This window comes from Pectinophora gossypiella, chromosome 10 (genome assembly GCF_024362695.1).
Source record: "Pectinophora gossypiella chromosome 10, ilPecGoss1.1, whole genome shotgun sequence".
NCBI classification, from domain to species: domain Eukaryota; kingdom Metazoa; phylum Arthropoda; class Insecta; order Lepidoptera; family Gelechiidae; genus Pectinophora; species Pectinophora gossypiella.
The window spans coordinates 15,070,052-15,627,715 of record NC_065413.1 but is presented as its reverse complement, the minus strand read 5'-3'; the positions used below and the strand labels follow the sequence as shown (position 1 = coordinate 15,627,715).

The following is a 557,664-nucleotide window of genomic DNA, read 5'->3' as shown; positions in this document are numbered from 1 at the left end:
GAATCGAATTCAAACAATGGCACCCAGTGGTTCGCGCCTTTGACCGTGCGCACAAAGAGTGACATCTGAAGAATTAGAGAAATTGAGCGGTGAGGGACAAAACGGTCAAGAGTGAGTTGGTTACGAACAAAATGATCCGTAGAAAGTATTATTTAGCTACAGCATTGCACCTGATCTGATAGTGTATTTCCGTTCAGTATATGATTACATCTTTTGCGTTATATCTATAGCTGTCAGATCTGATTGACAGCTGTTAATTTTAAATTGAATGTCGCTGGTATGCAACCTGCTTGACATGTGCTACGGACTTAATTCTATCGGGTTATACGCGAACGATCCTTGTTTGACCTGTCGATTAACTGTGGTTAGAGCGTTAGGCTCACGATCTGGAGGTCCGGGTTCGATTCCTGATGGGGCATTGTCGAAATCACTTTGTGAGACTGTACTTTGTTTGGTAAGGACTTTACAGGCTTGAATCACCTGATTATCTGAAAAAATAAGTTGATTCCGTGCTTCGGAGGGCACGTTAAGCCGTGGGTCCCGGCTATTAGCCGTAAAAAGACCTCTACCAACCCGCAGTGGGGCAGCGTAGTGGAGTATGCTCCATACGCCCTCCAGTTGATTGAGGGGAGGCCTGTGCCCAGCAGTGGGACGTATATAGGCTGTTTATGTTAGGTAATCAGTCACCACCGTTTCTCATAGTCTTTTGCAACTTGGCTAAGGCCCCTGATGGGGCCTTCACTTTCCTTCATTTCACTTTCCTTCCACCGACTGTAATTGGAATACCATTGTATTTAAGTCTATAAATTATGTAATACAAACTGGATTAAAAGAAAAGAAAGGAAAACATGAAACAGTAGGACTAGGGCCCTGTGCTGGGAGGTTTTCTGGCCACGTCTTTCCCTCAGCGTTACAGATTCCGATGTGGTAGTAGTTTTACAGCTAGTTACATAATATGTAATTTAATTATGTTTGACGTTCAAAAAGCGCTAACTTTGTAAGCCAATTTGAAAAAATAAATATTTTTGAATTTTTTTTTTTTGAATTTGATGTGTCAGTCTCTATCGGGGAGGTTGCGAGGTTTTCTGGCACTCACAACGGATCCCTAATCATAATACAATTGCATACAGACACGGGCTACCGAATCTACAGATTAATTATTTTGATAGTTTTTTTTTTAATTAATTTAATTAGAATTGTCGGTCAGGTGTGAAGGAATTAGGTCAAATTGTATTTTGGCTTTCAATTTGTTATAGGTTTAAAATTGAACCTTTGGATTTAGTTGTAAAATAAAAAAAAGTATCAGAAATTAGCTAGGTTAAGCATACATTTAACTAAAATTGGGTACCTACCTAGTTTTCTTAGTCAAAGATAAATTAAAAATTGTGATTACTAAATAAAGACAGAAAACTAAAAGTGACAAAAAAACTTTTTCTTTTTTCTATTTAAGTTATTTATCAATTTTAATTAAGAAAAATCTACTAAGAATTGTGACATTATAAACGGTTATTTTTTTTTCTTTTTTCTATTTAACTTATTTATCAATTTTAATAAAGAAAAATATAATAAGAAGTGTGACAGTATAAACGGTTTTCTATGACGTCACAGGTACAAAGTAACCGATTTGACTAATTGGAAACTAATTTATTACCAGAAAACAAAATTCCGAACACCAACTAACCAGAAACACAAAAAACATTATCATACCATATTTCCGACAAGACGAGTGGGCGTGCAAAATTACAAATCCATGGAAAGCCTAACGAAAGTGAGTCCGCCATTTTTTTTCTATCAATATTTTTTTTTGCCCATGCAACCCGGGTAGCCGACACTGGCCACACCACGGGACGTCGCGCTACCGTCGTCCGAAATTGATTGATTTTGCGAATTTCTGAGTTATTGCAATTTGATTTGGGCCGGTGTCAATTTGGTATTTGATCTTGACGAGGTGTTGAGGCATGTTGAGTTTGATACTATCTTTTTTTTTGAGATTATAAAGTTTGAGGATTTGGCGTCCTCATTTTCTTTATCGGACAGAATCAAATCGATGTTCGATTTGCTCCAATCTGAATCGGCTTCGTCTTAGCCGGTAGGGCCCTAGCATGGAATACTTGGCAGATCCGGTCTTCTCTTTTCCTAAATTAACTTCTTCAGTTCTTTTCCTAAATTGACAGCTCAGTAGTAGTTGATCTAAAATGGCCGCATTGAGTGGACCATCTTTAAAAGCAATGATGTACGGTCACGAGCATTAATATGTATACACTTTGGTACCACGTCACATTAACTTTATTGACAAATTGAACTGTAAGTCTCACTAAATGTCAAATATGTTTGTGCGACAGAGTCCCAAAGTGGGTACATTATAATGATCATGACTGTACACCTCATCTATTTAGGTACGTTTACTTGTTTAGATGTTAAACTGTTAACCAGTTGTGTGTTTAACCGACTTCCAAAAAAGAGGTTATCTATTTAACCCATATGTATGCAATGCTTCATTTTTGATCCCCCAGGAATTCTCTAGTTTTCAAAAACTTATTTATAAAATAACATTTCATTTATTTTTATAGACCTAATAAACTTGATGACTTAACGTTACCAAACTCCGAAATCAGGCAAATATTTGTTCACAAAATGGAAAAAATGAAGTCCATATGTCGATTTAAGATATTCAGGTCAACCCTTTATTTGGGGGATCGTTTAGACCCCTATTATAATATTTAATGCTAAACAAACAAGGTTTTGTGCCTCTTAATGACTTCATTCAGTTAAATCGGGATCGTTTAAGTTAGATCAAGCTTTGGAGAATGTTTTTTAAAAGGTTAATAAATAATAACATAACACAACTGTATCCCAATTGGGGTAGCCAGACCATCCATCGCAAGATGAACTAACTACAGTCATGAGCAGTATAATGTACCGACTTTAGGACTCTATCGCACTAACATATTTGACATTTAGTGAGACTTACAGTTCAATCTGTCAAAAAAGTTAATGTGACATGGCACCAAAGTGTACCTATACATATTAATGCTCGTGACCGTACCCACGTCTAATCGAGCTTTCTGTTTGACCAACGTGTTTGCGTTCTATAATCAAAATTCTCGAGCTAACTGTGTTAGTGAAAACTATAACATAACAACTGTATCCCAATTGGGGTAGTCAGAGGTACATCCATCGCAAGATGAACTAAGTACCCACGCCGCACCGAGCTTTCTGTTAGACCAACGTGATAGGTGGTGAGCCGTATCGCCGTCTATAATGGTCGAGCCAACTGTGTTAGTGAAAATTGCACTTAAGATAAATTATTAATAACTTATTGGCGCAAGTCCGGTACAGGGTTTCGAACCTGCGCTCCCCGTCAAGCCAGAGAACCACTGGACCATAGTGGCTATTAGTAAAGGGTTAGCTAGGGATAGCTTTATATCGGGAGTTAGGTATATAAGTAACATAGATGTAAATGAGATCCATGGACTCATTACGTTCTCTATGGTATTAATAATCTTTGTCTTATAAAATGTCAAAAATATAATTTTATTTTCTGAAGAAGGGGTTATGTAAAAATGTGAAATTATTTACATTATATACATACAAACGTAAACTCACGCCTTTTTAATCAGAGAGTATGCGATTCCATTTGCTTCGATCCTGACATACCTACTTCCCTTGCTTCCTCCACATTCACCAACTGTTTCATACACGCACGCCGGTTCAGAGTAGATCTTACTGAACCTTTTCTAAGGACATCTCCAAATTGATCAATGTACGTCCTACTAGGACCTAGAATATAAGGTCTTCCTCTGCCAGCCCTAACACCAACCTTCGCTTTATATACTGCTTTCGTAATCCACATTCAGTCATTTTGTTAAAGAGTAACAGTTATAATAATTATTATCTTCGATTTATGGGTTTTAGTGCTATTCCAATAATATAACATACACATTCGACCTCCGTGGTCCAGTGGTTGAGCGTTGGGCTCACGATTCGGAGGTCCCAGGTGCGAATTCCGGTGGGGACATACCACAAAAATTACTTTGTGATCCCTAGTTTGGTTAGGACATTACAGACTGATCACCTGATTGTCCGAAAGTAAAATGATCCTTCGGAAGGCACTTTAAGCCATTGGTCCCGGTTACTACTTACTGATGTAAGTATGTATTCGTTACATGGGCCATGTCAGGGGCCTTTGGCGGCTCAATAATAACCCTGGCACCAGGTTGATGAGGTTGGTAATCAACCTCACAACCCATACGATAGAAGAAGAGACATACATATGGGTTAAATTGATGACCTCTTTTTTTGGAAGTCGGTTAAACACACAACGGGTTAACCGTTTAACATCTATTTCACCCCTATACTTAGTTGGCGCTTGGATTTATGGAAATGACCTTCGTTTATGTATACTTGACCGACTAACTATTAAAATAATCAGACGGGACTTTTGATCAGATGTGATCACCGCTTTTTTTTTAAGAGAGGATCTTTTTTTAATATCATGTTTTGTTTTGTTTTTGCTTGGTGGATTTTTGATGACACTTGATTGCTTGGAAATGGTGATGAGATTTTTTTGTAACCATAAAAAAGTGGTTCCGTTTGTGTTTGCTTTGGATTGTGTCCTTGTAGTAGAAGAGCTATAAGGGATAACAGACTAACAGATATTCATCATTCATTCATCACCAGCCCATTAACGTCCCCACTGCTGGGGCACGGGCCTTCCCTACGGATGGATAGGGAGATCGGGCCTTAAACCACCACGCGGGCCCAGTGTGGATTGGTGGTTATTAACGACTGCTAATGCAGCCGGGACCAACGGCTTAACGTGCCTTCCGAAGCACGAAGGAGCTCGAGATGAACAATTTTTTTTTGTGGTTACCCGTCCTATGACCGGCCTTTGCGAAAGTTGCTTAACTTGAACAATCGCATACCGAGCGCGTTTACCGCTGCGCCACCGAGCTCCTCACTACTTACTAACAGATAATAAAGAGAAAATTATGTCGAAAAAATCTGACTCAGACTCCGGTGTTGACCATTTCGCCACCGGGTCACAACCCGGACACTTGATAATCATAATTATAATCATATCATACAAAACACCTCGTTTTACACAGACACTACACATTGACGTTATCTATACCGTACGCGCGCATCTGACGTCTGACGTCCGATGCTGATGCTGACACCGATTTTTTTTTCTATACGACGTCAACAATTTAAATTCAAATTCAAAAATATCTTTATTCAGTTGGTAACATAGTTACACTTTGAATCGTCAATTTTTATATAACGAACGTCTCATCCGCCTAAAACTACTGTGGAGAATTCAGTGGAGAAGTAAGGTAGCTACTAAAGTACGAAGCTAATGAAAGGTTTTAAATAGATAATATAATTCCCATCCCCGACTCCAATATGTAGCAAGTTCTTTCACCCTAAGGTTGCCCGGAAGAAATTGCTATTCAGCAATAAGGCCGCCGATTGTGCTTCTCTTGTCACTTTTGTAATTTTTTTTAGTGTTGTGTTCGTATGTGCAATAATAAAGCGTTATTGTATTGTGTTGTATAATTTTACCAACATATTTTGTCTAACATTGAAATATGTAGTAACAAAATTATCTAGAGTCTTCAATTTCTTGTCATCAATAGCCGCCGAACTCTGCTACGGTCATTTCTATTTTTTTCCAGAACAAACTACTGGAAAAATAAACAAAAACAGGAACAGCTCAGGTGTGCCGAAGGGATGCGTATGCGCACGAGTCGAACAGTCGGCCATATGTCGCACCCTCGCACAAAGGGCGGCTAGTGAAAGTCAGGGGCGGTTTCGTATTTGTCGTAGATATCTAATTTTTAACCGACTGCCAAAGGAGGGTTATGTTTTTTTTAGTAGGTATTAACTTTTAGTAGTAAGTACATAAAGTAAATTATATAAAAAAGAACCTGATTGACCGAAAGTAAGACGATCCGTGCTTCGGAAGGCACGTTAAGCCGTTGGTCCCGGGTATTACTTACTGATGTAAGTACGTAGTCGTTACATGAGTCATGTCAGGGGCCTTTGGCGGCTCAATAGTTACCCTGACACTAGGGTTGCTGAGGTTGATAATCTACCTCACAACCCACACGATAGAAGAAGATATAAAAAAGAACGTGTAAAAGAACATGTGAACAAAAATCAAAATAAAAATCAAATATTTTTTTTTTATTTTTGGCGTGGTTACAAAGACCTTTAGGCCACTCAAATGCATTTATTTTACAACTATAGGTTTTTTTTTTTTTTTTTTTCTTTTTGGCGTCATGCGACTTGCATATTTGCCATTAAAAACTATAGGTTAAAAAGCAGGCCATGCTAATAGTATGCATACTAGTGTTGCCAGATTAATAATCGATTATTCGGCAACAGTAATGCATACATCCTCTATAGTTTACTTTTTCATGTTTACAATATATTTTGAGAACATAGAAACAGTAATAATATTAAAAAATCTTTAATTGTTATATATTTATACAATAATTCTAAATCATACTATGAATAACATAACATAAACAGCCTATATACGTCCCACTGCTGAGAATACGCCTCCCCTCAATCAACCGGAGGGGATATGAAGCATAATATATTTAATTTGTTTACAATGCTGTTACTAACTTTAGCATTATTTATTAACTACGTAATCTTAAATTATAAATAATCCTAAGTTTTTTGTATTAACATTACGCCGTCCTGTCTACCTACTGTATATGTATATATATGTCCTTGATTTAAGACCAAATTTCTAGCTAACCCTATCACAGGCTTCGGTCTTTTTGGGTTGCTCCTGTAAAACTGCATTAAAAACAATTTATCGCGTTAACACGCTCTCTTGGATAGTTGTGTAAATTAGCTATAAGAACTTGTAATACTAAATAAATAAATAATAAATATTACGGCTAACAAAAAGGTATATATTGCTTTTTCCAAGGAAAATTTAAGCCACAGACGAATAAACGAAAAACACATTGAAGCAATTCGTCTAAAATGCAGTATTAAGTACTATTTGATACTTGTTGACAATGGTGCTAATTCCTGTAAATACCATCTAATTTTATTTTAAGTTATATCTGTCATTTTCTTATCCGCCGAAAAGGAAAGGAACGGGTAATCGACAAGCATAAAATTTATGGAACACACGTCAAATTCAAGCACAAATCTAAACCAACCGTCTAAAAATTTTACATCCGTCAATAACCCGACACAGTTAAGTAGACAGCACGTCAAACGGATTGCATACCAGGGACGTACCTTTTGATTCGCACGGGTTATTCATTCATTTACTCATTCTTCCTAAAATTAAGAGCTGTGAATCATCTGTCCCTTTCCTTTTCGACGGATATGAAAATGATGGATATAACTTAAAATAAAATTAGGCGGTGTTTGCAGGAATCGGGGCCAATGCATACTTAATTGTAGGTATATGCGCAAGGGATAAATTGCAATTATTGCTTTTTAGATTAATTGCTTCAATGTAGCCTTTTAGAGCCCTTATGAAATTCGTTTATGTCGATCAATTTCACACCCATACATCCTCCCCTTTAAAAATATTAGAGCATCAATTCCCAAAACCGTCGTTTAAAAATTCAACGTCAAACATAATCCATATGGTGTTTCCTCTGAAAAAACCGATTATCCATCCAATATCCTGTTCGAATTTTGAAATCATGCTCAAATTCGCGCCAAAGCCTACCCTACTTCCTGTAGCACGTGTCCACGCATGCGCCAACAATACGCTTTTTTGCGATTCCTCATTCAAATGATAACAGAGTCTACTGGCTAATGATGCTATCCGTTGCGTTCTGTCTTATGGGGTTCTTTGAAGGTTGGAGAGAGATGGTTGGTGCAACAGTTGGTTATGGCGTCTGCTGTAACCATCTGTTCTTGAGGTTAAGAAAATTACGCCTGTTGATCGGTCGGTAGCGATTTGCGTTCCGTTTTGTCTATTCATTTGTATGACATGTCGGTTAGCATTTAAGCTGACAGGCCTTTTAAGAAGTGGTTGAAAGGGATTCCCTTGGCCATTTCTGTTGAAGAGGTCATTTTGGTATGTGTCAAGGACTTGAACAGAACTGGCTTTTATTGTGACTCAGAAGTTATAATTGGTTTAAGAATGTTGTGTGAACTGGTGTATTCAACATCTCTTGGAGCCTTCGTCTCAGTAAAAGTAAAAATATAATACGATCCGGAGGGCCCGGGTTCGATTCCCGGTGGGGACATGTCATAAAAATTACTTTGTGGTCCCTAGTTTGGTTAGTACATTACTGGCTGATCATCTGATTGTCCGAAAATAAGATGATCCGTGCTTCGGAAGGCACGTTAAGCTGTCGGTCCCGGTTACAACTTACTGATTTAACATGTCAGGGGCCTTTGGCGGTTCAATGACACCAGGGTTGATGAGGTTGGTACTCCACCTCACAACCCACACGATAGAAGAAGTGAAAACATGCTGATCAATGCTACCTGCATTCGGGAAAAAGCGCATTAAAACTTTGTTATAAAATTACCTGATTTTCTGAAAAAGTAAGATGATTCCGTGCTTCGGAGGGCACATTAGAGCCTATTATAACATCGACCTGGGATAGACATTTAGGAGTCGCCGTCGCCGGACACGGCTTGGATGATAATTATGATGATGATGATGATAAAATTACGAACCTCTGGCGACAACTGGCTCTTGGTTTATTAGTTACTGCAATGCAAAGCTCACCTGTAAAGAAAACAACTCAAAAATATCAATTGAAGAATCGAACTGAAGATACAACAAAAAACCTGCAATCATTGAATGCTATAATTATTTTACCCTTGACTGCTCCAATAAATGGAATAACCGTTCTGGCTCGTGTCATGACACAGTTATTGGTAAACAATCAAATAAAGATGGATTATTTTTTTTATTGGTTTTTTCGTTTATAATTGATTATCACACAAACATTGTTTCTGTGAAAAAGTCTCGTCTCTGTGAAAAAGTCTCATAAACTCTCTTTATTTTTCACTTTCCTTCCACCGTCTGCAATTGGAATACCATTGTATTTAAGTTTATAATGAATTGTAGCGTTGACAGAGACTTTCCGAACGGCGACCCTCGCTACGGCGAGTCTCTTTACCGCGAGTGGCCTTATTTTCCCTCTACGTCGAGCGAGTTTTGAGTTTTCTTATACTTATACCTATACTTCAGTTTTGCAGTTTTTATATAAGTGGTGTTAGACCTATTCCAAAGAATTGGACTTAAAAAAGAAAAGGAAAACATGAAACAGTAAGAGTAGGGTCCTGTGCTGGGAGGTTTTCTGGCCACGTCTTTCCCTCAGCGATACAGCTTCCGATGTGGTAGTAGTTTTACAACTAGTTACATAATATGTAATTTAATTTTTGACTTTCAAAAAGCGCTAACTATGTAAGCCAATTTTGAGGAATAAATATTTTTGATTTTTTGTCTTTCGACTTTTGTTTTTTTACGGATGTTCCGTTTTGGCAGCAATAGGCTTGTTTCCAACTAGTCAAATCAGTTTACGCAAATCGCTACCGATCGACCAACAGGCGTAACAAAAATTGCAGATACGTCATCAGCGAAGATTTGAAACCAAAACCAAGTTACATACATACGTACATACATAAACTCACGCCTATTTCCCACCGGGGTAAGCAGAGATTATAGAATTCCATTTGCTTCGATCCTGACACACTTCTCTTGCTTCCTCCACATTCATCAATCGCTTCATACACGCACGCCGTTTCAAAGACCAAGGCCAAGTTACAGTAGGTAACTAAAGAGATTATCACTGAAAGTTACGTTACATTACTTACAGATTGTTCCGTCCAATTGTATGTGGAAGTTTGTAATGGCCTTCCAATTTATATACTTAAGTTTTATTAATACTATTAAGACGCTGTAAATTTCCCAAATAAGTAAAATAAAATAAATAAATAAAATAAAATAAGTAGTGAATGTCATTTGTGGCAACTCTACAATAAGTCTTGTAACAAAAAATAACCTACTAATGTATTAGGTACATTTTGTACTTACTAAATCTCTTCTCTCCTGTAGGTTTGGACATCAATGACAGACTTTATCAACCCTGGTGTCAGGGTTATTATTGAGCGGTCAAAGCCCTGACTTACTAAATAGTTATTTATAAAATCTTTCGACTGTGAATCATATCCACCTCGCCAAACAGTAGTAACTCATTTTTAATTCACTTTTCAAAACTCGCACAATAAATTCCAGATACCTATTGACTTATTGACAAAAACGTTTCCTTATTTATGTCTGGCGCATGTATATCATTTTAACAGGGGTTCGTCGGGGGCAGAGCCCCAGTGCTCCGCCCCGAGCTCAAATGTTTTATGACTTCACTTGTGCGGTCTCAAATAATGGTATTAATTTCATGTGTGTTGGCGCTTTGGATAAATATACAAGCAGGTATTTTTTTGCCTGAGTTACTGTTGGTTTGCCGCAAATAGCATTAGTTATTGTCATGTTTTATCACCTGCTCAGCGGTGAAGGAAAACATCGTGAGGAAACCCACATTCCCGAGAAATGCATTTTCGGAGATATGTGACCTAACCTGTATTGAGCTGGTTTTTCCACCGCGGGTTGGAAAGTCAGACACGCAGTTGCTTCTGTAAAAACCGGCCCAGTCAAATCTTCAGGTTAGGTAAACGGATTCTGTGAAAAACGGTATATTGCATTTAAGCTAGGTTATGAGATAATTACATTGAATAATAAAAAAATGTTCAAACATTTAGGAAGGGTGGGTGGCTACTTGTCTCCCCGGACATGTCCTAAAGTCCTATGCGGAGATTGAATCCTTTCTAATATAATTAATAGTTATCATGAGCGATAGACTGTTCCTTTATGACCATAACGTTCATCATATCTTCATCATACCCATCTCAGGACCTCTTATCAACTGGCTGCAACTTGTTTTTATGTGCTTGTGGCTCTATCCACCCTATTGGGGTTTACGGGCGTGAGTTTAAGAATGCAAAAATTAAATTTTAGCCCAAATTCACTGGAAAACGAATTATTTGCAAAGTCATTATTTCTTCACATAATCTTAACGACATCACGACTCACAGTAGCCTATTACCGAAGCCATTTAGATACACAGATAGTCGCTAATTTTATTGTCTAGGAAGCTAATAAATTTCGTTTTTTAGCACTAAGGCCGTGTCTTTAATTTGTTTTAATAACCCATAACATTTTGGCAAAAAATCTCTTTAGTTCCGCTTGCCCCGAAATGTCGCTAAAAACGGTTTATGGGGTTTAGCCGCAGGGCTGACTTAACGGTTTTACTGGAGCATGATTTTCAATAAAACCTTTAGGAATCTTTCCATAGAACTATGCATTTCCGAGTTTTATTTTAATTAATTATCAACTATGTATCTACTTAGTAAGATAAGTACAAAACCTAGGTACCTACTAAAAGAGTATTTTATTTTTATTATTTTAGTTTATTTTACAAAATGGATCCCTTTTTCCACAAAATGGATACTTGTAAATACAATCAAACGCCAATTTAAAGCTGCTTTAAGGGAAAGATCAAAATTGTACCTCTCTTCTCTCTTCCCTCTCTTTTATCCCCTGATGGGATGAAGCTAAAATTGTACCTAGTACACTTTTACTAACAGCAGGGGAAAGAGACTAAGCCTGTAAGTATGTGAAATTACTAAAAATAAAACACTTCCTTCATAGTAAACGATTTTAACGGATCTTTACGTGGTCTTAGGTATAGAAAAAGTTTACCTTATTAATTCATTTTAGTTTTTTAAAACACTTCAAAACCAAACGGCCAACTTTTTGCCGCCAAAATCTCTGCACAATCAACTAACAATTAAGATATTTAGATAAACTAAGGGACTTTCGGAACTGTCGGCATTACAAAGCGATTCCAAGTTTTCACCTTATTTTGCTGGACACAATAACTTTACACTCAACTTAACACATTTCAAAAAGCGTTAAAATCCACAATTTTGCTATCTTAAAACAATTCTTACTTCCACAGATAATAAAGCTAAAAATCTCTAATCAAAAAGTTTTCTTCAAAACATACGTTTATGTTAAAAAGAGTTTTAAAACTTAAGTATTTAAGGAATAGTTTAGTTAAATAGACAATCGAGGAATGATAAAACGTGGCCATAGTGAAAAAACATGGTCACCCTATTGTCACGCGATAAGGACGGTAACCATTTTGTCCAAGCATTATTGACGCGTGGCGACCATAAATTCAATTTTATGGCCTACTTGAATGGCCAAAAAATGGACAAAATGGGCAATGGTCATGGTTTAAAATACTTCATTAGCTTTTTTGTAAAAAAGGTGACGACTTAATCAGTAGTTTTAAAGACTTTTAAACAGGTTTTCAAGATTTTTGATACTTACCTACGTTTGGCGTTAAGCTACCCGCCGGCGTGGGCGACGATTTCCCTCAATCAGCGTTTATCGCTATCGACCCACTAGGGTCGATTAATTCTTTCAAACATTTTTCCTCTCAGACGACGCCCTGTGCCGAAATTCGCGCCCAACTGGGCACCCTCAGGCCTGTTGTCTTAAATGTTGTACCGGGTGAGAGCCTTCAGCGCTCCCCATTTGTCCGGCCAAGTAGTTAATGCCATCTGCGGCAAATCTACAATAAGTCACGTCAAAAAAAGGTGTTAAGCTTGCGATTTAATACGCGTGAAATCTCTTTCGTTGTTTCATTTTTTTTTTGAAGTGACTTTTGTATATTTGTCGCAAATGGCATTAACTACTCGTAAATGGCCGGTGACGTGTTAAGCTAGCTGTAACTAGTGATTTCATTTACGTAAAATTACTTTCATAGTGCTTACGTATAATAAAAAGGAAAAATCATTTAATAGTCATTCGTTCTATGTATGAAAATAATCGCAACTAAAAACTATTTAAGTACTATACAAAACTCCAAATAGGTACTTAGGAACCGATAGCTTCCAAAAATTATGATTGACAACTTGACTTTGATTAATTTTAACCGATAATCGACCAAAAAGTGATAATCAAAACACAATTAACCACACGCAAAAATCCAATTTCCAAAAAAACTGCTTTTAAAATATATTTTAATTCATCCAATACTTGTTTTGAAGAATTTCTACTCTCAAATACTTTTTTAATTATGGGGTAAAATACACCCAGCAATTAAATGGTTGCAAAACATCAAAATAGTGTTTTTTTTTTTCTTTTAAAATCTTAAGGGCGGGTATACAGGGTGGGCTTGTGCATTATGGATTTATTTCAATTTCTTTTCTATCCTAATGGCAACATTTAGGTTTTAATAACACGTTTCGAACTAAAGTGATCATTTGCGATTAATTCTGCGGTTTCTTTTATGTCCATTCGATAAGTCCAATTCTAAACAGTTGCGAAAATATTTGGGATATTAAAAGGAATATAAGCCACGAATTATTTAAGGATTTTTATTGTACAAAACAGAAGTTGATTTAAATTTAAAATTCGAATTGAAAACATTCGTATTATGAATTAAAAAGTCTATATTTAATATTGATACAATGAATGTCCCTATTCTGCCTCTTTTTAAGTTTTGGTGTAGGTATTGTCAATTAGCCGTAGTGTTCAATCGGACAACTAGTTTATATACTAAGCAGTCTTCTTCTTCTATCGTGTGGATTGTGAGGTGAATTACCAACCCCATCAACCCTGACAATGACTCATGTAACGACTACGTACTTACATAAGTAAGTAATAACCGGGACCAACGGCTAAACGTGCCTTCCGAAGCACGCACACTAAACAGCTATTAAGGTACTAAGCAGCATGAATCAATTGATGGCGACCTAGAAAACGTAGGTAAGTAATAAAAAAATCGGGAGTGTTCAAATAAGGTAAAATATGAACTTATAAATGCAACAATATCGATTACAAAAATATAACATAACTCATACTTAGGATGGGGTATGGAATGGAGCAAACTCCACCAGGCTGCTTCACTGCAGGATAACAAAGTTCAAAATATTTAAGCGTTACGTCACAGAGGTCTTCAACTAACCAGCGTAAAACATAGGTACAGTCATGAGCAATATAATGTACTCACTTTAGGACTCTGTCGCACTAACATATTTGACATTTAGTGAGACTTACAGTTTAATTTGTCAAAAAAGTTAATGTGACATGGTACCAAAGTGTATACATATTAATGCTCGTGACCGTACTTATTATTAAGTATCCGGTTACTGTCAATTATAGCGGGTACAGTTTTTGACGTGATTTGATGCAAATAGCATTAACTACTTGGCCAAACAAATGGAGAGCGCTGAGGGCTCTCACCCGGTAAGTAGGCACCTCTTTAACCATGCAAGCTGTTTGCATATACAGGTCAAATTAACAAAGTTGCTTCACGTTGTGGCCAAAATGGCCATGAGATATAGTCATGAATTTTACACCACGCCCGGGGCCAGCTTTATGATATTGGGTGTGAGTTTGTGCCACCAGCGGCCATGTTGAATTTATGATTTAATTTTGAAAGCGCGTGTGGCAAAAAGTTAATCGGTTGGGTCAAATAGGCCCGCGGACGCTTTAGGGTTGACCGCTCTTTTTTACCTACTGTGACTCCGGAATGTTAGGGTTAGTTGAATATTTGGAAAAGATATAGCTAGGAAAGTTATATTTGTAGACTTCGGCAATATTATAAAGATATTATACATTGTTTTAAGGTTTACGCGGTAATTATCATAAGTAAAACACATAATACCGGGTTCTTAACCCTCATTTTAACGCGGTAAGAACCCGGTATTAATGTGTATTTTTAATTATTGTACAGATTTTGTAATAAATAAATCCGATTATTGTAAATATTATTGTAGTTTTTATATAGGTACCTATTTAGAGGTCTTTAGTCTTAAATGGCCGAAAGCAGCTAAGAATCAAAGACGAGAGCGCCCCTACTGTCTCGTTCGCACTTAGAGGTTAGACGGTACACAGTAAGAATGAGATATTTGTATGGCGAGACCGGGGTTTTCTCCAAATTGGTCAACTGTGTTAAAAAAATTGCATTAAAATAAATTAATAACTCATTGGTGCATGTTTGGTACCGGTGATCGAACCTGCTCTCCGTTTGAGAAGCAAGCCGATGGACCACAGAACCACAGTGACATCTCAAAAAAAAAATCTGGATGACAAACTGTAAGCAAAGACAGCACTCTCTCAATATCGGCGTGACACATTTGGCTGAGCTGATGTCCCTATTAAGAGATAAGGTTTAATTATTATGTTCACTCCTACTGTGTACCTATACCTACTTATATCTAATATAAATGATTTCTATTATATTCTTAGTTGCATAATAAAATATTAATGATCGCAAGCATTCTAAGGAATCATCTAGAATGTTCGCTTCTTGTGTTTTAGTGATTTTATTCTAGTTCTTTTTCCATTAAGTGTGTGTGTAGTGTTAAAGAGAAGGTGCAGGCCTCCTGATACGATCAGGAGGTGAAGGATTTTGCGGGAAGAAGAGAGGACTGGCGATTATTCCACCGACAAGAGCGCAGCTCTTAAATAAAAAGAGAGAAGTGTAAATGGCGATAGAGTAACTTAGTAACGTTTATACTCATCACTAATTTAAGAGCCACGCTCTTGTCGGTGTAGCATCCTTGATGCTACTTTTTAGGGAAAAATAGAGGAGTGGTTTCCCTCTTACCTTCTGCCCCTACGTTAATACTAAAAGAACAAAAAAAAAGAAAACCTTTGTTTCTTATTCGGATTCGTAAATATTTATGTGTGTATATTTTAATGTTGTAAGTGTATAAGTATGTGTGTCGTGGGTTTTACCTAAATAAACTTTTTTTTTTTGTTTTTTTTATTCTATGTGCACGACAATGACTATAGTGAGTTCTAAACACGGCACGTAAAAACCTTACAGCCTTATGTCGGCTCTTTGGTTTTTTACCAGGCTTTTTAACAAAATTAGCGACACTCATACTTAGTCTGCAACAGGGTATAATTTACAACTTCTCGACTTAGGTACCTACCTAATGGTCGCGAATCTCTAATTCAATTAGAAAGACCCTTGTTATCTCAGACATGATCGCTGTTTGATGACATCTTGCGCAGTTTTTGCACGCCGCCGTTGACTAATAGAATCTAATTCCTATAATCATAAATGATTACACGCCATTTTGTGCGATTCGTTTTATTCATTAGAACTTCCTGTTTTAGATTTTGGCGTAAGTAATTTAGTTTTACAGGCACACGTGTAGTGTTTAGTTATGACGACCTCCGTGGCCTAGTGGTTCGAATCCTAGTGGGGACTGGCACAAAAAATCACTTTGTGATCCCTAGTTTTGTAAGGACATCAACGGGGTGGGAGATTGGCCACAGAAGTAGGTCATAAGGTTTTTAGGATTCGCTTTATAAATAGGCGGGACTTAATATTATTTAAATTCGCTCTTTTATAAAACCTTATGATAAATTTAGACTAAACGATCATAGAATCAGAATATAGAAAGAGAGTTATTCTTGTATTTTTGTTCTTTTAGTGTAAATACGAATTATTCTATCTCCATTTACATAAAAACCCGCTGGCGTGGTCCACGACTTCCCTCAATCAGCGCTTATCGCTATCGACCCACTAGGGTCGATTAATTCTTTCAAATATTTTTCCTCTCAGACGACGCCCTGACCCGAGGTTCGCGCCCAACTGGGCACCCTCAGGCCTGTTGTCTTAAACGTTTTACCGGGTGAGAGCCTTCAGCGCTCCCCATTTGTCCGGCAAAGTAGTTAATGCCATCTGCGGCGAATCTAAAATAAGTCGCATCAAAAAAAAATGTGTGAATCCACCATAAGCATAACATAGGATAAAAATACTAAAGCGAATCGAGACGAGTCTCTATTAGTTTACAAAAAATGGCATAAGGACATTAACGTAAAATTTCTTTCGCAACATTAAAACGAAATTAGTAAATTCACCCCGGATTTGGTCCAAATTTAACGGTAACCCGGGTTAATTTTACAACTCTATCCGTCTTGTGTAGCTCTCGGCAATTTATATAGTTATGGATGCTAAAGGATTATTTGAAAAATATTTTATTTCATATATTTTTTGGAAGGGGAAGACCAAGAAGAGCTTACATGGAACAGATTAAAGAGAAGGCGAACGTCATATAAACCTTCACATATATACCTATCATATAAACCTTCCTCTTGAATCACTCTATCTATTAAAGATACCGCATCAAAGTCCAATGCGCAGTTTTAAAGATTTAAGCGTAAATAGGGATATAGGGACAGAAAAAGCGACTTTGTTTTATACTGTGTAGGGATTTATTGCAAAATTGCCCTAAAATCAACCTTGACCGCTTGAATGCTCCATTTTTAGGGTTCCAAACCTCATAATGTAAAACGGAACCCTTATAGGATTACGTTTTTGTTCCAGTTCCGCTCTGCTCACGGCCCAATGGCTCGTGCAAACTGTCCGCTGTATGTCCGGCGTGTGCGCATGAGATGCGCGTTACTAAATTGTAGTGAGTTCCTTCCGATGAGTCTTGATACTTTAGCAAAGGACAGCATTCTGTCTGTAAACATAAACTGTGGTATATCTATGTTGTTTGCTTATGGTTTTATGTCATGTCAGATCATCATCATCAGCCGTATGACGCCTCCCCCAAGGATCTCCACGACGATCGGTCCTGCGCTACCCGCATCCAGCGGCTTCCCGCGACCTTCACCAGATGTCATGTCAGATAGGAATGGTAAAAATGCAAATGCCGTTTTATTGAATATATTACATAAACATACATAAACACCCTATACGTCCCACTGCTGGGCACAGGCCTACCCTCAATCAATCGGAGAGGGTATGGAGCATACTCCACCACGCTGCTCCACTGCGGGTTGGCGCGAGTTCTGTCCATAGCGTCATCTTATAATGAAAACCACGTTCAGATATTATTTTGTGTGTCCCGGATTTAAAAAAAATGCCTTTTTATCGCTGTTTTCGTTTCGTTATTTATTTATTTTTAAAAATAATCTATTTCTATTTGGTCTAAAGTGGATCACGCTTGGATACTTAGTTTTTTGCACTCAACAGAGGGCGGGAAACCACGTACACAGATACATAAACTCACGCCTATTTCCCACTGGGAAAAGCAAAGACCATGAAATTCCATTTGCTTCAATCCTGACATACTTCTTTTGCTTCCTCCAAATTCATCAATCGTTTCATACACACACGTCGATTCAGAGTAAATAGTACTAAACCTTTTTGTTTTACCTTTGATGCGTTTGCTCTTGGCCCCAGACTTGCCCGAAGGAATTGACGAGGCCCAAGATGGAGCTCGCTCGCCCAGAAAAATACCTAAGGACATCTCCAATTTGTCAATGTACGTACTTCTAGATCTTCCTCTGCCAGCCCTGTCACGTGATATCAACTAGGTATTCAAATATTATTGAGTAAATATGGAGGAGCTCGGTGGCGCAGCGGTAAACGCGCTCGGTCTGCGATTGTTGAAGTTAAGCAACTTTCGCAAAGGCCGGTCATAGGATGGGTGACCACAAAAAAAAGTTTTCATCTCGAGCTCCTCCGTGCTTCGGAAGGCACGTTAAGCCGTTGGTCCCGGCTGCATTAGCAGTCGTTAATAACCACCAATCCGCACTGGGCCCGCGTGGTGGTTTAAGGCCCGATCTCCCTATCCATCCATAGAGAAGGCCCGTGCCCCAGCAGTGGGGACGATAATGGGCTGGTGATGATGATTCAAATATATATTTTTTTATTAACTAATATCAAAACTGCCCAATCCACTATAATATGTCAACTCACCCCGGAAGGGCGATATCTTATAAACTCCGCGACTTCCCGAAGCCCTGCCTAATTGCCGGAAATTCACTACTAACACTATCCTTATTTAATTCACCCTTTATTTAACACACAGTGTGAAACCTCCTTTATATTTATACTTGTTTATATGAAAACTTCCTGATGTAGAAAATAATTGTTACCTAATTCATTTTGCGATGGATGTTTTTGTGATTGACCCAATAGGGAATATTAAAATATTTGAAATTAAATTAAAAATCGTTTATTTTGGACAAAGTATATAGAATTTTAGTATACAAGCGACTTATAAACTAGTGTTAGTAAGACATTATTCGGGCGATCGTTAAAACAAACTTTATATATTATATGTTACTGTAAAAGCTCGAACTGCAGTAAATCTAAGATTTTTTTTTAATTTATTTATATCATTGAAGTATTACATAGTTAAGTAAACCACTCAAATTCAAATTCAAATTCAAAAATATCTTTATTCAGTAGGTAACATAGTTACACTTTGAATCGTCAATTTTTACATAACGAACGTCTCATCCGCCTAAAACTACTGCAGCTTCTCACAACCTGTATAGCCGGGGAAAAGAAGCTGCAAGAAAAACCTCGGCACAGGGCCCTAGACGTTCTTAAAAAAAAATAAACATAAAATATTGATATACAATTGACTAATTTAGCTGCCTAATATCAGTTCTCAGACAGTTAATCCCATGCATTCATATCTTCTAAATAATCACTAACTTTATAATAACCTTTTTTGTAAAGTTTTTGTTTAACTACTGTCTTAAAGCAGTTGAAAGGCAAATTCTGAATGTCAATGGGAATCTTATTGTAAAAACGTATACATTGCCCCTTAAAAGATTTAGTAACCTTGTGTAATCGACTGACTTGTAAAGCAAGTTTATTTTTGTTCCGGGTATTAACTATGTGCCGCTATTTTTTGCAAATAATCCTATATGTTTTTTTACATATATATTAAGTTTTCAAAGATATATTGTGATGCCAAAGTTAAAATATTAATTTCTTTAAATTTATTTCTAAGTGACATCTTGGGTCCCAATTTGTAAATCGCCCGAAGAATTTGTAAAGCAGTCAAACTAACCTCACATAAAGAATAACAAGTTGCTATGTTCATCGTAATGATCGTTCGACAGAAGAATGCTAGGATAGGTGTCATTCAATGGTACGATAGTGTGCGTAATGTGTGAAACCCGTTTGGTGACATTAATCAGATATTCCAGTAAAACCTAAAATCTACTAAGTAAATGTCCGTTCCGTTGGAAAATCTTAGGATTTACATTAATGGCACGGTAAATGTTGAAAAATTGCACCTGCAGATCATCAGGATTAATTTTTAATTCTAAATGCCACAATAGCAATCCGTGAATCCGTGATACAAGAAACTGTGTTATTTTTATTAAGTTGCTAATATACCTACTCCTCTCGGGGGCGGTCTTAACCCCCGAGGGAAAATAAAAAAAAACTCTAGGTAACTCAATTTAGATTCGCCCCATATCGCATTTACTACTTGGCCGAACAAATTGAGAGCTGGCTCTTACCCGTTAGGTTTTCTACCGAGTGAATTATCTGTTGCGTAGTAACTTTTAACTAATCTGTGACAAGTCTATTTGAATAATTACAATCAGAATCATTTATTCAACGTTATTATCATAAACTTGTTAACATTTTTGAAACTACGTTATTTCGCAAGGTGTTATGGCTGAGGAGAAGAAATGACAAAAAACTGCAACAGCAACACATCTTTTATTTATTTATTTTATTTGAAATCAATGAGTAAATAATAACTAGAGGAACACATTTAATACCAGATATTTTTATCATTTAGGTAATCATTAATCTTATAATAAGCTTTTTTACATAAAGTTAGCTTCGCATGAGCTTTAAATTTATTTTCTGACAAATTCGAAATAATGTCTGGTATTTTATTGTTAAAACGTATTACATAACCCCAAAAAAGATGAATTAAATTTACTTACCTACAATTTAGTATAGCAATTATATTTTTGTTCCTTGTATTGTAAATATGTCTTTCACAGTTTCTCAGAAGGATAGATATTTTTTTACGGACATACATAATGTTTTCACAAATATTTTGACTTGCAACAGTCACTAAAGAAAAAATAATAATTATAATAATAATAAAAAAGTTTATTTAGGTAAAACCTACGACACACATATACATTTACAACATTAAAATATACACACATTAATATTTAGTTGGAAAACATAAAGAAACATATTAAAGTAAGTATATTAATTAACGTATTATCTATCTATTAATTTCTCTAAACAGCTCCATTAGAGAGTCCGCACGACTGTTGATTGTCGGACTGCCTTCATGATGAATTGGGGCTCTGCCCGACCCGTTAAGGATTACAGGCTCTAGTACCGCATGTCTGTTGATACCTACTTTTCCAGCCAATTGCAGCCACCTGTCGGCGCATGCGCGAAGCCCCGCAAGTCGCCATTGCGGTCGATTCGGCGCAACTGTCATTTCTCCCGCCTTTTTCCTCCAACATGGCAGATTTTCTAAAAGCAGATGTTCCGTTTTTTATTGAAAAATCTCAGTCGATCTTGTAGGTTACTTGGTAATTGTGTAATTAGGTGAATAAGTGTTGTACAAAGCAGAGTTTTAAGGTATTTATCGTGTGAATTTTGTGACAGATGTAGGTTAGAAGGTCATGTCTTTACGTTCCATCGTCTTCTTCTATCGAGTGGGTTGTGAGGTGGATTACCAACTGCAACAAACCTGGTGTCATGGTTATTATTGAGTCAAAGGCTCCTGACATGGTATATAACACTTACGTAATAACCGTGACCAACGGCTTAACGTGTCTTCCGAGGCACGGATCATCTTATTTCGGACAATAAGTTCCCCACCAAGATTCGAACCACTGACCACGGAGGTGGTCAGAACTAAACATTACACGTGCCTGATTTCGTGTCACCTGATTAGCTTGTAATATCATAACCAAAGTAGAGATCACAAAATTATTTTTGTGATATATCCCGGGGTTCGAACCTGGGACCTCCGGATCGCGAGCCCAACGCTCAACCACTGGACCAGAAAGGCCGTTAAATCGAATTGAATTTAATATGCCAAATTGGTTAATATTAATAATAATAAATAATAAAAAGACTTTATTTCGGGCATGTTCCATAGAAGTTAGTCACAAGCAATAAACAACTTAATCTATGTGATAACGTATATATAATAATGATATTGGCCCCGATTCCTGCAGACACCGCCTAATTTTATTTTATATCCGTCATTTTCATATCCGTCGAAAAGGAAAGGGACGGATGATTCACAGCTCTGAATTTTAGGAAGAATGAGTAAATGAATGAATAACCTGGGCAAATCAAAAAGGTACGTCGCTGGTATGCAATCCGTTTGACGTGTTGTCTACTTAACTGTGTCGGGTTATTGACTGACGTAAAATTTTTAGACGGTTGGTTTAGATTTGTGCTTAAAATTGATTGTGTGTTCCATAAATTTTATGCTTGTCGATTACCCGTCCCTTTCCGGCGGATAAGAAAATGACAGATATAACTTAAAATAAAATTAGATGGTATTTACAGGAATTAGCACCAATGTGTATTAAAGATAAAGAACCTCATATCTAATGATACGTAACGATGTGGCTGGTGGCTGAAGCCATATAATGGTCAGCGACGGTCACCATTCTGTGGCCAACAGACGGTCACCTACTGGCCTACTGCCATTTTTTATCCCTGGTTTTTTACCAGTGTCTTCATCCATACAAGATCTACGACAAAAACATTTTTTTTTGTCGTGACTTATTGTAGATTTGCCGCAGATGGCTTTAACTACTTGGCCGGACAAATGGGGAGCACTCAAGGCTCTCACCCGGTATAACGTTTAAGACAACAGGCCTGAGGGTGCCCAGTTGGGCGCGAACCTCGGCTCAGGGCGTCGTCTGAGAGGAAAAATATTTGAAATAATTAATCGACCCTAGTGAGTCGATAGCGATGAGCGCTGATTGAGGGAAATCGTCGATCACGCCGGCGGGGTCGGTATCCGGGAAAGAAATTAGTAAACATTAAAATAGAATATTGATCGGTTAAATAATCGGTGAATAGTCGGAAGAACATCAGGGGGCTTAAAATGGCCACATCGAAGCAATTCATCTAAGAAAGCAATATTGCTATTTGACATTTGTTTGCATTGCGCACTTAATTTTATATGCGCAAAGGAGAATGGGCGAATCTGGTCCAAGAACCTCCACTGATGAGACTTATATGTAATGAAAGCTTATGCTTTCCTTATGAATCTGGCAAAGTTCTATCAGATTCTGTCCCGGGGTTCTTTTTTTACGGCCATGTTTGTCCTGGCTAAAAATGTGATAAAATACAGTGGGAGCTAAAATCGGCTCAAGATTTGTTGCTGGATAACTAACTAAGTCTACATAAATAATTATGTATCATATTGTATATCATTTTAAAGAGGATCTTTTCCAGATTCCGAAACATAAAAAAAAAAATCTTTATGTAAGCGAATTATACTCAATTTACATCTGCAGCGCCATTGTTTCTCGGTAGCTAAGTTCAAGTTTCATGCCTTTTACCCCTTCCAAAAGTATCTTACCGATTTTTTTTTTATATTGCTTCCGGAATTTGATCTGAGTGATAATAACAAGAAAAATAAATAGACACCTCTCCGATAGACCGCCTAAGCTATTGCCTATTGTAAGAAATCGTCATCATTAGCAAGTCATTACGGTATTGCATATAAGCTTATCAGCAACTTGGAACTTGGTCCAATACGTTTGTTGTACCATACGGCATTGTTTATAATACAAGCTATAAGCCTGGATTAATAAAACAAGATTGTGGTGAAAGAAAACATACTACATTTCCGTCCTGCCGCATTCTAATCATGTTACGTCTGTTGGATTATAATGACTAGCCTTTGAGTACGTTATCTTGCAATAGGTCCATAGCTTACGCGGCCTCTATCGGAATGGTATCTATTTTATTTCTTGTTGTTGTCACTTGTCAGGTTAAGAATGCAATATCAGAAGAAGGAAAAAATGATTGGGCTTCTTTGGAAAGGTTGGAAGGCGCGAAACTCGTACGTAGCTGCTGAGAAAAATGGTGCTACGGACGTGAGTTGGCTAAAAGTCGTTTACATAATGCATTTTTTTTATTTGTTTTTCTGATTCTGATAACCTTCCCCTTTAAAATTGATATACATTATGATATATAATTATGTATATAGACTTAGTTAAATAGTTTTTCGACAACAAATCCTGAGGTGATTTTGCAGTCCACTACTGTACACTCAGGACAAACATGGCCGTAAAAAAACCCTAGGACAGAGTTTGATAGAACTTTGCCGGAATCATAGGACAAGTATAAGCTATCATTACATGCAAGTCTCACCAGTGGAGGTTCTTGGACCAAGTTCCAAGTTGCTGATAAGCTTATATGCAATACCGTAATGACTTGCTAATGATGACGATTTCTTGCAATAGGCAATAGCTTAGGCAGTCTCTATCGGAGAGGTGTCTATTTATTTTTCTTGTTATTATCACTCAGATCAAATTCCGGAAGCAATATAAAAAAAAATCGGTAAGATACTTTTGGAAGGGGTAAAAGGCGTGAAACTTGAACTTAGCTACCGAGAAACAATGGCGTTGCAGATGTAAATTGAGTATAATTCGCTTACATAAAGATTTTTTTTTGTTTTTTTTTGTTTCGGATTCTGGAAAAGATCCTCTTTAAAATGATATACAATATGATACATAATTATTTATGTAGACTTAGTTATCCAGCAAGAAATCTTGAGTCGATTTTAGCTCCCACTGTATTTTATCACATTTTTAGCCAGGACAAACATGGCTGTAAAAAAAGAACCCCGGGACAGAATCTAATAGAACTTTGCCAGATTCATAGGGAAAACATACGCTTTCATTATATATAAGTCTCATCAGTGGAGGTTCTTGGACCAAGTTTCATACAAAAGTGCCCATTGTCATTTCTTAGATTAATTGCTTCAATGTGGCCATTTTAACCCGCTACAGTGTGATTTATCAAAAAGTCGTTGTTTTTTTTTTTCACTGAAACTCTTACTTAAAAATATAATTATTCAGTTGTTAACACACTTTGAATCGACAATTTTTGCATGAATATATTTTTTATCGAACTTCTCATCCACCTAAAACTACTGCAGCTTCTCACAACCTGTATATCCAAGGAAAAGAAGCATCATGAAAAACCTCGGCACCAACATTAAAACAACGATATAACATCACATAATGTATTTTGAATGTATGTATTTTGATTTGTCAAAATTTTTAATTGGCTGTATAAGTATGTAATCTTAAGTTGTTAATATTGTGGTTTTATGCTGTAAAGTTTGCAATAAACGATAAATTAAAATAAAAATAAAAAACATAAACCCGAGAAAACTATAAAATATATTTTATAAAAAACCTTCAAGAGACTATTAACGACTCTCACGGTCATCTAACTCTCCCACAGTGGCTGTGGGAACACGCTTTTTTCTTTAAAACTTTTTCTTAATAAAAAATTGTAATGATTACCATACACAATGAGAAAGGAAGAGTTCCTGCCAGCATCCGGCCTGCTAGGGATGAGCTAAAGTAAGTATTTTTGTAAGAAAATTATCGAAACATACTTAATAAATTATGTCGTCCACATAGAAGAGATAGAAGATTTAAATAAAGATTATTTTAATTTATTTATTGATAAAAATAAAGGAAAAACATACCTTTAATACTTTTTTATTATCATTGTATTGTTTTCAATTTTGATATTGTAAAATACGGGAAAAAAATTTTCTTTTTTTTTTAATTTTATTGTTTATATTTAGGATTAATCATCCAAAAAAAATTAGAAAGTAAATAAACAAGATAGGTAGGTTTATTATCAAATCTTGAAAGTTTTTTCAAAAATATGTATGTTAATAAATATTTTCTTTCATTATTACTACACAATATTTTTGCAAATTGATAATTAATGAATATTCGCCTTCATAATGAGATATTTTTTATCTATACCTACCTAATGATTTCAGTAATGCCAACATTTGAAATAGCGTGATTTAGAATATAATATTTCTTATGTATTTTTGTTTGTTTAATATTTAAGTACTTACGATCTATCACTGGAATTCATTAGTGAAACTAAATCATATTCAAACATTGTGATTGTCTATAACACTTATTGGCCAGGAATTGAGAAAAACGACGCGGGCGCAAGCAAAGTGGCTGTGTGTCATCCCTTACTTGAAATGTTACCTGACGTAATGACGTCCTGTTTCCGAATCATTTCCATCCCTTAGATATTTTATAACAATATCAACCGTGATATTTTCTAGGAAACCATTACTACATCATGAACATTCTAGAAATATTTCAATGAGAATCATTAATCTTCTTGTAGAAAAAAATAAAAGTTATATTTTTTCTCTCGGTAGAAATCAGTTAGGACGACCTCTGTGCTCCAGTGGTTGAGCGTTGGACTCACGATCCGGAGGTCCCGGGTTCGAATCCCTGACTGACATATCACAAAAATCACTTTGTGATCCCTAGTTTGGTTAGGACATTACAGGCTGATCACCTGATTGTCCGAAAGTAAGATGATCCGTGCTTAGGAAGGCACGTTAAGCCGTTGGTCCCGGTTACTACTTACTGATGTACTTACAAGTAAGTAGTCGTTACATGAGCCATGTCAGGGGCTTTTGGCGGCTCAATAGTAACCCTGACACCAGGGTTGTTGAGGCTGATATTCCACCTCACAACCCACACGATAAGAAGAAGTTAGAAATCACATTATTTCGTTGTTAATAACATAACATAAATACCCTATATACCCACTGCTGGACACAGGCTACACCTCAATCAACCGGAGGGAGTACGGAGCATACTCATGTTTTTAATTATAAAATTGTTATTAATTTCTTGTAGATGTACCTATAGTTTCTTTTTATGACAATAATAGCAACAGAAATAGAGTAAGTAATATGAAATCTATTTTCTATTTCATACACAAAACTGAACTGATTTGAACCCAGAAAGAAAGAAAAAATATTTATTCGACATACTTATTGTTTTCACATATTAAAACAAAATAATACAATTAAAAATCAGAAATCAGAATCATTTATTCAACGTAATTATCATGGATAAACTTTTTGAAGGTCAATGTAACATTTTTGAATTTACGTCATTTCGCAAGGTGTTATGACTGAGGAGAAGAAATGACAAGAAACTGCAACAGCAACACATCTTTTAAATCAATGTACATTACAAGTTATTTAATAACTAGAGGAACACATTAAATACCAGACATTTTTATCATTTATGTAATCATTAATCTTATAATAAGCTTTTTTACATAAAGTAAGCTTCACGTGAGCTTTAAATTTAATCTCTGACAAATTTAAGATATTATCTGGTATTTTATTGTAAAAACGTATACATAACCGCAAAAAAATTATGAATCAGTCAGCATAATGCCATAGCCTAGACTATGACGCCAGGACCTCTGGTTTGCTTCAGGGCCCAGGGCTCACATGCGTAACGCAATATAATTATCGATCAATTCAATAAATTTTGTCGAAATCGATAAGTTTGTTTTTTTCCCTAATATGCGTGCCACGTGATTTTGTTCACATTTTGACAGAACGACATGACTTACTTGGGTTCACATAGCACCAATCGACAAAACGACATAATTATATCGTCGGAATCGATAAAATTACCGTCACAAAATTTGAGCCCATTCGCATGTTAGCCCTACTGGACAAGATGTCTAAACGCATAAGGTGTAAAATTCGTCACTATAGCACCCATCATCATCATCAATTTAAGAGCCACGCTCTTGTCGGTGCAGCATTTTCCATGCTACTTTCTTAGGGAAAAATAGGGCAGTGGTTTCCCTCTTGCCTTCCGCCCCGCGTTACTCTGTCTGACGCCAGTGGAATGCCGCTCAAAGTAGTCTCTTAACAAGCCATACTAGGACTCCCATCTTCGCCTCTACAACCGTTGAGGTCTTCACCCGTATCCCTGGGCAAGGGTATAATGTATAGCAAGGGTCTAGACTATAGCACTGCATGACCAAAATTGTATTGTATTAATAATTATGTATACATATACATGTATACATACATGTATATGTATATGTCACCGTAAAATTGTAAATAACGTTAGATTATAATCTATCTCGCGAGATTGTGAACTGTCGAAAAATTGTGAAACGTAATATACTGCTTACAATTTAACGTATTATTATTCGTCAGATTATAATCTATCGAAGTAAAACTGTTAAATCACAATCTTACAATTGTCAAATTGTCAACTGTCCGACGGCTGTCCCTGATTGGTCGGCCTTACAGTAGACCGTTCTGTGTCCATAGAGTTAGGAATAAAACACAGGTGTCAGTCAAATAAAATAAATGCTCTTCAAGATTGTGAAATCAAGTACGTATTTATTAATTATTTAGTAAGTAATCAATAATTCTGACATCACATGGTAAGAAAAAATGTATCACAATTAAAAAATCTGAAACGTATCATTCAGTATACTTTTCGTGTGTAAGATAAACATGCTGGCGGCATAGGGGTGGCCCAAGGGCCACCCCCGCCGCACCCTAACCTACTGTTATGCCTTGTAAAAATTATGACAAAACACTATTATTCTAAAAAAGAATTATGGATATCTATTTATTAATCCCAAAAATAAGTTATACCTAACAAACCAGTATTCCTAGATGCTATTATGGGAAAGTAAAACTATTATGCTAAAAAACGTTATGCAAAAAGGATTATGATAATTAAAATTATGACAAAAACATTTATGCATTTTAAGAGAATCCCAAATTAACATTATGCTCACTCTAATAGTTTTGTAACTCTATGGTATAGCACGCGAGGTGCGTTTCGTATCACAATTTGACGGTTTGACTTCGATAAATTATAATCTACCGAAAAATAATACGTTAAATTGTAAGCAATATGATACGATTCATAATTATTCGACAGTTCACAATCTCGCGAGATTCAAATCGATAGATTATAATCTAACGTTATTTACAATTTTACGGTGACATATACATAATTATTGTATGGTACTAAAGTGTATACTTTATGTCACATTAACTTCTTTGGCAAATTGAACTGAAAGTCTCACTAAATGTCAAATATGTGAATGCGATAAAGTTCTGAAGTGGACACTGTCGGCAGTCAGTCACTTTGTCTTAACAAGCATGCAATTTTATCACACTTAATTTCCAAAAACGACCACCCCTAAAAGGCAGTAAAAAGTCCCATTTTATAAACCTAAATCAAAATAAAGGTTACAAGCTGCCGAAATAGCTGAAAAGGGTCCAATTTGGCGCCAAAAATTGCCACCCTTTCGCCACGGTCACTTAAAAAATATTAAAGTCATAAAATTAAAATTATTAAAAAAGAATCTTAAGCCATACTTCACTATTTTATGGGAAAGCTAGGGGGAATGGTTTATATTTTTTAAACTTAGAGAGGGAAGGTTGATATTCGCGTTCTAAGAGTAAAGTGGCCACCCAAATTATTAAAAAATAAATGTGTCAAGTTAGATTGGAAAACTATTGTGATGGATTCTGTATCACTCAGATATTTTTTTAGTAACTTTTAAATAGCTTATTTAGGTATGTCCCCCTACTGGGCACAAGTTTCCATGCAAACATCAGTAGGGGATATGGAGCATACTCCACTACGCTGCTCCACTGCAGGTTGATGGAGGTTTGGGCTAATAGCCCGGGACCAACGGTGAACACGGCTGTTTTGTAATACTTATACAAATATGTTCATGGACACACACACACACACACACACACACACACACACACACACACACACACACACGCACACAAAACACACAGTTATATACAGCTTTTCATATTTTAAGTATATAAATGGAATTATTTTAATACTGTGTGTATTTTTAAGTTAAGTTTGAATAAATCAAATAAATAAATATTTTCCCTAAACCCACGGATCCCTAAATTACGGTTCAATAGGAAGGAAGCCTCTTTACCCGTGCCGACAGTGACTTGCATAAGTCAAGTGTTATAAAAAGTAAAAAAGAAAAAAAACACTATGACTTGTAGAATAGGAGTGCTAAAAAGTGAAATATAACGATGTTAGCTGACGAATTAATTCGAAAGTGATAAGTTTATTAAGAGCTTTTAACTCGATATTTGAAGAGCTGCTTTTGAATTTTGTGTGGTCGAGGGCCTTGTTAGGTTTTTGCAATATAATAGGTACATATTGAGGAGCTCAGTGGCGCAGCGGTATCTCGAGCTCCTCCGTGCTTCGGAAGACACGTTAAGCTGTTGGTCCCACCTGCATTAGCAGTCGTTAATAACCATCAATCCGCACTGGGCCCGCGTGATGGTTTAAGGCCCGATCTCCCTATCCATCCATAGGAAGGCCCGTACCCCAGCAGTGGGGACGTTAATGGGCTGATGATGATGAGGTACATATGAATACAAACGAACTGTCATAAGGCTTTCATAACCCCTATTGGAACAGGCAGAACCACTGATGTGCTGTTCCTGGAAATGTTACCAAAGTGGGAATGTTTCCGTTGTAAAAACTGAAATGTTCCCGTTATAAAAAAAAAAACTCTAATAGTAAGGACACTGGCTGTTTTTCTTTTTCTAATTATTATTTCTTTTAATGATCTTATCTGCCTTCTGCTTAGGTTATATAGCTCTGTTTTCATAAGTTTTACGCCTTTTTACTAACACAGTCACAAAATGGCGTCATCACAGCACAAGCTGAGCCACTTCCTTTTGCCCGTATTAGTAATATTCATAATTACCTAGTTTTTATAGCAAATGTAAATTGTTACTGACAATACATACATAACCTCACGCCCGTAATCCCTAATGGGGTGAGCAGAGCCACAAGTAATCAAAGACAACTTGCAGCCACTGTTGATACGATGTCGTAAGCTGGATATGATGAACCTTGTGGTGATAAGGGATCAGGCTATCGCCCATAACATTAGTCCATCTTCTTCTATCGTGTGGGTTGTAAGGTGGAGTACCAACCTCATCAACCCTGGTGTCAGGGTTACTATTGAGCCGCCAAAGGCCCCTGACATGGCTCATGGTAACGACTACTTATTTACATCAGTATGTAGTAACCGGGACCAACGGCTTAACGTGCCTTCCGAAGCACGGATCTTTTTACTTTTTGGACAATCAGGTGATCAGCCTGTAATGTCCTAACCAAACTACGGATCACAAAGTGATTTTTGTGATTTGTCCCCACCGGGATTCGAACCCGGGACCTCCGGATCGTGAGCCCAACGCTCAACCACTGGACCACGGAGGCCGGAGGCCATCATGTTAGAGGACACAATCCCTCTGTCGGTTTTTACGACATGCCCGGGAAGACAAGCAGCTGAACGTGTTCTATGTTTTTTATTTGCTCCCAGAACAGTATAGAAGCAATAAATTTATTTTATTCTTATTCTTAAAAGTCACAGTCCCGAAAAAAGTCACTGTGGTCTTCTGTGTCTCTCAAACGAGGAGTACTGATTCGATGCCCGGTACCCACGGTTTCAGAAGTAAAATATTATAAGGATTTCTCCTAACTACACTATCAACCATTTCCAACAGAATTGAAAGAAGTGGCAGAAAAACACTAGGAGCCAAAGTAAACAGCTGGTCATCTTGAGGCTCTCAACTCATCAAGTGTTTGGTTAACAAATCGTCAAACTTCTCAAGAGCTGTCTAATATTTCGTTTAAGAATTCCAAGTTTCTAAATTAAAATTTTATATTTTCTCACGCGGGGTTTTTTATTTTTTTTCTTTTTTTTTAAATTAACATGGGTTTGCTCTTGACTTCGTTTTAGTTTTTTTTATGTATATAAACGCACTAAATATTTCGCCTCTTTCTTATTGATGCGAACAGCGAAGGATTGGAACTGCCGTCGTCTGTTTTTCCAACGCGTTATTATCTGGGAGTCTTCAAGGCTAGAGTGAATAGGCATTTGCTAGGAAAGCGTTATCCACCCTTGACCACGTCGTCATTTACTATCAGGTGAGACTGTGGTTGACCACTGTACTAGCGTTTGAACGCGAGCTTATACATATAATAGCCTATATACGTCCCACTGCTGGGCACAGGCCTCCTCTCAATCAACCGGAGGGGGTATGGAGCATACTCCACCACGCTGCTCCACTGCGGGTTGGTGGAGGTGTTTTTACGGCTAATAGCCGGGACCGACGGCTTAACGTGCCCTCCGAAGCACGGAATCAACTTACTTTTTCGGACAATCAGGTGATTCAAGCCTGAAAAGTCCTTCCCAAACAAAGGACAGTCTCACAAAGTGATTTCGACAATGTCCCCATCGGGAACCGTACCCGGACCTGCAGATCGTATACCAGAGCCCATATTATTAAAAATATATAATGTAAGTATATATGGGCGCGGCAGCCCTTTATTTGATTTTGCAAGTTTTATGTTACGCTAGTGTCATCTATCGGATATTTTGGAAACTACTTATAACTTGGTCTTGTAGTTGACTCGAACTAAATTAAGTACTTAATTTTTGCAATATTATGTTTGATGTTTAAAATATTATGTGTAAATATATTAATAATAGTAAAAATATTTTAAATGCAATGTCTTTGTAAATATAATCTATTTTTCCTATTTTACACCTAAATAGAATTTGTATTTGCTAACGATTTTACAAAGATTCAGTATTCAATATAGTTTTAATTATTTTAATAATATTATCACACTCATCGTCTGTTTTTAATACGAATTAATTCGTAATTAATATTTTGTCGATTTTCAATTACTAAGCGCTAATAATATGTGAATCCTTTTAAGAATTACCTTTTCAATGAAACACTGTCTTTGGTCTTTAATTGTAAGGAAACAAGTAATTATTGTAATGATAAATCATATTATTTATTAAAACGTATGTTACAATTAAAACACTGTATAAATTATAGTAAATCTCACATTGCACATTTTTTTAGTTTATATTGATCAATGTTGTCATTTCCGTTCTACTTATTTGAAAAACATGTTTTCAAAAACAGAGTTAACTTTATAGGTTAAGCTTAGATTATTTTACTTTTTCCTCCTGACTTCGTCGTGTTAACTTGTACAGTATTATTATACAATAAAAGTTAAAGTCTGAGTGCAAGTTTCATTCAACATGGATCCTGAACCACCTGAAGGCTTAACGCCGACAGCAGCGGTGGGATCACAAGCCAGTGGTCCCGAACAAGCACCACAGCCTGCGCTACTCCAGTCTCCGGGTCCTGCAGCGTCTGGGCCTCCGGATCCGACGTTCACCATGGAACAGGTCATGTCTCTTGTTCGTTCTATTACTAATCAGGCAACTACTAGTGCTGTCAGTGCTGCGCTTTCAGCGGAAACTGCGCCTTCGCGGCACCGTATGGATTTTTATTTGCCTCCTTTTGACCCGGACCAACGATCTCATGATATAAGAGATTGGTGCGCGCATATCGACGACACTATCCAAAAATTTAAAATACCTACACATGAAGCCCGTATGAAGGCTATTCTTCAATTGAAAGGCAGAGCCAAGACTTGGGCCGATACTTGGTCTCTGCGCTCGACGACTTGGGAGCAAGTGAAACTGGAACTAATACAGACTTTTGGCAGGGAATTCCGGTACTTCGACGACGTCCAGAGGTGGCGCGCCTACACCTCTGATCAGGCGACCAGCTATGCAGAGTACGCTACGACTGCCTGGACCCTGTTCAAGAGAGTGAGGCCCGAGGCTTCGGACGCCGAGGCGGTGGACGCCGTGATTACAGGTATTTATCCTGAATTTATCCGCTCTGAATTGTTAAGGAATACGCCCGATTCATTGCCCAAACTTATATCAGTGCTTAAAACGTACCGTAAGCGTAAAATTGAGACTCCTGTTAAAACGATAGATTACAAGAAGCCACGTGTTGTTGAGCCTTACGCAAACAAAAATGATCAATCGCTTGTTTGCTATAATTGTAAAAAGCCTGGTCATCGTACCCGCGAATGTAGAGAAGGGAACGCTACTAAACCTGTCATGACGTCTCAACCTTCTGCCATGAGCAACAGCTCTAGTGCTGTTCCTGTTAGTTCTAATACAACCCCTAATAACAGCAATAAAACAGTAGAATGCAAGTACTGTCATCGCAAAGGTCATGTTGAGAAAAATTGCTTTCGCCGCCAAAATGATGAACAAAATAGAGCCACAACTACTAAGTCTGCAAATTTTTGTCATCTCTTAAACGTTCCACGACCACCGTAACTATAGGCGATAAAAGGTATTCCTGTCTGTTTGATACTGGTGCCGATTGCTCGTTAGTTAGAGAACAAATCGCTGGTTCTATTCCTGGAAAACGTAAACACGTTAATGTCAATTTATCTGGTGTTGGTGGATGTCAAGTATTATCGAAACAAAGTATCACTACTGTGGTCACTATAGCCGGTGTGTGTGTAGAGTTAGAATTTTTTGTTATTGGGAATACACAAACTCAATTTGATGTTATCATAGGCTATGATTTATTACACATACCTGGATTAAGCGTAACTCTAGATAAAGACGGCATCTCTATTAAACGTAACAGTTTGCGTGTGAATCAGTTGTCTATTAATGAATCAAACTTAACTATAGACACTGACATTACCGATCCAGTACAACTTGAAACTCTACATAAGATATTAAGTCAATATAGAGATAGTTTTACTTCTGGAAATAAAGTTTCACAAGTTACAACTGGCGAACTTAAAATTAGGTTAAAAAATCCAGATAAAATCGTCCAACGTAGACCCTACCGCTTATCTCCTTTGGAACGCGAAAAACTAAAAAATATTATTGATGATTTAAAGAGTAACGGTATCATTCGGGACAGCTGTTCTCCTTTCAGTAGCCCTATCCTATTAGTGAAGAAAAAAGACGGGACAGACAGACTTTGTGTAGATTTTAGAGAGTTAAATGCGAATACTCTTAGGGATCATTACCCACTCCCACTTATCGCTGATCAAATTGACAAATTAGGTAAAGCACGTTATTTTACTTGTTTAGATATGGCTGCTGGCTTTCATGGCATCCCTATATCCCCAGATTCTGTAGAAAAAACCGCATTTGTAACGCCTGATGGCCAATTTGAATATTTACGAATGCCGTTTGGTCTATGTAACGCTCCGTCCGTCTATCAAAGGGCCATCAACGTTGCATTAGGTGATTACAAGGACAAAATTGCACTCGTTTATGTCGATGACATATTAGTCATATCTGAATCCATCGCTGAAGGCTTACATAATTTAAAGTTGGTGTTAGATAGATTAACAAAGGCAGGATTTTCCCTTAATGTTGCCAAATGTTCATTTTTAAAAACAAAAATTGAATATTTGGGTAATATTATCGAAAATGGCACAGTCAAACCAAGCCCTAGAAAAATTCAGGCTCTGGTTAACTCTCCCATTCCTAAAACCAGTAAAGAAGTTCGTCAGTTTAATGGGCTAGCAGGCTATTTTCGTAAGTTTGTGCCGATTTTTTCTACTATCATGGCACCGTTGTATGAACTTACTAAGACTGACACCCCATGGAACTGGACTGAACGTCATGAAAAGGCTAGGCAGGAAATTATAGACCGTTTGACGTCATCCCCGGTGCTGACCATATATGATCCCAGCTTGGCAACTGAACTTCACACCGACGCCAGCTCGTTAGGTTATGGTGCCGTATTAATTCAACGTCATGATAATGTCCCTAAGGTTATTGCTTATTTCAGCATGCGAACAACTCAATGTGAAAGGAAATACCATTCCTATGAGTTAGAAACTCTCGCTGTTGTCAAGGCAATAAAACATTTTCGACATTTCCTTCATGGGCGGCAATTTAAAGTAGTCACTGACTGCAACTCCCTAAAAGCCTCGAGTCATAAGCAGGAACTGACTCCGAGAGTTCATCGATGGTGGGCCTTTTTACAAAACTTTCAGTTTGATATCGAGTATCGTAAAGGAGACAGGCTTTCTCATGCTGATTTTTTCAGCCGTAATCCAATTGACATTACCGAATCACCGCCCTCCCGGTCCAGCAATTTTCCCAATTCCCAACTACAATTTTCTGTGTACTCTACCACTTCCTTAGATAACAATTGGCTTCTTATTGAACAAAAACGAGACCCCGTATTAAGTAGGTTTGTAGAAGAATTAAAGGGGGACACACTTTCGCCGTCAATTGCAAATACCTACGTTATTACGGCAGACAAATTATTACGCCGAAAAATACAAATTGATAATAAGACTCGTAAATTGATTATTGTGCCTCGTAATTATAGATGGAACCTTATAAATCACTATCATGACTCTTTGCAACACTTTAGTTGGGAAAAAGTTGTGAACAAAATTAGAGAACAGTATTGGTTTCCCAATATGACCAAACTCGTAAGAAAATTCGTGGAAAATTGCGTTAGTTGTCGTGTTCGAAAAGGACTATCAGGCTCCCGGCAGGTGGCTCTACATCCCATTGACAAAGTAGCGATTCCTTTTCATACAGTACATTGTGACATAACCGGTAGAATGAACGGCAAACGGACCGAAACTGAGTATGCATTTGTTTTCATTGACGCTTTTACTAAATTTGTTCATATGATTTACACTAAAGATCGTACTACTGAAACTGCTCTTAACTGTTTTAATAGTTTTATATCTATTTTCGGAACTCCGACTAGACTCATAACTGATCAAGATAAAAGTATGACCGCCATAGAGTTCTCGAGATTTTGCGAGCGTTATGGTATTCAGCATCACGTGGTTGCTAAGGGTGCTAGTCGAGCAAATGGCCAGGTAGAGCGTATTATGAAGGTCATCAAAGATAATATGTCGATTGTAGAGCTTGATAGGCCTTGGCACTTGGCTCTAGGTGAACTTCAATTAGCGATGAATTGCACAGTGTCTAAAAGCACAGGTAAAAGCCCGATGGAAATATTATTTGGTAAACAGTGTTCACCCCCTGCTATAAAGCTCATACAAATTGACGATGACTACATGACCGATGATCTTGAAACATTAAGGTCTGCTTGCAAGGAAAGGATGGACGAGCAATCTTGTAAAGATAAAGTTCGGTTTGATGCTGGAAAAGCAAAGGTTCAGCCGTTCAAAGTTGGTGATTTTGTGTTGATGCGACGTCATGAACGTCACACAACCAAGCTAGGATCCAAATTTGAGGGTCCCATGGAGGTGATAGAGGCGTTACAAAATGATCGCTATAAGGTGAAACATGTAAATTTGCGTGGTTCTTCAGAAAAAATTGTAAGTCATGATTTTTTACGTCCTGCCCCTTTAGCCCAAGTAGACCCTTTTGATGATTTAGAAGGAAATGAATCGGCCGTACGGGCGGATGGTCAGAATACCAATGTGCCTGTAAATCTGGGCGCCTCCACCTCTAACGTCTAATTTAATTTGTGCATTTTATTTTTACAGATTTAAAATTATCACTTTACTTAATTACTGTATTTAAGGATTTGATTCTAAGTTAATTTCTTGTGTAAATTTATTTACTCCCTATCCAAACATCCTTCCTATAACGCTGGCTGGCCACCATGCGTTTCCCTTTTCCCGGTCTTCGTTTTGGCTAGATCCCAGGATGGGTGATGCCTGAATTTTATTGGCTAGATCCTAGGATGGGTGATGCCTGAATTATTGGTTAGATCCCAGGAAGGGTGATACCTGAATTGTTGTAATTTATCTAAAACTATTTGATTTTATTTTTGTTTTATATTAGCATATTTATTACTCATGTTATAAATTAATGTTGTGTATATTTAATTAGGTAGTGATAAACAGCGCGAGGAGCGCGCTGGAGTCAGTATGGCCGTATGGGCGCGGCAGCCCTTTATTTGATTTTGCAAGTTTTATGTTACGCTAGTGTCATCTATCGGATATTTTGGAAACTACTTATAACTTGGTCTTGTAGTTGACTCGAACTAAATTAAGTACTTAATTTTTGCAATATTATGTTTGATGTTTAAAATATTATGTGTAAATATATTAATAATAGTAAAAATATTTTAAATGCAATGTCTTTGTAAATATAATCTATTTTTCCTATTTTACACCTAAATAGAATTTGTATTTGCTAACGATTTTACAAAGATTCAGTATTCAATATAGTTTTAATTATTTTAATAATATTATCACACTCATCGTCTGTTTTTAATACGAATTAATTCGTAATTAATATTTTGTCGATTTTCAATTACTAAGCGCTAATAATATGTGAATCCTTTTAAGAATTACCTTTTCAATGAAACACTGTCTTTGGTCTTTAATTGTAAGGAAACAAGTAATTATTGTAATGATAAATCATATTATTTATTAAAACGTATGTTACAATTAAAACACTGTATAAATTATAGTAAATCTCACATTGCACATTTTTTTAGTTTATATTGATCAATGTTGTCATTTCCGTTCTACTTATTTGAAAAACATGTTTTCAAAAACAGAGTTAACTTTATAGGTTAAGCTTAGATTATTTTACTTTTTCCTCCTGACTTCGTCGTGTTAACTTGTACAGTATTATTATACAATAAAAGTTAAAGTCTGAGTGCAAGTTTCATTCAACATGGATCCTGAACCACCTGAAGGCTTAACGCCGACATATACTTACATTTCTTTATTACAGCTTAAGAAATAAGTACTTATAAATAGCTTATTTTTGAGTTTCGTTTTGTGTCCTTTGGTTAGGTACCCTAAATCAAGGTGTATTCATTTGTTTTACTGCCACAAATAAAAACTTGAAATACAATCTAAAAAAATCCGGACAAACAACCGGACTGGACAAATCCTACTGCAAAACGAAATTAACTTAAAATCCGTGAAAATTAATAATTTTTATCAAAAAACCGTATTCGGAACACAATGAAATTAATTCGCTGACAATAAAAACACTAAATAACAATGACAACACTATCAAAATTAAAAAAAAATAACAATAGAGCGTTTTACCGCTGTCCTATACAATTGGTACAAAGGATTAAAGCGATTTAGCGATTTATAAAATATTTATAAAATGCTTCACAATTTTAACCCTGCTATTAATGAATAGTGCGTATCGTCAAAATTCTACTTTATAGTAAAGGGGAAAGGTATAAATTAACACGTGCAATGGATTATACAAGCAAAATTAACTTTGTCAAAATCCCGCTGAGCCAAACAAGAGTAACTCAAAAAGATTCACTTATTGTTTTCTAACTGTTGATAGGTGGTCTTTATTCAGAAATTTTTGATTTATAACACTTTGCTAATCAAAGAAACGATTTTATTCTTCCGGTTTCATAACGTTAGATAAGTATTAAGTATTTTTTTTTACTTCATAATGTGTAGAAATTATATACAATTGTAGATATAGGTGTACCAGAATCTCATGGCAAATGGGGAAATCAGATTTCTATAGTAAGCAACACTCGGGTAATTGGATGAAATCGTCTTGATACTTTTTATTTTTTACTTATTGACGGACACTATTATTTATTTATTATTATTATTTATTTATGGACACACTATGGACATTATATAAAGTACTTATACAATGGTTTCGTGCTACTGTTCCAACAGTTGCTTGAATCGATAGATGTCGCTAGCGAAGGTGCGGGAAAAATCTAGCTAATGTAGGTAGGTATATATGAAAAACAATATATTTATAAATTTGTAATATTCAAGTATACCGAAAAAAGTATTAAGACTAGTTAGTCCTACTTACGGGTCTTGTACTTTGACTTGACAGGTGACAGTTCAACATTACCATGGGAAAATCAATATATGTTTTACTTTTTTTATGCCATCAGATTCTGGTAGACCTATAATACATTTCCTAACCTAACCTGTGTTGGGCTGGTTTTCCCTCCGTGGGTTGAAAGGTCAAACAGACAGTCGCTTCTGTAAAAAAACCGGACCTGTCAAATCTTCAGGTCAGGTGAGCGGATCCTGTGAAGATGGGATAACACTAGGGAAATGATGACGTTTCCTTAATTGAATCGGAATCAGATAGTACACGTAGACGTGACGTAGTTTGGTGAAGCATGGGTACTCAGTTATCTGATAGATGTACGGTCACGAGCATTAATATGTATACACTTTGAAACCATTTCAATATGTATATACTTTGAAACCATTTCACATTAACTTTTATGACAAATTGAACTGTATGTCTCACTAAATGTCAAATATGATAGTGCGACAGAGTCCTAAAGTGGGTACATTATATTGCTCATGACTGTACCACTGACTAGCCCAAAGAGGGACATTCCAGAAAAAAAATAGAAATATGAGATTATTATTTATTTATCAAAACTTAAAACAAATATAATAATTATAAAATAAATAATTAATAAATTATATTTTTTTGTTAATTTATTTGTTATTATTAATTTAAAGATATTGTTATTTTTTTACGTTTGTTATCCATTAAATTAGAAGGTTAAACGAAGGCAAAACTGTACATAGAGCGCCGTCTATAAATTTTTGTGGAACGTAGCTTTTCTTATTTCTTTTACCTATCCTTATTTACCTTTCTTTTACTTATCTCTTTTACCTCATAAAAGAGTGAGTTCACAAGTCAGGAGTCCTAGAATTTAATATATTTTAGCAGATGGCATTAACTACTTGGCCGGGCAAATGAGTTGCGCTGAGGGCTCTCAACCGTTATTACATTTAAAACAACAGGCCTGAGGATGCCCAGTTGGATCCAACTTTAAAATAAATGATTCTAAAAATAAGGAAGTCTATTTTTAGTATATTTCTAATTGAAAAAATGATATAAAGTATTGTAAAGAAAAATATATTGCACACCTCTCCAAAAATCAAAACCACTAGACTAATATTATATAGACTAATATTATATTCAATAGTTAGCCACCCCGCTGGGCTCAACCCATCTTTGGGCCATTCCAACAGATTTAACACCACGGCCTTTTGCCTTCATTGGCAGTTTGCATAAACTACGATACACTAAATTGTTATGTCATGGGAAACCGCTTGTGCGGTCTCAATCTTAACCTTAATGATTTCATAAATAAAGTTTTTTTTGTAACATTCAGGATTTTTCATTGATTTTCTGAATTATTTGCTTCTTTCTCTCTTTATTTAAAAGCTGCGCTCTTGTCGGTGGATTAATCGCTATTTCACCTCCTGATACGACACGACCTGCACCTTCTCTTTTATATCTGATTGAAATTGTAATTTATATATACTTATTAGAATTAAAAATTGTACACCTAGACTGGTATGCTGCAGTGGATGTATGTAATATTGTTTAAGACCTTCTTGACCTGCAATGCAATAAATACATTTGAATTTGAATTTGTTTCATAAATGTTCTCCTAGGTCTACCCCTTCCTCTCTTTCCTTAATTTTTTTTTTTTGCTTCTCTGTACTGTAATAAGGCCACATATAAGCATTTCATCTAAGAAAGCAATATTGCTATTTATTTGACATTTAATGACATTGTCCCCGATTCCTGCAGGCAGGTGCCCAAAGTAATTGCGCAATGGTGGTGTTGATAGAAGCGTAAGATATGTGTGTAGCATTGATTAGGACTAATTTTATTAATTTTCCTAATTTTATTTTAAGTTTAACCCGTCATTATCTTATCCGCGTAAAAGGAAAGGGACGGATAAGTGACAACTGTTAATCTTAAAATTAATTAATAACCCGGGCGAATAAAATATGCATCTTGCTGGTATGGAAACCGTGTGACGAGTGCTGTCAACTTAATCCTGTCAAGTTATTGGGCAATATAAATATTTGGGAGGATTTTTAAAATTCTGGCCTAAAATTTACTATAAATAGTATTATTAATTGTCTATAGGTACAGGTGTGACTGCAAGTTGTTTTCTGACGACTTGTAGCGCTGCCCAACCCTATACGAATGATTAGCAATAACAGTTATAAAAACATCTTAAATGACACAATATTTTCAACCGGAAGTCACCGCACAGGAAACAACAAACGAGGAGCGAATCAAAACAAATTCGAAATTAAACGAATCCAACTTAACAAAGAGGGTTAATCAAGAGTTAACTTAAACATATGTTAACTTCTCAAAGGGTTAGGTTATAACTTGAATTAATACATCCGCTGTTGTATAAAGTTTATGTTATTTTTCTCCGCGTAAAATCACTTCCTCTATTATTTTATTACAGGAGCTATGTTAGGTCTATAGGAGTGACTATTAGTTTCTACGAATACCAGTGTCACACGCGGCTTGTACTGAGTGAGGTCTTTTCAGGTGTTCCATCACCACTTTACGACCATTTTGATGAACAACTTTATTTTTTAGAGAAAATTTTAAATGATTTTATATTTTGGTAATTCTGCGGGGTGTCCTATATACAAATACACAAACAAATACACTTTTACAAATACACAAATACACATACACTTATATACAAATACACTTTATTGCACCAAAATAAAAAGAAATAGTTACAAAAAGTCTCTTAACTAAGTACATGGCAAATGGCGGCCTTATCGCTTAAAGCGATTTCTTCCAGACAACCATAAGGTGAGGAAAAATGTAAAAAAAGCGGGTACAAACTATAAGTACAACTTATTACCAATAAATACATGCAAATAAATATATTATAACATACTTACAAATAAACCTAAACAAAACAATTTCTATTTACGAGTATTCCATGTTTAGGTGACTAAAAATGTGCTGTAGTTTTACAAAAATGCTGGATCATAATGCACCTACAGAGCTGCTTAGATGTAGTAAAAGTAGAGTCAAACAATTCAAGGTATTTATTGCACGCCATATGATAAGACCACCATAATGTTTAGTAGATATTAATGGTCACCTCAAAACCTCACATCAAAAGTCACAACCATTTGTATTCTAATCGCTCGTAGTTCTGCCAACCCAATTAGGGATCACGTTTTTGAAGTAACTTATAGGCACAACTCATTTCCGTGATTTGTCTCGAATGACATTAACTACTTAGCTGGACAAATAGGCTACAATTCTTCACCCACACCAATCCTTTCTCCAATCCCAAGAAACCCAACATACAAGTGTTTTTTCTCGCCATCTGACGTATATTTTTTCCAAAAGACGGTCGCACCATATGTCCAGAGCACGTGTTATGTCTGTCTGATCCTGTGGTTGCTAGCAACCTCTCATTACTTCTGCCGGCGCACGCGCCGCCGCGACGATCGTGTTTTTGGAAAGACAGTGCAAATTAATATGCGTTTTGGTGTTGAGTGAATGTGTGGTGTAAGTAAGTGTTAGGTTTTGTTTCAATAGCTGTAAGTAGAAAAGCAATATAACATATGTAAACAGCCTATACTATATACGTCCCACTGTTGGGCACATGCCTCCCCTCAATCAACCGGATGAGGGGGAGCATACTCCACCACGCTGCTCCACTGCGGGTTGGTGGAGGCGTTATACGGCTAATAGCCGGCACCTACGGATTAACGAACCCTACGAAACATTTTTTTTTTTTTAGAAAATTAGGTGATTCAACCTTGTAAAGAAGTCCTTATCAAACAAAGGACAGTCTCACAAAGGGATTTGGACAATGGCCCCATCGGGAATCGAACCCGGACCTCCGGATCGTGAGCCTAACGCTCTAACCAATTTTTTTTTACTGTTCTCGTACATATTATTTTATTACTGATATATTGTTATTATGTATTTTTGTATAATTTTCGACACAATGTAAAAATTGTTCAGAAATAAGTAAACTTGAATAGACCACGGAGGGTCTATTGTAACGTTCTGTGGCAATATAACATAGATACTGGTAAGCAGAACGACCAGTTCGGTATGTAATTCTATTTTAATAATGATAACATTTAATATGACAACGCGTCAATGCGTAGTAAGAGTTAGATCTGTCAAACTACGTAAGCAAACTAGTGTTGTGACGTTCAATAGCATAGTGATGTGTTAGTCGAGATTAGGCTGATCGATTCTTTTCTAATTCAAATTCAAAATTATCTTTATTCAGTAGGTAATATAGTTACACTTTGAATCGTCATTTTTACATAACGAACGTCTCATCCGCTTAAAACTACTGCAGCTTCTCACAACCTGTATAGCCGGGGAAAAGAAGCTGCAAGAAAAACCTCGTCACAGGGCCCTAGACGTTCTTTAAAAAAATAAATAAACATAAAATATTGTTATACAAATTGAGTAATTTAACTGCCTAATATCAGTTCTCCAACAGTTAATCCCATGCATTCATATCTTCTTAATAATCAAAATATCTCTATAGGTAACACATTTAAATACAATTCGGCGTGCACGCCACGATATCACCACGATTCACAAATCAAATCAAATATACTTTATTGCACAGAACTAAATTTAAACAATCAGATATAACACACACTCACTCACGATCTTATCGATTCCCTTATCTCCGCGATATTTTCGCCAAAAAAACGTAGTGTGAAAGCAGCCTAAGTAACATATTCAACAAGACACAGATCTGCTTTTCGCAATTAAAATAAAAACCAGAAAGATTGTTTTTCTCAAATTGTTTCTTCCAAAAATTTATATAAGTACTCGATTCCTGTTATTTTAAAGACTCGCATTTCAAGAGGTGTCAAAATTGTCCCATTTAATATCGGTTAAACGTCCTCTAAGGCCAAATTTCAAGTTTTATAATAACTCATTTGTCAAAACTGGATGTCAAAGATGGCTTTTAAAACAAAAGGCTTCAGGGGTTCGTGATGGTTTGGCGGCTTGTTCCAAAACCTGACGAATTTGTCAGTCCTTAGCCTACCTACTTAAAGACACTTTGTCAAATTAGTTGGCGTGAATGTGACATGAGGTAAAACTTATAATTTGCAAAATTCTTCGCATAATTTTGATTGCTGTTTAGCAATGGACCGGTCTTACGGTTAAGGAGTCATTGCCAGGCAACCCTAAGCATGACAATATGCTTTGAAATGAAATTTATTATTTATTTATTTAGGTACACATACAGCAATACATATAAAACTTTTACAGACAGCTTTATAAAAAGAAAGACTTGGTATATAATGCTTGCCAGTTACATGCGTACATAGCATGAAATTAAATAAATAAAAAGAAAAAAAATATTTCGTTCTGGGGTTGTACAATCAAAGAGTAAAAGTTCAGTCACTGACCCCAGCGAATTATTTGTAAACAGTTGTGAATTTTTGAACCATTAGTTGTCATAATTATAAAATGTATGTTTTTGTAAGTGATTATACTCTATTACAGAAACGACATGTAAGAGGTCTTAAGTGCAACCAGTTAATTTATTACTTTGCAAGAAACTGATTAAGCCGCGGGCAAAAGCTATTAAAATTTAGTCTAATCTTTTTTAGATGGATAGCTTTATGTGACCTTTTCAGTCCCCCTGAAAGAATTCAGTATATCGTCGTTACCCCCTTGCACATGTGAAGTCTTAGTTACCTAAATATTGCCTTACTACAGGTAAGTACCTGTTAATAAAAATTTTGTTCCAAGTTTATCCCTTTAAATCGCACACTCATTCCAAGACCCTGCTACCTTACCCGCAACAAACCATCACTTAACAGATTGCCAATTAACGTTTGAAGTGACTCGTGTCAGACACGTTCAGGACTCGAACCCGGGACCGCGGGAGTGTAATAATCACTACTCAGTTACTGTATTTCCGTCAGTTCGTAAAATCAACACGTTAACGAGCTATCAGTTTGAGATATAGGATGCACTGACATTAAAATTTGTTCGGTAATTGAAGAGTCAGTTACATTTTTTTAAATAAATGTTCCTCTAGTTATTAAAAAACTTGTAATGTTGTACCTATGTCGTGGCCAGATCTTAGAATTGATCATTTCATGATGTGCTCGATCATTTCATGAAATGAACATATTTATTTCGTAATAAATAATAAATAAAATAAAAATAGTTTATTTCTTAACCTGACACACAACACCTAAACAAATAAACAAACACACAAACACACACAAACAAACACACAAAACACAACACAACACACACACACACACACACACTGAACACTTAAACAAATATTTTTTTGATTACTCCTTTTAAGAAAAAAATATACCTGTAGTAGGAGTATCCGTTCTTCCAACAGACATTATTTAATACCAGGTAATAGAATATCACATGTTAGCTACATGTTGAACACAAAACGTTTAACGATATGAGCAACTAAATGCATGATTACTTCATGATATGGCCAACCGTTGGCAATCGTATCGTAAAATTAGTAACATTATCCACTGCTAGACGCGATTATGTCGATTATATTTAAAACTTGATTGATATTTATAATCGATGAATCAATGTAATTGTACAATTTTCCATATCAAATAGGTATATAATGTTGAACCTAAGAAATTAATAGACTTTTCGCATTTTTATTACAGCACATAGCATGGACACCGCCTACATTAACGATATGGCCAAACGTTGATTAAATATCAGAAAGGTGACATTTCAACGATATGGTCAACTTAAGTTGGCTATTTACACATCATGAAATGATAATTTCTACGATCTGGCCAGGGCACCTAGATTGATTTAAAAGATGTGTTGCTGTTGCAGTTTCTTGTCATTTCTTCTCCTCAGCCATAATACCTTGCGAAATGACGTAAATTCAAAATTCAAATATGTTAAATCAAAAATATAAAAATAAAAATCAACAAAAATCAGGGTTAAATCAGGGTTATATATTTATAATATAATAATATATGAAATTAGAAATCAGAATCATTTATTCAACGTAATCATCATGGATAAACTTGTTGAAGGTCAATGGACAATGGAATATCGACCGACATTTGTCCCAACAGCCTGTGTATAAAATTATAAACACATGTTTGAAAGAGTAAAAAACAAATTTTCACACTTTAAGTAAATAATTGTTCAGTTACGCTGAAATCTCGTGTCACTAACCACAGGTCTGAGTTCGATACCCGACTTGGAAATTGGAAAAGTGGTATTTGACGCCGTTTGACCTCCTCACTTTAAAATTGAATGTTAAAGTGTCTGTAATTATCTTGAGCGCTTTTTAAATTATTTTAAAGCGATAATAAAGAAGAATTTACAAGAGTTTATCTTACAAAAAGTGGTTTGAGGTAGAGGCGAAACCAGAAAGTTACTATAGATAATAAATAAAATTAAATAAAAAAGGCTTCATTCCCTGACTTTAACTAACAAAGTAAGATTATGCAAAGTTTTCCTTATATCTAGTACTAAACAGATTCGGGTGAGAGCCTTCAGCGCTTCCCATTTGTCCGGCCAAGTAGTTAATGCCATCTGCGGCAAATCTACAATAAGTCACGTCAAAAAAAAAGAAAAAAAAAGAAATAAAATATTCTAAACAGAACGACCAGTTTAATAAATGTTTCTTTATTTCTTTCTTTTCTTTCTTTCTTTTCTTTCTTTCTTTAGTAAAATTATTGATTATATTTCAATAAGAAAACTTCAACTTCAACTTTATGGTTGTATGGCAACCGGTAGTCATAGAGTAGAGACAACCATTACTGCCAATGTCAAGTATGGGAACCACATTTGTCCATAGAGTAAGTGGAATTAAATGGTCTACCTACCCCGACGGGAAATAGGCGTGATCTTACGTATAGTCCGTTCAAAAATGATCTTCATAAAAGGTAAACAAACCTGTTACTACAAAGAATGTTCGAATTTCACCTAAACTACGCAAAGTATTCTTCTAATAACATCCGTAGCACTCAATAGATGTATGATATCTTAGCTCAATGTGAAATTAACGTAAAATAATTATTAAAAACACATTTTTTCATGTAAAAACAAAAATCAAACAAAACCTCACACAAAAAAGTTGTCATCATAAATTCTTGTTAATCTGTGGCTAGCTGTCAATTTGACGATTAGTGATGAGACATTTCATTCAGGTCAGGAAAACGAGTCAGTTCCGTGAATAACTTAAGTGAGTGTACTGTACTTAATAAGCCGAAATGCGCAGAAAAAAATACTTTCAAAGTGAGTTAGTGTAACCACAAAGAAACATACAATATATATTTTAATATTATCATACAAAATATTCAAACAAACCAAGAAAGTCAGTTCACTTTGATAAAATAACTTGAGCTAAAATCAATTCAGCACTTCACTAGTTTGCAGTTTGACACAGATAAAAAATATCGGCAGCCATTATTTGTTTACCTTTTATGAAGATCATTCTTGAACGGACTATATATACAGGGCGTTGGTGACATTGTAACGAACACTGAGAGGGAATAATCAAACCAAGATTCTTAGTTGATATCAAGTGGATTTTCCTGACGGAAAATTTATGAAAATTTTAGTGTCTTTTTTAATTATTTTCAGTTCCATCCTTTTGCGAAAATTCCACTTGAAATCAACTCAGAATGATGGCCTGTATCATCCTTGAAAGATATCGTTACGATGTCTAGAACAGAATATACGGTCACGACATTATTATGTATACACTTTGGTACAATGTCATATAAACTTTTTTGACAAATTGAACTGTAAGTCTCACTAAATGTCAAATATGTTAGTGCGACAGAGTCCTAAAGTGGGTACATTATATTGCTTATGACTATATCTATCAGAAAGCGCAAACTAGGTTATAAATTCCACGCCACAAAAAAATCTTTCGACGAAAACGCCAGAAGTACGGAAAATGTTGGTGAAATGAATAGCGAGGCTAAACCAGCAGATTTGTTTTAGCGGACACAATGGGTTTGTTGATTTAGCTGATGATCCGACAGTCCAGCATGTCGGGTATGACGAACAAACAAAATCGCAGTGCACCGACAAAATTTGCATGTTTGCTTATCCCGCTCGGTGGGTTAAGGCGAAGTTCTATTAAATCAGAAATCAGAATCATTCAATGTAATTATCATCGATAATACAACGCCCCCTGGTCCAGTGGTTGAGCGTTGGGCTCATGATCCGGAGGTCCCAGGTTCGAATCCCGGTGGGGACATATCACAAAAATCACTTTGTGATCCCTAGTTTGGTCAGGACATTACAGGCTGATTGTCCAAAAAGTAACATGATCCGTGCTTCGGAAGGCACGTTAAGCCGTTGGTCCCGGTTACTACTTACTGATGTAAGTAAGTAGTCGTTACATGAGCCATGTCACCGGGGTTGATGAGGTTAGTACTCCACCTCACAACCCACACGTCCGTAACACGTCAATGTAACATTTATGAATTTACGTCATTTCGCAAGGTGTTATAACTGAGGAGAAGAAATGACAAGAAACTGCAACAGCAAAACATCTTTTAAATCAATGAAGGTATACATAACAAGTTATTTAATAACTATAAGAACATATTTAATTAATAGCAAACATTTTTATTAACCCCCGACGCACAAACGAGACGGGGTGTTATAAGTTTGACGTGTCTGTGTAAATGTGTATGTGTCTGTCTGTGGCATCGTAGCTCCCAAACGGATGATCCGATTTCGATGCGGTTTTTTTTTGTTTGAAAGGTATATCAGTCAAGAGTGTTCTTAGCTATGTTTGGTGGAAATCGGTTCAGGTCTTCAAGGTCATCAGGTCGTTTGTTAAGTGTGATAGGAATGTTACACGCTCAGTTTGCTCGCAAGCATATGTGGGATAAGTTATTTTTTGCTTTTTATAGGGTTTAGCATTTTCAACCTTTTAGAATAGAATAATTTTATTATAATAATTGATAATATAATAAACGATTGTTTTTTTTTATTATAATAATTAAGTACCTACTTTTTTTGGTCGGGGGTTTTTTTAAATTTTAAATTCAATTTATCATTTAAGTAATTGCAAGGTATTACAAGGTTAAGGTTAGGTTGGTTAGGTATTGCAAGGGGTGGTAGTAAGGGGTGGGTTTGAACCGGCGACAGCGGTCCTTATACAGAATGCGCGTTAGGGCCTTTCCAGCCTCTTTCTTCTATTCCATGGTTTAACCACTAGACTACTGAGGCAGACATCCCCTTAAGTGAGCTGTTTATATTTTCAGCGGTCCGGCCGTGTTTGACCAGTGATGAGAATACTATTTACCCGCGGATTAAACTCACGAGCTACCATGTTATATTATCATATTATTGTGTTATTAAAAACATCGGTCTCTGTGATATATCACAAAAATCATTTTGTGATCCCTAGTTTGGTCAGGACTTTACAGGCTGATCATCTGATTGTCCGGAAGTGATGATCCGTGCTTCAAAAGGCACTTTAAGCCGTTGGTCCCGGTTACTACTTACTGATGCAAGTTAGTAGACGGCTTGATTGGATTGGATACAAGTTTGGCGGCTCAATAGAAACTACTTCAGCCATCAAGGAGAATAAGGTACTCCTTATCCTACTGGATAAGAATCGAATTTTGAAAAAGAACGCGCCCGTCCTTCTCTTTAAAATTAAATTGCTAAATTTATCATCATCATCAGCCCATTAACGTCCCCACTGCTGGGGCACGGGCGTTCCCTATGGATGGATAGGGAGATCGGGCCTTGAACCATCACGCGGGCCCAGTGCGGATTGATGGTTATTAACGACTGCTAATGCAGCCGGGACCAACGGCTTAACGTGCCTTCCGAAGCACGGAGGAGCTCGAGATGAAAACTTTTTTTTTGTGGTCACCCATCCTATGACCGGCCTTTGCGAAAGTTGCTTTACTTCAACAATCGCAGACCGAGCGCGTTAACCGCTGCGCCACCGAGCTCCTCGCTAAATTTATATTGGAAAATACTTTAAAATATACCCCTTATTGACTGTTGATGGGGCGACGTGCAATATGGGTCGATAATAATTTAAACCCCATTGAAAGGGATCCACCCTAGGGCTATGTACACACGAACCAATGAGCCGTCACTAATGTGGGCACACCCTAACGTGGCCTTACGATGACGTGGTGATACTGTACTTTATTATTGTTTACTTATTTATAATTATCAATGAAAAAAAGACATAAGACATGGCTGTATGGGCATAGTCACCTTTGCCTTGCCCTTCGGGGAAATCGAACAAAATCACTCATAACTCAAGGAGATTCGCCCAATCCCGTCAATCTAGAATGGGATCTCATCATAATATTATTCTTCGGGATTGATCCTGAAAAATTTGACGAGATCTCGCAAGATCGGGATTGCGTTTTCTATTACCAATCCTGATGGGTTGCTGAGGTTGGTAATCCATCTCACAACCCATCAGAGGTTTTGGTAATCCACTTGAGACCAGTCAGGATTATTATTATTCATACTGATTCCCTTCTATCTCCAATTCAATGGATGCCTATCTGACGTCACTGCGATCGCGTGCGCAGCTATTGGCTCATTTACCTTATTGTCTACCACGTGCCCATAGCGTGATTAAAAAGCTTATTTTAATAAGCTCCCATGTTGGGGTCGCATCCCAAATTAGATGGGGTCTGATGTATCTAATAATTCGCTTATTATTTTGGCATGTTATTTTTTTAATCATCATCATCATCATCAGCCCATTAACGTCCCCACTGCTGGGGCACGGGCCTTCCCTATGGATGGATAGAGAGATCGGGCCTTAAACCATCACGCGGGCCCAGTGCGGATTGATGGTTATTAACGACTGCTAATGCAGCCGGGACCAACGGCTTAACGTGCCTTCCGAAGCACGGAGGAGCTCGAGATGAAAACTTTTCTTTTTTGTGGTCACCCATCCTATGACCGGTCTTTGCGAAAGTTGCTTAACTTCAACAATTGCAGACCGAGCGCGTTTACCGCTGCGCCAGCGAGCTCCTCATTTTTTTAATATTGGCTTATTTTTTTGTTTTTTTTTTTTTATCCGCATCACGCCTGTATCCGCGTAGGGATAAGCAGAGGTGAATAGTATACCTACACATACACCTCGCTAGCTACGTTTAAGTCCCATGTTATAGGGGGCGAGCGTATGGCCACTAACCTGGCATAGATCTTGGAAATCACGTGATATCTGTGACTCGCCACTCACTGGGTGGGCTTCATTATGGGCCACCTATAGCCGACGCGACAGGACGGCAAAGCAGCAACATGGTTATGAGCAGCTCAGGGTGTCGAGAGGTCTTATGCATCTTTCACTTCCACCCTGCGAGCGTGACGCCCCACTCTAGCCGGCCAATGAAGGCAAGCCAGACGATTGACGACAGGACTCTCAAGTCCTGCGGCCCCCGCTGGGGTCCAGTGCAGGCAAGCCGGAGACGGAGGGCCTGGACAACTCTCGGAGAATCTCAGTTCCGTGGTATCGTCTCCGTGGTCTAGTGGTTAGAGCGTTAGGCTCACGATCTGGAGGTCCGGGTTCGATTCCCGATGGGGACATTGTCGAAAACACTTTGTGAGACTGTCCTTTGTTTGGTAAGGACTTTACAGGCTTGAGTCACCTGATTGTCCGAAAAAGTAAGATGATTCCGTGCTTCGGACGGCACGTTAAGCCATTGGTCCCGGCTATTAGCCGTAAAAACACCTCCACCAACCCGCATTGGAGCAGCGTGGTGGAGTATGCTCCATACCCCCTCCGGTTGATTGAGGGGAGGCCTGTGCCCAGCAGTGGGACGTATATAGGCTGTTTATGTGTGTTATTATTATTACTAGAAACCGTTCACTCCAACGGCATTTACGACACTGTATTTCTTATTGTGGAAAAACTGTCACAGATTATAATCATCCCAGAAACACCTTTTCACGTTCCATATTCAATACAAATTCAAACGTCGAAAACAACGGCGCTCGTGAATTAGTTCTAAGTAATTAACCTCTTATCGGCGCGTGCGCATAAAACATACGACCCTCGCCCTAAAATAAAAATAAAAAAAAACAACCCCGTATTCAAATTAACAATGCGTTACTCTGTATTCCGATACAATTATTTCGAGTAAAAAAAAAAAACACCCTTGTAAATTCTGTTTTCTTTTTAAGCAACTTGCAGCCCTATAGTTTGTTGCATAAGGTTGGTTTTCAAGTGTAGACGAGGTGGGGAAAGTGTATAGAGTAATGACGTAAGTAGGATTGAAGAAAAAAGGTGCCACGCGCCCTGTAGTACGCTTGACTGCCGGTATCTTCCCTTACCATCATGGGGTGATGTAGTGACGTCACTGTATCGATAAAATAGGCTACTCTTCTTCTATCGTGTGGGTTGTGAGGTGAATTACCAACCTCATTGTTCACCTCATTGGTCATTACTTAACATTCGGAAGAGGTTGAAGCTCTTGATGGGCAAACTGCTACTTAAAAATTCAGTTAATGCTTCAAAGTGGCATATTACCTGTATGAAAGGATCTTTAGGTTGGTAATACTTGTTAACAACCATATGTGTGAAAGAGAGAAGGTGAAATATATGCTCAGCAGATTTAGGATCAGAAATCTTTAAGTCTTCGACCTAGTTTTGTAGGTTAGGTTGGAGAAGAGTTGCTTGTTGAAGCTGTGGTAGCCCAGTTGGTAGACTTGCCTCTCACTTTGACAGGTTCGAATCCAGCACAGGCTTTAAACCAATGACTGTCGAATTTGTTTTCGAATTCATGTCTGGATCTTCTTCTATCGTGTGGGTTGTGAGGTGAATTACCAACCTCATCAACCTTGGTGTCAACGTTATGATTGAGCCGCCAAAAGCTGACATGGTTCATGTAACGATTACTCACTTACATCAGTAAGTAGTAACCGGGGCCAACGGCTTAACGTGCCTTCCGCACGGAACATCTTATGTTTGGACAATCAGGTGATCAGCCTGTAAAGTCCTAGCCAAACTAGGGATCACAAAGTGATTTTGAAAGAGGGGGTGACGTCTGCTCAACACGAAATGGTGCGGGGCGAAGAAAGTCCGTATGCACCTAAAATAAATACCTACCTCGAATTTAGCCTGTTTTTGGGACACTCTTTGCCTAAATAAGTATCTAAAATAGATGTTTAAATATCTCATACGTGTCTTTTTTTGCAGACTTACTTATTTGCTGCATATGGCATTCACTACTTGGCCGGACAAATAGGGAGCGCTGAGGGCTCTCACCTGTTACCAAATTTAAGACAACAGGCCTCAGGGCGCGTAGTTGGGCAACTCATACTTGTCAGGAATCAAACCGACTGTCCTAAATCCATCGATATCGATACGTCCCATCTAACAGCCGTAATAACCCGAGCGCCGCGTACGCAGGTGCCGGTTCCGCTGTGCGCCCGCGCCGCTATCGTCGCACCTGGGAGATCTGAGATAGGATTCACTAATCGCGGTCTAGACCTTCGGTTTTAACGGTAACTCTGAACGAGCTGGAGTTTCTGGGAAATGTAGGTTGGTACCCAGCGGTACCAAAATACTGATAACATAACAAACGTCAATATTAAATTGGTAACATAACTAAAGAAAAATGCATATACGGTCACGAGCATTAATATGTATACATTTTGTTACCTTGTCACATTAACTTTTTTGACAAATTGAACTGTAAGTCTCACTAAATGTCAAATATGTTAGTGCGACAGAGTCCTAAAGTGGGTACATTATATTGCACATGACTGTACACGACATTCAGGGTAGGTAAACATGTACAACTGCTTGAAAAAATCTTCTTTTGTAAAAGAATATTCTTTCATTTAAAAATTAAAACAATAACCTTGAAAATTACCTCATATACCAAATTACTGAATACCTAACATTGTTAACTTTAGAAAGAAAGAAACATTTATTGCTCCCGGTTACCACAGACACAGACAGACAGGTACATTACATTCAACACAGGACAGAAATCAATACACAAAAAAAAAACAAAACAACGTAAAGAAAGTAAATAATAACATTAAAATTAACGACGAGAAACTAGATTTTGTTGAACACACCGTTTTCTTAGGAATTACTGTAGATTCAAAACTTCAATGGGGCCACATATTGTATCACTAGCGGGCAAGCTAAGTTCAGCAGCATATGCCGTCATAAGGATCCGACAGCTCACAGATGTACCCACTGCTAAACTTGTCTACTTCAGCTACTTCCACAGCATAATGTCTTACGGTACTTTGCTTTCTGATTTCTGATTTCATCCCCTCTGGGTCTTACTTTATTCTTAAATGACCGTTAGCTGCTGTAAGGGGGAATGAGATAGGTGTGGTTAGTGGGTAACATGTCATTATATACCAAAAGATGATCATAATTATCTTCAGAAATCAATACATCTCTCAGTCATTACAATGCTTCACACAAACATCCAATTATGTTCATACAAAGATACTTTTAATAAAAAATCACCACTAACTTTTCAATGGTTATCTCTCAAAGGCAACCTTTACAATAATTATAAGTAAACCTCATAATATTTTACAATGTTACTGTCAAAAATATAAACAGCATAATTATCTTTGGAGCGGTGAGGGTTCCGTACAAAAAAATATTTACTGACTTAGGTAATGAGTAAAATCGAAAAGTCTCTCGAAAGGGACTTACACGCTCAATTATTGACAAGACGGGATGCTTATTAACCTAGAAATCCTACTCCAATTCGTCACTGTTTGGGACGTATGGTAGTTATGTACACACCTTATACTTATGTTTTACAATTGTTATTTTAAGTTTTGTTAGCTATTGAAGAGCTGTTGCCTGTTATACATATTACAAGGGAAATAGGTAGGTAAGTGTGTAATAGGTAGGTAATAAATAGGTAATAGGTAAGAGGAGCTCGATGGCGCAGCCGTAAACACGCTCGGTCTTCAATTGTTGAAGTTAAGCAACTTTCGCAAAGGCCGGTCATAGGATGAGTGACCACAAAGTAAAAAAATTTTCATCTCGAGCTCCTCCGTGCTTCGGAAGGCACGTTAAGCCGTTGGTCCCGGCTGCACTAGTAGTCTTTAATAACCATCAATCCGCACTGGGCCCGCGTGATGGTTTAACGCCCGTTCTCCCTATCCATCCATAGGGAAGGCCCGTGCCCCAGCAGTGGGGACGTTAATGGGCTGATGATGATGATGATGAGGTAAGTATGAATTAATATGTGTTACTTATTAACTTGTAACAATAAACAATGTTAAAAATTGAACTAAATTATACATTACATTTGATTATTTTTTTACGAGATTGGTAATCCACATTATAACCCACTTGATAGAAAAAGCTCGACATTAGACTGTGGAACCCTAAAAATCACGCTCACAATAGGTTTCCGGTAGCATTAGCCAAACAAAGCTCCTTAATTCGCGGTTTCTGGGTGATTTCGGCAACCGTATGCATTGCACGTCAGTTAGAAGACAATTGTGGTAACAGCCACTGCGCACGCGATTTGGATACATTTTTGTTAATGTTGAGAATGAGAGACGGGTGGTGGAGAATAATTGCTAACGGATTTGAACTCCAAGGCATAAATGATGGCCTATTTTTAGATCATCGCGGTGTCTGGATCATCGTGTCAATCCTGGTGGGGACAAATCACAAAAATCACTTTGTGATCCCCAGTTTGGTTAGGACATTACAGGCTGATCACCTGTTTGTCCAAGAGTAAGATGATCCGTGCATCGAAGGCACGTTAAGCCTGATGTAAAAATGTAGTCATTACATGAGTCATGTCAGGGGTCTTTGGCGGCTCAATAGTAACCCTGACACCAGGGTTGATGGGGTTGGTAATCCTACTCACAACCCACACGATGGAAGAAGATCCAGACATGAATTCGAAAACAAATTCGACAGTCATTGGTTTATTAAGCTTGTGCTGGATTCGAACCTGGGACGTCAAAGTGAGAGGCAAGTCTACCAACTGGGCTACCACAGCTTCAACAAGCAACTCTACTCCAACCTAACCTACAAAACTAGGTCGAAGACTTAAAGATTTCTAATCCTAAATCTGCTGAGCATTTGTTTCACCTTCTCTCTTTCACAGATATGGCTGTTAACAAGTATTACCAACCTAAAGATCCTTTATACAGGTAATATGCCACTTTGATGCATTAACTGAATTTTTAAGTAGCAGTTTGCCCATGAAGAGCTTCAACCTCTTCCGAATGTTAGTAACAGTTGTCATGAATGAAACAAGTTAGCGGTATCAGCTATCAGGTGAGACTGTCGATCAAGGAGCATTACAATCAGATTTAAAGATTGATTACGATCAGATTTAAAGATGGAACGTGATGGCTGATTCAATCAGGCGGCGCCTTAGGCTTGGCGTGTGGAGAGACCGTTTAGCAATACAGAGTAGGTTTTGAGAGAGACAGCATTTATTTGTTGTCATTTTGTTTTATAGATTTGTTTCAGTTAGTATTCATTGCTTCGCTTGATAATGACTTGACCAGACAGTATGTTTTGTCATGTATTATAATACATTTACATACTTAAATGAAAAAAAAAAACATATAAAAATATTTTACATAAAATATTTGCACAATACTAAAAAAAATATTCTCTACGTGGTTGGACAAGTGGAGGTTGCTGTGGGTTCTCTACTCAACCTTATGTATTGAGTGGAAACCGTATTTCTTCAAATATGTGAACTCTAAATAAGAGAATGTAAGCAGTATCCTATAATAAACAATTTCTATTCTATCCTAAGGCAAAAAGTAAAAACTTATTTCTTGAAACAAAATAATCACTTAAGTAATGTTATAATTATTGTCTACCTATACTTTCCCTGATATCCGTCACTAACCTGTGCTTTCTGCAACAATAAAATATAGGAAATCATCCTGCAAGCGACAAGTTTACCTTGCCAAATTACGAAGACCACCCACAGTTTCGAGATCGTTTAACATCATATCAATTCAATTTAGCCAGTTAATCATTTCCAGGAAGAATTTTTGTTAAATGCTTGATACGGTTCGTGCCACTGCTTAATAGGTTGATTGTACGTTTTAATATATTTTAATAATACCAGATTACTCTGTAAAAGCCTGCGATTTAGCCAACTGGATGGATCGTAATTGGCTAATGGTAGCTCATTTATGTTTAATCTAGACTAGACACATCTTTGTTATCTTCGAATTGAGACTTAAGTATTATACTTAATGTTTTAGGTTATTGGGTATAGTTTGGATTGTTTGGTAAAGGAACTGTGGTTCACTGTGAACGATTTATTGACGTGGTAGCAGTGAGGGAACGACGAAGAAGAGAGATGTGACGTGTATGATGCAAGTGTACGACTCGATATATAGCAAGAAGGTATCTATTGCCTACTAAATAGGGTCGATGTTGCGTCGACACCGCTCTATAAGTATTTTCTCTTCTTTTACTGTACTGTACTGTACTGTCTTCTTGTACTGTATTGGAAATATTTAAACATTTTGCTTTACACAACTAATCACACAAACGCACACGTACACACATACACTCGATTATTTTGTTAAATTATTCTTAAGTTGATATATTGTAAATCTAACTATATTACGTTGGAAGAACGAGGCATTCGCAACACAAGTGTCTTCGATTACTTTCAGGGAAGCCTCATGTTCTGTTGAAAAAGATGTACAGGAATAAAACGATATACTTACTTATTTTATTTTTTTATACAGGTTAGCCCAGAAGTTCACGTTCAAAATGAAAAAATAGATAGAGGGACTCATTAGCTACCAGAAACACCCCCATGTATGTTCAGCGATGATTTACAGTTTAGGAGATATGACCCATTTTGTACCTTTTTCTAGATTTGCTACCTTACTTCAGAAATCATCATTATCATGTGTTTATTATTCTTCGGTGAAGTTTTAACAACTGTAACAATTTTGGTCGAATTCTCACTATGATTTCCAATAACTTTTTTTTTTTTATTTTTGATTTGACTGATTTCATTTTTTCACCTAGCGGTACATATCCTTAGGCATAGTTATGAAGTTAAATAAATGAATTATTAAGAAAGAGATAGCGACAAAATGATTATTTCTGAAATAAGGTAGAAAATCTAGAAAAAGGTACAAAATGGGTCATATCTCCTAAACCGTAAATAATTGCTGAACATACAGGGGGGTGTTTCTGGGAGCTAATGAGTCCCTCTATCTATTTTTTCATTTTGAACGTGAACTTCTGGGCCACCCTGTATATATATTTTTCACTAACACGAGATGGCTATCGACCATTACAGTCAAACTTGTTTAATTGCTATAATATCTGTACTACCTACTTCAGATTTCCTAAGTTAGTATACAAATTCTACGAAAATAACTAACAGAGTAAAATATATATGTTTATATCAGAATTTTAATACCAAATAAATCAGACCAACTAAGTTGGGTGTCATATTTATCCCGTATTTATCAAATTAAGTTGGTTCAGATCTGGAAGTAGCGCAATTTGTCTGAAGCTTACGCGCATCGATCAGCCGACTTCCGGTTGGCGGCGCAAGCGCAAGATGTCTACCATGAACTTATTTTATACATTTAGCTGTAACATGGTGTATTTTGAATAAATAAAGTGTGACTGTATTTTTTTATTAACATTATTTTAATATATATTATTTGGAATAAATAAAAAAAAAGAACTGATTCATGTTTTGATATTTTGTTGTTTCATTTATTTGTTCCACTCCAATCTCATCAATCATCCCGTGATCATGGCACTTGAAAAAGTGTCGAAATATCGGATGTCTCATATGCCTGATTTAAACGTGGTAAGAACCCGTCATTATGTGTTTTAATTATTTATTTTTTAGTTCATCTTTCGATGGATGTACCTCTGACTACCCCAATTGGGATATAGTCTTGAGCTTATGTTATGTGTTATGTAACCTCATGGCAGACGCATTAGTCACCGAAAATAAAACTCGTACGCACCTTGATTGCCGACATGGATGCTCGTCCGGTTAGCGATGAATTATGAGATATATTGTTGTTGAATTATCAACCATTTTATCGTTTATTATGTCTACTTATTTTACGTTATTTTTGTAAGCCTTATTATTATTTTTATTATGTATGTCGTTTCCATATCTCGGGCCTACGGAGTCCCGGACTTTTAGAAAGCGTGCGTGGGGCCGAAGCCAACACGTAGAGGCCCCTTAAGACCATTTAATCCGATGTTCGAATAGGCATTTACTAGCGCTTTCTTTAATAAGTAACTACTATTTCACGTGTTTATTTCAACTTGGCTTAATTGTAAATTTTGATGCGATTTACTACCTGGACAAACATACAGGGTGTTAGTGACATCGTAACAAATACTGAGGGGGATGATTTAGAACATAATTCTAAGTTAATATCAAGTGGAATTTTCCTTCGCAAAATTCATGATTTTTTTAGTAAGTATTTTTAAACACCATGATTATTCATGATTTTTTTTTTGGCCTTTGATATACTGGAATGGAAAATGCTACACCGACAAGAGCGTGGCTCTTAAATTGATGATGATGATGATTTTTAAACACACACACCGGCGATTATACCTATTATGCACTATGGGAGTGAACAAAGGAAACTGGGATATTGGGTTAGGGGTTGGTGGACCGGGATACTGGGGCTATGGAGGACTATGGCGCCTGCTCGACCAATGTTAATAACACAGATTATCCGTGCTTCGGAAGGCACGTTAAGCCGTTAAGTAACGGCTTAGGGGCCTTTATCGGCTCAATCATAACAATATTTTTTTCTTGACTTGACTATTTATTTAACACATATGTATGGCATTAACTACTTGGCCGGACAAATGAGAGCTGTCATCCGGACAGACTATCGTAGGTCGAGGTAGTCGTAGAAAAAAAGAACTGTGACATTTTAATAACCCACAGAATATAAATTCATAGTTAATATTAGCATTTCTAAGTCGTTTATATTAATTTCGTCATGGTTGACAAATTAGGGGTGGTTAAAATGTAATAAAATACTACCCTTTTAAAGGAGTACCGAAATCCACAGATGCCAATAGTTATGGACCATTTTGAATGGAATTTTATGGCATTCTCTGTTACTTTTTTAAATGCACTTAATTGAGGAATTTCTTAGATGTTTTTTTTATAATCTTGTCAATGGCTTTTGGGATATAAAATTGGGATTTATCTTCATTCATTTCATTAGGAAAAAGTCTTCTTCTTATCGTGTGGGTTATGAGGTGGAATACCAGCCTCACTCATCAACCCTGGTGTTAGGGTTATGATTGAGTCGCGTATGATTATGGTCACAAATATATCCCAACTGGACCACGAAACCAGTACAGGCCTAAACCAACGATTGTCGAATTTATTTTCGAAATAATGTTTGGATCATAAATGATTATCATGTGCTCAGCGATGAAGGAAAACATCGTGAGGAAACCCATATTGACCTAACCTGTATTGGGCTGGTTTTCCCTTCGCGGTTTGGAAGGTCAGACAGGCAGTCACTTCTGTAAAAAACCGGACCTGTCAAATCTTCAGGTTAGGTAAGCGGACCCTCACAGGGTCTCCCTATATCTCCCTAGGGAGATGATGATATATCCCAACTAGGATAGTCAGAGGCACATCTATCGCAATGAACTAAATACCTTTTTTTTTCATTGAGATAGATTTTTGACGTGACTTATTGTAGATTTGCCGCAGATGGCATTAACTACTTGGCTGGACAAATGGGGAGCGCTGAAGGCTCTCACCCGGTACCACATTTAAGACAACAGGCCTGAGCAGCCCAGTTGGGCGCGAACCTCGGCTCAGGGCGTCGTCTGAGAGGAAAAATATTTGAAAGAATTAATCGACCCTAGTGGGTCGATAGCGATAAGCGCTGAATGAGGGAAATCGTCGACCACGCCGGTGGGGTCGGTATCGGGTCCTGAAGTGTTTGGTGTCGCGAGCTGATTGGCTGCCTCTATGGCTAGAGTAATCGGGTCGTCGGGATCGTTCGTATATTACGTCCTTCGGACGCCGATACTTTTCAGTACCGTCCCTAAGCGGGATGTATTCGGAAGCCGCAACTACCAGGGGATTTGGGTGGTGCGGAGCAGAATCGAAAAAACGTTTGAAAGCTAATTTAAGCCATTGGGCAATGGTTGGCAGAACTAAATACCCGTGTGGGTACTTAGTTCATGTTTTTTTTCGCCGGGCCATTTCTCCACATCTATTATAGGCGGTGATACGGCTCACCACCTATCACGTTGGTCTAACAGAAAGCTCGGTGAAGTCTCGGTTAAGGTGTGGTATAATCTTCACACGATAATTTTAAAGACTGTGACGTCGTCCCCAGAGTATATTATCTTCTCTAACCAGATTAGATTTATGAGCAAAAATTATGACAGGCCCTTTGCAATATCTTCGAAGAAAATCTCAATTATGTCCATGATTTATAGATCAAATAAAGTGAGCGATATAACAGAAAGGACATTTTTCTGAAACGATTTTTTACTTAATACGTATACCGTGAGATGAAAACTTTTTTTTCATCTCGAACTCCTCCGTGCTTCGGAAGGCACGTTAAGCCGTTGCCGCGTTGGTCCCGGCTGCATTAGCAGTCGTTAATAACCATCAATCCGCACTGGGCCCGCGTGATGGTTTAAGGCCCGATCTCCCTATCCATCCAGAGGGAAGGCCCGTGCCCCAGCAGTGGGGATGTTAATGGGCTGATGATGACGTATACCGTGAGGTGTTAGAATCGACGTGTTGTATTTTATGTGCCTTGTCTAATAATGGCAAACACATTGTCAAGGACGCACTTTTCTTCATGACTTAAGCCAAAGCCAAAGGCAAGGTCTACCACACGCTTAAATCAAATCAAATCATTTATTCGCATAGGATTCATGGTTTTGTAAACGGTAGGTTTTATGTTCTAAGTATCACATGATCCGCTAGATGCGATAATTTAGGAGGTGAGTAGGTAGGTACTTAATTAACTAATAGGTATAAATCTGAATAAATATTATACTATATAATTTTCTCTTATGCTGTTAAATATATCCTATGTAGACGTAATATGCGGCAGGAAGTACCGTGTCACCTAGCCCTTTTCTCTGCCAACAGATCAAATAAGTATATTAGCATAAAAAAATAAAAAGAAAATTGGCAAGAAAAAAAATTTTGCAACAAAAAATATTTTTTTTTATTAATCTTTGTAAAGTGTACTAAACGCGTTATTTCGTAACCTTTTTTTTCCTACTGAAGTATGGCTGAGAACAAACCCACAAACGCATAGGCACTGCATTATTTTCACATAAATCATTACTTTTTTGCGGCCATTTAGTCGACGACAAATATAAAACTGTCAACCGTTGCCACAGGATAAAGAACGTCCATATTTAAAAAGCCGTTTGAATCATTTCGAATAAAATATCTTTCGGTTTTCAAATTCGGAATAAATTTTGTGTCACCTGCGTCTGCGCAACCGGAAGAAGTGCGCTATCGCCGTCTCTGTCCCACGTATTGGTCCGTCCTTTCTTTTGCCGTCTTTTGTAGTTTGTTTTGTTTCGGCTGCCAATGAAGATTTGTATGGAGATAATTTTTATGCTCGTTTTAAAAGCTATAAATTATCGTAGGGAACATTTTTATAGATGTGTTCGGAGATATAGACAGTAGCAATTTGTACGGAGGCAGTGTTGACAGGTGAACTGAAACTCATAAACAGAGACAAAAACCTTTTTTTTTAATACTGGATTATTATCGAAAGAAAAATACATCTCATAAAAATATTCGTAAAAAAAAATGTTTAGACTTTGTCAGTTTTTTAAAACCGCCTAAAGGTAGAGATACGATTTCTAAAACCTAAAAAAAAAGATGGCGTAAGGAATTGTAGCGTTGACAGCGACTTTCCGAACGGCGACCCGCGCTACGGCGACTCTCTTTACGGCGAGTGGCCTTATTTTCCCTTTACGTCGAGCGAGTTTTGACGTTATTGTACAGTTATGGTAAAAACTGTTTTGCTGTTTTCTTATACTTTTCAGTTCGTTGTTTTTATATAAGTAGTAGTATTAGACCTATTCTTTTTATTTATGATTTGGTTTAAATAGACAAATACTTACAATTAATTTTCCTCTTATTATTTTCCTAGCTACTTACCTTTTAAGAAACATAATAATTATAGGTACTTATGTGGAGAAAATGGCTGCAACTAATGAAACTCCATTTTGATATAATAATATATTTTTATAAACATTGTTTTAAAAAGACCTATACCTTCTTTATATTGTGAAATAATACAATAGTTCTACGGTAGAACTGATCAGTTAGAACTACAGGGAATAAAGGACATAACATAGCATCACGTCTGTATCCTCGAAGGGGTAGAATATTGATAAAAAAAATTAAGTACATTTATCATGTAAATACAGGCTGGCGCAAACATAGGCCTCGTTAAGTTAAATTCTGCTTTAAAAATCTTGTAATGGATATTTCGAAGGATGAAACTTCCTGCGTAGCCTCTGTGTGGGGATGAGCCCACCCTACCTCTAGGACGCCGTCGGCAGGGCATTGAGAAAGGGTTGGTCCCAGGGCATGGGTGTTAGTTGCCGAACTCAGAGAATAAAAGGGATCTTAATAGAGTGCAAAAAAATAGAGAGTAGGATTGGGCGCCTTGAACAGGATACTCTCCTATTGCAAGCAAAGCAAAGGGGATGGAATTAAAAAATTCACTTTTAAAAAATGTATATTAACATTACTTCTTCTTATAAGTACAGGAAAGAGTTTAGCACGTCTAGGTTATTTCATGATAACACAAATTTAGGAATAATTCTGTTATTACAATCAAGCAAAGATTAGTCAAACCACTTAAACGCTAAAGTTTCACCCAAAAAGTGATATATTAAGTGCCTGGACGGCAGGTCTTAGGCAAAATCATGAAGCAAACCGCTGGATAGCAGGTCCTATACGAAAAGCATGATGTAGATGTAGAAGACAATTACTCCGAGTGTAAGCACAACATTATCTTAATGGGGAACTCCCCAGGTAGCCCTTGAAGATAGACATCCAAGTTGGACTTTGAACCCTGCAACAAAACGACATATTACAGGTCTGCCTACCCCGTTAAGACGCGGAAACATAGGTAAACCACATTACGTGTGACGGTATAACAGCACAATCGATAGTCAATGTACTAAGCCAATGATTTTTAGGTGGTTTTACAGTTATTATTATTCTGAGGGTTTTACACTGAAAGAAAGATAGTGAGATTAAGCCATTGTCATGGACATGTGGAACTTATTTTAGCCAAAGTTCAGAGATAATAATCACAAAAAAACTCACCAAAAGATTTTAACATCATTTCAACATCATTGACGTGGCACACCACTTTAAAAATAAGGCATGCAAAGGGAGCTTAACCCATACAGCCTAGTCTTTGGTCATCTTAATCTTTTTTTAAGTTGCCATCGTCATTCGATAAATGTTAATTTGACACAACTTTTTCCAAGCGCGGAGGCACACACTCGCATGCGATTACCGGGTGAGAGCCTTCAGCGCTCCCCATTTGTCCGGCCAAGTAGTTAATGCCATCTGCGGCAAATCTACAATAAGTCACGTCAAAAAAAAAAACTCGCATGCGATTCAGCCTTGTCGGAAGTCTAAAAACAGGTGTTACAAGAATACCAAACATAACTATTATGTTTAAGTAGGTACCATGATTATAATCATTAAACCCGTTGCCTGAATAATATAAAATGAATTTTGATTTAGATAAGTAATACCTAATAAGTACAAGAATATGGGGGAGGCCTTTGCTCAGCAGTGGGATCATATAGGCTAATAATAATAATAATAATAATAAGTACCTAAAATATTTGTCCCTGGCTCCAAACGCGTGGAGAGTGTTTTCTATAGGTAGTACTATTTTATTAGTTATTGCTGTGCTGTAACGTAACACACAATCAAACTCACATTCGAATTTTTTCTGTTCTATTTATTAGTTAGGATCAAATAAAATTGAACAATTTTAATAAATTATCATAGCATGTAATCTTCTTTCAATCTAATTTACAGTTTTTGGTATGTATGTTTTGACTGTTTAGTATATTACTTATAAGTAATAAAATTACAAATAATAAATAATGTTCCTGTCATGTCAAGCATTTGTCATGTCTATTGTTATTTTTATAGAATAAATTTCAATTTCATTGTAAAAATTCAATAAAAGTATCAAAAAATTGTGAAACAAGGATGAAACAAAGTACTCCTATTGTGTGGTTATCAGTGTTTGGAATTATTCGTTGATAAATTTTGCCAAATAATCAAGAAAAAGAATGGTCGATACTGGACTGGTCGAGTTACCTATACGCTAAGGTTGGACGAAATTCATTGAACGTTACTCTCTGATGTGAAAGTCACCAGTTTTTCAAAAAGTTGGAAGACAACGAATGCATCCGTTTACCAATTTCAGAGTTGAAGGAAAGGTTTGTCAATAAGGTAATTCGGCTATACTTACCTTTGCTATTAAAATATATGTAAATACCTAGGTATCCACTTTATTTATTTTTACATAAAAATACTCGAATAATCGAAATAATCGAATCATTGCTGCTTATCATCGTTATGTATCATAAAGAGTGTCACTCTTCCCTGGGAACAGAAGTTGCTATTGATCTGTTAAAAGCCACCAAGATTGCTCATGATCCAACTGAGTGCGAACTTACTTGTATGCTGAGGTGAAAAGTCTTAGTCCGGGATAAGAATTTAGGCAATGCCTGAGAGTAACCACGTGGGCGCAGGATGATGTTGAAGCGATAGCCGGCCGGAGTGGACCTATAGCAGCAAGCGCCTAACAAGTACGGTAAAGCTACGGCTGCTTGAAAGTACATCAGGTGGGATTCATCTATTTTTACGTTTATAAGTAATTGACGAGGTGATGCTCTCCCAGCGAACCCGCTGCAGAGTTCATAGGTTCTTCGAGTACTAGAGAGATAATGAGAATACGCCACACAGTGTACGAGAAGAACACGAAAGGACGTCGAAGCTTATGTGTGTGCGCCTGTTCTAGAATTATTAAAAATATAAACGTTATATATATAAATAAGAGTCTATTGATGACAATGTGTTTTATTAATTTAAACCTCTCCACATCGGTTCTTAAAAGTTATCACATCATCATCCATCATTGCTGCTACTAAAACTATCATTTATATATTAATTGATAAACTTAATTATATCCTATACCTAACAGTATAAAGTTCTAGCTACGCAATAAGGCCGCTTTTGTAACAACTATTACTCTGAGATTGTTTAAATAATGTGTTTCTTCAGTATCCAATAAGCACTTTGTATTGTATTGATGACAGACTTAAATGAGGTTGGGCCGGACATGCTTGTCGCATGCACGCTGAGCGGTACGCACGGATCGTCACGCGTTGTATCTTATGATGGCGCAACGACATGGACGCTTGCCGGAGGGACTGGCTGGAATGCGCTCAGGATCGCGATGATGGGAAGAGGAAGAGGAGGCCTTTGCTCAGCAGTCGGATCTTGTAGGCTAGATTAGACAAGATTGTATTGATAATTGAGAGTAGGTGCCAGTAACCAGCCATCCGAAAAGATATTAAAAAAAATATCGAGATAAGATGTAAGTATATATACCTAGTAGCTTTGTATCACATATTTAATCCCATAAGATTACTGCATTTATAAAACAGGCTGGAAGGTTTTCAATATTATGAAACAAAAATGAACCAAAAATGCAATTATTTCAGTGGAAAAAAAATATTGTATGTAGCGTGATTAAAATTGTGTTTTGAACTGTACATGTAAATGACAGATGTGATGTCAAGCAGTCGCCGTTCCGGGAATCGCTGTCCACGCTACAATTCAGAATTTCGAAATGCTTCTTGAATACGTCCGTGACCGAAACGACGAACTGAGCTAGGATTTCCAAGCGATAAACACGCGTAAATCCTACTCCAATACGTCTCAGTTTTGTCTGCTTACAAAACCCGATTTTACTTTTGATTTAAATATTATTTATTTATTTTTTCCTTTTCATATTTTTAATATTGAAGCACTTTAATTTTGATTTTATATACCTAGCTAATTAAATTGACAATGTGTAAATAGAAGAATTTATAATTAGGTCTATATTACCTACTTATTAAAAATTTATTTATGCACAAAATAGCAAAATTTTAATTTTTTACTCCCAATGAGGTGAGCCCTAAGAAAACATTTATTAATTTCACTTATTAGTGATGTAACCCCTAGCCCATCCCCTTTCCTCTCCAAATCCTTAAAACCATTAAAAAACAATTGAATCAAAAGAATAATTATTTCTTAATTAAGAGGTTTCCATCATAACCTGGTTATATAACTTCTTTATAACTTTAGTTTTTTCGCGGTGGTCCCGTTTTTTAAAGGAAACGTAATATTTTTCACCAAAAACTGAATTGGTTTTTAAGTTTGTTCTATATTGATGACCAGAGTAACGCCTCTTCATCCGTTTAAGGAATTAATTCTAATAATGCTGTCATATTTCATTTTGGCTTCCGAAAGGGCGGTGTTCTGATGTCGTTATTTATATTTTAATTGTTCTGTGAGATTTGGTTTGGATTTCGTAAGTTTCTGTAGTATTTTTGGGGCAAAAATGTAAGTAGCGTTGTTCAAAAATCATCATTATCACCATCAGCCGTATGACGCCCACTGCTGGGCATAGGCCTCCCCCAAGGATCTCCACGACGATCGGTCCTGCGCTGCCCGCATCCATCCAGAAATCCAAACCGAATCTCACAGAACAAATAAAAAATCACTAAAGAATAATTTGCAGTCACACTTGATATTTGAATCCTAAGAAATATTATGAATGGTGAAAGATTATCTTAATCTTAATGACGCTCCTCAAGCATCGCATTTCCGAATACAATAATTTCCATGTTCAAAGAATATGATTTAAATGTCTTTATTTAGTAAACAGAATTTCATAATTTACATTGACCTAGGAATTACTCAATTATTAAATTTGTCGTGTTAGAATTTGAATTCAGAACGAATTTATTGCAAATACTTTATTTATTGTTGTTTTGTTTCAATTCCCGCGTGAAATAATTAAGTTCTGAATTCAAATTCTGATACACGATAAATGTAATAATTGATGAACATGGAAATTTGCATTGGAAATTTTGGAAATGCGATTATTGTTAGTCTATGTGACGGACAATAAAAAATACCTACTTAAGCAAATAGTAATCTTAAGTCATTTCATTGTGTATAATTTTCAAAGTTTGCTCCAAGGTAACCCACCTGCCCAAAAACCTTTAATTCTTGCAGTAATAAAACAGTTCTAAGTTTAAATTTTCACTTGCAGGTTAAGTTAGTCGACAGGGTAATTGCAAAGCATCCTGTGTCTGCAAGATTCAGATTAACTTTAATTTCGATCGAAACGTAATTGTTGGATTAAAAAGAAAAGGGAACGTTTAAAATAATTTGTGAGTTTCCAAGTTAAAGTACCTACTATTGATTAGCGTCAAAATTGTTGTTGAAATTGCTTTTTTTTTGACGTGACTTATTGTAGATTTGCCGCAGACGGCATTAACTCCTTGGCCGGACACCTTTGGGGATATAGGCGTGATGTTAATAATTATATCTTCAATGCTGAGACATAAGGTACCTAAACATATCCATATTATTATCTGTAATTAAAGTATTCGTAAAATGTGTGAAATCTTAATCTAAGAGTGAAAATAACTTATAATTAACACCATTTCAGTGTCAAGCTGTGATAAGGGTTGAGGGTTGGATACAAATATTATTTAAGGGTTGAAGAACTTTGAATGACCTAATGAGTAGGTTCTTAAATTACATATACATACATAAACTCACGCCTATCTCCCACCGGGGTAAGCAGAGTCTATAGAATTCCATTTGCTTCGATTCTGACACAGTTCTCTTGTTTCATCTACATTCAACAATCGCTACAAACACGCCCGCCGGTTCAGAGTAGATTGTACTAAACCTTTTCTAACGACATCTCCAATTTGGTCAATGTAAGTCCTTCTAGGTCTTCCTCTGCCAGCCCTAACACCTACCGTTCTTAAATTAATTTCTTTATCGCTACTCGCTTTATCGCTAAGCACCGTGGATCCAAACATGAATTGGATTCATTAATTTCGGCTCGTGTTGGTATTCAAACCTGCTACCTCATAGTGAGAGAAGCGCTCTTCGAACTGAACTACCACGGCTTTACAGCAACCCAAAAAACAAACGGTAAAATACATACATACCTACTTACAACAAAAGTAACCTGTCTATTCTCTCTATGACCATAATTTGCTTACTCTATGTACAAGATTCGACAATTGAATTCGGGCGTGCTTTATGAGCCGAGCTGTGATTGGTCGCCCGCCAGCCAATCGTGTCTTTTATATTCATAGGTGCGCACTGCGCATGTGCGCGTAATGTCAAGTGCTCAAAGCTTAAGCAGACAGTAGGTTGTGTTTTTTATGTGTAGGTATATATAATCTCTGGTAACTCAGAGATGAGTAGTACAATTGTATGTAATTGTTAAGAGTTATTGAATGTCAGATTTTATTCATCTTTTTGAAATTGTATGATGTTTTCCCGATGGGGACATTGTCGAAATCACTTTGTGAGACTGTCCTTTGTTTGGTAAGGACTTTTCAGGCTTGAATCACCTGATTGTCCGAAAAAGTAAGTTGATTCCGTGCTTCGGAGGGCACGTTAAGCCGTTGGTCTCGGCTATTAGCCGTAAAAAAAACACCTCCACCAACCCGCAGTGGAGCAGCGTGGTGGAGTATGCTCCATACCCTCTACGGTTGATTGAGAGGAGGCCTGTGCCCAGCAGTGGGACGTATATAGGCTATTTATGTTATGTTATGTATGTATGTATGATGTTTTGGAGACCGATAAAACAGATATTATAATACAAAGTGAATAATAGTTACATGAGCCATGTCAAGGGCCTTTGGCGGTTCAATCATAATCCTGACGCCAGGGGTGATGAGGCTGGTTTTCCATCTCACAACCCACACGATAAGAAGAAGACTATTTCTTTGTTAATAATTACTGGACCTGAAAAGGTAAACTATAGAGGATGTATCACTACATAGTATAAAACAAAGTCACTTTTTCTGTCCCTAGTATATCCCTATACGGATTTTGATGCGGTTTTTTTTTAATAGATAGAGTGATTCAAGAGGAAGATTTATATGTATAATAACATCCATAAATAGTGGAGAAATACTGTTATTTTTGAGGTTTTTAATCTGATGTTGTAAATAATTTAATTTTTTCCTCAGCATTGCACCAGAGCGAAGCCGGGGCGGGTCGCTAGTACTTACTATTAGCAGAAGGCCTGGTAGTTGTTAACCTATACGTTGTTATACAATAAACGCATTTGATTTGATTTTACAAAACGCCGGAACTTCACATTTCAACAAGTAAAAACGAAAGATAAATTCCGCCGATACCGAACTTCCTTTCCCCGCGAGTAATTCACAAAATCCATGTCATGCAAAAAACTCTCGCGCACGTTTAACTGAAGAAATTGACACCTCTAATATTATCTTATCAAAATTCCCAACGAGCAACGGAGAATCGCGTATGACTCGCCATTTTGACTCAACTGTCAGAAACGTCAAATTTGACAGTTGGAATTGAGATCTTACCATTGTAACAGTCACTGGGGAAGTGTCAAAAGCGACGGAACCCTTGATTATATTAACGCGTTTCGTTTTTTAATCACAGAGCGGGTAGATTATTATGAGTGTATTTAAATAATAAATTATAGAGATAAAGTTTTTTGGTGGGATGATACAGCTCTCTGGCGCTTTCCTGCTTTTAAGAAGGAAAGAAGCAATTTATTACTATAAAAGGAAAGGAAGGAGCTGATTATCTGTAAAGATATTTCAATACCACACGGGTATACATGAGAACCCTCCACACTAGCGTCTTTCGAGGGTCGTCGTCGTGCCATCGTCTGCGCGACGTCTCGACGCCGCGGCGACGCGTAATTAGTAACCGAGACCAACGGCTTAACGTGTCTTCCGAAGCACGGAACTGTGTTAGTGGAAACTGTGTCTGAGATTCGGCGAGATGATGAATGATGTGTGAAAATTAAATATGTTTCATATTGTTTACACTTGAGTTTGTCTAATCACTACATAGTATAAAACAAAGTTGCTTTTTCTGTCCCTATGTACGCTTAAATCTTTAAAACCTTGCAACGGATTTTGATTTGGTTTCTTTCAATAGATAGAGTGATTCAAGAGGAAGGTTTACATGTATAATAACATACATTATATACTAGAGAAATACTGTTATTCTTGAGGTTTTTAATGTGATATCGTAAATAATTTCATTTTTTCCTCAGCATTGCACCCGAGCGAATCCGATGCGGGTCGCTAGTTATACTATATTGTTTATATTGCTAGTTTCAGCATTGGCGCTTCTGCGCTGTAAAATCGTGAATGTAAATAATAAATAAATAATAAGTAAGCCGGTGTTCCACAATACCACAGTGACTATAAATACAATAATACAAAAATACCGGAAACAAATGTTCAGGCGTGCCTATTCGTATATACAGTGTGTAGTTTTTCGGACCCGACAAACTTTAAGGGTGGATTGTACTAGTAATTTAATCGAGAAAACACCCCCATATGTGGGGTCAAATCTCAATATTCTAGAAATGGCGGACAGTTTAAAATTTTAGATTTTAGATTTTCTTCTTCATAAAAATTCATATCTCGAGATTTAAAGGCCTTCATCATCATCAATTTAAGAGCCAATTTACGGACATGAAATAAAATGCTTTTATCTGCAAAAAGTCGTTTCTATCGAACAAAAATATCCCCAACTGCTAAAAAGGTACTTACATAAAATAGTTAAAAGCACCTAATAACATTTTTTTGTAAAAAAAAATCAGCAATAATCTTATTGGGATTTCACCCCACATATAGGGGTTTTTTCTCGATAAAATTACTCGTAGAATCCACCCTTAAAGTTTATCGGGCCCGAAAAGCTACACACTGTATATCAGCCTATATCTTGGATATCACCAACTATCGCAGGAAATAACTAGTCAACAGCATCAGAGGATGTGACAGGACAATCAGTCAGGGCTATGCAAATTTGGGCAGATGTACTGAACAGAACAAAGTTATATAAACCATCGATAGATTTATATTCAAAGTTACTTTAGACTTTATAGTCAAAGACATAAGAAGTGTAGGACAAATAATTGAAGTTAAATAGTACGTTGGAAATGATGTAACTTACAAACTTTTAAATGCTATTGATAGATACACGTTTAATGATATTATAGGCTTTATAGCTGAGTATATAAGGGATGAGAGAAATGTAGGTGATGCTAAATATAAATTGGTAAATAGGTACGACCTATTTCCGGTTAACGTATTGTTCAATAATATGTAGAGCATAGTAAAAGTTGCATGTGTTAATTCGTAAGAAATGTAAGTAGTATTGAATTTGAATTGTTCTACCGAGTGAGAGTCCTTAACTGCTCCCCATTTGTCCGGCCAAGCAGCTAATAACATTTGAGGTAAATCTGCAATAAGTAAGGTTAAACTACATTTAAAAACACACCACATTTTATGTACCACATTTGATGCAAATAAATTATTTTGATTTGATTTTTGATTTGAAAAAAGAAGTGTTTATATATGTGTGTGTGTGTGTGTGTTTATTAATGTTATGTGTGTATATTTTAATGTTGTAAATGTATATGTGTGTCGTAGATTTTACCTAAATAAACTTTTTTATTATTATTATTTTTTGTTTTTGAGAAGTTTCTATCGCTATTTGCAATCCTTAGCTTGATTACAGGGTTATTATATGTATATGAGTTTATTTTTAATTATTTGTAATGTTAAGTTTCAGAATATTCAATTGTTATTTTTTATAATGATTCACTAAGCATTGTTCTTATTATTTTAAATATTAAGTACATAAAAAAAGAATCAAAATAGAATCTAATACTTGTAATGGTTGTTCTAATTTTTTCTTACTTTGCAAATAAATTATTTTAATTTATTTATTTAAGTATTTTACATAATAAAACAGATACAAGGGATATAGAAAGCAAACAGAGTTTTGTTTCTTTTATGTTAATAGAGCGTACTTAAATATTAATCGACAAAATATTTTTCTTAATTTGGAAAAGTTCGTCTCGGATAATCTTAAAACAAAAATCACAATAACATAATAATATAACATTTAACACTTTAGGTAGATACCGTACTAAAAAAAATAGTTTTGTACTTTTAAGTATGTAAGTAAATTGTCCCTAAGTTTAACATTTTAATGTTATAAAATGTAAAATTTATTTTAATAATGATACGTGTGATTTGCAAATTGTAAAATTATTATTTGATGGGTTGGGTCGAATTAAAAAAGGTGTAAATTTTTCAAACATAATTCGTATATTTACAAAAAAAACATTGCATTTTTAAAATCAAATACAAATATTCACAAACAGCCTACCATCTAAATAATCGTTTTATAACAAATTGTACAATGTTCTATTCTACTTTTAGCACTATAACTAATCCTAATACCTCTCGGAATGTTTGGGCACATAATACTTTCGTTGGCAAGATGGTCTAGACAAAAATCTAGGTAAAACTTAAACTCTAATATCGGCAGGACGGATTACACTGGCAAGAATCTTAAGAGCTAAAAAGTACAAAAAAAAAAATATAAGCGTAACATTTTTCGAAATTCGAAACTGTAACTTGAGACAGAGAGCGAGCGAAAAGTCCTTAAAAATAAGAAGATTAGCACGTACGATAAACTGGTAACACTGAGTATAACTGGTACTTACGTTTTACAATAAATAATATCCCTGTACTTTCTAATTTACAAACTGTCGCAAAAATTTGGCAATCATAGTTTCTAGACGTCACTGTCAAAGCACTAAACCTACCTAAATTTACTGTAGGAGCTCGTATAGCGCTGCGATGTAGGTTTGGGCCATTTGAAGCGTCTCGTATTTCGACAATTGACGATCTGCTCCTAGTGATGGAAGGTGTCCTCGAAGGCGGTCGAATGCTTTATTCAAGTTCTGCATCCTTCTTCTTTCGCGAGCGTTAGCAGCCAAACGTCGTCTTCTCAAAACAGCCGCACTGGTCGCTCTTCCCCTTCTCTTTCCAGAGCCTTCTAGAGCTTCAGTATCCTCAGCACTGTCTTCTAGAACGTCGCGCGACAATCCTCTGTAAGCGATGTGGTCTTGGTTGATGCTGCCGTCGATGGAAGGTGTGGGTTCGAGGCTCGATCGGCCGGAGTCAGGTGAACGAGGCCAAGAGAGGTAGCAGTCTTCGGTGGAGTATTCCAACATGACGTCAGAGCCGAACATATCCTTCTCGGAGTAAAGTAGACGGTGTCCGTATGTTTCCGTGGCCATCGCGATTTCGGGATGATGCGATAACGTGTAACAGGTGCGTGCGTGCCGACGTCCCGCAAGGGTGTGCGGCTGTTCCCCTACCTGTCCCAGTTATATAGGTTCCTTATTTGCGGGAACGGGATGTTACGAGCGAAATCAACGTGTGCGAAAGAGACACGAGACAGGCTGAGAGGGTAATTTGAGGCCAATCATCATTAATTATTTCCTCCCCCGGCGATGCGTGTGTCGGTATACAGTATTGTCTGCTAGAAATGCGTTTGACTTTTGATACGAGCTTTTTTGCGGCTTTTACAAGTATAGTTCTATGCGGTTGGTTAAGTGATGTTGCTAAAAAAAAAACGTATAACTAATAATGACAGTGAGTTCATATTGCAATGGATGTACCCTTGATAAGCATAACCATGTGCTTAATTAGGTGGGTACCTAAAATACATCAAATCACGCCTATTTCCCACCGGGGTAAGCAGAGACTATAGAATTCCATTATTGACGTACTTCTCTTGCTTCCTCCACAGTCATCAATCGTTACATACACGCACGCCGGTTCAGAATAGATCTTACTGAACCTTTCATCAAGTTCACATTTATTTTTTTATTTATTGACGGAACGAATCGACGGGAATCACTTTGTGAGACTGTCCTTTGTTTGGTAAGGACTTTTCAGGCTTGATTCACCTGATTGTCTGAAAAAGTAAGATGATAACGTGTCGTCCGGCTATTAGCCGTAAAAACACTTCCACCAACCCGCATTGGAGCAGCGTGGTGGAGTATGCTCCATACCCCCTCCGGTTGACTGAGGGGAGGCCTGTGCCCAGCAGTGGGACGTATATAGGCTGTTTATGTTATGTTATGACGGAACGAATTGCTATAAGTAGGTACTTTATTATGAAAGTCAATGTTTCACCAGGTTGCTTCTCAACTATTGGATAAAATTATCAATAATTTTATCATTAAATGATAAAGTACCATATCCGACTCCCAACTAACAGTGCTAGTGTAAGTGCTATAAAAACATAACATAGACAGCCTATACATATACGTCCCACTGCTGGACACAGGCCTCCCCTCAATCAATCGGAGGGGGTATGGAGCATACTCCACCACGCTGCTGCACTGCGGGTTGGTGGAGCTGATTTTACGGCAAATAGACGCGACCAACGGCTTTACGTGCCCTCCGAAGCACGGAATCATCTTATTTTTTTCAGACAATCAGGTGATTCAAGCCTGTAAAGTCCTTACCAAACAAAGGACAGTCTCACAAAGTGATTTCGACAATGTCCCCATTCGAAATCGAACCCGGACCTCGAGATCGTGGGCCTAACGCTCTAATTACTACAGCACGGAGGCTGTTAAAACAAAAAACATTATTTCTTATTCTGTCAATGGATATGGAGGATGATGAGACGACTTAGATTGTTTTAACCCTTGACTAGGCGATCAATGCCTTGCGTCCTGACAGCCATGTCTAAATATTTCCCATACTGCAAGTCGGAGCATCATTGGACCCTCGTTTCATGGCTCATTACACTCTACGCGAGTCAAGTTTCATCGGCGCCAATAAAAAACGTATCCAGCAAGTTTGCGGTAGAAACAGTTAACAGTTAGTAGATTTATAACTTCCAAAGTTAGTTCCAGACGTAACTTACGCCTGCAATCCCTTTCGGGTTGGGCAGAGACACCGTAGCACTTAAACTGAAATCAGAACTCAGAATCATTTATGCAACGTATCATGGATAAACTTGTTGAAGGTCAGTGTAACATTTTTGAATTTACGTCATTTCGCAAGGTGTTATGGCTGAGGAGAAGAAATGACAAGAAACTGCAACAGCAACACATCTTTTAAATCAATGAGGGTACATTACAAGTTATTTAATAACTAGAGGAACACAGTCAATACCAGACATTTTTATCATTTAGGTAATCATTAATCTTATAATAAACTTTTTACATAAAGTAAGCTTCACGTGAGCTTTAAATTTATTTTCTGACAAATTTCAAACATTATCTGGTATTTTATTGTAAAAACGTATACATAACCCCAAAAAAGATGAATTTAATATACTTACTTAATCTAGAATTTTGAATAGCAATTTTATTTTAAACTAGCGACACATGGCCGTTTTGAGATAATAATGTAGTCACATAAGTCAACACAAGTCATAAGAAAGCAAGTTACAGGGAATGTAAACTGGAACCTGACAGAGGGCAGCAGTAACTGTCTGTACTACTCAGAGGCGGAGGACAGGAGTCCTAGTACGGCTTTGAATTAGACTACTCTGGGCGCTAACCCACACGCGTCAGAGTACTGCGGGGCGGATAGCAAGGGGGAAACCACTGTCCTATATTTCCCTAAAAAGAAGCATAGTGAGTATTTAAGAAAAGAAAGATACGTATAGCGTAGTTGTTAAATTAATTACTAAGTATATCACAATTTTTTAAAATTATTTATTTAAATTCGAAATTATACAAAAAGTGACTTAAAGCTGAATATGTCGCCAAACTGCCGCGCAGTTTGTTGGTGACGTATGCACTCAATTTTGTCTTTACACACTTGCAATTTGACAAAAATGTAAGTATAAGTACCTTCTTATGACTTATAACATAACAAAAAAAAGGTTAATTAGGGTTACAATGTTAACAATAACAATGCAAAACTTTTTGGGGTACTCAGAGGTACATCCATCGCAAGATGAACTAAGTACTCACACCTTACCGAGCTTTCTGTTAGGCCAACGTAATAGATCACAAAGTGATCTGATTTTTTTTGTGTTAAATTAAAAAGTTGTGAAAAAAGCAGTGATTTCGCGTTTGACTTGGCGGAGCCGTGAAATACGGAGCAGACCACCGGGGAAAGAAGATGTCCATACAACGATGTACGAATACAGTATACTTACTCGAAATATATTTTTGAAAAAATAAACATTGTATTTTATATTGTATACTATACAATCTTTATTTTATGCAGCGGATATAAAGATTTTACTTACTGACTTACTTACTGCATACTTACACATTACATAAAGAATTACTTACATAATATAAGAAATAGATTCAAAAGGCGGCTTTCGTGCTCATTGATTTCTTCTACGCTACCTTTGGGTATGTATAGGATATAGATTCAGTATATGCGAATATAGTTCATAGAGTATAGGAGTTATTACAATGTGTGTGCATTGATTAGTTTCACCACTCGTAGACTGTAGTAAAGAAACGCTGATTGTTTTGTCGCATATTCAGTTTAGTAGGTAATTACAAAGGTTACAAACACGTACGATTGCCTGTCTGACCTTCCAACCCGCGAAGGGAATACCAGCCCAATACAGCTTAAGGCACATACCTCCGAGAACGCATTTTTTGGGAATGTGGGTTTCCTCGCGATGTTTTCATTCACCGCTGAGCACGTGATAATCATTTAAGACCCAAACATGAATTCCAAAACAAATTCCTGCGACCTCAAAGTGAGAGGCAATAGTTCTACCAACTGGGCTACCAGAGCTAAAATATAAGAGTTATTTATGTTACTGACTAATAATTAAGTATGTTGTCCTCTCTACCAGTTGCAGTGCCCTTACCGGGTCCATGTTGATACTTTGATACTTACTTGTTTGTTTGTTTGTTTGTTTGTTTGTATACTCTTTATTGCTTTAGAATACAAGAAAATTTACATATAATTTATCGTTAGATAAAGCATAGGCGAGCTTATCCCTAATTGGGATTTCTTCCAGCTAACCTTGGACAGCCTGAAAGAAACTCAGTGGGCTGGTATTATCACGCAATAAATGAGTTAATATCTATGAATAGCAAGTAAACTAAATGTATACTTATTACTAATATTACTAAATACGTATATAGATACTACTTATTGATAATTACATAAATAAGTATATTACAAGATAAGTATATACATATATAAAACAGATATAATATAATATATAGTATAGTTTAGCTCAAAGTCAATGTTCCAGAAAATACTTCTTCAATAGAGCTTTAAAGGCAGTAATTGAGGGAGCCTGCCGCACAGCAGCCATGACCGCGAACGATTTGTCATACGACCTGGAGCTACGTGATGGAACGTGCAGATCCAGCTCATTTCGTGGCCGCAGCCGAGCATCAGCCACCACACGAAATCTGAACAACTCCCGGAGGTATCCAGGAGATGTCGGATTATACAGACAATTCCAGAGAAGACATAGGATGTGGCATTCTCTTCGCTGACGGATCGACAACCAGTTCAACCTTCTCCTATACTCAGACATGTGGTCAAACGTGGGACTTGTGTATTTTTATAACACTACATTTTGTACGAACACATTTTATCACGAGGTTATTATATACCACATCCAAACATATTCTATATTCCGCAAGTACGCAGGCCACCTACGCTCAGGTCTTGAGTTTCACTGCGCAATGAAAACTATATCGGTCAGGGTTCGGTTCCCGTCTGTGCAAAGTGGGCAATCAGTATCGTATGGGGACAAGTTAGCGAAGATGGCTCGGAGGCTGTGAGAAATTCTGAGGTCAATTTTATGGAAGAGTAGGTCCTTTTGTCCTTGGTATCCTGGGTGTTTTTTTTTTTGTGAATTTAAGTATAACATCGCTCCACGCTCTTATCGGTGTAGCATAAGTTGTAGTTGTTCTATCGTGTGGGTTATAAGGTGGATTACCAACCCCATCAACTTTGATGTCAGGATTACTATTGAGCCGCCAAAGGTCCCTGACTTGGCTCATGTAACGACTACTTACTTACATCAGTAAGTAGTAACCGGGACCAACGGCTTAACGTGGCTTGTGAAGCACGGGTCATCTTACTTATCAATACCAATTAAGTTACATAAGTTATAATTGCTAATTTGGTTCTTAGATGTGACGTTAAAAATACCGATTTCTGTAAGACGACCTACTTCTAATTCTAGCCTATTTTCCTGAGCCCCAACCCTGACACACTTCGACAAAGCATGGCAGTTATCTTCTGTGGTGTGAGGTAAATATTGAGAGTCATTGAGGCAAGATGCTAGGGAGTGGAATTCGCTGCCGTCTTCTGTATTACCTAATGCATATAACCCGGGTGCTTTCAAGGCCAGAGTTAACAGACACCTTCTGGGCTCGCTCCATCTTAGGCCTCGTCAATGCCTTCGGACAAGTCTGGGGCCAAGAGCAAACCCATCAAAGGTAAAAAATGCAAAATAATTGGACACGAAAAATTTATTAAAAACATCATATAAGGGAAGCTACAAGGAAAGAGAGGAAAGGAAAAACCAAGATGAGCTTACATGGAACAGATTAAATAGAAGGTGAACGTCGTGTCTTATAAGGAAGTGAAGGAATTGGGCTTTGATAGACAAGAATGGTGTATTGATATAACAAACGTATTATTATAAGATATACGTGTTACTGTAAAAATCTGAAGTCCAGCGTCCACTGTCATCCTACTCCCTAGCGACCTGACCTGATTTGACAGGTCCGGTTTTTTATAGAAGCGACTGCCTGTCTGGCCTTCCAACCCGCGAAGGGAAAACCCAGCCGAATGCAGCTTAGGTCACTTACCTCCGAAACGCCGTTGAGCACGTGACAATCATGATCCAAACATGAATTCGTTTCTTTAATATCATTGGTTTAGGTCTGTACTAGGATTAGAAGCTGCGACCTCAGGCAAGCGTAACAGCCAGCAGAATCCAGCGTCAAGTGTAATAACCTTCTTTTTAATGTGACTTATTCTGGATTCTTCGGACATATTATGCGGTCTCCGAAGCACAGTCTGGAGAAGCAGATCATTGTTGGGCAAATGGATAGTAAACGTGCGCGAGGAATGGCGCCTACGAGATGGTTGGACATCCTGAAGAAGACGGTGTGCGGCAGCATACAGAGGACGGTCCACGCAGCATATAGCCGCACCGAGTGGAAAACCATAACCTGTGGTCGGACGAAGAAGAAGAAGATTGTGGATTTGCCGTAAATGGCATTAACTACTTGGCCGGACAAATGGGGTGCGCTGAGGGCTCTCGCCCGGTGTAATGACCAACATAGCTCTATCGTCTAAGCAATGTATTTAACAATATACTTTTCCATAACAAAACAACTCTATCCCGGTAACGGGACACCAAAGCAAGTTGACTGTGAACAATTTTAACCTATTCAGTAAAAAAAAGCAAAAAAAGAACGGAGTCTTCAGTAACAGGATACGAAGGGTTGTCCCGTTAAGCTGGTAACGGGAGATCTGTTCCGGGTTCGTTTCCGATTTGAGCAATTTTGTAATTTTTTGGAAAGTAGCCCCAAATTTTGGATTGGGGTTGAGACTCATAATGCATGTGTGATGCGGTGAATTTGCATTATCATCGCCTGAGGACGATGACCTGGTAAAGAACTATTTTGTATTTCAAGTTTATTTTAATGCTAATCAATTAATTAAACGCACAAACAAACGTAGGTACTTACCAAATTTGTAAAACAGAAGATTGATTTAGATAGAAAATTGACGATTCAAAATGTAACTATGTTACCTTATCATCTCTCTAGCATTATACCGTTTTTCACAGAGTCCGCTTACCAAACCTGAAGATTTTACAGTTGCGCTATTTTTAAAGGAAAACCAAAAATAGATGGGAAAACCAACCCAGTACAGGTTAGGTCACATACCTCCGAAAATGCATTTCTCGGGAATATGGGTTTCCTCACGATGTTTTCTTTCACCACTGAATCATTTTTGATCCAAATATGAATTCAAAAAAAATCGTCAATCATTGGTTTGGCCTGTGCTGGATTCGAACGTTCTACCAACTGGGCTTCGTACCACGGGTCACGGGTAACTATGTTACCTAATGAATAAAGATGTCTATATGTTTGAGTTTGAAATTGATTTCCAAGAAAATCAACAATAAAGTTGTATTGTTTAGGTCATCATCGATTTGGGAAACTATCGCAGTGTGTGGCCATAACAAAGGTCGATCATGTCCATAACTAAATTAACATAATTTTGTAAAACAATATCTTATTACAAAGGAGCAAATCTGGTGTTTTCATGAATATTTATAGAATAACAGGATGTTATTTATTGTCTGCAACACGATGAATTAGTTCTAACAACTTAATAAATGAGCTAATCATGTTACGGGAATATTTTTGTAAGTTAACAGTAATTTAATTCTAGATTAAGTAAATTAAATTCATCTTTTTTGGGGTTACGTTTTCTACAATAAAATACCAGATAATATTTTTAAATTTGCAGAAAATTTTAAAGCCCATGTGAAACTCATTTTATGTAAAAAGCTATTATAAATTAATTATTATCTGAATGATAAAAATGTCTGGTATTTAATGTGTTCCTCTAGTTATTAAATAACTTGTAATGTATACCTAAATTGATTTAAAACATGTGTTGCATCAACAGTAATGTACAGGGTGTTAGTTAATCGTAACAATTACTGAATCAACCAGACCATGATTCTGAGTTGATATCAAGTGGAATTTTCTGTTGCAAAATGTTTGTTTCCCCCCCTCCGATTGATTGAGGGGAGGCCTGTATATAGACTGTTTATGTTTATTGTAAATTTGCCGCAAATCGCATTTAGTTTGCCGGACAAATGGGGAGCGCTCAGGGCTCTCATTCGGACTCATGTAACGAACGTGATCATTTGGTATCCTTCTTCTTATCGTGTGAGTTGTGAGGTGGAATACCAACATCATCAACCCTAGTGTCATGGCTATTATTGAGCCGCCAAAGGCCCCTGACATGACTCGTGTAACCACTACATACTTACATCAGTAAGTAGTAACCGGGACCAACGGCTTAACGTGCCTTCCGGAGCACGGATCATCTTACTTTCGGACAATCAGGTGACCAGCCTGAAATGTCCTAAGCAAACTAGGGATCACAAAATGATTTTTGTGACATGCCCCCACCGGGATTCGAACCCGGGATCGTGAGCCCAGCTCTCAACCACTGGACCACAGAGGCCGTAGATGTGATTTGTGATTGAAGTCCTAAGATAGATTTGATGGACTCTATCAAATAATAACCGCGTAACGAAACCTTACCACACAAGATGATCTATACTGGTTTCATAATAAACACTATAATAGGAGCATAAAAGCGGAAGTCGCCCCATATTGACACATTTCCTCTTAAAATGACGGATAAACATATACTACGACACACAGATTAGCAAAATTATAGAGCGGACACGAAAAAACTGTTAAATCTGACGCCATTTATACTTTTAGCTAAATCGACATCTTGGGAGGTAAATTTTGATAGCTTCTGGACTATTAAAGCATTTATACCCGCCGCCATGGCAGAATAATGAAAAAAAAAAAAACAATTATAAAAAAATATTAATATATTTTTTTATAATTGTTTTTTTGTTATTATTTATTATTTGAATTATGAATTATAGTTGAGCGTTGGGCTCACGATCCGGAGGTCCCGGATTCGAATCCCTGAAGATATCACAAAAATCACTTTAGGATCCCTAGTTTGGTCTTCTGTCGTGTGGGTTGTTAGATTGTTGATCAACCTCAGCAACCATGGCATGGTGGTTTAGTAACCCATTTTGGTTAGGATATCAAAGGCTGATCCCCGACTGTTCGAAAAGTATGTTAATTGGTCTCGGTTGCTACTTACTGATGTGAAAGGGACGCATGATCTTTAAATGACCCATATCCAGGGTCTTTAGTGGTTTAATAATAACCCTGACACCAGGGTTGTTGAGGTTGGCCATCCACCTTATCTATGTATCTTACCTTAAAAAATACATACCATCATCATTTCCCGTCCATTCACCTAACCTGAAGATTTGTCCGGTTTTGACTAAACCCATAGAGGTTAGGTCACCTTTGAAAATACATTTCTCGACCATGTGGGTTTCCTCACGATGTTATCCTTCACCGCTAAAAAAAAATACAATTCCCCCAGACCCTTCAAATCGTCTCCTTGGTCGATAATACCCCTGCCTTTGACTTCACCAATATCTCCAAACATTATCCATCATTTAAACCTTAATTAAATACTTATAAAAAACTCCGCCATGCATACCTTTGCCCTTGCCACAGGTAATATAATAAATATCATTACGAAGTTTATTGTATCAATGAAAAGAAACCACTTATGTCTTTCTTCTGAAGATAAAAAGATCACGCGAGCCTGAGAAAAGGCTTGTGAAAAAAAGTTTTTTTTTTGTTTTTTTTTTTGTTGTAGCTGTGTTCAAGGTGAAGGGAGAGGATCTTGTGGTTGTTACAAAGTAAATGATAAATAAATATTTTGCAAGTTTTTTTTTTTCAATCCATGATAGAAACTTCTCAAAATGCCAAATGAGATTTTATGTTTGACTAAAAAGAAATATTATCTACTTACATTTGATTGTGGGCTCCCGTGCTTAAAACAATTAACTGTTAACCAATCAAAGCATCTGATTTGAAATTTCAGCAACTGTTCTTAATTTTAAGTCACTAACAACATTTCTAATTTACGTTTACGTTTTATCAAAAATCTTACAAAGAACACCACACGTTCGAAACGAAAACGCAAACGCATAGTTTCAAGTTTTTGTTTTAAGAGGTGTGAATTATGCCCTTAGGCTAATTTCAACACTTTCGTTTTCGACAAAAACTCAATCGAGACTATTTTATATCATTATAATAATTGATGATCAAACAAATTATTCGTTCGTGTTAGGTTTATTCTGGGTAAAAAATAAATATAATAAATAGTTATTGTGCACGTAAATTAGTGCCTAGGAGCTATGTGTTATTGATTTCTATGATTATTAAAAGATACCTTTATAATTTCGAATACCATATCCATCTTGGGCGGTAACTGCCATTAGTTCTCTCGTGATGTGACGTCATAGAAATGTTAAAACTTTCTTGCCTCTATAATTCCATGATAGCACCGGGAGGTTAAAAAGGCCACATCGAAGCAATTCATCTAAAAAAGCAATATTGCTATTTGACATTTGTGTGCATTGTATTTGTTTGCTTACTTTTGTTTGCTGTTTTTCCCCTGTTGTCGCCGAACGAAGTAAACACTCCTTTGGCCTAAACTCTATGGTCCAGTCCTTTAAAAAGAAACATAATGGCGGGCATTTTTTAATGGACTGGGCGGAAAGGAGTATTTACTTCGTCCGACGACAACAGTCCTATCATAGAATTATTGAGGCAAGAAAGATTCAACAGTTCTATGACATCACTGTTCCATGGAACTAATAGAATTTATCAATTTTGGGACTTTGTATCAAATGTGGTTGCAAGTTACCTTTTGATTGTTCATGGCTATGTCTAGTGCTTCTATTTTTTTAATACAAACGAATGATATTTTCCATCTACATAAATTATTATATTTATCGACGTATCACAATTTGAATTCAGAACTTAGATAAATACTTTATTTTTGTTTTATTCACGCGGGAATCAAAACAAATGAATAATAAGTATTAGTCTTAGTCTGTTCTGAATTCAAATTTTTGTACCATTTCATCAAGGAGAAAAATGTCCGATAATAAATATTGTGGTAGTTACGTAGGAACCTAAAGGCGCCACATTTCAAAATGTATTTCGTAACTACAGTGCCCCATTTCCACTGGTTTTGTGCAATACAATATTCGAAGGCTTAAACTCCAAATAAGTGCGCACAAAAACTGAATAATGCTAAATTAGTCTTTAAGCATCTTAAACGCAATTTTAAACTTCAATAGATTACGAAAAACTCTCCTACCACATTAACCGAAAATCGTAAAAGACTCTTCCTTTCAAAAATGAATTTTACACGCTAAAAATAAGAACTAAGCCTCGTATATTGAACGGCAAAGTTAAACTAGTTCACAGATTCGGTTCCCCAAATTAATGTTGCAGTCTCGAAAGATGCGTTTAGTACTAACAAGTACTTAAAAGTAACGTTATAACCGCAAATGTAATTTGGCTTTTTAATTCGTGAGCATAAAGACCTACTTCTGAAGTAACAGAGCCTTTACGTAAAGAAATGTATTGAAATTCATATAATTATGAAAGGTCATATATTCAAGTTGAAAATTGTAATGTACCTAATAGAAAAAGTTGCCTATATTTGCATCGCAGTGTGTCACTGCAACCCCAGCTAAGGCTCTATAACGCTGAATTCGACGAGTTTGAATTCAAGTTTGGATCTATCTATGATCCAATTGATATCACGTGGTTTCCAGGATTTGTGACCGGTTAATGGCAAAAATCTCGCCCCATTCATTTTTTTTTTTTTTTCATTTTTGGCATTCTATGGACTTTGTCCGAAATAAACGATTTTTATTTATTTTATTTATTTATTTATTTATTAAACCCATAAGAAAAAAAAAATTGTTTTTTTTTCTTATTTTTTTTTAAATGGGTCTTAAACAAACCTGGCGAAGATTGGTTGTACCTTTTATTAAATACGTTTACTATTGAGGTTTACAGGGTTACTATTGACCCGCCAAAGGCCCCTGACATGGCTCATTTAACGACTACTTACTTACATCAGTAAGTAGTAACCGGGACCAACGGCTTAACGACTTAACGTACCTTCCGAAGCACAGATCATCTTACTTTCGGACAATCACGTGATCACCCTGTAATGTCCTAACCAAACTAGAGACCACAAAATAATTTTCGTGATATGTCCCCACTGGGAATCGAACCCGGGACCTCCGGATCGTGAGCCCAACGCTCAACCACTAGACCACGGAGGCCGTGTTAAAGTGTAAAGTATAACTGAGGCATATCACATGAAACATAAGGACAATACAAAAATTGGTACTTTAATAATCCTGATTTTTATCGTCCTAAAGTTGATTGTCCTAACATGATCTTCCTAATATTTCGATTGTCCTAAATATTCCCCAGTCCTAATTATTTATTGTCCTACAAATCTGATCATCCTAATGGTGAACCAAAGACCATATAAGGATGATTAATAAACTGTTGATGTTACTGAACTTTCTAATGAGAATTAGGTATTCAAAATCTCAATAAAGACAGTCGATATTTAGGACTACAAACGTTAGGATAGTAGCTGATTAGACTAGTTGGAAACTAGCCTATTATTTGCTAGCTGAACATGATCCAAGCTTTTATACGTACCCTTGGGGGATTGTAATTGGCCTTTACTTACTACTAAGTGTAATATTGTGTGAATTAAGCTGTAAGCTCCCCAAACAAAAAAAAAAGAAATAGGTTACATTGAAGCAATTCATCTACAAAAGCAATATTTCTATGTAACATTTGTTGACATTGCGCATTTATTTTTAAATGCGCAAATGTCAAAAAACAATTTTACTTTTATATGAGTTGCTTCGATGTGGCCAAACGACACAAAATATTATTAAATATTTTTTTAAAGGAGGTATGTATGGAATATTTTATAATGTTGGGTACATTGCTACAGGCGTTTTGAAATCTACAATGTAAGAAGTAATGAAAAGAAAATAAGTAATTTTGATTTCAATAACATAATTTGAATTATTGAAATGCTGCTGTTGTTGCGAATTATGTATACGCATGCGCGTGGTAACGGTTGCTAATTAAAGAGATCATTATAATAATTCCCAATACTTATTCATTTACTATTCCCGTTTCCATATTTGGATTCTTTTCTCGTATTGAGTAATACGATGCGATGCGGCTTGCCACCTATCACGTTGGTCTAATAGAAAGCACGGTGAGGTATGGTCACTCAGATCATTGTGATGGATGTACCTCTGACTATCCCAATGAGGAACTTTCCAGGCTACCTTCTTCAATAACTATATAGATGGCGCTGTTTAGATTTTCCTTCGTTCCTTAATTAATACACAGTATTCTAACATACAAAATAGATTTATTTCACTGATATTTAACATTGTTTAGTTAATCACAGCCTCCGTGGTCTAACAGCCTCCGTGGTCTAACAGCCTCCGTGGTCTAACAGCCTCCGTGGTCTTAACAGCCTCCGTGGTCTAGTGGTTAGAGCGTTAGGCTCACGATCTGGTGGTCCGGGTTCGATTCCCGATGGGGACATTGTCGAAATCACTTTGTGAGACTGTCCTTTGTTTGGTAAGGACTTCTCAGGCTTGAATCACCTGATTGTCCGAAAAAGTAAGATGATTCCGTGCTTCGGAGGGCACGTTAAGCCGTTGGTCCCGGCTATTAGCCGTAAAAACACCTCCACCAACCCTCAGTGGAGCAGCGTGGTGGAGTATGCTCCAGACCCCCTCCGATTGATTGAGGGGAGGCCTGTGCCCAGCAGTGGGACGTATATAGGCAGTTTATGATAGTTAATCACGCACGTTCAAGATTGATCGCATCATATACCTATCTTTCTACTTAATAAAATAAAGTCTCCAAACAATGATCCGAGAGGGATTCAAGGCCACATTGAAGCAATTCATCTAAGAAAGCAAAATTGCTATTTGACTTTTGTTGACATTGAGCACTTACTTTTATACAGGGTTAGTGATACCGTAACGTAAGCTTTGGGGGATGATTCAGACCATTATTTGGTACTAGACATCAAGTGGAATTTCCCGTTAGAAAAAAAAATCACGTGTTTTTACTAAATATTATCAGCAGCATCAATAATTTAAAATCTTAATTAACCATTCCCGACAAGAATAACACCTACCAACTTTTTAGTACAATTAAGTAGATGTTTTTCTAACACCCTATATGCGCAAATATCAAATTGCAATATTGCTTTTTAGATGAATTGTTCCATTGTAGCCTTTTTCATCATCATCATCATCATCATCATCAGCCGTACGACGCCCACTGCTGGGCATAGGCCTCCCCCAAGGATCTCCACGACGATCGGTCCTGCGCTGCCCGCATCCAGCGGCTTCCCGCGACCTTCACCAGATCGTCGGTCCAGGTGTAGCCTTTTTAACCCCCCCAAATATACTTTCACAGTATAACAATTATTTCGGCAATCGTCAGTATGTGAAGTTTCTTCGTTCCATTTCTTTTCTGACTTTGCTAGTATCTGGCCAAAATTTCACAAGAGCCAATGCTGAAGCTAAAACATATAAAAAAGTTACTTTTTTAAGATTATCAGGTTTATCAGAATTCATCATCATCTCCCTAGCATTATCCTGTTTTTCATCGGGTCCGCTTGCTTAACCTGAAGTTTTGTCAGGTCTGTTCTTTTAGAAAAGCGACTGTCTGTCTGACCTTCCAACCCACGAAGGGGAAACCAGCCCAATACAAGCTAGGTCACATACCTCAGAAAATGCATTTCTGAGGAATGAAGGTTTCCCCACGATGTTTTCTTTCCTGAGCACGTGATAATCATTTATGATGTGGTGACCCGATCACCGTCTACAACGGTCGAGCCAACTGTGTTAGTGAAAACTGCACTTAAGATAACTAACTCATTGGTGCAAGTCCGGTTCGAACCGGCGCTGTCCGTTTGAGAAACAACCCGGAGTGCCACTGGACTACAATGACTTTACACGGATATAGATAGATGGAAAACGCTACTAATTCAAAATTCAAAAATATCTTTATTCAGTAGGTAACATAGTTACACTTTGAATCGTAAATTTTTACATGACGAACGTCTCATCAGCCTAAAACTACTGCAGCTTCTCACACCCTATATAGCCGGGGAAAAGAAGCTGCAAGAAAAACCTCGACACAGGGCCCTAGACGTTTTTTTTTTTTTAAATAAACATAAAATATTGTTATACAATTGAGTAATTTAGCTGTTGTATCAGTTCTCAGGCAGTTAATCCCTTGCATTCATATCTTCTAAATAATCACAACTACACTGTAAGAGCGTGGTTATTAACATACTTGCAACTGCACTGGCAATCGTAACAAAATACGACATAACACCAAATATCGCCCATAATAGAAATGAGGCTGGTGCCAATAACTGCGCCTGTGTCCCGCCATGTACATCGTGCACATTGCCAGAGCTCTAAGTAGAGTAGAAAAGAAAAAAAATACATTAAGTATACACCACACACTCACAACACTAACACTTAACAACACACCCACACACTAATACTTGTTTTGTACTGTACTGTACAAAGTGGAGGACGATTCGTCTTATTATATTTCTTTTGAGGCTCTTGCTTTAGACCTCCATCTCCTTCTATTTGATTACTCCTGGTTTCTAGCCTTTGATCATTCACTGTTACTGCCTTCTTGTCGTACCCTGTTTCTGAACTTTGAACACTCGCTGTATCTACGTTTTGATCATTCACTATTACTGTCCTGTGTTCACTTCCGGTTCCTGTCTCTAGGTCATTCCCTGTTTGTGTCCCCCGATCATTCACTATTACTGTCCTCTGTTCAATCCCTGTTTCCTCCCCTCGATCATTCACTGTTTCTGTCCTCTGGTCATTTACTCTTACTGTCCTCTGTTCATTTCCTATTTCTTCTTCTTGATCATTCACTATTTCTGCCCTCTGATCATTTACTATTACTGCTCTCGGATCATTTCCTGTTGTTGCCTGTAGATCATTCCCTATTTTTATGCCCTGATTATTCATTGTTACAGTTCCCACTGTTCCTGACCCCTCATCATTCCCTGTTTCTGTCTGGTCATTTGTTTCTGCGCTCTGTTCATTTCTTATTTGCGCCCTTTGATTATCAGCTGGAATCTCTTTATTAGCATCCCTTTCTGGCATTTTGCATGTGAATGTTTCAGTTTAGGGATTCTGAGGTATTACTGTTCAATACGTTACATTTCTTGTAATATATTCACGTCATTTGCCACTACTACGAAAATTACTTTACGATTCATTTTCGACAAATTACTTTCGACAATATTATGATGTCAATTAAATCGTAGTGTATTATATTCTCTTTGATGTCAATGTTATGAAGAGAATAAAAAAAAAGTTTTTATTAATTTTCTTTGGTCAAAGTGTAATTCTATTGTTAAGAATAGAATTTCCTGTTTCTTATGCTTTTCAGTCCTATATTTTTTTAGGCCTATAGGCCTAAAAAAATATAATATATTATACATCCATGTTTATTTTTTCGTCGTTGCTACGACGTTGTACGTGTTTGTTCTTATTCAGCAATGCGGTTCTCTTGCGAGTCTCTTCCAGGCTGCGCGGAAGTCTGCGTTGCTCTAAGGCAAAATCTCCGTTCCCCGGGTCCGCGGAGGTTCGTGTTGCTCTAATGCAGTAACAGAGTCGATCTTTCTGTTTTTACATTAATAAAACAACAGCCATATGCTACGATCTAGTATAGACACGGCACGCTGCTACTCGCTCCTTTTGTGTCGTGTTTACTTAAAAATATCCTGAATTTGGTACGGTCTAGGAATTTCTCTTTCATCACTCTTATATTCACTTCATAACTGTAATAACGTTTCGTTCATTCTAGTTGTGAACTATCGCATCAGACCTTTCTCAGTCATCGTCACTACATCTTCTTTCACATCACTATCATATCACACAAGTATCTTTATTTTGGTATCTTTTTTGTTTATATATGGGTAGTTCATATTCATGATAACAGTGTAAATAGTAGTGTTCTATCCAGTTCTATCACTGCTTAATTCCGACCTGATCATTAATAAGGAGATTCTTAATGGCCAGACCGGAATTCCAACTTCAGAAACTCTTAAATGAAAAGCAAAGCACTGTGACATACATTAAGTATATAATTCAGTGTTATTTATATGATCACATCAGTATGTAAAGTTTCTGTCTTCCATCTCTTGTCTGACTATTGCGGTGTCTGGCCAAAACTTGAAGAGAATTAGTGCTGAACCTGACGAAAGATAAAAAAAGATTACCTCATATTCAACTACAAAACATAAAGTACCCAAAGAGACCGGAAAGAGTATGGAGTATACCCCACCACGCTGCTCCAACTTAACTACAATCATTTAGAGCCACTCATCTGATAGTCTATCTGTCAGTTGTAACAGGTTATCAGATAGTTACTAGGAAAAGAAGATTGGTCAAATAAACAACTTAAAAATCCACTTGTCCATTCATATATACTAAGTTCACATGAAGCGTAAGAGATAGTGGGCTTCACCTTAATCGGCGACGTCATTTACCACTAGTTAAACCCTATAGTCAAACGCGAACCTATTTGCAACCAACCTGCAGTTGCTACAGCAATCATGAAGAATAATATGTTGCACCAAAAATTTGCCATAGCAGCTATGAGGCTGGTGCCAAGGGTTGCACCAATGTGACCAGCCATATACATCGTGCACATTGCCAGGGCTCTGAAACCACATATTGTTCTGGGGGGTCCAAAAGTCCAAGGCAATTTATCTAAAAAGCAATATTGCTATTTGAATAGCAGTATTTAAGTGCGCTGTCAAATAGCAATATTGCTTCTTATATTAATTGCTTCATTGTAGCCTTTTTGACCCTCAAGATTGATGTAATAAGTAGACGAAGATTCATATTACTTCCAGTACACATGACCACTGTAAAGCTGCATGTCCATAAATATGGACCTAGTCAATATTTACGAATAGATACTAGATGTCATAGCAACGTCCAGCAGTTTCATGATCTAGAGACCACAGTTCTATCATCTCCCTAGCGTTATCCCGTATGTCATGATCCTGAAGATTTGACAGATCCGATTTTTCACAGAAGCGCCTGCCTGTCTCACCTTTCAACCCGCGAAGGGAAATCACCCCAATACAGGTGATGCGAAATTCATTTCTCGGGAATGTCGCTGAGCACGTGATAATCATTTGAATTCCAACCATGAATTCGGAAACAAATTCGACAATGATTGGTTTAGGTCTGGATTCGAACTTGCGACCTCAAGTAAGAGGCAAGTGTTACCAACTGGGCTACCACGGCTCCCGCAGTTCTATTAAAATCAGTATAAATCCAGAAAACCTGATGATCCGTGCACATCGATTCTGATTATGTGGACTCGCTTATTTACGAAGATTACGGAGATCATGATAGTGAAACATTTGAAGCCATCAGAAAATCAACTACTGCTACCAAAAATTTTGTTATTTCGAAAGAATTTATAGATAAGGAAGTTGCCCGCGCCTCCCCGAAAAATACATCAACGATCGTTTGTGTTTTGGTATTTGTGAGACGGTTTTGTTTTGGTAAGCATTTATTCTCGTAGAGACGTTTATTTCGTATAAGTATGTGGCAGTGAGAAGATGTAGACTTAATACCTCGCGACCTTCAAAAGTCGTCAGAAAAACTCTAGTGCAGAGCTAGGTCAAAGACAACTCCCGTCGATAAACTCCTTTAAGTGTTACCTTAAGCTAGTAGGAAACACTTCCACGGCCAAAGCTGATAGTATAGAGGCACAACTGCCACTGCAAAGGCCAATCACGAGGAACAACATGGCAATTAAGATTTGTGGTATAATACTGCACAGAACTATACCCCCTGCACATGCAAGCATCACATACACTGAAAAAAATAATAAAACAATGGACATAGAAACATTGTACCCCTTAAACCGTAACACGATTAGTGCAACAGTCATATCTCTCGTCTCTTTCGCGCTTGGCAATGTAATATATCTCCATCTTGCTATCACAGTACTAATGGTATGTATTTTTGAATGCTTCAAGAAATGGAAAAAAAATCAGTTGAAACTTGAACCTATAGAAGGGTTTTTGTTTTTATAGCACTCACACGTGTTTAGGGAAACTCATAATAGAATTTATTAAGATTGGCATACTAACGATATAGGTACTTTGATCGTAAAAATCGCATTTCGGACAGAATGAGGAACCGGTGACGTAACAGGTTTTTGGTCAATCTCTTTTGTGGATGAGGTTAGCGCAGAATCGGAAAGAGTGATGCCAAATGGAGGAGGCCTATACCCAACAAACTGATTGATGATGATGATTAAGAATATAATATGATTCTAATAATATGAGTCAGGGGCCTATGGCGTCTCAGTAATAACCCTGATACCAGGGTTGATGAAGTTGGTAATTCACCTCACAATCCATACGATAGAAGAAGATATGATTCTGTGAATATAGAAGCTGACACGAACGCCTCCCCAGTACTCACAATAAAGTTTTGTCTTGTCATATTTGTCTATATAATATATTATGGTCACAAAAGGAGCTAGATAAATCAGTTCCATGACCATTGCTGTGGGATACACGAACATATTAACTTCGCCTTCTGTACAATCGTCAGTTGTGACATCATTGTCCTGAAACATAAGAAGAAACATCCTTAAATGAATCTAGCTATGTGACATAGTTGTTTTTGAGATCAGCCCCGATAAATGGGAGGACCTGGCCAGTGACCGGAATAAGTGGAGGACGTCTTTGGCCGAAGGGTGCAAAGCACACGATAAAATTTGGTTCCAGTTTCTAGCCGAAAAGCGCGAGAGGCGACACAGAAAAGAAAGGGCCGATTTACCACCTGTACCATCTAATAACCCTCAACTACAATGCCAGTCGTACGGCAGCTGCTGTCACTCTCGCATCGGACTTTACAGCCATTTTAAAAGCTGCCACAGAAACGCTGTTTGAATCATCTGATAAAGAAGTAAAGGTCTGAGATGAAATGATGTCCTACCCATTGTTTGAAGTTTACGCGGTTATTATCATAATTAAAACACATAATACCAGGTTCTTACCAAGTTAATCAGGGATATAAGGCTCCAGATATTTTTATCTATGTGCTACTTTACGAGGTACAATAACCCTCTTATCGCTTGAAAAGCAGAAGGAGCCTACTCCACCGCACTCCCCACTGCCGTTTGGGGGGTTAAAAAGGCCACATCGGAGCAATTTATCTAAAAAAGCAATATTGCTATTTGACATTTGCTCATATAAAAGTAAGTGCGCAATGCAAACAAATGTCAAATTGCGATATTCCTGTTTTAGATTAATTGCTTCGATGTGGCCTTTTTAACCCCTGATGACGTAAATTTAGAAGAGTCAGACATCAGAACCATTTGATAGACGTATTTATTATAGATAAACTTGTTGAAGGTTTTAACATTTTTGAATCTACGTCATTTCGCAAGGTGTTAGAATTCGTTACCTCAATTGACCCTACCAAAATCAAACCCTAGCGTTCTAGACATGTGATTGTAGTGTCTTACCGCACGATAGAGAAACCTTAATTTTAATGAATATGAGACAGCATTGAATTGGGAGGACCCGGTGATGGGTGATACTCTCCAAATCATTATCCCGTTTTTCACAGGGTCCGCTTACCTAACCTGAAGATTTGACAGAAGCGACTGCCTGTCTGACCTTCCAACTCGCGAAAGGAAAACCAGTCTCATATACCTCCGAAAATGCATTTCTCGGGAATGTGGGTTTCCTCACGATGTTTTGCTTCACCGCTGAGCTCGTGATAATCATTTAATTTTATGATCCAAACATGAGTTATCGTGGCTGACTTTGCTAACTGCCGTCTGCAATTTTTTGCTAAGTTATTTGTGTCTTATTAACAATTGCAAAAGGTGCAAATCAGTATCACCAAAAATTGCAGATACGTCAGTTCGCAACATATCTACATTATTGGCCTCCGTGGTCCAGTGGTTGAGCGTTATACTCACGATCCGGAGGTCCCGGGTTCGAATCTCGGTGGGGAAATATCACAAAAATTACTTTGTGATCCCTAGTTTGGATAGGACATTACAGGCTGATCACCTAATTGTCCGAAAGTAAGATAGTCGTTACATGAGTCATGTTAGGGCCTTTGGCGGCTCAATAGTAACCCTGACACAAGGGTTGATGAGGTTGGTAATCCACCTCACAACCCACACGAGAGAAGAAGATGTATTTACATTATTATTATCATCAGTTAAGTACTTGTTGTTTATAAGGTCGCATATCGTGTTGGATAATGACGTGTCTTTCAGCACTTCATTGATGAAATCTGGCATCCATATGTAAAGACCATTAGCTCTGAAACAATATTACAATGTTAAATGCTTGAAGAGGTAAATCTTTACTACTAAACTTTGCACTCTACGTACGGAGGAATCTGTACCACTACTCGAAGGCAGCGCAGGCTAAGTGCACCAGAGTCTAGGAGTAAGATGATCAGTGCTTCAGAAGCACAATAAGCAGCTGGAGCCGGTAACTATGTACTGAGGTCTAAAGCCACAGCGAAGCAATTCATTTAAAAATGTAACGAATCCCGGTGGGGACTTATCACATAAATCACTTTGTGATCCCTAGTTTGCTTAGGACATTACAGGCTGATCACCTGATTGTCCAAAAAGTAAGATGATTCGTGTTTCCGAAGGCACGTTAAGCCGTAGGTCCCGGTTACTACTTACTGTTTTAAGTAAGTAATCGTTACATGTGCCTTGTCAGGGGTTTTATCTAAAGAGGAAATAAATAAAATAGTTTCTGTATGTACGCCGTCATAAGAGGTGGTAATGCAGCGTTTTTTTTTTTGACGCAGCCGACAGCAAAAGAAATAGTGGGACAGTCAGTCTGAATCAGTACCAGTATTTCTATCAATAGAAATACCTAATAGAAATAGTGAGATACACCCAAGAATAACCCTAATACTGGGGTTGATGTGGTTAGTAATTCACCTCACAACCCACACGATAGAAGAAGACCTAAAAAAGTAATATTCTAATTTGACATTTGCGCATATCAAAATAAGTGCGCAATGTCAACAAATGTACAATAGCAATATTGCTGTTTAAGATGAATTGCTTCGGTGTAGTCTTTTTAACTCCCCTGCTATCCTTATTCCTCACACGAAAGAAGAAGAATTACCCCAATCCATACAAATGTGGCTGTACGTTATATTTCGCTGTATGGCTATTAAATGAACTCACTTTACAGATATACTTTATCTAAGCAAGCTTTAATCATTGCTCAATTTTCCAACAGGTAACCATATTGGAAGGAACGGTAAAGAAAACTCACAGAAAAAATACCATGAACATGCAGAAATGAGTCAAAATAAAACAGCGCAGCATCGGTGGCTTTAAAAGCTGAAGAATGTCATGAAGAATGTTTGAAAATCCCTCGTGGCTAGAGTGCAATGTAGTCGATGGTGTGGATATAGCAGTTACCTAGAAAAAAATTATCAAGTGAAGAATTGATTTGGATCACAAATATACTGTAGACGACAGGTCGACATGGCAATTCTCTAGTGACGTGACGCTTTCAATATCGATATATTTTTATTATGTATGTAACAAAATGTGAATAAAATAATACCACGTTTTCATTTAAGTTAATATTTATTCATCTGAATCATCTAACGTATCGCTACAAAAACTTAAAGAATCTTCGTCACTGGTATCTCCGACTTTTATAATAAAATCTTCCATTTCATTTTCCATTCCCATGTCTTTTTCCGTTCAATGTCACAATTTTCTAACACTTTTCTAGCTAGTTCTCGAGCTTGAGAGTGAATTATTGGTTTTTTTGCTTGAACACGCGACGAAGATGCAACCGTAGCCATTTTTAAAACACAATACTAATAAATTATGTGAGCGAGATTATAATCGATAAAAGCGGTCGATACGGACTCGTGCGACACTAAGACTAAGACGCCGCGGGTACTGTGCGGGTGTGCGGGGCGACCCCGCCTCCGCGGCTCACCTCATGCCCCGATTGCCATGTCGACCTGTCGTCAACATTACATTGGAGGTTTAAGCGGTTATTATCACATCTAAAACACATAATACTGGGTTCTTACAACGTCAAAATCACCGATATGAGACTCCCGATATTTCAACACTGTTGCTTATACCATGAATGATTGATGAAATTGAAGTGGAGTGTGAGAACCCGGTATTATGTGTTTTAATTATGCTTGCCGTTACTCATGAAATAAACCAAACTAGCCAAAGCCAAAAAAAAATACGGTATAAGTCATATTGCAAGAAATTACGTACAGAATCATTTACCCGACCTAATTATCAGGCCAATTGAACATTTTTTTAATCTACGTCATTTGGCAAGGTATTATGGCTGAGGAGAAGAAATGTCAAGTAACTGCAACAGCAACACATCGTTTAAATCAATGTTGGTATACATTACAAGTAATTTAATACTGGTAACCATAGGAACACATCCTAAAAACATATATTTTTTTTTACTTACAGGATATTCCGATTCTGGTTTCTTTGAGTTCCACGCGTATATTTTTGCAAGAATGGGTTGTGTAGCAAATGGACCCTCGGCGGCCAATACGAATCTTGGACTCTCTGGCAGTATAAAGAGAATCGCGGCTCCTGCCAGCCCCGAGAAGCCCCAAGTCCACATAAATACCCTCCACGGCCTTATTAAGATAGGGCCAATTTTGAAAGACCAGGTGCCAGGAACGATCATCCAAGCAAAAGCTAAAATTAAGACTGGAATTAGTAATCCTGTTTTATGTCAGACAGTTATTTTCAAAACAGTTGATCGGTCTCTTTACAAATACTGTTGTCACCTTACTTTTGGGAAGACTACTCGCTCTAGAGAATGTGGAATGGCGTGCAATTATGATTGTCATTTTTTATACCAGACTCATTGTAGATTTGCCGCAAATGGCATTAACTACTTAGCCGTACAAGCGCTAGGAATGCTGAAGGCTTTCACAACACATCTCATAATTTAAGAGCCACGCCCTTTTATTGATGTAGCATTCCTCTCCATGCTACTTTTTAGAGAAAAATAGGGCAATGGTTTCCCTCTTGCCTTCAGTCCCGCAGTACTCTGTCCGACGCGAGTGGGATGGCGCCCAGAGTAGTCTATTTCAAAGCCGTACTAAGCCTGTCCTTCGCCTCTGAATAGTACTGACAGGCTAGTAGGCCTGAGGATGCCCAGAGTCGCACTCTTAACTCAGGCCGTCAACTCAGAAGATTATATTTGAAAGAATTAATCCACCAGGCCGATAGCTATAAGCGCTGAATGAGGGAAATTGTTGAGGGGAATCAGTCGCTGTTATATCGTCGATGCAAAGTGGCATGCTTGTCGTTCATTTACAAAATACATTTCGGATAGTGTGCATAGGTACTTAACAATCTGGTACCAGTACCACTAACATCATTCCATCCGCAACCAATCAGACATCGACAGGCATTTCGCTCATTTTTTGTGATTGGATGCCATCAATCCGCATGATGTGGCTTGTAACCTCAATCATTATAAAAAAGCGAAAGAATAGATTTGGGAGCAGAAGATTACCTGGGAGAATAATAAATGCAACCTGAGCTGTTGTGACGGCTATTGATATAGCTTCATTTCTGTGTTTTTTTGTGTAAATCTCACCCAGATACACTAATACAGTGACGCTAGATGCTGATATCCTGAAAACAAAATAGAATAATGACGGATGGATAAAACCCAATCGCAGCCATCTCTTCTTAGTCGAATTTTACCACATGACTTGGTGTACAAATGCCAAGAAGAGGCCTTGCCAAGAAGAAGACATAAAAAGCCTATTAGATACTTTATCTCCCACTAGTGAGCAAAGGTCATCGACTGATAAGAAGAGAGTCTCTTGCGGGTTTTCAAAGCCTATACCTCTATAATTTTCCGTCACTTGCTAGAGCGAGATAAATATTGGGAAGTGTGACTCCTCGTTTATTCCGCATACGGTCGTATTATCTCCTTCTGACTAATAACGTTTATGAGTACAAGAAAAGGATAGAACCATATGAGAGTGCAGTTCGTGCTGCTAGATGTGGTTCAGCAAAGTTGATATAATAATATCATCATCATCATCATCAGCCCATTAACGTCCCCACTGCTGGGGCACGGGCCTTGGGCCTTCCCTATGGATGGATAGGGAGATCGGGCCTTAAACCACCACGCAACCGGGACCAACGGCTTATCGTGCCTTCCGAAGCACGGAGGAGTTCGAGATGATTTTTTTTTTGTGGTCACCCATCCTATGACCGGCCTTTGCGAAAGTTGCTTAACTTCAACAATCGCAGACCGAGCGCGTTAACCGCTGCGCCACCGAGCTCCTCACAGTTGATATATAATATTATGTAAAAGTTAAACATCCAGAAAAACAAATTAAATTCCTTACATGTATCCAGTGATCAGCCTAAAGATGAACATGGGCCAGAAAGATATGCAGAGAGAAGAGATGAAGGAAGATATCACAGCACCGACCACTGCTGGGACGATGACTTTTCGTCGACCAAACCGATCGCTAATTGCACCCCAGCAAATCGCAGTTTTAAATATGCCTGTAACGCACGACTTCTTTTTTTACTTATTAAATCTTAATTCTAAAAAATAAAAATGATAAAAACTCTCTCTCTTCTTAATTCGTATTATTTTAATCTTGATTTTAAATGATAATCACGTGCTCAGCGGTGAAGGAAAACATCGTGAGGAAATCCACATTCCCGAGAAATGCATTCTCGAAGATATGTGACCTAACCTGTACTGGTCTGGTTTTTCCTTCGCGGGTTGGAAAGTCAGACAGGCAGTCGCTTCTGTAAAAAAACCGGACCTGTTAAATCTTCAGGTTAGGTAAGCGGACTCTGTGAGTGATGAGAACGTTACCAATAAAAATAGCAGAGTTGATGAAAGATTTCTGTATGACAGTTAGTCTTAGGTCACATTCGGCTGGTGTGATGATGTAGGCAATTGCTACCATCTCAAGGATGGCGTGGACGAAGATCAGGCTGCAGCCGACGAGTCCCAGTTGATTAAATCGGCCATATCCTAAAAAAATATTTTACGTTTCACTAACAAATAACTTGGGTAAACATGCTAAAGTTTTTGGATGGTTTTGAAATTACAAAATGGGTTATTTGATTTCAAACAAAAGCTTAGGAAGCTTTTCGACTCAAAGAACTTGAAGATTTTAAAATAATAACACGATGACCTGTATTTGACCCTTATTTATGATGTCACAGGTTCAAAGACATTTTTGAGAGAGATTTGTCGACTTATGTTGTAAATACGGTTAGTACCTACGGCTTTCAAATAGACTACTCTGGGCGCCATCCCACTCGCGTCAGACAGAGTAATGCGGAACGGAAGGCAAGAGGGAAACCACCGTCCATTTTTCACTAAAGAAGTAGCATGGAGAATGCGACACCGACAAGAGCATGGCTTTTAAAGTGATTGATAGTGGAAATATCGTCACCTCTATGAACTTTTCCATACCCTACTCCAAATCTTAAAGACACTTATTAAAATACTAGCTTTTGCCCGCGACTTCGTCCACGTGGCGTGTTATAAAAGAGAGATCTTTGTGTGTGTGGGAGTGCATATAAAATTTCAAGCATCTAACTTATGCAGTTTAGACTTTTTCATACAATTGTTTTCCCGCTAACTCCCATTTTTCAAAATACAGCCATAACTAAACTTTATATTTACTAAGGTATGCATGCATGCTAGATTGAAAACGTCTACATAACGCGGTTTCGATTTTTTCATACAAATGTTTTTTCCCACTAACTCCCGTTTCCGTGGGAATTTTGCAATATTCTGTTGTAACTAAGCTTTAAGTTAACTAAGGTACCTGCATGCCAAATTTCAAGCGTCTAACTTAAGCGGTTTAGATTTTTCATACAAAAGGATTTTCCCGCTAATTCCCGTTCCCGTGGGAATTCCAGGAATTCCTTTCTTAGTGCACCTCTACGGTACCGAAGCTTCCAATTTTGAAGTGCCTACGTTTAGCCGTTTAGGCTGTGCGTTGATATGTCAGTCAGTCAGTTTCTCCTTTTATATATTTAGATTGGCGGAGTTATGAGGTTCACAAAAGACGACGAAGTGTCTTACAGTACGGGCACTAAGCTCTGGGCAGTAGGGTATCCCAAGTTTACCAGCAGGGCTAACAAGCGCAACGTGATAAAATCATCGATCGATTCAATAAATTATGTCTACACTATAACTTTGTTTTTTACCTAACATGCGTGCTACGTGATTTTATTTTAGGAGCAATCCACAAAACTACATAATTACATCGTCTGAATCGATAAAATGACCGTGAAAAATGTTATCTACTGGCATCAAAACTTTACCAGTCAATTCAAAAGCCGCTTCATAATTTGATGTCGCATGTGCAGGATGACCCGGCTGTCCCGGAGTAGTTGCATGGACCTTTTCATCTTTTGGTCGTTCTTGTTTCTTTTCGCTTGCACTTTCCTTCTGATCACTCCCTGATTGTGCTCTCTGATTATCTGCTGGACTCTGATTATCTGCTGATCTCTGATTATCTGCTGGACTCTGATTATCTGGCGGCCTCTGATTATCTGCTGGCGTCTGATTATCTGGCGGCCTCTGATTATTTTCTTCTGCCATCTTATTTATTTCTTATGTAGTACCTTCGGCCAGTTACATATCTTGTAAATTTCACTTTATTAAGTACCGCTGAATATTGTGCTACAAGTAAAATTTTTATAAATTGGTAATATAAATAAACTCAATAAATAATTGCTAAAGTCAGTGAGTGTCAACGTCTGTTTTAGTCTTGGAAAAAGAGAATGTAATCAATACGTTTAGCGTTGGGCCTTGATTTTAGCTGTCTATGATGGGCTATGACCAAGGAAATTTTGCTGTAAAAGCTAAAGATATTTTTTTAATGTCGTCTTTAAGAAGCTGGATCAACCATTCATCATTACTGTTGATTAAATGTGAACCACACATATGACAGCTAACTGATTTGGCTGGCTGTTGTATGGGTGGTCCATATTATCTTATTTTATCTTATCTAGCCTAAAGTGTGCCCATATTATGATAATTAAATGTTTTCTTTCTGTTCTTTTTTTATTAGAAATTAAGATAATTATATTATGTAAGTTAGGTACGCCGTAACTGTGATTTACATCAGATCAATTTTTAACTAGTATTAATGCATAAATGTAAACCACGTGGCAGTACTAATTAAATAAATAAATAGATCAAGCAAACGGGCCTCCGTCCTCTTACAAAATTTTCTGCGCAGATTTTCTGAAAGTATTAAATGTCTGTGATTTTCTGCCACTTTTCGCAGAGTTGGAAGGTGTGACACGTCACATTGTGGTTGCAGTTTTCAAGGAGACCCTGCAACTAGTATTAATAGAATTACCTGTCATATAGGGGACGCATAGGCACACAGAGAGCTCGAGGGGAACACCTGCGGAATACCATTGTATTTAAGTTGGATTTAACTGGACTTAAAAAAAAGAAAGGAAACATAAAACAGTAGGAGTAGGGCCCTGTTCTGAGAGGTTTTCTGACCACGTCTTTCTCTCAGCGATACAGCTTCCGATGTGGTAATAGTTTTACAGTCAGTTACATAATACGTAATTTAATTTTTGACGTTCAAAAAGCGCTGACTTTGTAAGCAAATATGAAAAATAAATATATATTTTTTTTGTTACTCTTTGGTACCAAAGAAAGACACTGAAAAAAACAAAGAGGCTTCTGTTTGAAGATTGTTCTCAACGTTCTCAAAGACATTTTATTACAACTAAACACATAATAAATATACAGGTGGTTAGTGACATCGTAACGAAAAATGTTAAATAAACACAAAATAACATGAATTAGGCGACCTAAAATTCCACTTGATATTAACTCAGAATCATCATCTGAATCATTCCCATCAGTATTCGTTACGATGTCACTTACACCTTGTATAGATAGGTAGCAAAATATAACACAAATTTTGTCATAGTCGTGTAAAATTAAAAATGCGACAATAACATGCAAACTGCAGTTTGACCCCAGTAATGGGACATGGATCGTAAGTTAATTAAAATACCTTCACACAACAGTGGGGCGGTGTGTCCACCCCAGTATTGTTTAGCGTGATACTAATCGCAGGCAATATGGTTGACCTTGTAACGAACCGTCACTTTGTAACTGTCGAACTTCTTTTTTACCTATAATTATTTAGAAAATAAGCTTAAATTAGAAAAAAAATAAAATTTCGTGTTAAAACATAACATAAGCTCATAACTATATCCCAACATAACATAACATACATAAATAGCCTATATACGTCCCACTGCTGGGCACAGGCCTCCTCTCAATCAACCGGAGAGGGTATGGAGCATACTCCACCACGCTGCTCCATTGCGGGTTGGTGGAGGTGTTTTTACGGCTAATAGCCGGGACCAACGCCTTAACGTGCCCTCCGAAGCACAGAATCAACTTACTTTTTCGAACAATCAGGTGATTCAAGCCTGAAAAGTCCTTACCAAACAAAGGACAGTCTCACAAAGTGATTTCGACAATGTCCCCATCGGGAATCGAACCCGGACCTCCAGATCGTGAGCCTAACGCTCTTACCACTAGACCACGGAGGCTGTTCCCCAACATACATCAGTAAGTAGTAGCAGGGACCAACGGCTTAACGGGCTTAACGTCTTACTTTCGGACAATCAGGTGATCAGGTGTTAATTCGTTCTGCCTTCATTCGTTTTCTTGTTAGAAACATAATGCTCACCTGAAGATTTGGCCATAGATCCATGAATCGTAGTTGTTACCATGTTGTTGCGGAGCTAAGTATATTTAATTGTAATATCTTTTAATTTGCGTCTTTTCTCACTATAGTATTGTATAACTTGCATACGTCTAGTTGGGTTACAGTCTGAACCTCAAAAAGTGTATTATTTCATAAGATTTGTGTCTGTAACCCGTTACGTGTGTTTATTAAATAAATAAAATAAATAAATTCAGTTCTTTGTATTTCATGTAATATATTATATATTTTTTAATAAAAAAGAAATAGCGCCTTGACGACGAGGAGATTACCTATCGTCGCCAATTGAGCGCCATTTTGAAAAATTACATTCTTTTGTCATTTTCTTTAACAATATCTCCATTTCTTTCATTTCAATCTGGGTAAAAATTGACACCACATATTTTTGACTGGGTTGAAACTAGCGTATCTTTTTTTTACCTTTGATGGGTTTGCTCTTGGCCCCAGACTTGTCCGAAGGCATTGACGAGGCCTATGATGGAGCTCGCCCAGAAGGTGCCTGTTCACTCTGGCCTTGAAAGCACCCGGGTTATATGCATTCGGAAATACAGAAGTCGGCTCATAATAAAGGACGATGCGAAGCGCTTTGTGAGTACCTAACAAGAAGAAGAAGAAAGAAAAAGTAGAAAGAGAAGGAGTGTTAATTGTAAGTACATAATTTATTTTATTTTGAGTTTTGTTTATTTGTTTTATTTTTATTTAATTTTGTTTTTGTCTTGTTTGATATATTTTTTTCTGTAACTGTTTTGTTTATGGTGTAAATAAAGTTCTTTTCTTAACAAGAATGACACCCAAATGTGATTTTTCAAAAACGCGTTACGTGGTTTTTACTGCGGCGATATACTCATCTGCCTACCCCTTCAGGGATATACGCGTGATGATATGTTACGTTAAAATAATTGACAAGAACAGAGGGTCGGGGAATATCCGTGTCGGGAGTCAAACCAGGGCCCGAGTGACATATGGTTGGACCGTTACCACGCGCCCCGCACACCTGAGTCGACACGTGCTGAAATGAACTCAGTTTTTTTTTAAACTTTTTATGTCTATAGAAGTCAGAAAGGATATCGAGATATTAGTTTGTAAGTCAATCACTAGTTTAGTTCGGGTTACAATCTGTAGGTCCAGGTTTGACTCCCATTCGGGACATTGTCAAAAATCATCAGTTCTTCTTCTTCTTCTTCTAACGTGTGGATTATGAGGTGAATTACCAACCTCATCAACCCTGGTGTCAGGGTTATTATTGAGCCGCCGAAGGCCCCGGACATGGCTCATGTAATAGCTACTTACTTACATCAGTAAGTAGTAACCGGGACCAACGGCTTAACATGCCTTCCGAAGCACGGATGATCTGACTGTTTGGACAATCAGGTGATCAGCCTGTAATGTCCTAACCAAACTAGGGATCACAAAGTGATTTTTATGATATGTCCCCACCGGGATTCGAACCCGAAACCTCCGGACCGTGAGCCTAACGCTCAACTACTGGACCACGGAGGCCGTTATTAGTCTACCGAGAGACAGCTGACTGAATCACCCACCTGATTGTCCGATAAGTAAGATGATTCGGTGCTTCGGTGCACGTTAACGCGTTGATCCTGATTGATATTTACTCAAGTACTTTTTTTAGTCTTATCGTAGTTTTTATGATCTTAATTTTTCATAGAGCCAGGTGTTTCAGTCTGTAATGTCCTAGCCCAACAAAGGACAGTCTCACAAAGTGATTTTGGACCGCGTCTTCATCGGGAATCAAACCCAGACCACGAGATCGTGAATCTAAAAGACCCCAATGCTCTGACCACTAGACACGGTGGTACCCGCACCCCGCACTGGAGCAGTGTGGTGAAGTATGCTGCAGTTGATTGAGTGGACCCTAAGCCCAGTAGTGGGTATATAATATAGGCTGTATTATGTTGTTATGACATGTTATCGTAGGGGCGGAAGGCAAGAGGGAAACCACTGCCCTATTTCTCCCTAAAAATGTAGCATGGAGAATGCTACACTGACAAGAGCGTGACTGAACTGGTGTAGTACCAACCGTGGAAAGTCAAACCATCACCTAGATAAATGGGGCTTAAATACAATGCAAAAAAGAGCGAGGTACTTAATGATTTTCAGACCGGATAACAATCGTTACACTTTGAGTCCGAATTTCGTTTTATGTGGTACAGCTCTAAACCATGTTGAGCAATTTAAGTATTTGGGCCACTGGGTCACCCAGGATCTTTAGGATAGGGTGGACATAGAGAGAGAGCTCAGGGCGCTGTCTGTCCGATGCAACATGTTGGCCCGCAGGTTTGCGCGGTGTACGGGGACTGTCAAAACTGCGCTATTTAAAGCGTACTGTCAGTCCTTTTACACCTGCAGCCTGTGGGTTAACTATACGCAGCGGACATACAGCGACCTGCGCGTGCAGTATAATAACGCGTTCCGGGTGCTGATGGGACTGCCGCGCTACTGTAGTGCCTCCGCGATGTTCGCTGCGGCTAACACGGACGGATTTGCAGCCATCATGCGTAAGCGGTGCGCTTCCATCCTGCGCCGCACGCGCGACAGTCCCAACACCATCCTGCGCGCGCTAGTTGACCAGTGGGACTCTCCGATGCTGGCTCGATGGATTCGGCTGCACGCAGTCGTATGATTGGCCGCCGGCGTCGGGGAGTCCATCCGGACTTGCCATTTTAATATATTTGTATGTTACTAACACTAGTTTTGTAAGGTTGCAATTTTACTAACAAATATGGATGTAATCAATGTGGATGAGTCCGAAATAAATGATTATTATTATTATTATTAAAGGAGTCGCCTTACTGTGAATGTGGTCACCCGGATCAAACCATATCTCACATAGTGAACGAGTGCCCTCTGCACCGGTTTCCAGGTGACATAGCCGGGCTGCATTGTGTGACGGATGCGGCAGAGACTTGGTTAGGGAAGCTTAAGCTGGATATATGATCCACACAGGATATTTTATTTTTGTCTGCCATACGCAATAATAATAATAACAAGAGCGTGGCTCTTAAATTAGTGATGATGGGTTTTTTTTATCAGCTCATCGCCTATAAAATTCCCATAGAAAGCCAATAAGGGTGGTAAGGTCATGGTGGTTGACCGTGGCTTATGGGAATGTAAGACGGACAGACGGACAGACAGGTGGTGCAGTTCTCACGATGTAAGGCCAATTACGACCCTTGATAATGTAGGGTACTTGACTTTGAGTACAGGCACTGGATAATTGAAACTCGATGTTGAAAATCAAACGGTGACCAAAAAAAAAACGACTCTTCTTACTTGGCATTTGCATTTGGGTTTTTTTTTATATTATACCTACACAACACTAAAAAATTTTGTATGCTCAGACTATCTATAAAAAATCTAATGATGACTTAATAATAATCTAAATATATAAAAGGAGAAACTGACTGACTGACATATCAACGCACAACCTAAACGGCTAAACGTAGGCACTTGAAATTCGGAAGGGACGTAGCTTAGGTACCGTAGAGGTGCACTAAGAAAGGAATTCCCGGAATTCCCACGGGAACGGGAATTAGCGGGAAAATCCTTTGGTATGAAAAATCTAAACAGCTTAAGTTAGACGCTTGAGGCATGCAGGTACCTTAGTTAACTTAAAGCTTAGTTGCAACAGGATATTGCAAAATTCCCGCGGAAACGGGAGTTAGCGGGAAAAAAAATGTATGAAAAAATCTAAACTGCATAAGTTAGATGCTTGAAATTTGATGTGCACTCCCACACACACAAAGATTTCTCTTTTATAACACGCCACGCGGACGAAGTCGCGGGCAAAAGCTAGTATAACTAAATGTGTATTATATATATTATATAATAAGAAAACACAGTTTTATTTATTAAGTATTATACATATATACACATTTAGTAATACATGTATACGTATACATGTGTATATATGTAGAAATATTTAATAAATAAATAAATAAAATTGAGTTGACTTTGTTTCCACGTGTCGGACGACGCTCAGTCGCTACAAGGCCCGCTACAAGGTGGACCGACGATCTGGTGAAGGTAGCGGGAAGCCGCTGGATGCGGGCAGCGCAGGACCGATCGTCGTGGAGATCCTTGGGGGAGGCCTATGCCCAGCAGTGGGCGTCGTACGGCTGATGATGATGAGTTTACTTTTTAATACAACTAACAGCAGAGTTATTGGCCACAATTCTCTGTCAGTTTCCCAGAAAAGAAAATGAAGATTATTATAATTATATTTTTTTAACAATCGTATACCAAACTGTCGTTCGTCTGTACTTGTCTATTCTGCAAATGTCAGCGTGCTATACCGTTTATATGGTAATGCGGCGATGGACACGGCTCGTGGTCACGCGTACATTACTGTCTCACTATAGATTATTATCTGAAGAACAGATGTACTAAGTTTTAATGACTATAAGGTAAGAGTAACTATACTGCAATGTTAGGGGTAATGTGACTTTGCATTAGGGTAATTGAGGTTAAAAACTGCCTATTTCTCCCATCAGGTGTCGCTTCTGTTGAGTGTTCTTTGACAGTACCCCATACTATTTGAGTAAACAAACATATTGTTTTGGTTATATTTTTACTTTATAACCCTTTGCGGAAGAGCCTCCGTGGTCTAGTGGTTCTCTAACCACTAGACCACGGAGGACCTCCAGATCGTGAGCCTAACGCTCTCGTTAGGCTCACGATCTGGAGGTCCGGGTTCGATTCCCGATGGGGACATTGTCGAAATCACTTTGTGAGTCTGTCCTTTGTTTGGTAAGGACTTTTCAGGCTTGAATCACCTGATTGTCCGAAAAAGTAAGATGATTCCGTGCTTCGGAGGGCACGTTAAGCCGTTGGTCCCGGCTATTAGCCGTAAAAACACCTCCACCAACCCGCATTGGAGCAGCGTGGTGGAGTATGCTCCATACCCCCTCCGGTTGATTGAGGGGAGGCCTGTGCCCAGCAGTGGGACGTATATAGGCTATTTATGTTATGTTATGTAACCCTTTGCGGAGCGTTTTACTGCGGAATCATCGTGTGTATGTTTTATTCTCTAAAGATCGGAAATCAAAAAGACAATATAAATAAAACTTTATAAAACTGTATATGAAAATTAAGAAAGAATTATTTTCAATCTAATCTGCCTTTTTCCAACTGACGGCTTTTCTTTTCAGTAACTTGTCCCGGGATACACTCCACGTTTCTCTACAGTTTATAGCCATTTATCACGAATTATACCCTAAGATCGTTCATCATTCGTCCTTTGTTGATTATATGTAAGCCAACCTTACTCCTACCAAAAGCTCAGAAGCCTCCACTTCAGAAGTTGTCTACTATTCCATTTTGGCACGTTCTATTATGACGTAAAATTTATTTATTTAAGAATAAAATTATGTGTTATCTTTTAGCGACTTAACACCTCTGTATCATGTCCAGAGGCCTTATCGTGTAACACAACACAAAAAAATTAAGAATATAAACCGTAAATTAATAAAAAATAATAATTATATATATATATAAGTACCTTAATTCATCTTGCGATAGTTGTACCTACCTCGGCTACCCTAATTGTGAGCTTATATAAAAAAAGGAATTACTTATGTAAAACATACCCTATTCTTTTTTGTCGTTACTTATTGTAGATTTGCGGCCGGAACCCTATTCTTTATTCTATGCCCAAACTTCGCAAAAAGAGCAACACCGCAGAGGCGCAACCTCTTCCACCTTAGCTCACTATCTACCTACAACTTCCCGCCAATCAAAAATCATAAAACAAACAACGTAATTTCCTTTGCCCCACACTTAAGGCGCTTACCGCGTCGAATTAACGCTACCGTCGTAAAAGTAATCGATTAAAATAACATCCGGGCCTTAACGCCATAAATCATGGTTCAGTGATTGGATCGATGAGCCAAAGAATATTTTACAGACCGGTAAAATGTTTGAGATCGGAAACTTGGAACTGATGTAAAATTATCATCATTAATTTAAGAGCCACGCTCTGTAGCATTTTCCATTCTTGTCTATCAAAGACCAATTCTTTCACTTCATTATAAGACACGACGTTCACCTTTTCTTTAATCTGTTCCTTTTCTTTAATCTGTTCCTATTCTTTAATCAGGCTAGTTTTAATTATGGCAAAAATTTAGTCTCCATTTTTACCCAGATTGAAAGATATTTAATTAAATCGGTATTTTTGAAGAAAAACTCAGTAGAATGTGTTTTCTTTTTATATTATAAGAGGTTTTCTTTTTAAGGCAAACGTATGCGTATCTTCATAGTTTAATTTAGAAAATTTGAGAATTTAAACAAGTGATATTTCTTTATTGTTCTTATATAGATATAATTTAAGTTGATCTGTATATTTTTTAAGTTCTTAACTTTATTATTAGTTTAGATTTTATCATTAATTACCTAAATTTTGTTGTTTAAGTTCCCATTTTCGGCCAATGGTCTAGTAACCAGACCAACAAAATATTAAAAAAAAGTATGCGTATCTACATTATTCTATTCTTTGACCAAGTTCCGTGCATCTTGTTTCGCCAACCCAATTAAGGTCCCCAGCATCCGTGCTATACTGTCTGTCTGCCCTGTTTTTTGATGGTCACACTTTTTTAGTGTTTTATCATATAACATAGTTACAATAATGATTTTATTTCTTGTGATTAGCACTGTTGTAAATCCATTGTTGTTAAAAACCTAAAATTGACTACTACCTATAAGTTTTTTTTATTATGTTTGGGCTAATCCTGAACATAATTATATTTTCATGCGAAATTTAAGTTTTTCTTTTGACGTGACTTATTGTAGATTTGCCGCAGATGGCATAACTATATGTACTTGGCGGGAGAATTTTAAGATAATATTTGGATAGATTTCTATCCTGCTGCATTTTTTCAAATCAAAAGTAGCACATTGGCCTAACAGAAAGCTCGGTGATTGATTGGTACTTAGTTCATCATGCGATGGTTGTACCTCTGACTACCTCAATTAGGATAGAGTCGTGAATTTGTGTTATGTGTAAAAGCGAGGGTAAAAACTGTATCCAGGGGAATCCGGAGCGAGTAACTCGAGGTTTTTCATATTTTTAAGCTAAATTTCACGATTATGTTTTTTTGGTTTACCAGGAGATAGGTATAGAGAGATCTTGAATTATCTACTTGTCTACAATATAAGTTACCTATTTATATTACCTACATCAATTTAAAAGAAACATAAAATCACCACAATTAAAACACATAATAACGGGTTCTCACCGCGTTTAAAGCAGGGATATGAGACTCATGGCACTTGCAACAGTGTCGAACTATCGGGAGTCTCATATCCCTGCTTTAAATGCGGTAAGAACCAGTTATTATGTGTTTTAATTATGATAATAACCGCGTAAACTTAAACAATGTATAAAATCACCACAACCAAACTACTATTGGCGTGCATCAACAAGGCCTTTTAGAGAAAGTAAATGTGCAAATTAAAATAAGAATTATATCACACAAAAGCCTAACTCGCACCTCCATCGACCCAACAAATTTAAATCTTCAATCTTAAGAAAACCCATTAACCTTACGACCATCGGATAGCCCTTAATAACTTAATATTATTAACCCTTATAACAAACTCTAAGGCGCCAAACATTTTTTATTTATTATTTTTTTACTCTTAAACAAACATCACGCCCACTGTTGATTTTACATTATTACTCAATCTACCCTTAGTTTTAAAAAGTAAAAAAATGGCGCCAAAAATTATCGACTTGCTTTTTATAAAAAAAAACTGTTTTATTGGTTTCTATTTCCGATAAATCGGCTTCTGTAATCATAGGTTTTTCTGAGAATATGGCAGTAACTGTTTAAAAAACTGTAGATTTGGTAGCTATTGTTGATCTACGTATTATGGTCGAAAAGGCCTCCGTGGTGCAGTGGTTCTGCAATGGGCTCATGCTCCAGAGGTCCAGGACCTAGTTCTTCGGAAGGCTTCGGAAAGCACTGTAACAGGTTGGTAGTTAAATAACTCTCATCATCTCGTCAAAAGCTCTTAAAAACAATACAATTAAACATATTTATAATGTAATTCAATCTGGCTAATAAAGATCTCAGAACAGCCACATTTGCCTAACATAGTATACCTACAGATATATTCGAATTCGACAATATTTCGAATGTAATATTAATGTAATAATAATTACATAGTTTTACTATACGGCGACGGTATGGGTTAGATGGGTCTTCTTAAATAGTTTATTTAATAAAAAAATACCTACTAATAATATAATTTGGTTAAAAAAGAAAACATTTTTGTAAACCTTTCCTTCCTACAAATTGTAGAGTAAAAAAATCGCTACCACAAACAGACAAACGAGCCGATGAAATTACATCACGGAAAACAAACAAAAACCTGACCATAATTCATTATATTTTTACGGCGAAATTAGAATTGGGAACCGCCAAATTCTAACCCAAAAATGTGTATAATCGGGATTTGAACCCGCACCGCTCGCACCCAGTAATCAATCTAATCATGTTGTTTACCCAAACACTGAAGAAAAAAGTAGAAAAACTGGTAAAAAGTGATTTTGGAATCTTTTGATATTGTGTAAGTAACGATTAGAAGTCAAAATCAATGATCAAAGTTTGTCTTACTTATATTGTGGTGCCAAAGTTGAATAGCTCTAATTTTAATTCAGGATAAAAAGAAAATTACACTTAACCTTGTAAAGGACGTATTTTTTCTGTTGTGCGTATGTTTTTTTTTTATATTATTTCTTACTTGACTTATTGTAGATTTAAGTACCGTAAATGGTATTCTTAGTCGGACAAAATGGAGAGCGCTGAAGGCACCCGGTACAAATTAGAGATAGTGGATGTCTAGATTTTTCTAGTGTTGTATGTCTTAGATTATCAGTGCAATTTGAAAAAGAAAACTAACCAGTCCGATCAACTCTGAACCGGCGTGCGTGTATGAAACGATTGATGAATGTGGAGGAAACAAGAGAAGTGTGTCAGGATCGAAGAAAATGGAATTCCGTAGTATCTGCTTACTCCAGTGGGAAATAGGCGTGAATATAATAATATGTATGTATGTACGTTGCATGACTTGACCATCCTTTCATGGAACAGTGAATTATGGCGGTAAAACCCTCTATAATCGATAATAACTGCGCAAGATCACAAAACCAAAACTGTCACCGACGCAAATATTCTGTTATTAAAACTAATATTTAAAATAAATAACCGAACAAAAACCGAAACCGTAATTAGGTTTTTTTTTCTTTCATAACGTGTTTTTTTTTTACAATAAATATTCGTTTAATGAAGTGTAGTATAATTACTTTGTTTTTGAAAATTCATTTCAATAAACTGTAACACACGCTTAATACTATACGCATAAAGTGCATAATATTGTTTTGTAAGTACAAAAACCTATTTTGCGAACCCTATTCTTACAATTCTATTTTTGCTGCCGCCAAAATACAATTCGAACATATTAGTATCTTTAAAACCATTATCATAAAAGTTACAATAACTTTGAACAGTTTTTGCCAATAGAATAAAGGCATTGTAATTGATCTTCTTGCGGTTTGCGACAAAGCTTTTTTTCGCGCCATTTTTTTCTACGCCATCTTTTTTCCCTGTAGCCCGTGCGGTCGGCGCCTGCGCACTGACTTGCAAATTATATTTGTTTGCGCGTCTATTTGTCATATCTGCGGTTCTTTTGTATGTTTCTAGTATTTTTTTGTAGGATTATCTATTTGTATTGTTTGTTGAGGTAATAACTTCCGATTTTTGGAAATAATATGGTAGTTATAAGAGTAACATGACATATTGTTACCTAAATACGTGGGTAGATCTGTGTAGTCAAATCAATCATTATCTATTGTCTTTTATGTACTTATTGCTTTTCTTCTTCTATCAACCCTGGTGTCAGGGTTATTATTGAGCCGCCATAGGCCCCTGACATGGCTCACGTAACGACTACCTACTTACATCTGTAAGTAGTAACCAAACAACGGCTTAACGTGCCTTCCGAAGCACGGATAATCTTACTTTTGGACAATCATGTTATCAGCCTGTAATGTCCTAAACCAAACTAAGGATCACAATGAGATTTTTGTGATTTGTCTCCACCGGCATTCGAACCCGGGACATCCGGGTCGTGAGCACAACGCTCAACCACAAGACAACGGAGGCTGTTAATTGCTTTTAATATAGTTAATGTGAATACCTTTTGTATTACCTAACTGTTTGTAATTATTTATGTTGACAAAGCCTGTGGTGGGCGCCTAGTCTTTTTTTTTTCATATTTTTACCTAATTATTTATTAAATGGAACAAATAGATTTCGATAATGTTTATGTCAATATTTCTTTTATGTGTAGTTCATCTTGAACGCACCTCTCTTGATGAATGTACCTGTAACTACCCCAATTGGAATACAGTCGTGACCTTATGTTGTTATAAAATGTTAAACCGTACCAATGCAACAAAAAAAAACACATCAAAACATTTGAATCTTGGCTAGGACCCTGGAAGTCTGACTTCCACAAAAAAAAAGTAAGACTTAAACAGGAACTTAAACTCGACAATAGACCCGTCACAGTTGCTTGCAGTTCATTGCGTGTGCGCATGGTCAGCTGGCGGTCATCAAGTCATCAAATGCTGTTACTTGGACAATTTTACAGGAATGTCAGCGTCATCAAGATAAAGTATTACAACGGTATCGGATAACCGAGGAGAATGTGTTCAATTTTATTGGCCTCTGAGGTCCAGTGGTTGTGCTCATGATCCGGAGGCCCCGGATTCGAATCCAAATGGAGGCACATCGTTGTGAGTGGATTACCAACCTCATCAGCGCGACTGCCTGTCTGACCTTCCAACCCGCGAAGGGAAAACCAGCTCAATACACGGTCACATACCTTCGAAAATTCATTTCTCGGGAATGTGGGTTTCACCGTGTTTTATAGCTAATGAGCTATAAAACACGGTGAAAGAAAACCACAAATAGTATTTAAGTATATTGCAATAAGTATAAAAGTATATTGCTAATGAGCAATATAAATATACATTTATATACATATATATTTTTTTGACGTGACTTATTGTAGATTTGCCGCAGATGGCATTAACTACTTGGCCGGACAAATGGGGAGCGCTGGAGGCTCTCTCCCGGTACAACGTTTAAGACAACAGGCCAGAGGGTGCCCAGTTGGGTGCGAACCTCGGCTCAGAGCGTCGTCTGAGAGGAAAAATATCTGAAAGAATTAATCGACTCTAGTGAGAGAGCAATATACTAAGCAACACAAATAATATCCAGTTTCTCGTTTTAGACCTCAACCTTAATCATCATTTATTATGTGGAAGAAGGTCTTACTCATTGCTTACTCTATAGCATAACCTTGGTCTTTGAGCTTATAAAATATTGTCAAAGGACGTCAAGCCTATGACGCAACAATGACATCTATCACGTCGCACAGAAGGTTTACACTTCTGCATTTCCTGCATTCATCCCATAAAATGTAAACTACATCTAAAACCTACACCTGTTATTAATCTATTCAACATGCATGACGAAATTGAGGAACAACACACAACTGCTAACTATGAAGACGCGTTTGTAGCCACAGGTATATCTAGTACAGTTTTCTTGAAGCCAATACATAACATAAGCTCATGACTAAATCACAATTGCGGTAGTCACAGATACATCCATCGCAAGATGTACTAAGTACCCACTCACCTAGCTTTCTGTTAGACCAACGTGATAGGTGAGCCGTATCGCCGTCTATAATGGTCGAGCCAACTGTGTTAGTGAAAACTGAACTTGAGATAAATTAACAACTTATAAGTGTAAGTACGGTACTGGGGTTCGAACTGGCGCTTCCCGTTAGAGAAGCAAGCCGGTGAATCACATGACCACAGTGACTATTGTAAACAGCCTATCATCATTAATTTAAGAGCCACGCTCTTGTCGGTGTAGCATTCTCCGTTCTTGTCTATCAAAGACCAATTCCTTCACTTCCTTATAAAACACGACGTTCGCCTTCTCTTTAAACTGTTCCATGTAAGCTCTTCTTCCCCTTCCTCTCTTTCTTTGTAGCTTCCCCTCCACAACAGCCTATGTACCCTGTTAAACACTATGATAAATCATTTTTATTTCCAGGACATGGTTGGTTCAATATCCTCGTGCTAATATCAGGCTGTTTCATATTCCTGTACTGTTCTGTTGAAATGGCCGGCATGAGCTATGTAATAACTCCACTCGACTGTGACATCAACCTGACACTCAGTGAGAAATCTTTGATCAATGCTGGCATATATTTCGGTAAGTCATTTTTCTTTAAATAAACTTGCTTTACAAGTCAGTCGATTACATAAGATTACTAAATCTTTTAAGGGGCAATGTATACATTTTTACAATAAGATTCCCATTGACATTCAGAATTTGCCTTTCAACTGTTTTAAGACAGTAGTTAAACAAAAACTTTACAAAAAAGGTTATTTTAACCTCGTAAGCCCTGGGGTCCTCTGAGAAGGACCAAATAATTGTAGTCATAAAGGCCGAAGGTTTTGAAATAGTTTGTTCTAATAATCAACGAAGGTACTTTTAAAAGTACCAAAACTTTGCCTGTCAATTTAATTCAAACCTTTGCGCCGATTGAGAAAAAAAATATTTTGTCTATGAACTAGTTCATTCAATTTCGTGAATAGGCTTTAATAAAAAAGAAATATGTATCACTTATCGTAATTTGTCATTATAATGGTAAAGATGGTGCACACACGGCGACGAGGTAAAAAAAAATCAAGTTAATAATCGAATTTCGTAGTTTTTCATACACATTATTTTCAGAAATCGCAGGTAATATAATAATCAACAACATGACATAGTTATTTTATCAATTTCGTATCGATATCGTTAGCAATATGAAAGCAAACTTTTTTAGTCCTTTGCAAGGGACTTTAGGTGTCATGTCCGGATATTTTTCAAATATTTTTTTAAATTGTTATATGTGATTAAATCATACCGGTATAGACTGGCTTGCTTACGTGATCTTATTATTAAAAAAAACTACCGTCTTCATTTTATTTCCTTTTTCCTTCTAATGATGATCAAAACTGACACCATGAATTAATTTCTTTCCTAATAATAAAAACCTAATGTGCTTCCAGAGGGACTAATCACAAACTACACCATAAAAACTAAAACTCGTTACTTATTTTATATTTAAATATGTAAGTATATACACATATTTATGACGTACAAATAGGTATGTATTTTAATGAAAAAATACATAACCCTTTATAATAATAATATTTTTCAGATTTTACTAAAAGTAGTGACTTAAACCGGGAGTCCTTCTGGAAGAACTAAAAAAAAAACGTATTTTTTTCAAAAATGTCTTCTATTCATCCTTACATAGGTCTCCACTTAATTTGAACCCGATCGGATAACTCTAACACTTTAAAATTTGTACTTGAAGTGCTCGGCCTTTACGACTACAAAAATTTGGTCCTTTTCAAGGTACCACCGTCGTTTATTACTTCGAAATCGTAATTATGCTTCGGCGTTACGAGGATAAAGTTAGTGATTATTTAGAAGATATGAATGCATGGGATTAACTGCCTGAGAACTGATATTAGGCAGCTAAATTACTCAATTGTATATCAATATTTTATGTTTATTTTTATTTATTTTTTAAAGAAGGTCTAGGGCCCTGTGCCGAGATTTTTCTTGCAGCTTCTTTTCCCCGGCTATACAGGATGTGAGAAGCTGCAGTAGTTTTAGGCGGATGAGACGTTCGTTATGTAAAATTGACGATTCAAAGTGTAACTATGTTACCTACTGAATAAAAATATATTTGAATTTTGAATTTGAATTTTCGTACCGGTAGTGTCTTTACTTCAACCATGTCCCGCGGCTTCGACTAATAGCGTTTCAGTGATGCAAAACTTATGTAAAAAGAGCATTATTACCTAACCCTTAGCACACCCCGGACACTTCATAGAAACAACATCGTTTTAGACAGACACCACACATTGTCTTAATCGTACACGCGCGCGCGTCTGTACCTATGTGTGACGTCTGACGCCATACGATTCATGTGTAAACTATGTCTAAAGGGGGTGTGGGGAAAGATAAACCTTGTTCAGACGCTGGTAGGGAGCGGAGAGTTGCCGTTCTATATGTAGTATTATAAACTGCCTATATACGTCCCACTGCTGGGCACAGGCCTCCCCTCAATCAACCGGAGGGGGTATGGAGCATACTCCACCACGCTGCTCCACTGCGGGTTGGTGGAGGTGTTTTTTACGGCTAATAGCCGGGACCGACGGCTTAACGTGCCCTCCGAAGCACGGAATCATCTTACTTTTTCGGACAATCAGGTGATTCAAGCCTGAAAAGTCCTTACCAAACAAAGGACAGTCTCACAAAGTGATTTCGACAATGTCCCCATCGGGAATCGAACCCGGACCTCCAGATCGTGAGCCTAACGCTCTAACCACTAGACCATGGAGGCTGTTATGTATGTAGTATTATTCCTTATTAATACCACCCTAAGACGCCAACTTGAGGGCTGTTGTGAGCATGCTTCTTAAGTTGAAGAGAGAGGACTACTTGGCCGGGCAAGTGGCTCTTGTGGAAGTATGGTAAGTTTTTTTTTCTTTTCGTTTCAGGTATAGTGGGTATGTCCATCTTATGGGGCCTTATAGTGGACCAATACGGCAGACGCAAGATCATGCTGCCTACCCTAATTGGGACTATCGTTACATCCATGCTTTCCTCAATCTGTACGCTTTTCTGGCCAATGTTTATCTTGAGAGTCATAGTTGGATGTTTGTAAGATTTATTTATTATTATTTTATTCTGACATGATGGACTAAGTGACGGGTATTAGGAAGACGATACCTTCATCGCCATAAAGTTGCCATATCCATCTTATGGCTTTGAATCAATAGTTGAGTTGTTGCAAGTTGTCTTTGATTACTTCTGGCAGTGCCATATCCGTTTATGTATGTATGACCGCCTCCGTAGCCCAGTGGTTGAGCGTTGGGCTCACGATCCGGAGGTCCCAGGTTCAAATACCTAAGCAGTGGAATTCTCTGCCATCTTCTGTATTTCCGAATGCATATAACCCGGGTGCTTTCAAGGCCAGAGTGAACAGACACCTTCTGGCCTAGCGAGCTCCATCTTAGGCCTCGCCAATCTGGGGCCAAGAGCAAACCCATCATCACCAAAAAAAAATACCGGTAGGGACATATTGAACCACCGGACCACAATGATAATTATTTAATCCTTTTTTTCCAGAGTTTCAGCATCAGCGGGTACAGTGTTAGTCTATCTTGGTGAATTGCACAGTAAAAAGCATAGAGATGTAGCCATATTGATAGCAGTTGCCAGTGATCAGATCAATTTCATAATTTTTCCTGGTAAGTCACATCCCGCTATGTATTTGTCATCATCATCATGTCGTCCAAACCATATCCAGTGACGGCGACTCCTCAATATTTATCCCGGGTCGTTGTTGTGGTGGGCTCTGATGTGGCCGGCAAAACCGAATCTCGACTTTAAGGTCCGGTCACCCGGCATTTAATAAAGCTGGCCAGACGACTTGAGTATGTACTTAAAGGTGGTTTTTAGTCGAGTCTTCCGTATTTGGCGCTTTGCGTCGAGATCTTGTAAACGCTTCTTTAAGTATTTCATCATCTCCGCAGAATTATTCCATTTTTCACAAGGCCCGTTTATCTAGCCTGAAGATTTGACAGGTCCAGTTTTTTACAGAACCGACTGCCTGTCTGCCCTTCCAACCCACGAAGGGAAAACCAGGCCAATACAGGTTAGGTCACATACCTCTGAAAATGCATTTCTCGGAAATGTGGGTTTCTTTACGATGTTTTCCTTTACCGCTGAGCACGTGATCATTTATGATCCAAACATGAATTCGGAAACAAATTCGACTATTATTGGTTTAGGCCTGTGCTGGATTCGAACCTGCGACCTCAGAGTGAGAGGCAAGCATTCGACCAACTGGCTAACCACGGCTGCCGTTCTATACGTCGTATTATTCCTGATTGTCGCCAATGTATTTTCCAGGTATTGCCTGGATAGTCATTAGTGGTAGCTGGAGTTTCAACTTGGGGCCTCTATTAGTGAGGCCATGGCGTGTCTTCATGTGGGTCTGGGGTATCCCTGGGATAATAGGAACCGCTATTCTATTCTACTTACCTGAAAGTCCAAGGTTCATACTAGCAAAGAGGGGTCCTCACGCGGCAATGCCAATCTTAGCCAAGATTTATGCTATTAATAATAAGAAAATGCCAGAAGACTATCCGGTAAGAGGTGTTTATTAGAAGTTTTGTTTGTACCATCATCTGCCTACCTCCGAGATTTTCTCCGGCTCGAACCCCGGTACCCAACTTCCACCAGTTCAAACTTGAGTTAGTAATTTATCTTAAGTGCAGTTTTCACTAATACAGTTGGCTCGACCATTTTAGATAGTGACGTCGTAAAGAATACTGAAGGGGATGTTTCAGACCATGATTCAGAGTCAATATAAAGTGGTCAATTATATCCTGTTGCGATAGAAAATTCCACTTGATATTAACTCAGAATAATCATCTGAATCACCCCTCTCAGTATTTGTTACGATGTCACTTACACTGCACAAATACATACAAGTAGCCATACAAGTAGATAGGGTGTTAGTGGTATCGTAACAAATACTGAGGGGGATGATTCAGACTATGATTCTGAGTTGATATCAAGTGGATTTTCCTCTTGGAAAATTCATGAAAATTTTAGTGTTTTTTAAAATTATTTTCAGTTCCATGCTTTTGTGACGGAAAATTCCACTTGATATCAACTCTGAATCATGGTCTCAATCATTTTTCGTTACGATGTAACTAACGCCCTCTATAATAACCGCTTACAGATGATTGTTGTTTTAGGTGACATCAATGACGATGCCATCATTTATCCTAATGCATGACACTTTCACGGGATGGAGGAAAATATTGAAGGACATGACTCAAGTCTTGCGACCGCCGATGTTGCGATGCTACATCATTACTCACTACTGCATGTTCATCACATACTTATTGTAAGGCTCTCTTCACTTAGGGAATGCAATCCCGACTCGAGATCGCAAATTCGAGATCCCGCGCGGATTGGAAATATCAATCCTGCGAAATCCCGAAATTTTTCATAAAAAATGTAAAGTTAGGATCGCTGAAAACGATGAAAACTGCTTGTTTGTGATAGTGAGGTTAATTAATACAAAATGTTTTTTTAATAAAAACAAATAACTTTATTCTTCAATATTACCTACCAAGTAAATAGTTAACTAAGTTTTCTTTGGAAATCAGCATAATCAAAACAAAAGGTATAACTCAAGGTCTCGAATGGGATCTCGTCATATTAAGCTTCGGGATTGATCCCGAATAATTAGACGAGATCTCGCGGAATCAACGGTTTAAAAACATCCTTTTTTTTCTTTTGGACTTGATCCCCAACGACAAAACAAGTCCTTGCGAAGAATCTTCTTACTTTTTTTTGGACAATCAGGTCATTCCGCCTGCAAAGGCCTAACAAAGGACAGTATCACAAAGTGATTTCGCAATCTCAGGTCCGGTAAGGTCCAGGTCCAGGTCCGGTAAAATCAAGGTCAGGTCCAGGTCCGGGAATGCTGTAACGACCATACCACAGTCTGTGCACTTTTGAACACAATTTTTGTTTTATAGGTCAAATGGTTTTTATATGTGGATGCCATCGTTCATCAACGAAGTTATAAGAAACCCATCATGTCCATGCAGCATGTGTGACATCATAAACACTAAATTCATGAAAGCGTCAGATGTGAGTATTCTCTTCCCTTCTTATCGTGTCGATGGCAAACTAAATAGTATCAGCCCAAAACTTGGCAACAAGTATGGCGCTATCTGCAGCGCTCATAAGATCCTCCTGCGTGCCCGAACACCTGCACGCAGATGAAATCAAATCAAATCAGAATCATTTATTCAACGTAATTATCATGGATAAACTTGTTGAAGGTCAATGTAACATTTTTGAATTTACGTCATTTCGCAAGGTGTTATGGCTGAGGAGAAGAAATGACAAGAAACTGCAACAGCAACACATCTTTTAAAAACCAATGATGATATACATTACAAGTTATTTAATAACTAGAGGAACACATTCAATACCAGACATTTTTATCATTTAGGTAGTCATTAATCTTATAATAAGCTTTTTTACATAAAGTAAGCTTTACATGAGCTTTAAATTTATTTTCTGACAAATTTAAAATATTATCTGGTATTTTATTGTAAAAACGTATACATAACCCCAAAATAGATGAATTTAATTTACTTACTTAATCTAGAATTTTGAATGTAAGATGTTTTATCGTTTGGGGAATAATGCCGTACTTGCACGTTAAGTCCGAGCCATCCGAGAAATCCCACCTGAACAAATTGTCCTTACTCCGGCCCACCTGAGTTCTCTGTTATAAATACATAAATAAACTTAGTCCTAGTATAAGCAAAGACTATGGAATTCAATTTGCTTCGATCCTACCATACTTCTCTTGTTTCCTCTACATTCATCATTCGTTGCATACACGCACGCCGGTTCAGAGTAGATCGTACTGAATCTTTTCCAAGGACATCCCTACTTTTGTTAATGCACGTCATATTTTTTACGAAGCGTCAAAACGAAAGTTTTCTATTGCACTTGTATAGAAATACTGTCATGTGAGATCATCAACAAAAGCGGTCAAACGTCGTACTCATTATTACTTAATTGTTACATAAAATTCGAAAATAAGTCGAAAAGTAAAATGAGATTGATTTTCGATCATCTTAGATTGGCTTCTATTTCTAGATTAGCATTTTGTAATTTATGTTTCACCAAGCCAAATACCCTATTATCAAAGAAAATAACAGATTTATTGTATAATGTATATGATAGAATATGATTTCAGTGGTTCCTTGATCCCCATGACGAAGACGACTGCGATGGGACGACAAACTCGCTTATGTATCCCATATCTATGTTAATGGAACTTGTGTATTTCATTCCCTTCATCGTATTATACTACATTATAACAAAAGTGGATATAACTAAAATATATAGTAAGTATACATTCTTTTAGGTTTACGCGGTTATTATCATAATCAAAACACATAATAACGGGTTCTTACCGCGTTTAAATCAGGAATATGGATGTCATCCCGTGATTATGGCACTTGCAACAGTGTCGAAATATTGGGAGTCTCATATCCCTGATTTAAACGCGGTAAGAACCCGTTATTATGTGTTTTAATTATAGTAAGTATACTCCGACGTTGTCTCTGGCACGGTGAACTGGAATAAACATCGAAGACAGTCTGTTCATACTCGCTACAGTTGATTATTGACGCCAAAACTCAAAACTAAACACGCTCAAAGTAGCAAAATAATCGTACATAAAAGATTTCATGTCGCTATTTGTCTAAATAACATACTGGAAAGTCAAAAAAGGCACGCGCCGATTTATACAGGCTGTTAGTGGCATCGTAACCAATACTGGAGGGATGGTTCAGCTAATTATTCTAAGTTATTATCACGTCAAATTTTCCATCGCAAAAGTAAAGAATTGAAAATAATTTAAAAAAATATAAAAAAACCGTGCATTTGGCGACGGAAAATTCCACTTGATATTAACTCGGAATCATGGTTTAAAACATCCCCCTTAGTATTCGTTACGATGTCACTAACACAGTGTATATAACTTTATAACTCACAAAAATAAAGGCCATGGTAGCATACTAATGCTTATTATATTGATGGTATAATTTTGCAGGCACGCCCCCCGCGGTATGATTTTCGTTTCGTCATGTTAAGAGCCCCGATAATTTCCATGTATATTTCCGTTCTCCGTCCATATTGCCAGTGGATTCTAGTTGTAATGGTACTGACATCATATAACCAAATAGACTCACATTCGGTAAGGAGTTCTTCTAAGCCTCCGAACCGTGTTGTAAATACGTATACATTATGTTATGCAGATAGCATAAGTACGTTTCCTCAAATGAAGATATTGTGGCTATTCAAATAAAGTGCAATATCGGTTGTACAGTGTCGTTAAACGCCGTAGTTGCGCCGCGGATTCTTAGGATGTCTATTTGTTATACGAGGTCTAAGTGTAATGTAGTGAAATGTAGAAGAGACGTCACACTGTGGGCGTTCAACGTCACGATGAGCATGACGCCGGTAGCGTGACGTCTCTATTAAATGTCAGTAACGCTGACATCTTACAACTACTAGCGCCTGCCTGGTGTTGCGCTATAGCCTCGTCACGCCGATAGTGTGACGAGAGTTTTATTTGTTCAAGAAAATTGTAAAAAAGTATTATTTAGTGAAATAATTTGTTTTTTATTTTCAGTTGTAATAATGGGCGTGTGCACCATAGGGCTGGTAGTATGTTTTTTAATAAAACATGTGATAATAGCCTTGTTATTCTTGATAGTTGGGCTCGGTTCCGGAGGCTGTGTGTCTGTTATAACCGCATTGGCGGTCGAAGCCTTCCCTACAAAGTTAAGGTATTCATTACTTTTCCATTATTGGTACAAAAAAATCAAGAGCTCTCTATCTACGCGACAACTTCTTACCTACTGATTTTTGAACATTATCCTGTTAAAGACTTTTGTACAGAGTGTAATTGACATCGTAACGAATACTGAGGGAGATGAATGGAAATTTCCGTCGCATTATAATAAATATTTTCTTGTGGTTTTGGAAAATTATTATCAAAACAGCAGTGAGACGTATATAGGTATTTTATGTTATAATGATAAGAAGTTGAACAAAAATATGTTAAATCATCTCCTCTCGAGAAGACCGAGGGGGGTGAGGTAAACCTAGTTCGGCCGTTGGTGGGGAGTGGAGAGTTGCCGTTCTATACATAGTGTTATTCCTTATTCTATGATCTTCTTATCGTGTGGGTTGTGAAGTGGAATAACAAATCCATCAAATCCTGGTGTCACGGTTATTATTAAGCCGCCATAGGCCCCTGACATGGCTCATGTAACGACTACGTACTTAGTAGTTAATAACCGGGACCGACGGCTTAACGTGCCTTCCGAAGCACGGATCATTTTACATTCGGACAATCAGGCGATCAGCCTGTATTGTCCTAACCAAACTAGGGATCACAAAGTGATTTTTGTGATTTGTCCCCACCGGGATTCGCACCCGGGACCTCAGGATCACCGGCTTCCCTCGGGGGCAATGCTGAGGAAAAAATGAAATTATTTACGACATCACATTAAAAACCTCAAAAATAACAGTATTTCTCCACTATTTAATGGATGTTATTATGCATATAAACCTTCCTCTTGAATCACTCTATCTACTAAAAAAGTTTTAAAGATTTAAGTGTACATAGGGATATAGGGACAGAAAAAGCGACTTTGTTTTATACTATGTAGTGATTATGTAAGTATTGTATGTTATGATGACGATGTTAGCTTGTTTCAGAGCATTGACGATGTGTACATTGTACATGATGGGACAGTTGGGGGCCCTCGTGGGCACCACAGCCATCAACCTCATGCACGGGTTTTGGTGTAATGTCATCTTCACCCTCTTCATTCTCGCAATGTTGGGTAAGCCGCCAATCTTCTTCTATCGTGTGGGTTGTGAGGTGGCCTACCAACCTCATCAACCCTGGTGTCAGAGTTACTATTGAGCCGCCAAAGGCCCCTGACATGGCTCATTTAACGACTACTTACTTACATCAGTAAGTAGTAACCGGGACCAACGGCTTAACGTGCCTTTGACATTCAGAATTTGCCTTTCAACTGTTATAAGACAGTAGTTAAACAGAAACTTTGCAAAAAAGGTTATTATAAGTTTAGTGATTATTTAGAAGATATGAATGCGTGGGATTAACTATCTGAGAACTGATATTAGGCAGCTAATTACTCAATTGTATAACAATATATATATTTTTTTTAAAGAACGCCTAGTGACCTGTGCCGTGGTTTTCTTGCAGCTTCTTTTCCCCGGCTATAAAGGTTGCGAGAAGCTGCAGTAGTTTTAGGCGGATGAGACGTTCGTTATGTAAAAATTGACGATTATAAGTGTAACTATGTTACCTATTGAATAAAGATATTTTTGAATTTGAATTTGTTACCTAACTAATCGATTCCTTTTCTATCCCCAGCTTCAGGGTTGCTACTGCTAAAATATTGGCCATCTTTAGAAAAGGTCAGAGAAGAAATGGAACACCGTAACTTTACGTATTAACAGTCTGTATAATAACTATGAATTATAATTAATTATATCTGGAATTTCTGGTCTTCTTCTTCTATCGTGTGGGTTGTGAGGTAATTACTAACCCCATCAACCCTGGTGTCAGGGTTATTATTGAGCCGCCAAAGGCCCTGACATGACTCATGTAACGACTACGTACTTACATCAGTAAGAAGTAACCGGGACCAACGGCTTAACGTGCCTTCCGAAGCACGGATCATCTTACTTTTTGGACAATCAGGTGATCAGCCTATAATGTCCTAATCAAACTAGGGATCACAAAGTGATTTTTGTGATTTGTCCCCACCGGGAATCGAACCCGAGACCTCCGGGATCGTGAGCACATCGCTCAACCACTGGACCACAGAGGCCGTGGAATTTCTGGTAAGAATTATGGTTGGCCTTGAGTTTTATTTTCTTTGACGTTCAGTCATAGAATAAGAAACTATTTACAACGTATAGAATGGCAACTCTCCGCGTAAAAACCTTAGCATAATCGGCTATTTATTATGAAAAAAGAAATACTTTTGTATGCAGTGTCTTATGAAAAGTAATGACAAAATTGCAGCCTATCACGTTAAAATATACATAGTCGATGAAGTGGCTATGGAATTTGAGAAGCAGTAGAGCTATCGTAGTTATCTGTTTGCAGGAGTAGTAGTGAAAGAGAGTAAAGTTGAAACGGCGACAGAAGTTCTCATACAAAATGCGCGTTAGGGCCTATCCAGTTTCCTCCTTCTATTCCGTTATTTTACCCATGGCATATACAGGGTTTTAGAGACATCGTAACGAATACTCAGAGGGATGATTCAGACCAGTCCAAGTCAATATCAAGTGGAATTTTCCGTCGAAAAATTCGTAATTTTTTTTTAGCTTTTTTAAATTATTTTAAATTCTATACTTTTGCGATGGAAAATTCTACTTGATACTAACTCAGAATAATCAGCTGGATCATCCACCACAGAATTCGTTACGATATCACTTACACCCCGTACAAATACATACGGTAGCCATACAAGTAGGTATGGATGTTAGTGCCACCGTAACGAATTCTGAGGGGGATGATTTAGACCATGATTCTGAGTTGATATCAAGTGAAATTTCCCGTCGGAAAATTCATGAAAATTTAATTGTTTTCCGTTCCATACTCTTGCGATTGAAAATTCCATTCCATGATATTAACTCAGACTCATGGTCTGAATCATCCCTCAAAGTTTTCGTTACGATGTCACTAACAGTCTCTATTACACAGCCCCGAAACAGATTCGTGTCGAAAAACAATATTATCCACCGTTATAGTAAAAAGGATCTACCTGCTATGACCCAAAAATATTTCGACAGTGATAAAGAGATGGACCCGCTATTATTTTGTCATAAAATATTTTATCACTAATCCCAAGAGGTAAATTTTTTAATGCAGTCATTAAATACCTACCTTACATTTTTTTTCTTACGTCTCATAGCTCTTAGCCGCACTCGATATATCGTCGTTGCCAATTTAAAATCTATTACCTATCTTCTATCGTATCGTATATAGAGGTGGAGTACCGACTTCGTCAACCCTGGTGTCAGGGTTATTAATGAGCCGCCAAAGGCCCCTGACATGGCTCGTGTAACGTCTTAACGTGCCTTCCGAAGCACGGATCATCTTATTTTTTAGACAATCAGGTTCAGTGTGTTCGCCAAATATTTCAGCGATGCGGATTTTTTAGATTGACTTTACCTAATGTCGGCGCTGCAGTAGCTCCGGTGTGGGTTTATTGTTTGTAGTAGGTATTGCTTAGCAGATTGATGGGATTGCTTCAATAAAAGCTTCGTTTTTTAAGGGGGATTGTTTATTGACTTGTTCGTTACATTACATTTTGTGCGCGTACGCGATAGTTGTAGTTGGTAGTGACGTGACGCGGAGATAGATCGAGAGAGTGAATTGATTGAGCACAGATAATATTATATAGACCGGGACCGGAACAACGTCATCGGGGTTGCCGTTTTTCAATATTGTTATGGCGCGTTCACGTTGGCGTGAACACCTAATTTTACGAAAATTATGAGATAAGTTTCATTCGCGCCGGGCCTGGGTCAGAAATGACCAGTCTCCTTTAGAGGTGTCACACAAAAACAATGTAACTCTTTTAATGATCCGTCAAAGGGTGACAAAAGGGTTGGATGGTGACAAATGAGGTCATTATTTATCCATCAAGTTAATGATATTAGATTGTCTCACTTCATAGGGTAGTAGACCCGTTAGTTGACACTTTTTTGGACCTCGTTAGGACCCCGTTGACCGGATCGGCAAAAAAATCTTAACAAGTGTTTCTGTCTATCGTTCTGAAGGACCTTCTGACTTTTCTGTTGCCAATAATGATGTTAAAGTCTCTCGTATAAAAAGTAATTAAAAAATTCCGAATTCAAATTTTATCTATATTTGTGAACATATCGCCCGTAACAACTGCTCATCACGTTAGAAAGAACACAAATAAACTCGGAATAGCATACATCTAGCATAACATTGGCTAGCGTAACTGCTCTAACTGAATCCAGCAATTGACTTTGGCGTAACAGCTCTAACTAAATCTAGCGTATCGTCGACGTAACTGCTCTAACTATAACTGGCATAACGTTATCATAATGTTGGCATAACTGAACTAACTAATATTATTATGATCTGTGCTAGCGCTAAACCAACCGTCATATTATCAAGTTTGAAAAAAAATAAAGGATACTTATTCCTTCTAAGATGAATTGGATGATCACCATGATGACAGAATTAAATTCATAACACTTACATTGCGAATATGCAATACAAATACATACTCTTTATACACTTTAAAAAATCAAACAGTAAAATAAAGTACTGAAGGAGAACAATTTATCAGAATGTGTATGCTAGCGCCATCTAGTAACACAAAGAAATACTAATTTTCACTACTTACGGTTGTGCATTACTGACCTATTAGTACTGGAGATAAGTAAGAGATGGCGCTAGTAATCTTCTACAAGTAACCACTAGATGGCGTTAAATAAAAATATTTGATCTAATTGATTTTTATTTAAGAATATTAATTAAAATAGTATTTTACACGATATTGTAAAGTACATCTCTTATTATAAGATTATAATAATGCTTAATAAGTGAGGCCTCGTTGTTCCATTTCGTATCGAACCTTCTCGGGTTCCGGCCAGAAAATCATTAAGACGATGGAACCTGTAAAGACAAAAGTTACAGTTAAAATGTCCCTTCTGCGATATTTAGCATATTCCGGGGTTGTGTGAAAGAAATTGTTGTTGGTAGGTAAGGTATCATAAATGACAATGGGCACTTTTGTATGAAACTTGGTCCAAGAACCTCCACTGATGAGACTTATATGTAATGAAAGCTTATGCTTTCCCTATGATTCTGGCAAAGTTCTATCAGATTCTGTCCCGGGGTTCTTTTTTTACGGCCATGTTTGTCCTGGCTAAAAATGTGATAAAATACAGTGGGAGCTAAAATCGACTCAAGATTTGTTGCTGGATAACTAAGTCTACATAAATAATTATGTATCATATTGTATATCATTTTAAAGAGGATCTTTTCCAAAATCCGAAACATAAAAAAAACAAAAAAAAATCTTTTTGTAAGCGAATTATAGTCAATTTATATCTGCAGCGCCATTGTTTCTCGGTAGCTAAGTTCAAGTTTCATGCTTTTTACCCCTTCCAAAAGTATCTTACCGATTTTTTTTATATTGCTTCCGGAATTTGATCTGAGTGATAATAACAAGAAAAATAAATAAACACCTCTCCGATAGAGACCGGCTAAGCTATTGCCTATTGCAAGAAATCGTCATCATTAGCAAGTCATTACGGTATTGCATATAAGCTTATCAGCAACTTGGAACTTGGTCCAAGAACCTCCACTGGTGAGACTTGCATGTAATGATATCTTATACTTGTCCTATAATTCTGGCAAAGTTCTATCAAACTCTGTCCTAGGGTTTTTTTACGGCCATGTTTGTCCTGAGTGTACAGCTAGTGGACTGCAAAATCACCTCAGGATTTGTTGTCGAAAAACTATTTAACTAAGTCTATATACATAATTATATGTATATCATAATGTATATCAATTTTAAAGGGGAAGGTTATCAGAATCAGAAACACAAATAAAAAAAATGCATTAAGTATGTAAACGACTTTTAGCCAACTCACGTCTGTAGCACCATTTTTCTCAGCAGCTACGTACAAGTTTCGCGCCTTGCAACCTTTCCAAAGAAGCCCAATCATTTTTTCCTTCTTCTGATATTGCATTCTTAACCTGACAAGTGACAACAACAAGAAATAAAATAGATACCATTCCGATAGAGGCCGCGTAAGCTATGGACCTATTGCAAGATAACGTACTCAAAGGCTAGTCATTATAATCCAACAGACGTATCATGATTAGAATGCGGCGGGACGGAAATGTAGTACATCGCCTTATGCGAAAGAGACGAAATATGTGTCTCTTTAACACTAATAGTATACAGCTTAGTACGAGAGAAACAAGAAATAAGTCATTCTAATCAAGATGCAATACAATGACTCTATTGTATACAAAAGAAACACATTTATTAAACAAGTTCAGGCAATAACTGGTGCAAAAGGCGGCTTTATTGCCAAGGTAGCAATTACTACCAGGCAACCTTACGTTTACGATACGTTTGTTGTACCATTCGGCATTGTTTATAAGACAAGATATAAGCCTGGATTAATAAAACAAGATTGTGGTGAAAGAAAACATACTACATTTGCGTCCTCCCGCATTCTAATCATGTTACGTCTGTTGTATTATAATGACTAGCCTTTGAGTACGTTATCTTGCAATAGGTCCATAGCTTACGCGGCCTCTATCGGAATGGTATCTATTTTATTTCTTGTTGTTGTCACTTGTCAGGTTAAGAATGCAATATCAGAAGAAGGAAAAAATGATTGGGCTTCTTTGGAAAGGTTGCAAGGCGCGAAACTTGTACGTAGCTGCTGAGAAAAATGGTGCTACAGACGTGAGTTGGCTAAAAGTCGTTTACATACTTAATGCATTTTTTTTATTTGTGTTTCTGATTCTGATAACCTTCCCCTTTAAAATTGATATACATTATGATATACATATAATTATGTATATAGACTTAGTTAAATAGTTTTTCGACAACAAATCCTGAGGTGATTTTGCAGTCCACTACTGTACACTCAGGACAAACATGACCGTAAAAAAACCCTAGGACAGAGTTTGATAGAACTTTGCCAGAATCATAGGACAAGTATAAGATATCATTACATGCAAGTCTCACCAGTGGAGGTTCTTGGACCAAGTTCCAAGTTGCTGATAAGCTTATAATATGCAATACCGTAATGACTTGCTAATGATGACGATTTCTTGCAATAGGCAATAGCTTAGGCGGTCTCTCTCGGAGAGGTGTCTATTTATTTTTCTTGTTATTATCACTCAGATCAAATTCCGGAAGAAATATAAAAAAAATCGGTAAGATACTTTTGGAAGGGGTAAAAGGCATGAAACTTGAACTTAGCTACCGAGAAACAATGGCGCTGCAGATGCAAATTGACTATAATTCGCTTACAAAAAGATTTTTTTTTGTTTTTTTTTTATGTTTCGGATTTTGGAAAAGATCCTCTTTAAAATGATATACAATATGATACATAATTATTTATGTAGACTTAGTTATCCAGCAACAAATCTTGAGCCGATTTTAGCTCCCACTGTATTTTATCACATTTTTAGCCAGGACAAACATGTCCGTAAAAAAAGAACCCCGGGACAGAATCTGATAGAACTTTGCCAGATTCATAGAGAAAGCATAAGCTTTCATTACATATAAGTCTCATCAGTGGAGGTTCTTGGACCAGATTCGCCCATTCTCCTTTACTTGTGCCTTGTGCTTTTCGAATTTATAAAGCTGTTTTTCTTATATAACTTATAACTTCTTATAATTTCTGGTATAACTTAAAATAAAATTAGGAGGTGTCTGCAGGAATCGGAGCCATTGTCGTTACTATTAGGGTGCTACCAGACCAATCGATCGATCATCGATCGACGGCATCGATCAACGTCGATCGAAGTTGATCGACTGGTCTGGTAACTTTAATTGATCGACAGATACTGTTCGATTAAGCAATCGATTGATTGCCGGGCGATGACAATAATCGATCCGTCGGTCTGGTAGAAACTATCGATCGACGTCGACTATTCCATTCTACCATCGATCGATGGTCGATCGATTGGTCTGGTAGAAACTATCGATCGACGTCGACTATTCTATTCTACCATCGATCGATGCTGTCGATCGATGATCGATCGATTGGTCTGGTAGCACCCTAAAAAGAGTTTTTGCAACGGGAATAATCCCTCTTTGGGACCATTTCCGGGGCATATCACTGGTCTAGGCCCAAATGTTTTAGTTCTCTTACCTGTTGTGAATAAGCCCAGCGATATAAGTGCTAGTTGACAGTGTGTGTCAAGCGTGGCCCCCAGCACGTAGGACCCCACCGCAGCCCCTGTCCGCCCGACCATGTACATCACACACATCGCCATTGCTCTGTAGACATAAAAAAAATCACGCTCTATCCCCCAAGGGGTAGGCAGAGGTCAAGGTGTAGTAAATACACCTACAGAGTCGCCAGCTATGTTTAATTAAGTTCCGTGTATAGGCGAGCCTATTGTCATTATTAACTGGGCACAAAACCTGGAAATCACGTGATGTCAAATTATCTATCAAGCATGAATTGAAACTCAAACTCTGACTCACGATGGGTAAAGGTGGATGAAAACAAGAGTCCAACAGTAAACAGTTTATTGTGGAATAGGTAATTGGCACTTTACAAACAGGAACTTAAAGTGACAGTTGAACGATAATACTTACAGGGTGTTAGTGACATCGTAACAAATACTGAGGGGGATGATTCAGGGAAGATATCTTAAACCACAAAGCTGAGGGTGCACTGAAGAAAAAAAGATGTGCAGAAGTAGACCAAATGCACACCTAGACGCGCTGCAGGAGCCGCACGCACAAAAGTCATCGCACCTTATAAATCTTTGTATGAAATCGTTTGCAACGTCGCGCACCTATCCGTGCTGCGTGACCGGCATTTTGCCACAAAATGCGATGGCTTCATGCGTGCGGCTCATGCGGCGGGCCAACATGATTCGCAGTTGATACCAAGTGAAGAAGATTTTAATGTTTTTTACGGATAATTCCACCACCATAATGTTCATCATATCCATCTTAGGACTTCGTATCAACAGTGGCTGCAAGTTGTCTTTGATTACTTGTGGCTCTGCCCACCCCATTTGGGATTACGGGCGTGAGTTTATGTATGTATGTATGTTTACGGATAATTCCACTTGATACCAACTCAGATTCATGGCCTGAATCATCCATCAAAGTTTTCGTAACATAAAGTTTGAGGGATGATTCAGGCCATGAATCTGAGTTGATATCAAGTGGAATTTTCTGTCGCAAAGGTATGAAAGTTTGAGGGATGATTCAGGCCATGAATCTGAGTTGATATCAAGTGGAATTTTCTGTCGCAAAGCTATGGAACGGAAAATAATTTAAATAAGCTCTAAAATTTTCATGACTTCTCCGACAGGAAATTCCACTTGATATCGACTCAAAATCATGGTCTGAATCATTCCCTTCAGTATTCGTTACAGTGTCACTAACACCCATACCTACTTGTATGGCTCCTGTATGTACTTGTATGGGGTGTAAGTGACATCGTAACGAATACTGAGAGGGATGATTCAGCTGATTATTCTGAGTTAATATCAAGTGGAATTTTCCATCGCAAAAGTATAGAATTGAAAATAATTTAAAAAAATAACATGAATTTTGCGACGGAAAATTCCACTTGATATTAACTCAGAATCATGGTCTGAATCATCCCTCTTGAGTATTCGTTACGATGTCACTTACACCCTGTATAGAATAGAATATAATGAAAATAAGATGCAATGGCGGTGAAGGAAAACATCGTGAGGTAACCCACACGAACCTTCGTAAATAAAATACAAATACCTAAATTGGTAACTTACCGTAAGCAAGTAGGGAAAACATCAACAGAGATGGCAGCGAGGATAGAGGCGGCGCAACCTGAGCATAAAGCCAGGATGAGCAGCGCAGTGGTGGCGCCACCTTGCGGCACGTAGACGGCGCCCACAGTGGCTAGCCCGCAGATGAACATTATACCACCTAGAAATATTTGTTTTTGAAGTATGGGTATGAATGGGCCGGAAAAAGATGTGTTGCTGTTGCAGTTTCTTGTCATTTCTTCTCCTCGGCCATAACACCTTGCGAAATGACGTAAATTCAAAAATGTTACATTGACCTTCAACAAGTTTACATACATACATAAACTATGCCTATTTTCCATCGGGGTAAGCAGAGAATATAGAATTCCATTTGCTTCGATCCTGACACACTTCTCTTGCTTCCTCCACATTCATCAATCGCTTCATACACGCACGCCGGTTCAGACTAGATCGTATTAAACCTTTTCTAAGGACATCTGTAGCTTGTAAGTTGTCCATAATAAATAAATAAATAAATAAATCTCCAATTTGGTCAGTGTAAGTCCTTCTAAGGATGTCGCTTTGACTTGCTGTCATTTTTACTTTTTTTTGCTGTTGCTTATTTATTATTAAGGTTTATATTTAAAGATTCACGGCGCATTGGCGCTTCTGCACTATAAAGTTGTGAAATGTAAATAAATACTTACAATATAGCGTTTTCCTTCCAATCTTGTTGATGAACACCCCAATGGCCAGATATGTCATGGCGAACACCAGGCCCATCGCCATGGATATCGGAAACACTGCCACGGACACCTCCGACTTGCAAATCTGGTCTACTTCCAGCTGGAAATACGACATTTATATTAGTACCTAGGGCACTGGGTCTCAGAAGATGTCAACAATGACATCGACATTGAGAGGGAGCGTAGGGCGTTGGCTGTCCGTGGGAATATGTTGGCTCGTAGATTCGCACGCTGCGCAAGAGATGTGAAAGTGACTTTATTTAAGGCATATTGTCAATCCTTTTACACGTACAATACTACGTGTAATACTACGTTTTTTTACGTGTACTTAGTTAAGAGACTTTTTGTAATTATTTATTTTTATTTTGGTGCAATAAAGTGTACCTATTTGTATTTGTATTTGTACAATCTATGGGTCAACTTTACTCAGGGGGCATTCAACGCCTTACGCGTACAGTATAATAACGTCAAATCATTTCTAGTAAGTAATTATTAATTAAACGTTATTGATTAGTCTGACTATTATTGCAAGTAGGTAAGAATTAGAATCAGAATAATTTATTCAACGTAATTATCATGGATACACTTGTTGAAGGTCAATGTAACAATTTTGAATTTACGTCATTTCGCAAGGTGTTATGGCTGAGGAGAAGAAATGACAAGAAACTGCAACAGCAACACATCTTTTAAATCAATAAGGGTATTTATTACAAGTTATTTAATAACTAGAGGAACACATTCAATACACATTCTCTCATTTTTATCGTTTAGGTAGATATTAATCTTATAATAAGCTTTTTTACATAAAGTAAGCTTCACATGAGCTTTAAATTTATTTTCTGACAAATTTAAAATATTATCTGGTATTTTATTGTAAAAACGTATACATATCCCCAAAAAGATGAATTTAATTTACTTAATACATACATTACCAGTTATTTAATAACTAGAGGAACACATTTAATTAAATTTAAAGAATTTTGTAATATAACTTCCACGTACTGTCCTATTCTGTGTATTCTTGAATTTCTCGTGTATAATCTCACAGATAGTGATACTTCTCTCATTCTTGTTTTGTAGAATGTTGTTCAGGATATCTGGCACCCATACGTATAAACCACTTGATCTAAAAATAAAAAAAAAATAGTTACTTGTCGATTCTTCCTCTTCTCTCGTATGAGACCAATGACCGACTTCATCAGTACAGTGCCCTCCGAAACACGGAGCATCGTATTTTCGGACAACCGGGTGATCAGCGTGCAAAGTGATTTTTGTGATATGTCCATTCCGGGATCCATCAACCACTGAATCACAGAGTCCGTTACACCGGCTTAAAAACTATTCCGAACGGATTGGCTATTAGACCAAACGCCACATACCCGGGCGGAGCAACCTGGTGGAGTATGCTCCGTACCTCCCTCCGGTTGACCAATGGGAGGCCTAGGCCCAACAGTGTGACGTATAAGGCCAGGCACGCACTACGTTTTTCGCCGCGCGGTAGAAAAGAACAGCGGCATATTGTCGCACTGTAATACTGCGCCGCTGCGGTGGCTCTGCCGTCAAGGGCGCGCAATACAATTCAAAACTGTTTAGTACAGAATTACAGTGCGACATTATGCCGCTGCTTTTTTTCTGCTGCGCAGTGAAAAACTCGTAGTGCGCGCCTGGCCTAAGACTGTCTATTTTATGTTATTAAATACTTTTCGCCGGTTCGAACCTCGGTAAGTACCGTACTTGTTATTCCCTTAAGTACTTTTCACTACCATAGTTGGCTCGACCATAATAAATGGCGATACGGCTCACCACCTATCACGTTGGTATAACAGAAAGCTCGGTAAGGTGTGGGTACTTAGTTCATCTTGCGATGAATGTACCTCTGTCTACGTAGCCGCGTAGTAATCTTGCCGAAAAATCAATTACCTATCTATTAATCGATTATTGACCTTTGACAAACATACATACATGCATATATAAACTCACGCCTATTTCCCACTGGGGTAAGGAGAGACTATGTAATTCCATTTGCTTCGATCCTGACACACTTCTCTTGCTTCCTCCACATTCATCAATCGCTTCATACACGCACGCCGGTTCAAAGTAGATCATACTAAACCTTTTCTAAGGACATCTCCAAGTTCGTCAATGTAAGTCTTTTGAATAATCTAAATATCGATATGATTCATGATTATAATCGATTGTAGTAATTGTAGAATTTCCAAGATCGATTTAATCGATATTCATGAAAAATAATCGTTTATTAATGTTTGTTAATCGATATACAGTCGATTATCTGGCAAAACTACGCACTTTTTTTGTTTTTGACGTGACTTATTGTAGATTTGCCGCAGATGGCATTAATTACTTGGCTGGACAGAGAAACTACGCACGGATATTGCCGTGAGCCTATATAAATACTTACAACATGAACACTGCAAACATAGAGATGTGTGAAATAAAGACGCATTTCAACAATGGAGGTCGGAACAGAAACGATATGTTCTTAATGGCTCCCGCAAACCCTGTACTGGCTCCACTAGTGCTGCCAGTCGTTATCTTCTCCACCTGAAAGTATAATGGAGTTGATGACATCTCCACTGGCGATTCTGAACCCTTTTACATAAATGTAACCCTGTTTAGACGTATTACATAATGCAATGTATACATTAAAGGATGGTCTTGAGAGAATCGGTATTTTAAGGCTGTTCGTTATTTAAACATTTCCCACGCATTTGAAATTCCCGCCCTTTCCCTTTGCCATTTGACAAGGACAGACGGAACGACCGCCATATTTAAAAAGAAACCACTTCTTCCGATTGCCGCGCGGACGACGCAGGTACCTCGCATCAAATATTAAAGAAAACCTCAAAAACCTAAATAAAGCCTACATGGAATGCATTCCCGACGATTGTGAGTGTTTGTGAAATGAATACAATATTGGATTTAACATTGGCGAGACAAACTGTAAGTTTTTTCCTAATTCTTCCACTGTCGCAACCCCCCTCCATTATATTTCATACATTTTCAAAAAAATAAGTAAAAAAGTTAAATAGGCCACATTGCAGCAATTTACTTAAAAAGCAATATTGCTTTTTGACATTTGCGCATATAAAAGTAAGTGCGCAATACAAACAAATGTCAAATAACATTAGGTTTTGACTTTGATTAGGTTTTGTTTTGGTTGTGATTTTTTAGATGAACATAATTTATTTTATTTTGAGTTTTGTTTATTTGTTTTATTTAATTTTATTTTTGTTTCGCCTCATATTTTTGTTCTGTAACTGTTTTGTTTATGGTGTAAATAAAGTTATAAAGTATCAAAAAAAAATACACAAAATTGCTTCGATGTTTCCTTTTTAAAAGTATAAAAACGGATTATCTCAAGAGTCTTAAAGCTGATTATGTATAAAAAAAACTAAGTATTACTAAGACCATGGTATAAGAAAACGAGGTATGCTCAAAAGTCACAGCTAACATTTCAAGGTTAGCCCAGCTGACGTCATCCCACCCTGCGTTGCTATTTCGTAAAAAATAAATTACCCACGACCAATGTTTTTATATTACTTAACTTTGCAAGGAAATTTTGAACTTTTAGTAAAAGATTTACTTACAGTTCTAATGATTTTTATATGTGAAATTAAATACATTAGTCAGTAATTCGCTTAGTTTTCAATAATAAAATTTACGTCCTTGGAATGTTGGAGATACCAATTTAATGGCAACACAGTGGTAACACTTACGTCATCAAAGGGCTAGCAATGGCGGATTGTTATAGGATTGAGCATACCTGGTTTTCTTATACCATGACTAAGACACGTGCCACCTGCCACCAAAGCTCAGTGCGATTCCTGTTCTGCAAGGTATTGCTATTAGGAAGTAAAGGCGAGGGTTCTTAAAGATTAGAAAGTCCATACAAGTTCCTACGAGTGGCCTTAAGTGTACGGTCATGATTAGGTTGTTGCAACTTTTTCAACATGCAGGTTGTGCCGATGTTTCTGGTCACTTAGAGTGTTACTATCCATACGGCCACCTTGAATGTCCCTTATTATTGGACATTCTGGATTTTGCTTACTATAATATACATGTGACATCGTAACGAATACTGAGAGGGATGATTCAGACTATGGTTCTCAGTTGAGTGGAATTTCCTGTCGGAAAATTCATGAAAAAAAATGTGATCATTTAAATATTTGAATTATTTCCTGTTCCATACTTTTGCGATGGAAAATTCCACTTGATATTAACTCAGAATAATCAGCTGAATCATTCCTCTCAGTATACGTTACGATGTCACTTACACCCTCATACAAGTACATACAAGTAGGTATAGGTGTTAGTGACACCGTAGCGAATACTGAGCGGGATGCTTCAGACCATGATTCTGAGTTGATATCAAGTGGAATTTCCTGTCGGAAAATTCATGAAAAATTTTGTGAATATTTAAATTATTTTCTGTTCCATACTTTTACGACGAAAACTTTGATATCACCTCAGAATCATGGTCTGAATCATCCCTTAAAGATTTCGTTACGATGTCACTAACACCCTGCATGTATATCTTGACTGTCACTAGCTATTTGCTCCTGATTCGACTGTACCAAGAAAGGCTTCCACCACTAAAGTTTTATCACACGATGAAATAAGAATGAGGAGTTGACCAAGGATTTTAGATACCAATAACTCGCTAAAGAAGTGTTACGTTATTTTGATATTTATCAACGTTGTTATAAGTATTACAACTCTGTGCAAGTCACTGGTGCTGTATGTCACCAGCTGGCTTCTCAAAGGGGGAACGCCGGATCGAAACCCCGATACCTTGTACCAACATAACATGAACAGCCTTTACACGTCCCACTGCTGGGCACAGGCCTCCCCAAATCAACCACTTCGGAACGCACGCTAAGCCGTTGGTCACGGGATACTAGCCCAAACACCTCCACCAACCCGTACTGGAGCAGCGTCGTCGATTCTGCCGCGTGTGGTCACTCTCTTTCAATCTAGCAAATGACGCTTCTGAGTAACAGAAAAGGATAGAAACATAGGACAGACGAGGGGATGTGGTTCAACTTTAACTCCTTGTTCTTATTGCATCGTGTCGCTATCATGGAAAGAATTTGGTCTAGGTCATCTTCAAAGCCTATGCCCCTATGCGTCTTTGCCCCTACACCGCACCCACCAAAGCGGCACCTGGGGGGAATCCTGGGCATCTGCAGCCGGTAGACTATCAGGCCTGGGTAACAGCTGACCCGATTCTTCTTCTTCAAAGCGCTGACGGATCCTTTGCTGTTAGAGAATGGGCATGAGAACACATTGGAATGATACTGATTTGTTATAAAATGTGTGTGATTAGGTGATATTTCAATTTTAGTTCATCTTCTATGTCTTCGCTTCTTTATCTGCACCATGAACTTTTCTCTAGTTCTATGTAAATATATAATTTTGTTATTTTTTGGAAACACGTATTCGCTAGTAAGTATCTAAGTTAAAAGCTGAATTTAAAACCTTCCAAAGAGACTTTAAAAAAATAAAAATAAAAAACTTACTGCAAAATCCTGGACAGTCACTCCGTGATTCCGAGCGTACATCTTGGCCAATACCGGCAGAGCCTTGTCAGGACCCTTGGCAGCCAGAAGATACCGTGGACTTTCAGGCAGCATCGTCAAGACTCCAGCAGCGACTATCCCAGGGACACACCACGACCATATGAAGGCTCTCCAGGGAACTACTGTCAGAGAGCCCACGGTGAAAGACCAGCTGCCTGGGATAATGATCCAGGCAAGACCTGGAACGAGAAAGGATTTCTTCATCAGGACATGCCATTTTTTATTTTCATTCCTTTTATGATATGTAACATGTAATGTAAGTACCTAAATGTGACCCCAATATCGACCCAGCCGGCATGATACACGATTTCCCTCATTCTGGTCTAGCCTAGCCTAAAAGTTAGATAATAATGCTCTTTTTATATAAGTTTTGCGTCTATTTAATGCCGGGAACTCATAGTATAAGAAAACGACGTATGCTCAAAAGTGACAGCTAATATTTCAAGGTTAGCCCAGCTGACGTCACCCCGCCCTGCGTTGCCATTTCGTAAAAAGTAAATTACCCACAACCAATGTTTTTAATTTACTTTTCAAGGATATTTTGAACTTTTAGTAAAAGATTTCCTTCCATCCATATGATTTTCTCCCTATCCATCCATAGGGTAGGCCCGTGCCCCAGCAGTGGGGACGTTAATGGGCTGATGATGATGAGTATAAGATTTACTTACTTTATATTTAGTTTTAATGTTTTTATATATGTGACAAGTAATAGTAATTAAATACATTAGTCAGTAATTAATTTTTTTTTCAATAATAAAATTTACGTCCTTAGAATGTTGGAGATGCCAATTTAATAGTAACACAGTGGTAACACTTACGTCATCAAAGGACTAGCAATGGCGGCTTGACATAGGATTGAGCATACCTGATTTTCTTATACCATGGTCCTGATGACTTCTCATAATTTAAGTAGGTAAATTGAATATTTGTGTGGCTTTATTTGAGCCAATAACTCAATTGAACTACTTTAGTATATTGTTATGTAGGTAACGGTCTAATCTATCGGGTAATCGGATTGGCCTAAATTTCTACTTGACATTTGTTGCGCTTACATTTTCTGTTGTGATTCTTAGACACAAATAAAATAAACTTTTTAACAAAAAATAACCGACTTCAAACGCAAAACTAGAAAGCAAAAAATAAATTTACTTTACGCAAAGTAATAAGTACGTATTTTCAATTAGTTAATTAATTTTATAATTCTGAACTCGGTGCCAAGTAAATGACCTTGACTTCCTTGACATGGGACCACTTTGGGAATATCTACTTTCGAACAAAAAAAGAATTATCAAAATTATATAAGTACCTACGGAATTTTTTGAGAACCTCCTCCTTTTTTGAAGTCGGTAAAAAACTACAAATACCTAAACATAAACATAATACCTCAGTGTAACAATGTTACCAACCGAATAAAGATGTTTTTGAATTTGAATTTGAAAATTCAAATTCCGTCAGGAACGGAAGTGGTTGATCTAGTGGATGGTAGCTTATGAAAACTCTTATTTATTTATATTTGGAAGAATTAATCGTCTCTAGCGGGTCGATAGCGATGTGAGGGAAATCGTCTACCACGCCGGCGCGGCGCGTATTGGGGTTCTGAACTGTTTGTTGTCGCGACCTGACCTGGCCACCTCTATGGCTAGAGGAATCGGGTCGTCGAGATCGTATATTGCGTCCTTCGGAGGCCGCCGATACTTTTAGTAACATCCCTAAGCGGGATGTATTCGGAAGCCGCAACTACCTGGGGATTTGGGTGATGCAGAGCAGAATTTAAAAAACGTTTTAAGTTAATTTGAGCCAGCGAGTAAACCACTAAGCAAATGTATATAAATCGGTTGCCTTTCCCTAGTTAGACTTTTCCCTTATCACTGAATGCAGTTTGCACCGGTGCATCGTATGTTCAAGTGCATTAAAGGAGCATTGACCCACCGAGGATGTGGCCGGTTTCTCTAATCAATACCAGACGACATTCACCTTGAACGGCGTACAGCTTGACCGCGATAATCTAACAAGTTTTAAAATTTTGGAAGGTTTTTTTTGTCGTTTATTGTAGATTTGCCGCAGATGGCATTAACTACTTGGCTGGACAAAATTTGGAAGGATCACATAACATGACATTATCACAGCTTTATCTCCGAAGGAGTAGATATATTTATAAAAAAAATATATGTACCTCTGCCTACCTCTTTGGGGATACAAGCGCGATGCTGTATTTATGTTTATTTAACTATTTATCTAAAAAAAATAAAGAAACGATAGCATCTTGCGTTCTTCCCCGAAAAGGTAGGCAGAGTGTAGTATATAAACCCACTTTTCGCCAGCTATATCTGTTTTAAAATAGCATTACAAATACTTTATATTGCATGTGTGTGCGCACACGAGAAATACAAAAGAAAAATAGAAAGTGTACAATAGGCGGATATTATATATAAATAAATAGTTTATATATAATGTATACAGAGGGTGTAAGTGACATCGTAACTTAAGCTTTGAGGGATGATTCAGACCATGTTTAGATTTCTGCTTAAAATTGGCGTGTGTTCCATAAATTATGCCTGTCGATTATCCGTCCCTTTCTTTTTCAACGGATAAGAAAATGGCAGGTATAAATTAAAATAAAATTAGATATTTAGTATAGCATAATTATTGGCACGCAGATTTGCACGTTGTAGTGAGCAAGTTAAGATCACGCTTTTTAAAGCATTCTGTCAATCATTCTACACGTGCAGTCTGTGGGCCAACTATACGTCGCGGGAATACGGAGGACTGCGTGTCCAATATGTAAGCGTGTACTGTTGGGGCTGCCGCGTTTTTGCAGCGCATCTTTAATGTTTGCTGAGACGCAGACGGATTGTTTCTTTGCAATAGTAAGGAAACGTTCCGCCTCAATGATGCGTCGCTTGGAAGCCAGCTCCAACGGCATCCTGGGTGTGTGGGCGGACCGCTGGGAGTCGCCATTGATGGCGCGATGGTTGCGACTACACGCACACATACCTCCTCCCGCTAGACGACTCTAATTTACATAATTTGTTTTCATAAATAAATATTAGTCTACTAACATTAGGATTAAGTACTATGTTACTAACATCTATGGACAATAGTCTGAAAATAAAGAGTTTGAATTTGAATTTGAATAATTAGGAATTCGCACCAATAGTATGTATCGAGTCATACACTTGCATCATACACGTCACATACCACGTCATACACGCGAACCAATCGCAGTCACACACGATCCACTCTTTCAACTCACCGCACTCAACGGAAATCCATTTCAAATTGTAGCAAATACGAATAATTGCAAATTAAAACCACAATTCTAAATCCAGAAGACTATTTTAATACTTCCCTTATTCGTACTGAGCAGCCGATAATAGTGAAAGTAGATCTTACCTAGCTGTTGATAACGTATAAAAACACCATCTTTTGTTTTTTTTTTTAAACCATTTATCATCGACTTTCTGTTTCTTTGGAAAGTTGGTGATTTATTTTGTTTTCTTATTTTGTAATTGCTTTGGGTTTTAAACGTGTTTTAAAGATTTGCCGCTAAAGTGATTAGGTGTTTGGCTGGAGTTTGTCGTATCTTTTTTTTTTATCTTGGCGCGACTTTACTGGTTGGAGATCAGCTCTTGGATTATTTTTTTTTTGACGTGACTTATTGTAGATTTGCCGCAGATGGCATTAACTACTTGGCCGGACAAATGGGGAGCGCTGAAGGCTCTCAGCCGGTACAACGTTTAAGACAACAGGCCTGAGGGTGCCCAGTTGGGCGCGAACCTCGGCTCAGAGCGTCGTCTGAGAGAAAAAAATATATTTGAAAGAATTAATCGACCCTAGCGGGTCGATAGCGATAAGCGCTGTATGAGGGAAATCGTCGACCACGCCGGCGAGTTGATTGGCTGCCTCTATGGCTAGAGTAATCGGGTCGTCGGGACCGTATATTACGTCCTTCGGACGCCGATACTTTTCAGTACCGTCCCTAAGTGGAATGTACTCGGAAGCCGCAACTACCAGGGGATTTGGGTGGTGCGGAGCAGAATCGAAAAAACGTTTGGAAGCTAATGTCAGCTCTTGGAATGTGTGCCTGACCCCGTACGGAATAGATCTTCGACCGTCGCCACCTTCGTCCACTCCTTGATGCTGTCTGGACATGACATCCCAAGTAGCAACCGATTGTCTTAAAAGAGAATTGTAGATATCTTGAAGGCAAGTAGACTAAATCAAGCCCTTGTCTTGGATAAGTCTTATATGTCTCCAAGATATCCCTCAAGATATCTTGAAGACACAGTTTAGTAAAAGTGGGCACATACTTTAACTCTTATACAAGACAGACTTAAGACAACGCTAAGTCAGACTTAAACCCTACTTTAGACAATGTTCTTGCGTATTCTAAACTTAGAATTCTTGTAGTATCACTTAATACCAAGAATGTATACTTGAAGATATCTACAATACTTAGTTAAGACTATAGGATTGAATTGCACTGAGTCAATTGTAACTTAACGAAGTAAAACTTCAGGTCATACTTAAAACGATTTTTACTTCACGCGTCTTTATTTTAGAATATAATGGCGAACATTTACATTAACACAAGAAATGAAGTCTATAAGAAAATGGCGACTAAAATAAGTACTAGTTGTTATTTTAACAAAAGGTTATTCCGCCGTTTCACATACAGGAAATTATAAACGCATGATTGTTTCTCGTGTAAAATCGATAGAAAGTGTTAAAAAACAGAAGGGCCTTGAATATACCAGAAAAATAATAATAAAATTTGTATTGATTATTCAGCAAATAAAAAAATGGTGACATATGGTACAAATAAATTCATTTTCTATTAATACGTGACAGCTGAACGCAGTAATTGTTACTACAACAGAAATATTATATTAATTTACTTCAGTTTTTGACGATAATATTGTCAAAAAAATTACTTGTTTTCGTCCCGTAAGTGCAAAATGGCGTTAAGTAATATTTTTCTAAATGAAGTAAGACTTTAGAAACAATTGATTTCGTAAGAATCAGTTTAGAAAAGTAAAGTCAAGTTGCACTTCATCAAGTACTAGTTAAGATAAATTTTACTTCAATTGTCTAGGAGTATACCCACTTAAGACAAAAAGTATTTAGTGAATTCCTACTTAAAACTCTTATATCTAAAGTTATCCTCTATTTTGATTTAGTGAAGTATTGTCGTAAAATCATGTTTGTTTATTTTGTGCCAGAATTAGCTATGTAACAAGTAACAATTAAAATCGAACGAGCTTTTAAAACGTATGGAAAGTATGTTTGTTTAAGAGGTAAGTTTTTCGACTCGTGGAAGATAAACAATATTGTTATGCTAAGTTCTTACTTGGATAGGAATGTGATTTACTTAATTGTTTAATATTTATCAGAAATGGAACTAACAAACATAAACTCAATTTGCTAATGAGTCTCCGCGCATACATTCTCATAGGTTACCTACATGGTTCGCTGACGCAAAGTAGGTACGATCACCGCGCTTCTAATTGCCAACGGAAACAATGTGATTATTGTAAAAATTTACGAGTGTCCGTTGAATATTGTATATACGAAGAACCCTTGCAATTTGATTAACGTCGTGTGTGTGCGCGGTAGTTTCTAATCCCACCAAAAACATTATTGTTAATAAAGGCGGCCAAATTCCCGATGACTTTTATCAAGCTAAAAACATATTGGAATCGAATCTAATGCTCACTTTAAATGCATTTAACCATACACAAAACTTAAAATATATTTATGATTGTGAATAAAGCTTAGTTAAAAATAGGTACATTTTTAAAATTATTAAAAGAAATAATGAAATGAAAGAAGAAAGAAAAGTATCTAGACACGCGGTAGCGTGTCAAGCCAAGTTCAAGAAATAGAACTGGCGAGCCGCACCGTGTGTAATATTACACGAACCATCTGGAGCCACTTTTGACCCCCTCATAAATCAAAAACTATATCACATAAACGTATCAAATTTGGCTCATATATTGAGACTTGCAACATACATATGTGTTCTAAATTTCATAAGCTTATCTCAAACGGTTATTTAGATATTAATATCTAAAAATCCTCATTTTTATCATTGACTGACTGACCTATAGATCAAAACTCTAACCCAGTTGCAGATGACCTAGAAAGTTAAAATTTGGTATGCAGATAGGTAATTAGATGAATACAAAGGAAAAAAAAACTAGCAACTTTTAAATAATTAGATTCTATTATGAACGCTTAACATAAATACCTAATTAGTGCCTGTACCTAACTATAGATGTAAGAATCAGTAAGTAATCAAAACTCATGACAGCCGGTCTTTTTGTGGTAGGTATGTAGATTAACTTAACATAACATATCACGCCTATATGCCCTATCGGGGTAGGCAGAGCACTAAGTGATCATGGAACCACTTGATGCCACATTCGACAAGTACTATGAGGGTAGGTAAGCAAGTTGGAACATGTGTTTAGCGGTGATAGGTTGTCGTTGTCAGCTTTTCGCCCATGATACAACACAACTCTCATCCATTTTACTGGCATATATTTTTTTTAACTTAACGTGAATCTTAAACAAGTTTAATAGGTATTCAAATGTTTTATTTTTATAAAGTCGACTTTTAGTTTTGAATTTGTCCTTTTAAAAGGACCCACGCGTTACGAGGATATGTACTTACCTACAAAAAGTAATGATATCCAATCAAAAACATAAATGTGAAATGAGAGCCAAGTTCAATATTATCGTTAGCAAAGTTTTTTAGTTACAAACAAACTCAATTTGCTAACGAGTCACCGCGCATACATTCTCATAGGTACATGGTTCGCTGACGCAAAGTTGGTACGATCACCGCGCTTCTAATTGCCAACGGATACAACGTGATTTTTGTAAAAATTAACGAGTATCCGTTGAATATTGTATACACGAAGAACCCTTGCAATTTGATTAACGACGTGCGTGTGCACGGTAGTTTCTAATTCCACCAAAAACATTATTGTTAAAAATGGCGACCAAGTTCCCGATGACTTTATCAAGCTAAAAAAATATTGGAAGCGAATCTAATGCCCACTTTAAATGCATTTTACCATACACAAAACTTAAAATAGATATGTTTATGATTGGCAATGAAACTTTGTTAAAAATAGGTACATTTTTAAAATTATTAAAAGAAAGAATGAAAGAAGAAAGAAAAGTATTTATTTATTATTAGACTAATAGGTACCTACTTTTAAATTTGAACTTAGCAGGTTTTTAATATAAAACTCGATTTTTCATGGTGTAGTGTTGCCGTGCGCTTAGACTAGGTTAGACTAGTTTAATCATTTTTGAGAAGATTTGTGCGAGACGTAGGTACCTGGGCCGCCACACGCTGGTTCGGAATTGAAAAACAGGAACTTACGACTTTTTTGACAAAATTGAATGATTGTGTTATACTAATCGATAGAAAAAATTGATAGCAATGAAGAAGATATCGCATCGCTAACAAAAACAGTAGGATGTGCATTATCACAGGTTAATTTTCTGTATTTAATTTTCTGCATTCGAAAACCACCAGATCTTTTTATTTTTTGAACTTTGTCCATCTTTCTGCTTGCTTCTATTTCGATTTTATCGTCCAGTGAATAGACTTTTCTTATGTTTTACTTATTGTAGTCAAAAACGAATAAAACAGTCTTGTATAAGAGCAACAAATAATCTTAACTAATCTAATCTCAAAGCTTAGTATTAAAATTGCCTTAAGTATATCTAGGCAATTCATTTTTTACTTTACAAGACTAAACTGATACTTCAGTAAATCAATTTAGTATTAAGTGAGCCTTCAAATAATCTGAGTTAAGTAAAAATATACTTTTAGACTTAACAGTAGGCTGAGATAAGACTAAATAGTTTTGAGAATACTTAACTTGGTTTTGTGTATTCTAAATTATCTAAAGTAGGATTTGTTGAAAACTATATAGTATTAAAGAAGGAAAAGAATTTATGAAGTCCTAATAAGTCCTATTTGATTTGGATAAATCTCACTTTAGCTAAAGTTTAGACATATATGACTTAATCACAATTCTTGTTTGCTACTTGGGATCCTCGGCCCTCCCAAGCGTCTAGGACGCAGGATAATTTATTTTGTACTTTATATTGCGTTTACAAAATATAAACTGTGGTGCCGTACCTATGCGTCAAATCTGTAATAAATAAGTCATTCCAACAATTATAGTATACAGGGTGTTAGTGACAACGTAACGAAAACTTTGAGGCATGATTCAGACCATGATTCTGAGTTGATATCAAGTGGAATTTCCTGTCGGAATATTCTTGAATTTTTTTTTCAATTTTATTCTTTTGCAAAGGAAAATTCCACTTGATATCAACTCAGAATCATGGTCTGAACCATCCCTCACAGTTTTCATTACGATGTCGCTAACAACTATACACACTTCTCGGGTACAGGCTATGTGGTTATGTTATGCAAGGAAAGGAAATCAAGACTAACCTGGTAGAATCATGAAGGAGAATGAGATGAAGACAGAGCCCCATGCGATGGCAGCTGCTCGGCGGGAGTTGATGTGCATCTCACCCAGGTACGCGTATACTGTCGCGCTGGATGCTGATACCCTGGGCAAACGTTACCACGATTAATAGCTTATACATTGTTTTAAGTTTACGCGGTTATTATCATAATTAAAGCACATAATAACGGGTTCGTACCGCGTTTAAATGGGGATATGAGACTCCCGATATTTCGACACTGTCGCAAGTGCCAAATTATGGATCTACCTACTCCACTCCAACCTCAGCAGTCATCCCGTGATCATGGCACTTGCAACAGTGTCGAAATATCGGGAGTCTCATATCCCCATTTAAACGCGGTAAGAACCCGTTATTATGTGCTTTAATTATGATTAATAATAGCTTGTCCAAAAATGGCGAGCAAACCGGCGCGACGCTGCATTCGGCTGAATCCTCATCTTCCAGATCTTTTCTAAGTCGACCTAAGTCTGCCAACATCACGCCTCGTTTCGAATGGGTTATCCCATTCGGAAAAAATCGAAGTTATCATCATCCCCTGGTAGTTGCGATTTTTTATACATCCCGGATAGGGACGCCACTGAAGAGGCTCCCGAAGGACGTGATATTCAATCTTGATGATCAAGCCAAGTAGTTGATGCCATATGCGACAAATCTAACCCTGATACGACGATTTCCCTCAATCAACGCTTATCGCTATCAACCCACTAGGGTCGATTAATTATTTCAAATATTCTTCCTCTCAGAGGACGCCCTGAGCCGAGGTTCGCGCCCAACTGGCCTGTTGTCTTAAATTTTGTACCGGGTGAGAGCCTTCAGCGCTCTTTATTTGTCCGGTCAAGTAGTTAATGCCATCTGCGGCAAATCTACAATAAGTCACGTCAAAAAAAAACTTTTCCAAGCGTAATTCCATGCTTTATCACGTGTGTCAATTGTTTACTCGACCGAGTGAACTGTTACGAGCACGTGTGTACGGTCACGAGCATTAATATGTATACACTTTGGTACCATTTCACATTAACTTTTTTGACAAATTTAACTGTAAGTCTCACTCTCTCTCTCTATTTAAGAGCTGCGCTCTTGTCGGTGGAGTAACCGCCAAGTAAGTCTCACTAAATGTCAAATATGTTAGTGTGACAGAATCCTAAAGTGGGTACATTATATTGCTCATGACTGTACTATGTATTATTCAACGTTATTATTATCAATCGCAGGGAACCTGGTGTAGTGGTTAGAGCGTCAGGCTCACGGTCTGGAGATCCGGGTTAGATTCCCGATGGGAACATTGTCTAAATCACTTTGCGAGGCTGTCCTTTGTTTGGTAAGGATATTGGCAGAGGCTTGATCACTTGATTGTCTGAAAAAGTTGATTCCGTGCTTCTGAGGACGAGCTAAACGGTTGGTTCCGCTAACGGCGTCCGGGGTCCAGTGGTTGAGCGTTGGGCTCACAATCCGGAGTTCAAGTCCCGGGTTCGAATCCCGGTGGGGACATATCACAAAAATCACTTTGTGATCCCTAGTTTGGTTAGGACATACCACTGCTGGGCACAGGCCTCCCCTCAACCATACCCCCACCCAGGAACCCCACGCACCCCGCACCCCGGGGGTATACACCATACCCCCTCCGGTTGATTGATTGAAAGTAATGTACTAACAGATAAAATCAACATACAAGCATCCAGTCAAGACCCTCAAGATGAGGAGCACCCACACGCTGGTGGCGAACGAGCTGGCGATGGAAACGACTGCTGAAGCCAGCATGGCCGGTAGCATGACTGCCCGCCGGCCCAGGCGATCTCCCAGGTAGCCCCAGAGGAATGATGTGCAGATAATACCTGAAGGAGGAATAAAGTACCTAGTACGGTCACGAGCATTAATATGTATACACTTTGGTACCGTGTCACATTAACTTTTTTGACAAATTGAACTGTAAGTCTCACTAAATGTCAAATATGTTAGTGCGACAGAGTCCTCAAGTGGGTACATTATATTGCTCATGGCTGTACATGTTGGGCTTGGCAGAAGAAACACGAAAGAAGAATAAATGCAGTGGAGATAGACCGATGAGGATGTTTCCTGCCGCTGTCGCCAAGGGATGTTTTCGGGGTACATACATAAACTCACGCCCGTATTCCCCGAAGGGGTGGGCAGAACTACAAATAATCAAGAAACTATTTGCAGCCACTTTTGATACGTAGTCCTAAGGTGGATAATGATAAACCGTATGATGATAGGGGATCAGCCTATCGCTCTTACAGATGATCCATCATGTTGGACAGGACGCTGTCCTATTGTCGCCTCTTACGACATGCACGGGAAGATAGGCAGCTGGACGCATTCTATGTTTTTTCTTTACTCCCACTCCAGCAGAGGAGATGTTTTCGTGGTACTATGGAAATTTGGCCAAGCTTTGGCAACGAAGCCATTCCAATATAAATTGTTTGGCGACATAGATAGATAGATAAAATACTTACATTATTGAGCACAATGAACACAAGACACAGAAATAAGGACAACAGATACAGAAAGGTAAAAAAGCGGTCTTATTGCTCACGCAGCAATTAATTCCAGGCAACCTTTGGAAACAGGAAAATTAGTAATGATTATACATAGATAGCTCACGACTATATCCTAATTTGGGGTAGTTAGTACATCCATCGCAAGATGAACTAATTATCAACGCTTCAACGAGCTTTCTGTTAGACCAACGGTCACAACATCTATAATGGTCGAGCCAACCGTGTTAGCGTATTAATAACTCATTGGCGCATTATCCGTGCTTCGGAAGGCACGTTAAGCCGTTGGGTCCCGGTTACTACTTACTGATGTAAGTAAGTAGTCGTTACATGAGCCATGTCAGGGGCCTTTGGTGGCTCAATAATATCCCTGACACCAGAGTTAAGGTTGGTAATTCACCTCACAACCCACACGATAGAAGAAGAAGATTGGCGCAAGTCCGGTTCCGGGGTTCGAACCGGCGATCCCCGATTGAGATACCAGCCGGTGTACCACAGGACCATAGTGACTTACAAGTTACAAGTACAAGTTAGTTACGATTATGGCAGTTACGAAATTAATTCTTAACCAATAAGATACCAATTAATGAGAAGCTCGGTGGCGCAGCGGTTAACGCGCTCGGTCTGCGATTGTTGAAGTTAAGCAACTTTCGCCAAGGCCGGTCATAGGATGGGTGACCACAAAAAAAAAGAAAAGTTTTCATCTCGAGCTCCTCCGTGCTTCGGAAGGCAAGTTAAGCCGTTGGTCCCGGCTGCATTAGCAGTCGTTAATAACCATCAATCTGCACTGGGCCCGTGTGATGGTTTAAGGCCCGATCTCCCTATCCATCCATAGGGAAGGCCCGTGCCCCAGCAGTGGGAACGTTAATTGGCTTATGATGATGAAGATACCAATGAAAGCAGCAGCGGTAAGGAGTCCCTTGTGCTCGCTGGAGAGCTGCAGCTCACACTCTGCCGCCGGGATGACGTAGCTCATGCCCACTGACTCCATGGATACATTGAGCATGATCATTCCACTCGTCAGGAGCACCAGGTGGTTGAAGCGGCCGTGACCTGGAAAAGAACGCAGGGTTCATTTTATTTATAAATTAGCGCGTTTATTATAAGGTTAGTGATTATTTAGAAGATATGAATGCATGGGATTAACTGTCTGAGAACTAATATTATTAGCAGCTAAATTACTCAATTGTATAACAATATTTTATGTCAATTTTTTTAAAAGATCGTCTACGGCGCTGTGCCGATGTTTTCCTTGCAGCTTCTGTTCCCCGGCTATTCAGGTTGTGAGAAGCTGCAGTAGTTTTAGGCGGATGAGACGTTCGTTATGTAAAAATTGACGATTCAAAGTGTAACTATGTTACCTACTGAATAATGATCAAATTAGAAGATATTTTATAGAAAGACCAGGTCAATAGAAGTCTAAGAGCGAGCATTTAAGACACCTTGATGACAATGTTGAGGACTAATTCAAATTCAGGTAGGTATTAGGATTAATGCCGTAGAAATGAGGTCGTTGAGTAGCATCTGCGATGTGAAATTAAGTGATAGAGTGAGAAACAGTGTAAAAAGAAAGATAATTATAGTGACTAATATTGAGAGGGGAATGTTAAGTTGGTTTGGACTTATAGAGCGGATGAAGGATGATAAGATTACGAAAGCAGTATATAAACCAAAGGTAGGGCTGGCAGAGGTAGATCTAGAAGAACGTACATACGAAACGTCAAAACGAACGTCTTCTTTTGAGGTTGTATTGAAATACTGTCCTGTGACGTAAAATGTAATTGGTCATCGACATACTCATTGTTACTTAATAAATAAATTTCGAAAGTAAGTCGAAAAGTAGAACAAAATGAGAGTGATTTTTGATCATCTTAAACTAGCTTCTTTTTCTAGATTAGCAATTTTCCATCCTTAGGGGCCGTCCATTAATTATGCGAGGCTCGAGAGGGGGGAGGGGTCCATGAAAAAATCACGAAATATCATAAGGGGGAGGGGGGTGTAGTAATATATCACGAGTATTTATTTTTTCGGCAAACGCGCGATACTGAACCGAAAAGCGGCGTTTCGTGCAATTATTTCGGTAGGTACTAAAAAATACACGTGATATAGGATGGGGGGGGGGTAGTCTTTAACCTCACCATGTATCACCAAGGGGGTGGGGGGGGGTGTTAAAAATGCCAAAAAAAACATCACATGATTACGGCCCCTTATCATCAGTAGCTGCCAATTTAATCAGAATAACTCCCATTTAATTATGCACAATATTTTCATTTAAATATTTTATGTACGCAAGCATTACTGTGACCATATTTACATAGCGAAACTGTTTATCTAAAATGATAAGAAATATAGGTTCCAAGCCGCAGTATGCTGCTCGTATATCACACGCGACGCGATAATTTAGTTAATTCTATTGGCTACGCGATACAATTTCCATATTACTTTATACTCGTATATATACGTAAATCACACTCGAAATACCATGGTAGGCAGAGCCACAAGTAATCAAAGACAATTTGCAGAAGTTGATTATACAACTTGAAGTACCTTATTTTAATACCTTTTTTATTCCTTTTTCTCTGTAAGTATTTTGATATGACTTTGTCTTTTAGTTTCTGAGAAAATATACATTGTTTTTGCATGAAATCCATGTTTTTATGGGTAAGTCGCCAATAATATTAATGAACTTTATGGCGACAAGGCATCACGCTCTCGCCCACAAAACATGACCATCATGGTCACAGTGCGAAGCGGGCTGCACCTGTCCATTGTTTTTTATTCTAATACATATACAGCATCATGCCCGTATCCCCAAAGGGGTAGGCAGACGTGTATAATATACACACCCAATCCTCTCCAGCTACGTTTTCAAGTCCCTTGTAATAGAGGACGAGCTTATTCCCTTTAACCGGGCCCAATTTTGAGCCTAAACCGGGATCAAACCAAAATTCAAATTCATATTCAAAAATATCTTTATTCAGTAGGTAACATAGTTACACTTTGAGTCGTCAATTTTTACATTAACGAACGTCTCATCAGCCTAAAACTACTGCAGCTTCTCACAACCTGTATAGCTGGGGAAAAGAAGCTGCAAGAAAAACCTCGGCAAAGGGACCTAGACGTTCTTTAAAAAAAAAAACATAAACATAGCCTGTGACACTAAGTGTTGAGTTCTTCAAAGATCTCACGGATTTAAAAGTAATAACTGTAAAAAAACGCCACTTTTCTGATGATGACCAGCTGAACGCCGTCTGTTTTCTTGGCATCTTAGTTCAGAGTCATCTTCTCTGTCTAACCTTACACGGAGTCAGAAGAGAGAAATCAGTTCGTGCATCATCATCATTATCATCTTCTTGGACTCACGATCCGGAGGTCCCGGGTTCAAATCCCGGTACAAAATCACTTTGGGATTCCCTTGTTTGGTTGGGACATTGCAGGATTTGCAGGCTGACCGATTGTCCGAAAGTAAGATGATCCGTGCTTCGAAAAGCACGTTAAGCAATCGGTCCCGGCTACTATTTACTTATGTAAGTAGGTATGCAGTCGTTACATGAGCCTCGTCAGGGGCCTTTGGCGGCTCAATAGTATCCCTGACACCAGGGTTGATAAGGTCGGTCATTGATCTCACAATCCACACCAGAAAATATCTCCCTAGCATTCGTTGCTTGGCCGGAAAGATTTGACAGAAATGATGTACCTAGCTAGCTATGTATAAAAATATGCAATTACCTACCAGTCAATTCAAAAGCTTCTTCAAAACTCGTTTCATTTTGTTTCTCCATACTCCTCTCTGTGTCCGAGGCGGGCTTATTATTCTTCATAATTGTTTCCACACAACACTTCTTGTCTTAACACTCAACTTTATTATTTACTTTTCACTTATGAAAAAGTTCACCAAAAATAATTAAGGAATACCCTTAAAAATTACATATTTATGAAGTCAAATAGTTCATTTGAAGTATAAAAAGCACTATTTATACCGAAAAATTAAAAACGCATTATTTTTCTAAAAAATACACAATTAATCACTGTAACAATCTGTATAAATGCACCCACGGTTATTTTTAAAACCGAAATAAAAAAGAACACTTTGATTCTTTTGTCAAATACAAATTCGGTATCGATTTTTTTTTTATTTACTATTTTAGTATTAAAATAGTTTTAAAAATCGAATGCTACATTTAAATGTACTTTTAAGTGTGCCGTTATGTCTCGACGTCTACCCCACGTGGGTACACAGAACGCACTGAATGTAGTAGGCTAAATATAGGAGCAACGTGCTTACTGTACTTGCATAGAGCTGATAATACCACCACTGAGTGCTATTTTATTACTATTCTAAAATTAAAAAATCGATCCTTTAAGGAATGACTTCGCTATCCAGAAATTGATTCCCAAAAACAAATTCCAAAAGTATTAAAATACTTAATTAAATTTTGTATAATTTAATTTTCTTTTCAATGTACCATTTCTTTATTATTATTTTTTAAATATTTGTATGCCTGCATGCAGACCGAACACATCACAACATTGTTATTTGAATTATTTTACCTCCTTTTTGTATTTTATGTGTTTTCGCAAATAAATTGATTTGATTTACTTTTTGTAAAAATAAAGAATCAATCCTATCAATTTGTCATCTGTCAGAATTTCAATTCAGAACTAAATAAGTATCTTATTAACATAACTTAAGCTCGACTATATGAACTATATCTCGACTGGGACAGTCAGAGGTACATTTATTTATTTATTTATTGCATGTCACATGGTATAACAGTTCATATAAATAAATTATGTACAACATATGACACTCTGTAAGGGTACCGCAAAAGTATCTTAATAATAACTTAAAATTAAATATTTTTTATAAATTTTAAACATTGCAAGATGATCTAAGTACCCACAATATATCATCGAGATTTTTGTTAAGACTTAACGTGATAGGCAGCAGTATCGCGAACTGTAACGGCCGAGCCAATTGTCAGTGAAAACTGCACTTAGATAAATTAATAACTCATTGGTGCAAGTCACGTACCGGGATTCGAATCGGCGCTCCCCGTTTGAGAAGCAAGCCAGTGAACCACAGTGACAGAAGTACTTCATTGTTGTTGTTTTTAACCGACTTCAAAAAAGGAGTAGGTTCTCAATTCATCAACACACAATAAAGTACTTAGTTTTGAATTAAAATGTTGATTTTGATAATAAAGTTTACGCGGTTATCATCATAATTAAAACACATAATAACGGGTTCTTACCGCGTTTAAAGCAGGGATATGAGACTCCCAATATTTCGGCACTGTTGCAAGTGTCATGACGGGATGACCCGTGATCATTCATTCCGTGATTATGGCATTAATGTGTTTCACCATAGGCTAGTTACCAACTAGTCAAATCAGTTACTTTTTAACAAACGTCAAAACACGAAATTACTATGGGTTTTGTATGAAAAAGCACAATGTGACGTCATAGAAAAACGTGATAAAATGTCAGACTTATTATTACGCTTTTCTTGATTAAAATTCATAAATAAGTTAAATAGAAAAAAGGAAATGTTTTTCGATACTTTTACATCTGTCTTTATTTAGAAATCAGAATTTTATAATCTATCTTGAACCTAGTACACGACCCAATTATTAAAAATTGTCTATTGTCAATTCCCGCATAGTCATTTTTTTTGTTTTGGTTTTCCCCGAAGGGTAAGGCAAAGGGAACTATGCCCATACAGCCATGTCTTACGTATTTTTTTTCTTGATGATTAATGAAATTATGAAAGGTGATGATGATGAAATCTAAGCCCCACCCTCGGAGCAGACTTCTACTCCGAACCCCAAACGAATTAACTCAAAAGTCCGCATAAACTTTCGAGTTATGAAGCGGCTTGTTAGCACGAAGCGAAAATAGGTAGATACACTTTGTTTATTGAATACTCCGATATAATAACACTATCGCGAATGTTTTCCGACTAACTTAATGCGATCATTAACCACAAAACACTACTTCGTATTAATTATTTAGATTATTCAATAAAGAAAGCTCGTTCCCGTTCCCGCCAAAATGCCCCGCATAGACAACAATGACTTTTTTTTTCATCTTTTCCAATGAGGTGCACGTGTTTGAATGAAGTTACTACGTACAGGGTGTTAGTGACATCGTAACGAAAACTTTGAGGATCATTCAGACCATGATTCTGAGTTGATTTCAAGTGGAATTTTCCGTCGCAAAAGTATGGAACCAAAATTAATGAAAAAAAACTCTCGAAAGGAAATTGCACTTGATATGAACTCAGATAATTACGCTGTATCACGATCGACGCTAGGCTTACGATCCGGAGGTCCCAGATTCGATTCCCGGTGGGGACACATCGCAAAAATTACTTTATGGTCCCTAGTTTGGTTAGGACATTACTGGCTGATCACTAGATTGTCCGAAAGTAAGATGATCCGTGCTTCGGAAGGCACGTTAAGCCGTTGGTGCCGTGTATTACTTAGTGATGTGAGTAATCGTTACATGAGCCATGTCAGGGGCCTTTGGCGGCTCAATAGTAAACCTGACACCAGGGTTAATGAGGTTGGTACTCCACCTCACAACCCACACGATAGAAGAAGATTACGCTGTTGCGTGGTTGGTGCCCTAGTGAGATAGGGTCTGAGAACCAATTCTACATAAACTCACGCCTATTTCCCTAAGTAAGCAGAGACTACTGGAATTCCATTGGCTTCGATCCTGAGTAATCCTGACACACTTCTCTTCCTTCCTCCACATTAATCAATCGTTTCATACACGCACGCCGTTTCAGAGTAGATCGTACTGAACCTTTTCTAAGGACATCTCCAATTTGGTCAATGTACGTTCTTCTAGGTCTTCCTCTGCCAGCCCTACTACCAACCTTCACTTTATATATTGCTTTCGTAATAATATAACTTGGGTATTAGCAGAATATCAGTGTTGGTGAGAGTGGGTACTCTTACCATACTTTGAGCAACAATATCCTGAGTCAGTCCCATTTCCCTGTGCAGTGTTAGCTACTAGTCATAATTTATTAATCTTAATTTATGTAAGTATTTTTGTAACCTTCACTGTTCTGGGAATAAAGTTGTTCTTTTCTATTCTATCTATTAATCCTATTATCCTCCATCCGCTCTATGTGTCCAAACCAACTTAATATTCCCTTCTCAATCTTAATGTCACTATATCGTCTTTTATACCACATCTCTTTCTTATCACACTGTTTCTCACTCTATCACTCAATGTGTAGTTATTTTTTAATACTTTTATTACATTTGCATGTATTAATTTGCCTAACTTTTAACTCGTGTATACCAAGGTGATGTGAGTTGTTTTTATATTCTTCATATCTATAACTCGTGTAACATTTGTTTAACATGTAAATATTTTATTAACATTAGCCAGGTAAATATAGGCCTATATTTACTTTTTACATTACGTAACTACCTTTTAAAAAAATGGCGTCCGAATAAGAAAGTGTTTTTTTGTTGTAACTTGACATAAACATAAACAGCCTGTATACGTCCCACTGCTGGGCACAGGCCTCCCCTCAATCAACCGGAGGGGGTATGGACCATACTACCACCACTACCACTGCGGGTTGATGGAGTTGTTTTATGGCTAATAGCCGGGACTTACAGCTTAATGTGCACTGCGAAGCACGTAATCATATTACTTTTTCGGACAATCGGCTGATTCAAGCCTGCCATGTTAACAAACTAACTCACTTTTTGTTGAAGGGAATTCAAATCATTTATGAAATAAATCTTTTTTTACATGAAAATCAATCATCACAAAAAATAATCGTTTCATTTTGTAAGTGGGTGAGATAAATCGACATAGGTGATCATCTTTTTTTTTTACGTGACTTATTGTCGATTTGCCGCAGATGGAATTAACTACTTGGCCGGATAAAAACATAGGTCATCGACCTCCCAGCCTACACAAGAGAATAAGATGATTGGGAATTGGGTAGTTTCCTAGGTCACAGATAAGTTATGAAATTCTGATTACTAAAAATAAAAACAGATCTAAAAGTGACAAAAACGTTTTTCTTTATCTATTTAACTTATTTTTGAATTTAATAAAGAAAAATGTAATAATAAATGCGACATTTTGTCACGTTTTTCTATGACGCCACAGGTTGCCTTTTCATACAAATTCCATAGTAATTTCGTGTTTTGACGTTTAGTAAAAAGTAACTGATTTGACTAGTTGGAACTACCCTATTGTATTTAAATTTTATTCTCAAACTTCAAATATTATTTTATGAAGTAAAGGAAAATACTACGGGTAATAAGGACTCCTAATAATTTATTTTATGTCAAGTTGCATGTGTTTGAAACTGACTTATATTTTTATATTTTCAATTGCAAATTAGTAATACTATTATGTTACCTATTCTGTGTTCTGTTCTGATACTATTCTGTGTGTGTGTGTGTGTACACAAGCAAACACAGTACGGTCACAAGCATTATTATGTATACACTTTGGTACCATGTCACATTAACTTTTTTGACAAATTGAATTGTAAGTCTCACTAAATATCAAATATGTTAGTGCGACAGAGTCCTAAACTGGGTACATTACGTTGCTCATGACTGTACACCTAACTTGCCGATTCAACGCCGGAACCCTGGTACCAGACTTGCACCAATGACTTATTGATTTATCTTAAGTGCAGTTTTCACTAAAACAGTTGGCTCGAGGGCTCGACCACGATGACAGCGATGAATATAGATATTTTTCAGATTGAATTTGAGATGAAACCAAGTCGAGTCACTAGTTATAAAGTTACAACATTTAGATTAAACTGTCTTAAGGGGCCTCTACGTGTTGGCTTCGGCCCCATGCACGCCTTTCAAAAGTCCGGGCCTCCATAGGCCCGAGATATGAAAAAGACATACAAATAATAATAATTTCCTTTACTAAAATTTAATAGGAGTCACACACATTACGTAATGCATAAATTGAATTAAAATAAATATACAATATAAAATAAAATACCTATTTCTTATTTGCGTCCCGGTGCAAAGGTAGGTACTTAAAATCTATCTGATTAGTAAATGGTACTTAGTCGGCACCACGGAATAGGAAAAAGATGTTAGTAAGTCCCTTTCGTAAGATATTGCATAATACAAGTTTTTTTTATAAATAGCCGATCATACTAAGGTTTTTAGCTTTCTTGTGATAAAGAGGGATCTCCTTGCATGATAGTCGATAATGTTTTTATTTTTATTTTTATTTCCAATTTCCAACACAATGTAAAGTTGTTATAAGGAATAAATGAATATCTCTCTCTCTATTTAAGAGCTGCGCTCTTGTCGGTGGAGTAATCGCCATTCCTCTCTTCTTCCCGCCAAAACCTTCACCTCCCGATACGACACGACCTGCACCTTCTCTTTTATTTGTTTCATAAATGTTATCTTAAGTCTACCCCTCCCTCTCTTCCCTTCAATTTTTTCTTCTATAATGTTTGTGTCGGAGTGTGGAAATGAATATGAATATGAATATATATATGAATCGATTTATTACCCTGCAGGTTATAATACACAAGACAACCTTTTAATATATTTTCGCGGAGCTTCATGCGTCGTAAAGCTTGCGTACGAGTGGAGTGTGAAGTTGAAGTATGAATGAACTATTTGTTCATACTTGTATGACGCGCGTTTCGCGCTCGCTTGGCCCTTCCAACCTCTTTCGTCTATTGCGTGGTCGTTACGATTTAACTGCATATAAGTTATAAATATTCCGTATTTAACCGCCTCCGTGGTCTAGTGGTTAGAGCGTTAGGCTCACGATCTGGAGGTCCGGGTTCGATCCCCGATGGGGACATTGTCGAAATCACTTTGTGAGACTGTCCTTTGTTTGGTAAGGACTTTCAGGCTTGAATCACCTAATTGACCAAAAAAGTAAGATGATTCCGTGCTTTGGAGGGCACGTTAAGCCGTTGGTCCCGCTATTAGCCGTAAAAACACCTCCACTAACCCGCATTGGAGCAGCGTGGTGGAGTATGCTCCATACCCCCTCCGGTTGATTGAGGGGAGGCCTGTGCCCAGCAGTGGGACGTATATAGGCAGTTTATGTTATGTTATTCCGTATTAAGTAAATAGGGTACCTAATCATTGTAATAAATAATACAGAGTGTTAGTGACACCGTAACGAATACTGAGGGAGATGACTCAGACCATGATTCAGAGTTGATATCAAGTAAAATTTTTCTTCGCAAAATTATTATTGTTTTTTATTTCTATTTAATTATTTTCTATTAAGTATATTATATACTTATTATACTTTTGCGATGAAACATTGCACTTGATATTAAGTTAGAATACTGAGCTATGATTGATATGTTATGATGTCACTTACACCCAGTACAAGTACGTACTGATAGCCATACGAGTACATATATGTACGTATGTATGTACATATGTGCGTGTGTACGTATGTAGTGGGTGTTAGTGCCTCAGTAACAAATACTGAGGGGAATGATTCAGACCATAATTCTGAGTTGATATCAAGTGATATTTCCTGTCGGAAAATTAATGACAATTTGATTTTATTTTTCAGTTCCATACTTATGCGATGGAAAATTCCACTTGATACCAACCCAGAATCATGGTCTGAATCATCCCTCGAAGTTTTTGTTACGATGTCACTATCGGACAATCAGGTGATCAGCCTGCAAGACCTAACGAAACAAGGCATTTTGTACTAATATTTTCAGGGGGACGTGTTGGTGGGTCTAGGGGTAAAATAAATTACTCATAGACCCACTGGCGATCAATGTTTAGAATGGTAGGACAACAGGTAAAGAAAATACCCGTGGACCCACTAGGGGGACATGTTAGTGGGAACACGGGTAAAAGGGGAGATAATTTTATGATATATCCCCACAGGGATTCCAACCCGGGACCCGGCTCGTGAGCCCAACGCTGATCGTAATTGTAACCTTAAGTATTTATGTATACATTTTTGTGATAATATTTGTTTATGTACACTACACTGTAATTTTATTTAAGTAAGTAATTTCATTTTCGTCCACATAATACCAGCGTCGTGGTTCACGCCGCGACTTGTGCTGAGTGAGGCCCTTTTGGAACCATGATTTCTGCAATAAAGACAATTTATTTATTTATTTATTTTATATCAGTATGTCCATCACCACCTATGATCATTTCGATGAACTTCCGTTTTTCTATTTTTTGGAATTATTTTGTGATCATGTTATTGTCTTGTTTCTGTGTGTGGCTTCCTTTTACAATAAACTCTTTATATTCTATTCTATTGTGATCAGCACAAACAGCAACTGTTTTTTTTTGACGTGACTTATTTTAGATTTGCCGCAGATGGCATTGACTACTTGGCCGGACAAATGGGGAGCGCTGAAGGCTCTCACCCGGTACAACGTTTAAGATAACAGACCTGAGGGTGCACAGTTGGGCGCGAACCTCGGCTCAGGGCGTTCGTCTGAGAGGAAGAATATTTGAAAAAATTAATCGACCCTACCGATAGCGATAAGCGCTGATTGAGAGAAATCGACGACCACGCCAGCGGGATCGGTATTAAGGTCCTGAAGTGAAACAGCAACTGTAACTGCTACAATCTACTTATCACAAGAATAAAAAATAAAAATACCTATGACGTCATAAACGTGCAACATAATTACTTCGTTTGTTATTTATTCAAAGATTTGTTGTCATGCAATCGCTCGTAGATAACTGTTATTTACGATAACTGCACAGGATTGTTTTAATAACATAATTATTGTCAATGGCCCTGATTCCTACAGACACCTTCTAAGTTTACTTTAAGTTATACCTGTCATTTTCTTATCCGCCGAAAAGGAAAGGGACGGATGATTGACAGCTGTTATTTTTAGGAATAATGAGTAAGGGTGGTATGAATAAACTAATCTCAGCTTCGAGACTGCCCTCAAGATCATGTCAATGTGTCAGTTCTCATATAAAAACTGAAAGTAACATGACAGCTGCCAAAATAAACGGTTTTATTCGCCGAGTCCCTTTGTATGTCTCTTTCGCACTAAAATTCAAATTCAAAAATATCTTTATTCAGTAGGTAACATACACTTTGAAAAGTCAATTTTACATAACGAACGTCTCATCCTCCTATAACTACTGCAGCTTCTCACAACCTGTATAGCCGGGAAAAGAAGCTGCAAGAAAAACCTCGGCATAGGGCCCTAGACGTTTTTTAAAAAAATAATAAAAAAATAAACATAAAATATTGGTATACAATTGAGTAATTTAGCTGCCTATATCAGTTCTCAGACAGTTAAACCCATGCATTCATATCTTCTAAATAATCACTAACTTGTAGGTATGTCATCATCACCAGCCCATTAACGTCCCCACTGCTGGGGCACGGGCCTTCCCTATGGATGCATAGGGAGTTCGGGCCTTAAACCATCACGCGGGCCCAGTGCGGATTGATGGTTATTAACGACTGCTAATGCAGCCGGGACCAACGGCTTAACGGGCCTTCCGAAGCACGGAGGAGCTCGAGATGATTTTTTTTTGTGGTCACAAAAATTAAAATGTTGGTATCAATTGAGTAATTTAGCTGCCTAATATCAGTTCTCAGACATTTAATCCCATGCATTCAAATCTTCGAAATAATCACTAACTTGTATGTACTCTAAGGTTAGAGTTAAGTTAGGTAACTTAACCATAGAATAAGGAATAATATTTACGTACAGAACGGCAACTCTCCGCTCCCAGCGTCTGAGCTAGCTTTTACCTCACCCCTCGGACATAGTTTAGACTTGAATCGTATGGCGTCAGACGTCAAACACAGACGCGCGTGAACGATAACGTCAATGTTGTCTGTGTAAAACGAGGTTGTTTGTATGAAGTGTCCGGTGTGTGACTTAAGCTCACCGACTTACCTACGCACCATAGTCATCTTCTTCTTCGTCGTTCCCTCACTGCTGAGGATCGCGACCACAGGTTATGGCTTTCCACTCGGTACGGCTATATGCTGCGTGGACCGCCCTCTGTATGCTGCCGCCCACCGTCTTCTTCACGATGTCAGACCACCTCGTAGGCGCCCTTCCTCGCGCACGTTTGCCATCCATTTGCCCAACGATGATCTGCTTCTCCAGACTGTGCTTCGGAGACCGCATAATATGTCCGAAGAAGCTTAGGGCACGATTCCGGCATATTGAGGAGAGCCGCGTCGTGATCTTGAGCTCTTTTAATATGGACTCATTCGTACGCATCGCAGTCCAAGGTATACGTAGCAACCTACGCCAACACCACCATACACCATAGTCATAGAACAACGTATAATACGCATAGAACGGTAACTCTCCACACCGCACCAATTCTAATCGGACTCCGACCTCAACCCCTCTGGGTCTTACTTTAGTCTAAATGGCCGTAAGATGTTAAGGGAGAGCGTGCGCAGAGTTTCTGTCTCCCTCGCACTTGTGCGTTAGGCGACACGATTTTTGTATGAAGTGTCTGGCATGTGTCTTCTATCGTGTGGATTGTGAGGTGGATTACCAACCCCATCAACCCTGGTGTCAGGGTTATTACTGAGCCATAGGCCCCTGACATGACTCATGTAACGACTACTAACGTACATCAGTAAGTAATAACCGGGACCAACGGCTAAACGTGCCTCCCGAAACACACACAAGTAACTACTTACACAAAATACACACTTTTACATACTTTTTGTACAATCAGGTGATCAACCTGTAATGTCCTTACCAAACTAGGGATCAAAAAGTGGTTTTTGTGATTTGTCCCCACCGGGATTCAAACCCGGGACCTCCGGATCGTGAGCACAACGCTTAACCACTGGACCACTGATGCTGATGGATGAAGATGGCCCTCGCTTACCTAGTAAATGCCTATTCATATTATGTAAAATTTTATAACCTATATTTTTCGCTGGACCGGGAGGAACTTAATTTTTAATCGCGGAGTATTTATCTACTAGTGACCATAAACTTGACACTACTTATCAGTTACTTATCCAGAGACATGCGATGCCCCCATGACGCCATTATAATGACGAAATTACGGACGTTAATACGTTAAATACATTTTTTTTATTTAAAATACATAGATAGTTCTCACAATAAGGGATAATAAATTTGATGAAGATATAGACTGGAGAGTAAAATTGGGTAATTCAGTCAGAAATCAGAATCATAATCAGAATTATTCAGCGTAATTATCATGGATAAACTTGTTGAAGGTCAATGTAACATACATACATACATACATAAACTCACGCCCGTAATCCCAAATGGGGTGGGCAGAGCCACAAGTAATCAAAGACAACTTGTAGCCACTGTTGATACGAAGTCCTAAGATGGATATGATGAACCTTATGGTGATAAGGGGTCAATGTAACATTTTTGAATTTACGTCATTTCGCAAGGTAAGGCTGAGGAGAAGAAATGACAAGAAACTGTAACAGCAACATGTCTTTTAAAAACCAACGAGGGTGAGTCAATGGGGCAATGCATGCAATCGGTAAGCTGATTGGCCGCTTCGATGACTGGAGTATTAGGGTCGTCAGAATCGCATATTACGTCCTTCTCTTCAACAATACTGATAATGTACCAAGTAACATAATATTACGATGTCATTGTGTTACTCAAATTTCCGTCACCCGATAAATAAGACAGAATATCACTTGACCTACTAACTTGCAATAATTGGTATCGTTTACTGATTAGAACTGGGTACAGTCATGAGCAATGAAACGTACCTACTGTGGAACCCTGTCGCACTATCATAATGGCATTTAATGAGACTTACGGTTTAAATTGTCAAAAAAGTTAATGTGACATGGTTTCAAAGTGTATACATATTACTACTCGTGACCGTACTCTGTTCATATTATATTTAGTGAATTGAAGGAGGAGTGATTAGATTGGCTGGCCTGCCCCCTCTTCCCCATCAATATCCTCTTTGGGGATAAATTATTTATTTATTTTATTATATTTGGGGAGCTAACAGCTAAATTTACAATGTTACATAGCTAATTTAATATCTAAAAGCAAACACAAGCACAAGCTTCCACAAAAAAAAGGTGGCAGTAAACGATGTCGATTTTTGGGTGGCGTTACTAGGAGCGTTTACCTTAATATAATTTTTAATTAATATAATTTTTAAAATATTGTATTTTAGACTGTGATGTATATTATTATGTAATAATTTTGTAAGTGTATAATAATTTTGTTACCTTTAACTTGTATAATTCATAATTAACTATGTTACTTACTAATATTTTTTATAATGAAGCTGCTGTCACCTGTTACGTTGCTGTGCCCTTGCAGGGTGTCACATGTACCTAATACCATATATGTAACACCTAACTGCTTGTGACTTTGCAATGATTAAATGAATATGAATATGATTGTAACAAAATTTTACATTATGGTTCTTAGACCTTATGCATATGGAAAAAAACCTTAAAAATGAGAATATCTAAACAATAGAGGAAACGAAGTCTCTAACAAGTGCTTTTTAGCACCTTGAATGCAGCCAGCAAATAGGTCCACATTCAAGGCATGACTAAGTTTATTAAATAATTATGGAACATCTCAGTAAAAAGCTGTTAGGAAGGAAATCTCGCTCCCTTAACTCCTTAGCGGCTTACAAGCGGCCATTTAGGACTGAAGTAAAACCCAGAGGGGGTGAGATCGACGCCCGGTACGAATTGGTGCGGCGCGGAGAGTTACCGTTCCGTTTATTATAATTTTTTTATTTTATTTTTTACTCCTCAAGTACAAAGACGTGCTAAACCGGCACATGAAAAAGTGCAGCATTGAGCCATGTCAATGGAAAAAGCTAACCGTTAAACGTCCGGAATGGAGAGCTTTGGTTCACACCAAAGTTCATGACTTTGAACATCAAGGGCGAAATCGGCTGGATCACATTTTGGCAGTTCAAATCTCCCGCCTATACTATTGCACGGGCAATGAGGGACCATTCCCCCGCCCGCGCGGGGTCGGACAATTACAATATGGCGCTCAACAGCTAGACCGAGAGTGTTGCTTCTTGTATTTTATTATTCGTGTCTTCTCCTAGCACCTCTGTAATCGTACTTAGTATTCAGAATTTGCCTTTCAACTGCTTTAAGACAGTAGTTAAACAAAAACTTTACAAAAAAGGTTATTATAAAGTTAGTGATTATTTAGAAGATATGAATGCACGGGATTAACTGTCTGAGAACTGATATTAGGCAGCTAAATTACTCAATTGTATATCAATATTTTATGATTATTTTTATTTTTTTAAAGAACGTCTAGGGCCCTGTGCCAAGGTTTTTCTTGCAGCTTCTTTTCCCCGGCTATACAGGTTGTGAGAAGCTGCAGTAGTTTTAGGCGGATGAGACGTTCGTTATGTAAAAATTGACGATTCAAAGTGTAACTATGTTACCTACTGAATAAAGACATTTTTGAATTTGAATTTGAATTTGAATACTTAATTCGTTCAACGTGACCAATGTGTAGTTGTGATGGTGTTTATTTATTATACGTTGTCATACTGAACTCGTGTGTATGAATTACAACGAACACCCCTGTACCTACTACATAACTAATTGCTGACAAAATAAAATGGGATTAGTATCAGCCAGTACTCGTCCCCTTAACATCATCATCATCATCATTCTAGCACCTTAATACTGAGAGCCCGAGCGCTCTTACCGTTAGATCACGTTGGCTGTTACCATCATTGATGTGGTCAAAAAGGTCATCGACCTGCCTGCCACCCACATAGCAAATTATCATTTCCCATTAGTTAGTCCAAACTTCCTTTTCTAATTGAAGACTCTCGGTCTTATTCATTGAGAAATTAGGAATCTGTCGCACATCCGGTCGGCGATAGATGAAAGCTGATACACTGTGGTCTAGTGGCTTGCTTCTCAAACGGGGAGCGCTAATTCGAACCCCGATACCATCCCGACGACCCGATTACTCTAGCCATAGAGACAGCCAATAAGCTCGCGACACCAAACACTTTAGGTCCCCGATACCGACCCCTGTGCGCCCGCGCCGCTATCGTCGCACCTGGGAGATCTGAGACAGGATTCACAAATCGCGGTCTAGACCTTCGGTTTTAACGGTGACTCTGAATGAGGTGGAGTTTCTGGGAAATGTAGGTTGGTACCCAGCGGTACCAAAATACTGATAACATAACAAACGTCAATATTAAAAAGAAAAATGCATGTACTTACACGACATTCAGGGTAGGTAAACAGGTACAAATGCCTGAAAAAATCGGCTTTTGTAAATGAATTGTCTTATACAACTCACTTGTCCGCATCCACCCAATACTCGCGAGCTCTGTATGAAGTCCTACGTATGCTGTCCACTCACAATCCCGCTTAGGGACGGTACTGAAAAGTATCGGCGTCCGAAGGACGTAATATACGATCCCGACGACCCGATTACTCTAGCCATAGAGGCAGCCAATCAGTTCGCGACACCAAACACTTCAGAACCCCGATACCGACCCCGCCGGCGTGGTCGACGATTTCCCTCAATGAGCGCTTATCGCTATCGATTAATTCTTTCAGATATTTTTCCTCTCAGACGACGCCCTGAGCCGAGGTTCGCGCCCAACTGGGCACCCTTAGGCCTGTCTTAAAACGTCGTACCGGGTGAGAGCCTTCAACGCTCCCCATTTGTCTGGCCAAGTAGTTAATGCTATCTGCGGAAAATCTACGATAAATCACGTCAAAAAAAATAACCCCGGTACCAGACTTGCTCCAATAAATAAATAAATAAAAAAAAAATATATTATCAAACAACTAGATCCATTTGGTTAGTAACAAACTTAAGAACTATGTTAGTAAATTATCTTAAATATCGATAAGGTTCTATTAATCATACAGCCGATCAGTGGACAATCCCCACTGTCGGCTACCGCCCTCAATGAGTTATTAATTTATCTTAAGTGCAGTTTTCGTTTTAGACGGCGATACGGCTCACCACCTAGGTAAATTCTTAAAAACAATTCAAGCACTGCACACTATTGATAGGTATTTACGTCTCAGTCTGACGCCAATGGTTGGGTTTTTCAGCGTTATTCAACTGCATCATCCTTGTATATATAAAACTAAGAGAAAAACAAGAAAATACCTAGCGATTTGCACTAGATAGCATGTTGCTATGATCATATTTCTATTTACACTATTATTTGCTTTGGTATTCTGTGCGCGAAGGACATCTTAGTACATTAAATATTTTTGTAACACTAGCTGTAACTATGGACATTATTACACTTTAGAACACTTTTACCTATAACTACGAGGAGAACCGATGGCCGCTGGGGCGGAAGGGTTCTGGAATGGCGACCACGTGTCGGACGACGCTCAGTGGGTAGGCCCGCTACAAGGTGGACCGACGATCTGGTGAAGGTCGCGGGAAGCCGTTGGATGCGGGCAGCGCGGGACCGATCGTCGTAGAGATCCTTGGGGGAGGCCTATGCCCAGCAGTGGGCGTCGTACGGCTGATGATGATGACCTATAACTATAACTCACAATAAAACTTTAAGCTATTTGACAACCTAGTCAAATGATACACTTTATACGTAACGTCAAAGTGAATGTTTTCTTTGGAGTTTGTATGGAAATACTATGGAAAGCATAGACCAAGTCATAGACCAGGTCCTTGATAGAAGTACTGTCCTGTGACGTCATCAATAAAAGCGGTCGAACGTCGTACTCATTGTTACTTAATTCATAAATAAAATTCGATAAATAAGTCTAAACACGCACGTCAAGCCGTTGGTCCCGGCTGCATTAGCAGTCGTTAATAACCATCAATCCGCACTGGGCCCGCGTGATGGTTTAAGGCCCGATCTCCCTGTCCATCCATAGGGAAGGCCCGTGCCCCAGCAGTGGGGACGTTGATGATGATGATGATGATGAAATAAGTCTAAAAATAAAATGAGATTGATTTTCTTCTCTTTGATTTTGACACGACATTTATTTATGTAATTTTTTTTCACGCTAATTTTATCAATTCTGACGATCTAAAGTTTCCATTATAATATTATGTCATGTTGTTAAGTAAATAATACTGAGAATCTATACGATACGTAGGAGAGCAATGAAAAATGTGTACCGCCTACTTATTTTACACGAGCAAAGTTGTAGTTACATAAATATAACGCCTGCCATTTTTCTTAAAGCAAAGTTTAAAATTCGCCCACAATTGCTTGTTGTTAATATTCCCGCAGGCACTGAGTCTGAAGCCAATGCCAAACAATAAGTTTGCTCTAACGAAAGATGAAGAATAAAAAAGCTCTGGAAACAAGGCAAATAAAAATAAAATAATATTTGATTTGATTCCCGAATTGTTTAAAAAGTAATGAAATAGGTCAATTCCCTAACAAACCGGGCAAGTAAGAATTTGTTCAGGCACAACAGCTGGCGAAAAATTATAATTTTCTGGAATAAAACTTTTTCTCTAATGGGGGGTTAAAAAGGCCACATCGAAGCAATTCATCTAAAAAAGACCAAAAAGTAAGATGATCCGTGCTTCGGAAGGCACGTTAAGCCGTTGGCCCCGGTTACTACTTACTGATGTAAGAAAGTAATCGTTACATGAGCCATGTCAGGGGCCTTTGGTGGCTCGATAATAACCCTGACACCAGGGTTGATGAGTTTGGTAATCCACCTCACAACCCACACGATAGAAGAAGATGTAAAAAGGCAATATTGCTTTTTGACTTTTGTTGGCATCGCGCACTTACTTTTATATGCGCAAATGTCAAATGAACATTATAGACAGCAATACGGCTTTCTATCCATTACGTTGGGGTAACAGAAAGCTCGAAGTGTAGGTTCTTAGTACATTGGGTAGTTTCCTCATCATCAGGCCTTTACATCTTTATCAGATGATTCAAACAGCGTTTCTGTGGCAGCTTTTAAAGTGGCTGTAAAGTCCAATGCGAGAGCGACAGTAGCGGTCGCACGCCATTGGCTGGTAGTTTCCTAAGTCAAAGATAAATTATGGAATTCTGATTACTAAATAAAGACAGATCTAAAGGTAAAAAAAAGTTTTTTTTTTCTATTTAACTTATTGAAGATGAATTTTAATTAAGATGTATGAAAAATGTATTAATAAGTGCGATATTTTGTCACGTTGACGACGACGTCACAGGTTGCTATTTCATATGAATTCTATAGTAATTTCGTGTTTCGACGTTTAGTAAAAAGTAATTGATTTGACTAGTTGGAAACTACCCTATAGGGATAGAGGAACCCCTGAGCTTATGTTATGTTAAATTTTAATATTGCTTTTTAGATAAGTTGCTTTGATTTGGTCTTTTTAGCAGCACTTGTCTAATAACAACATAAAATATATTACTATGTTAACGCCTAGCATGTGTGTGTGCCTGCTACACGTACTACACAGCACTCGCACACGACGACAGCGGACGACGCGCGGCGCGGCCGCCGTCGATTCCGCACTTCATTCGCGGCGACCTCATATAAAACTTGTCTGTTACCTATTTGTAATAAATTTGTATGAATTTGAAGAAATTTTTTAACTCAACGATCCTGACCGCCACCACCGCTGATGTAGAAAAAATGTAAACTAATAACAAAACAACTTCCCAATGATTGCGTAAGTCATCATTGCAGCTGCAACATAAATTCAAATTCAAATGTATTTATTGCATTGCTACAGGTCAAGAAGGTCTTAAACAATATTACATACATCCACTGCAGCATACCAGTCTAGGTGTACAATTTTAATTCTAATATATTCAAAATTACAATTTCAATTAGATATTAAAATAATGTGAGTTAATATAAATGTGAATATGATTAAAAATAATTTCATTAGGTACGCTTAACTAAATACAATGTCAAAATTATATGATAAGGTGAGTCAATATAGATGTCAATGGTGCTAATTCCTGTAAATACCATTTAATTTTATTTTAAGTTATATCTGTCCTTTTCTTATCCGCCGAAAAGGAAAGGGACGGGTAATCGACAAGCATAAAATTTATGGAACACACGTCAATTTTAAGCACAAATCTAAACCAACCGTCTAAAAATTTTACATCTGTCAATAACCCGACACATTCATTTACTCATTCTTCCTAAAATTAAGAGCTGTCAATCATCCGTCCCTTTCCTTTTCGACGGATATGAAAATGACGGATATAACTTTAAATAAAATTAGGCGGTGTCTGCAGGAATCGGGGCCAATGGCCCCGAAAGGAAAGGAAAGGGACGGATGATTGACAGCTCTTAATTTTAGGAAGAATGAGTAAACAAATGAATAACCCGGGCGAATTTTTAGACGGTTGTTTTAGATTTGTGCTTAAAATTGACGTGTGTTCCATAAATTTTATGCTTGTCGATTACCCGTCCCTTTCCTTTTCGGCGGATAAGAAAATGACAGATATAACCTAAAATAAAATTAGATGGTATTTACAGGAATTAGCACCAATATATGCTTAAAATAAATTTGATTTACACTTAATGCATGTTATCAAACATCGTGTACGTCCGTGCGTTGCTGTGGGTGAACAATTTGTCGTTAAAATAAATAAAAAATCCGACCCTTACCCTTAAACTTACTACCGACGCGAGGCCTTATTTAGAACCCCTGTACCGACCCCGCCGGCATGGTCGACGATTTCCCCCATTCAGAGCTTATCCTCTCAGTCGACGCCCTGAGCACAGGTTCGCGCCTAACTGGGCGCTCTCAGGCCTGTTGTCTTAAATGTTGTACGGTCACGAGCATTAATATGTATACACTTTGGTACCATGTCACATTAACTTTTTTGACAAATTGAACTATAAGACTCACTAAATGTCAAATGTGTTTGTGCGGCAGAGTCCTAAAGTGGGTACATTATATTGCTCATGACTGTACCAGGTGAGAGCCCTCAGCGCTCCCCATTCGTCCGGCCAAGTAGTTAATGCCATCTGCAGCAAATCTACAACATGTCACGTCAAAAAAAGAAAACTTTTTAAAGGCATTTTTTTCTGAAATCACTTTCTTTTGATTTTCTTCGTCCTAACTCCTACCTCATACCTTACAACTACTTTTTACTTTTTTTTATACCTCGCAATAGACATACCTATGCTGGTTTCATTTCGGGTAAAAATTAACACCACATGGCGTGGCTTGAACGGACGTTCTGTCGTGCTGCGTAAGCCAGAGGCCAATTGGAATGGAATTTTATAGAAAAATGGGTTTGTAAATTAAAATAAAGAATAGACGTGGGGAGAGAACTGCCCTGGCCCGCTTCAAAGTAAAAGGTGTAAAGAAAAAGAATAAGATTAAGACTTACCTCGGCCGCCGCTGCTCACTGGTCTCCTCGGTTTAATTCTATGTATTATTAGTATTTTATTAGTTTGTTAGTGCCCGGCCGGGTTAGTTATAGTTTTAAGATAATTAGTTTAGTGTTTTAGTTGTTTAGTATAATTTTAAAGATAGTTTATAGTTTTATACACACACCATGTTCACAGATATTTGCGGAAGATGGCTGCGCACTCTGACGCGCCGACTCAGTATCTTCTTCGTTCGCGCATGCGCGTAGGAGCGGTGTGCTCATTTCATAGTCCAATTATTTGTTAATATATTTTTTAGGGCGATTATTATAGCGGCCAAGGTTTAGAAATTAGAAGTAAGAAACATGAAATAAAGACAGAATAGCAAGCCATAACATTCCCCCCCACTTGGAATCACTTCAGGGATTTCAAAAGATAAATTAAGAGTCAATCAGCTTAATCAAAATACTGTATAAAACTAAAATAGTGACAAGTTAACAGAGAATGTTCATACGAATCGGACTTTCAAATGTACAACTGTTTATAAGGACAAGTTTACAGAGAATGTTTCAAGATAATCACATGAGTGAGCAGAAAGTAGAATGTGTGCTTGGATAAAAAAAAAACAAAGCGAAAGAAAACGTAAATAGATATATTAAAAGAAATTGGTTGATTAATTACTAAGAGGTAAAGGACAGATTTTGGCTACAGGTCTACGTAACAAACCCTTCGCAGTACGAAGCGTAACAACTCGTACGACGCCGTCGTTGCCCGGATGGATATCGACCACCTTACCGTAATGCCATTCTAACGGAGGTAAGTTCTGTTCTACGATTGTTACGATATTCCCAATTTTAACATTTGCCTGACCTTTGAACCATTTTACCCGTTGTTGCAACGTATGAAGGTAATCACGTTGCCACGCGCGCCAGAAACTTTGAGTGAGCTTCTGAAGCATCTGCCATCGCTCGCGTGGTGGAACATAAGTATCCTCGAGTTGAGGTTCGGGGAGTGAAACCAACGGGCCACCAGTCAAAAAGTGTCCGGGAGTTAAAACGTCTACCTCGCTGGGATCGGATGAAAGAAAACACAGCGGTCGAGAATTAAGAACAGCCTCGATTTTAGTTAGTACTGTTACCAACTCTTCGAAAGTTAAAACTTGTAATCCTACTACACGCTTGAGATGGTGTTTCATTGACTTAACGCCGCTTTCAAAAATACCACCGAAGTGGCTGCCGGTTGGAGGATTTAGACGCCAATCTATACCGCGTCCTGAAAATTCCGTATTTAATTCAGACTGCTTGGTAAGTAGCAATTGATGTATTTCGCTGAGGTAACGCCTTGCACCTATAAAGTTTGTGCCACAATCTGAAATCACCATTTTGCAGAGACCGCGTCTAGACACAAAACGATCAAAAGCCGCAATGAAAGCTGGAGTAGATAAATCAGATACGACTTCTAGGTGTATTGCCTTGACAGCAAGACACACTATCACGCAAACATAAGCCTTATACGTTTTTGCATTTCGTCGTCGACTCTCTTTAACCGTAAATGGTCCTGCAAAATCAACTCCGACGTTTTGAAAACAACGCGCGGGTTGTACTCTAGGCGACGGCAGGTTACCCATCATAGGTTGACATGGTGTTGGATTGACCTTGAAACAGGTGACACATTTAGATAGTCGGGACCGAATCAAATTCCGAATACCTAGAATCCAAAATCGTCTCTGCACGAGAGATTGTAAGGTTCGGGGGCCACAATGTAAATGCAGTCGATGATAATAATCGATTATAAGTCGTGAGATGGGAGATAACTTCGGCAATAATATAGGATGAATTGTGTTTTGTGGTAACTGAGAATTTTTCAGCCTCCCCCCCACTCGCAGAAGACCCAACTCGTCAATAAAAGGGTACAGCTTTTGTATAATGCGACTACAAGGGATGTTTGATTTGACGGAGTCTATTTCTTCCGAAAACGATGCTGCTTGTTCATGTCGAGCTAGCGTAGACAGCGAAGTGTTCAATTCCTCAACCGTTAATGGTGATGTTATACGAGCCTCAGACGAACGCTTTGAATTCGCAACGAAACGCAAACACCACGCTAAGACGCGTTGTACACGTGAAAGAGATGAGCACTTGTGAATAAGTTGTGAAACAGCATCATCCTTCTCAGACGTTGGTAATGCTACGTGAGCTGTAGATTTCAGTTCGGGAATATTGTCAGGGGAAACTAATTCTCTTTGAATAGGCCAAGATGTTGATTCGGCTAAAAGCCATTTTGGTCCAGACCACCAAGTTGGACTCGTAATAATTTGAGAACAGGGAAGACCACGACTGCAATGATCAGCCGGGTTATCATGAGTCGATACGTGTAACCAATTTTCGACGCTTACTTCGTCTATTATTTTAGCCACACGATGCGATACAAACGTCTTAAGTTTGTAGGGAGGTGTATTCAGCCACGCTAACACAGTACTACTGTCTGTGAAGGCAGTTACTCGCACGATGTTAATTTGACTGTGAAGTAAACTATACATATGCTTTAACACGCGCGCAAGAAGAGCAGCACCACACAACTCAAGTCGGTTAACCGTTAAAGGTTTTAAAGGGGCTACCCTAGACTTCGCAATTAACAAGTGCGATGTAATGTCGCCGTCGCCAATTGATCGTTGATAGACGCAACACCCGTAAGCCTTCGTCGATCCATCACAAAACCCGACTAGTTCGTATTTGGCTGTATTAGAAAGTGCTACTCGACGAGGAATACGCACTTCAGTCAAATTTTGTAACTCCGATACGAAGTTTTGCCACTGTTGTGAAACGTCCGCAGGAACGGATTCGTCCCAGTCCAACTGACGTCGCCACAGGTCTTGAATAAGCAACTTGGCTATAAGAACCACCGGGGTTAACCACCCAAGAGGGTCATAAATGCGAGCGACATTTGACAGAATAGAACGCTTTGTACATTTCGAATCTAGCTGAGATGCCGAATAAGTGAAATTGTCTTGAGTTGGATCCCACTGTATTCCAAGAATCTTAAGCGTGTGTTGATTGCTATTGTCACAAAACGGTTTTGGTATTTGACAATGCTCCGAAGGTAATTGGGAAAGAAACTCAGGGGAATTGCTACTCCATTTGCGGAGCTCGAATTTAGCACAGTCCAGTAATTTAACTAATTCGTTTTTCAATTCAATAGCTTCTTCTACAGAAGGGGCTCCGACTGTGATATCGTCCATAAAAGTGTCATGTTTGATTATTTCAGCAGCGCGGGGCCACTGTGCACAGTGATCATCGGCGAGTTGATGCAAAGTTCTTATTGCAAGATAAGGTGAGCTGCTCACCCCGTAAGTAACAGTAGTGAGTTCGTACTCGCGTACAGGTTCTGAAGTCGAGTCTCGCCAAAAAATGTGTTGGTATTTACGGTCTTCCGGTCGCAAATCAATATTACGGTACATCTTAGAGATGTCCGCGGTGAAAACTACCTCGTGAAGGCGGAACTTAGTAATGATGTCTACGATATCATTTTGCAGTTTTGGACCGGTGTGGACAATATCGTTTAAAGCCTTCCCGTTAGTAGTTCTCGCGCTGCCGTCGAAAACTACACGTAGTTTGGTAGTTGAACTATCTGGTCTTAAAACGCAATGGTGAGGAATTATATTCCGGTCACTATCGTTCGGTGGGTCAACAGGTTGCATATGACCCAACTCGCTATACTCGCGCATAAAGCGGACGTAATCTTCTTTCAGTTGGTCGTGACGATGAAGTCGTCTTTCAAGGTTTGTGAATCGTGATAAAGAAATATTATAAGAATCCCCGAGTTTTTCGCACGGCTCCTTGACTAACATAGGAACGACGTACCTTCCGTCAGGATTGCGTTTCACTAGATTGGTATATAACTGTTCACATTTATCGTCTTCTGGGTTTGAAATATCAACCGACGGGGGCTCTTCGACCTCCCAAAAACGCTTGACCACATTGTCTAGGGCAAGTGTGGAAGCAAAGAGGGAAGAGGTAGTCGGTGGGGGTCGACACTCGGGGTCGAGCTTCCCCGTGAGAACCCAGCCGAATACGCTGTGCAGAGCGACCGGCAAGCCCGGGCCCAAATTTAAACGCTGACCGTCATAGACATTATGAAACAGCTCGGCACCTAACAATAAATCAATGTCATTAGGTTTATCAAAGTTTTCGTCCGCTAGAGTTAAATGTTTAAAAGAATCTCGAACAGTAGAAGGGACTTCTACTGCGGGCATTTTGTTTGTAATAGTGTTCATTACGATCGGAGAGACATCGAAACTTGGTTCATGGGAATCGCAAGGTTGTATAGAACATGACGCTATGCCCTTTATCTGGTGGACAGTGTTTTGACCTAGACCAGCTACGGCTACGTGGCAGCGACGTAAAGGTAAGCCCAGACGCTGTGCACAAGCACTAGTCATAAAACAATCTTGCGCTCCGCTATCTATAAGTGCGCGCACGTTAAATGTTCCTGCAGGCCCACGCGCTCGCACCGTACATGTGCCGAGAAGAACGAGTGCACGGCTGTGTCCAACGTGTGCGCCAGAACTCGTGGTGTTCATAGTTACTGCGGCTGGCTCCATTCCGGATGCTGACGCTTGTTGGCCAGGCATGGAGGTAACAGGGCAAGCCGCGGCGGTGCCTTCGTCATGAAGGAGCGTATGGTGACGTGCATTGCATTTCGAGCAAGTCGATTTCGAAAAACATTGATTTGCAGTATGATTCCGTCGCAAACAATTTGCGCAAAGATTTTTTGTTGTAATAAGTTTTTGTTTTTCATTAAAATTTAATGCATGAAAGACCGGGCATTTATAAATGGAATGATGGGAAAAACCGCAACAATAACAATCTGGATACTTGTTTACACTCGAGTTCGGCCCTGTAGCTGAATACGCCTCTGTCGTCAGAGCAGTCTGTTGGTTCGAACAGTCCCCCGCGTTAAAGTACGGGTCTAAGTACGGCCCTGTATCTGAGTGCGGCCCTGTAGGTATGTATGAACATATCTCTGAGTACTGCTCGACGCCCAAGTGCGACTCCGTATTCGCGGGGAAGGCGGACGATTTGAAACGATTATTATTATTACGTGTCTCAAAATGAGGTTTTTGGATTTGATACATCTTTTGTGATGCAGTAGGAATTGGAGCGGAAGACTCGCTCGCTTCAAGAACTTTGACATAGGTTTGTAAGAAAGTCAACAAATCGGTAAAAGTAGGCAGGTTTCGACTGTTTTGGGTTTCAAAGCGCTTTCGTGTATCAACATCCAATTTTCGAGATGATAAATAAAATAAAATAAATTCCCCAAGGTTATCGATTTTTATAGCTTTAAGAGCGTTGACTGATTCTTGTAATAAACTTGTTAAATTACGTAATTCGTTCAGGTTACAGTTTCGCAAAGGTGCATGGTTACATATTTTATCCAAATAGTTCGCGGCTAAAATGCGTTTGTTTTGAAAACGTTCAACGAGAGCGTCGAATACAATTTGATAATTGTTAACAGTGACTGGAACGCCCTTTGCGACCGATAAAGCGGAGCCAGAAAGACAAGAAATCAAATAATGAAATTTCTCGATTGTACTTATGTTCTCATTTTCATGTACAAGTGACAAAAATGTATCATAAAAAGTCTGCCAATGTTCAATATTCCCATCGTACTTAGGCAGTTCAATTTTCGGCAATCTGACCTGCGCAATAGGTTTGAATTTCGCGGCTGAATTCGCAGTGGACTCGCCCAACGCACGGTCAGCGACTCGCTCCCGTGGTTTCGGCATCAGCTGATCTGCCGCGGCTTCGACGGCGTAGTAAAGAGTGTCGAACGCTTCCACCGTTTTCATATCAATAACCTCTTTCGGATTTATAGTAAGCATTAATGTATGAATATCATGAACGACATTTAAATATTCCTGACGAATTGATTCTACACGTTTGTAACGACTTTTGAAGGCATTGACCTTTGATGGATCTGTAGCTACTTGTTGCGACAAATCAAACAATATTTGAATATCACGGAATATATATTCACGTCTAATTACAAGAAGGTTTAATTTAGAATTATCGTCCATGGTTATAGTAAGTATTGATATTAAGTCAAGATTCGAATAGTAATATGTAATAATAATATCCACACGCGTAGGTAGGTAATTACTGATATAACCCTACCAAGTTTAAATGTTTTATCCAAGCACAGAAGTTTCGTAAAAATGAGTTATTGAATGTTTTATTACAAAAGTATGAATGTAAATAGAGGGAGAATTAAGCTAGAAAGACAATACACTGTAAACTGGAGTTTTCTATTGAAATTGAACCCAGTATCCATAGGAAATTCGCGCTCGATTAGGACCACTTAAAAATGGCGTGGCTTGAACGGACGTTCTGTCGTGCTGCGTAAGCCAGAGGCCAATTGGAATGGAATTTTATAGAAAAATGGGTTTGTAAATTAAAATAAAGAATAGACGTGGGGAGAGAACTGCCCTGGCCCGCTTCAAAGTAAAAGGTGTAAAGAAAAAGAATAAGATTAAGACTTACCTCGGCCGCCGCTGCTCACTGGTCTCCTCGGTTTAATTCTATGTATTATTAGTATTTTATTAGTTTGTTAGTGCCCGGCCGGGTTAGTTATAGTTTTAAGATAATTAGTTTAGTGTTTTAGTTGTTTAGTATAATTTTAAAGATAGTTTATAGTTTTATACACACACCATGTTCACAGATATTTGCGGAAGATGGCTGCGCACTCTGACGCGCCGACTCAGTATCTTCTTCGTTCGCGCATGCGCGTAGGAGCGGTGTGCTCATTTCATAGTCCAATTATTTGTTAATATATTTTTTAGGGCGATTATTATAGCGGCCAAGGTTTAGAAATTAGAAGTAAGAAACATGAAATAAAGACAGAATAGCAAGCCATAACACCACATTTATCTCGATTTTTTTTTTACCTGAGGTTTATTTTATTTGGTTACGGAACCCCAAAAATTGAAGGAAAAAGGATTTATGTGTTTAAACTTTCTTCGTAGATTGTTAGGCTTTATTTTTGTTAGCTTTACCAAGTTTCTAATCAAATTCTGTTTACTTACTAGAGACTAGTTAAGACTCAGAGTGGGTGTTTGTCTGACTGTCTAGAATAATATTTTAGCATCTTGAGTGTGGATTGAAAATCATTTTCTAATACCTACCTAGTGTAGTGTAGTTGGGACATTACAGGCTGATCACCTGATTGTCCGAAAGTAAGATGATCCATGAAGGCACGTTAAGCCGGTGGTCCCGGTTACTACTTACTGATGTAAGTTAGTAGTCGTTACATGAGCCATGTCAGGGGCCTATGGCGGCTAAATGATAAACTTTTATTTACTTAATACAGGGTTCATACATAATTTCTTAATGTAAGTAACGCATTATGAACTTAGTCTAGTGTTCACTAGTATCTGAACTAGGCCGAGCCTGTATCTCGGATAATTCCATTCAAATTCAAATTCAAAAATATCTTTACTCAGTAGGTCACATAGTTACACTTTGAATCGTCAATTTTTACATAACGAACGTCTCATCCGCCTAAAACTACTGCTGCTTCTCATAACCTGTATGGGGAAAAGAAGCTGCAAGAAAAACCTCGGCAGAGGGCCCTAGACGTTCTTTAAAAAAATAAACATATAATATTGGTATACAATTGAGTAATGTAGCTGCCTAATATCAGTTCTCAGACAGTTAATCCCATGCATTCTGCAACTTTATAATGTCATTTTTTGTAAAGTTTTTGTTTAACTACTGTCTTAAAACAGTTGAAAGGCAAATTCTGAAACGAGTATTCTGATATCTACTGGTGAAGGGACTAGTCCCTTCCTTGTGTACAATAAATACAATGCGTAACAAACTGAGTGAGTATAAAGCGCATTTTATTGACCGGGCAAACAATAAGTAAGTTTCACAAACATAGAGCAACACGGACCTCCTTGGATTATCACAAACAATCATGTGACTATTCTTATTCTTATTTTACTGTCACAAACAAATTTTCAACCTTGTCATAGCTCTGTTGTTTTAGCCAAACTGTCTACTGACAGTATTTGCTTACACGTGTAATCATTTTGCGGGTAAAATAATAATATTCTATTTAATTTAAAATTATTCTTTTTATTTTTTTATTTTTTTTTTATTTGAGCAACGGGGCAATGCCGCTAGTGTAATGGGTTCGTTTGGACCAGGTCAGATTCAGAACACTTAAACGCCTAGTTGGACGTGACGAAGTTACGCATGTTTCTGATTATGCGACAAATTGTATTATTATTTTAGTTATTTTGAAATAATCCACTTCCCTTCTCGGTCTTCCTCTGCCAGCCCTACCATCAACTTTCGCTTTATATACCGCTTTTGCAATTATATTATCCTTCATCCGCTCTACGTGTCCAAACCAACCTAACATTCCCTTCTCAATCCTAGTCACTATATCGTCTTTTACACCACATCTCGGTGGGAAATAGGCGTGAGTTTATGTATGTATGTATGTAATAATCCACTAACTGTTTATTTAATTTATTGTAGAGCATGGGGGCAAGAAAGCAAAAACAATGTATTAATATAGAATGTTATCGTGGGACATACTTTATCCTTTCGACGTAACGGGTTCCGCTCGACATTAAATGGAAGATTTTTGTGTCGTCGCAGCACAGTATCTCTGATGTACAACTGTCTCAGATAGAACATCGCATTCCTTATAAAGTTCTTCAGTGGGGTACATAACCTTTAGTAAGGCTCGCTGTGCTCTTTCAGCATGTGCGTCTTACATGTCACATCATCATCAGCCCATTAACGTCCCCACTGCTGGGGCACAGGCCTTCCCTATGGATGTACAGGGAGATCGGGCCTTAAACCACCACGCGGGCCCAGTGCAGATTGGTGGTTATTAACGACTGCTAATGCAGCCGGGACCAACGGCTTAACGTGCCTTCCGAAGCCTTCTGGAGCTCGAGATGAAAACCTTTTTTTTTAGTGGTCACCCATCCTATGACCGGCCTTTGCGAAAGTTGCTTAACTCCAACAATCGCAGACCGAGCGTCTTTACCACTGCGCCACTGAGCTCCTCATGTACCACCCCAAGAAGTTATGCAGTATGACAGCAGAGACTGTGCCATGGCGAAATAAACAGTTTTCATGAGAGCAGGACCATCCACATGCCGGAGAGTTTTGAATACATAAATTAGCCTTCTGACTCTCTCTTCACTTCTCTCATCTCTCAATGTCCTTGATATGTGGCTCCCATTTGAGATGTTGGTCTAAAAGAACGCCCAGGTATTTTACAGTCTCAGTTCTTTGTAAGTAGAGACAGAAACAGGACTTATCTTGAAGATGGAAGTCAATACGAGTAGTAACCCTGACACCAAGGTTGATGGGGTTGGTAATCCACCTCACAACCCACACGATAGAAGATCGAACCCGAATCTCCAGGCCTAACGCTCTAACCACTAGACCACGGAGGCTATTTCGACGAAAGTGTTGTGTTGAGTTATTGACGAAATCACTTTATGAGACTGTCCTTAGTAAGGACTTTACAGGCTTGAATCACCTGTTTGTCTGAAAAAATAAGTTGATTCTTTGCCCAGCAGTGGGACGTATATACGCTATTTAACATAACATAAATAGCCTATATACGTCCCACTGCTGGGCACAGGCCTCCCCTCAATCAACCGGTAGGGGTATGGAGCATAATCCACCACGCTGCTCCAATACGGGTTGGTGGAGGTGTTTTTACGGCTAATAGCCGGGACCAACGGCTTAACGTGCCCTCCGAAGCACGAAATCATCTTACTTTTTCGGACAATCTTGTGATTCAAGCCTGAAAAGTCCTTACCAAACAAAGGACAGTCTTACAAAGTGATTTCTACAATGTTCCCATCGGGAATCGAACCCGGACCTCCAGATCGTGAGCCTAATGCTCTAACCACTAGACCACGGAGGCTATTTTTATGTATATAAAGTTAAATAAATTAAGCACTAAACTTAATTTATTGTTAATAATAAGTTCTTTTTGTGCATAAAAGATTGTACCTATTGTAATTAATGACGCTAGGTACTATAAATGGATGGAGGTATGGTATAAGAAGACAAGGTATGCTCAAAACTGACAGCTAGCATTTCAAGGTTAGCCCAGCTGAGTCATCCAAGCCTGTGTTGCCATTTCGTAAAAAATAAATTACCCGCCCAATGTTCTTAATTTACTTTGCAAGGAAATTTTGTAGTTTTAGTAGAAGATTTAGGTACGTACATACGTACATACATACATAAACTCACGCCCGCAATCCCTAACGGGGTGGGCAGAGCCACAAGTAATCAAAGACAACTTGCAGCCACTGTTGATATGATGTAGTAAGCTGGATATGTTGAACCTACAGGTACGTACAGTTTGTAATGATTTTTAAAAATGTGACAAATAATTGTAATTAGTAATAATAATAATAGTAATTTAATTACTGACTAATGTATTTAACATTAGTCAGTAATTAAATACTCAATTTTTAATAATAAAATTTACGTCCTTGAAAAGTTGGAGATAGGTAATCGACAGGCATCAAAATGGAACACACGTCAATTATAGGCAGGAATTTTAAAAATCCTCCCATTTTTTTTATTGGCCAATAACCCGACAGAATTAAGTTGACAGCGCACGTCAAATGGTTTGCACACTAGCGAGATACATTTTTGATTCGCCCGGGATATTTATTAATTTACTCATTCTTCCTAAAATTAAGAGCTGTCAATCATCCGTCCCTTTCCTTTTCGGTGGAATAGAAAATGACAGGTATAACTTAAAGTAAAATTAGGTGGTGTCTGCAGGAATCGGGGCCAATAATGTGCTCTTCTTCTTATCGTGTGGGTTGTGAGGTGGAATACCAACCTCTTCAACCCTGGCTAAAACTGAATATTTAGTATGCTAGTCGATAAATGAAAACGTACTGTACTCTCATATGAATTATACCTACATTCATATAAATAGTTTTCAATGTTTGTGTCATTTTATGTATGGCTTCATGGCTAGCGAAATGTTTGTACTAAATTCATTCTTGTAAGTATTGTTAGAATCAATCGATCTGATAACCGAGATAGGCACTTATTATTATTATTTGTGATATAAGTACTTCGTCATCAAGAAAATTGATACACTTCCAACTTTCCACCAAATTCTACTTGATATCAACTCAGAATCATGGTCTGAATCATCCCTCAAAGTTTTCGCTACGATGTCACTAACACCCTGTATACGTATTTCAACATTTGTAATAATTAATCCTTACGAAACAAGGTTAAAAAAAGAAAAAGTTAATAAAAAGGATTTTTTGACATGGACATGCTGTTGAGACAATTTTATAATGTTTGACACCTGCATGTATGTACCTACACAGCTTCTCAATAAATGTTTCTTGTTTCTTGTTTCTTGTTTCTTTATTTTTTTTTAAAGCGGCTCGGTTTTTTCTCGACGTTTCTCGATATTCCCCGATGTTAAGAGCTCAGTGTGCGTCGTACATGTGACTTTGAAAACGCGTTACACCAAAACATAGCTTTCATTCAGTTGGTTGCTGGCCGGTGATAAGACGGCCGTCTGGACTGTCTGTGACTGTTGGTGACTGTTGGCGACTGTTGGCGACTATTGGCGATTGTTGGCGACTATTTGTAGTCACTGGTGACAATGATGGGTGACACTCGCAAGAATGAAGATAATCCAGTGCCGTTCGAAGAAGCTCTTACTAAGACTGGTAGGTTATAGATAGATACATGGTGCTTGCTATTCTAGACTGGAAGAGAAAAAAAAACGGTTAAGTGCGAATCCGAGTCGTGCAATCCGTCTAAACTGCAGGAAATTAACAAAAATAATCTAAAGGAGGCTCTGAATTTGCCGGTGAAATACTATTGCCTCCATGCGTCGATATAGGTCGCGATAAGTTTACTAAATACTTTAAAAAGGTAACGGCCTCCGTGGTCCAGTGGTTGAGCGTTGGGCTCACGATCCGGAGTTCCCGGGTTCGAATCCCGGTAGGGACATATCACAAAAATCACTTTGCAATCCCCATTGATTGTCCGAAAGTAAGACGATCCGTGCTTCGGGAGGCAAGTTAAGCCGTTGGTCCCGGTTACTACTTACTGATGTAAGTATGTATATAGTCGTTACATGAGTCATGTCAGGGGCCTCGGCTCAATAGTAACCCTGACACCAGGGTTGATGAGGTTGGTAATCCACCTCACAACCCACACGATAAAAGAAGAAGAATATAGATTTGCCAGCAATGCAAATAACACGGTTACTTGATAATTTCGTGAGGAGTTGAAGATATTCCGCTGGCCCCGAGTTCATACTCGTTCAGACAATTAATTTGTTAATAACTATAAGGAATTGATGCGAACACCCGATACCAATGTGCTATAGTAACCAGAGGAAAATTCTGAAGCATTCGTACAATGATTCACGCCTGCAATCACTACTGGGGTGGACAGAGCCATAAAAAAAATAATTATCTTTTCAAAGCCAATCTTATCATTAATAATAATATTTATTACATAGGGTGTTAGTGACATCAGGAATTTTCCGTCGCAAAAATTCATGATCTTTTAGATTTTATAAAGTATTTTTAATTCTATACTTTTGCGGTGGAAAATTTCACTGATATTAACTCGGAATAATAAGCTGAATCATCCCCCTCAGTATTCGTTACGATGTCACTTACACCCCTTGCAAGAATATACAGGTAGCAATACAAGTAGGTATGGTAGTTTTTGAGTGCTCAAAAATCTTGTTCAAAAATATGTGGGCGATTAGATTTTTGCCACACACAGCCACAACAGCCTCCGTGGTCTAGTGTTTAGAGCGTTAGGCTCACGATCTGGAGGTCCGGGTTCGATTCCCGATGGGGACATTGTCGAAATCACTTTGTGAGACTGTCCTTTGTTTGGCAAGGAGTTTTCAGGCTTGAATCACCTGATTGTCCGAAAAAGTAAGATGATTCCGTGCTTCGGAGGGCACGTTAAGCCGTTGGTCCCGGCTATTAGCTGTAAAAACACCTCCACCAACCCGCATTGGAGCTGCGTGGTGGAGTATGCTCCATACCTCCTCCGGTTGATTGAGGAGAGGCCTGTGCCCAGCAGTGGGACGTATATAGGCTGTTTATGTATAGTTATTAGGTTAGTTAATTTTCCATTAACTTGTCTTTGCCTGTTCTAGAAGTGGATGGCGGGTGACGGCTATCTGTTGGGTACCAGCATTAATAGCCCAGAAGAACACACACACACACACACACACACACACACACACACACACACTTGCGTATCTCGAAGGTTCCTGTCAGTTTTTCCCTTATTTAATTTCTTTTCTTTTTTTTTCTGTTTTTTTTTATATATTTTTTGGATTATATAATTATACATTTCTCTAATATTTGTAGCTACTTAGTAACACATTAGAATATATTAAATAATTACCAAGGGTTGGGGCCTGGTGACCTGTAGTACAAGGGAAATCCTTTTACAAGCACCAGCTCCTTTAAAATACACTTGTATCACAATGTTAGCCAACTAAGAAAATTTTTTGTTTTGTTTTGTGTTTTAAGTGGAGAAATAAACATTATTATTATTATTATTATTATTATTATGTATGTATGTAGATTTTACACATTACATTATACATTATTATTATTTTGACATTATAGAAGGAAAAATTGAAGGGAAGAGAGGAAGGGGTAGACCTAGGATAACATTTATGAAACAAATAAAAGAGAAGGTGCAGGTCGTGTCGTATCGGGAGGTGAAGGTTTTGGCGGGAAGAAGAGAGGAATGGCGGTTACTCCACCGACAAGAGCGCGGCTCTTAAATAGAGAGAGAGAGATGTAGATTTTGGCCAACTTTTTGAACACGCAGGTTGTGCCGATGTTTATGGTCACGACGTTTAGGTTAGAGTGTTACTATCCATACGGCACCTGGCACGTCCCTAATTATTGGACATTCTGGATATTGCTAACTATATTTTCGTTCTAAGTGGAGTCTTACTGAGTGTATTTTTTATATCTATTTTAATTATATTTTGTTCATTTCTAGTAAGTTTTAACGTTTTCAGTAGTTCTCCATTTTTGTCCTAAACGGAGACTTAGGTAGTATGTACTGTTGTTAATAAATGTAATGAACATGATTCTTACGATACAGGCTTTGCCTAGTGTAAGAATCATAGATATTGTCTCTGAAAACCGTAAACTCAGTAAAAATTGTAAACTTACACTAAAAATGTAATGTTGATTATGAAAAAATTGCACGTTTTTTTTCTGAATAAATATTTATTATTATTATTATTGTATGTCTTTTTCATATCTGGGACATTTGGAAGGCGTGTGTGGGGCCGAAGCCAACACGTAGAGGCCCCTTAAGACAGTTTAATCTAAATGTGGTGTGACACCAACCGGCGATCATCCCTGTATGCACTATGGGAGTGCACCCAAAGACAATCCCCGGTTCGTGTAAGACTATTGCAGATTATGGGAACAAAGGGAACTGGGCTATTGGGTTTGGGGTTAGTGGACCGGGATACTGGAGTTATGAGGGACTATGGCGCCTGCTCGACCAATGTTGGTAAACATGGATAAATGAGCAGGCGGTGACTCGCTACTCACTGGATGGGCCACCTATCTAGCCGACGCGACTGGACGGCAAGGCACCAACATGGTTGTGAGCAGCTCAGGGTGTCGAGAGGTGTACACCGCTTTCTGCGAGGCGGTTTACCCGCATCTTTCACTTCCACCCTGCGAGCGAATAGCTCTAACGCCCCACTCTGGCCGGCCAATGAAGGCAAGCCAGAGGTGAGAGTCCTGCGGCCGCTGGGGTCCACTCCGGCCGGCCAGTGAAGGCAAGCAGGAGACGGAGGGCCTGACCGACTCTCGGGGGATCTCAGCTCCGTGGTGTCGTCACTCACCAACAGCTCGCCACAAGCTGGCCTGCGGAGACTGACTGCACTGTTGAATTCACCAGGTTCGCTGATGAATTCACCAGGGGGCGATGGGGTCGTCACATCCCGACGCCTTTATTATTATTATTATTAATATGTATACCTTGACTGTCACTAACTATTTGCTTCTGACTGTACCTCTGAATATCCCGTTAGGATATACTTACCTAGTCATGAACTGACTTGACACACTTCTCTTGCTTCCTCCACATTCATCGATCGCTTCATACACGCACGCTTCAGAGTAGATCGTACTAAACATACCGTGGGTAATTTACTTTTTGAGAAATGGCAGCGTAGGGTGGGATGACGTCAGCTGGGCTAACCTTGAAATGCTAGCTGTCACTTTTGAGCGTACCTGGTTTTCTGATACCATGGATCTCACAACCCACACGATAGTAGACTAGAAGCAATGACTTTATATGTATAAATCAACATCGACATCTGTCACATGACAACCGTTGTTAATTGTAGAACAATAATCATTAATTAATGCTTAACTGTTTGATCAGCCTTATTTGCAGTTCATATCAGAATCAATTTGAATTAGAGCCGTGGTATGGACTACCACGTTCTACCAATTGGTAGAACGCTTGCCTCTCTCTTTGAGGTCATAAGTTCGGATCCAGCATAGGCCTAAACCAATGATTGTCCAGTTTCGAATTCATGTTTGGATCATAAATCATTATCACGTGCTCAGCGGTGAAGGAAGACATCGTGAGGAATCCCACATTTCTGAGATATGCATTTTCGGAGGTCTGTGACCTAACCTCTATTGGGCTGGTTTTCCCTTCGCGAGTTCGAAGGTCAGACAGGCAGTCGCTTCCGTAAAAAACCGGACCTGTCAAATTTTCATGGGGACATGATCAGAATCAATTTCAATCATTGTGGTTTGTTAAACAGTTGGACTGATTGGTAATTATAGCGACGATGGTAATTATAGGGTGCGTGTTAAGGATCCTAAGTTTTCTTTAAGAAAGTGTTTAGGGTATTTAGGGAGTTAGGATCCCTCTCGTTGAACGGACTAATAATGAACCAGAAACGCGTCAAAAGTGGGTGTAGAGTGCGTGATAGGGATCCTAAGATTTTTCTTCAGGAATATGTTCAGGGTATTAAGGCAGTTAGAATCTCATGCACTCTACAACCCTTTTATTAACCAGGGTATATATTGGTTACTGTAATTTTCAGGTAACGGCCTGTACAATATCCTGTTGGTGTGCACATGTGCGCTGATCCTGCTGGCTATTGGCGTGGATCTGTTCGGGTTCAGCCTGGTGGTGACCGCCGCCTGTGACCTGGAGCTCACCGTCTCACAGAAGGGGATACTCACTTCATTGCCATTTATTGGTACGTATCCACACAACATGGACAATTTTATCTCTTTCACAACTCTGCTACCACCTGACTAATGAAATATCATTCAAAATTGGGGTTTAAGTCGTGGCTTTGTGATATAGTATACAATGTGGTAGTGACACCGTAATGAATACTGAGGATGATTCAGACCATGATTCTGAGTTGATATCAAGGTGGTGATATTTTCTATTCTATACTTTTGCGATGGAAAATACCACATGATATTAACTCAGAATAATGAGCTGAATCATTCCCACAGTATTTGTTACGATGTCACTTACACCCTTGTACAAGTACATACAAGTACAGTCATGAGCAATATAATGTACCCACTTTAGGACTCTGTCGCACTAACATATTTGACATTTAGGGAGACTTACAGTTCAATTTGTCAAAAAAGTTAATGTGACATGGTACCAAAGTGTATACATATTAATGTTCGTGACCGTACATAATGTGTTAGTGACATCGTAACAAATACTGAGGGGAATGATTCAGAACATGATTCTGAGTTGATATCAAGTGGATTTTTCCTGTGAAATGGAAATTTTAGTATATTTTCAAATTATTTTCCGTTCCATACTTTGCAAGAATTCCCTAATCTTTATTCGCAGGCATCCTGCTGGTATCCTACATCTGGGGCTACGTGTCAGACACCCGCGGGCGACGATTCACACTGGTTCTATCTCTACAGACAGGCTTCATCCTCTCCTGCATCAGCTGTCTCTCACCCAACTGGTTGGTCCTGGGCATCGTCAAGTTCTTCTCCGTTTGCTTGTAAGTTATCTTCTTCTAGGCTTTCTTTTCAGATTTAGGTCTACAGGACAGACAAATCATTAACTTTTTTGACAAATTAAACCGTAAATATCATTAAATGACGGTTCTAAAGTGGGTACTTGATATTGCTCATGACTGTACAGATTGGAGAAATGACGTAACGTTCTGCCTTTCATTGCACATATTGTATTGATATATTGGGCTTAAAGAGAATAACATCGAGATGAAGTCTACTTTAAGCTCCTCTTCCCAATGCAAGCGATGGCAATGATAATAATTCTGGCGATGATGGTCATAAAAAATGATGAATGGGATGGCGTCCAGAGTAGTTACTTTCAAAGCCGTACTAGGACTCCTGTCCTCCGCCTCTGAATAATGTTTTAGTTCTTCTTCTTATCCTGCGGGTTGTGAGGTGAAATACCAGCCTCATCAACCTTGGTGTCAGGGTTATTATTGAGCCGCCAAAGGCCCATGATTTGGCTCATGTAACGATTACTCACTTAGATCAGTAAATAATGTAATGTTTTAGTTCATGTGCAGCGAATTCGGCAACGTACACGTTGGTGGGGGAGGCGTGTATTCAGCGCGTGCGCAACAAATACATGTTACTGATGACCTGCCTGCTGCTGCTGTCACCGGCCATAGCTGGAGGTGAGGCACTGTATTCATCTGAAGTAGAAGATGAAATTCTGATAAGTGGTTTAGAAGTTAGTAGGAAACAGACGTACATATACACATACATATATAAGCATAACAGTCAAATACATAACCCTCCTTTTGCTTTACCGCAGTTGGGTAAAACGACCTCTTTAATACCTCTTTTCAGTTCTGACATATCCGACCTTAAAGCTAGACTTCGAAGTGGAACTCTACTGGTTAGGCCTGTACTTCAGACCATGGAGACTGCTCATCATCGTCCTAGCGATCCCTTCGGGAATTGGAGGCCTGCTTATTATGTTCTTCCACGAATCTCCTAAGTTCCTGGCCAATTTGGGAAGAAAGGACGAAGCTCTGAAGGTCATGAAACATATGTATGCTGTCAATCATCGGTGTAGTCAAGATGAGTATAAGGTGAGATACATACGTTTTATATTTTTAAAATACTTTCTTCCGTCCTACTCATTTACGATCACTAATTTAAGAGCCACGCTCTTGACGGTGTAGTATTCTCCATGCAGCATTCTAGTGGAATTTCCTGTCGGTAAATTCATGAAAATTTTTGTTTCTTTCAGTTCCATACTTTTGCGACGGAAAATTCCACTTGATATCAACTCAGAACCATGGTCTGAGTCATCCCTCAAAGTTTTCGTTACGATGTCACTAACACCCTGTATACATCCATTCCTAGCCAGATAATATGTTTAAGTCCCATGTGATAAAGGTTGAGCATCAATCGGATACTTATCCTGGAAACCACGAGATATCAATTATTTATGATCGTACTCATCAACCCCAATATAATCAATCATTATGATCTTAAAATTGTTAGTTTATTTTTCATCTTTTTCTTCTAGGTCAAACGAAGAATTACATTTGTGTGGTCAGAAGAGTTACTTCGCTTGGTTTTTTTTCTGCTCAATACTGGTTTCACATACGACCTAGTATAAACCAGCAATATTATTATTATCATCATCAGCCCATTAACGTCCCCACTGCTGGGGCACGGGCCTTCCCTATGGATGGATAGGGAGATCGGGCCTTAAACCATCACGCGGGATTATTATTATTATTATTATATTGCAGACAATTTCAGTTGTTACTTTGACTATCGACAACAACTTCTATTTAACAACAAATGTCATTAACAGCTGTCATGATACTTTGCAGATCCACTCCCTCACTCTAGAAGAAGTCTCCAGCAAGAAGGAACAGTCACTCCTGCGCAGCATGTATGAACAGAGCGCCCCTCTCTTCCGCCGCCCGCTGCTCTGGCGCACCTTGCAGCTCTTCTACATCGTGTTCGTAGTGTACATCACGTGAGAACAGGTTTTATTACATATCTCTATCTCACTCTAGGAAAACTCACTCTCGAATTTCACTATAGAAAACTCAGAAAAAAAACCTATATGACGCTAAGCCACCGGCTAGGATTATTTATAGATGAAGACTGTGCTATGAATTGTTTGTTACAAATTTTCTTGCTGTTGCAATTTTTAACATTTCTTCGCCTCAGCAGTAACATCTTGAAAAATGACAAAGATTCACCGACGAAAATGTTGAATTGACCTTCAACAAGTTTATCTGTGATAATTAAAATCAAAATCAGAATCTAATAATGATTCTGATTTCACTTTGAGGACGCAGGTTCGAATCCAGCACAGGCCTAAACCAATGATTGTTGAATTTGTTTTCGAATTCATGTTTGGACCGTAAATGATTATCAGGTGCTCAGCGGCGAAGGAAAATATCGTGAGGAAGCCTATATTCCCGAGAAATGCATTTTCGGGCGTATGTGACTTAACCTGTATTGGGCTGGATTTCCCTTCGCGGGAAGGTCAGACAGGCAGTCGCTTCTGTAAAAAACCGGACGATGATGAAATGATTCTTATTTTTTCTTGAAAATAATGAATTGATTGGAATTTACACTACATATAACATTGTAATAAGTAAAGTGACAGCTCGGTGGCGCAGCGGTAAACGCACTCGGTCTGCGATTGTTGAAGTTAAGCAACTTTCGCAAAGGCCGGTCATAGGATGGGTGACCACAAAAAAAAAGTTTCATCTCGAGCTCCTCCGTGCTTCGGAAGGCACGTTAAGCCGTTGGTCCCGGCTGCATTAGCAGTCGTTAATAACCATCAATCCGCACTGGGCCCGCGTGATGGTTTAAGGCCCGATCTACCTATCCATCCATAGGGAAGGCCCGTGCCCCAGCAGTGGGGACGTTTATGGGTGATGATAATGAAGTAAAGTGACAGAAGATGTATATAAAATACGTGTTAGTTTGTAGGAATCCAACGCTATTGCATAAAAAATGACATTATAGGAACCTACAATAATAAGAGAACCTCAAATAGCAAGAGTTCCAGACATTATATTTACATTGCAGTTTAGATTTTAAAAGAACATTCGTACTTACGACTTTATTACAAAAAAAATAATATACGATAAATTGTGGGGGGTTAAAATGGCCATATCGAAACAATTCATCTAAGAAAGCAATATTGCAATTTGATATTTGCGCATATAAAAGTAAGTGCGCAATGCAAAAATTTTTTTTGTATAAAGTCGTAAGTACGAATGTTCTTTTAAAATCTAAACCACATTGTTTAAATATTGTATCTGGAACTCTTGCTATTTTAGGTTTTCTTATTATAATCTAACATTGTTTCTAAAGAAATTGTCTTGAGCAAACATTTATCTTCATTTGTTAAAAACTATAGGCAGATACACTACCTACATTTATTTATTATAATAGGGAATATTTGTAATCGATTATTCGTCACCAAAGTAACTATTGACACAAGTGGTCGTACGCCACGAAGCTGTCGTGTGATTCACAACTTCGTAGTTTGGTAGACTTTTGTAAAAATCGACGAAAATAATATTGTTTGTAATTTGAAAAAATAGGTAAGTAGGTAAGTAATAGAATTATCTGAAAAAATCTGAGAGATGTGGATGTGATCGTAGGAAACGGACGAGCACACCACAGAGAATCTTCTACTTCTATCGTGTGGGTTGTGAGGTGGAGTACCAACCTCATCAACCCTGGTGTCAGGGTTACTATTGAGCCGCCAAACGCCCCTGACATGGCTCATGTAACAACTACTTACTTACATCACTAAAGTAGTGCCTACTTTCGTACAATCAGGTGAGCCTGTAATGTCCTTACTAAACTAGGGACCACAAAGTAATTTTTGTGATATTTCCCCACCGGATATCGAACTCAGGACCTCCGGATCGTAAACCCAACGCTCAACCACTGGATCACGGAGGTCGTTACCGTAGAGAATGGAAATGCGAAACAAAAAAAAATAAAACATACTCTTTTTTATTTCCAGTAATAACAGCTTCCTGGTCTGGTTGCCACATATCCTGAACCTGGTGAGAGTGGCTCTGGAGTCCAGCAACTCTGACACAGCCAACATCTGCGCCTTGATATCTACTGAAACTGCTGTTAATGGTGCTGAAAATGTTACCGCCGTTAATTATACCAATACTACTGTTGCTAGCATTGTAAGTATTGTGTTACATACGAAGTTAGATAATGAATACTCAGGGTGAAAATTCAGAGCACGATTCTGAGTTAATATCAAGTGTAATTTTCCGTCGCAAAATTAATGCTTCTTTTTTAGTTTTTTTTAAATTATTTTCAATTCAATACTTTCGCGATGGAAAATTCCACTTGATATTAACTCAGAATAATGAGCTGAATCATCCCTCTCAGTATTCGTTACGATGTCACTTACACCCCGTACAAATGCATACAGGTAGCCATACAAGTAGGTATGGGTGTTAGGGACACCATAACGAATACTGAGGGGAATGGTTTAGACTCTAAACCTTAGACCATGATTCTAAGTTGATGTCAAATGGAATTTACTGTCGGAAAATTCATGAAAATTTTTGGGTTTTTTTATATTATTTTCATTAAATATGGAAAGTTCTACTTGATATCGACCTGGTCTGAATCATGCCTCAAAGATTAAAGATTTCGTTACGATGTCACTAACACCCTGTATATGGTGTATTTGTTTACAGTTTATTGTATACAACAGGATGTAAAGACAATTTGACTAATGTAAACTTGTCTTCTAGCATAGAATAAGGTAACGTCTCGTATCATTTTTTTAATTTTAATTGCTACTTCCAGTTAAGAGTTTTCACTTCGCGGGTTGGAAGGTCAGACGGGCAGTCGCTTCTGTAACCGGACCTGTCAAATCTTCGGGTTAAGTAAACGGACCCTGTGGAAAACGGGATAATGCTAGGGGGATGATGACTTCGATTTACTTAGAATACATTTAGATAATCTGGACAGATTGTATTACTAGTTACTCTCTTTTTCTCTTTCATTACTTAAGGGTGATCTAAGTAAATAGAATGAACAATTTAAATTCATTGAAGGAACTAGAAGACAAATTTACGAATGATCAAATTCCTTTTTTGACTGAGGCTTTTTGTTTTAAGTGGCCCAAACACTTCCATTAATCACTTCCCATAGATTTGCAATCATGAAAGCTCTTACAGGACAAGTAAAGTAACAAAAATCTTTAATTTGCTGCATTTTATCCTTTTTGCGATTTATATACAAACTTGGTAAACTAATTGTTTGTTTGTACGACTCACACTTCTCCGGCTTTTTTATTTTCCAGACCCCAGACATCTGTCTCGGCACCGTTGAAGATAACGTGATCCTGACCCTCATAGCATCACAATCTGTCTTCTCCTTCCTCAACTTCGCCATCTCCTACCTGCCCAACAGAAGAAAAGTCATGCTTATATGCATCTTGTGCTCATCTGCCTTAAGTGGCATTTGCATCAACCTGATGCCTGAGCCTATCTCCAGTGTCTTCTTCTTCGTTGTGTTTACTTGTACTTGTCTCGGGATGGGCATGCTTGCTTCTTACTTCGTCGATTTGTATCCTACATCTTACAGGTAAGTCACTTTGTAAATATCATTAATATTCCGACAGGTATCCACTTGATATAAACTCAGAGTAATGATGTGAATCATCCCCCAAAGTTTTTGTTACGGAGTCACGAACATCCTGTATGTATTATGTGCTGTAACTTATAAGTTAACACAAGTCAGCTGGAAACAAAGTCACAAAAATCACTTGGTGATCTCTAGTTTGGTTAGGACATTGCAGGCTGATCACTTGATTATCCCTAAGTAAGATGATCCGTCAGAAGGCATGTTAAGTGGTCAGTTCTGACTGCTATTTATCTAAGTATGTAGTCCTTACACGGGCCATTTTAGGGGCCTATGGCGGCTCAATAACCCTGACACCAGGGTTGATGAGGTTGGTAATTGATCTCACGACTCACATGAGGGAATACCATAATAAAGCTTGACAGAGATAGAATTCTTGACGGCTTGGCAAGTAATCATTATGATTAGTCGTATTAGGCAAGAGTTAGAACCGAGTTATGGAATAATACTTTCAGATTCTTTTGTATGGTATTCTTTTCTCACTTACCAGCATCTCCTAAAATCCTTCTTTCTAATTAAAACACATAATAACGGGTTCTTACCGCGTTTAAATGGGGATATGAGACTTCCGATATTTCGACACTGTTGCAAGTGCCATGATCACGGGATGACTGATGAGATTGGAGTGGAGTAGGTAGATCCATAATTTTCCCATTTAAACGCTGTAAGAACCCGTTATTATGTGCTTTAATTATGATAATAACCGCGTAAACTTAAAACAATCCTTCTTTCTGTTGTTTTAATTCATTTGTGTTACTAATTTTTGGAGAGGCTTTAAATTATTTATAACAACATAAGCTCACAACCCGTCGTGGAGATCCTTGGGGGAGGCCTATGCCCAGCAGTGGGCGTCGTACGGCTGATGATGATAATGATGATGAAGCTCACAACTGTATTCCAATTAGAATAGTCAGAGGTACATCCATCGCAAGATTAATAAAGAGTAAAAAAGCTTATTATAAGATTAATGACCACCTAAATGATAAAATGTCTGGTATTGAATGTGTTCCTCTAGTTATTAAATAACTTGTAATGTATATCCTCATTGATTTTTAAAAGATGTGTTGCTGTTGCAGTTTCTTGTCATTTCTTCTCCTCAGTCATAATTTGCGAAATGACGTAAATTCAAAAATGTTACATTGACCTTCAACAAGTTTATCCATGATAATTACGTTGAATAAATGATTCTGATTTCTGATGAAAATAAGTGACTCCAAACATTGTATTAGACTAACGTGATAGATGGTGAGCCGTATCGTCGTCTACAATTTTTTGGTTTTAAGATTTTTTTAGATACTTTCTAATTCCCATTCTTATTTCAACAGAGGTATGGTGGCTTGTCTCAGCATTATGGTGGGTCGAAGCAGCACCTTCATCGGCATCAACCTGGTGGGGAACCTCATCTTCTACCACTGTCAGATCACATTCTACTTGTGGTCATTGCTGGTTTTGAGTATGTATTCAAAAGTATTCTTCAACAATGTTTTATCACTTCATATGAAAATATTCCTCTCACTCTTTATTTAAGAGCTGCGCTCTTGTCGGTGGAGTAATCGCCTCCATTTTCTTTACTCCATAGATAGGGCGTGTAGAACGGTGGTTGCCTCAAACGCCTTCCGTTCCGCAATACACCGACCAATTTCTCAATCGGTGATGTTCTAGCTAGAGCCCTACCAGAATCCATTTCCTCAGCCTCCAACCAGTACTGATACCGCTGCTGCCCGACATCAGGGGTGCGCTTTTGAAGTAGCGGCGCCTACTCGCTACGTCACAAGATCGAAAATATTCATATTAAGTGATAAAACATTGCTATGTAGAGCACCTTTGGGTGTTTTTAGTATATAAAGCGACGGTTGTTGAAAGGGCTGGCAGAGGAAGACCTAGACGGACGAAATTGGAGATGTCCTTAGAAAAGGTTTAGTACGATCTACACTTGACCAGCGTGCGCGTATGAAAAGATAAATGAATGTGGAGGATCATGAGAAGTTTTTCAGGATCGGAGCAAATGGAATTCAAATAGTCTTTGCTTAGCCCGGTGGGAAGTAGGCGTGAGTTTATGTATGTTAGGGATACTGTGACGATGTGACATCTTCTAGGCGCATTATCCAGCGCAGAAGCGTTATTTTAAAAGTTAATCTTTAAATGAATGTCTTATGACGGAGAGTGTCTACAACGCCTTGCGCAATGCGCCTTGTTACAATTTCTGTCTGTTCCATACCTACGTATTTCTTTTTATTCTTTTTATGTATTGATTAGAACGGGAACAATAAACAATAGGGAGTTAAAAGGGCCACGTCGAATTCATCCAAAAAGCCTTATTGCTATTTTTCATTCGTTTGCATTGTGCACTTACCTACTTTTATGCGTATGTCAGATTTCAATATTGCCTTTTAGATGAATTAATTTGATGTAGCCTTTTTAACGCTCTCGGTCAACCGAGCGTCGAATGGTCTCTTTGGGCCGCTAGAGACACAGAGGTTACAAAGGCTGCAAAAGGTCGCGAGGAGTGGAAATCTGTTATTCGAGCCCTACATCCCAACATCATCAGGCTTAGAAGAAGAAGACTCTCATTCAAATCATCCTCATCAATTTAAGAGCCACGCTCTTGTCGGTGCAGCATTTTCCATGCTACTTTTTTAGGGAAAACTAGGGCAGTGGTTTCCCTCTTGCCTTCCGCTCCGCAGTACTCTGTCTGACGCAAGTGGGATGGTGGGAGTACTCTATTACAAAGCCATACTAGGACTCCTGTCCTGCGCCTCTGAATAGTACTGACAGTCACTGCTGCCCTCTGTCAGATTCCAGGTTACAGTCCCTGTGACTTGTCCCTTCCGTCCTTCATTGCCGTACCGATGGCTCATTCAAATAGAGAAATGGTTTTCCGTTTTAGCACGCACTTTCGCTAAGACCATCTATAACATGATTGTTTTTTTTTTTTTCAGGTAGTGCTGTGGCTGCCGTCTTCCTGCCACCAGATAAGCCTCCAATGGAAGCCACGGCACTGTAAACTGGTCTTAGTCTTGAACTGTCTGTGATGCATCAAAAGACAAAGTGCAAGTGAAATTCGCACCAATGTATTTAAATACAATGTACTTACTTACAATCATATTTATAGTATGGGTTTTTAGTGAAATTCAAACGCTTTAAAAAAAATATAAAGTTAAGTCTAAGACAAGAAGATAATATCAACAACATTGACAAGGGTCCTAAAAACGCCGTATTGAAGTAATTCACCAAAAAAGCAATATTCCTAGTTGACATTTGCGCATAGGTATTTAGGCAGATAAATGCGCAATGTAAACAAATGTCAAATAGCAATATTGCCTTGTAACCCCCCAGTAAGGGGACGACTTTGTGATCCCTAGTTTGGTTAGGACATTACAGGCTGATCACCTGATTGTCCGAAAGTAAGATGATCCGTGCTTCGGAAGGCACGTAAACCGTTGGTCCCGGTTACTGATGTAAGTACGTGGTCGTTACATGAGTCATGTCAGGGGCCTTTGGCGGTGCAGTAGTAACCCTGACACCAGGGTTGAGGTTGGTATTCCACCTCACAACCCACACGATAAGAAGGAGGGGACGACTGACTGACTGAATCATCAGGCTTTAATCGAAATCACAAGTCATCAGAAGACAATTTGTAGTCACTTTTGATATGAAATCCAGCCGTCACGGCACGTCAACTGTACCGCACGCGGCGCGAATTATATCGACGGCTTCAACCAACAGCCGTACGACTTCTATCTACGAATACAGCATTCGCTGCGCTTATTGGTTGAAGCTCTCGATATAATTCGCGCCGCGCGCGGTACATTCGTCGTGCAGACCCTGCAAATGTAATGAAATGACTATGGTGATCATGATGGTATGGTCATCGTGTGAGAAAGGAGACAATTCCTTGTCGAGTTAGTCCGGGAAGATGTTTACCTATCTTCCGAGTAAAAAAACAGAGTACTACATTCAGCACTCGCGACATGGTGACTTGTGCCGCGCGCTGCACGAATTATGTCGAGCGTTTCGACCAGTAGCCATACGTCGTGTATCTACGTAGATAGCATTTGAAAGATAACGTGCGACAGAGTGGTAAAGTACTTATCTGTTTATATTATGTTTAATAGTTATGTAGTAGAATACGTAAGTAGGTATTTTCTTTTTACTTTCAATCAATTGTTTTGGAATATTTTTCGACTCAACATAAATAAAATAAAAGTTATTGTACATAAAAATTTATTTTACTTCTCTTATAAATATAAAATTATCTAAAAATTATGTAATATCAAACCTTTTGTCATATCAGTTTCTCAAATCACAGTAAGAAATGGGATATTCGAATAGTGAGATTATTAATAGGGAGCATGGATCTTTAGGGTCGTTTTTAATCTCCCAAAATTGAGTTCAACTCTAAAAAATATATAACTTCAGATCTAAAAATTGTCTTAAACTTTGAGAATGACCGACTTCCACCGCCATATTACAAAACGATAAGTCATCATCATTATCCCGTTTTTCACAGGGTCCGCTTACCTAACCTGAAGATTTGACAGGTCCGATTTTTTACAGAAGTGACTCCTGTCCGACCTTCCAACCCGCGAAGGGAAAACCAGCCCAACACAGGTTACATACCTCCGAAAATGCATTTCTCGGGAATGTGGGTTTCCTCACGATGTTTTCTCAAATCAAATTCGACAATCATTGGTTTAGGCCAGTTCTGGATTCGAACCTGCGACCTCAAATTGAGAGGCAAGCGTTCTACCAACTGGGCTACCACGGCCAGGGTATCTAACCCTGATATTTATTATCTCTAGTCATATTTTTTTGTAATAAGGCGGATTGTGTATAGATAAGTAGATACGGTCATGAGTACTAATATGTATGCACTTTGAAACCATGTCACATTAACTTTTTTGACAAATAAAACCGTAAGTCTTATTAAATGTCAAATATGATAGTGCGACAGGGTTCTAAAGTGGGTACATAATATTGCTCATGACTGTACTAAAATTAGTCGGGTAAAATAGTAACTAAATTAAGTATTTATGTATATTTAAAACAGGATTTACATAAAACACTTTAAAGGTACCAGTCTATTGTTGCTTACAGGCATCTTGCGTAACCTAATTTCTTACCAGTCAGTTATAAACTTGAAATTTTCAATAAATAGTATTTTGTACCTTTGACCAACGTACTAACAACCGTTTTCTAAGAAGTTCTCTCAAAACTTCCTGCACTAGACTCGGCCTCAGCTGAACATTTTGGTTCAAGTTGACATTAATTTTACACATGTGAAAGGTGTGAGCATGGTCTAAGAAGACCAGGTATGCGCAAAAGTGACAGCTAACATTTCAAGGTCAGCCCAGCTGACGTCATCCCACCCTGCGTTGCCATTTCGTAAAAATTATATTACCCACGGACAATATTTTTATATTTACTTTGCAAGGAAATTGCTTACGATTTTAATTATTTTTATATTATGTGACAAGGAATAGTAATTAAATACATTAGTCAGTAATTCACTTAATTTTTTATAACAAAATTTACGTCCTTGGAATGTTGGAGATACCAATTTAATGGTAACACAGTGGTAACACTTACGTCATCAAAGGGCTAGCAATGGCGGCTTGTCATAGGATTGAGCATACCTGGTTTTCTTATACCATGAGTGTGAGTATCAAGATGATGACTGACAGAAATGAATGGAAGAGGAATGCATGTTGTGTCGACCCACCTAGAGTGGGATAAGGGCAGGAGGATGATGAAGTTGATATTTACGTCCTGGACTTGAGGACTTTACTCAACCTTCTTTCGTGTCTATATAAGAAAACTGAACTCGCTGAATACATCAAATAAACCACACATTCAAAATATGTATCTATCTACCGAATAAGGCACACTAATAGAATCTGTCTTCTATGCTGTAGACGCGTGTAAAATTCACGAAAAATTGTCGCTTTAAGTACTTGTTAAGTAGGTACATGTTGTTTAAAAGGCACGTTAAGTGACACCACGTAGGCCGTCACTGCAAATCAAAACGCAAATGACATCGCGTCCGCGTGAACGCTCTCATACGTCACCTTATGTTTGAATTTACCGCGTTCCGCTTAACACGTTATTTGTAAGCTATGCTACCCTAGTAGTTACATATGGGTGGATATGTATCGATCAAGGCCGGTGTTTTTCTCGACACAATTGTCTATTTCTTCAGTCTTGTTTCTGGGCTCCAACTCTTCGGAAGTTAGTTCCAACTTGATCATCATTATGGCACCAATTGATACTGGAAAATGAATAAAAATAATATCTGATTAGAGCTTACACGGACAAATTAAAGAGGGCGAGAATATAAAAGACGGATAATGCTAAGGTGATGATGATAACCGGAGTTAGGTGATACTCGTGTGACGCGGATTTTGCAGCAGTGCACTGAGAGGTGACGCGGTGGAGCCGTGGACCAGTTGGCAGAACGCTTGCCTCTCACTTTGACGTCCCAGGTTCGAATCCAGCACAGACCTAAACTAATGATTGTCGAATTCATGTTTGGATCATAAATGATTATCACGTGCTCAGCGGTGAAGGAAAACATCGTGAGGAAACCTAACCTGTGTTGGGCTAGTTTTCCCTTCGCAGGTTGGTAGGTCAGACACGCAGGCGCTTCTGTAAAAAACCGGACCTGTCAAATCTTCAGGCTAGATAAGCGGACCCTATGAAAAACGGTATAATGCTAGGGGGAAGATGCACTGCGTGGTGACGCATTGTTCATGTGCCATCAGCTGATTACATACAAGACAATGCTACCTTCTGGCTGCTGGCGTCACCGCCAACCGCATCGGTGCACAGTGACGTGGGAGAATCGCCTTAAGGAAAACTCATGAAGAGGAAACACCGTAGATCGATAAATTCAGAGTCAGATTGGGTTCTTTTGATAAAGACTGGAAAGAAATCTTTGGGACCAAAAAATCATGGAAATAGAGGAAGGCCTTTGACCAGCAATGCAACACTTGTGAAGAAATAAAATAAATATATGTATACGTACAGGCAAGTAGCGCAGCAACGGCGATGAAGGGCGCAGGGCAGGAGTAGTCGAGAAGCGCGCCCACCGCCAGGTTGGACGCAACCCCGCCCGCGCGGCCCCACCACGCGCCCCAACACACGCCCAGGCCGCTGAGGACCAGATAATGTAACATAAGCTCAGGATTACATCACAATTTTGGTAGTCAGAGGTGTACATCCATCGCAAGATGAACTAAGTCCAACCCAAGACTTACTGAGCTCAGTATCTGTTAGACCAGCGTGATAGGTGGTGAGCCGTAACTGAGAAGGAGCTGATTGTTTCAATACAACGTTAAGTCAGCGATCCTATGCAGTCGAGAAGTTGACAGACGTCAGATCAGCAGTATATGGTCCAGTGGTCAACCGTCGGGCTCACGATGCAGAGGTACCGGGTCCAATACCCGTGGGGACATATCACAAAATTACTTTATGTGATCCCTAGTTTGGTTAGGATATTACAGGCTGATCACCTGATTGTCCGAAAGTAAGACGATCCGTGTTTCGGAAGGTACGTTAATACGTTGGTCCCTAATACTATTTACTTACATAAGACGTGTCACTCATTTAACGGCTCAATAATAACCCTGACACCAGGGCTGATGAGGTTGGTAATCCACCTCTCAACATTGCATAATATTTCACTAACCTTAATTTAGGCGGCAAGGCATGTAATAACAATCGAATCAACAGCACGTTTCCATTCAAGGACGCAGCGTTGAGCGCGGACGCCGCTGCAACAGCAATCTTGTTAGAGCCCACGCAGGAGCACGCGGACACCGCGAGACATGCGCAGGCGCCGACGCAGGCCAGCGTACACGCCACCGCGGCCGCGCGCACGCCGCGCGCCCCGCCCCGCGCCGCCAGCAGGGCGCACGCCGCGTTGCCCAGCAGGCAACACGCGCCCACGATCAGACCCGATGTGAACACCTGAAGTAAGCAAATGCATGGAAAGCATAGATAACATGACGCCTTTATCTCCGAAGGGTTAGGTAAAGCTGTAGTAATATATATGCCTACACCCACTCGCCAGACACATTTAACTCCAATGTACGGGAAGCGAGCTTATTACCATCAACCGGGCACAAATCCTGGATATTGCTTCTCTATATTTTGATCAGAATAATAATGGGTGGAAGATGTGTTGTGCCTGGGTGTCAAGGGTCATGATTTATACCCAAAAACAAAGATAAAAGATGCATTATGTCTGTTATCCATGAAATTAGAAGGCAAATTTTTACAACGCCTGGAAACTCCCACGTTGTACTTAGTAAAGTTCTCTTCTCTTGTTCTATTTTCCGAACTTCTACATTTGTTTTATTTTCCGTCTATAACTTAGCCTAGTAAAAAAAAACGGACTTGTCAAATCCTTAGGTTAGGTAATCGCACCCTGTGAAAATTGGGATAATGCTAGGAAGGTGACGATGAACTTATTCTAGTACAAAGTCAGTTAATTGACATCCCTTTACCTCATCATCCATATCAGCACTACAGCCGCCATTCAAGTTGGTAGGAACAACACTATCGTTAGTGATGTAGTGGCTCTCTCTCCACGTGGCGTTGGTGACTTCAAACAACCTCGCCTGTTCGGGCTGGGCAGTGCAACCTCGTGACTGCATACGAACCAGGAGTTCTGGCAGCCAGAAATTCAGCCCGAAACCTCTGGAAAAAGGAAATAAAAAGACCCTTGAGTAGTTTTTACAAAGTCAACATACATACATAAACTCACGCCTATTTCCCACCGGGGTAAGCAGAGGCTATGGAATTCCATTTGCTTCGATCCTGACACACTTCTCTTGCTTCCTCCACATTTATCAATCGCTTCATACATGCACGCCGGTTCAGAGTAGATCGTACTAAACCTTTTCTAAGGACATCTCCAATTTGGTCAATACAAACAAAAAAAAACTAAATCAAGATTGGTAATATATAAATTTTTATTTTTTTGAATAACATTAACCGATGATTTAGCGATGAACTTTTCCTTCGTGTCTTTTATTTTGTGTGTTTTTATATGCGCAGCTGTTTGTTGATGCACCATAATAAATAATGATTCTTCTTCTATCGTGTGGGTTATGGGGTGGATTACCAACTTAAGAAATCCTGGTGTCAGGGTTATTATTGAGCTGCCAAAATCCTCTGAAATAACTCATTTAACGACTAATACGTCCATCAGGAAGTATTAGCCAGGACTATCGGTTTAACATGTCTTCAGCACGGATCATCTTATTTCCGGACAATCGGGTGATCAGCCTGTAATGTCTTAATCAAACCGGGTCTTACATAGTGATTTTTGTGATACGTCCCCATCGGAATTTCTAAAGATCGTGAGCCCAACGCTCAACCACTGGACCACGGAGACCGTATGTTAATCAAAGACAAACCTTCGTCTAAACTAGTTCATAGATTGAAGAACTTACGCCGCCATATTAGCAAAGAAGACGAACAGGATCAAACTGGATTTCACGGCATAAGTCTTAGAGACGAACATCTTCAGATCCTTCAACACTCCGATGAAGAGGTCCTTGGTTCGATTCTGATCACTGTTCAAGGTTTTCGCTACGAAGATGTCGTCTTGGATTAACTTCTTGACCTGCAAAATGAACATATCGGTGTTTAATTTAAGGCCATATTTCAGCAATTTACTTTTCAAAGCGTCTCGTTTAGGCGACGCACGACCCGAGGGCTGGTAGCTATTTTTGTCAAAGGATTAGTTTAGCTGTTCAAAAGGTAAATGCTGCCAGTCTTTTGGGTACTTTGCCTCGGTGTGATGGAGGAGTTTATTCTATTTGTATACGTAATAAATTTTCTCAATAAAACGAAAAAACAGAAAATCAATTTGCATAAAAAAATCTATATTGCTATTGGACATTTTGTCGACATTGCTCTGTTTTATATGCGCAAATGTCAAATTGCAATATTATTTTTTAACACTTTCAGCTGAGCAACGTCATAGGAGGTTAACCTAAAAACACCCAAATTGACACGACGTGCAATCACGTCAAAGGAAAAAAAAATATTTTCTTGAAACTACGTATGGAACATTGGTGCTAATTCCTGTAAATACCATCTAATTTTATTTTAAGTTATATCTGTCATTTTCTTATCCGCCGAAAAGGAAAGGGACGGGTAATTGACAAGCATATAATTTATGGAACACACGTCAATTTTAAGCACAAATCTAAACCAACCGTCTAAAAATTTTACATCAGTCAATAACCCGACACATTCATTTACTCATTCTTCCTAAAATAAAGAGCTGTGAATCATCCGTCCCTTTCCTTTTCGACGGATATGAAAATGATGGATATAACTTAAAATAAAATTAGGCGGTGTTTGCAGGAATCGGGGCCACTGACGGCCTATACTAAAATCTATTAGCTACGTCATTGCGCCATAACATATCAGTCTTCCAAATCCCTAGCGCTTCGGTGTGTAGTTTTTAGACCCCCAGTATTTAAATAAGTGCGCATTAAATACCTAACATTGTTTCCAGCTGTAAGAAAAGCGAACTGGTGAACCGTCATCTCTATCCCACTTTCCAATGAAAAAATGCAACAAAAAATATGTTAGGTATGAACCGAACCGTGACGAAACTCATCAAAACTCGTGCTACTGTGAAAAAACATAATAAAAAAAGGTGGTGGGCTTTGTTCTAATAGCAATTCCCTCTGAAATTAATGAAATCTAGATAATTCGAAACTATTGTATATGTCCCCATAAGGCACTAGGCATCCTGGAACCAGCAGAACAACTTCCGGGACAAGGAAACACGTTTGTCCAAAAACAAGATTCATTACAAAGAAAGAAATATCAAACTACTCACATTTCATCTTATTTAAAATAATACTAAACGCCTAGAAAAAGTAATCGAGCAATTACGCTCATACATTACAAAAACAATAACAAAAAGTATAAAACGAAATTTCCTTCACAAATACAATTTGCGTTTGGAATAACTTTCGGGATTGGCAGCCTGTTTAGGAAAGACACACATAGTGTAGTAAACACAAAATTACATGAACCCAAGCCAGTAACCCCTAATGGGGTCGGCATATACACAGGTCATCATCATCACCAGCCCATTGACGTCCCCACTGCTGGGGCACGGGCCTTCCCTATGGATGGAAATGGAGATCGGGCCTTAAACCATCACGCGGGTCCAGTGCGGATTGGTGGTTATTAACGACTGCTAATGCAGCCGGGACCAACGGCTTAACGTGCCTTCCGAAGCACGGAGGAGCTCGAGATGAAAACTTTTTTTTTTGTGGTCACCCATCCTATGACCGGCCTTTGCGAAAGTTGCTTAACTTCAACAATCGCAGACCGAGCGCGTTTACCGCTGCGCCACCGAGCTCATATACACAGGTACTAAGAATAAAAGTTGCAGCCACTTTTTACCCACCGGGAATAGAACCCAAACCTCCAGATTGTGAACTGAAAAGACTTCTAACATTAGACCGGAGGCTGTATCAGTTGTTATGGCAGCCTAGTGTGATTACCCGATGAATTTCAGACACGCCTATTTAGCTCCTAATTTCGCCCATTGTTTTTTTAATGCAAAAAACGATGGCGTTTAACAAGAACCGCTGTGTAGGAAGTAAATAACAAATAACAATTAGACAGATCTTACTTGATCAAGAAACGAGGAAACACCAATTACACAATTTGAAGGCACACTAATTCCTTCTAGACGGTCTGGGTCCTCATTTGAGGATCGAACGTCTACAACACACGTTCGAATATTTCACGTAACACATGGACGACCTCCGTGGTTGAGCGTTGGGCTCACGATCCGGAGGTCCAGGGTCGGAATCCCGGTCTTCTTCTTCTTCTATGGTTGTGAGGTGGAGTACTAACCTCATCCACCCTGGTGTCAGGGTTACTATTGAGCCGCCAAAGGCCCCTGACATGGCTCACGTAACGATCATGTGCCTGATGTACTTACTTACATCAGTAAGTAGTTTGGCCGCGAGGGTGTGCTGCCGCCAAAGGATGTTTTCGGGGTACCGAAAAGAGTACTTACAGTACCCCGCTAGTCACAAGTTGGTAGAGTGACTAGGGATCGGCGATCGGGAATTCCGGTGGGGACATATCACAAAAATATCACTTTGTGATCCCTAGTTTGGTTAGGACATTACAGGCTGCCCCATCCAACCTGACCTGACCTGTCTCATCTTGCAAATGACAAGTTTTGATGTGTTACGTTCTTCTATCGTGTGGGTTGTGAGGTGGATTACCAACCTAATCAACCCTGGTGTCAAGTTATTATTGAGCTACCAAAGGCCCCTGACAGGGCTCATGTAACGATTACTCGCTAACATCAGTAAGTAGTAACCGGGACCACCGACTTAACGTGCCTTCCGAAGCATCATCATCTTACTTTCATACAATCAGGTGATCAGCCTGTAATGTCTTAACCAATCTGATCACAAAGATGATTTTTGTGAAATTTCCCCACTGGGATTCGAATTCGGAACCTCCGGATCGTGAGCTCAGCGCTCAACCACTGGACCACAGAGGCCGTAGAAAGCTCGGTGAGGTATGGGTACTTAGGTCATCTTGCGAAGATCGAACTACCTTAATTTGGATTATAATCGTGAGCTAATGTTATGTGTTATAAACTCACCTTAAACTCCTCAACCTTCCCGCTATTGACCTTGGCAATGTACTTGAGGATCTTGAGAGCCTGGTCGCTCCTGTTGGTGTCGGAGAGCAGCCGGGGGCTCTCCGGGAGACAGAGAGTCCAGAAACCGGCGACGAAGGCAGGCACACTGGCCACGGCCAGGTATAACCGCCACGAGTACACTGGCAAGATGGTTGCCACTTCCATCTTAATGGGGATCACCAGCCACGCGAATGCTGTGGAACAAAAATAGTATGAATTAAAAATCATCAGAGATTTCTGCTCAATAACAGCTAGTCGTCAAGGTTATCTTGACTGGCGACGTCAGTCAATCTTACAATCCACACGAAAGAAGAAAGGATCCTTATGGTTGTCTGGAAGAAATCGCTTCAATATTATATATAGCATAGTTAAGAATCTTTTTTTAATTATTTCTTTTTATTTTCAATAAAGTATTTTGGTATTTGTACCTACTTACGTACTTTTTCTGTTCTTTTTATGTGCAATCAGTTGCAAAATTTTTTATCAGATTTGATACTTACATAACTATTCATGGTACTGTAAACCTAAAAGCATCTTAGAATACTTGTCTGAATATCCTTTTCAAATTAATTTGATACTTATCTATGTGGGCTGGTAACATGAACTGCCTATACAGGAGGTTAGTGACATCGTAACGAAAAACCTCCAGAAAACTATAAGGCGAGGATATATGTAAAAAATAAAAGAATGCGGGTGCAAACTATAAGTACAACTTACCAATAAATACATTCACAATAATAAATAAATATATAACATACATTATATAATATATTATTTTTATTTAGTACATACTTTTTCTCGTTTCAAACCAAATGTAACTGGTTAAAACTCATATTATTCTTTTGAAGCGAAGCTAAATTAAATTCGACTACAATATGACAACATAGTCACAATCCGATATTAGCTCATTTCACGAAGTCTCGCATCGGTCAACCCTTCAGTATAGAATCAGGGGACTTCCTGAATCAGGTTACGCATGAACGCACAACTCTTTGTCGATGTAATTTGGTACATCTGTTGATAGCAGTTATGAATGACAGCTGTAAAGTTAAATCGCCTTGACCACGGATAAAACGGTGACAGCCCCAGTGGTCTAGTGGGTAGAGCGTTAGGCTCACGATCTGGAGGCCCGGGGTCGATTCCTGATGAGGACATTGTAAAAATCACTTTGTGCGTGTACTTTGTTTGGTAAGGACATTGCAGGCTTGAATCACCCGATTGGCCAAAAAATTAAACAGATAGCGTGCTTCTAGGCCACGTACAGGCGTTGGTCCCGGATATTAGCCGTAAAAAAACGCAGTGCAGTAGTGTGGTGGAGTATGCTCCACTCTGGTTGGTAGACAGGGTCTTGTGCCCAGCAGTGGTATAGGTTGTATGTCTTTTATGATAATGGAATTTCCACCGGCGCTCGCGGACGTTTGAGTTGAAACTAAGTATTTTTTTTTTTTATGACGTGACTTATTGTAGATTTGCCGCAGATGCCATTATGCGAGAGACAGAGAGAGAGAAAGCTCTCACCCGGTAACTCAGTAATGAGTAAGCGCGAAAAAAATAAGAAAAAACATGATTAAAAGTCCATAAAACTACTACCTACTAAGTTTGGCAGACCGTCCCTCGTTCACGTTGCGTCGACGAACTGACAGCGACGGAGATTTTTTTTTTGATGTGACTTATTGTAAATTTGCCGCAGATGGCATTAACTACTTGGCCGGACAAATGGGGAGCGCTGAGGGTTCTCACCTGGTACAAAATTTAAGACAACAGGCCTGAGGGTGCCCAGCTGGGCGCGAACCTCGGCTCAGGGCGTCGTCTGGGAGGAAGAATATTTGAAAGAATTAATCGACCCTAGTGGGTCGAAAGCGATAAGCGCTGAATGAGGAAGAGCGACGGAGTTGCCGTTAGAGAATCGCATGGTTTACATATTTGCTGTCGCGAACTCATTGATTGTCATTCCATGCAGCTATCGCCATCGGGATCGTATTCCATCCTGACCCATATCTAATCACTACATAGTATAAAACAAAGTCGCTTTTTTTGTCCCTATATCACCAGCCCATTAATGTCCCCACTGCTGGGGCACGGGCCTTCCCTATGGATGGATAGGGAGATCGAGCCTTAAACCACCATGCGGGCCCAGTGCGGATTGGTTATTAACGACTGCTAATGCAGCCGGGTCCAACGACTTAACGTGCCTTCCGAAGCACGGAGGAGCTCGAGATGAAAGCTTTTTTTTGTTACTTAACTTCAACAATCGCAGATGCGGTTTTTTTAATAGATAGAGTTGATTCAAGAGGAAGGTTTATATGTACAATAACATCCAATAAATAGTGGAGAAATACTGTTATATTTGAGGTTTTTAATGTGATGTCGTAAATAATTTCATTTTTCCTCAGCATAGCACTCGAGCGAAGCCGGGGCGGGTCGCTAGTGAGAGATATAACCAAAATGACTCACCAGGTAGCACCAGCCACGCAGCCACGAAGCTCATCCCGACAATGTTGAGGTAGAACTGCCGCCTCTTGGCGCCCACCAGGTCTGACAAATATGTGAACACTAACGTCGATGGACCACCTGTGGACAAATGAAAAACGATTTCATTCATTCATTATTTTTTTTATTTGCAACAGTACATTATACAAAAGGTCCTAAAGTTACTAACAGTATCAGTAATAGGGCATCGCAAATTGACATCGTAATTGTATAATTTCCAAATTGCAGGGGTCTCTCTCTCTTTATTTAAGAGCTCCGTGGTCCAGTGGTTGAGCGTTGGCCTCACGATCCGGAGGTCCCGGGTTCGATTCCCGGTGGGGATATATCACAAAAATGACTTTGTGGCCCTAGTTTGGTTAGGACATTACTGGCTGATCACCAGATTATCCGAAAGTAAGATGATCCGTGCTTCGGAAGGCACGTTAAGCCGTTGGTCCCGGCTACTATTTACTGATGTAATTATGTAGTCGTTACATGAGCCATGTCAGGGGCCTTTGGCGGCTCAATAATAACCCTGACACCAGGGTGGATGAGGTTGATACTCCGGTTCTCTATTTTTACGCATAAATTTTTATGTAATAATTTACCATGGCATAATATTACTTGTCCTATTATTAGTTACGCATAGTATTAATTTGTCATAACTTTTTAAGCATAATTTTGAAACTCATAACTACTATAAGCATAATATTTAATGACAATAATGATATATAAGCATAATTATTATAAGCATAAAAACTTTACTCCGAATAAGAAAAGTTTTGGCAGAACTTTGAACATTTCCGAAACTTACTTTTTCCTTGGCTGCATTTGGTTCACGATTGTGACTTTTTATATTTTTTGACTCTATTTCATGCTGTTGGTCATCATTCAGCATACTTTTCGTGTGTAAGATAAACATGCTGGCGGCGTAGGGGTGGCCCGAGGGCCACCCCCGCCGCACCCTAACCTACTGTTATGCCTTGTAAAAATTATGACAAAACACTATTATTCTAAAAAAGAATTATGGATACCTATTTATATGCGAATCAAATTTATACCAAAAAATATTAGTCCAAAAATAAGGTATACCTAAAAAAACAGTATTCTTAGATGTTATTATGGGAAAGTACTATTATGCTTAAAAACGTTATGCGGAAAGGATTATGATAATTAAAATTATGACAAAACCATTTATGCATTTTAAGAGAATCCCTGATACTCCACCTCACACCAACCCACACGATAGATAGATAAATAGATAGAGAGCTGCGCTCTTGTCGGTGGAGTAATCGCCATTACTCCATAGATAGGGCGTGTAGAACGAACGGTGGTTGCCCCAATCGCCTTCCGTTAAATAAATTGCAAATTATAAATATTATTAAACATTATTAATTATTGTTATTATTATTGGTAAATTGCCGGGGTGGCAAACCTTTTTATGTTTGATCACGCTAGTCTTGTAAAAATTTGTGAAATTGTGAAAAACGGGATAATGTTTTTCACAATTTCACAAATTTTGACAATGCAAACAATTTTCAAATAGCAATATTGTTTTTTAGGTGAATTGCTTTGATGTGCCTTTTTACCCGCCTAATTTTTCAAAAAGGCGCTTATGTGGTTTTCACTATAAGTCGACAATATAAGTACATAACAAGTTAAGTGTCTATTAAAAAAAACTAGTTTCAATTTGCTACGAAATATAAAGACGGCAAGACAAACAATGAACAGGCAAACCATTAAAATGGCATCGCATTATGTCTCCAGTTATTGATATTGCACTAGTGTTGCACCCGACATCAATTTATTTGATTTGAGTATTATTTACTATGGGTCTCGTGAGGAGACTCGGTGTCGCTCAGCGGGCAATGGAGAGAGCTATGCTCGGTATTTCCCTGCTCGATCGAATCAGAAATGAGGAGATCCGCAGGAGAACTAAAGTCACCGACATAGCTCGGAGAATTGCAAAGCTGAAGTGGCAGTGGGCAGGACACATAGCGAGGAGAACCGATGGCCGATGGGGCGGAAAGGTTCTGGAGTGGCGACCACGTGTCGGACGACGCTCAGTGGGTAGGCCCGCTACAAGGTGGACCGACGATCTGGTGAAGGTCGCGGGAAGCCGCTGGATGCGGGCAGCGCAGGACCGATCGTCGTGGAGATCCTTGGGGGAGGCCTATGCCCAGCAGTGGGCGTCATACGGCTGATGATGATGATGATGATCCTGTTGCTATTGAGTTAAAGCTCTCCCCGGTAACTTAGTACTGCGTAAGCGCGAGAATAATAAGAAAAAACATACATACATACATAAACTCACGCCTATTTCCCACCGGGGTAAGCAGAGACTATAGAATTCCATTTGCTTCGATCCTGACACACTTCTCTTGCTTCCTCCACATTCATCAATCGCTTCATACACGCACGCCGGTTCAGAGTAGATCGTATTGAACCTTTTCTAAGGACATCTCCAATTTGATCATCGTAAGTCCTTCTCGGTCTTCCTCTGCCAGCCCTACCATCAACTTTCGCTTTATATACCGCTAATAAGAAAAAAATGTAATTAAAAGTCTATGAAACTACCACTAAGTTTGACAGACCGTCGTTGACGTTGCGTCGACGAACTGACAGCGACGGAGATTTTTTTTGACGTGACTTATTGTAGATTTGCCGCAGATGGAATGAACTACTTGGCAGGACAAATGGGGAGCGCTGTGAGCTCTCATCCGGTACAAAATTTAAGACAACAGGCCTGAGGGTGCCCAGTTGGGCGCGAATCTAGCTCACATACAAAAGCAATATTTGCGAGCGTTGCGGGAAGCGGGAGATTGCATGAAAATGCGCCGCAACGCCTCCGCACCGCTACACAGGTTGTGAGAAGCTGCAGTAGTTTTAGGCGGAATAGACGTTCGACAAAATATATTTATGTAAAAATTGACGGAAGGCAAGAGGAAAACCACAGCCCTATTTTTCCCTAAAGAGTAGCATAGAGAATGCTACACCGACAAGAGCGTCGCTCTTAAATTAGTGATGACGAAAAACTGACGATTAAAGTGTGTCATAAATGATTATCACGTGCTCAGTGGTGAAGGAGAAAATTGTGAGGAAACCCACTTTTGAAGATATGTGACCTAACCGTATTGGGCACGTTTTCCCTTCGCGGGTTGGAAGGTCAGACTGGCAGTCGCTTCTGTAAAAAACCGGACCTGTCAAATCTTCAGGTTAGGTAAGTGGACCCTGTGAAAAACGAGAGATGATGATGAAGATGATGAAAAGGAACATTCCTACTTGGGCACATTCATGGGAACGGCACATATCTGGTCAAGAAACTCTTACCAATCAGGAACCCGTTGATAGACCTGGCAGCGAGTAGTATCCGGTAGTCCCTGACGGTGCTCTGGGCCAGGGTCATGGCTCCGTTGAGGAGTAGGGTGAAGCTGAGGATGTTCCGTCGTCCATACACGTCTCCCACGATGCCCCAGAAGAACGCACTCGCTACACCACCTGAGGAGAAACAATGATTTTAGCTTAGCTTTGTCAAATTTTAATATGGTCTTCGAAGGACTCCTAAAAGTCCAAACGAATCAACTAACGTATACTTTTGGGGCCTTTGGCGGCTCAAAAATAACCCTGACACCAGGGTTCTTCTTATCGAGTGGGTTGTGAGGTGGAATGCCAGCCTCATCAACCATGGTGTCAGGGTTATGATTGAGCCGCCAAATGCTCCTGACATGGCTCATGTAACGATTACTCACTTACATCAGTAAATAGTAACCGGGACCAAAGGCTTAACGTGCCTTCTGAAGCACGGATCATGTTACTTTCGGACAATCAGGTGATCAACCTGTAATGTTCTAACCAAACTAGGGATCACAAAGTGATTTTTGTGATATGTCCAACGCTCAACCACTGGCCCACAGAGGCCGGACACCAGGGTTGATGAGATTGGTAATCCACCTCACCTAACATCCCACACGATAGAAGAATTAACGTAGAGTAACTTGTTATCTATTTATGTATAAAAAAGACGCCTGCAAAGAAAATTGACAATTTTTTATGATTAAAAATTTACAGTTCAAAAAACACTGCGGAAGTGTTCAGGCATTAATATCGTCTATGACACACTGTTACTGCGCAAGAGTTGAATATGACATTACCATAAAAATAATGCTCTAATTAATCATAGCAATTTCAATTTTTCAATACTTATCACCTTTTCAATTATTTATGGTATCATTAGCAGAATAGCACTACTTAGTACATTAAATATTCGCTTCCTTGTTCATTACATAAAACTACACGCCTGAGACGCCTAAAAGGTTGGGCAGAGCCACAAGTAATCAGAAGATTGATTACTTACATTTACGTTTCATATAAAGTCCTCATCATCATTAATTTAAGAGCCACGCCCTTGTCGGTGTAGCATTCTCCATGCTACTTTTTTTGGGAAAAATAGGGCAGTGGTTTCCCTCTTGCCTTCCGCCCCGCAGTACTCTGTCTGACGCGAGTGGGATGGCGCCCAGAGTGGTCTATTTCAAAGCCATACTAGGACTCCTGTCCTCCGCCTCTGGATAGTACTGACAGTTACTGCTGCCCAGGTTACAGTCCCTATAATTTGCCCCTAACACCCTCTTATAGGATTTTTTCGAAATAGTAACCCACGTTAGAAGTCGGCTTTCCCGGTCTTTATTGATACTACGTAGAGTCAACGCATTTGTTTGTTATTCGATACAGCTCCAAGTTACAATGGTGCTCTCTCAAAATACGACTGACGGCAGTTTGATTTGAATTTTTGAACGTAACAGACAAAGTATATCAGACTATACTTATATACTTGCATAGATACATACATGAACTCACGCCTATTTCCCACCGGGATAAGCAGAGACTATGGAATTCCATTTGCTTCGATCCTGACACACTACTCTTGCTTCCTTCACATTCATCAATCTCTTCAGACACGCACGCCGGTTCAGAGTAGATCGTACGTCTCCGTGGTCCAGAGGTAAAGCGTTTGGCTCACGATCCGTAATTCCCTGGTTCGAATCCCGGTGGGTAAATATCACAAAAAATACTTTGCGATCCCTAGTTTGGTTAGGACATTACAGGCTGATCACCTGATTGTTCGGAAGTAAGATGATCCGTGCTTCGGAAGGCACGTTAAGCCGTTGGTCCCGGTTTGTACTTACTGATGTAAGTAAGTAGTCGTCACAGGAGTCATGTCAAGGGCTTTTGGCGGATCAATAGTAACCCTGACATCAGGTTTGATGGGGATTGTAATCCACCTCACAAACCACAAGAGAGAAGAAGTCGATTGTAGTAAACCTTTTCTAAAGACATCTCCAATTTGGTCATTGTACGTCCTTCTAGGTGTTCCTCTGCCAGCCCTACCACCAGCCTTCGCTTTATATACCGCTTTCGTAATCCTATTATCCTTCATCTGCTCTACGTGTCCGAACCAACATAATATTCCCGTCTCAATCTTAGTCACTATATCGTCTTTTAGACCACATCTTTCTCTTAATTTGCTTACATAGGTACGTTTATTCATAATATAACATAGTATCATGCCTATATCCCTAAAGGGGTAGGCAGAGGTGTATAGTATATCATCATCATTAATATAAGAGCCACGCTCTTGTCGGTGTAGCATTCTCCATTCTTGTCTCATCATCACCAGCCCATAAACGTTCCCACTGCTAGGGCACGGGCCTTCCCTATAGATTTATAGGGAGATCCTGCCTTAAACCATCACGCGGGCCCAGTGCGGATTGGTGGTTATTAACAACTGCTAATGCAGCCGGGACCAACGGCTTAACGTGCCTTCCGAAGCACGGAGGAGCTTGCTTGCAGAAAGTTGCTTAACTCCAACAATCGTAGACCGAGCGCGTTTACCGCTGCGCCACTGAGCTCCTCTCAATTCTTCTCAATTCCTCCTCCATTCTTGTCTATCAAAGGCCAATTGAAAAAGGGAAGAAAACTATCGATAAAAATGCACAGAATTGACAAAAGACGGCATGTCAAGTCTATATTTTATGCGATTACACTGTCATTTTTCATAATCGATTGCTACTTGGCTAAGGCCCTGCTTCAGATTGGCAATCGTTTCTTTAAAAATCGGATCAAATGTTCAGGAGAGGTAAGCAGACCCTTTGAAACGCCCTGCTCCCTGAAAATATCCCTACTTATACAGGGTGTTAGTGACATCGTAACGAAAACTTTGAGGCATGATTCAGGCCATGATTCTGAGTTGATATCAAGTGGAATTTTCCGTTGCAAAAGTATGGAACGGAAAATAATTTAGAAAAACACAAATATTTTCATGAATTTTCCGACAGGAAATTCCACTACATATCAACTTAGAATCATGGTCTGCATCATCCCCCTCAGTATTCGTTACGGTGTCACTAACACCCTGTTTAGGTATACATCATGCATCACACCCTATAAGGTTGTTTGGAAGAAATTGCTACCATTTAGTAAGTAAGTAAAGTAAACTTTTTTTTAATCAATACTGTATTGTCCAGTACAATGCAACGTACACAATACAAAATGAATTTCGCCTAGTCATCGCAGCCGTGTATAGGTTTCCACGTAGAGTGGTTATTTTTAGACCGTCAGGTTTTTAAAGTCCATTCATTGGAATAGAAATCCAAATAAACAACATTTCTTTTATTAAATACGTAAGTAAGTACATACAATGATATAATTACCTCACGCCTACCATAGTATAAGAAGACCAGGGGGTTAAAATGGCCAAATCGAAGCAATTCATCTAAGAAAGCAATATTGCTATTTGACATTTGTTTGCATTGCACACTTACCTTTATCAGATTGCAATATTGGTTTCATTGATGAATTGCCATTTTGTTGCCAGACTTGCCAGTGGCCATTTTACCCCCCCTGGTATGCTCAAAAGTGACAGCTAACATTTCAAGGTTAGCCCAGCTGACGTCATCCCACCCTGCGTTGCCATTTCGTAAAAAACAAATTACCCACGACCAATGTTTTTATATTTACTTTGCAAGGAAATTTTGAACATTTAGCAAAAGAGTTACTTACAGTTTATTGTTTTTTTTATATTATGTGACAAGTAATAGTAATTAAATACATTAGTACACACACTTAATTTTCAATAATAAAAATTACATCCTTGGAATGTTGGAATTTGAATAAATGGTAACACAGTTCTAACCAGTTTAAATTAACTTCATAATTATGTATTTTTTCTATGTAACACGTGGATAGCTATAATTGGCCTCTGAATGTTATTACTAACAACCATATAATGTAAATAATAGACTAAAGCTGTTGCTTTCCCCAAATAAAAAAAAACAGTGGTAACACATATGTCATCAAAGGGTTGGGTTTTCTTATACCATGACGCCTACAATCCCTAATGAAATCATAAATCGAAATTATTTAAGTATTCAACGTAATGACGAGCTTTCCAGGCTATGTTCCCCAAAAATAATATAGATGGCGCTGTCTAGATTTACCGTGATATTACCGATGTTCTCATTACTCGGGTACATAATTATTCAAAAATGTAATGGCATAAGCATAATATAATATAATTGTTGCTTGATATTTGAATCACATCATGTATATGCTATAAGTTAAATGGAAAAGAGAAAACGTTTTATTCACCTTTAGATCTGTCTTTATTTAGTAATCTCTCTCTCTCTATTTAAGAGCTGCGCTCTTGTCGGTGGAGTAACCGCCATTCCTCTCTTCTTCCCGCCAAAACCTTCACCTCCCGATACGACACGACCTGCACCTTCTCTTTTATTTGTTTCATAAATGTTATCCTAGGTCTACCCCTTCCTCTCTTCCCTTCAATTTTTCCTTCTATAATGTTTGTTATAAATGAATCGTGTCGTATTTAGTAATCAGACTTTCATAATTTATCTTTGATATAGGAAACTACCCAATCGTTGTACTTAGCCCTTATTGATTCTAGTACGTCGTCTGTATGTGGCTAGTCGATCGATTCAGTTTTAAAAAGAAGTGGGTGTGTGGTGCCGGTGTTTACTCAAGTGGCTTGATAGGATGGTCATAGGATTCTTAATGAAGAAGTGCTAGAAAAACCAAAAGAAAAGAAACAAACATTAAAAGATATATATGAGTGAAGAGGCAAGATGATTACCTTAATAAGACACGACGAATTTATTAAAAACGTTGTAGAAGGGAACAAAGAAGGAAAGAAAGGAAGGGGAAGACCAAGAAGAGCTTACATGGAACAGATTAAAGAGAAGGTAAACGTCATATCTTATATGGAAGTCAAAGAATTGGCTTTTGATAGGCAAGAAATTGAAGAATGCTACAATAACAAAATCGTGGTGATGGTAGACATCTCTGCCTACCTCTTCGGGGATATAGGCGTGATGCTATGTTATGTTATTTCTACTATGGTAAACATGATATTTCACAGACAGACAAACATACATGGTTCATGTAAGAAGATAATTGTTTTGCCAAAACATCGATATGTTTATTGATCGAATTGTTCGATATATTACGCAATAACAGGACTATGTTAATTTATTAGGCCGGGTTTCCACTGACGCGGAGATGGGCGGAGAACAGCGGAGATGTGCGGATTTGACCAATCACAGCGTTCGAGAGAGCGAAAAACGAAGACGCTCCGTCACTTTCTCTCTCACGGTGATTGGTGGTATATTATACAGGGTGTTAGTGACATCGTAACGAATACTGAAAGGGATGATTCAGACCATGATTCTGAGTTAATATCAAGTGGAATTTTCCGTCGCAAAATTCATGTTATTTTTTTAGTTTTTTTAAATTATTTTCAATTCTATACTTTTGCGATCGAAAATTCCACTTGATATTAACTCAGAATAATCAGCTGAATCATCCCTCTCAGTATTCGTTACGATGTCACTTACACCCCATACAAGTACATACAGTAGCCATACAAGTAGGTATGGGTGTTAGTGACCCTGTAACGAATACTGAAGGGGATGATTCGGATCATGATTCTGAGTCGATATCAAGTGGAATTTCCTGTCGGAGAAGTCATGAAAATTTTAGAGCTTATTTAAATTATTTTCCGTTCCATACTTTTGCGACGGAAAATTCCACTTGATATCAACTCAGAATTATGGCCTGAATCATCCCTCAAAGTTTTCGTTACGATATCACTAACACCCTGTATATATTTATTTGCATGTATTCTATTGGTAAAATTGTACTTTATTGGTAATAAGTTGTACTTATAGTTTGTACCCGCAATCATTAAATATATTTTTGTTACATTTTTCCTCACCTTATGGTTGTCTGGAAGAAATTGCTTTAAGCGATAAGGCCGCCATTTGCCATGTACTTAATTAAGAGACTTTTTGTAATTATTTCTTTTTATTTTGGTGCAATGAAGTGTATTTGTATTGTATTGTATTGGTCGATTGCTGCATATCTCCGCTCCTCTCCGCCCAGCTCCGCGTTAATGGAAACAGCCTAATGCTGTGTCAGGATCGTAGTAAGTGGGATTCCGTGGTCTCTGTCTACCCCCACAGGAAATAGGCGTGTTCTTATGTATGTGTTAATTTATTGCGTTACTAATACTAGCCGTGGTAGCCCAGTTGGTCCCCGATACTGACCCCGCCGGCGTGGTCGACGATTTCCCTCATTCAGCGCTTATCGCTATCGACCCACTAGGGTCGACTAATTCTTTCAAATATTTTTCCTCTCAGACGACGCCCTGAGCCGAGGTTCGCGCCCAACTGGGCACCCTCAGGCCTGTTGTCTTAAACTTTGTACCGGGTGAGAGCCTTCAGCGCTCTCCATTTGTCCGGCCAAGTAGTTAATGCCATCTGCGGCAAATCTACAATAAGTCACGTCAAAAAAAAAAGTTGCCCAGTTGGTAGAACGCTTGCCTCTCACTTTGAGATCGGAGGTTCGAATCCAACGCATAAACCAATGATTGTCGAATTTGTTTTCGAATTCCTGTTTAGATCAGTATTGATTATCACGTGTTCAGCGGTGAAGGTAAACATCATGAGGAAACCTACATTCCCGAGAAATGCATTTTCGGAGGTATGTGACCTAACCTGTATTGGGCTGGCTTTCCCTTCGCGGGTTGGAAGGTCAGACAATCGCTTCTGTAAAAAACCGGACCTGTCAAATCTTCAGATGGTCACAATTTTATGTATGAGGATCTCATGATCCACCAAGTGTTTTTTGTTTTTTTTTTTGACGTGACTTATTGTAGATTTACCGCAGATGGCATTAACTACTTGGCCGGAACCAAGTGTATGGCACGCAAAAACTTACAAGAAATGAGATAATCACACATCACACATCACCAGCCCATTAACGTCCCCACTGCTGGGGCACGGGCCTTCCCTATGGATGGATAGGGAGATCGGGCCTTAAACCACCACGCGGGCCCACTGCGGATTGGTGGTTATTAACGACTGCTAATGCAGCCGGGACCAACGGCTTTACGTGCCTTCCGAAGCACGGAGGAGCTCGAGATGAAAACTTTTTTTTTTTGTGGTCACCCATCCTATGACCGGCCTTTGCGAAAGTTGCTTTACTTCAACAATCGTAGACCGAGCGCGTTTACCGCTGCGCCACCGAGCTCCTCCAAAATAATGTTAAAGAAATGAATAAGTATACAATATTATAATTATTTCAATTGATAACATTCAATGTCAATAACGAATGTCAACATGATTAAATAAATATATCAATTAATTATTAGATGATGATGATGCTATTGATTCTCCTACCATCAGAATCCGAGTGATCGTATCGTAAGAATAAGATCGCTGTTGCTTGCTTGCAAATAAAAACACCTCCGTACTCACCGCTCATAAAAGCCATGTTGATCAGCCCCGTGAGATACGTTGACAGCTCGAGCTCACACCGCGCCGCCGGCAGCACGTATGACATCACACAGTTCTCCACCCCAGTCGTGAAGAATGCGCACGCGCAAGCCCCAAGCGCGCTGCGGCTAAAGTGGCCGTAACCTGGGGAATTGAAATAAGCTGGTAAATTCATCATTGACCATCATGTGTATATCCCACATTGTTGTTAATTATTATTAATTCTGGAAACTATAGGTCTAAGCTAATTAGGTACCATCATGTAACACTTTTATGTAAAGGACCGTTTGTTTTTTAATAAACATAAAAGAAATATTCCCGAAGAGGTAAAAAGATGTGTACAGTTTAAACGTTTAAACCATAGATTTACTACTACCTAACATAGCGACGTTAACAGCACTTTACCTCAATGCGCGATTAGGCGCCGAACTGGCAACACGGGGAAGTGCGTGGTAAAAACTTGCAAAAATAGAAGCTCAAAGCGAAAAAAGAAGGTTCGACGCCATGGCGACGCGACGCCAACCCTGCTGCCGAACGCCGAGCGTACGCGGCGCTGGCGTCGCGACGCCGTGGCGTTGATGTCGTATAGACGTCGCGCAGACGCTGAAATAACGATGACGCTCGAAATACGCTAGTATGGGGGCTCTCTAAGGTGCGATGCGGGTATTTAATTCATCTTACGTTGGATGTACTACTACCCCAATTGGGATATAACATTGCATTGTGTGAGGGGCCGGTGAACACGTGTGTTTGCAGTGTGTGCTGTTACTGTGTTTGTGTGTGTGTATTTTTTAATTGTATTAAATTAAAAATTAATTGTATTTATTTAATCGTATTATATTTAATTTATTTCATTATAATTTAATTTATTATTACTGTAATTGATATGGACACTGTCTGGAATAATTTTTGCTTTTTTATAACCGTGCGCTGTTGACAGGAAATACATCCGTATTATGATTATTTGAAAATACATTTTACGTGGTTTTCAATATAAGGCGAAGATACATAAGTACATGATATATAACAAACCCACAACAATAAGTCGATCAATTCTCTGGCAATAAAACTCTCTGCCATTAACCACAGTATGGTACTTGCCATAACTTGTCACTAAACTGTATGGCGATTTTATTGTTTGTCGTCTTACTGTGCTACTGGGCTGCACCCGCATTTTTCCATCAAACATAACTTGCTATCATGATATCACTAGCTTTTTAGGGCGCTTACCATCGACATTTTACGGTCTCCGTGGTCCAGGTGTTGAGCGTTAGGGTCACTATCATCCACACGATAGAAGAAGAGAAGTGTAAAATGTGTGAGAGACAATAACATAACATAAACATAAATAGCCTATAAACGTCCCACTGCTGTGCACAGGCCTCCTCTCAATCAACCGGAGGGGGTATGGAGCATACTCCACCACGCTGCTCCACTGCGGGTTGGTGGAGATGTTTTTACGGCTAATAGCCGGGACCAACGGCTTAACGTGCCCTCCGAGGCACGGAATCAACTTACTTTTTCGGACTATCAGGTGATTCAAACCTGAAAAGTCCTTACCAAACAAAGGACAGTCTCACAAAGTGATTTCGACAATGTCCCCATCGGGAATCGAACCCGGACCTCCAGATCGTGAGCCTAACGCTCTTACCACTAGACCTCGGAGGCTGTTAGACCAGGAGGCTGTTAGAGAGACAATAAACTTTTCAAATGTTACTTTATGTGGTTGTTTAATTAAAATACCAGCGCACCAATATAAGAACAAAGACTAGACTGCCACAGACATTTCAAAACACCTCGTTAAACACAGACACTACACATTGACGTTATCGTACACGCGCATCTGAGTGTGTGACGCTGACGCCATATGATTGAAGACTAAAGTAAGACCGAGGGGGTGAGGTAAACCTAGCTCGCCGCTGGTGGGGAGCGGAGAGTTGCTGTTCTATACGTATTATTCTATGACGACGACGTCCTTGGTCTGTAATCGCACTTTATACCCACGACTTTGTTACTTAAAATCAAAACTTACTTAAAATTTTTAATAATATTTTATAAGCAACTAGCATTATATATATTTATTCAATTATTTTGTCATCGTTACTGTAGTTTCACTTTGTTATATAGTTTTTAATATTAAGATAGTAGCGTTATTTTTATTGTTTAAGTCAGCGTCTTTGTACTGTCTTAGGCATCTGTGCATGTCCTTAAACCTTTGCAGTGCGCTTAAGTTTTAAGTTTTAATATTTTTATACTGTTTTATATAGGTGGAAACCTGTTATTGGCTTAGTTTTTAAATATGATTTTCTTTTTGCTATAGTTGTTAAGAGCTGTTGGTCTCCCAAATTATTATTATTATTATTATTAGCCTATATGATCCCACTGCTGAGCAAAGGCCAAATAAAAAATAAATAAGGTCTCCCAAATATAAAATAAAAAAAATAAATAAATAAATAAATAAAAACTACATTAATAAATATCGCATTTTCAATTGCATTTTCTTTAGTCTTCGTTATATAATATATTTATGTTTATATCAAATATTATTAGTTACATATTCAATATTATAATGTACAAGATGTACTTATCTATTATTAGTTACACTTTAAGTTCATTTAGTTGTATGCTATTATAACCATGTATAAATGTACCTAGTGTTCTTCTATCGTGTGGGTTGTGAGGTGGATTACCAAACCCCATCAACCCTGGCGTCAGGGTTACTATTGAGCCGCCAAAGGCTCCTGTAAAGACTGCTTACTTACATCAGTAGTAACCGGGACCAACAGCTTAACGTGCTTTCCCAAGCATGGACATCTTACTTTCGGACAATCAGGTGATCATCCTGTAATGTCCTAACGAGTTTAAATGTAGTAACTGTTGTTGAGTTAATAAATAAAGAATGAATGAATGAGTAGTGAATAAATAAAGAAGATGGTAGATGTGATTAACACGTCTATATAATAACGTCCTAACAGTTTTTCATTCCAGGATGTGAAAAACCTTTTAACAGTAAGTACTTACTTTATAACTTAACAATTGTACCTTTTCTTCCACGATGGACAATCGTGTTTTAAACTAGAAACTAACATACTGAGGATATGCAGAGTACTGATCATACTTAGCCATTATGAATGGATGTTTTTCATAACACCATCCAAGATGCGTCGTAGTAATAATATTTTGATAATACCAAAATAATACTTAAGAGCCAGTAGTTATATAACGTTTTTTTAGTTTTAATTATTTTATAAAATTTGCATTTATCATCAAGGGCCTCCGTAGTCTAGTGGTTAGAGCGTTGCACTCACGATCTGGAGGTCCGGGTTCGATTTCCGATGGGGATACCTATTATTGAAATCGCTTTGTCAGACTGTCGTTTGTTTGACAAGGCCATTTTAGGCTTGAATCACCTGATTATCTGAAAAAGTAAGATGATTTCGTGCTTCGGAGGGCACGTTAAGCCATTGCTCCCGTCTAAAAGCCGTAAAAAATCACCTTAACCAACCCCGAGGAGCAGTGTGGTGGAGCATGTTTCATATCCCCTTCGGTTGATTGAGGGGAGGCCTGTGCCCCGCAGTGGGACGTAATAGGTTGTTTATTTTATGTATATTAAGGTATTTATCATACATTGACGTACTAATATAACTTCCAAGGATTTTTGAACTTACAAACAGAAAATTAAGTCAAAAAAAAACTGACTCGGACAGGACTTGAACCCCCAGCTCTTGTCAAGCCGAGACTGGCGTGTTAACCATTACACCAGCGGGTCCTCCTCCTGTCCATGTGAATGCGTTTTTTTTTCTTAATTAATAATAATCATCATCATAAATTTAAGAGCCACGCTCTTGTCGGTGTAGCATTTTCCATTCCAGTCTATCAAAGGCCAATTCCTTGACTTCCCTATAAGACACGACGTTAACCTTTTCTTTAATCTGTTCCATGTAAGCTCTTCTTGGTCTTCCCCTTCCTCTCTTTCCTTCTAGCTTTCCTTCTATGATGTTTTTAATGAATTCGTCGTGTCTCATTAGGTGTCCAATCATCTTGCCTCTTCTGTCCTCAATAATTCTCAGTATTTGTCTCTTTTCCCTTACTCTTAGTAATAATAATAATAATTCGAATAAAATATATGCAATAACTAGTACCTAAATGGGTCAATTATATACCTAATTTAATATTATAAAATGCTTGATTGTATTCCTCTAATAATTTAATAACTTGTAATGTACATCTACATTGATATAAAATATGTGTTGCTGTTGCTGTTTCTTGTCATTTCTTCTCCTCAGCCGTAATACCTTGCGAAATGACGTAGATTCTTCTTCTTGTCGTTTCGATGGCATTCAGATTTTTCCAGCCCAGTATTTTGTCACCCGGATAGTATTTTCGGTGGCGTTCATCAGCTCTCCTCGCGTACAGGTATCAGGGCACGCGGGGCAAGATGTCAGGTGAGCCATAGTCTGTGGCGTAACACCACACACGCAGCTCAGGTCCGATCCGTTGAGAAAACCCCACCTGGACAGGTTATCTTTACTTCGGCCAACCTGTGTGCGGAATCTATTTAAAGATTTCCAGGTCGGCATTGGCAACTCATAACCCGGTGGAAGGATCTCCGAGAAGGGGACAAATGGAGTAGGTACCGTCGCGACGTAGATTCAAAAATTGACCCTCAACAAATTCTTCTTCTATCGTGTGGGTTGTGAGGTGGAGTACAGGCATGAGCAATATAATGTACCCACTTTACGACTCTGTCGCACTAACATATTTGACATTTAGTGAGACTTACAGTTCAATTTGTCAAAAAAAGTTAATGTGACATGGTACCAAAGTGGGTACATATTAATGCTCGTGACCGTACCAACCTCATCTCATCATCAACCCTGGTGTCAGGGTTACTATTGAGCCGCCAAAGGCCCCTGACACGGCTCATGTAACGAGTACTTACTTACATCAGTAAGTAGTAACCGGGACCAACGGCTTAACGTGCCTTCCGAAGCACGGATCATCTTACTATCGGACAATCAGGTGATCAGCCTGTAATGTCCAAACTAGGGACCACAAAGTAATTTTTGTGATAGCAAATTTATCCATGATAACTATGTTGAATAAATGATTCTGATATGATTTGATTTGACAGGTCACGCGTACACACACTAACACCACTCGCAAGCACGTACAAAACACGCACGGCGTCGATTAAAAAAAAATGCTTCGTCAGCTGTTAGAAATATTCCCTTATCTTTTATTTTATGCATTTATCACGTGCTTAAACTAAATACTTGTATGAATGTTTATTCTAAGATTTGTACAGGTCAAAGATACATCGATTAAAATGATTATTTGATATGATAATGGTGCTAATTCCTGTAAATACCATCTAATTTTATTTTAAGTTATATCTGTCATTTTCTTATCCGCCGAGAAGGAAAGGGACGGGCAATCGACAAGCATACAATTTATGGAACACACGTCAATTTTATGCACAAATCTAAAACGGCCGTCTAAAAATTTTACATCAGTCAATAACCCGACACAGTTAAGTAGACAGCACGTCAAACGGATTGCATACCAGCGACGTACCTTTTTGATTCGCCCGGGCTATTCATTCATTTACTCATTCTTCCTAAAATTAAGAGCTGTGAATCATCCGTCCCTTTCCTTTTCGACGGATATGAAAATGACGGATATAACTTAAAATAAAATTAGGCGGTGTCTGCAGGAATCGGGGCCTATAACTATGTTGAACGGCCTCCATGATCCAGTGGTTTGGCCCCTGACTTGACTCATGTAACAATTACTTATTTACATCAGTAAGCCATAACCAGGACCAACAGCTTAACGTGCCTTCCGAAGCACGGATCATCTTATTTTCGCACAATCAGGTGATCAGCCTGTAATGTCCTAACCAAACTAGGGATCACAAAGTGATTTCTGTGATATGTCCCCACCGGGATTCGAACCCGGGACCCCCGGATTGTGAGTCCAACGTTTAACCACTGGACCACAGCGGCACACGGTGAGAATAAGATTTTTGTATTCAGTGTGTGTAATTAAAACACATAATAACGGGTTCTTACCGCGTTTAAATGGGGATATGAGACTCCCGATATTTCGACACTGTTGCAAGTGCCATGATCACGGGATGACTGATGAGATTGTGTGTGTTTCAGTGTGTGTGTGTGTGTGTGTGTGTGGTACCTAACACTTCATAAACACATATATTAACTGGCTCTGCCCACCTAATTAGGAATTGAGGCAGTGAGTTTATAACTGAGTGCTGAGGGCTCTCATCCGGTACGAAAAATAAGACTGGACAGAGGGTGACCAGTTGCCTATGAACCTCGGCTCAAGAGGATTACAGATTCAGATGTGGTAGTAGTTTTACAGCTAGTTACATAAATGTAATTTAATTTTTGACGTTCAAAAGGCGCTAACTTTGTAAGCCAATTTTGAAAAAATAAATAATTTTGTTTTTTTTTTTTAATTTTACAGTTAAAAGAATTAATAGACTTTAGTGGGTTGATTGCATTAAGCGCTGAATGACAAAAAACCTAAATTAGTGCGATGCTACTTGTATACACCATAAAGCCGCCTTTAAATATTTTGCAGCAACTTTACAAGATGTTTACCCATTGTTACAAGCAAGTTACAAGTGCGTTTTGTTACCATTACATAATAACCATGTAATGTTCGATAATTCAGAAATACAAATCGTAACCACACTGAGAAGTTGAAATGTTTCATAACATAACATAAATATAAACAGCCTTTACACGTCCCACTGCTGGGCACAGGCCTCTCCTCAATCAAAGGAAGGGTTATGGAGCATACTCCACCACGCTGCTTCACTGCGGGTTGGTATAGTCGCCTTTTCAATAAGGTAAATGGAAATAAAATAGTTAAATGAAATAGGGGAAATGTTTCAATACGGTATATTACTAGATCAAAGATAAATGCTAATGTAGAAACAGAAGCCAGTTTATGGTGCTCCATAATCAAATCAATCAGTTTTTTGTATTACCAAAGAATTCAAATTAAGAACATTTAATTTAAAAACTTAAATTTAATCTTACCGGCCAGTAGCACACATCACAGTTCCTACTCTTGGGCATTTTGCTTTTAAATATCGTTAAAAAGTCAGTATAGGACAATCAAAAGTATCTCATTTTTCTTTTCTTTTTTTAAATACTGTCCTGTGACGTCATCAATAAAAGCGGCGACTTTCAAACTAGTCAAATCAGTTACTATTTACTAAACGTCAAAACACGCAAATACTGAAAAAGCAACCTGAAAAAACGTGACAATATGTCGCACTTATTATTACATATTTCTTTAAACTGTTAAATAGAAAAAAGAAAACTTTTTTGTCACCTTTAGATCTGCATTTATTAAGTATTAATAAGAATTTCACCATTTTTTTTTGACCTAGGAAACTACCCAATCTTTCAGAAATAAAATTCGGAAATAAGTCGAAAAGTAAAATGAAATTGATTTTTGATCATCTTAGACTGGCTTCTATTTCTAGATTAGCATTTTATAATTTATCTTGGGCCCAGTCAAATACCCTATTTCCGATGATTAGCTGAACTGAATCCACTGTATAAGAAGACCAGGTGTATGCTCAATAATATGACAGGCCGCCATTGCTGGTCCTTTGATGACGTAAGTGTTACCACTGTGTTACCATTAAATTGGTATCTCCAACATTCCAAGGACGTAAATTTTATTATTGAAAACTAAGCGAATTACTGACTAATGTATTTAATTACTGTTACTTATCACATATATAAAAATCATTAAAACTGTAAGTAAGTAAATCTTTTACTAAAAGTTCATAATTTCCTTGCAAAGTAAATATAAAAACATTGGTCGTGGGTAATTTATTTTTTACGAAATGGCAACGCAGGGTGGGATGACGTCAGCTGGGCTAACCTTGAAATGGTAGCTGTCACTTTTGAACATACCAGCGGGCTTAGCACCGTAAGCGCGCGACTCTTTCTCGCCTCGACATACGTCACCCGTCACTCTCTCACAGTACTGCACAGAAAAAGACAGATGATCTCTGTCGCAGCGAGAAAGAGTCGCGTGGTTACGGTGCTAAGCCCGCCGGTTTTCTTATACCATGGCTGTTAGCTGAACCTATCTACAAGCTATCTAGGAATAGATAGGCTGTAGGTACAGTTAGCTAACGGGACTCAAGGATTGGCTCCGTTGGACATTTGTGATTAATGAGTGTAGGTCAATGCCCGGCGTGCCTGCAGCTATGTGTCTGGGTAGAACCATAGAATAAGGAGTAGAACTAAATATCATATACTTAGAGGTAATCAATAAGGGCGACGTACTATACAAAGTGTTAGCGATGCACTATACATGGTGTTAGTGACATCGTAACGAATACTGAGGAGGATGATTCAGACCATGATTCTGAGTTGATATCAAGTGAATTTTCGTATCAGAAAATTCATGAAAAATTTTGTGTTATTTTTTAAATTATTTTATGTTTCATACTTTGGCGACGGAAAATTCCACTTTCGGATAAATATGAATTAAAAAATTAAAAAAAATAGAATAAAAATTTTAATTTTATGATTAAATTATTTATACCAACACGGCATACAGAAAGCTCGGTGAGGTGTGTGTACTTAGTTCATCTTGCCATGGATGTACCTCTGACTACCCCATTGGAATTTAGTCGTGAGCTTATGTTATGTTACAAACCAGCTATGTCGAGTGCAGTCTCGTAGTCGGTGACCTCCTGCGCGTGCGCATCCTGTGGTTCGGCCGCCCCTCGGTGTGCGGCTGTTGGCAAATATAACAAAAACAATTAGTTATATCGACTATCATACATAACATAACATAAACAGCGTTTATGAGTCCCACTGCTGGGCACAAGCCAAGCTCATCAGAAATCGAAGGCAGCATGGCTACAGTGGAGCAGCATGATGGAGTATGCTCCATACTCTTACTTCTACTAAAAACAAAAAAAAAAACTAATAATTTTGTGCGCCGCAAGGCAAACATGAAGAACCTATAATGTGAACACTGTCATCTGTATTTATATTACTCATGTTTAAGCAAATAAAATATTATCTTTATCTGATATCGACAATCATGGGCTAATGTCTACATTATCAATAAGGGTGGTTTCTTTTTAATCGGGTATTTGACTAGGTCATAGATAAATTAGAAAATGCTAATCTAGAAATAAAAGCCAGTCTACAATGACCGAAAATGAATATCATTTGACTTTTCGAATTTAATTTTCGAATTAAATAATAATGAATACGACGTTCGACCGTTTTTATTGATGACGTCACAAGACAGTATTTCCATACTGCTAAGAAAACTTTCGTTTTGACGTTTCGTAAAAAGTATCTCAATTGACTAGGTTGTCAAGTAAGTAACTCCACCACCACCTTATGGTCATTTCGACAAACATCCGTCTTGCTTTTTTGTAATTGTTTTAGTGGAAATTTGATATGATGTTGTTGTCTTTTCTTGTGTGTGGCGTCCTTTTATAATAAACTTTTTCTATTCTATTTTTTTTTTTTTTTGACGTGACTTATTGTAGATTTGCCGCAGATGGCATTAACTACTTGGCCGGACAAATGGGGAGCGCTGAAGGCTCTCACCCGGTACAACGTTTAAGACAACAGGCCTGAGGGTGCCCAGTTGGGCGCGAACCTCGGCTCAGGGCGTCGTCTGAGAGGAAAAATATTTGAAAGAATTAATCGACCCTAGTGGGTCGATAGCGATAAGCGCTGAATGAGGGAAATCGTCGACCACGCCGGCGGGGTCGGTATCGGGGACCTGAAGATTCTATTCTATTCTAACTCATATTTATAGAGGTAGATTCAAGTCATGTTCAAGGACGTTTCTTTTTTCTTTCAAGTCGGTGGTTAACTCGTCCCAAAACAAACTTGTCTCAATAGGACGAGTCGACACGTTCAATAATCCTGAGAGTTTGCTCACCACGGCATACGACCACGGCTATCACCTAAACATCGCTATTCGGAAGAATTTCAGAGAAATATTTTCTTGTTTCATACTTTTTAGAGTGCGATTTTTCCGTAATCAGATTTTAGATATTAAACTCGTATTTTTACCCGACTGCAGCGAAGCAAAAAGGAATTTTATTTTTACATTTTTCCTCGCGTCATGGTTGTCGGGAAGAAATCGTTTTTAAGGGATAAGGCCGCCATTTTCCACGTACCTAGCTAAGAGTCTTTTGTAATTATTTATTTATATTTTGGTACAATAAAGTATATTTGTATTTGTATTTAAGGAGGAATATTTATGGGAGGAGTTGTTCACTGGCTTATAGTTTGCATAGACTAAGCTGATAGAATCTACAGAGTTGACCAAGTGGTTAATTTAATGCCATACGCGGCAAATATACTTACCCTTAATTTTCTATAAGTTACGTACGCCGTAATTGTCATATACATATATTAGTCACAATACCGTAACGGTGTAAATGTAATCATGTTTTAATGTATGTGAAGTACAGCTACTTTATAAATAAATATACAAAAGTCACAAAAATACCTTAATTTACTTAATACCTAAATTTTCGATATTTTGTCATTATTGTTTTTTTTATTGAAATTTGGGTTCTATACAGCTTAAAGCACAATATGGAATTGAAAATAATTAAAAACAAAACTCAAAATTTAATGAATTTTGCGACGGAAAATTCCACTAGATATTAACTCAGAATCGTGGTCTGAATCATCCCTCTCAGTATTTGTTACGATGTCACTAACACCCTGTATACGTACATACATAAGATCACGCCCATTTCCCGTTGGGGTAGGCAGAGAGCACGGAATTCCCCTTATTACGATCCTGACACACTTATCGCTTCTTCTACTCTCATCAAAGTTACGTTACGTTACGTTAGTTAGTCTAAGTTCTCAATAAAGTTAGTACTTCTAATGAGGCCTTTCTTTAAAATATAGTTGGCTCGATCATTTTAGACGGCGATACGGCTCACCACCTATCACGTTGGTCTAACAGTCGCTGATATGCGGGTACTTAGTTCATCTTGCCATGGATGTCCTCTACCCTTTTGGGATATAGGCGTTTTCTTAGGCTATGTTGATCAAGCCTTTCCTTAAAACATACTGGATTGGATCGCATCAAGTAACATGTAAAATATCACTAGAAGTTTATCGGTTTTAATTGGCATGCACTACTAGGTCGAAAGTCATTTAATCTTATTACTTTCACTTTAACTACCTATTCACACTAAAGTGCTTAAATAATAAAAAAGAAAAAAATGAATTAAGAATTGATAATATCAAAGATGGCTACCGTGATTACTCAGAGGAAACGTGTCACGTGTCGGCTGACGACTCTAAAATAAAATTCGAATACAGTGGTTCGAATTTTGAAATTCGATTTTAATTTTTCAAATTAATATTTGGCTCGACGCGACGGTAAATAAAAATAAAGTGAGAAGAAAGAGGTGGGAAAGGCCCTAACGCGCATTTTGTATGAGAACCGTCGCCGGTTCAAATCCACTCTTTTCTACTACTCCTCCTATAAACAGATAATTAAGGTAGCTCTCACATTCTAATTTAAGAGCCACTCTCTTGTCGGTGTAGCATTCCTCTCCATGTTACTTTTTAGGGAAAAATAAGACCCTCCCTCTTGCCTTCTGTTCGACGACATAATATGACGATAGCTCTACTGCTTCTCAAATTTCATTTTATTATATATTCCACATACTTTTCGTAAGACACTCCATATATATATATATTTGATAAATATCCGATCAAAGGAAGGTTTTTAGTTTTCCTGTCTCTAGCCATAGAGGCAGCCAATCAGCTCGCGACACCAAACACTTCCGGTCCCCGATACCGACCCCGCCGGCGTGGTCGACGATTTCCCTCATTCAGCGCTTATCGCTATCGACCCACTAGGGTCGATTAATTCTTTCAAATATTTTTCCTCTCAGACGACGCCCTGAGCCGAGGTTCGCGCCCAACTGGGCACCCTCAGGCCTGTTGTCTTAAACGTTGTACCGGGTGAGAGCCTTCAGCGCTCCCCATTTGTCCGGCCAAGTAGTTAATACCATCTGCGGCAAATCTACAATAAGTCACGTCAAAAAAAAAATAGTTTTCCTGTGATAAGAATCTCCTTGCATGACATGCACAAGACGACCGATATAATATACTACAAATTCTATAGCCATACTTTTCGTAAGATACTGCAAACAATTTTTTTTTTTGATAAATATCCGATCATACTAAGGTTTTTGAGGAGCTCGGTGGCGCAGCGGCTAACGCGCTTGGTCTGCGATTGTTGAAGTTAAGCAACTTTCGCAAAGGACGGTCATAGGATGGGTGACCACAAAAAAAGTTTTCATCTCGAGCTCCTCCGTGCTTCGGAAGGCACGTTAAGCCGTAGGTCTCGGCTGCATTAGCAGTCGTTAATAACCATCAATGAGCACTGGGCCCGCGTGATAGTTTAAGGCCCGATCTCCCTATCCATCCATAGGGAAGGCCCGTGCCCCAGCAGTGGGGACGTTAATGGGCCGATGATGACTAAGGTTTTTAGTTTTCCTGTGACAGGATCTCTTTGCATGACATGCACAAAACGACCGATATACAATCACGGAGTTGCGTGGGTCGTAAAGTTTGCGGACGAGTGGAGTGCAAAATTGAAGTAAGAACTATTTGCTTATACTTGTATGGCGCGCGTTTCACGCTCGCTTGACCCTTCCAACCTGTATCTTCTATTCCTCGGGAACCCCATCTATCTCCTAGCATCATTCAGCGTTATCGCGTTTTTACAGAGTTCGGTCAGGGTTACCATAACCTTGTTCCTTGTATCCGCCGGCGGGGTCGCAACTATGTGCAATTTCGTGCCCGTGTCCCCGGGGGACATTGCGGCATTCTTCGTCTTCTATCGTGTGGGTTGTGAGGTGAATTATCAACCTCATCAACCCTGGTGTCAGGGTTATTATTGATCCGCCAAAGGCTGACATGGCTCATGTAACGCCAGTACATCAGTAAGTAGTATCCGGGAGCGACAGTTTAACGTGCCTTCCGAAGCAAGGATCATCTTACTTTTTGGACAATCAGGTGATCGGCCTGTAGTGTCCTAAGCAAACTAGGGATCACAAAGTGATTTTTATGATATGTCCCCACCGGGATTTGAACCCGGGACTTCCGGATCGTGAGCCCAACGCTAAACCACTGGACCACGGAGGCCGTTGGCCGATGGCCTATGGCGGCATTGACGATCATCCTTCGGTTTTAATGGATATTCCTGGTGTCTTTCCCGGGGAGTCCACATAACTCCGGACGGCGTGGTATGCGTAACGCATTTCCTAACGTTTAAAAAAAGGGTTACCTAACCTAAAGATTTCACAGTTCCGTATTTGCAGAAGCGACTAACTGTCTGACCTTCCAACTCGAAGGCGTCGGTCTCCGTGGTGTAGTGGTTGAGCTTTGGACTCACGATCCTGAGGCCTCGGGTTCAAATCCCGTTAGGGACATAATCACAAAATCACTTTATTCTAACTAGTTTGGTTTGGACATTGCAGACTGATCACCTGATTGTCCGAAAATAAGATGATCCGTGCTTCGGAAGGCACGTTAAGCAGTCCCGGCTACTGTTTACTTATGTAAGTATGTAGTTGTTACATGAGCCATTTGAGGGGTCTTCCACACAACCCACACGAGAGCAGAAGACCCGGAAACCAGCCCAATACAGGTTAGGTCACCTCTGAAAACACAGTTCTCAGACATGTGGCTAAATTTCCAGTATCTACACTATTACCCCGACACCAGGGTTGATGAGGTTGGTCATTGACCTCACAACCAACACGAAAGAAGACTACACCATATCCATCTTAACCCTCTACCGCATGGGAAGTCATTGTTGGCTGGTGAACTTTATTTTTTTTTACCTACTTAACGTTTTAATAAAATCGATTACATTTAATAAGCATATTAGAATAGAATAGAATAGAAATAGTTTATTACAAAAGGGCGCCACACACAAAAATCAAATTTCCACTAAACAATTACAAAAAAAAAGCAAGACAGATGTTTGTCGAAATGATCATAAGGTGGTGGTGGACGTCCTGAGATAAAAGGGTCACTCAATATTCATGAATCTTAATGCACATGAAGCCATTTCTGACTTTCAGATATTTTTTAAAGTACTTAATACATAAAAATAAAAAGACACTATATTGTTTAATTACACTAAATAAAACAACTTGCCACCAAGATTATTTTTTTCTTTCATAGTTATTAATTCATGCAGTAGACTGTTAAAGTAACATAGTTAGTTACAAAAAGAAAAGAGCAATAGAAATTACAATAACGGACTTTTCAGGCTACGTTATCAAAAAAATATATACCTAAATCGCTCTCTAAAAAATGCCTTCGAATTTCATGGGTAACAGACATAACGCATCTTTTATCTTGTTTTGGATACAAAATGACGACCCTTCTTATTACCAAGTGAGGCCGGCTTTTCTGATAGCTAGGGGGTTGAAATGGCCATATCGCAGCAATTCATCTCATCATCATCATTGGCCACAGCATCTATCGTAGATGATTGTTGCAGCACTTGTGAGTCTACGGGTTCCCGCAGCGCCGCCGATGGCTATAGAGCCCTATAGCAGCGCGGCATTTCTTGCCACATCGTTTGCACACAAAACGCGACTCCTCAGGAGGTGGTATAGCACGACGAAGACTTTTTTGCTTCAGGTTTTCCAGCCAGTCATCGTCATGTCTTGAAGTCCCGACAACGACCCACGACTACGACGACGACTTGACGACTTGACGTTTGCTCATATAAAAGTAAGTGCGCAATGCAAACAAATGTAAAAATAGCAATATTGCATTCTTGGATGAATTGCATCGATGTGGCCATTTTAAGGCCCCTGGTGGCTCTGCGCGCCTTGTTAGACATGAGGAATGGGTGTATATGTATATCTATGTATAATATTGTCTAGTTATTGACGTTACTAAATAAAAAAGTAGTAAATTTGTCTCGGAAAAAGAACTTACACTGTGTAAGTTCACGAAAACATAGTACTTAAGATCACGACTATACCAAATGCGGTTGTCAGAGATACATCCATCGCTGCAAGTGCTCTACATCGAATGGTAAAAACTTTAAAAAGCACCTACTAATACAAAAGTTTCGACGAATTAAAACTGTGTGCAAATAGGTACCTACCTAATACCTAGTTGCTAAAACAATTTACTTTTTATTTTATAATTAATTGGAAGTTTAATAAAAAGTACCCCGTTAATTAACTCTATCGCACAGTGCAACTGGTCAATCGATATCACACTTTCCACCAACTTTTTCTCCTTTTGCAAACAACGTTTACTGCCAATTCCAAACCAATTTAAAATAAATAAAAAGAAAATTAAAAAGTAAACTTACGGGAAGTCGTCTTTGGCGCCACTTTACACACCATTTTCTTTTTTTATTAAAAAACTAACTAACTTTAAATCCACAACATGGACGGCGGCATTCGAATTCCGAGTTTGAATTTTCCAAGATGGCGGGACGACCCGCGCAACTCGGGCGACGCGCGACGTACAACTGGGGACATCGCCATTGTAGTGCATAGTGCTAAGAACGCGCAGAAATGGCGCGATTTCAGTTACAGTTGGCCTTACTTAAGTACTTTTTTTTGGTCGTTCTATACATCAGGGACGGAAAAAAGAGTTGAAAGTGTAGTTTTTAGGGCCTGTTCATGTCGGCTGTGGGATTAATTCGTGTCTAACGCGGTAAGCATTAAAGAAACTTTTCACTGTGAAGTTAGCCATTTTATCTAAGATTACCATACCAATACCAAGTGTGGCTGCAAGTTGTTTTTGACGTATTGAGAATTGTAGGTAGTTTAGATGGATGATTGGCAACTGCCTAGGTATTTCTAAATAAATGAAACACAATTTCCATACGTAAATCAAGTTATGCAGTTTCGCTAGAAAGTACATACATTATGCTTACCAGCAATTAACATTTCCTTGGCTAGGTAAATACTACCAGGAAGGTCTAGATTTATCCCTAATGAAACTAGTCTAGCTTTCACTGGGACTAGGCGGATACCGGGTGAACAGACATTTATTATAAGTAATTACATAGAAAACATCCGTCGTTATACACGCTTACATATACTAGGTACCTCGTATATACTTTTAAATACAACACATAAGAAAAGCAACCATAGGAAAATTATTAAATTATTTTTTCTTAGTTTATCTTTCCACCGCTTATTTTTCGCTTGCTTTTGTCTTACTTTTTTCTTTCCTTTTTTTCTCTGAACCGGCGTGCGTGTATGAAACGATTGATGAATGTGGAGGCAGCAAGAAAAGTGTGTCACGATCAAAGCAAATGGAATTCCGTGGTCTCTTTTTAATGAAATAGGCGTTAATTTATATAGGTATACATGTTAAGTTCCTTTCTTTTCAAGTAACTAAGTAAAACTTCATTGTCTAGAAGTCACACATATGTATAAACTCACGTCAGTCAGGGCTCGACTTGCAGCCACTTTTGACACAAAATGCTAAGATAGATATGCTGCACCTTATGATGACAGATGATCAGCTCAATTATTAATGATTTATCGAATTGTGTCAACAGTCTGTGTGGAACAATCACTCTATCGGTTTTTTCAACATGCCCGGGAAGGTAAGTAGCAAAAAGCGATTTGTGTTTATTATTCGCTCCTAAACTCTCAGTTCACCGAAGAATCAATAAGTAGGTACATAAATACATAAGTACTAACATATACCATCATCAGGGACTGATTCAATTGCCATTCGCTTTACTTTTTAAGTCACTGCAATATAAGTAGCACACATCCCTTTTACGATTGTATACAAAAATCTTTCTAAGTACTAACAGCGCACAAGCGTTTATGTTTTAAGTAAGGTCACGGTATACTACATTTTTGAGTGCAATAAAAACATTTAATTGTGCAAAAAATAAAATTATAGGCAATCATAATCCTGAAAATGCATTTAGCAGTAAAAATTTTATATAACACGTAGTAAACATTACACTATCCGATCGATATTTTATTGTGGATATGTCGTTAAGTTTTTACGCAGATTTTAAACGAGTATTGCTTTTTTTAAAGTTTCATGTGCCCTATCTTCTGCCAAAATGGCTGCAAGTTACCGTCTGATAACTTGTGGCTCTGCCAACCCCGTTAGTAATTTCTGACGTGTATTTAACATAAACATAATAAATAACCTATTTACGTCCCACTGCTGGGCACAGGCCTCCCTTCTATCAACCGGAGGGGGTATAGGCGATAGTCCAGCACGCAGTTTACAGTTTATATACAAACATAATTATAAAATGTACTCTCAACAGGTTTATCTTTGAAAACTACGTGGAATAAAATTATTATGATATTATATTAATGTGTTTATGTTACGTAGTAAAGAATATGTTTATTACAAAGAGAAAATTAAATCGTAAAAAATTCGACTCGGATGGGACTTGAGCAGTAGTAGCTCTTGTCTTGTAGTATTTCTATTTCTAAGAATTTTGTCACGTCTAAACGTTTTGGCGACTCTACCAGGACATAGCTCTACAATAATTGTTTCACGAGATTTGAACGCTCAAATTCAATTTGACAGAATAATACCTAAATTAGTATATTACTCGTACAATGACATAATTTGGTTTATTTTGGGGCTAACTAACAATGGATAGGTAGGTGTGACTATTAATAGATATTTGGATTTAGAGTCACTGTGACATCGGCTGGTTTCTCAAATACATACACACATATATTATAACACACAACACACAAACACACACATCTTATCTCATAAGTATTTCTCTTTAACTTAAATTTTAAACGTTGATTATTATTGTTATCATCATCAGCCATACGACGCCCACTGAGACTGCTGGGCATAGGCCTCCCCCAAGGATCTCTACGACCTCCGGTTGATTGAGGGGAGGCCTGTGCCCAGCAGTGGGACGTATATAGGCAGTTTATTATGTTATACTATCATCCAGTTCGGTCGTCGTGAAGATCCTTGGGGGAGGCATATGCCCAGCAGTGGGCGTCGTACGGCTGATGATGATGATGTACTATCAAAGTTGTAATAGCAATTAGGAGGAGCGGGGCTTCCTGACACAGGTCTTCTGAGGCCTACTAGGAAGTCCCAATAACGGTGTTATATATGATGTACTATTTAAGACACACTATTTTGATTTTGATTTTTTTTTTGACATATATACTTTCAAAAAGAAATCCGATGGGGGATATTGTCGAAATCACTTTGTGAGACTGTCCTTTGTTTGGTAAGGACTTTTCAGGATTGAATCACCTGATTGTTCGAAAGTAAGACGATCCGTGCTTCGGAAGGCACTTTAAGCTGTTGGCCCCGGTTAACAAACAAAGGACAGTCTCACAAAGTGATTTTGTCAATGTCCCCATCGGGAATCGAACCTGGACCTCCAGATCGTGAGCATAACGCTCTAAACACTAGACCAAGGAGGCTTGGATCACAGAATAATTAATATCACGTGATTACCATGATTTGTGCCCGATTACTGGCAATAGTAAAACATACACCTCTGCCTACCCTTTCGGGGCTACAGGCGTGATGCTATGGGTATCCTTATTAGGGGATCAGGCCACAGTAACTAGACCACAAGGTCTATGTTATTTATTAATCATACCATCTTAATAATTACAAATGTGAAAGTGATTCAGAAAGTCACGAGAGACATGGTATAAAAACTGTTCTAATTAAATGTACCAAATCTCTTGTTTTTGTATCTGTCTGTCGGTCGATCGATTTTAATTAAATCTAGCACACATTAATTTGTTATTCACAACCTAGGACAGTGCTTCTATTTTCGAATCTAAACAAATGCTAAATTCTAAGTTCTTTTTTCAAATTTATCATGTATCAGAATTTGAATTCAGAACTAACTTACTTATTGTAATTTTTCACGCGGGAATCAAAACAAAAAAGTTTGTTCTGTATTCAAATTGGGTAGTATCCTGGGTCAAAGATAAATCAACATCCGTCTAGAACCAAATAAAATCTATACTTATAATAAATCTGTAGAGAGGTCAATTCTGTACATTAAATATTTTTTCAAAATAACTATCAGGGGGTGATAAGTGATCGATACTGATGCCAAAAATGCAATCAGTAAAATTTTTGTCTGTCTGTCTGTCTGTCTGTCTGTCTGTCTGTCTGTATGTTCCTTATAGAAAGAAAAACTACTGGACGGATTTTAATGAAACTTGGTACAATTATTCTTCACACTCCTGGACAGGTAATAGTATACTTTTCATCACGCTACAATCAATAGGAGCAGAGTAGTGAAGGGAAATCCTTTTGTATGAATAATCTAAACCACTCAAGTTAGACGTTTGAAATTTGGCATGCAGGTACCTTAGATATCGTAGAGGTGCACTAAGAAAGGAATTCCCGAAATTCCTACGGGAACGGGAATTAGCGGGAAAATTCTTTTGTATGAAAAATCTAAACCACTCAAGTTAGACGTTTGAAATTTGGCATGCAGGTACCTTAGATACCGTAGAGGTGCACTAATAAAGGAATTCCCGAAATTCCCACGGGAACGAGAATTAGCGGAAAAATCCTTTTGTATGAAAAATCTAAACCACTCAAGTTAGATGTTTGAAATTTGTCATGCAAGTACCTTAGATACCGTAGAGGTGTACTAAGAAAGGAATTCCCGAAATTCCCACGGGAACGGGAATTAGCGGGAAAATCCTTTTGTATGAAAAATCTAAACCACTCAAGTTAGACGTTTGAAATTTGTCATGCAGGTACCTTAGGTACCGTGGAGGTGCACTAAGAAAGGAATTCCCAAAATTCTCACGGGAACGGGAATTAGCGGGAAAATCCTTTTGTATGAAAAATCTAAACCACTCAAGTTAGACGTTTGAAATTTGGCACGCAGGTACCTTAGATACCGTAGAGGTGCACTAAGAAAGGAATTCCCGAAATTCCCACGGGAACGGGAATTAGCGGAAAAATCCTTTTGTATGAAAAATCTAAACCATTCAAGTTAGATGTTTGAAATTTGTCATGCAAGTACCTTAGATACCGTAGAGGTGCACTAAGAAAGGAATTCCCGAAATTCCCACGGGAACGGGAATTACCGGAAAAATCCTTTTGTATGAAAAATCTAAACCACTCAAGTTAGACGTTTGAAATTTGGCATGCAGATACCTTAGGTACCGTAGAGGTGCACTAAGAAAGGAATTCCCGAAATTCCCACGGGAACGGGAATTAGCGGGAAAATCCTTTTGTATGAAAAATCTAAACCACTCAAGTTAGACGTTTGAAATTTGGCATGCAGGTACTTTAGTAAACTTAAAGCTTAGTTGCAACAGGATATTACAAAATTCCCACGGGAACGGTAGTTAGCGGGAAAAAACATTTGTATGAAAAAATCAAATCTAAATAAAAGGAGAAACTGACAGACTCAGTGACTGACACATCAACGCATAGCCTGAACGGCTAAACGTAGGCATTTGAAATTTGGAAGGAACATAGCTTAGGTACCGTAGAGGTGCACTAAGAAAGGAATTCCCGGAATTCCCACGGGAACGGAAATTAGCGGGAAAATCCTTTTGTATGAAAAATCTAAACCGCTTAAGTTAGACGCTTGAAATTTGGCATGCAGGTACCTTAGTTAACTTAAAGCTTATTTGCAACAGGATATTGCAAAATTCCCACGGAAACGGGAGTTAGCGGGAAAAAAACATTTGTATGAAAAAATCGAAACCGCGTAAGATAGATGTTTTCAATTCAATTCAATTAAATTATTTATTGCATTCCATGTAGTACAATGGGGTGTTACATAGGCATAGGAACTAAAACATGGACCCTGTAGGGCACAGCAACATTGAAGGGAAGAGAGGAAGTGTGTATTAAAATTAAAACTCAATGAACAATCAATTAAAAAAAATCAATTCAATCAATTGATTGCATGCATGCATACCTTAGTAAAAATAAAGTTTATTTTTGGCTGTATTTTGAAAAATAGGAGTTATTGGGAAAAAAATTGTATGAAAAAATCTAAACTGCATAAGTTAGATGCTTGAAATTTGATATGCACTCCCACACACACAAAGATCTCTCTCTTATATAACACGCCACGCGGACGAAGTCGCGGGCAAAAGCTAGTTAAATATAAAAAATTACTTAAACAATCTTTTAGACTCGTGTCCTAGCTAATTAACGTTATTAATTGTTTTTTTTTTTCATACATTATTATTAGATGTAAGTTCATATTATTAGTAGCGACTCTTTCCTGCAGACAAACTATTTAAACAGTTTTGCAGGGCATTGACAAATTGTATATTTAGTATTAAGATTTAATAAATAAATAAAACTCTGAATACTAAAGACTGATCTAAAACGGACGAAAAACAATTTCTGTTTTCTGTTTAACTTAAAAAACGTAATATGAAGTCCGACATTTTAACACGTTCATACAAATTCTATAGTAATTTCAGGGTTTTGACGTTTAGTAAAAAGTAATTGATTTGCCTATTCCAATACAACTAAATCTTACAAGAAAATAGGATATTTGACTGGGTCAAAGATAAATTATAAAATGATAATCTAGAAATATAATCCAGTCTAAGATGATCAAAAATCAATTTCATTATACTTTTCGACTTATTTTCGAATTTTATTTATGAATTAAGTAATAATGTGTATGACGTTTGACCGCTTTTATTGATGACGTCACAGGACATAAACTCTTAAGCAACTTTCGTTTAGACGTTTCGTAAAAAGTAACTCATTTGACTAGGTCACGTAGCCTATTGGAAACGCAAATATTTTAAAAATATATATATGAAATATACAGGGTGTTAGTGACATCGTAACGAATACTCAGGGGAATGATTCGGACCATGATTCTGAGTTAATATCAGGTGGAATTTTTCGTCGCAAAATTCATGTTTTTTTTTTTAGTTTTTTAAAATTATTTTCAATTCTATACTTTTGCGATGGAAAATTCCACTTGATATTAACTCAGAATAATCAGCTGAATCATCCCCCTCAGTATTCGTTACGATGTCACTTACACCCCGCACAAGTACATACGATAGCCATACAAGTAGGTATGGGTGTTAGTGACACCGTAACGAATACTGAGGGGGATGGTTCAGATCATGATTCTGAGTTGATATCAAGTGGAATTTTCAGTCTGCATATTCATGAAAATTTTTGTGTTTTTTTTAATTATTTTCAGTTCCATACTTTTGCGACGGAAAATTCCACTTGATATCATCTCAGAATCATGGCCTCAATCACCCCTCAAAGTTTTCGTTACGATGTCACTAACACCCTGTATGTATGTGTAGCCCAGACCAACCTCTGTAGGGTATATAAGCGCGAGTATTATTTAAAGGTTAGGTTGGTTGATAAGAAAACCCAGCACAAATACTGCCTACCAAATTGTGTGCATAATATGTAGTCATTTTGGCGACTTTAGCAAACTTTCTAAAGCCCCTTTTCCAATGAAAACACGAGCGGGTAATCCCGGTGGGGACATATCACAAAAATCACTTTGTGATCCCTAGTTTGGTTAGGACATTACAGGCTGATCACCTGATTGTCCAAAAAGTAAGATGATCAGTGCTTCGGAAGGCACGTTAAGCTGTTGGTCCCGGTTACTAACCGGTTACATGAGCCATGTCAGGGGCCTTTGGCAGCTCAATAATAACCCTAACACCAGGGTTGATGAGTTTGGTAATTCACCTCACAACCCACACGATAGAAGTATATAAAAATAAGATATCAAAAAAATAATAATATGCGAATGAGGTCGCTCCAAAGAGACTGTCGTTAACAAATTCAAAATTCAAATTCAAATTATTTATTTCGGACTGTATTTCTATAATTATTATTAGTAACAAACAAGTTATATGCTAATGTTGGTAACAACTTATACAACTTAAGCTAATACACACGCGTGACCCTTGGCACAGCAGCGTGCAGCTGCATCCAGCGCCTCAGCAGTGAGGAGTCCCACCGGTTAACGCTGCGTTCGAAGTTTCCACGTCCGCTATCACTATGTTTGAGCGTTAAAGTTATAGAGAAAGCTATCGAACCCTAGGTACAGTGGCGTACATAACATAACATCGTAAATCATTCGCCGCGCCTTGACATTGGTCGGTACAGTCGCGAACGCGAGTGTTTCGATGGCCGAACTAGGCTTAATGTGATGGGTGTCCGGTTACAATTCTGTTGCCATAGGCGAAATAGGTCTAATGTGAATCGAATAAAATTATTGCTTATACTTTTAGTGGAATAGATAACTTAACATCGTGAATATAGAACATACCATCACGCGTGTTTTTCCAAAGAGGTAGACAGAGACGTAGAGACATTTTTTTTTCTTTACCTCGCCAGCAATATTTAAGCTCCATGTAATAGAAACCAAACCTATTGCGATTAAACGGGCACGAATCAATTCCCACTCAGAATCGTATCTGGTGCAACGCATATCGCTGGCTGTTCAACGCGGAAAAGCAGCCAGCTTTTTCTTTTTTTTTTTTTGACGTGACTTATTGTAGATTTGCCGCAGATGGCATTAACTACTTGGCCGGACAAATGGGGAGCGCTGAAGGCTCTCACCCGGTACAACGTTTAAGACAACAGGCCTGAGGGTGCCCAGTTGGGCGCGAACCTCGGCTCAGGGCGTCGTCTGAGAGGAAAAATATTTGAAAGAATTAATCAACCCTAGTGGGTCGATAGCGATAAGCGCTGAATGAGGGAAAACGCAGCCAGCATTATGGGTACATTTGGACCAGGTACGATTCGAGGCGGGCTTCTTAATTAATATAGTTAAGTTAGTGTTAATTGTACATAATTTATTTTATTTTGAGTTCTGTTTATTTGTTATAGTTTTATTTTAATTTTATTTGTTTTGTTTCATATTTTTCTAATATTTTTGTTATGTAACTGTTTTGTTTATGGTGTAAATAAATTATATATAATATGATCCAAACATGAATTCGCAGTCACAAATTCGATTTCCTCCGTGGTAAAGTGGTTGAGCGCTTGGCTCACGATCCGGAGGTCCCGGGTTTGATTCCCGGTGGGGACATAGCACAAAAATTACTTTGTGGTCCCTAGTCTGGTTAGGACATTACTGGCTGATCTACAGATTGTCCGAAAGTAACATGATCCGTGCTTCGGAAGGCACGTTAAGCCGTTGGTCCAGGTTACTACTTACTGATGTAAGTAAGTGGTCGCTACATGAGCCATGTCAGGTGCCTTTGGCGGCTCAATAGGAACCCTGACACCAGGGTTGATGGGGTTGGTACTCCACCTCAAAACCCACACGATAGAAGAAGAAGAATTCGATTTCAGTGGTTTAGAACATGAGCCCGGATCCTGGATAGATCTTTATACCTCACTTAGGTGGGTTGAAAGCCCAATAATATAAGATTAACAGCGTAAAGTGTATATAAGGATAATTATATGATTTTTTAATACATACTTATTTCTTTCACATTTTTTTTTGTTGGTGATTTTTTTGTTGTTATTCTTGTTTTTGTTCTTGGTGTTAATTAATCTGTTATTTTAGTGTTCGTTTTTTTAGTGCGCTCACTTAGGTGGGTGGAATGCCCAATAATATATTACTACCTAGAGTCACTGTGAGCCAGCTTTACCACGGGATTGTTTCTCAAATAAATCCATAGCGATCAAACACACAACCCTCTTTTTTGCTTCGTCGCAGTCGGGTAACAAAAACAAAACAATTGTTTCTCCAACAGTACGTAGTTCCCGTTCTAAGAATCCAGCGTTGAACAAACCAATGTGTGGTTTGTGTTTGCGAATCGCCCGAAAGTGTGGTTCGGGCATAACGAATGTGTGTGACTAGGGCTTGAATACACAGCTGAACCGCCTTCGGGATCGATGACCTCGACATTTTATTTATCTTCACTCCTTAGATTTTCTCCTTTTTACAAAAAACAAATGCCTCTGACACTGCAACCCCCTGAAATAATAGACAATCATAAATTCAAACCATAAACAACTTAATCCCCATTAATTATCCATCCATAGTATTCTCTCTTACTTTCTATCAATCTTACGTTCCGTTCTACTACTCACTTTCCTACATATATTCAGAAGATAAAGCCTGTTTTATTGGCGTTCATTAACGGCCTCCGCGGGCCAGTGGTTGCGCGTTCGGCTCACGATCCGGAGGTCCCGGGTTCGAATCCCGGTGGGGACATATCACAAAAATCACTTTGTGATCCTAGTTTGGTTAGGACATTACTGGCTGATCATCAGATTGTCCAAATACTAAGATGATCTGTGCTTCAGAAGGCACGACCATAATACAAATAAAAAAAATGAAATAAAAATAGAAAAATAAATAGAAGCTCAAGTAGCCTCATGAGGAAGTGCTAGAAAGAGCAAGGGAAAAGAAACAAATATTGCAAGTTACCGAGGACTGAAGAGGCACGATGATTGGTCACTTAATAAGACACGACGAATTTGTTAAAAGACATCATGGAAGGGTAGATATAAAGGACCATTATGTAGGGAGCGCTGGTAATTGTAAAACCCCACACAAATAATTGAATGAACTGTATTACTTAGGATATTATATTAAATTACAAGATCCATACATTGAGACGCGTTAGTTTCCTCGCGCTAGAGATGTGACTGACCATAAATGGTAGACTATTAGGTCGTGTCTTATCTTCTAACGTGTGGGTTGTGAGGTAGATGACCAACCTCATCAACCCTAGTGTCAGGGTTATTATTGATCCGCCAAAGGCCCCTGACGTGACCCAAGAAACGACTACGTACTTACATACCATAACCGTACCAACGGCTTAACGTGCCTTTCGAAGCACGGATCATCTTACTTCTGAACATAGAACCTGCAATGTCCTAACCAAACTAGGGATCACAAAGGGATTCGAACCCGGGACCTCCAGAACGTGAGCAGAACGCTCAACCACTGAACCACGGAGGCCGTTAAAGGCCGTCGTGGCTTATAAAAACGTCAAAGAATTTGCCTTGAATAGACAAGGATGGAGAAAGCTACAACAAGAGCGTGGCTCTTAAGTTAATGATGATAAAGAATATATTATAATAGATAAGTTTTGTAAAACATGAAACGCGGGATCATACGTGTTTTATCAAAATATTTGCAAAAAACTTTTATTATGTATTGCGATGTTACGCATATATCTTACTCAGCAAAGAAATATGTGAGATTTACATAAACATTAAAGTATGCCTAACAGTTATATCACCTATATCGCGATTCGAGATAAGGGATCAAACGCGACCCTATATCATCACCAGCCCATTAACGTCCCCACTGCTGAGGCACGGGCCTTCCCTATGGATGGATAAGGAGATCGGGCCTTAAACCGTCACGCGGGCCCAGTGCGGATTGATGGTTATTAACGACTGCTAATGCAGCCGGGACCATCGGCTTAACGTGCCTTCCGAAGCACGGAGGAGCTCGAGATGAAAACTTTTTTTGTGGTGACCCATCCTATGACCGGCCTTTGCGAAAGGTGCTTAACTTCAACAATCGCAGACCAAGCGCGTTTACCGCTGCGCCACCGAGCTCCTCCACCCTATATAAAAAGACCTTTTTTTATTGTTTCGTGTGAGAAGTAATAGGGTGTTAAACTAGGTCAAAGATAAATTATAAAATGACACCAGACTAAGATGATCAAAAATCAATCACATTTTACTTTTCGCCTTAATTCCGATTTTCAAATGTTATTTATGAATTAAGTACTTAACAATGAGTACGTTTGACCGCGTTTATGTTTTCTGCATAAGTGACGTCACAGAACAGTATCTGCGTACAAAGTCCAAAGAATATGTAATAAGAGAAATAAAAAATATATAATTTGACTAGTTTGTCAAGTAGCCTATTAGTCTGTACCGTCAAGTGCGGCACTGTTCCCCAAACGATGGAACATCTTACATCGTGTCCTGCGTGCCCGAACACCTGCACGCAGGAGGATCTGATGAGCGCTGCAGATAGCGCCATACTCGTTGCCCAGTTTTGGGCCGATACTATTTAGTTTGCCATCGACACGATAAGAAGAAGAGTCTGTACCGTGCTGTTTATGTTGTAGATATTTCTATTTTTATCTATACACAGGTGCTAATTCTATTTTAAGTTGCAAATTTTATTTTAAGTTATACTTATAAGTCACTTTCTTATCCGCTGAAAAGGAAAGGAACGGATTATTGACAGCTGTTAATTTTTAAATCTATAACCCGTGCGATACTCTCTTTCTCTGGAACCGTCTGGTAAAAATAATCTTGCTATAAATTCGTTCGTGTGTTCAACCCTTTAACTTGAAATATTTAATAACTTTTATTAATCGAAAATTCAAAGAACAACTTGCAAAGAGATGAAATCGATTCGTACATTATCATCCATGCGCATAGTTAGGCTGCAACTTGTTATGAGCGGTAGCGATTAGCGATAATTGTTTTAGGTTTACGCGGTTATTATCATAATTAAAACACATAACAACGGGTTCTTACCGCGTTTAAATCAGGGATATGAGACTCCCGATATTCCAATATCAAATACATTCCCATATCAAATACATAAACAAGCGGCAAAGAAAGAGGGTATACAGATATGTCTGCCCGTAGAAAATTATGGATCTACCTACTCCACTCCAATCTCATCAGTCATCCCGTGATCATGGCACTAGCAACAGTGTCGAAATATCCCTGATTTAAACGCGGTAAGATCCAGTTATTATGTGTTTTAATTAGCGATAATTGTTTTTAAAGGAAAATATGTACTTTTATAGATTATGTCTAAAATAAAACTTTTTATTATTAGTTTAGGTTTTTCTTTTGTTTTCCTCTAAAGAGGATGGTCAAGAATTTTCTAGTGATTCTGCAATTCTAGTGGTTATCAACACAAAAATGTCACTAAAATACACTATTACTATCAGACGACGCGACGCCCTGAGCCTGGGTTCGCGTCCAACCGGGCACCCTCAGGCCTGAACAGGAAGACGCTTAGTTTTATAATGAAATTAATTAAAAAAGTAATTTTGTTGCAGCTTTGTTTACGACTTTCATCATCATCATCACCAGTCGTACGACGCCCACTGCTGGGCATAGGCCTCCGCCAAGGATCTCCACGACGATCGGTCCTGCGCTGCCCGCATCCAGCGGCTTCCCGCGACCTTCATCAGATCGTCGGTCCACCTTGTAGCGGGCCTACCCACACGTGGTCGCCATTTTAGAACCTTTCCGCCCCAGCGGCCATCGGTTCTCCTCGCTATGTGTCCTGCCGACTGCCACTTCAGCTTTGCAATTCTCCGAGCTATGTCAGTGACTTTAGTTCTCCTGCGGATCTCCTCAATTCTGATTCGATCGAGCAGGGAAATACCGCATAGCTCTCTCCATTGCCCGCTGAGCGACACCGAACCTGTGTTTGCGACTTTATATTATGGAATGAATGTACGTCATAGAGTGTGTAGTCGGCACAGATTATAATTTCAAAAAAAATTCAAAAATATTTATTTTTCAAAATTGGCTTACAAAGTTAGCGCTTTTTGAACGTCAAACATAATTAAATTACATATTATGTAACTAGCTGTAAAACTACTACCACATCGGAATCTGTAACGCTGAGGGAAAGACGTGGCCAGAAAACCTCCCAGCACAGGGCTCTAGTCCTACTGTTTCATGTTTTCCTTTCTTTTCTTTTAATCCAGTTTGTATTACATAATTTATAGACTTAAATACAATGGTATTCCAATTACATTATTTGTATGTCGTGAACAAAGCCTACTGTATAGATAAACGCTATCGCTTGTCGCACCTCCTGTATACACTGTAGACAGCCTTATTCCATTCCTAAAACTGTCAAAGACCAATGTAATATATGTTGCTGGCGTTTTGCTGAGAGAATTGAATGCAAATGATTTATGTCATGTCCCGTTACGATGTTAAACGAAAGATTGCCATGCGAGCCTTGCTGAGAAATTGTTTCTGAAGATGCATATAACTTAAGGGCTGGATTACCAACCTCATCAACCCTGGTGTCCGGGTTATTATTGAGCCGCCATAGGCCCCTGACATGACTCAACGACTACGTACTTACATCAGTAATAACCGGGACCAATGGCTTTACGTGCCTTCCGAAGCACGGATCTAACTATTTGGACAATCAGGTGATCAGCCTGTAATGTCCTAACCCAACTGGGGATCACAAAATGATTTTTGTGATTTGTCCCCACCGGGATTCGGACCCGGGACCTTGTGGGGCACAACGCACAACCAATGGACCACGGAGGCCGTTAACACATTGCACTGCAGAGCCGCGACAAAAAAAAACGCTTGTTAGTTATCTAATTTATAAAAAAAAGTTTTCATCTCGAGCTCCTCCGTGCTTCGGAAGGCACGTTATATAAGCCGTTGGTCCCGGCTGCATAAGCAGTCGTTAATAACCACCAATCCGCACTGGGCCCGCGTGGTGGTTTAAGGCCCAATCTCCCTATCCATCCATAGGGAAGGCCCGTGCCCCAGCCGTGGGGACGTTAATGGGCTGGTGATGATGAGTTAACTAATTAAGGAACTTTGGACGCAAAGAAGAAATCATGGTATAATGTCAAATGACAACGTTGCGCCTCTAACTATGTTGCGCTCGCGGCAGCGAAGTGCCGTGGCGCGGCGCAAGTATGGGCAGCGGGGCATCACGCCTGTATCCCTGAAGGGGTGGGCAGAGGTGTATAACACACTCTTCGCCAGCTATGTTTAACTACCATATAATAGAGGACGAACCCATCGACCCCGGACACAAATTATGGAAACCACGTGATATCAATTTTGTATACCCCCAACATGTTGGAGAATTGTTTTTATGATTGAAATGATTATTTGTCTTTTAAAACGTATAATTTTAGATTTATTTTAATTGGAAGTTTTTGTTTTCAAATTGTTAAAATATTTGCATGCCTAGTTAAGGTTGAATACTATGACATACTGTAATCACTACCGTCACCATCTGTGTACCATCTTTTGTAAATTGTATTTTGGCAAATAAAAAAAATGAAATGATGATGAACACGAATTCAAATACTTACGAATCTAATTCAATGAAATCAGAATCATTTATTCAACGTAATTATTATGGATAAACTTGTTGAAGGTCAATATAACATTTTTGAATTTACGTCATTTCGCAAGGTGTTATTGCTGAGGAGAAGAAATGACAAGAAACTGAATTAGTGACATCACGATGTTACGCGAAGTCTATCACTGGGTCACGTTTAGACTTTGATATTTTCTATTTTAAGATTATTTCCAGTTCAATCTAGTGACTAGTGTTGTAGAATAGAAACGTGCACGGAAGTTATAAACTACTTCTGTACCGTCGGTGAAAAGTAATACAAGTCCAAAATTCAAGTTTTGAGAAAATCGAGTTTAAAGTTAAAAACATTCTAGCTCGCGACTTATAAGGAATAATGGAACAGAAGTTAGATGTGTCGATAGGTGATGATGGAAGGTTTCTTTTCTAATATTTAGTTATATTTAGAACCTAAACAGAAATGGTAGAGGATCAAAATAAATTACATGTATCAGTTGACACCAACTTTTATATTGTGTAAATTGATACAAGTCTACTTATACCTTTTTACACACATAACTATAAAAAAGTCATCGTTGATATATCATATTTCAATTATTAATTTTACAGTCTTATTCTACAAAAAACAAAATGTCTTGGAAGAAAGTTTATTTCATAATGTTGTAGAAAGGCAAAATTCTATTTATTTTCTTTAAAAAGTAAAGAAACGTAATTTATATCAATTGACACAAACGATAAACTATAACGAATTTGTGTCAAGTGGTTTAACATGACTTATTTTTTCGGTTTTATTGTGTAAAATGATACATGTTTTTACGAATTTCTAATAATAAATACATATAAAGATGGTACACGTATATATAGTGTAAGGTGACGATAATAAGATATTTTTGTTATGATTTTACTCTCAAAACTCATAAATAACCGGTCAAAACCACCACTGCTGCCCACTACAAACACATTTTGTCCACTACACTACGCCCCTAATCAAAACCACTTTTGGTTCATTTTTGCAGTCAAAATCTTACAAATTCAATTATGATAATATTTCCACCCCTAACAAATGAAGGTAAGAGGAATCATATTAAGACTAGTCATTAGGAATGTTTCGGGCTAGCCTGGCAGTATGGCCTGGAGATAAAGGTGATGTACCTACGTACTTTTAAACCAAAATCACACAAACCGGTAAGTGTTTATTTATTTATTTATTTACTTCTTTCTTGCTGAAACTATTTAAAAGATCACAACTCATTCCATAATCAAAATCCCCTAAAGTAAAGTAAAATTCGATATTTCGAATTATCAAAATTCCCGGTCTAATGGTAGCCCGCAACATTGACAGATCGATAAACGGAGTCGAATCAATGTTGATGATGAGAATAGGTAGTGAAAATGAAGATCATTGGTTCACCTCCAAACCTATAGGTTACACAGGGCTATCCTCAGACCATGACCATGACCACCATGGACCATGGTCTGTTATGGTTAAGCTAAATGAGCTCGTTTCCGCAAAACTCTACACGTAAGCACACGTGGGGAACTTTCCGCGTATCCTCGCGTATGGACCACTATTGTGAAGTGGGCAAACTTCCCACTATATCATCATCATCCTCCTGCCCTTATCTCACTCTAGGTGGGGTCGGCACAACATGTATGGGCAAATGTCCCATCTTCTTCTTCTTCTATCGTGTGGATTGTGAGGTGAATTACCAACCCCATCAACCCTGGTGTCAGGGTTATAACTGAGCCGCCATAGGCCCCTGACTTGACTCAATGAATACTCGAATGTCCCATATGTAATGTTATTTTAATGGGCTCAGTTTTCCGCATAAACACAAGTGGTCCATTATGCGTGCTTTTATTGACTATGTAAGCCAACTAACTCCTTTCAGAAGCTCAAATACCTCCTGGGATTTTTACCAACTTTGTGACCTGGTTTAATTAAAGGGTTGTGCCCGTAGTGTTGCCAATTATTTATTCTAATCTAATCTATCCTACAAGATCCCACTGCTGGGCAAAGGCCTCCCCTTCCTCTTTCCATTTTTCACAGTCCTGTGCGTAATTCTCTCTTATGTAATCAAAATACAGAAAACAAATATTACTTGTGGTGCTCAAGAGTTCAGAGCAGTTATTCCCTTTATAAAAATGAGGAAGCTCGACAAATTTACACTATTCAACGTGTTTGAGAAACTGGTAATCTTCTCTTGAGAAGATGTGGCAGATCCCGATGCTGCCGATGCCGAGCTGTCATCTACGGCTGTGTAGGTTCAAAAATACCACTACCGGCGCTTGCATAAAAGATCTAACCAGCGTGTATTGAATTGCTTGCATGTTAATTGGAGCTCGATAATATTTGGAGCCATTATTTCACGTCTACAACCTCCTTAGCAATGAAGGCAGCGTTCAATCTGCCACCGCTTAACCTGCATGTAATCAAGAAAACTATGTAAAACAGCTATGCTTCGAGCTAAGGGAAGGAGACTAACGACAGTTATGACAAATCTCAAATACCTCTTGACTAACCCTGCCATGGTGATAACGACGCCATGATCAGGACCCACAACTTATTGAGGTACTGTAATTAAGTACTACAAGGTGGTTATAGAAGAAAGAGAAAAAACACGGTTTGGTCTGAAGTACTAACTTAACCTATACCCATTCGCAATGCGGATCAGATATGGTTTGCTGTGGTTCTAGACAAAATGTCTTCCCATAGACAGGTTTATGCGGAGGTCACCCTAGGATACACACTGGTGGTGCATGGAATTGAACTTGTATGTATCATTATACACGACACGTTATTGATATCTAAGATCGCATTTTCTGAAATATTTTGATATATATTAATTTATATTACTTTTCACGAAAAAATAAATTTGGTGTTTGATGTTACAACTAAAATTATATCATTAAACACGGACTGTGAGAATTCAAGGATTGCGTGTATTTTAATATATGTTGAGTTGCATTTACTTACACCAAAATATTTAGTGAAAATCTTCATTTCACTTTAATGCAAGTTAATATGAATTATGTTACACGTGTTATAACAGCATGAATCCTTCACAAACAGTACTTATATCACTAGACACAAAAATTATCTCCGTATTTATAATAGCTACAGTTACGAGAATTAGACAGAAAGAAAGAGAATTTTTTGAACATGAAGTGTGTGCTAATAACTCAAAAGTGATACAACTCGAGTTGTATTACTTTTCACCGACGGTACAGACTTATACTTTACCTAATATAAACAGTAGTGTGGATGAGAAGCGCTCTCTAGGAAAAATTATCCATTTTCTAATTGCTTCGTCGTTGTTGGGACAAACACTGCACGTGGCTTGTTAAAAGTCGCTGACTTTCTTACTAGGTATAAAATTAATTAATTAGTTTTTAAAGACGATTTCAGCTCGCCTCTTCGAGGCAACTTCCGACCCTAGAGCAGGAAATTTTGCCCAAAGGGTCAGTTTGGCGATGCAGAGGCAACGTGGCCAGTATTCTGGGGACTTTGCCTTGATGTGGTGAGCTGGAGGACTTTTTTCATTTATAGCTTTTTATTCTTTTTTTATATTTTTATTTTAATAATATGTGTCTTTTTACAATTGTAGTTGAATGGAATGTACTTGTTTATGTATTTTTATTTAATAAATAATTATTATCATTAATTGAGGGACGTTTAAAAGACTTACACACAACAAACAAAAGAACAAATAACAAATAAAAGAGAAGGTGCAGGTCGTATCGGGAGGTGAAGGTTTTGGCGGGAAGAAGAGAGGAATGGCGGTTACTCCACCAACAAGAGCGCAGCTCTTAAATAGAGAGAGAGAAAAAAGACTTAAAAGATGAATTGGTTAGGGGTTGAAGTCGCGCACATCCGTAGTTTTACCCTTGTGTTATTGTAAATAGATTTGTTACATAATTTTGTAACTCTATATTAGGTATGATTACCTAAACGATAAAAATGTGAATTGGAATTGTATCTCTAGTTATTAAGTAACTTGAAATGTATACCTACAATACCTACATTGATTTAAAATATGTGTTGCTGTTGCAGTTTCCTGTCATTTCTTCTATTTTGTGATGTCTATAATAATTGTGTTACCTAATTACTTAAGTAATATTATAATACTTACTTAACTTACTTATGAGGCACCTCGTGTCTTCTCTTTTATACCTATTATCGTACCCTTGCCTGAGGGACTTTCCAGGCTACGTTCCCCAAAAAAAATACAGATTGCACTGTACAGATTCGCCTTTGTTTAACCTTATAACTTCTTAGATAACAGCCACATGCATCTTTTACCTTTATTTTTGGGTATAAATGATGACCCTTGTTATTACATTCAGAAGACATCTTTCACCCATTATTAATTCCGATCAAAATAAAGAGAAGCAATTTAGGTAGCAACATAATTTGATCCAAATATCAAGCAACAATTATTTTTATATATGCTTCTGCCATTACATTATATTTTTGAATAATTAAACTATTATTATTATTATATTGATATTTATTATTATATTATTATTTGTTTATTATTTATATTTTTGGAAGAAATTGCCCTAGAGCAATAAGGCCGCCCATTTGTACTGTATTCAAGTGTTATGTCTGTGCAATAAAGTATATTTGATTTGATTTGAATAATTATGTACCCGAGCTATTAAATCTGAACACCGCGGCACCGCCATCAATATTGTGTTCAGGGAACCTAGCCTGGAGCCTTAAAAATATTTCGTTCTTAAATAAAACACAGTATCTAACTGATTATATTACTTTATTAACCAAAATCACAACACGTAACTTAAGTTCACGACTACTTCCCAATTGGGGTAGTCAGAGGTACATCCATCGCAAGATGAACTGTTGACCAGAATCATCTATTATTAACTAACATGCAGCATCTCATTTACGAAGAAAAAAATAAGATCAGGCTTTAAACCTATTATTAAATAATTAATAATTAGAAATTAATTTCGTAATTATAATAAACATATTAATAATAGTGCCCGTTCCTATTTATTTACAAAAAAATACATTATTATCGATAAAAATAAGTTTTAACAATATTTTTATCTGCCTACTTATTAAAAATATAAAGTATTATGTAAATAATATTTACAAATACTTAAACAATGATATCTAATAAAATAGATTAACACAGCCATTTTTGCCGATACCTTAAGCTAAACACATTTATTTGTGAAAACGAATTTATTTATAAAATCAATTGGCATACAAAACATTTTTAAAAATGCTTGCAAAAATGAAAACATTTAAATTTACAAAGTAAAAAGAACAAATATAAAAACTTATTTAATTTATATATTATCTAAGCAGAGTGTTTTTCAAAAATTCATTCAAGATATAAAGTGGAGACCTAATTAATAACATAAACTGCCTATATACGTCCCACTGCTGGGCACAAGCCACCCCTCAATCAACCGGAAGGGGGTTACTTAATTAATAATAATTATTAATACTTAAATTATACTTACCTGCGATTTTATTCTTATTTAATATTATTAAAAGGCTCATTATTGATTAAACAACTAGTTACTATTATAAGTTTAACTCTTAATAATAAGTATATATCCCCATTACTATGTTAAAATTGTATTATATATAAGTATATTATTATTATTATGTTGTAAAAATATTCTTACAATATTCTTAATTATTACTATTTGACCACCGCTTACCGCCCTGCGTTTTCCTCGCTATAAAATTATCAATACATTTAAAACAATACACTATTACAAGAATTTAAAATGTAGCATAATTCAGACAATCGCAGATTCTAGCGGACCTAATTAATTTAAACTTAATATAAATTTAATTTGACAGTTCCTAAACTAGCGGTATCTCTTTCTCGCATCAAGCGTAAGTTAAGGACGGCATAATTAATAAATTATTATGAGATGTCAAACTCAAAATAATAATAAAGTTTTTTACGCGGAAAGGACACGATTACAAAGTACGAAAAAAATATTTTATGTAATATATCTTTAGGTAGGTAGGTTTTTTACATTATTCGTTGATTTTTACATTTTTAAAGTATTTTAATGTTCTAAGCATAGTAACATAATTATACTTACATCAATTTTACAAGCTATAAAAAGTCCGCTGTTAATAGATTTTTCAAATACTTACTTAATTTATTGTAAAAAGACATGCACAGTAAATCATATTTGTTATTTCGAAAGATGACAATATTATTATGATGTGCCTGATTTTATTCTGTAGCTATTTATATTTAAGTATTTTTCTTGTGTATGTAAGTTACTTCCCTACAGTACCTATAACTTTTTTAAGTTAATTCTTCCAGTAAACAAACATGGCGGATGTAATTATGCGAGTCCTAGTAATTATTTCAAAATATGAACACATTTATCAAACCTAGTGTGCCTTATATGATTGCTTTATGATTTTAAAACATTTAATGTGAATTTAAAGAAACGGTGTCGGTTTTTTGTTTACTAGAAGGCTCAATATTTAAAAGATATGGGTAGGTACCTTCTTTCATATTTTTATTGTTGACCTTTTTAAGAAAATAATAATTGTTACCAATATTATTATGGAATTATTTATTTATAGTTTTATCTTCCAATTCATTCTTTATACCTATTTAAAAATTAATTCACTGTAATTTAAATCTTCTATCACACTTTCAACTACCACAATACAAACAAAATACTCCCGATTCGTGGATTTTTTTGAGGAAAAAATCATTGAATCAGGTACTGACCCATTCCAATTTTAACAAAAAATCCAGAAGCATAGATAAAAAAGAAGATAGTTGTAAACGTTTCATGATAAATTATTGATTTGTTTTGATCAAAATTAAAAAAATAATACTCGTGTTTAATTTATGGTAGAACTTACACATGTTATTAATAGAAAACTGCAAACGTCTTAAGTAAATATTGTGAATACATGACTATGGCTAAACAATGAATTAAAAATAAATAGAAGTTCTATGTTTCTTATTCTGAAATCTTTAACATCGGTTTTGGCTTCATTGGCAGATACATACGATACCTATCAAAATTAAGATTTTCTACACTTCAAGCTTTTCTTAAGAATCAATAATAATTAGTTAAGAATCAGTTGTGGACACAATTCTTGAGACATTGGTAATGTAGAAGCTTTGTACAACCCCACTGTCCGGGCCACAGTGGAACTTTACAATGCTTCTGGTGGCATAGATAATCATAATGACAGACAGACAGACAAAACTTATGCAGCCTGTAATTAGTATGGGCAGAGCCACAACTCCACAAGACAACTTACGTATTCATACATGCTTCATAGAAAATACAATATAATACTACTTATAGAAGGACTCTCTAAAGAAGTACCGCGGCCGCGGAGCTAGTGTCGCAGATTCTACGTAGAATTATTATAACTAGTAAAATTAGCCCCATTAAAATCCGTATACTTCTTTCGAAGGACTATATTTTAAACTGGGAATTTGTTTTCGCGTCTACATATGGGTAAGTTATATTAATGTCTGTCAAAAAATAAGTTGAGGAAATTAATTTACTTAACGTCAAAAGAACTGTGTCTAAACAAATCATTTATATACAATTAATTGAGCATAGATATTCATTGATATAAGCTGTTTATGTTAAATCATTGAAGATATTAATAAAATCATCATAATAGTGATCACAAGTAATGATTATATCACAAAAGGTGACGAACATGCAAAATTTAATGAAAAGATCGCTTTTGCAATAGAATCAGTTAATTGCAATAATCATTTTGTAAAGAGAAGTGTAGAGAATATTAACATAGATGGTAGACATGCTGATCAAGAACCTGGGAGTCATAGGGAACAACTATTTTTTCTTACCTTTTAGACTCATGGATGAAATGAAGCTATTAACCAAAGCGCATAATTTTCACATTTTTATTTATACAGTTTGTTTTGCCCAGCACGGAATCGAACATTTCGCTTAAAATCTGCTGAGAAATATTGAAGGTAAGTATCTTCTTCTTCTATCGTGTGGGTTGTGAGGTGGAGTATCAACCTCATCAACCAAATGAAAATGAAGGTATAAAAATAACAAAATATTTGAAAATTCTACGAAGTAAGAAGAAAGGATTGATAGGACATATGCAACTAAAGAAAATGCTACTGGATTTCTTATTAAAATATCAAGTACTGGATTTCTAAAGACTTAGTTACATACCTATGTGGTAGAAGAAGTGTGACTTAAGAAAATTAAGACTCCTAAAATAGGTATACTTAAGATGAACCAAAAATGTATATATACAAACTTAAAGACACTTTCTTAACTTAAGCTTTACTTAGGCAGAAACTTACAATTTATTTAAAGGGTGGGAATAATAGATTATGGATATACTGATACTGGCCACACAGTTTTCCTTATGTTGTTGTCTTGATATATTTTTTTTTTTAAATCCGAAAACGTTATTTTAGTTATTACTCGTTCTATTTCTCTTTTGTTTTGTATTTTCTGTGTTTGAATAAAGTATTTGTTACGTTATGTTAAGGAGAAATGGCTTAAGTATTGTATCATAGCTGGACATTTGATATTTTTGTTAAAGTTGGAAGTTAGACCTCCTTGAACCTGCTGAGATCCATCGAAGGTATGAGGTAGCTGTCGCAGCTCACTGGATTATTCCTGAAAATAAAGTTGAAATGTAAAAAAGTCGGTCAGGTGCCAATCAAGCAAAAAGTCACTATGGTCCTGTGGTACACTGGCTTCCTAAATGGGGAGCGCCGGTTCGAAACCCGGTACTGGACCACACCCCGGACACTTCATACAAGCCACCTCATTTTACACAGACACTACGCATTGACGATATCGTACACGCGCATCTGTGTATGTGACGTCTGACGCCCGTACTATTCAAGACTAAAGTAAGACCGAGGGGGGTGGGGTAAACCTAGCTCAGCCGCTGGTGGGGAATAAAGTTGCTGGCAACTGTTCTATACGTAGTATTATTCCCTCTTCTATGAGCGGATTTGCATCAATGAGGTTTCACTAACAAAGTTGGCTCACCACTTATCAAGTTGGTCTAACAGAAAGCTCGGTGAGGTGTGGGTACTTAGTTCATTTTGCGATGGATGTACCTCTGACTACCACATTGGGAATATTGGGATATAGTCGTGAGCCTGTTATGTTAAAATCAAAAACAAAACTTACCCCGGCACGTCTGGTCTGAGGAAGGCGCTAGGAGGCAGAGTGAAGGGTTCATATCCATCTGTGTTGTCGCATACGATACGGGATATAGTGACCTTCTTTATTTCTGATAACTGACCTGGAAGAGAAGAGATGGGTTGGTGAAGAAAGTGTCGACCGTGTAACGAACTTACCCCGAAAGTGTGCCTATTCCGTCTAGATGCAAGTTGAAGGGACCGCCGACTGTCGGTTTTAACGACATTTCCGTGAAGCAGCTGCTTTGCATTGGCTAACTTGTTAGGTTAACGGCTATTTACGTAGATCTCTTCTTTATTATGCTTTTGATGAACCAAATGTTTATGGTTTTCAATTTCCGTCTCACCACAAACTTAGAACCTTCAAAAATAATGAGAATAAGCATTTACTAGGGAAGCGTATACCACCGTAGACTACGTCTTCACTTACTATCAGGTGAGATTGTCGTCAAACGCAAACATATAAACATATTTTATCATCTCCCTAGCGTTATCCCGTTCTCACAGGGTCCGCTTACCTAACCTGAAGATTTGACAGGTCCGGTATTTTACAGAAGCGACTGCCTGTCTGACCTTCCACCCCGCGAAGAGAAATCCAGCTCAATACAGATTAAAACGCAAACCAACAGTACTTACTAGGAGTAAAAGCACCAGGATTGACATCAGGCCCGTATTCGTAGAAGTAGCGGTCTCCCTTCTTGAGTCTTGAAAACTGATCGGCGATGATTTGGGCGAAGGTGGCCCCTACCACGCCTCCTTCCACTGGGGGCTCCAGTAGACCCCCAACCCATAGTTCTATGTCCTCTGGAGTAGAGTATACTGACGATAGACGCTGAGCCGTCTGGGGAAGGAAAACAGGAGGAAAGGTTTATCTTTACCTTCCATTTACAAAAGTTCAGTATCAGATCAAATCAACATTGAATTGCACAGTTCCCCTGAATTAAACCCTGACACCAGGGTTGATGAGGTTGGTAATCTACCTCACAAGCCACACCATAAGAAGAAGATTGCACAGAACTTCAGACATAATACAGTACAATAGAGTATTCTAATTTACAAATAGATCTTGGAAAGACGATCAAAAAAAATCAATGTAATTTTACTTTTTGACTTATTTTCGAATGTTAGTACGATGTAAGTTACGAATTCTCCGATCACGTATTCGAAGGTAAAAAAGATGAGGAAAACAGTAGTGAAAATAGAAGAACTTCACCAAGTAAAGACTGACGATACATTGCCAAACACAGCCGATCCTAACTCAATAATCAGAATTGATACAAATAAGATGGTAATAACTCACATTAGGACTGAACTGGTAGAAGTCCTCGACGGGGCGGAGGCCTATGAGGCGCCGGTAGTGGTTGTAGGAGCGTAGACCCCAGTCACGCCCGCGCTGGATGTTGATGGACGCTAGGTCTAGCCCGAACGGATTGCCGCCGTGGAATAAGTAGCGAGTCAACTGGAAATAATGTGTTATAATACTTTTTGGCTTGTAGGTTAGCTTCAGATGGCATTAACTACTTGGCCAGTCAAACGGGGAGCGCTGAAGGCTCTCACCCGGTACAACGTTTAAGACAACAGGCCCGAGAGTGCTCAGTTGGACGCGAACCTCGGCTCAGGGCGTCGTCTGAGAAGAAAAATATTTGAAAGAATTAATCGAGCCTAGTGGTCGATTGCGAAAGGCCGGATTCTCAAAAAAACTAAGACAAAAAATGAAATTAAAAATAATTAAAAAACAGTAAAATCATAAGTTTTGCGACGGAAAATTCCACTTGATCCACTCAGAAATTATGAACTGAATCTTCCCACTCAATATTCGATACGGTGTCACTAACATCCTGTATATAGGCTGTTCACGGCCAGGCTGTTAACCATAACGAAAAGACACCTCCACTAACCTCTCATGGAGGGCACGTTAAGCCCTAGGTCCCAGTTACTACTTACTGATGTAAGTTCTTAGTCGTTACATAAGCCATGTCATGGGCATTTGGCGGCTTATTAATAACCCTAACAGCAGGGTTGATGAGGTTGGTAATCCACCTCGCAACCCACACGATAGAAGAAGATGCTTCTATCCCCGAAAGGCTGTATAGCACATGAATACACTCACTCCTCACCAGCTATCATAAGTCCCAGTAAAAAGACAACAGGCCTGAGAGTGCCCCGTCGGGCGCCAAACTGCGAAAAGATTAAACACTAACAAGAAACACTTACAAGCACTAAAAAACTTAAGAAGCACTTACTCCTTCAGTGACAAACGGATCAACACTCTGCATTGGTTGTCTGGTCAGACCGACCAGCAGGCGGTCTAGAAAATTCCTCAACCGCAGTCTTGACGGCTGGAACATCAGCTCGGGAATTGACACCGTCTCGTATACGCTGTTTGTTGATAAGTTTGGGACTCTGAAAGAATATAATTACAATAGTAATAGAAAGTGTCTTAATGAGAAACTTTAATCTAATCCTAGAAAAAAAAATTCTTAGATGAAGTTTTATGAAGTTCATTGATGAGATGGTAATGTTCAGATAGCACGGTGAAGTATGTCCAAGAACCTCCACTGATCTCCACTGATCTCCTGGCTAAAATGTGATAAAATACAGTGGGGGACTAAAATCACATTTTAGCCAGGACAAACATGGCCGTAGAAAAAGAACCCCGGGACAGAATCTAATAAGACTTTGCCAGAATCATAGGGAAAGCATAAGTTTTTATTACATATAAGTCTCATCAGTGGAGGTTCTTGGACCAGTTTCGCCCAATCTCCTTTACGACAATAACAATTAATCTTAGAAATTTTGGATATTATAGTCGTGAGCTAATGTTATGTTACTTATGCTGCAAATTTGTTACCAAGACCAGTGGATGACAGAGTACAGCAACGCATTCATAAAACGATTTCACTTACGTGATCTTGCCGTCAGCGATGGAGTGACCGAACCTCATGGCTGCGGCAGAGAACTCGCTGGTGATAGACGGATTGGTGTTAGGGTCGTACGAAGACGAGTAGCCGTCTGAAGGGGCTAACCCGAATGTTTGCATTATTTGGGGACCTGGAATGGTGATGTTTATGTTTATAAGTCAATCGACTGCATAAGATCACTGTTAGATACGTTTTTACAATAAGATTCCCATTGACATTCTGAATTTACCTTTGAACAGTTTTAAGACAATAGTCAAACAGAAACTTTGTATAAAAGGTTAAAGTTAGTAGTAGTTAGTTATAAAATTAGTGATTATTTAGCAGATATGAATGCATATGGGATTAACTGTCTGGGAACTGATATTAGGCAGCCAAATTACTGTATAACAATATTTTATGCCTCTGTGGTCCACTGGTTGAGCGTTGCACTCACGATCCGGAGGCCCCGGGGTCGAATCCCGATGAGGACATATCACAAAAACCACTTTGTGATCCCTAGTTTGGTTAGGACATTACAGGTCACCCGATTGTCCGACTGACACCAGCGTTGATGAGGCTGGTATTCCACCTCACAACCCACACGATAAGAAGAGAGTAAGTGACGATGTGGCCAACTATTAAGAATAGCAACCAAGCTATTGAAGTTTTGTTTCTGCTTACCAAGAAGTATAGGCAGCCACTCATTGTAAATGATATGCTGAAATTCCGCCTGGACAAGCCTTCTCGCTTCCAAGTAGACGGTGTCTTCGTCCCAGTCAGGGTTGAGGCGCGATAAGGCGCGGGCGATACGATTGTGTTCTCTCGTCCAGATAGTGTGGAGGACCGTAAGGGAGATGATCTGGTTGCCGTGGTTGTCTCCTAAAAGAATAGGGGAGGTCATATATGGAATTGACACGTGACCTCCGAATAGCATCTGTGGTCCAGTGGTTGAGAGTTGGGCTCATTGTCCGGAGATCTCAGGTTCAAATCCTGGTGAGGACATGTCACAAAAATCCCTTTGTGAGCCCTGGTTTGGTTAGGTCATTCCAGGCTGATCACCTGATTGCCCGTTGATCCGTGGTTAGGAAGGCATATTGAGCTGTTGGTCCCGGTTACTACTAGTCACTTCAGGAGCCTTTGGCGGCTCCCCTGACCAGGGTTGATGAGGTCGATCATCTCACAACCCACGCGAGAGAAGAAGAGAACCTACCAGATTCGAAGCAAGCTGCGCCCTCCTTGGCAGAGAGGCACTCCTCCCTCCCGGTCAGCGGAGGCAGCTCCCTCCCGTAGTCATTGAACACAGCCAGAAGACCACCTAGAGTTATGATGATGAAATATTGAACCACAAAATATTTAAGAAGATTCAATATTAAAGCAATAAGAACTAGAGTATTTTATTATGATTCAATGTTATATACCATAAACTCACGCTCGTAATCCCTAATGGGGTGGCCAGAGCCGCAGGTAATCAAACACAACTTGCAGCCACTGTTGATACCAAGTCCTAAAATGGATACGAAGAGCCTTACGGTCTCAACGGCCTGCCCATAACACTTGTACATCAGGTAAGATATGACAGACTCCCTAAAAGAATGTTCCAGATGAGGCAACTCTATTTTTTAGAAAGCCTATTCAAATAGTGACAACTATAAACTGGTCCCATCGTAGGGTTTGCTAAAGTCCGCTCTCCTACTAATATTTATGTATTTATATTTCACCTGGTGCCCGCAACGCTGCTACCTTCTCTGCTGTGCTGCCATACAGGTGCGACAGGTCTGGGTAGTGAGTTGCGCCGTTCATCTGAAACGACAATATAATGTTATCATGGAAACCCGTAGTGGAGGAACCTGGTCTTGTACCCTCGTGTGGATCAGGTTAGTCCAACCTTGTCAACCCTGGTGTCAGGGTTATTATAATATTGAGCCGCTAATGCCCCTGACATGACTCAGGTAACGACTACGTACTTACATCAGTAAGTAGTAACCGGGACCAACGGCTTAATGTGTCTTCCGAAGAACGGATCATTTTACTTTTGGTCAATCAGGTGATCAGCCTGCAATGTTCTAAACAGTCCAAGGCTCACAAAATAGTTTTTTGACCAGGATTCGAACCTGGGACCACCGTATCGTGAGCTTAACGCTCGACCATTGAACCACAGAGGCATTAAACCTGGTAAAGTTACCTGAGTATGATAAATCTACTTGATGAAGTAGTTTGATGGAGCAGTTTTTTTTAACGTGACATGGCATTAACTACTTAGCCAAACAAATGGGGAGCGCTGAGGGCTATCACCCGATAATGGCGGAGTAGTATGTATGGGTACCTGTTTGGCATATCCTACGGAGCAGTCGGGTGAAGGCGCCAATTGTGTGCGCACGAAGTTGAGGCAAGTCTGTCGAAACTGCGAGTAGAACGCGTCGTCTGCATCCGTTACAACAGCTGCACACGCCCAATGCTGCAGTGAAGGGGGCAGAACTGCTTCGCCGTTGTTGGCGCAGCACGATATTGCGCTACCATTGCCTACACAAAGAAAAAAAAAGTTTCTTTACACTATGTCAGAATCAGAATCATTTTATTCAACGTAATTATCATGGATAAACTTGTTGAAGGTCAATATAACATTTTTGAATCTAAGTCATTTCGCAAGGTGTTATGGCTGAGGAGAAGAAATGACAAGAAACTGCAACAGCAACACATCTTTTAAAAACCAATGATAGTATACAATACATTACAAGTAACATATATACACTGCCAGCTATGTTTCAGTTCCATGACTCTAGTTTCTTTACATCTGATTCATATGCATTAAAACCTTGGCCAGACAAATCGCTAAGCATTCTCACCCGAAGACAAATGAGGAGCGCCATATCTCCCTTGTTATGATCTGCGGTAGATAACATCCTTACCAATAGTAAACACGACCCCAGCACTGACATCATGGGCGATGAACTGTCCGAACTGCATGTAGAGCATGTTGTGTGTGCCGCTGACGTGGCTGCCGTCTGGCAGCAGGGCGGCACTCACTGCGCGTGCGCTGGGCAGCGGCAACCCTGACGAAGATGCTTTTAGTGCCCAGATCCCTGGAAGATATGGAAAAAATATATAACATATTTACCCAATGGTTGCAGAAGCAGCGATGCCAGCTATGCCGGACAATGCCGAACAAAAGGGGCAACTCACAGGGACTGTAACCTGAAACCTGACAGAGAGCAGCAGTAACTGTCAGTACTAGTCAGACCCGGAAGACAGTTGTCTTCCTCTTAGGAGTCTTAGTACGGCTTTGAAATAGACTACTCTGGGCGTCATCCCACTAGCGTCAGACAGAATGCTACAGCGCGGAAGGCAAGAGGGAAACCACTGCTCTATTTTTCTCAAAAAAAAGTAGCATGGAGAATCCTGTACTTAAATTAGTGATAATGATACATATTTGTAGTCACGCCCTGGGTGGACATAGCCACAAGTTATGATAGATATTCCAAGATAGATCTTGACAGAGTTCGGTGACAGATTATAATCCTAGAAACCTACTCGTATTCAGCTTATGTCCCAGGTATGTTGTTAAAACCAACTAAGGACTAATGGCGAATATCCCCTGCGTGATGGACTGATATGTTAGAATTGCAAATCAAGTGTAGACTCAATGTCTTTTCAAAAATTATGAACTATTTATGTATTTGGGAGATGTCCTGAATATGAAGGAAGCAAGAGAAGTATGTCAGAATCGAAGTAAACGAAATTTCCATAGGTTCTGCTTACCCCGGTGGGAAATGGGTGAGTTTATGTATGTATGGGAGATGTGCTGGTAACTGTCGTCATAACCATGTAAGCACTTCTGTACTGCGTGATTTAAAGTTCTTGGTAAATGGACTTTAACAAAGATCAGCATCTGTAATCACTTCAGGACGCCACGTGTGATTAACAGAAACCCAGCACTCACCATCGCTATAATCAGGCGGTAGAATTTTCTCGAATCCAGTGTTGCTGGCGCCCCAAGTGGGGTTGGCAGGGTTGTTGCACTCTCCGGACGGGCTGCGGTAGCGGTTTGGGGGGGTCGCGCACGATGGAGGTGGGGGGCAGAATGGACCTGTACGCAACATTAACAGCTTATTTAATGACCCGCTCTCTCCTCAAACTGATGATGATGATGATGATGGCAAAGGGGGAATCCTTAATGGAGCAATAAAAAAGAAAAAACTGCATCTGAATATGATCTCTTGTAAAGTGCATTTTGGAAGCAAACAAAAGTACTTAATGTATCTTTTTTTTAAATTGAAACTACAGTAATTACCATCAGTGTGATCAGTGAGTCCAAGAGCGAGGTCCTCATCGGACAGCGCCTGCCTAGCCTGCAAGTCCTGCGCCGCGAATAAATTCAGCAGACCACCGCGACCCAGCTCCTCCGTCCGAGGGTCGTTTGTTACCATTGACTGGACATACAATTGTTTTTTAGAAATTATATTAGCACGCCTGCTTGCAGATTAGAAGGGGTTACCATTCTTAATTCTACATTCTATCCATCTACTCAGCCTGTATCTACCCACTGCTGGGTATAGGCCTCCTCTCTTTCACGCCATCCTTTCCGGTCCTGTGCAATTGTTTAATTATTTTAGTATTATTTAATTATATACCTTTTGTTTTGTTTTTATTTTATTTTTTTGTATGATTAGTCTATTTTACTGGAAGTTAGTAATTTATTTTATCTTTATTTTATTTATTTTGTTTATTTTTTATCTTTTTTATCCCCATAATTTATAATCGATATTGTGACGAAGAAAATAAATAAATAAAAACGATTTTAAATACTATTTACAACAGAACTTACCAAATGATGACCAAAACTCGGCGAAGAATTATTGACGATGGTGTGGTGATGGTTGTTCAACAGTTCATCGACGTGGCTCATCATCTTTGTCAGTTTGTGATGAGACTGATGGTGAGCTGCCTTCACGTCTTGAACGCTGATTGATGATGTTGATCGCCGCTTGTGGTCCGATTCCGCTATGTTGATATGAAAAGATTATTTCTTTTTTGTTGATCATAACATAGGTAAATGAATTACATAACATAAGTTCACGACTATATCCAAAATGGAGTAGACAGAGGTACATCCATCGCAAGATGAACAAAGTACCCCCGCCTCACCGAGCTTTCTTTTAGACCAACGTGATAGGTGGTGAGCCGTATCGCCGTCTATAATGGTCGAGCCAACTGTGTTAGTGAAATTCCACTATGGATTTTTCAGCATTTCCCTATTAATACCTTCATAATCTCTTCATTGTATTTTTATTGTATACTTACCAGCAAAACATAAGATACGATTAGATTACACGTAACATACATAGGTTGAATGTTTATTTGGTTTAAAGAGCGTTATTGTGGAATTAACTAAGTACTTGTTATGAAAATAGACGTGAATAATACTTATTTAAAACTTTCCATTTAAATCGGTACTTACAGATGCAATAAATTAACTTGCAAAATGGCCTGGTTCTTTTTCTTTCGTTTCAACTTGTATACCTACTTACTTATTACATTACAGTAAGACAATTCGTTCTTATTATAATTATTATTACCCTCCTAAAGTGTTAAAAATCGTGATTATAACATAACACCCCCGCACTTTTTAATTTTATAAATGAAATGAAATTATGGAACGTAAATTAGTTTTTCTTTCCCGCCAATATTGCTATTTGATTTTAAGAAAAAAAAATATAATTGGATTATTTTATTTACTTACTACAAAAGAGATGGAATTTATATAAAATTCAATAGTTAAGGATGACACTGGCATATATTCACGAAAAAAAATGTGTTAAGACAGTTGCCTTTTACTAAAATTAAAAGTGAAATAAAAAATTATAAAAAATATAGATTTTATGGCAAATTTAAATGTTTTTTCTGGAATATCGGCCAGTTTTTGGAAAATGGGGGCCATTAGACAGTCAATTATCCGATTCGCGCATTTCCTTTGCTTTTTTACGTATTTTATAATGATGTTTTATATAATTGGCTATTGATGTCTAATTAAGTTTCTTTATACTAAATTTATATTTGTTTATCTTATCTAACCCATTTGTTTTGTTTATGTACTTAGTAACTATATTGTAGGTGAAGTAACTATAAGTAGTTATTTTTAGTACCAACACAAAAAAAATACTACAACACAAAACAAATACTGAGAGGGATGGTTTGTTACAGCTCATTATTCTGAGTTAATATCAAGTGGAATTTTCCATCGCAAAAGTATAACGCTATGTATAGTTGAATCGTACGGAACATTTATAAATATTGTGATAAGTTATTGTTGTTGTAATTTTTTCACATAAAAACACAATACTAAAAACAATTACAAATGTAATTTTGTATAGGTTTTAACCCTGATGTTCTTATAATAAATAATTTCTTTCTTTCTTTATTTTTTTCGTAAGTATACCGTACCAGCGTGTCCGCTAGTGAAGCAGCAGACGCCAACCACCCCGGTCTTGGCGAGATGACACTCGGGATTGTATGAGCCTGTTCTGACGTGGGCGGGACATTGTATCCGGGGCACGCAGCGCCCATTTCGTGGGCACACTGCACATGGGCGGTCTTGCTCGTGGGTGTGGTCTAGAAAGCATTGGAAACACAGATAGACACAGGCGGGAATACACATGCCAGTAAAACAGGACAGTAGCTCGCATGCTATCTCATCATCATCAGCCCATTAGCGTCCCCACTGCTGGGGCACGGGCCTTCCCTATGGATGGATAGCGAGATAGGGCCTTAAACCATCACGCGGGCCCAGTGCGGATTGATGGTTATTAACGACTGCTAATGCAGCCGGGACCAACGGCTTAACGTGCTTTCCGAAGCACGGAGGAGCTCGAGATGAAAACTTTTCTTTTTTGTGGTCATGCCAGCTACTGGCACTTAAAAAACTTGTTAACAGTAGTGTAATAAGTTTAATTGGTTTCAAAACAGACACAGTCTAACAATACTTAAAAGAATGAATTTAGTACAAACATTTCGCCAGCCATGCAGCCACACGGCAATTTATGACACATACATTGAGAAGTATTTTAAAAGTGTAATAAGTATTTTAGTACCATGTCTCACTTAACTGTTTTACCAAATTGAACTGTAAATCTTACTAAATGACAATTTATGTTAGAGTGACAGTTCTCATGACTGTGTACCTGCATTGCATCCCAGGTACAGTACAGCACAGGCATGCGCAAAAAAAATTGTCACGGTCGTTTTATCGATTCAGCCGATATAATTATGTCGTTTTGTCGATTGGTTCTAATATGTGAACCCAAATAAGTCGTGTTGTTCTGTCAAAATACGAACAAAACCACGTGGCACGCATGTTAGAGAAACAAACTTATCGATTTCGACAAAATTTATTGAATCGATCGATAATTTTATCGCGTTGCGCATATTGTTAGCCCTGCTGGTCAATCAACATACATGGATGTAGCTGCCACATGCAAGTGTACATACATAAACAGCCTATATACGTCCCACTGACCTCCCCTCAATCAACCGGAGGGGGTATGGAGCATACTCCACCACGCTGCTCCAATACGGGTTGATGGATTCCCGACTAATTATTCGTAAAAGAAACCTGGGTGTATTTACAAAATATCCCAAATTCTTTATAAGTTCAATATACATACACAAATCTAGAGTCTATAGTAACCATTACAATCATGTAGAAAAAGAAAAGTTTAAAGGCATTGTTAATGTTGTAAAAATATTTTAACAGAAAATCTCCAAAAAGATTCAACTTTATAAATAAACAGGCATATACCTATTTCAGAACAAATATATTTAAAAAGCCATATTCTTAAATTTAAAAATAAATGATAATATTTTTCAACTTTAAAGGCTGCAATTTATTATTTTCTTCAATTAAAACGGCCAGAGTTTTATAAACCTGACCATTCACTTTTAAAATTATTTCATTTTCTGATTGTTTTATTTTTACAGTTCTTCAGATTGCATTCTTTAGATTTTCAATTATCTATCCAGATTAGGAACTTATACAATTTTATTTGTTAAAGGGTGAGCCGAAGGATTAAACATAACGTAAACAACCTGTACAGTCATGAGCAATATCATGTACCCACTTCATATTTGACATTTAATGAGACTTACGGTGTAATTTGTCAAAAAAGTTATTGTGACATGGTTTCAAAATACATACATACATACATATTAGTACTCGTGACCATACATCCCACTCCTGTGCACAGGCCTCCTCCCAATCAACTGGAGGGACATACCTACTCCACCACGCTGCTCCACTACGGATTGGTGGAGATGTTTGGGCTACTAGTCCGAGATCAACGGCTTAATGTGTCATCCAAATCATTTCTTTTTCGGACAATCAGGTGATTCAACCTGCGATATCCCAAACAAAGGACAGTCTCACAAAGTGATCGGGAATCGAACTCGGACCTCCAGAAAACTACTAGACCATAGAGGCTGTTAACTGTATAAAATTACATTAAAAAACCCTAGATGCTTACCTTTTTCTCCTTGTATATCGTGATATTTTCCAGCCAGGTTAGCGTTGGCCAGGTGGCACAAAACCTCACTTATAGGACAAACAACCACTACGTATATAAAAATATGCAAAGATGCCGTTAAAATACTCATTTTGTAACTATATTTCTAATATTTTCACTAATAGTTTAAGGAGAAAAGTTACATAATTCATAACACGTGCGGCTTGGAGATTGAAATGGCAGAATAAATTGTGAACACATGTCATGTTGTTTAAGAAAAAATGAGGGTATATTGTTATTTCAATGGCGATTGTACGTATTTCATATTTTAAGACCTGGATAGTAGCCTTTCTGCCGGATAAGTATATTGTAGAAGTACCACATACCTACCAGGTATAACTGCATTTTACAACAATTATTTATTTTCTTATTTAACCGATTTTGCATTTTAAAATAAATACTTAAATGAAACACGACTGTAATAAAAATAAAGCCATTTATTGATTTTAAGCATTTGCATTACAAAAGTATCAGGCGTTAGGTATACGAGTAATTATCACAGTTAATTCCACTATCTTAACAGTACAGTATAATTAATAATTAAGTATTAATTTCACTTCTTTCAAACAATCGATAATTTCATTGCTGAGCTGGGAGTAAAGAAATATATTTTTAATGCGTCCACGCATTTATAATACGTGCCAGTTACCAATTCACCGACCTGCTTATAAACTATATTATCATTCTATATATTTTATAACAACTTCCGTGGTTAGTGCTAGCGGTTAGTGCGTTTGGCACAAGATCTTTTCCTGAAATCACTCTGTAAGACTCTTCGTTGTTTGGTAAGGATGTTCCAGGCTTGAATCACCTGATTGTCCGAAGAAGTAAGATGATTCCGTGCTTCGGAGGGCACATTAAGCTGTCGGTCCCGGCTATTAGCCGTAAAACAGCTCCACCAATCCGCAGCGTGGTGAAGTATGCTCCATACCCCCTCCGGCTGAGGGAGGCCTGTGTCCAACAGTGGGACGTATATAGGCCGTTTATTCTTCATGTATATAGTCTACAATTATTATCATTCCATTCTTGTCGTAACTAAAAGTCGGTTTAGGATCATAAAAACAAGGGAGATATGCCCTCAGCACTAGATTACACGAGTCCGAAGTAGTTAATGCCATCTGCGGCAAATCTAAAATAAGTCACGTCAAAAAAAAAGCATCGGCGTGTGAAGCGATCGCAACGAGACATTTCTGGCTGGACCGTTCATTGCGTAGTAGTACAAGCGATAACTGTGGTTATCGCTCTCTATTTAAGAGCTGCGCTCTTGTCGGTGGAGTAATCGCCATTCCTCTCTTCTTCCCGCCAAAACCTTCACCTCCCGATACGACACGACCTGCACCTTCTCTTTTATTTGTTTCATAAATGTTATCGTAGATCTACCCCTTCCTCTCTTCCCTTCAATTTTTCCTTCTATAATGTTAACATTATAAACTGTGGTTATACGATACCAAAAAAGCAATGAATGAAAGTTTTGTAAAACGATATGTCCCTCACACAACTTTATAATAATAACTCTGGCTTTAATAAAAAATATATTATCCAAGCGAAGTCCGGTCGAGTCAATTCGAGGTGTCTACTACTAAAATATACGTATTCATAACTTATTATATACAACATCAATAGGTAAGTTGTTTTCTAGTATTTCCAACACAATCATATTTTTTTTCTATTTTTATTTTGGAGTTTCCACATCTTTCTTTTCGGTTGTTCTATCTGATGGCAGCAACAATGCCATGAGAGCACCCACTGGAAAGAGTAAACAATATCGTTAAAGTACATTGTCATTCGCATTGGCAGTCGCTTCTGTGAAAGAATCTGTGAAATCTTCAGGTTAGTTAAACGGACAATGTTAGACGGACGGACGATATTTTATATTTTTATCGAACGTCTAGGGCCCTTTGCCGAGGTTTTCCTTGCATCTTTTTACCCCGGCTATACAGGTTGTTATAGGCGGATGAGACGTTTGTTATGTAAAAAATGACGATTCAAAACTATGTTACCTACTGAATAAAGATAGTATTTTTGGATTTGAAGCTATGAAGATGATGATGAGTACGTCGTGATGAATTTAAAGACAATAGTAGTCTGTCTGTTGGTACAGACTTCCTTTTTTCTCCATCACTCCCGGTTTTGGGCTATTTCATTTAATTTTGGGAGTTACGTCCAAAATGGCGAAAAGGCAATAATGGGCGAATCTCCTTGAGTTATACTTTTTGTTTTGATTATGCTGATTTCCAAAGATACCTTAATTATTTAGTGGGTAATATTGAAGAATTAGGATTTCTGTTCTCTTTAAAAAAAAATTTAATTAACCTCGCTATCACAAACAAGCAGTTTTTATCGTTTTCAGCCATCCTAACTTTAATTTTTTTATGAACTAGACATGTAGTATTGATATTTCCAATCCCGCGGATCTCGAATTTGTGATCTCGAGTCGGGATTGCAATCCGTAATTCTTACCGGCCCCTAAGTAAGAGTAAGAATCTCCGATGAGACTGGTTATATAGCTCTAGAGCACTAAAAGCCAATAGCCATCAAGACAATCTTCTTCTTCTTATCGTGTAGCTTGTGAGGTGAAATACCAGCGTCATCAACCCTGGTGTAAGGCAATTATTAGGTACGATATGAAGAGTAGAAGATACTCCTTACCTAAAGAGATACTACCGAAGACGTAGAAAGAGTACTCGCAGTTGTAGGACAGCAGGCTTTTCAGCAGGTTGATGCCCAAAACCGCGCTGCCACGACCCACCATCAGCGTCAGACAAACACCCATGGCCCTGGAACATATCGAATGTTGTAACTTATCTGCTGAGGGTCAAGAAAAACCCATGTAATAATCTTGTCCAAGATCTGGAATTCTCTGCCCGCGAATCTGTTCCTTCAAGGTAAGAGTAAATAGACACTTCCTAGGTAAACATATTCAAATTCATAATTGAGGAGCTCGGTGGCGCAGCGGTAAACGCGCTCGGTCTGCGATTGTTGAAGTTAAGCAACTTTCGCAAAGGCCGGTCATAGGATGGGTGACCACAAAAAAAGTTTTCATCTCGAGCTCCTCCGTGCTTCGGAAGGCACGTTAAGCCGTTAGTCCCGGCTGCATTAGTAGTCGTTAATAACCACCAATCCGCACTGGGCCCGCGTGGTGGTTTAAGGCCCGATCTCCCTATCCATCCATAGGGAAGGCCCGTGCCCCAGCAGTGGGGACGTTAATGGGCTGATGATGAGGTAAACATATGTGACTCGACCACATCATCACTTACCATCATCTGAGATAGTGGTCAAATGCTTGCCTATAATGCATAAAAAAAATCTCCCGTCTCAATGTCCCCTGTTGTCAACTTCACATCCTATGAAACATCTTAGATGAGAACCCAGTCGAATGAGACACTGTTCACGAAACTAAAGTTTCGAAAACGAGAAAATCTGGAATTTGTTGATCAAAGAATCATATCGCAAGGACATAGCGACTGTGGTTGCGCCTCCAAAAAATGTATTCAGCTGTATAAAGAGGTAGCGCTCAATTGGTTTCTCATTGGTACCACAACTAACAAGACACCAGTGTCATTGGTGCCGCCACCATGGTGTCTCAGTGACACATATAAATATATACACACACAAACAAATATACACAAACACATATACATACAGACATATATAGATTATATGGCCCTAAGATTTTTAGATCCTGATAACTTTAAAATGTTAGTTGCCCGATTTAAATAATATAGATAATTTGTACTCACTTGACATAAGTGGGGAACATATCGACACTAAAGGTGGACAGCAGACCGAAGTTGAGCATCCCCGTGATGAAAGCAATGATGAGCACAGCGGTCAGCGCCCAGATGGTGCTAAAGTTGACCACCAAAGCACAGATACCGCCTACAACCTAAAACAGATAGGTGTATCGTAAACGTATTTGTTGACTGAGCTATAAGATACACAGGTGACTCTAATTAAATTGGAATAACAGACACACCAACGAGGTTACAAGGCCATATTGAAGCAATTGATCTAAAAAAGTAATATTGCTATGTGCCATTTGTTGATGGATATGAAACTTGGACTCTGACACAGAAAAACAGAGAGAGAATCGAGGCCTTTTGAAATGTAGTGTTGAAGGAAAGAATAAGTTGGACTGAAAGGTTTACTAATGAGGATGTGCTAGTAAGAGTATAGAAAAATAGGCAAATATTGAAAGTTATTGAAAAAGAAGAGGCAAGATGATTAGACACTTATTGAGACTTGACGAATTTATTAAAAACATACACACAGGAAAGCTACAAGGAAAGAGTGGAAGGGAAAGACCAAGAAGAGCTTACATGGAACAGATAGAAGAGAAGGTGAACGTTATGTCTTATAAGAAAATGATAGAATTGGCCTTTGATAGACAAGAATGGAAAATGCTACACCGACAAGAGCGTGGCTCTTAAATTAATGATGATGCCACTTATAAACAAATGGCAATTGCGCATTTGTGCAATTATCAAATTTAATAATTGCTTCAATGTGGCCTTTTTAACCCCCTGACATGATTCATTAGCGACTATAGTTTTACATTTCTGGTCATTATTATAATCCATACCGTGTGCAGTTATGCACAACGCTCTTTCTAGCATTATCCCCTTTTCACAGGCTCCGCTTATCTATCCTGAAGTTTTAAAATATCCGTTCTTTGGCAGAAGCAACTGTCTGTCTGACCTTCCAACCCGACCAAAACCAGATCATAACAGATTTGGTCACATATCTCCGAAACTGTGACTGCCATTGCACGTTGAAATTATGTAGATACCTTCTTCTTCTTCCTGTGGGTTGTATATAACCGATCTCATCATGTGTATCACTACCATAGTATGTTTTTTTTTGACGTGACTTATTGTATATTTGCCGCAGATGGCATTAACTACTTGGCCGGACATATGGGGAGCGCTGAAGGCTCTCACCCGTTTAAGACAACTTTTAAGACAACAGGCCTGAGGGTGCTCGTTTGGGCGCGAACCTCGGCTCAGAGCGTCGTTTGAGAGAGAGCCATAGCATGTGAGCATGTCATACCTGTATGGATATAAGCATGGTCTTCCTCCCACAAATCGGTAGCATCATGGACATGAGCACGTTGAGGATAGCCTGCAGCAAGTATAGCCCCAACACCATCAGCATCGCCGTGTGGTTCATCGAGCAGTCGTTGGGTTGCTGTGAGTAAGGATTTTATTTCCGTCAATTAAATACAAATCTTCATAACGTCGTGAACACCACGTAAGCGCGTTTTGATAAATCAAAATCAACTGAAAATAAAATATGGAGGTACCTACTGGAATCAGAATATGAGGTAGGTAAATGCTATGACAATTCCCTGGGTGCTCATACAAACATTTTTTTTTGTTAATTTTTTTTTTACTTTCTTTGTAATTTACTTTATTTTACTCTCTATAGACTGATGATAACCACCTGACCACCACCACCCCCACCACCACCTTGGCCACCAGATACGACACGATTCATTTATAACAAACATTATAGAAGGAAAAATTGAAGGGAAGAGAGGAAGGTGTTGACCTAGGAGAACATTTATGAAACAAATAAAAGAGAAGGTGCATGTCGTGTCGTATCAAGAGGTGAAGGTTTTGGCGGGAAGAAGAGAGGAATGGCGATTACTCCACCGACAAGAGCTCAGCTCTTAAATAAAGAGAGAGAGAGAGAGAGACTGATGATGTTATATGACCGTTATCCTGGAGGTAGAGGCCTGGAGACCTATAACACAGGGTATCCTAGTTTAGTTTCCTAAGTCAAAGATAAATTATGAAATTCTGATTACTAAATAAAGACAGATCTTACGATATCAAGAAACGTGATATGATGATGCACGCATATTTGTAATATTCTAACATACATACATACATACATAAACTCACGCCCGTAATCCCTAATGGGGTGGGCAGAGCCACAAGTAATCAAAGACAACTTGCAGCCACTGTTGATACGAAGTCCAAAGATGGATATGATGAACCTTATGGTGATAAGGGATCAGCCTATCGCCCATAACATTAGTCCATCATGTTAGATGACACAATCCCTCTGTCGGTTTTTACGACATGCCCGGGAAGAGAAGCAGCTGAACGTGTTCTATGTTTTTTATATGCTCCCAGAACAGCATAGAAGCAATATTCTAAACTTTCTAAAAATTCATTAAAACAAACAGTGATTTTCACCCAAAAGGAATTTAGGTTTTCACCATCGCCACCACCACGCCACGACGGGAGACACTCCGCTTACAGTGCGGCATGGGCCCTACAATTTAACTTACTTATTTATGAATTTTAACAACGAAAAATGGCCCCGATTCCTGGAGACACCGTCTAATTTTATTTTAAGTTATATCTGTCATTTTCATATCCGTCGAAAAGGAAAGGGACGGATGATTCACAGCTCTTAATTTTAGGAAGAATGAGTAAATGAACGTGTCGGATTATTGACTGATGTAAAATTTTTAGACGGTTGGTTTAGATTTGTGCTTAAAATTGACGTGTGTTCCATAAATTTTATGCTTGTCGATTACCCGTCCCTTTCCTTTTCGGCGGATAAGAAAATGACAGATGTAACTTAAAATAAAATTAGATGGTATTTACAGGAATTAGCACCAATGTTATAATAAATGCGAACTTTTGACACAGTTTTCAATGACGTTGTAGGCTACCTATACCCATGTCCTTGAAAATGAAACCATGCAATATGTGCGAGCGCCGACGGACGTCAGTCGTTCCCTCTTCGCCCGCCGCATCACATGTGCCACAGGCACAACTAAATTATCGATTAACGTAAATGTAACCAATTCTGTTAAGTTATATGTTGACAATATATCCGAACTTTCGTGAACTGAACTCTCTCGTTTCACTGATCTCCCTCCTTCTGAAAGGTGATATTAATTGGTGTAATAAACTAATAATACAGGTTGCTTTTTCATACAAATTCCATAGTATTTAATTTCGTGTTTTAAGTTTTGAAATTTAATAAAAAGTAACTGATTTGACTATTTTTGGCCTGTGCTGGGCCAGATCCGAATCCGACCCAGCGACCTCACCATGAGTTTGCATAAAATAATGGTGCTGATTCCGATACACACCATCTAAGTATATTTTAAGTTATACCTGTCATTTTCTTATCCGCCGAAAAGGAAAGGGACGGGTAATCGACAGGCATAAAATTTATACCCACGTAAATTTTGGGCAGAAAAAGCCCTTCCAAAATTTTGTATCGGCCAATAACCCGACGGAATTAAGTTGACAACACACGTCAAACGGATTGCATATGACGGAGATGCCATGCCATATAACTATGATTAAACACTCACCGTAACTTCAACAGTATCGTTCTGAGAGGAGCGCAGCATCTCACAGAAGGTCAGTCCTCGCTCCCCCTTCTCCAGCGACCGCATGAATCCGTCCACCATGTACGGCAGCCACACCGTGAAAGGATTCACGCTGGAAATGCATTCCTCTGTTATAAGAAACCCATTGATATTGTTTAACTTCATAAACAGCTTATATACCCACCCACTGCAAGGCACAGGCCTCCCTCCAATCAACCGGAATAATTACCCCCATAAGTAGACTTTTTATGAGCCATGTCAGGGGCCTTTGGCGGCTCAATAGTTACCCTGACACCAGGGTTGATGAGGTAGGTACTCCACCTCACAACCCACACGATACAAGAGAGATTACCCCCGTATTTAGCATACTCCACCACGCTGTGTTCAACGGCTAATAGCCGGTGCCAACGGCTTAATGTGCCTTCCGAATCCTGGACTCATTTTACTTTTTCGAACAATCGGGTGATTCAAGCCAGCAATGTCCTTAAACAAAGGATAGACTCACACTGTCCCTATTGGGAATCGAACGCTAACCACTAGACCACAGAGGCTGTTAAAGTGGCAGGTCCTGACTCAATCAAATCAAAAAAATCAAAAATAGTTTATTTGCTTTAAATAGTACATCAATATATAACCCCGTTATTGGGACTTCCTAGTAAGCCTCATTTAAAGACCTGTGTCAAGAAGCCCCGCTCTTCCTAATCGGTACTACAACTGTGATATATCTATTTATTTCTTTTAACAAAAAAAATCAACGTTTAAATAAAGATAAATACTTATGAGATAAGATGTGTGTGTGTGTGTGTTTGTCTGTGTGACTCACCAGATGTAGACAGTGACGAAGATAGCAGAGAGCAGCATGGTGCTCTTGATGAGCGGCGGCTTCAGCAGCGGGATGGTCTGGCTGACCACGGAGCGCCAGAAACCGGAAGTCGACGATGACGTCACCTCGTCTAGCACCACACCAGTTACCTGAGGAGAGGATTCAACGTCATTTACACAAGTACAAGTGTACTGTCCTTAGGGAAACCGTAGTCAGTGGTTGAGGGTTGGGCTCATGATTCGAATCCCGGTGGGGTATAACCACAAAAAATATGATCCCTAATTCGGTTAAGACATTGCAGGCTGATTACTTTTTACTGAGTACTTACCTGAGTAAATATTTAGTCGGTACGATCACGAGTAGGTAGTAATATACACTTTAAAACCACGTCACATTAACTTTTTTGACAGATCAAACCGTAAGTCTCATTAAATGCCAAATATGATAGTGCGACAGGGTTCTAAAGTGGGTACATGATATTGCTCATGAAGACTATAAAATAAAATAAAAAGCTTTTGGACAAAGGATAGCAACAAAAACCGCGAAATTCATCAATGTGACTGTTAAAAGCTATCCAAATGATAATAAATCATGTCTACGATTAGACACGGTAGATGATATAGACTCTAAATATACAGGGTGTTAGTGACATCGTAACGAATACTCAGAGGGATGATTCAGACCATGATTCTGAGTTAATATCAAGTGGAATTTTCCGTCGCAAAATTCATGTTATTTTTTAGTTTTTTTAAATTATTTTCAATTCTATACTTTTGCGGTGGAAAATTCCACTTGATATTAATTCAGAATAATCAGCTGAATCATCCCTCTCAGTATTCGTTACGATGTCACTTACACCCCATACAAGTACCTACATACAGTAGCCATACAAGTAGGTATGGGTGTTAGTGACACTGTAACGAATACTGAAGGGGATGATTCAGACCATAATTCTGAGTCGATATCAAGTGGAATTTCCTGTCGGAGAAGTCATGAAAATTTTAGAGCTTATTTAAATTATTTTCCGTTCCATAATTTTGCGACGAAAAATTCCACTTGATATCAACTCAGAATTTTGGCCTGAATCATCCCCCTGAGTATTCGTTACGATGTCACTAACACCCTGTATATGAAAACACAGATAAAATTAGAACAATCATTATTATTTAACTGGTTTTGTTTGATTTGTACTGACATCATGGATTTGTAGCGAATGGTGCAACGTGTTATAACACGTGACAAAGAACGTGATACACTCATGCTGATTCCAGTACACACCACCTAATTTTATTTTAAGTTACTTATACCTGTCATTTTCTTATCCGCCGAAAAGAAAAGGGACGGGTAATCGACAGGCATAAAATTTATGGAACACATCAATTTTAGGCAGAAATTTGAAAAAATGTCCACCCAAAATTTTATATTGGCCAATAACCCGACAGAATTAAGTTGACAGCACAGGTCAAACGGGTTTCAGATCAGCATGATGCCATTTTATTCGCCCGGGTTATTCATTCATTTTAAAATTAACAGTTGACAATCATCTGTCCCTTTTCTTTTCGGCGGATAAGAAAATGACGGGTATAACTTAAAATAAAATTAGGTGTCTGTAGGGATCGGGGCCACTTTGTATATAAAATAATTGTATATTGTACCATACCAACCTTATATCTATCAGCGTCTTCACCAGTATTGATGACGAACATCTTCCTCATGACCTCCAAAGCCTCCTGTTCGCGACCAACACTGAGGAGGTACTTCGGACTCTCGAGGCTCAGAAAGGCTCCGACAGCGCCGATGGCACAAGGCAGACTGAAGATGATGTTGAGGAGACGCCAGGAGTTGAAGGAGATCCCCAGCACAGGCATGTAGAAGGAGAATGTTAGGGGAAGGATCGGGATTGTCAATGCTGTGGAAAAGAGGAAAAGTCATCATCAAACGCATAACATATCAAATCAAATCAAAGATGTATTGGGATTGTTCATGCTGTGGAAAAGAGGAAAAGTCTTCATCAAATGCATAACATAGTATCACGCCTGCATCACCAAAGAGGTAGGCAGAGGTATAGTATACATACCCACTCCTCAGCAGTTATGTTAAGATCCCATGACTCATCAAAGACTTATATAGTGTCCTCCCAGCATTTGGCTGCGGAAATAGCATTGTCAAAAGCCAGCATCAAATCCTCCAACGTGCTGGTGGCAGGGCAAAAAGGACAAGACATGAGGTGTTCCATGTTTTGAGGAACCGTTCCACATTCACACACCAAGTTGGAATTTTCTATGAATCAACATAGACAAGTTTTCCTTACTCCTTTGTGTGGTTAAACATAGCAGGTGGAATCACTTGGTTATCCGAAAAAGTAAGATGATTCCGTGCTTCGCAAGGACGTTAGGCACGACCGGCCTAACGACCAACCCACACTGGAGCAGCGTGGTGGAGTACCCATACCCCCTCCGGTAGTTTAAGGGGAGGCCTGTGCCCAACAGTGGGACGTGTATAGGCTATTTATGTTATGCATGTGTTACCTGCCATTACGCCGACAGATGAGGCGAAGATGGTTGTGACGAGGACTATCAGCGTGGATCTCTTGTTGGATGGAGTGCACTCACTTAGGAAAGCATTCCCTAGACCATAAGTGCCAGCCATCCTGGGAACAAGCATCAGGATTATTTAGACTTAGGGCCATATCTCACTAGGGCACGGTTGCGCCACCAACAAAATTGTATGCAGTTCACACATGGGAGTTAAAAAAGCCACAATCCATCAAAAAAGCAATATTGCAATTTGACATTTGCGCATATAAAAGTAAGTGCGCAATGTCAACATGTCAAATAGCAAGATGAATAGGGTATTTGACTGGGTCAAAGAAAAGAAAGAAAGAAGAAATAAAAATCTAAGATGATCAAAATCAATTTCATTGCAATTTTCGACATAATTTCGAATTTTACTTCTGAATAAAGTAACAATGAGTACAAAATTTTACCGCTTCTATTGATGACGTGACAGGACATAGGTACAAACTCCTAAGAAAACTGTTGTTATGACATTTCGTAAAAGGTATCTCATTTGACTAGGTTGCCAAGTAGTACAAATATATTTTATTACACACATTGTGAAATAGTTTCCGTCGATGTTTCCATATCTTATCAGTTTGCCTGAGACTTCGGTGCTCCCTGATCTTAGACAAATGAAACTGTAATATCAATGTAAATATTATAATGATTGTTGATTAAGACATTTTGTTCTTGCCTATGTTGTTGTGTTGTTGTTGGAAAGCACTGCCCTATTTTTGCCTAAAAATGTAGCATGGAAAATGCTGCACCGACAAGAGCGTGGCTCTTAAATTGATGATGATGAATGTCGCCTATTCGGGCCGATACACACTTACTTACACGTAATTTTAGTTTAACAACTCTTGAACTAATGCCGTTCATCACTTACAATAAGTGCATGAAAGTTATAAAGCTAGTTTTAGTCCTGTCAAATTATATAATTAAGTTAAAATTAGATTGGTGGTTGCCCGAATTGGCACCATTCTCTCTGTATCGTGTGGGTTATCGTGTTACCAACCTCATCAACCCTGGTATCATGGTTATTATTAAGCCCCCAAAGGCCCCTGACATTGTAACTATAACATCACTTACACCAGTAAAGAGTAACTGGGATCAACGGTTGAAGCACGGATCATCTTACTATCGGACAATCAGGTGATTAGCCTGTATTGTCTTAACCAAACTAGGGATCACAAAGTGATTTTTGTGATATGTCCCCACCGGGATTCGAACCCGAGACCTACGGATCATGAGCCCAACGCTGACTGAACCACAGAGGCCGTTAATTAGGAATGCTAATAAAAATGTGGTAGATCACAAGCAATATTCCAAAATGGCTAACACTAAGAGTAAATCTGGTAATGAGACTTACGCTGATGAAGACAGGAACTTTAGCACGCAGAAGACGATCCAGTTAGGCGCTAGAGTGGCTGAGGAAGACGTGATGAAGCCCAGGATCAAGGCCAGGAGGAGGATCTTGCGCCGACCACGAGTGTCCGCCAAGTATCCCCACACGTTTGACATGGCTAGGATACCTGGGAATAAAGAGGCAACGATATGGCATATAGTGGGACACGCAATCATATACATTGTTTTAAGTTTACGCGGTTATTATCATAATTAAAACACATAATAACGGGTTCCGATATTTCGACACTGTTGCTGTGTCCCCTGATCATAGCACTTGCAACAGTGTCGAAATATCGGGAGTTTCATATCCCTACTTTGAACGCGGTAAGAACCCGTTATTATGTGTTTTAATTACGCAATCATATGTTGGAAACACCGACTACAGCAAGCTATTGCGGTCTTTCATCATCATCATTTGCATAGCGTTATCCCGGTTTCAACGGCTTAACGTGCCTTCCGAAGCACGGAGCCACCTCCCTTTTTCGGAAAACCAGATGATTCTGCCTGCAATGTCCTAGCCAAGCAAAGAACAGTCTCACAAAGCGTTTGAGCCCTAACACCTGATATAGCAAACAACTCACCAATCAGCGGCATGCCAGCCATGAGCCCCTGCTGCTGACTGGTGGTGAGCAGCTCACAAGCACTGGCCGGCACCAGGTACGCCACCGACGATGTCTCAAATGCCATCGCCATAGTCACACTTCCCGTCATCACCATCATCAGCATGTTGAAGCGCCCAAAACCTGGTCAGAACTCAACAAATATTTATTTTCAATGTAAAATTGATATTTTTATACATTACAAAACAAATCTTACAGCTAAAATAACAATTTTACAAATAATAATAATATAAAAAACACAGCAAAATAAAAAATAATTATAATAAAATATACAAAATCTATTCAAACAACCCTCCTCTCAGTAACCCCTGTACAAAAGTAATAATAATAAATAATAAAATTGTTTATTTATCAAACAAGGTACAATTTAAACAGTTAACAGCGAGCCCTGCACTAGGGATCAAGTGCCCATAATGCTGGCTACATTTTTCAATTATTGGAATATTTTTACACCCTTGTTTATATGATTTGGGAAACTCACAAAAAGAAATATCTAACAATTCTGGACTCGGTCATCATTACATCCCTTTGGAAGAGGACGATCATTAAGCCAGAAACTGGTATGGATGATCCATCATAATTGGGTCGTGTACTAGGTTGAAGAAAAAAATATGAAATTCTTATTTTATTAAAAAATGTATATAATTATTATTAATAGCGTGGTGGAGTATGCTCCATACCCCCTCCGGTTGATTGAGGGTAGGCCTGTGCCCAGCAGTGGAACGTTGTATAGGCTGTTTATGTTATGTTATGTTATTTTACTAAATAAAGACTTATCTAAAACTAACGAAAATTATGTTATTTTTTTATATTTAACTTATTTATGATTTTTAATCATCATTATCATAACTAATGAAGTCAAAACGTCCTTAAAAAGGCTTAATCACCAATGGCACCGTGCGCGGTGTCGTCTGAGAATCGCTCCCTACACCAGCAATAAGTTAATTAACCTCACCTGTCATATCAAGGGCCTTTTCAAATTGTACTTTGCTGCATTTCGAATCCATTTTATTTTTGTTCTTTTTTCAAAATTTAAAAATCTTGCGAACCGCGTCGCTTCTTTCGTGCGCTTTCGACGTAACTTTTTATACACTTTCCCTGGATGTCATCTGCTTTCCACTACTTTAAAAGTACTTTACATTTTTAATTCGTTATTCGTTCATATTCATCACTCGTGTGATATTATCACGCAATTTTCTTGTATAAAACTATCTGTTGTAAATTTTGCCGTGTCAAAATAAATAGCACACGTAACATAGGCATTTATACATATAGCTTCTGTTCAAACAGAAGCTAAACTTATGCACACAGATACGCCTATCTGTATTATTCAAACGTTTACTTTACTCCACATTAAGATGATACAATAATTATTTAGAATGACAGAAGTCTATTGCACAATTAACATCATTTCTAGCTAATGGCAGCTTAATTACCTCGAATATTGGAATCATCAGTCTTCAATTAATAGTATAAAAGGGAGTCCTGTGTGTTTATCTCGAAAAACCAATCAATCAATAATACTTTATTGCACAACGACATAATACAAAGGACATAAACATACGAATAAAAATAAGCACAATAGGCGGGCTTATTGCTAAACAGCAATTTCTGCCAAGCAACCTTAGGGTGAAAGAATTTTATGCATTGCAGCACGGGATGGTGCAATAAACATATAATGATACCAAATATCGTAAATAAATATACATACATACATACAAATACCCTATACAATATAATTATGTATATACGGAGAATAAGAAAAACACTTCCAAGTTATGCCTCCAGGAAAAGCACCCTTACTCTTGCCCTGAAAGAGTCCAGAGAAGGAGCCCTCCTGACAACCACTACATTTGATTTTAACTGTAAAGCAGCATAGATGTCGCGAGACGCGCTTCTTCTTATCATGTGGGTTGTGAGGTGGAATACCAACCCCATCAACCCTGGTGGGTTGTTACTGAGCCGCCAAAGGCTCCCATCCTCTCCTGACATGGCTCATGTAACGACAACATACTTACATCAGTAAGTAGTAAACAGGACCAACGGCTTAACGTGCCTTTCGAAGGACAAAAAAGGAAGAACAAAAATAAACACAAATACTTTCTTTAAAAATATTTATTCGAAAAATGCAAAATAGAAAGAAAGAAAGAAACGTTTATTATAAATGGATACCACAGTAACAAATACAAAACAAATATATAATTTAAAACACGGAGTAACACACAACTTACAATCAAACAAAACACATAATAAAAACAACACATACTTAGTACCTAACATGATTCTTAAATCTACACTTATACAATAAACTACACTTATAAAGTAGACTTATTAAATACACTTAAGTACACTTATTTGAAGTTATTTAATTCTATTTGTATTGTTTCGAGTCTTTTGGTAGAAATAGAGCTACCACGATACCACCTGTAATAAAACAAAAATTGTATTAACAAAACACACACACGATAGAGGTGTATTAATAGTATTTACGCCTATATTTCCGATGGTATAGACAGAGGTGTATTAATAGTATTTACGCCTCTATCCCCGATGATGTAGATAGGGGTGTATTAATAGTATCTACACCTATATCCCCTATGGTGTAGACAGAGGTGTATTTATAGTATTTATGCCTATATTCCCGATGGTGTAGATAGGGGAGTATTAAAAGTATCTACGCCTATATCCCCGATGGTGTAGACATAACATAACATAAACTGCCTATATACGTCCCACTGCTGGGCACAGGCCTCCCCTCAATCAACCGGAGGGGGTAAGGAGCATACTCCACCACGCTGCTCCACTGCGGGTTGGTTGGTTGATGGTGTAGACAAATGTGTACTAATAGTATTAACGCCCATATCCCCTATGGTATAAACAAAAGTATATTAATAGTATTTATGTCCATATTCCCTATGGTATAGACAACGGTATATTAATAGTATTAACGCTCATATCCCCTATGGTAAAGACAAAGGTATATTAATAGTATTAACGCCCATATCCCCTATGGTATAGACAAAGGTATATTATCAGAATCAGAATCATTTATTCAACATAATTATCATGGATAAACTTGTTGAAGGTCAATGTAACATTTTTGAATTTACGTCATTTCGCAAGGTGTTATGGCTGAGGAGAAGAAATTGCAACAACAACACATCTTTTAAATCAATGAGGGTACATTACAAGTTATTTAATAACTAGAGGAACACATTCAATACCAGACATTTTTATCATTTAGGTAATCATTAATCTTATAATAAGCTTTTTTATATAAAGTAAGCTTTATTAATAGTATTAACGCCCATCCCCTATGGTGTAGACAAAGGTATATTAATAGTATTAACGCCCATATCCCCTATGGTATAGACAAAGGTATATTAATAGTATTTATGCTCACTCCTCGGCAGCTATATTTAAGTCCCATGTAATAGGGGACTGGCGCAATACCACTTTCTCACGTTGTCACCCATAAAATTATGTCGTAAATCATGATGCGATTTTGTATGTTCCCCATTTGTCCGGCCAAGTAGTTAATGTCATTTGCGACCAATCTACAATAAGTTACGTAAAAAGATCAAAACGATGGGTTTGACATATTCGTCTAGAATACAAATCTCAAAATTAAAGTAAAGATTAAAAAAAAACTTACTAGCAACAAAGACCATCCAGGAGTAAAAAGTGGCCGTGCAGTGGTCAATAATGATGGCTCCGACTAAGTTGACCCCGCCCAGGGCGATCAGTCGTCCGAACATGATGCCCAGGCTCGTGCCCAGCCCTCTGTGAAAGAAGAAGCATTTATTAGAAAACTGTTTAAAATTGTTATCCGAATACCTATTTAATTCTCATTCAGGGTGGAAACCATCATCATCAGCCCATTAACGTCCCCACTGCTGGGGCACGAGCCTTCCCTATGGATGGATAGGTAGATCGGGCCTTAAACCATCACGCGGGCCCAGTGCGGATTGATGGTTATTAACGACTGCTAATGCAGCCGGGACCAACGACTTAACGTGCCTTCCGAAGCACGGAGGAGCTCGAAATACAATCTTTCTTTTTTGTGGTCACCCATCCTATGACCGGCCTTTGCGAAAGTTGCTTAACTTCAACAATCGCAGACCGAGCGCGTTCACCGCTGCGCCACCGAGTAATTTAGACATTAAACAAAAATAAATCATTAATTAATTCTAATCTTAGTTCTTCACTTCTGTTTGATCCATAGTTTACAGGACAACCTGTATAATACATTCACTTAACTGCTTAATTTGTAATCCTGCGTATAACAATAATAGTGCCACTAGCTCTTCATATTTTATTAGGGTTCTGTAGCCAAATGGCAAAAAACGGAACCCTTATAAATGCGTCATGTCTGTCTCTATCTGTCTGTCCGTATGTTAATTTTCATAATAAAAGTTCACTGGATGCAAGCGGCCAAAAATCGTTCAAAACATGGCGTAAGTAGTTCAAAATTTTACGTCTTTCGACTGAAATGATGATATCAGTCAGCTGACGTCACAATATCTTCCTAACCCATGACTATCATCAGATATCATCTGACTATCATCAGATATCATCATGACTATCATCAGATAGTCATGACGATGACGTCACATCCACTCACCTGTAAGCAGTGGGATACAGATCCACGAAGTATGACGCGACACTGGATACCCCAACAGCAGTACACTGCACCATGGTGAACGCTACCATATTGCTGACAGGCTCTCTGAGCAGCTCCACCAGGGCCAGACAGACCGTTGATATCAGGAAGATGACCATTAGCACCAGCTTCCTATAAGCAGCAACGGCGGAAGCAGCAAGGTTCATGAGAGCGAAGACCACACCCAACAGCATACCTGCGTACATCGTTGACAGGGATATCGTGTCGTCGCAGACGTACTGGAATCAGAAAGAGTAATGTCAGATCCAAGGACACCTCGACATCCTAAAACAGATCGCCGGATAATTGTGTTTGAATGAAATCACAACCCTAAAGACGTCAAAATCACATTAGATAGATAGATAAATACTTTATTGAGCACAATGGACACAAAACACTACTACATACTAACCATACTACACACTAACCATACTACACACTACTACTACTACCACTATTACTATAAATCTTATTGATTACTATAGAAGAAGACAACTTGACACTTATTTTTTAATCATTTTCAACGTTTCTACGAATGGTTTTTACTGCTAAGCCACACAGGAGACGCTGTGTAAACCTATTGTCCCGTTACGAGGTCTGATTATGTAACCTGAAGATTTGACAGGTCCAATTTTTATAGCAGCAACTAAATTTTTTTAGCTTCTATGACACAAGGCAGAGAACCTCGCTAATCCTGATATAAGTAGATGCTCACATTGTCATCCTCGATAGAAGTGGATATATTGGCGACGACTCTCTGGCAGAAGCTCTGGTCTTCCACCGCAGCGCCGCTGGCGTGGGAGTTGAAGAACAGGTTGACGATCATCGGATACCACAGGAGGAACACATTGTTGCTGGAATCATTCAAAATCAAACTGATATAGGTAGTAGGGGCTGAAGGCAAGAGGGAAACCACTGCCTTATTTTTCCCTAAAAAGTAGCATGGAGATGAATGCTACACCGACAAGAGCGTGGCTTTTAAATTAATGATGATGATGACTTGGCAATTTTATTGACTTCTGTATAAACGTATTTTTTTATTATTTAAGGCCAAGTAGTTAATGCCATCTGCGGCAAATCTACAATAAGTCACTTCAAAAAAAAAAGGCCGTGCCCATCTTGGGATCTTGATCCCGTGTGATAATAAGCAACAACGTGGTCTAAGATGGAGCACCCAAACTCAAATAGTGCCTATTTACTCTTGCCTTGAACATCAAATCAAATTGTATGTTTCTGGGAACAACGCAGGGAAAGAGTTGGGTGAATCTCAAAATTTCAAGTTTGGTGGCGAAATTTCATATTATTTTTCCGTGAAAAATTGGGTTTCGACATGAAAAAGATCCAAAAAGATCCTCGGTTCCGACATGAAAAAGGAATTTTTCAATTCCCAATTTTCCCAATTTCCCCAATTTTTCACGAAAAAATTATATGACAGTCGCCACCAAACTTGACACATTTTGATATTCACCCAGTTACATTCTTTAGCAGTTCTCATAATGAAGGAGGAAGCGAATGTAGCGGTTCGAAGAGGAGGAACATAAACATAAACAGACGGTATACCTTCTACTGATGAGCAACAAGCTTATCTCAATCAACCGGAAGGGTGCATACTTCACCAATATTCAATATTCTTTATTTGCATACTATAATGGTGTACAAGTTGGTAAAGTACATATTATAAGTTTCACAACAAACCCTTTCGGGCACAACAAAATAGAAGTTTAAGATAGAGAAGGAACCTTTTCAAATTGTAACATACATACATAAACTCACGCCCGTAATCCCAAATGGGGTGGGCAGAGCCACAAGTAATCAAAGACAACTTGCAGCCACTGTTGATACGAAATCCCAAGATGGATATGATGAACCTTATGGTGATAAGGGATCAGCCTATCGCCCATAACATTGTAACATCAAAGATATTCACTAGTGCTGTAGTTACATTTATTAATTAGAAGTTCTTTTACTATTTTAATAAAGATTTTGTCACATTTTCCTTCTTTTAATATTATTATGTTAGGCAGTGAAACTTTGATGGACATATTTGAGCTAGAAGAATATAGGACCAGTCGAGATATAGGTAGATTTAATCTTTTTCCATGAGACGCAATCTGTATTTGACAGGAAGATCACCATGCTACCACAGATGATGTTTTTGCACTTCTTACCTTACCTTACGGACTAAAGTACTCAAATCGCGGGGTAATCAAGCTAATATCGGTGGGAGGCGGAGTGTGTCCCTTCTATACATAATACCTATTATTGGTTGTTCTATGCTTACGTCACCACTTTTTTTTATTTGGGACAACAGCATTACTTACAAATTCATCATCACCAGCCCATTAACGTCCCCACTGCTGGGGCACGGGCCTTCCCTATGGATGGATAGGGAGATCGGGCCTTAAACCACCACGCGGGCCCAGTGCGGATTGGTGGTTATTAACGACTGCTAATGCAGCCGGGACCAACGGCTTAACGTGCCTTTCGAAGCACGGAGGAGCTCGAGATGAAATCTTTTTTTTTATGGTCACCCATCCTAAGACCGGCCTTTGCGAAAGTTGCTTAAAAAACTTATAAATTACAGTCTCGAAATTACAATTAATTGCCAAAAGAGCTCTCTCTCTCACTTTATTTAAGAGCTGCGCTCTTGTCGGTGGAGTAATCGCCATTACAGATAAGGCATGTAGAACGGTGGTTGCCCCAATCGCCTTCCGTTTCACAGTACACCGACCAATTTCTCAATCGGTGATGTTCTAGCTAGAGCCCTACCAGAATCCATTTCCTCGGCCTCAAACCAGTACTGATACCGCTGCTGCCCGGCATCAGGGCAGCCAAAAGAGTTATCCACTTAAAAATCATAACAAAATGAGAGCAGCAGCGTTACAATTCTTCATATGAAACACCTCGTTTTACACAGACATTACACATTGACGTTATCGTACACGCGCATCTGTGTGTGACGTTAATTAAGACCGAGGGGGTGAGGTAAACCTAGCTCAGCCGCTGGCGGGAAAGCGTCCCTTCTAACCATAGTATTATTGGCTGTTCTATGCTTACGTGGAAGTGCAGATGGCAAATAGGTAGAACAGCTGCATGGTCCGCCAGAGCAGCGGAGGTTTGAAGAGAGGCACCGTCTGGCTGACGACGGATCGCCACAAATTCTCACCAGACGACTGCTGGACGTTCTCCATAGACAGGACTTTCACCTGAAAGATAATGTATTTTTTACAACAAGCATTTTATGATTTTAGACTTGAATCTGAGCGTCTCTATAGAATTTATTATTCATTTATTAGGGTCTCGCTGAACCTTCACCCGGTCATGAGCTGCCAAGGCCGACCTGGAAATCTTTAAATAGACTCCGAACACAGGTTGGCCGAAGTAAGATAACCGGTCCAGGTGGGGTTTTCTCAACGGATCGGACCTGAGCTGCGTGTGTGGTGTTACGCCACAGACCATGACTCACCTGACATCTTGCCCCGCGTGCCCTGATACCTGTATGTGAGAGGAGCTGATGAATGCCACCGAAAATGCTGTCCGGATGACAAAATACTGAAGGGTATTTTATGTAAGTAGTTATATTTATTTGTTACATAAGCTCACAACTATATCCCAATTGCAATAACACTAATGAGTTATTTATTTATATTAAGTAAATGCAATTTTCACTAACACAGTTGGCTCGACCATTATAGACGACGATACGGCTCACCACCTATCACGTTGGTCTAATAGAAAGCTCGATGAAGAGTGGATACTTCCACACTGCTTTTAGTGTGATGGCGTGTGTGTTGTGTTCATCTTGCGATGGCTAGCCTCCGACCCCTGACTATCCCAATTAGGATATACTCGTGAACTTATATTATGTGTAGATTACTCACAGGATAATCGTCCTTATTGCCACCGTTCCACTCATACATCTTCCTCAAGACATCCAAAGCTTCTTCCATCCTTCCCCTACTGGCGAGCAGTTTAGGGCTCTCCCGTAGCATCAGCAGCATCACAGCTCCGAGCCCCAGCGGTGCCGCAAGTATGAGAGAGTACACCCTCCAAGGTCGGAGCGAGATGCCCAGCCAGGGGATCGCGATGGAGAAGGTCAGCGGCAGGATCAGGTACGCTAAAACTGATGAGGAAGAAGTTAGATTTGTGATTTGAAAGAGAAGGAAAAGCTTTCACCTAATCACCAGCATATTTTATGATTGGCCACCTGATACGACACGATTCATTTATAACAAACATCATAGAAGGAAAAATTGAAGAGAAGAGAGGAAGGGGTAGACCTAGGAGAACATTTATGAAACAAATAAAGGAGAAGGTGCAGGTCTTGTCGTATCAGGAGGAGGAGGATTTGGTAGGAAGAAGAGAGGAATGGCGATTACTCCACCGACAAGAGCGCAGCTTTTAAAAAAAGAGAGAGAGAATCACGAGCATATATTGAACGTTATTGGGGACAGAACAGACAAGATGATTGGATACTTAACACGACACAACGAATTTATCAAAAACATTAGAATCTTCAAGGAAAAGAAGGAAGGGGAAGAGGAAGAACAGCTTAAATGGAACAGATTAAAGAGAAGGCGAACGTCGTGACTTATAAGGAAGTGAAGGAATTGGTCTTTGATAGACAAGAATGGAGAATGCTAAACCGACAAGAGCGTGTCTTGTAAAATATCTAAAATAACACTTACAGTAAAAGATGAAGTCGGCCAGCAGGTTGAAGCTGTTCATGACGAATAGGTACCGGCGCCTGCGCACGCTGCCCGTACACTCGCCCAGGTACGTCATTGTTAGTGTGTACGCTGCTGTTGAGCTGCAACCATTGATAAACCATTTGTTGTTTTATTTTATACATCTTTTGTGTCCTTTGCAACATAATTAATTCTTTCAAATATTTATCCTCTCAGATGACGCCCCGAGGGTCGCGCCCAACTGGGCACCCTCAGGCCTGTTGTCTTAAACGTTGTACCGGGTGAGAGCCTTCAGCGCTCCTCATTGGTCCGGCCAAGTAGTTAATGCCATCTGCGGCAAATCTGTAATAAGTCACGTCAAAACAAAATGCTATGATGGACAATTGGGTGATAGGTTGATCTCTTGCCACCACCCAACCTCTCTTGGACCTTGTCTCTTGTCTTGTGTGCGTTCTGTCGTGTGTCTTATTGTTGTTGCGTGAGTCTGGATACCCATCCCATCGAGGATCAAGGATCACCTCGTGCGAGAAACTTATTCACATGGTCCGCGAACTGCCTCCGTGGTCCAGTGGTTGAACGTCCCACGAGCCGGAGGTCCCGGGTTCGAATCCCGGTGGCGAAATATCACAAAATTTAATTTGTGATCCCTAGCTTGGATAGGACATTACAGGCTGATCACTTAATTGCCCAAAAGTATGATGATCCGTGCTTCGGAAAAGCATGTTAAGCAGTTGGTTCCGGTTACTACTTACTGATCATACTGATGTAAGTAAGTAGTCGTTACATGAGTCATGTGAGGGGCCTTTGGCGGTAGAATAGTAACCCTGACACCAGGGTTGATGAGGTTGGTAACCTCTTAACCCGCACGAGAGAAGACATGGTCCGCGGAAGCCCGTGTTATTCTATGTCACATGTTCACACACGCATTTTTTACGTCAATCATCAAATGATAAACTCTTATCCTATATGACAGAGCAAGTTATGAACCGGCTCTTTCAGAAGATAAAAAGAAATAATTATTAATATCTTATCAAATAATGATAATCGTAAATCATCAATTGTTACGACAATGCAAAGTCTAAAGCCATATTATGAATTATTGCAACTTAATCAGTTAATCACCTCTACTGTTGATTGATAGTTCATTTATGCCAATTAAAATATCCTAACATGCACTTATCATACAAGTCTACATCGATAAACTAATCTCCTAATTTACATATCGTGTCTGCATCGAATTAGCTTATAATTTAATTACTTCTTGTCTGGTAAAAGAAAGTAGAACGGATGAAGGATAATAGAATTGCAAAAGCGGTATATAAAGCGAAAGTTGATGGTAGGGCTGGCAGAGGAAGACCGAGAAGGACTTATGATGACCAAATTGGAGATGTCCTTAGAAAAGGTTCAATACGATCTACTCTGAACCGGCGTGCGTGTATGAAGCGATTGATAAATGTGGAGGAAGCAAGAGAAGTGTGTCAGGATCGAAGCAAATGGAATTCTATAGTCTCTGCTTACCCCGGTGGGAAATAGGCGTGAGTTTATGTATGTATGTAAAAGAAAGTGTATTATTATTTTATAGCCCAGGTGCTTTCAAGGCCACAGTGAACAGGCACCTTCTGGGCGAGCTCGCTCCATCTTAGGCCTCGTCAATGCCTTCAGGCAAGTCTGGGGCCAAGAGCAAACCCATCAAAGGAAAAAACTCTATTGCACCAAAATTTAAGGGAAAGAATTTAACAAAGGAGATCTAAGTACATACCTACATGGCAATAGGGTATATTACATAAACCCACTTGAGGAGCTCGGTGGCGCAGCGGTAAACGCGCTCGGTCTGCGATTGTTGAAGTTAAGCAACTTTCGCAAAGGCCGGTCATAGGATGGGTGACCAACAAAAAAAAGTTTTCATCTCGAGCTCCTCCGTGCTTCGGAAGGCACGTTAAGCCGTTGGTCCCGGCTGCATTAGCAATCGTTAATAACCATCAATCCGCACTGGGCCCGCGTGATGGTTTAAGGCCCGATCTCCCTATCCATCCATAGGGAAGGCCCGTGCCCCCAGCAGTGGGGACGTTATTGGGCTGATGATGATGATATTACATAAACATAAAACAACAGCTTATAATACACGTCCTACTGCTGGGCACAGGCCTCCCCTCAATCAACCGGAAGGGGTATGGAGCATACACCACAGATAAAGTTTCCAATTACTGACAGTTTAGAATAAGCTAGGTAAATAAGATCCAAGGATGTGTGAAGTGAATGCGGAATTCATTCATTTCGCACGAAGCGCTTCGCTTCATCTTTCATGGAATGGGCTGCCGGCGTCGGTGTTCCTGTATCTTATAACCTAGGGTCCTTTAAATCACGGGTGAATAGGCATCTTCTGGGTAAGCTCGTTTCACAGTCGACCTCTTCTTCTCGTGGAAGAACGAAGTCAAGAGCAAACCCATATTAAGTAAAAAAAAAATTTCGTCGATAAAGGATATTTGCGGATAGGCTGATGGGCACTGCCAGCACGAACCCGACAGAGGAGGACAACTGAAATAAATAAGAAACATTATGCAGTAGACTCACAAGATGCAGCCAATGAGTTTCAACACCAGCATGGCCTGCCAGGACGGCGCCAGGCTGGTGAGCACGGCTAACACGAACCCTACAGATGAAGACAGCAGCAGCGCACGCCGCCGCCCGCGTGTATCCGCATAGTAGCCCCAAGGGTACGCGAATATTATACCTGGAATGCAGATACATTTATCGTTTCTTCTTCTATCGTGTGGGTAACATCAATAACAGACCTCATCAAGTCTGGTATCAGGAATACTATGCCCCTGACATGGCTCACGTAATTATATGCTTACTTAAGTAAATAGCTGCGACCAACAATTTCACGTGCACTCCGCTGAATTCACATGAGTTATTTCAGGAGACATTGGTTACATGTTACATGCTTACTGAGGTAAATGGTCGCCATCGACTGCTTCACGTGCCCTCCGATGAATTCGTCACATGAGTCATTTGGTCTTTGGTTGCTCTAAATCACTCTGACACCAGGGTTGGTGAGGTCATTCACCTCATAGCCCAAACGATGGAAGACAGAAGACTATACAAACCAGCAAGCGGCACGGAGTTGAGCAGGCCGGAGATAGCCAAGGTCAGTTGGAGGTCGCAGCTGGCGGCGGCCACCACCACGCTGAAACCGAACATGTCCATGGCGACGCCAATGGTGGAGACACTGCATGCTAGCAGCATCAGGTAGTTGTAGCGCCCATGACCTGCAAAATACAATACAATGCAATGTAATGTTATGCAATGTAATGCAATGCAATATAATGTTATGCAATACAATGTAATGTAATTCAAAAATACTGTATTGCACAGACAGGAAACCAAAGATATGTACAAAAATAAAGAGCACAATAGGCAATAGAGAGATGGCATTATCGCTTATTTAGATAGAGAGATAAAATATGTTGTTGATGAAAATCCTGTCATTATGTATTTTTTTAATAAGATGCTTATGTGGTTTTCGGTAAGGGAAATATTGTGAAAAAAAAGTAATTATCTCACCAGTAAGTTCGACAGCTTCATCGTAAGAGTAAGTACCATTTTTGTCTTCAACTATGACAGTCATCGCGAGATAAAACGTGGGTTCGTCTCAAGAGAAATATGTACACTGGTTTGATTCATACAAGAAGATATGTAATTTATTTAATTGTAATTATCTCAAGAAACTGTAGACAGGTCTACGGGCATGTTTGTCATGGTGAATTATATGTATGAGCCAGTATGAGCATTGAACTGTGTTTCAGTTGTGAGTTCTGATAAGGGTGTGTGTTCACGAACGCGGTTTACGCTAACAGTACACACGCCTACTCGAATATTTATTTTGGCAAATATTTGCAAAACAGAAATAGAACATTCAAATTCGAATAAACAGTTTATTGCACGCACAAACACCTACAGAACATGCACAGCTAAAAACTACACACTAAAACTAGGCAAAGGCGGCCTTATGGCTAAAAGCAGTTTACAATTTTATATCAAATCGGTAACAATAAACACGGCTTCCATGCCCCAGTGGTCGAGCGTTGGACTCACGGTCCTGGGTTCGAATCCCGGTGGGGATACATCACACAAAAAATCACTCTGTAATCACTAGTTTCGTCACCTGATTATCCAAAACGTAAGATGATCCGTGCTTCGGAAGGCACGTTAAGCCGTTGGTCCCGGTTACAACTTGCTGAAGTATGTAAGTAGTCATGTGAGGGGCCTTTGGCGGTTCAATAATAACCTTGACACCAGGGTTGAGGTTGGTAAGTTACCTCACAACCCACACGATAGAAGAAGAAACATATATCTTGCTAGGTAATGATTTAGCCATGAGATAATTATGCAGTTTACTTAGAGGTTTATTCTCGTATTCTAAGATGTTCACTGGACTCTTGCTCGAAAAGAGTCACTCGAAAGATCGGAAAGAAAAAAATAAAAGTTATTTTCAATCAAAACTGCCTTTTACCAACTGATGGCTTGACTTTTTCGTGACTCATTCTTCAGATGAGATAGCAATTTATCACGAATTTTAGCTGGACAGTATGAAGAACTGGGCACTTAAAGGGCCACATCGAAGCAATTCATCTAAGAAAGCAATATTTATATTTGACATTTGCTTGCATTGCGCACTTACTTTTATATGCGCAAATATCAAATTGCAACATTGCTTTCTGTGATGAATTGCTTCGATGTGGCCATTTTAACCCCCCTGTACAAAGTTGGGAACACTAATAATAATAATAATAATAATAATGGCCGGCCAGAGTGGGGCGTTAGAGCTATACGCTCGCAGGGTGGAAGTGAAAGATGCATAAGTCGCGAGTTGGTGAGGCGGGTAAACCGCCTCGCAGAAAGCGGTGTACACCTCTCGACACCCTGAGCTGCTCACAACCATGTTGCTGCCTTGCCGTCCAGTCGCGTCGGCTAGATAGGTGGCCCATCCAGTGAGTGGCGAGTCACCGCCTGCTCATTTATCCATGTTTACCAACATTGGTCGAGCAGGCGCCATAGTTCCCCATAGCTCCAGTATCCCGGTCCACTAACCCCCAACCCAATAGCCCAGTTCCCTTTGTTCCCATAATTTGCAATAGTCCTACACGAACTGGGGATTGTCTTTGGGTGCACTCCCATAGTGCATACAGGGATAATCGCCGGTTGGTACACCACATTTAGATTAAACTGTCTTAAGGGGCCTCTACGTGTTGGCTTCGGCCCCACGCACGCCTTCCAAAAGTCCGGGCCTCCATAGGCCCGAGATATGAAAAAGACATACAATAATAATAATAATAATAATAATAAAGTTTATTTAGGTAAAATCTACGACACACATATACATTTACAACATATACACTCAAGAGTACTGCCGTCTATATTTGATCTTCCATGTTTATCCTCATTTAGTTTATCTTTAGACTTTATATTGTAATAACGCTAAAGTAGTTATGTATTTAGATGTCAAGTAAGTATTTTTTTAATGACAGTTCAAGCAATGAAAGATTTCATTACCAAAAACCGTAGCGGTTAACTCACTAGTGAACTCACTGCCTATTAATGAGACGAACGGGTGGGGGGACCAATTAGAGCCAACATTGAGGGCTTGTATAAGTATTCTGATTATTCGACAAATTAAATGAGGTTGTTAATGCTTACTGCTGTTATTTTTGTTGATGAATGATGAAGTCAACGTACCTAATACGATTAGGTAGTCTTCTTCTTATCGTGTGGGTTGTGAGGTGGAATACTAGCCTCATCAACCCTGGTGTCAGGGTTACTACTGAGCCGCCAAAGGCCCCTGACATGGCTCATGTAACGACTACTTACTTACATCAGTAAGTAGTAACCGGGACCAACGGCTTAACGTGCCTTCCGAAGCACGGATCATCTTACTTTCGGACAATCAGGTGATCAGCCTGTAATGTCCTAACCAAACTAGGGATCACAAAGTGAATTTTGTGATATATGTCCCCACCGGGATTCGAACCCGGGGCCTCCGGATTTGAGTCCAACGCTCAACCACTGGACCACAGAGGCCGTATTAGGTAGTGTTAGGGTGGTATTATTAAACGAATCTCACTTGAAACTGCCCTCAAGATCATGCTCAAGTCTCTGTTTTTATATGAGAACTGTCACATTGACATGACCTTGAGGGCAGTCTCGAAGCTGAGATTAGTTTATTAATACCACCCTTAATATTACATATGCACCACAAGTCGTCGGAGCAACGTACAGCCAACTGTGGTAGGTACTCTAAGTGCGAAAGGGACGGACAATCAGAGCGCTGTCCCGCTTACTCCTTAGCTTACGACTATTAGACTAGAGGTTAGGTCAAAAAAACAAGATTTTAAAATGCATCTGGGCCTTAGGTACTGTTATTTAGACGCACGCACAGACACACACACACACGCACACGCACACACACACATACAAGCATTTATAGATTTGATATTTTCTTTTTAAGAAATGTTTTATGATTTAGTCTGTGTTTATTTCAAGTTAACTATTTTCAATTTAATTGTTTTTTATATATATTTTGTTATTTTCTCTTGACCATGACTTTCTGGAGGTGGAGACCTGGAGTCCTAAAACACAGGGTATCCTTGTTTAGGCTCCAGCCTCTACAAATAATGTATTTATGTATTCATGTGTTTTTTGTAGAGGAAATAAAGATTTTACTTTTACTTACTTAGAAACTGCCGCGTTCCTTCTGTCTACCCGTAAAGGCATGAAGAATATATTTATTATAAAACACTTTTCATGATATCTCTGTCTTATAAAGGACTTTATTTCAATGATATTTCGGTTTATTTGCATAACGATAAGAGGACGTTAACGTTGTTAATTTTATGAATCTAATCAGCTGTTTTATAATGAGTTACTTTTTTTATCAAACAAAACTCACACTCATAAATCCTATCGGGGTGTGCAGAACCTCAAGTTAATGGAAGACAACTTCTTGCCACCCACACTTGTCACGGAAGTCCTCATGATCATCTCACGGGGTCTGGATAACCTAACCTGAAGATTTGACAGGTCCGGTTTTTTTACAGAAGCGACTGCCTGTCTGACCTTCTAACCCGCGAAGGGAAATAAGCTCAATACAGGTTACGTCATATGCTCCCTACACACACCACCGTACTGAAGTCCTAAGAAAATTAATTTGTATTATTTTATTCCGAACTACTGTATTTGCGCCTACTGAATTTTTATAGCAATCCCTTGCAAACGCAATGTTGCTCTTTTTAAAACACAGGAGTTTGACATGTTCAATTTCTCACCGTAATATTATGCTTTAGAATATCATTTACAATATAACATGAAATACTGTCTTCACATACAATGAGAGGCTTTCCAGGCTACGTTCCTCAAAAACAATATAGATGTCGCTTTTCAGTTTTTCTTCGTTTAACCTTCTAATTTCAAGGATAACAGACTATGCATCTTTTATCTTCGTTTTTGGGTATGAATGATGACCCTTTTTATTACACCTAGGCACAATTACATCTTTGACCTATTGTTATTCTAATTAAAATAAAGAGAAGCGATGTAGGTAGCAACATAATTCTATACATAATGTGATCCAAATATCAAGGAACAATTTTTTTTTTATATATATGCTTCATATTTCCAATCCCGCGGATCTCGAGACGGGATTACATTCCTTAGTCTTCTTCTATCGTGTGGGTTGTGAGATGGATTATCAACCCCATCAATCCTGGAGTCAGGGTTATTATAGAGCCGCTATAGGCCCCTGACATGACTCATGTAACCTGACTTACATCGGTAAGTAAGTAGTAACCGGGACCAACGGCTTAACGTGCCTTCCGAAGCACGGATCATCTTACTTTTTGGACAATCAGGTGATGTCCTGTAATATTCTAACCGAACTAGGGATCACAAAGTGATTTTTGTGATTTGTAACGATCGGGAATCGACCCCGGGACTCCTGGATCGTGAGCACAATCAACCACTGGATCACAGAGGCCGTCATTCCTTAGTAGCAACCCACCTTTACAATCCGTGTATCAGAACCGATTCGAACCAGTATTGTTAATCAGTCCAATCCGGCACCCATCTAACGAAACCAACACATTCGGCAGATAAAGCACTTAAGGTAAACTCTAATTATAGAATCTTATCTCAATACGTTTATAAATAAATTACAATTTACATCACTCATTTCTTTTAAATATTATCGTTTAATAACAAGATTACTGCGATTTGTAAAGCATTAATTACGATTTGTTTACAATAACTGATCAGAGAACACGTGAATTGACTCCTACTGTCGTGGGTTCCAATCCCGTCTCGAGAAGTTTGAATTCGACTTCATCATCATCAGCCCATTAACGTCCCCACTGCTGGGGCACGGGCCTTCCCTATGGATGGATAGGGAGATCGGGCCTTAAACCATCACGCGGGCCCAGTGCGGATTAATGGTTATTAACGACTGCTAATGCAGCCGGGACCAACGGCTTAACGTGCCTTCCGAAGCACGGAGGAGCTGGAGATGTTTTTTTTTGTGGTCACCCATCCTATGACCGGCCTTTGCGAAAGTTGCTTAACTTCAACAATCGCAGACCGAGCGCGTTTACCGCTGCGCCACCGCGAGCTCCTCGAATTCGACTTAATAAGTTTGAATTCATGTTTGGCTCTCACCCGGTACAACGTTTAAGACAACAGGCCTGAGGGTGCCCAGTTGGGCGCGAACCGCGGCTTAAACTTTCCGCTCCCCACCAGCGTCTGAACCAGGTTTATCTCACTCTCCTCGGTCTTACTTTAGTCTTTAATCGTATCGCGTCTGACGTCACACACACAGATGCGCGTGTACGATAACGTCCACGTGTAGTATCTGTGTAAAACGAGGTGTTTTGTATGAAGTGTCCGGGGTGTGCTATCGGGGGACAATACATACAGGGTGTTAGTGACATCGTAACGAAAACTTTGAGGGGTGGTTCAGGCCATGATTCTGAATTGATATCAAGTAGAAATTTCCGTCGCAAAAGTATGGATTGGAAAATAATTAAAAAGAAAAGAAAAATTTTCATGAATTTTTTGACACGAAATTCCACTTGATATCAACTCAGAATCATGGTCTGTACCATCCCCCTCAGTATTCGTTACGGTGTCACTAACACCCCATACCTAGTTATATGGCTACCGTATGTACTTGTACGGGGTGTAAGTGTCATCGTAACGATTACTGAGAGGGATGATTCATCTGATTATTCTGAGTTAATATCAAGTGGAATTTTCCATCGCAAAAGTATAGAATTGAAAATAAGTATTAAAAAAAAACTAAAAAAAATCATGAATTTTGCGACGGAAAATTCCACTTGATTTTAACTCAGAATCATGGTCTGAATCAACCCCCTCAGTATTCGTTACGATGTCACTAACACCCAGTATATGTCGCGGCCAGATCTTAGAACTGATCATTTCATGATGTGTACGACCATTTCATGAAATATATTTTTTATTACACCACATTGCATGGACACCGCCTACATTAACATAGACATATAAGAGTATGGACTGGAAATACCTACAAAAAAAACGTGCCACTTCGTCGCATAAAATGGCGGCCTTTACTAGGGCTGCAAGCTGTTTCAATACTAGGATTACCATACTCGTACCTACTAGGTATAGCATCTTCTTCTTTGCGAGTCGATGGCGATCGATACTAAATTTTTGCTGACCAATAATAGGTATAGCATTATAATAATAAGTATTCATAAGAGAACAGAAAGGGAAGGTAAAGGGTAATTAGGTGGTGTACTGTATTTTTCGTGTATGTTTTGTGTAAAACTTGTTCTTTTTGGTATGTTGTGTGCAATAAAGTATATTTGTATTTGTAAAGGGTTTAGTCAAGATTTATCTAAGTAGTTTCCTTAACAACTCTATAACATTGATTACATTCTTTATTGCGCACAATTCGAATCCACCTGGAGTGTATAATGAAACATAAATTATAACGTAAATCTGTTTATTAGCAAGTATTCATTTCACACATTATTTATTATGTAACTACATTATATTTACAATAAATACAAATCTAAACAGTGTCAATTTGTTTAGAAATTGTCTTTGTGACACCCTGTCACATTGCATATATAATTATTATACGCTTTCGGAGAAAGAAAATGTAAAGTTAAAGCAAACTTTCTTATTTCTTGGGAATACTTCTTTGGCAAAGGTAAACCTTGAAATTTGTTTACCTGCCTTTTCAAAAAGTCTTGCGGTCCTGCCAATTCTTCCATCAATACACTTTGCCCTTTATTATTTGATTTTTATTCTGCAGATCTTCCATAATATTCTTCAAATTGGCTATCTTTTAATTTTTTCATCGCGTCTTCTTGAACAGACTGAAATAAAGTTTAATAATAATGTTAAAACAGTGTATGTACTAAAATATATCTGATTTAAGTGCATTGTGTACCTGGTTGAATTATACTATATCATGTTAAAAATATAAAATTATTTGATAAATACCTTTTCATGTACTGACTTATGAGACAGACGTACGGGCAATGGCAGCACAGACGACGTTGCAGCTGTGGATTAGTTTTCCAATATCACCTGTTTCAGTAAATCCAGTCGACAATTTTGGATTGAAAGATGGCCTGAAATGAAAGATAACATTCATTTATTTATATAATAATTGTTTCGACATATAATAGTTACAGACTAAGTATATTAAGTACATAATAATATTTAGTTGAATGATAGATAGTATAAACATGTTGTGATAACATGATACAAATATGTTATCTATCTAGCCAGTAGTGAGATGATGCAAGCTAGGCTGAAATTTAAATATAAATTTAAACACCAACAGCCTCTCTCTAACCATCGTCTTCTCAAGCTTTTATTTCTTGGAAACCTGTTAACGTAAAAGTAATAACTAGTATTCTTAGCCAGTATTATTGGCGCAACACTAATTTGACTATGACGAATAAAGATATTGGAAAACAAAGAAAAATACGGTTTGTAGTATAACAATTACTCAAAATATATAAAGGTTTAATGCAAATTCATGGCTCAGTTGCGTTGTAACATCAAAATCTATAGGATTGTTTGTATTATTCAATGAATACGGGGTACTAACCTATGAAGTGACAAATACGGTTGATTTCTGTCCTTTCTGGCTCCACACTGTACAATACAATACACGGACATGTTGAATAACACTTTTTTCAACTTCAACTTCGATTTAGCAAATCAAATCCTCGTAATTTATCCGCAAAACACAAAATACGATCTCATAAACAGCTACTTGACAGCAGAAGTACCACAAAACACAGCGCATAAAATGGCGAAAAATGGCACGTACCTACAGCTGTTGTGACGTCATCACAAAATGTTGCCATAACTAGAAATAACAAATATATATTTATCTCTTTTACCAAATGAAATTTTGTACTAGTAAAAAAGAGACAAAACGATTATTGACGACCTGTTTCATAAACTACTCATATTTGTATAAGATGATGTTTATATAGTAGAACAGGGCGCCTCCATATAATTTCCTATCTCTATGTACATTAACGATGAGATGAATTGCTTCGATGTGGCCATTTTAACCCCCCTGTACACCCCCGTAGAGTCGTGTTTATTTGTTGATCTTACCTATATTTTGAAGCGTTATTCATTATTCTGAGTCACTGCCAAAATCAATCGTATCTTAAAATTTACAATCCATCATTTCCGGCTTAATCTGGTTTAATCGTTTGTAGATTAGATCACTTTTTTATCAATACAAACAAAAATAGATTCTTCATGGAATGACATTGGTGTTAATTCCTGTAAACACCATCTAATTTTATTTTAAGTTATATCCGTCATTTTCTTATCCGCCGAAAAGGAAAGGGACGGGTAACCGACAAGCATAAAATTTATAGGACACACGTCAATTTTAAGCACAAATCTAAAACAACCGTCTAGAAATTTTACATTGGCCAATAACCCGACAGAATTAAGTTGACAGCACACGTCAAACGGTTTGCATACAGAGAGAGAGAGAGAGAGAGAAAATGTTTATTCAACAAATTGTGACACATTACATACGAAGTGTTACAAACAGAGTAAAAACAACAGAATATCATAAAACAATTTTTAAGACTCAGTACATAATGTGGCACAGCAGTGAATAGGACACGAACTCAGCATTGTGTCTATTTCCGAAGAAACAGACGCTGTTTTTCAGTCGCTCCTTAATTTTCCGTCTGTTGGATCCCGCGAAGCATACCAGCGAGATGCGTTTTTGATTCGCCCGGGTTACTCATTCATTTACTCATTCTTCCTAAAATTAAGAGCTGTCGATCATCCGTCCCTTTCCATTTCGACGGATAAGAAAAAGACAGGTATAACTTGAAGTAAAATTAGGTGGTGTCTGCAGGAATCGGGGCCATTTTGACCTTTATTTAATTTGTGGATGTGTCACTGATAGGCCCACCCTTGTCAGGTGAAGGATTTACATTGCAAAAAGCTTATATCATAGAACTTATATAATAGTGTTTACTCATAATAATATCCACCTTGAATTCGGAAATTGGGTCGTGTACAGTCATGAGCAATATAATGTACCCACTTTAGGACTCTGTCGTAGTAACATATTTGACATTTAGTGAGACTTACAGTGCAATTTATGAGAAAACATCATGTGACATGGTCCCAAAGGTTCAAGATAAATTATTAAATTCAGATTACTAAATAAAGTCAGATCTAAAACTAGCGAAAACATTTTCTTTTTTCTATTTAATTTGTTTATGAATTTTAATATAGATTAAGGTAATAATAAGTCCGACATTTTTTCACGTTTTTCTCTGACGTCACAGTGTGCATTTTATTACAAATTCCGTAGTAATTTCTTGCTTTGACTGCTTGCCCTCAGCGCTCCCCATTTGTCTGGCCAAGTAGTTAATGCCGTCTGCGGCAAATCTACAATAAGTCACAGCAAAAAAAAATCTCATTTGACTAATTAGTTGGAAACTAACCTATTATTCGCCTAGCTTATATCTTATATTATCTTTACGTCAGGGACCTTTAGCGGCTCAATAATAACCCTGATACTACTCAGTTGACTTCTACTCCCAGTAGGTGTAGTCAAAACAGCCATTGAATTCCATTTGCCGAAGCAAAAGTTACGATCTAAATCCTAACCTACTTGTCTGCTTCCTCCATATGCACCAATGGTTTCTGGTTCAGAGCAGATCGTTAAACCTTAAAGCCCCAATAAGGACAAACACGTCGCCAATATGTCACATAAACAGTGGAACAGTGGCAGCCCTAGCAAAATATTTAGGTGGTGCGAAACCTCACTGTGATGCCCCTCAAAATACAGTCTTTTTCGATTAGTTTACGGCCACCGAAATATACCTACTAAGGTCTAAGTCACAGGGCAGTTGTGCCCAATCCAGTTACTCTCCTGTAGATCCGAGGCTGCCAGCCAGGGTGGTCCCGTCTTAGCTGATTCCCCCCCACCCCCAAAAAAAAAAAAGAAAACGGCGCCCGGCACCGCCCTAGGGCCGCCACTGCACATAGGTAAACAAAACATCCACACATTTACAGACACTGACAATTAATCCAGTAATCCGATTAGATCCACACTCGGCTGGTGTGTGGATTCAATTAACGGTTATGCCAACAGGTTATCAGCCCACTGTCCATATAGTTATCGTATCGGGCGCCAAGCTAGATTTACATAAGCACTTACCCTAGCTCTTGACCTTGGTGTGCGCGTTGAAAACGCAAAAGGGGGCGGCCCATAGACACCTGGCGACGTTCGGTTGACGTCGCCAGCGCTGGTTTTCAGTCATTTCCTCTTCCTGGGATATTGTACGGAAGTAATTGTCAACGAGGGCTATAGGACATTAAATAGAAATATACAGTAGCTTTAGGTAGAAAAAAGAAACAATAAAAAGACAATCAAATAAATAAATTCCGAGTCAGTTTAATTTGTAACCAATCTGTTTTTAAAACAGTCGATAATGGAAAAAAAAAGAAGGTAAAAAGTACCTCTACTTTTGTTAATAAGTAGCAACTTTGCAATGCCATTATATTCACCTTTCTTTTTCTATTTTGTTATTTAGACATAAGTTTTATTGTTTATTTTTAAGCTGATTGCCATGTCGCCAAACCTAAATAAATTTTAAATAAAAAAGCAACTGTGCAATTTTCCAGTGACTTTTATATTTTTTTATTCCATTTCTAGTTACTAGGCTTAGAACGTGGTTTAATTATGAAATCTACTTTCGTTTCTTGGATTCACATATTGAGCAATTATATATTTTATTATCGTACCTTTAGGTAGGTATTATTATTTATATATCTGTCACTGTCAACTTTGCTATAATATAAAATTAAATATAGGTACAAGGTTAGTGACATCGCAACGAAAACTTTGAGGGATGATTCGGGTGAATATCAAAATGTGCCAAGTTTGGTGGCGAACTTTCATATTATGTTTTCGTGAAAAACTGGGTTCCGACATGAAAAAGGATAGTTTTAGCTACGAGGTAACTTGTTCCTAATATGATAATGAAAGTTCGCCACCAAACTTGGCACATTTTGATATTCACACATTCAGGCCATGATTCTGAGTTGGAATTTTCCATCGCAAAAGTCACAGATCTCCCTAGCATTATCCCGTTTGATTCGTTATCCAGATGTGATTTTCTTCAAGAAATCCTCGATTTCTTTAAATTAATTTCATTTCAGATAAATAATGAAATCCCAATTTTTTACCTGAACTGAACGCCTGTCCATTTCGAGGTTTAGTTAACAAACGTCACCTAGCATTATCCCGTTCTTCACAGGGTCCGCTTACCTAACCTGAAGATTTGACAGGTCCGGTTTTTTACAAAAGCGACTGCCTGTCTGACCTTCCGACCCGCGAAGGGAAAACCAGCCCAATACAGGTTAGGTCACATACTCCAAAAATGCATTTCTCGGAAGTGTGGGTTTCCTCACGATGTTTTCCTTCCAAACGTTGGCAATTTATTTATTTAGGTATTTATTTATTTTGCGTGCATATGTACATTTTACATAATAGTATTTTATGCAACAGTTGTATAAGAAGGGTCAAAAAATGCGAGTGGCGTGAGTTGCGATGTGAGCCTTGGCGAACATCGCAATAAGAGACGCCACGAGCATTTTTTGACCTAGTTATACAACGTTGCATACAATACTTTTTCTACGACGACGTAATTTTGGTGTAGAATTCAATAGTTCTTCATCCATTTTTCCTTTTTATTTTATACTTTTTAGTGTTTTGAAACGAAACACAAAAATTTTCCAATTTATTTTCCAACGCGCGGGAAAATGGCGGCAAATGTATACTTTTTTTTTATAGTATATCTATGGCACCAAACAAAGTAAAGGTGCCAGCTTCCAGGTCAAAAAAAAAAAAACAACAACAATGCTTTTATAGGCCATAGAGCGTACACTTTTTCAAAGAGTTTAATTATGTATGTACTTATATTAGACTTTTTGGTTATTTAAATGCCAGATTAAAGTAGAGGAGTAGAAAAAGTTCTTAAAAAAATAATACAACATTAAGTCATTGTACATACACCCTTTTATAGGGCGTTGCAAAGGAGTCATGCTTGATATTTTATACAATAATAATCTAATCTGAATAATAATCTGTTTTCTACATGTTAAATTCTAATAAAATATTCACAATAAACAAAAAAATATTTTAAATTAATATAAAATTACTAATAATAATGTCGCACTATAGTTTGTCATTATACTTAGAACTCATTCATCGAATAATAGCAATCAATAAGAAAGAAGAAGAAGAATTTTAGCTCTCATAGCAATCATAGTCTTAAGCACTAAAAATATGAGTAACTATGTAATAATAATATTATCTATTACCAGTGTCTATCGATGTGATTAGGTATTATTTGTGTAGGCAGAAACTGATGGAAACGTTAAAAAGATACCTAATCAATAGAGGAAAATTATCAAGATCCTACTTACTAATATTATGCGAAATCACCTATTTGTCTCTTACGTATTTCCTCTACTGATAGACTGATTTGAATGTTGGGGATCTGAACAACGGAGTACCCTAAGCTCTTGAATTGAAGAGTTTTGTTGGAGGATAAATGCAATGCTTTGCAGGAACTCCCAGCTGCCCGAGGACCGATTATATGATACTAACTCGTCGGCCTCTGTGGTCCAGTGGTTGAGCGTTATACTCCCGATCTGGAGGTCCCGCGTTCGAATCCCGGTTGGGACAAATCACAAAAATCACTTTGTCATCCCTAGTTTGGTTAGGACATTACAGGCTGATCACCTGATTGTCCAAATGTAAGATCATCCGTGCTTCGGAAGGCACGTTAAGCCGTTGGTCCCGGTTACTACTTACTGATGTAAGTAAGTAGTCGCTTCGTGAGCCATGTCAGGGGCCTGTGGCGGCTCAAGAGTAACTCTGATATCAGGGTTGATGGGGTTGGTGATCCACCTCACAACTTACGCGATAGAAGAAGAAGATTAAGTATGTTGTCCTCTCTACCAGTTGCAGTGCTCTTACAGGGTCCATGTTGATACTAAGCACCACATTTTGTACGAACACATGGTCGCAATATAACATTATTCTTATTCTGATTTTTAATAAGTACCTAAAAGTAGCAACACCAACTTTGTCAATAGTTGAAAATGAAACAAAAACATTTAAAAATATATTTTATTACATTTTCGTGACATTTCTTTGCATTTCTTACTATTATTTTGTATTCCGGTTTCATAACCAGAATATTACGTAACTTAAGTACCTATTAGTAGAAAGTTTACTTATTTAAAATTACTTTTTTATTCTTAATTTTCAGATTTTTGTGATTTTACAAAACGAAATCACATATCTACCCAGTTTGGGTCTGTTTTTAGGAATATGAGTTCGTCAATGAAAGCACCTACTCGTATTTACACGATATTCCCCTGATATTTTTTATCCAAATTAGTCCAATAAAATGATGTCACTGTGGTCCTGTGACGCCGATACCGACCCCGCCGGCGTGGTCGACGATTTCCCTCATTCAGCGCTTATCGCTATCGACCCACTAGGGTCGATTATTTCTTTTCGGACCACAAAGTGATTTTCTTGATGTGACCCCACCGGAATTCGAACCCGGAACCACCGGATCGTGAGCCCAACGCTCAACCACTGGACCACGGTGGCCGTTAACATACACGCACGTTGATTTGAGTAAGTACTCTTGACAATGGCCGTTTCTTAAAACGTCCTCAATTTGAGGAAATTAAAAATTCCTCCCACACATTTCCCTCCTTACATAATAAATAACCCTCGCGCCTCATCAGAAGGTGTGAAGAGCGAAACAGCATCCCCGAGGTCGGCTGGGTGCTTTAAAATGCATGGGTCACAGACACACACCTACCCACTTCCAGAGATTTAGAAAACTAGGTGACGTGCGCGCGACGCTCTTCACAAGTTCGTAGGGGACACACGGGCTAATAGAACAGCGAACAGAGCACCCAACCCGGATTCCGCTTACCGTGTGCCGCTTCTACACGTGCGAGCAAGACGAACAGTTCGCCCTCACTCCCTTACTGTTTAACAGTTTGCTTTCGCCATAACTCCTTATTCATTGTTTTAAGTTTACGCGGTTATTAACGTAATTAAAACACATAATAACAGGTTCTTACCGCGTTTAAAGCAGGGATAAACGCTGTAAGAAACCGTTATTATGTGTTTTAATAACTCCTTATTGTTTATTCTATGAACGTGCTAAAAAGGTAATCTAATAATTGATGAAAACGGAAATTACCATTCGTTTGAATGGGGTCGTGTCTAGTTCAAGATAAATTATGAAAAAATCTAAAACTAACGAAAAAGGTTTTCTTTTTTCTATTAAACTTATTATTATTATTATGTAATGTAATGTGTGTATATTTTAATGTTGTAAATGTATATACATGTGTCGTAGATTTTACCTAAATAAACTTTTTTATTATTATTTTTTTTTTATTGTTATTTTTAGTCTCTATGATCCCACTGCTGGGCAAAGGCCTCCCCCATGTCTTTCCAAGTATCCCAAAACTAAACTATTAAACTACTACTACGAGTAGGTACTATTATTGCGGATGTGGTCCACGCAGGCGCCAGGTTGAAGTGGGATTGGGCAGGTCACGTCTGTCGGATGCCTAACGACCTGTGGGCTAAGATCACCACAGAATGGTCTCCGAATAGAGACAGACGCAGGCGTGGCAGACCGAGGCGGAGATGGCGCGACGACTTGGATGCTTTCCTGGAAGGCTGGCCGGAGGAAGCACTGGAGAGAGAGTCCTGGAAGAAATGGAGGGAGGCCTTTGCCCAGCAGTGGGACACTTTAGGCTAGATAAGATAAGATAAGACTATTATTACTATTAAACTTATAAGTCCGACATTTTATCTCGTTTTTCTATGACGTCACAGTGTGGTTTTTCATACAAATTCGATAGTCATTTCGTGTTTTGACGTTTGTAAGTACCTAACTGATTTGCCAAGTTGGAAACTAGCCTATTCGGAAATACTTAGATTACCAAGGGACATTGTGAAAATAGATGAACTGTAAATAGTCCATCAAGTTAGAGAAATTTATTCTGGCTATTATGTTAATGTACGCTCAGATCATCAGATGCCTGATGATAAAAAACGCAGACCTGACGGCGTCAATACGTCACAACGGCACATAGACAAATCCATCATGTTAGCTCCTCATCACTAGTTTAAGACCCACGCTCTTATCGGTGTAGCATCCTCCATGCTACTTTTTTTAGGAAAAAATAGAGCGGTGGGTTCCCTCTTGCCTTCTGCCCCGCAGTACTCAGCTCCCAAAAAATAGCTCCTAAAAATATATTTCAAAAATTTTACTTGACAGTGTGTGTTACTTCCTTTTATCACGTTAATGGACGTATCAGGCTCGCTAGTAGCGCCATTAGAGCCGCGCGGGACGCAGCCGCAACCAGATAACGGAAATATAATAAAAAAGATAAAAATGCATATATAAATTAAAAAGTCACCAGTGACAACGGCATAACTAAACAGAAGGCCTAGTTATTGACATGCACGTGTGATAATAAATATAAAACTAATTATATTACTTATTATATTAATAAGTAAAATTAGTTTAAATTTAAATAAAATAAAAAGTTCCTTTTTAATTTAAGTTTCTTTTAAAGTGTTAACAAAAATCAGGATGAATTCTTTTGTTATTATCGCCAGTATTATAGGTGAGTATTAAGTTTTTTAAACATTTTTTAAGAATAGGTAGTCGTGGTAACTAGACCGATCTTTTGGTGTTCTTAATTGATTAAATGGTGAATTAAAAATTCGTTTTATAGCTGGCCAGGAATGAAAACTTACAATATACAGGTATAAATGTAGATAGGTACTATGTTCAGTGGATACTCAGATCCAAAATCAAAACTCATTGATTTTTCAATGTAGGTTCGTCACACCTTATCGCCTCAAAGTAAAAAATTCGTAACCGCATATTTTCAAAAGCACAATCAGTTGATTTTCTTCAAGAAATCCTCGATTTCTTTAAATTAATTTCATTTCAGATAAATAATGAAATCACAATTTTTTACCTGAACTGAACGCCTGTCCATTTCGAGGTTTAGTTAACAAACGTCACCTAGCATTATCCCATTCTTCACAGAGTCCGCTTAACTATCCTGAAGATTTGACAGGTCCGGTTTTTTACAAAAGCGACTGCCTGTCTGACCTAACCCGCGAAGGGAAAACCAGCCCAATACAGTCGGTCACATCCGAAAATGCATTTCTCGGGATTGTGGGTTTCCTCACGATATTTTCCTTCACCGCTGAGCACGTGATAATCATTTATGATCCAAACATGAATTCGAAATCAAATTCGACAATCATTGGTTTAGGCCTGTGCTGGATTCGAACCTGCGACCTCAAGTGAGAGGCAAGCGTTCTATCAAGGGTCTCACGTCTTCACGTCTGAATGTGATCCTGCAAAAATGCGCTTACGAGGTTTTCACTGTATGACAACGTTATTGAAAGTCGGGACTGGCCGGAATACGCTCAGGACCGCGAAAAATGGAAAGAGGAAGGGGAGACCTTTGCCCAGCAGTGGGATCTTGTAGGATAGATTAGATTAGATATTGAAAGTCAAGAGTCTGTTTTGGTTCCTATCGCTTACAACCAGTTCGAAACTTTTCTCTTTGTTCAGCAGAGTACCTACTTCAATACAAAAGACCTTAATAAATATTTCAAACGGCACATTAAAACTTCTACTCTGGAATGGGATAGAAAATAAAGTTTTCGGGCATGTCTAATGATGCTTCTAAGATGATGGACAATGAATGGATGGATGATGGTTATGGGCGATAGGCTGAATCCCTTGTCACTATAAGGTCCATCATATCCAGCTTAGGACATCGTATCAAGAGTGGCTGCAAGTTGTCTTTGATTATTTGTGGCGCTGGCCACCCCAGGGATTACGGGCGTGAGTTTACGTATGTATGTAGACATTTTCTAAGTCACATTAAATACCTTTTTTAGTCGCACGGAGAATGCTACACCGACAAGAGCGTGGCTCTTAAATTAGTGATGATGATGATGATGAAAGCTTTTTTTATACTGGTGAAGGATTATAGGATTACGAAAATGGCATATAAGGTGAAGGTTGTTGGTAGACTGGCAGAGGAAGACCTAGAAGGACGTACATCGACCAAATTGGAGATGTTGAAAGCGTTTTTGTATTGTATTGTGTCCTTTGAAAAGGTTAAGTACGATCTACTCTGAACGTGCGTGTATGACTCTACATACATACATAAACTCACGCCTATTTCCCACTGGGGTGAGCAGAGACTATGTAATTCCATTTGCTTCAATCCTGACATACTTCTCTTGCTTCCTCCACATTAAATACATTATGTATGAAACTATTGATGAATATTAATGTCTTATAGGAAGAACCTTTTTGAAAAATCACATTTGGATGTCATATTTGTTAACAAAACGTTGCAGTAGACACTTACTATCAATCCGGGTAAAAATGGAGCCAACAAGTTTTTACCTGGATAGAAACTAAACTGTAAACTGTTTGGGTTAAACTGTACCTAAGAACTGTATTTTTTCTTTCTTATAATGTACCTATGACATATTTTTTGTACTGTACAATTACAATAAATCTCTTTTGATTTTGATTTTTTGATTTTTAAGTTTTGTTAACAAACATCACATCCAACAGGGACTTTTCAAAAAGGTGCATATTAGTTATGTGGTTTTGCTCTAACGTAACTGTCAGAATTTATATTTAAATTATATTTGAAGTCTTTATTTCACAAATCCATAACATAACATAAACTGCCTATATACGTCCCACTGCTGGGCACAGGCCTCCCCTCAATCAACCGGAGGGGGTATGGAGCATACTCAAAATCAAAATACAAACATTAATATTCGTGAAAACATCATAATTAACAATTCAAGACCCTGTCACAATTAGAAATGACATTTGTGTTTATTAGATGATAATTATTTATACAAACATTTATCAAAAGTATAATATAATGTAAGTAGTAAAATATCTTACGACTATTACGTAGATGTATTGCCTAACATCTCTTCGTAAACGAATGTAAATATACAAAAAGAAATCAGTTGAGAGAGCAGTCAAAGAGACAGACATTATCTCGTATTTTGTATACAAAAGTGATATATATCCATGACATGCCTACCTCGGTGGAATATTTTCATGGCCAAATAGAAAAAAGTGAAATATTTCATCCTTGTTTTAAGGAATTGGGGTTTGAATCCCAGTGGGAAAATATCACAAAAATTACTTTGTTACTGATATAAGTAACTAGTCGTTACATGAGTCATGTCAGGGGCCTTTAGCGGCGCAATAGTAACCCTGTCACCAGGGTTGATGAGGTTGGTACTCCACCTCACAACTCACACAAGAGAAGATAAGGAACTATCGTTTACAGCGAGTTCCCGAACGTAGATTCCCGCTACGATACCTCAAACCTGTTGTCTTTTTATACCGGGAGAGAGCTCAGCGCTCCCCATTTGTGACGATTCCCCCATTAGCGCTTATCGCTATCGACCCACTAGGGTCGATTAAATCTATCAAATATTATCCTCGTAGACGACGCCCTGAGCCGAGAATCGCACGCAACTGGGCACCCTCAGGCCTGTTGTCTTAAATTTTGTACCGGGTGAGAGCCCTCAGCGCTTCCCATTTATCCGGCCAAGTAGTTAATGGCAAATCTTAAATATACTCACGTCAAAAAAGAAACTCTACGCCTACGTTTCGTTTTCTTTAATTTCCGTTTTCAGTATAAGAAAACATCATGTCATGGAAACCACTTTGTGATCCCTAATTTGCAGGCTGATCGCCCGATTGTCCGATAGTAAGATGACCTGGGCTTCAGAAGGCACATTAACCAACACAGGGGCCACATTAGATCAATTCATCTAAAAAGAAATATTACTATTTGACATTTATTGTTGATATTGCGCACTTACTTTTATATTGCGCAAATGTCAAATTGCAATATTACTTTTTTATATGAAATTACAACAGCTACTAACGACTTGTTACTATATTTATATATAGTTATTTATATATATATATAGTTTTGCTATTAGGTTTGAGATCGATCTAATTAACAAAGATTTAATTTAATAGATTCAACATAATAAAAAAAATACAAAAAAAGTAAAAAATAAGGCTAAACTTGTATATTCTAAAGTCTTTTCGAGTGATTCATTCGCCCTGATCGAGCGAAGATCCCTCCTAATGATCAATTAGTGAATTGCGAAAACGCTTGGAAAGTGGGTCAAATCTTATTAAGAACTTTTAATAAAATGGTCGTCATTTCCGCAGCGTTATCCCGTTTCCACAGGGTCCGTTTTCCTAACCTGAAGATTTGACAGGTCCGGATTTTTACAGAAGCGAATGCCTGTCTGACCTTCCAACCCGCGAAGGGAAATCTAGCCCAATACAAGTTAGGTCATATACCTCCGAAACGCATTTCTCAGGTACCTATGTGAATTTCCTCACGTTATTTTTCTCTTTCATAATAATAAGGCCCATGTTGGGATTCGAACCTAAGAAAATACTTACCTAGGTACATTTTATGGGAAATACACAAATTATATAATTATACTATATTATATTATTTGGCGGCGAGGGTGTGCTGCCGCCAAAGGATGTTTTCGGGGTACCGAACTGAGCATAGTACCCCGCTAGCCACAAGTTAGTAGTGTGACTAGGGATCGACGATCCAACAGTGTTGTGTTGGAAGTTGTATATGTATATGCGTCTTGCTATGTAAACTTCGATACCGCGTTTCACGACCGCTTGAAGACTGCATTATTAAATGTGGCGCCATCTGTTGCATGTGAGCGGAACTAGGTGGCCAACTAGTTGGGTCCGCTACAGATCGTACTACTAATACTAAATCATCTCACAGAAAAATGTTCTACAATAATTGTAAACTCCTAATAAACGGTTACCCATCCAATGACTGTCCACTAATAATAACTCTTTCAATAATTAAATCTATCAACAAGTGTCTATCTAAAAACAATACAATAACCTTGTCACTTTGTTGGGATGGTATATTTGGCGTGTTCAAAAGGTACGAAAATGAAAATTATTAAAAACGTAAATAGTTGTTTATTTTATAAGTGAAAATTTTGAAGTGATATATATTTGATACCTAATTCAAATAATTATTTTCTTAAAGAACACACACACAGTTTAGATTAGTTCCAAAACTGTTTTACAACACACTTACTAATAGGTGGACTTTTCGGCTGCTCTGACACGGTTGATGAGGTTGGTCATTGACCTCAGAATTCACCCGAGAGAGGAATAGATAAACATTTTTTTATTTGTTTCAGGTTTAGCACAGGGAGCGCAATGGTCATATGATTGTGAGTATCTTATTTTATATAATGTTACATTATTATCACGGTCCTGGGTTCGAATCTCGGTGGGTACCGAAACCCGGTCATCCCTAGTTTGGTTAGGACATTACAGGCTGATCACTTTGACATTTGCGCATATATCCTAAGTTTTGAAATGTACCTCATGTTCATATTTATTGATGCATTGTTTGTGTAATGCAACAGGTAATGCACCTGGTACATTTACGTTTTATGTATTTTGTAAAACTAGATGCCGCAACAAACATACCGTACAAGCTTCGTAACATTTGGCTACGCTGAGCACACATGTCTTGGGCTGGGATCTAGTTCAAAAGATTCTTTTTTTGTACCTATTTTTAGTGTTGTAATCCCAACCTGTTTTGTGAGCCAAATAAATAAAAAATAAAAATAAAATAAAATAAGAGTAAGTGCGCAACGCAAACAAATGTCAAATAGCAATATTGCTTTCTTAGATGAATTGCTTCGATGTGGCCATTTTAACCCCCTAGAATGTGATATTTCAAAAAGGTTCTAACGTGGATTTACTATAACGGTCGGATCCTTCAAAGCTAACCTCCCAAAACCCTCACAGACGAGACCCAATGGCCAGGCGTGTGTCGGAGCGGGACACAACAATCTCCAATCAACATCATGACCCAAGATGCGCTGGTGGACAAGCACGGAGCACACATCCGAGGCCCGCTGCAGTTCCGAGGGTACTCCAACGTACATGTCGAGGCCACCAACAACGGGCACACACGTAAGTTCTTCTGTTTGAGGTCAATGACCGACATCCTCAACCCTTACGTCGAAAATATATGAGACAAGCGAGTTGAAGGCGACCGATAAAATAAGGCTCCTGGTCATCATCTTCGTGGCTCTACCGGCTCAATAATAACCCTGACACCGGCTGGTGTGGTTGGTAATACACCTCACAAGCCATACGATAGAAGAAGATCATCATCTCCCTAGCATTATTCACACTAACTTCGACAGATCCAAATTCTCAAACCATAATTTAAACAAATTCTAAACTAACCTAAAGAAAAGGAACAATCCCCCTTCTCCGCCTTTCTTCTCCTTCTTGCTTGAAGAAGATATTTTTTTTCAACCAAATCTTCTTGACCTTGACCATTTATATCAATTTGTGTTCCGTAGTGAAATGGAGCAACGTGATTGGGACTCCCGCGCCCACGTTGTCTGGTGGGCCCCTGCGTGGCAACTACACGTTTCTGCAGTTCCACCTGCACTGGCTCTCCGAACACGCCATCGATGGCATGAAGTGAGTGCCTATACACCGACTGACTATATCGACCCATACACCAACTGACTATATCGCCCCATACACCGACTGACTATATCGACCCATACACCAACTGACTATATCGACCCATACACCGACTGATTATATCGCCCCATTCACCGACTGACTATATCGACCCATACACCGAGGCACGCACCGACTGACTAGCATATACTTATGATATCTGATACTCAACTCACCTCTAACCCAACGGCCTCTTTGGTCCAGTGGTTGAGCGTTGGACTCACAATCCAGCGGTCCCGGATTCAAATTCCGGTAGCAACATATCACAAAAATCACTTTGTGATCCCTAGTTTGGTTAGGACACTGTAGACTGACCACCTGATTGTCAGAAAGTTAGTTGATCCGTGCTTTGCTGGGCACGGTAAGAAGTCGGTCCTGAATATGCCAACTAGGTGACAATATTACCAGCATACAGTCCAGACCACTCTCTCACGACAATCTCTTCGCCACATTAATAGTCATTTTTCTGAAACAAACAAACGTGAGGTATATGATGATGACGACAATGACAGTCTCAACCATCGGGGCTCGATTGTTGAAATTTTGTACAATGATTAGATTCATTCGTAGTCAGGCAAATAGGGCAAAATCATGTCATAATGCCATGCCATTGACACAAAAAGACTGAAAATCTTCCCACATACACACATAAGATTACGCCTATTATATTCCGATCCTGACACTCCATCCTCGCTTCCTCCACTCTCATCAAAGACTTCTTGCATGCTAAAGTACTCTTAACCTGGCGTTTCTTTAAAACGTTCTGGATCTCATCCAACTCTACCACTTACACCCGCATCATAAATATTTTTCGTGAGTCTACGGAGATACTCTTCTCTTGTAACCTCCAACCTCTTTTCCAAGGTATCCTCTGGAGATCCACATGGTGCATATAAAGACAGGACTCACCTTAGAAGAGGCTTTGTCCAGAGACGATGGATTGACTGTCATTGGTGTAATGTGCGAGTTACACACGGGACCGGAGAATGAAGATGCCTTAAAGCAGATCATGCCTGATGTGCCAAGCCTGGTTGACAGGAATGAGAACCCTCATGATGCTTCGTTTATTGATCTTAGGTAAGTGTGTTTATTTGTGGAAACTTGGGCGTTTATCACACGATGCGGTCGACCGCGTGAGGCGGGAATCGACGGTTTAAATGTAAGTCAATTCTGCTTTGCCGACTGCTACACCGCCAACCGTGTCGTTTGATAACCGCCTTCGTAACCTGGATTGGGCTGCTTTTCCTTCAGGTTGGAAAGTCATATTGACAGTCGCTTCTTCTGCCAAATCTTCAGATAATTTTAGCCAACCCTGAGGATAACAGAGATGAGTTTTGGAAACCTTGACTAAAAAGAGAAAAAATATTCTTCTGCTTTTATCCTTGTTTGGGATCCGCGCTATATCACTATACAGTGCATGAAATAACCTGCAAAGCTCCCGCTTCAAAAACGAAGACCTGAGATGATGATGATGAATCCGAGTCAGATATATTCAAAATTTACCTTTAAACAATTTTAAGACAGTATTAAACAGAAACTTTGTAAAAACGGTTGTTATAATGTTAGTGATTATTTAGAAGACATGAATGGGATTAACTGTCTGGGAACTGATATTAGGCTGCCAAATTACTAAAGAACGACTAGGGCCCTGTGCCGACGTATTTCTTACATCTTCTCTGCCCCAGCTATGAAGCTGCAGTAGTTTTAGGCGAGATGTTCGTTAGATGTTCGTTATGTAAAAAAATTACGTTCAAAGTACCACCTACTGAATAAAGATTGTGAATTTTAATGTGATTCAAATCCAAAGGCAACTTGCATCCACGGCACATCCACGTGTGCCGTGGATGCAATAAATTTTACGATGATCCATAAATTTTACGCCTGTCGATTTCCCTTTTGGGGGATAAAAAAATGACAGGTATAACTTAAAATAAAATAAGATGGTGTGTATTGGAATTAGGACCATTATCTGCCCAATCACGCCCTTGACATTAAACCTAAGGGCCACGGGACAATAGTGGAACGAATCACAAGTAATCTTGAATGAGTATGGAGACAGATAAACACAGGATGTATTTGTGTCGGTTGAGTAGCTATAGTAACTATTGTTAAAGCTTCTATGTTGGACTGGAAGCGGATAGAAAACAGAACACGTTCAGCTGCTCTTCTCGGGCATGTAGTAAAATCCGACAGAGGAGAGTTCTTTCTAATATGGCGAACAATTAGGTCCTCATTAACCGGCAACTTCACTCCACTCTACTCCACTGCGGGTTGGTGACAATAAAAATGCTGAGAAAAATATGTTTATTGAAACAAATATTGATAGATTTGCAACCATATTCGGAATACATTGAAGTAAAACGTGAGAATTTCTCAGATTTAAATAATATAACATAAACAGCCAATATACGTCCCACTGCTCAAGCATAAGCCTCCCCTCAATCAACCGGTGGGGTTATGGAGCATATTCCATCGCAGTGGTCCACTACAGGTTGGGGGAGGTACTTTTACGGCTAATAGCCGGGACCAACGGCTTAACTTGCACTCCGAAGCACGGAATCGTCTTATTATTTCGGACAACCAGGTGATTCAAGCTTGGAAATTCCTTATCAAACAAAGGACAGTCTCACAAAGTGCTTTCGACAATGTTCCCATCGGGAACTCGGACCTCCAGATCGTGAGCTTATCGCTCTAACCTCTAGACCACGGGCATAGAATAAAGAATAATACTACGTATAGAACGGCAACTCTCCGCTCCCCGCCAGCGTCTGAGCTAGGTTTACCTCACCCCCCCTCTAACACAGTTTAGACTTGAATCGTATGGTGTCAGACGTCACACACACAGATGCGCGTGTACGATAACGTCAATGTGTAATATCTGTGTAAAATGAGATTGTTTGTATGAAGTGACCGGGGTGTGCCACGGAGGCTGTTCTCTCAGACTTATTTATTTATTTAGTTTTTACTTAATAAATGTGGAATGTTGTGATGACTCGGAATACCTTCTTGATAAGAAAGTCGATTTTGAAATAAATAGACACGGTAGAAAGAAAAATCGATTTTATGTGTTCTCTGATTAAGTGGTATAGGTACCTATTCTCATATAAAATCAAAATAAATTCGCCACGCCTCAATCCAATCAATGGAAGGTTCAGGGTTTTAATCTCGAGAAAAATTTAATGTATTTACACGCGATTCAGAAGGAGCTCTGTGGCGCAGCGGTAAACGCGCTCGGTCTGCAATTGTTGAAGTTAAGCAACTTTCGCCGGTCATATGATGGGTGACCACAAAAAAAAGTTTTCATTTCGAGCTCCTCCGTGCTTCGGAAGGCACGTTAAGCCGTTGGTCCCAGCTGCATTAGCAGTCGTTAATAACCATCAATGGGCCCACGTGATGGTTTAAGCCCCGATCTCCCTATCCATCCATAGGGGAGGCCCGTGCCCCAGCAGTGGGGACGTTAATGGGCTGATGATGACACGCGATGCGACTATGATCCGTATTTCTCCAAGAAGACTACCACACAAAAACCTTATTCTTACCTTAGTCTAACGCGTAAGAGCGAGAGAGACTGTACGCGCTCTCCCTCTTACTCTTTAGCAGCTCACGGCCCAGAGGGGGTGAGGTTAGCGCCCGATACGAATTGGTGCGGGGCGAAGAGTTACCGTTCTATACACAGCATTATTCTTTATTGTAAGCTATAAAGTATTTATCCCGTTCGGATTTGGCAGGTGCGATTATGAAGCGAGGGAAAGTTCCACATTAGAAAAATTACAAAAATTGCTTTGTCCACAGTCGTCTTCTGAGTCCGAACCCTCAATCTTACTACACGTATCACGGCTCCTTGACGACCCCTCAATGCCAGGAAGCGGTAACTTGGATCGTAATGGACCAACCGCTTCACATCTCTGATAATCAGGTGAGCGATTGACGTGGTGTTTATTTATATTACAGAAAAAGCAGCGTTATCATCTTTATCATAGGCCTCATACTACTGAAGATACTTTGCCTGATCACCATCTACGGGCATTATGATACAGAACCAAATACCAAATACATCTAAGTCAGATATAAGCGGTTATTACATTTGCCAATACATCCTACCTGATGCGTCAACATAGGCTCCACGATCAGGATCATGTGGTCTAATTGCAAATTGGTGGGCTGACCATGGCAACCACGATCTCGAGCGACTGATTTCTGATTAGTATAATAACTGCTTTAAGAGCACACACATAAGCATTTTACGCGTATGTCCCCACAGGAGTTCCATTTATTTACTTCGATTCTAAAATACTTCTCTACTTTCCACAACATTCATCAATCATTTCATACACGCGCGCCGATATTACAATCACCAACTTTTGAATTCTCTAAAATCTTCAAACTTGAAAATCGCTTCGACGCGCGACGTCACTTTATTTTCATCTTGCGATTTAACCTTGGTTACGGAATAGGTAACAATTTCAATATTAAAGAAAATCAGGATATAACCTTATCAGAAGTTCGCGTTTACTTCATCAATTTCTAGGACTCTCCCTGAAGCTGAATGAACTGTAATAATACTATATTACTAAGAAAGTTGCCTTCCTTTTATGAAAACTCACAAAGATAAAAATCCCTTAAGAGCTGGAACCTCGTCCGAGGCAGATCTTTTATAACTTAACGAATGATTCTCTTTTGTTTTTCTACAAACTGACATCTCTCATCTCTTTCGCGCTTAGCAATGTACTATATGTCTGTTCTGCTATCATTATAGGTTTTTTGTCTTTTTAAGTGCTCTAAGTCCACCTATCTGACCCTCAACCTTCATCCGCAGTACAAACAGTTCAGCAAAGTGGACGTTGGCGGCATGTTCAACTACAGGAGCTTGCAACCTGTCAACCGTGTGGTCTACCGGTCCGTTGCTTCTGGCTCCAGTATCGTCACTCCTGGTCTGCTGACGCTCCTCGTGTCTACCATCAACGGCCTTGCATCGAATCTCTACTACTACGCGAAGAAAGGCAAGTGTCTCATCACCAACGCGAAGAAAAAGATTATCACGGGGATCTGGACGGCGGAGTGCCCTAAGCTCTTGAATTGAAGAGTTTCGTTGGAGGATAATTGCAATGCTTTGAGGCATTTGTTGATCTTGATAAACAGGGTGTTAGTGACACCGTAACTACATTTGTCGGGGATGATTCATAGCCCATTATTCTGAGTTGATAACATAAGGTTATGACTATCCTAATTGGCGTAGTCACAGGTACAATCATCGCAAGATGAACTAAGTACCTACACCTCACCGAGCTTTTTGTTAGTACAACTTAACGTGGTCTTTCTGAGTTGATATCAAGTGGAATTTCCGACAGGAAATTCGTTCGCTATATTATGTCACTAACACCCTGTATTTAGTTTTTTTGTCTGTTTTTTTAATGAGTAATGGTTTTCTTTTCTGTTTTTCAAAACGTCAGACCAAAATGTCACAGTTGAACCGTTTACAGATGTGCTGCCAAATATTAGTTGTCTATTTTAATCGGTTCCGGAAAGAGTGCTTGGTTTTTGTGGCAACTGCCACATATTTAAGTTGGTGTTCTTTAAGTGAAAATGATTGTGCACTTGTTAAATAAGAAATCAAGAATCATTTTGATTTCTGGGGGGGTTAAAAAAGCCAAATCGAAGCAATTCCTCTAAATAAGCAATATTGCAATTTGACATTTGCGCAGATAAAAGTAAGTGCGTCATGCAAATAAATGTCAAATTACAATATTACTTTTTTAGATGAATTGCTTCGATGTGGAGTATTTAACCCCCCTGTTCTTTAAGTGAACCTGATTGTGGTACTTGGCAAATAAGAAACCAAAAATCAGAATAATTCTGATTTCTGTTCTTTAAGTGAACATTTTTGTGGCACATGGTAAATGACAATAAGTGACGTAATTTTTTTAGGGTATCCAATGAACCCTATTTGTTATATCATTGTTGAAAACTATATATGTATATTTGTTTGTGACGTTCCCATATTCCCGATAAATGCGACAGAGGTATGTCACAACCTAACCTGTAGCTGGTTTTCCCTTCCCGAGTTGGAAAATCGGAGTAGTTGCCTCTTTAAAAAAAAACAGATTCAAATCTTCAGGTTAGGTAAGTGAACCCTGTAAAAACGGGATAACACTAAGGAGGTGTATTGTAGATAGCTAGCTGGATTTAAAAAACAACAGTTAATTATTATTTGTTTAAGTGTATTCAGATAGGGTTTTTAATTTAAGTACAATGAAAAATATTAGTGAGATAGTTAGGAAAGCTATACTTTTAATAAACTTGAAGCATTTTCAAATAGGTATACCTATGCTCAATAGTCTACCTCAAAGGTAGATGACGTTATGGAGTATTTTTCTTTTTTTGTAAAAGACGCCTTGATACTATCAATATTAGGTTTTAAGTATGTGATAGTGATTATTTAGGCGTCACATATATGTATTATATATTTGTTTTAAGAAAATTGTCTGTTGCATTTTTAAACTACGTAAAGCTCGGGTCACACACACTATCTTAATTGCACATGTTAACATTTGCACATGTTAGCTGATACGTTTAGTTTCTGCTAAACGCAGCGTTGCCATTATAGAAATATCGATGATAACTTGTGCAAAAAAGATTAAGCAGCCGTAGCTTAATAATTTCGGATCAAAAAACGCAACTTGACCAATAGAAACTAAAAAAATATATATAACAACAAACATAACATAAGCTAATAACTAGTTGTCAGAGGTACTATCGCAAGATGAACTAAGTACCCACACATCACGGAGCTTTCTATTAGACCAACATGATTATAGACGGCGATACGGCTCACCACATATCACGTTCGTCCTTCAATTAAAAAGCCAGACATCTATTATTATCATCGATGACTTGATAGTATATTGAGACAAATTAGTAATTATTGCAATCGTAAATAAATAGGTACATATCAATTCAGATAACTTTCTATATCTAGATAGGAGATATTAGCATCATAATATTTAAATGCACATTATCATCATCATAAAACGACAATATAAATTATGATAGAGACATTTTTATTGTTTTAATGCAACCGGTGATGATCAATAGTGGATTAGGGTCCTATAAACTTAATCGGTTTAAATAGATATCCGGCTTTTAATGATTTATAACTACATAAAACGTAACATCATTATCATAATCACTAATTTGAAAGCCACGCTCTTGTCGGTGTAGCATTCTCCATTCTTGTCTATCAAAGGCCAATTCCTTCACTTTCTAAGACACGACGTTCACCTTCTCTTTGATCTATTCCATGTAAGCTCTTCTTGGTCTTCCCCTTCCTCTTTTTCCTTGTAGCTTTCCTTCTATGATGTTGTTTTCAATAAATTCGCCGTGTCTTATTAAGTGTCCAATCATCTTGCCTCTTCTGTCCTCAATAACTCTTAATATTTGCCTTTTCCCTTACTCTTACTAGCACTTTCTCGTTAGTTCCTCATTAAAACATAACATAAATAGCCAATATACGTTCCAGTGCTGAAAGCCTCCTTAAAAGGGGAATATTGCACATTATTAGTGCTATTTTTAGACCTGAAGGGTTAGAAAATCAACATCGAAACAATTCATCTAAAAGGGATTTTGCAATTCGACATTAATTTCCGCATATAAAAGTAAATGTGCAATGCCAGAAAATGGCAAAAAGCAATTTTGTATTTTTAGATGTTGTTGTTATTTTGTTGTTGTTGTTTTTATTTTTATTCTCTTTCTTCAATGTGGTCTTTTTAAACCCCCTTACATTTGAATGGCCAAAGTCAGATATATACTTACTAACTAGAAAATTTGATACACATTATCGACCAATACAAATCCGATTTGCCACCATAAATGTTGGAGATGTCAAATCGCCTAATATCCGCTTCCGTTAACCATTTGATCACAATTTGTGAATTGTGTGAACTGTTGTAATCAAATAATCGGTCAACCAAATGACATGTGGTTGCAAAGTTATCAGAATATATGTTTTTCCACATGGGTCTAATAACTAATAAACTCGAAAAGGCACTAAAAATGTTCGTCCTAAAGCCGTATTTCAAACCGTATTTTCTGTCACTTAGATACTAAAACTAAAATTTATTTGCGATATTTTGAAATTTTCTCTTTTAGTTTTAGGACTTAGATAATAAATGAAATAAAAACCTATTTAATAAATAAAAAGTAATTATATTTAATAGTATCATACCTATATGCAATTATATTCACTGTTTTGAAACAATAATACGTATATTCATAATTATTATAAGTTATACCTATAAAGGCCAAGCCGAATTGAACGCATTTTGTGATAATACACGTTTGAAAGAAACGTTAAAAATTGCAATTTAAATATAAGTATTGTAAAAATAGAAGAAAAATATCTCCAATTTCCTGGTATTTCATTGTTGTTTTAAATTCTAGTCATTTAACAATTAAAATAATTCTGTTGTTACAAATTGTGAAACACTAAGTACAAAATGTAGGTTTAAAATTGTAATTTTTATATTTTGTTTTCCTGTTTTGTAATATTCATAATATTAGTTTAAAAATAACGTTTCACTATATTTAAAAATAGAGGCGTATATATATAAATATACATAACTTAAATGAAATAAAAAGAGATGTAAAGCACTCCATGACTAAAGTAGGTTTTAGCCATAAATTAATAAAAGATCGTATAAGTATTATGATTAAGTATACTTCGTATGTAATTAGTAGACCATTTCCTGTTGTAATTCCGATTCGATTTAGGAATTTAGATAGTAAACTCACGTGCATGTTAACTAGAGCCCATAGCTATATTTTTAGAAACACATTCATAAACACATGTGTATATCGGGGTAGGCAGAGCGTCAATATATCCAAAATTGTGTGAGCTCAAAATAAGGTGCGGTTTTTTTAAAAACTACAAGTATTTTTCTTTTTAGTAAGATACAGATTCTAAAGCAATATTTAATTAAATTTAAAATTTGAATTAGGAAAATTTATAATCTCTGTATTTTTTTTCATGCTTAATAGCTACGTTTATTTAATTTTTTCGGAACATCAACTTACGAGATGTTTATTTTTTTAATTCGCTTAGGGTAAATAAGTACATTGAAAAAAAAACACTTTTTCTGAAAGCTGTGCTCGTTGAGTTAACACAGTTTTGGATGCCAAACACCTACTTGATATTGTTTTTAAATGCAATAAAAAGATTTTATTTAATATTAAGTTTTAATAGTAAATTATAAGTTAAGTAATATTTTTTTGAATCATGAGGCTGTGAAGGGAAACTATAAATTATGCTAATTTATTAGTATTCCGAAGGACTTCTTTTATTGTTCCTTAGTTAACAAATATATCATTATAATAAATTATCGTAATCTGTTTTATTTACCTTTTTAACTGCATGTGTACTTGTTAGATAACAATATAATTTTATTATTTTTTCAATGAAATATCATACTTACCTATTACTATCTAGTAAAATGATTATTATTTACTAATGTCGTCATACCTACACGGGGTGCTTAATTGATATTGATCGATAAATCCGATAAATTACGCCAATATTGATATAATGACGTATGCCTATGCGTGATTTGAACCGGAGATCTGAGATAGTCTTAACTTTATTGTTTTTATAAATCTTCCACGTGGAAACCTGGTAACCCAGTTGAGGTCGCAAGCTCGAATCCAGCACAGGCCTAAACCAATGATTGTCGAATTTATTTTTGAATTCATGTTTGGATCATAAATGATTATCAAGTGCTCAGCGGTGAAAAAAAACATCGTGAGGAAACCCATATTCCCGAGAAATGCATTTTCGGAGGTATGTGACCTAACCTGTATTGGGCTAGTTTCCCCTTCTCGGGTTGGAAGGTCAGATAGGTAGTTATTTCTGTAAAAAACCGAACCTGTCAAATCTTCAGGTTAGGTAAGCGGACCCTGTGAAAAACGGGATAATGCTAGGGGGATGATGATGATAAATCTTCTATGTGGCATCGGCTGCTAATCATCATCCTTTGTAATTCGAGTCATCATGACGCGTCATGGAAGCGTGTGACATTCGCAGAGTGACTAGGGTGTACCTAACGACACATTAGCTTCAAAATAGCAGGACCAATAAACCATATTTTCTTCTTATCGTGTGGGTTATGAGGTGGAATACCAACCTCATCAAACCTGGTGTCAGGGTTATTACTGAGCCGCCAAAGGCCTCTGACATGGCTCATGTAACGACTATATACTTACATCAGTATGTAGCAACCGGGACCAACGGCTTAACTTACCTTCCGAAGCACGGATCATCTTACTTTCGGACAATCGCTAATCGACTCACAAAGGTATTTTTGTGGCAGGTAAATGTGTAGTGTCAAGTCAAAAAAAAATTGGAGCTGATTAGTCTCAAGTAAGGCTTTACGAGAAGAAACTTTTCACGTTTAGACTCTAATAGCTCTGTTCGGGGAACGCGTGAGTTACGTCACAGTTTCGTAGGTTCGAATCCCGACTGAAGTTCTAAACCACTGAATTCGACTTTGCGAGTTTGAATTCATGTTTCAATGTTAACGATATCACGTGGTTTCGAGATGTTTTTGTTTTTTATTTACTAGGTACACAAACAGATAATAGATTACAGAATTTAGTAGATAAAGTACAGATCTAATCTAATATCCACGAAAGTAAAAAAAAAAACAGGATACACGATAGTCAAATCAGTTACTTTTTACTAAACGTCTTTTTTTTGGCGGCTCAATAATAACCTACATACCAGGATTGCTGAGGTTGGTACTCCACCTTACAACCCACACGATAAAAGAAGATAAGTCAGTACACACCAGGCATAACAATGGTCATCTTTTTTGGGGTTATGTATACGTTTTTACAATAAAATACCAGATAATATTTTAAATTTGTCAGAAAATAAATTTAAAGCTCATGTGACAGCCTCCGTGGTCTAGTGGTTAGAGCGTTAGGCTCACGATCTGGAGGTCCAGGTTCGATTCCCGATGGGGACATTGTCGAAATCACTTTGTGAGCCTTTCCTTTGTTTGGTAAGGACTTTTCAGGCTTGAATCACCTGATTGTCCGAAAAAGTAAGATGATTCCGTGCTTCGGAGGGCACGTTAAGCCGTTGGTCCCGGCTATTAGCCGTAAAAACACCTCCACCAACCCGCATTGGAGTAGCGTGGTGGAGTACGCTCCATACCCCCTCCGATTGATTGAGGGGAGGCCTGTGCCCAGCAGTGGGACGTATATAGGCTGTTTATGTTATATATGTGTGAAAGAAGAAGAAAGAAACAATATTTAAAGCAAATAAGTGAAGCTTAACTGATGTATATAAAAAGCTTATTATAAGATTAATAACCTAACCTAACTCTAGTTATTAAATAACTTGCAATGTACCCTCATTGATTTAAAAGGGGTGTTGCTGTTGCAGTTTCTTGTCATTTCTTCTCCTCAGCCATAACACCTTGCGAAATGACGTAAATTCAAAAATGTTACATTGACCTTCAACAAGTTTATCTGTGATAATTACGTTGAATAAATGATTCTGATTCAACATAACATAAATAACCTGTAGACGTCCCACTAAAGGCACAGGCCGCCCCTCAATCTCTAGAGGGGATTCTATACTCTCGCCTTTCAACGCTGTGTCGGAGCGTGTTAGTATTTATTACCTATTTGTACGATCACGAGCATTAATATGTATACACTTTGGTACCATGTCACATTAACTTTTTTGACAAATTGAACTGTAAGTCTCACTAAATGTCAAACATGTTAGTGCGACAGAGTCCTAAAGTGGGTACATTATATTGCTCATGACTGTACATTGAGCCAGTCAAACGATACTGTATGAGGATCGGAAGGTGTTCATACAATATCCGTCGCGCGCGCATCCGCCACGATCCACTGCCAGTACGTCAGCAATTCACCTCCTATCATTCATTTCATTCATCAATTGCAATTGTAGAATTGTATTGAAGTAACCTGAGGTCTTCTATTTATAAACTCTATCAAATATATTCTATTCAAAATGTAACCAACCGTGTTACCTCCTGAATTAGGATATTTTAAATAACATAGGAATAGCCTCCGTGATCTAGTGGTTAGATCGTTAGGCTCGCGATCCGGAGGTCCGGGTTCTATTCCCGATGGGACATTGAAAACTCTTGTGTCCTTTTTTTGGGTAAGGCATTGCAGGCTGAAACAGTTGATTCTCTGAAAAAATGATGTTCCCGTGTTTTAACGGCTCCTTGTTTTCGATCCCAAGACCTAGTTTGTCGTAGGGTTGCCCAGCTTCTTATCAGCATCGCACACGCACACAAACACACACACACACACACACACACTCACACTCACACTCACACTCACACACACTCATACATTTCTTTTTATATTTTTTTTTTCTTTTACTTATTTAATTTTCTTATTATTATTATTTTTAAACAGTGTATATTTCTTATTTTCTTACCATAATATTGTTTTCGCACTTTAAAATGGTTGGACATCTATCACATTGTAAATGCGAATGTCATCAATTGTGTGTACTAAACCGTGTTGCACGACGCGGTCAGGAGTGGAGGCCTGGTGACCTGTAACACAGGCTCACTGCCTAGCTCGGGCACCAGTCTGCCACAACTGAACATTTAGTTAATAGTTTTATATTTACTATTGTCATCTACTTATACTGTTACATTTCATATTTTCCTTATGTTGAGTTGTGGTGCGAAATAAAGATTCTTATTATTATTATTATTATTATTTTGGAAGGTAGTGAAGCTGGGCTACTAGCCCAAACATTTCTTCCTCATTTATAGCCCGAGTCGGGAATCAAACCCGTGACATTATGATATAAGTCATGCGTTCTCGGAACAGAACTATCATAAAAGGACAATCTTACAAAGTGATTTCGATAATGTCCCCATCGAGAATCGATTCCGGACCTCCAGATCGTGAACCTAACGTTCTAGCCACTAGACCATGGAGGCTGTTATGCTATGTTTTGATGAATGTATCTATGTATACTTTTATTTTCTTTTTTTTTTTTTTGACGTGACTTATTGTAGATTTGCCGCAGATGGAATTAATTACTTGGCCCGACAAAATAGGAAGCGCTTTCGCGATAATTAATCGACCCTAGTGGGTCGATAGCGATAAGCGCTGATTGAGGGAAATCGTCGACCACGCCGGCGGGGTCGGTATCGGGGTGTCTATGTATATTTGATAGAATAGAATATTCGATTATTGCATAAAATGTGGTAGATAAGTGATAGTAAATAATAACTTTACACATTTTGCTTAAAGCAGCATGCAAAAATGATTGTGTTTTGTGCTTAAAGCAGCATGCAAAAATGATTGTGTTTTGTGTTAATGTTTTGTGTTAGCTAGGTATTGCAACAGTAGGCACCAAATACTTGATCAATGTCACACATTAATTTATAATTCAAATTCAATTCAAATTCAAATTCAAAAACATCTTTATTCAGTAGGTAACATAGTTACACTTTGAATCGTCAATTTTTACATAACGAACGTCTCATCCGCCTAAAACTACTGCAGCTTCTCACAACCTGTATAGCCGGGGAAAAGAAGCTGCAAGAAAAACCTCGGCACAGGGCCCTAGACGTTCTTTAAAAAAAAATAAAAATAAATATATTTCCGGATGTGGTACTTAAAGTTATCTAAAATGCATAAAAGATGTTATTTTTGTCACATTGCTATCAGTAAGTTAATATGAGAGCAATAAACACAAATTGCTCGTGTTATTGCTAATAAATCATTCAGAATATACAACTTATTGTAAATACCGACCTAGATATTTTCAGTTTTAACTGGTGATAATGTGCTACGCCGTGGTAGTCCAATCGGTAGAACGCTTGCTTCTCACTTTGAAGCCGCAGGTTTGAGAGTACAGGCCTAAACCAATGATTGTAGAATTTGTTTTCGAGTTTACAATGTCCTTACCAAATAAAGGACAGTATCACAAAGTGGTTTCGACAATGTCCCCATCGGGAATCGAACCCTGTTGGTTTATAGATACCTATAGTCATGAAAATAGTGCCTCCAAGAGAAAAGATGCTGCTTCAATGCGGGTTGGTGGAGGTGTTTTTACCGCTAATAGTCGGGATCAACGTTGTCGAAAATACATCACTAGCCTCATACAGCCTTAGTTTTTTTTTAGCCTAGTGCATCATTTCTGTCCTTTGTTTGGTACGGACTTTTCAGGCTTGCATCACCTGATTGTCCGAAAGTAAGATGATCCGTGCTTCGGAAGGCGCGTTAAGCCGCTGGTCCCGGTTACTGCTTACTGATGTAAGTTAGTAGTCGTTACATGAGCCATGTCAGCGGCCTTTGGCGGCTCAATAGTAACCCTGACAGGGTTGATGGGTTTGGTAATGCACCTCACAACCCACACGACAGTAGAAATGACTATGGAGAAATGATAAGAAACTGCAACAGCAACACATCTTTTAGTGATGTTTTTTTTTTTTAAATCCCAACTCGTTAGCGACCCCATCCTAGCCTATTATCAAATCTAAAACCTGTCATATCTCGATCTAGCCTAGACAGCGACCCTATCAAGCCCCCTCTTATCTGTTTGGGAATCTAGACCGGATGACGTCATATCTTGGTCTATTTGTAACAATATACGTCCATCCTGTAGGAAATGGCGATAGTCCGTTGTTTCCACTAACAAAGTAAGTGGTTGAGTGTCTGTTACTGATTGCAGTAAGAATATCTATACATACATACACGCATGCTTCATAGCCCATGCGCAAGTTGCAAACGATTTTTTTTTTATAATAATTATAGGGTCTATTTATTTATAAAGTACAGCCAAATCACATACATTAAAACATTTTACATTTAGAAGGTTACGGTATTGTGACTAATATATATGACAATTACGGCGTCCATAACTTATACAAACCTTGTTATTTTTTAGTCTTTTAGGATCACTCAAAAAGACTAAAAAATAACAAGGTGTTAGTGACATCGTAACGGAATCTTTGAAGGATGATTTACACCATGATTCTGAGTAGATATCAAGTGGAATTTACCGTCACAAAACTATGGAGCTGAAAATAATAAACACACCAAAATTTACATGATTTTTCCGACAGGAATTTCCACTTGTTACGGTGTCACTATCACCCTATCTACTTGTATGGCTATCTATGTACTTGTACAGGGTGTAAATGACATCGTAACAGATACTGAGAGGATGATTCAGCTCATTATTCTGAGTTAATATCAAGTTGAATTTTCCATCGCAATAGCATAAAATTGAATTAAAAATACTACAAAAATAAAAATTTTGCGACAGAAAATTCCACTTGATATATACTAACACAGAATCATGGTCTGGATCTATACATTATTTTTATTATATATTTTTAAATAATATAGGCTTGCGTTTGACCACATCTCATCTAATGTGGTTTAGAGTGGATCACGCTTACCTAGCAAATGCCTTACACTCTACCTTGAAGACACCTTGATTATAGCCTGTAGGTATGACAATCGACTTTGTTTGACGACTTTGTTTGACGGCAGTAGTTTTAGGCGGATGAGACGTTCGTTATGTAAAAATTGACGATTCAAAGTGTAACTATGTTACCTACTGAATAAAGATATTTTTGAATTTGATTTTTTTTGACGTGACTTATTGTAGATTTGCCGCAGATGGCATAAACTACTTGGCCGGACAAATGGGGAGCGCTGAAGGTTCTCACCCGGTACAACGTTTAAGACAACAGGCCTGAGGGTGCCCAGTTGGGCGCGAACCTCGGCTCAGGGCGTCGTCTGAGAGGAAAAATATTTGAAAGAATTAATAGTCCCTAGTGAGTCGATAGCGATAAGCTTTGAATTTGAAGTGTTCCCAGTTCTACTCAAGCTATGAAGCTCAAAGCCTCATGCTGCTTTACCCACACTTATTATTATTCTTCAGTCCCGGATTGAGACGGTAAACCGGCTCGAGAGTTTGAAAGAACACCGGCCCTCGACCACAAAACATAATCTTAAAAAAAAAACACTTTTTATGGTCGGTAAGCAAATAACATCCAGCACCCGTGTGCATGACAACCGCGCCGCGCGCGGCGCCAATTATATTGAGCGCTTCGACCAATAAACGACACAAATTTTATCTACGTAGATGGACGTCAAACGGGTCCGGGTTGTAGCTGAAAATCAGCGATTTCCTCGAAAGGGCAAAAACTTGCGCTGAGCTATGACCGTTTTGCGCTGCTGCAGCACACATACATACCTAGCGTGTGTTAAACATTTTGTATGTGGTGTGTATTGTTGTTGATTTGTATTGTATGCATGTGTGATTGTAGACCAAGTAAATCATTTACTTATCTATCTAAACGGCTATTGGTCGAAGGCCTCGATATAATCGCGGTTACCGTGCAGAGCCTACTGAACCCACGTTACACCGTTTACCGTCTGGATACCTACGAGTATAAGGTTTGACGATACTAAACATTTGCGTAGCAAGTTCTGTTCTCAATCACACGCTCCACCACGAACAATAGTATTAAATATTACATAAACTATGATTGAATAGCCTACTAAGAATGATACAATAAAACATTGGTGCTAATTCCTGCAGACACCACCTAATTTTGTTTTAAGGTATACTTAACCTGTCATTTTCTTATCCACCGAAAAGAAAAGGGACGGATGTTTAACAGCTGTTAAATTTAAAAAGAATGAGTTAATGAATGAATAAACCGGGCGACTCAAATAGGTATTTTGCTGGTAAGCAAAAAGTTTGACGTGAGCTGTCAACTAAATTCTGTCGGATTATTAGCCAATGCCTAACCCGAAGATTTGACAGGTCCGGTTTTTTACAGGAGCGACTGCCTGTCTGACCTTCCAACCCGCGAAGGGCAAACCAGCTCAATACAGGTTAATTCACATACCTCCGAACTCATTTTTCGGAACTTCACCGTTGAGCACGTGATAATCATTTATCATCCAGGCATGAATTCAAAAAACAATTTCGACAATGTGCTAGATTCGAACCTGTGATCTTACAGTGAGAGTCAAACGTTATTCCAACTGCGCTACCACCGCTGGTAATTAGCCCATCCACTGGTAATAGTGTCTTGGTCTTCTGTGTCAAAAGTGACCTAATACATAACCAGCCCATATTTACATTAACGTGTGATTCATCCAATCTTTTGTATGTGACCTGACCGATTGAATGGCTTAACTGTCGCTGGATATGTAAACATGGACAGCTCATTTCCTTCGTTAATTATCTTTTAAATTTCTCATTGGTACAATAACACCTGTACAGGAATGACAATAAGTGAAATTAAATAAACATAATATTTTTCTTGCAGACACAATAAGCGACGCGGTTCAGTTGGTGTCGAAATATTCAGTCGAACTCACCATTTGACGTCTAATTGGTGGAAAAGTTGGAATACAGTTGCTGTAATGTACTATATCTGTGCCGTTCTAACGCTGTTGAGTTTGGGTAGGTACCTGTCTATTCTCTTCATCATCATCTTTGTGTTTCAATTTCACTTGCCGTCAACTCATGTTGGGTGCGTGAAGTGATAAACCAACAAAAGTAAGTACCTTCTATAGAAATTACCACCTTGTGAACAAAAGTTTTGACAGTATCTACCTCGCCGTCGTGGTCGGCGATTTCCCTCATTCAGCGCTTATCGCTTTTGATCCACTAAGGTCGATTAACTCTTTCAAATATAATCCTCTCAAACGACGCCCTGAGCCGAGGTTCGCGCTTAACTGGACACCCTCAGGTCTATTGTCCTAAATGTTGTACCGGGTGAGGGCCCTCAGCGCTCCCCATTTATCCGGCCAAGTTAGCAATACCTTTGAGGCAAGTCTACAATTAGTCACGTCAAAAAAAATCACTTGTCAAAATGGGTCTATGGTGGGTCTTATTCAGAACGCGTTTATTGGTAAAAGCATAGAATAAGAAATAATAATACGGTGAAAGTGAAGTGAGAAACCATCTGAGTAACGGCGCTACCTTCTATAGAAAACACGAATTGTAGCGTTGACAGCGACTCTCCGAACGGCGATTCCCGCTACGGCGCTTCTGTTTACGGCAAGTGACCTGACGTCTCATCTGTCATTTGCATGTACAGTTCAAAACACAATTACAATCACGCTCGACCTTGGGATCAAAGGTAAAAAGAGAATATTAAATTAAAAAATCGGGACTTGAAACCGCAGCTCTTGTCAAACCAGGACGAGTGTATTATATTAACCATTATTTACCATAGAATAATAATGAATACTACACTCCGGGACAAGGAATTTATCCGCTAACTAAACCAGATACCTACGAGTAGGTATGTTTAAAAAGTTTTTTTTTTGCCTTTATCCATTATTAAATCACTTTTCTTCACAGATATCGGAGCGACATCGTACAATTACACCAAAATGTGGACTTATGACGGTAAGGAAATGTTTCAACAACGTCACTTATCATCATCATTATCAGCCGTACAACGCCCACTGCTGGGCATAGGCCTCCCCCAAGGATCTCCACGACGATCGGCCGCATCCAGCGGCTTCCCGCGACCTTCACCAGATCGTCGGTCCACCTTGTAGCGGGCCTACCCACTGAGCGTCGTCCGACACGTGGTCGCCATTCGAGAACCTTTCCGCCCCAGCGGCCTAACCTAACCTAACAAATCGGCGGTCACTAGTGTCGGACCTGAAGATTTGACAGGTCCGATTTTTACAGAAACGACTGCCTGTTCCAACCCGCGAAGGAAAAACCAGCCCAATACAGGTTGAGTCACATACCTCCGAAAGGCATTTCTCGGTTATGTGGGTTTCCTCACGATGTTTCCCTTCATCGCTGGACACATAACATAAGCTCACGACTATATCCCAATTGGGCTAGTCAGAAGTACATCCATCACAAGATGAACTAAGAACACACGCCTCACTGAACTTTCTATTAGACCAACGTAATAAGTGGTGAACCGCCGCTGAGCACGTGATTATAATTTATGATCCAAACTTGAATTCGAAAGTCATTGGATTAGGCCAGTGGGAACTCGAAAAGGTGACAAAATGTCTTCAACAGATGAACGAACGTGGCCTGGCAGGAAGTGCAAGGAAGGTGGCAGACGGCAGTCCCCCATCGACATCAGAACTGATGATATTATCCACGACTACAATGGAGTCGTCATCCGCTACGGCACCCTCACCTTTACCGGCTACCGGGGCGTCCTGATGACCGGCATCAATAACGGATTGACTGGTAAGAAATATATTTTCTTCTTTTTTTAATGCTACTATCCCCAGGCGAGTCACAGGGACCGTAACCTGGAACCTGACAGAGGGCAGCAGTAACTGTCAGTACTATTCGGAGGACAGGAGTCCTAGGGTGGTATTAATAAACTAATCAGCTTCGAGACTGCCCTCAAGATCATGTCAATGTGACAGTTCTTATATAAAAACAGGGACTTGAGCATGGTCTTGAGGGCAGTCTCAGCTGATATTAGTTTATTAATACCACGTACGGCTTTGAAATTGACTACTCTGGGTGCCATCGCACTCGCCGCAGACACAATACTGCGGGGCGGAAGGCAAGAGGGAAACCACTGCCCAATTTTTTCCAAATAAGTAGCATGGAGAATACTACACCGACAAGAGCGTGGCTCTTAAATTAGTGATGATGATCCGCGGCTTCAACAACAGATTCCCAGTCTTCGCGATCTTCAGCAGCCTCTGTAGCTTACTCCCATGACATGCCGAAAGTGTTTAGTTCCCGGTCAAATGAGCGTCGCCAGGTCCCTTTGGGCCCCTTTTAAGTTTTCCACGCGCACATCAGGTCAGAGCTCAGAGTTGAAGTTATTGTGACAAAGATGAGCGATTGTGAGAAAGTGAGAAAGAAAGATGATTGCTTCTAGAAGGGTTGAAAAAGAAGAAAAAAAAACCTCTCAAAAAGCCTCTGACGTGAGAAACCGGATAAGTTAACATACATACATAACTCACGCCTATTTCCCACCGGGGTAAGCAGAGACTATAGAATTCCTTTTGCTTCGATCCTCACATACTTCCCTTGCTCCCCACATTCTTCAATCGTTTCATACACGCACGCCTGTTCAGAGTAGATCATACTGAACCTTTTCTAAGGACATCTCCAATTTGGTCAATGTACGTTCTCTATCACACATGCGCTTACATGGAACAGATTAAAGAGAAGGCGAACGTCGTTTCTTATAAGGAAGTGAAGGAATTGGTCTTTGATAGACAAGAATGGAGAATGCTACACCGACAAGAGCGTGGCTCTTAAATTAGTGATGATGATGTTCTTCTAGGTCTTCCTCTGCCATCCCTTCCACCAAACTTCACTTTATATACTGCTTTTGTAATCGTATTATCCTTCATCCGCTCTATGTGTCCAAACCAACTTCAGCTAAGTTAAGTTAAACTTTGTTAATTGCAAAATATTCTGCTTCCACATAATAACGGGTTCTTACCGCGTTTAAATCAGGGATATGAGACTCCCGATATTTACACTGTTGCAAGTGCCATGATCACGGGATGACCGATGAGATTGGAGTGGCGTTATTATGTGTTTTAATTATGATAATAACCGCGTAAACCTGAAACAATGTATTCTGCTTCCAGTTCAATTCAGTACAGATGGGGACACGGCCATCCACCCCATCCTGTCTGGCGGGCCCCTGCAACACAGATATCGACTGGAGCAGCTACATTTCCATTGGCTTTCAGAACATGCTGTCAATGGCCGCAAGTATGACACAAACAGTGGCGCCTATTCGGGCACACATAAACATAACCCAATTTTAATTTGACAGCTCTTAAATTAGTGCCGTCCTTCACTAACTATACGTGCTAGAAAGGGATGGAGCTAGTTTTAGTCCTGTCAAATTAAGTTGGTGGTTGCCCGAATCGACACCAGTGTATTTTAGTAACCTTTGAATGATGCTAAGCACGTCGTAAGAAACCGACAGAATTATATTCGGGTTTATAACTGTTTAATAATTATGGTCGATCATCTGTAATCATGGAATAGGCTACATTAAAGTTATAACTTCTCATGAAGTGAAATGTAAATTTCTTTTGAGAATAAAGATGTCTTCTACCTGAACGTCTCTCATTCAGGTATGTGGTCTAAATTTTTCGCGTTGGGTTTTATTATAGTATTCTTCTCTTCTGTCGTGTGGGTTTTAAAATCGATGACCGACCCGATCAACCCTCGTGTCAGGGTTACTATTGAGCTACTAGGGGTCTACCAGGACATGGCTTATGTAATATCTACTAACCCGAGTAAGTAACCTAGTCACACGATATTAAAAAGTTGTTCAAATAATGAACACAACATAATTATAACATAGGTAAGCTCACAACTACATCCCAATTGGGGTGGTCAGAGGTACATCCATCGCAAGATGAACTAAGTACCCACACCTCACCGAGCTTTCTATTAGACCAACCTGATAGGCGGTGAGCCATCTCGCCGTCTATAATGGTCGAGCCAACTGTAACGTGTTAGTGAAAACTGCACATCCGGTGCAAATCCGGTATCAGGATTCAACCCGGCGCTCCCCGTTTGAGAATCGAGCCTTTGTTGAACGTTTCTCATTGTAGATTTGCCGCAGATGGCATTAACTACTTGGCCGGGCAAATGGGAAGTGCTGAGGGATTAATAAACTAATCTCAGCTGAAACTGCCCTCAAGACCATGCTCAAGTGCCTGTTTTTATATAAGAACTGTCATTGACATGATCTTGAGGGCAGTCTCGAAGTTGAGATTAGTTTATTAATACCACCCTAAGGCAACAGGCCTGAGGGTACCCACTACAAAGTGCGTCGTCTGAAGCGCCGGTAAGCGCTCAATGAAGGAAATCGTCGACCACGCCGGCGGGGTCGGTAACAGGGTTCTAGAGAAGCAAGCCGGTGTACCTCAAGACCACAGTGGCTGAAAATAATGAAGAAGCTCCTCATATTCCGAGCGTATTCCAGATTCCCGATGGAGATCCACTTCGTGCACGTGCGGACAGACCTTACGGTGGAGCAGGCTCTCAAGCAGAAGGACGGTCTCGCCATCATCGCCATGTTTGGCAATGTGAGTCCCATATGATACTGTTACATTATATTTGCCATAGAATTGTTTATATTAATGTTTCTGTAACGTTTTTTCGATACTGCTCCGCACCACCCAAATCCCCTGGTAGTTACGGCTTCCGAATACATCTCGCTTAGGGATGGTACTGAAAAGTATCGGCGTCCGAAGGACGTAATATACGATCCCGACGACCCGACTACTCTAGCCATAGAGGCAGCCAATCAGCTCGCGACACCAAACACTTCAGGACCCTGATACCGACCCCGCCGGCGTGGTCGACGATTTCCCTCTATCAGCGCTTATCGCTATCAACCCACTAGGGTCGATTAATTCTTTCAAATATTTTTCCTCTCAGACGCCCTAAGCCGAGGTTCGCGCCCAACTGGGTACCCTCAGTATGCTATACATCCGTACCCAGCGGTCTTATTACGTATATATTAGCGCATAGTGCTTCGTAACGCGGGCGGGTTATACTGCAACTGGGATTGCCCGGGAGTACTTGTTTTAGTGTATTTTAAACTAAAATAATAATTTTGCTGGGTTTCACTGCGAAAATCAAAATGTTTATGCTATGATTAACATGCACAATGACAATGGCATTAGGTACTTATTAGAAATATGACGTTCCATCATTCCTTTTTCGCTTTGAACTTCTATTTTTGCAAGTTTTTACCACGCAGTTCCCCGCCTGTTGCCAGTTCAGCGCCTATTCTCGCACTGAGGTAAAGTGCTGTCAACGTCGCTATATTTTTCAGCGCTAATGTTCAATCTACGGTAGTAGTAAATCTATTCCTTATTACTATGAAAACTCAAGAAAAAGTAGTTAAAGTTTATCAGATATTCGTAACCAAACCTATTTATCTGCTACCAGGTACAAGCCGTGCTCAACGAAGACCAAGAGGACCGCATCAGCGAGATCATGGAAGTGATACCACGACTCTTGCACACTGGAGATAGAATCAGCGGCGTTCTGCTTAATCTCATGTAAGTGCCTGGGTAACTTCCCCCATTCAGCGCTTATCGCTATCGTATTCTTCCTCTCAGACGACGCCCTGAGATGAGGTTCGCACCCAACTGCAAAGCAAACCCCAGCCCCAGCTAGATTGTGTGCCCCAGCGGAGCCACTCAGTTTGCTTTCTTCGAGATGTTTTCTTCCTGTAAATTGAAGTATAGATCGATGTACGTACTACGTACATATAGTGTACGTGAAAAGATTTTATGCGTGCGTGCCTGCTCTGCAGCAAAGCCACTTTAATTTGTTGTTTTCTTTCTTATTATAGCACGTACACGTAAAATCTTTTCACGTACACTATGTACATGGTACGTACAGTAATCTATATCGTTTTCAACTGAATTGGAGGTGGTGGCCCCGCGACAGAGCATCACACAAAAAAAAGCTGGTATTGTTTTATTGTAATTTTTTGCATTTGAATGCTTTTTTACTTTTTATAATACACTATACTTACTTAAAAGTATATAAAAAACAAACAGAATGCGGTAGTGAATAATTAGTGCATATATTGCGTCTTAAAGCCCAGAGTCCTTTTAAAATTCGAACCCCATTGTTTAGCTTTTGTGTCTGGAAATCTGGGCCGAAGGCTGGGCTGGGCTGGGGATCTGTCAAACACCCGCTCACAAAATTAAAAAAATAAATGTCAGCTTTAAAAGCCCAGAACACGCAACAAGTCTTTGACTGATTTAATTAGGATGAACGTCGTTCACCAGGACATTTTAATGGCAGGACCCAGCGTAATGAGCTTCGAAGTCTCTTTGAAGATTCCATCAAAATTGTGAATCTAATGTAATAAGGAAGTAAGGAATGAAGACGAATTATTGACGTTAATTCGCGAGAAGAGAGGATGACCTAGATACAACATGTATAAAAAAAATGATACTTACTTACTTACTTAATAATTATGAATATTGATGACAGCACTTTGACACTTTGCGAGACTGTCCTCAGTTTTTGTTGTTTTGATTGTCTGAAAAAGTAAGATAATTCGTGCTTTGGAGGGCAAATTGAGCCGTTGGTCCCGGCTATTAGCCGTAAAAACACCTCCACCAACCCTCAGTGGAGCAGCGTGGTGGAGTATGCTCCATACCCCCACCGGTTGATTGAGGGGAGGCGAGTGCCCAGCAGTGGGACGTATATAAACCGTTTATGTTATGTATGTTATGCAACGTTTCCCAAAAGCGATATAGATGGTGCCATTTAAATTTGACGTGATAGTTGCACCTGATAGGGTTGCGTATGTTAGCCATATTGGTGTGTGTAGTCCATTCTGTTTTCACCTCTCAATAAACCGACACCGTGCTAACAATACGTGTGTCATAATTAAAGCACACTAGCTTTTGCCCACGACTTCGTCCGCGTGGCGTGTTATAAAAGAGAGATCTTTGTGTGTGTGGGAGTGCATATCAAATTTCAAGCATCTAACTTATGCAGTTTAGATTTTTTCATACAAAAGTTTCTTCCCGCTAACTCCCGTTTCCGTGGAAATTTTGCGATATCTTGTTGCAACTAAGCTTTAAGTTAACTAAGGTACCTACATGCCAAATGTCAAGCGTCTAACTTAAGCGGTTTAGATTTTTCATACAAAAGGATTTTCCCGCTAATTCCCGTTCCCGTGAGAATTCCGGGAATTCCTTTCTTAGTGCACCTCTACAGTACCTAAGCTACGTCCCTTCCAAATTTCAAGTGCCTACGTTTAGCCGTTTAGGCTGTGCGTTGATATGTCAGTCAGTCAGTTTCTCCTTTTATATATTTAGATAATAACGGGTTCTTACCGCGTTTAAATGGGGATATGAGACTCCCGATATTTCGACACTGTTGCGATTACGGGATGACTGATGAGATTGGAGTAGAGTAGGTACTTAGATCCATAATTTTCTACGGGCAGACACATCTGTCTACCCTCTTTCTTTGCCGCTTGTTTATGTTTTTGATATCGGAATGTTCGGAACCATCTGAACTCGCACCAAACTCTCTACGACAAACCGCACTCACTTTGTCCTCACGTTTTGTCACCACATTAGGCCGTTTCAAGCTTTTTACAACACCTACTACTGGATTCCACATGCTCTATAATTTGAAACCGTCTTCTCTATTGAAATTTTTATGTTTTCTGATTTCAATAGCTCTTTTACGAGTCTGGGGATGTAATGACGTTCTGTCGTTAATATTTGTGGATTGTTAAACTCGATCCAGTGGTTAGGGCCCGACTCCAGTACGTGCTCAGCTATAGCAGATTTCTGCACGTTTTGTTTGTCCGATGTACGAACTACCACAACTACAGTCTATTAATACGTGTTTCCTTACTCTTCAGGTATTCCTGTGATCAGATAGTAACATTTACACCTTCCCCGTATTACAGGAAGCTGATGAGTCCAAACACGGAGCAGTACTACACGTATTTCGGGTCGCTGACGTCACCAGAGTGCAATGAGGTCGTCATCTGGATCATCTTCGAGAACCCCATCACCATATCTGATGCCCAAGTACCTATATATTTTCTCTTCTTTTGAATTATCTAATTACCTTACGCTAAATTTTTAAACCTTGCTCTTGAAATTACAATTGTATACCAATATTTTATGTTTATTTTTTTAAAGAACGTCTAGGGCCCTGTGCCGAGGTTTTTCTTGCAGCTTCTTTTTCCCGGCTTTTCCGGTTGTGAGAAGCTGCAGTAGTTTTAGGCGGATGAGACGTTCGTTATGTAAAAATTGACGATTCAAAGTGTAACTTTGTTACCTATTGAATAAAGATATTTTTGAATTTGAATTTGAATTCTCTTATTCGTTGGATTCTTGACTTAAGGAGTAAAATTATTCCTCTGCAACTGGTTGCGAAATGTGGTTGCGATGGCGGCCGAAGGGTTAGTAACACATAACACATTCTCGTTGGGGTGGGCAGAGATCAGGGAATTGAAAATTTATTTTCATATTTTAGAGCTCATAATTTCTTTTCCTAAGCTATGCAAGCGTGATGCGCTTTTAGCCTTCTTTTTTTTTTCTCATTTATATTTGCTGTAGTTAATTTTGCATGCCGTTGTCACCTATAATTAGGGTAACAATTACTCTTGTTTATATATAAGTAACTTGTAAGTAATGTATTTATTGTTGTTAACTCTGTTGGTGACCATAAATAAATAAAAAATAAATAAATCAGACTGTACTGTGTAGAGTACTTAGTCAGGCCCATCTTTCTCATTGGAGACTATCATATGGGCAAGTACCCAAGGCCATGTGTCATTGTATGAGCCCTGATTTTACCAGAACAAACCTTGAACCTCTACTTAGTAGCCACTATGCAAGACCCTCAGACCTTAACGTATAGATGATTGTTCTCTAACATTTCTCACTTCTTCCTCGCAGTACCGCCTCTTCGGCAAGATCGGCGAGAGCCGCCACAACTTCCGGAGCCTCCAGCCCGTGATGCACCACCTGGTCTACAAACCCCGACCCGCCTCCGTCTGGAACACCCCCTACCTGGTCACCGCCATACACGACTTCGTCGACCGAGTCGCTCAGTTCTTCAGAAACGTCACACGGTACGCCACCGAACTGGTTTTCAAGCAATCCGCCATGAAATACCCACAGCTTATGAGGAAGATGCATGATCGTAGTTCTATGTAGCTTGGTTGTAGGTGTATCAACTCATTAATACTGTGTTAGTTGTCCTTTAGGATGTGTACTGGAGGACAGCGGGTAGAAGGGAGGTAAAAGCGGCGATATAACGGCTCGTAACGTGTTTCCGGGGTAAGCTTCCATTGAAGCGAAGCAAAGAGTAGAGCGCAGCAGAACGACACTATGCGAAATCAACCAATCAACAGCGTGTGAGAGAAAGAGAAAACACTCTGTCGTTCTCTACTTCGCGTTGATTGGTTGCACTTGCACATCTCCGTTCCGCTCCGCTTCAATGGAAATGCATCCTTCGTCGCTTTCTCCGCTCTGCTGCCCGCTGTCTTCCAGTACACGGTAGACCTCGTAAATGGGGACATAACGCGTCGCGCGGAGCGTTGAGCGCATTGCGCGGCGAATTCAAACATATGGCGATGTATAAAAGCGTTCACGCAGGAGGGCTAAGAAGACAATTCACCACTTCGTCTACCAGCCACTCCCCGCGTTCGTCTGGAACCCCCCTCCAGGCCACTACCTGGCCACATCCATACGCGACTCCGCAGACGAAATCGCTCAGTTCATAAGGAACGTCTCACGATAAGCCGGCCACTGGTTTTCAAACAGTCCGCTATGAAATACCGGCACATTATGAGGAAGATGCATGATGTAGTTCTGTGTTTTAGGTTGTTAGCTAGTAACTAGTAGTCTGACTCCAGGAGCGGATGCAGCTTTTATGTCAGGGGTGGGGGGTGGGGGTCACCAGGTCGCAGACAACCTATCTCCGTAGAGAATTAGAAAAAAAATGTAGTGGGCACCCTTGACACCTCTCCCCCCTGGATCCGCCGACGTGTGAGTTGTCCTGGCCACCGACCGAATCATGACTAACAGTGTCTTAAAATATCAAGATGGGAGTTTTGCTTCCGGCATTTTATCAGATTAACCAAAAATTGAATCGATATGAAATAGGCAATTGAGATCGGAAGTCAGTTTTTTATAATCAGTGGTGAAGTGTGGTGGGGTATGCTCCTCAAGTTGATTGAGGGCAACCACTGGGCATACCCAGCAGTGGGACGTTTAAAGGCTGCTAAGTTATATTTGCCCAGCGGTGGGATTTTCTAGACTAGATCAGTTAGACTTTATTTAATGTTTAGTTATACCAGTAGCAATGTGTAGTTAGTATTAATTTCTATCAAAAATTTAGGTAATTTTGGAAGCGAGTTAAAGAAATTGATGTCTTACATTTATGATTAGTATTTAAAATTTAAAAATAGTAAAAAGTTTCTACAAACTCGCTTTTATAAAGTACCTAATTGATATCTCGTGATATTTACATCCGTTTTCTAAGATGTACATTGGAACTTTCCTCGACTCCATTCTCAGTTGATGCCAACTTAGGATCACCTCAAAATCGGTACTTATTCTTAGAAGTTGCGTCCACCTTATTTGAGTAAACTCCAGTGAGGTTGAGCAATGGCATGACTCAATTATTTTCGGAATCAGAATCAGAATCATTTATTCAACGTAATTATCATGGATAAACTTGTTGAAGGTCAATGTAACATTTTTGAATTTACGTCATTTCGCAAGGTGTTATGGCTGAGGAGAAGAAATGACAAGAAACTGCAACAGCAACACATCTTTAAAAAACCAATGAGGGACATTACAAGTTATTTAATAACTAGAGGAACACATTCAATAACAGACATTTTTATCATTTAGGTAGTCGTTAATCTTATAATAAGCTTTTTTACCTAAAGTAAGCTTCATAAGTATGAGCTTTAAATTATTTTTCTGACAAATTTAAAATATTATCTGATATTCTATTGTAGGCCCGTGCCCCAGCAGTGGGGACGTTAATGGGCTGGTGATGATGATGATGATTCTATTGTAAAAACGTATACATAACTCCAAAAAAGATGAATTTAATTTACTTCATCTAGAACTTTGAATAGCAATTTTATTTTTATTTATTGTATTGTAATTTAAAGTGTAAGTAAGTTAAGTTTCGTTTTATGCCTGTCAAAATCTTCTAAATAAAATTTTATTTTAGAAGACCAGAATGCCAGAATTGCAAAGCAGAGTCGAGTTTGAGTTGTTTCGAGTTGACATCTTAGAATACGAGTTTTAATCTTTGTTAATGCAAAAATATGTGATAAATAAGTAGTTAGAAGTTAAATATTTCTTACATTTTGGCCGTTTAGAAAGATTTTAACGTACTGTGTTGATATCTCGAGGATTTTATAGACGGGAGATACCGCATGCGTTCCACTCTGCCAAGTACATGAACGATCAGTTCGTGTTTTGTTACGTGACCGTTTTGTTTTTTTGTTTATAGAGGTTTTTTCTTAAGAGCGTGCTAATATGTATACACTTTGATACCATGTCACATTAACTTTATTGACAAATTAAACCGTAAGTCTCCCTAAATGTCAAATATGATAGTGCGACAGGGTTCTAAAGTGGGTACATGATATTGCTCATGACAGTACCTATACCTTGAGGGGTAAAAGGCCACATCGAAGCAATTCATCTAAAAAGCAATATTGCAATTTGACATCTGCGCATATAAAATATACACACAAATGTGAAATAGCAATATTGCTTTTTAGATGAATTGCTTTGTGGCCTTTTTAACCCACCATATCTCCCTATTAAAAGTGACAGATCAAATTTATGTACATCCAGCGCAAAGGCAACTCCCGTCTACATCTGAGTTTGACATTTACATACATTTTAGTTTATTTTTAATCCGTCCAAAATAAAAAAAAATGCAAAATAATTATAAGTAATATAAGCCTGCATAAGTTAGTAATTACTTATTTTATGAGTTTACAGCGACAGTAGAGTAGGTAAGCCACACTACTCCATCATAAGAGGAAATATTACTATATTACTCAATTACCAGAGTTTCCGAGCCACGAAAAGAAACAAAAAGAATTGTAGTGCTTAATCTTTTTTTTATTTTTGTTGCAGTTTCGTTAAAAAGGAAATGATAAAGCCGTGATTATAAATAAAGTTGCTGGTTGTAAATAAAAGATTTCATTGTTAACTCTTGTTTATTTAAATAATATATAACAACCATATCTACACTCGCACTTCACAATCATTCGTGTTGTCAACATATACAAGTTATTTGTAAGATAATTATGTCTTTGTGCTAAGTCAGTTACTTAGAATCTTCTATTGTGTGGGGACCAATGACCGACCTTATCAACCCTGGCGACATGGTTACTATTGAGCCGCCGTAAGCCTATGACATGGCTCATCCAATCGCATATGACTCGTGGTTTTTAGGGTTCCAAACCTGAAAAGGAAAAACGGAACCCTTATAGGGTTACTTTCCGTTTGTCTTTGAAAACCCCTTTTCTCGTCCAAATACTGGAAACCACGTGATATCAATGATCTATGATCCAAACATGGATTCAAACTTATAAATCGGACTCAGTGGTTTAGATTTCGAGCCGTGATTCGAACCCGTGACATTATTGTAGATCAAAAAATAACATAAAACTACTACTACACTATAGGTCACACAATAATATAAAAATTACTTATATTAGTAGTGTAGTAGTTGTGTGCAGTAGCCCGGGCTACTAGCCGAAACGCCTCCACCAACCCGCAGTGGAGCAGCGTGGTGGAGTATGCTCCATACCCCCTCCTGTTGATTGAGGGGAGGCCTGTGACCAGCAACGGGACATAATATATAGGCTGTTTATGTTATATTTGTGTGTAGACGCAGTACAGTTACAAATGTTGGCAGTGCACCTAGCAAAAGACATAAGTATATATACTTACATTAAAATAAACTTCATAATTAAAAATTCAACTACACATTTAAGACAACTTAAAGAGGAAACAACGCAAGCGCCTTTATGAAAAATCACTTCCTGTTGTGATAATAATGTATTTTTAAGTTTTTGTATCCATCCATAGGGAACGCCCGTGCCCCAGCAGTGGGGACGTTAATGGGCTGGTGATGAATGAAGTTTTTGTATTGTATTGTAAGAAAATCACATGAAAATCTAATTTTGCAAAAAGGCGCTTACCTGGTTATCTCCATAAGGCGACGTTAATAAAGTACAAGAGGTTCTGTACAATAATTTGTTTACAAACATTTCTATCAATTTTGGTCTAACAAGCAGATGGTCGTTGCACTAATACATTTTTCATTAACCTGTTTAATCACATTTTGTATCTCACTTCCCATTAATAGTACAATCGGCATATCAGCAAAAGATTATACAGCAAAACAAGAAACAATGAATAATTCCGGTCGTCATTACAATTCTAGCAAGTTCCAGACATTTCCAAAGTACGGGATGAGGTGAATTGAGGTGCTTTGTCAAGTTTTCACTTCACACACAACACAATTACTGGCACTCGACAAATCTGAGTCGCAAAATTAAAGTTAATTAAGAGTACAAATTCAGATTTGACAGAAAAAAATAAAAATGCATTTATTTTATTTCCAAATCACTTTTAAAACACGTAAGTTTTACAGTACCCAAAATTCCGGGTAATCCCGGGATTTACTAATCAAATCCCGGGATGTAGTACACAAGTCCAGGTCTTTCCGGGATTTACAAAACAAATGCCGGGAAGTCCCGAAATTTACTAATAATATCCCGTGATTTAATACACAACACCACGGCTTTCCGGGATTTACTAAACAAATGCTGGCAATTCCCGGAATTTACTAATCAAATCCGGGGATTAAGTACACAAGCCCGGGGCTTTCCGGAATTTACTAAACAGAAACCGGGAATTCCCGGAATCTACAAATAAAATCCCGGGATTTAGTACACAAGTTCGGGGCTTTCCGGGATTTACCTACCAAATGCCGAGATTCCCGGAATTTACTAATCAAATCCCGGGATTTGGGTATTCTAGTATGTTTCATTCTTCATAAGTCTTGATTACGGAATTACGAACGTCTCTTAGAAGTGAAACACAAGTCAGGCCAGCGAATTATAATAAGCCAAGAGGAATATTTCAACAAGCCACGTAAGGACACTAAAAGATGGGCAGCGCCGGAAAGTTCTTTTCAAGGAGATGTTCTATCTATCCAGGTGATACGTTAATAACCTGGGGGGTTAAATAGGCAACATGGAAGCTATTTATTCATTATGTATAGAATTATGTTGCTACCTATATTGCTTCTCTTTATTTCGATCAGAATAATAAGGGCTGGAAGGTGTAATCGTGACCGAGTGTAATAAAAAGGGTCATCATTTATACCCAAAAATAAAGATAAAATATACATAATTGGGTCGTTCTTCTTTTTTATCGACAATAAAAAGACATTTTCTCAATTTATCGGATTTAACATCTTTAAAATTATAACGGCATTAAATATTTTAAAACATCATATAAAGATGTGCCTGTAGAGGACTATTTAGTGGTTCTCTTTATCTTGGTAACATACTTTTCTTTGTAGACGCATTCCAAAAAATATTGTGACAGAGTGGTCCTTTTCATCGGAGACAGCATTTCAATTTACCACTCTGTCACAGAATTTTGTGAAAAACAATCAAGCTACTTTAAGGACTAATTGAGGAACCGATTAGTATTTTGCTTGTATTTTGAGTATAATAAGATAACTATATTAGCAGAACGAAGGACAGATCATTGTCGATAAAAAAGAAGAACGACTCAATTATGTACGTTATCCATGAAATTAGAAGGTTAAACGATGGAAAATCTTTAACACCATCTATGTTTTTGAGGTCTAAAAAGTCCCTTATTGACGCTAATTTGACATTTGCGCATAAAAAAGTAAGTGCACAATGACAAATAGCAATATTGATTTTTTAGATGAATGACTTTGCTGTGGCCTTTAACCCCTTGATTTCTGAGGCGACTGCTCACCTCCATAGGTACTACGAGCGCGAGCTGTGCCTGTCAGTCTCTAACGCACAGGTCCAGATCTAAAAAAAAGACTTAAGGGTTTTTTTTTTCGTTTTCTGTGAATGCCATCGTATTCTACATATAGATTATGTACAACATTTATTCACTGAATACGTAAAAAAGAAAAAAAAACGCCTAAAAAGTTTAAGTTTTTTTTTGTAAATCGGCGCATAATTATCCTTGGCATATTAAAATAAAGGTGAACGCGGGCCTAGACGCGCCGCAGGAGTCGCACGCGACGAAGTCGTCGCATTTTTTAAATATTTGTACGAAATCGTATGTTATCAAGTGTTCCCTCCTTACAATATGAGGTCCTTTAAGCGAAGCGTGAAGAAGCACCTAGTAGGCCAGTATGGTAGTCGCAACTGATTCGAAACTGATAGCTTGGTCACACCTACCGAGTGGACGCGCGAGACATTGCGGGAAAGCGCGGGGTTGATACTCGGCCTAGCAAATAGAACAGGGGTCGAGTAACTATCTCGCCAAATAACTCGGCCGAGCGCTCAGCCGTGCACTCATCGTAATGTTCATACACAACGAGTACTCGGCCGAGCGCACTGTCTCGCTCGTCCACTCGGTAGGTGTGATCAAGGCATGACTCATTGCGTTGCTTTTCAGTAGCTACTGCAATTAGGGCTTCTCTATGTTTACCATCAGGGATAGTTGAGCCTGATGGTAAACATAGAGAAGCCCTAAAGTTGAAGAGCTCAAGACCACGACGCGGCTCTCCTCGATATGCCGGAATCGTGCCCTAAGCTTTTTCGGACATATTATGTCTCCGAAGCACAGTCTGGAGAAGCAGATCATCGTTGGGCAAATGGATAGCAAACGTGCGCGAGGAAGGGCGCCTACGAGTTGGTCTGACATCGTGAAGAGGATGGTGGGCGGCAGCATACAGAGGGCGGTCCACAAAGCATATAGCCGTACCGAGTGGAAAACCATAACCTGTGGTCGCGATCCTCAGCAGTGAGGGAGACAAAGAAGAAGATAGTTGAGCCAATATACTCGGCCCATAAAAAAAAAATCGCGGCGCAAGACCGCAAAATTTACCGCAAAATGGCTCCTGCGTCGCGACGTGCGCGTTCACCTCACACCGCCTACACGCTGTGACGACTTAGTTTGTACATTATATAAATTAATTGCTATGCTGTTACGTGCGTGTGCCAACCAGTTCCCGTAGTCGCTTCTCTATGTATTGTACCCGGGTCACCAGCTTGTCCTTCGGGTTGAACTCCGTGTAGGGAACCTGTAGTACTTTGTAACCCTGGAAGAAGGGATAACAATATTAATACTTTAAGGGTGGTATTAATAAACTAATCTCACCTTCGAGATTGCCCTCAAGATCCCTCAAGATTGATCTCTATATAAGGCCGCCTGTTGAGCTTTTCTGTATATGTTGTCCTTATCTCTGTTTTTGTGTCCATTGTGCTCAATAGAAAGAAGAAAGAAAGAAAGAAAGAAAATATTTATTTCCATATTGGACGCCACATTTACAAACTTACATTACAGAAATAAAAAAAAATAGAAAAAAAAAACAAAGACAAAAAGACAAATAATACAGACATTAAATACTCAATGGAGGCGCCCAAAATAAAAAAAGGATCTCCCTCAGCATAATGCCGAGACACGTGCTTAGCACGGGCCGCGGCGCTGGTATTATGGGAGACCTATCAATCTTTATTGATTTTATCTATCTATCTACCGGAAAACGAATCTAATAGTGTATTTAATTAGATTTTGAAATAGGCCTCTAGATTTACAAGGAACAATGTATTGGATACATATGAAATTACCTTAAGTTGTAGTAATCTAGTATAAAGCTGGTTGACTCCCAGCGGCACCACAGTCTTACGCGTCATGTCGTGGTAATCAAGCCCCAGTACTGCTATCCTGAACACACTGCGAACAAACCAACCTCACAATTAATTAAATGATTCTGCGGCGAACAACACACACACATAAACTCACGCCCATTTCCCACCGGGGTAAGTAGAGACTATTCAATTCCATTGGCTTCGATCCTGACACACTTCTCTTGCTTCCTCCACATTCATCAATCGTTTCATACACACACGCCGGTTGAGAGTAGATCGTACTGAACCTTTTCTAAGGACATCTCCAATTTACAATTGGACTTGAAAAAATGCAAATCTTACTCTTGGCTTTTAGCGGCTTTTTCTAAGGGTACCGGGTGGCATTTGGCATCTACTGCAAACTCCGCATCTGAAATAAAGAATTCAATTGAAAAGACGTACGTCGTGTCTTAAAACAAATTCTTCAGCTTCCAGAACATTCTCTCTTAACTTTCCAGAACCATCTATCTCAATGAGAGACTTTCCAGACTTTTAGATGACGCTGTAAAGATTTTCCTTCGATAACCTTCTAATTTCCCCCGCAACCCGCAGTGGAGCAGCGTGGTGGAGTATGTTCCATACCCCCTCCGGTTGATTGAGGGGAGGCCTGTGCCCAGCAGTGGGACACAGGCTGTTTATTTTAACCTTCTAATTTCATGGATAACAGACATATGCATCTTTTATCTTTGATTTTGGGTATAAATGATGACCCTTTTTATTACACTCAGGCACAACACATCTTCCACCCATTATTATTCTGATCGAAATAAAGAGAAGCAATATAGGTAGCACCATAATTCTATACATAATGAATAGCTTCTATGGTGCCTATTTAACCCCCCTGGTTACCAACACATCGCCTGGATAGATAGAACATCTCCTTGGAAAGAACTTCCCGGCGCTACCCATCTTCTTTTTTAGTGTCCTTACGTGGCCTGTTGAAATATTCCTCTCCCAAATAAAGAGAAGCAATATAGGTAGCAACATAAATACATAATGTGATCCAAATATCAAGCAACAATTATTTTTATATGTATAATTATGCTTCTGCCATTACATTATATTTTTGAATAATTATGTACTCTAGTAATGAATATATAGGTAATTACCACGTTAAATCTCGAAAACGCGATCTATATTATTTATGGGGAACTTAGTCGTAGCATTATCTCTTAAGAACCCAGAACATTCTCTTTTAAGTTTCCAGAACATTCTCTTAACTTTTTCTTCACTCACCATACAAGAACCCCATGTTGGAGTTACACTCCCGCTTCAAGAAGGAGTCAGCGGAGACCAGACTCTTGAAGGTGTCCATGATGCTGTGCACGTATAGAGCCTTCTCCTTGGTGTGCAGTAGCGGCACTCCTACGCACACGTCCTCCGGCAGGCGCGGCGCCTGCGCACCGCAGGTGGCTAACACGTACGCGTCTATTATCATTAGTTTGCGGCGGGATGGGATCGGGATTTCTAGAAACAAAATTGCAAATGTATAACACAACATAATATCCCGCCAAGGATGTTAGGGAGCTCCGTAACCGTACCCGTAACTATCGGATATCCGATATAATAAAATAACCGTAACCGAATCCGAAATAAACGTTTCGGATAATATTGGATAGCGACCGCTGCCAATGCCGACACACAAGGCTCGCGTATTATTTGTTTTTTTTTCTTCTTTTGTCGTAATTATATAACATTATAACTTGTCGTTATAAATAAAACCACTTTATAATAAAATAAAATAAAATAAAAATTACTTATTTGTAGGTTTTACTTTTGAAATTCCTTAAAAAAATATATATCCGTAACCTAAATTATCTGAAACTAACGGATTATCCGAAATAATTTATTGTCCGTAGCTATCCGTAACCGTGTCCGGTATAATAATCATTCTTATATCCATATCCAATCCGTATCCGAAATTTCATATCCATAACATCCCTGTATCACGCCTGTGTCCCCGAAAGGGTAAGCAGATTTGTATAGTATATAAGCACTACGCGCCAGCTATGATACATAAATGGATAAATGTCTTAGTGCACTCTAGTTGTGTGCGTTTTAGTGTGCAACAGCATGTACCCGAGCAGTAAGAAAATAGGTAATTAACGCATTAAATCTGCACAGAACCTCACTGATCGCTGTATGTACGCCTAGGTCATCCTTTTCCAACTCTACTACTAAACATCATATATTTTTTTCGTAATACTTAATGGATCTTTACGAGCCGTGGTAGCTCAATTGATGGAACGCTTGCCTCTCACTTTAAGGTCGCAGGTTCGAAGCCCAGCACAGGCCTAAACCAATGCACGTCGAATTCGTTTTCGAATTCACGTTTGGATCATAAATGATTATCACGTGCTCAGCGTTGAAGGAAAACATCGTGAGGAAACCCACATTCCCGAGAATTACTTTTTGGGAGGTATGTGATCTAACATGTATTGGGCTGGCTTTCCCTTCGCGGGTTGGAAATTTTCGGAGGTATGTGACCTGTCTGACCTTCCAACTCGCGAAGAGAAAACCAGCTCTATTATTGAATCTCAAGTAGTTACACTTTAATAGTAATTTTTTCTTCATCATTAAATTTAACAGCGACGCTCTTGTCGGTGTAGCATTCTCCATGCCACTTTTTAGGGAAACATAGGGCAGTGGTTTCCCTCTTGCCTTCCGTAAACTACATAAATATATATTATTTTGTCAAACGTGTGGTTTTGTTTTGTGGAATCATGGTTTCCCAGTTCGCAGAACGCTTGCCTCTCACTTTGAGGTTCGCAGGTTCAAATCCAGTAATAACCAATGATTGTCGAATTTGTTTTCGAATTCATGTTTAGATCATATATGATTATAACGTGCTCAGTGGTGAAGGAAAACATCGTGAGGAAACCCACATTCCCGAGAATTACTTTTTGGGAGGTATGTGACCTAACATGCATTGGGCTGATTTGCTCTTCGCGGGTTGGAAGGTCACACAGGCAGTCGCTTCTGTAAAAAACCGGACCTGTGAAATCTTCAGGTTAGGTTAGCGCACCCTGTGAAAAACGGGACAATGCTAGGGACAGACAATGATGATGAATTAACGGCTCTTTGCTTTGGCTTACCTGGAAGTCTCCAAATAGACTTCGGACTCAGGTGGGCCGAAGTAAGGACAATTTGTTTAGGTGGGGTTTCTCGGATGGCTCGGACATAAAGTGCAAGTGCGGCACTGTTCCCCAAACGATGGAACATCTTACATCGTGTCCTGCGTGCCCGAACACCTGCACGCGGGAGGTTCTGATGAGCGCTGCAGATAGCGCCATACTTGTTGCCAAGTTTTGGGCCGATACTATTTTGCTTGCCATCGACACGATAAGAAGAAGAAGAACGGCTCTTTACCTCCAGCGGAAAGCAGTTTGTCGATGAACTCCGGTTTGAGCGTAGAAATGAGGTGCGCCGGCTCAGCTTTGTTCAACGTCAGCAGGGAGAACACCAGGTCCAGCCACGCTGAGGACTTGGCCATCTCTTCCTCTTTTAGTTGCTGTGCCGCCTATGGACAGAATTGAATATAGAATAATATACGTAGAATAGAATAAACTATACTATTGCTTACTAACTATTGACAGCCTCCATGGTCTAGTGGTTAGAGCGTTAGGCTCACCATCTGGAGGTCCGGGTTCGATTCCTGATGGGGACATTGTCGAAATCACCTTGTGAGACTGTCCTTTGTTTGGTAAGGACTTTTCAGGTTTGAATCACCTGATTGTCCGAAAAAGTAAGATGATTCCGTGCTTCGGAGGGCACGTTAAGCCGTTGGTCCCGGCTATTAGCCGTAAAAACACCTCCACCAACCCGCAGTGGAGCAGCGTGGTGGAGTATGCTCCATACCCCCTCCGTTTGATTGAGGGGAGGCCTGTGCTCAGCAGTGGGACGTATATAGGCAGTTTATATTAGAATAAACTATATTCCGAAAACAGTGAAGGTTACACTATTCAAAATGTTATTCAAAATTCTAGATTAAGTAAATTAAATTCATCTTTTTTGGGGTTATGTATACATTTTTACAATAAAATACCAGATAATATTTTAAATTCGTCAGAAAATAAATTTAAAGCTCATGTGAAGCTTACTTTATTGAAAAAAACTTTTTATAAGGTTAATTATTACCTAAATGATAAAAATGTCTGGTATTGAATGTGTTTCTATAGTTATTAAATAACTTGTAATCTATACCCTCATTGATTTAAAAGATGTGTTGCTGTTGCAGTTTCTTGTCATTACTTCTCAGCCAAAACACCTTGCGAAATGACGTAAATTCAAAAATGTTACACTGACCTTCAACAAGTTTATCCATGATAATTACGTTGAATAAATGATTCTGATTTTTGATACAAAAGTTCTTACATAAATTAAGATTAACAATTTATGACTAGTAGCCAACACTGCCCAGGGAAATGGGACTGACTCAGCATATTGTTGCTAAGAGTATGGTACGAGTACCCAATCTCACCAACACTGATATTCTGCCAGTACCTAACTTGCGCCTATTATTTGATACCATTTTGTAGTAAATGTAGAATTAAACATGCCAACAAAAACCATACCCTGTCTTGTTTAAAAAAAATCTTAACGTGTGGGTTATGAGGTGGATTACCAACCTCATCAACCCTGGTGTCAGGGTTACTATTCAGCCGCCAAAGGCCCCTGACATGGCTCAAGTAATGACTTCGTACTTTCATTAGTAAGTAGTAACCAAGGCTAACGGCTTAACGTGCCTTCCGAAGCCCGGATCATCATGATATGTCCCCATCGAGAATCGAACCCAGGACCGATTGTTACCTTAATTAACTTAATATTAATTTGCATCTGATGTATATGATTACCTATTGTTACCTTAATTAACTTAATATTAATTTGCATCTGATGTATATGATTACCTATTGTTACCTTAATTAACTTAATATTAATTTGCATCTGATGTATATGATTGGTTATTTGCAAATAAATGAATTGAATTGAATTGATTATGACGTGTGATTTTGTGAAACTTACCTTAAACAAGGCATCGCTCTCGGGCGGGGTGAAGTCGAGTGTAGCCAAGGTGACGACGGCGGAGGCGACATCACTCGCTCGACAGATGTCCATATGTGACGTCATCCAGTCACACAGAGCTGTGAGGCGTTGTTCATGGCTTGAGTCCCTAGATTATGTCAATGACGTTTGATTTTGGGAAACTTACCTTAAACAAGGCATCGCTCTCGGGCGGGGTGAAGTCGAGTGTAGCCAAGGTGACGACGGCGGAGGCGACATCACTCGCTCGACAGATGTCCATATGTGACGTCATCCAGTCACACAGAGCTGTGAGGCGTTGTTCATGGCTTGAGTCCCTAGATTATGTCAATGACGTTTGATTTTGGGAAACTTACCTTAAACAAGGCATCGCTCTCGGGCGGGGTGAAGTCGAGTGTAGCCAAGGTGACGACGGCGGAGGCGACATCACTCGCTCGACAGATGTCCATATGTGACGTCATCCAGTCACACAGAGCTGTGAGGCGTTGTTCATGGCTTGAGTCCCTAGATTATGTCAATGACGTTTGATTTTGGGAAACTTACCTTAAACAAGGCATCGCTCTCGGGCGGGGTGAAGTCGAGTGTAGCCAAGGTGACGACGGCGGAGGCGACATCACTCGCTCGACAGATGTCCATATGTGACCTCATCCAGTCACACAGAGCTGTGAGGCGTTGTTCATGGCTTGAGTCCCTAGATTATGTCAATGACGTTTGATTTTGGGAAACTTACCTTAAACAAGGCATCGCTCTCGGGCGGGGTGAAGTCGAGTGTAGCCAAGGTGACGACGGCGGAGGCGACATCACTCGCTCGACAGATGTCCATATGTGACCTCATCCAGTCACACAGAGCTGTGAGGCACTGTTCGTGGCGGTACTTCAGGAGCCCCAGGGAGATGAGGACTGAGTTCACTACTGCTGGCCTATCCTGGTTTGATGGTAGACTCTCTATTACGTCGCTGTTGAGGAAAATATCACAGTTAATTTAGGGTTTTCATAAGTTGATCACCCGATAAAACATAGATAATTGATAACATGTGGTTTCCAGGATTTGTCCATTGCCCAGTTAATAGACTCGCCTATACATGTCCCACTGCTGGGCACAGGCGTCCCCTCAATCAACCGGAGGGGGTATGGAGCATACTCCACCACGCTGCTCTAGTGCGGGTGGGTGGAGGTGTTTGGGTTAGTAGCCCGGCACCAACGGCTTAGCGTGCCTTCCGAAGCATATTACTTTTTCTTTTTTTTTGAGGGGGGGGGGGAGCCCCCTATTACACGGACTTAAACATAGCTGGCGAGTAGTGGATGTATAACATAAATAATTGATATAATGGTTTTCAGGATCGCCTGTATGTCAGTTCCATACTTTTCCGACGGAAAATTCCACTTGATATCAACTCAGAATCATGGTCTGAATCATCCCTCAAAGTTTTCGTTACGATGTCACTAACACCCTTTATATACCCACTACACGCCAGCTATGTTTAAGTCCCATGTAATAGGGGGCGAGCCTATTAACTGGGGACAAATCCTGGAAACCACGTGATATCAATTATCTATGACCTAAACATGAATTCGAACTCATAGAGTCGAATTCAACAGTTTATAGCTCGAAATATAATAATAATTCTCGTTAATTGAAAAATAAATTAGCTTCAACTAGAAAACTCAAATAGCACTCAATACTTGCATATACGGCCTATTGTGGCCGCCTTTCTACTGTGGCGGACCCAACTAGTTGGCCAGCTGGTTCCGCCCACATGCAACAGATGGCGCCACATTCAATAATGCAGTCTTGAAGCAGTCGTGAAACGCGATATCGAAGTTTACACAGCAAGTCGCATATATACAACTTCCAACATAACACCGTTGGATCGTAGATCCCTAGTCACACTATCACCAATTAGCGCGATTATCACCAATAGGTGACGAACTTATTTTACTCGCTAGAAAGTTAAAAATAATTCTAAAAGTATTATTAAAAACTATTTCGTCCACCTACTTGCATATCCTGTCCAGCAACAAAGGGTCAGGAAAGTTGAGGGAGGACATACAGAAGAGAAGATCAGCTGATTTCTTGAGGTCGATGATCTCGGGCTGTTTGGTGATGTTGTGCGACAACGCGCGCAGCAGCGGCGTGCTGCGGCGACCCTTCTGGTGCAGGGCTTTCATTACCTGCGAGCAAAGAATAACATACATACATATACTGACGCCTGAGCTATGTGGGCACAGCCACAAGCAATCAAAGACAACTTACAGCCACTGTTGATAGGAAGTTCTTCTTCTTCTATCGTGTGGGTTGTAAGGTGAATTACCAACCTCATCAACCCTGGTGTCAGGGTTACTATTGAGCCGCCAAAGGCCCCTGACATGGCTCATGTAACGACTACCTACTTACATCAGTAAGTAGTAACCGGGACCAACGGCTTAACGTGCCCTCCGAAGCACGGATCATCTTACTTTCGGACAATCTGGTGATCAGCCAGTAATGTCCTAACCAAACTAGGGATCACAAAGTGATATTTGTGATATGTCCCCACCGGGATTCGAACCCGGGACCTCCGGATCGTGAGCCCAACGCTCAACCACTGGACCACGGATGCCGTTATGATAGGAAGTTAAAAGATGGATTTAATGATAGGTGATCATATAATGCTGCATCATATTAGAGAAGACACAATCTTTGTGGCAGCTTTTACATTGTGATGTGGAAGAGTAGCTGCTTCTTCTTTTCGTGTGGATGGTAAGATGGGTGACTGACTTCAAATTCAAAATATTTATTTCGGAAACTAGTCCATATTTTGTTAGTAACAAAAAGCTTAACCTAGTATTAATAACAGATTCACTTCAATATTGGTTGTTATAGTTGTACAAGCCTATCTAATTGACCAGTTAGTTCCGCCCACACAACAGAGATGGCGCTTATCGGCTCTGAAACGCGCTAACGGAGTTATCACAGCGCGATGCACTACCGACTTTTGTTTAACTATGACCATATTTATTACGCGTAATATTAAGGAAACTGGATAATAACCTTAACCATCTGCGGCATGGAGAGGTTCATGATGAGCCGGGCAGCCTCATCATCACCTGTGATGCCCAGCACCGTGCTCAGGTCTTCTGCCATGGTCAGCGAGCTCATAGCATGTGCTGTAGGTGTCCGAGCGAGTATACGGCACAGCTTCAGAAACCGGGGGTCTTTCTCGAACTCTGCAAGCTTCACTTTGTTTGAACTCGACCATTCTGATAATACTGATACCATCTGGAAGAGAAATAAATGACTGTTTAGTATCATATCAATATCACAAGTACATAATAGGCAATATATCACAACAAAACATAATATAAATGAAGTTTGACTCGTACTCTCTGAAATATGTATGATAATCCAGAATCTTCTGAAACTTTAGACATCATAAAGGTGAAGAGTGGAGATAAACCTTTGTGTAGAGATCGGACAATACTAGCTATAACATAATATATATATTTTTCTAATTTTTAATGAGGCTTTGAATATCCTGAGTGATCATGCCAGCTTCATAGGTGCTTTCGTGTACCTATCCCTTAGGCAAGGGATTGGTCAACCAGAAAATATAATCCTTTTACATGATAGTGGCTCTGCCAACCAACCACTGCCAACATAATATAGATAGATAGATAGATATAGCCTTTATTATGGACTTATTGTAACATTTTTTTTTTTTATTTTATTTTTTTTTTTAACATAATATATAAACCTTAAATTATCATTAAAAATATACAGAACTAACATATAATATAAATGTGGAACGGCCATAAAACTATATTTACATGTAAGAAAAACCCATTAATACCCTAATCCTGAAATAAATAAGTTATACATAAAACTACCTTCAAAGCATGTCTCCGGGATACAACAGGGTTTTCAGCTACAAGTAGTAGGCTGTTGATGTCAGTTGCCTTCAGGATCTGGTTGTCAAGCTGCTGTAGCCGACTCAGCTTCGCCGACTTCGGACTCGGCCTCTTTGTCTCTGCTGACTCCGGGGTGTTTAGTGACGCAAATGCTGCTGCTACTAGACCTGAAGTAATAACAATAATAAACAATGAGTACCATGTTCACGTGTAAATAATAATTTTAAACATTGTTTGTCTCGTTACGTTCTCTTCATTACATTTTTTTTGTTACTCCTCTTTTAATTTAATTTTTTAAATTTTTTAAATGGTTACTTAATTAAATCTTGTGGCGCTTTCCTCTTCAGTCTCAAAAATTTGTTTGGGTTTCTCATTAGCTCCACTGCCATTTCATTTGGGTGGTTTTCCAGCCTGTTTTTGTACTTTGATATATTACTTTTGATTTCTTCCTTGACCGTTTTTATTTCTTCTTTTCTTCATTACATAATACTGGTTTTATTTTGACCACTTTTTGATGACCTCACAACCAATACAAACGTAGACCAGAGTACAAGAGCAATTTGAAAAAGAAGAGCAGGCAGCGTCTTAAGTATTAGAGTTTTACAACGGGAACATTCCCACTTTGGGAATATTCCTGGAATCGGCACATCACTGATCTCAAAGCAGAATTTCCATACAAATTCCTTTGAAAATTTTAGTTTTCACATTTTGTAAAAAGTATCACGTTTGACTAAGTTTGTGGTGTATTACACACTACAACTTCGATGACAGCGATAAATGGGTCTTCTTGATCATATTGATGGGAAATAAATGCAGGTGTACTGTCATTAAAAAGAAAATCATAACACTTTCAATCAGATAATAAACACAAATAAGTTTAACAAAGTATCAATTTTGTTAACATTATAAAGTGAACAAAATTTCAGAAGTTGGTAGTAGGATATTACAGAAAGTTTTGAACTAAAATGTTTTATTTTATAGTTACAAAAACAAAATAAGTACCGTGATGGTCAGTCTACACAATTTAAATTACATATATCAGAAATAAGTTCACTACAGAGTTAACAAAATAATAATTTTGATACTTTGCCCACCTCTATTACCAGAAGTGTCTTTGTCCAAATCCACTGCAGATGGCTTAGCCGGCTTATCGGGGACACTTTTCACCTCCGACTTGTCTGTTTTGTACAACGTTGCTCCAGCACTTGAATATTTTCTGATTGTGGATCTTGTTCCTAACCTCCAAACCAACCCACTGAATTTCAACATCTAAAACGCAACATAAACATTAGCCATGAAATGTGAAGAGAAAAGGATGTCGCAAATTGTTGTAATATAGCATAAAATAATAAAATTATATAGAAAACCAGCGAAAGAACATGTAAAATATAGCATCTTACATCACAAGTTAAAACTTAATTTTCACACAAATCATTGCTCAAACTTAATGAAATAACATCTTTATGATATGCTCAACATACCTTGTGATTGAATTAATATAGATAGTTATGAAAATAAACAGAATTTAATGCATTTACGGAATATTAAACCTCGTATACCCTTTTGACAAAACTGTCAAAGTGGCTGTCAAAATTATCAGTTGTTGTTGCAAGGTCAAATATTACAGAATCATTACGTAATGGCAACATTAAACAAAATTCGAGTTCTCTTCTCACTTCCCACTATTATTCCCACTGTTGGACCGAAGGACCACGATCACAAAAAATACTTAAAAATATGACTACTGTAAAATGTTCAGAAAATATTGTGTTAATTTTTTGGCCAATATTTATATGTCAGGCTTGCAAAAAAATAAACGAAAACGATTGACAAGTCGATTAAAAAAACATCTGCGTTTTTGAACGAAATCCTGGAAGCTTTTTGTGGTTGGGAGGTTTGTTGTGATATTTCTTGATGATTATTTTGTGGTAGGTAATAAGAAAAGCCGGCTTTAAAATCATGGAAATGGTAAGTTAGAAATCTATTACACTTACCTAGTCAAGTACAAGAAGATTTCATTATGTGGGGAACAGTATAAATTCATATTTTTTTTGCCAAAACGATCGTTGGGATTCATATTAATTTCTTATAAGTTTCTTAAATGCTTTATGCTTAATTTCTTAGTTACTACCAATAAATGCGATAAGAATCTTTATTTTCTTTGTATAAGCGTTAATTGTCGGTAATATTTAGAATGAATCATGTACCTACATAAATAAATCTACCTTCCACGTTTGTTTCTGGTTTGCGTGCGAATCTTATCATACTTGACCTTGTAAAGGATAGAATACATTCCGAAAACTACAATCTCACCACACGCCATGATGTTAAATTATTACTATTTCTCTTGATTGATTTGTTACATAAATTAAACTCAATATTTCGGTAATGGAACCATTTCAGGTCTATCAACAAAAAACAATATATTACAAATACTTACTACCCATGTATATTCATCACATGTATAAACCTACACCTATTTTCTAATAAAACAATTTAAGTTAGTATTATTTTCATTGGTTTCATACTTAAAAAAATACCATACATGATAATTATCCTCCAGCCAAGTAGTTAATGCCATATGCAGCAAATCTACTACAGTAAGTCATGTCATAAAAAAACTATCCTCTAAATGTGTGTTTAATTGTTATCTTCTTAGCATAAATAGTTGTTAAAACATGACTCAAAGTCATAAATCATTATTACAAAGTCAAATTATACATTAAAGGTAACAACATTTACATAAATTATTATTAACTCAGTATGAAGTAAATTATTTAAAATATTTAATTATATTAAATAGAAGTAATAGTATCAAACTTTAGTATTAAGCAGCACATGTGCATATTTCAATATATTCAATATTCTTTAATTGCATACAACGGTGTACAAGTTGTTCAGTTACATTTGAGTCTCACAGCACAACAAAAGAAAAAAACAAGAGAAAAGGAGGCTTTGGTTAAGGTAAACATATCATTGAAAAATATGCATATATGGTGTAGGTGAAATGTACTGAAATTGTACCATAATTGTATAAAGATCTGTAAATAATGTTTATTTCTGGCAATAAATGATTTCTGATTTCTTAATAATATCTCATAATGTACCTTACAAACATGAAAAAATAATATAATTATGTTTCATTGGAAACAAAGTACCATCATACATATAAACAGTCAAAAAACACCTGATACACAGACCATTACATAATCTTACATAAATACCAAAATAATCCAATAACATAACTTTTTAAATCCACAACAAATGGTGGATAAAACTAGCACACGGAATGAGGTCACAGGAGTGAAACAACATTGAATTGAATGTAATCCAATTAGAAATGTTTCCACTTGCATTGGCTGAGCCCCATGCACTCCACAGTCGGTCTTCGCACCTGCCATTTATAAGTAAATTCAAATTCTTTTATTCTATTCATTTTCCTTTTTAAAATATTTTTTTAACCAGCCAGTAAAATGTAATTCTGTGGGTGTTTTATGTGTCTAGATTTATTATATAATTTCTTATTTAATACTTCTTTTTTATTTAGACAATAATTTGGATATTTTCAATAAACATAATACCTATAAGAATTGAAACACTGTGAAATATGACTGTGATTAGTTATGAGTGTGTGAAAATGTGTCTTACACATTTCTTAATTTAATTTGTAATGCATATTTCTGGTGTTGAAGAAAACCTTTGGTGAGTTTATTTTACCTTTCGATTTAGATATTCTTAACTCATTTTATTTTAATTTTTTTTTCGTTGTCTAAATCCCCACCAAAAATACCGAAACATCGGACATATCCTCCAAGTTCCGTTTGCGTCATAAGATTGCTCAGAAATAGTTTGTTATTCTGGAGTGCTTTATTTTTATTTATACCATTGACAAATGACTCGGCGAAAGTTAGGGAGATCAACAGGAGATTGATGGAGAACCGTCGACGCAATTAAACTATACTAATGGAGATACACGGAAGTCTAAAGTGAACGTCCAGGGACAAAGCAGGATAGGGGCCTAGCAAAAAAAATATTTATTTGTTTATTTAATATTTGGGAGATCAACAGCTTTCACTTACTGACTAATCATTAAACTAATAAAACAAAGCCAATTATAGATCCCCACAAATAGTGACAACGTAGAAGTTAATAGGTGAGACAAAAAAAAAAACAAAGAAAAGAGAAAGACACACGCATCGCTTACAGTGGAAGCCTAATTACTTAGTCTAACAATATAAAAAAAAAACTAATTTTAAATAAAGTTGCACATCATTCATGCAAAAAATTGGCGGTTTATCAATCACGTCGTCACGTCGGTTTACATGTTAACGTTAACGCTATGTGACGAATTTTATTTACGAGTTCAATAACAATGAGTACAACATTTGACAGCTTTTATCGATGACGTCACAGGGCAGTATTTCCATACAAACTCCAAAGAAAACTTTCGTTTTGACGTTTCATAAAATGTATCTCATTTTACCAGATAGTCAATTAGCCTATTGTATGAGATTGGCACACACGAACCACGTTACATTTTTTATTCTGTAGCAATAACGAAAGCGAAAAGCATTTTGCTTAAGGCCCCTGGATGTCCTCAAAATGTAACTCCGTTTAGGTATTTTCGGCTAGGATCTTACGTTAAAGCTTTTTAGGCAACAATTCACGCGTAACACGTAACGCTCAACATATACGGCAACGTTGCACAACAGCGCGCAACGTTGCCAGCTGAGGCGCAATATGTCGCGCGGCTTGTCGTTGAATTATTGTCGAGTGGAGACGTAACGCGCAACAACACCATTTCCTCTGGCGACTTGTTGTCGACGATACACGTATAGTAGATGCGTGGACAGACAACGTTGTTAAACAAAAGTTCCGCGCTATGTTGTGAAACATGTCGCGCGCCAAATGTTGCGAATTGGAAACACGGCTTAACACTGTTACGAACCTGTAATATTATAAGTAACACAGCTAGTAGCTACTTATAGTGATAGCATGATGACTATCTAGATTATGGGTGATGAGCGAACCTGTCGCCAAAGGATAGAGAAAAATAATATACGTAAAATAAAGAATCCCTAACGACCTCCGTGGTCCAGTGGTTGAGCGTTGTGCTCACGATCCGGAGGTCCCGGGTTCCAATCCCGGTGGGGAAAAATCACAAAAATCCCTTTGTGATCCCTAGTTTGGTTAGGACATTACAAGCTGATCACCTGATTGTCCAAAAAGTAAAAAGATCCGTGTTTCGGAAGGCACTTTAAGCCGTTGGTCCCGGTTTTACTTGTGTAAGTACGTAGTCGTTACATGAGTCATGTCAGGGCCTATGGCGGCTCAGTAATAATCCTGACACCAGGGTTGATGGGGTTGGTAATTCACCTCACAACCACACGATAGAAGAAGATAAAGAATCTCTTGTCACTCGTCATACTAGAAAAGCCATGCTACGTTTCATCATGATCAATCAATGAAATCATTGGTATTTTTTTTTCAATCATTTATTTGTAATGAATGTTGTTGTTGTTTGTTTGTTGCAGGCGGGGGCAGATGCCGTCGGCGCAGCTCGCTGAGCGCGTCGCGCTGCCCGCCCCCTCCCGAACTCACCTCTGTGGTAAGAATAGATAGATAAAATACTTTATTGAGCACAATGGACTCAAAATACAGATAAGGACAACATAATATACAGAAAAGCACAACAGGCGGCCTGAGAATAACCAACAACTGAGCAACAGGCGGCCTGAGAATAACAACTGAGAACAACCAACCATTATCCAATCTCCTCGCATGCTATACAGGGTGTTAGAGACATCGTAACGAATACTGAGGGGTATGATTCAGACCATGATTCTGAGTTAATATCAAGTGGATTTTAGTTTTTTTTTATTATTTTCAATTCTTTACTTTTGCGATCGAAAATTCCACTTGATATTAGGTAACTCAGAATAATGAGCTGAATCAGCCTTCTCAGTATTCGTTACGATTTCACTAACATCTTGTAAAGTCATAAGACCGAATCTCCTTTTAAAATCCAAGCCACATCGATTAACTACCTTATTGTCTGGAAATCTCGGCCTTAAAAGGATATAGCTTCGCCTTAAACCGAATACCTTGTAAGCGTGAATGTGATATAAAATACGCTATTTTCAATCCAGATAAACAAATTGTAAGCTCAATTTTTATCTGGAATGAGAATAACATAACATAAGCTCACGTCTATTATCGCAATCGGGGTAGTCAGAGGTCCATCCATCACAATATGAACTAAGTACCCACGCCTCACCGCGCTTTCTGTTAGACCAACGTGATATGTGGCGAGCCAACTATGTTAATGAAAACTGTCATCATCATCAGCCGTACAACGCCCACTGCTGGGCATAGGCCTCCTCCAACTGAAAACTGTACTTAAGATAAATTAAAAACTCGTTGGTGCAAATTCAGTACTGGAGTTTGAACAGTCGCTTCACGTTTTAGACGACAGAATGCCAGTGGCCTCAAGTGGATTGACATTAATTGAAAGAATTAGAAGTTTTTGTTAAAGAAAATCGCATTAGAATGGGGTTTTTCAAAACGGCGACGTTCCACGTAGCATCGGCCACATCGTCAAACATAACGTCGTTCGGAGCTACAGCTCTATACCGTGTCACACCCCGGACACTTCATACAAAACACCTCGTTTTACACAGACACTACACATTGACGTGGTACACGCGCATCTGTGTGCGTGACGTCTGACGCCCATACGATTGACGACTAAAGTAAGACCGAGAGGGGGTGAGGTAAACCTAGCTCAGCCGCTGGTGGGGAGCGGAGAGTTGCCGTTCTATAAACATTATTTCTTATTCTATGACCGCGTTAGGAGCGGCAGACATAAGTTTATTTTGTGTCTTATTTTCAGAGTACTCTATAACGGAGGTGTCGTTCGTGCTGCACGACCTCTCGTGGACGAGCTCCGATGGCCTGGAACCAGACCTGCGTGGAAAGGTAAGTCACAACACCTCCATGAGCCGTATTTTTGAAGCGTCCGTTCTCGATTCGCGTGCGAATATAACACGCCTGTTAAAATTATACAAATGAAAGTAGCAATAGCTTATGCAAGGATCGAGTGTGCCAGCTACTGGCATGTGTATTCCCGCCTTAAGGTACCTCACGAGTCAAGAGTACAATCAGTATAATGGTAACTATACATTATAACGGCCTACGTGGTCTAGTGGTTGACCGTTGGGCATTTATAGATAGATAGATAAGATAGATAAAACATTTATTTGGTCTACAGACACACATGCATACAAAAAGAAAAAGATTAGATACAGACAGCCAATCAACAGAGACGAAGCTCTGTATTAAACACGCCAGGTGTGTATGTGTGCTGCAGCAGCGCAAATCTGTCATAGCTCAGCGCAAGTTTTTGCTCTCACGAACAAAACGCTGATTTTCAGCTACAACACGGCTGGAGAAATCCGCGGGTACGGCAACCGAACCAACCGATGATGCTTGCCAATACAATTCGACACTGAAAAAGTTGTATAAAATAATAGTATACTGTACATAAATAAATAGTTGTATGATATGTAGGTTTTTATTAAAACAATTTTACATAATTAGCACATGTTGTTAATGTAATTAGTATATATATTTATATATATATATATATATATTTGTATATGTGTGTGTATCTATTCATATAATTATATTATATCAGTTTGTATTATAAAATGAAAAAAAAAGCATAAATACTTTAAGTTTGCAACTTGTAAAATTAAAATTAAAATTTAAAAATTCTCGCCACTTATGCAACATCCTATGAATTTACCTGTTTCTGTATATCCAAAAGTAGAGATTTCATCAAAGTAGAGATTATAGTGCCAACTCTGGTGTCTTACGTTGCCGAATTGCTGCATTAAAAGTGATGGAAGCAAATATCGGTGCGGTCTATATACGCGTGTATAATTTTGTACAGGTAGATAAGTTCGCTCAATTGTCTTCTTTTCGATAGTACTTAATTCTCATATTATAATTCGGAGGAAGCTTTTTTGGACCTTTTCGATGCTTGCTGTGTGAACCTTATAAAATTGAGACCAAACCACGGAAGCATATTCTAATGTCAAACTAACTAAAGCATTAAACAGGGAGTCTTGAGGCCTTTCGTGACCAGAATCACAAAGCCTATTGTGCGATTGCTCCATAATGTGGATAATGTGGCCGAAATGATAATTTGCTGTCGCAGAATACCCCAAGATCTCGGGCGGTGTCCTTCCGCTCCAGTTGTTGATCATTAATACAATACGTAAATTGATGACTAACAGGTTTTGTCTTAAATGTTATCACAAAGCATTTATCATGGTACAACCATATTTGTCTCAATTTTCTAGCATTTTTTTAGGCTGCATAATTATTTCATTTCCCAAAGAGAAACGCTTAAACCCAAGTATCAAAACATTAGAAAAAAGCAAAGTAGGTGCCTAGCTAAACCTTCACCAATCGGTACAAATATTCGTATACCATCACAATAAGGGCAAGAGTTTTAATTCCCCATTCGGCGGAACACCCCTTGGCGCAGTGGATCGATACCGCGCTGGGGTTCGAACCCCGGCCTACGGGCGGTGTTGGGGTACTCTTGTTCGACTTAAACGGCTGTGACTTTGAGATGATTTGATTGACTAGAGAATTATGGAATCACGTTCGAGAGCCATTGTCAAGAGATTATAAATATGTAACATCACACCTGTATCCCCGTAAGGGTAGGCAGAGGTGTATACTCCCATTCCTCGGTAGATATTTTATTATAAATATATTTTAGATAAGCCTAGTGTAACTTTTTATATCGAGCATAAACTAGAATAAAAACACCACCAATCCGCATTGGAGCAGCGTGGTGGAGTATGCTCCATACCTCTTCCGGTTGATTGAGGGGGGGCCTGTGCCCAGCAGTGGGACGTATATAAGCTGTTTATGTATGTATGTAAACTAAACAGTAATAAATCATCATCATCACCAGCCCATTAACGTCCCCACTGCTGGGGCACGGGCCTTCCCTATGGATGGATAGGGAGATCGGGCCTTAAACCATCACGCGGGCCCAGTGCGGATTGATGGTTATTAACGACTGCTAATGCAGCCAGGACCAACGGCTTAACGTGCCTTCCGAAGCACGGAGGAGCTCGAGATGAAAACTTTTTTTTGTGGTCACCCATCCTGTTCGGCCTTTGCGAAAGTTGCTTAACTTCAACAATCGCAGACCGAGCGCGTTTACCGCTGCTCCACCGAGCTCCTCATACTGTTGGTATACCTATCTAAATAAAATAAATAAACTTCTTTTAACGAACTACCGCAGCCCCGAACACTGGGATATACGCACCCAAAAAAATCTCCCTTTATACTAATACCAATACAAATAGGTCCTATTAATAGTTTTAAAGTAATACAAGCATCTCATTCACACCCCTAGCCACGTGTTAACCGTGTATATTTATAAACACAACCCCGGCATCGAACCCCAGACCGCACCCTCGCAACCCGAACAATGTTGCCCATACATCACTAGAAGCGATAATGATTTGTGGAATCGTATCCGGTGACAAAGGTTTCAATTTGGAACTTATGACCGAACTGTTATAAGCACAGCCTCCGTGGTCTAGTGGTTAGAGCGTTGGGCTCACGATCAGGAGGTCCCGGTTCGAATCCCGATGGGGACATTGTCAAAATCACTATGGGGGACTGTCCTTTGTTTGGTAAGGACATTGGAGGCTTAAATCACCTGATTGTCCGAAAAGAAAGATTGATATTAGACAACGACTCAACGTGCCTTCCGAAGCACGGAATCATCTAACTTAAACAATCAGGTGAGCCTGCAACGTGTTAACCAAGCTACGTACAGTCTTTTCTCAACGGGAATCGAACCTAGGGTCTCCAACCAGCTAAGTTGACGTTTTAACCACTAGGCCACGAAGGCTTTTAATCACAGCTTTTAATAAAGCAATTTAATGAACTTATCAACATTATTTATCTTCATTAACTTATGATTAGTGTCACGGCACCCTTCTAGATTGACTCAACAGATTCACCATCCTAACATTATGAACTCTGAAAGCAACACCTTACAGGCAAGGCAGTCAATAACTCCTATATTCTTCCCTCCTGATATCTATTTACATAAACAGCCTATATACGTCCCACTGCTGGGCATAGGCCTCCCCTCAATCAACCGGAGGGGGTATGGAGCATACTCCACCACGCTGCTCCAATGCGGGTTGGTGGAGGTGTTTTTACGGCTAATAGCCGGGACCAACAGCTTAACGTGCCCTCCGAAACACGGAATCATCTTACTTTTTCGGACAATCAGGTGATTCAAGCCTGAAAAGTCCTTACCAAACAAAGGACAGTCTCACAAAGTGATTTCGACAATGTCCCCATCGGGAATCGAACCCAGACCTCCAGATCGTGAGCCTAACGCTCTAACCACTAGACCACGGAGGCTGCCCTGATATCTATTTATTTACTAGCTTTTTCCCGCGGCTTCGCTCGCATTAAATTCGGGGTAACACGGTTCCCCTTCCCAAGTTTTAGCTTCCTTGAAAATTGTGGAATGCATCATACAAACTTTCCCCTCTTTATTTTTAGGAAGTGCGGGGTTCGAAAGAGAGAAAAATTAGCATATGTCACTCTTCATACCTTTAACTATCTCTACTTAAAAAATCACGTCAATTCGTCGCTCAGTTTTGCCGTGAAAGACGGACAAACAGACAGACACATACATTTTCCCTTTTATAATATTAGTATAGATTTACATTCCATTGGTTGAGCGTTGGGCTCACGATCCGGAGGTCCCAGGTTCGAATCCCGGTGGGGACATATCACAAAAATCACTTTGTGACCCCTAGTTTGGTTAGGACATTACAGGCTGATCACCTGACTGTCCAAAAAGTAAAATGATCCGTCCGGAAGGCTCGTTAAGCCGTTGGTCCCAGCTACTACTTACTGATGTAAGTAAGTAGTCGTTACATGAGCCATGTCAGGGGCTTTTGGCGGCTCAATTATAACCTTCACACCAGGGTTGATGAGGTTGGTATTCTACCTCACAACCTACCCGATAAGAAGATGATCACTAATTTAAGAGACCCCCCACACTAGCGTCTTTCGAGCGTCGTCGTCGTACCAGCGTCCGCGGAACGTCCACGCGACGTCGACGCCGCGGCGACGCGACGCCAGCGCTGGCCGGCTGCCGAACGCCGAGCGTGCGCGGCGCTGGCGTCGCGTAGCCGCGGCGTCAGTTCAACGTTTTTTGCGAACAAGTACAATGCACAACGCAATTGATTTGATTTGTAATTCTATTTGATTTGATTTGTATTTTGATTTGTAATTCTATTAATCAATCTGTGATTTAGTTTCTTGTAAGTTTTCTAAATAAAAACAATTTTTTTTTCGTGATTTAAAGATTGCGTTTTTACTTACCTCAATGTAATAATAAGCCTCTCTTCAGGTGACGCAGAAATCCTCAAATGGGTATCTTGATATTTTATATCGTTCTGTATCAATTGTAATAGTTCGTCAAATATTCGTTTTGGCATCCGTAAATAATCATAAAAGTGTTTTTTATTATTTTTTATATGTTGACAATACAATACGAAATAATCGCTTTCCTGAACTCTAGCACTACACAGAGGATGTTCCCAATGTTGACGACGATGTTTCCTTTTTCGTTTGCGTAATTTTTGGATCAGTAATATCAACAGCAGTGTTTCTTCGTCGGAATCCATTTTCACACTGATTGTACGCGACAGGAGCCGCGGTTACGCGACGCTAGCGCAGCGCACGCTGGGCGTTCGGCCGCCGGCCAGCGCTGGCGTCGCGTCGCCGCGGCGTCGACGTCGCGTGGACGTTCCGCTGACGCTGGCACGACGACGACGCTCGAAAGACGCTAGTGTGGGGGGTCTCTAAGAGCTAGGAACCTGGTGACCTGGACCACAGGGTCTTATCTAGATCAGGCACCAGATTCTCATAGAATGAAATGAAATGAAAATTGAAATATAATTTATTCGCTCTAGGGTGGTATAAACGATCTAAAATATATATTATATCAAAAAAAGTCCATCACCCAACCATACAGCGTGCGAATATTAATATTAAATAATTTATAATTAAAGGAACATTTAATCTTTAATAAATCTGTCTTAAAAAAATTAAATAACAATAGATATTTTAAATACACAAAAAACAATTAACCTTAATTTAAATAAACGGTTGTGACTTTAAATTTAAATATTCTTTCACTGAATAAAAGGTATGGTGAATAAGATTTTTTTTTAATTTACTTTTAAATATTGGCAATGGTAACTCCTTTATAGTAAATGGTAAGGCATTATAAATTTTAATACACATACAATATACATTATTATTGGTTAGAGTTAAATTAGTTCTTGGCATATACAATAAGTTCTCATACCTTTTACTGAAACAGTCCATGTCTTGTTGTTGTAATGTATTGTTATATTGCAATGGCATTAGTGAGAGTAAATAAAGATATATTTATTTATTTAAGAGCCACGCTCTTGTCGGTGTTGCATTCTCCATTCTGGTCTATCAAAGGCCAATTCCTTCGCGTCCTTATAAGACACGACGTTCACCTTCTCTTTGATCTGTTCCATGTAAGCTCTTCTTGTTCTTTTTCCTTGTAGCTTTCCTTCTATGACGTTTTTTTTTTATAAATTCGTCGTGTCTTATTAAGTGTCCAATCATCTTACCCCTTCTGTCCTCAATAACTCTCAATATTTGCTTCTTTTCCCTTACTCTTACTAGCACTTCCTCATTAGTAACTCTTTCAGTCCAGCTTATTTTTTCCATCCTCTTCCAACACCACATTTCAAAGGCCTCGAATCTCTCTTTGTCTTTCAACGGTTACCGTTCTGTACCTAGTATTATTCTTGCCTTCGCTTCACATCGCCAACTCTAGCAGGTATAGTAGGTACCTAAATCTAAAGGTTAAGCCATATCGCAACCCTCCCTTCATAAATATCAATATCCACATTCATCGAGCCGTGAACTGGATAAGCGAACCGCGAGACATTTGCTACGAATTTCCTTCGCTACGACATCGATCGTAAGACGAAATATGGAACGTTGAAAATTCGTATGTTCACTTCTTTGCTGGACTGGAATTAAAAAAATACTGAAAAGCTCAAAAAAGCAAGCTTGCGGAGGAAGCAAGAGGAGTTTATAAGGATCGCAGCAAATGAAATTCCATAGTCTGTGCTTACCCCAGTGGGAAATCGGCGTGAGTTTTTGTGTGTATGTGAAAAGCCCTAAAATGCGTTGTTAGCTGCTTATCACACCGGGCATGTCATAAAAGTCGACTATTACGTCAAAATAAAGGATAATACTACGTATAGAACGGTTATTCTCCGCCCCGCACCAATTCGTATGATTGCGAAATTTACTTCACATCCTCTGGGTCTTACCAACTTGTTCCGCCGCGGACATACAAACCCTGAACAAAGCTTGCATGTACCTTTGTTTGGATGCACCCTTGCAGCAAGCGGGTCAATCAATAAGCCACGTGGCGTACAGTCCAATCTGATATAACAGCAAATCTGCTTCACTACACACGGCTCCACAAGCCTGATTATATTCTACATCTACATGTAGATTGTGAGGTGGATGACCATCCTTATCAACCCTGGTGTTTGTATTGAGCCGCCCCGTGTCTTTTGTAATCTTTAAACATTTAAGTTTATTAAGTGTTGTTTTATTCTTTTCAGATTTATTTATTTATTTTACATAAATTGTCGTCTGTCGTAGCGTAAATAAATTAGCATCTTGTGTTTGTTTATAATTGGACGGGGTTATTGTACATTCGCCACAAAGTAAACTAGCCACAGAAAAAAATATGTGTAAACTCGCCACAGTTCTATTTTTTATGAAGTAAATTGTTTATTATTAATTTTGATTATTGTAAACTCGCCACCATTGCTTTTTTGTGTAACGTCTGCAGAAAAATCAAACAATAAGTAGAATAAAAACATTATTTATTTTTCATAAACACAGCAATTTCAACCATTAAACTTACATCTACTTACTTGAAAGTCACAGTTCTCATGTGGCTGATTTTACGTCACAGTTCTCATGTGGCTGATTTTAATTTCTTATTAGTTTTTATTTTTTTATGAATATAATTATTCGCTAAAAAAAAAATAAAAAGATTGCTTGCTATCGCTACTTTTAGCAAAAAATATGTGAACTGAGGATTTGTGGCGAATTTACAACAACATGTGGCGAGTTTACTTTCAATGTAAGTATGGAGTTTTCAAAATGTGGCGAGTTTACTTTGTGGCGAATGTACAATAACCCATTGGACGAGCACTAGCGCAGTATTTGCATATAGGTTATGTTACATGTAAAATCATTTTTGTCTGTTGGCAAACATAATATATAAATAAATAAATAGTCCCGTTACATCAGTAAGTAGTAACCGGGACCAACGATGACAACTGATGTAAGTAGCCGTTACATGAATCATATCGGAGGCCTTTGACGGCTCAATAGTAACCCTGACACCAGGGTTGATGAGGTTGGTTGGTTGGAGTACCACCTCACAACCCGCACGATAGAAGAGAAGAATAGTCCCGTTTGACGTTGATATTGCGTTGTGACGTAAAGTCATGATATTTGATTAGAATTACTAAAACCATGATAGGCTTAATCGGGTGGTGTACTAGGTTCAAGATAAATTATGAAATTCTGATTACTAAATAAAGACACATCTAAAAGTAACGAAAAACGTTTTCTTTTTTCAATATAACTCATTTATGAATTTTTAAACAAGAAAAACGTAATATTATGTCCGACATTTTATCACGTTTTCTATGACGTCACAGTGTGCTTTTTCAAACAAATTCCATAGCAATTTCGTGTTTTGACGTTTAGTAAAAAGTAACTGATTTGACTAGTTGGAAATTAGCCTATTTAGTTAAAATCATGACTTTTTTTGTACCACCACCCTAGTATGCCAAATCATACCAGCTTGTACTACGCTGGTATGATTAAGGCAGTCTCGTCCGTGTGTAGTCAGCACGTGGCTCTGTCACGTGTCACATTGATGCGGCTTCCATGCTCTGTGCAGCTCTATATGACCTGGTATATCAATGGAGTGTATTTGACATGTTATTGTGGGTATTGTGGGTATCTTGTCGAAGTCATCATCACTAATTTAAGACGACGGCCTCCGTGGCCCAGTGGTTGAGCGTTGTGCTCACGATCCGGAGGGCCCGGGTTCGAATCCCGGTGGGGACAAATCACGAAAATCACTTTGAGATCCCTAGTTTGGTTAGGACATTACAGGCTGATCACCTGATTGTCCAAAAATTAAGATCATCCGTGCTTCGGAATGCACGCTGTATTGAATCGATCGATAATTTTATCACGTTGCGCATGTTAACCCTGCAGAAGCTACACATGCTGTTTTTCTTTTTTTTCTTTTTTAGGGTTCCACACCTGAAAAGGAAAAATGGAGTGTAGGTTCAGACTGTGTTCTAGTGGTTGATGGTTGCTCAATAAGGTTATACGGGTATGAGATACGGACATATGTCTATCTTATATTAATAATACCAGGTTCCTTTCCTCGAACTTCAAATTGCAATTCATATTAATATTTCATACTGTCCGTCTTTACATTGTTTCTGTATCCAACTACCCATTGCTATTCCCAACATGTCGCTTCCTCTGTTGGCACGTGCCTAAAATTCATCGATGAACATTGTTGCGACCTTATAGGTCGTGTCGGGTTGACCAGAATGCCTTTGTCTGGAAGATTGTATTGCTATGATAACAAAAAGCTAAAGATAGACTTATGAATATAGACTTTTTATCAGGCTCTTTCAAAACAAGTAAACAATACGAAAGACAATTTACTCGACAATCGATAAAACAATACAAAATTGAACCCCAAGTTGTTAAAAGCGAAATAATTTCGAAATACGATGCACCGGAATGACAGACGCAATATCAATCATCATCATCAGCCGTACGACGCCCACTGCTGGGCATAGGCCTTCCCCAAGGATCTCCACGACGATCGGTCCTGCGCTGCCCGCAACCAGCGGCTTCCCGCGACCTTCACCAGATCGTCGGTCCACCTTGTAACAGGCCCACTGAGCGTCGTCCGACACCTGGCAATATCCATACTAAAAGAAAACCAGTAGGCTCTGCACGAAACCGCGCCGCGCTCGGCGCGAATTATATCGAGGCCTTCGACCAATAGCCATTTGACGTCCATCTACGTAGATAGCATTCGTATCGTTTATTGGTCGTAGCGCTCAATATAATTCGCAGCGCGGTTGTCATGCAGACCCGGCAGGGTTGATAAAGACAACCCACACGAGAGAAGAAGAAAAGAGTACAAAAAAAGAATAAGTAGAGAAGAAAAAGATGGATCTTTTCGTGATTTTTTATAAATCAGTTTTCAGAAATGAGGACTTCATAACACAGGATACGCTTCTTCTATCGTAACGGCCGCCGTGGTCCAGTGGTCGAGGGTTAGGCTCGTGATCCGGAAGTCCCGGGTTCGAAAAAACACTTTGTGATCCCTAGTTTGGTTAGGATATTACAGGCTGATTACCTGATTGTCCGAAAGTAAGATAATCCGTGTTTCGGAAGGCACGTTAGGCCGTTGGTCCCAGTTCCTACTTATGTAAGTAAGTAGTCGTTACATGAGCCATGACAGGCCTTTGGCGGCTCATTAACAACCCTGACACCAGGGTTGATTAGGTTGGTAATCCACCTCACAACCCACACGATAGGAGAAGAATATTAAAAAGGAGACAAAACTTGACGAAGTACATTAGCAGGATTAATCTGCAAGCAAAAATGCCAAATAGTTAGTAAGAACTTTGTCTAGAAAACTATGGCGTGACTAAACCGAATAAAGTACGGGCAAAATAGTGCAAACACCTTTAAAAGTTACGACCAAGTTTTCCAACCAAGCACATTTCTTGTAGCTTTTTGAAAAGAGCAAATAAGTTCGTCCGCGGTACTTACAAGGTACAGTCATGAGCAATATCATATACCCACTTTAGGACCTTTTCGTACTATCATATTTCACATTTAATGAGACTTACGGTTTAATTTGTAAATAAACTTAATGTGACATGTTTTCAAAGTGTATACATATTAGTACTTGTGCCCGTACACAAATTCTGAAGAAGTCATTGCTTCGTTTCTTTATTTATTTATATAAAGTACTGCCACATTGTATACATTAGGCATTTACTTATCTCTAATCTTAAAATTATTAACGGGTCTGATGTAGACCACTGTAACGGCGTACATAGCTCTATCCATAATAGGTACAACTCGTATCGTATGATATCAATAAGGGCAATAGAGTATTATATTCTACGTAGCGCAGTGAGTGAATGTGCGTTCCTGTTGTAAAAAACGTTTAATAGTAACGACTCTGGCTACGTTTTTGCTCAACATGTTCGTTCAGGAAATACTCTGATCCTTTCTCCGTTATGGCTATATAATTAAGCTCACATAACTTATGCGCCTTTTAACGACCGGAAATGTTCCATGAGCACATCACTCGTCTACCTTTTATCTCGATTTCAGTGTCCGCGTTACCAACCTCAAATTACTGACAGATTGGCAGAGAGAGATTTTTCCAGACATCACATTTAGGAGAGTCAGTGACAACGAAATTCCACTTTTTATCATACTAACACACAAATATTGCTTTTTCTATTCTCATCAGTCTACATATCATGTTTTAAAGTACTACTCTTCTTCTTCTATCGTGTGGGTTGTGAGGTGGATTACCAATTTCATCAACCCTGGTTTTTGTATTAAGCCATCAAAGGCTTTCTAAATATTACTGATTTGGTGTTTTTTTTGTAATAATCAACCAAAACTAGCTCTAGATCTTTGTTGTACTTATCGTAAGTAAAGGACAGCACTATTTTAAAACTGCCAACTAATTAAAAATACGTTTTGTCGCCAGAATCGGCATTATTGCGGGTATAAAATTGCCGTATTTTAATCACCTCACAAAAGCCTCTAGAATTGGTTTCTGTCGCGTACATTTTATTCTCAGCTCCAATAGAACCGGTCTAATAAATCCTTCACCAATCACGTAGAAAACATCTTCAGCCCTGCCTTGGACTTATTGATTGTATCGTGATCCACCCACGCTGTACAATGAGTCTAGACGTATAAATCTTAAGATAAATCCTGAGACTAGAGAAACTGTACGTAAGGATATTTTTGTTCCTGTAGCGAGACTTAGACGCTACACACAGGGTATTAGGTTTTTTTTTTTTTATTGACGTGACTTATTGTAGATTTGCCGCAGACGGCATTAACTACTTGGCCGGACAAATGGGGAGCGCTGAAGGCTCTCACCCACAGAGTATTAGTGACACCGTAGTCGCCGTACCGAATACAGAGAGGGATGATTCAGCTCATGATTCTGAGTTACAATCAAGTGGAATTTTCCGTCGTGCCATATTTTATCCAATTCGACCCGACTGTGTGATATCACAACATAGCTCACGACGATATCCCAATTGGGATAGAGAATACATCTAAGCAAGTTCAAATCCAAATTAAAATTCAAAAATATCTTTATTCAGTAGGTAACATAGTTACACTTTGAATCGTCAATTTTACATAACGAACGTCTCATCCGCCTAAAACTACTGCAGCTTCTCACAACCTGTATAGCCGGGGAAAAGAATCTGCAAGAAAAACCTCGGCACAGGGCCCTAGACGTTCTTTTTTTGAAAAAATAAACATAAAATATTAACTAAGTACCCACACCTCACTGAGCTTTCTGTTATCCAATGGTTTCGGTGGTGAGCTATATGGCCGCATATAACGGCCTATAACCAAAACCAACAAAAACATTTACAGTCTGTTGTTTGTGCATTATTTTGATATTTTGAACTTTATTCTCTCCTCAGAAACAACTGTTATTGTCAATGAGTATTCAGCATCATAATAGATGACAGGCATACAAGAATCATTGTCATTACAATAAGAATTCTTTGCATATCTCAACACGATGATACCATTCCATTATATCACGGTCTTTCAAAAGAAAATTTATCACTGCGCAAAAGAATCGACCTTAAAAGTCAATTGCATAAAAATTGTAAAATTTTTCGTATTAGAAATTCAAAAGATGGATTAGATGACTCGTTGGTTAATAAGTTTAACGAACCTATCCCATACAGCGTTATGGCCGCAATACCCCGAGGTAATAGCCGTGGCATGCGGATATTGGCGGCGCTAACAAAGTCAGCTTAATGTGAGCATAGTACCGGCGCCCTAGCGCCCTCTGTTCCCCCATTGAATCCCGAGACCGCGCCTCATTCCTCGACCTCCCGTCATACCCTCGAACAAATTCCCGCTTTATCCCTCACCGTCTAAAACACGAATTGTACAAGCGCCGACGTCGCTTGCAGCGTTGCGACACCCACCGACAACTGCTTAACGAATCAAACTACATCGACCACGGCAAATGCGACTCTACGTTTATAGTTAGAAGGTAGGTATTCGCACGAGTGGTGTGCGCAAACACGCAGCCTCCCCTAGGGTTGTCGGTCGATCCTTCCAGTCGCCGCGCGCCGCCGGCGAGGCACGGCCACGTTCTAGACAGAAAATCGAAACTCCAACAAATAAAAATAAAACCACCTCTTCCTTACACGAATAAGGAACGCCGGTGGCAATTACAATTACAAATGATTTCGCGTTTTTAACTCCAGTGGTTAATTTCGTTGAGATTTATTTTGGTGGTTTTGTGCTTTGTGTCTTCCGTGGAACTTTCAGTGATATGTTATCGAGTGTACCCGATTTACAGTGTTGAGTGTCAAGCGGTATTCGCGAATATTCCGCAAATTGTACATACAGCTTAGTTCCCTTAGCTTAGTTTAAACGGTAATATTATTTTCGGAGGGATTTAAAGAGGTATAGTTTGGAAATTATTATGTGATGGTCGTCATGTGTCCGCTTGTAGTTAGGGCAGATTCGCTTTTGTCTATGTGAGACAATCAAGCTTGAAGCGAATTGAACACGACTTGCAAAATACTGAAAATGTCGCACTTTATAGTTGTGCACTAGGTGAAGCAACGGTCCTAGGAGTCGACCTTGCGAAGCTCTCAAATCTGATTAGAGAGGCGTTTAAACAGCACGTTTGTTAGGATAGCGTTGTAAGTAACAATATCACGTTAGAGAATTCCGCGAAAAACTAGATGGTGCATTGGCAGATTGTCGTAGATAACAGATAAAAAGATAGTAATCCACCCACGAATATTGATATAGCTGACGTAATGCAGACATTGTATACTAATGACTGCCGTGATATGACGTCACGACCACTTGGTTTGCACATTGCACGCACTAGAGGAAGCCAATGGAGTGATACTTGGAAGAAAGCATTAATATCGTCCCTGGCATATTGGCACTTTAGCTCAACAAACACATTGTTTATCTAATTCTAACATTTATGAAAAAAAATATCTAATTTAAGTTTAGCTTTAAGTTCTTAGCTTAATTCTAAATTATTTCACTCGGAAGTAATCTAATTAAAAATTATAAACTTATCTGAAAATTAATTTGAGGTTATCATTATTATTTCAGAAAGCGTTACTGGTACAGGCAACTTTTTGTAAACAGGAATTTGCCCTCTGGTTGATTGAGGGGAGGCCTGTGCCCAACAGCAGGACGTATAAGGCTGTTTATGTTATGTAGAGAAATTGAATTTACTTATTATTACTAACCGAACCTTGATCCAGTAACTGAAACATACCTTGAGCACATCATACCCAAACAATCAATCAATTGCTTATATACCCTAAACCTTGATACAAATAAACGTGTTATAAAGAATTAGGAACGACACGGCAGAATATAATTAGAATAAGTAGAATCATTATCCGTTGAATAACCCCACCTTTGCAAAACTCCCAACTATCCTTGCATATCAATAGAGTAGTGTTTACAGTCGCAATGCGCAAGTCCAAGCTCAAACCTCGACCCTGGCCAGTAGCCAGAACATCAGCTGATTCAAACATCCTTTTAATGTATTAAGTGCTTTTACCTTTTATAACCTTATTGTTCTCGAGGACTTCAGCTTTATGCTTTATAGCTTGGTCTGGCTTTGGGTTGCCAGTTAATTGACTTGTTTATATAAGGATATTTTTAAACTCTAATGGTTTTTTGAATGAGTTTTATTGATTTGTGATTTTTTCTATTTCTATCTTTCATGTATTCTATTGGGTATCATTGTACGAAAACTAGAATAAGTTTTGGTTTGTGGAACATGATATTTTGATCTCTAAAACATTTTTAAGGTATTCCATTTGAAGGTTGGGATGTGATTGATAATTATTAATGCTAAAATCTTATTTCACAAACTTTTTGGAATAGAAATGCAAAATAAGGTAATTTACTGAAAATGTCGGGTTTTAATACCATCTTCGTCTCCTGGTCGTTTGACATGGGGTATTAGTAAATAGACATTAATATCTACTATACTAGGTTACCATGAATTTATTGCTATACCCATTTGTTTGATTATACTGACAGAAAAAAACATGTTACCGCAATTGCATGATACGCAAATGAGTTCTTTCCTGTTTTTCCTTCCTCAGTTTAATATTGTTTCGTAATCGTATTCCTGGATACGAGGTATAGGACTGTTGGTAATATTTCCCGTATAGTAGTCGTAAAACCTTTTTTCGCTGGTGGAATTGAAGGCTCGCTCCATTGTGAAGGTTTTATTGCAGCGATCGTGGAAATAGACGCATTCTCTCACGCCATATCCCTAGAAGCAAATAGACCACCAATTTAGGGATAACACCATATGGAGTCTTTATTTTCACCCCCCTTAGCGTTCCGAGGAAAGCATTTTGCCTTGTGGAACAACCCAAATTAAAATTGGCTACACAAGTATTTCTAAAGACTTATCTAGTGTTACACTAACACATCCATAACTAGAAAAACAGAATCCATACCCCATTGCTATTCACAGCAATAATCACAATATGAGTGAACTAATCGGCCATAACGTGAGCCATATCTTCACGGGTTTAGCTAAAAGCCCCATTTTGGTACTTTTATTACTTACAGCAATTGTGAAAATGGATGTAATATCCATTAGTTCAATGCCCGGGGCGTTGTTTTTTTTAATTAATATTAACTTCGTTGACACTTTTTGCAGTTGGCTTGTTTAGTTTATGGTTAGTTAATAGATTAATGACTGCTTTGATGCTATCTTGTTGTGAGTGACTCAGTAGTTGTGCTTCAATTCAGACGCCATTCCTTTGCGATGCATCATGATTGATGTGTCAACCTGACGTGATCCGTGGAACAAACGTTAAAGCAAAGTGCCGGTCTTCTTCTTCTTCTTATTGTATGGGTTGTGAGGTGGAATACCAACCTAATCAACCCTGGTGTCAGAGTTATTATTGAGCCGCCAACGGGCCCTGATATGACTCATGTAACGACTAAATTTTTTCATCAGTAAGTAGTAACCGGGATCAACGGCTTAATGTGCCTTCCGAAGCACGGATCTTACTTTCGGGCAATCAAGTGATCAGCCTGTAATGTCTTAAGTAAACTAGGGATCACAAAGTGATTTTTGTGATATGTCCCCACCGGGATTTGAACCCGGAGCCTCCGGATCGTGAGCCCAACGCTCAACCACTGGACCACTTACTTTTTCTAATGTATGAGGTTTTTTGTTTATTCAATGTTATAGTTGAACTACAATCACTTCTCATTACACATCTCCAGCGACTTGATCCGGTTTTATTTTTTGAACTTAAATTATATCTGTGGTCCTTATAAATTAATGTATCTTTGCCTCTCTTATTTTTTGTAAATATAAATTTCTGTTCCGACATCATAAAATTATTTTATTTTATAATCACAAAGCACAAACGCACAAACAATGCAATGACTAATAGAAACATGTCAATTTATGACTCATATTTATTTAAAGATTTATAAGTGAAGAGGTTTCATACCGTACTTTTTTTTAACCACTAGTAGCATAGTAGGTAAGCCACTTGCGAAGTAAATTTAACTTTAAACTTATTTAAATAATTAACAATTAATATTTTTTTAGAATTACCTAGTTTGTATACTGTACTAAGAGTGGACGGATAAAAAAGTGGTCATAACAGGAAATGGGCCTCTTACCACCTGGTCACAGCAAAATGTTGTCAAATCCGGAAATAGTCAAATCTAGAAAATGACAAATAAGGAAATGGTCGTTAACTACCTAAAGGGTTAAAATGGCGGTTTGATACTGGCATAATCATTTTTTATGTTCCAATTTGTGTATGTTTCCCTCATTGAAAGAACATTGAATTACTCCCGTTAATTTAATATTAACACAAAACAAGTGCTGGTATCAAGGTGGTTATGCATGGTGACAGATCAGCCCGTTGTCAAAATAGATAGCTCACAATTTGGAATGGAACAATCATATAAACGAAGCATGGTAGTGTTCCGACCGTTAATGATAACAATTCCATATTAATACATTCCATATTAAATACTTAAGCTCATGCCTATTTCCCGTTGGTTGGTTTCCATATTGATCATCGTCGAATAATTTACGAAATCATCTATTATTAAAAGTGTCGGTAAAGGCCGTCGTGGTCCAGTGGTTGAAATATGGGCTCATGATCCCGAGGTCCCGGGTTGGAATCCCGGTGGGGACATATCCCATAAAAAAACCACTTTGTTATCCCTAGTTTGGTTAGGACATTACAGGCTGATCAGCCTTCACGATGGCTGATGATCTTACGTGAAAGTAAGATGATCCGTGCTCCAGAAGGCGCGTTAAGCTGGTTGTCCCGGGTACTAGGTACTGATGTATGTTCGTAATCGTTACATGAATTATAAAATAACCCTGACACGAGAGTAACAGCAATATTAAAGCTAACCATAGAGACAATATAATAAGATAATAATACAACTTAATCATCGTCAATTGGTTTTCCAGTAGCTTCAACAATCTTAACTGCAACAATCATGTCGATCACTTAGATAGTAGCTCGTACTTTCTCCCATCAGGCAAATGGTGCAATCTGTCACGTGTCTTTGTCTTGTCGTCATCTGGAGCGAAACGGTCGCTAGCAATAGTCGCATTATGTGCCCTAGTTTAGAAGAGTACAGAGTTAACGCGATAAGTACCGGCTAGTTTAAGTTGCATTCCAGTATTGTTTGGAATAAAAACTACGCTAAAAGCATTATTTTCTGTTGTATGACTCCTTTCTAGAAATATTTCGAACATGTTTCCGACTTAATTCTAAAGTAAAATATATTTCCCATAATAAATTCTTGACAAATCTTCCAATCGTCGAATTAAAGAATGTCTATAAGATCTAATTCGCCCAATTTCTCGACTCATCATATCTGTATTAAGACATTTACTGATTTGTCTTGAAGTGATTTCTGGCTCCGATAAGAATCAGAGGCAAAAGTAAACCGCTATTAGTAAGTAAATCTGGAATTTGAACCATATTGCCTTCAGATTGCTATGCTAATCATCAATCCACGTAAAATTCACAGACAGTATCTTTCATGAACTGATCAAAATGCATAGAACTTCAAATACCTAAACGCTTCATGCTCAATTTCTTACAAAGAACATTACGTAAACGATGTTCAGTGATAAAATTATGAATATGAGTCATTAGTCGTTCAGCATAAACACTGAAATATTCATGACAAAGGGACGAGCCAACGAGAGTTATGCAAAGGTCGCGACCTACGACGCAGACACCGTTCATATCTCCCAGAACAAAAGGTTTCATACCACGTTGGAAATTCATATATCTGTTACAATAAAGGCATACCATATAACAGTATTCAAAGGTTGTAACTGACACCTGTCATTTTTTCTAATAGTCTCGATATTGTCTATTATGTAACTGATTATGTAATGCATAGGTATGAATGGTATGATGATTACGATGTACGCTAGTCGCATGGAATAATTTGTAATATTGATACTTCTGGTTGTAGAAACTGTGGTAGAGATTTATTTATTTATTAAAGTACATAATGAAAAATATCACCCTCACAGGAGATTATCCTAAGTCGGTGAATTTATCTTACCACTTAATAAATACAAACATCACAAACAAAAAATATAACAAAACAAGAAACCAATAATAATCTACAATATAAATAACATTTTCACCTTACTTAAATAAAATAATATAGTTCTCGTGAATTGTGTAAGGTACAGTGAATCAAATCTACATCTTTGGAAATTGCGTTAAGAATTCGGATAGCCGAACATAGGTGCATGTTTAAGAATGTGATTCTGCAACTGATTGTTATTTGATTTTTGTTGATCCATCATCATCATCAGCCCTACGACGCCCACCGTTGACCCACTACTAATAACTTCAGTACGAAGTACATTCAGTAAGTCGTTACATATGCCGCATCAGATCCTTGAGTAACTTAACACTAACCCTGACACCCAGGCCCCCGATGGAAGAAAAAGTGTTTATAACGACATCTTTATCTTCAAGATTCTGAGCTAATATTAAGTGGAATTTTCGATGTTTACTTTTACGATGGAAAATTTTACTTGACTTTAATTCAGAATCATCCCCTTCAGTATACGGCACGGTGTCACTAACATCTTGTATATAAATTAGTTTGTAAGACATAAAACTGTCATTTCGTTGTCGATAAAAACGGTATCTCCAGTCAAGGCTAAAGTGACTGACATTTATTACCGGAGTTTAGATCAATATAACGGAACAATTTATGCTAGGAGTCGAATAACATGCTCGGTGGTTATTTTCCCATATTCGTTTACATTCTCAAAATAATCTCATTCTCATGTTGCTCCGTGTTTCAGCTGTCACAACAAGAACTACTTTATTTTCATTGCGGAGAAATTTAGGTTAATTTACCAAACGGTATGCGTTGGTAGAAGCTAGAGTCAAGTGAGTTGTTGTCCAATCAGAGGCCTAACGGATAAGCCTATAAGCACATATATATTTGTTATTTACTAGCTGGTTTCTTCCAGCGGAGGAGGTTTAATAAGTTACTGTATCAAATCTAATCTTCTATCGTCTTCAGGTTATCAGGTGTTTGTAAGACGAACGAAGTGAAGAGACTGGTACCGACACAAACCGTATTGTGGTTTACCTAACAATGTAATACTTTAATGATATAAATAAATTTAAAAAGGGTAAATTACCGACCTTATCAACCCTGGTGTGTCAGTGTTATAATTGAGCCGCCAAAGGACCAACGGCTTAACCTGGCTTCCAAAGCTATAGGTATAAATTCGAGCAATTGAGTGATCAGCTAGTAATGTCCTAACCAAACCAGAGCACACAAAGTATTTTTTATCATATGTCCCCACCGGGATTCGATCCCGGGACCTCCGGATCGTGAGCCCAACACTCAACCATTGTTTTATTACGTATTTATGTTCTGATCTCGTATAGACGACTAGTACTCTACCGTACCAACGTTTTTTTACTCTTATCGATGATCAATGCAAATGTACTGCGCAAACGCATTCACACGCAACGCTTTCTTACATGATGTGATGCTCTATTTGTAATCGCACTTTTTGTTACAATTTGAATATTTAATACATACATACTTAAAATCCAGCCAAGTTTCTACTGAGGTGTGTATAGTCATATCAAAAGACAATAAGTTTTACATTTTCATTTTTTTTCCTCTTCTTCAGTCATTTCCCCTTAGCCTCTTCTTTTATTTCCAAAGTAAATCCATCGTTCATAATAATATATTTAGATAATGGCTTTAATATGTACAACTGTAGATGACATCTAGGCTACGTTTATGCTGATGACAACGCATAAATAATTAATTCTTTGTAACAGTTTGTCAGCATGGTGGACTATGTTTCATACCCCCTCCGGTTGATTGACGCTAGACCTGTGCCCAGCGCTGAGACGTGTATACGTCTCGTAACATGTATATGTTATATTTGTCAATAATATAGCATTATATATATGTTTTCCTTCCCATACCCTCTTTAAACCGTCCTGACTATTTTGTTATTATTACTAGAAAAATGATCTTCGCACTTCCTTCATCAGGGGTATCGTCTATTGCCGTGTGTCAGTTTTAAAACTTCTATAATATCGTATCGTATAATATCGAAACTAACTAATACAATCCAGTTTTGATTTAGTGTGTTTTGTGTTTATCGATTTGAGTGTGCACGAATCGTACCCCTTGTGTTGAAGTAGGAAACATAGCGCTAGTATTTTCGTTGTTATCATAGGAAACTTTGTTAAAGTAAACTCTAATAGCTATGGAAGTTGCATATTTACTGCGGGTCAAGTAACACGTGAAGGAAATTGTGCATTTCCTCTGCAATCGTGTCGCAATTGTTGACCACAGTACTCACGAGCGATATGAATTACCATCATCCCCCTAGCATTATCCCGTTTTTCACAGGGTCCGCTTACCTAACTTGAAAATTTGACAGGTCCGGTTTTTTACAGAAGCGACTGTCTGTCTGATCTTCCAACTAGTTCCAACCCGCGAAGGAAAAACCAGCCCAACACAGGTTAGGTCACATACCTCCGAAAATGTATTTCTCGGGAATGTGGGTTTCCTCACGATGTTTTCCTTCACCGCTGAGCACGTGATAATCATTTATGATTCAAACATGAATATGAATTAATTCAATATGATTAATTCAATACTACTGATACTTTTGGATCAAAATTTTAATTTTGTTCACAATTTACTTGAACACGCACGACACATACAATTAAGCAACCCTACAAATTGGAAATCCCTTCCAACATCCTTTGGCTGCACTGCGATAAAACTCACCACCAGTTGTCTCAATAAGGCGCGTTTTCACACTTATTATTTTTTAGTTGATCTTATGATGTGTCTTTATCGTTTAGATGCAACTAGATTTGCTCTTATCTTCTCTTATCACACGACCTTGAGTAATCTCATATAAAACAGATGTTATCTTTGTGAAAATATCTCCCGAGTTTCAGATTAGAATTAATAATCAAGCGTTTCTTAAGTATCTAAACAAATCTGGAAACAATATCCCATTATATCGCAGTACGATTGCAGTGGAGAGGGACGCGCGCGCCGCTTCAGTCCGCGCCTGCGCCACGCGGGAACCGCGCGCGCCGCACCTCCATTCCGAACGCTCTTTCAAATTCAAACTTCGTGTCTCAAGTTTTTTCAACGGTGATATTATTACAGCCAGTGCTAAAGACATAGTGATGTGTTAACTAATTGCTTATTGGAATGTGTAGAAATCGTTCTGCTCCACCGGTTGGAAGACCCACCGTGGAATGACCATCGCTAGTGCCAAGTGGGTACTTTTCAGGCTCCAATGGTTTCGTGTCTTTCCTAGTGGTTGTGTCGGTGGTCAGTGCCGCTATCTTTGTAACTGCACTTCACTTGTGATCTAATATTGAACCTAGAATATTCAATTGCACTTACTGCACAATTAGTAATTAATAAACCTTGGGTTTATGTATAAAAGATATATTTATAACTCTTTTTAAATTATAGCAGTCTCATTTAGCCTTACCGAGCACATTATCTAGTTATTTCCTACTCTACAAAACTAACCGAAACATATTTCACTACAAAGATTACTATTTATTTAATCTTAATCCACCTTTTTATTTTATAATACAGTCTTGCACATGAAAGTACTTTCTCTTGCATTACGTATGTTGTATAAAATATCGTTACGATTTTAGTACTCTATCAAAATACATTTAATACGATGCCTGATTCTCATTAAGTTGTATCATCAACTTTCTAAGCAACCAACTAATCTACATTAAAATCTTCATCAATCTCTAAATCGTAATGAAGTAAGTTCATTACATGTACATTATTAAGATATTTTACGTTCATATCAAAATTGAACTTGGTTCGTTCACTAATTGAGTTAAGTTTCGAATGGTACTGTCTAAGTTGTAACAGGGGTTAGCTTGAATGATGTGTTTGTTTCGTTCCAAGTTTAGATTTACGATCAGTAGTGTAAGCTTTACGTTTTGGATAGTTCCACGACACATGTGGTAATGTTTATCATGTTTACATAATCATGACAGGCACCATGTTATGTTAAATACAATGTGTTTAAAGACATTCAATTCTTTTATTGTCTGGTAGGTTTAGTCTTACTTCATCAATCATAACACTTGCTGTATTTCTTTCTTTCAGTCGTTACTCATACTTATAATTCAATTTGATGGATTCGCAGCACCTTTTTCACTGCTGATTAGCTTCTTCGGTATTGCGCCACCCTAAAAGGTCCTGTGCCATGCCGTCCATAGCCTGACCTATATTACTTATTTCTGTAATACATTACAAACAAGAAAAGAAGATGTTCAGCACCAAATATTATCCAGAATATAATGTTTATTCAAAGGATTTGCTTCACTTCAAACTAGCTTGCTCAAGAGCGCTTATACAAATATTATCCTACTCGCAGCCATGTTGAATATTCCACTAAACCGTTCGTAATTGAATTAATTTCGATTGCAACTGGCTTAATGTATTTTCGGATCTAGTAAGTGCCTCTCTTTCGTCTTCATTGCTTGTTACATTGAATTGTACTTCTAAAACAATGCATGTATATTTTATTAGTATATTTGATTTGATTTTGATTTGATTTGATTTGCATGTTTACGTACGCTTACCTAATACTAGATTGACTAAAAGAACAATACCTATTACTATTACCGATACTTGCCTATCAAAAGAAGAGAGAGTAGTATTAATATAACACGATTTTCATTACGTACATCAATGCGTACCACATAACATAAGCTCACAACTATGTCTCAATTAAGATATCCATCAAAAGAACTAAGAACCCACACGTCGCGGGGTTTCCGTTACAATAGTATTACTGTGTAATAGTAGTACTGTGGTACACCGGCTTGCTTCTCAAACGGAAAGCGGCGGTTCAAACCCTGGTACCAGACTTGCACCAAGTGCAGTTCTCACTAACACAGTTGGCTCGACCATTAAAGACGGCGATACGACACCAATCGCGTTGGTCTAACAGAATAAATCTATCATGTAATATTAATTATAATTAATCAGCCTAAGTGGATATAATGTGCATAATCTTTAGATAAATTATGAGCAAGTTGCTAGCATAAATTATTTCAGTAGTCAATCCATCAAATGTTCACTCCACGTCCATAAATAATAAATGAAAGTAAATCGTTACACTGTTGGGTAATATTAATAAATAATCTACTTTGGTTTCTGTTTAAATGCAAATTTAAGCAAAAGGAATAGCCTCCAAGTAGACAACTCTGATCAGTTTTTACTTTCTGATTAAAATCTCTCAGCGTCTTTCGCTTCTAAATAAGTGTAAGAGTAAGTAAAATCTTTATTTACTCTACAGTATTTTTTTTACCTTCAACTGCTTTAAGTGTAAAATGACAATAATGTTCATTATTTAGCCGGTCGTGTCTCTTGTCACTCATAAACTAAATATCCTACATAAAATGTGAACTGCTGCCCCAGCTTTACACTCATTACTTCAAAGTAATAAAAAAGGAATAAAATCGGCCCCAGAATAGTCCCCTGCGGAAACATCATCAACAATGGCCGCACACAATGACCCGCTAGCGCCGGGCTGCGCGTGAGTCACCGCGCGTACTACAGCTAATTATACCGACTCCTCTCACTGCCCGGTCTTGCAGGCGGTTAAGTAATAAACTGTAAGCTGGAACGTAGGTCAAGATCGTGAGATGTTTTTACTTCTTAAAGCTGTAAAATTGGATTGTAAAATCTTTGTTTGTGCTATTACAGCCAGTAATGATATTTTTGGAGAACGCGTGAATTTCATCATAGTGTCACTGGTTCGAACCTTAAACACTGAATTCGACTTTATGACGTGGATCACGCGGTTGCCAGAATTGTTGTCCGGTTAATGGCAATAGGCTCGCCCCCTATTACATGGAGCTTAATGCCTTCCCTTTCGGGATACAGGCGCGATGCTATGCAGGCATGGTGTATGTATATACATATATATACACACACACACATACATATGTGCGTCCACGCCACCATTACTCCAGTGGTTGAAGATGCGCCTTCTCACGACAAAAAATCAAATTCGGAAGTCTGAAACAGCATCGATGCTATTAAGACATTATGTCTAACGCTCAAGTCACTTCAATTTGATGATGACTCTGCTGATGATGATTGCTGTCAGATTATCACAAATCGTCGAAATTTTTCATGATGTAATAATCACTGTTGACTTTGCCTTGATAATGGTTGTCAAAATTGACCGTCTTTGTTCCCGTTGATTTGGTCTGTGCAGCAGCTGGTGCAGAACATGGCTTTATTGCGGGTATAATAATAATTTAATTATACAAAAACGTAGTGAGTTGTATCATTACGTTATGAAGAACATTAGAAGCTGTTTAAGAAATAAGCGATTAATTATTGCGTTATTTTTTTAATTCTTTACTTTCAATCTGTTTATTATTTCAAAAAGACCACAGTGGAGCGCGCCCTGCTCAAAGGTTTTCATAATGCTAGCACCATTCCCGCGATGCACCACCACGCCAATGAGATCCCCTGGGCAAAGAAACATCCCGAGCGAGAATCACCTCTCTTCACCCGCAACCGACGCCCTATCTTCTTGATGAAGTAGCTTCGAAGCCCAACGGCCCCGCGGCTTCGATGCGTTATTAATCTATCATAAGTGCAGTTTTCACTAACACAGTTTTCGCAACCATTACAGACGGCGATACGGCCTAAGCTATCACGTCGCTCTAACAAAAAGCTCGGTGAAGTGTGGGTACTTATTTCATCTTACAATGGATGTATCTCTGACTATCCCATTGAGATATAGTCCTGAACTTTGTTATATTATGTTAAAAATAAATATAAACAAACCAGCCGAGCCCACCCAAGACACTTCCCAAACCCCTTCACCAAAGCGCAAACGACATAATTTCCCAAAATATAATTAGCAGCACTAAAAAAAAATACAAATAGGCGACACAAACAAACACTTATAAAAACAGCTGGAGGTTCTTAGAAAACTATTCCTTTCATCTGGGATGACACAGATATGAACCAGCAAGCAAGTCAGTGACCGGCAGACGTGCCGACGCCGCACCTGCGCGTGATTCACTCGGATTTATCACACGTCTGTTCACGCACTTATGGGTTTAAATGACCAGTTTGTGGAGAATTTGGCGGTGAAATATATTGTAGAGTCTGATGATGCAAAAACCTTTGTTAACCAATAACATGACATAAACTCACGACTATATCCCAATTAGGGCAGTCAGAGGTACATCCATCACAAGATGAACTGCGTACCCACGCTTTACCGAGCTTTCTGTTAGATCAACGTGATAGGTGGTGAGTACCTAATAGAATCATCAAGGCGTTACTTTGTGGAAATTCATTATGACTAAAGGTTGTTAGTAGCTAGAATACCTTTAACTTTACAATACACGCACGTAACAGCAAGACAACTTGCAACCACACTTGGTTTTCATGTCCTTAGATAATTATGATGAACCTTGGTGACATATTGCCAGTTATATATTTAACCCTTTCACGGGCGGAGACCATGGGTCATTGATGGTTCATAATAGATAGTACATGTCACCTTAGAATCGGAACGTTATTAGACGTTCTGTCCTTGAAAGTGTTAAGAATGAATATGACCTCACACTCTATTAGGTGAGTATTGTTTCCAAACACGGACCAATTTCTTTTTGGGAATCAAATGTGTTCTAGCCAAAGGAGGTGGCGTAATCCACTCAGCACAGGTTCAACAATAATTTAAAAAAGTAACCTCCAATAGTTGGATTAAGCACACTTTCGGTGTCCAATTATTCACCTGTCCATATTAGCGTACGGTTACGAATATGGATCGGCAAATGTTAATACCGTTACATTGTCAACCGCGAAACTAAAACCCGTTAGCTTATAAAAGGCGGGACTAGATAAGCCTAGATGCAATTCGTAGGTGCGATTCTTTCAAAGTCAAAGACATATATTAAAACAAATACACATTTGCTAGCATAGGACGAAACGATATAGAATGCATCCCAGCCTAATCGTAAAAGCCAACTAAGTTGTAATCTCAGGGGGATTAACATTGCCACAAAGCAATATTGCTATTTCGTCGTTTGTTGACATTGCGCACTTACTTTTGTAAGCGTTAATGTCAAACTGCAATATTGCTTTTTAGATGAATTGCTTCGAAGTCGCCTCTTTAGACACCAAGTCACATAAAACAGCGCAACATGCACCTGTGCAAGTAATAAGAAAGTTTTTTAATGAACTATAGGAAGAAGCAACTGTAAATAATTACGTTTGTTATTCTTCATAATTGTTAGAAAGTCGATTCTTGCATTCAAAGTTCCTTTCATGTCGCTTGCGCCGCCCGGTATCGCATACAAAAAGTTTTTATTGCGCACAATTAACATGTTTGATACATTCAAATTGTTCTCTTTATTCATCGATAGTTTCACTACCATCCAATCTTGATATGACACCTTCTAAATGTTTATTCAATTTTTCATGCGTGTTATTAGTTTTCTAACTATGGGCGTGGCATTGGTAATTATTCTTCTACTTAGATGACGATGATAAAGTACCTACAGTCAATTATCTTCTCATTATGATCAATGTTATTTCATTATTATGCATGAAAGCTATGCAAAAATAATTATGTATTTTTTGCAGAAGAAATAAATTTCTTGTTCTTTCTTTCACTCAGTTTCGTTGAAACTGAAAGTACCAGGATCGACATAATTTATAAAATTCTTGCGTTCTTATTTAAATATTTATTGAAAAATAACTACATTAACATCGTAAGACCCAGATTTCCAGACAATGGTTAAACAATGGGTTTGGATATATAAAGGACATTAAGTCTTATATCTTTAATATACCAAAGTGAGTGCAGCTTTTTTATGATAACTTCTGCCTCGCCAATATAGATTGCGAGTGTGAGTTTACATTTGTGTGTAATTTAATACATCATAGCGTTTATACGCTTGTTATAAGATATATATTGTAAATACGCTGTTTTTATTTTTAATATTGCTATCAATACGTAATACAATGTCGATATCGTCGATATATAACTAGGCTTGCGGTGGTCACATAATATCCTGCACGTAAACTGTGTCACTACAGCACGCAATCTGACCACATGCGTGTAGTTCGCTTGATGGTACCACTTATTATACTGCCTCTTACTACCGGGTTCGAACCCCGATGGGGACATACCACAAAAATGACTTTGTAAGACCTGGTTTGGTTCGGACATTGCAGGCTGATCACCCAATTACCCAAAAAGTAAGATGGTCACATTATGCCGTTGGTCCCGGTTACTACTTACTGATATAAGAGCGTGGTCGTTACATGACTCATGTCAGGGGCCTTTGGTGGCTCAATAATAACCCTGACACCAGAATTGATGAGGTCGGTAATCCACAGCACAATACCAAATTTTAAAATTCCCCACACGCACCACAGTGCGTAGCAGGTGGTTTAATAAGCACACCTGACCTCACCAACCCTCAGTAAGGTAAAATGCTGTTACTACCCGATTATAAGCACGAACGCCATGCGCTACTTTAGTTTGGCAAAAAATTAAAATGTTTCCACGAAAGATCCACCTTATCCTCTTCAAAGATGATTAGAAATCGATTTTGTCCCTTCATGTTGCATTTACGTGCATAACTCAACATGCATGTCAATTTTCTTAATAGCTATTACTGTCTTAATAATGGTCCCTCGTCCCGCTTAAGTGCACTTACATCAATTTAGCCCAAGCTATAAAAGTCACTTGTCCTTATTTTATGACTTTTGTGTTCCTGAAACCCTCTTTTCTGTCTTTATGTTTTAATAAAGATCACTTCCAACTGTTTACGTTATCCTGGTCAACAAATAAATGATTACTGAAATAGGTATATTTATGTCTACTTATGCGATCCAAAAGTGATATGCCGTAAACTATAAAAGGTCATAGTATTCTATAAAGCTGACGTTATTTTCATAATGTTCAATCGTACGTTTTTAACGGAAGACTTGAGTTATTGTTTAAACTTGCAGTCCAAAACGTTATTCATGTTTTGGCGCCTGGCGTTGACAATGCGCCATTGAATTTAGCGCTGCGCATTTTTTCATCGTGAGACCAGCAACTGAGAATCATACCTATAGTTACATGCTATAGTTGTGTATAAAGGTTTCCCTTGTGAAGCGTTCTCTCGAGAGTTCTCTTCATACAAGGGTGCTTGTAAAGTGCTTTGCTTTGCAGAATCGTTGCCTAGTTTCATTTTCCTGACCTTGACAAGTCATCTGTTGTCTTGGCAAAGTGCCTTTATCTAATTAGTAGGGTTCGTTTAATTTAGTTACCATGTTTTTTGTTGTCTGTTATTTCAGTAGTCGGTAGGTACTAAACTGTGCAAGTTTACCAGTGTGATTGTGGAGTGAGTGATTAATTATCTGTGTAATGACAAAATCTACCTTTGTGTGTCTCCTTGGATTTGTAACGAATATGTTTGAAAGCCAGCTATTTTTTTTTTAATTTATCGCCTTAATTTTCCTGTGACGTAATTTATAGCCTCCAAATAATTGTCTTATTTGTAAATAATAAAGAAAATAATTGTAATATTTTTTGTCAAAATCCACACGGACAGCATATGAGGCTGTCTTGCTGTCTATCGAGCTTTCAGTTGCATCACAAGGCCACTGAGTCACCGCCGTGGGCGATGCAGTTCCAGCAACCAGGCTGTTTGTATCGATACGGGACAAATTACACGTTGTCGGCAAAAACATGCCAAATATGGACGGCCCTTGATGCTATTTTTGGTTGTCACTGTTTACCTCGTAATCGAGTAGGATTCATTTAAGTTTTATTTTGCATGCATGGTTGTTATTGTACTATGCTTGTGATGCTTGATATTTGAGTACTAGACTTTTTGAGGTCGTATGAATATCATATCGTGTGAACAAAATATAGGTAGATCTGCCTGTAACTTATATAGTGTGAATCAATACTGAGCATCTCCATCGACACTAATTATTGTAATTGTTTCTAAACACACCCACGACGCTTACAAATATAATTTTTTCCTCATTCCAACTGCGTGTTAAAAGCATTTCTTTTCAATGCGCCATAGGTTGAGGGGCGTCTTAAATCGATTCGTTTCGTAAAATTGATTAAATCGTTCGGTGAAAGCGAATTGTTATGTCAGCAAAAAGTAAAACTGAATGCAGTCATATTGATAAAATCAGCCGGAGATAATAATGGACGTTAGATCAATTGAGATGGTTGTTCTGTCAATATTGTGATTTGATTACGTCTACCTGATTATTAATGGAAACCGTAGGCATGGCTGTGTAATTTTTATAATGAATGTATTAACATGGTTGCGTGACTAGAAACCGAGTGTTGATGGTTGCTAATGGAAAGTTATGTTAAATTGGTACCTGGTATGTGAAAAATACTAATAATTTTATCGCCACTAATACTTCTAGAAATAAAGCAGTAAATAAATAACATATATTTCTATTTAAATCGTGCCATTTCTTCTAATAACATTACTCTACCTTTTTCCTCCGCCCACGAGAGTAATTTCAACTTGATTTAAAACATTCATATCCTGAACAATGTCCTGCGCCCACGCATCTGCTTTGTATGCAGCATTCAATCCTTACCTTGCTTTTGGCGACCCTAATGATTAGTATTAGCATTTGAATGTTCCAATCGATCGTTTGTGTCATATGTTGGATGACATTTATGTTTTTTCCCATTTGTATTAGTCTTGTAATATTTGGTATTTTATTACTTTTTAATAGATATTCTAATCTAAAATATTCTCCAGCTGAGTCTGATTTATATTGTGCTTTTAATCACCTTGCTCGCCATATCTATGCCACATATCCTTTAGAATTAAACCTTCCATCGCTTCTATTATTTTTTACATCAAACCATACTAAAGTATTTTGCATTACATAAAACTACTCAATTACCGCATGGTTCTATTACACATTAGATCAGATATCATGTTATTAATCTTATCGTTTCGATCCTAAATAGCTTTACCGGCAATACCCATTATATTTTCCACCAATTCATCAGACATCGACTTCCGAAAACCTTCGAAGCAGGTCAACAGTTCCTTCCTAGCACCATGCTTGACCCCGCAGACAGGAAATTGCTGAGTGCTTCCCTTACATGCGGAGTCACGGATCGAAAACTTTCATGGTATGGTTAATGTAGAGAATATCAGCTCCTGTATAAATATTCCCTAACCTTGACATCAAATCTGCTTTAGAGTGGGCTGTAGATGCTGATGAGTCATCTACACTAATCAATCACATCTGATAAAATGTTTTGCGTGTATGAGCATCATTGTTCCTTCGTTAGCGAATTAGCTAACAGTCGTTTATTTGCCAACTTTTGCCAGCTAAACTTTCCTTGTTTAAAACTGCTTTTTAAGTCTAGACTTAGTTCGCGTGCATCGTAAGCCTGCGCTGAAATGAAAGTAGTTTCGTTTATTCGATATTTCGAAATGAGCATTCTATCAAAATCGATATCATTGTGTACAAATTCTTATCTGTAACACAGGCGACAGTGTTGCAATGCAACATAAAATCAGTTTGTACTATCAAAATTAAAATGAAATTATCTTAGACATCAAGAAGTCGTGAGGAAACCTCTCACTTTCATTCGACCACCTCGTCTCGCAGACTTATTATCTCCAGACAAACTTAATTTATTCTTTTAATTCATTTTCATACTTTTTATTATATTCTTGAGAGTTATGAGTTTCTGCGTCAGTCTAATTTCGATTTTATGCTTAACCACGTGACGAATAAAGATGTTGCGGGTGAAATAAAAATGGACAATGTGAGCTAAACCGGTAAAAAAAAACAAATCAGCAAAAGAATCACTACAGCATAAACCACGACAGTAGTCACGGCACTTTCTTAAATTGCTTTTTATGTTCTGCTAAAAGTCGATGCTCATTTTATGCTTATCTTTTGTAATATGCTCATAACACGAATTTTGATCTCTATAATAACTACCTACGCTAAACTACCTACGTTTTCTTTGTGTGCAGTTTTAGATATATTTTATCTGCATCTATGCCAGTTAAAACCTCTATATAAAATCATCGAAAGTTTCGAAAATAAGTGCAGCATTTGAAAAATTATCATATCCGTGTCATTCGTCTATCGTAACAATAAATCATTGACAGCTTGCTCTTACATTATCTCTTACCCATATCATGTATGTTTATAAGAACTACGTCACACGTGGGATAATACATTGTGTGTGGCACTTTTTGTTACTTTATGGTTCCTTTCCTTATTCGTGTCGTGAGAAATATGACTTTCATTTCACGCCCCTAAATTGAAAAGTAGTGTAATGACTTATTTTTGTCTAAAAACAGAACCTTTTTTTTACCGACTTCAAAAAAGGAGGAGGTTCTCAATTCGACCGTATATTTTTTTTTTTTTTTTTTTTTTTTTTTATGTTTGTTCGGGCATATCTTCGTCGTATATGAACCGATTTTGATAATTCTTTTTTTGTTTGAAAGGAGATATACCCAAGGGGGTCCCATGTCAAGGAAGTCAGGATCTGATGATGGAAGACCAGAGAAATCGAGGGGAATTTTCAAAAATCGTAGGAGCGACTAGTGCGTTTGTAAAGTCATATTGATCGGATCGATCTTTAGGCTTCGGGAAAACTTCCCGACCTTCGAAAACTGGTCAGCATCAGGGAGATACCCTATGGCCTGCCAAAACTATACAACCTGGAGCAATTTTTCTTTCACGAAACGTATTTAAATCTTGATCAAATTCAATCGCCGGTGCAAAAAAACAAAATGGCGGAAAAAAAAGATGGCCGCCATACAAAATTTTGTCGATTTTGGAAGAAGCCCGTTTGGGTAAAAATAATGTATGGGGCGCTTACTCAAAACGTCATGTAGAGTACGGAAATACTTTCTGGTCACCAAAAACTGCTCCGCATCAGAGAGATACTCTACGGCCTGGCAAAACTATCGCACGTGAACCAATATTTCTTTCAGAGCACTTATTTAAATCTTGGTCAAATTCCATAGCGCGTAAAAAAAAAACAAAATGGCGGAAAAACAAGATGGCCGCCATACACAATTTTGTTTTTTCAGAAAATGTCTCGGGATATAAAATATATATCGGGGTTGTGATCGGATCGTCATGTTAAGTATGGAAATACTTCCCGATTTTCGAAAACTGCTCCGCATCAGGGTGACACCCTACGGCCTGGCGAAACTATCACACCTGAACCAATTTTTCTTTCACGAAACCTATTTAAATCTTGGTCGAATTTAATGGCCGGTGAAAAAAATACAAAATGGCGAAAAAACAAGATGGCCGCCATACAAAATTTTGTTTTTCCAGAAAATGTCTTGGGGGTAAAAATGATGTATAGGGGTGTGATCGGAACGTCATCTTTGAAAACTGCTCCCAATCAGGGAGACATCCTACGGTCTGGCAAACCTATTGCACCTGGATTTTGTTTGTTTCCACGACACCCATTTAAATCTTGGTCAAATTCTGTCGCCGGTGAAAAAAAACAAAATGGCGGAAAAACAAGATGGCCGCCATACGAAGAGGGACAGTTTCGAATAAACAGGACACGCGAGCTGCTTTAGCAGCGAGCGAACCACGCGAAATCTACTGTATCTATATGTATATGTATGCGTGAGTGTGTATGATAGCAGCTTCCACTGACAACCACATGTGTGTATGTACACATACACATGTGTGTCTGTGTGTGTGCGTGTGTACGTGCGCGTGTGCTCGTGTGCGTTAGCGCGTGTGTGTGTAAAAATGTTCATCAATAATAATTGTGATCACTACTAATAATATATTATATTATTATATATGAATATAAATCAGAAAATCTGTCTGTCTGCATCCTTGCTCGGTCTAACCATCACTTAAAATCGTAAAATAAAATAAAATTTTTAACAAAAAAAAAACCGACTTCAAACGCAAAACTAAAAAGCAATAAATAAATTTACTTCGCACAAAGTAATTAGTACGTATTTTCAATTAGTTAATTAATTTATAATTCTGAAGTCGGTGCCAAGTAAATGCTACAACAACCCTACTACAATATCAAATTACTATGTACACACAATATTGTTTAATACCTATATCAAAGCAATTACAAAACAATGTCAAACAAAAAATTACAAAACAATCAGTATTGAAAAATATATGAATCGGTACTTCGTTGTATCATTTCCTTGGCACCGGCTTCAGAATTATAAATTAATTAACTAATTGAAAATACTTACTAATTACTTTGTGCGAAGTAAATTTATTTATTGCTTTTTAGTTTTGCGTTTGAAGTCGGTTTTTTTTTTGTTAAAAATTTTTTTAGTAGGTTAATATGGGTAATTATTGCAATTCTTCTCATGGAGTTTGTTTGATTGTTTAGAAATGGAATCGTACTGTTGAGAGCTATTCAAGTAGTCGTTACTATCATTTTTTATTTCTCCACCGTTATGACAAAATATTCACGTATTTTTGTAACAATCCAATTTGTCATTTTTATTATGCTCTCCAGTTAGTTATATTACTTATTTTTATATTTTATTGACACAAATACCACATAATAGTGGCCCTATTATAACCTGTAGAGTAATTAATGTCTAGTCTAGACACAGTTAAATATAACGACCAATCTCCAGATGATTGAACTACACAATATTATCGACACCTATTTATATCTCCTTGAAAAGGTGACATTTTTGGCACTCGACAATTTTAATACTCTGTCATTATAATAGTGTGCTCAATCTCTAAACGCGATGCAAAAAAAATGAGACCATCTTCAGCGGTGAAGGAAATCATCGCGACGAAACACATTCCCGAGAAATATGTTTCGAAGATATGTTACTTAACCTGTATTGAGTGGGCTTTCCCTTCGCGAGTTCGAAGGTCAGACAGGCAATCACAAAGACCTGTCAAATTTTCAGATTAGGTAAGCGGACCTCGTAAGGGAATAAGATATCTGTTCGTCATCTCTGCAAGTTGTTTTTTTTTATTTATAACTTAAATTGTCAAGGTAATATTTCTCATATTATGTTATTATATGATTTCTACTTAGTCATAAATTACGTCTATTATTTCTTTGCCCCGAAATAGACGACCAGGCATAGTAAATTGTAGATACTTATCGCTACAACTACGGGTTACATGTCTCCGGATCCATTGTTTTACTTTTTTGAGCACAATTGCGCATTGTCTCCTTATTTCCTTCTGTAAATTTCGTAACTCGTTACATGTTATTAGCTAAGTCTTTGTTTCCTCCATATTTGCAGCTTTTTACTCAAGTTTGAGTCTGTGATATAATTACCCTTTTTGTTATCTTGCTGTTTTGACGTAATGAGGTGTGCTGAGCTGAACTCGGCGGAGATGGCGGCAGCTGATATTTTTTTATAGGAAAATTCTTAAAGCCTTTAATTAATTTTATTAAAATTGCCAGCATGACATTTAGACGAAAATATAATTGCATCATGTGACATTAAGTTCTTTATAAGAATCCAATTAGTACAGAATGTGGTGGACATAAAAATGTGTTCAGCATATGTTTGTATTGTCTTTGTTTATCCTTTTCTTACTTCCTTATTTTCTCACTGCTTTTTTACTTATAAATTACGAGGCGTTATATGTGATCCCTATTTCATTCCATTCATCTATATTCAAAAGTTCTCATGAAGACACTTTTGACTTAACTGTGTTTACACACTCCACATCTCTGACTATCGTACCTACTTCTAAAAATGGCGCTTCAAATCTCCTATCGAGTTAAATTAAACTGAGAATTGGAATTAAATCATCTTAATCTACTGGCGTAAAGTTGAAATTCCTCGCAATCCGATTTCCCTTTTTTATAGTTTTGTTAATTGTTGGCTTTAATTTCTATTACTGTTGCGTCAGAGTTCGTTGATCTTTGCAACGAGATGCGCGTGACCATTACCCATCACTCAAGTCGCTTTATGGTCGTCAAATACGAAGTTCATTAATAACTTTAGTCTGGTTTCGTGTTACGATAACGTGTTAACATCCTAGCGTTGTTTATATCTTCACGCCTTCTGAATACTTGGAAAACTCTACTACTTCCTCTAAAAACAGCTTATAATTTGTAGCTCAGTATAATGGGTCACCAGACAGGATTAAAATGTAAAATAGGCTATTGAATACAACTAGAAACATTTAATTGTTTGATTGATGAGTTTTTAAGGTAGAATGTTTTGTGAAACAAGAAACAAATTATCGTATATGCTATAGCTAAGTATCCTAGTGCTGTGCCGCTTTTGTTTACATGCTGGAAATATTAAAATTAATTTTCATCTGAAATTGAAAAAAATATACATAACATAAAACATAAACTGCCTATATACGTCCCACTGCTGGGCACAGGCCTCCCCTCAATCAACCGGAGGGGGTATGGAGCATACTCCACCACGCTGCTCCAATGCGGGTTGGTGGAGGTGTTTTTACGACTAATAGCCGGGACCAACGGCTTAACGCGCCCTCCGAAGCACGGAATCGTCTTACTTTTTCGGACAATCAGGTGATTCAAGCCTGAAAAGTCCTTACCAAACAAAGGACAGTCTCACAAAGTGATTTTGACAATGTCCCCGTCGGGAATCGAACCCGGACCTCCAGATCGTGAGCCTAACGCTCTAACCACTAGACCACGGAGGCTGTTGAAAAAAATATCAAAACTGTTTTTTTTTTAATTGAAATTTTGCAGAGATAATCTACATAAGGTATAGTTATACCCTTTCTGCTTAGTACCCCGTTCCGTTACATCCTGTATAGAACAAGGATGACCCACAATTGAGCTGGCGCCTTCGTGGGAGGTAGCCCATCTTATACACACGTTGCCTATAGTTGCCTGTTACATACCTTTGCCGTTTACTAAAGCAATGAGGATCCATCTTGCCGCATGATGTAATACTAATCAGACGTCTATACTCTCTGTTTCTGTATTTCTGTGCATTTTTACTCGCTATTTGTTCAGTAACAATCGTAAAGAGAGTTTGTGTCTAACATACAGACGGCATTCACGTCAAGGTTTACAACTTTCTGCTTATTTATTGCTATGGAGGCGCCCGTCTGAGTTACAGCAACTAAACAAAACTTTCGGATATTTATAAGTACTTAAATTTGCGCAGGCAGTGGCTGGCAAAATTTATGCCAGTGCAGTTTTGGAACAAAGTTGGGCTTAATTGTGTGGGTTGGAACATTGGATGAATGATGACTAGGTTTACAAGACACATTTTCTTATCGTAATTGCATTTTAGAGGCAAAGGCAGTCCCAGGAAGCGATGGAGACGACCGGAACGCGTTTGAAACGATTTGGAGAGAGATCCCTTAGGAAAGAGAGAAGTGGAAGCTCAGAGGAGATGCGTTTGCCCAGCAGCAGGACGATCCAGTATGGAAATTGTATTTTCAATTGATTAGTGTAGACATGTCTACCATGTGTCATTATATGTTCGGTTTCAATATACTGTGCCAATGACACAATGTAAAGAAATCATTATCTCAGACTGCCAGATCGTTTCTTTTCTTACGCTTATCTGCAAGTGTTATCGCATTCACTTATGATTTGTAATCCAATGCAACTACCGATACTTCATCAATTATGTAATTGGATCGGATGTCCTACAAATACCAATAACAGCAAACGTTAATATCCGAAATGCTTTAACTATTTATTGTCACAATCTCTATTCGGTATCATGTCGGGCATCTTGTTAATTGCCTAAGAGAATGTGGCGCATCACGCTCCATTTCATTTTATAGCTTGTCGTGTAGATAGTTGTATGTCATTGATATTAATTAATGCTGCGTCTTCATATGTGGATTCAGTTTCTACGTTTCTTTGTCCGGGATTAAAAGAAACTTATGTGTTATTGCCATGCTAGCTATCATTCCGAGCATATCGCTGACTAAAGCATAGAACAAGGAATAATACTACGTATAGAACGGTAACTCTCCGCTCCCCACCAGCGACTGCGCAAGGTTTACCTCACCCCAGGTCTTATTTTAGTCTTAAATCGTTGGTCACTATTACTACTTACTGATAAAAATGTCAGGGGCCTATGGCGGCCCAATTATAAACCTGAAAGCAGGGTTGCTGAGTTTGATCATCCACCTCACAACCCACACGATAGAAGACCGATTTAAAAAATCATGTCAGCACGATGCAGATGGCCTAGTAACCGGTAACAGTCCATTACCAGAATTCTGTTGTTGTGATATTTCTTTGCCATATATCTTTCATGTATGTCTTTATGTGTATGTGAAGTCTTGTGCTAAATTGAAAAGCCGTACATATTTAGGTATACTGTTATTTTCTCGACCTTGACCTGAGTCAAAGCACATTCCGAATAAAAGCTATTGGCAATTTATGAATACAACTTTATTTGACAAATTTTAGTTTAGACCAATTTTTCAATGTCGTCAATTTATAGGGTCTACTATTACTATTGATTGATATGTTTGACAAAGAACTTTTGCAATCAAAGTGATTTCAAGTTAATAAATAAATCAAAGTTGAAAAATATTGTTTTAAGAACTCGATTGAAATTGTATTTCTTTTCAATATTTCAATACTTTCAACTACCACCATCCATTATTTCACGAGGCTAGACTCCAAAAAATAAAAAAACATTTTAATCGCTCGGCAAAGGTATTCAATACATTCAGCCAGACAATAAATTCTGTACCCTGCCTGCGGACGCAGCCAAGAATACATAGCTACCGTCGCAATGCAGCATCGCTGCACTGACCCAACGGTTCTCAGAACGCGATGTAGGTTGCCACTTCAAATATAAAACTCCCACTATTAACTACACCTACAGCCTCTTGTGGTCCAGTTGTTGATCGTTAGGCTCACGATCCGGAGGTCCCAGGTACGAATCAAAATGGAAACATGTCACAAAAATAACTATGTTAGGATGTTGCAGGCTGATCACCTTGATCACATTGTCCGAAAGTGACATAATCCGTACTTGGGAAGGCACGTTACACGAGTCATATAGTTCGGAGTCGATACACGAGTCGTTGGCGGCACAAAATAAGCCCGACACCAGGGTTGATGAGGTAGGTCATCCATCTCACAACCCACACGATTGAAAATAACTGCACCTACAAATTCTTAGATCTGAAATTCCTGTGAAACTTCAAGTGAAACTAAAGCCGTGAATGATCGGCGTCAGAATTGTCTTCGCTTTGATCTGTGTTGTAACACAACTGTGTTGCGTTTTGATGATTCTGTGATATTTGTCATGCACTGACCTATAAAGAGTCCCTTTGTGCTACTCTATATTTAAATCCGACAGCATAAGTTTAAGAAGTAATTGCCAATAACACCTTAAGTACTAATAAATACTTATCCAGTAACTTGCACTTGCGAACTTTCTAACACTTAAACAATTAATGATCAATCAGAACACAGATTTCAATTAAAATCATGTCAATGTTCGAGACTTTTCTCATTTCACTTGCTTAACATATTATTAAGTTAGACATAACAAAATATAAAAATCAAAATATTCCCAAAGTGGAAATGTTCCTGTTGTAGAACTCTTTTATACTAAGGACACAGACAACTGTTTCTTTTTATTTAAAATGTTGTTTTTTAATAACACTTGTTTTTCCTAACTTTTACGTCTTTTTACTGGTACAACACTGGCTGTGTCTTAATTTATATCTACTTTATCTAACGGCGCGTCAGTCGTGCCTAGTGACAATAGAGCATCAATCAGTATTGTTCTAGCTCCTGTGGCCATTATACTATTATATCTAGCAATTGATCCGTCAGATACAATTGTTCTGTAACTCCACTCTTCACTTTCACTCGTCTTGGTTTTGAGGGTTACGCTTTAACAATTTACGCTGTGTCTCAAGTGCCATTGAACTTTTGTGGTTTATTGCTGATATAGTCTGTTGTTTTCTTGTATACTCATTGATTTATCGTTAGGAAGATTTCCTACTACTATTTACGACTACTATTTATCTAAGTGAGTATGTAGTCGTTACATGACCCTTGTCAGGGGCCTTTGGCGGCTTAATATTAACCCTGTCACCAGGGTTGATGATGCCGGTTATTGACTTCAGAACCCACACGAGAAAAGAAGGCAGATTATAGCTAAATGCTAATAATAAAATTATCCAATTATCAGTATTGTCACACACATGTACCCAATAAACCACTCTTTTACTACATTAGAAATCGTTAGCCCTTTTGAAAGGTTCGTACGCCTCCAAATATTTCATATCAAACAAACCATGGACCTTACAAAAGTATTCCAAGATGGAAGCACAGACAGCTGTGGAGCTTCATAACTTACCCTGACTCGAAGTGAACGCTCTGTATCTACTTATAACAGTAAAATAGTGCTTTACACAACACCCTGTCTAGACTCACTTCACTCTAATTACCATAATGGCTAGGTAGCTAGGCGCATCGCGAAATTCCATAACTACCACACTTTCACCGTAATGTTCGCTTTCAAACAGTCAGTGCTACCTTACCTGCTACATTGTTTCATATTATACTATTTGTGATGGAATTGATGGGTTGGTCTCAAGTAGTCTTGATAGCAATATGACTAACTATTATATCACAAAATGATTACATAGCTTGATTGACCACATCGTATAATGACTATACAATCCTTTGTTAAGATGTCAACAGCTTGTGATCAGTGGTGTTTAGTTTCTTGCTTTTGTTTGTGATGTTTTGCTTTTCTTTTCATTTTATTTGTGTATTCATCTTCACTTCTAAAGCTCACCTACTTAACATTTAACATTATATCACGCAGAACCTAAACCCCGTAAATGTCGCCAGGGCTCCGCGTCATTATTTCTTTTTCGATAAAACACTGAAACAATTTCACATTAAAAGTTAATTTAAAGAATATTGTATGTCTATAAAATATTACTTCGTATCAACAGTGGCTAAAGTTGTCTTTGACTGATTGTGGCTCTGCCCATCCCATTTTTTGGTCTTATTTAAATTGGGTATATAACCGGGTCATAGATACATTTTAAAATTTTCACCTAGAAACAAAAGCCAATCTAAGATGATCAAAAATCAATCTCATTTTACTTTTCGACTTATTTTCGTATTTTATTTATGAATTAAGTAACAATGAGTATGCCGTTTGACCGCTTTTATTGATGACGTCACAGGACTGTATTTCCGTACAAAGTCCAAAGAAAACTTGTTTTGACTTTGAATTTCGTAAAAAGTATCTCATTTGACTAGGTTGTCAAGAAGCCTATTATAGTCAGATTGATTTCCTATCATTTTGAAATGAGTTGTATAACATAAAGGGTGTTTGGCGGGTGTTGCGTTATCTGAAAAGTTAGGTAACCCCTGTCCTAAACCCGTCATAACGTAAATCCCTAATACTAATAATCTCCCCGTTTCGAACATCCCGGTGCAGTCGACTAATAAAAACCGACTATTTATATCTTAGCTTCCTGTTACTTCGACTACTGTTGTCACCGTATCCTCGTCTGTTTAACCATGAGCTTCGTCTGTAAGTTTTTTTTTATTTTACCAATGACTATTTCTAAATTTATCGTCCCATTCAACCTATGCCGAGCTTGCTTCAAAAAAAAAATTGGTCTATTGTGATGAATGAATGAAACGCTTTGAAAACATGAAAAAATAGATGCGATTTGACGTTGATTTTGTAGTTGAAAATATCGTTGACCTTCAATGAAAATTAGAGTGTACAGATTGCAGACAAATCTGTTAATAAACTTTGATAAAACTGTCGTGTTATAATCGTGAGCTTACGTTGTGCTTATAGTTGACGTTATACTAAAGTATAACCCGGACACTTCATACAAACAACCTCGTTTTACACAGACACTACACATTGACATTATCAACACGCGCAACTGTGTGTGTGACGTCTGAGGGCTGCCAATTACAATACCTAATTTAACTGTTGTTACTTAGGTAGGTAGTAATAATTACGAAAGATGCTTTTATAATAATCAGTTAATATTTATTTATTTACCACACAAATCACAAACAAGAAATTATAATAATTAAGTTTCACACACAATATAAATAAATAGGCTTTACTCTCTCTCTCTATTTAGAGCTGCGCTCTTGTCGGTGGAGTAATCGCCATTCCTCTCTTCTTCCCGCCAAAACCTTCACCTCCCGATACGACACGACCTGCACCTTCTCTTTTATTTGTTTCATAAATGTTCTCTTAAACCTGATACGACACGATTCATTTATAACAAACATTATAGAAGGAAAAATTGAAGGGAAGAGAGGAAGGAGTAGACGTAGGAGAACATTTATGAAATAAGCTTTACACTTGACTTAAAAAATCACTGAACTAATTAATTGCATTCACTATTATTATTATTCTAATACTATTATTATTTATTCATTATTTATATTAAGCACTTAGCCCAGGTTCAATTTTATTAGCATGTTTTCATGAACAATCACCATGAAAAACAAATAATTATTGGCGCCGCGCAGCCGTACCCTGCAATTACTGTGAGATCAAATATTTGAACCAAACCAAAGAACATCGGCGTAGAATTAAATACACTGAACTGATAAAAAAAAACATCGGTCCGCGCACAGCCTTCACGATTCAAGTCTAAACTGTGTTCGAGGGGGTCGAGGTAAACCTATCTGAGACGCTGGTGGTGGGCGGAGAGTTGCCGTTGTAGACGTAGTACATACATAGTACTAGTAGTACATACATACACACATACATAAACTCACGACTATTTCCCACCGGGGTAAGCAGAGACTACAGAATTCAAAATTCAAAAAAAATTCAAAATTCAAAAAAAATTCAAAATTCAAAAATATCTTTATTCAGTAGGTAACATAGTTACACTTTGAATCGTCAATTTTTACATAACGAACGTCTCATCCGCCTAAAACTACTGCAGCTTCTCACGACCTGTATAGCCGGGGAAAAGAAGCTGCAAGAAAAACCTCGGCACAGGGCCCTAGACGTTCTTTAAAAAAATAAAAATAAATTCCATTTGCTTCGATCCTCACACACTTCTCTTGCTTCATCCACATTCATCAATCGCTTCATACACGCACGCCGGTTCAGAGTAGATCGTATTAAACCTTTTCTAAGGACATCTCCAATTTGGTCAATGTAAGTCCTTCTCGGTCTTCCTCTGCTAGCCCTACCATCAACTTTCGCTTCGCTTTATATACCGCTTTTGCAATTCTATTATCATTCATCCGCTCTACGTGTCCAAACCAACGTAACATTCCCTTCTCAATCTTAGTCACTATATCGTCTTTTACACCACATCTCTGTCTGTCTATACGTAGTATTATACCTTATTCGATGACAGTGCTCAAATATTAATTATTATAAATCCACCAACATTGTTTCCTACCTGAGAAACGTTTCAATCAATAAGCACCATGAATCATCATGATTGTTCTATTACTAAGTGATCACCCGTATCGACCTTTCAGCTAGTTTCACCTGCATAGCGCCCGTTCATTGACTCGATCGGCGCGCTGTGACCTAATACCTACTTGGCTAGACCATTGCATTGTTTAGTACTAACATTGTTTCACACTTGGATGTAGTCTCACGCCGGTAATCCTGGTTCCCACAAGTCAGTTGCAGGCATCCTACTGTTCTTCTTCTTATCATCAGTGGCGGCCCTAGCAAAATATGTAGCCCCTTAAAATAAAAAATGTTGTTTACGGCTATGAGCAATCTAACCCGATGAAGTTAGCTTGCGGCAAACCAGTCTTGGTTGTTTCCTTCCCCCCATTTCGGCGCCCAGTGCGGTGGCACACCCTAAGGCCGCCACTGCTTATCATGTGGGTTGTGAGGTGGATTACCAACCTCATCAACCCTGGTGTCAAGGTTATTATTGAGCCGCCAAATCCTAACATCACACATGTAACGACTATGTACTTACATCAGTAAGCAGTAACCGGGGCCAACGGCTTAAGCACGGAGTGTTCAAATGTAACGTAAGCTCACGACGACCATAATCCCAATCGGGGTAGTCAGAGGTACATTCATAGCGTGATGAACTAAGGGCGGTATTAATAAACTAAACTCAGCTTCGAGCCTGCCCTCAAGATCATGGCAATGTAATGTTCTCATATAAAAACAGGGACTTGAGCACGATCTTGAGGGCAGTCTCAGGTGAGATTAGTTTATTAATACCACCCTAAGTAACCACGCTTCAAGAGACCGCAGACATAAGTATGACATTTTAATTTCAACTTGATACCTCCACGCGTTTCCGAGAAAAAAGGTCTTCACAGACAGACGGACAGATAACAAAGTGGTCCTATAAAGGTTCCGTTTTACCTTTTGCGGTACGGAACCCTAAAAAACATTTCGATCACCGAATGGTGTGGCTACATACGCCATCTAATGTCGCCGAAAATTATATAGCTAGGGTCCCAACACCCTTAAACTAATTAAGTAAGTACATTCAGTTCTTACCTTTGACATAGAATAAGGAACAATATTACGTATAGAACGGCAACTCTCCGCTCCCCACCAGCGGCTGAGCTAGGTTTACCTAACCCCACTACTTACTTTGTGGTCCCTAGTTTGGTTAGCACATTACTGGCTGATCACCAGATTGTCCGAAAGTAAGATGATCCGTGCTTCGGAAGGCACGTTAAGCAGTTGGTCCCGGTTAATACTTACTGTTGTAAGTAGTCGTTACATGAGCCATGTAAGGGGCCTTTGACGGCTCAATAGTAACCCTGACACCAGGGTTGATGAGGTTGGTATTCCACCTCACAATCCACACGATAAGAAACCTAACCCCCTCCCCCCTTGAACGTAGTTTAGACTTGTATGGCGTCAGACGTCACACACACAGACGCCCGTGTACGGTCACGAGCATTAATATGTATACACTTTGTTACCATGTCACATTAACTTTTTTGACAAATTTAACTGTAAGTCTCACTAAATGTCAAATATGTTAGTGCGACAGAGTCCTAAAGTGGGTACATTATATTGCTCATGACTGTACGATAGCGTCAATGTGTGGTGTCTGTGTAAAGCGAGGTTGTTTGTATGAAGTGTCCGGGGTGTGCCTTTGATATCATCATCATCAGCCCATTAACGTCCCCACTGCTGGGGCACGGGCCTTCCCTATGGATGGATAGGGAGATCGGGCCTTAAACCATCACGCGGGCCCAGTGCGGATTGATGGTTATTAACGACCGCTAATGCAGCCGGGACCAACGGCTTAACGTGCCTTCCGAAGCACGAGCTCGAGATGAAAACTTTTTTTTTGTGGTCACCCATCCTATGAGGCGCTCGGTGGCGCAGCGATAAACGCGGTCGGTCTGCGATTGTTGAAGTTAAGCAACTTTTGCCTTTGATATGTCTAAGTGTTATCTTCTAGTTGGTCACAGTGGTTGTGTCGTGTGTGATCATCCATGACGACCTCCGCGGTTGTGTTTCACCTGCCCCAGTGCATTGACTGCTTGTCTTGCTTCTGGGTCACCTAGAATCAGGCTAAACAATTGAATTGTTTTGTTTTGCTACTCACTAGACATCGGCAGCAGAAAGTTCGCAGACATCTTGCTTTTACCGACCCATTAGCTCAGTTTGTAGCGCGATTCCATCTACATTTACTATGGTATATAATTTTATTTATATATGTCACCGTAAAATTGTAAATAACGTTAGATTATAATCTATCTCGCGAGATTGTGAACTGTCGAAAAATTGTGAAACGTAATATACTGCTTACAATTTAACGTATTATTATTCGTCAGATTATAATCTATCGAAGTAAAACTGTTAAATCACAATCTTACAATTGTCAAATTGTCAACTGTCCGACGGCTGTCCCTGATTGGTCGGCCTTACAGTAGACCGTTCTGTGTCCATAGAGTTAGGAATAAAACACAGGTGTCAGTCAAATAAAATAAATGCTCTTCAAGATTGTGAAATCAAGTACGTATTTATTAATTATTTAGTAAGTAATCAATAATTCTGACATCACATGGTAAGAAAAAATGTATCAAAATTAAAAAAATCTGAAACGTATCATTCAGTATACTTTTCGTGTGTAAGATAAACATGCTGGCGGCATAGGGGTGGCCCAAGGGCCACCCCCGCCGCACCCTAACCTACTGTTATGCCTTGTACAAATTATGACAAAACACTATTATTCTAAAAAAGAATTATGGATATCTATTTATTAATCCCAAAAATAAGTTATACCTAACAAACCAGTATTCCTAGATGTTATTATGGGAAAGTAAAACTATTATGCTAAAAAACGTTATGCAAAAAGGATTATGATAATTAAAATTATGACAAAAACATTTATGCATTTTAAGAGAATCCCAAATTAACATTATGCTCACTCTAATAGTTTTGTAACTCTATGGTATAGCACGCGAGGTGCGTTTCGTATCACAATTTGACGGTTTCACTTCGATAAATTATAATCTACCGAAAAATAATACGTTATATTGTAAGCAATATGATACGATTCATAATTATTCGACAGTTCACAATCTCGCGAGATTCAAATCGATAGATTATAATCTAACGTCATTTACAATTTTACGGTGACATATACATACATAAACAGCCTATATACGTCCCACTGCTGGGCACAGGCCTCCCCTCGATCAACCGGAGGGGGTCTGGAGCATACTCCACCACGCTGCTCCACTGCGGGTTGGTGGAGGTGTTTTTACGGCTAATAGCCGGGACCAACGGCTTAACGTGCCCTCCGAAGCACGGAATCATCTTACTTTTTCGGACAATCAGGTGTTTCAAGCCTGAAAAGTCCTTACCAAACAAAGGACAGTCTCACAAAGTGATTTAGACAATGTCCCCATCGGGAATCGAACACGGACCTCCAGATCGTGAGCCTAACGCTCTAACCACTAGACCACGGAGGCTGTTATAGCGTGTATTGCAGGCCTAATAAAATGCGATTTGTTTAAATTGGACGCATTCAAGGTTGAGAAATTATGACAGATGGAGGAATTATTTGAACATCAAGAACGTGAGTTGTATTTATAAAGAGGGTAAGGCGTGAGGGGAGCGTGAAATTAAGTTGGAAATGGATTCGAGATTGCATTAGCATTCAAATATTGGATTTCGTGGAGGTTAAGGTAGGAAATCGATATATTGGAATGTGCAATGATGAGCTTTCCAGGCTACGTTCACCAAAAACAATATAGATGGCGTTGTACAGCCTTAACGTGATAATTAAAAATTTTTTCATTAGGAACGTATATGGGTGGTTCTTCTTTTTTATCGACAATAAAAAGTCATGTTCTCGATATATCGGATTTAACATCTTTAACATTATAACGACAATAAATATTTTAAAACACCATATAAAGATGGGTCTGTAGAGGACTATTTAGTGTTTCTCTTTATCTTGGTAACATACTTTTCTTTGCAGGCGCATTCCAAAAAATATTGTGACAGAGTGGTCCTTTTCATCGGAGACAGCATTTTAATTTACCACTCTGTCACAGAATTTTGTGAAAAACAATCAAGCTTCTTTAAGGACTAATTGAGGAACCGATTAGTAGTTTGCTTGTATTGTGAGTATAATAAGATAACTATATTTTTGGACAATGGAAACATGAAACAAAATTCTAAAACATAACTTATCAGAAGCAGAACGAAGGACAGATCATTGTCGATAAAAAAAGAAGAACGACCCATATACGTCTATACATTGTTTTAAGTTTACGCGCTTTTGTGTTCTCTAACATAGTGGACTAATGTTATGGGCGATAGGCTGATCCCTTATCACCATATGAACTAAGTAACCACGCTTCAAGAGACCGCAGACATAAGTATGACATTTTAATTTCAACTTGATACCTCCACGCGTTTCCGAGAAAAAAGTTCTTGACAGACAGACGGACAGATAACAAAGTGGTCCTGTAAAGGTTCCGTTTTACCTTTTGTGGTACGGAATCCTAAAAAACATTTCGATAACCAAATGCTGTGGGTACATACGCCATCTATTGGTGCCGGAAATTATATAACGAGGGTCCCAACACCCTTAAACTAATTAAGTAAGTACATTCAGTTCTTACCTTTGACATAGAATAAGGAACAATATTACGTATATTACTATAAAGTCCATCATATCCAGTTCATCGTATCAACAGTGGCTGCAAGTCGTCTTTGATTACTTGTGGCTCTGCCCACCCCATTAGGGATTACCGGCGTGAGTTTATGTATGTATTGCATAAGTGGACAACCTGTATACGACGACCTTTAGTTCAGCATGTCTGTCGCGTGTTACGGGTATTTTAGTCTCGGCTTATCGGGTCACGGATGTTATCCGTTTGTCGTATGCGTCTTTTTCAGTTTTATAGTATACTTGTGTTATTGTTGCCTAATCTAATGTCTTCCTGGGAGAGCCCTCGGCACTCCCCATTTGTCCGGCCTAGTGGTTAATGCCATCTGCGGCAAATCTACAATAAGTCACGACAAAAATAATCGAATGTGTTCACTCAAACTCAAAACTGTCTTTATTCATTAAGTAACATAGTTACACTTTGAATCGTAGTTTTTTTTACATAGGTACATATATTTTCGGGAAACGTCTTATCCGCCTAAAACTGCTATAGATTCTCTTCTAGAAAAGTATCTGCTAGAAAAACCTCTGCACAGGAACAAGGCGTTCTTAAAAAAAATATTGAATGAGATTTCAGCGTGAAGTTGCTGTTATCTCCTCTGTACATTGACTTATAAGCTATAAATTAAAAAAAAAAACTTTTCTATTAAAAGTTTTTACTCAATCTCGTTATTCTGAGTGTGTGCGTAAATCAACACTACTGGCGTCGTGCCAAAGGAGATACGTCGACAATAAATATAAAATCCAACACCAGAGAGCTTCTCGATATAACTACAGATACAAACAATTGTGACCTGATTTTTAAAGTGTTTTATTTATACAGGATGTGAAGATCTCAATTCTTATATAAAATATTTTGTAAGTACGTCTTAGGGCCCTGTGCCGAGATTTTTCTTTCTTGCAGCTACTTTTCCTTGGCCATACAGGATCTCTCCTGTCTCGTCTCGTCCGCCTAAAACTACTGACTAGTACTAGTACTAGTTTTAGGCGGACGAGACGTTCGTAAAAAATAATATATGTTTCTGTAACAATTTACGACTGAATAAAGATATTTTTAAAGCGTCTTTTTCAAACATCACATTCGGATGTGACTTTTTTCAAACCCTCGATTTCTTCCAATTAATTTCAAACCAGGTAAAAAAAATTAGACCACATTTTTTAACTAGCCATTTTAAGAGCCACGCTCTTGTCGGTGTAGCATTCTCCATTCTTGTCTATCAAAGACCAATTCCTTCGCTTCCTTATAAGACACGACGTTCGCCTTCTCTTTAATCTGTTCCATGTAAGCTCTTCTTGGTCTTCCCTGTCCTCTCTTTGAACAAGGAAAACAGTGAAGGGAAACAATTCCCTTCTATGATGTAACCTCGTTTATCGTACGTAACCTATTTCAGTTTACGCTCAGCTATTTCGGAAACAGTAGCGTCCGCCGAGTCAGTGTTGCTATTATGAAATATTAATTACTCTTGCCCCAGATTTACCATACTTATGTGGCAAATAACGCTATCCAGCATTTTTTCTAAAACATACAAATAAATAAACATTTTGAATAGGCTTCCAAAGATCGTCATGAGATAGACTAATTGTAACGTTGTTTTTAGTAAGATGATCCATGCTTCGGAAGGCACGTTAAGCCGTTGGTCCCGGTTACTTACTGATGTAAGTAGGTAAGTAGTCGTTACATGAGTCATGTCAGGGGCCTTTGGCGGCTCAATAGTAATTAGTATCCCTGACACCAGAGAAAACTTTCCGGGAGAAGAAGACTTTAGAAGTATTATATCTCTAGACATAACTGTCGAGCAGTGGGTGTACATTAGTATATACACCTCTACCTACCCTTCCGGGGATACAAGCGTGATGTTGTAAGAATAGTACTAACATTTATTTAATGATGTAAGGGAAAAGAATATTCAAAATAAAACACGACAACCCATTGAAAAGAAAGAATACCTAATAAGTATAGATATTTTTAGTTTTTCGTCGGTGGTTATTTAACTCGATGGACACATCGTCATGTGTCCATCCCTGTACTGAAAATAAGGTACCTCATATACGGATATGAGATCACAATGGAGCCGTGGTAGCCCAGTTAACGCTTGCCTCTCACTTTGAGGTCGCAGCTTCGAATCCAGCACAGGCCTAAACCAATGATTGTCGAATTTGTTTTCGAATTCACGTTTGGATCGTAAATGATTGTCACGTGCTCAGCGGTGACGGAAAACGTCGTGAGGAAACCCACATTTCCGAGAAATGCAATTTCGGAGGTACCTATGTGACCTAACCTGTATTGGGCTGGTTTTCTCTTCGCGTGTTGGAAGGTCAGACAGGCAGTCGCTTCTGTAAAAAACCCGACCTGTCAAAATCTTCAGGTTAGGTAAGGGGACCCTGTGGAAAATGGGATCCGAGACGACAATTGTAAAGCCATTTACGGATCGTCTTTACACAATTTAAACCGCTTAAAAATCGTGTAATTATCGTACACGAAACCTTAAACTGTGCTGTTAATTATCCACTTACAATCGGACCATTGCTTAGCTAAATAGCTTGAAATCGTAGCTTAGGCAATTAATGCCCCGATTCCTACAGACACCTTATTTTATTTTAAGCTATACCCGTCATTTTCTTATCCGCCTAAAAGGAAAGGGACGGATGATTGACAACTGTTAATTTTAAAATGAATGAATAACCCCGGCGAATAAAATAAGCATCTCGCTCATGTGCAATCCGTTTGACGTGTGCTGTCAACTTAATTCTGTCGGGTATATATCCTGCGCAAATGACTTTTCTCCGACGTCTTTCTTTTTTTCTGTCGGGTTATTGGCTAATATAAAACTTTGGGAGGGTATTTTTAAATTTCTGCCTGAAATTGACGTGTCTTTGATAAATTTTACGCCTGTCGATTACCCATCCCTTTTCTTTTCGGCGGATAAGAAAATGACAGGTATAACTTAAAATAAACTTATGATGGTGTGTACCGGAATCAGCGCCAATATAATACCGAAATAGATAAATAAAAAAAAACAAATTAATAAACGAATAAATTAATAAATAATTCATTTCATTTTAACCTACAAAACACATGACCACTGACACAACCAAACTATAACTCTTACCTCTTAGGCAACATAAGATTCCAACACATGCAAAAGACAATTCCGATCAACATTTATAAATAAACAATTGAACAGTGCGAATTCAAAATGAGTTCCCGTGACTTTTACAAAGTGAATTATAATAAAGACTCGACAATCTCATTGGACAGTCAAGACATTCTTGATAACGACACTGAATTCAACGCGAATCAGTTCAAGCTTTACGATGACTTCACAACGGATTTGCGCATCAGTTTCAACCCTATGAGGAACTATCATGATTATGCAAACGAAGTCGCTTCGAGGGGTTACCATGAGGCCCGGGAGAGGAGACGAGGGGACCCCAACGACTCTGGAGTCGATATGGAGAATGGAAACCCTCTAGATGAAGCTGCAAAAGATAATGAGCTGGTAAGTCTAGGACGGGTAGCTTGTGGTTGTTCATTTTCGCTTTGTAGTTTAATAGGCAAATTATATAAATGCCTGTTCATTTCAAAACGCTAGAATAGGCATTTAGTTAATATGTTCCGTTTTATCGCGCAGTCATTTGTCACAGAAAAAGTTAACAAAATTAAATCATTGTCATCGACTGCGATTATAAGTGTTTTTACATACCTACAATTGCAAGAGAAAATGATCAAAAATAATTAAATATCGAATCGAGGATCAAGACTTGTCAGTTTTACTTCGTTATCATCATCATCATCAGCCGTAAGACGTCCACTGCTGGGCATAGGCCTCCCCCAAGGATCTCCCCGACTTCGTTAAATAAGTTTTAAATGCGGCCTGAAGTCTTTACTCGTGTTGCTCTATGTTATTCAATAAAGTTTATCGTATTTGGAAACATAAGAGCGGTTAAAAATGCCACATCGAAGCAATTCATCGAGAAAGCAATATTGCTATTTGACATTTGCGTATATAAATGTAAGCAATGCCAACAAATGTAAAAAAGCAATATTGTTTTTTCAGATGAATTGCTTCGATGTGGCCTTTTTAAACCCCCAACGTTTCCAGACCGAAGATGTCTTTCTCGTATGCTTTACAACAGGCGACACGCTTAATGTCCCGTCACTGTAATGAGGTGATTTGCCTAGCTATTGTGTCTGAGACACGGATGCTTATTGTGAGAGCTTGAAGGGAAGTAATAGGAAGGAAATAGGAAACTACTCGCTATTGAGGTGGTAAAGAGGGGAATATAAAATCTCTCGACGACGGGTTTCAATTAAATGTGCTAATGTAACATTCATAATAGAAACAGTTTGCTTTATATTGCTCTAAAAACTATAATACATGTTCTTTGATGTCTGGATTACTCAGCCATAGAAACGGCCAATCAGCTGGCGACCCTGCTTCAGGACCCCTATACCGAACCCGACGGCGTGGTCGACGATTTCCCTCATTGAGCGTTTATCGCTATCGGCCCATTAAGGTCGATTAATTCTTTCAAATATAACCCTCTCAGACGATGCTCTTAGCCGAGATTCGCTCCCAAATGGCTCCCAAACATCCTCGTCCTGGTTTGGAGAGTCACGGGTTCAGTTCAAATCCCGTTCAAAACCCATCCAAATCCTTTCCGCATATTCTCTTTATAAAAAATTTACGCTTAACCGTTAAGTGTGCAATCGAATTTTGAAATGGAGTGGAAACCTTTGGTATTCCTAATTAATAGTATTTCATTCTCATTTGCCAACCATCTGTGTCACAGCACAGAAGCTCCCTTTAATCTAAGAATCAACATCAGAATTAATAGTTGACCCAAATCAAGCTGAACGTGCAGACCAGACAGATGTCTTCAGTTTCATAATTTACTGCTCCGTCGAAAGGGAACTAACTAATTTAGGGTAATTTATCGCATCGCTATCATGACGTAAGACCCCATAGATCCTTGAATTATTAGCAGTTGTTTTTTTTACCATTTTAGATTCTTATGTTTATATGATTTCGGTAAATTTTCAGCCTACGAAATATATGTCGCTATGCCTACATTAATTTCTTTGATTATTTGGTCTGGTCACAATTGAAAAGCGGTATGAGGAGGAACGCAATGTCCAGCGCGTAACCATGACAACCAAAGACGCTACCAGCGCGATGACCGCTATTTTTATTCAACTTATACACCGCGGATAATATAGTAATTAGGTGAAATAAAAATAATAACAGAGCACTTTTTATGTCTAATTTAACATACAAATGTACTTTATTGCAAAATTAAAAGAAATAATTACAAAAGAATCGCTTAAAGCGATTTCTTCCAGACAAACAAGGCGAGGTAACATGTAAAAATATTTGTAAATAAAGTGTACAATTTTCTACCATGGTAAACCCACTTGAAATTTTGGCTATAACATCTACATATTCCGGTCACTCTTCATACTAGGACATCCAAAGGGAACTTACTAATTTACCGCATGCTATCATGACGTAATGACCCATAGTGATGGTTGAGTCATAAGTAGTAGCGGTAATAATATGGGTCGATTATACTCAGCGATACACCATACGGGAACGATACGTGATAAGAATGCTAGAAAAGACATCGTGCGTAACGAATTGAAACGATTGTAACTTTATGATCGGTAGTTTTATGATTTTTATTGAAGGTACAAGTGTAGATGTCCTTAATGTAAATAAAAATGAAAAATTATCTGCGAATATACTGGAATAAATTGAGTAAAGTAAGGAATTTGTTTTTGGCGTTCGAAGACTGTCGAAATGACCAGAAAAATCCAGACGTAATAAAAACGAGCAAAAATATACAAAACAGACAATTTATACATTGTTTTCAATTTATACAGTGTCGAAATATCGGGAGTCTCATATCCCCATTTAAACGCGGTAAGAACCCGTTATTATGTGCTTTCATTTAGACAATTTATATTATTGTCCCGTTTCGCAATACAGGATTTCACAGAAGCGAATGGAATGTGTGAATCGACGTCTCTGTATTATTAAAGCACGTCAATTCAACCGTTATAAATCGTGTTCGGTTTACTAAATGAAGCCGCATTTGTTCAACGATTCTCGCCTCGTGTTTACTCTGTCGGCCGTGAGTACATTATCCGGCCAATTAAAAAATAATGTACGCGTTTCCCTTACTTGCGTGCGCCCAACCGGTATTTTACTGCAACACCGAAACAGCTGCGTATAGCTCGTGTACGGTAGTAACCTTGACCCAGCTTAACTTTACTTATTTCGGTAATTCTTCAACGTAAACACCTCACCAACCTCCACCTTGATTTCTTTGCCCTAAAATGTATTTTACCTTGTTTCAGTTGGAGAACGAAGTGATGGTAGATCCTTGGAGCAGCATGGACTCCTCGAATTCACCGTTAACCGACTCCGTACCTTCGGCGAGTGACGACTGTACCCCCTCCACATCGAGCGAGCCGCGCGGACACTCAGATGCCTCCCCCCTATCCCCCGACGCGCGCCGCTTACCAAGCTCTAAAGACAAACCCAAAATTCCACAGAAGAAAGACAAGGCGCGATCCCGTGACCTTACGTTGGAGTTAGATCCCTTGGAGCCCCTCCCCCGCCGGCACTTCCTCGATGATGACTACCAGCCGTCCAAATCTAATGTCGAGTGCCGTATCCCCAAACCTCACTTCCTCGACCACTCCCCGTCGCCGGACGAGTTGGACGAGCGCAGTGACATTACAAACCCTAACTTTTTGGACGACGAGGTAGACGGCGATGACCAAGCACAAAGAAAAGCCGGCGCTCTACCGAAGCGGCCAGCTAAACCCTCTACTTTTACTCAAGAGGACCGACCACACAGGACCAATTATAGAACAACATTACATTATGGGCTGGAGAATGCGGCGAGATCCAGCGAGCGCGACAAACGAGCATCACAGCTGTACAGAGGAACATGGCCGGGTGAGCGCGACGTCTGGACCGCGCACGACTCCGCCAGTGTAAGAAGTTTCTCCAGCAATGGCTCTGACGGCCCGAGACCCGCATCCAATTTAGAAAACAAAATGGAATGCGTATGCTCTCTTATATCTCTGCTAAGTTTATCACCAGAAAACAACGCAGATTTGAGCGGTCCTCTGCTAGAAATGAGTCGTTCCGTCGAGAGCTGCATAGCTATGCGACAAGCTGGATGCATACCTTTACTAGTGCAATTGATCCATTCTAAAGTACCGAGGGAAACTCGCGATCGGGCGGCTAAAGCTCTTAGGAATATAATCCATACTCAGACTGATGATAAAGCTGGTAGACGGGAGGCCAGAGTGTGGCGATTACTAGAGCAAGTTAGAGAATACTGTTACGTGTTAGAAGATGTAGTAGAATCGAGGAAAGATGGGAAGGAGGCTATTGAGGATGACAACACGAAGCATCCGAGTCAGAGCGTCGCTGCGCTGATGAAGCTGTCCTTTGACGAGGAACATAGACATGTGGTGTGCCAATTAGGAGGACTTCAGGCATTGGCAGCGTTGGTGAGTGGGGACCAAGCGGCGCACGGCAGCAGAACTGACGACAACACCTGCTTAACCATGAGGAAGTACGCGGGAATGACGCTGACTAACCTGACCTTCGGAGACGGAAACAACAAGTCTCTTCTATGCTCTTTCAAAGACTTTATGATGGCCCTGGTTGAACAACTGGAGTCTCCGAACGACGACATGAGACAGGTAAGAATTATTTTGTTACCCATTTCACATCCAATCAATAATCTTTCTATTGTGTTACGTAACTTTCATTCCTTATGTATGTAATATAATCTTTTTAAAATATACTTTTTTAGTATCCATTGCAGGCAACAAAATAAAAAGTTAATTGCTTTTTTTCTGTTACAGGTTACAGCAGCTGTTCTTAGAAATCTGTCATGGCGAGCCGACACTAACAGCAAGCAAGTGCTGCGAGAAGTGGGCGCTGTGAAAGGACTCACTAAGGCTGCTATGACTTGTCAGAAGGAAGCGACCCTTAAATCTGTCCTATCAGCTCTGTGGAACTTGACAGCTCACTGTTCAATGAACAAAGTGGCTCTGTGCTCTGTGGACGGGGCGCTAGGGTTCCTTGTCGATATGCTGAGTTACGACTCGCCTACGAAGACGCTGGCTATAGTGGAGAACGCCGGCGGCATCATGAGGAACGTCTCCAGCCACATCGCCGTCCGCGAAGATTACAGACAAATTCTCCGCGAGAGAAATTGTTTGAGTGTCTTACTCCAGCACCTCAAGTCTCCGAGCTTGACAGTCGTCAGCAATTCTTGTGGAACTCTCTGGAACTTGTCGGCCAGGTGTCCACAAGACCAACAGTTCCTATGGGATCACGGCGCAGTCCCAATGCTCAGAAGTCTAATCCATTCCAAACACAAGATGATCGCAATGGGATCAAGTGCCGCTCTAAAGAACCTACTCAATTCTAAACCTGGCAAGACACATATTATAGCGCTCGATGCGACGGCTAGGAATATGAATCTCCCGGCGCTGCCGACGCTTGGAGCGCGGAAACAAAAGGCGTTGGAACAAGAATTAGATCAGAACTTGGCTGAGACCTGTGATAATATTGAACCGGCTACGTCGCCCACCACTAGTAATAGAGAAGAGAAGAATCTATTTACAGCAACGGAGAGACAAATAGCTATGAACCTTGAAAGGCATAGGATGACATCAAGTTCTCCTCTTATGGGGACACTGACGTCACAGATATCCTTAAGTCACAGCGCTCACTTAGCCAGCTACTTGAGCTGTAGTAATACTCTCCTTAAAGGTGCGTTGGTATCACGATCCACTGCCGGTGGCAGCGCTGGCAATGTGAACAGGTCCGACAGCAAGGACTCAGTGACCAGCACACATTCTGACTCTGTATTCGAGCGGGTCATGCGTACTGGAAAAGTTCCAGTTCCCACACCAAGAAACAAAGACCTAATGAAAGCTGATACAGCGAGCGAAGCGTTTAAGATGCCCTCGAAGTCTTCTAAAGATAACTTCCTTCGTTACCCGAGTCAGCCGCCTATCCCGCCTCCGAGGAGTTCAACCGACATGAGAACGAACTACACGGAGTCCGGTTACGACGTCGACCAGGACTCGTGCGACCAGCCTGTGGACTACAGCAGAAAGTACTCGGAGACGAAGGCGGCTGAACCAGAACCGGCCGAGAAGAAGACTGAGACGAAGAAGTTCAAGAAGGAAAGTCCGAGCACGTTCGGAGACTACCAGGAGACTGACTTGGACCAGCCGACGGATTACTCGCTGCGCTACGCCGAGCATCAGTCGGAGACCGGGTCGGACATCTCCGAGCCGCCCGGACCTTCCGTCGACGAGGACACCATCAAACACTTCGCCACTGAAGGCACCCCTTACGAGACTCCCATCATATTCTCCACTGCAACATCCATGTCCGATCTTCGGGTTATCAGCAAGGACGGTAAGCCGAAGACGCCTCAAGTGAAGGAGAATCCAGAGGTCATGACCCACTCGGATGAGAAAGACACGTGTTCCATAGAAGATCCGCCGCGACATGATAATGATAGGGCTATCTCGACACCACAAAACCCTACAGCGGAGCCTATTCCTGAGAAGCGAGGGGTGTTTGACACTAAGTTTAGTTCGGGCATGATAAGTCCTGAGAAGCCGGTGAACTACTGTGATGAGGGAACTCCGGGATACTTCTCGCGAGTGAGTTCTCTGAGCAGCCTGGGGGAGCCGACAGAGGAAGACAACCTGGCCAAGAAGAACGCCATGGCCACCGTTAACGCTGACCCGCTCAGTCCTCAGGAACAGAGCACCAGCTCTAAGGATAAAGAGGGTAAGTACTTATTTATTTTTTTATTTATTTCGAGGTATACTGCTGTATATATATACAGCAGTGTACGTGTAAGTAACTATATAGTTACTTTTGGCATTACACTGCTAATCAAGTTAGAAACAACGCCTGGTTAATCTGTGTATGATAGAATTTGAAACAAAAAGGTAGGAAGTTAGAATTTGAATTATCTTCTATCTTGTGGGTTGTGAGGTGGAGTACCAACCTCATCAACACTGGTGTTAGGGTTACTATTGAGCCGCCAAAGGCCACTGACATGGCTCACGTATCGTACTTACTTACATCAGTAAGTAGTAACCGGGACCAACGGCTTAACATGCCTTCCGAAGCACAGATCATCTCACTTTCGGACAATCAGGTGACCAGCCTGTAATGTCATACCAAACTAGGGACCACAAAGTAATTTTTGTGATATGTCTCTACCTGGAATCGAACCTAGGACCTCCGGATCGTAAGCCCAACGCTCAACCTCTGGACCACAGGTGTTAATTTGAATTATGTCGACATTGTTATATGGTGGTGGTGAACGTCTTAAATAATAAAAATACCGAATTTTCGAATTAGATGGTATTGGCTTAATAAAGCTATCGACAGAATAAGTAACTGATACTATTCCTTCTATCAAAAAACGATATATGCGCTGTCATCATCATCATCAGCCGTACGACGCCCACTGTTGGGCATAGGCCTCCCCCAAGGATCTCCACGACGATCGGTCCTGCGCTGCCCGCATCCAGCGGCTTCCCGCGACCTTCACCAGATCGTCGGTCCACCTTGTAGCGGGCCTACCCACTGAGCGTCGTATGCGCTGTAATGTACAAATATTTATTTGTATTCGAAACGCTAGATTTAGTTTATGACAAGAGCTTGGAATCCCTCCAAACAAGATACTAAGATGATGTCATCGCGGGAAAGATTTCGCGAACGAATCTATCTGTGTCTTCAATTAAAGTTGGACCCTTCATTTGTAGCCTAGATTCTATGACATATGGTGCTCTGTTTTAGTAATTTGTATCTATTACTCCGCATTGTCATGTTGATATTTACAATATCTTACAATACAATACAAATACTCTTTATTGCACTTAAAACGTGCGGCCTTATTGCTAAGGTAGCAATCTCTTCCAGGCAACCATCAAGTACGGGAAATGAATTTAATAAAAAAAAAGTAGCGGGATAGACAGTGCAAAATAAAAACTTGAAAAATATAACCTACCTAGATAAACTATATTAAAAACAATACATAGAAGACAATAAATAATGATATATAAATACGTAAATATATGTATACATACATTACTATCTTAATTAGGCATCTATTAGGTACACACACACCTCCGTGGTCTAGTGGTTAGAGCGTTAGGCTCACGATCTGGAGGTCCGGGTTCGATTCCCGATGGGGACATTGTCGAAATCGCTTTGTGAGACTGTCCTTTGTTTGGTAAGGACTTTTCAGGCAATCACCTGATTATCCGAAAAAGTAAGATGATTCCGTGCTTCGGAGGGCACGTTAAGCAATTGGTCCTGGCCATTAGCCTAAAAAAAACATCTCCACCAACCCGCATTGGAGCAGCGTGGTGGAGTATGCTCCATACCCCCTACGGTTGATTGAGGGAAGGCCTGTGCCCAGCAGTGGGACGTATATAGGCTGTTTATGTTATGTTAGGTACACACGTCTCATATAACCTCGGTTAAACCATAATTGGTTTTGTTGTTGCTTAAAATGTTATATCACCACTATGTATAATACTATATAAGCTGTTGATTACCTGAATAATAAATAAATAAATACACTCTAACCTACTTGGGTCGTCGCTATATTAACAGTAACTTTGCGTCCCACTTATTGAGCGCTGTGGTTCAATCTACAGTAGTAGTAAATCTATATGGGCATATTAGGATAGAAATAGCAACTGAATAATTTTCTCCACATTTTATGCATACTTCGTTTGGTTAATATGATTAGGATAGCTCGTTGAAAAGCTTCATGCGGGCGAATAGTCAAGTAAGAACGAGTTTTGAATATATTCAGTAAGAAGTTGAGCTAATTTACTAAAAGGCTGCCTAAGCTGGATTTAAGTAAAGGTTTTCTTATTTGATGTTAATTTGAAAGTATTTTACCAAGTACGTTACAGTTTTTTACATTTTCACGAAGACAGACATTCACCTAACGATAACTTAAATACTTAACAGAATAATTAATTATAAAATGATGCTGATTCTGGTGGTGTTTTGTTAATTAGTGTTAAGTATGCCGAATATTTTTTTTCTTTCTTCCTTTCACAACTTAAATTTATTTTAGTATTAACTGACTAACAGTTATTTAGCCTATACTTACCCATAACTTTCTTGTACACCTTCATCTTCACTTATCACTGTCCTTTACCTTCCAGGTTCAAAAGCAGTGACCTTCGCGTCTGACCCGGTCACACAGCCTGCGTCAGGCGCCGCCTCAGCAAGAACATCTTCCCCCTCCCACCGGTTCATTGAAGACACGCCTCTTATGTTCTCCCGGTCCAGCTCACTGGGATCTCTGCCTGAATGCTCGCAGCAAGACGACCAGGGGTCTGTGGTGTCTGAAGTCAGGTTAGTCGGTTGAACTACGAACTACTGCATTGTTGGTTATGATAGATGCTCCTTATCTGATCAGTTCCTATGTTCTCTCGGTTCAACTAACTGGGTTCCTTGCCTGAATGCTCCAAGCAAGATGACCAGGGGTCTGAAGTCAGATAAGGTGGTTGAGCTATGAAGTACCTCTTTGTTGGTAATGTTCGATGTAGTCTTCATGCTACCGGGTTAAAGAGGATGGCTTTTTTTTTATTAAGAATAGGTTTGCGTTTGACCACTATCTCACCTGATGATTTAGACTAAAGAAGATCCAGAGGTGGTGAGGTAAATTGGCACCCGATACGAATTGTTGCAGGGGAGAGAGTTACCAATCTATAACATAAACAACCTATAGACGTCCCACTGCTGGGCACAGACCTGCCCTCAATCAACTGGAGCAGACTCCACCACGCTGCTCCACTGCGAGTTGGTTGAAGTGCCGATCTACACTCAGTATTATTTTTTATTCTATGACAGAATGTTAACTTGAAAAAATGTCTTCTCTTCCAGTCGTCTAACCTCAGGCTGTATATCTCCGAGTGAGATCCCGGATTCCCCGGGCGCCAGCGCTCCCCTCTCCCCGCGCATCAGGCACCCGCCGGCCCCGGAACCACCCACTGAGCCTTCAAGTCCACCACCAGGTACAATTTCATAATATATTGATAATACCGTAATCATCTCTTGCAATCGTCTGATTCTTTACATACGTCCCACTGCTGGGCAAAGGCCTCCCCTCAATCAACCAGAGGGGGTATGGAGCATACTCCACCTTCTCCATTGCGGGTTGATGGAGGTGCTAGGGCCAGTAGCACAGAATCGTCTCAGGTGATTCAGTCTGCAATCTCCCAGCCAAACAAGGACAAAGTGATTTCGAAATTGTCCCCATCGAGATTCGAACCTGGACCTCCAGATCGTGAGTCTAACGCTAGAGCGACCACTAGCACATAGAGGCTATATGTATGTATGTACATAGGTGATGAAGCTTATATTAATGCGTGGTTGTAATACGTGTTTGTGTCCGTCAGAGGGCGGCGCGGTGGGAGTGTTCGTAGATCGCGCGTCCTGCTTCGTGGTGGAGCACACACCGGCACAGTTCTCCGCCGCCACCAGCCTCAGCAGTCTCACCATTGACGACGAGCCTAAGGTAACTTGTGCGGGGCGACATCCCACACACATAGGCACTCTCATACACACATGCGCCACACAGAAACACGCATCACTTAGACACACGTACCACACAGACACACACGCATCACTTAGACACACGTACCACACAGACACACACGCATCACATAGACACACGTACCACACAAACACACACGCATCACATAGACACACGTACCACACAAACACACACGCATCACATAGACACACATACCACACAGACACACACGCATCACATAGACACACGTACCACACAAACACACACGCATCACATAGACACACGTACCACACAGACACACACGCATCACATAGACACACGTACCACACAAACACACACGCATCACATAGACACACGTACCACATAAACACACACGCATCACATAGACACACGTACCATACAAACACACACGCAACACATAGACACACGTACCACACAGACACACACGCATCACAGACACACACGTACCACACAAACACACACGCAACACATAGACACACGTACCACACAAACACACACGCATCAGAGACACGCGCTCCACATAGACACACACGCATACCTTCTACACAGAACTTCACATATACATACTAACACGAACCTAATAGTCTTGAAAAAGGTAAAGGAAAGTAATAGTTTCTACGTTTGTCCAGCAATCCATTCGACTGGATGTGAAAGCACCGTCTGCTCTGAAAACACGGACTGAAAATCAAATCGGAGAAGGTTCCCGACAAGCAAGCAGGTAAGGTTTCTTTCAATTCACTCAGACATATTATTACTTGTAATCTTCATTGGTTTGGTTCATCTTGTGATAGATGTAGTCATTCATCACAGGCCTTTACATCTTTATCAGATGATTTAAACAGCGTTTCTGTGTAGTCATTAGGTTGTTACTAACACCGTACCTGCGGGGGATGATTGATTCAATGGATATTTCCACATGATAATAACTCAGAATAATCAGTTCAATCAGTTACGGTGTCACTAACACCCGTACGTACTTGTATGGGTATCTGTACTTATTTGCACGGGGTGTAAGTGATATCGTAACAAATACTGAGGGGGATGACACACCTCATTGTTCTGAGTTAATATCAAGTGAAAATTTTCTTCGCAAAAGTATAGAATTGAAAATTGAGTTGATATCAAGAGGAATTTCCTGTCGGAAAATTCATGAAAATTTTGATGTTTGTTTTAGTTATTTTCAGTTCCATACATTTGCGACGGAAAATTCCACTTGATATTAACTGAGTGTCATGCTCTGAATCATCCCTTTAAATTTTCGTTACGGTGTCACTAACACCATGTATTGTGTTTATTGCTTTGGAGTTAGTTTTGTAATATTTTTAAACTTTTCAGACCCGCAATTCCGCCACTGCCACAAGCAACGGCAACTCCTAATGATCCCGCGAAAGGTAAGCATTTAAATAATACAATTTTTGAGCATCCATAAACAGCCTCTATGGACTAGTGGTTCGAGCACCGGCTCACGATCTGGAAGTCCGGGTTCGATTCCCGATTGGGATCGAAATCACTTTGTGAGATGTAGGTACTTAGTTCATATTGCGACGGATGTACCTCTGACTAGACTACCCCAACTGGGACATAGTCGTGAGCTTATGTAACTGTTTTTACCATATAGCCCAGTGGTCCAGAGGTTTGAGCGTTGGGCTCGCGATCCGGAGGTCCCGGGTTCGAATCCCGGTGGGGACATATCACAAAAATCACTTTGTGATCCCTAGTTTGGTTAGGACATTACAGGCTGATCACCTCATTGTCCGAAAGAAAGATGATCCGTGCTTCGGAAGGCACGTTAAGCCGTTTGTCCCGGTTACTATTTACTGATGTGAGTGAGTAATCGTTACATGAACCATGTCAGGGGCCTTTGGCGGCGCAATAACAACCCTGACGTCAGGGTTGATGAGAAGAAGAAGATTATTTTACTATTGTCTGGAAATCTCGGCCTTACGAGGGCATGCATTGGTCCACAGGCACCCAAACCCCGCACGACACGTGCAAGGTGTACTTCACAGAGGACACCCCGGCAATCCTATCCAAAGCGGGTAGCAACTCCAACCTGTCTGCCTTGTCCATTGAGTCGCACGTCGAGGCAGAGCGTGAAGCGCGCGACACCTCTGATAGTTCGAACCTGAGCGACGCTGGGGACCTGCTTGAAGAGTGTATTCAGAAGGGGATTGCTAAGGTATGTAAAACGCACACACATGCAAGGTGTTAGTGACACCGTATCGAATACTCAGGGGGATGATTCAGAACTAATATCAAGCGGAATTTTCCATTGCAAAAGTATGGAATTAACAATAATAACGACGAGAAATTCCGCTTCACCGAATCATCTCCCTCAGTACTCGTTACGGTGTCAATTACACCCTGTATAACCTTAATATGGTATGCGCTATTATAATGCAACTATCAATCGCACAAACACGCCGTAATCGTATGACGGTGTTATCTATATATTTTTAATTTTATCTATCTACATGCGGTGATAAACAATGCGAAAGTATTATCAAACGACATCAAATAATCAGTCACTATCGTTGGGCGACATACACATTCGTTTTTTTAACGTGACTTCTTGTAGTTTTGCTGCATATGGCATTATCTATGGCCGGAGTTGACTTCTAACCACCACCAGTCCAGTCAGAAGCAGGGATACACCATCTATCGGTTCTATTTTCAGGTTGTGAAGAACGGTCCACCCTCAGACGTGTCGTCCGTCAATCCGTACCGGGATGAATTCTATGTAAGTGATTGTTTATTGTAATTCAGTCATTTTTGTTATGTTTTTTTCATGTGGGTTGGTAGGTCAATGACTGGTACCATCCCTGGTGTGAGGATCTATGATCCAGCCACCAAAAACCCTTGAGATATACTGGGTGTTAGTAACACCGTAAAAAATACTGAGGGGGATGATTCAGACCTTGATTCAGAATTAATATGAAGTGAAATTTTCGTCGCAAAATTCACGACATTTTTAATTTTTTCTTTTAAATTCTATACTTTTGCGATGGAAAATTCCACAAGAAAAAATGGAAAAAATAAATAAAAAATAAATGATTATTTTTTTTTATTTTAAATGATTATGAATTATTATTATGAATTAGATATTAACCCAGAATAATCTCCGTAACAAATACCCTCAGTATTTGTTACGATGTCACTTACACCCATTTTCAGTGATGAGTATTGAAATCCGAGCTTTTAGAGGTTAAATTTAGATCATAATTACGATTCGCTTATAAGTCACAAGTTGTTTCCCCTACAGCGGTCACTCCCGCCCTACCTGCGCTCGTCGACGGAGACAGTGAAGCAGCCGCGCGGCGCCCCGCCGGCGGGGTCCCCGCCGCGCGGCACGCCGCCGCCGCCGCTGCCGCCCAAGGACGGCCGCGCCACGCCACCGCCGCGCCCGCCGCCGCGCCTCGACGAAGGTACCACTGTGCCCTTAAGCTTGCCACATACCTTTTTCACTCATCCAAGGACGCTGAAGACCAGAGAAGCTAAACGTCTTCACTTAAAAACCTCCAAAAGTGAGTCGGTTTGAACACTGGATCCCTGTTTTATACTGCTGTGGACAAGAGGAAGATCGTCGTAATAATTGCCAACCTATTGGACTGCAGGACTGGAGTGCAGTTGGTTACTTTCATGTCAATTTACCAATGTCATACTCGAACTGAACTAAGTGGCCAATTTCGCTTTCCATTACTCACTCGAGTTACTATCCACCACATTAGCTCACTTCACGAAACCAACCACACCAGCCAATAACAGCTATATTAAATTTTCCATAAATAACATATCAACGTTATCTTCACAGGCCGCAGGCACGAAAGCAGACTCCCAGTGAAGACACAGCGCAACGTTCGTGAGAAACCCAAGTTGCCGACCACATCCAATCTAGCTCGGAACGACTCTCTCAGCTCCCTTAGCCTGGACTCCTTCGGCTCAACAGACCGAGAAATCTTCGAAGAGACAGTCAAAGCTGGCCTCTCCAGTGTCAATCCCCGAGCTAAGTTCACTCTTGAGTCCAATAAAGGTAAGGCTCACTCTGTAGAGCGTCCTTCAGAGTCCACCCGCCACGGTCGACACCACAAGTCTCTGGACAGAAGCGACAAGATCGCGCAACACCGACCTAAAGTCAAAGATCCTGAATTCGAGAGGAATTTAGCTTCCGGAGCGTATAACTTGAAGACTTCTAAGACCAAGCGGTTAGACCAAGAATTCTCTAACATGAGCCTAACTAGATCCCCATATTCTTATCACGGAGAAAGTTCCGGCTTCCTAGGCCACCATTCACGAAGAGGACACAGCTCCAGATACTATGATGACGGCCCGCCTTCTTTACCGGCCAGAATGGATGATGACAGGCGAAGACCTTTGGAAAGAAGCAACTCATTAAGCTCGCTTAGCAATGATTCATTCGGCTCCACCGACAAAGAAGTCTTCGAACGCTGCGTCAGGATGGGAATGTCGAAAGGTCAGCCTAAGAAACGCGACGATGGAAAGCTTAGAGTGCGCAGCGACGATAGATTGGAGGCGCGAGAGTCGCGACGTAGAAGGAAGGAGGTTAAACCTCCTCAAGGCGCGTTGGAAAGGATGGTGGGAGAGGAGTATTCTAGAGATAGAGCTATACTGGAGGAGGTGATAGCTCGAGGCGCGGGCGAGTTGAACAAACAGTCAAAAAACGTCCCAGCGCCGCCTGCGGCTCGCGCGGCCGCAGGCGCGCCCGCAAGCACCGCGCGAGACACGCACACTGGCTCTGAGAATGACTCGGCCTTCGACATCTCCACCGATCTCGACACTACCAATGAAACCATCGACAACCAAGAAGTCAGTGTCTTTGACCGCTCCAACGAACTACCTACTATCGACTCTGGAAACACTACGTTTGAATCCGCCGCCGATATGACGGAAATGGACAGATCCAATGAGTGCCTAGCTCCGAAATCCATCAATACTACCATCGAATCTGAAGTCAAAGACGAATTGAATAGGTCTAATGAATCCTACGCGGACGTCTTAGACGGATCTTGGAGCGACCCCGAGTCTGCTAAGAACTATGAGGTAGCTACTTTGACTCGTAAAAGCAAGAACAAACTGGAATGGACCGACATTAAATGCACAGAAAGACCACACGAGGAGCCTAAGAAGAGCAGCTCTGATACTTGGAACGACAATACCTGTCCTGATGACGTCACGTTCCCAACCATCAGTGGCTCCGTGCATATGGTGTCTTCTATCCGGAGCGAGATAGCAGACCTTGGTATGGCGTTACCTGATTTGTTAGAAAAAAGCGACATTATTAACGTGTCTTTCTCACGGCCCGATTTGACGAACAAGCTGGACGAAGAACAGACGGAAACAACTCAACAGCTGTATATAACTGAAGATAGTAGGGCCGACAGTGAAAGGCTTCTAGATAACGTCCTAGAACCAAGTTTCACTTCTCTTGTTGATGACGGGGAACACAAGTTTGACTCCATATTATCATCAGCTATAGAGAAAGAGGCTGCAAGACTGGCCGCACAGTTAAAAAGCTCACAATACGGCATGGAAAACAGCGTAACATCTCTTACTTCTCTGGATCTGGAAAATGTCAAACCACCGTCCAACTTAGGCAGTCTCTTATCTCTAAGCGCTTCGGGACACTGGGACGAATCTTCAGCGCAAACATCGAAAAAGTCGAAAAGCCGAAAGAAGTCTTTACCGGTGGCTCTGATGGTTAAAAGAGCATTAAGCAATTCTATGCATCAAGGGTCCTCTGAACATTTGGACAGCAATCCAGTTAGTTTCTTAGACAATGTGAAGCCTCCCTCAGAAATGGAGCATATTGACATGGAGAGCAGTATTATTTCTGTCTCAAGCATTGTGTCCGAAATAGCTGAAGTCAGAGACAAGACGCCAGTGGTTTTTGACCTCAATCAGCCAATCCAAGACTTTCCTCTATGCAATACTTTTAACAATGTCTTCCATGATTTAGAAAACGTCAACCCACCATCCTTATTCAACGAAATGACAGAGTCTACTATAGAAATAGATCCAACTACAGCACAGCAAGTTTATGATGACTGTATCTCCACTCTGAACGTAGTAACGGATATTCCTTCTGGATCCGAAAATTGCACGCCGATACCCTCAGACATAAGCAGCGTAGAATCCACGCCGAAGAGACAACGAAATAACTATTTAACTCCAAAAGAGAAAAGACATGTTTCGAAAGACAGATATCAGACTTATACGATCAGTGACGCAGACACTGTGGCAGAAAGTGATGTTGTATTAGAAGTGGAAACTGAGGAATTCATGACTTGGACTAAGTCTGAGAGCGACAGATCAGAGGAGTACGTTACAGCCACCTCCGAACTCAAGTCTAGAAGAAAAGTCAGTGCGAAACAGCGGCGAATGGAAGATAGAGCTAGGTACCAAACGCAGACTGTAAATATCCACAACATTATCACACAAGAGTCTTCCCAACCTAAAGACCCCCATATTGAAAGTCTGAAACAGCGTTTGGCTGCGAAGAAGACAGTGAAACAGAGACGGATTGAAGATGCTGAACGTTTCAGAACCAGAACTTTAAGCGAGGATATACCGCCTTCACCTACCTTCGTAACGAAAGACGCTAATTTTGAAAATGTCGAGACGACTACTGGGTATGACAGCTTATCTTCCAACGAGTTGAACCACCAACAGATTCACGACAACGGGCAGAGGGATGACGATGTTTTCTCCAGAGATGCGGACAGTGGACACAACGAGGACGACTTTGAACTAAACTCCACTCAGATGCAAACTTACACTAAGAGCTTCAGAAACTACCTCCCGGTTATCGAAAGTCCGTCCGCTGTTGACTTATGTGTTGTTAACAACTTGAAAAACATTGAGATGACCGCCTCATACCGACTAGCCTTACAGGGTGATAAGAACAATCCAAGTAGCAGCGATTTTGCAAGCTACGAGGGTGACAGCAATTCCGAAGACAAAGTGCATTCTGAGTCGGATACAGAATCACCTCAAAGTAAACCGAAGCCGAAGATAATCAAACCTGAAAACAGGCGAGATGAAAGTCTAGATTCTAACGAGTCTGTCGATAAAGAACTAGAAGGACCTAAGGCAATTCGGGGCAGAAAGAAGGCGATGTATGTGTCACCGTATAGGAGAAACATAACGAATGTAAAGAAGCCGGCTAACCAACCAGCACCAGCCAAAACGACTTCAAAACCTGCTTCCACCTCCAAATTGGCGAACCTCGTAAAAACTCCCGCTAGTGCCAAAGCACAAAGTAAGCCTAGTACTTCCAAGCCGTCAAGCGCTACTACTTCGCCTAAGAAATCCATTCCAAACAGATCCCCGACTAAGATAGCTCAAGTTCAACAGAAACCGATAGCCATCCCGCTAGTCGGTGCGAAACCGTTGCCTTTGGAGCGTCAAGGAACCTTTACTAAAGAGGAAAGCACGATCCCGCCTAAAGATCTACCCGTACCTGACAAAAAGACCAACGTTCCTAGGATGTCAAAAGTGACAACACCCACAAAAGCCACAGCGAACACATCTCCGTCACGGCTGCCACAACCAAACCGGTTTTCCAGACCGCCTCTAACAAAAGCGAATAGCAATCCGAAACAAACTAAAACTACAAACACGAGGCGACCTTCGGACAGCCGCATCAAAAACTCCGCTTCAAATCAAAGTTTGCAAAGTAACGATAGCGCCAGAACTGTCACTTTAAACAGGGGATCCAGGCAAGGCAGCACATCCAGTGTTAATTCTCAATCCTCGAAAACCAACACTAAAGATGTGGAGAGCAAAATCGCAAGTCTGTGGAAGAAAGTTGAGCAAACTAAGAAGCAACCTGCTAAAGCGGACAAAAGGGTCTGGATTGAAAGTGACAAACCTGAACCACCGAAATTGATCAGGAGTTTCACCTTCGAGGGTCAGCCGAAGAATCAGGTTCCAACGGCTCCTAAGCAGAAGTCAGCCATTGGTATTAAAGTGTCTCAAATACCAAGTTTGAAGCCTAAATCTTCGACGAGTAAAGTTGGACAGCCATCTAGTCCTAAGAAGCAAATTACTACTAGAGTGTTTACTAGGAAGCCGTTGAATGGACAGACTTAATTTAGTGTGAGTAGACAGTATAAAAAGACTACTGCCAATTCGTGGCAAGCTTAACGACAATGATATACGTAGTAAAAATTTCAGTCAAGAACTGTGACCATAATTACTAACCCATTCGTCAATAAGTTGACTTGGCCAAACTAATTGAGCAATTGAGAGAAGTATCGAATTTGATGCGTAGAATAAGTTAAGTGTTGGTAAAAACTGAATGTGAAGTGAATGAATCGCGCGATTGTAATTGTCTTGTATGCATTTTTTTATTTTTTTCTTTTATTGATTTTTAATATTTCAATTACTTATCTTATGAGTTTAAAAGTTTTTGAAGAAATTGTTTTATAAATATTTTATTTATTAAATTGAGAACTTATTGATTGTGAGGTAATTCAGAGTGAAACATAGTGATTTTCATTAATTTTAATTAGCATTTTGTAATGTTCTATCTATGTAATGGTATTTGAGGTATCTCTTAATCGATTTATAGAAACTAAATGAATAATATGCGAGATTGATTGTGTTTAGAATCAGATAGCCTAACTTGAATTTTCCCTTGTTAGTTATTTATATCAATTTCGTACCTAGTTTTTGAGATGACCTAAAAATGTGTTGCATTTATCCACGAAGAGACAAAAACTAGCACACATATTCTAAGATGTTAACTCGAAACTTCCTGCACTCGACTCGGCCTTAGCTGAGCATTTCGAGGTCTTCCTAGGTCGCCTCAACCTCAACAACGGTCGTCGAGAAAGTTTCGAGATAACATCTTAGAATACAGATGTTAAACTATATGTAACCCAGTGTGACTGTATGTTAGTTTTTTAAGAGACAAGACGTCACAATTAACACTAGATTAAAATGTGACAGCTGTCTGTAAATTTTCTTTATTTCAAGATTATATTTTTTTATGTTTCCAAAGTGCAATAAATCACAGACAATAAGGCAGTCTCTTGCATTTCGCGACAAACACTTGCTTTTTTTATATATTTTTTACTTTTTTATGTGATGGCGGCATTGGAAGGTCGTAAAGAAGAAACTAAATCGATCGATTTGATTTTTTATTATGTAAACATTCTACTTCTTCTCAGCCAGTAATGAGCTAATATAATAACCACCATCTTTTAAATCCTCATATTTTATATCTAAGTATTTATAACGTCAATACATAAAGTTAAGTCAATGTATTTTTACACCAACATCCATATTCCAACTTCTTTCTTTCAACCGCATTTTACCATTGAATTTCTATTGGGAAACATGTGGTTTTGTCAATAGAAATATTGAGATGGTAAGATATGACGTATCCATTGTAAATAACACCCATAGTAGTCTAGATTTTAAGGTTACCATAATACATTTTGTATATTTTTTCATAATAATATTATCGTCGTAATATTGTCGGATTGGCACATCGCTTCGGAGTAAAAATGAAGGCATAGAGTTATATGCCTTGGTTGTTACGTCTAGTCAGTTTTAAAGTAATAGGTAAGAGGAATTCACATTGTTTGGCTTGTTAAGAATAATTTTACCAAAATTTTGAATAAACCGCTTCTCGTATGTAGTTTGCATTTTTTGGCTTTTCTCAGGTATGTAGTATTCGCTGAGTCGATATGTCCGAATATGAAAGTAATGTTTGGTTATAATATTGAGAATGAGATGACTTTTACCGTCACAGTCACTACTAAAAAAACTTCTTTGAAGAATAGTAGTGACTGTACTACAAAATAGGTCCCTATTAGCTTCCCCAATCATGTCACTATCATGAAAAGTACTGATTTGTTTACGATACACGTAGGGCGTTGCGTAAATACTAGAATATTTGTTTAACATAATACCTGATGTAGTTAGCCATCTCTTTTCATCTCGTAAGCCAGTTTAGTTAAATAATAGATGTAAGGTGCGTACTTGGTGGTAATAAATGACACTTACTGAATATATTCGTTTTATTTTATACTTACGTAACATCACAACCCGGACCCTCCGTACTAAAAACTCGCTTTAACTGTAAGCGAGACAGACTTCTATCCTAGAAAGAATAAAGAAAGAAAAACATTTATTTCCATATTGGATGCCACGTTAACAAACTTAAATTTACTTAAAAAACAAAAATAATTTAAAATATATCAATACCTAAAATACACATATGGTCGACCAAAATAAAAAAAAGTATCTCCTTCAGCGTAATGTCGTAACACGTGCTTAAAACGGGCCGCGACTGGTGTTATGGGAGACATAATATCCTGAGCGCTGTAGATACCAAACTCAATTACGTACAGTCCAGGGATGTTAGGGAGAACCGTGACCGAAACTATCGGATATCCGTTATATAAAAATCATCCGAACCGAATCCGGTTATTATTATCCGTATCCGGTATAATAATCATTCTTATTTCATATCCATAACATTCCTGGTAGTCATGAGTAATAACGTGTAGGTACCCACTTTAGAACCCTGTCGCACTATCATATTTGACATTTTCATTAAATGACTCACGATTTAATTTATCAAAAAAGTTAGTGTGACATGGTATCAAAGTGTATACATATTAGTACTCGTGACCGTACCTACTTACAATAATGAAAACATGCTATCTATATCCTGTTCTGTTACTCCGAACAGTAATTTGTCAGAGCGAGATGTCGCGACACAGTCGACAAGGCGGCGGAACGCTTGAACGCGCGGCAGCCAGCACCTGTGCTATAGTAACATTATACATCAATGTACTGAGCAAACCCGGGTTATACCATCTCATTCCAGCAAATGACGATTCTGAATGGCAGAAAAAGATAGTGGCAAAGCAAAATGCGATGCGACGCGGCCATATGTAGTTTCAACTACAAACAATTCGAAGATCATCTTTATTATCGCTTTTGCGGTTCTATGTATAATTTCTGCACAAAACGGAGAGGATTTAAATAAAAAATAGTTTGAACTAGTCAGATTGTTTATTATGTAATTTACGGTCAATACATTGTTCAGACTGAGTGGCGTCCTACATAAAACGAAACGACATACACAGCGATTACCGTGAAATAGCATTATATGTAAAACCTATGTCCCTTATAATTATCTGTAATAACATACAAAATATGTATATGAAAGTGTATAGTTATGTAATATTTATAACAAATCTATAATTACTGTTATATGGAGGCATGCAGAGGTAGATTGGTATGGGTAGAGCCCGGCTAGAAAATACAAGATTTATTCATTACATAGGTAACATTCAGGCGAAACTTTACTAGAATAGGACTCCGTAGTAAAGTCAACACACCTTCAACATCCAAGTTTAAAATGTAAGATAATAATTATAAAATACAAATCATATTAAAAGCATTCATGAATTCAATTATAATACAAAACATTTAAAACATCCAATTAATACAAATAATATACAGGGTGTTAGTGACATCGTAACGAATACTGAGGGGGATGATTCAGACCATGATTCTGAGTTAATATCAAGTGGAATTTGCCGTCGCAAAATTAATGTTTTTTTTTTTGTTCTTATTAAAGTATTTTCAATTCTATACTTACTCCACTTGATATTGCATACTTTTGCGACGGAAAATTCCACTTGATAACTAATCAGAATACTGGTCTGATCACCCTTAAAAGTTTTCGTAACGATTTCACTAACATCCTGTTGTGTTAAAACATTCTATACTAGTAAAGCTGCGTTTAGTTTTATAGGAAGACCCATTTATTGTCTTTTTCATACAACCACAAGTCAATTTTTATTTATTCAAACTGGCAACATTATTTTACGTGCCTTCATTAAGTTCGTGGTCTCCATTATTTATGCCCGAGGCTTTTTGGCGGGAAACAGGAACGGGACAGTTGCTTTCTTCATTGAATAATCTAAATAATTAATACGAAGTGGTGTTTTGTGGTTAATGATCGCATTAAGTTAGTCGGAAGACATTCGCGAGTATTATTATATCGGAGTATTCAATAAACAAAGTGTATCTGCCTATTTTCGCTTCATAACTCGAAAGTTTATGCGAACTTTTGAGTTAATTCGTTTGGGGTTCGGAGTAGGAGTCTACTCCGAGGGTGGGGGCTTAGGTTTCATCATCATCATCATTCAGCACCTTTCATCATTTCATTAATCATCAAGAAAAAAAAATACGTAAGACATGGCTGTATGGGCATAGTTCCCTTTGCCTTACCCTTCGGGGAAAACCAAAACAAAAAAAAATATTATGCCTGAATATTTTTATCACTGTCAATGTTGTTGTGTCACGGGTTCAAATCCCGGCTCAGGCTGTAATACTACTGAATTCGACTCTTCTTCTATCGTGTGGGTTGTGAGGTGAATTGCCAACCTCATCAACCCTGGTGGCAGGGTTACTATTGAGCCGCCACAGGTCCATGACATGACTCGATAAAACATAACATACACACATAATGGCCCCGATTCCTGCAGACACCGCCTAATTTTATTTAAAGTTATATCTGTCATTTTCATATCCGTCGAAAAGGAAAGGGACGGATGATTCACAGCTCTTAATTTTAGGAAGAATGAGTGAATGAATGTATAACCCGGGCGAATCAAAAGGTACGTCGCTGGTACGCAATCCGTTTGACGTGCTGTCTACTTAACTGTGTCGGGTTATTGACGGATGTAAAATTTTTAGACGGTTGGTTTAGATTTGTGCTTAAAATTGACGTGTGTTCCATAAATTTTATGCTTGTCGATTACCCGTCCCTTTCCTTTTCGGCGGATAAGAAAATGACAGATATAACTTAAAATAAAATTAGATGGTATTTACAGGAATTAGCACCAATACACAACACAAACTGACATAATTCGACTTAAACCACGATTTTTTTTATGACTTTTCAATAATATCAACTCAGAATCATTGTCTGAATCATCCCTCAAAGTTTTCGTTACGGCGTCACTTATGAGCATGAATTCAAGTTTGGATCATGGATGATTGATATCACGTTTGTGGCCGGTTATCCAAGTTAAACATTAAATTTTGGCAACGCGACAGCTCAAACATTTTAAAAATTGACTTGCAACTGTAATACACCAGACCTTAAAATCTATTTCATGTATAAAATTGACATTATCGTAAACTATTGAGGTAGTGATATCAATACATTATAGCCGGGCTCCACCTTTATATTATATGTACTAATTCTTACAGTAAACAAACAAGTAGTGACCGTATGGACAGAATCCTCTACTAACTTCACATAATATTTATGTAGACATGTTAGTAACAAGCAAATTCCAATGTATACAGTCAAAGCCCCCTCCGGTTGATTGAGGGGCGGCCTGTACCCAGCAGGGGGACGTATATAGGCTGGTTATGTTATGTATACAGACTAAAAGTCTAGTAGAATAAGTATTTATTGTCAAAAATATAATGAACACTTTTAATCGTACGTAGCAAAGTCTTAAAAACCTGTAAGTTAATTAAAAAGGGCATTTCCAACATTTTCAAGGTACATCATAACGAAAACTTTAAGGGTGATTCAGACCAAGACTCTAGAGTTGATATCAAGTGTAATTTCCCGTCGCAAAAGTATAGAATTGAAAATAATTTAAAATCACATTAATTTTGTGACGGAAAATTCCACTTGATATTAACTCAGAATCATGGTCTGAATCATCCCCCTCAGTATTCATTACAATGTCACTAACACCCACGAAACAAAGACAAATTTAAAACTATCGAAAAACATTTTCTTTTTTCTATTTAACTTATTTATGAATTTTAATCAAGCAAAACGTAATAAAAAGTCCGACTTTTTATCACGTTTTTCTATGACGTCACAGGGTGTTTTTTCATACAAATTCCATAGAAATTTCGAGTCTAGACTTTTAGTAAAAAGTAACTGATTTGACTAGTTGTAAACTAGCCTATTCCATACAGGAATACTATTTGACATATTTTATGGAAATTCTTTTACTAATTTGCGTTTGAAATCGAGGATTCTGACTCAACGATCACGAGCAGTAAAATTAGGAGATCGAGCCAAATATATCGGTTCCAAAATGAAAACAAGCCTGATTGATATACTATAAACTGTTACTATTTATCTAGATTTGAGGATAAAAATACCTTATTTTATAACTTCTTAAAATCTCTGTTAAAGCAGTATTATTTGTACTGTATTATAATATAATAGGAATACGTAATGTCAGCTTGTTTTCATTTCGAACCAAACTTGCCCATCTCCTTTGCCAGAACAGCGATTCTATATACAATTGAAGCTTGCCGCACAAAAATACGATCCCTTAAAGTATACATTTACCTTTAAACCACCTTCAATACTAATTTCTGCACGCTTAGGCCGCATCATACATTTTTCCGAAAAGATTTCGATTTTGGTCTTGTTATTTGTATAATTTCATAAATCTTGTCGAAAAAATATTACAATCCCTTTGAAATTTTGTTCTGTTTAACTTCAATTTAGACCCGATAGTCCCCGCATTCGGTGGCAAAGACAAATACTATATACAGCTATTTCCAAATACCAAATACGACAATATTTCGAAAGTAAATGCTTATAGACTATTATGCAAGTTTTAGAAGCGCTAAAAGAATAGCACCCGCAGTCTAAGATCTTAACTCCAGCCTTCCTCCATTCCGTCGTCAGTTGAAGCGGCCTTAAGGTCTTTCTCCAACTCAGCTCATAATCGACATTCTTAGACGGCCTCAACCTTAACACGTTGACAGTCCAGTGATCCATATATGGGCCATGACGGACTAGCTCCATACGTCCGTGATCCATACATGCGTCACTAAGAAACGACCAGGTTAATACACTCGGGTGTTATCCACTTGGGTAAATCTATGGTTTGTGTTACTGTATACACTTATTATTGACGTTTTTAACAGGACGTATAAAATTGAAGTACCTAATATGCGGGACTTAGAAGGAAGTCAAAACATTTTGTATGGTCACTGTCAAGGTGTTAATTCAAGTTTACTCCAGTAAGGCATGACGTGTTATTTCCGTACTATTATGTTGGCAGTATAATACTGCCAACCCTCCCCCCTCCGGTTGATTGAGGGGAGGCCTGAGCCCAGCAGTGGGACGTATATAGGCAGTTTAATATGTTCGACTTCAGTGAGTAAATTCCTCAAGTCGAGAACGTACATGTCTACCTAGAACTCCAATTTAAGGCCGAATCGAGTGGAGGAAGATTAGAGTAACATGTTAGAAATACGTGTGTATGTTTCGATAAGAAAATTTAGCTTAACTGTAAGGTCGACCGGGTTTAGCCATTACGTTACAACTATTATAATATTGAAGTGATACTTCGTAGTTGCTAATAGTGTCTGCTAGAGTGTCTGAGGTAGATAGCAGAGGTACACGTTTTGCAAACAGCTACAAAGAAAATTGTGTACACGAGTGTATTCTTAATACCACGAGTTTCTTTGTACTCTTAAAGCCTATCAACTCCCCTAGAGCATGGCCTTCGCCCTGGTGTTTTGTTCAAAATACACCAGAGACAAAGATATACCGCATATAAAAGCCAAAAGTTCCATTTAGGGATGTTTACAAGCATAAGCAACCTTAGCAACTAGGACATTTAGTTTCTTATTTAACAAACAATTCTATGATATCCCAATAAGATATTTTATCCAACTTCATATATATTTCTCAAGTTCATAGAACAAAATTTGTTCATTTACAATAGACAAAAATATGTTTCTCGTTGGGACACTTACATAATAAAATTTCAATACACTTACTTTGACAACATTTGATAATATTATAATAAAATAGGACCGAACCCGGCCCAGCGGTCTTATAATTTAGAGACAGATTTAGTTGGGAACTATTTTGTACACGCGACGGGTATTGGGGTAGTATTATGCAACAGGCACGCAGGGAACCACTCCTAAGGCATAGAATTACGAATAATACTACGTATAGAACGTCAACTCCGCCCCCCGCCAGCGGCTGAGCTAGTTTTACTTCACCCCCTCGAACATAGTTTAGACTTGAATCGTGAAGGCAGCGCGCGGACCGTTGTTTTTTTGTTTTATCAGTTATCAGTTTTCGGCCAGCTCTTAACAGGTTTAGACTATTTGTGACCTCTTTGATATAATTAAAACACATAATAACGGGTTCTTACCGCGTTTAAATGGGAATATGAGACTCCCGATATATCTACCTCTTTGATATAAATGAGAATTGCAAAGTGAAGTCGCTAGACTTATGGCCACCCGAAGAACTTTCCAAGTGATATCATTTTCGCATAGACAAAACGACAACCTATTCAAATGATTTAAGAAATACATACGTATGACGTCATCAATAAACGTGGGCAAACGTCAAACTACTCTTGAGGTAATTCTTAATTTAAATACGTAAATCCATGCCATGTACTTAGTTAAGAGTATTTTTGTAATTATTTCTTTTTTATTTTGGTGCAATAAAGTGTATTACACAGGTTGGCCGCTGCAAGGATAATCTCTGCAGGTGGGGATACCTGGTTGATGGTTGCGATGTTTGCGAGTGTGGAGTATCACCACAAACTATGGCTCACCTTTTGTGCTGTCCTAAGTGCCCTAACACCTGCACTATTGAAGACCTGTACGAAGCCACTGACAATGCCGTAAGCGTGGCCAATTATTGGTCAGCAAAAATTTAGCTTCGATCGCCATCGACTCGCAAAGAAGAAGAAGTGTATTTGTATTGTATTGTAAATCCATAAAAAAAATAAGATGGATTTGATTTTAATCATCATTATTATACTGGCTTCTATTTCTAGATTAGCATTTTATAACTTATTTTCTTTCATGTCTATTTATTAGCCTATTTTGCAGAAATATTATGTTCACTAGATTTTTGAAAATTCCAAGTTTTTTGCGTAAACCATGTTGCAAGTTCTAAGTATCACATATCTTTATAAAACCCGTTTCCCAAGTCCATCCATCAAAGCTCACTTCCGCTGCGTGCCTGGTCTACAACCATCGTATTTGCCGGATGCTGAATCGCTTACAATCGAGCTATAATAACACTTCCGTCAAAATAGAACCACAATACCCTGTGTTCGTTCTAACCTAACACCTAAAGCTAGGGACAAGAAGGTCGCGGAGGGCGCACTCCAAATATTTTCTTTTTTATAAAATTATTTCTTAAAACGTTACTTCTCCAAAAAAGAGTAGAAATTAAATAAGGTTTTCTTGTCTTATTCCAAATTCAAAAACGCGCCAATTTGATTTTAAAATTCAATTCTGGAATTTTCTCAACGGACCGGACCTTAGCTGCGTGAGACTATGTCTGACATCTTGCCCCGCGTGCCCTGACGCAAGAGGAGCTGATGAATGCCACCGAAAACGCTGTCCGGGTGGCAAAATACTAAGCCGTAAAAATCTGAATGCCATCGAAACGACAAGAAGAAGAATTCTCGAATCAAGAAAATCCAGTTTTCTACTCTTCATTGGAATTTATAAAACGACCTCCCAAATTGGCGGACACTAAAAAAACAATAAAATTGATCCCTAAGAAAAATACTGTTTAGATACTAGAAATATATACGCCCATTTTAATGTGCTTCTGATAATTTTAACATATCGCGTAGCTCATACAATTCATAAGTTTACAAAATATCGTCAATTGCTCCCTTCGCGACGAAAAATTACATCAACAATGGTATAATTTGCAATGAATCATGAATACAGATTGAATAAGTACTATTATATTGATTAATGAAAGCCTCTACAGAGGTACAACACCAACATGTATGACTGCAAACAAGCTAGCTTGCACTGTACACCGTTCCGACACTGCGCACGAGCCCTTACCACAGACACGGAAAATATATGAAAGCCCGTAGTGCTAGTCAAATACGTAGGTCATCTAACTTGGCCTATTTCACAAGATTGCCGCTAATTTTGCAGTTTAGGACAGCATCTACCCTCGTGCGCGTACGTGCCGGAAGGAGAAACCAATATGCATGGTTTAGTGGCGACACGGCGCGGCCTCGTCGGCTCGGCGTCCGCCCGTCTCCACACTATCGACATCTGATCGAAAGTATTCACATCTGCCTGTTACCTTTGAAGGTGCATGAGGCGCCAATCTAGCAATTTCAATTATTTTTGCCCGTTTTGTGTCAAAGCCCAAGTTTTTACATAGCTACATTTTTATTTTTATTTTTTTCTGTAATTCGCACATCTGACTTTTTCCGTATAAATCCCTGACTTTTTTAAGTCAAATTCAAGTTCAAAGAACTTATAATACCTAACAGTCTTTGGATACGTTTATCACTAAGACTCCTCTCCTCGACTTGTAAATAATTCGCTCCAAAATATATTTCGGAGCTTCTTTTTTTTTCTCTTTTTAAATTTCATCAACATTTTAAGTCGCAGTTAGACTCTGCTTCGATTAAGTAAACATTGTCACTTTATTCGTATCATTGTATTAGGCGCATATGGACACTCTGCCGCACTGAAAATGGGAACATCCGTGTCTAATTTAAACATTTTATAATTTGTATAAACTCCATATGCGCGATTTTGATCGCATCCTTATTCTGTTCGCGAGGTGACGGCGGCCGCTGCGTGCCCGCACGCGGCCGCGGTACGCACAATACAATATGTCGCCCGAAGTATACCAGAATCGGGATGCGTCTAGCCTGGTCGTGTGGGTTCGAATCGGTATATTACCGTGAATAACATTTGTACTCGTACGTTACACTCTCTATCCTTACCCTAAATATACATAAAAATATCACAGCACGATCGATTCACTTACACTAGTGCCGCGGCGCTATGCCCCGCAGCATATAACACAATATAAAAGGAATCGAAGTAAAAATGCATGAGCCGCCTACTGTGGCATTGATCTTCACATTTCTCAAACCGTCGCTTGCAGGGCCCGCCTGAAGTATACGTAATACAACCCTGTATCTGGAATGATGAGACATTCACACATCTGGGGTCTTGCAACAAATGTTATTATCGCAATGGTCTCCCGAAAGAACGATTGTCAATTTAATATGTGGTATTCTGCACACCATATTCGATGTTTCGATGAAAATGACAATTGTTACAATGCCATAGTAGGATGGAAAGCCAAAGGAACTATTCCGTGGAGATTGAGACACAATTGAGATCTGACAGATTGATAATCTAGCAGTCTTGATCCCCTGGCCACCACACGTCCTGACAGATTTATGCGCAGCCAATCATCTTGACAATAACTCGTCTGCCTTTCACTTCATACTCGTGAGACAGCAGCAACCCCTTACATCCAACTCGGAGCCCTGCAAACGTCTTACAACGGCGGCCGGAAAAGCAAATTCAAATGCAATTACTAAGTGCAAAAACAATACCCAAATATTTACAAAGCTGTAGCTCGCGTCTTAGCCTAAAACTTTGGATAATTAAAACGAAATTATAAGACGAAAGTTGCGAGCGAGAACAGGTCGGGATCGATTTGAATCCAGGACCTGAAGGTCCGAAGTGACCCTTGTGGAATGCTCGAAGGATCTTGATCCGTACCCGATAGTAGTGCTGCCGAACGATGGCCGATAGAATAGTATCAATAATATTCGATACTCCGTTTTAAATGAAAACGATCGATTGTAAAACTATCGATAACTTGGCAACTCTACTCGAAACTGGATACAAGACCGAGCAACAGCGACAACTCACTCTCACCTCTAATAAACCATACACAACTGTAAAATGGCACAACACTACTCTATCGCTAAACATCGTCTACCCGACGACGTCACATCCAGATAATCCACAAACTTAAACAACTAAAATGAGGTAGTATTATTATGAATAATGAATTAAAATCGTTATCTATCTAATGTTTGGTGGGATATAAGTATGTTATAAAGTATAGTATATATATAAAGAGTTACATTAAAATAGTACCTATGGATTATGAGGTATATACTTCTGCTGAGGTAGGTGCTGGACATCCGGCCGAGGCCGGCGATAACATTACGTACGTACAAAATACTATTTACTATACTCACTAAATCGGGTGACTTAGGCTAAAGCACGTACCATATAGAGAAGGAAACTCATATCATTTGTATGACCAAAATTTCGTCATGTTTCTATGAAGCCAAACGCCAGATCAATCGAGTAGAATGAGATGGCGTAATGGGTGGTAAATAGGCGCAGGTCTAGATGAAAACGAGTGTCGATATTTAGTTAATATTTCCATTACTTTCTGTCAGATTTCAGATGGCTGTAACTATTATATTTTTCATCGAATTTATAATAAATAATAAAAATGAATTTGGAGGAAAATATTTCTGCTCTATATGGTAATGTGCTTAAAGCTTACGTCACTTCAGAAAATATCCGTGTCGATGATGGAGAAGTGGTCGTCGAGGTCTGTGTAGTACCCGCTGTAGCCTCCATATACCTTAGTGATGCGGGGCTCCCAGGCGGGGACGGAGTCTTGTACCAGCGCGGGCGGGGGCGCCGTGAGCAGCGCGGGGTTGATGTGCGGCAGCTGGTCGGGCTCCGTCACGCGCGTGAAGTCCGGCCCGTACTCGCACGGGATGGCTGGTGCTACGGACAGGGCCACCACCTCGCCTGAGCCGAGGATTTCTGTAACACCAAGAAGATTCCCTTCTTAAGTTTTTGACCGAAAACTGAACTCAAAATCAGAATCATTAGATAAGACTTGTTGAAGGTCAATTTTTTTTTTTAATCTACGTCATTTTCCAAGGTGTTATTGCTGAGGAGAAGAAATGACAAGGTACTGTAACAGCAACATATCTTTTAAATCAATGTTGGTATACATTCTATACTTGGCTAAACAGTGCCATTTCTTCTCTTACTAACACATGTATGCTTGTTTGTATTAAGGTCTGCTTGGATCTGACAGAGGCGTTTGATATTGTAATCTAATAGTAGTACTTTAGTTATTTGAGAGCTTTTCAATCCACAAGATCCTACATAATTGATTTGATAGGTATATAATAAAAAGACAATCTCTAAACAACAGTGCATACTTGCTGATAAGAATAGAAATTGAAATAAATATGGTTGTGTTTGGTGTTCCACAAGGTAGTATACTTGGACACCCACTATTCAATTTATACAATTTCGCATAGAAAGAGAACCCTAATCCATGACCTTACAAATCACAACGATATGAAGATAAGAAATAAAGAAGTTTCTTACCAGAGACGAATTCATTAGCGTCATCCGGCAGTATAGGGGTGAGGTCGTCTATACTGTCACTGTCGGCACTCATAGACTTCACGTCGACTTCGTACTCGTAGCGCTGAGCCTCGATCGCCACCAGCTTCGCGTCTACGCTCTCCAGCTCCACCATACCTTCATCCACACAAAAATCATACGTTTTCTTATCTTGACCATTTTCATCCAACTCAAAACTGTCAATTTGACGTTCCTTTTTCAACACAACTTCGTAGTTATTCTGAATATTAGTTTCGTCTGTCTTTTTCTTTATTTTCGGATCGATATTGTGCATTCGACGCACGTGTTTCTGCCAGTTCGGTAGCGAAGCGAACGTTTTCGGACACGCGACGCATTGGTACGGTCTCGCCCCTGTGTGGATGTTCAGATGTTGGCGCAACTGATACGGTCTGAGGAATCCCTTGCCACAGAATTTGCATTCGTAGTTTTTGATGTTGGAATGGACTTTGACGTGTTCGCTGAGGCGGTTTTTGGCGTTAAAGATTTTCCCGCAGACCTTGCACATGTGGAAGACCGTTTCGAAGTGTTGGGGGATGTGTTTCATGAGGAGGTACTTCTCGCCGTACTGTCGCGCGCAGACGGGGCACGAGAACAGCTTCTTCTTGTGCACGTCGATGTGCTTGTCGGCGGAGGCGAGGGTGGGGAACTGCAGCCCGCACTGGCGGCACCACGTGTCCAGAGCGGTCTCGTGATGCTTGCGGTGGAGGATCAGATCTTTCGGTGTTTCGAATCTGTTGGAAAGGCATTTGTTTAGTTGGTTCATTCGTTTTTCGTACAGTTGAATTTTGCTACCCAAATATTTTTTTTGTTACTTTCGTAGGCTTAACAGGAGTCAGTACATTTTTAATTGTTTTTTTTTTAGCTTGTTGTAAAATGCATATGGGGCGCAGCAAGCAGATCAACAGTACAACAAAATGTACTAACACATGAGGACAGCCGGGCTCGGGGCAGGCCAGCGCGCGCACGTGGTGCTGGGCGCGCTCGTGGTCGCGCAGGCGCCGCGCCGTCTGGAACACGCGGCTGCAGCGCGCGCACGGGAACCGCGCCTCCGCCTGCCCCGCGCCGCCGCCGCCGCTGTGGGCCTCCGCGTGGATCACCAGCAGGGACAACCGGGGGAACGTCTTGTCGCATGACTCGCATCTGCAAGGAAAAGTTTACTCGTAGAGGCAGAGCAACAAGAGAAAGTCTCGAAAATAAGTCGAGAGAAAGTCGTGATTTTTAACAGTTTTAGTTTTTATTAGTTTATACCTGTTACCAGTCCTAATTTTTTATGCCAAAGCACTTTGTTTTGTTTCTTTTGCCAATTCCATAAGCAAACTCTTGCATGGGTAAACATCCAATTGCTACCCATGGAATTGGATACCAGCACAAGATCCCATAGCCCATATCTTCATAAGGCCCAGATTTCTAGACACAATAATTAAACAATAGGGTTTGGATTGTATAAGGACATTTGGTCTTAGAAGATCATATACTTAATACATAAATTGTTAATGTTCATTCGAGAGATAGATGAATCAATGTAAAAAATGCACAGCTATAAAGTCTATATTTCATCATGGTATTATAATATAATCTCAATATCAAAGATTGTTGATTGATATTTGTAAAAGTCACTAGTATATCACAACTACTCGATTGAGAATAAATCAATCACGAACAACATACAAATTTCATACAAATATGACACCAACAGTTTAATGGATTCTTCTTTAGTCATCATAAGGTTATTTAATTAAAGCAAAACAAATATATCTATCTATATAATAATCTATCCACTTAACGAAACTGCTTATAGTCTAGAGGACTGATTGTAGTTTAAACCAAGAAAAAAAAAAAAAAACAAATATATCGCCAGCACAAACATATCTCAAGTAAATAAAAAAGAAATAAAAGTATTTTTTATTAAAATAAATCACAATGCCGCACAGCAAGATATGAAAATGAACAGATACTTACACAAATCTGTTTTTGCTGAAGTGATAGTAACAGTGGTTGCCAAACATGGAATACTTTTCATACTGCTTTGGACAGATGTTACAAGAGTACAGAACCTCCTGTCCCGGATGTTCCTCGGCAAAGTGTGTATCAATTTCAATTCGGTTTTTGAACAGATTGTTGCAATAGCAGCACAATATCCCACCAACTATGGTAATCGAACTGTCTTCGGGATTTTCATTCAATTCGGAATTTCTACTATCTTCATCAGTCAAATCGGTATTACCAAAGTGTTTCGTTAGATGGTTAGCAGCATTTTCTTTAGTGATGTTTTCATTGCAGATTGGGCATGAGTAGCTGAACATGCAGTGCTTGTCAATGTGGTCTTCACACGAGACAATACCGTCAATTTCTTCGGTGCAAGTTTGGCACTGATACGGAGGCTTGTTCACATCATTCTTGTGGAGAATTTGATGAAGGGAAAGTTCCATCTTTGATAGAAATCTGAAAAGAAAAACACATTGAATAGATTACATTAAAAATCAAAATGTGGCCAGTTGAACTCACAACAGTGAAGTCACCAGAAGCAAATGTATTCCTCAAAATACTGTGTAAGAAATGGTTTTAAATATAAGAACACAACAAGCTAACTTTTAATTTTTTAAAACAGGTGATGGCATTTTTTTCAAGATGTTTTAAAACTTATGTTACTTACTGTTTATCACAAGATGGTGAATTACATTTGAATGTGTGCATGGCTTCAATGTGTTCCTTGAGAGCTGGTAATTTAGATAATGTTTTGTTACAGTATTGGCATCTGAAAACATAATTTAGGTAATACAATATTCATACAGATAAAGAATGTAAGCATGCATAAATAAAGATCTTAGAAATGTTGGTTAGAGAGAGATCTGATTCTGATCCGGTAATACTCACTTGAATCTATCCTTAATGACATGATTAGTGTAGCAGTGTCCACGGAAGCTGGGGTAACTGTTGCTGGTGACATGGCACGCCACGCAAGTGTATACGATCTCCTTGCTGCCTGTCTCATGCATCAAGTAGTGGCTGTCATACTCTTTTTTATTACCAAAAGTCAAAGTGCAGATGTGACAGTAGATGCCCCCAACTAAATCGATCGTGGTGAGCTTGCGGCCCGGGACGCCGGCGCTCGAGCCCGCGTCCGCAACAGGTGAAGCCATTGTGGCAGGTCTATGTATGGTCCATCTATTACAATGTCTATTTCATGTCAAATGGTTTCTAGGGGCGCCGCTATTGCTAACATCGTGAGTTTTGTGCCGCTACATGTTTATGATTGAGATTTTGTCTGAAACAAAATGTTTTCTTTCTCTTAGTTCTAGCCATGACCTTGATAGGAATTGTCTACTCTAAATAAGTTAAGTACTCATTAAATATTACATAAATGCACAGAGAAATACTATTTCTTTAATTTCTCTTGTTATCGGAACATTCAAGAAAGAAAAGCGTCCCTTTGACATCGATAAAATCCTAAGCTTTTACGGTCATAACCAAACGCCTTAAAAACGTAAAATTACTCACATAATCAAATGAAAACTTATAGATGTGCATCGGAAATAATTTCTGGATTACTTTCTACATCACAAAAGCTGAAATAAAACCTTATGTGTTATAAAAATGTAACGCCGGACAAAAAACAACGCCAAGAAAACGTGTGAATTTTGAGTTTGACAACTGCGGAAAAAAATCAAAAATCAATAAAAAAATTCGGATACACGGCGTACAGCACAGTCAAGATAAAGTCGATCGGGTCGCCCAGCAGGGCGACCCACTTGGACCCCTGTTATTCAGCCTTGCAATCAATGACATCGTGACTTCTTTGGGGGCGCCACTTAATGTGTGGTATCTTGATGATGGCACAATTGGTGGCGATCCTGAAATTGTTGCCAACGATTTGAGGTCGCTGATTCCCAGGTTGAAAGACATTGGGCTTGTTGTTAATAGCGCCAAATGTGAACTGTACCCATGCGGACATACGGCTAGAGATTCCATCCCAGATTTCTTAAACATTCTGCCGGACATGAAAATTTTAGACCAACAGTCATTTTCACTGTTGGGTTCGCCAATATTCCAGGATGCGATACCGGCTTCTTTACAAAACAAGCGGAAGATTCTTGCTCAAGCGCGTCAGCATCTGCGCCATTTACCAGCCCACGTTTCTCTCACACTCTTCCGAAGCTGTTTATCTATGCCCAAACTGGTGTATTTAATGAGAACCTCTCCAACGTGGCTTTTTCCAGAAGAGGTTACTCAGATAGACAATGACATTAAGGACACGCTGGAGACCATCCTCAATGTACACCTTGACGAGGCACAATGGTTGCAAGCGTCACTGCCTGTTCGACATGGGGGACTGGGTGTTAGGCGTGTACGGGATACAGGTGTTTCGGCTTTCTTGGCTTCTTCTCATGGGGTTGTCGAATTAGTTACTAAATTACTTAACGTGCAGGGTGACAGTTTCGACATTCCATATGTAGGGGAAGCTTTGGACGCCTGGTCTCTTGTGAGCCCGGCCACTGATCGCCCGGAGAACCCGAGTATGCAGCGATGGTGGGATGAGCAGCTTTGCGAAATCCGAGTTGCTGAGCTACTAGAAGTAGCCTCTGGAGTGGACATCGCTCGCCTTAAGGCGGCATCTTGCCGGGAGTCAGGTGCATGGCTTCTTGCTCTCCCCTCGCCTCATTTAGGTACTGCCCTCGATGATGGATCACTTAGGGTCGCTGTGGCACTCAGACTCGGATGCAGCGTTTGTGAACCGCACAACTGCATCTGTGGAGCACCGGTAGATGCCAGAGGCTATCACGGTTTGAGCTGTGGCAAGTCAGCGGGTCGTTTTCCTCGACACCACATGCTCAATGATATTATCCGCCGCGCCTTGGTGTCGGCCGGCATACCGAGCTCACTCGAGCCCCCTGGTTTGTGTCGCTCTGACGGCAAGCGACCAGATGGGCTAACTCTTACACCTTGGGAGAAGGGTCGCTGTTTAGTGTGGGACGCCACATGCGTCAGCACTTACGCGGCCTCTCACTTGCCCCGAACAACCCGGATGGCTGGTTCTGCTGCCGAATGGGCCGCTTTACAAAAACGGGCTAAGTATAAGGCTCTTGAAGGGCCATATATTTTCATTCCCTTCGCGGTGGAGGTGAGTGGGGTATGGTGCGCTGAAGCCAGGAGCTTTGTGCGCGAGTTGGGGCGGCGCCTCAGAAATAGTGGAGCGGATCCCCGCTCAGAATCGTATCTGGTGCAACGCATATCGCTGGCTGTTCAACGCGGAAACGCAGCCAGCATTATGGGTACATTTGCACCAGGTACGATTCGAGGCGGGCTTCTTAATTAATATAGTTTAGTTTAAGTGTACATAATTTATTTTATTTTCTGTTTATTTGTTTTAGTTTTATTTTAATTTTATTTGTTTTGTTTCATATTTTTCTAATATTTTTGTTATATAACTGTTTTGTTTATGGTGTAAATAAAAGTTTAATTGCTTAGAGTCGATCGATTATATTAGCAAGTAGTAGCCAAATACTAGGTTATGATCAAAGACCTTGTATAGAATAGACGGATAATATTTTAGAATGACGATCAAACTATCACAGCTCTCTTTCTTCCCTATGGCAACAATCTCTGTGGAAAAAAGAAACAAACATAGACAAACACCGCTGTCTAGAACGTCAGTGTTTACCGTTTTGAGATGTTGTGGTAGTCAGCTGGATACCAAACCTGCCGTTAGTTTTTTGGTGTTTTGGGACATTATTTTAACTTTTTATATAAACAATCTGTGAAATAGTTATTCATTATGAACCATGGCTTGCGTAGCTATTGGTTGTGAGAGTAGAATGGGTGTTATAATGGACAACGATCAAACAATGTCTCACCATGGGTAAGTTATCGACCACATAATACATGTTTGTGTGCAAGAAATACATTACCTGGTCTGGTTTTTGTAAAGTTTATTGAGCCCTAAACACGATGCAGACGCATATTTTCAGCAAAGCCGTCACATTTGTACAAATAATTGATTTCACATTTTACGTTAATCAGCTTTGACAGATCATGTACCCAAAGTATTATAAGTAGTGTTGTCCTTTGATATCGATAACATAATATTATGTTTGAATGTAACATCTACATGTTGCGTTATTCTATTCACGTTTAATTTATTTTTCGACCTGTTTCCGATTTGGATGAAGATTACATAAAGATATTGTATTTTCCAGATTTCCTAAATATCCTAATTTACGAAACAAGAAATTAAGAAACAATTAGATTCAGACCATGAAACGAGATAATTCTCTCTTCTGAAGGACGCCTTCTCCTTATTTAAGCCTGTGCTAATTACATTTCGATGTATCTTGCTTTCTATCGAGCAGGATACCAAACAAAAATATTACATAGAGATGCAGTACCAACAATATTCACTCACATATCTCACATAAGGTGAGTTTAAGTTTAGTTATAAGTTTATAGATAAATTTGCAGCTATTTCGTTTTTGTATCCTACATTAGCATGGAAAAAATATTTCAATACAATACAAATATTCTCTATTGCACAAAATAATTAGTATGAATAACTATTTTGGTAATTACCTGTGATTATACCTTCTATAAATAATTAGTATGAATAACTATTTTTGTAATTACCTGTGATTATTCCTTCTATGTGCAATGTGTAAACATGCAATGCTTGTGTATTTGTGTGCTCCACGTTAATATGTGCCATTCTTGCAGGTAAAGTTATAACGACCAGAGCCGACACTATACACTTCTAAAGAAAGTGAACAAGAGGAAATATTTTTTTTTATCACCAAAAGTCGGAATTGTTCAGTGCTTCGTAGTCATTGTATTCTAACTATATTGAATAAAAATCTTATAAAGAAGTATTTGCTTTTATTCTTTAATCGCATTGAGATAATCCCCGAAATATACTAGAAGGTCGTCTACTTCTTGTATCGAGAGCCGATTCGATTTCCGGTCAAGTCAATGAAAAACGTGTATTTAATTTTTATAAAAGGGTAGGTATGTGATTTATAGCAACCAAAGGGTGGCCGCAATGTCGTATTAAAATGATACTATAGTATATGTGGACTAGATGGACCGTCCTCGACCTCCTCGGCCATAACACCTTGCGAAATGACATAGATTCAAAAATGATAAATTGACCTTTAACAAGTTTGTCCATGATAATTTTTTTTTTTTTTTTTTTTTTTTTTATTTAAACTTATACAAACTTATAAACTAAAAACAATAGATCACATCAATAAACCCCAAAAGGGTTTGTCCTGATGAACATTCCGCTTTAAAATTACTACAATTAACTTAAACTATTGATACCCACTACGCGCCACAATAGGTTCCGAGTGCGATCATCGGGCTGGCTGCAAACCTGTTTCGCACTAGCTGCTCACACCACATACAGGATGGTTTGCGCCATAATGTTTTTCGGCCCATTGGAATACAACGTCTTTAATGATTTGCGTTGCATTTCCTGGTGTTATTTTTCCGCGTGTTTGAATGGGTATCTGGTTAATTAAATCGGGTATGATATAATTAGATGTTCTTTTACCGTAAAAGTTTTGATATTTTGGTTTTAATAAAATTTGGTTTGTTACTTGCCGTGTTATTTTATCGTGTGTAGTATAATTATATAATTCAGTTCTAAAATATTGTTCTTTTAAAATTTCGAGTTTAAATTTAAAATGCACCGGTAGGACTTTACAGAAACTAAACAGATCAAATTCATTTTTACAATTATTTTTTATATTAAAAGGTACAATCATTTTTAATAATCTTAACTGCAATTTGTATATATTATTAAGATGTGATTTAAAAGTCCTGCCATAACTACTTAACCCGTAAGATATAATCGATTCAGCTAGTGCTATGTACATTGTTCTTCTGATCTTATACGGGATCCTATTTCCAATAATATAGAATTTGGCCAAAATAGCGCGCAGTTTCTGGCAGACTAATTACGTTGAATAAGTGGTTCTGAATCTGTCACCGCAACGTACGGTTCTTCTTAGGTATCTTTCTATCAGGGTACAAATAGGTATCGTTTTAACTAATTTACATGTGGTTCTACCCACCCAGGTATGGATACTAGGTCGTTATTTCTGTATTTAATTAATCATTTTTGTAATGTATATTTTTTTAGATCTTGGACTAACATGAAATATTTAGCCAATAATAATGTCGATAAAGACATGGAACGGCACTAGTGGTTCTGATACAAAAACATATACTATAGGTACGTTTCTATAACAAACCCGCTACACGAGTACAAAAGACGTTACGACGATAGTATATTTATCTCTTTTTAACTTATGACGGCTCACATGAGTGCGAAAGACAAAACCTATGTTTTTCTTTCGTCTTAAATATGCTCCGTCTATTCTATACAAGGTCTTTGGTTATGATTTTGGTGTGTACCTAGCTTTACGTCTACTTTACGTTCAAAAATCTAAAGATCAGATATATTTTTTTTTTGTCTTATTTGACAGGCTTTTTGGCGGGAAACGGGAACGGGACAGTTGCTTTCTTCATTGAATAATCTAAATAATTAATACGAAGTGGTGTTTTGTGGTTAATGATCGCATTAAGTTAGTCGGAAGACATTCGCGAGTGTTATTATATTGGAGTATTCAATAAACAAAGTGTATCTGCCTATTTTCGCTTCGTGTCAGGAAGCCGCTTCATAACTCAAAAGTTTATGCGGACTTTTGAGTTAATTCGTTTGGGGTTCGGAGTAGGAGTCTACTCCGAGGGTGGGGGCTTAGGTTTCATCATCATCACCTTTCATCATTTCATTAATCATCAAGAAAAAAAATACGTCAGACATGGCTGTATGGGCATAGTTCCCTTTGCCTTACCCTTCGGGGAAAACAAAAACTTATTTGACAGTTGTGATTTTGTTGTCAAATTCTATTTTCTAAACGAACTAATATTTTTTTTGTTTAGGCGTTTGGCGATTTGCTATGCCGATACGATTTTAGATTTTATATATTTTCATCTCATAAAATATTTCACGTACTTACTATACTTCAAGATCAGTGTGATATTTGTAAGCAGCAGATTTTCTATTTTGTTTCTTTGGATGCAAATTTTGCAAAGAACAACTACGGACCTCCTAAGAAAACTTAAGCATCGAATTGTTTGTCGGGGAGACTCCACAAAGGGCTTTTCAATTAACAGGTATGTAGATGAAAATATAGTTTGGAAATTTTGTTTATATATTCCGAAAATGTTTGTAAAACCTATACATTTCCGTACATTTTTTCTGAACACAAAAATATTTAACAATAACGATTAGCGGTACGTTCCCGCGACAAGATAAAAACCTCACTAAAATTGATAAAAATGTTAAAAACACGCCTTTTTCGTGTACACCGCAGCTTCAGTCTGTTTTGTAATCAAACAACATGTTTTGGCGGGTCGCCAAGAATGTTCTTAAAATAGTTGCCGCCAACCTGCGTTACCAGTTGAACGAATACTTACGCTACGGCGTTAGTCCGTGGAAATATCCTTTTTTCCTTCATAATGGACCGACATCACCCCCTGCATGCGAGTTTCCACGGCTCCATGAGGAGCAGGGACTCCTCATCGACAGCCGGTAGTGATCCGAGAGAAAAAATCAAAGACTGCCTTCGAAAATTCATAGCGTTTATGTTTACACAAGTGGGTGTTGGTGCTCTCGTCGTCTGCTATGCAATACTCGGTGCAGCAAGCTTCATGCACATAGAAAGGGATAGTCCTGACCAGCAACTGGAAGATGTGAGACGTTGGAGACAGAACTGTGTGGAAAAAATGTGGCAAATAGCTGAAACTATTAACACTCTTGACGAACCACTGTTCAAGAAGAACGTAAATGATATTCTTGTTGGTTACCAAAGCAACATCACTTCAGCAATTCATACTGGGTATAATGGAAGATCTGCTGAAGACATCTGGTCTTTTCCTGCTGCATTAATGTACTCTTTATCTGTCTTCACAATGATTGGTTATGGCAATGTTGTACCTAAAACGGTATGGGGTAAAATCGTGACCATTGCTTACGCTTGTTTCGGAATACCAATTTACATTCTATACTTCTGCAACATGGGGAAAGTTTTAGCGAAAACTTTTAAATGGTTATACATTACTGCACATGAATGTAGTAGAAGAGAGGACCCATTGTTTGAAGATGGTGAAATACAGCCAAAACGAAAGATCACCGTACCATCAACTGCATGTTTGTGGGTGATTTCCTTCTACATCCTCACAGGAACAATAATGTTTGGAGCTTGGGAGAAATGGAACTATTTAGACTCTACATACTTCTGTGTTATCAGTTTATGTAAGATTGGATTCGGGGATTTTGTACCTGGAGCGAACATAGCTGATTCGGCAGGTGGTTCGCATTTAAAGCTTGTTATAAACTTTATCTACGTATTACTGGGTATGGGGTTGGTTGCAATGTGTTATAACCTCATGTGTGAAGACGTACGTGTGAAGGTCAGAGAACTAAGAGAAGACCTGAAGAACTGCTTGGATGACATCACTCTGAAAATTACAGTGTGTATGAATGATACGAAGTATTATCATAAACAAAACAGGCATAAATAATAATAGAATAGATAATAAGTAGAACAATATTATGGATAGTTAGGTAAAACATAGATTTAAAATCATGTCTCCAAAAAAGGTTGGAGACAACTGTAGATTATTTTATGTATGGATTATGTGTAAATAAAGGAAATCATGCATGTTGTTATTGTTAATACAAGAAGCAAAAACCAGTATATATTTTTAGACATAATAATTAATCCCTTTTTAAGGGCGTAGGGCTCGAATAACAGATTTCCACTCCTCGCGATCTACCATACCATTACCACAAAATAAAGAATAATATATTATAATTAAAACTTCGCTTCTGTAAAAAACCGGACCTGTCAAATCTTCAGGTTAAGTAAGCGGACCCTGTGATAAACAGGAAAATGTTAGGGAGATGATGATATTATTATTAAAGCGGTAACCCTCCGCACCAATTCGTATCGGGCGTCGACTTCACCCCCTCTGCATCTTACTTTAGTCTCAAATAGCTGTATATGTCACACCCCCGACACTTCATACAAAACACCTCGGTTTACACAGACACTACACACTGACGTCATCGTACACGCGCACCTGTGTGTGTGACGTCTGACGCCATACGATTTAAATCTAAACTGTGTTTGTCACGGGGTGAGGTAAACCTAGCTCAGACGTTGGTGGGGAGCGGAGAGTTGCTTTTCTATATGTAGTATTATTCCTTATTCTATGCTTACGTGTTAAGCGGCACATTGTAAGAATGAGATTTTTGTATAGTGTTCACGGTATGCCATTACTGTAATTTTTAATAAGTAAAAATACATGTCTCTTATGCTTTTTAAAATAAATGCATTTACTATACATAATTTGGTATTTTATTGATTACTTTTATCCTTTTTTTTTGATGATATCTAAACTATATAAATAATATAGTAACACTTTAATGAAGGCAGGCCTCTAATGAGGGGGGCCTGTCCTGCACGCCACTAAAAACCAAGTCATAATAACTGCTTATGGTCAGTTGACCAGTCAAATGTTTCGGCACAAAAATGGAATAAAAAAAAACTTTGATCCTTTTATTTTTTTTATATAGTTTATATTGAGTTTGTTTTATTGTTTAGTTTATCTTCAGGTTTGGTAAGAGGACCCTGTGAAAAACGGGTATATAAAATAGTTTATATTGACAACATAAATTGCCAAACTTCTTAGTGTCGAGAAGCTCCCCACCATCAGACTGCTCGGTAGTTAACTGCCAGCAGTCGAATTAATATGTTGGACGAACGACCTTAACAAATTCAAATTACATTCATAAACTCACGCCCGTAATCCCTAATGGGGTGGGCAGAGCCACAAGTAATCAAAGACAACGTCAAAAAAAGCCACTATTACCCACCCTCCCTCCACCCTCCCCATGTTCGCTTATCACCATAAGGTTCATCATATCCATCTTTGGACTTCGTATCAACAGTGGCTGCAAATTCAAATTCAAAAATATCTTTATTCAGTAGGTAGCATAGTTACACTTTGAATCGTCAATTTTTACATAACGAACGTCTCATCCGCCTAAAACTACTGCAGCTTCTCACAACCTTCATAGCCGGGGAAAAGAAGCTGCAAGAAACCCTCGGCACAGGGCCCTAGACGTTCTTTAAAAAAAAAAAAAAAAACTCCGTTGGTGTCCAGCCATGTGGCGCCCGGAGCTGGTGTGAGCGGCGGCGCGGGCGCCATGTTGCCGCTGCGGCTGCGGCGCGTGGCGGGGCTGGAGGGCCGCCTCAACGACGTGCTGTTCACGCCGGCCGCGCGCGCCCCCGCGCCCCTCACCAGCCCCCAGACGCTGGTATTCTTCGGTGGGGATGTACAGGTACCAATAATCATTATCTTAATCAATAAATCTTGAGATGTGGTGTAAAAGACGATATAGTGACTATGATTGGGAAGGGAATGTTAGGTTGGTTTGGACACGTAGGGCGGATGAAGGATAATAGAATTGCAAAAGCGGTATACAAAGCAAAAGTTGATGGTAGGGCTAGCAGAGGAAGACCGAGACGGACTTACATTGACCAAATTGGAGATGTCCTTAGAAAAGGTTTAATACGATCTACTCTGAACCGGCGTGCGTGTATGAAGCGATTGATGAATGTGGAGGAAGCAAGAGAAGTGTGTCAGGATCGAAGCAAATGGAATTCTATAGTCTCTGCTTACCCCGGTGGGAAATAGGCGTGAGTGTATGTATGCATGTAATAAATCTTTATCTTCTTCTTTTTTTATCTTTTTTTTGGTTTGTCAATCAATCAATCAAGCCGTTGGTCCCGGTTACTATTTACTTATGTAAGTAAGTAGTCGTTACATGAGCCATGTCAGGGGCCTCTGGCGGCTCAATAGTAACCCCGACACCAGGGTTGATGAGGTTGGTACTCCACCTTACAACCCACACGATAGAAGAAGAATCAATCAATAATACTTTATTGCACAACAACATATACAAAGGTATTAAACATGCGAATAAAAACATAAGCACAATAGGCGGCCTTATTGCTAAACAGCAATCGTCGTCGTTTGTTTGTTACCCTGACACCAGTAACATGCGCAACGTGATAAAATTTTGTCACGGTAATTTTATCGCTTCTGACGATATAATTATATCGTTTTGTCGATTGGTGCTAATATGTGAACCCAAATAAGTCATGTCGTTCTGTCAAAATACGAACAAAATCAAGTGGCACGCATTTAAAAAAAATAAAAAAAAATAAAAAGCATTTATTTCAGGCGATGGCCATAAAAAAAGTTACACACAGACAACGTAATTACATTACACACGGACAAAAAAAAAACACCAATTAAGAAAAACAAACAAACTTTTTGAGGTTTTTTTTTATTTATTTATTTACTTATTGACCACACAAATCACAAACAAGAAATTTTGAACAATGAAGGTCCACAATATAAATAAATAACACACTTACACTTCACTTAAAAAATCACTGAACTAATTAATTAGTTACTAGTGTTGTAAGGCGTGAGACGTATTTGTTTGACTTTTGTTTCTCTATGGTGTTCTACAGGATTATCCAGAAGTGATGCAGGCGCATCGAGACAACCGGAATTACTTGAAGTGGAACCTGGAGAGTACGGCGCGCCTACTGTCACACAACTTCCCATCGAAACACATCCTCGTCGTGAGACCCTCCAGGTGAGACCTTATACGTTTGATAAAGACGATTAAGGGCAGACAGCGGTGCTAATTCCTGTAAATACCATCTAATTTTAAGTTATATCTGTCAGTTTCTTATCCGCCGAAAAGGAAATTGATGGATGATAAGAAAGAAATAATGTCAATAAAATATCTAATCTAAATATATAAAAGGAGAAACTGACTGACTCACCGACTGACATATCCACGCACAGCCTTGACGGCTAAACGTAGGCACTTGAAATTTGGAAGGGACGTAGCTTAGGTACCGTAGAGGTGCACTAAGAAAGGAATTCCCTAAATTCCCACGGGAACGGGAATTAGCGGGAAAATCCTTTTGTATGATAAATCTAAACCACTTAAGTTAGACGCTTGAAATTTGGCATGCGCTCCCACACACACAAAGATCTCTATAACACGTCACGCGGACGAAGTCGCGGGCAAAAGCTAGTTAAATATAACATCATTAAATAATAATAACCGTAATCGAATGTAATTCCATATAAATTAAAATTATTATAATACAATTACAAATTAGAAAATATCATTTAAAAAAGGAAAAATACATTCATCGCAAGATGAACTAAGTACCTACACTCCCCGAGCCTTCTGTTAGACCAACGTGGTAGGTTGTGAGCCGTATCGCCGTCTATAATGGAGCCAAGTGTTTTAGTGAACCAAATATGCAGGTAGGATAGGGAGATCGGGCCTTAAACCACCACGCGGGCCCAGTGCGGATTGGTGGTTATTAACGACTGCTAATGCAGCCGGGACCAACGGCTTAACGTGCCTTCCGAAGCACGGAGGAGCTCGAGATGATAACTTTTTTTTGTGGTCACCCATCCTATGACCGGCCTTTGCGAAAGTTGCTTAACTTCAACAATCGCAGACCGAGCGAGTTAACCGCTGCGCCACCGAGCTCCTCTATAAACTAAGTACCTACATTCTCCGAGCCTTCTGTTAGACCAGCGTGTTAGGTGGTGAGCCGTATCGCCGTCTATAATGGAGCCAAATATTTTAGTGAAAACTGCAATAAAATTAATAACAAAATTATTATTGGTGCTAATTCCTGTAAATACCATCTAATTTTATTTTAAGTTATATCTGTCATTTTCTTATCCGCCGAAAAGGAAAGGGACGGGTAATCAACAAGCATAAAATTTATGGAACACACGTCAATTTTAAGCACAAATCTAAAACAACCGTCTAAAAATTTTACATCAGTCAAAAACCCGACACAGTTAAGTAGACAGCACGTCAAATGGATTGGATACCAGCGACGTACCTTTTTGATTCGCCCGGGTTATACATTCATTTACTCATTCTTCCTAAAATTAAGAGCTGTGAATCATCCGTCTCTTTCCTTTTCGACGGATATGAAAATGACGGATATAACTTAAAATAAAATTAGGCGGTGTATGCAGGAATCGGGGCCATTGTGTCATTAATTTTATCATCCCCAGGATAGAGTACAAGAGCTTCAGCTGTTACGACAACTTCGTGCCGAGCAATAACGCGGGTGTTCCCGACCACACACCCACTCACAGCGCGCTGCACCATCTGGAGAAGTATGATCATCATAACATTTATTTTAACAATCTTCTTCTACCGTGTGTTGTGAGGTGAATTATTGTTATTATGTATATTTATCTCATGATAGGGGACCTTCCTCTTTCACTGAAACGCAAACTCATCGACGTGTGCATCCTGCCAATCCTTACTTACGGTGCCCAAACGTGGCTTACTGAGGCTCAAAAGTCCAAGGTCAAAGTTTGTCAAAGAGCAATGGAGCGCAGCATACTAGGTGTAAAACGAATTGATCGAGTTAAAAACACTGTGCTGCGCTCAAAAACCGGTATAGCTGATGTTGGCAGAAAGACCGCCAGGCTAAAGTGGGACTGGGCTGGACACGTGTGCCGCATGCATCCGGAACGATGGGCAAAGATCATCACGCACTGGGTACCACAGGACGGACACCGTAGACGTGGTAGACCCCGGAAACGATGGCGCGATGATCTCGACGGTTATCGAAAAGGCTGGATAGAGCTCGCACAGAACCGGGATACTTGGAAAGACATGGAGGAGGCCTTTGCTCAGCAGTGGGATCATACAGGCTAATGATGATGTATATTTATGTCATTGTTTTAAGACGAAACTTGTAGCTAACCCTATCACAGGCTTCGGTCTTTTTGGGTTCCTCCTGTAACATTATATTAAAAACAATTTATCACGTTAACACGCTCTCTTGGATCTGTTTTGGATAGTGGTGTAAATTAACTATAAGAACTTGTAATAATAATAAATAAATAAAAATTATCAACCTCATCAAACCTGGTGTCAGGGTTATTATTGAGTCGCCATAGGCCCCTGACATGACTCATGTAACGGCTACTTACTTACATCAGTAAGTAGTAACCGGGACCAACGGCTGAACGTGCCTTCCGAAGCACGAATCATCTTACTTAGACATCAGGTGATCAGCCTGTAATGTCCTAACCAAACTAGGGATTACAAAGTGATTTTCGTGATATGTCACCGGGATTCGAACCCGGGACCTCCGGATCGTGAGCCCAACGCTCAACCACTGGACCACGGCCGTAAAATCAACCAAGACTGGTTCACCCTGGCCGCAAACTCATACCGCGTGGCCATAAACAACATTTTTAAAATATTTCATCATCATCAGCCCATTAACGTCCCCACTGCTGGGGCACGGGCCTTCCCTATGGATGGATAGGGATATCGGGCCTTAAACCATCACGCGGGCCCAGTGCGGATTGATGGTTATTAACGACTGCTAATGCAGCCGGGACCAACGGCTTAACGTGCCTTCCGAAGCACGGAGGAGCTCGAGAAGAAAACTTTTTTTGTGGTCACCCATCCTATAACCGGCCTTTGCGAAAGTTGCTTAACTTCAACAATCGCAGACCGAGCGCGTTTACCGCTGCGCCACCGAGCTCCTAAAAAGATTTAAATAGGTAAATTTCGGTGGCTGTAAATTAATTGAAAAATTTTAAGGGGCTACTTTGAGGTCTGGCACCACCTAAATATTTTCCTAGATCCGCAACTGGTGATGATATCGTAACACACATTGTCATAGTGTTCATTAAATATTTGTTACAGATTACTTCAAGGCGTGACGAGCAGGCTAAAATCACTACCTTCAGCGGAGCTGTTGGAAGCAGTCTCATCTGTTTCTTTGCCTGAAGAAATTGATATTGAAGATCTGCATGTAAGTACTTTCTGTTTTGTCTAAAAACAAATTTAAATGTCATTTGAAGCTTACTTTATGTAAAAAAGCTTATTAAATGATAAAAATACAAATTTAATAATATCTTTATTCAGTAGGTAACATAGTTACACTCTGAATCGTATTTTTTACATAATTAACGTCCGCCTAAAACTACTCCAGCTTCTCATAACCTGTATAGTCGGGGAAAAGAAGCTGCAAGAAAAACCTCGGCACAGGGCCCTAGACGTTCTTTAAAAACATTTTATTTTAAGTTATACCTGTCATTTTCGTATCCGCCGAAAAGGAAGGGGAACATGGAACACACGTCAATTTTAGGCAGAAATTTAAACAACCCTTTCAAAATTTCACATTGGCCAATAACCCGAGAGAATTGAGTTGACAACACACGTCAAACGTATTGCATATGAGTAAGATACCTATTTTATTCTCCCGCGCATTTTAAAATTAACATCTGTCAAATATCTCTTTCCTTTTCTGCGGATAAGAAAATGACGGGTTAAAAACTTTAAAAAAATGGGAGGTGTCTGCAGGAATCTGGTCCAATATCAGAGTGTGTTTTTATTTTTTAATATATTTCAGACGGCGACAGCAAAAATGGCGACGGAGCCGTCCCACTCTAACGGCGCGACGAAGACCGACGAACACAAGCCGTGAGTAGGTTTAGTTCCAATGGATGTTGTGCCGCCTACAATCCACTCCGAAATTAACTAACGTCATAGTATAAAGGATAATACGGATAGAACGGTAACTCTCCGCCCCGCACCAATTGACAACATTTCATTTTTACTAAGGTGCCTTAAATCGAAAACCATTTCAAGATATTTCTATGATTTACACAAAACACATTTTTTCAGATTTTTTAATTCAGTAATAATAGAAATATATTGAAAAATCCACGAGGTCAGAAGAGGAAGGCATAATAAGTTCAGACCTTTACATAAAAATTATAAAAAAAGTAAATGTCATACATAACATGACACTTTGTTTGCGACTTGTTTTAAATACGCATGCAAAGGTACATTACATTATACTGCCTTCATTCTATCAATGGCAGAATCCAATTTTCAAAAAATATTTTTTGTAACTTCTAGTGGAAAAATCTTGAAAAGAAAAAATACGTGTCTTCTATTTAAACAAGTACTTTCGAAATAGCACAAAAAAACCACGGCTTAAAAATTTGAAATGTTGTCAATTCGCATCGGGCGCCTACCTCACCCCCTCTGGGTCTTAGTTTAGTCGAAATGGCCGTTAGCCGCTAAGGAGTGAGCGCGCACTGTCTGTCTCGCTCGGTTTTATATTTCGGTCCGTCATGGTTAACCATTGTATCTGGAAATCTCGGCCTTAGGAGGTTAATATTAATACAGTGAAACTTGGTTAAGTGGGACCTGGATAAGTGAGAAACCTCCATAACTGGAACTCATGCTGAGGTCCCAACACTTTGGCACTGAATTACCTCTGTTAGTGGGACGAGGTAAGCCTCTATATCTGGGATTCGTTCTTTCGATTTATCATCATAGTTACCTCTATAACTGAGACAGCGAGTAAATTTTATATGCATAAACCTCTGTAACTGAGATAACATTGTTTGTTTACTCATTCTTATTCTACTCACAAATTCCACACGTAATTCCAAGTACGTAAGTATAAATTTTGAGCTTCAATTACCTTCATTTTTAGTTTCGCTTTACTATCATACAGATGTTTATTTGGAAAATACATAACACGTTATTTTATTTAATGATCGCACCTGTATAACTGAAATAACCTGTATTCTCACCTCTATTAATGGAACCCTCTGTAAATGAGACAGATATTTATTTATAACTGTATATCTGAGACACTGGGTAAGTGGAATACCTCTATAAGTGAAACGACATTGCAGGTCCCTTGATGTCTCACTTAACCAGGTTTCACTGTATATTGTTATGTAGCTATATTGTGTGGTTAAAGTTTCTTTTGGTACCGATTCCGGCAGATACGACTTTAATTTTAATTTAGTTTGATATTTCTAATACTAGCCCTATCTCTTTCTTGTACCTACCGTAAGAGAAAGACGACACTATTTTTTGGGCTGTGAAAGTAATTTAAAATGAAACTGGTGTCTGCCAGAGTAGGGGCTCTGTATGCAGTTTGTTACCCGATGTGAATAAAATAATGGAGTAACCGATATACTACGTAAAACTGAGGGTCCCTCGCCATACTAGAAAAGTATTTGCTAAAACGCGCGCAAATGAAGCCCTGGTGGCGAGCATTTGTACTAACTATCAAAGTGTTCATAATGATACGACAAACCGTCACTAGATGGAGCTTACTTCCATATGTAAGCTTAACACGTTGGCGCGCGGTAGTTTTTCGTAAATTAGCAGTAGTAATTATCGACCCCGTACTGTTAAATTTATGAGAAATCAAAACACTACATAACGATAGTAACATCTATGACAGTAATCTGCATATACCGTACTGATGAGGGTAATATAGAAAAAATATTTACTTAGGATCAGTACATCTAAAACCGTAGTCGCAACAGCCGTACTGTGTCTACCTAGCATAATATAGGATTCAGGTGAATCAAAGTACGGCTTCAACCGCAGTGCTGTCATGACCGTATTTACACTGTTGAGAAACACATCTCTCCAATCTAAGATTCAGTACAGCTTCAGCCGTATTATGGCGAACAAAATTGCATACACCTATTACTGTTATAACCGTAGTGTGGATGTGTGTGTAGACTGCATATGTGTGAGTTATGGCTCAAAGAAACTTAAAATATTTTACTCAATTTTGACAGTAGCAACAAAAGGGTCTGTGTCTAAAAAAGAAGTGGGCGTGGCCTAAGTGATTATTGTATCGAAACTGGGCTGCATTGACCGTAGCAATGATTATAAGAACTACAACTATTTGCGGAAGTGACCGTACCGTGCTATTTTGTGAGTCCAAATTAACGGTTATAGCTGGTACCGCGCGCCAACGTGTTAAATGATTAGCGCCACCTAGTTGCTCCATGGCGAAGTAGAGTAATAATACACTGCGGTCCGTACTCAAGCTACAAAAAAGAGCGTCGGTGGCAATGAGAGTTTCCAGGCCACATTCTCTGATAAAAAATATAGATGGCGATGATGTTGCCTACGTTTATCCTTCTAATTTCATGGATTCTAAACATAATTATGCATATTTTATCTTTGTTTTTGGGTATTAAATGATGACCTTTGTTATTATACCCAGGGACAACACATATTCCACCCGTTATTCTCAAGAGAAGCAATATAGGTATAGGTCCCGGCAAACTTCTTGAGCATCGACCTTGACTGCGCACAACCGAATTTTAGATCTCTTTGGTGGTGCGGTACGGGGCGCGGGGGCGGGTGAATACCGCATCGACGGGCTATTGGTAGATCAGTCGAAACTTCCCCCGCGCACTCTGTTGTCTGTTTAAGTTTAAGAATTAGTTACTAGCACGAGGTCTATGTCTACAGATCCAAAACCTAGCACTAGCTCTGGTATTGCTGGTTTCAACCTCATGGAAGGAATATCATACTTACCTGACGATTAGTTTTTTATTAAGTATAATAATATAATATAAGTTTTAATGAACTATAATAATATAAGTTTAGTTTTATTTACATAATTAAATAATATAATAATTGTTTTTTTTAATGAAGTTAAGAAAATAATCAAAAGTTAATTTTTTTTTGCACGGAAGTGTACGTGCGCGAACTTTCCCCCACTACGACACTCGATGCTCAAGAAGTTTGCCGGGAGTTATAGCAACATAATTCGATACATATCTGGTCCAAATATATAAAAAATATATTTTTATATATTCCTCTGCCGTTAGATTATATTTCTGAACAATTGTTCCCGAACAATGAGAAGATAGGTATCGCGTTGGAGTTATACATAAACATAACATAAAGCCTGTATACGTCCCACTGCTGGGCACGGCCGGTCCTCAATCAACCGGAGGGGGTATGGAGCATACTCCACCACTCTGCTTCACTGCGGACTGAGTTACACAGCGCCATCTCTATTTTTTTGAGGAACATGGCCTGGACAGTCATTCTCTTTGGTCCCCCAGATGTGATAAAGGTATTTCCCTCGACAGTGAGATGGACCCGCTGTGGTGGAGAGAAGGGCTGGCGCTAGACTGCAGCGCGCTCACCCTGGTGGGGTTCAGCAAGGGTTGCGTGGTGCTCAACCAGGCCATATACGAGTTCCACTACACCAAGACGCTGACGCCCGGAGACGCGCACATGATGAGGTGAGGCAACCTAGGGCGTTACAAACTTCTGTCGTGTGGGTTGTGAAGTGGATTACCAACCTCATCAACAGGTGTTATGGTTATTATTGAGCCGCTAAAGGACTAACGGCATTACGTGCCTTCCGAAGCACGAACAATCAGGTTGTAGTAGCTTGTAATATCCTAAAAAAAATAGGTATTACAAAATATTTTTTTGTGATATTACCCCACCGGGATTCGAACCCCTAAAGTCGACCCGAGAAGCTAGATTGGAGCTATATTGTAACAATATAGCCAGTATACACTTTATTTTATTCATCCTTCTATGCTGTTCTGGGAGCAAATAAAAAAAAGAACACGTTCAGCTGCTTGTCTTCCCGGGCATGTCGTAAAAACCGACAGAGGTATTGTGTCCTCTAACATGATGGACTAATGTTATGGGCGATAGGCTGATCCCTTATCACCATAAGGCTCATCATATCCAGCTTACGACATGTTATCAACAGTGGCTGCAAGTTGTCTTTGATTACTTGTGGCTCTGCCCACCCCATTAGGGATTACGGGCGTGTTTATATTTATGTATGTTTATTCAAAAAAAATATGAAACACTTCATAAATTACACACACATAGATTGTTTTACAAACATCGCTAAACCTAAATAGGTTTGTCTCGATGCCTTCTTCTTCGGCATTCGCCACGCTTTCACATTATTACATTTAAAGAACTTACGCAAAACAAATCTTTACCATTCACCGAGGTGCTTACTTAATTATAATAAAAAACAGGTAGGTAGCAAACAGAAATCACACATTGACCGTCAGTAGGCATTCGCTGCTACATGCAGTCGCTCATCAACGTGTATGTATGTTTATTCTAAAAAGTAATCTTAATTATAAATTATTACGGTGAAAAGAACCAACGCCGATTGGAATGTCCCTCATTGAGAATCAAGTAAAACCCAAGCGAGTATAAATGTTATTTCTATTTGAGGTTCATGGAGCGGATAGAGGAGATGTACTGGCTGGACGGAGGGCACGCGGGAGGGAAGAACACTTGGATCACCTCGCGTAGCCTGCTCGAGACACTCACCAGGCTCAGTAAGTGTTTTAAACGTTGTTAATCTTTTAGTCCTTGGTCTTGGTTCCATAGAAGACCATTAACCCGGCCCCAGGGGACAGAGTCATCTTCCCTGCCCTCCACTGGGGCAATTCCTGTTCGGCGTGTCCTTGCCGCGGGGGCGCCTTTTACTTATAGAATAGAATAGAAATTGTTTATTATAAAAGGACGCCACACACAAAGACAAGACAATAACATCACTTATTTTTTTTACAAAACAATTACAAAAAGCATAGAAGGATGTTCATTACAATGATCATAAGGTGGTGGTGGACGTACTGAGATAAAAGGGCCTCACTCAGCACAAGTCGCGGCGTGAACCACGACGCTGGTATTATGTGGACCCTGTTGGGTGAGGCACGAACGTCGTGTTTCATAAATATACGTTAATATTCGTACATAGATTAAATATGAAATTACTTAAAATATAATGTAGGTGTACATATAATATATTTTATATATTTATCACAAAATCGTATACATAAATACTTAATGTTAGTATTATAATAATAATTATGTTAGTATTATAATAATCACCTGATATAAACAAATACGAATGCATATAACATAATATATAGGAATTATATTGTGTAAGTATGTGTATTGTGTAGTCTGTTTGTGTTAGTATCTATCGCGCGCGCAGCTCCTCGAGTCAGCTCGGTCGGCAAAGTACCTAGTACAATTTCTGCCAGTACTTCAGTAGGCCGGAGTGAGATGGTGGCTGAGTTCGAATAGGGACCCAGACTTACGGGGTATAACGTAGAACCCTTGCCCAGGGATACGGGTAAACACCTCAACGGTTGTAGAGGCGATGATGGAAGCTATCGGTACGGCAATGCAGGACGGAAGGGGCAAGTCACAGGGACTGTAACCTGGAACCTGATAGAGGGCAGCAGTAACTGTCAGTACTATTCAGAGGCGGAGGACAGGAGGCTTTGTAATAGACAAATCAGGGCGCCATCCCACTTGCGTCAGACAGAATACTGCGGGGCGGAAGGCAAGAGGGAAACTACTGCCCTATTTTTCCTGTTTGTTTTTGTAGGGTCAGAAATAACATGGGATTATTGTGAATAGGTAAACTCATGTAAACTATGCCAAGCCGCCATTGCTAGCCCTTTGATGACGTAAGTGTTACCACTGTGTTACCATTAAATTGGTATCTCCAACATTCCAAGGACGTAAATTTTATTATTGAAAATTAAGCGAATTACTGACTAATATTTTTAATTACTTGTCACATATATAAAAATCATTAAAACTGTAAGTAAACCTTGTACTAACAGTACAAATTTCCTTGCAAAGTAAATGTAAAAGCATTGGTCGTGGGTAATTTATTTTTTACGAAATTACAAGGCAGGACGTAGGATGGCGTTAGCCGGGCTAACCTTGACATGTTAGCTGTCACTATTGAGCATACCATAGGTAACACTAAGTAATTTCATTTGCATTTTTTCATCAGCCGTACGACGCCCACTGCGGGCATAGGCCTCACCCAAGGATCTCCACGACGATCGGTCGTCGGTCCGTCTTGTAGCGGGCCTACCCACTGAGCGTCTTTGTAATTTAAGTAACACTAAGTAATTTCATTTGCAGATGTTAATATCTACATCCACGTGAGCCCCTACCAGGTGCAAGACGAGGGGCGGCCGTGGATCGGTCGCGAGGAGAAAGCATTCACTGCACTACTACGGAAACTCGGCGCCAAGGTATGATGTACATACCATATATTTATTTATTTAAAAAGACGAGCACAACAGTTAACAATCATCATAGAGGATAACATCTAATAGTGTATAAGGTATTATACCGTAAAGCATGATCGACCATAAAAACTGTGATAGCAAAAAGAAAAAGACAAAAAATAACGAAAAAACACTGGTATAGTAGCTGTCTTCTGCGACGCCAGCAGTTTGCATAGTGTGACCGTGCGAGGCGAGTCGAGCTACTGTCATACGAGTACACAGGCATAGTAGCTGTCTATTGTCACATCAGCTGTTCGCACTGTGTAACTTAAATGTTAGGTTACAGCTGGCGTCGCAGAAGACAGCTACTATACCAGTGTACTGGTATAATTCGTTTGTATCATGTCGCCCAAACAAGAAACTGTACCCGGCGTGGGCCCGAGCGTACGAGCTACTGTCATTTCGCAAAATCGTGCGAGTTGACGACCGAGCTGCGTGCGAGGGGTGTGGTGGGGGAAGGCAAGTAGCGAGTAAAAACAAAAAATGTTGAAGTAACTCGAACGCGAGCAACTGTCCCACTGGCAAATGACAGTAACTCGTATGATACGGTCACACGTGCGTAGTAGCTGCACCTCAATAACTGACTCGGTCAGCTCGCATGTTAATTCGCACTGTGTAACCTAGGCTTAACCTTTACCTTCAACCAGGTGCAAAGGTACCTGCACTCGGAAGTAGGCGCTCCTCACAATCTGCACATGCACTTTGACGTGCTCGGCAACTTCAAGCGGTTGCAGGACTCTGCGCCCGCGCTGCTGCCGGAGTCCTCCGACGACGAGAACTAACTTGTGAGTACACGACGTTGTACGGTCACGAGTACCTACTAATATGTATACACTTTGATACCATGTCACATTAACTTTTTTAACAAATTAAACCGAAGTCTCATTAAATGTCAAATATGATAGTGCGACAGGGTTCCAAAGTGGGTACATGATATTGCTCATGACAGTAAAAATATGAATTATTTTTGTTATTGTAAATTGTAACGACCGATCGCAAAGCAACATAGAAGTAATTCATCTAAAAATATTGCCTTTGAATATTTTTCTTGACATGTGCACTTATTTTCATATGCGCAAATGTCATAGTGCAATATTGCCTTTTTAGATGAATTGCTTGAATGCGGCCTTCAGGTGTTGATATTTACTAATTTAATGCTGATTTAACTTTAATAGTATTTTATGCAACAGTTGTATAAGAAGGGTCAAAAAATGCGAGTGGCGTGAGTTGCGATGTGAGCCTTAGCGAACATCGCAATAAGAGACGCCACGAGCATTTTTTGACCTAGTTATACAACGTTGCATACAATACTTTTTCTACGACGACGTAATTTTAAACGAAACACAAAAATTTTCCAATTTATTTTCCAACGCGCGGGAAAATGGCGGCAAATGTATACTTTTTTTTATAGTATATCTATGGCACCAAACAAAGTAAAGGTGCCAGTTTCCAGGTCAAAAAAAAAAAACAACAACAATGCTTTTATAGGCCATAGAGCGTACACTTTTTCAAAGAGTTTAATTATGTATGTACTTATATTAGACTTTTTGGTTATTTAAATGCCAGATTAAAGTAGAGGAGTAGAAAAAAGAACTTTCATTCAGTTATTATTGGAAAATATAGTCAACTTGCAAGTCGTTTGGATGGCGATTCTTTAACGTTGTAACCAGTGGCGGGTCTAGCAAGATATTTAGGTGGTGCGAGACGTCACAGTGGCGCCCCACAAAATAGTCTTTTTTTCGATTAGTTTACGGCCACCGAAATATACTTACCTATCCTTACTAAATCTTTTGAAAATGTCGTCGGGTGATTTATACGTGGCCGCAGGTGTGTCCAATCCAGTTACTCCCCTGTAGATCCCGTCTTGGTTGATTTTGCGATTACCCCCCCCCCCCCCCCCCAAAGAAAAAAACGACGCCCGGTGCGATCGCATCGCCCTAGGGCCGCCACTGATTGTAACTCGCACGAATCGCGAGACATCACGCAGATACTCATCGACCTGGACTTAAAAGGTTCATTTAATTCGGCCGGGTTATATCTACGCCTGCCTTAATGTTGCGTGATCGAAACGTTACTGCAACTTTGCTAACCCTTTAAGAGTCACATTTACAGAAAAGCCATGAATTAATTAGCGCAAATTAGTCGATAGTACATTTGAAAGCTATCTCTAGACGAAATGAGGATACATAATATGTAAGCCAGAACATTGTATTTATCGAGATTTGAAATATTTTTGTGTAATATACTATGTCAAATTAATGTGTAAATGTGCAGCCTTTTTGCAACGAAGACTAAAGATAATACCAGGTTTAAATTCAAATTTAAAATATTTATTTCGTTAACTAACTAGTCCATTTTATTTTAGTAACAGAAAGCTTAACCTAGTATTAGTAACAGATTAGAAAGACGACAACATAAAAATAAGAAACATGAAGTCGGCCCGAGTCACCGAAGCCGGAGGTCCCGGGTTCGATTTCCGGTGGGGACATATCACAAAAATTACTTTGTGGTAGCTAGTTTGGTTAGAACATTACTGGCTGATCACCAGATTGTCCGAAAGTAAGATGATCCGTGCTTCGGAAGGCACGTTAACCCTTTGGTCCCGATTACTACTTACTCGTGTAAGTAAGTAGTCATTATATGAGCCATGTCAGGGGCCTTTGGCGGGTCAATAGTAACCCTGACACTAGGGTTGATGAGGTTGGTACTCCACCTCACAACCCACACGATAGAAGAAGAATTAGTTCCAAAATCCACGGACTTCTTAAATTTAGTATTATCTTTACTCTTCTTTTTGTAATAAGGCGGTGGTGTCGGGCCCTGCTTAGTAGTACCCTAGACTTCCATGAGTAGGCTGGTCCTAAAATCAATGTTTGCGGACCTAACTAGTTGACCAGCTAGTTCCGCCCACACAACACAGATGGCGCTTATCATACGACGTAAATGGCCGCGTGATTCGCTCGCTGCAGCTCGCGTGTTCTGTATTAGTTCAAAACTGTGTATGGCGGCCATCTTGTTGTGCCGCCATTTTTTTCACCGGCGATAGAATTTGACCAAGACTTAAATAGGTCTCGTGAAATCACAAAAGTTCTAGGTACGCGCTAACGAAGTTTAGACAGCGCGACGCACATATACAACTTTCACCGTTAACATCGTTGGATCGATACGCGAGTCGATCATCGAGCCATCTGTGTTATATGGGCGGAACTGGCTAGGTCCGCCATATATTTAATGTTATTATAATAACAAAAGTATTATAGTAATTAAAACACATAATAACGGGTTCTTACCGCGTTCAAAGCAGGGATATGAGACTCCCGATATTTCGACACTGTTGCAAGTGCCATGATCACGGGATGACTGATGAGATTGGAGTGGAGTAGGTAGATCCATTTTTTCTACGGGAATATCGGGAGTCTCATATCCCTGCTTTGAACGCGGTAAGAACCCGTTATTATGTGTTTTAGTTATGATAATAACCACGTAAACTTAAAACAAAGTATTATAGTAAACTATAATATCTGTAGGGCTGTTAGTATAATACGCAGGCAAAAGACAGACACATTTCATTTCAAACTTAGGTGCTAATTCTAGTACACACCACCTAATTTTAAGTTATACCTGTCATTTTCTTATCCGCCGAGTAGAAAAAGGATGAATGAATAACCCAGCCGAACCGAATAGGTATCACGCTGGTTCATCGTTTCTTAGTAAAGTCATGTCGAAAAAACGTTTTGTCGGAGTAGAGTAGTATCGAAGTTAAGACATGTCGTAATTATGTATTGTCGGAATAAAGAAGTGTCGGATTTTCATATTGCCGAAGTAAAATCTTGTCGGATAACAGTTTTTAACCAGCATTTGAAGGAAGACCCAAAGGGGGTGAGGTAAACCTAGCTCAGCGCCCGATACAAATTGGTGTGGGGCGGAGTCACCGTTCTATACGCAGTTGTTTATTCTATGATAAAAACTCAAATAAATAATTTCGATTTTCGTAAAAGTTAAGTAGTCTAACGGCCCTGGATAATGAACTATTAAAAAAAATTACATGTATGTCTAATGCATACTCGGACCTCTCTTTCGTGCTTATAAAAGAGAAAGAGAGATCCGATTTGCTTTAAATCTTAAAACTAAGAATATCATTGATGTTGAAAAATATAGAGAGAAATATTTCGCTATTACATGTGAATATATTAGATGATACATTGGTGCTAATTCCTGTAAATACCATCTAATTTTATTTTAAGTTATATCTGTCATTTTCTTATCCGCCGAAAAGGAAAGGGACGGGTAATTGACAAGCATAAAATTTATGGAACACACGTCAATTTTAAGCACAAATCTAAACCAACCGTCTAAAAATTTTACATCAGTCAATAACCCGACACATTCATTTACTCATTCTTTCTAAAATTAAGAGCTGTGAATCATCCGTCCCTTTCCTTTTCGACGGATATGAAAATGACGGATATAACTTAAAATAGAATTAGGCGGTGTTTGCAGGAATCGGGGCCATTACATGTATTAAGTTTTTTTTTTAAATTAGATAACTATAGCTATGCTATTCGGCCATTCACTGGAATGTTCCTGTTGTAAAAACTCTTTTCTATTAAGGACACTGGCTGCTTTTCTTTTTCTGGCGGCTTTTTGGCGGGAAACGGGAACGGGACAGTTGCTTTCTTCATTGAATGATCTAAATAATTAATACGAAGTGGTGTTTTGTGGTTAATGATCGCATTAAGTTAGTCGGAAGACATTCGCGAGTGTTATTATATCGATGTATTCAATAAACAAAGTGTATCTGCCTATTTTCGCTTCGTGCCAGGAAGCCGCTTCATAACTCAAAAGTTTATGCGGACTTTTGAGTTAATTCGTTTGGGGTTCGGAGTAGGAGTCTACTCCGAGGGTGGGGGCTTAGGTTTCATCATCATCACCTTTCATCATTTCATTAATCATCAAGAAAAAAGTACGTCAGACATGGCTGTATGGGCATAGTTCCCTTTGGCTTGCCCTTTGGGGAAAAACAAAACAAAAAAGAAATGGAATGTTCCTGTTGTAAAAACTCTTTTCTATTAAGGACACTGGCTGCTTTTCTTTTTCAAATTGTTCTTTTTGTACTCTGGTCTTATCTGCCTAAAGCTCTTTTAACTTTAGTTTTGCGCCGTCCCCAAAGTGGGAACATTCCAGCGAACGGCATATTTTATGACTGTATTCGGCCTATTTTGTGTAAATAAATGGAAAATATATAGTTTATTTTTTAATCAGCAGCATAATTAATGCATATTATTAAATGGCCAGTATTTTTATATTTTTCGGAATTAAACTGTAGGTATTTTAGACGCATCATAGACTAGAAAATGTTGAATGTAAGAAATACATTTTAAGCGTTGTAAAATAAATGTACAGATTAGAAAACTTTAAATGTTAAAAAGAAACTTTTTTTTTAAGTTCAGGCTACTTTAGACTGCTTAGACGTTTAATTTTGTTTTTAATGTTTAGCCTAGGAATGCTTCATTTGTCGTTCTCAACTTAAGTTGTAGATAATTTTGTTTCTTAATTATCTTGTCAATATTTTTAATAATCTCAAAACGACATTCTTCCATATAAGATCTTAAATGAATTTCATTGTGTTAACTTCACACAAAGTCAACAAGTTTTTTTTATATACTCAAATATTACATTTATAATAAAAAAAAATTTACTTCCATTATTCAACAATCCATTTGTAATGGAATTAAAATAATATTTTTCGACGATTTTGATTAGGCAGGTCAATAATATGATCCATAAGGCTACGTTCACACGGCATTCATGGCACGGAGAAGTGATAAAATATTTATTAAAATATATAAGGATAAATATAAGGAACTTCTACTTAATAAAATATATTATAATATATATTAAAAATATATATATTTATTATATTATTATTAAATTATATTTTTTATTATTTATTATTAAATTACTTCTATTAATTATAATATAATGGTACTACAGCACTAGTGAATAGCTTAATGATAATGATGTTACAATTTGAAAAGCCTCCTTCTCTCTTTTGAACTTCTATTTGATCATGCCCGAAAGTGTCTGTAATTTGAAACTCATATGTAACTTACCAACTTGTATACCATCATACTATTGAAATAAAGAATATTGAATATTATAATTCTGTTATAACGCATATGAGGTTTTATCGAATTTAGCAGTGGCAATAAAGTTTATTATTCACACGGAGTTTGAGAAAGTTCCGGGTTCGAGACAACGCTCCGCGCCCGTCCGGTATACGTGAAAAAACGGAAACGCCGTGTGAACGTAGCCTCATGGTTATCAAGGATAAGACATTTTGGTATCACAAACAGCATGAAACACATGTAAAAAAAATAACCTGCTGTTGGCTTTCAGGAAATTGAAATAATGGACAGAGACAGATATATTATTATTTATTTGCCCATAACACAATACAAAAGTACAGGGAAGTTACAGGTGAAATGGGTCCTCAATGTAAAACTAAAAAAAAACTCAAAGTCCATGGTCAACAAAGCGATTTTCAAATCCCTCAAAAGGACTCACTCCGAACGGCTTCTCTTCACAATCGTCTCAGACCCTGAACCGAGATTCCCGCCCGCTTGGCACCCTGAGGCCTTTTGTCTTAAATTTTGCACCGAGACCCCTCAGTGCTCCCCATTTGTCAGACTAAGTTGTTAAATGCCGAGGCAAATCAACGATCAGCGTGAACGAACTTAAAACCATCGCAATATATTGTTTGTGCTACCAAAATTTTTGTCTGGTAATAATATGAATAGATGTAATAATTTCTGTTGTATATAACTTGGTGTATGCCAAGCATGATCTCAGACGTACCTATCAATTTTAAATAGTTCAAACAGTTTGTAAGATATTTTAAGTAAATTATTTTCGATCAATATTCTGTGTTTTATTGTATCTGTTACATGTTAGGGTCAAATTACATTTCAAATTCAATCATTTATTTCGGACAATGGGTCCATATTAGTTAGTAACAATCGTTTCTTTTCAATTTCGGGCAAATATTTCTACCCATGGTACTACTTACATTTAGTAAAATATATTCTTAGTTTTATAGCTCATATGCTCATATGTCTGTGCTCGCAAAGAACCAGGATACTTGGACAGACATGGGGAGGCCTCTGCCCAGCAGTGGGATCATACAGGCTAGTAATAATAATGCTCATATTTAAAAAAAAACTTTTTGGTATTTGGTGTAAGAAAAAGTGTCTATTTCAATTTTAGTTGTTCATGTAATCACTACGAAGTCGGGCAAAAAATGTTCACCATAAACAATATAGATGGCGTTGCTCAGTTTGAACGTGATAATTACCTACTTTCTCATTCCTCGGGTACATAATTATTCCAAAATACAATGTAATGGCAGAAGCATACATAAAAATAATTGTTGCTCGATATTTGGATCACATTAAGTATAGAATTATGTCGCTACCTATATTGCTTCCCTTTGTTTTGGTCAGAATAATAATGGGTGGAAGATGTAATTGGGTCGTGTACTAGGTTCAAGATAAATTATGAATTTGTAATTACTAAATAAAGACATTTCTAAAACTGTCGGAAAACATTTTCATTTTTCTATTTAACTTATTTATGAATTAAGAATGTGTTCTTTTATCTGTGTACCTAGTAACGCCTATTATTAGCGTTAGTTATTTTTAACGTTATCGCATTATTTTTTGCCTGTGGTATCACTACTGCAGCGTCCTCTGCGAGCGACTTAGCTTTTTGGCTGCCAATTTCAAAATGGCTACAATTCGCGCTTTGTAACTTTTCCGCACTTTTATTTTTGTTTAAACCGCTGACGTTATTCAACCCCCTTGTGCCACAAACACGCCTATTGTACACACAACAACTCAATCAATCAATCAATCATTTATTTGCAAGAACACAAAGTTAAAGATCTTATTCTAAGTAAAACAGTGCATGTATTCAACCTGCAAGCAAGTGTACAAATATTTATACATACAGGGTGTTAGTGACATCGTAACGAATACTCAGGGGGATGTTTCACGCCATGATTCTGAGTTAATACAAAGTGGAATTTTTCGTCGCAAAATTCATGATTTTTTTTTCAGACCATGATTCTGAGTTGATATCAAGTGTTAAGAGTATATAAATTTTCAGTCTGAATATTCCTAAAAATTTTTATGTTTTTTTAAATTATTTTCTTTTCCATACTTTTGCGACGGAAAATTCCACTTGATATCATCTCAGAATCATGGCCTCAATCACCCCTCAAAGTTTTCGTTACGATGTCACTAACACCCTGTATACCTAATTATATTTCAAAAATACATCATTACACTTCAAACATTCGAAAAGTGGTGTGATGGTTTTAGTTCCCGCGCGACCCCTTGGTAAGTGATATTTACTTTTTGAAATACTTATTATATTCCCGCCTAGCCTACGCTCAACGGCCACCAGGGGAAGCTGGTGCCCGGCGTAGCTAGTACCTATTACAAAACCCGAAACTCGGGCGGCCATGATTGAGCTTCGTGTGACGTCACATTTCACAAAATAAAAAAAAACGGTTAGGTTTCAAGTTATACTCTCGAGTTTCTTTTTTTGTTGAACTGTGACGTCACTGTCCGAAATTACACGTGACCAACCGTTTTCGCGCGAAATTTGAAATTGAAGAAAAACATATTTTTTTCTATTATATAGCATTTTCGTGAAAATATTTTAAGGGGTATAAAATAAACGTCTAATTTTTTAAATACTTATCCGAAACTGTCAAGTAGGCAATTTTCTGTAGTGTAGAAAAAGAAAACGACCCGTTATGGTATATCAACAGTTTATTAACGTAAATCCATTCGTTCCACAAATATTTGTACAGTAAAATAAAGTACATAAGTAAGCTTCATGACTAACCTACAACGTGTTGGGACACGGGAGCAGAAAGTTTAGAAGTCAATTATTGAATTATACTTTGTTTCTTTCTCCATCAACCTGCAGTGGAGCAGTGTTGTGGAGTATGTACTATGGACATATCGACAAGGATCTTTTGGCACGTGGTCGTGATCGGAACTATAGTTCATGAAACTTGATTAAAATGACATATCTTTTGTCCCTTTCGGTACTAAGCAGTCTACAGCTGCGAAAGGGACATATCACTCGTTTGATTCGTAAGATGTTATGTACTATATCTATCCTGCTGTCATTCTAATCATGTTACGTTATTTGGACCATAAAGCCGCATCAAATGAAAACGTATTTTAACAACAAGCTCACAACTTTGTCCGATCTTTTTTTACCGACGTCACTCGGGTAATTTTTGACAGTTGTTATAAAATAGCCTAATAGCAAATCTGCGAGGCGTAACCATGGTAACCACGACCGAGTTGGTGGGGAGTAACTATGGTAACCCGTGACCTTGACGCATCTAGCCCGACGGACAGGTAGGTGTAATAACTGCTTTACGGTAGGCAAATGCCACGGAATTCCACACAAGATCCTTGTCGGACTATAATAGGCTGTTCGTATTCAATATTGACATCCAAACCTTCCTTTCCGTCAAGTGGACAATAGCTACCTTGACTTCCAAACCATCACTTCCAAATCATCAAGCGGAGCCTTAAAAAGCCTCCAAAAGCGGAATGATTTGACCGTTTTACACGAAAACACTCTTATATGTTGATATGTTTTAATCAAATATGAATTAATGAACACGAATTACACCCCAATTTTAAATGACCTTACTAATGGACAAATGTTCTTATGAAATACGTGAAGTTTCTAAATATTAGAAATAATAGTAATTGATTTTGGTAAGTGTTGAGAGATCTGTGAATGGTTTTATTTGGTCGAATTAAGGAATAGAATGTATAACTAGGTAGTCATGAGCAATATAATGTATCCACTTTAGAACTCTGTCGCACTAACATAATTGACATTTAGTGAGTTCAATTTGTCAAAAAAGTTAATGTGACATGGTACCAAAGTGTATACATATTAATGCTCGTGACCGTACTACTATTAAGTCTGAAATACAATAGACATTGATTGTGAACGTCTGTGGTCTAGAAGAGTTCCGGGTTCGATTCCCGATGGGGACATTGCCGAAATCACTCTGTGAGACTGTCCCTGTGTTTGGTAAGGATATTGCAAGCTTTCTCTTAGACCAACGTGATACGAGCGAGCCGTATCGCCGTCTATAATGGTCGAGCCAACTGCGTTAGTGGAAATTGTACTTGAGATAAATGAAAAACTCCGTGAAGTCTCCATTTGAGAAGCATACCAATGACACAGGACAAGTGACTTATTGTAGGTCAAAAATGGTAAGAAAGTACTATGTAAGTATATAATAATTCGTATTCCTTTAGTTTACCCATGGTATAAGAAAACCAGGTATGCTCAAAAGTGACAGCTAACATTTCAAGGTTAGCCCAGCTGACGTCATCCCGCCCTGCGTTGCCATTTCGTAAAAATGAAATTACCCACGACCAATGTTTTTAATTTACATTGCAAGGAAATTTTGAACTTTTAGTAAAAGATTTCTCCAACATAGCTCGGAGAATTGCAAAGCTGAAGTGGCAGTGGGCAGGACACATGGCGAGGAGAACCGATGGCCGATGGGGCGGAAGGGTTCTGGAGTGGCGACCACGTGTCGGACGACGCTCAGTGGGTAGGCCCGCTACAAGGTGGACCGACGATCTGGTGAAGGTCGCGGGAAGCCGCTGGATGCGGGCAGCGCAGGACCGATCGTCGTGGAGATCCTTGGGGGAGGCCTATGCCCAGCAGTGGGCGTCGTACGGCTGATGATGATGAATAAAAGATTTACTTACAGTTTTATTTTTATGTATGTGACAAGTAATAATAATTAAATACATTAGTCAGTAATTCACTTAATTTTCAACCTTTATAATCCTTGGAATGTTGGAGATACCAATTTAATGGTAACACTTACGTCATCAAAGGGCTAGCAATGGCGGCTTGTCATAGGATCGAGCATACCTGGTCTTCTCATACCATGAGTTTACCTATTCACAATAATCCCATGTTATTTCTGACCCTACTAACACATGTACACAGAAAAACTAGACTTACATTAAAACCCAGTTGTATTTAGTTCACTAATTGTCTTGCAGTGAGGAATTTGACTATTTTAACGGATTTTCTACATCAACCCAAAACCTAAACCCAGGCCAAGGCTGTTGTATTAAACGTTGTACGGTCACGAGCATTAATAGTATGCACTTTGGTACCATGTCACATTAACTTTTTTGACAAATTGAACTGTAAGTCTCACTAAATGTCAAATAAGTTAGTGCGACAGAGTCCTAAAGTGGGTACATTATATTGCTCATGACTGTATGTATATGATATAGAAAATCCGTTAAAAACAGTTGGGATCACCTTAAAAGTGAACGCTTGCGCTGCGTGTGTCAGAGCCCTCACATGTTTGAGAACTGTCCATCCTTGTCTAGCATGAGTATATTCGGGTTTTCCCTTTCAAACTCTGTGGGCTTCCTGTCCCTCTGTTGGTCGGTCCACTCGCCCTCCCCCGCGCCCCATTCCCCCACCTTCTCTCCTATCACGTCTATCTCCTCTTTAGCTCTTTGTTTCTCCACCTGTGGACAAACGGATAAGTATATGAAGTTTAAACAGCTTAAATTGTAAGAAGTAAGTATGAAGTTGAGTTATGTGGTAGAATATTAATGTTTGTATGGTGAATTGACGCGATATTGTAAAGGAAATAACCTTGGATCATAGACAGGGTGTTAGTGACGTCGTAACGAATACTGAGGGGGATGATTCAGACCATGATTCTGAGTTAATATCGAGTGGAATTTTCCGTCGCATCGATTAAAACCCACTGGTGTAAAATCCGCTGGCTTTCGCATTCTTCCGCGGCTTGGCGGCAATTGTCCATAGCATGAGCACTATCTCGTGGAGAGGCAAGCGCCCCCACCCCAAAGACCTTTGGCTAGCAGCGGGCCGTTTATGGGCTGATAATACTGGATGAAAATGGCTATGAAGATGACGATGACCGCGTATCGCTGGCGGACCTATGCGGGTAAGCTAAAGAGTGCGAACCTGTTACCTCCGTGTCGTGCTTGGCGAACTTGTCGAACATGTTCGCGTACAGGGCCTTCTCCTTCTGCTTCTGGTTCTTGATGGCAGCGCGGCACACTATAACCTGGTTGGCGGCAGCCTACACGGAAAAAAAATAAGACGAAAAAATTAGGTCACAACAGAATTTAAGTCACACGTCAAACAAGTTGCATATCAGCGACTTGCGTATTTGATTCGCTCGGGTTATTCATTCGTGCCTTTGGTTTTGGTTTCATATAAGACCATTGACCCGGCACCAGAGGGGACAGAGTCATCTTCTCTGCCCTCCACTGGGGCAATTCCTGTTCGGCGCGTCCTTGCCGCGGGGGTGGACGCCACTTACTTCAGTAGGCCGGAGTGAGATGGTGGCTGAATTCGGATAGGGACCCATAGCCTTATAAAATTAATAGCTGTCAACCAGCCGTCCCTTTCCTTTTCGGCGAATAGGAAAATGACTAAGAGGTGTAAAATTTATATGAGGTGTGTTCCGGGAGCCTCTTACTTCAGTAGGCCGGAGTGAGATAGTGGCTGAGTTCGGATCGGGCCTCAAACCCTAAAAGCTGTCAACCATCTGTCCCTTTCCTTTTCGAAAATTACTAAGAGGTATAAAATGAATAGGATTGTGGCACACACCAACATAATTTTAATTAAGTTGGAGTTCTAAAAGTACTAGTAATAAGGTGTAATAAATGTATAGGGCAGTCGTGGTCTATGGTCAAGCATTCAACATGGATCAAAGCTGAAGGTATTAAAAATATCAAGGTCATAAACACGGCAAGTCATAGGGACTGTGACCTGGAACCTGACAGAGGGCAGCAGTAACTGTCACTACTATTCAGGGGCGGAGGACAGGAGTCCTAGTACGGATTTGAAATAGACTACTCTGGGCGCCATCCCACTCGCGTCAGACAGTGCTGCGGAGAAGGCAAGAGGGAATCCACTGCCTTACTTTCCCGTAAAAAGTAGCATAGAGAATGCTACACCGACAAGAGCGTGGCTCCTAAATTAATGATGAAACACGTACCTTATTCGTCGGCTCCGCTTCCACCACCTTCTGGAAGTCCTTCAAAGCCTGTTCGGCCTCCCCCAAGCCCAATAAGGCCTGGCCCCGTCGAAATAGACCTTTGACATTCTTCTCGTCCAAGTTCAAAGCTTTACTAGCATGGTCTTTGGCCTCGAAGTGGTGAGCCGGAGTCACTTTAAGATACACCAGGGATAAGTTCAAATGTGCTGAGACAAGGTATTCCTTAGCCTGGGTTTTGCTTTCCTCTGTTTCGCTGGAGTCTTCGATCATGTCTGGAAAACATGCAAAATATTAGACACGCGTATCTCTAACTTTCAATTTGGCAACCCTAAAATTTATCTTTAAAAAAAATTATCATCCTCCTGCCCTAATCCCATATTAAATAGGGTTAGCACAACAGTACGTCAGCGGGCTTGGCACCGTAAACGTGCGATTCCTTCTCGCCTCGACATACGTCACCCGTCACTCTCTCACAGTACTGCACAGAAAGAGACAGACGATCTCTGTCGCGGAGAGAAAGAGTCGCGTGCTTAGGGTGCTAAGCCCGCAGTAGACACTTAAGTCTGACGTCATCTCAGTACTCACACCTTTCACACATATCATCCACACTTTCCTGGGTCGTCCCCTACCTCTATATTCATCCACATTTTAACTCTATAATGAGAGAGATCTAGAAACTCCCTAATCATTTTTTTCTTTATTTTCTTTTTTAGACGTGAAATGGAAAACGTCATCTCCCTAACATTATCCCGTTTATTCACAGGGTCCGCTTCCCTAACCTGAATATTTGACAAGTCCGGTTTTTTACAGAAGCGACTGCCTGTCTGACATTCCAACCCGCCAAGAGAAAACCAGCCCAATACATGTTAGGTCACATACCTCCGAAAGTGCATTTCTCGGGAATTTGGGTTTCCTCAAGATGTTTTCCTTCACCGCTGAGCACGTGACAATCATTTATGATCCAAACATGAATTCGTAAAAAACTGGACAATCATTGGTTGAGGCCTGTGCTGGATTCGAACCTGCGACCTCAAAGTAAGAGGCAAGCGTTCTACCAACTGGTCTACCACGGCTCAATGGAAATTTTGTAAAAGTATTAAAAACCTCACCTTCGACCAAGTTAACGACCCTCTTGTACATCTTGATGGCCAACTGGAATTTGTTCTGTTTGAAGTAAGTGGTGCCTTTCTCTTTGAATATCTTGGCCTGGTCCAACTTCTCCGGTCCGTCCATCGCCCAGGACTCCTTCACCCGCTCAAAGTTGGTCAGCCTCACCGTATACTCCACCACTGAATTCGGTGGAACACCAAGTTCCGAGTTACCTGAATGAATGGATAGTTTATTGCTTTTTTGGGGTGACTTCCAAGGGGTCCCGAAGGGAGGTCACGACCAGTGATGTGCTGTTCCCACTTTGGGAACATTCCCGTTGTCATCATCACCAGCTCATTAACGTCCCCACTGCTGGGGCACGGGCCTTCCCTATGGATGGATAGGGACATCGGGCCTTAAACCACCACGCGGGCCCAGTGCGGATTGGTGGTTATTAACTGCTAATGCAGCCGAGACCAACGGCTTAACGTGCCTTCCGAAGCACAGAGGAGCTCGAAACGAAAACTTTTTTTTTGTGGTCACCCATCCTATGACCGACCTTTGCGAAAGTTGCGAAACTTCAACAATCGCAGACCGAGCGCGTTTACCGCTGCGCCACCGAGCTCCTCCCGTTGTAAAAACTCTTTAATAGTAAGAACATTGGCTGCATTTCTTTTTTAAATTGTTCTTTCTTGTACACCGGTCTTATCTGTCTAAAGGTTAAGTTTGTTTGTTTTATAAAATGTCTTTATTATATATAAAAAAATACAATACATATCCAGTGTACACATGCCATTCCTAGGTGTATATAACAAGTAATATTACACAGTTTAGCAAGTTGAAAGACACCTGTATATAAACTTTATGACACTAAACTTTTCACAACATCAAAATCGGTGACAAAATCGGATGGCCTGTGTTACGCCTCTGGCTTAATTTTTATTTTTTATTTTTTACTACGAAGTGTCACCTGGCAACACTAATTTTGACAGCGAATATCAATCGAGTCACGATTGTCAACAATAATATTTTTTTTTTATTTTGTAAACATTGAACTTAAAAATACATAATATCAAGACCCAAAAGAACATTATTTTAAAACCTTTATGTCCCCTAAGCGACATAAAGTGGCGACCGTTCGACGAGACACCTACAATTTTCGGATAGAAGACCGATACATAAAATTGTTGACAACGTGTGGCACGTGCTCCGGCTGCGACATCCAGTTAAAAAACCAGATAAGTGTTCAGTCCTTTCTCTCCCACTGTTCCTCACCTAAATCTTCCGTTCACCTACCTATAATCTTTAATATCCTAACCTAAAATTCTAAACAAATAATAGTTTTCATACGAAGTTTAGCAAGTGATATCAAAGGTCACTCTACTTTTGCAAATAAGTACTTAAGTGTTTATTTACAGTGTAAGGCTATTATTTCATCTTAATAATTAAAATAAGAAAGGTTATTTACATAAAAATTACAATAATAATTGTACTATGCTAATTAGAATTCATACAGTATACATAACTACATAAAAATAATCTACTTAAAATATAAACTTTATGTACAGTTATACTTACCTTATCTACAGTATTTCTTAATTTATAGTGCCTAAACTTACACAAATAATATTACTACAAGTAATTCAAATACATAAATAGGTATAAAACATTTTTTACAACAGTTAGTTTGGTTAGCATTCAAAGTTAAATTCATTTTGAATAATTCTAAAAATAGATTACCATAAGTGCCTATTTATCAACCTTGCACTCATAGTTTTCCCGTTGCACATACTTTCAGGTTCAAAGTCAGGTGAATTCAATCAAGTGCCGACTGGTGTTGTTATCTTTTGTAGTCAGCTGATTATTTGGGCAACCTACTCATCTGGATGCTGCAAAGCGGGGAGCTTGGGATAGGTTGTATTTGACGTCTTTATTTCACATTTCCTGCTAATTTCTTAATTCATGAGGTATTACTGTTTTCTGAATTACTATTTTCTCTTTGCATATAGTATACATTTTTGTAATTTTCAACATGAGTACTTCAAATGAAGCCATGAAGGGTACTTCAGATAAAGGTCTGTCCGCTAAAAGGAGCTCAATTAGAGGGCAAATAACAAAATTTAGAAATTATTTAGACAAAATCAGTACAGCTAAAGTATTGAGTAGTATTGAATTAATCGAGTTATCAATAAAAATTACAAAGATTGAGGCTTTGGCAGGAAAATTTGATGAGCTGCAAACTGAGCTCGAGGTTCTTAATCAGCATAATTTAGATGCAGAATTAGCAATTCGAGACAGCATAGAACAAGATATCATATTTTGTATTGCCACGGCAAAAAAATTATTTGAAGAATTCCAAACTACAAATAACGAGACGCGACGTAGCTCAGGGCGCCCAGAAACTGAATGTCAATCTGATCATAATCAGGATTTAGGTATAAAATTACCACAAATTCAAATAAATAAATATGACGGATCATACTTTAGGTGGCTGGACTTCCGGGATACATTTGTTAATCTTGTGCACAAAAATCCTAAATTAACATCCATACACAAGTTCCATTACCTGGTTTCATATTTGGAAGGAGAAGCCGCTCGCATAATATCTAACTTGGAAATTTCCTCTAGCAACTATGAGCTAGCATGGAAATTGTTAATCGAGCGCTACGATAACAAGCGGTTATTGGTAAATCACCATTTAAATTCCTTATTTAATATCCAAACACAAAAAGAGTCTGAAAAGTCACTAAGGTTCCTTGTAGACCATGTGACAAAAAATCTGCGCGCTTTAGCCACATTAGGGCAACCAACCGATAAGTGGGACATTTTAATAATATACATGCTTACATCTAAACTTGATGCCAGAACCCTTCTCAAATGGGAAGAGCATCGAAACACGCTTGATGACCTTCCAACGTTAGAAATATTTTATAAATTCTTAATAGACCGTGCAGATGTGATTGAAGCTATGAATAGGAATCGCTTTAATAATCAAAACAGCAACTCATCAAACCAGACACAAAATAACAGCCATTTCAATCAGTCAGGTTCTAAAGATTCACGCAACAATAATTTTCAACATTTTAATAAACAACAAAAGAGCACTTTTGTTCATGCCAGCACTAGTCAAGAAAAGGCTAGCATGTTTGTATGCGTGATTTGTAATGAAAATCATAAAATATATGATTGTTCTGTTTTTAAGGCAAAGGGGGTGTCCGATAAATTGTCAGACGTTAATAAATATCGTTTGTGTCATAATTGCCTTAAGCAGGGTCACCCTACTCATGTATGCCGTATGGGCCCTTGTACCATATGTAAGAAACGTCATAACACGTTGCTACATTCGAACAATCCGGAGTCTTCTGTTCATACCAATGCCTCCCTTAATGACACAAAAAATGGTCAAACTGAAAGTATAGTGAACTTTTCAAATCAAAACATAACAAGCAATAAACAAGTGATTTTATCTACTGCTTGGATTAAAGTTTGCAATCCTATGACAAATGAGACTGCCAAGGTTCGTGCACTGCTAGACTGCGGTAGCCAATCATCGTTTGTTACTACAGAGCTAAAACAAAAATTGAATTTGATTTCTAACAATACAAATACAATAAACATAATTGGAATAGGCAATAATTGCACCAATAAAGTCAAAGACAGTTGCGTTGTTCAGCTTAAGTCATTAAATTCTCCATACCAAGCCACTTTGTCTTGCTTGGTATTGGACGAGCTAACAGGTGAGTTACCAAAGGCTCCTATAAACGCGCAATGTTTAAATCTGCCTATTGATCTGCAGCTGGCCGATCCTAACTTTGACCAACCAGCACCTATCGATGTCTTGATAGGGGCCGATCTGTTTTGGGACGTTTTGAAGGGCGGCAGACGTTCTTTAGGTCCAAATGCAATGGATCCCAAATTACAAAACTCTCAATTCGGTTGGTTGATCGCCGGTTGCGTAGGTTTAAATGCATCAACTACAATACATTGCAATCACGCAATAGCAAGAACAGACAGCATAATTGATTACTATTTACCAAAGTTTTGGGAACTGGAGCAAATACCACAAAAATCATTACTTAGCGAGAATGATAGACACTGTGAAAAACATTTTATTTCAAATACTAGTCGCGAAGAAACCGGACGTTTTAATGTGAGACTTCCCTTGGTAGAGTCCCCCGATGTCCTAGGTGACTCCTACAATGCAGCCAAGCGTCGTCTCCTAAACCTGGAAAAGAGATTTAAAAGATTACCATTATTAAAGGAAAAATACACAGAATTTATTAAAGAATATGCCGATTTAGGTCACTTATCCGAAAGCCCAACTAAAATTCCAGATCCAGGTTACTTCCTGTGCCATCACGCAGTCCTTAAAGAAGACAGTGAGTCTACAAAGCTGCGCGTGGTATTTGACGGATCAAACCCAACTTCCAGTGGTCGATCACTAAACGACATTTTAATGGTTGGTCCCAGTATACAGGATTCCATTTTTTCTATATTGCTCAGGGCGAGGCAGTACAAATATCTTTTATGCGGTGATATAGAAAAGATGTACCGCCAAGTTAACGTCAATGAACAAGATCGTAATTTACAGTTGATACTATGGCGAGATGATGAATCGCAACCAATAAAAACTTTACAGCTCAACACGTTAACTTATGGGACGGCCAGTGCCAGTTATCTTAGTACTAGATGTCTATGGCAAATTGGAGAAGAATGTGAAGACACCGAAATTAAAATAATAATTCAGAAGGATTTTCTAGTGGATGATCTCATTACGGGAGCAGACACGGAAGCTAGGCTCTATTACATAAAAAATGCTTTAGTAGAAACTTTAAATAAGGGTTGTTTTAAACTAAGAAAATTCAAAAGTAATTTGTCAGCATTGATCAAAGAGATTGCTTCACAATCTCACGAACACTTAAATATCAGTGAGTCTACTAGTACTCTTGGATTGGGATGGAATCCTCATAGGGATGTATTACATTTTCCTTTTCACCTGCCAAAAGACATTTTTGGCAAAATTACCAAGCGATCCATAATGTCCAATGCTTTTAAGATTTATGATCCATTAGGGCTTCTAGGACCATGTATAGTACAAATAAAAATGTTATTGCAAGATTTGTGGCAATTAAAAATTGATTGGGACGATGACGTTCCAAAGGACATTGAAAGGTCATGGATTCAGATATGCGAAAATATCAAGTGTTTAGCAAAATTTGAAATTCCAAGGCGAGTTTCATGTGACAGCCCTAAGTGTACCGAAGTACACATATTTTGTGATGCGTCTCAGCGGGCTTATGGAGCAGCTGCTTACGTCAAAACGGTTAGTCAAAATGATGAAGTAACTGTTAGGTTGTTGTGCGCAAAGTCAAGAGTGGCAAGCCTGAAACCAGTTACAATTCCACGTCTAGAGCTTTGTGCCGCACTCCTTGGTGCTCAGCTATCCCAAAGTGTATCCGAATCCTTGCGTCGTAAACCGGATCGATTCGTGCATTGGTCAGATTCCAGTGTAACATTATCCTGGCTGCGGGCGAATCCTAGGAAACTCAAGACCTTTGTAGCCAATCGCGTTGTGGAAATTAATGAATTAATTCCTTTATCAAGCTGGCGATACGTACCTACGGATTTGAATCCGGCTGATATGGTGTCGCGTGGAGTCAATCCCAAACAGCTGATGGATTCAGATCAGTGGTGGCTTGGTCCAAGTTTCCTGACACAGCCCGAATCCAAATGGCCGGTTCTTACTGCACCTGAAAATAAAAACATACCTGAAATTAAAATAAATAAATTAAACACTAAAACAATAAATACACTTACAGCTATAAATAAAAATTACTTACCTGATACCGGTGATAACTTACCTGCATCTCCAACCGACGAACCTGAAATAAAAAATAATGTATGTACATATGATCAGCCAATATTAAAATGCGAAAACTTTTCAAAATTCATGAAATTGCAAAGAACAGTAGCCTATGTTAACAGATTTATAAACAACATATATGTAAAAATACGAAAAACCAAGCGTAGTGGTCATCTAACTACTGACGAATTAAAGGAAGCTTTTCATTACCTTTGTAGAATTTCACAGCAAGAATCCTTTCCTGAAGAATATAAAACACTATCAAAGGGTTTAGAATTAAAATCAAAATCTAACATTTTATCATTAAATCCTTATTTTGAAAATGGTTTAATTAGAGTAGGTGGCCGCATAGATGCTTCTAATTACTCCTATGATAAAAGACATCCAATTTTATTAGAATCCGCGCATCATGTAACTAAATTGTTATTTGAATGGGAACACTTACAAAATTTGCACGCAGGTCCTCAGCTCCTTTTATCCATCTTAAGAGAAACTGTTTGGCCAGTAAACGGAAGGCGTCTTGCACGGCGTACAATTAGCAGATGCGTTAGGTGTCGTCGTGTACAAGGAAAAACTTTAGTGCCTAAAATGGGTGATTTACCAAGCAAACGTTTAAATGCAGATTTTCCCTTTATTTCTGTGGGGCTAGACTTTGCGGGTCCTTTTCAAATATTAAACCGTAAGGGACGTGGAGCTAAATTAATCAAATGCTATATGTGCCTATTTGTTTGCTTGAAATACAAATGTATCCACCTGGAAATAGTGAGTGAGCTCTCAATGAATGCGTTTATAATGACATTTCAACGTTTTGTTTCTCGGCGCGGCAAGCCAGCCGAAGTATACTGTGATAACGGCCGCAACTTTGTGGCTGCCGATAAGGAACTCAAAAAATATTTACAATTGCAACAAGAAGCTCTTGGTGAGTTTGCCGCTCAGGAGGGCGTTAAATTTAGCTTTATCCCAGCATATAGCCCCCACTTTGGTGGCATCTATGAGGCAGGAATTAAATCGGCAAAATTTCATATAAAGCGTGTAATGGGTAATTGTAATTTAACCTTTGAAGAATTAGGTACATTATTTGCAAAAGTGGAGGCGATTTTGAATAGTCGGCCAATTTGTCCTTTATCGTCCTCTCCTACAGACTTTACCTCTCTTTCCCCTGGACACTTCATCATCGGACGTCCACTGGTGGCTCTACCTACACCTCCTCTGGAGCAACGTTCTACGAGCGCACTTAAACGTCATGAGCGGCTAGAGCAGCTGAAACAACACTTTTGGGCCAGATGGCAAAGAGAGTTCATATCAGAGTTGCAACAAAGATTGAAATGGAAAACGTCTGTAAAACAAGGCAATCTGAAAATTGGCGATTTAGTCTTAATTCAAGAAGACTATGTTCCTCCGATGTGTTGGCGCATGGGACGAGTACTACGGCTATTTCATGGACCCGATGGCATAGCTCGAGTAGCCGATATAAATACCACTAGAGGTATCATAAGAAGAGCATTGGTGCGCCTATGCCCTCTTTACCCGATTGAAGACAAATGAAGATCCTGAAAGCAGTATCTTTCAGCCCAGGCGGAGTATGTTACGCCTCTGGCTTAATTTTTATTTTTTATTTTTTACTACGAAGTGTCACCTGGCAACACTAATTTTGACAGCGAATATTAATCGAGTCACGATTGTCAACAATAATAATTTTTTTTTATTTTGTAAACATTGAACTTAAAAATACATAATATCAAGACCCAAAAGAACATTATTTTAAAACCTTTATGTCCCCTAAGCGACAGCCTGTCACTACCCTAATTTTACATCGAAGTAATTATTAAAAGTTAGTGCTCAATTGCTACCAGTTGGTACCGATCGTTAGACAGTTGGTACCCTTGATTTAAAAAAAATGCATTGAGAACAAACTGCGCACATTTATAGTTTATTTATAATCAATAGTTGATACTACCTGGTACCTTCATATAGTTCATATAGGTAGCACCTTTAACAACGTTAGAAAGAAGCAGCTACATTGTATGAGAATGTCAAATTTTCCTTCAAATCTGTCTGTCTTGCAATATTTGAGGTCAAATTACTTAGATTTTTGCCCATATTAAGGGTACTTTTTTTGGATGTTTCTAATAGCCTATTAAATGGAGCAGTTTTTAGAAATACTTTCAGGGTCCATGACAATCTCATGTGTTTATTATTCTTCGGCGAAGTTTTAACAACTGTAACAATTTTGGTCGAATTCTCACTTTGACTTCCGATAACTTTTTTTTATCCTTGATTTATCTTTGATTGAGCGGTACACAGCCTTAGGCATAGTTGTGAAGTAAAATAAAATAATTATTAAGAAAGGGATAGCGCCAAAATGATTATTTCTGAAGTAAGGTAGAAAATCTAGAAAAAGGTACAAAATGGGTCATATCTCCTAAACCGTAAATAATAGCTGAACATACATGGGGGTGTTTCTGGTAGCTAATGAGCCCCTCTATCTAATTTTTCATTTTGAACCTGAACTTCTGGGCCACCCTGTATAGCCGACAATTATGACATAAACTTAAGGTTAAATAATAATGCTCGTTTTACATAATGTTTTACGCATTTTTACTGCCGGGAATCTTCCCAAAGTGGGAATATTTCCGAGAATGGCACATCACTGTTAGCGACCTTCAGCACTGAGGAACACGACGCAAGGAGAAAGACTAAATATTTACAACTTACCTTCAGATTTGAACGCGTACTTCGGCTGGATGGTCAGCCTGGACTTTTCACCTTTCAAGAACTTTTCTAGTGCTCTCTCGACGCCCTCGCAGATGTTGTTCTCGCTGCCCTCCCCGATAGGGAACGTGACCGTGCGGGTGTCGAACACTTTACCGTCCGATGCCAACTTGCCTTCCAGCTCCACTGTGGATGAAATTATGTTCACTTATGAGCGTGTTTTTGTATGAAATGGACAAGACAATTCAGGAAGGTGCGGCTCTTTTTCTATCCAACGATTTTCATACACACATAAACTCACGCCTATTTCCCACTGGGGTAAACAGTAACTATGGAATTCCATTTACTTCGATCCTAACATAGGTACTTCTCTTGTATCCTCTACATTCATCAATCGATTCAAACAAAAAAAATACGTAAAAACACCTAAAACTTTATACATGCATGAAATCACGCCCGTAATTTTTAACGGATTGGGCAGAGTTACAATTACAACTTTAAATTAAATTAGAAAAACCAAAGCCATCTTGTCTTGTAATAATATTTCTTGTATTGTAAGTATACCTAAACTAAAGTGGCCACCGGGGGGTGAGGTAAATCAAGCTCAGTTCAAGCTCGAATTGGTGCGGGGCGGAGAGTGTCTTCTATATGCAGTATAATTGGGTCGTGTACTAAATTCAAGATCATCATCATCAGCCCATTAACGTCCCCACTGCTGGGGCACGGGCCTTCCCTGTGGATGGATAGGGAGATCAGGCCTTAAACCATCACGCGGGCCCAGTGCGGATTAATGGTTATTAACGACTGCTAAAGCAGCCGGGACCAACAGCCTAACGTGCCTTCCGAAGCACGGAGGAGCTCGAGATGAAATCTTTTTATTTTTTTGTGATCACCCATCCTATGACCGGCCTTTGCGAAAGTTGCTTAACTTCAACAATCGCAGACCGAGTGCGTTTACCGCTGCGCCACCGAGCTCCTCAAATTCAAGATAAATTATGAAATTCTGATTACTAAATAAAGACAGGTCTAAAACTAACGAAAAACATTTTTTAACTTATTTATTAATTTTAATCAAGAAAAATGTAATAATAGGTCCGATATTTTATCACGTTTTTCTATGACGTCACAGTGTGCTTTTTCATACAAATTCCATAGTAATTTCGCGTTTTGACGTTTAGTAAAAAGTAACTGATTTGACTAGTTGGAAATTATGCTATTGTTTACTCTACGGTTTTAGTCCAATATGATTTTAGGCAAACTTAAAATTGTAGCAAAAAATTAAAATGTTATTTATACAGGGTGTTAGTGACATCGTAACGAATACTGAGGGAGATGATTCAGGCCGTGATTTAGAGTTGATATCAAGTGGAATTTTCGATCGCAAAAGTATGGAACGGAAAATATTTAAAAAGAACACTAAAATTTTCATGAAATTTCCGACAGGAAATTCCACTTGATATCAACTCAGAATCATGGTCTGAATCATCCCCTTCAGTATTCGTTACGGTGTTACTAACACCCTGTATTTATAACACAACTATCGGGGCCAATGTAACACTACACTTCACAGTGCCCGCACACACGAACAATGACGACATATGACACTGTCTTCCTCATCTTTTAAGATAATAGTATACATTTCTCAGGCGTTCTGTTTTCAAACGCTGCCCACCTTACAAATAAAAAATAAACCAGGGATGAACGTGGGTTTAAGTATTTTAGTAAACAGTTTAAGTTATTAATAAAAAATAAAAACAAACAAAAAAAAAATCATACAATTCGACTGAACTTAGCGTGGCCAAGCTAAGTTCAGTCGAATTGTATGATTTTATTTCTTTTTATTTTTTTTATTGTTTGTTTTTAATTTTTATATGTAACGTGGTGAGAGCAACGAAAGGATAGAATATTATGTTATATGGGTCGTTCTTCTTTTATATCCACAATAAAAATACATTTTCTCGATATATCGGATTTAACGTCTTTAAAACGACCTCGGTGGTCCAGTGGTTGAGAGCGGAGGTTTTGAGTTCGAAAAATTACTTTCTGGTCCTTAGTTTGGTTAGGACATTACAGGCTGATCACCAGATTGTCCGAAAGTAAGATGATCCGTGCTTCGGAAGGCACGTTAAACCGTTGGTCCCGGTTACTACTTGTGTAAGTAAGTAGTCGTTACATAAGCCATGTCAGGGGCCTTCGGCGGCTCAATAGTAACCCTGACACCAGAGTTGGTGAGGTTGGTACTCCACCTCACAACCCACACGATAGAAGAAGAACGTCTTTAAAATTATAATGGCAATAAATATTTTAAAACACCATATAAAGATGTGTCTGTAGACCTATTCTATTCCGTGGTGTGTGTTAATAAATTAATAAAATAATAATTATTATTAAATTATTATATTAATAATAATTAAATTGTTAATTTTCAATTAAATTAAATTATTTAATTAAATTATTAATTATTTATTTTTATTTTGGTGCAATAAAGTGTATTTGTATTGTTGTAAATTACCTGTAACAAGCGCGCCATCATTAGGGTTCTCATTACCCTCGCCTTGCTCGATGATGTGGCGCAGGATGCCCTTGTTCTTGCCAGGACTCAGGTCCTCAACCTTCCAGTCTATCATCTCGATCTAGAACCATAAGCTTTTGTGGAGTAACCAGACACTTAGCGTCTACCTTCGCCGTGGCTAGTGCCTACAAGGGGGCTTTGCCCCGAAGGTGTCCCGCGACGTGAAGACAACCAGACAACAGTCATTATGCATCTTTTATCTTTGTTTTTGAGTATAAATTATGACCCTTTTTGTTACACCGAGGCACAATTACGTCTTCCACCCATTATTATGGTCAAAAAGAGAAGCAACAATTATTTTTATATATGCTTCTGCCATAATTACATAATATTTTTGAGAAAAGGTAATTAAATTATCACGATAAATGTCGATCCTCGCTCAGCAACAATAGATGACGTAAGTGTAGCAGTGATCGAAATTATTATTTTTGTCATAGATAAACTAAATGAGCTCTCGAAAACCTCATCATTATCATCATCACCAGCCCATTAATGTCCCCACGGCACGTACATAGCTTTCGACATACAAGTTCACAACCACAAAGGGAGAACAGGATGTTAATATACCACATCCACAGCAAACAGATAACAAAGATAAATTGCACATATTAAAAATAAAAAGAAGGTATACAAGTAGATAGTTATTATAACCATGTTAAAAAGTTATAGGCGGCGATACGGCTCACCACCTATCGCAGATTGGTATATCAGAAATCTCGGTGAGGTGTGGGTAGTTAGTTCATCCTGTGATGAATGTACCTCTGACTACCTGTGCAAAGCTTGCAATTGGGCCGTGTACTACGTTCAAGATAAATTATGAAATTCTGATTACTAATAGACAGATCTAAAACTAACGAAAAATATTTTCTTTTTTCAATTTAACATTTTTTTGAATGTTAATCAAGAAAAATGTAATAATAAGTTCGACATTTTATCACATTTTTCCATGACGTCCCAATGTGCTTACATTCCACAGTAATTTCGTGTTTTGACGAGTAGTAAATATATATCCTTTCCAGCCGTAATCGGCCATGGCGACGAGTCTCCAATCTAGGAACGCCTAAGATGCGCTCTTATATGGCTGACGTAACCGATTTTAGCAGTGAATGTACGGCCAAATTCACTGCACGTCAGGACACCTCCGATATAGGTAATTATATGTTATGGCCGCAGATGGTCGGGCCTTCAGCTCGTCGCGTTTTAAATCAAGATAGATAAATAAACAAAGTGGTAACATAATACTATAAACATAAGAAGATTATGATCCCTTACTTTCTTGTAACATGATAAAAGTGCAAAGGTAAAAAAAAAAAAAAAAAAAGGTGTAGGTATAACTTTTAGGTGTATGACATACCTCAAACTGCAGTGTGGCGTTGGATGGTATCTTAGGGGGGCTGCCGGTGGCTCCGTAAGCGTACTCGGGTGCGCAAGTGAGCACGCACACCTCACCCTTCTTCATGGTGGCCACGCCAATGTCCCATGCTCTTATCACTGACCCTGAACAAAAAAAGTATAAAAAAGTTGTTAAAAGATCAATAAATGTTATAATTACAGGATTATTGGAAAAAAAAGATTTGGCCGTTTGGAACCACAAGAACTTGGGATTGCTGACGCAACAACCAATCGACGGCGATTGGGACCGCAAACCTCATGGCGTAAATTTTACAGTTGTCGTCAGATATGTATGCGAAATATGTCAGTGTTTTAATACATAGTTGGTTGGCTGTAAAAATAAAATAATGTTTTTAAGGAAAGAATCTTATTATTTAATACTATTTTAAATACTTTTTTTATTCTACTACACTGTATTTGTTTTGAACAATAGATTTTTTTCGCCAAAATGAAACAATAAAATTAAATAGATCCAGGGATTAGGACCGCGGGCCCTAGTTGTTATGGTCCCAATCAACAGAAACTTCAGAAATGGGGAGAAAGTTTTGATAAATTTTAGGGGTAAACAGATAGAAATTGGCAACATAACTTTTTAAAATTAGCATATTATTTACACTAAATGATAAGGAATTTCTGCAACAAACCGCTATGAATTATATTATTTAATTGTATGACTTTGTAGTAAGGTTGAAAATTAATTATTTCATAACCTACTGATATTAAATATATAAAATGATCCTGTGTAATTAATAAATTTAATTGATAAATTTAATGTTATTGTGTTTAGTTTTTAAAAGTATTTATTTTGTATATTTTTTAATTTGAACATTATTGATTTTATGTATAAGTTTTGGTACTGGTTTTGGTGTTATTTTGGCACATAATGAAAATAAATAAATATTAAATAATTATAAGCTTTACTAACAAACTACGGACATAGTCTGATATAAATAAATAAATATAAAGATAAATTATAGATTTTTGATTAAGCCACACCCAAAATACTTAAAAAATCTTATTCTTCCTGTGTGCTACCTAACTCGTAAGTGCGAGAGAGACACAGTCGAAGCACTCTCCCCTTTATTCCTTGGCAGTTCAAGACTATAGTAAGACCCAGAAGTGTGAGTTCGGCACCCCATAACGAATTGGTGCGGGATAGAGAGTTACCAGTCTGATACATATTACATATATTTCTATACATATTACATTCTATATGTATTATTACATAGTACAAATATACTTTATTATACCAAAATAAAATATTTACAAACGAGACTTAACTAGGCATGGTAAATGGCAGCCTCATTGCTCAAACCGATTTCTTCCAGACAACCATAAGGCAAGCCATTATTCTTTATTCTATGTTTGAGGTCAATTTTTATTTCTTTTTAATTCAATTTTGAACAGTGAATCACATTTCATTTACATTTAGTTCCAACTTAAACTCTTAACTTTTTTTCAAATGCAAATGGAAAAATGTAGCAAGTGGAATTCCACAGTCTCTGCTCACACTGGTGGGAAATAGGCGTGAGTTTATGTGTTTGTACTTTTCAAACTGATTAGATTACCATGCGCATTATATTTTATTGGCACTGTGGCTCCTTGAATATGTTGATCTTTAACCTTTGATACTTCTTTGTTTCATTAATTTTGGACAATGCTTGTGTAACCAGTGTTGTGCCGCTCCCGGGAATATCCCCACTCTGGGAACAACCCTAGCAGTAAAAAGGCCTAAAACTTATGTACCTATGAAGAGAACTACTTAACCCGTAGGCAGATAAGGCCATCCATAGTAAAAAGAACAATTTGAAAAGATTCTATATTTTCTAGACTTTGTCCTACACACTACCATGCGCTTAGAAATTATTTTTGTAATAAGACAGAAACTTTTCTAACTAGACTGTGGAAAGTGATGAAGGGGTGTAAAAAAATATCCAACTGCTCTAAAAAGAGGGTAAAAAGAAGGTACTTAATATTATTAATAAATGAAGTGTTAGTTCAATAGGTATTGATCCAACATTTTTAAAGTACCCATAGGCTATAAATACACTGTTTATGATATCTTTAAAAATAAATATTAGCAAAATAATGTTCTCTCGTAAATAAGAAACACTTATGTTATAATTTGAACACTAAGCTGGCAAAACGATTATATTACTATAAATGTGTTCATGAGTCGAAAAGGGCAAATTAAAATCAAGGACTTTTGCAAATACCTACCTTTCCCGAGGTTAAATTCAAATGGATCGTTTCTATCTCTGCTGGAGTCAAATTTGGATCCATCCAGCAATGTCCCTGTGTAGTGCACCGTCACTTGGCACCCTGGATTCGGCGTGTCAGTCCCGGTGCCTTCTTTGATAATCCTCTTCAACACCCCACGGTCTTGCGTCTTCGTGATATCTACTCCTTCGTCCACGGTCATTTTCACTGCTTTCCTTTTCTAAGTTCCTTAAAAGAAACTAACACAGCTCGTGGCTCTTACTCGCGCAGAACACGTTTTGCAAATTCTCAAACTCGTATGCTCGCGCCGCGCCGCCGGTTCCTATTGGATTCACAAATCAGTAATCACGCACGATGCGAAGCAAGCAAACGAATGACAGACAGACCTTACTAGTCTAGCTGTGTGACAGACGTACAAGCATGCATGACATTTGATTTCAAATCAAAGGAATGAATGAAATTGAACGAAGGAATTTTCTAGACATGATAATCTGTTTGTCCCTTTCTATCATATTGACTTTTTTCAAGTCGGAAAGAAGTAGTGAATACACTAGTACGTAACGTGATACGTATATTTGGCTGTAGCTGTGACAAAATAATAGTTACTATCGATAAAGTTGCATACACATTTACTTCTTGAATTAATCATAATGTCGATCGATTGTGATATTTGTTATAAAATATCCAAATAATCGCTTTAAATTAAATTTGTGAATTTAGTGAATTGTGTAATTTTATTTAGACTAAAAATACGTTAGTAAGGTCTTTAAAATACGAGAGCGAAGTTTTTTTTATTTAAGTACGTAACTGGCCACCGCCGCCGCTGGGCGGATTATTTAAATATTTTATTATGGTAGATAATGAAAGTAATGAATAATAACACGCTGTTTATATCGTTTACAAATAAACGATCGGGACTAATTTATTGTTTTGTAGCAATTTGTAATGTAACAGTTGATTGCACGGCATTTGTTACGTGTAATAATACTCACAACTTTCGACTATTGAATAACAAACACGTATTCTGTTCGTGGTCCACTAAACGCACAGACTTTATACACCTTTGAATTCCGATAATCATGTTCGCAATCGTAACCAAAGCCCATGAATTGAACTTTTCGTGTGCCATACGGCTGAGAAGTATGATGAAAGAGTATGAAAAAAAAAAAAAATAACATGAGCTCATGACTATACCCCAATTGGGGTAGTCAGAGGTACCTATTGCAAGATTCAAGTACCCACACCTCGCCGAGCTTTCTGTTAGACCAATGTAATAGGCGGGGAGCCATATCACCAAAAAATATTAAGTAGTAAAGTTAATAATTTAAAGACCAAAATAGTCACAACAATTTTATTAATTTGATACCTACTGTATTGATATTAATCAGTCTTTCAAATATTTAACAATGAAGTAATTTTCACATGTTGGGATTTAATAATATAACTTACTATTTACATAGGAGATTTGAAAGTCCAATTTATCTTGCATTAAAATTAAAAATGTACCAACTGCACTGGAATGTTATTATACAAATGTATTTAACTGAATAAATATTCATGTAAACACCTGAACTAATATTAAATACAATAATATAAATTATATGACAGCATATCTTTTGTAATAAATTCATTTATGAACCTTTACCTATCTTTTTGAAATGGAAAGTAAATCAAAAATGGAGAATTGCAGTCCTAATTAATTTAAATTCATAATAAAATAAAAAGTATGCACTAAGTAAGGAAACTTAACATAAATTGTAACTTAACATTTAAGCTACTCTTTTTAATTATTTACTGAAGAACAAAAGTAAGTATTGCTAAATAAAATATCGTCTTTATACAGGATATGTGAACAGCAATGTATGTGAAAAAAACATAGTTTTGAAAGTGCAATTAAAAAACCCTACAGTAGTCTCATAACTAACAAACATTTGGACATGTTGCAACATAATATCTATAGTTCTTCTCATATAGCTGGGATAACAATTTCTTATCAGATTCATGTAGCCACTCATCAGACCCATCACAGCAATCACAAATGCCATCATTAACTTTTCCAGAAGGCACAGTAAGAAGGGCTACGGGCTTTTTCTGGTACTGTGTATCACAGTAGAATATTCCTCTTGGACAAGCGTTCGTACTCGGTTCGTCGGTCCCGTCAGCACAATCACAGAAGTCATCATTCACCCAATCAAAAGGAATATGTTGTTCAGAATTCAAACATTTGAATTCATTCTTGAAATCCGGTCTGTATTTCACCATATTCTTACTTAACACACCTTTTATTGACCCTTGTTCGCTTATAAACTTGTCCGCATCAGAACGTATGTAGATGTAATTATTATTGCCGGTCTCCGATGTGATTTTGAAGAAGAAATACAGCTGATACAGGATAAAACAGGTGAACATACAAATTGATAATAACATGAGGTTTTTCCTCTTCCAGACGACATTATTTGTGTTCATAGTGACTTTGTTACATAACCACTAAGCTATTCTCACGAATTTGATAATTTAAATGTATTCTTATAGCATAAATCGCGTACAATCAACGTTATCATTTGTATTGTACCTATGTTACTATTTATTTTTTTACTAATCAACTTTGACAACTTTCTGACAAGAACTGTCACTATCTTTTTTTTTCTTGAATGACTTCTTGATGACTTCGCCTTCGCATTTAGCCAATCACCAAAGTTAGGGAAACATGGATATAAAATTAACGGAAATTAGTTGTCACTATCGTATGAAAATACTTCATAACAGAAAAAAAATGACTGTGTGCTCATCTGGTCACTCAGTCACAGTCATCCTTACGTACGTCTGATTGATTGTATTGTATCACTCAGTTCTCTCACTGATCCATATCAATGATCTGACAGGACGAAGTTGATTTGACCCAATTTGATCGTTCATTTCTTCATTCATTGGCTGGCTGATAGTGAAGTTTAGAAGTCATTTTGCTGATCTCGTTTTATTTATTTTCATAGTTTCAAGCGTATTTTCTTTCATTTCAAATGGTAAAGAAGTTTCAACGCGTGTGAAATGGATTTCCTGACGGTAGACCGTCCGGTGTCCACCTCGGGGACGGAGAAAACCGAGGGCGAGGCTAAAAACGAAGATCTTGAGGTTTGTCTTCTAACATTCTTACCTGTATTTATTTTTGGCGGCTTGCCATAGGAACACGGAAGGGTTTGGAAAATCTTTAATATTTACGTATTTTGGATGAACCGTTTTTTATATAAATAATTTGCCTTATTTGTTATATTCATTATTTATTATAGTTATTCGTCTCATTATTTTAAAATGCCATTAAAACCCAGTTACTTATGTGTTGGCTGATATAATATTTTATCTATGCAGTGAGATAGCATTGCAGTTTAGTCGTAATTTTATATGTACATATTATTTAGTCTTCAGTATAATAACAGGTTACTAGACTTATGGCCTTGTACCATACCATGTTTTGACCTTAAAGACTTGCCCATTTGCATGTCTGCCTTTCTTATAAATATATACCTACCTAATATATTTTTGTGGCCTTGGGACAGGCCTATGTCCAACAGTGGCCTGCAATGGGCTGATGATGTTGATGAATGTATTCTGAATGGATATACAACTCCAACATTTTGAAGAGGGTGAAGTTTCATCCGAGGATGAAATATTTTGCAGATGAATAGTCATTTAAGTTAAACTTTTCAGATCACCAGATTCATTTCATTACATTTTTTGAATCCCTAGATTCATTACATTGAATTTAATATAGACATAATGTAGTGACTGATAGTATTTAATTTTTTAGGTGGACAACTCAAAGAGTGTGCTGAATAAAATAGCCACCCTATATGCGGAGCAGCTGATGAGCGACCTCACCCTAGAAGTGGGAGGGGTGGGGTACCCGGCACACCGTCTCATTCTGTGTGCGAGCAGTGAAGTTTTCCAGGTATGATGATGATGGCTTGTTTACGAAGATATAAATTCAATTGTAGAACTATTCGGTTTAAAAATATAAGAGAGTGCATTTATTTGGGTGACTCAAGCTCACTCAGTTAGTTACAAACTCTTAAAAACTATTTAATGATGTTTTGAAAATAAATTATTTCTATTTAGTAAGTATTCCTAAACTTTTAACTATAATTTTCATACTGGTTTCAATGTCATTTGAATCATTACATTTCATAATTTATTTATATATAACTACCTCATATTGATGATATTAACTACCTCATATTGCCTAACTCTTACCTACTTTTTGCATATAACTATACCTGCAGGGTACGCACGGCAGCGCGCGAATTATGTGAAGGGCTTCAACCAGTAGACTGACTGAATAAATCTACTGTAGATAAACGTTATTGGTGAAAATTGTGCTGCAAGAGCAGAAACATATTTTCCTATGTTAATTTGCAGGTGATGTTGATGAACCGTGAGTGGAGCGAGTGGCGGGAGAGCCGCATCGTCCTTCAGGAGACTTCCACTGCTGTATCTGTCTTCCCACATTTTCTCAAGTAAATCAAATCAAATATACTTTATTACACAGAACTAAATTTCAACAATCAGACATAACACATGAATACAGTACAATATCAACACTCAACACCAACATAAAACCTATATACCTAAATACTAAACTATATAAATTATAAACTATAAAAATAAACACATTTTTTATGAACAATTTTAACAAAATATAAATGTAAGTACACAGTTTAACGCTTATAACGACAACCAAAGTAATTTAGCTAGATAGACTTTTTTAACATAAATATAAACATCCTATATGTATGAACTCCACTGTTAGGCTCAGTCCTCCTCTCAATCAATGGGAAAACTCTTATGTACTTGTTTTATTTTAAGGTATTTCTACACTGGTCAGATCCGGATATCGCACCAGACTGTGTTGCCAGTATTATCTTTAGCAGATAAATATAATGTTAAGGTAAGTAACTTTTGTACCTAAAATAAATTGTGTGCAAATAATTTAATGTTAAGTATGCTATTGCACAACTTGAAAAATTTCATCAATGTTTATTGTGCCACTCGAACCTGCATGATGCTTTGCATAATATTACCCTTGGATGAGGGCAAAATATGCCATAGAGGAGTTGTTGTTTTAACCAAAGCATTTAATTAGTGAAATTATGGAGACTTTTTATTTAAACTAATATTATTATGGAATTAATAACATAGCATTATGAACTCCAAAAGGCCTAATTTAAATGGGTGTTCCCCAGGGCGCATTCTTTGGTCCTTTACTATTTATAGTATATGAAATGATAGTCTGAAAACCTATCCGGAGCCGATCCGGTTGCTATAGTGGTATGAATTGCTACCACACACTTATTTGGCAGATAAGTTATCAGGCAGTTAATCAGCAAGAGTAAAAATCAGTAAAAGGTTATAAAGGATTATGGTATTTTTTTCACAGGACTTGGTCGCGCTGTGTCTCAGCTACATGTCGCAGCACATCGCACAGGCCGCTAAGTTGGGGCAGCTCATAGCCTGGATGCAATACACCATGGCTTGTGGACACGACGACGTTGCTAAGGTAAGATATGACCTTGAAAATTGAGTAGTTTCCTAGGTCAAAGATAAATTATGAAATATTGATTACTAAATAAAGACACATGTAAAGGTAACAATAAACGTTTTACGGACTAACACCTTGTATACTGTATCGTCGCCTTATAGTGATGTCACCACATTCTGATGCGATTTTCTTCAACAAAACCTTAACACAACAGTCAACACTTGCATTTCAATCCGCTTTAACCAGGATTGAAACTACTGTGCGTGACTTTTCAAAAAGGCGCTTCCGTGGTTTTCACATAAGCCGATTATGTAGGTGTATCTCCTGTGCAGGATTGCCAAAACTTCGTGAAGTGGAACCTAGAGTGGCTGTGGCCAGACATGGAGCTGGAGTCTCTAGAGGGAGATACGCTGCTACAGTTGCTGCAGCAGTCAGACCTGGTGCTGCACAACGAGATGAGCCTCTACCAGTATGTATACCAGGGGGGTTAAAATGGCCACATCGAAAAAAGTAGTATTGCTTTTCGACATTTGTTGACATTACGCAGTTACTGTTATATGAGCAAATGTCAAATTGCAATATTGCTTTTCAGATGAATTGCACCTTTTCTTCGTTCGTGCATCGTGAATGACGCAACTAAAGAGACGCTAGCAAGGTTTCAGTAATACTTTTTGTTTCTTCTCTCAGAAGATTTCTTAAGTGATTGATCGATGAAGATTATCGACTTCGGGGTCATCCAAGGGCGACAGGGGTCAAGGGTGGCCACTGCAATTTATCTAATTCTCTATGGAGATAGGTTGTCTGTGACCTGGTGATCTGCCCCTATTAAATGGCGAAGGTCTGGCTGACGCGGTTTAAAAAAATATTTTAAGTTTATTTTTCCTAAATCTTTTTACAAATATGTGAAGGAAACTTCCCATACGGTTAATACTCACAAACAATCCGTACGTAAACAAAGACTAACTAGAGATATAAAAGGGTTCATTGTCCGCAGTTTTGTGGTCCGATGGCTGAACAAACAGCGTGAGAGACTGGACTTGAGCGAGCTGACGGAAGCTGAGAAGAAGCCGCACTGGGACTCGCTCGTCGCTGCCGTCTTCTCACACGTCAGGTAAGTCCCTGCTCCATAGTAATTTCACTCGAAAATTCGGCTATGTCCATGGCTTATACAAAATCGATCTAAAAGTCCCAACTCATAGTGTCCCCTTAGGTACACTCCAACCCTTACCTGGGGAATTAAAAAGCCACATCAAAGCGATTCATCTAAAAAATCAATATTGCTATTTGACTTTTTATTTGCATTGCGCACTTACTTTTTATAAGCGCAAATGTCAAATAGCAATATTGCTTTTTTATATGAAAAGCTTCGATGTGGCTTTTTTAAGGTGATTCGTTTTCCATACAAAAGTTGATGCAGTGCTACAGGAAAACGGATAGAGGAATATTGTTATAAAACCGATAAATAGTAATATTTTGGTGTATTATTTTCGCAAACTAACAAAAATTTAGGGTCCGAATACGAGAAGTACCATATTTCAGACCCTCAATTTTGATCAATTCTACATTTGTAGTGGTGCAGATTACAGTGTATTTGCTGAGCGTGTAGTGGTGTCAATGTTAGTGTGTGTGCGTGATAGTTTTTTTTTTTCTCTAAAGGCTTTGACTACTTGACAAGTGTGATAGAATGTCAGTGACAATTTATAAAGAGATTTTGTATGAATAAATAAAAAACTAAAAATATTACAATCTGAGAAAAGGAATATTGGAAAAATATTTTTGTTTTAACGCATATTTTTTAAACATTTTTAAATAATGGGTAAGTACCGTGTTTTAAAAGAGGACATATATTATAATAAAAAATCAATACATAAAATGACATGGCTGTATGGGCATAGTTCCCTTTGCCTTACCCTTCGGGGAAAACCAAATCAAAAAGAAAGTTGTTGCATTTGCCGGCCTAAATAGTAGTCATTTATAATTAATTGTTTTTCCATCCAACATACAGATTTATTTATATTCTCTTTGCCGCGGACTTTTTGGTGGGAACGGGAACGGGAAGGTTGCTTTCTTCATTGAATAATCTAAATAATAAATACGAAGTGGTGTTTTGTGGTTAATGATCACATTAAGTTAGTCGGAAAACATTCCCGATAGTATTATTAAATCGGAATATTCAATAAACAAAGTGTACCTATCTATTTTCGCTTTGCGCCAACAAGCCGCTTACTTCGTTTGGGGTTTGGAGTAAGAGTCTGTGTGGGGGCTTAGGTTTCATCATTTCATCATCAAGAAAAAAAAACACAAGACATGGCTGTATGGGCATAGTTCCCTTTGCCTTGCCCTTTGGGAAAAAAAATAAGATAAATTTTGAAATTCTTATGTATAATAAACAAACATCACAGACATCATGACAGATCTAAAACTAACGAAAATCTTTTTTCTTTTTTCTATTTGACTTATTTATGAATTTTAATCAAGAAAACGTGATAATAAGTTCGACAGCAACCAGTTCAGGTCCCCAAAACAGCCCATTTCAGGCCGCGTATATATGGAAATACTACTTCAACACGTCCCAGCCTCGTCATTTTTTAACGTCCTCGTTAAAAAAACGTCCTAACCTGAACTAATTAACCTAACAATAAACACCACGCGTAAATATAAGTCCAGAAATGCGCTGCAAGTCGTCTGGACTGGGCGCGAAAACAACATAAAATTCGATTAGCTGCTAAGTGTCCCGCATGCTATCACCAGCTGTCACTGACATACGTGTAAAGTCCTGCGGATTTTATTGGAACTAAATGACAAGTCATAATAATTATATGCGGATACTGCGACATCAGCGCCGTGCTTGCGGGACGTCCTGAAGCGCTATTACATCTTTCAAACGCGATGCGTCAAAGTTTGAACCGACGCAATTTAGGAAAAATCTACCTTATTATTACTGTACTGTGATCGTTATTTGTAAAATCATACAATACATATACACAATTCTTTATACACAATATAATTATTATGACATATTGTGGACTTTCCGGTAGACCTACACAAATGGAACAATTCAACCATACGTTGTTTTGTTATATCTCAATGGGCTCAGGCAGCGTTTTCGCCGAAAGCTCCAAGTCGGCTATATTTGTAACGATAATTATGTTTGATATTCATCATCATTTTTGAACCATTTTATACAAACAAAAAATACTTGTATAAATTATATACCCCATGAATCACTCTACTCATTGGTGAAAACCGTATGAAAATCCGTTCAGTAGTTTTTTAGTTAGCCGCATGTTCACTGATGCGATTAATGCCTGTTAGAATTTTACAAAATAAAAAATACGGAAATTACGGAAGGTACTTTAGTGCAAAGTACATTATTGTATAATTATAATATTCCTGGTAAAAGTGATACTTTTTGAAAATTCCGTAACAAATAAACGGGTTCGCCAAATTCAATTGTAAAAAAAAATACAAAAAGTAAAAACAATTAAAACATGCACTTGGGGTTTGAACCGTGAAACTTAAGAATGGCGGCGACTGCTTTACCAAATGCGCCATTTAGAAGTTAGAAGTAGACTTCAAATTATGCATCTCTTTTAATAGCTAACCTAGTTCGCATGTGTGTGTGACAGCTTCGTGTTTGTACACAAATTGAAATGACACCAACTTTTGATGCAATGTTTTAATATGATATCTGCAGTAAATACTTCAAAATTGTAGCTTAACTTAAAGATAATGTATGTAAGATTTCGCCACCTAACGTTTCACTGGGTCAGAACTCAACACTAAACGAATAAATGGAAAAAAATACGAAAAATGCAGAAGTAACGCCATCTGCTGACGCAGCGTTACCTAGCTGACTGACACGCATCACCTTAACTCCCCTGTTTAACCTTTGACGGTCCAATAATGGTCCAGATAATGATCCAAATTGTTAGATAGAAAAGAATCGATCGACCTAATATCGACTGATACGTCACTATGCCAATGAACGTCACAACACTAGCTTACTTTGACAGATCTAATTCTTACCGCGCATTGAGACGATTGTTAAATGTTATCTTATTGAAATATAATCAATAATTGTATTGAACTGGTTGTTCTGTTTAACAAAATAAATGAATAAAGAATAACTCTATAATACGTAGTATTTTTGTTTATCCCAAAAGTAAAGAAACCACATAGGAACAGTATAAGTTGTATGCAGTAAAGAATTGTATGTAAATGAGCTTACAGATGGGAAAAATGTGTGTGTGTAAAATCTAATTATATATTTGTGTTTGCAGATTTCCAATGATGTGCCCCAATCAACTAGCCAAGCTGTTGCTCTGTCCCCTCACACAGGAGCACAAGGACTTCTTCATGGAACGAATGGCGATCGCTATGAGCTATCAATCTGGTAACTACCCTCAATAAATTGATGTTCTTCAGAAAAAATCTTACACTAACACTTGGTGTCATAGTTCTAAATTAGATTCGATTTCTCACCTCAAGGTGACTTTATTAATCTGTACATTAATTTAATAATGCAATTAATTATATCTCAGTTCCATACTTTTGCGACGGAAAATTCCACTTGATATCAACTCAGAATCATGGTCTGAATCATCCCCCTCAGTATTCGTTACGATGTTACTGATACCCTGTATAAATAAATGTAATGAAATGAAATGAAATTTATTCTGTGCATGGTATTTAGGTTACAAACAGCTGTTATTTTTCATTGAGTATCACCAAATACTGCCTTTTCAGGCATACACACAGATTATTTAAAAACAATAACAAATAATAATATCAATTTTACAAATAATCTACACACTTAATACATGCTTTCAATTATACACATAAAACCTGTTATTTGTAATCTAATTATTCTTTTACGCTGTAAAAGCATCTATACACACACACACACACACACACACACAACCTTTTTGTAACAGTATTTTTAAATTACTTTTCTCATATTTCTTACTTTTTTTTTTATTATTTACTTTCTTTGTATTGCTCTATTTATAACATTATTAATGACCGTATTCCTGGAGGTGGAGGCCTGGAGACCTATAACACAGGGTACCCTAGTTTAGGCTCCAGCCTCTACAAATATTATTAATGTTCATGTTATAAAATGATTGTAAACTAGTATAAGAACAATGTTATTTGTAGAGGAAATAAATATATTACTTACTTACTTACTTTATCTGGAAGCCAGTATCTGTAAGCATCTATCTGCAACGTCCTTTTTCTCAGGTCAGTACGAGCGCGTGTCAGAAGTCCAGCAAACCGAAGCTGGCCGCATGCTGTTCACCCCTCGCCTCTACACTGAAGACACCTGGGGCTCCATGGTGTCTGTGGACAACTTCCACTCACTCCCCTCCTACCACACGCGAACGTTCATATTCTCGACGCGGCCGGCCATCGCCGACGTGGCTGCTAAAGACCGCTTAGCTGAGTGGACCCTCGACCTCTACCCTAAGGGCGTCTGGTTCCGGAAGAGCTTGCTCATCGTCTGGGGAGGCACTTATGACGTGAGTTTACCAATTTGCAAAAATAGCAATGACTGTGATCTGTTATACTTAATTAAGGAAATCGTATATTGTACTAGTAAAAAATATTTAATGATTAATTTTAAATATGTATAATTACCGTGCTTCGGAGGGCACGTTAAGCCGTGGGTCCCGCCTATTAGCCGTAAAACTACCTCCACCAACCCGCAGTGGAGCAGCGTGGTGGAATATGCTCCATACCCCCTCTGATTGATTGAGGGGAGGCCTGTGCCCAGCAGTGGGACGTATATAGGCTATTTATGTTTATATTTTATGTATAAATAAGTCCCCAATTCTGTCGCATTAGGTTAGCCTGTAAAGATAGTTGTTGTGAATGAAATAAATAAATAAATTTTGTCTTTGGAGTTGTCTATATTCAGATCTGTTTGGTCCAGTCACAATACAATACAATACAAATACACTTTATTGCACCAAAATAAAAAGAAATAATTACAAAAAGTCTCTTAACTAAGTACATGGCAAATGGCGGCCTTATCGCTTAAAGCGATTTCTTCCAGACAACCATAAGGTGAGGGAAAATGTAAAAAAAATTGAAAGTCACTTGAAGGTTGGAGATAATATATTCTAAATGTCTGAATCAGTTGATCATGGTTGTTATTTTAGATGCAATAATCTTTGGACTCCAAGGTTCAAACCAAGTTTAGGACAGACGGAATGGTTATATGTGCAAATCTAGAGCAATATGTTTAAGGGGTTTTCGGAAAATTCCACTTGATATAAACTCAGAATCATGGTCTGAATCATCCCTCAAAGTTTTCGTTCATCATCATCATCAGCCCATTAACGTCCCCACTGCTGGGGCACGGGCCTTCCCTATGGATGGATAGGGAGATCCGGCCTTAAACCATCACGCGGGCCCAGTGCGGATTGATGGTTATTAACGACTGCTAATGCAACCGGGACCAATCAATGGCTTAACGTGCCTTCCGAAGCACGGAGGAGCTCGAGATGAAAACGTTTTTTTTGTGGTCACCCATCCTATGACCGCCCTTTGCGAAAGTTGCTTAACTTCAACAATCGCAGACCGAGCTCGTTTACCGCTGCGCCACCGAGCTCCTCGTTACGTTAAGTTTTCGTTACGATGGCACTAACACCTTGTATATGCCTGCATTCGAGGGTAATCACAAAATAATTTCATTCTACCTGATACTTTACACACGGGTTGTAACTACCGCAGGTGCCAGAGGTGGTCCTCCGGACAGTGAGGATCTCGATCACATGCCAGAGCTGCCCGGAGTCCACTACCAACCAGTATGGGGAGCCCGAACAGTTGGAACCTGATGTCAGGGTTAAGGTCAGTGATGCAGTACATTTTACATCGTCATTCATCATCATCAATTTAAGAGCCACGCTCTTGTCAGTGCAGCATTTTCCATGCTACTTTTTAGGGAAAAATAGGGCAGTGGTTTCCCTCTTGCCTTCCGTCCCGCAGTACTCTGTATGAGGCAAGTGGGATGGCGCCCAGAGTAGTCTATTACAAAGCCATACTAGGACTCCTGTCCTCCGCCTCGTCATCGTCATTACCAATGTGTATTATAACAGAGTGCCGATTCTGACTACTAACATAATATAAGCTCACGATAGCCCTCTTCTTCTATCGTGTGGGTTGTGAGGTGGATTACCAACCCCATCAACCCTGGTGTCAGGGTTATTATTGAACCGCCATAGGCCCCTGACATGACATGACATGACATGTAACGACTACGTACTTACATCAGTAAGTAAGTAGAAACTAGGGATCACAAAATGATTTTTGTGATATGTCCCCACCGGGATTCGAACCCGGGGCCTCCGGATCGTGAGTCCAACGCTCAACCACTGGACCACAAAGGCCGAGATGTGGGTAATAACTAGATCGAAACCCGAAACGTGTACACGGCAGGAATAGTATATTTTGTAACCACTCAATTGTATTATTATCCATTACAGATCGGTATACTAGTCTGGGGTGTACAGAAAGGCGTGGAACATGTTTCTTCTGTGGTAGAACGAGTACACAGATTTTCCGCACAAAATAGGTAAGAAGCAAACTAAAAGCTGAGGGGTTAAAATGGCCAAATCGAAGCAATTCATCTAAGAAAGCAATATTGCAATTTGACATTTGCGCATATAAAAGTAAGTGCGCAATGCAAACAACTGTCAAAAAGCAATATTGCTTTCTTAGATGAATTGCTTTTATGTGGCCATTTTAACCCCCCTGTTTTCAGAGAAGACCTTTGAACACCGATGGTCATTAACATTACGTTGTCGTTTGTTCATTAATTCCTCCGGTTAGAACTGCCGTAAAATAAGTATATTCAGTGTGGCGTAAGTAAAGGACAGCACTATTTTTGAAGCTATCTCATTTTTTTTGTTTTGGTTTTCCCCGAAGGGGAAGGCAAAGGGAACTATGCCCATACAGCCATGTCTGACGTATTTTTTTTCGAAACCTAAGCCCCCACCCTCGGAGTAGACTCCTACTCCGAACCCCAAACGAATTAACTCAAAAGTCCGCATAAACTTTTGAGTTATGAAGCGGCTTCCTGGCACGAAGCGAAAATAGGCAGATACACTTTGTTTATTGAATACTCCACTATAATAACACTCGCGAATGTCTTCCGACTAACTTAATGCGATCATTAACCATAAAATACCACTTCGTATTAATTATTTAGATTATTCAATGAAGAAAGCAACTGTCCCGTTCCCGTTTCCCGCCAAAAAGCCTGAAGCTATCTGAGTCGGAATGAGGAATTGGGCGCATTAGGGCTAATTCTCATTATGGCAACCGACTCGCAAATGGCCTGCTTCTCATTATGGTCATGTATTGTGCAGGGTGCTGAACATAGACGGTGCGCTGGACTTCGACCAGCTCAACACGCCGCTGTACAGCCCCGCCGCCGGCTGCGCGCCCCACGCCGGCAACACCGCCGCCAAACCACAAGGGTGGGACAACCATATATTTACCTTCTCTCTTCCTCTTATCGTGTTGATTGTGACGTGTATTACCAACCTCACCAGCCCTGGTGTCAGGGTTATATAATAACATACTTGAAATAAAATAAAAAACAAATGAGAAATAGATTGAGTACAAATCTCTTCCAGGCAACCTTTGTTATTATTAAGGTTAAGACCCCTTTAAAAATCAATACAGATGCGCAGATCATACCACTCTAATGAAACTTTAATCACTAATAACAATCAACATAATTCCAACTAGTTTGTCGACATGCGGAGTCTTAAGTTTTACCTAGAGTTTGTCGACATGCGGTATGAGTTCTAATTAGAGTTTGTCGACACGCGGTGTCTGAGTTCTAACTAGAATTTTTCGACATGCGGTATCTGAGTTCTACCTACAGTTTGTTGACTGGCGGTGTCTGAGTTTTAACTAGAGTTTGACGACACGCGGTGTCTGGGTTCTAACAAGAATTTTTCGACATGCGGTATCTGAGTTCTACCTACAGTTTAACTAGAGTTTGTCGGCACGCGGTGTTTGAGTTCTAACTAGATTTTGTTGACAGGAGGTGTCCAAAATGCTCGGATAGCTGCGAGTACCCAGAGCCCCGACATTTGCTGGGAACAAACCGGGATCAGTTGAGGGTAAGCTATCACTAGTGACTGTACTATATTATAGGCAGAGACTACGAAGTTCCTTTACGGCAAATTTGTTAGTTTTACTAACGTCAAAAAGCGAAATATGTTTGCTAGAAATTTGTATGAAAAAGCACAATCTGACGTCTTAGAAAAGCGTGATAAAATGTCGGACTTATTATTACGTTATATTTTCTTTATAAGAAAAAAGAAAATGTTTTTCGTTAGTTTTAGATCTGTTTTTTTAAAATACATAACTTGATTTATTTTTGAGATACTACCCAATAGGGTATTTGACTATGTCAAAGATAAATTATAAAATGCTAATCTAGAAATAGAAGTCAGTCTAAAATGATCAAAAATCAATCTCATTTTACTTTTCGACTTATTTTCGAATTTTATTTACGAATTAAGTAGCAATGAGTACGACGTTTGACCGCTTCCATTGATGACGTCACAGGACAGTATTTCCATACAAACTCCAAAGGAAACTTTCGTTTTGACGTTTCGTAAAAAGTGTCTCATTTGACTAGGTTGTCAAGAAGCATGTTATAATGGAATATCCATTACCACTTCATCATCTGCATTCTTGACATGTCTTTGCAGATACAAGTGGTGATCGTGCCCCTGACGGACTACTGCCACGTGGGCGCGCCCGACGGCGTGGTCGGATGACGTGGTCGCCGCGCGCCCACGGCGCCCACTGCGCCCACGTGAGGGAAAGACCTCATTTCTTGAATGGACATTTCAAAGTAGATAACATAAAACGCCTGTAAGTCCTAATAGGGTGGGTAGAACTGCCACACTTGACCTTGAAGTGTTAGTATGGATTTTGTGGCTTATTTTATGCGCGGGAAGATAATTCTATGGTACAAGAAAACAAGGTATTCTCCCCAGACTCCTTATAAACATTTCATTCTTATTGCCGCTATAGGAGTGAGGGTGACAGACAATTCGCGCGCGGTCTCTCTTACTCCTTAGCGGCTTACGGACATTTAGACTAATGAAGTCCCAGAGCGGTCTATGACTTAGCTTTACTTTAGAGAAGTTATTCTGGCATTACATAAATACAGGGTGTTAGTGACATCGTAACGAAAACTTTGAGGGATAATTCTGGCCATGATTCGGAGTTGATATCAACTAATTTAAAAAATAATTAAAAAAAAAAATCATGAATCGACGGAAAATTCCACTTGATATTAACTCAGAATCATGGTCTGAATCATCCCCCTCAGTATTCGTTACGATGTCACTAACACCCTGTATATAAACTCACGCCTATTTCCCACCGGAGTAAACAGAGAATATGGAATTCCATTTACTTCGATTCTGACACACTTCTCTTCTCTTCTTTTTCTTCTATTCTGGTATTAAATAGTCTGTTTTAAGGAGACTTTGGAATGTGTTGAGGTCACAACCACGGAAAAAAAGAAAAAAAAAAAGCTCTAACGCATATTGTATGAGAACCGCTATCACCGGTTCAACTCCACTCTCTTTTACTCCTTCTGGAAAGAGAAAACTACTATAGCTCTGCTGCTTCTCAAATTCCATATCCACTTTACCGGTAATGTATATTTTATGTGATATTTTCGTAAAGTAATGCATACAGAAGTATTTTTTTGATGATTTGGCAAGGGTGTGCTGCCGCCAAAGGATGTTTTCGGGGTACCGAACTGAGCATAGTACCCCGCTAGCCACAAGTTGTTAGTGTGACTAGGGATCGACGATCCGACGGTGTTATGTTGAAAGTTGTATATATGCGTCTTGCTGTGAAAACTTCGATATCGCGTTTCACGACTGCTTGAAAACTGCATTATTGAATGTGGCGCCATCTGTTGCATGTGAGCGGAACTAGGTGGCCAACTAGTTGGGTCCGCTACATTATAGTGGAGCTCCGTGAGTCGTAAAGTTTGCGAACGAGTGGAGTGCAAAGTTGAAGTATGAACTATTTGCTCATACTTGTATGGCGCGCGTTTCGCGCTCACTTGGCCCTTACAACCTCTTTCTTCTATTCCGTGGTCACAACTCATCACTCGATTACCATAATACTAGCGACCCGCCCCGGCTTCGCGCGGGTGCAATGCTGAGGAAAAAATTATCTACTACATCACAATAAAAACCTCAAAAATAATAGTATTTCTCCACTATTTAATGGATGTTATTATACATATAAACCTTCCTCTTGAATCACTGTATCTATTAAAAAAAATCGCATCAAAATCCGTTGCGTAGTTTTAAAGATTTAAGCGTACATAGGGATATAGGGACAGATAAAGCGACTTTGTTTTATACTATAGACTCTATAGTATGATTGCTATTGGCTACAATATATCACTCTATACTATAGCGGCTAATGGCGGCTATTTCGGTTAATGTAGCATTCTACTAATGATAGAATTTTGAAAATCAGTTGAGTAGTTCCATAGATTATCTCTTTCAAACTCAAAAACTTACATACCTCTTTATAATATTAGTATAGAATTGTAGATAATATGGATATAGATAGATTATGGTGCTGATTCCTGATGAGACCCAGGAGCGGACCAGCCTGCCTCCCAGAGAACCTGGAACCGCCCATGAAGACACCAACTTAATTTTAATTATATTTGGCGCCTCTAAAAGTAGCTCTATCTCTGTCTTGCACTCGTCGTAAGTGAGAGACGGCACTATTAGGGCTGTCAGATTAAAATAAAATTAAGTTTTGTCTTGATTCAACACTATTCTTTGAAACATGGTCTCAGACTATGTAGATTAGTAATGATTGGAGATGTTATGTATTTTGGCTTTCAATATTTGACAAATAGAGACAAGGAGTATGTATACATATTTTAGTTTTAGTTGTACCTTGTAAAACGTAACGTGTTTAATTAGAACAGGGCAGATATATAGTACATCGCCTAGTGCGAAAGAGACGAGAGACATGTCACTAATGTTACGTTTTAAACGATGTTGTGTTCTACTCAAAATAAAGGAAATTATTTAAAACATACGTAGGCAGCTAGTTATTAAGATTTTATATAGAAGAAATAAATATTTAAGCTCACGACTCTATTCCTAATTGGAGTGGTCATGAGGCACTTACATCGTAAGATGAACTAAGTATCCGTGCTTCACCGAGCTTTTTTGTAGACCAAAGTAGTAGGTGGTGAAATAAATAAAATGCATATTATATTCCTATTGCAGATCCTTTTCATATAAGGCAGTAAATAATATCTATTAGAACTTGTTTAAATTATAATGGTACTAATCCCTGTAGACACTGGTGCTAATTCCTGTAAATACCATCTAATTTTATTTTAAGTTATATCTGTCATTTTCTGATCTGCCGAAAAGGAAAGGGACAGGTAATCGACAAGCATAAAATTTATGGAACACACGTCAATTTTAAGCACAAATCTAAAACAACCGTCTAAAAATTTTACATTGGCCCTATAGAATTAAGTTGACAGCACACGTCCAACGGTTTGCGAGCGAGCGAGATACCTTTTGATTCGTCCGGGTTATTCATTCATTTACTCATTCTTCCTAAAATTAAGAGCTGTCAATCATCCGTCCCTTTCCTTTTCGGCGGATAAGAAAATGGCAGGTATAACTTAAAGTAAAATTAGGAGGTGTCTGCAGGAATCGGGGCCACTATCAAATTTTAAGTTATACCTGTCATTTCCTTATGCCCCGAAAAGAAAAAGGACGGCTAATCGTCAGGCATAAAATTTAAGGAAAAAATAATTTCAAGCACAAATCTAAAACAACTCTACTTCAACTTCATCTTTTTTCTTGTTTACGTTCAGAAACGATGATTCTTAAAACAACCCTATAAAGTTTTTACATTAGTCAATAACCCGACAAAGTTCAGTTGACAGCAAACATCAAACAGTTTGCTTACCAGCGTGATACCTATTTGATTTGTTCATTCTTTTTTAAATTAACGGCTGTCAATCATCCGTCCCTTTTCGGAATAAGAAAATGACAGGTATGACAAAATAAAATTAGATGGTGTCTATAGGAATTATCACCAATATCGTGTTTATTTTAATAAACTTTATGTAATTTCGTTATTTCTTAATTTTCATCTTTATAGGGTAACCTATTAAGTCAAATTTTATTTTTATACTTTCAGCACAGTTTGTACTTATCCGCCTTTAGTGAAATTACATTCCGATTTGATTTTTGATAACGTAACCTCGCAATAGACACGCAAGTTTCAATGTAAGTAAAAAATTGTGGGCTCAATTTTTACCCGGATTGAAATGAGAGAAATCGAGGTTTTGTTGAAGAAATTCACGCGGAGATGGGTGGAGTAGACCGGAGATGTGCGGATTTGACCAATCACAGCGTTCGAGAGAGCGAAAAACGAAGATGCTCTGTCACTCTCTCCCTCGCGGTGATTGGTCGATTTCTGCACATCTCCGCTCCTCTCCGCCCAACTCCGCGTCAATAAAAACGCAGCCTAAGATTATTTCGCTAAAGGCGACAATGGCGCTAATTCCAGTACAGTCATGAGCAATATAATGTACCCACTTTAGGACTCTGTCGCACTAACATATTTGACATTTAGTGAGACTTAAGAGTTCAATTTGTCAAAAAATGTAATGTGACATGGTACCAAAGTGTATACATATTATTAATGCTCGTGACCGTACACACCATCTAATTTTATTTTAAGTTATACCTGTCATTTTTTTATCCGCCGTAAAGGAAAATGACAGGTAATCGACAAGCATAAAATTTATGGAACACATCTCAATTTTAGGCAGATATTAAAAAAACCCTTCCAAAATTTTATATTGGCCAATAACCCGATATACTTAAGTTGATAGCACACGTTAAACGGATTGCGTATGAACGAAATGCTTATTTTAATCGTCCGGGTTATTCATTAAATTTAAAATTCAATCATCCAGTTGTCAATCATCCGTCCCTTTCCTTTTCGGCGGATAAGAAGATGATGGGTATAACTTAAAATAAATTTAGGATGTTTTTGCAGGAATCGGGGCCATTATTTTATTTGTTTGCGAATTAATCATAAAAACCTATTCTTCCAATGTGAGTTATTGTTGTCTATATTTTTTTATTATTAACATGTTCACTATGTAATTGATAATTAGATGTCGACCCCTCACGTGCAATGTTATTTTTCGATAAACACGATACATTATGGCATGAAAAAATGTGCCCCACATATGGGTCATGAACTCCAATTTGCCTCATATGTGGTTCATACACTGTGAACGTGTTGATTGTACATGTGATTTCCTCCATGTTGTAGGCGTGCTCCGGTCCGCCGGTGGCCCATGTTGCTTTATAATTGTGTGCAATATTTTATCCTTGATAATTGTAAAGTATTGTTCTAGGATGCATAATAAACCTGTTACGACATTTTATACTATTTGTTTTTATTTCTGAAGGCCTACCGACTGGTGCAAATTTAGGGTTGAATCAGATCTACTGAAGAAGTCGGGTAACAAGGACAAATAATACAACAATGTTTCCAAAATATTTTTATACAGCGAATGCAAATAAAATATAGTTCATTTTACAAATAACACCTCCATAGATTTTCTACATCACTGGGAATTGGGCAATAGACAAATCTGAATTGATCGATAGATACATTACAACATCTAAAATGTAAGCTGATTATTATCAATAACTCGATGGACAATTTTTTTACCATACTTTATGCAATCCAGAAACAGAATCATTTATTCAACGTAATCGTAGATAAACTTGTTGAAGATCAATTTAACATTTTTGAATCTACGTCATTTCTCAAGGTGTTATGGCTGAGAAGAAATGACAAGAAACTGCAACAGCAACACATCTTTTTATGTTTGTTTTTAAAACAACGTCTAGTGCCCTGTGTCGAGGTTTTTCATGCAGCTTCATTTCCCTGACTATACAGGTTGTGAGAAGCTACAGTACACTACACTTTGTGAGACTGTATTTGTTCGGTAAGGAGTTTTCAGGCTTGAATCACCTGATTGTCCGAAAAAGTAAGATGATTCCGTGCTTCGGAGGGCACGTTAAGCCGTTAGCCGTAAAAACACCTCCACCAACCCACATTGGAGCAGCGTGGTGGAGTATGCTCCATACCCCTTCCGGTTGATTGAGGGGAGGGCTGTGCCCAGCAGTGGGACGTATATAGGCTGGTTCTCTAACTCTGTATTTGTCCATCGAATTATGAATTGTACGAAATAGGTAGTCTACAAAGGTATATTGTCACATCATAGGAAGCATCGGGTCTACATTCTTGGAGAAATATAATAAAAATACATACTTAATTTGTTATATAAACAAAGCGTTTAAAGTATCGAACTATGGGAATGGTAATAACGAACTAATATTGTATTTTTTCGTATACAGGGTGTTAGTGACATTGTACCGAATAAAGACGGGGATGATGAGTTGGTATCAACCGGATTTTCCTGTCGGGAAATTCATGAAAACTTTTGTGCTTTTAAATTTTTTTCAGTGCCATAGTTTTGCGACGGAAAATTCCACTTGATATCTTTCAGAATCGGGGTCTGAACCATCCCTCAAAGTTTTCTTTACTATGTTACTTACACCCTGTATATATTTACGTATGAGTAACGTATTTGTCTTCAAAATAAATTTATTTTAGTTAATTGGATTTTTTATAAGCAGTTATAATATATAATTTTTTTAATTCCCATTTTCACAGGCACAAAAACAGTAGAATAATTGTAATACTTAATTTATTCAATGTAATTTTAATTTTGTGTTTATATGATACGTTGCAATGTCATATCCTAATAAACATACTTATAAGTTCGAAACCTTTTTATAAAAAATATACTGAGCAAACTTACCAACATAAGAACTAGATTCAGACATAGAATGTTATTAGACGTGGAACTCGCCCGAACGCCTTCTATTTTCAAGATAATCGATAATTAAATTATCGATCATTGTTACCCGGCAGAGTTCCGCTTCTATAAAGGCCATAGCCCTCTTGTACGACTGCACCAACACTGCCCTAAAACAAAACGACTGCTGGATGTCAACTACCGAGCAGTCTGATGGCGAGAAGTTTCCTGACACGGAGCTGTCTGCTAATTTATATTGTCAATATAAACTATATCGCAAAAGCAGGACTTAAAACCCATATTTGAATATATTATTTGTCGGGAACTTAAAACCCATATTTGTATGTGTTTTAAGTTTTTTGTTTGTGTTTATTAGTTGGGTGTGTGACGGCCTTCGTGGTCCAGTGGTTGAGCGTTGTGCCCACGATCCGGAGGACCCGGGATCGAAGCCCGGAGAGGACATATCATAAAAAAAAACATATTGTGATCCCTATTTGGTTAGGATATTGCAGGCTGATCACGTCGGGGCCCACGAAGCAGTTGCTCCCGACTTACTGATGTAAGTAAGTAGTCGTTAAATTTGCCATGTCAGAGGCCTTTGGCGGCTTAGTAATAACCCGGACATGAAGCGTTTGAGGAGCTCGGTGGCGCAGTGGTAAACGCTCGCGGTCTGCGATCGCTGAAGTTAAGCAACTTTCGTAAAGGCCGGCCATAGGATGGGTGACCACAAAAAAAAAGTTTTCATCTTGAGCTCCTCCGTTCTTCGGAAGGCACGTTAAGCCGTTGGTCCCGGCTGCATTAGCAGTCGTTAATAACCATCAATCCGCACTGGGCCCGCGTGATGGTTTAAGGCCCGATCTCCCTATCCATCCATAGGGAAGGCCCGTGCCCCAGCAGTGGGGACGTTAATGGGCTGATGATGAAGTTGGTAGTCCACCTCATAACCCACACGATAGAAGTCGAGTGGTATCAGAGTCGCGTAAGAGGGCTATGACCTTGTCTGCACATTATGATTCAGCCTAAAACTATAACTTATCGCATCGCACCTTTAGATAAACAACGTAAGAATACTTTAAGTACTAAACGTAGCTACGAAATGCCACAAGAATGTAAAAGTTAACAAATCTCAATATTTTCGATTTTAATATTCGATCTACCACAATTTTCATAAGGAGACTGCGTTATACGCGACTCTTTTGTTAATATCTCTTTTTTACTTGAAACGATCGAATTCGATTTGTGTTTATAAAGCCTCGGAGAAGTCGATTATCACCCGTTTTCTAAGATGCTAACTTCCTTCACTCGACTCGGCCTTAGGTGAGCATTTTGGTATTTTAAGTTGACATTTTACGTCGACTTGAGAACCTTACTCACTGGAGTCGAGCATATATCATACTGCCAACAAAATAATACGAAACTAATGACGTCATGCCTCCACTAAAACTGGCTGGAGTAAACTAGAGGTAAGGTTCATGGTATAAGAAAACCAGGGGCCTGTTTCATAAAACTTACAATTGTAAATTACAACGACAATTTGGCGTTCATTACGTAGCTAATATGAAACTGCAAAATATTCGCGATCACACACTCCGCAATGTACATCAAATTGTCATTGTAATTTACAATTGTAAGTTTTATTAAACAGGCCCCAGGTATGCTCACTCCTATGACAAGCCGCCATTACTATCCCATTGATGACGTAAAAGTTACCACTGTGATACCATTAAATTGGTATCTCTAACATTCCAAGGACGTAAATTCTATTGAAAATTAAGTGAATTACTAATGTATTTAATTACTATTACTTGTCACATATATAAAAATCATTAAAACTGTAAGTAAATCTTTTACTAAAAGTTCATAATTTCCTTGCAAAGTAAATATAAAAACATTGGTTGTGGGTAATTTATTTTTTACGAAATGGCAACTCAGGAGGGATGACGTCAGTTGGGCTAACCTTGAAATATTAGCTGTCACTTTTGAGCATACCTGCGGGCCTAGCACCGTAAGCGCGCGACTCTTTCTCGCCTCGACGTACGTCACCCGTCACTCTCTCACAGTACTTCATAGAAAGAGACAGGCGATCTCTGTCGCGGCGAGAAAGAGTGCTTACGGTGCTAAGCTTGCTGGTCTTCTTATACCATAGTAAGATTGAGGCGCCGTGTAAGACTACCGATTTTGAGTTGAATTGAAGCTCTTTAAGGTCGCTTCAACTGAGGACAGTCAAGGAAGGTTTGAGTTAACATCTTAGAATACAGGTTAGTGTAATTATTAGGTTGCTTGTATACTTGAGCGCGGAAATGCGGCATCCGAGTTCTATGAATAGTGAACGCAAGTTTTATAGGAATTCTATAAAACTTGCGTTCACTATTCCTGTATAGATTCCGCTCAAATTGTCGCGTAACTTTAGCCTGCACTTTCGGGTTATTTCGTATGCGTTGTGTTCGCATTCTACGTGTCACTTTATGGTAATATTGGCCCCGATTCCTGCAGGCACCTCCTAATTTAACTTTAAGTTATACCTGTCATTTTCTTAACCGCCGAAAAGGAGAGGGACGGATGATTCACAGCTATTAATTTTAGGAAGAATGAGTAAGTGAATGAATAACCCCGGCGAATCAAAAAGGTATTTCGCTGGTATGCAAACCGTTTGACGTGTGCTGTCAACATAATTGTCGGGTTATTGGCCAATGTAAAATGTTTAGACGGTTGTTTTAGATTTGTGCTTAAAATTGAAGTGTGTTCCATAAATTGTATGCTTGTCGATTACCCATCCCTTTCCTTTTCGGCGGATAAGAAAATGACAGGTATAACTTAAAATTAGATGGGTGTTTACAGGAATTAGCACCATTGCAAGTTTATATTTGATAAGGTTTCCACTAACCTGCAGTGGACTTGTGTGGTTGAGGGGAAGTCTGTGACGTATATAGGCTGTTTATGTTACTGTTAATTTACCCGAAAAGATTGATTTACAAATTTCGAAGTTAGAAAAATTTAGTAAAAAGCAAAATCCTTAGTATTGCTTTTTGGTATTACCAGTCTTAATTCCCTTACAAACTAGTGGTAAGTATCATTTTGTTCTAAATCTCAATTTCGTTTATCTTATTGTCCATTGATTTTTTTACAAAAATACTTTTTGCCAAGATTTTTTTCCGAGAGTAAGTTATAAAGTAAGTTCTCACTGATTACATCTATCACAGAAATGCGGTAGAATTAAAAATATACGTACGAAATTGGATTACAGTTGGAAATTCAAAATCTAGAATTACGACATAATTTCGACCATTCATTATTCTTTATACGACCTCTGCAGAGCAATGCAATGGCTAGACACCTTGGCCACTGAAGATGCCCCAGGTTCATCGGTGGAGTCAATTTCGAAAAACAACTAAGTTGACCCGTATTAGAGTAATGTTACAAACAAAAATCCCATTGTCACCGTGTGCCGCCTTCCGCATAAGTGCGAGGGAGACATATTCCGCGCGCTCTTTTACTCCTTAGCGGTTTACGGTCAACTAGACTAAAGTAAGACCGCGGGTGAGGTGAATCTAATCAGGCGCCCGATACGAATTGGTGCGAGGGGAGAGTTACCGTTCCATGCGTAGTATTATTCTTTATTTTATGATAGCGTGGTGGAGTATGCTCCATACTCCATACCATCGCCTTTTTTAAAAAATCTTTCGAATGTGATTTTTGTTAACAAAACCTCGCAATGGTTACGCTTAGTAAAAATTCGTGGTTTAAACTTTACCCAAATTGACAATAATTGAAATCAACATTTTTCTCAGGGTCCGCTAACCTTACCTGAAGATTTGACAGGTATAGTTTTTTACAAAAGCGACTGCCTGTCTGGCCTTCCAACCAGAAGGGAAAACCAGCCCAATACAGGTTAAGTATTGATATTAATTTAAATAAATAGAGTTTTTGTTGAAGAGTAGTAGGGTGTAATTACACAAAAATGTGATCTTTCAAAGAGTCGCTCCCGTGTTTTTTACTATAAAACGAAGATACTCTGTTTAATGGACGAGGGGAGGCATGTGCCGAGCAGAGGGACGTACACTGTTTATATTTTAAAAATCGGGTTACACTTAGAGTTAAAAATCCATTCATAATACCATGGCACAAGAAAATCACGTATGCTCAATCCTATGACAAGCCGCCATTGCTAGCCCTTTGATGACGAACCTAAGTGTTACCATTAAATTGGTAATATTGGTATCTCCAACATTCGAAGGACGTAAATTTTATTATTGAAGTCTCCATATCCCCATTTAAACGCGGTAAGAACCCGTTATTATGTGCTTTAATTTATTATTGAAAATTGAATTACTAATTAATTGAATTACTTATGTATTTAATTACTATTACTTGTCAAAATATAAAAAATATTAAAACTGTAGGTAAATCTTTTGCTAAAAGTTCAAAATTTCCTTACAAAGTAAATTAAAAACATTGGTCGTGGGTAATTTATTTTTACCGAAATGGCAACGCAGGGTGGGATGACGTCAGCTGGGCTAACCTTGAAATGTTAGCTGTCTCTTTTGAGCATACCTGGTCTTCTTAGACCATACATAACTATACACAAGCAAAGTAATCGTATCATAAGCGTGGGTTTACACAAATTGACTTGGTTTTGGGGTTGTGTAAGTGGTGTTTACGTTGTCTGTGGTCATAGCAGGAGTTCTTTTGGGAAGAGATTCATCGAAGCGTAGTCTTCCAACACCTGTAAAGATGGGAAAAGTCATTAGTGGCCTGTATTATAGGATTTTTTGAAAAAAGAAACAAAAAATAAATAAGACAAATAAAATGAAAAAGATTAAAAATTACAATTATAAAATTAAAAGGTTAAATTCGTGGTAATACGGTCCCCCTTTCCTACCAAAATTTAGCGTCCTACTGTTGACAATTGCAACATAAAAATACCTTTTAAAAAAAGGTTATAAAAATATTAATTCTTTACTATTTTTATATTAATTTTGTATTCATCGATCTTCTCTTATTATCGGACGTGTTTATAACCTTTTTAATTATCTACTATTACTGAATTATATGCGAAGTGGCAAAACAATACAGTCTACGAGTGGTGAAATAATCAATCCACACACATTTAAACACCTACCTTGATAACTGCGAAAATTCCCATAGAAAGTTTCACCCCTTTGAAGAGGATGGGGGTAGATTTCCACAAAAAAATGATGGAAGTTTTTTATGTTAGTCACAAATAGTCCGCATACCAATTTTTAGTTTTCTATTTTGAAAATTGCGGAATGCTCCATACAAGCTTCCGCCCATCATGTTGGGGAAGTGGGGTGTTAGAAAGAGACAAAATATAACCTATGTCACTCTTCATCCCTCCAACTGTCTCCACTTAAAAATCACGTCAATTCGTCGCTCCGTTTCGCCGTGAATGACGGACAAACAGACAGACACACTTTACCATTTATAATATTAGTATGGATAAAAGGTCGCCACACACGATAACAATACAAAAACAGACTTAAAGCCTAGACAAAATGACATTTAAAACATAAAAAACAATGACGCTTGTCGAAATGATCATATGGTGGCGGTAAGTTTTATTGGTAAGTCGGTAAGTTATTTTTTTTTATTTAACCACAAATGTACATATACATGGAATAATGCAGACATACCAATAAACCGTCTTGGGTTTGTCCGGGCGTGCCATCGCTTCATCTTGTTTTACAAATTGTTTTACTTACTATTTTTAAACACTGATGTGTTTTATTTCAACAGTATTTCTTTTTATTTAGAGAGAGAGAGAGAGAGAAATGTTTATTTTGCAAAACTGCACACACAAAAATCAAGCAAAAAACAAAGAAGAAGAAAAAAAACAGTAAGATCTTACAATAAAAATAAAAATTACAAACAAAGATACATACAAAAGTTGTGTGCAGTCAGGAAAAAGGGGTACGACTCAGCGATGTGCTTGCTTCATACAGTATGGAGCAAGCGCTGTTATTCTGCCGCCCCCTTCTCGTCATTCAAATCCCAAGCAAAGATTGTGCGCATAATAGTAAAAGTAGTACATGTATTGTGTAAAATAAAAATATTTATTTATTTATTATTTATTTCTATTGTTATTAATTATATTAGTTTTAAGACAACACAGATGCCGTGTACGGTTACGAGCATTAACTTTTTTGACAAATTGAACTGTAAGTCTCACTAAATGTCAAATATGTTAGTGCGACAGAGTCCTAAAGTGGGTACATTATATTGCTCATGACCGTTTTTTGGTGAACTGCGGCACCCATATACCTTTATGTTTTCCAACTAAATATTAATGTAATGTGTGTATATTTTAATGTTGGAAATGTATATGTGTGTCGTAGATTTTACCTAAATAAACTTTATTATTATTATTTTTTTTATTACATATGTATGTGTGCGTGTGGATATGTGTTTGGTTAGACGTACGAGATTGGCCCTCTTGGTGTCGGGATTTATTTATTGTGATGGTGTACCTGAAGCAAGTTATCCTTGGTGGGTTTGGGCACGTCCAGCGGCACGAGGTCCCGCACGCGGCTGCCGTCCAGGCAGAGGTGCTTGTTGAGCAGCAGCTCGGCGCCGGCGCTGGGCTCCAGTGGCGTGTGCTGCACGCTGTACGCGCGACAGATGGCCGCCCACGCCGTCAGGTGCTTGTCGTTAGCCTCCTCCGCCACTGACGCTATGTCGTTCTGAATATGTAAAAAGAAACACATACATGCATACATAAACTCACGCCTATTTCCCACCGGGGTAAACAGAGACCTGGAGATGTCCTTAGAAAAGGTTTAATACGATCTACTCTGAACCGGCGTGCGTGTATGAAGCGATTGATGAATGTGGAGGAAGCACGAGAAGTGTGTCAGGATCGAAGCAAATGGAATTCTAAAAAAAAACATCAATAGTATACAAGGTGGAGGTGTTTTTACGGCTAATAGCTGGGACCAACGGCTTAGCGTGCCCCCCGAAGCACGGAATCATCTTACTTTTTCGGACAATCAGGTGATTCAAGCCTGAAAAGTCCTTACCAAACAAAGGACAGTCTCACAAAGTGATTTCGACAATGTCCCCATCGGGAATGTAACAGTGGCTGCAAGTTGTCTTTGATTACTTGTGGCTCTGCCCACCCCATTAGGGATTACTGGCGTGATTTTATGTTTTTATGTATGTCCCCATCGGGAATCGAACCCGGACCTCCAGATCGTGAGCCTAACGCTCTAACCACTGGACCACGGAAGCTGTTAACGCACGCATTGGAGTAGCGTGGTGGAGTATGCTCCATACCCCCTCCGGTTGATTGAGGGGAGGCCTGTGCCCAGCAGTGGGACGTATATAGGCTAGTTATGTTATGTTTATGTAGTATAAAAGGTGTCAGTGACATCGTAACGAATACTAAGACGGATGAATGAGACTATTTTTACGCTTTTTTAAATTATTTTCAATTCTCTACTTTTGCGACGGAAAATTCCACTTGATATCAACTCTGTTGGTAGAAGTGCCTCTCACTTTGAGATCGCAGCTTCCAATCCAGCACAGGCCTAAACCAATGATGGTCGAATTTTTATCGAATTCATGTTTGGATCATAAATGATCATCACGTGTTCAGCGGTGAAGGAAAACATCGTGAGGAAACCCACATTCCCGAGAAACGCATTTTCGGAGGTATGCGACCTAATCTGTATTGGGCTGGTATACCCTTCGCGGGTTGGAAGGTCAGTCGCTTCTGTGAAAAACCGGACCTGTCAAATCTTCAGGCTTGGTAAGCGGACCCTGTGCAAAAAAGGATAATGCAAGGGTAATGAGATGAATTTTTAAGAAGCCCTGACAACAAGAAATAAACCCAAACTCACCTTGGCCAAAGTAGAGATTGCAGTACCGTAGTAGTCATGATTGATGCCAAATATCTCGGAGACCAGCTCAGCGAGGCTCCCTTGAGTGCTGTTGGCTTCGTCCACGACGTTGTAAGTTTGGTGTCTGGCCTCAGGCCGGTTGCCCAGGGTCCATATAGCGCGGCACACGTCCCTCACATGGACTGTGTTCATCTTCAGGTCGGCTGTCCACAGCAGCTTCATTGTCTCCCCTAGGTGCTTGTATATGCCACCATAGAGGAGCCGTGGAGCTGGAAGTGACATTGGTATAATGCTTTTACCATAGAATAAAATAAACGGCTCACGATCCCGAGGTCCCGGGTTCGAATCCCAGTGGGGAAACATCACAAAAATTACTTTGTGATCCCTAATTTGGTTAGGAAATTACAGGCTGATTGTCCGAAAGTAAGATGGCCGCGGAGGTCGTTAGCCACTACAGTAAAAACCAATTCAAATAAAAAACATAATATACACAAACTTGTCACATATCTGGGTCAAAAACCTAATGCAGTCATCCCGTTTTTTCACAGGGTCCGTTTACCTAACCTGAAGATTTGTCAGGTTTGATATTTTACAGAAGCGACTGCCTGTCTGACCTTCCAACTCGAAGGGAAAGCCAGCCCACACAGATTAGGTCACATACCTACCGAACGCATTTCTCGAAAATGTGGGGTTCCTTTCTTAACGATGTTTTACATCACCGCTGAGCATGTGAGAATATTTTATGTGTAGTGTATTCGCCTCAAAAAAGAAAAAGTAAAAGTAAGATGATTCCGTGCTTCGGAAGGCACGTTAAGCCGTTGGTCCCGGCTATTAGCCGTAAAAACACCTCCACCAACCCGCAGTGGAGCAGCGTGGTGGAGTATGCTCCAAACCCCCTCCGGTTGATTGAGGGGAGGCCTGTGCCCAGCAGTGGGACGTATATAGGCAGTTTATGTATGTATGTATGTATTCGCCTCAATATAATTATATAAATAAATATATATTATAATATCGGCTCGTTGCCACACACTACGTCTTTACTCCACCTCCGTACATACCCGTACAGTCATGAGCAATATAATGTACCCATTTTAGGACTCTGTCGCACTAACATATTTGACATTTAGTGAGACTTACAGTTCAATATGTCAAAAAAGTAAATGTGACATGGTACCAAAGTGTATACATATTAATTTGTTCCGGACTTCTACGCCGTGATCAGAGCGCGTGTTGCGTCCTTCTGGTCTAAGCTGAGAATAACCAAAAACGCGATACTTGAAAGAGTATGTGAGGATATCACCAGTCCTATTCTTAGTCACTGGCTGCACTTGCACCAAGACACAAATTTTAAATAGTATTGTATTGTACCTATTGCATTTTTATGATCTATTTTTATCATATTATTATTTTAAAATTTCATGTTTTACACTTTTAACTATTTTATATTTTATTTTGTATAATTGGATTTTTATATTTTATATTCTATATTTTATATTGTAATGGGTTTTGTTTCTGCCTTTAATAAAGAATTATTATTATTATTATTATTATTAATGCTCGTGACCGTCCATACCCGTACAGTTTACTTTTTAATTGTGGCCACCGCGTAGTGCATTGACCGGGACGACAGAATATACATATATGTGAATCGATTATATCGATTCACGTATTTTATAATATATTACAAATTTATTAATATATTTAATTATACCTATATAGTGTATTACAATAAGATGTGTTTATGTATATATATGTAAACACTACATTATGATCCAAATATAAATTCGAAAACAGATATTCTTGCATCGCTGAGCAAGATCATTTATGATCCAAACATGAATTCGAAAATCATTGGTTTAGGCCCGAGCGGGGATTCGAACTTTCGACCTCACGGTGAGAATCGAACGTTTTTATAACTGGGCTTTTACGGCTTTTTTATGTCAAATGCAGTCCCAATTCTAAATAACAGCGCATTTTGGTCGGCTGCTTTTATCAAAAATATTTTGTTTCATCATATCAGTAGATTGTGGACATTCTGATGTCACTGTACACTTTTTGATAGCACAACGCATCTACATAATACACCTTATCTTATGGGATTTAAGTGTTATCTACTGTCTGTGTGATGGACATTAAATAAAATTTACATTTTGTTGTATAGTACGGTCACGAGCATTAATGTGTATACACTTTGGTACCATGTCACATTAACTTTTTTGACAAATTGAATTGTAGGTCTCACTAAATGTCAAATATGTTTTACAAGCAATAACCTCACCCCCTAGTACATGGGACTTAAACATAGCTGGCGAGGAATGGGTGTATGTACAGTCATGAGCAATATAATGTACCCACTTTAGGACTCTGTCGCACTAACATATTTGACATTTAGTGAGACTTACAATTCAATTAATAACTTACAGTTCAATTTGTATTATAATGTGATATATTAATGCTCGTGACCGTACAGTGTCGCTACACGCCGTCGCTTGTGACAAGATCCGCTGCGGACACTTTTTTACAGAGATTGGTTGTCTATTTGTCATACGAGGTCTGATTGAACTTACTAAGACTCCTCCTGTCCCCAATGCCGTACACGATGGCTGGTCGTATGACGGTGTAGTTCAGGTCAGGCTCCAGCCTCTTCAACTCCTTCTCCACTTTGCTCTTCATTCGCCCCTCCACCGTCCACGGGTCCACTGGGCCATCTTCCTTGTGCGGCTGAGGGAAGAAGTTAGATAGAGAAACAAGCAGTTATAGTTCACTCACTAAAACTGCTTGCTTTTAGTCACTGTTGTTCTGTGGTCCACCGTCTTGGTCTTACTTTAGGCTAAATGTAAGAAAGAAAGAAAGAAACGTTTATATAAAGGGACACCACAGTAACAAATACAAAACAAATAACAAATATATAATTTAAAACACGGAGTAACACACAACGTACAATCAAACAAAACACACAATAAAAACAACATACACTAGAAATACAAATAATTGAGTGTATGGACTGGTCAACGATGGTGGTGGTGTCCTCTATAAATAAAATGTCCGTAAGCATTGATTTACCACTACCGTAGATACAGCGCTTGATACAAAAATACGGCTAAAACTTGGCGTTTGTTTAGCTATACATTCGTACACAGCAGTATATTGGAAGCTGTTCATACAATTCAATTAGGTACTCACTAGGTATAAGGAAACCTTTTAAAACCTATTTTGTTAGTTTTTAAGTCACCAACCCGCTGGTGGATGTGTTTTTACGGCTAATAGCCGAGAATCATCTTACTTTTTCAGACAATCAGGTGATTCAAGCCTGAAAAGCTTTGTATTTCTCGTGTATGTTATTTTTATAATGTGTTTTGATTGTAAGTTATGTGTTACTCCGCGTTTTATATTATATATTTGTTATGTGTTTTATATTTGTTACTGTGGTGTCCCTTTATAATAAACGTTTCTTTCTTTCTTTCTTAAAAGTCCTTACCAAACCAAGGACAGGTTTCTTATACAATGGGATTATCTTTTTAGTGAAGTGAACTAAAACTTAGCTTAGCCGGTGGTGGGGAGCGGAGAGTTGCCGTTCTATACGTAGTATTATTCCTTACTCTATGGCACAGTGAAGCTATTGCACAAAAATGTCATCTACCTATATTGACATTATAGATAGATAGATAGATAATACGTTATTATTCACAAATTGTACTGAACCAAACATCCTGTTTAATAATACGTAAAACATATTGTACTTGTGAAACTTAAATAAAGCCATGCTAATGGATTCTGATTACACATAATGGATTTTCATTACGTTCAATTAAGGCTGATTGGATGGTAAAAAGGTGGGTGGATTGATGGTAAAATAAGCTTCTATGTATCACATACGGGTTTAGCACTCTGTCACAGAATATTGTGAAAAACAATCAAGCTACAGTTATAAGTATAACTAATTGAAGAACCGATTAGTATTTTGCTTGTATTTTGAGTATAATAAGATAACTATATTTTTGGACAATGGATACTTGTAATAAAATACTAAAACATAACTTATCAGAGCAGAACGAAGGACAGATCATTGTCGATAAAAAAGAAGAACGACCCACATAGCACCGTATCATGGTAACCCTGACCCTAGGGTTGATGAGGTTAGTATTCCACCTCACAACCCACACGATAAGATCATATCGTGGCTGATTTTACAAACTAACGCATCAGCATTTTTTTTTTGCTAAAACAACTTTTGTCTTATTGACAATAGCAAAAGGTGCAAGTCAGATTCGCCAAAAAATTCAGATACGTCAGTTAGCGACATCAGCGACGAATGTCTAGCCAATAATAATTATTGTCAAAAATACTAGGTACTAGTAATATTGAGGTGGCAACCCTAACATAGCCCCAGGTCACTCACCTTGTCAGTACTATACATATGGCCGCTGGAGATCTCGACGAGCCGCGCAGTCATCTTGGCGCACTGCCTAGCCACGTTGGCGCTGAGCGTGACGATGCCCTCAGCGTACACCGCTTCTGTCTGCCCACCCCGCGTCTCCCCAGCACAGTTCACTACCAAACCCCACGGGGCATCGCCGGGGTCTAACGCCGCGGCGCATGATGCTATAACAAAATGTTAAACTTTTGAAATGATTCCTAACGGCCTCCATGGTCCAGTGGTTGGAGCGTTCGGCCGGAGGTCCCGGGTTCGAATTTCCGTGGGGACATATCACAAAAGTCACTTTGTGGTCCCTAGTGTGGTTAGGACATTACAGGCTGATCACCTGATTGTCCGAAATAACACGGTCCGTGCTTCGGAAGGCACGTTAAGCCGTTGGTCCCGGTTACTACTTACTGATGCAAGTTAGTAGTCGTTACATAAGCCATGTCAGGGGCCTTTGGCTGCTTAATAATAACCCTGACACCAGGGTTGATGAGGTTGGTAATCCCACCACAAGACGCGACGTGGACTTGGACAACAGAACAGGAGGAATCATTCAATGATTCAGCGTAACCAGCATCAGATGATTCAATTCTGAAAAGTCCTTACCAAACAAAGGACAGTCTCACAAAGTGATTTCGACAATGTCCCCATCGGGAATCGAACGTCGACCTCCAGATCGTGAGCCTAACGCTCTAACCACTAGACCACGGAGGCTGTTCATTCAGTTCAATTAGGTAGGTACTTACTAGATATAAGGAAACCTTGTATAACCTATTTTGTTAGTTTTTAAGTTAAGGAATAAAGGCTATTTTTATTTTAATTATTTTGTACCTTAACATAATGCAGTACCTCTATTCGTTTGTTGCTTCATGGCTATAAACTGGAAGTGACTCATTACGATAACTTTATCACAAGTCAATGACATAGTTATAGCTGTGTACGTAAATGTAATGGGTATCATACTTCATATTGTTATATGTTTAAAACAATAATAACACTTAGTATAATTCCATACTAAAGAGCCGTGGTAGCTTCGTTGGCAGAACGCCTCTCACTTTGAGGTCGCAGGTTCGAATCCTGCACAGGCCCAAACCAATGATTGTCGAATTTGTTTCCGAATTCATAGTCATAGTCATTTATTGATAATAATAATTACACGTCACAGATATTACAAAATTCAATGAAATTAAATATTACTATGGAATTCAATTACATTAAAATATATTATCAATTACAGGTCGTCAAAACTATAGAATGCCTGCTCAATAAGCCATTTTTTAAGTTTAAGTTTAAATATAGTACAATTTTTTGCTTGTTTGATGTCAGGCAGTTTGTTGTACACTCCCGGGGCCATGACATGCCCAGTTTTCGCGCTCCTCCGGAGCCTATGAGGCACCCCGTCGAGTATATGCGCGTGCCGAGCATCGTGTCCTCGTCTGTCACCTCTGCAACTGTACAACTCTCTATTGTTGTACGCATAAAGAGCAATCTGGTATATTAGTAAGCACGGAAATGTCATTATTTTAAATTTTATAAAGTATTTGGATCATGTTTGAAAAGATCAGTTATGATCATGTTTGGATCATAACAGATCTTTTCTATGGTTCTATTCTTTTTTTTAGCTCTCGGCATATCATGGGAGCAAGCTACAGAGTCTGCAAAAGATCGCGGGGAGTGGAATTCTGTTATTCGAGCGCTACATCCCAACAGGAGATAAAAGGATTAGTAGAAGAAGAGATGGATCTTTTCCGTAAAGACAACGCGACTCGACGCGACGCCGGCGCTGACCGTCTACCGAACGCGGGTTTGCGCAGCGACGCTGTGCGGACCCTGGCACGACTACAACGCTCCAAGAACACTAGTGTAGGGGGCCCTGAGCAATAAGGCCGCCAATAGGGTATGTTAGCAACACGAATTGACTATGTAACGTTTTAAAATAAAGCGGTAAAGTATTTGGTGCGGGCAACCGACTCGGCGCAAGATGGCGCTCGCCGCGCCTGCGCGTCACTTCATTTCGATTTTTAAAATTTCTCTCTGGCTAACCTCTACGCCGCGCACCACGCTCTTCGGTTGCCCACACGCTAAAGCCCTTTATAGCAATCGATGTGGTTTTTCTGTTTTCCCGTCCTATAAAACAGGGTAGTTTCCAAAGATGTGTTTAAGCGTGCCCAACCCATGGGAGATACAAGCCCAGGATCGGCCGCAATGGAGGCGAACTGTAAACAGAAACTTCGAGAAGAACTCAACTCTAAACGCGACGAGCTGAAAGCCTGACCCCCTGGGGCCATAACTTACAACTATGTAGTTACAACGTGAGGAGCTCGGTGGCGCAGCGGTAAACGCGCTCGGTCTGCGATTGTTGAAGTTAAGCAACTTTCGCAAAGGATGGGGACTACAAAAAAAAAGTTTTCATCTCGAGCTCCTCCGTGCTTCGGAAGGCACGTTAAGCCGTTGGTCCCAGCTACATTAGCTGTCGTTAATAACCGTCAATCCGCACTGGGCCCGCGTGATGGTTTAAGGCCCGATCTCCCTATCTATCCATAGGGAAGGCCCGTGCCCCAGCAGTGGGGACGTTAATGGGCTGATGATGGTGATGATGTGGTTACAACTATGTCGGAGGTGTGCTGACGTGCAGAGAATTTGTATTAAAAATGATAAAAAAGTTAAATAGAAAAAATAACTGTTTTTGTCACCTTTAGATCTGTCTTTATTTAGTATTTTCCAGCTATATAATAATATAATAAGAATTTCATAATTTATCTTTGACCTAGTAAACTAACTACCTAATTGCCATGTACCTAGTTAAGTCTCCTTTTGATCTCTTTCCTTTATGGTGCAACAAAGTGTATTTGAATTTGAAAATAATGAATAAAGTAAGCATAAAAATGTATTGTGTTATTTGTAACAGCATTGTGTGAGATTGTAGGTCAATATCAATAATGTGTTTTTCCTGTAAGTAGGTAGTAACATTTGTTTATAGTTTCCCTATACACTTGGTTCAGACTACTTCAGACCATAAACCAGTGATAAATATTTATTTCAATTATTAATGCCAGCTCCAATTAATACCATAGCTCGTAAATTCAGGCTGCTATTTTGTCTACAGTCATGAGCAATATTATGTACCCACTTTAGAACCCTGTCACACTCTCATATTTGACATTTAATAAGATTTACGGTTTAATTTGTCAAAGAAGTTAATGTGACGTGGTAGCAAAGTGTATACATATTTAGTACTTGTGACCGTACTCAAGGAGGATTTTGTAGTAAAATCTATTCCAGCACCTTTTAAGTTAAATCACAGAAAAGCCAGTTTCAATCCGGGTAAAATATTGTGGAATGCACCAGAGTGACAGCAGAATGGGTACAAATCCTCAAAGGATCAGGGTCACTCCACAAAGCCTGTGAAAACTGCAGTAGGCTTCTGACAATCTGGAAGGAGTTACGTCAGCTTCACCATCTTATAGTGCAGAAAATGCAGAAAACTGAACACATTAATATAGCACAAGGATATAGTAATTAATAGGTAATAGGTTTTGACCAAATAGGAAAAAATAGAAATAATTCATCATCAACATCTCCCTACCGATATCCCATTTTTCACAGGGTCTGCTTACTTAGCCTGAGGATTTGATAGGTCCGGTTTATTACTGAAGTGACTGATTGTCTGACCTTCCAAACCACGAAGGGAAATCCAGCCCAATTTAGGTTAGGTCACATACCTCTGAATGTGGGTTTCCTCTCAATGCTTTCCTTCACCACTGATCATTTATGATCAACAATTATTGGTGATTCGAACCTGCAACCTCAAAGTCAACTGCTTGCCTCTCATTAGCAACAAAAAATTATAAAGGAGAAAAAACCTACTACTTTAAAAGTAGGAATAATTAAGGACTGTTTATATGCCTCCTGACTGTACATACAGCTTTTTACCGTGACAATGAATATGATTGCGTTGCCATTGAAACCTCAACAATAGCATTTTGATGCCATAATTTAATTATAATTACAATTGTATGCACCTTGTCAATGTCTTTAGTAAGTAGAGGAAGTTGCATTTTAAAAATATTCTATGACAAATAGAAGCCATATGAGATTCTGCGAAAAACTTTTTTTAATTATAGATAGGTATATTTATTATAAGTAAAAAAATAGGAAAAGAGGTTGCAATTCCTCTGTAAATAAATTATATTAATTAGTAAGTATAATAAATAATATATATTAGTTGATCTGTGCACTCCTTATTCAATTTATGTTAAATTAAAAAAATTACAAATTTGTAATATTATTAAAAATAAGTCTATTTATTGAAGTAAACCGTATAACACAAATAAGTTTCCTTTACTATAACTAACATAACAAGTATTAAAAGCACTTGCACATGTTAAGGTAAACATGGGTAAAATACGGATATTTTAAAAATAGCTTCATGTTACATGTTATACCAGTTTGTACTGGCAGGGCTTCTCACTAATTGCCTTATAAAAAACCTTTTAAAAAAAGTGTACTTACTCGGGTTGATGAGATTCGCACTCTTGTATTCTACGCGGGGGTCTTCGAAAACTTTAGTATGTGCCGGGTTCAGAAACGCGAGCTGTGGTGGAGTTTTGTCCACCACACGCAAGGAGCTCACCAAGTCATTGGTCACCAGGTACTCCACGAGGTTCCGGCCGATGAAACCGCACCCTGAAGCAAGCCGCAACGGATTAAACAAATAAAAAACACTTAGGTCATTTTGATGACTAAGACTTTCTAAAAACCGTTAGAGATATAAAAAAACAACACTTTTCGGCACCGATACTTATTGGAACTACTAGAAGAAATTTGGCATGAAATACGGAGGACACTTTCTGGACTTTTCTTGTTCATTACCTCCTAGGACCAAGACTCGTAGTTTTGAATTATCTCCGGCAGTTTCAGACATTTCGCCCGTTCGAGAAACCACAAAAAGTGAATGACAGTATTGACAGTTCGGTCAATCTGACAGTTATTGTTTTTCCGTTTCTACATTACTGGTAGGCAAAGACTGAATGTCGTACAGCCTTGTCTAATCTCTCTATTATTTATTTCGGGAGGCTTATGGATTTTCGGAGTTTTATGTAAATGGATATAGAAAAAACTAGGAATAAGATTTTTCTTGCTTTGGGAAAACTTTATACAGTTCTTTTATGCGTAGAAAAAGAAATATAACCATTTTTCGATCAGTCTTTATTTATTCAAATACTGTTTAATATTATTTTACGTACCTATGTATGATATATTATCTATCATACATACGTAACAGTCCATAACACTATAGTAACATATAAGTATAATATGATATTGTAACAGTCTACGGTAACAGTCTATTAAAATCGCGTTTTATCAGTATTTGCTTCACAGTCAGCAGCAGTTACAGCTTCAGTCTTCTTGACGTCATCGGGAGGTAGAAATAGTGACACTATGAGCCCAGCTGAAACAAAAGTAGGTAAATATATCAAATATATATAAATATATTTACAAAAGTAAATAAATGTATCTAGTTCTATAGACGTGAATGTTAGTTATTAATAATTGCCTAAAGTTTTGAATTTGAAACATTTCGATTAAAAAAGCCCTTTCTCCTTTTTCGGTCCTTGTTCGCTGTTGGCGACAGGTTACCAGCTTCCATTATTATATTTGTGCCCATTCTCCTTTCATTTCATTCGTTAAAGTAAAGGTAAACTTAACCTGATTGTCCAAAAAGTTAGATGATCCGTGCTTCGGAAGACACGTTAAGCCGTTCGTTGGTCCCGGTTACTACTTGCTGATGTAAGTAAGTAGAACCCTGATACCAGGCTTGATGATGTTGTTAATTCACCTCACAACCCACACGATAGAAGAAGAAGGTAAACTTACATATTACAAGGACAATATAACCAGACATCATTGGCAGACAGTGATCTGCTAGAAGTGTAGCTATGAGTTGTACGCTGAAGAAGCCAAATCCTCGCGCCGCCACTACTGACAGACAGGTCGCCATTCCTCTGTAATGTAAATAAATTATATTAATTAGTAAGTATAACGGCCTCCGTGGTCCAGTGGTTGAGCGTTGGGCTCACGATCCGGAGGTCCTGGGTTCGATTCCCGGTGGGGACATATCACACAAATTACTTTGTGGTCCCTAGTTTGGTCAGGACATTACAGGCTGATCACCTGATTGTCTAAAAGTAAGACGATCCGTGCTTCGGAAGGCACGTTAAGCCGTTGGTCGCGGTTACTACTTACTGATGTAAGTACGTAGTCGTTATATGAGTCATGTCAGGGGCCTTTGGCGGCTCAATAGTAACTCTGACACCAGGGTTGATGGGGTTGGTAATTCACCTCACAACCCACACGATAGAAGAAGTATAATAAATAATTAAAGGTGAGCCGTGGTAGCTCAGTTGGAAGAACGCTTGACTGTCACTTCAAGGTCGTGTGTTCGAATCCCAGCAAGGGTCTAAAGCAATAACTTCCGAATTTGTGTACGAATCCATGTTTGGATCATAAATGATTATCACGTGCAAAGCGGTGAAGAAATATATCGTGAGGAAACTCCCAGTGCCCAGAAGTGGGACGTATATAGGCTCTTTATGTTTTATTGTTATTATTGCGTATGGAAGACAAAAATAAAATATCCTGCGTGGATCATATATCCAGCTTAAGCTCCCCCAACCAAGTTTCTGCCGCATCCGTCACACAATGCAGCCCGGCTATGCTACCTGGGAACCGGTGCAGAGGGCACTCGTTCACTATGTGAGATATGGTTTGATCCGGGTGACCACATTCACAGTATGGTGACACAAACACACACACACACACACATACTCACACACAGTATGGTTTATGTTTTAATGTTATGTCTATGTAATTTGACGTTTACAAACCTCAAATGCGTAGGATTTAATTCCACCAGGTACGTGTTAATATTCCCAAGTATGAATGAAACGTAGAGGAACGTGTTAAACAGTGCTATACTCAGAATGGGTATTCTGACAAACAGCAACAGTATCCCACATGACGCAGATATAGTGAAGACTATAAACATCATGCGGCGTTTCCCGACTATTCCCACTAGGAACGATATGATAATAGTAAGGATTCCAGCGACTCCAGAATAACACATCACTGCGTACAGCGTTGAAGGGGTCACGACGCCGTTACAGTCAGTCGAAGTCTGAAACGTAAGAGCCTGATTAATAAAAATAGCAATGTGTGCTGATGCGATTGCTATTGCTGTTTTGTGTGGCGTTTGACATATTGTTGTTCTGAAAACGTGGGAAGAACACAGATAATTATAACAAAGAGAAGGAGAGAAGAGTGAGGGATAAAGAGAGGGGAAGAGAAAGATTTTGTCCGTTCGGGTTCTAGCTACCATCTAATTACAATTACTCGTAGATACGTAAAACATTATAAACTCACACTGTTGCTGCCCTGGGCAGCGGTGCTGGCGACTTCGCAGAAAGTCTTTCCTGATGTGTCATCGCCGTTGAAGAATGCGTTGGTCATCGTGGGTACCCACATAGTGAACCCGGTGGATCTGTATTCAAACAGTCATTATAATAATGTAATAAAATGCAATATGTTGGAAAAATCTAAATCATCATATCCGTATTCGTAACCGTATCCGGTATAATAATCAATCTTACGGCCTCCGTGGTCCAGTGGTTTGAGCGTTGGGTTCACGATCCGGAGGTCCCGAGTTCAAATCCCGGTGGGATTCCTAGTTTGGTTAGGACATTACAGGCTGAACACCTGATTGTCCGAAAGTAAGATTATCCGTGCTTCGGAAGGCACTTTAAGCTGTTGGTCCCGGTTTCTACTTACTGATGTAAGTAAGTAGTCGTTACATGAGCCATGTCAGGGGGTTTTGGCGGCTCAATAGTAACCCTGACACCAGGGTTGATGAGGTGAGTAATCCGCCTCACAACCCACACGATAGAAGAAGATCATTCTTCCGTATCCGAAATTTCATATCCATAACATCCCTGGTCGATAGCTATAAGCGCTGAATGACGGAAATCGTTGACCACGCCAGCGACTTTTCCCACAACAGAAGGTAAAGGAAACTTTATTAATGTAAATTTTCTTATTAAGGTTACTCACGTCATGAAAGCACAGAGTAAAATGTAGTATAATTTGAGCGAGTTCTTGAGTAACGGAGGTCTGAAGAGAGGGGCGGTCTGGTTCCACATCTGCCGGAGAGAGAACCGTTCGGGCTGTTGAGGTGACTCTTCTATTGTCACTGACTTCACCTGTGACAAGGATGATGCAATAAAACGGTTACCGTAAAACGGGGTAAGTTGGTCCAATCTTTACTTTCAATTGGATTTTTTACCTACACCCGTAAGTCATAGGCTATGCAACTCGTTACCTTAAAGATGTGTCATAACCTCTTTTTGATGATAAATAGCTTTAAATTCCCAAACTAACATCATGTTTTAAGAAAATCAATAATATAATAATATATATGTATATATACTTTATATATAAATGCAAAGTGCGTTCTATTTTAGTAATTCCAGTGAACGAAGTTTATAAAGGCAAAATATATTATATTACTTATAATTATAAAAATAACATGACAGAATATATTTTATAAAATATGATATTTAAGTAAGGCTATTGAGATGAATGTTTCATATTATATTTAAGTGTTTTATAATTATTATTTTTTTATTTTATTTATAAATTCATAATAATTTATTCATAAATAATAAAAACAATAATAATAATATTAATATTTATATATATATATATATACTGGGTGTTAGTGACATCGTAACGAATACTGAGGGGGTTGATTCAGACCATGATTCTGAGTTAAAATCAAGTGGAATTTTCCGTCGCAAAATTCATGATTTTTTTTTAGTTTTTTTGAATTATTTTCAATTCTATACTTTTGCGATGGAAAATTCCTCTTGGTATTAACTCAGAATAATCTGATGAATCATCCCTCTCAGTATTCGTTACGATGACACTTACACCCCGTACAAGTACATACGGTAGCCATATAAGTAGGTATGGATGTTAGTGACACCGTAACGAATACTGAGGGGGATGGTTCAGACCATGATTCTGAGTTGATATCAAGTGGAATTTCGTGTCAAAAAATTCATAAAAAATTTTCTTTTCTTTTTAATTATTTTCCAATCCATACTTTTGCGACGGAAATTTCTACTTGATATCAACTCAGAATCATGGCCTGAACCACCCCTCAAAGTTTTCGTTACGATGTCACTAACACCCTGTATATAAATATTAATATTATTATTATATAAATATTAATATTTATATATATATATATATATAAATATTAATATTTATACATATATATATATATTTATACATTTATATATATATATATATAAATATTAATATTTATTTAAATATATTATATTAAATATCTACGTAGATAAAAAATTATCGGTAACTACTCACTGGAAAGCAATCAGTCTCCTCTCCAGTATTAAAACCGTATATACCCCTCAAAATCTCCATAGCTTCTTCATCCCGGCTTTTGCTGAAGAGGTATTTTGGACTTTCATGTAGAAGCAGCATGGATAATATTCCCAGGATGCCTGGTACGCTGATTACCAGGAGTAGCAGTCGCCAGGGTCTGAGGTCCAGGGCCAACCAAGAGATGGGGATCCGGAAGGTTAATTGGAAGATCGGCAAAGCGCATACTGTAGACAGAATAATGACGTCTAAATAGTAAAATCAAAATAAAAGAATATAAATAATAAGAGAAGGCGAACGTCGTGTCATAAGGAAGTCAGTTTCCAATTAATCAGTCTTTTTTTTCTTTTTTTTGACGTGATTTATTGTAGATTTGCCGCAGATGGCATTACTTGGCCAGACAAATGGGGCGCGGAATTACGGAAACCACGTAAAAAAAGACATACAATAATAATAATAATTTTCTTGAGCCAACCTCGATTTCATTCAATTTACGTAATTCCAGGTAAAAATTGACACCACATTTTTTGGATTGAGACTAGCTAGTCTATAGCGAGGTTCTGTTAGTTAATTAAAGTCACATTCAAATATACAGGGCGTTAGTGACATCGTAACGAATACTGCGGGGGGGGGGGGGGGGGGGGGGATTCAGACCATGATTCTGAGTTAATATAATAAAAATAAAATAAAATTCATTTATTTCGGGTAGGTACCCATATTGTAAGATACAATTATTATTATGTCACTTTAAAATTAAAAGTAATTCAATCAAAATAAATTAAAATAATAATGAAATAAAGTTAAAAAATATTAATATCAAAACTAAATGTACTTAAATTTAAAATAATATTTATTAAAATGAAACTTATTAAAATCATAGTATAATTTACCGTAAATAATTTAAAGAATCATGAATTTTGCGATGGAAAATTCCACTCGATATTAACTCTGAATCATGGTCTAAATCATCCCCCTTAATATTAGTATTAGTGTCGTCGTAACGATACGATGTCACTAATACTAATTCCCTGTATATATTATTTATTTACTTATGCATTTAAGTAGGTAGTATACACAATAGGTAATAAACAATGTTTACGTACACAAAAGAATGGAAAATGATTTAAAATTACATGTTAATAATGTAATAAGTACGATAGGTACTTCGAACACGTCACGAAAAGGGAAAGTACCCATATTAATAAATCGTTTTAAGTATTCGCGATTACGCAAGGATTCACGGTTGACAAGTTGGAAGTACCTATTACAAACTTGTGACAAACTTTAAAAAAATTAATGAGCGCGATGGTTCCACCATCGCGTGGAATTTCCTGTCGGAAAATTAATAAAAATATTTGTGTTTTTTTTTAAATTATTTTCTGTTCCATACTTTTGCGACGAAAAATTCAATCAATTCAATCATCCCTCAAAATTCTCAGAATCATGGTCTGAATCATCCCTCAAAGTTTTCGTTACAATGTCCCTAACATCTAAATATATAAAAGGAGAAACTGACTGACTCACTGACTGACATATCAACGCACAGCCTAAACGGCTAAACGTAGGCACTTGAAATTTGGAAGGGACGTAGCTTAGGTACCATAGAGGTGCACTAAGAAAGGAATTCCCGAAATTCCCACGGGAACGGGAATTAGCGGGAAAATCCTTTTGTATGAAAAATCTAAACCGCTTAAGTTAGACGCTTGAAATTTGGCATGTAGGTACCTTAGTAATCTTAAAGCTTAGTTGCAACAGGATATTGCAAAATTCCCATGGGAATGGGAGTTAGCGGGAAAAAAATGTTGTATGAAAAAATCTAAACTGCATAATTTAGATGCTTGAAATTTGACATGCACTCCCACACACACAAAGATCTCTTTTTTAAAACACGCCACGCGGATGGTTCGCGGGCACACTCCTGTATAGAGTACTCACTACTAATGACAAATTGCACGAACATAGTCGCACTCGCCATAAGGAACATGAAGCGGCTACGGTGCCGCAGCGGGGAACTCTCGCCCATCAGCACGAACGCTGCTGCATTCGCTGATGATGTACTGGAATGGAAATCATACAAATACATTCTAAAGCACTTATTTTACTCTATAAAATCTCGAATATATCAGTCGGTACTGGAATAATGCAAAGATTTTGTTCAATTTCAGTTTTTTTTAAAGCACGTGTCTCTGTTTTTATTTAGAGACTAAAAAATCATAATAATATTTCGATGAGAAGAGATTTAGACATGGTTCATTTCTTGGTAGAAATGAGAGATGTCTACTTTAATATCCAAATAGATATGAAAGTAGACTCTCATTTCCTTCCTTTTCCAGCCTTCTTCCAGAATGAGTTTTTCATATATATCATGCCAAGTCACAAAATATTCTCAAATTAATTCTGTGCCATATTATTATGATACACTGAATAGTGACTTCAATTATCAAAAAATACAATTTCAGCAGTCCATTTGCTTTTGTAGCGCTATTTATAACTTACAAGCAAGCAGATAAGAACTTGAGAGAGGCTAGCGCAGCGTAGTTGGGTGCAATGCTGACGGCGATATTCAAGATGGCGCCAATAGGCATGGCCACCAGCAAGGTCCAGCGGCGACCACGAGTGTCCGCGCACAGGCCCCAGCCGTACGAAGATATCATTACACCTGCAAGTTGAGGAGAGAATGACATTCAAGATGGCGGCCGTCGGCATGGCAACCAGCAGCGTCCAGTTGAAGATTTAGTAAACCTAGCTCAGCCTCTGGTGGGTGTCCTTACCAAAACAAGTGTCTTACCAATCAAGGTTCAGTACGATCTACTCTGAACCGGCGTGCGTGTATGAAACGATTGATGAATATGGAGGAAGCAAGAGAAGTGTGTCAGGATCGAAGCAAATAGAATTCCATAGTCCCTGCTTACCCCGGTGGGAAATAGGGGTGAGTTTATGTATGTATGTATGTACAATCAAAGAGCAAATGTGCAGTCACTGAGCCCAGCGAATTATTTGTAAACAGTGGTGAAATTATGAACCATTAGTTATCATAATTATAATATTTATGTTTTTGGTCTATTCCAGTAACCAAGAGGAAGTGCAACCAGTTAATTTATTACTTTGCAAGAAACTGATTGGACTTTTGCACCTTATTGTACTTACCAATCAAAGGTACAGCAGACAGGAGCCCCTGTTGGCTGGTGGTCAATTCCAGGTCGCATGCGATGGCTGGCAGCGCCACCGACAGTCCAAACACGTCTAGGTACATCGCCAGGATAAGCAGGCTGCATGACGTCAGCATCAACAGGTTGTATCGGCCAAACCCTGACGCGATACATGATTTGTTAAAAAACCAGCCAAGATAACTACTTGGGTTCCGAGACAGGGCCCTTAGGACCTGAATACATTGTACTTAAATGAATTTGCAATCTACTTTCCTCTTTGAACTCGCGACCTTCCAACCGCGAAGGGAAAACTAGCCCAAACAGGATAGGTCACATTTTTTTTTTTTTTTTTTTATTAAGATGGGTTTGCTCTTGACTTCGTCCTACATACCTCCGAAAATGCATTTCTCGGGAATGTGGGTCTCCTCATGATGTTTTCCTTCACCACGTGCACGTGATAATAATTTATGATCCAAACATGAATTCGAAAACAAATTCGACGATCATTGGTTTAAGCCTGTGTTGGATTCGAACCTGCGACCTCAAAGTGAGAGGCAAGCGTTCTACTAACTGGGCTACCACGGCTTAAATACACCACATAATTATGCTATATAGCAAACTTGAAAAGAAACACCTTCCTAAACATTATAATGTAGGTAAAAGATTATAGTAAAGTTAACGTTCCATACGTCGTTTTGGTATCAGAAAGAAAGAAAGAAAATATTTAAGTATCAAGTTTGATTACATATGTTATTAATTATGTACTTGCCAGACAGAGGTGTACATGTGTTAGTACTTCAAACTCTGACTACTGGATTTCCCTACATCAACACTCATAGCTATCGGCCCACTTTGGGCCACTTCTCAAATATCTCGAGTTCCCTCTTTCAGCGCTTATCGCTATCGCCCCACTAAGTTCCATTCATTCTTTCAAATATAATCCTCTTACACGACGCTCTGAGCCAAGATCGAGTCCTACTGGGCACCCTTAGACCTGTTGTCTTAAATTTTGTACCGTGTGATAGCCCTCAGCGCTCCCCATTTGTCCGGCCAAGTAGTTAATGCCATCTGCGGCAAATCTGAGTGATAGGATAGGATAGGAGTCTCTTGCATGGGGGTTTCTTTTAGCACGTAGATGTTCACTAAGACCGGGTTTAGCGAAATTCAATCCTTAAGGGGTTAATAGGGGTGACAAAGTTTATATGAAGCTTGTGAAAAATAAAGTAGGTACTCCTCCTTTAGCGCTTATCGCTATCCTCATTTACCGCTTATGGCTATCAACCCACTAGGGTCGATTCATTCTTTCAAATATTCTTCCTCTCAGACGACGCCCTGAGTCGAGGTTCGCGCCCAACTGGGCACCTTCAGGCCTGTTCTCCTAAATTATGTGAAGGGTCAGAGCCTTCAGCGCTCCCCATTTGTCCGGCCAAGTAGTTAATGCTACTTCGGCAAATCTACAGTAAGTAACGTCAAAAAAAAGTAGGTACTTACCGGTACAGTCCAATGCTTCATCGTAGCTGCATTTCGATCTGGTTGTTTGTTTATCCATAATAGCCACCATTTTTAAAACTGGTAACAATATTAAAATGTTTCTAAACACTCACAAGTCCATTCTTAAAAGTCAGAGCACAAATAACTGTGGAAATATTTGTATTACTTAGATGATTTTTGAATATATAGCATTCTTATTATAGGTTAGTATCGGGGTCGATGGGGTTAAATGAGGCCAAGAAGTGGAAAACAGCGGTGGAACAGTGCAAGTTTTTGTTTGTTTAAGTCTTGTGAAATGTATTGCAATATATACGTAAATAAGGTAATAAGGTAAAGTACTAATAAGGTAATTGGTATTTAACATATAGGTATCGTTAGAAATAGTTTTAGTTTGGGTTGTTTGTTAGCTGATCATGCATGGGATTAAATGTCTGGGCAGTTAGGCAGCCAAATAGGGTAACTAAAGTTTAAGTACAACAATATTTAATCAAATCAAATCAAATATACTACTTTATTACACACAACATACAAAACAAATTAACATAGATGATGTTCATACAGTACAATGTAAGTAATGTGCTGCAGTAATGAGCTGCAATAGTTTTAGGCGGATGAGACGAACGCGTTAAGTACACAATGGCGATTCAAAGTGTAGTATGTTACCTACTGAATATATTAGATATTTTTGAGTTTGAATATGTCGATGATGACTTTTCTACATCCCGACACGTATTTTGTTGTGTGAGCCTGATGTAGGTACTAAGACGTTATATTAAATAGACCATACATATATGTATGTACAATAAAATGAATGAATCTTAAATGAATGAAACTATCTGTCTATGACATTGCCTGCGCGGACGTCGGTTTTTGTATTTGACACATTTTTCATCCCTTTTCATCCCCTTAGGGGATGATTTCAGAGATAAAATCTATCCTATATTCTTCCTTAGGTCTCAAACTATTTGCAAACCATATTTCTTCTAAATCGGTTCAAGCGTGAAAAGGTAACAGACAGACAGATTTTCGCATTTGTAATATTAAGTGTGCACTTTATATTATACTGTGATACGATAAACAACATCTGTTAAATAGAGAACTAGACAATTATTTAGTTCTGTGATAAATGAACAACTTGAATATAATATATATATATATATATATATATATATATATATATATATATATATATATATATATATATATATATATATATATATATATATATATATATATATATATATTCTTTTTTTTATATATGTATATATATATTTATATTGGCCCCGATTCCTGCAGACATCTCTTAATTTTACTTTAAGTTATACCTGTCATTTTCTTATCCGCCGAAAAGGAAAGGGACGGATGATTGACAGCTCTTAATTTTAGGAAGAATGAGTAAATAAATGAATAACCCGGGCGAATTTTTAGACGGTTGTTTTAGATTTGTGCTTAAAATTGACGTGTGTTCCATAAATTTTATGCTTGTCGATTACCCGTCCCTTTCCTTTTCGGCGGATAAGAAAATGACAGATATAACCTAAAATAAAATTAGATGGTATTTACAGGAATTAGCACCATTATAATATTAATATATATTATTTTTTTCTTGGTGTGTATTAAAAATAAAAGCAAGCATAAGCATTTTTTTCTTTTATAAGTAATATATAGTACCTATTTATTTAATAATAATGTTGATTTTAACATGATCATATTAACAGAGGGATAATAAATAAGATTCTCAATAAATAAGGAATATCAATATTATTATAAAGCGGGCAACTCTACCAATTCACAGAGGAGCAGGCAGCGAAATGGAATGTCTATGTTTAATGAAATAAAAGCCTTAATATGAATTATGTATAGGGTATATATTGGTACCGATTCCAGTACACACCATCTAAGTTTATTTTAAGTTATACCTGTCATTTTCTTATCCGCTGAAACAGAAAGGGACAGGTAATCGACAGGCATAAAATTATAGAACACACGTTAAATTTAGGCAAATTTAAAAAACCCTCCGAAATTGTATATTGGCCATTAACCCGACAGAATTAAGTTGAAGCACACGTCAAACGGGATGCATATTAGCAAGGTGTCTATTTTATTCGTGCGGGTTATAAATTCATTAATTTTAAAATTAACAGTTGTCAATCCGTCCCTTCCATTTTCGGCGGATAAGAAAACTTAAAATAAAATTAAGTGTCTGCAGGAATCTGGGCCATTGTAAATTTATTTAAAAAGAAAATTAAAAGGAAATAAAAATTGGTCATATTTTCTAAAGTACTAACACTAAAAATCACACTGTCTGCATCACTAAAGTGCACTTAAAATATTCTTTCGTACACTATCACTGTTATTTACTTCAATAATATTATTTTAAATCTTATTGGCCGGAAACAAACTGCTTGGCCGGATTTAAGTACTTGGCCGGGAATTCATTACTTAGCCGGAATTAAGTACTTGGTCGGTAATTAATTTACTTGGCCGGAATTAACTACTTGGCCGGAAATTAATTACTTGGCCGAAAATTAATTTCTTGGCTGGAATTAACTATTTGGCCGGAAATTTAACCAGTTGGCCCGGAATTAACTACTTGACCGGAAATTGAACCAGTTGCCCTCGGGTTGTGTGGGTCGTGAGGTGGACGACCACCCTCATTAACCCTGGAGTCAAGGTTATTAACTTATTATTGAGCCGCAAAAGACCCCTGACGACTCATGTAACGAATACGTACATACGAGTACATCAGTAAGTAGCAACGGTTGAGCGTTGGGCTCACAATCCGAATGAGTGAGCCCGGATTTGAATCCCGGTGTGGACATATAAAAAATATCGCTTTGTGATCCCTAGTTTTGTTAGGAGATTGCAGGCAAATCACCCGATTGTCC

At 38.6% G+C, this 557,664-nt stretch overlaps 22 protein-coding genes and 1 long non-coding RNA gene across 31 annotated transcripts; 10 read left to right on the top strand and 13 right to left on the bottom strand.

The window, feature by feature from the left end:
• Positions 1 to 32,944: 32,944 nt before the first annotated feature.
• Positions 32,945 to 37,909, top strand: LOC126370001 (uncharacterized). Its single transcript, XM_050014622.1, has 2 exons — positions 32,945 to 33,675; positions 37,680 to 37,909. The coding sequence occupies exons 1-2, from the start codon at positions 33,048 to 33,050 to the stop codon at positions 37,748 to 37,750; spliced, it is 699 nt and encodes a 232-aa protein (XP_049870579.1). The 5' UTR covers positions 32,945 to 33,047; the 3' UTR covers positions 37,751 to 37,909.
• A 36,649-nt stretch (positions 37,910 to 74,558) lies between these two features.
• On the bottom strand, positions 74,559 to 75,029 carry LOC126370006 (protein atonal-like). Its single transcript, XM_050014627.1, has one exon. It carries the CDS (start codon positions 75,027 to 75,029, stop codon positions 74,559 to 74,561), a length of 471 nt encoding a protein of 156 aa, XP_049870584.1.
• A 40,862-nt stretch (positions 75,030 to 115,891) lies between these two features.
• LOC126369969 (synaptic vesicle 2-related protein-like) lies at positions 115,892 to 126,673 on the top strand. The gene is made up of 11 exons (XM_050014578.1): positions 115,892 to 115,960; positions 116,497 to 116,658; positions 119,010 to 119,172; positions 119,641 to 119,762; positions 120,427 to 120,665; positions 121,281 to 121,432; positions 122,073 to 122,187; positions 123,314 to 123,464; positions 124,757 to 124,913; positions 125,851 to 125,978; positions 126,539 to 126,673. The coding sequence occupies exons 1-11, from the start codon at positions 115,897 to 115,899 to the stop codon at positions 126,619 to 126,621; spliced, it is 1,536 nt and encodes a 511-aa protein (XP_049870535.1). The 5' UTR covers positions 115,892 to 115,896; the 3' UTR covers positions 126,622 to 126,673.
• Positions 126,674 to 129,670: 2,997 nt separating this feature from the next.
• Positions 129,671 to 156,078, bottom strand: LOC126369968 (synaptic vesicle glycoprotein 2A-like). The gene is made up of 11 exons (XM_050014577.1): positions 155,784 to 156,078; positions 152,942 to 153,103; positions 151,207 to 151,369; positions 149,500 to 149,621; positions 140,955 to 141,193; positions 137,834 to 137,976; positions 136,417 to 136,540; positions 135,376 to 135,514; positions 134,693 to 134,849; positions 133,066 to 133,193; positions 129,671 to 129,832 (listed from the first exon to the last, which is right to left on the bottom strand). The coding sequence occupies exons 1-11, from the start codon at positions 155,869 to 155,871 to the stop codon at positions 129,753 to 129,755; spliced, it is 1,545 nt and encodes a 514-aa protein (XP_049870534.1). The 5' UTR covers positions 155,872 to 156,078; the 3' UTR covers positions 129,671 to 129,752.
• Positions 156,079 to 185,990: 29,912 nt separating this feature from the next.
• On the top strand, positions 185,991 to 201,312 carry LOC126369962 (uncharacterized). The gene is made up of 10 exons (XM_050014570.1): positions 185,991 to 186,095; positions 190,508 to 190,666; positions 191,290 to 191,452; positions 191,982 to 192,103; positions 192,279 to 192,523; positions 193,280 to 193,428; positions 195,451 to 195,625; positions 196,762 to 197,045; positions 198,428 to 198,555; positions 200,042 to 201,312. The coding sequence occupies exons 1-10, from the start codon at positions 186,029 to 186,031 to the stop codon at positions 200,104 to 200,106; spliced, it is 1,557 nt and encodes a 518-aa protein (XP_049870527.1). The 5' UTR covers positions 185,991 to 186,028; the 3' UTR covers positions 200,107 to 201,312.
• A 7-nt stretch (positions 201,313 to 201,319) lies between these two features.
• Positions 201,320 to 238,688, bottom strand: LOC126369943 (synaptic vesicle glycoprotein 2B-like). Its single transcript, XM_050014544.1, has 11 exons — positions 238,539 to 238,688; positions 231,837 to 231,917; positions 223,104 to 223,265; positions 215,608 to 215,775; positions 212,263 to 212,379; positions 209,770 to 210,002; positions 206,561 to 206,733; positions 205,610 to 205,802; positions 204,790 to 205,070; positions 204,127 to 204,254; positions 201,320 to 203,370 (listed from the first exon to the last, which is right to left on the bottom strand). The coding sequence occupies exons 1-11, from the start codon at positions 238,570 to 238,572 to the stop codon at positions 203,234 to 203,236; spliced, it is 1,707 nt and encodes a 568-aa protein (XP_049870501.1). The 5' UTR covers positions 238,573 to 238,688; the 3' UTR covers positions 201,320 to 203,233.
• A 19,317-nt stretch (positions 238,689 to 258,005) lies between these two features.
• LOC126369937 (chorion peroxidase) lies at positions 258,006 to 274,051 on the bottom strand. Its single transcript, XM_050014538.1, has 16 exons — positions 273,849 to 274,051; positions 271,774 to 271,941; positions 270,158 to 270,333; positions 269,624 to 269,762; positions 269,273 to 269,419; positions 268,242 to 268,415; positions 267,659 to 267,855; positions 267,054 to 267,135; positions 266,546 to 266,650; positions 266,017 to 266,214; positions 265,342 to 265,486; positions 264,679 to 264,838; positions 263,736 to 263,894; positions 263,072 to 263,276; positions 262,425 to 262,539; positions 258,006 to 261,899 (listed from the first exon to the last, which is right to left on the bottom strand). Exons 1-16 carry the CDS (start codon positions 273,976 to 273,978, stop codon positions 261,830 to 261,832), a joined length of 2,370 nt encoding a protein of 789 aa, XP_049870495.1. The 5' UTR covers positions 273,979 to 274,051; the 3' UTR covers positions 258,006 to 261,829.
• Positions 274,052 to 274,325: 274 nt separating this feature from the next.
• Positions 274,326 to 287,881, bottom strand: LOC126369971 (putative transporter svop-1). 2 transcript variants are annotated; one of them, XM_050014581.1, is made up of 11 exons: positions 287,611 to 287,881; positions 286,617 to 286,788; positions 285,998 to 286,160; positions 284,599 to 284,720; positions 283,735 to 283,979; positions 282,071 to 282,219; positions 281,230 to 281,359; positions 278,937 to 279,074; positions 277,628 to 277,773; positions 276,537 to 276,664; positions 274,326 to 275,633 (listed from the first exon to the last, which is right to left on the bottom strand). In XM_050014581.1, the coding sequence occupies exons 2-11, from the start codon at positions 286,759 to 286,761 to the stop codon at positions 275,560 to 275,562; spliced, it is 1,440 nt and encodes a 479-aa protein (XP_049870538.1). In that variant the 5' UTR covers positions 286,762 to 286,788; positions 287,611 to 287,881; the 3' UTR covers positions 274,326 to 275,559. The 2 variants fall into 2 exon arrangements, with proteins under 2 accessions (XP_049870538.1, XP_049870537.1); XM_050014580.1 differs by having other exon boundaries at positions 286,617 to 286,778.
• Positions 287,882 to 288,833: 952 nt separating this feature from the next.
• Positions 288,834 to 299,808, bottom strand: LOC126369972 (synaptic vesicle glycoprotein 2C-like). Of its 2 annotated transcripts, XM_050014583.1 has the most exons (10): positions 299,571 to 299,808; positions 299,114 to 299,275; positions 298,578 to 298,737; positions 296,007 to 296,128; positions 295,200 to 295,441; positions 294,376 to 294,524; positions 292,034 to 292,172; positions 291,280 to 291,557; positions 290,311 to 290,438; positions 288,834 to 289,079 (listed from the first exon to the last, which is right to left on the bottom strand). In XM_050014583.1, exons 1-10 carry the CDS (start codon positions 299,632 to 299,634, stop codon positions 289,027 to 289,029), a joined length of 1,497 nt encoding a protein of 498 aa, XP_049870540.1. In that variant the 5' UTR covers positions 299,635 to 299,808; the 3' UTR covers positions 288,834 to 289,026. The 2 variants fall into 2 exon arrangements, with proteins under 2 accessions (XP_049870540.1, XP_049870541.1); XM_050014584.1 differs by lacking the exon at positions 298,578 to 298,737 and having other exon boundaries at positions 299,571 to 299,807.
• Positions 299,809 to 306,019: 6,211 nt separating this feature from the next.
• On the bottom strand, positions 306,020 to 307,518 carry LOC126370017 (uncharacterized). The gene is made up of 3 exons (XR_007566791.1): positions 307,159 to 307,518; positions 306,543 to 306,673; positions 306,020 to 306,415 (listed from the first exon to the last, which is right to left on the bottom strand). It is a non-coding gene; the product is annotated as an uncharacterized LOC126370017 (long non-coding RNA).
• Positions 307,519 to 315,000: 7,482 nt separating this feature from the next.
• On the top strand, positions 315,001 to 330,677 carry LOC126369990 (putative carbonic anhydrase 5). Its single transcript, XM_050014609.1, has 7 exons — positions 315,001 to 315,290; positions 319,948 to 319,980; positions 320,567 to 320,734; positions 321,133 to 321,256; positions 322,166 to 322,378; positions 325,094 to 325,217; positions 326,118 to 330,677. The coding sequence occupies exons 1-7, from the start codon at positions 315,257 to 315,259 to the stop codon at positions 326,379 to 326,381; spliced, it is 960 nt and encodes a 319-aa protein (XP_049870566.1). The 5' UTR covers positions 315,001 to 315,256; the 3' UTR covers positions 326,382 to 330,677.
• Positions 330,678 to 335,187: 4,510 nt separating this feature from the next.
• LOC126369993 (putative carbonic anhydrase 5) lies at positions 335,188 to 351,090 on the top strand. The gene is made up of 11 exons (XM_050014613.1): positions 335,188 to 335,205; positions 336,981 to 337,149; positions 338,659 to 338,795; positions 339,702 to 339,749; positions 340,389 to 340,565; positions 341,942 to 342,068; positions 343,300 to 343,402; positions 344,274 to 344,386; positions 346,777 to 346,900; positions 347,777 to 347,952; positions 350,996 to 351,090. Exons 3-11 carry the CDS (start codon positions 338,756 to 338,758, stop codon positions 351,024 to 351,026), a joined length of 939 nt encoding a protein of 312 aa, XP_049870570.1. The 5' UTR covers positions 335,188 to 335,205; positions 336,981 to 337,149; positions 338,659 to 338,755; the 3' UTR covers positions 351,027 to 351,090.
• A 513-nt stretch (positions 351,091 to 351,603) lies between these two features.
• Positions 351,604 to 366,294, bottom strand: LOC126369947 (FAST kinase domain-containing protein 4). Of its 2 annotated transcripts, none has more exons than XM_050014550.1 (11): positions 366,192 to 366,294; positions 365,805 to 365,979; positions 364,690 to 364,877; positions 363,854 to 364,081; positions 362,822 to 362,994; positions 361,553 to 361,778; positions 359,152 to 359,302; positions 357,019 to 357,249; positions 356,086 to 356,152; positions 355,723 to 355,828; positions 351,604 to 355,193 (listed from the first exon to the last, which is right to left on the bottom strand). In XM_050014550.1, the coding sequence occupies exons 2-11, from the start codon at positions 365,977 to 365,979 to the stop codon at positions 355,080 to 355,082; spliced, it is 1,659 nt and encodes a 552-aa protein (XP_049870507.1). In that variant the 5' UTR covers positions 366,192 to 366,294; the 3' UTR covers positions 351,604 to 355,079. The 2 variants fall into 2 exon arrangements, with proteins under 2 accessions (XP_049870507.1, XP_049870508.1); XM_050014551.1 differs by having other exon boundaries at positions 365,814 to 365,979.
• A 37-nt stretch (positions 366,295 to 366,331) lies between these two features.
• LOC126369923 (adenomatous polyposis coli protein) lies at positions 366,332 to 442,621 on the top strand. 3 transcript variants are annotated; one of them, XM_050014514.1, is made up of 14 exons: positions 366,332 to 366,678; positions 370,245 to 370,318; positions 371,603 to 371,688; positions 425,294 to 426,658; positions 426,824 to 428,777; positions 431,189 to 431,381; positions 431,913 to 432,043; positions 432,428 to 432,546; positions 433,215 to 433,303; positions 433,921 to 433,976; positions 434,553 to 434,764; positions 435,263 to 435,325; positions 435,848 to 436,010; positions 436,397 to 442,621. In XM_050014514.1, the coding sequence occupies exons 2-14, from the start codon at positions 370,255 to 370,257 to the stop codon at positions 440,692 to 440,694; spliced, it is 8,793 nt and encodes a 2,930-aa protein (XP_049870471.1). In that variant the 5' UTR covers positions 366,332 to 366,678; positions 370,245 to 370,254; the 3' UTR covers positions 440,695 to 442,621. The 3 variants fall into 3 exon arrangements, with proteins under 3 accessions (XP_049870471.1, XP_049870470.1, XP_049870472.1); XM_050014513.1 differs by lacking the exons at positions 366,332 to 366,678; positions 370,245 to 370,318; positions 371,603 to 371,688 and adding exons at positions 384,381 to 384,660; positions 422,050 to 422,432; XM_050014515.1 differs by lacking the exons at positions 366,332 to 366,678; positions 370,245 to 370,318; positions 371,603 to 371,688 and adding an exon at positions 392,858 to 393,061.
• Positions 442,622 to 443,615: 994 nt separating this feature from the next.
• Positions 443,616 to 457,502, bottom strand: LOC126369939 (zinc finger protein 569-like). Its single transcript, XM_050014541.1, has 7 exons — positions 457,360 to 457,502; positions 456,736 to 457,126; positions 456,515 to 456,616; positions 455,821 to 456,303; positions 454,786 to 455,001; positions 453,823 to 454,592; positions 443,616 to 453,243 (listed from the first exon to the last, which is right to left on the bottom strand). Exons 2-7 carry the CDS (start codon positions 456,999 to 457,001, stop codon positions 452,981 to 452,983), a joined length of 2,100 nt encoding a protein of 699 aa, XP_049870498.1. The 5' UTR covers positions 457,002 to 457,126; positions 457,360 to 457,502; the 3' UTR covers positions 443,616 to 452,980.
• Positions 457,503 to 462,767: 5,265 nt separating this feature from the next.
• Positions 462,768 to 505,339, top strand: LOC126369979 (mitochondrial protein C2orf69 homolog). Of its 2 annotated transcripts, XM_050014591.1 has the most exons (11): positions 462,768 to 463,029; positions 466,087 to 466,264; positions 467,466 to 467,593; positions 469,057 to 469,161; positions 470,717 to 470,825; positions 471,426 to 471,496; positions 474,949 to 475,104; positions 476,075 to 476,181; positions 477,794 to 477,906; positions 478,590 to 478,727; positions 504,853 to 505,339. In XM_050014591.1, exons 1-10 carry the CDS (start codon positions 462,932 to 462,934, stop codon positions 478,722 to 478,724), a joined length of 1,200 nt encoding a protein of 399 aa, XP_049870548.1. In that variant the 5' UTR covers positions 462,768 to 462,931; the 3' UTR covers positions 478,725 to 478,727; positions 504,853 to 505,339. The 2 variants fall into 2 exon arrangements, with proteins under 2 accessions (XP_049870548.1, XP_049870547.1); XM_050014590.1 differs by lacking the exon at positions 504,853 to 505,339 and having other exon boundaries at positions 478,590 to 479,514.
• Positions 463,097 to 465,217, top strand: LOC126369984 (TWiK family of potassium channels protein 7). The gene has a single exon (XM_050014598.1). It carries the CDS (start codon positions 463,375 to 463,377, stop codon positions 464,437 to 464,439), a length of 1,065 nt encoding a protein of 354 aa, XP_049870555.1. The 5' UTR covers positions 463,097 to 463,374; the 3' UTR covers positions 464,440 to 465,217.
• Positions 489,027 to 507,323, bottom strand: LOC126369975 (FK506-binding protein 59). Of its 2 annotated transcripts, none has more exons than XM_050014587.1 (8): positions 506,911 to 507,323; positions 504,653 to 504,795; positions 503,239 to 503,359; positions 500,730 to 500,912; positions 492,172 to 492,384; positions 491,063 to 491,334; positions 490,028 to 490,138; positions 489,027 to 489,554 (listed from the first exon to the last, which is right to left on the bottom strand). In XM_050014587.1, exons 1-8 carry the CDS (start codon positions 507,110 to 507,112, stop codon positions 489,378 to 489,380), a joined length of 1,422 nt encoding a protein of 473 aa, XP_049870544.1. In that variant the 5' UTR covers positions 507,113 to 507,323; the 3' UTR covers positions 489,027 to 489,377. The 2 variants fall into 2 exon arrangements, with proteins under 2 accessions (XP_049870544.1, XP_049870545.1); XM_050014588.1 differs by having other exon boundaries at positions 489,401 to 489,554; positions 490,021 to 490,138.
• On the top strand, positions 493,084 to 499,797 carry LOC126369925 (uncharacterized). Its single transcript, XM_050014518.1, has one exon. The coding sequence runs from the start codon at positions 494,184 to 494,186 to the stop codon at positions 499,557 to 499,559; it is 5,376 nt and encodes a 1,791-aa protein (XP_049870475.1). The 5' UTR covers positions 493,084 to 494,183; the 3' UTR covers positions 499,560 to 499,797.
• A 924-nt stretch (positions 507,324 to 508,247) lies between the features above and the next one.
• On the bottom strand, positions 508,248 to 509,532 carry LOC126370005 (uncharacterized). The gene has a single exon (XM_050014626.1). It carries the CDS (start codon positions 509,374 to 509,376, stop codon positions 508,831 to 508,833), a length of 546 nt encoding a protein of 181 aa, XP_049870583.1. The 5' UTR covers positions 509,377 to 509,532; the 3' UTR covers positions 508,248 to 508,830.
• Positions 509,533 to 509,830: 298 nt separating this feature from the next.
• LOC126369950 (BTB/POZ domain-containing protein 17) lies at positions 509,831 to 526,952 on the top strand. The gene is made up of 14 exons (XM_050014553.1): positions 509,831 to 510,039; positions 510,713 to 510,853; positions 511,321 to 511,418; positions 511,768 to 511,849; positions 512,339 to 512,458; positions 512,773 to 512,909; positions 513,435 to 513,551; positions 516,724 to 516,836; positions 517,685 to 517,962; positions 519,179 to 519,295; positions 519,931 to 520,019; positions 520,816 to 520,926; positions 521,502 to 521,580; positions 522,178 to 526,952. Exons 1-14 carry the CDS (start codon positions 509,956 to 509,958, stop codon positions 522,244 to 522,246), a joined length of 1,635 nt encoding a protein of 544 aa, XP_049870510.1. The 5' UTR covers positions 509,831 to 509,955; the 3' UTR covers positions 522,247 to 526,952.
• A 3,822-nt stretch (positions 526,953 to 530,774) lies between these two features.
• Positions 530,775 to 545,645, bottom strand: LOC126369981 (uncharacterized). Its single transcript, XM_050014594.1, has 7 exons — positions 545,550 to 545,645; positions 545,190 to 545,363; positions 540,654 to 540,856; positions 538,822 to 538,975; positions 536,255 to 536,523; positions 534,884 to 535,096; positions 530,775 to 533,121 (listed from the first exon to the last, which is right to left on the bottom strand). Exons 1-7 carry the CDS (start codon positions 545,599 to 545,601, stop codon positions 533,068 to 533,070), a joined length of 1,119 nt encoding a protein of 372 aa, XP_049870551.1. The 5' UTR covers positions 545,602 to 545,645; the 3' UTR covers positions 530,775 to 533,067.
• Positions 545,646 to 545,950: 305 nt separating this feature from the next.
• On the bottom strand, positions 545,951 to 557,164 carry LOC126369967 (putative transporter svop-1). Of its 2 annotated transcripts, none has more exons than XM_050014576.1 (11): positions 557,065 to 557,159; positions 554,777 to 554,854; positions 553,284 to 553,445; positions 552,633 to 552,795; positions 552,072 to 552,193; positions 550,119 to 550,363; positions 548,784 to 548,932; positions 548,100 to 548,217; positions 547,565 to 547,854; positions 546,555 to 546,682; positions 545,951 to 546,129 (listed from the first exon to the last, which is right to left on the bottom strand). In XM_050014576.1, exons 2-11 carry the CDS (start codon positions 554,844 to 554,846, stop codon positions 546,026 to 546,028), a joined length of 1,551 nt encoding a protein of 516 aa, XP_049870533.1. In that variant the 5' UTR covers positions 554,847 to 554,854; positions 557,065 to 557,159; the 3' UTR covers positions 545,951 to 546,025. The 2 variants fall into 2 exon arrangements, with proteins under 2 accessions (XP_049870533.1, XP_049870532.1); XM_050014575.1 differs by having other exon boundaries at positions 545,952 to 546,129; positions 554,777 to 554,921; positions 557,065 to 557,164.
• Between the last annotated feature and the right edge of the window lie 500 nt (positions 557,165 to 557,664).

Bases quoted from the DNA above. Each gene is read 5' to 3' on its own strand.
- LOC126369981 (XM_050014594.1), bottom strand. From the start codon at position 545,601: ATGTCTGAAACTGCCGGAGATAATTCAAAACTACGAGTCTTGGTCCTA. The intron at 540,857-545,189 runs GTAAGTACACTT...ATTTTGTTATAG, and splicing joins TGCGAATCTCATCAACCCGA to CATCATGCGCCGCGGCGTTA. The intron at 536,524-538,821 runs GTAAGTTCAATC...TGTCACTTCCAG, and splicing joins TGGGGACAGGAGGAGTCTTA to CTCCACGGCTCCTCTATGGT.
- LOC126369975 (XM_050014587.1), bottom strand. From the start codon at position 507,112: ATGACCGTGGACGAAGGAGTAGATATCACGAAGACGCAAGACCGTGGG. The intron at 504,796-506,910 runs GTAGGTATTTGC...TTTTTTGTTCAG, and splicing joins TGAATTTAACCTCGGGAAAG to GGTCAGTGATAAGAGCATGG. The intron at 491,335-492,171 runs GTGAGGTTTTTA...CATGTTTTCCAG, and splicing joins GGTCGTTAACTTGGTCGAAG to ACATGATCGAAGACTCCAGC.
- LOC126369993 (XM_050014613.1), top strand. From the start codon at position 338,756: ATGTACTATATCTGTGCCGTTCTAACGCTGTTGAGTTTGG. The intron at 338,796-339,701 runs GTAGGTACCTGT...TTTTCTTCACAG, and splicing joins TCTAACGCTGTTGAGTTTGG to ATATCGGAGCGACATCGTAC. The intron at 346,901-347,776 runs GTACCTATATAT...TCTTCCTCGCAG, and splicing joins TCACCATATCTGATGCCCAA to TACCGCCTCTTCGGCAAGAT.
- LOC126369962 (XM_050014570.1), top strand. From the start codon at position 186,029: ATGATGGGTGACACTCGCAAGAATGAAGATAATCCAGTGCCGTTCGAA. The intron at 190,667-191,289 runs GTACGTATCCAC...CTTTATTCGCAG, and splicing joins CACTTCATTGCCATTTATTG to GCATCCTGCTGGTATCCTAC. The intron at 191,453-191,981 runs GTAAGTTATCTT...GTAATGTTTTAG, and splicing joins AAGTTCTTCTCCGTTTGCTT to TTCATGTGCAGCGAATTCGG.
- LOC126369979 (XM_050014591.1), top strand. From the start codon at position 462,932: ATGCAAATTTTGCAAAGAACAACTACGGACCTCCTAAGAAAACTTAAG. The intron at 467,594-469,056 runs GTGAGACCTTAT...TATCATCCCCAG, and splicing joins CTCGTCGTGAGACCCTCCAG to GATAGAGTACAAGAGCTTCA. The intron at 471,497-474,948 runs GTGAGTAGGTTT...TTCCCTCGACAG, and splicing joins AAGACCGACGAACACAAGCC to TGAGATGGACCCGCTGTGGT.
- LOC126370005 (XM_050014626.1), bottom strand. From the start codon at position 509,376: ATGAACACAAATAATGTCGTCTGGAAGAGGAAAAACCTCATGTTATTA.
- LOC126369972 (XM_050014583.1), bottom strand. From the start codon at position 299,634: ATGACTGTCATAGTTGAAGACAAAAATGGTACTTACTCTTACGATGAA. The intron at 294,525-295,199 runs GTGAGTAATCTA...ATTATCTTTCAG, and splicing joins GCAATAAGGACGATTATCCT to GTGAAAGTCCTGTCTATGGA. The intron at 290,439-291,279 runs GTGAGTGGATGT...CTTCTTTCACAG, and splicing joins CTGTATCCCACTGCTTACAG to AGGGCTGGGCACGAGCCTGG.
- LOC126369950 (XM_050014553.1), top strand. From the start codon at position 509,956: ATGGATTTCCTGACGGTAGACCGTCCGGTGTCCACCTCGGGGACGGAG. The intron at 510,040-510,712 runs GTTTGTCTTCTA...TTAATTTTTTAG, and splicing joins CTAAAAACGAAGATCTTGAG to GTGGACAACTCAAAGAGTGT. The intron at 512,459-512,772 runs GTAAGATATGAC...TCTCCTGTGCAG, and splicing joins GACACGACGACGTTGCTAAG to GATTGCCAAAACTTCGTGAA.
- LOC126369923 (XM_050014513.1), top strand. From the start codon at position 422,130: ATGAGTTCCCGTGACTTTTACAAAGTGAATTATAATAAAGACTCGACA. The intron at 433,304-433,920 runs GTAAGGTTTCTT...TAAACTTTTCAG, and splicing joins GGTTCCCGACAAGCAAGCAG to ACCCGCAATTCCGCCACTGC. The intron at 434,765-435,262 runs GTATGTAAAACG...TTCTATTTTCAG, and splicing joins TTCAGAAGGGGATTGCTAAG to GTTGTGAAGAACGGTCCACC.
- LOC126370006 (XM_050014627.1), bottom strand. From the start codon at position 75,029: ATGGCCACGGAAACATACGGACACCGTCTACTTTACTCCGAGAAGGAT.
- LOC126369937 (XM_050014538.1), bottom strand. From the start codon at position 273,978: ATGAGTATTTTAACGGCATCTTTGCATATTTTTATATACGTAGTGGTT. The intron at 269,420-269,623 runs GTAATTACTGTA...TGTTGCGTACAG, and splicing joins ACTCACTGATCACACTGATG to GTCCATTCTGCCCCCCACCT. The intron at 261,900-262,424 runs GTAAGTTTTGTT...CTTTATTTTCAG, and splicing joins CTCAGACCAGACGTGCCGGG to GAATAATCCAGTGAGCTGCG.
- LOC126369990 (XM_050014609.1), top strand. From the start codon at position 315,257: ATGAATTCTTTTGTTATTATCGCCAGTATTATAG. The intron at 319,981-320,566 runs GTGAGTATCTTA...AAACCCTCACAG, and splicing joins AGCGCAATGGTCATATGATT to ACGAGACCCAATGGCCAGGC. The intron at 321,257-322,165 runs GTGAGTGCCTAT...CTCTTTTCCAAG, and splicing joins CACGCCATCGATGGCATGAA to GTATCCTCTGGAGATCCACA.
- LOC126369968 (XM_050014577.1), bottom strand. From the start codon at position 155,871: ATGAAGAATAATAAGCCCGCCTCGGACACAGAGAGGAGTATGGAGAAA. The intron at 141,194-149,499 runs GTTAGTCTTGAT...TTCTCGTTCCAG, and splicing joins CTCCTTCATGATTCTACCAG to GTCTTGCCTGGATCATTATC. The intron at 135,515-136,416 runs GTACGTGGAAGT...TCGTATTTCCAG, and splicing joins AGAATACACAGAATAGGACA to CTGGAAGTAGACCAGATTTG.
- LOC126369967 (XM_050014575.1), bottom strand. From the start codon at position 554,846: ATGGTGGCTATTATGGATAAACAAACAACCAGATCGAAATGCAGCTAC. The intron at 552,194-552,632 runs GTAAGTTATAAA...TTTCCATTCCAG, and splicing joins AAGTTCTTATCTGCTTGCTT to TACATCATCAGCGAATGCAG. The intron at 548,218-548,783 runs GTGAGTAACCTT...GTTTGAATACAG, and splicing joins TTACTCTGTGCTTTCATGAC to ATCCACCGGGTTCACTATGT.
- LOC126369943 (XM_050014544.1), bottom strand. From the start codon at position 238,572: ATGGTGTGTAAAGTGGCGCCAAAGACGACTTCCC. The intron at 212,380-215,607 runs GTAAGAGTTTCT...ATTTGTCCACAG, and splicing joins TATCAACGGGTTCCTGATTG to GTGGTCCATCGACGTTAGTG. The intron at 205,803-206,560 runs GTAAGTTCTTCA...TCCTTTTTCCAG, and splicing joins TTCTTTGCTAATATGGCGGC to AGGTTTCGGGCTGAATTTCT.
- LOC126369925 (XM_050014518.1), top strand. From the start codon at position 494,184: ATGAGTACTTCAAATGAAGCCATGAAGGGTACTTCAGATAAAGGTCTG.
- LOC126369939 (XM_050014541.1), bottom strand. From the start codon at position 457,001: ATGGCTTCACCTGTTGCGGACGCGGGCTCGAGCGCCGGCGTCCCGGGC. The intron at 456,617-456,735 runs GTGAGTATTACC...TTATGTTTTCAG, and splicing joins GTCATTAAGGATAGATTCAA to ATGCCAATACTGTAACAAAA. The intron at 453,244-453,822 runs GTAAGAAACTTC...TTGGTGTTACAG, and splicing joins CGCTAATGAATTCGTCTCTG to AAATCCTCGGCTCAGGCGAG.
- LOC126370001 (XM_050014622.1), top strand. From the start codon at position 33,048: ATGGATCCTGAACCACCTGAAGGCTTAACGCCGACAGCAGCGGTGGGA. The intron at 33,676-37,679 runs GTATTTATCCTG...ATATTTAATTAG, and splicing joins GGTGGACGCCGTGATTACAG to GTAGTGATAAACAGCGCGAG.
- LOC126369947 (XM_050014550.1), bottom strand. From the start codon at position 365,979: ATGTTGAAATTCAGTGGGTTGGTTTGGAGGTTAGGAACAAGATCCACA. The intron at 355,829-356,085 runs GTAAGATTTGCA...GTTTGTTCGCAG, and splicing joins AAAGCCGCTAAAAGCCAAGA to TGTGTTCAGGATAGCAGTAC. The intron at 355,194-355,722 runs GTAATTTCATAT...CCCTTCTTCCAG, and splicing joins CTAGATTACTACAACTTAAG to GGTTACAAAGTACTACAGGT.
- LOC126369984 (XM_050014598.1), top strand. From the start codon at position 463,375: ATGGACCGACATCACCCCCTGCATGCGAGTTTCCACGGCTCCATGAGG.
- LOC126369969 (XM_050014578.1), top strand. From the start codon at position 115,897: ATGCATGACGAAATTGAGGAACAACACACAACTGCTAACTATGAAGAC. The intron at 119,763-120,426 runs GTAAGTCACATC...TGTATTTTCCAG, and splicing joins CAATTTCATAATTTTTCCTG to GTATTGCCTGGATAGTCATT. The intron at 121,433-122,072 runs GTAAGGCTCTCT...TTTGTTTTATAG, and splicing joins ATGTTCATCACATACTTATT to GTCAAATGGTTTTTATATGT.
- LOC126369971 (XM_050014580.1), bottom strand. From the start codon at position 287,662: ATGGATTCGAAATGCAGCAAAGTACAATTTGAAAAGGCCCTTGATATG. The intron at 281,360-282,070 runs GTGAGTCACACA...ATGCATTTCCAG, and splicing joins TTCGTCACTGTCTACATCTG to CGTGAATCCTTTCACGGTGT. The intron at 276,665-277,627 runs GTGAGTACAAAT...GATATGTTCCAG, and splicing joins ATGTTCCCCACTTATGTCAA to GGCCATGGGTGTTTGTCTGA.